The sequence below is a fragment of the Camelus bactrianus genome, chromosome 11 (genome assembly GCF_048773025.1).
Source record: "Camelus bactrianus isolate YW-2024 breed Bactrian camel chromosome 11, ASM4877302v1, whole genome shotgun sequence".
Lineage (NCBI taxonomy): Eukaryota > Metazoa > Chordata > Mammalia > Artiodactyla > Camelidae > Camelus > Camelus bactrianus.
In genome coordinates, this window is record NC_133549.1 from 51,316,261 (window position 1) to 51,876,596 (window position 560,336).

At 39.8% G+C, this 560,336-nt stretch overlaps 3 protein-coding genes and 3 long non-coding RNA genes across 31 annotated transcripts; 2 read left to right on the top strand and 4 right to left on the bottom strand.

Annotated features, from left to right (window-relative positions):
• The first annotated feature begins 16,567 nt into the window (after nucleotides 1-16,567).
• Nucleotides 16,568-281,367, top strand: SGMS1 (sphingomyelin synthase 1). 15 transcript variants are annotated; one of them, XM_074374007.1, is made up of 12 exons: nucleotides 17,526-17,800; nucleotides 46,741-46,835; nucleotides 104,707-104,797; nucleotides 141,528-141,654; nucleotides 143,928-143,967; nucleotides 149,511-149,654; nucleotides 179,056-179,136; nucleotides 243,097-243,948; nucleotides 258,986-259,103; nucleotides 275,674-275,827; nucleotides 278,772-278,938; nucleotides 279,639-281,259. In XM_074374007.1, exons 8-12 carry the CDS (start codon nucleotides 243,308-243,310, stop codon nucleotides 279,816-279,818), a joined length of 1,260 nt encoding a protein of 419 aa, XP_074230108.1. In that variant the 5' UTR covers nucleotides 17,526-17,800; nucleotides 46,741-46,835; nucleotides 104,707-104,797; nucleotides 141,528-141,654; nucleotides 143,928-143,967; nucleotides 149,511-149,654; nucleotides 179,056-179,136; nucleotides 243,097-243,307; the 3' UTR covers nucleotides 279,819-281,259. The 15 variants fall into 15 exon arrangements, with proteins under 15 accessions (XP_010969570.2, XP_074230112.1, XP_074230108.1 ...); XM_074374005.1 differs by lacking the exon at nucleotides 141,528-141,654 and adding an exon at nucleotides 145,865-145,939; XM_010971268.3 differs by lacking the exons at nucleotides 17,526-17,800; nucleotides 141,528-141,654 and adding an exon at nucleotides 16,568-16,766.
• On the bottom strand, nucleotides 269,322-276,105 carry LOC141579135 (uncharacterized). Its single transcript, XR_012510228.1, has 3 exons — nucleotides 275,989-276,105; nucleotides 273,254-273,389; nucleotides 269,322-269,428 (listed from the first exon to the last, which is right to left on the bottom strand). It is a non-coding gene; the product is annotated as an uncharacterized LOC141579135 (long non-coding RNA).
• A 5,624-nt stretch (nucleotides 281,368-286,991) lies between the features above and the next one.
• LOC141579136 (uncharacterized) lies at nucleotides 286,992-290,546 on the bottom strand. The gene is made up of 2 exons (XR_012510229.1): nucleotides 290,246-290,546; nucleotides 286,992-287,748 (listed from the first exon to the last, which is right to left on the bottom strand). It is a non-coding gene; the product is annotated as an uncharacterized LOC141579136 (long non-coding RNA).
• A 3,978-nt stretch (nucleotides 290,547-294,524) lies between these two features.
• On the top strand, nucleotides 294,525-376,612 carry LOC105081868 (putative neutral ceramidase C). 4 transcript variants are annotated; one of them, XM_074374013.1, is made up of 22 exons: nucleotides 294,525-294,872; nucleotides 314,946-315,305; nucleotides 318,607-318,738; nucleotides 321,416-321,624; nucleotides 323,041-323,190; nucleotides 327,250-327,426; nucleotides 328,693-328,820; nucleotides 329,947-330,024; nucleotides 342,595-342,714; nucleotides 344,177-344,306; nucleotides 347,112-347,198; nucleotides 349,009-349,113; nucleotides 349,231-349,312; nucleotides 352,705-352,820; nucleotides 353,884-353,978; nucleotides 356,000-356,039; nucleotides 356,863-356,958; nucleotides 359,617-359,712; nucleotides 361,765-361,911; nucleotides 370,287-370,346; nucleotides 373,042-373,130; nucleotides 374,032-376,612. In XM_074374013.1, exons 3-22 carry the CDS (start codon nucleotides 318,612-318,614, stop codon nucleotides 374,222-374,224), a joined length of 2,325 nt encoding a protein of 774 aa, XP_074230114.1. In that variant the 5' UTR covers nucleotides 294,525-294,872; nucleotides 314,946-315,305; nucleotides 318,607-318,611; the 3' UTR covers nucleotides 374,225-376,612. The 4 variants fall into 4 exon arrangements, with proteins under 4 accessions (XP_074230114.1, XP_074230116.1, XP_074230115.1 ...); XM_074374015.1 differs by having other exon boundaries at nucleotides 315,186-315,305; XM_074374014.1 differs by having other exon boundaries at nucleotides 315,189-315,305.
• Nucleotides 376,613-397,798: 21,186 nt separating this feature from the next.
• On the bottom strand, nucleotides 397,799-478,854 carry A1CF (APOBEC1 complementation factor). Of its 9 annotated transcripts, none has more exons than XM_074374022.1 (13): nucleotides 478,714-478,854; nucleotides 450,896-451,039; nucleotides 435,666-435,806; nucleotides 433,750-433,880; nucleotides 428,370-428,608; nucleotides 421,697-421,861; nucleotides 418,218-418,315; nucleotides 413,817-414,090; nucleotides 411,638-411,843; nucleotides 408,833-408,969; nucleotides 407,964-408,121; nucleotides 404,872-404,962; nucleotides 397,799-399,723 (listed from the first exon to the last, which is right to left on the bottom strand). In XM_074374022.1, the coding sequence occupies exons 2-13, from the start codon at nucleotides 450,992-450,994 to the stop codon at nucleotides 399,705-399,707; spliced, it is 1,758 nt and encodes a 585-aa protein (XP_074230123.1). In that variant the 5' UTR covers nucleotides 450,995-451,039; nucleotides 478,714-478,854; the 3' UTR covers nucleotides 397,799-399,704. The 9 variants fall into 9 exon arrangements, with proteins under 9 accessions (XP_074230123.1, XP_074230119.1, XP_074230122.1 ...); XM_074374018.1 differs by adding an exon at nucleotides 454,917-455,045 and having other exon boundaries at nucleotides 397,799-404,962; nucleotides 478,714-478,789; XM_074374021.1 differs by having other exon boundaries at nucleotides 397,799-404,962; nucleotides 411,638-411,819; nucleotides 435,666-435,800.
• A 68,949-nt stretch (nucleotides 478,855-547,803) lies between these two features.
• LOC123613112 (uncharacterized) lies at nucleotides 547,804-556,513 on the bottom strand. Its single transcript, XR_012510230.1, has 3 exons — nucleotides 556,188-556,513; nucleotides 553,558-553,699; nucleotides 547,804-552,995 (listed from the first exon to the last, which is right to left on the bottom strand). It is a non-coding gene; the product is annotated as an uncharacterized LOC123613112 (long non-coding RNA).
• Nucleotides 556,514-560,336: the final 3,823 nt, after the last annotated feature.

The following is a 560,336-nucleotide window of genomic DNA, read 5'->3' on the forward strand; positions in this document are numbered from 1 at the left end:
GGAATTACTTTACATCATATTTTCCTCTATCCTGATTAAGGATTTCTTCAGGCTATACTAACTGAATGGCTGCGGGGAACCAGATTTATAAAGGAAAGGAAAGAAAAATATTTTTAAAATATTATCTCTATCATACTTGTATAAAGAGGTTGGTGACAGTGAGGACCTGGAGCCACTGAAAGTACGAAACCCTTTTTCTTTCCCCCATTTTCCTTTCTCTTTTTTCCATCTTCCTTATAGCCTGAAGAGTTCACAAGTAGGTTAGCAACTGCAAGGTCATGGTTTTGGAATGGAAGACAGTTTGTGGTTCACTAGAATGTCACTTTCCATGGTAATGATAATATATCTTCCATTTATTTGAATGCTGTATGCCAAGTATTGTGCCGACTTTTAAAAATTCTCTCCAAAATGCTATCATTACTCCCATTTATAGATAAGAAAATTGAGTTTCAGAGACGTTAAGTAATTTGCCCAAAGTCTTATAACTGGTGAGTGGTGTTACTAGAGTTTAAACCCAATATCATCTGACTACAGAGACCATGCACTAATTAACCATCACTCTGAACTGCCTTTTGATGAGGCTTTCAGATTTCTGATTTCCTTGTTATTGCTATATGAAGACCTTCAGTAAAGTGCAACTACACTTACAGTTTTGTAGGCTTCCAAAAGTCCCTTGGTGATAAAGTGGCAAGTGTGGCATTTAAAACCTGGTCTAATGTTGGCAAGCACCCTGAAAATGCTGCTGGGATTACTGAAGGAATCAGCCGCTTGGGATTCTACCTTCATAATCGCTTCTTAAGGGAACTTGTAATGAATCTAATTGGAAGCATCTACTTGATTCCCTACAGGATTATGTCATATAAACCAGTAGCAAGAAAGATTTCAAAATCAATAAGTGAAAAAGAGAGAGAGGCAAGAGTTGAAAGCACAGAGCTTAGGCCAGGAGGGCAGGCAGAACACTGACTTTGTAGCTCAGGAGGGAAGTCTTGAGCCCTTTTTGATATCTGCTATATGTGCGAAAGATGTTTGTGATTTGGGTATGGGAACTTTGAACACACATTTTCCTTTTGACATTTGGTAAGCTAAATTGTGGGAATTTCTGTGGGTGTTGATTAAAACTGTATGGTGCTGATCAGTTCAAAGGGCAGCACTGCTGTCAGACTTCAGGCCATACAGACAGTGCAGGCTATGTGGCTGTGATCAAGATTGTCTTGGGGCCTCTATTCAGTTATTCATTTACCTATTAAAGAGTTGAGCTGGGCTTGAACGATGGGTAGGATTTTGATAGGTAGAAATCATGGGGCTGGACATTATAGATAGGGTCAGTAGTAAGCAGAGACATAAGATGGGAAAATATGGTGCATGTTTGGGTGATGGGTTTTTTCTTCTTCAGCCAGAATTCCAGATAGAGAAGAGAAAGAGAGAGACAAACCCAGAAGAGTAGAACAGGATCAAACTGGGTAAAATGATGACATTAGGTCCCCAGGCACAAGTGCTCAGCGTGAACCTCCAGTAGCATGGGAACATCTGGGAGTAGGAAAAGCAGCGAGGTTTTGTTTGAGCTTGGGTGGCAGAAAGGAGAACCTCTTTCTGTTTGTTCCTTCACTGACTGCTGTAACAGGACAGTCCTTCAGTCAGCTCCTGCCTCGTGATTGTCCCATCATGTGTGTTTTGGCGGTTCTTCCTCTTGGTGAGCCTCCACCATCCACCAGAATTGTGTCTTTTGTCTTCCTCTCCTGTCTGTCCCTTCCCCCTTCATTATGGATCTTGACAATGTCTTTAAAAAAATTTTTTTTTATTGAAGTATAGTCAGTTTACAATATTGTGTTAATTTCTGGCATACAGCATAGTAATTCAGGTATACATATATATATTGACAGTGTCTTTTAAAAAATTTTTTGGGGGGGAGGTAACGCAGGTCCTTGTACATGCTAAACACACACCCTATCACTGAGCTATACGCTCCACACTTGATAATGTCTTTTAATCCTTTGGTTTCAACTACCATTTCTGGAGAGACAACCCTCAACATTCTCTTACAAAGGGCAATGGTGTTAGGATGGTGATAGCAGTGGTCAGATTGCAGAGTTAAGAGGGTGACTCAGGAGTAGGGGCAGTGACCGTCAGTGAAAGTCAAAGAGAAAAAGGTAGGCCATTAAATAATCCTGGGGTCAGCAATCTAGGAAGAAGCAAAGTCAAGAGGAGGGAGTGAAGCTATGGGGGTGCTACCAGGAGGTAATTCATGGACAAAGTTAGGGAGAAGGAAGCAAGAGTTGAAATTTATGAAATGGTCAGGTTAAAAGGATAGTCTTGTCTCAATAGATTGAAGCTACTCAAAATCAACTTCTTTAATATCTCCTCATGTCAGAAGATGTCTGCCTCTGAGGAAATATTTCCTCACTTCTTTCCAACGTGTCATCTCTTAAAGCAAAAACAACAAAAACCTAAAATCCATTTTGTCACCGATTTAATTAAGTCAATCATCTAGATGTTCAGTGTGTGTGAAATGAAATGTGCAGATGGACTGAACTGTTAGATGAAATTTTCCATCCCATCAATGTCTAATTTGTGTCCTACCATCTCCATGGAATCATCACCACTGTTGTGAATTCATAATAATTGCTGCGTCTCAGAGCTCCCAGATCACTTGTTTCTGAGTCATGCATTCTAGATGGTAGCCTGAGGAGCATCTTTAAATCCATGTATAGATATAGATACAGATATATATGGCAATGTGTATAATTATTCTAAATTTGTTTTTCTTCCTTTTGGCACAACAAGGTATTTGTATAATAATTCTTTATCTCCCTTTAAGTAAGTATATGTAATGGGTATTTTTTTCCAGGCAACCCTGGCTAGGAGTACAGAAAAATCTACTGATTTAATGTTACTCTAATTCATTTTCTTCAGGGTATGACTGTTCCTTTTTAACAATAACCACCATTACTATTACTATAAGAATAATGAAGATAAATCTTAAAATGCAAATATCCTTGGGAGGGGGATTCATTAAAAAATAAGCATTCCTTTTAAGGAACAAAAAAACCAGACTGATTCACCCCCTTTTTAAAGGTAAGATCTGAGAGGGGAGGATACCAACTCTGGAAAGGAGAGCAGCAGCAGAAAGAAAGGCTTAAAGCAACTGGTTAGGCTCCCAGAAGGGCAGGGAAACCCACAAACCAATCTAGATTTACTTCCCGGTTTTGCTTAGGGCCACCATTTTAAAGGTAAACATTAAAACTGAGTGCATTTCTATCTCTGTTTTCCTTTCTTTAAATTTGAAATTCAAGTTATCAGATATCTTCACTAAGTGGAATGCTCTTTTGTTTCCACTGTTGTACACAGATAAAGCTACATTTATGGCCTGCCAGTGAATTGGAATAAATTGAGTTTAAAATTATTTTCAGGGATATTATAAAATGTGTTGACTGCTGTGAAAAGAACCAAAGCAACTCTGAACAATGCCCATGGGAAACTGCTTTATACTATAAAAAAGTCATTTGCTTACAGAGAAATATTTCTTTTAAAAAATAGAAACTCTTATCATAGATTTAGTGCTATGCACAGCTGGTTGTTCCTAAAAATAGTGAACTGTTAGAAAATTCATTAATTAGGGTCATGTATTTAGCAATATCTGCTTGTTTAAAATAAGACTTCTTCTATTAATTACTGCCTATTCCATAAAATAGGTCTATCCTTTAATTGCACAAATACACGAAATTATAATCTTGAAATTCCCCACTAGGTCTAATTTAGGTCAATGCTGAGATAATTGTGCTTCACAGCTTAGCCACAACAGAATCCTGATGAATTTGTAACAGAGACTCCATACCATATCATCTCAGATGATAGGTATTAAAACGACTAGTACCTTTGGGCAACCAGTGTTTTTTTCACAAACCCTGGGTGAAGAGTGACAGCTAGTAGAACTGAAGCAATGAGGCTCAGCAGAAGTTTACAGGAATGTTTTGATTGATCAGTTTCCATGAGAACCAATATCTAAGCACCTACTATTCTAATTCTTGGAGGGCATCTCTAGTAGTAAAGCCATCAATGTAAATTCTGCTTCTGGACCTTGGCTACAAATATTTTAAAGCTGATGGCGAAATTCCTCTTCCAAAGTTTTGATTTTATTGGCCTGGGGTGCAGCCAGGACCTCAGGATCTTTACAAGCTCCCAAATAATTGAAAAAAGAAGCCAAGGTTGTGAACGTTAAAGGTTTACAGCTTTACAGGTTTGGCAGCAAACGCACAGCAGCTGATCATTTCCTCTTATGTCTAGTAATTCCATTATAGGTAGCCAGTGAATGGTGATGTCTCTCTAGAAAGTAAATACCCAAATGTGAACCTTTCTTGGACTCACTGAAAGAGAATTTTTGAGCATGAGCCCCTGGCATGAGTACTTCTTACATCTCCCCAGGTGGTTCTGATGTACAGCCAGCACTGCAAATTTATGTTTGTAGTTTTCCAGGCACAGCCATGTGGCACTCCTCCAATGCAGACAACTGGAGAAGCTTCATGTGATTACTCATTAGAGCATTTTATTTAAAAATGGAGTTTTGTTTAATAATAATTTGGTTATTGTTTATATTACACATGTAACAGGTATGGTTAGAACGAGCTTCTAGATCTAACTTACTAGTACCTGAGAAGTAAATCCTAGTACCTGGGCAAATTGTACCATGGTAAAAGGAAAGTTGCATGATGAATACATTTTAATTTAACAATTTTCTTACCTAGACATGTAAGTCTAACACCCAGTTGCCAATACCAGAATGTTTGTGATGGCTGTAAGTTGTCTGTTACTTATTGTGGGTTACTTCAGGCTGCTCATCTGAGGCAAAGTGTTATTTCCCTTGTTAAAATCCACCCTTTGTTAACACTAAGGAGTTCTTGCTTGGTGGCTCCTCTACTGGAAAAGTTTTCCTTTTCTCTCAAGTGAGCCATACCTTCTCTGCTCTTGTGTGCCTTTGTCCTGAATATTATTTCTGCAGCAGGGCAGGGGCCCCTAATAGTCTTCATTATCCCACCCATCTGCATCAGGACTTTCCTTTCAGTTAACACTCTTTGGGTTTGTGGTTCAGTTTCATTCAGAGTCTTCCCTTGGTTAAAATAATTATTCTTTAAAATAGGATTTCAGAATATCCTCATTCCTAAATAAGTTCCCAGATGCTTCTCATACAGATGTTTGGCAAACCAAGCTTTGAAAAATACTAATTGCTCAAAAGGTCGCTCATTGCTAAGGATAAGGAACTTTTTTTTTGGTTATTGACAACAGTTTGAGACAAAGAACCTTTGTGCATAATATGTACTGTTTGATGAATAAATGTCAAATATTTAAGGCCAATAATTTCCCCCAAGATCATAAAACTTCTACCCACATTATTCTACATTATATTACCTAATTGTTCGTTCATTCTTTCTTTCATTGACATTTTATAAGAGTTTGCTGCAATGTGGAACAGATCTAGATGTTAAAGTGAGTAAGAATAAAAAGTGACTAAGACACAATCTAACTTGACTACAAGGATCATGTCTTGGATTATGTCTAATGAGTAGAGGCTCAACGGATGTTTTTGAATGAATGGATGATAAACAGCAAAGCAAGGAGATGAAATGGTGAAAAATGGCCATCCTTCAGGTTGAAGGATAGCAGGGCTCAGAAAGACCTCCTGATCTCCTCTTGTGCGAGTGCCTGGTGACAGCCTGGCAATGTCCTATGACAGAGGCATTGACATCAGAGCATTAGAACAGCTGTTTTCATAGGAGGTGTTTTCAAAGACATGAGCAAAGTGCCCCACCTGTGGCCCACTGTTCATTCTAAAACCCAGTACAATTTTTAAAAATAAGTAAAAATCAGTGGTATGAATCACAGCTATTTAGTCTCAAAGTTAAAGCATTAGAAGGATTGTTATGTTCAAGAAAGGAAAACAACTGGCCATAAATTTGCTGGACAATTTTGTGAAGTTCCTTTTGCAAACATATTAGGCAAATAAGGTCTATACTGCGAATCCTTCCTACTGTAGGTGACACCATCTAGAGTGAATCAAGTGCCCTTGAATTTGAGCAGAGTAAGAATAGATTGATTGTAAAATGTAGGCCTCTCATAAAATAAAATCTTTGGTGCATAGAAATTATCACCTTTATTAATTTTTGCCTATCACATTTTACTTTATAGTAAATAATGTTTTAGGAACATAGAGTTATCTGTAGATAACAAAACAGTTTCCGTCCAGAATAACTGTTGCCATTGTTCAGTCTGTCAGTATTTTCTGTTGATATGTGTTATTGATCACAGATTCAACAAAAAGGACTAGTATTGGGAATATAAAAGTGAACTCTCAAAATTCAACATTAACAACCTTATTAGAAAATAGGCAAAAGACATGAAGAAACACTCCACCAAAGAGGATGTACAAAGGGCAAGTAAGCACACAAAAAGATGCTCAGCTCATTAACCATTAGGTAAATGCAATTAAAACCACAACGAAATATTACTACATACCTATCAGAATGGCTTAAATAAAAAAATAGTGACATCACATGCTGATGAGAATGAGAAGAAACTGGATCACTCATACTTCACTGCTAGGAATATAAAATGGCTCAGCCACCCTGGTAACAATTTGATAGTTTCTTTATGTATGGCAGATTCTACCTGTTACTGTCATACAAGCCAGCAGTTATACTGTTGGGCTTTTATCCCAGAGAAATGAAGACTTAACATTCACACAAAAACCTCTACACAGATGTTTAGCAGCTCTATTAATAATCTCCAGACATTGGAAACAACCGAGATGCCCTTCAGTGTATGAATGGTTAAACAAACTATTACATTCATACCACAGGACACTGCTCTTCAGGAAAAAGGGGAACAGATTGTTGATACATGCTACATCCTGTATGAATCTCCAGAAGAAAGGCAATCCCAAAAGGTTAAATATTATGTGATTCCATTATATGACATTGTTGAAATGACAGAAGTATAGAAATGGAGAATGTATTAGTGGTCACCAGGAGTTAAGGGGTTGGGAAGATATGAGGGAATTGGCAGGGCTATAAAAGGGCAACAGGTGCGGAAAATATTCTGTATCTTGACTGTACCAATGACTATCCTGGTTGTGACACTGCATTATAGTTTTGCAAAATGTTACCATTGGGGAAAATTGGGTAAAGGGTACATGAGATCTCTCTGTACTATTTCTTATAACTTTATGTGAATCTACAGTTATTTCAAAATAAAAAAAAAACATAGTCATCATGATCACCATCATACCCAAATCTTACATCTCTTCAGTAACTTCACCATTGCTGTAAGAGAAAAATCAAAATGCTTCACAGGGCTTGAATAGAACTGTGTGATCTAGCCCAGTGGTTTCCAGCCCTGGCAGCCTGTTAGAATTACCCGTGGAGCTTAAAAAAAATACTGATGCCTGGGCCCTTCTCCAGCTCAATTAGCTCAGGACCTCTAGGGGTAACTGGACATTAATTAATGTTTTGTTTGATTAAAGTCTGCCTTAACACCAGACCATAGGCTCCATGAGAGCAGGAACCAGGCTGGTTTTTGCTGTCCATTGTACTTCCAGCTCCTAAATCAGTGTCTGCCACTTAGGAGGTACTCAGTAAGTGTATGTGAAGTCAATGAATAAATGAATGAATGAATGAATGAATAGAAGGGAAATAGAAGTACCTTCTTCTCTTCTTTCACTGCCTCCCTAAACACATAGAAGGAGAGAAGGAAGAGATAAGGTGCCTTCCCTGGTCTCATCCCCATCTTTCTAGAGCATCATTACAAAATTGCAGTAGGGACCACAGCACTGCCCCAGGAGAGATCTAACCCATAAGTACAAGATCTGGAAATGATGACAATGCCTCCTTCTTTACACTCAATCAGCAAATTTAATGAAAGTGAAACAGAAGCTGACAAGGAGGCTGAAATGACACATAGTCTTACTCATGCAGAAATAATAGAAAACATTTAAAATGCAGCTAAAAAAAATTAAAGGCACTGACAAAGAAATGAAAAAAAGATTTTAGGGAAGGAGAAAAGCAGAGGAAAAGGAGGCTCCCAGCCTTATGACCCAGTAATCACATTTACAGAACGTCTTTCTTGTGTGCTGCTCATGAAGCCAGTATGGTTCACTCAGTGTTCATGAGCCAGCCAAATGATGCCAACAGATACTGAATGCAGCAAGCTCCTAGGTATTCTTGAAGCTTGTACTGATTTTCTCCTAACACCTCCCAGCATCTATATCGACATCTGTAGTGTGAGTGCAATACTTCATGTTTTATACAATTACCCTGAGACATTGCAAATTCTGGAATTTTATACAAATCTCAGTTCACAAATCCGCAGACTGGTGTCTGTGGAAAATAGAACTTTATTTTCAGTAACTCTATTTAATTTCCATTTCAATACTACCACCACCCCTACCACCACCACTACTGTCACCACCACCTCCACTCCCCATTCTACCTAGAGGGTGGAAAACGTGCTTTTTTGTTTTTGGACGGGGGGATGTTTTGCAAGTGCTCCCTGGAAATGTATGGCTTAGGGGGGTGAAGCACTGTGGAGGTTGTGAGTATATTGGTCCTTGAGTTCCCTTTCCACGCAGGTGGAAGGGAGCAAGGTCCTTTGTGTCTGGCAGCTTCACTGTTGGGACCCATGCTTTAGGCTTGGGAGACTTTATTAGGCTGTTTACATTCTCATCTGCCCAGATGTCTCGGCGGCCCTTCCCTCTCTGGTCTTGCTTTCTCCCTGACAGCTGTGCTGGAAAGCTGATACAGAACCCCTTTCTCTCTTTTCTCTCCTCCCTCCATCCAAACAAAATCTCTTTCTAGTTTGGGGGGAAAAGAAGCCCCAACAATTTCCTTCTCTGTTTCTGGCTAAGACGTCTTGTCTCAGTCTACTGAGGCTCCGATTTCTGTAAGCAAAAGTTAGGAAGGTTAACAGTCTCTTTCTTTCCTCAACAGAGGCTGTGAAGGCAGGACAAACTAACTGCTCAAGTTCAGGTTGGATTGAGGGAGACAGAAAAGAAAGGAAGAGGGCATATACAGTGATAGAAAATAATGACCTCAAAATGTTATCTTGGACCGATAACTAACACTTCTTACATGCCTATACAGTGTTCCAGGTGCTGTATTAAATGTTTTATACGGATTATCAAGTAATTCTTCTAATCCAGGAATAAGTTATTATCATCCACATTTTACAGGTGAGGAACTGTGTCTGCAGGAGGTTGAGTTACTTGACCAATGACACACAGCTAGTCAGTAGCAGGGCCGGAAAGCAAATGCACTTCTGATTCCAAAGCCCATTGTCTCTGGCTTTGTTCCAGTTTCTGGCTTCTGGCTCATGACCTATGTAACAGAAGGAATTTCTGCTTCAATCTTGCAGTTGCCCTTGAGGGCTAGTCCAGCAGACATTAGCTAGAATTCATGCCAGTGGCTCATCTGAGTTCCTTCATCGTTTACCAGTCAAGTTTCCCTGGAAACTTCTCCAATGTTCTTTCCCAGCTCCTAGATGGCCACCATGCCCAACCTTCCAAGGTCACTTGGTAAGAGGTTGAATCATTAGGCTCAACAGTCCTCTGGGAGGGGGCCACCATCTCATGTTGCAATAGGAAATGAAAGTGTGTTCATACATCTCAAGCATCTATGTTAAGAAGTTATGCAAAGAACTGTTCCATTTAATGTGGAACATGCACCATGCACTGAGTCAGGCAGGACAGCCCATAGCAGAGAGGGTTTTGGCTCACAGGGAAGGGCACTATGTCCATCTTGGTGAATAAGGGTCTTCAAATGATTGGCTTGCCAGACAGGCAAGCATGTTAATAAACAAAACAAAACAAAACTGTCCTGTTAACCTTGTTACAGCCCCAGGCATAATTGAGCACTGTGGAACTACTCCTTTCAGTGTCATTGAGATAGCTTAGCCCAAAACACAGATGGGTCACGAAAGTATCTGCAATGAAAACAGGAAAAATGATGTAGCAGGGCAGGGGGTAGGGGTGCCCACAAAAAGTGAGGGAATATAAAGAGAAAATAATTTAGATAATTATTATAGAAATACACATTAAAACTGTTGAATTTACTGAGTTTTGTCCTTTGAAATTTCCCCCTCCGACAAATCCTCCTCTGGTCAAGATGTGATTATTGATTATCGATCTTCTGCCTTCTTTATCTACATGGTCTTTTTCAATCACCCCTAAAACCCTGTGGAGAGTTAGTATTGTCCCTCGTGTAGACAGGAGAAAATGTGGCCCTAAGAGGTTAATGAATATTTAGGCAAGGCCTGGGGACCAGGAAATTATTTTTCTTTCTTTCTGTTATATCATATTGACTCTAGTAGGCTCTTAAAGAGTGGATTTAGAGATTCGAGGAAGAGACCACATAGTAAGTATGTAATGCCTGTCTACTTTACCTTTGTGTAAGGTTGACCTGGGCCAGGAGTAGAAAGCATTATATTTGCAATGTCAGGAGCTTCTCTTCCCTTTGGCATTTGAGAAGAACTTCTGTAGAGCAGTGGTACACACCGGGGAGCTTTAAAAAATCATTATGCCCGAGCTGCACCCCATACCACTTAAAGCAGAATCTCTAGGGGACCCAGATATCAGCATTTTAAAAACTCCTTGGGTGTTTTTCCTCTTGTGTATTCCCCCTCTGCACAATTGAGAACCAGGGCTCTAAAGCAACTGTTTTCAGACTTGAACGTGCATCAGAATCACCTGGAAGACTTGCTAAAAAGCTGACTGCTGGGACCCACCGCTAGAATTTCTGTCAGTAGATCTGGGTAGGGTCCAGGATATGCATTTCTAATAAGTGCCCAGGTGACTAGGAAGGTGAGCTGAACAAAAGTAAGGCTGGTCTGAGCTTCAGTTCCTCTTCTTCCTGCCTATGAGGTTACAAGGGGTTTGTATCTCAGTCTGTTTCATGACTTCCCACATGCTGACTCACCCAACAAGAATACTAGAACATCATTTGTTGTGTAAATGCTAAGTAGCCTGTGAGCACCAGAGTATTTTGAAATAAATCATGCAATGAGTTCCATTAGGCTTTGGATGGATGCTAAGGAGCTTACCGCAATTTTCAGTAGGAAAATATTTTTCAAAGGAAATTTACCATACTTAAATTTAGTTGTGTCCTTCCTTCTACCAGCATTTCTTCTTTTTTTTTTTAAAGTATTTGTAATAACTCCTCTTTATTATTTTTCATGAAGTCAAGTTATAAAGTTTATGGAGTCAGAACTCAAGGGATAGGCATAAATTTTCAGATCTAGGAGGGTAGGATTGCCAGCTTTAGCAACAAAACAAAGACAAAAATAAGAAATACCCCAGGACATCCAGTTGAATTTAAATTTCAGGCAAATGATGAATAATTATAAAATGTAAGTATGTTTCATGCACTATTTGACAATCCTGGTGACAGGGCAGATATTAGGATGGGAATGACATATGTATCTTTTGTGGAGAAACAGAACATATTCCAACCATTTCTATTTGTGGTTACACAGAGATACTTGAGCTTGAGCCCTGTCCATCGAGAGCTGAACAATCATTGGCTGAATTAATGCAATATGGATACCTAAGATATAAGTATAGTACATAAAATTGCTGAGTGACTTCAAAAAAGTATGCCTGGTAACTCAAGGTCCCAGTTTTCTTTTTTATTCAGATACCCCATTTTTGTTATTATTTAAATTAGTGGTTTGCAACTGACAGTGATTCCAATCCCCTCACCTCTACCCCAGGGGACATTTGGCAAGGTCTGGAGACGGTTTTGGCTGTCACAACTAGGAGGGTCGGTGCTATTGGCATCTAGTTGTCTGAAGCCTAGGATGCTGTTAAATGTTCTACAATGTACTGGACAGTCTCCTATAAGAATTATCTGGCCCAAAATGTCCACAGAGCTGAGGTTCAGAAAGCCTGGTCTAGATCATAGTGCACGGGATTTAACAAATCTCTTGTTAAATTACTCCAGCCATGTCTTCTGGGTGGAAATGTGGCAGAGAGGATGTCTTCTATTTGCTGTACTGTAAAGGTACTGGTGGCAGAATTTTGATAAGCTCCTTTAAAATTTTACAAAACAAGGGAAGTGCTGTTGCAGTTCCAGAAAAAGTGCCAGTCCTCAGTTGCTGCTGTTCTCTCTAGCATGGCCTAGATTTGAAGCCTTTGAAGAGTTCAAGCAGGATCTATGAAATTCATGTGATTGCACTATATAAATCTCCTCTCCTTGGCGGGGAGGGTATAGCTGAGTGGAGAGCACGCCTACCATGCACAAGGTCCTGGGTTCAATCCCCAGGACCCCCATCAAAATAAATAAATAAACCTAATTACCCTCGCCAAACAAACCAAAACTCAAAAAATTTTAAGGAAAGAAAAACAAAGTTTAAAAAAAAAACCCAAAATAAAACTACTCCCCTTTAGTGTGGGAGACATAAATTTAATCTCAACCCTTCAATTAGTTCCAGTCATCCAGGACTTGCTCACAAAGGGACAGTGACTCAATATGCATTCATCATTTTGTGTACTACAGCTGTTGCTGTAATCCTTGTATTTAGAAGGTGATTGCTAAATACAACAAACAAACAATAAACATTCATAATACCTTGACAATACCTGATGTTTTCATCATGTTTACCTCTAATTAACTATAAAACATTTAAGAGACATATATTCTTATTAAAGATCTAATTAATTCCCATGAAACCCATGGGAAGCAAAGAGGGGGTGGGTTATATTATTTCCATTTTAAGAGGTGATAATTAAGGCTTGCCTGGAGTTACACATCAGCTGTTTAAAAGGTTAGGAGTAAATTAGAACTCTCGTCAATGGCACTGTGTCTGTCAGCCAGTGCAGCATTCTGCCGATGGTATTGATTTATCAGACCCTGGTTAGCGCCCAGTCATAAATGTCTAATTTCAAAATCCTCTTTAGATGTACACAGCAGATTATGAAGGGTGGTTGATAATTAGAGAAGGACAAAACAGCAAGGCTATTTCCATTCCTAGTGGTTTACCCTTTTTAAACAAAAACTTGTCAATAGCAAAGTAAAAAGGAGGAAAAGTATACAGTTCAAGAAATATTTACCATGGGCTACTTGATGCCAAGTCCTGTGCTAGGTACTATGGAATATGAAAGATAAATATATATCTTTGATATGTAGTTTAATATATAAGTTGGAGACTCAAGACTTACCTGCAAAAAACATAAAGAGAACTGTCAAACACAGTGTAACATAAATACATGCCAAAAGGTGTGAATAGGAAGCTTTTGTATCCTGGAAGGCAGAGAAGCTTTTATGAAAAAGGTGGACTTGGAGATGGATTTTGAAATATTAGTAGGTCTGGTTCTAATGGACAGTAGGAATGTGGGGAAATAAGTTCCAACCAAGCAAAGGGGTTAGTGAATACAGGTAGGGTCATTGTTACTACTCTCTGGAAGAGAAATAAACTTGGGAGCTCTCAAGTGGTCATTTTCCTGCTTTGTGAACTGAAGGTGTTACCAGAAAACTAGGTAACCATTCTTGGTGGATGTGGAGCCAAAAGACACAACCAAGTCAAAGATCGGGAGAAGGAAAGATTTATTATTACTAGCAGCAAGTAAGAAGAAGACCGGTGATCTTTCCTAAAGCCACGTCTCCTCAAAAAGCAAACTGGGGTAGTTTTAAGCTAAAGGTGGTTGACAGAGCCAGGCTTTAGTAGATTGAAGTTACAAGGGTCAGAGAAGGTCAACATCGTCATCATCCCTTAGGTTCCAGTTCATCTAGTGGTTGAGCTTTGCAGGCTAATCTTTATCACTGAAAGAGAACTGGGAGTCTTTACAACTGAAATATTACCTTTGCTATTGTTACTTCTCTTGCCTGGTAACAGTCTGTTGTTTCTGCATTCTTTTGTTCACTTAAGATTATTCATTACTGAAACCCGTTTAAGGGCAAGCATTGTGGCCAGGCTTAGATCACAAAATAGCTTAGGCCAAAAATGGCTTCTCCTCTGTCAAGAAAGCCATGTCTGGTTTTCCTTCTCTGGGGAGCTCTATCTCATCTGCTTACAAAGGCAGAAAAAGCCAGATAGTAAGGGGGGAGTATAAACAGAAGTGCAAAAGAGACAGAGGGAGACTTCCTGGGTTCCTGTCAATACTCCAGTTCCTGGTTCTGAGCTCTGCCTGAGCCTCAGCTGCATCCCTGATTCACTCCAGCATCTTCAAATACATTTCAGTATTTTGTTGACCAGTGGGAGAACCCAAGCAGTTATTGAAGCCAGGAATCCTAGCCACAGGCGAAGGGATAAGTACAGAGGGTTGAGTGTTACTAGATCTAAGCCCCAGGGCAAATACTTGGAACCAGCCCTGTTGTCTGGAGCTGGCTCTTCTGATCAACTTTGGTTTGGAAATTGGGTTGTGGGTTGGTCAGATGAGTTTAAAGGGCTATGAGGGATCATGAGGTCTTGTTCCTGTCACTCAGGCTTTTGTGGTTCTAGATTCTTCCACTGAGACAAATAGCCTTGGACACACAGAAGCCCCCTTGCTTCTTGAATACTATTTGACTTTGACAATAGTTTGGTGAGTGATGGCTGCTGCTTACAGGTCAACTATCAACTGGATAAAACCACTACATTTTTAATCAGGTAGGTTACCTTCTAAAGGTAGGAATCATTCATCTGAAACTAAACCACCTACTTCAGAATAGCTGTTCTGGCAAGTGAACTGTTTGCCCTAGTATTTGCTCTTAATATTATTTTAAACATATTTTAATGATAGATTATAACTTAGAAGTGATTCATTTTTATTTTATAGTTGTCTTGACAACAATGTAATTTATGATATTCTATGTACTTGAGAATTCTAAAATTTTACAACTGAGCAGTATGATGCTTATTAAATTTTTGATCAGAAAAATACAGTGGTAAAATTCTTCAGGGTTGGGTGGACTGGAGTGGGACAATTATTTATTTTTGTTAAAACTGTTTCTTTTTGGATTCAAACAGTAGTGACTTAAGGACCATAGCTAAATTTAATTTCAAGGAGAGTCAATTCAAGTGTCTCTTATAATCACTTCACCCAGAATTTACTTTTACTGCCTTTCAATTTTAGATTTCCCCCCCTTAGTTTATTATAGCTCTCTCTAAATTATTTTATGAAATTGGAATGAATTGGAAATAGTTTTATACCTTGCTTTTTCCCATGTGTATAGTCTTAAAATTACTCATGTAAAGCAATTTAGGAAACTTATTATGAGATATTTCAAACATACATAAAATTAGAAAAAAATTACAACAAGCACCCTAGAAAAAACACTTATAAATAGAGAACTGCTAATATTTTACAAAATTTAATTCAGTTTTACATTTGGGGGTGGGGCACTTTAAAGTAAATTAGACTCCTTGACGTAAGTCTATAGCAGATGCTTGCTTGAACCTCATTTTCTGGAAGTCCAAAGTCTGGCCATTCTGCATAAACAATACTTCAGAGCAGTTTTCTGGCACTCCCTTCGTTTGAAAAAATGTACATCACGAGAAAGCAAGTCTTCTCTTTCACCTCTTAGGTGTAAACTGATGAAACTACTCAGTAGGGTTATGACTCAAAGAGCTTTGCCCTCTGTATACTCAAAACATGTAGTTGAACTGAATTTCAGTTGTTATTTTAAAGGCACACGTGACAAATGCACTTAGTCTCCCTGAAAGCAGTATAGTGTTGTAGGGGTGAAAAAGTCAGAAAGGCCGAAGTGGAAGGCGCGATAAAAAGCCCGCACTGGGGCAGACTGTCTTGGTTTGAATTCCCGACAGTTCAGGGTCTTTGGGATAAAGTGTCAATGCCTCATTTATAAAGTGAGCTGCCCTAAGGCCTAGTTCAAATAAGGAAGTAAAATGTTCACCAGAACCAGCTGGAGTGCTTATTAATGAAGTGGGAGGACGCCCCGCCTCTCCCAGTAGGGTTTCCGATTCTGTAGGTCTAGAATTTTTTTTGCATTTCTAACAAATTCTCTGGTGATGGTGACGCGGCTGGTCCTAAGGCCACAGGGACTGCAAGTGGTTCGTGGCACAGGAGCTTAATAAATGTTCACTATTAACATAACCATCTAAGCTGTCCACCAGCAGGGGCCACACCTTAGGGAAGAGCGACGGCCTCTGTCCAGATGTTCCTGCCAATACATCACGCCTCCTCTGCACGGAATAGATTAGCACAGAGAGGCAGCTGGAGCAGCGGTGTTACTGCCTAACGGAAGGGGACCCCTGTCTCTAACTTCCGCCTCTGGGGAAAAGCAGAGGCCATCCATCCCCGGAATCCTGCCGTCTCAATTTCCCAGCCGTTCGTTTTTAGCCCAGGCAGGAGCCTGTCCTCCCAGCAAACCCAGGGCCAGCGCAGCGATTCCCCGGGGCGGAGCGGAGGCAGGTGCGGAGATGGGGCTGGAGCCCTGTGGGAAGGCGTGGCGAGGAGCAGAGCACTCTGCTCCAGTCCCGCCAGCTCGCAAGTCCGTTCCGATCGGCCGCGGACCGATGGCCGGGCGGAAGATGGCTGCCTGGAGCTCCACGGACAGTCACGTGTCACCGCGATACAGTCGCACGCCCCCTCCCCCGCTCAGTGAGTCCCGGACCCCGCGGGACGCGCAGCCCCAGGCTGCCTCTCCGCCTCCGGAGTACCGAGCGGGATGGCCAGAGAGGGGGCGCCCCGCAGCCGAAGGCCAGTTCTCTCCGCCATTGGCCCCTAACGCGGGCGCAGGAATCGGGCTCAGAGAGCGGAGAAAAACCATCCTCCCGGCGACCCGCACCAGGTCAGCCTACTGGGCATGCGCAGTACTCCCGCCCGGGCGGGCCCGCTCTCCAGGTTTTTCCCGCAACTCAGCGGGGCCCGCGGGAGGTGGGGCCGGGATGGGCCGGGCCGGGGTGGGGCGGCCCTGACACGGCTTGAGTCGTCCCTGTTCGGACTGGAGCTATTCGGGCCTTCCTATCCCTGACCGGCTTCGGCTGGGTCGCCGCGGCGGTTTCATTGATTTTAGGGTGGGAACCTGTGGACGGAGGTTTAAAAATGGGTTGTAGAGTCTGAGGTCCGCCTTTTTTTTAATGAATGCTCAATTACGACTTAATCCCAAGTGTCGCACTCCTAGGCTTGGTGGGGAAAAGAATCCTTGCGTAGCTCGCAAACTCGTGCCCCTGAGCCCGGTCTCCAGAAGGCCGTTTGTGTTTCCTGTACTGACCAGCTCAACTCTTAAACTCTCTGGCTCTGCCCCAAGTGCCATACTGCTGCTGACGGTAAAACTCGGCTCCCGTCCCGCCTCACTAAACAGCTCCCTAAAAATGTGCAAGTGGGCCTTTCTCGTCGTTGGGGAAAATGCCTGCCTCTCGAGCTTCTAATTACTTGGAAGTAAAATAACAGGGGCCAAGCGCCAGTTGCCCCTAGGTGCGCAGTCTGGCCCGGGTCCCGCCGGGTCGCGGACAGAGCCCCCGCGGACCCCGCCCGCCCTGCCGGCCCTCCCGGCCGCCGCGAACACCCGGAGGAGCGGATTCCCGTTGCGCGGGAAGCTGGGCCGGCTCGAGTAGCGGACTGGGCATGCTCGGCAGCCCGAGAGGCTCGCGTTGGCAAGTCGGAAGCGTTCGCACCAGCTAGGCAGCGGCCAGGGCAGCGGCGGCTGGCAGGAAGGGAGCGGGAAGGGTCGGTCCGGGAAGGCTGCTCTGCCCTGGCGCCCGGCAAGAGGGCCAGAGAGGTTAATCTGGGTGCGGATCCCCGACGCTGCCCTGCCCCGGATTTCGTTCTGCGGCTGGGGGCTCGGCGAGCGGAATTCCGGCGGCTGCCGCGACTCCGGTGCAAGTGAGTCCGTGGGGCGGCGGGAGAGAGCCGATCTCGGGGGTGCCAATCGGTCACCCGCCTCAAGGGCCTGGCCTGCCGCCGGGAGCGGTGTGCTGGCACCTCCAGGGCGAGGGGGCGTGAGCTCAGCCCGCACGGAGAGGCGCGCGTACCTGGCGGGCACTCCTGCCTCGCCTCCGCTCCCGGGGGGTGGGCGCGAGGGGCGGTGCGGCGGCTGGGCTCGGGGCTCCGAGGGGGCGGCCCGCCCGCAGGGCTCCCGGACCAACTTGGGGCGGAGAGAAAGACGGGGGCGTCAGCGGGAACCTTTTCAAAGGTGCTGCGTGCAGGCTGGAAGGCTGCCTAGAGTCAGTTTGGGGCGAGCAGACGGTGGCGGGGTCGAAGAACCGCCAGGCGGGGAGCCGTAGGGCAGTGGCTCAGCGGGGATCTGGACACCCGCAGGGTACGACCCCAAATCACGGCCCTACCCCCACGGCTCGGGTGGTGGCGTGACAGTTGGTGCCTCTGAGTTGGATCGCAGCCGGCCAGTCTCCCTGGGTTTCGGGATCTCCTCGTCCCCCGTCACGGCTCCCCGATGTCCCCAGACAACGTAACAGGTGGGACCCCTTTCCCTGAGGAGTGAGCTCCACTCCCCAGGCCGCATAACAGCCTCCAGGTTCGGGGGAAGCTCTGAGACCCCGCGGGGCTGCCCCCACCGGGTGAGGGTGTTAAGGGGTAAGGCCTGGAGGAGCCATCGGCGCATCCCGGAACTGGACATTCTCTCCCGGACACGGGTGTTCCTGAGTGAGGGGTCTCCGCGATTCCTAGGCGACTTTTCAAGGGCAGAGCAGCGACACCAGCGGCTGTTTCTCCCACCGTCTTAACCGAGACTTCGGCTTTCGGCTTCTTTTGGTGGGTTGGGTAGGGTGCCCTGGTCCAGCTAACGGATTCAGTCAGGCGCGTTATGGTTAAAGCCTTTCCTTCTTGAGAGTCGCGAGTAAAAATCGGGATGAGGGTTGCCATGGCCGGAGAGAGTGAAGGGAATCCTTGCAGGTGCTCCTCCAGTGTTTCTTTTCACCTTAAGACAGTACAGACTTGAGCGGTACAAGCTTATGAAACCAACACTGAAGGCTTGCTTTCCGAAAAGGAAGTTTATTTTCTACGTTATGGGGCCTGCTTACTATTCTGGCACCCTGGATATTTACCTTTCTGGACCTTTAAAACTGTTTGGACAGGTTATTTTGCTTGTAGGTTTGGGGGCGTTTCTGGTTGGCTGCCTGGGTGTGGAAGCCGCAAGTGCCTGTCACGGTGCGCTGTGAACGCCCCACGCTTCCTGGCACTGGGGGCTGAGCATTATGGGGACTGAGTGGGCCGAAAGAGGAGTGGGACTGGTGACGTAGCAACGCGAGGGGAGTTGCATAGGGCTGCCCAGACACCACGGGGTGGGGTTGGTTGGCTGTTCTGACCTGTGCGTGCTGAAGGGGAGAGGGCTAGGCGTTTCATTGGTTCGGGGCGTTAAGATGTTAACCAGAGAAGCCAGGCGGGGTTTGGGTCCCCGTCTGGTCAGTGCTCCAAGGGAAGCCCAGGGATGTTTGGTGATTCAGCAGGTGGCAGCCTTCCAGCTCTGGAGCCATACCTTGGCCAAGCCAGCCAGCAAGCCAGCGGCAGCAGCTTGTGCCTGCTGTGGGAGGCGCCAGCTTCGGGGGAACCTCCAGGAGATTCTTCTGCCTGTAGCAGCTAACTTTCCTTATCTTGCTTTCTCTTTATGGCTGGAGGCCATGGTCTTTTGGGTTTCTTCACTACCTCTCTTAAACTATGTAGCATATTTTTTAATATCTCCAGTTCTCTGACCCACTGGATAGCAGGAAGTGGCAGCTGCCTCCATGCACAGTTTAAGTAATTATTCTGCAGAAAAATGATACCAGTATGTAAAGCAGAGAAATAGTCTTTTTTTCCCCCCTATTTCTGCTTCAGAGACTAGAAATTTACATTTTTAGTAGACTAGGTTGTATTTCTGTAACTCTTCAGTGCTGGTAGTGAGCTATTTCAAATATCAGAAAGCATTAAAAAAATTCAAGGGATGGATAAATGACATTGAAGGGACACAGTTATGAAAACAATGTCTCATTCGTTGGAGGATCTGCAGCATCTTGTGCAGTGTTTAACTTGTAAATATTCAATAAATGTTTGTTCACCTGAAATTTAAAGAAATTTTCATAACAGAAGCTTGTTGGTAAGTTTTGACACTTAAGGAACTTTGTATGTTTTCATAAGTCAAAATTGTGTAGGATGACCATAGACATTCAATTTTAGTTTGAAAATGCAATCCTTTTACTTTTCTCCTGTCCCTTAATTTTCAAATTGTAGCAGATCCTGCACTTTAACTGAAAAAAAAAATAGATGTGTTTTGCTAACATATCTCATGAAAATCCAAATAGGTGTGTTTTGCTAACATGTCTCATGAAAATCCAGAAGACTCCTACATATAACCGTTACAAATTCTTTTAAAACTAAAAAGTGCTGTGACTGCATATCAAATACGCTTTATTTACAAAACTTCATTTTATACAAAGCATTTCAGGAAGATTAGAGAACTAAGCCTTTATCAGCCAATGAAAAGTGCTGCTGTAGAAAAGGCAAACCAGTGTTTTGGAAATAAAAATTCTGGCTTGTTTGCACAGGGGGATAATCTGCCCAGTGCTGGGTCTTTGAAGGAGGTGTAAGTGTTTGTCCAGCTCATTCTTCTGCATTTTACTTATGCAATTCTGTTCCTCCCTCCAGTTGTTAAGCTGTTTCTTCTTTCCCTAAAGGCATACTTTGCTGGCATGGCCTTGCTTACTTAAAGCTGTTGCATTTTCTCTCATAAATTCAGTTAATGGTGATTTTTATTTTTTTCACTGTCCCATACACTTTCCAGCTGCTTAGTATGATAAACTGTTCGATGGTCCTTGGAAAAAGCTGTGGCCAGCGTGACCTTGTGGGGGCATGACAGGTTATAGATGGCTTTTTCTTTGCCTTTTTTGGTTGGTACCTGTAGCCACAGCCATCTCATCTGGAAGAACTGTGAAGGCATGCCTGGTCTTAAATATTTTGGCCTTTTTCTTAAGGCTCTTGGTCAGGAATATAAATGGTCATTTATTGTCTCCTACCACATTCCAAGAATTTTGGCTATAAAGTGTGTCATTTTAATAATCTGCCCAATCCCCAGAGGACTGTGTTTCACATCAGTCCATTTGGATGTGGGAGCTAGGAACCGGCATTGGGTGTGGGGGAGGGGAGGGTGAAGAAGGGAAGAGAAGGGCAGGTGGGGCCGGGAAGATAGCTTGATTTTGTAACTGTGACTTCTGGTTTCAGTAAGATAGAATTGAATGGTTGATCAACAAGTGTGGCTCAATCTCAGCTGAAGTGCTCTGCTCCCCTCCGTAGTCCTCTCCCCCTCCACAGATAAACACACCACACACACACCCCACCCCCCCACACATCCAGAGAGTCGCCCACAAGTCCACAGACACGTACACACACAGTCACACACTGAAAAGAGTCACAGGTACAGATGTAGACACCTCTACCCTTTGTGAAAAGCCAGGCATCCCCACTACTTTTTAAATCCTAATATATCACACAGGGAAAATCTAGGCCTCAGCAGCAAGTTGAGTTCTGGGGGCCTGAAATCACCCCAAGTTTGTATTTCAGAAAGACTCCTCTTCCCTGTCTCAGCAGCAGACTGTGTAAATGCAGGTGAGTGGGCCTTTAGAGACTCAGGGACTTGACAGACTTCGGTGGGTTTCAGTGGTTTCAGTGGTAACTTCCAGAAATTCTTACTTTTGATAGAGCCCAAAGCCATTAAATTTTGCCTTTTGCACATTAGGAGTCTTAAGACATTCTTCCTTACCCCAAGATTACAAATGTAATCTATATTTTATTCTATCAGCTTCCTACTTTTACCCTTCACAATGAGGACTTGAATCTGCTTGAGGTTCATTTTAATGGCATAAAGAAGGAACCCAGTGTTATTTTTTCCTTTCCATTTTGTGAGCCAGTTTTCTCAGAATCATTAAACAGTGTATTCTTTCCCTGAGATTTTAGGGGTAAATGTGTAGCCACCTCTATTATACATGCATGAGTCTATTTTTTTCTATGTTATTAATAGTTACAATTTCTGTATGGTCAGCTCCATCCGTACATTTGAAGTGTACGATTGGATGAATTTTGCCAGATGTGCATACTTGTGAAACCACCACAATCAAGATCCAGAGCTTTTCCTTCTCTCTAAAATTTCCCATGGGCCCCTTTACCTTCCATCCCTCCCATGGTGCCCGGGCTCAAGCAGCCACTGGTCTACTCTCTGCCACAGATAGATTAGTTTGTGTTTTCAGATTTTGAGGTTCTTCACAGGGTTCAAGTTCTCTGTTCTGTTCCAGTCATCTGTCTGTTTCTATGCCAAATTATTTTTATTATTATAGCTCTGCATTGTGTCTTATATGGCAGGATGAGCCCCTTCCTTGCTCTTCTTTTTCAGGACTTGGTAATTTGTGGACCTTTTTTCTTCCATATACATTTTGGAGTGCTTGTCAAGTTCTCAACAAAGTCTTGGAAATGTGATTAGTGTTACATTGAGTGTGTAGCCTAAAATGGGGAGGACTGACACCTCTTCCATCTTAATTTTGTAATTCTACCCGTGAACATGGTTGTCCTTTCTTTTTATAATGACTTTAAAAATTTTCTGTCACTTTTTTTTTTTTTTTTTTTTTTTTTACAAAACTAATGTGTTGTTTTGAGGAGAATTTGAATCAGGGCTCCTCATTCTGAACCTTATAGGAAGGCAGAGTGTAGAGGCTTTGGGGACAGATCTTGTTTCAGTCTCTGTTCTCTTTTCACTGGCCTTGAGTGACTCAGGGCAGACTCTCTCCTTTCGTAGCCCGTTTCCTCCTTCCTCAGGCTGGATCCCATAGCCTCCCCTTTAAGGCATTTGAGCTGCAGAGGGCTTTAAAGAGATAGTGTGGGAGAGGCAGGGAGTTCAAATCTTGAAACAGAGTTGCTGCTCACTGAATGTTGGTGTAACATGTCCCCTAATGCTGGCTTTAAATAGCATAAACTTTATACTTTTATTCTGCTTCATAGCAAAGAAATGTCAGAAGAGCAAAGTGAATAAGCCAACCAATTAACTGTAATATTCTCCAAGTCTACACATGCAAGTCCATGCGTCTGCCTAGTTTTGTGGGGTTTTACATTAAGTATGGATCTTTCCAAAGAATTTTACAGCCCAGTAGAGTAGAAAAGACCAACGTACAAAAAACAGTTAGAGAATTATGTGTGACAGATGGTTTATAATTAGGGATTCAGTGAGGTGGTGCCAGGGGAGTTATGAGTAGAGAAGTTTCGACTCAACTTGAGTAGAAGTAGATTGGGGGTAGTGAAGAGGCCAGAAAAACCCAGTATAATTAGCATTTCTGTCCAGGGCCTTGAACCCCATGATAGTGGAATTTGTACCTAAATTTAAGTGTCTTAAAAATCATTGCTTTGGAATCAGTGATAACAAGTGGCTGGTAGATACCTAGGTAACTAGTAACTCTTTGTCACATGGAGCAGTGGTTAAATTGTGCCATACACCAGAAATTGACACACTGTAACTGACTGTACTTCAATTGAAAAATTAAAAATTGAAAAAAAAAAGAAAATAGTGGTTGAGAGCACTGACAGTGGAGCTAGAGTTCCTGGGTTCAGGTCTTGGCTTACTATTCAGGAGCTGTGGGACTTTAGGCAAGTTCTGTAAACCTTCTTTGCCTCAGTTTCCCTAACCAATATCGGTGGGTGTCATAACAGCAGGTACCTCACAGCTTGTGAAGACTATAAATTAACCTTTGTCAGCTGTTTAGTTTCTGGCACAAGGTAATCACAGTATAAATGTTAGCTGTTCTTATGACTACTTATATTAATGTTTATTGTGTTTCTTCTCTGTCTATCTCCCTTGAGCTATGTGAAACCTTATGCCACAGAGTTGGATGGCTTTTGTCCAGAAAGACCTGTTGGAGGCACAGTCATGTAGAGTGAATTTTCTCTGCATGTTGCTGGGTATGTGCTGGATGCTTAGGTTGTAGACTGCACAAGTAAATGCTCAGACAGTGGAGCCAGGTGCTATCTCTGTTGGTCCTGGATGTCCTCAGGGCTCTGGCATGGAGAGGATAGATGATATCATGTGGTTAGTGTTGACCTTTAAAATAAAACAATTATTTTACCAGCAAAAAAATGGGTTTATTTGGGAATAGCAAAAATTGCAATTCTGGACAAGCAAGCCATGGCAAAAAATCATAGGCAAGTTCAACAAAGGAGAGGAATATTATTTTATAGAGAAAAAGGAGGACATTGGTAAGGGTTGTTTTGAACAGAAGTCCATTGGTGAAAAGTGAGAGTTTAGGATAGAGAGGTTTCTCGTTGACTGAGTTGCTGGGGTTGTCAGTATTCTGTAGGAGATGTAATGTGCATCTTTTCCTGTTGGAGCCTGTAATTGGAGCTTCTTTTCCATTGGTGATTCTTATATTAGGGTCTGGAACTGACCATTCTTCTTGTAATTGACATCCAGCGATACTGCATGATTGCTCCCCTCCTGGTCAGTCCTCTGACTCTAATTTAGTGAGGTTTCCCTTTATTAATTTTCACATTAGCATGCAGAAAGCAGGTTTTATTTTGCTGTATTCCTAGTTTTGATTAGACCTTTTGGCAAAGGTGTAGTAATCATAGGGATTCAGATTTGTTGAGGGTGAACCACATGCCAGACGCTGTCTAAGCCGTTGACAGTCCAGTGAGATGGATGTTATTATTATCCATTTTCAGAGATGAGGAGAGTGGGGCACAAGTAATTTGCCTAACAAAGTAGGAGTGCCCTGAGGGAGTTTAGTGTTTGGGGCCTTTGTCAGTTGGCAAAAATTACCAGAATAAGTGTTGGTGGGGCACTATTGTAATTACGTAGAATTGTGAAACACAGGTTAGCCCAGCAAGGCATTCCCATGACCTTGGAGGCTTACTGGCCCATGTTGATGGTGCTCAGATTTCAGCAGGTATCAGAATCACCTGAAGGCTTGTTAAAACACCCGTGCTGGGCCCACCCCTGCCAGAGTTTCTGAGGCAAGGCGTTTGGGGTGGGGCCTCGTAGTCAACATGTCCACCGTGTTCCCAGATGACACTGGTGCTGCGGGTCTGGGACCTCTCTGAGAACCAGTGCCTAAGCAATGCTTATGTCAATGGAGAGCCAGCTGCTCCTATTTCTACTTACAGTCAGGTGAGATGATTTCAGATTCAGACATTTTAAATACTGCCTACCGCATGAAATAAAAACTGAACTCACACGGTCCTGTTTCTAGGCCAGTGGAGGAATGTCTGAGCCAGTGCAGTATACCTATTGCTTTCTGTCCTTGCCAGTATTTCTGACATGGCTAAGGTGGGTGAGAACCCAGGGTGGAGAGAAAATTTGGAAATACAAATCAAGACTTACTAGAAGCGTGAAGTGCCATCTCATGCATCCCATCCTGCGAAAATGCCCTGATTTATTTTTGTTATTTTCCACCCTCCCTACTCCCTGCCATAGGCACAGAAAGGCTTTATGTTCACCATTTAACCCCTTGGGAAAATTTAGGTACAGAAAAATTAAAAATGTATGAAGTTACACAGACTGACAGTAGAGAGGCAGAAGATAATCCTATTTGACTGGGTTAACTGTAGTAGAAAACCGTCTGTAGAAAGGTACTTGAAAACAAAGAGAAAAGAAAAAGGGCTGTGTACCTGTCTCCAGCTGCTGAGAGGTAAAATAGCCACTGTGTGTCCAAGCTTAGTGCACAGGAAGTCCTCACCAAGTGTGAACCACTGTTATTACAGCCAAAGTTTTCTGTTTTACAATTGAGACTGCATTTACCCCGTCTGAGCCATGTCACACGTAAAACTGAGGAATTAGAAAATTTTAAAATTGAAAGCTGTTGCAGGAAATCAGGATTTAGGATTAACTCAAGAGAACATACAAATAAATCGTATTTGGGAAGAAATGTTGGTCCAGATTTTTCCCTGTGCTAGTTGTTGGGGCTCTCCTGTGACCCCAGCAGCCAGAATTTGTTTGTTTGCTTGGTAAGGGGATGTGGTAGGGGAGAGAGGATGGGAGAGGGCCGGGGGAAGGCTCCGGAGGCCAGGAAGGCCTGTTCATATATGCCAGACGTTCTCAACCTGGAGTTTACAGCAGTGGTGAACACGTATTGAGGTCTGCCATGGGCTAGACCTCTGTTACGCTTTGAGATACAGAGGTGAGTGAGATACAGTCTAGATTCCCTAGGGGTTAGTCAGAGAAACAGACATGTCCACAGATAAATGCTATCACCAAGTAGTGGGTACAGTACAGCAGCTGGACACCAAGCCCTTGGGGGCAGGGCAGGAGGGCTGGTCAGAGGAGGGCGCCTGCTCCAGGCTCCCTGGGTAACTGACAACCATAGGGATATAGTAGATGGAGCTGGAATGGTGTGTTTTGGTTTTGTTTCCTTTCTTTGCGTCTTTTGGGATTTCCATTCTGAGTGAGATAGTTTTGATGGCAGATGGGATTCTGGGCAGATATATGCTGGAAGTGGTCAGCCCTTGAAGGGAACTGGGAGCTGGAACAGCCCTTCAGAACCGCTTAGGACAGATAAACAGCAAAGACCTATGACATAGCACAGGGAACCTGAAATAAACATCTTGTAATAACCTGTAATGGAAAGGAACCTGAAAAAGAATGTAGTGTGTATATGTATAATTAATCACTTTGCTGTACACCCAAAACTAACACAACATTGTAAATCAACTATACTTCAATTAAATAAAAAACCCCACAAAACTTAGGAATCAGAGGGAGCCTGTGCTAGTCCATTTTGTCTCTAACAACTGTGGCTAACTTTTAGCTATTTCCTAGGACTGTAAAACCTGCAGAAGGTTACTGCCGTTCTCTCTTTAAGGTAAATCAGCTTTTAAAACAAAGATTCTTTATTCAAAACAAAGCTTTGTTTTATTTGCCCTCAGTTTTTGGTGAAGTGCTAAATTCCACTTTGAATTTAGTTTTCAGTGGTTTGCATTTCTCGCTTTCCTTGTCCTCCCCTTCTCTCTCCCCTCTTCCTTCCTTAATATCCTTACAAACAGCACACAAGCTAAAGCATACGTGCCAGAACCATGACCTTGGCAAGCTTGGGCCTCTGCTTCCGTATCTGTAAGTGGAGAGTTTGGATTAGCTGACCCTTAGTCATCTAGTCCCCACACCCGTGGGTCCTGTGACTGGGGGACACCTGAAAAGAGTGGCTCCTGAACTCCATTTCAGCAGTCACTTCTTACCTTGGTAATAAAAAAAAATCTTATTTCAGAACCGTGTTCCCCAGTCCTATCAGTTGCGTGTCCAAACCGCTTTATGGAGGCAGTAGTGAGTGGTTGATTCTTCACTGTCATGTTTTCCAGGTTGTGATTGGTGCCCCTCCTGGCAGTCTGTCTCTATTAAAGGTGTAAAATGTGGGATGTTCAGCCTTTTAAAGGTTTCTCACAGGTTCTGTGTGAATCCACCAAGGTGGTTATAACCAATGTTATATAAGGACAAATTGTAAGGGGTATTGTGGTTAATCTTAGGTTATGGGGTGGAGTGGGGGCTCTTCAGCTAAGCCATGAGGGGCATAATAAGTTAGGAATGGAGCTCCTAAGAGTGACAGGTCAAGTGAAGGCTGGGGATGGAAGGAAAAAGTGCTGGGGGCAGACAGATGGAGAACAGAACACAAGAAAATATCCCTTAAGGAGAAGGGACCCCTTCTCCCAGCTTTGGGGGCAGTAACAGGGCCAAAGATACCAAAAAGGGGAGAGAAGCAGCAGCTGGTGGCAAGGAGTTGCTTTGAGCCTCCTGACAAACACAGTCTAATGGTTTGGGCAGAAATCTGAAAGAGGGTGGTGGTGCCGATATGCCTTGAGACCAAGAGGAAGGAGGCCTTTATTGCCCTTGAGGAAACCAAGAGGGAGAGGGAGGTGTGTGAGGACAGGCGGGCTGGGCTGGGTGGAGGAGGGGAGAGCCCACAGGCCTGGCATGCTGAGACCAAAAGGGGTTCAAGAAAGAAACACCCCCTACGGGGGAATCCTCGGCCTTCCACCAGAGCCAGGCTGCTCTGGTCATCTGAGACCGAGACAGAGCAGGTAGAGACAGATGTGACTGTCCTTTTGCGGCACTGGCTTTCTCTCATGTGAAATGGGAATAATGACCACTGCATCATCGCGGTATTGTCATCTGAAAGCCCTTGGCATGTGCTGGTGGCAACGTAGGGCAGCTTTCCCCAGCTGTGGAGTTGGACTTGGGAGGTGGCAGCAGAGACCTCCCCATATGAGGGGGGAGTGTCAGTTTCCTGTCACTCCCTGGCTGGCATGTTGACCATTCACTTGACTAGATGGACCATGAATGACACTCTGAGCTAGTGCTCTGGGCATGTCCATCTGACCCCAGCTTTGTGGCCATGTGTTGTTGACATTTTTTACCATGTGGCCTGTCACCTGGTCCATTGTGTTTCTGACTGATCTTACCCCACAGCCTGTCCCTGTTCCCCTAGCTGTTAGTTCAGTCTCCCCATCCTGAGATCCCAGGTGCACAGAATGTTCCATGTATGTCGTTGCTCTCTGTGGAAGTCTTCGTGGGTGGCCTCAGTGTCCAGCATAGGCCTTCAGGCTCACTGGGACCAGCAGCTTTGACTTGGACGAGGCTGAGGATATAGGTGTGAACAAAGCCAAGTCTCCACGTGCAGGGAGTTTCCTTGGTGATGGGGTGACCATGACAATCAAGTCCACAAATGTGAGGCATGCCAGGGGTCCTGCTACCTCACCGTGTAATGGCTCTGCACCCATCCACGAGGTCAGTACTTTGACATTTGCTGTACCCCCCACTGTTTGTGTAGTGACACCTGAGTTACTTTGAAAGGCCCTGCAGAGTTAGCAGCAGTTGTGCTGGGCCGAGTTCCAAGTTTCCATAGGGCTCTGAACATGGCCGGCTTTCCCCTCCCTCCCTTTGATTTTAGAAACAGAGGCGGAATGGTTGAACACTCCCAGGAATGTCTCAGGCCTCCTTTTGGCCATTTGTGTGAAAGCCCGATCAGTGGCCCGGGGTTTCTTATTGGGATCTACGGGTGGGTTTCACGAAGCCACTGAAATTCAGTTTATCGTTTTGGGTATGTGCATTTTTCTGGGGAGACTGCCTAAAGCTTTCGCTCAACCCACCAGTAAGAGCTCTGAAAGGTCTGTTTTTATGCAAGTGGATGAGAAGATAGAACTGTGCCATTGAGGGTCTTTCCTTATTGTCGTCGCTCCTCTTTTTAGAGGAACTAATGAGAAGTGACTTGCCCAAAGCAGAGAGGCAGACATGGGCCGAGAGCCTCAGTGCGGTTACCCGAGACTTGACATTTCTGTGTCTTGTGGTGGGACAGGTTCAGTCATTCCTCTGAGGAGAACGAGAAGTTAAATGATATAGTTGGCATCATGGAGTTAACTCAGTGGAGGAAAGCGTGTGATGCTCCAGGAGGTTCTGTCCTCCACTGAGCAAGAGGAGCGGGTGGAGCCTCGGGAGGAGAGCAGAAGACCACTTGAGCAGATGCTGCTTCTCGGATTTCCCGCTCCGATGGGCACAACAAATAGGTCTTCAAAGGACAGTCTAGAGCTTTGGCTGTTGATGTCAAAGGCACCTGTTTTAGGAGATTCCTTTGCTTGAGAAGTCCACAGTAGTTTACCTAAACGGTGAAGTTCGTGACAGTTGTCCTCCAAAATGCAGGTATGGAGGGAGGGCATTGATACTTACCTACTATTTGATCCAGCCGTTCTATCTCTAGGAGTTTATTTTACAAAATAATTGATCCTAGTGAAAAGTTAAAAGCCTAAATATTCAACAGTTGGGGATTGGTTAACAAATGATATATATCCCAATAATGGAAGACTTGGCTGCCCTTAAAAATAGTATCTAGAAGAGTAATCATAGAAAGCTGCTCCAAAAACATGATTATGTGCACAAAGTGATATACTGCTTTTGTAAGCAATAAACTATTCAGAAAATGCTAGTTGGGCGCCTGGTGTCACCCAGGCGCCCTGCTGGGCACTGGTGACACAGGGACGAACTAGGCAGATACGGTTCCTACCCTCAGCTAGTATATAGTCTGTTAGGGAAACAGTCAAGGCATATTAACTTTCTCATAAACATTTTTTTTATAAATACCATAGGACTTTAAAAAGAATGACTCCTTAACAGGCAAGTTCGACTACCTGGGAAGTCCAATCAAACGGGTCTCTCTATACCTGTTACCAGCAACACCTCTGACCTGAAATCACAGGTTTTCGAGCGAGCTCGAAGCCAGTCACTGGGATGTCTTCCTGATCGTGCTCACTGTTAAGCTGTCTTCTTTGCAGCCTTGTTTCTTGCCGGCAGTGCGAGGCTCTGTGTGAAAGGGAGGGGAGGGGTGTACCTGTCCTACATTCTGGCTCTGCTCTCAGTGCTCCAGTTGTCGCTGGCCTTGTCACCAGCTCACCTGGAATTGCTTCTTGTCATCCGCTGTCCTCTCATGGGCCTCCTGTTGTTCTGACTGGGCCCCTGGCTTGCTGCCTTCTGTGGTGTTTGTAGCCATGTGGAGTAGTGTTTCATTCTTAGAAATCTTCTGGTTTAAATCCTTTCTTGGAGCCTGGTGATTCCTGGGCTGGATTCTGTGTGTCTTGGCTCCCCGATGGGCATCTTTTCCACTAGACAGCAGCCAGGGCCCACCCCCCATCACCGTAGGGACGGCTCTTCCAAGCAGATGGGCAGTAAAAACTAGCGTGCATTTCTAATCGGTGACCCCACAGAGCTGCAATAGAGGTTAATTCTTTCAAAGGCCAAAGGGGAGCAGATTTCTTGAGGAAGAAGAAATTAACCCCTGTGGTGGTGTGGCTGCCTGTCACAGCATTGAGACAAAGTAGAATTGGCATTGGCGGTGTTTGGCAAGTGTGAAAGGGCTGTGTTCTTAGCCAAACTTCATGAGCTTTTGCTGGATGCCAGCTGTGTTAGCTCTTGGGCTCCACAGAGGAAGGCGATGAGGGGCTTTGCACCTCTAGAGAGACCAGTGGGGAGATGGGCTTGAGGACAACACACTGTGGTCAAATGCTGTGTGTACTAGTGCCTGGGACTTGAAGAATTTTAGCTAAAATGTTCAGGAGGGTATTCAGTGGGGAGGGGAGATTTGAGCTGGATGTAGAGGGGGATAGGATTGCCAGGGGCACTGCTGACATCAGCGTCTATGTGAGGGGCTCCTCCTGGGGGCAGGCAGTGCACAGCCTGTGCGACTCTCCAAGGCCACCTGGCATTTGCCTTGTAACCTAAGTTTGGCTTCTTCTTTAGAACAACTTCTTTTCCTACCTTCTCCTCCTCCTCTTTCTCTTTTATCCTTTTTCCTTCCTTTCTCTACTCCCCTTCTCTCCCTCCATTTAGAAAATATATAATAAGCAAAAAGAATATCCTTTATAATCCTGTCACCCAGAGATAACCACTATTGTTCTGCTGTATATCTCTCCAGTCTTTCTCTACAAATATTGGGTATACAGTGAATACACATGTTGTCCAAATGCTGAAAGATGGGAGTGTTTAGGAATAGCTAAATTTCACTGTTCTAGGATTGACTTCAGGATACAACCATAAATTTGAAGATTTATAGAAGTTATTATAATGTTGTTATTACAATTATAGTAAGGTTTGGCATTATGGTACAGAAACTTAATTTCTTAGCAGGTGTGGTCAGTGTAGTGAACATTTGTGATACTGGGGGCATGTTGACTTTCAGCTGAGGTGAAACAAGGCTTAATGTATTTATTTATTTTGGTTTTTGAATTACTATTATTATTTTGGCTAGCTGTCAAGATAAGACACTGTAAGTGGTAGTTTGTCTCCGACTTGCTAAACTTTTGTCAAGTACCTAACTTCTCTTTAACTCTTGGGACCTCAAGATTTCCTTGGTGACGATGCTGCTTTGTGTGGTGCTTGACGGAGAATGTATCTGGATAATCTCAAAAGCAGTAGTAAGATCGTTGCCCTTCCACAGATTCTTTTCCTGTTAGTTTTTACATGCAATTGCTGCTTCACACAACCAGCTGAGAGAAAAGCTGGTCCTTAAGCCTGGGCTCTGGAAGTGTGGCAGTGGAGCAGCATAATTGGCTTTCAAGATAACAAAGCTGTTTTTCAAATCTCCATCTGCATCTTGGCTTTCACTGCCTGCACACCAGTTTCAGCATCTCCCCTGGGGAAGAATGACAAAAGAATCTTTACAGAGGTAATATGTGAAAAATGTTTGCTCCATCCAGGCACCTCAGTTCCTCACAATCGACTGCTTTCCCTGCAAGAAGCCCTTGGTTGCCTGTAAGCCTGCTCTTTGATATAGTTAGTAAGCATGTTCTGTCGACGCCGTTATCTGCAAAGTACAGTGTTAGAATTTTCTTTTATTCAAGCAGCCTTTTCAAATATGTAATAACCAGTCATCCCATCCCATCTTTGAACACCTCATATAAGGACAGTACAAAATCCCTTGGGTGTAGCGTAGTTTGCCTTTGGGTGGAGGAGAGTTTTATTCTGAAGTACATCTGGAACGCTCACCAACATTGGGATGCGAATCTTCGGATATTAACAGAAACTGTTTGAAAGATGGGCTTTGTTCACTTTGCTGATGTGGTATAATCCACATGGTGATGCAATCACTGATCACACAAGGTTCCACATCGAAACCAAAGGTTGGATTTTGACCGAGTCTGGAAACTGAAAATAGTTTCAGTGGATCCTTAAATAAATATAGAAATATATATGTATATGTATGTATGTGTGTGTGTGTGTATGTATATATATATGAAATTTGTATAGGTGTAAAATATAATATTTCCAAGACATGACTGAGAATGTTCCAAATCTTTAATTTGCTTTTAACAACGACATCTTTTATTTGTTTTGTTTTAACTACAGTAAAATATACATAACATGAAATTTACCACTTTAACCTTTTTTGAGTGTACAGTTCAGTGGCATTAGGTATATTCACATTGATGTGAAACCGTCACCACCATCCATCTCCAGAATTTTTTCACCATCCCAAGCTGAAACTTTGTACCCAATAAATAATCGCTCCCCACCCCTTCCTCCCTCCAGTCCCTGGCTACCACCATTCCACTTTCTTTGTCTATGACTTTGACTCCTCTAGTTACCTCATATAAGTGGAATCATACTGTGTTTGTCCTTGTGTGTGGTTTATTTCACTTAGCATAGTGTTTTCAAGGTTTATCTATATTGTAGCATGTATCAGAATTTCCTTTTAAGGCTTAATAATATTCCATTGTATGTATATCCCACATTTTATTTATTTGTTTATCTGTTGGTGGGCGTTTAGTTTGCTTCTACCTTTTAGTTATTGTGACTAATGCTGCTATGAGCTTATTCGAGTTAAACATCTTTAAATAGACTTTTAAAAAAATAATGAAAAATACGTGCTTTCTTGTGATCAGTTTTATTAGAGCACTGCCATGTCCAAGTATGGTCAATGCCTGTCTCACAGACATGAAAACACCCAAGCACTTTGAAGAGTGTTTAACTGAGAGCCTCAGTATTTGCCTGAGGTCAAGAGAGCAGTTTCATAATACTTCTGAGCAGTCTCACCAGTGAACTTGGCAGCAGCCTTGAGTGAGGCCTGTCAGGGTTCTTGGAAAACAGCCTGGTGTTTTCATGTCTTTTGCTCTGGTAGCTCTTGCCCATCAGTACCTCAAGAGGGAAAATTTGAAAATAGCATTGGTTTCTCAACTCAGCCTTAGCTGGTAAAATTCTCATCTGAACCCTTTCTGGGTCCACAGACATGATTTATTTAGGCAGTTTGCTGTTCTGTAAGCCTGGCTCACCGTTTGGGAAGGGAGTTGAGGATCTGGGCTGCGGACTGTGTACACCCAGCAAGCACTCTTGATTAAACTCGTGTATTTTTGCAAGCACTCTTGATTAAACTCGTGTATTTTTCCAAGTGTATCTAGTAGGGGATGCCTGCTGGAGAATGTAGTGCAGCAAACTCCCCTGACACCGTTCGGTGGTCCCCTGGCGTAGTGACGCACGGCCATCCTGCAGCGATGTCTTGGGCACTTCTGTGTGGAGATGTGGGAAATTGAGGTTAGCTTCCTGTTTTGTGGTAAGGGAAATGAAATGTTTTGTAACTTGACAGGCTAGCTAAGAATCAGATATGATTAACCACGGTTTAAATAACACCAGTCAAGTTGGCTTGCTTACGTGGCCCACGTTGTCTATAGGCACCTGACATTCCTGAAGAGGGCGGCCTGTCTGTGAGCTTACTGCCAGCATTGCGGACTGCAGTTTTATATTAAAAGTCTGTTTTCTTTCTGTATGATCCTTCTTTGTTTAATCAATTTTTGGCGTCTTTTTTGGTCTTTTTACTGATAGGTACGTGTATAGATTTGTAGAGTTGTGGAGCAGATTTTAAAAAGTCTTTGATTTCAGTAGGGGACCTCTGGAACAAAGTAACATACATGTCTGATACTCAGTCATATAATTTAGATATTTGGTGAGTCACTTTTGGCCAGCTGTCAAATATTCTACTTTAAAGAACAACTGTAATACTGTCTCTAATAATGCTTGGATTCAAAATGCAAGGTATAATTAGAGATGCATCTCTGGGAAAAAAGGTAATCGGGGTCTTTTTGTACCATTACAGTTTTGGGTGTAGCAAACTAACCTGGCCCTGCATCAGTTATCTAGGCAAACAGTTGCCAGTTGAGAGTTGAAGTCTGTTTTTCGTGATGCATTTGGTGGCTGAATGGGAGTGCCGGTTCTGAGCTGCAGACTCTGTTGTGCTGTGGCCCTTGGTAAGCCGTGGTGGTGGTTCTGCACGGGCTCGAGGGGCTTCTGATGTTGACTTCTGACCCTCTGGCATTGAAGGCTGTCTTGGAGCCCCGTTCTTTCATTTCCTTTTCCCTCTAGTTTGTCTTGTTCCTCTGTCTACATGTAGGGGCCAAGTTTTGTACACTCTCCAGTAACAAATGTTTAAAGATAAATAGTATCAGAAATTGATTTTAAGAATTCATTTCTTTTTCTCTCATAGGTTTGTTGCCAATTGCATCTTTAAGATTCACTTCAAATGTTATGGTGGTTTAATCTAAAATAGTCATGCAGTGTTTCTTTTATGACTGTAGAGGATTGTATGGTTAGTTTACCACTCAATTTCCTTTATTGCTTTGAGTTAACATTTGGAGGTACTATTTCTGATACTGTATACATCTAGATTGTAGTTTCTTGGATTTTTTTTTTAATTTACTGAACTGCCTGGTGGAGATTTTTTTTTTAAATAAGATTCACTCATTTATGGAGCCCAGAAGTTTATGAAAAATGAGGGACAGAGTGTCAGATATTGGGACACATACAACATGGTGTAGTGAAAATGAAACCAAGGCTTTTGATCCTTGGTAGAGATGGGTTTGGGCAGAGATGGCCTGGTCTGCCAGTGCGATCTTTGTACTTACGTTAATCGAGTCTTAATTTCCTCATCTGTAAAATGGGCACTATGACGCTCATCTTACACGCCTGTTATGGGGTCGTGTCTGTAAATCCCCGGCGCACTGCAGTGTGGAGGAAGTGGTAGTGGTTATTGCTGGGGCTCCTCTCCTGAGGCCAAAATATACTAGAAAGTGATTCTATTTTTCTGGGTTTTTTTTTACATCGTTTACCATTCCAGAGGATATGGAGGTAGAAATGAGGACAGTCTAGACTGACTGAAAACCTCATTTTATTGTTGGATTGAATTCATATCGTCTAAATTTGTGCATTTCTGTCTTGTCCCTTGATTGCTTTTTCCACTATGGGATATAGGGTTAAAAACAAAATAGATTACAGTAAAATTTTCTCTGTCTAAAACCTTTGTAGAGGAGTCAGTCTGACTAGCCAATTCCTTCCCCAGGGAGTAGAGGCTTTACATTTTTTATTTTCATTTTAAATGTTTTTATTGGAATATTTTAAACATTTAGAAAATATAGAGAATAATATAATGAATATATATACCCGGCCCTCAATTTTATCAAATGTTTTATGTGTTTGATGTGTTTTGATGTATATATGTTATTATTATTATTTTTTAAACAAACATCCTGTCTCCAGTGGACTGTGAGTTCAGGGACCTTGCTGTCTGGTGCGTGGGACAGTGCTGGGTGAGTGGCAGCCTCCAAATAAACACTGTGCATCCTCCAGGGCCTTCCCCTCCCTTCCTCCCAGAGGTAACGCTGTCAGGGATAGGCTAGCAAGTGATTGAGGAGGGAGAAGAATCATGTTAGGTTCAGCCAGTGATACAAATGTCAGTGAAATAAGGACTGCCCTGGAAGAACTCTTGGTGCCATGGTGTAGGGTAGGGCAGATGAGTTCAGAAATAGTCCCTATAGAAACCAGAACATTCTCCCTGTATTTGTAGAGCCAGAGTGGCTGGTTATCAGAAGTAGCTGTTGGAATGAACTTCAAGAAGCAGAGATGGAGGCCAGGCTTCCTAGGCTGACAGGACAGTTGAGCCAGAGCTCGGCAGTGGGAACAATGTTTCTAGGGATTGGAACTAGGTAGTTCAGAGTAGCCTGGACTCTGTTATCAGAAGGGAGTAGGAGGAGAAAAATCAAATAGCCAAAGAACAAAACCACAGAGCTCTTACTACATAAAACTACTAGTACTAGGCCCTCAATGGAGCAGTATAGCATACTAGATGAAAAGCTGACCTTCTGGAAGGAGAATACCATCTTGGATTAAAGTTTAGTTCCCCCCTTTTCTGGCTGTGTGGCCTCAGGTAAGCCACTTAACCTCTCTGAGCTTCAGTTCTGATGTGAGGGCTGTTCTCACTTTGGCTACTAAAGTTAAGAGCATGGAATTGAGTTCTTGCCCAGACATTCCACTGTGTTTTAAGAAGTCATCTTGACTGTGGGAATTTGAAATAGGCAACTAAATGATGAGAAGTGTGACTTTTTGGTCACAAATGTATAGAGTGACCTCACATATTTGAAGTCTTGGACAAAGTGACACAGTACAAAGTGATCCCAGCTTGCCCGCTGGACCTGCACTTCTCGTATCTTGTGAAAAGACTAGCCTCTTCTCAGTCGTCAAGACGGAATCAGGGAGTCATCCACAGTTCCTTCTCTTTTTCCCTTGTGCCCTTCCAGCCACCAGTGCAGGGTCGTCTTACCTCTTTCTCATCTCTCTTGCTTTCATCCTTATTCCCAAGCCCTCATCACTTCCTGCCTGGATTTCTGTACATACAGTTATCCACTTTCCGCCCTGTCTTCACTCCATTCTCCCAACTGCTGTCACAGTCCTCTCTCTATAAACTGCAAAGGTGACCATGTGAGTCCCCGCTTAACTGGGCCCGTGGTTCTGTTGCACCTCAGAGAAGCCTGAGCACCGGCTGAACATGAGTCTCCATCATTGTCCCTTGTCATCCCTCTCATCTACTCTTTCCCTTCCCCAGCTGGTCTTTCCTTCCATGCCTTCTGCCCACTTGCAATGCCTTTCTCCTGCTTGGCTCATCTAGTTTTTCTCACTTTTCAAGACTCAACTCAAGCATCCCCTCATCTGCAAGGAGCACCCCTTTCCTAACCCAGCTGGCAGTCTGGGTTGGGAGTTCCCCCAAGCCTGCCTTGGTTAACCCACCAAGCACACTGGGTTGCAATTGACCACTTAGCTGTTCTCAGAGTGAGTACGCTTGAAAGCACAGCCGGTTTGGTTTTTTTAAAAAAAATCTCCTTCTTAGTGCCTCACATGGTGTCTGACACATAGGAGGCTCTCAAAAAAGATTAGTAGAATATAAATGGGTAAGAAATTACTTTTTTATCTTCCCGAAACCAGGAGGACTGAAACTGGGTAACAGAAGCATTCTTCCTCTCCACCTTTCTGTCTGTATTCATCCCAGCATCTGCTCAAGAGCCCAGCTGTGGTAGAAGAGAAGCATATGGTTCACTTGAAAGAGGCAGTTGGGATGTGATTGTGTGTGTTTGAAATATATTCACCCACCCCTCCACCCCATACAGAGTAGCAGTGATGACACCTCAAATTTGTCTTTTTATTTGTATTCTCCTTAAGTGCTTCCACAGACATGATCTCATCCAGTGTGAGGTGTTGGTAGCCTTCGTGCTGGATGGGAGTTTGTGACTGTCCCCATTTTGTAGACAGAGGAAAGGGAGACAAGGAGTGAAGAAATTTGCCCAAAGTTAGTGAGTTGTTAGTGGCAGAAGAGACCAGACTTTGAGCTGAAGTCGTCTGTTCTCCTTTTTAATAAGCGGCAGAACCAGGTTATATTGGATTGATGTTTTCACATATAACTATCAAAAAGGAAGACTGGCAGGAGGTATGGTGTTGGAAGTTTTCTGTGCATTAACTTTGCTTACAGGTATAGTTTTTTTTAATGGAGATACTGGGGATTGAACCCAGGACCTCATACATGCTAAGCATGTGCTCTACCACTGAGCTGTACTCAACCCCTGCTTTGGGTATACTTTTATTTAAACTGTTGATTTCTCTAATCTTCCTTCAGTTCTGGTTAAGTGCTTAGAATGGTAGTGTCACTGGGTTCATTTGGCTGAAGTAGCTGAGGCCCATTAGGTGGTGTTCTGAGGTCAGCTCTGGACAGAGATGAAGCATTTGCCACATTTCAGTTGGCCAGTTTGGGAATATTATGGACTTCAAGCAATTTTCTTGCCTCCCAAACTAGTAAAGTGACAACCATAAAATCTTGGTCCTTCTTAAATTGTACTCTTTACATTCTGTTAAATCCTTTAAAAATGAATTTTTTTTTTTTCTGTTCTGGAATTCTGGAGTATTTGCATAAGCTTAGGCAGGACAAGAAAATTTCTCACCAGCACTCAACAGTCATATTGTTAATTTCCAGGAATTTCTAAAGTTTATAAATTGCAGCCTCTGAGGTGGGCTGTTCCAGGGAAACAAAGCTGACATGTTTCCTTAAATCCTGGGCTCCTAACAGCAAACATGCAGGTAGAGTGAGACTGAAAATGTAAGGGCAAAACAATTAAGACACAACCAAGAAATGCTCAGACAGCAATGCAAGTTTTGGATGGTAGTCTTTTTGTTACTTTTTTGGTGGGGGCGGTTGGGGGGGAGCAGTCACTTACTCTATTGATCTCTGAAAAATTTATATAGTTGTTTTTTTTTTTTTTAAATCAGTCTTCACTCTTCCTGACTTTTTCAGCATTTGATCATTGAGTTACTCTAGCCCCTCTGGCCCCTGCTCCCATGAAAACTCTCTTCTTTTGACTTCTGTTATGCAAGAAATGGTGTTCTGAGTCTCTTCCTGTCTTTTCCCAGCTCCTGGCTACTTCTACTACCATCACTCCACCATCTACACACATCAGTGGTTTTCACATTATTTTGTTCCCCGATGGTGTTTGTGTGAGTACATAGCAGTTTTTCCATGTCTGGGTATTTCTGCTTATTGTTCTCTGTCTTCCCATACTCAGTGCTTTAAAACAAATTGACTTTACAATGTTTGTGGTGGGAAAGGACCTTCAAGATCATTTGCCTCACTGTCTTATGTTAGAATGAGGTGAATAAGGCTCAGGGAAGTGATATGGCTTGTGTAATTTCACACAGTCATCCTTTGGCGAAATCAGGCTAGAAATCAAAGTTCTTGGTCGTCTGTCCCTCTCAGAGCCCTGTGTTGACTTCTCACACACTGACTCTTCACGGTCTCCTGTACCATTATTGTCCCCTTGGCAAAGAACTTCATAGCTATTTGACCTTCACGTCACCCTTTCTCTGCAAACCGAATGTCAAATACCCGTTCACCAAGACCTCCAGTTCTTTCTGTGATTTAAAATTTTTATTCTTTGATAATTGAAGAAATTACCAACATTAAAATTCACTTTCTTGAAGCATGCAGTTCAATGAGTTTTAACCCAGGCATATAAACAGCATGTAGACTAATCTGTCTCCCCTCCCCCCGACACCTGGCAACACGGATTTGGTCTCTGTCACTGTAGTTTTGCTTTTTCTATAAAATCATATAAATTGGGTTATATGGAATATATCCCTTTGAGATTAGCTTCTTTCATTTACATAATGCATTTGAGATTCATCTATGTTCTTGTGTGTATCAATAATTTGTCCCTTTTTGTTACTAAGTAGTACTCCACTGTTTGGGTGTATCACTGTTTGTTTACCCATCATACAACCAATGTGTGAGAATCCTAGTGAATTTGCATCTCTACCAGCATTTTATATTGCCAGTTTTTAAAATTTAGCCATTCTGATAGGAATGTAGTGGTATCTCATTGTGATTTTAGTTTGTATTTATTTCTTTAAGGAATAATGATGTTGAACATCTTTTCATGTGCTTATTTGCTGTTCTTCTGCCTGTTACGTATATCTTCTGTCCATTATTATGTTTGTTTTGCCCACTATCATTACAATAGCACTATTCCATGTGGTTATTGTGCCTAGTTTTTTATGTCAGCATTGTTGCCCATGTAACACAGTATGTTCCAAGGCCAAGGCACTGAGCTAGGAACTTTACATATGTAATCTCACTTTACCTTTACAAAACCTCTATGAGATAAGTGGTGTTTTCTATTTTTATGGAGGCAAAATAAAGATCATATGCTCAAAAGATATTTATTGAGTGCCTACCATGTGCTATGTGAGCCAGGTATTATACCCATTGACTAATTCCGTGACTTTGGGCAAGTTGTTTAATCTGAGTCAATTTTCTTGTCTGTTAAATAGGATTCTGTATCACAACATTTTCTCTCTGAGTTATTGAGAGAAGGTTTTAAAGAAGAATGTAGGAAACACATTCAGCAGAAGGTCTAGAAAACGTTGGCAGTGGTTTCTTCTATTGTTTTCTTCAAACATTTCATACTGTGCTGAGATTGTTTCTGCCCCTTGCTGGCTACCTCCTTCTGCAAAATTGCCCCTTGGTGGGTCTTCTCCTTCACTCTGGATGAAATATTAGAACAAACACAAGATTTAGCCTTTTGCTTTTAAGAATGAATTGCATCAGTTGGTCAAAAAAGAAAAATGGAATTGGACTAATTTTGGAGAGCAGTCCTATAGTGCTGCAGTTACTACTGCTCCTTCATCCTTCCCCTAAATGTAGAGGGGACCAGTTACCATGGAGATTGCTAGTAGCTAACCTGGGGGATGTGTGCCTAAGTTCACATTTCGCACTTTAAACACCCAATCTGAGGAATGGCAAAAGGAGACTAGAGAGGGACCTTATCTCTCAGAGCAGTGATGTGTTCAATATTGCTGGAATTTAAAAAAATTTGTCATTTACTAGTCATTCAATCAAGTTTTTTCTTTGTTGGCCAGATAATTTGGGATGACTTCCAGGAGACTGGAAATACTTTGAAGAGAGGTTGCTATTTGAAATGAGTACTGAAGATTTTCTAAAGTTAGTAATGGGAAAAAATGAGCCAAATGTTTTACTTTGAGTCCATTCCAGTTCCAGTGTTTATGTAAAAGTATCTAACTTTTACTAATACCATAAAGGGTTGACCTAGTTGGCAAGGTTATTCTGTTTAGGACAGAAAGAGAAAATCATAATACTAGTGGAAAAAAAATAACCATGACACAAAGATGGCCTTTTACAAATTGTCGTCATCTATTATGGAGTATTCGAGGCTTTGTTTGTGGAAGCCAGGGTGTGGTTCAAAGTGGCTCCCTGCTTTTTCCTGTTGGATAGCTGGAGCGCTTAATCCTTCAGTTGTTAAACGTGTATCTGATGCTTACCCTGCTCCAGGTCCATTTTATGTGGTAAGTCTCTTTTATCCTCAGAGTAACCCTTTGAAGTAAGAGATAGCCCCATTTTGCAGATGGAAGGTTGTGTGGAGAGGCTGTTTGACTTGGCCAGTGAAACCCTGTAAGGAGATGGTGTTGAGCCCTGGTGTTGTCACTGTACCTCCTGCTCTAGTTGGTGCCCATTCTGCCTCAGTCTGCCTCTCACAGAGGCACCAAGAGGCCAGCACACTTTCTTTCAATATGGCGCCTGTGTTCTTCATGGGTACTGTGTCTAGGACTAAGGCCAACACTTGCCTATCACAAGCCCTGGAGTTATGTAGTTTTATTTTGTCCAGAAAGCCCATTGTAGAAGGAGTATGAACTTTGAGTCAGCGACAAGGTTCAAGTAGTGTCTTCACCATGTTATTTATTGCCTATGTGATTTTGGCCAAGTTACTTAAACTCCCAGAGCCTAAATTTCTTCAACTGTAAAATGGAAATAATACATGCCTGGCAGAGATGTGGGGAGGATTAGAAATAATGCAGTAGAGCATCTAGCAAGTCCTTGGCACGTTGTAGATGCTTAGAAACTGGGAGCTACTATTATTGTCACCAGTGCAGGGCCTTCTGGTTGGTGGTGGGGGACTCAAAGAGCTGCCTACAGTGATGGTTAAGAATATGGATTCTGGAGTAAACTGGGTTCAAATCCTCATTCTACCACTTATCAGCCGTGTACACAACTTAATTGCTATGTCTCAGTTTCCACCATCTGTAAAATGGGTACAGCAGTAGTTCTGGCTGCACAGGGGTAAATGATCATAAAGAGAGAACTGTCAAGAGATTGAGTGGAAATAACCCCATTTTGGTCATCTAGTGCCATTGTTTCAGTGACATAATATGAGCCTCCTTGAAGTTTACAGTAACGTTTCTTCTCCCCTTCCTGCCCAAATTGAAAGAATTTCTCATTTTTTTGTATTTAGTGCCAACAAAAATGTTTGATACCATGATTTTACTAGAAATGCAGATTAAATTATCACAGAAATTATGATCTCCACCTCAGGAAATTGAATTAAGTAATCAAAAAAGGATGTCTTTTTGTACAAAGAATACCTGAGTATTTTTTGTAGAATTAAGACATATAAAATTAGATATAGTAAATAACAATCTCATCTTATAGGTGAATATATAACAAACACAACCAGCTCTATATTTAAAAAAAATAACACTATCATTGAAATGCCTGGACTCTCCTCCTTTAATATTGAACTTGGCTGGGTTGCATTTGAGTTAATTTTTTCCCCCTTCAAGTTGACAGCAATAAGAGGGCACCTCGTTGTGAGTCCAAAGGAGGAAAACAGTCTCTGAATTTAACGTATGTCTAGAAATCCAGTTTGACTTCTATGCCGTGGGCAGTGTGTGGTGCTAGCTGGGTCTGCATCATTATTCTGAAGTCTGTACCGAAGTCCTATGACTAATATGTTCCAGCTGTCTGGGTCACTGCTTTGGAGTACTGTTTATTTGCAGTGGTGATGCTGCAAATAGGAAAAGCTTTCCCTTTTGTTGGTTGAAAGCTTTGCTGGTAATTAGCAAAACAAGCATGCCTCTTATTTGGCAGCTAAAGAGTCAAAAGTACGCAACTACTTTGGAAAACAATTTGGCATTACTGAGACGAGTTGAACATGTGCAGCCCCCAGCCCAGCTCTCCTCCCTTAGGTACATGCCTTGGAGAAACTCTTGCTGTGTGCACCAGGGGACTAACACTAGAATATAAATGGTGGCATTATTTGTAATAGCAAAACCCCCCAAATCCCCAGATGATCCTCAACAGTAGAATAGAGCAGTCAACTGGGGGTAAGTTCACATAGTGAGAACTATGTGGTGGTGAAAAGTCAACTGCAGTCATATGAGTCAACAGGGATGAATCACAAAATCACAATCTTAAGAGGTGAGTCTTAAAAGATGCATACAGTCTGGTTTCCTTTGTATTAGGCTTACAACCAGGTAGAACACAGCAACGTACTGAGAATACCCATGTGGTAAAACCATAGAGAGGAGCAAAGGAATGATTAACTCAAAATTCGGCTAGTGGTTATCTATAAAGGGGAGAATGGAATGGGGGGTGGGCAATTGGGAAGGGGCACACAGGTCTTTTTTTTAAAAAACAAAACAAAAATAAAACAGACCCTAGCACTACCAACTGGGTATTAGGTACACGGGATTCACTTTCTTCTTTAAGCTGACGTTTATTGTTTGACATATGTTATGACATGTTAGTTATCACTGCATAACAAGTTCCCTCAAAATTTAGCAGCCTAACATGCTGATAAGCCTTCATTATCTTGCACAATTTCTGTGGGGGTTGGGAATCAGGAGCAGCTTAGCTCGATGGTTCTAGCCTGGGTGGGGGGTCTCCTGGGGTCACAGTCAAGATGTCAGCTGAAGTAGCAGTTGTCTAAAGGCTTGACTGGCCCAGAGGATCTGCTTCTCAGAAGGCTTACCGGCTGTTGCCAGAGGCCTGGGTTCCTCACCATGTGGGCCTCTCTATGGAGCAGCTGTGGTGTCCTTGTGATGTGGCATCCAGTTTCCCTGCCAGGACAGACCTAGCCTTTGAAGGCACATCCCATCATTTCCCCCGTATTGTCTTGGCTTGATGTGCTAGCCCTGTTCAGTGTAGGAGGGGACTTCACAAGAGCCTGAGTGCCAGGAGGCAGGGATCACTGGGGGCCACGTTGGAGCCTGGCCACTATGGTTAAGTACTTTTTAATATAATATGTTTCACAATAAGATATTTCTAGAGACAGACAAAATTGGTAGGCTTATTTGTCTTTAGTTAGGATGCGGACATCTATTCTGATGAAAATTAATGTCAATGCTGAATGTGTTACCGTTCAATATGGGGTTGAAGAAAAGTCAGTGGTTTAATGTGAGTAACTAAGTGGCTTGAACCTGCCTGACAGGAATGTGCATGCGGTCTGGGTGGGTGGGAAGTGAAGAGGGCAACCTCAGTAACATTCAGAGCGGGATGTGTGGTGTAGAGGTGGGAATATATGGATCTAGACTTCATTGCACCGGTACCTAGACCTGCAAAAATGTGGGACTCCTGAATTTGCAGAGAATTCTCCACAGTGGGGGCCATTGGGAGCTTCCTGGACTCACTGTGATATGAAAATCCCTGCCAGCTTCACATGGTCTCCCAAGATCATCTTTAATGAAAACGAAGGGAGAGTCCATCCCTCACTCCCTTCCCCTACATGTAAGGGTGTAGCTGGAAGTGAATAGGCAAGGAAGGATAGGAGTTTGAGCTTACACATTCTTGCAGTGATTGCATTCAACTCCATAATGCCTATCTGTTTCAATGTTTACAACTTACATTACTGATTCATTTGCTTATCCTTCCCTCCCCAAAATCTGGGGGTGAAGTTGATGTTTCCTAAGGTCCATCGAGTCTTTTTCCTTAGTTTTGTGCAGCTCCTGGCATAAACACGTGGTCTGTATTCCTGGGGTCCAGGTGCTCTTGTTTAATAAGGCATCGAGACCCATCCTGTCTTTTATGTGAGTTGCAACATCCTTCCAGCCTGCAGGAGAGGTAGCTGCTTGGAGAACTTCTCTTGACTTTCGATCAAGCTAATGAGTAGGGGAGACAGGACTAAAAACCAGGTGCAGGGGGTCCCTGACTAGCTTTCCTTGGACTTCTGGACACCAGCACCTATACATAGTAGACATCGATGCCTCTAAACCTTTGTGCATTGCAGGCAGAATTTTGGTAATCAGCAGATGAAGGGCCACTTTAGGCTGTCACGTTGGAACACCACGTTCTCCCCAACCTGAGCTCTGATGCTGCTTCCATCTTTATTGGCAGAGCAGTGTCTGTGCCATTATATTCTATTGTATTTTACATTTTATAGAAATGAATGGATGGGGAGGTTATAGCTCAGTGGTAGAGTGCACGCTTAGCATGCCTGAGGTCCTAGGTTCAATCCCCAGTATCTCCATTAAAAAAAAAAAGAATTAAAATAAATAAACCTAAGTACCCCCTTACAAAAATAAATAAATAACTAAAAGTTTAAAAAAAACCATGAATGGAAAATCCTCAACGGCAAGTGGTAATTGTCTCTTGCTGTGGCAGAGATAAAAATTACCAGGGGTGCCATGTGCTTGTCTTACTTCCCTTGGCCAAGTGTGCTCTCTTGAGAAAGAAGGGAGAAGAATGAAATATATATATATAATGTCAAAAATACATTAAGTGTTATTGTGTTTTAAAAGGCAGTAGAATTACTAGTAGTAATTATAGTAATTGGTAATCATAATTATAGTATTAATGGTACTATTAAGAATGATTATTAATATATACTGTCAAGGAATAAACTGCAGCATGTGCTTGTCCCCTCACCAGCAGTGACATGTGAATGGGTTGTTTGGCCGTTGGGCCTTGAGCTTGGTTTTCAGGAGAGCATCGTGGTGGGCAGGGTGGGGAGGGAGGGCACAGCCTGTACAGTGAGATAAGCCCTGGGGCCAGAAGCCCTAAGTTGCAGTTTTATGTCTGGTGTTTTTCTAGTTGAATGTTCTTGTCATACATCATCTGTGACACTTAGCTGCCTCCTCTGGAAAATGGAATCAGGAAATGCTGTGTACCTCAGGGCTGTGGGGAGGATGAAACGTAATTGGTGATGCCAAAATGCAAGCTGTGGTGGAGGCGTCGCGAATGTGACGTGCAGGCCGCTGGGCCACTTTGCCCCACAGCGTGTATTGTAGCTGAGTGTGCAGTCTATTGGGTCTGACCAGCTTTGCCTAAAGGGACTCCAGGATGATCAGTGGTTCTCGTGTGTTTCTACGAGGGTACGGGGATGCCTTCCAAGTGTGGTCGCAGAAATCCAAAGTTATATTCAAGCTCAAGCCCCTGAAGCCCCAGTTTTTGTTTGAGTGAATTTTCGGGCTTTGTCACTGCCCTGAAGTTTATGTGAATTGAAAGAAACTTACTGAGGAATTCCTTTGTTGCAGAAGTTCTAAGAGTGAGTGAGGCTAATGGTTGTTCCCCACATTCAGTATGTGATGGAATCATTTTTTTCTTTTTTCAGTTTTCTCCTTTTTAAAAAAATTACAGCAGTATTTTCATCTACAGGCTTAAGAACATTTTCTCAACTGAAATAGCATTAACTTAATAAAAATCCTCAGTAATCACATGTTGTCTTGCTTATTCTTGCAGGGTGAGGGCAGCATGAACATCCCTAAATGTGCCTCTGGGCATGTTTAGCCATTTGTTTTTGATTAGGAGAAAGAAGACGGCCATCCACTTGAAAGGTGAGTGAAGATTTCTATGCATCATTTTATTATAAAAATTTTCAAACATACAAAAGAGTTAAAGAAAGTGCACTGAGTTCCCGTGTATCCACTACCTACATTTAACAGTTGTTACATTTTACTGCGTGTGTGTGTGTGTGTGTGTGTGTGTGTGTGTGTGTAGGTTTGTACATTTTTTTGCTAAAACATGTTAAAGTAAATTGCAGACATCATAACATTTTATCCTACATTCTTGAGGATGCAGTTTCTAAAAACAGAAATATTCTCCCCTGAGAGGCATTTTAGAACATTCATAAACTCTATGACATAGAATCATTTGATTAAACACAGTTATAATTTCCTATCAAAAGATGTAATTTTGAATTTTTGTTCCCTTCGTAGATGATATAGATAAGGTCAGATGTAAAAACATTTAAACAGTGATTTCTTTAACAGACAGACCTATAATATGAATTTGTTTGATACAAGAGACATCTGAATATAAAGGATTGGAATTCGCATGATGCATGTGCCCTGTATACACCAGAGAGGATCACTAAGCTGTCTCCACTCCTGGTAATCTGCCCATCTGCCGCACTGTGGCTGATGGTTATTGTTAGGTCGGGATCTGATGACCATTCTTGGCTTCCTCCTGGTCGGCATTCACAGGTAGACCCGTCTCAGATTGCTTTGGCAGTTCGGAGTCTTTTACGGTTCTATGTAAATTTTGGAATTGTTTGTTCTAGTTCTGTGAAAAGTGTCATGAGTATTTTGACAGGGTTTGCATTGGATCTGTAGATTGCTTTGGGTAGTACAGCCATTTTGACAATATTAATTCTTCCAATCCAGGAGCACAAGATATCTTTCCATTTCTTTGTATCATCTTCAATTTCCTTCACAATGTTTTACAGTTTTCGGAGTATAGGTAACCTCCTTGGTTAAGTTTATTTAGGTGTTTTGTTGTTTTTGATGCAGTTGAAATGTTTATGCCAGTTATAAAATTCTGGTTTTTGAAGTGAAAAAAAAAAAAAAGAATGAAGGGCTGGCTGCAAGTGGCAAAATATCCTTCTTTCTTGTGGGTGAGTTGTATTCGATTACTTATATATACTGCATCTTCTTTATCCATTCATCTATTGATGTGCACATAGGATGCTTCCATATCTTGGCAATTATAAAGAATATTGCTGTTAATAGCAAGATGTATGTATCTTTTTGAATTAATTCTTATTTTGTGGTTGGCTTTATTCCTTTGATAAATATGTAAGTTTAAAAAGCTAAAGCTCTAAACTTTCTTAGAAACCAAGAATAGTACATATATGTAAATTTAAAAATATGTGCAATATATTGTGTATATGTATTTACATGCAATATATTGTATATGTGTAGACAAATTTTAACAATTCTACCTAATAAAATTGAAAAATGAAAGAAACCCCAAAATAAACAAAATATCCTTCCAATGTGGAATACAGAAAAAAAAAAAAAAAGACAACAAAAAAACCCAAGTAGACTGGTATCTGTGATCTAATGTGATCAAAGGTCTTAGTTGATTTTTTTGACCCTGAACTTATAGGAGAATGTGAAAAGAATATGAGTGATAATGTCAAGTTGAGTTAGTATATTAAAATCAATAATAGAATGAAAATGATTCCCAGCCCCATAATTTTGACTGCCTGAATTAAAACTTTACATAGAATCTTAAAGATGTGTTCCACTGTGATTATAGTTTTAGATATTACACATTAAGGCCAGTCACACAATCAGTCATTACAGCTCTGGTTCTTGCAGGGTGGCTGTTGGCTATTCTGCATTCTAATCTCAGTTACATTTTATTTATGGTATCTTCTTCCAGTGGTCCCTGAGTATTGAAGCTTTTCTTCATAGAAGTTTATGACCTAGAGTTATCCATTTAGAGCATGATTTTGAAAGGAGTCTACTTAAGTGAGCCCTTTAGGCTAGCGGCGTTTTCTTATATTCTCGTTTCTGATTTAGAACAAAAAGTTAATGACAGATGTAAAGTTTCTGAAAGGCACTGAAATATTCCGAAGAAGCTGGAACTGGAATTACAAATATCTCAGAATGATCTAGTTTGTTTTTTCACTTTTTGGCCACTGCCTGGTTATGCTTTGAAAAGATGAGGAGGAGTGAATGGGGCTCCACATGAGGCAGGAAGGCTTTGAAGGATGGTGGAAGGAAAGGCGTATGGGGCCCTGGATGGGGCCTTCAACTGGCTCTCTGGCCCTGAACCACTTAGATATGGGGTAATGTGTTTTTTAATTTTCTTTTGAAATAGAACATACATACAGAAAATATGCATATTGTAAGTGGACAGCTCAGTGCAGTTTCTAAACTGAGCACACTCATGTAACCAGAACCCAGATCAAGAAACAGAACGTTTTTGTCCCAGCCTCAGGCCTCCTCTAGACACTACATACTGGACATTATCTGCTCTGTGAGTAACTACTTTTTTGACTTCCAGGAGCATAAATTAGTTTTGTTTGTTTTTCTTTGTGTGTGTGTATGTGAGTATGTGATATATGATTATGTAATGCAGATTGTACCCTTTTGTGTTTGGCTTTTCTCATTCAACAATGTGTTTGAGAGATTCCTCTGTATTGTTGCATGTTGTTACAGACTGTACGTTTTCATTGCATTCCATTGTGTGTGAATACAGCCATTTATTCATTCTCTTAGATGCAGGTGATATTTTGGGGTTCATCCACCCAGAGCACCCTGTGGCAGAAATGAGGGTTAAACCAAGGTTTCATCCTTTTTATGGTTACAATTGAGGTAGTCCAGGGTTGTCTGACCTCTGTCCAACTTTTGCTGTGATCCGGAGGAGCAATCTAGGCAGCAGGTAGAAAATTGAGACATAGTTGAAAGAGATTGGTTTTTCAGTCCTGTAATGATTCCTGTTTCTTTTCCTGTGACTCACCATGTCCCCTTTCTCTTTGTTCCCAGCTGGCCCACATTTTCTCCATCTTCTCTACCATAATGACTCTTTCTGAGCCCCTCCAAGGAGACAGTGACTATTATCAAATAGACAATCAATACATACTTAAAATTCAGTAGGTGTTGATATTAGATGTTAGATGAAGGGTGAAGAATTGAAAGTCACCGTTTTATACCCGACATACAACAGGCACTCTGTAAATATCTGTTGGCTAAATAGATGAATAACAAAAGGCATGAACACTAAAATTAATGGGCTTGCTCTTGAGGAGACTGTGTTATGGTTATGGTTATGGATTCATAGGTACAGACATGGCCTTCATTCCCGGAAACCAGTTGTACTGTAGATTTCAGGATATAACTTCAGAGGCTTGCGTGGGCCAGGCTTGTAACATGATGGAGATTAGCAGTAGTGGCAGGTTGCCCAGGAAGGAGTGATAGAGGTGTGGATAATGAGTGTTAGAGCCCTATCTAACTTTTGACCCAATAAAACATGTCTGACTGAAGTTATCAAGTTCAGCAATGTCCAGCCTTTAGGGACTAGAGTGCTCATTATAAGAAAGTGGTTCCCACGGGATTTGGATGTTTTTATGTAAATAAAGTTTTATTCAAACACAGTCACGCTCATTTGTTGATGTATCGTCTGTGACCACTTTTGTGCTACAACAGCAGAGGTGAGTAGTTGTGAAAGAGACTGAGTTGAGTGTTTGCAGCAGTGACCATATGGCCCACAATGCCTAAAATATTTACCATTCGGCCCTTTACGTAAAGGTTTGCCAACTCCTGCTTTGCTTCATCAAAACAGGGGCGTAGTAGTAATAACCTCCATAGTCATGAAGTAGTCTGAGCCTGTTAGTTCTAGTGTTCATGCCTTTAGTTATTCGTTTACTTATCCAACAAATGTTTACAGAGTGCCTGTTGTATGTCAGGGGTAAAATGGTGATAGATACAGTTCATACCCTTGTGGACTTTACAGGAGACTCCTATGAACTTGGAGTTCCATTCTAGGATTGTGCTTTCTATGAATCAGACCAAAAGTGTAATTTGGAAGTAGAATTACCATATCCTCAATTTCAAACTAAAATGTTAGCTATTTTTGTTAATTTTATAAATTTGATGAACACTTATTCTGTGTAATCTAATGGTTACTTCAGTTATAAAAGAGTATGTAGTATGATGTACATAGAAGTGATTATGTGTTTAAAGGCCCTGCTTGTTTCAATGTGATAACAGAGATGGAAAGCAGTGTGTCTGGATAGGGCTGGTGAGCTCTGAAGTGCTTGTCAGAGCAAGCCAAGCAGTCCTCCAGTCCTAGGCCAGGATAATAATAAAGACTAAGCCTCAACAGAAAGAACAGCACACAGGGTAGTAACATTTGGAATGTAGTAATGCAAATTAAGCTATCTCTTTTGCTATGCTGATCTGTTTGCTTACTTGAGGTCGTAAAAGTTTGTTTCTTCTTAATAGGAGGTTATGGAGGGAAGTGTAATGAACATGGAAAATAGAGAGCTATCTTTTATATTTCTCTAAGGAATGTGAAACTGGTTTTTAACAACATTTTAACTCATTAATTAGCATTTTTATATACACTTATACGTGGTTTATGACACTTGGGTGGACACCTGAGCTGCGAGTGACTGTCCCTCCCACCCCCAGACTGTGCTCAGACAGATAAAAAGGAAACACTGTCCACTCATCTCAGTAAACCATCAGAAGCCATAGCGGCTGCATTGCCTTCTTCCGCTCGAGGGATCTTTTAGGAAGTCAGATTGGATGTTTGCATGAATGTTGTAGTTACAGTTATTTAGCCCCGTGTAATGATTTGAAGATGTGAAAATGTGTGAAGTTCTGACGATGTTTACACATTGCCTTAGGAGCCATCTGACGTCATGTGGCATGCTGCTTGCCACCTTTTAAGGCAGTGATCTGGGGACCAACAGTGCTTTCTTCTGAAATCTAAGACTCTTGTGAGAGTTGGTCTGAAGGAACTATGGAGAACGGATGCTAGCTGGTGCAATGGGGAGTTTAATGAATATGATTAAAAGTCCATACTAGTTTCTTTTGTTTCCAAAATTAATAAATAAAGATTTAGTTCCTCTTCTTTATGAGGAAGAAATTATATAATTCCATACATACTTTCTGCTTTTTGTGTTTAAAATGTTTTTAAAAATTTAATCCAATTCTTCATTTTAGTAATTTTTTGTAGTGGTTTGTATTTAAGGGTAACTGAAAAATGAGAAAACCGAGAGAAAATAAATATCACAGATGTTTTCCTTACAGAGCTGAAAACTGTAGGCTTAACTATTTTGGTTAAAAGTTAAGTTTTATGGAACAAATTTGATGATAGGCCAATTCACTTGATCTGAGGCATTAAAAAAACTGGATCTTATGTTCTTTGTAAGATGGAGTTCTTTTGTCAAGAGCTCCAGCTTCAGGAGTGTTTAATTTGTCAAGGCTACCTAATTAAAATTTACTTTCTCAGTCTCTCAAGTTTTATTTTTGGAGAGGAGAATGTACTGAAGTGCCAATGAATATAACTTGATAGAACAAAACATGTTTTAGAAAGAGTCAGGGTGATTCTCTTCGTTGCAAGAAACAGAAAACCCATTTCAAAGTATCTTAAGTGAACAGGTTTATCAGTTCAGGTAGTTGGAAGTCTTGAGATGGATCTGACTTCAGGAAGGGCTAGATTGGGGGTCCAAACAGGGGAGTCACGAGGATCGTTCTTGGCTGCATGTTCTTGGGCTACAGATGGAGACTTCTAGCAGCATCGGGTTGACCTCATTGAAGTGACCATTTCCAAGATACTACACAAACAGCATCCTTGGCCTCATGCCTAGCGCTAGACAAGTCACTGTGGCCAGGGACATCGGCCTGCCCTGACTGGCTTGCCCATGTCACCTGCTTCGCACCTAGAGTCTGAGGTCAGCAGCACCGCTTCAGCTGAAGATGAAGCAGTGATTGATGACAGAAGGGAATGGCTCCCGCCAGAAGTGTAGAAATCAGTGGAGTTACTAGGAGAGTCACTGCGTGCTGGGAGGCAAACTGATAGTAACAGTAATAAAATAAGAACTGTATCTTTTTATGGTTTGCAAAGCATTTTCAGGTATATTCTCTTGTTTGATCTGAAAGAAGCATTAGGGAGGCAGGATAAAGAAGTGATTAAGAACATGGATCCTGGGGCCAGACTGCATGGGGTCAGTTATTAGTCACATCAGATTTTGGCAGATTCTTAACCTCTTGATGCCCTGGTTTCCTCAACTGTACAGCAGGGATAAAGGTGTCTACCTTATAGAGTTCTGGGAAGGATTAGATTAATGGGTATTTACAGGGCACTTAGAACAGTCCCTGGTGGATGCTGGTCTCTCTGTCCCTCATCATTGCTGTTGATCTTTGAGACAACCCTGCCAGCAGCATGTTCTCGTCATATGACAGGTGTGCATGTGGAAGTCCCGAGTCACATGGCCTGTAAGGGTGGCACGAGCAGCAGTAGGTCTCCTGACTTCTTCCCTGCCCGCACAGTTGCCTTTGTGTCATGATTGTGGATTGTGTTTGGATTAATAATAAATCAGGGAAGCAGAGAGGAAAAAAACTCCTACAAAGTAGGCCTGCTGTTTGGAAGTACCTACGTGTACAAGCAGGGTAGCATTACTTACATATTCTATTTGCAAGCTACTTTTTAGCTTTCCAGGTATAGAGTGCCCCTGGGGATATTTAGGGGACATTACTGGGAGGACATTCACATTGGCAGTGTTCCACCCTGGTGGGCACATGCTTGGGACAGTCAGCCATATCCAGGGTTGGCGCTCATTCCAGAAGTATTTGCTGATTGTTTAATCGGATCCAGTATTCTGAGCTTTAGAGGAAACTAAGATTTTTGTGGCTGGGAGGTGAGTTGAGCCCATCATTGTGGTGTGAGGATGGAATTTTGGACAGAGAGGCTTGGACCACCCCAAGATGCTGCTTTCCAAGGCCTGTAGCCAGTTCTGTCTAGAAAAAGACACCATTTTCCTCAGTAAGAATATATCCCCACCATGTGGAGAATGTTTTGTGGGGAAATTATTCAAATGACTTAATGGAGTCTTGCCCTGGGGATTCGGACTTTGGTATGACCCAGACATCTAAGAAGGGTCATATTGCTTTCTGAGGATATAGAGAATGACTTCTTTGTACTTACTGAGGACTCAAGACACTGTATCACTGTGGATAATCTGTAATACACCCCCCCAAGTATGCAGCTATACACACAAGGAAAAACCTAGCAGAAACCACAATTTTGGCTCTCCCTACAGTGCTTTTGAGGAAAAAGGGTGCTATTTAGCATTCCCAAAGCTGGCTTCCTGCGCCGACCCACCAGCTTCCCTTCGGGAAAAACTCTGCCCTGCAGTGACGTGTCCTCCCCCGCTGCCACTGTGCCTGTTACGTGGGAGGCGCTCAGATATTTCTTGAATGAACAAACCTATCTGAACTAAGCCTTTGTCTTCATTTTCAATTTCTTTTGACAAGAAAGCGTTTACCATGTAGATGTCTTCAGGAATTTCAGCGTGAACACGCTGCATTATAGTGTTTCTTTAGCTGGAAGTGGTGGTGCCTGAGTACGGGTTCCAACACCTGGTTTTACAATGGTATTTATATTCCAAATAACAGCACCTATTCAGAGAGTAAAAGGGTTAGCTACTAATTCTGTAGAAACCACCCTAGTTTGCCAAATGCGTGTGAGAATCATAAAAAGTTCTTAGATTTAATCCTACTTACTTTGTTCTTAGCGCCTTGGGAGCTTTTTGTCTTGCTTGTAGTCTGGGATTGAATATTAATAGATTCTTCATTGTCTTTAGCCTGACCCCATTTTATCGCTGAAAAAACAGGGGCAACCTTGTTTCCTGTATGTTGAGAACAAAAGTAATAACATCGTTATTCACTATGTGATGGGTACTACCCTGAGTTTTTGTTGATTATCCTGTTTAACATTCTTAACAGGTCTGTGACCGTTATTTCCTAGGTGATGAAACTGAGGCACAGCCAGCGTGTGCCTGAGTGGCCTCAGGCCTGCTTGTAGCACTCACACATGCTGAATTGCCAGTAGGTGGGGGCCGGTGTCTGGCCAGGGGCTCTCAAACTACCTGCGTATTGGAATCACCCTTACGGCATTAAAAGCACTCCATGCCCATGTCCAGGTATCCTCCCTGCTTTGTCCCCTCGTGTTCTTATTTTACTTGGTCTAGGATCTCAGGTGAAGGTGCTGTGCTGTCAGGATTGAGAACCTTTGAACTAGAGCAGTGGGTCTTAAAATTTGGTCCCAGAACAGCAGCATCAGCATCACCTGGGTAACTTGGAAGACGTAGAACTTCTTAGGTCCCACCCAGACCTACTGAATTGACACTCCAGGAGTGAGGTCTAGCAGTCAGTGTTTTAACAGGCCCTCTGAGTGATTCCTTTTTTATTAAGTTGTAAAAAACATGAACTTCATCATTGTAACCATTTCTGAGCGTACAGTTAAGTAGTGTTAACTATATTCACATTATTGTGAGACGGATCTCCAGAACTTTCTCATCTCGCAAATCTGAAATTCTATACCATTAAACAGTTCTCCTCTCCCTGCTTCCCCAGCGCCTGGTAACCAGCGTTTTACTTTTGTTTCTATGAATTTGCCTACTTTAGATAAGTCATGAAAGTGGAACTCCAGGTGATTTTTATACTCATTCAAGTTTGAAAACCCCTGAGCTCCAAAATTTGATTTGGCTTATCCCACACCATTAATATCACCCATGTTGTAAATCTTCAACACACCTCATGCATGCCATGCTCTTCCTAGTTCTGTCTCTGCCCCCTTATTCTGTGTCACTCTTACCAAGTTACTTAACTTCCCTGAAATGGTTCTCTCATCTGTATAAAGAGGGGTAACCTAACTTGCAGTTTGGTAAAAGTTAAACAATTTGACAATTGTGAAAGTATTTTGTAAGCTGTCAGGTGGTATACTAATAAAATATTAAGTACATTAAGTGTAAAATTACCTTTTTACGTTTAGTTTTTGTTTTTGTTTTTAAATTATACAAGCATGGCTTTTAAAGTCTTATGTAGTTCCCCAAGGTCTCTTATCCCCTTTATGCTGTTGTCCCCAGCTCCCTGCCCTGCCTCAATTTCTTATTTGGTATTTATCTTATACTATGTAAGCAGAATTCACAGACCCGCTATATAGTATAGTTTGATTACTTTAACTTTCCTGCACACACATTTTTCTTGGATTTAATAATTGTCCTGTTTGAAAAAATTTTGAGCATTTATCACTAATTTAGTCACAAACAGCCTTCCATGTGAGTCTCCTCCTGATATCTCAAGACATTTATATATTTTATCAGTTTTGTCTTCTTGACAAACTCTTACCTGGAGTCTTAGGCCCTGCCCCCATCTAGACCATTTCTTCTCTAGACCTGCCGTGCACACAGCAGGAGATGGATTCTCCCTTCAGCACCATTCTGGGGATTTCTCTTTTCTTGCTTCAGAATGGGTTTCCCTGTCTCCCTCATTCCATATTATCTTTCTTGGTTTGTTTCCTTATTTTGGCAGACCACGTGCCCTGGAACCTTCCTAACACAGGAGTTAAAACTTTGAGTTGTTTTGTTACCTGAGAGTGTCACATTCATATTTAGTGTACAGTCTGGCCACTGTAGAGTCCCATACTGAAAGTCTCTGAACCCTAGCGAAGGATTTGCTCGTTGCCTTCTGGCTTCCAGTGTTGATGGTGAGAAGTCAGACCTTCTGATTCCCAGTCCTTGGCAGGTGACTGATCTCTCTTACTTTTCCCTAGAACTGCTAGTTCTGTATCTTCAGTGTTCAGAAATGTCACAATAATGTTTCTTGGTGGGGAGGGTCTATTTTCATTTATTGCGCTGAGATTCAAATGGACATTTTCAGGCTGGAAACTCACCTCTTTCGTTTTTAGGAATTTTCTTGAAGTCTGTTATTTATTGACTTCCCCCCCTATTTTCTCCATTACTTCCTTCTGTAATTCCTTAGATGCTGACTTGTCCTGTGACTGTAATCTTTTCTCCTGTTTTCCACCTCTGTTTTTTAGCTGTTTTCTTAGAATATTTCCTCAATGTTACTTTCTAATCCTTCTATTAAATTTTGTATGTTTGTTATCTTGTTTTTATTTTCTCACAGCTCTTTTCTTAGTTTGTTCTCTGAAGTCTTCTACTTTATAGAAACTTGTTATTTTATGAGAGTATTGTCTCTTAGCTCTCTGAGATTAATTATTCTTTTTGTTCCTTTTTGAAGCCTTTTCTGGATGATTTTTGTTAAGTTGCTTTTCTTTTCCTATTTGATTCTGTCTTTACATGTCTGATGATCCTTAAGCGTCACTTCGTGTTTAAGAATGGGGCTTCATAAATTGGAAGCTATGGCTTCTTTGGGTCTGCTAAGTCAGCTGCCATTATCAATTTGATTTCCAGCTTTAAAACGTTTAAAATTTTAATCTCTCTTGTCATCTTTGTTCTTGTGGATTTATGCCTTTAAAAAGCAATAATTGTTGTATTGGGGTTTTAGGATGGATAGGAACTAAAAATATGTGTCTGTTCACTGTCTGTAACTAGAAGTCAATATAGAAGTCATAAAAAAACAATCCAGGACAGGATTTGTAGCATTAGTATTTGGTCAGACACATACCTGCAGTGCTGAGCCTTAGCTGGTGTTCTTTTATTTTTAAGGCATGATATATATTTAGATTGCCTCAGTAGAGATCTTGGCTTTCTTGTTAACTCTGCAGCAGCTGCCTCTTTTTATTGGTTAAAGGCTTTCACTTCAGATGTAAAATACCAATAAATTTATAAATAATTGGGCTTTGAGATAAAAAATAAGAATCTTTAAAAAAATCCTTATTGATGTTTCTAAAAGGAATTTTCCGAGGGTAAGCATATAATCCTTAGATTAAATGCAGCTGACACACTAAGCCTTCTTACATGAAAAGCCCAATAATAGGTTTTAATGCCTTCTGTCCTTGACCACCCACAAAGGGCACTACCGCAGGCCAGAGGGATCAGACATAAATACAGCACCGGGAGCGAGGCTGTATTTGTGATTTTGATCCCCAGTAAAGCTTCAGCATAGCGGTCAAACTCAGCTCGTTAGAGAGTAGGTAAAAGACGAACCCGAATTCTAAGAGCAGGTATCTGCAAAAATTAAGCAGTTTGGGGCAGGGCAGTGTGGTTCTTTATACAGGCCAACTGATCTTGAGTTATTTCATGATGTGCTCCATGTGGTGATAAGCTCAGTTGCTTTTTGTCCTCTCTGAATGTTGGACATGTCCTCTGACAAATACCCATGCTTCCTTCCTGCTCCTTGGAGCACAGTCCCTCAGGAACACCTGGGTCATTGGGTGATGACTGCGATGGTAGCTCCTGGCCTGTGATGATTGGGTAACAGTTCTCTCCCTAAGACCTGCAGCTCTGTGCACAGCAGCCCTTCAGTACTCTAACCTCTCCACTGGGGAGGGGAAGGAAACTTCTGCTTCCATGCTGATTGCTGTGGAAGCTGGCCAAGATACTTCCTTTCTTGCGGGGCTGTGTGCAAAACCGAGAAATTGCTTTCTACTTAAAAGCACTGGCCTTTTATTACTCTCAGAACCTCTGGGGAAATCAGATTCATAGGTTTCCTAAGTTTAGAAAGTCCCTTTCTCACTCTTATTATTAAAGTTAGCGACAATCTAGGGGTAATTTTAGTTATTGTCTTGAGGTTGAATTAAAATTATTAGGGGGTAAATGGGCGGGAAGGGATAAACTGGGAGTTCGAGATTTGCAGATACTGATTAATATATATAAAAGAGATAAACAAGTTTATAGTGTATAGCACAGGGAACTGTATTCAATATCTTGTAGTAGCTTATGGTAAAAAAGGATATGAAAATGAATATATGTATATTCATGTATGACTGAAGCAGTGTGCTGTACACCAGAAATTGATAAAACATTGTAAACTGACTATACCTCAAAAAAAAAATTAATAGGAACACGATACTATGGAGATGCCTGGTTGATTATTGCATTTTAAAAAAGCTAAATGTAAACAAATCATGAATTCTTGCCAGTTAGGAAGGGACCCTTTTTGTTAAATTAGCAGCTCCTCTCTTTCTCTGTCCTGTCTCTTCCCCGTGGCCCCCAGCTCTGTCTTGGTCTGTCTCCTTGTCTTTTACTATATACAGTAGTGAAGTGAACTCCTGGCGCCGCGCATCTGTTACTTAGCAGGCAGAGACCAGAGTCTTCAGTGCTAAAGAGGAACCTTGCAAGTGTTGACAGATTAGCTGACCGGTACCCAGTGTGGGTTCTCTGGGTTTTGACGTCCTCGTTGATGATCAGTGTTGCTGCCTCTGCCCCGCTTCCACTGTCTGGCCCAGGCATGGGCAGCGTATTTCCTTGGTTACTCTCAGATTAACTGAAGCAGCCTGAGTCTTCTGTTCTCTAAATTCTGAGGGTCAGCAAAGGAATTACCCTCCCCTCCTTTTTTTTTTTTCTTTTAATTAAAGGAGAACTACAACTGTTCTTCGTAGAAACTGCCAGTTTCTGATCTTGCAGAGCTAGTCCAACTCTCAGGGCTTCAAGCCCCAGCTCTATGCAGTATTTATAGATTACCAAATACAGAAGGGAGAAAGAACCAAATACATGTAGTTTCCAAGTGATTTAGATTATATGCCCACAGGGCAACTATTACTTAAAATTCCGTTTTGTTGCCGCCATGATGTTGGCTCTTAGTACGTGGTATTTATGATTTGTGTTCTTTTTTTTGTGTTTTTTGAAAATGTAAAAATAACCTTTAATTCTGAATCCACGTGTCAGGATATATCTTTTTTTAGGCCAGTGGACTTCTTGATTTGTGTTCTTTAACAAACTTCTGTTGGCATAAGTTTATCACTTATATACATATATTGTAATGTATGACATCGAAAGTGCTATTAAGAAATGAAGGGTTAAATCTATGAGCTAAATGATTTTGTGATTCAAAAACTATATGAGACAGACTGCAGCTTTGTCATTTGTGATTTGAGATTGCCATGAATAGGTCTCTCATCTGGTTAAGAATTTTAACTACCCAGTTTCTCTCTGGGAAAAATTGCTCTCCAGACAGAGTGTGAATGAAATATTCTATCCATTGTGGGACTCCCTTGGCTCTTGGAGGGGAATGAGAAGAAAGGGTGGCATTTGTGGCATTTGGCTGTTTCGCTGAAAGGGGTGTGTTCTTCCAGCTGCAGCTGCGGGGGCTGCTGGGAGGACGGGGAGACAAGGGTGATTTAAGAGGCGCCAAGATCAGGTACTTGGTGAGGGGTTTCAGAGGTTGCTGGCTTTTCATGTGAGACCCCAGGATCTGCAGTATCTGATGCCTTTTGTAGAGGCCATGGTTATAACATCGTATGAGGGATTTGCTATTGGGTCCGTAATGAGGATGAACTGGCCATGTTTCTGTTGAAAGAAATCGGGTCTCACTTACAGGGTGAGGAGCTTTAGCACGTCCATCACCCACCTTCTCGTGGGGCGTCTCGTGTCAGAGGCTGGGGCTGAATGAGAGTGTTAGGTGTCGGTAGGGTTGCCATCTCCTAGTTGGCTTTGATTGGAAAGCATATAGGGGTCCTACCCTCCCTAACAAGGGAAGTGTGATGTAGGAAGGAAAGATGCCTTTGAGAGTGATTTCCAATGGAGATGGCTCAGGCAGGGTGTGGAATGTGCCTGTGACTCTGGGGTAAAACAGCTCTGGGAAGATCAGAAGAGTGTGCTTTTTGAGATGAATGGCTATATGTTGCTTTACTTTTTCTTTGACTTTCCTGTAGAACTTAGAAAAGCCTTTCAGAAGGTACTGAGGTATTTGGAATGTCTCTGCCCACTCTTGGGACATAGTTTTCAAGGCTGGATGTGTGTCCCCGATCCCCTTGGTGTGGTGCTGCCAGCAACAGTGCTGACGGGGTAGGCGACTCTCAGGAGAGCCAGGCTGCGTGCTTGGTCTTCGGGATGGTTTTCTCTTAGTGTTAAAAACTGTGGTCTGTGTTCTATTTTAATAATGGAGACAGGTACTATAGTTTATTTCCCTACTATATACATGAAGAGAAAATGATAATGAGGAGAGGGTACAGGACAAGAGATAACAGAGGAAGCAGAGAAGTTAAGAGGAAAGCAAAAAGGATTTCTTACTCACTGGCAGACAGTCACAATTTATTTATATTCAGTTAAAAAATTTAACAAACAACCAGGCAATTTTGCAGTACTGTGTTTCCTACGAATTTTGGCAAAGTCAAAGAGTCAGAATTTTAGTGATAGAAACTGTTCTTCAAATACATTTTTTTTTGCAAAAACTCAGTATGCAAAACAGGTGACCGTACTGTGGCTCTGATGAGGGTCCCTCTTGTCAGCCCTCTCTCCTCCCCATCCCCACCTCCACCTGAAGAGACCTTTAGGATGCCTCAGAGCACACTTGAAACAGGTGATATACTGTCTTTTTATGGGCAAGGAATTGTGAAGTTTCCTCTTTTTGCTTTGGTGAGTGAGAATGTTGGGGTACCAGCCGTGGGTAGGTCTTGTCTGTTCGTCACCCTTCCCCTTCACCAGGCTTTGAGGCCTCAGTTACTGGGGAAATCCTGTAAAATGCAATACGCCAGTATCCTTGGTTACAAATGTAATCCCATGGTGGCAGTCTCAGGAGTTGCTTCATTTGCCCAGAAGAGGGGCCGTGAGCCTTGAAAGAGGTGGCCTTACAGAACACAATGAGGTCAGCTGGCCAGGGAACACCCATTGCAGTCCTCTTTCTAGTTAAAGAGTTGGCTGTTGATCCTGTTGTCAGAACTTTGACAAATTGTTGATGGTAGAATCTGTCTCATTTTCCTGTGTGCTTGTTCTGTTGTTGGTACCTTCTTTGGTGATAAGTTGTGTAAGAGCCCAAGTTTTGAATTAAATGAGACAGATCTGCATGTGCATCCCAGGACCTTGTCTGTGACCATAGGAAATTTACTTAACCTTCTAAACCTCAGTTTTCTTATCTGTAAAATAGGGATGTTTCTTTAGGATTATTTTAAGGATTAAATGAGATTACATATATATTTTATATTAATTATAAATATAGTCATATGTTTAATATTCAGTACATAAATATATATTATATGAGTTTCATACTATGTTAACTAACATGTAGATTTTTATTATCTGTGTTATGTATATGTGCATATATACATGTACACTAAATATGTATATTGTGCTTAGTACAATGTCTGGTGTGTAGTGAGTGCCAAATACACAGAGAATGTTAGTGTAATTATTATGCTGTAATTATACTCAAATTTTTTGGTGCCCCTCCCTGTGTGCCTCTCTCTCTCCTAGATGCAGCAGAGCTCACTGTGGGGAGATGGAAAAAATGCCCGATTTTGTGTAAATCATATCCAGATTCTGATTTGCTTTTCTTAGTTCTTATTCTTCTGACTCTTAAGCTTTTGCCTTTTCTTAATGTTCACCATGTCCTCTTAAAGTCTTAAAATGGCCATGACAATTCTCTGGGCAGGGAAATGTAGTCCGCCAGGGCCCTTGCAAAGTGACCTTATAAAGATGTGTTTCTTAATCTTTTTACCTTTTTAAGGGTTACTTTCCCCTCCACTAAGGGAGAAAGAATTTGTTTATAAAACAAACAATTTATTAGGCAGCCATTAGTTTTTTTCCTTTTTGTCAGTAATTCGATTGTTGGTGTTTACAGTTGGACTTGATTAAATTCTTGCCAGAGGCAGACTGTTTTGTCAGTTAGCTTGTGCAGAAAGATAGTGGGCAGAAGCAGTTTCTTTTACCCTTTTTTGAAATAGTGGAGAATTGAAGGGCCCACTTAAGTGGTGTGATTAGGACCCTAATTAGGGAACTACAGTTACAGTGTGATAGCACATTGACCTTAAACGTGTCTCTCATTTTACTCATTGGGTCTTTATTCCCACTTTTGAAAAGAATTTCGTGTGTAATGTAAGGGTACTAGCTGTACATATAAGGGTCCCGATTATGTTTTTTTCTTTTTCAGGATTATTTCAGAAATATGTTTAGAATAGTTGAAGTCCACAAGGAATAACTTTGGAGGATTAACCCAAGGCTGATTAGCAGGTTCACTGGAGGAGGGTTTCTGATACGCCCAGTGATTTTCTGTAATTGAACTCTCATCCTTTACTACCTTTGCTCTTGAGGGGCCAAGACTCTAAAATGTTTCTTGTGTGATATCTTCTGTAAGTGTGCAAGGCTGGTTCAAATAGTAAAGTTTATTCCATTTTTCTTGAATTTCCTCTGGGAATGAGAAGCCAGGAAGCCTAGAAAAGTTTTCCACTGGTTTTTTTTGGCCTCTGTCCCCTGAAAAGTCCACCATTCTCAGTGGTTCGCCAGCACAAGACTGTTGTCAGAGATGTAACCAGACATTCCCAGAATGTCAGCAGAAGACCTTGAAAAAGAGCCCTGGAGAAGATCAGCCACTCTTAATGCCCTTGTGGCACACTGGGTGCCTGATGCTGTCTTGAGGCCTTGTCACACCAGCTTCCTACAATAGGGAACGCCCCAGCTTCTTCGGAGGGGACATGAGGACTCCAGGAGCTTCAGCGCCTACCTTGATTGCATTCTAGTAGCTGAGTGCACATTGACTCCAGCTCCAGTTGTCTCCAGAGTACATACTTTTAACTATCACGTTTTGTTGCCTCCTAGCTTGGAAAAAACCCTCCAAAGTCTGTGTTCTTTCTGTTGTCATGTTGCCCCCATTCCTGGGCATCCTTACTGTTCATTCCTTCAAAAAAAAAAAAAAAAAAAAAAAGAGCTTCCAGTCCACACCATTTATTACATCTCTAGGCATCCCAGGCAGGACTTATACAACCCTCACATCTTTGGGACAAAGAAATAGCCCCACAGTGCACTGTAGATTACTTGCCCTTATTTATGTCGGGGAAGAGTAATCACAGGAATGTCAACTTAAGTTAACAACTTAAAACCAACCTTTACTTTTAGTAAAAGTTTAGGAATATGAGGCTGGGAATTATGAATCAGTTGGAAATGACGGGAGCTCTGATGGTAGGGCTCGAGCAGCGTAAAGAAGGGAACTCAGATAGCGGGAGGCCCTGGAGAGTAGACAGCCAGGATCCTCACGGCCCCTCTGCTCCAAAATAATGTTATTCTGCTCTTCCCTGTGTTTGTTCCTTGGCTCATTCCTTCATTCCTTTTTTCACTCAAGCCTTCAAGCACTCACCAAGCATTACTGAGTGGCTAGTCAAGCTCTTTTTGGTGCTATGTAAGAACAAATGGTGTGAGAAATTCTATCTGCCTCTTCTTAATGGGAGAAAAAGGAAATTTGGAAGAAATAGAAATAGGTATCTGTTTAAAATCTTGCTCCTGTGGTACCAGATGTGTTTTGCTCATAAAATAGGATGCTGGATAAATCATATGAATGTAATGCTCAAAGTAAGAATGTTTAAAAAGTCGTGAGGTTCTGACCCTCCCTGTTTTTTTGTTTGTTTTAGTGAACTAGACAAATGTCCCCAGACCCATCCCTACATGTGCAGGGTGGTATGCAAATAAAATGAGAAGGTGGAACATTTTTTCATTTTTCTGAAAACAAGCACTGAAGTACAAAATGTAGTGATGCAATAAGAGATATAGTAGTTTATAAATTAATATTTATGCAAAGTCTAAAATCCAGGGAATATTTGATTGAAATGGGAAAGGATGTTTTCTCACTTTTTTTTTCCTTGTGGAAAAAGAAAATTTTGAAGCATTTGAATTAAGTGTGTGTGTGTGTGTCTGTTTTTTTTAAAGCCCGTTTTATGATGTATCTGAAATAACAAGCCCAACTTGAATGTCTCTTGGGGCCAGACAGGAAAAATAAATTGGCGATGTGGGTTTGATATTACAAAAGCTGGGCCCTGTGACACACCAGAGAGCTGTGTGCCCCTCATAACAGGAGCAGATGCTGCTTCCGTGTTGCCCGGTGACAGCCCAGGTCGGGGTGGGGTTGGCTGATCTTCCAGTTTTCGTAGAAATCCAGAGTTTGAAGTAACTGATTGAAATCCTTAAACAAAACCAACAGCACGTGGGTAAACACATCCTGCCTGTGGTTTGCACTTGGCTTACAGGTCACCACTTTGAAACCTTTTGGTTTTGTAGCACTAGAATATATCGCATGTAGCCCCTAGTGCTCACAAAATAATAACCTTGGTGTTTTACATTTAAAAGTAAAAAATCTCCATCATTAGTTACAAAATTTTCAGTTGAATTGGAATTGAAATATCTCCATTTGTTATGAGTTTAGCTTTAATGCATAGCATAGCTCTGCACACAGTAGACTTTGAATAAAGATTTGTTAAACTGAACTGAATGCTGAGATGTTTAATAAGCCATAGCCTTTCTGTTTACAAGAATCGGAGAGAAATTTGAGACCAGAAGAAGCTGTCAACGAGTAAAACAAAGAAAATCAATATGTTTTCTGGTTGGAGTATCCTTAGCTGTGTCAAGCATCTAGAGAAAGCATCTGTTTTCAAAAATGGAGGAGCTTTTGTAAAGGTTAAGATAAAAAAGGAGAAGGGCAAACTCATTGAATACCACTTTTGTAGTGTGGATCTTTGCTTGGTCTCATTTTCTAAGCTACTACTTCTCTAGTTTGGCTCCTTTTAATGTTTTATTTTTGTCATCCTCTCGCACTTCTCAAAGCCAAAGGTTGTCAGAATTTTCCCACTTCTGTCCATGCCTTCCTGGTTGCAAATAAAAACTTAAGCAGAAAGAGAATATACTGAAAGAATATCCAGCGGTTACCAAAGGAAGCTTGGTTGCTAGAACCACAGCAAAACCCATAACCTAGTACAGTCAGCTCCCATGTGCTGTGGACACCCCAGTCAGGACATCCCTGCTGGTCCAGCCAGGACATCCCTGCTGGTCCAGCCAGGCCCTGGATGTACAGTTACTGCCAGGCCACTCACCTGCATCCTCCTCTGTCCCTGTCTCCTTGTGTCACTCGCTCCAGATTCAGGATCCTGGATGGGAGTGTGTCTAATTGTCCAGGCCTAGGTGACATGTGCACAGGGATGGAGGGGGCAATGGCCTGCTTTCTCAGTGTCTCTGATGGGGTGGGGTACCCCCCACCAGTGCTCACTTATCGAGGAGGACGCCCCAATATAGGAGACGCAAGTGTTGGACACCAGTGAGTGTTAACTTTAAATCACCCCCAGAGGAAGACGATGGAGACATTGAAGCTTCCTAGAGGCAAAGGGGTCAGATGCCCTGCCATTCCTAGGTCGTGGTACCCTGTAGCAGAAGGAGGGTTCACAGAGATTAAGTGATTTGCCCAGGACATGTAATGCTAGAGCTGGGTTAGATATTAACCTATTTGTATCTGACTCCCAAACCCATGCCTTAACCACTTGCTACTTTACTTCTTATCCAGATGTATCTTTCATGTAATATACATGGCAGCATTTAAGAAACCTTTCCCAGTCTCCAGCCTGAAAGGTTCTTTCTATCCCAAGCAGATGTAGTAGAAGCCAGTGCTGCCCTGACGTAGATTACATTGTAATCTGCTTTGCGGCAGCAGGAAGTTCCTCAGTGTCAATATAGATGGTTTGGACACATGGTTTTGTATAAAAATACCTTTTCTGTGAGGGGTTCCAGACACTGAACTAAGAGTTGGGGGATCCTGAGTTGAGTAAGACCATTTCTGCCCTGCAGTACTTACTTTAGAGAGAAGGAAAGGATAGGCCACAATATATAGACACCTTGCTTATTTTGTAAAAAGCTGACCAAGGGAAAACTCTGGAGGGTGAAAAAAATGTTGAGAGTCATCTAAAAAAGAAGAAAATCACTTATGCTAACCCTTCTCTCAATGCTTGTATTACTCATAACACGAGAGTGGGGAGGCAGGTGCCCGGAAACAGGCAGAAGCCGCAGCCAGCTAGGGATGGGCGAAGGCACGAGACCAGAAAGGCCACGTGGGGCACGTCCTGTGGGAACTGGCCTTCTTAATACTCTCCTTGCCCACCCTCGTCTCATCCTCTGTGCTCTGTGACATAGTTCCAGTGGGTAAAACACTGTGTACTGTAATCCACTAACTATGGGTCATTCCCGTTTCCGTATGTTCTCTCTTGCTCACAGAGTGCCGCATTGGCTAGCACTGCATTTGAGTTGTGGAGTTTGGGGCGCTCTGTAGACAAATGACTCTGCTACTGGGTGTGTGGCTGCCCATGGGAACATGGCTGAGTTCTTGTCACACGTGACTGTGGCCTGATCAGCCTGGTGGCTGTCAGGGGTGTGTGAGCCCAAGAGCTCGAGCACTGGTCTTCCAGGAACATCATATGGCAGGTGCCTTTTTGAAAAGTTGTACACTTCCATCAAAGTACGTAAAACAAAAATTGATGATCACAGTGCGAACACATGTTACCATGACTCAGGCTGAGAAGCAGACATTTTCTAGTGCTCTGGAAGCTCCCCTGTGCTCTTGCCAATCATGACCTCCTCTCTCCCCACAAGGTAGCTTCCTTATACTGGTCATTTATACTAGTCCCTTCCTTGTGGCTTGTGTTTTCTATTTCACACTCTGCCACATCCCTTCTACTGGTTCACATGTCTTAACTGTGTCCTGTTCAGGGTTTCCAGAAAGCCAGTGTCCTAACATGCAGTCTTCAAGTTGCTATATGTGGTTCCAGCTTCTGCTGTGTGACTGGAGCAGGAACGTCTTTGGACGCAAGGGTGTCATGTTCCTTCTGCAGTTGAATGTCACGTTGATGACAGGTGGTTGTGCTCGGCCTGAGGCCTGGTGTTGCACATGGCCCTGGGCAGTGCCTGCTTCTCTTTCAGGCTGGACCCCTCCAGCCTCCTGTAGTACTTGCCCTGGTGACGTCCAGAGTCGCCTGGGAGCCCTGGGAGCCGTCATCCGTGCACCTCTGGCACTTGGAGGTAGATTGTCAGTACCTTTGTTACAGAAGATAACACGAGTGTCATCAGAAACCCTGTACCTGTGGATCCCTGTAACATAAACCCTGGTCACTATGGGACTGATTGCATAGGAAACGAGTTCCATAAAAAGCATGTCTTATGTAAGAGGATTTAGCATGGTTTTCAGTATCATGGCATTTTAGAGAGGCTCATTTCAACTACAGTAGAATACGGTCCTTTGATTGAATTAGCAGCCTGTGGCATTATTTGGGGTCAGTAGCCACAAGACTGCTGGGCCTGTGTGTGCAGAATGCCCTCCCTGTGGGCACGTTCTGGGGGTGAGAGCAACTCCGGTCTCCCATCTGGCCCGGGAACGATGGGTTCGAAAGCAGTGTCAATCAGCATTGGTCACGGGGCCCAGGTGGCCCACCCGTCCCACCATGTGCTCTTCGGTGCCCCAGGTGCTGATAGGAAGCTCGCATCTGCCCAGCTGCTTATAGTTAGTTCATGGGTGAAATGATTGCTCTGACATTCTCGAGACCGATGTTTGACGCTGGGAGTGAGCTGGTGAAGCTGCCAAGAACCCCGCTGCTGAGGTTTTCTCTTGACCGGCAGTGCTGGAGCTCCCTGAGTAAGGGCCACCACAGTGACCCGAGCAGGGGAGGGAAGTATGTTTTGAAGTTGAAGCCCTGGGAATCATAGGCAGATGCACAGGGAAAGGGGGACGCAGAGAAAATCCTACTGTTCCTGGCCAGTATGGAGATGGTTAGGCTGTGATTCAAAAGAAATGTGACTTTGAGATGTGGTTATTGGAGGAGGAGGAGTTTGGGGGAGGGTCAAATGGGGAAAGGGGGTCAACCATAAGGTGACGGATGGAAACTAAACTTTTGGTGGTGAGCACGCTGTGTTGTGTACAGAAGTCAGTATTATGTTGTACATGTGAAACTTATATAATGTTATAAATCAGTATTGTCTCAATTGAAAAAAATTAAAAAAGAGAGATGTAACTTTACTCTTGCAGCCTCTGCAGCAGTGTTTGTGTGTGGTTTGTGTGTGTGTGTGTGTGTGTGTGTGTGTGTGTGTGTATGTGGGCATGCATGCCGGGAGTATTAGGGGAAATGAAGATTCCTGAACCCAGTACCAGACCCACCAAACCGTAGTGTACGTGTCCAGAAGCAGGGAATCAGCATTTTAATCAGACACCTCGGCTTTTGTGCACAGCTGACTCCTAGAATTTCTAATCTAGAAACTGGCAGTTTGTCACTCATTTGGGTGAGGGTAAGTCGGATGGGGGAGAGGCTGGGAGATGAAAAAAAGAAAAAGAAAGGATGGGCCTCAGACTTGTTCTGAAAAAAAAAAAGAAATGCACGCAAATGAGGGTGGGTTTTCCATACTCTTAAATTGTAATTTGTCTGTGACGTATTCTGAACCCAAGATATGCTCTCTGGTGGCTTGGAGATGCCACTGCAGTCTCCCCTGGGAACCTTGTTTTGCCCGGTTGTGGAGTGATGGGCAAACTTCTGGAGTCCTGGTGGGGTGGGTGGGGAGGCTGAGGGCCCATCTGAAATGTTAGTGACCAGAAACCAGCTAGTGAGCCTGGAAACTGGTTCTGGTTATATTTCCAGTCTCACTTATTCCAAAAGTAAAATGTTTCCTGTCTTGTATCCTGCTGCCTTTCAGTGTAGCTAGTAAGTCAGTTCTTCCTACGTCAGCTGAGAGTTGAGTCGTCAAGAAGCACTTGAGGCACCATATAGATTTCTCGTTTGTTTTAGGTGTCCAAAGTCAGTATCTTGGTAGCTCCTTTAAATCTCTCAGTGTTTGAAAATAAAGGATTTGTTACTTGTGAAGGACATTGAGCAACTACAAAAAACTGGCATAAATGTGAGCACCTAAACACAGCTCATTCCTCGAATGTCAGAATCACAGAGGGTTTGAGCTGGAAGGAGCCCCAGAAATCCTCTAACCCAGCAGCAAGCCCTGGATGCAGATGGCTTGTGTTCTGTCCTTGCTCTGCCAGTTGATACAAGCTGTAGAACTGCGTGCCTCAGTTTCCTCAGCTGTCAAGTGAGGGTGGTGCTACTTGCTTCTTCATGTTGTTGTGTGATTACAGTGAGCCAAGACGTGCAAAATGCTTGACTAGTGTCCCGTGTGCAGTAAACTCTCATGTGCCAGATCACAGGTGAAAAAATAGACCCAGAGAAATTTGGCTTTGACTGAGGTCATATCCTTAGTCGAAGTTGCAGAAACCAGGCTTTTTCACTCCTAGTCTTATTTTGTTCCCGTTGACTGTTTCAGGTAACTGATTCTTAAACTATGATTTAAAAGTTATGTCTGCCCAGTGTAAGCTCTAAAATGTTTGATGCTCTGCTTATTAGCTCTGTTTAGCTCAGAGACTGTTCTTGAATAACAAGGTGTGATTATAACAATAAGACACAGCAGGACTTTTCTGTCTCAGTGATTGTGGTCCCTTGCCAAGTAAAGCAGTCTTTAAATGTGACTGTTAGGGAAACTGTGGAGCAGGATTCAGAAATTCTATGTGAACCATGATCACAACTGGATGAAAACATGACAGGAAGAGTGGAAGGAAATTCATGAAAATGATTGCAGCGTGTTAGGGGAGGGGGAATACTGGGTCAGAGTGTCAGTGCATAGTGAGACCCCTAAATTAGGAAGCCCACCAAAGCGTGGGTCCTTGTTGCTGGCTGTGAAAGAATTCGTGGCAGAAGCAGAAGGACAAAGTGGAAAGCTGCTTTATTGCTCAAAGAGGAAAAGGAAAGAGAGTGTTTGACTGGTGACCATCAGCCAAGTTGGCCGGGCGAGACAGCTCCAGCCCCGGGTTGGGGCATGTGGGCTTTTATTGGCAACTTCTGCCATCATATCTTCTTTCTGGGTGTGCTGGAGCCAATTGCCTTTTTTTCTGTCCTTGTATGGGCTTTTCCGGTTGTTGCCTTGGTAATCGTCAGCTGTCATGGCACAGGTGGGTGTGTCATTTTAGCATGCTCACTATTGTACCCCCACCGCTGCTCCATTTTAGCATGCTCATACATTGCAGTGGTCATATAATGAGGCTCAAAGGCCCAAAGTCCAGTCCTCCACCATCTTGGGCCTCATTAGTTCTAACCAGTTTGCTTCTTCTCTTTGCAGCTGCCTCCTGAGACTTAGATAAGAGTAACTGGTTTCTATTCGAGGGAGGGACAGAGGTATGATCCTGGGGGCAATAGCCTTGGTAACAAAAAGAAAAGTTGCTTTTAATCAGAGTGCTGGCAATCTGGTGGACTCAGTTCCCTCCAAAACAGTCTCCAGAGATTCTGCTCAAACATGAAAGTTTTAAAGGGAAACCCTAATCATTGAGATAGGGTGTCAGGGTCCTTGCCATCCCCCAGTGTCCTAATCGACTGCTTGCGCCTGCTCTTCTATGACTCAGGGAGGCCTGGGAGACTTCAGCTGTTCTGTAAACAAGAGGCAGGGGTTGGCAGCAGGTGGGGGCAGGGCCACAGAGTCCTACTCAGTATCAACTGAGTGTGATGCTTTTATGGTTATTGTCAGATCTTTTACCCAAAGGGTTGGGCCACCAGAAATTGGTAGAGAGGGGCTCTCTCCCTCCATTGATTCGACTTCTGCTTGTCATTAATGATATTCTTTTCTTGTTTTCTTAGTGCCTGCCATTAAGTCTTGGCAATTGTACTGTTACTGAATGCAAGTTTTTGCGCCCAACACACAGTGAGGCCAAACAAACTGAAATGTCAAGAGTTTGGAGCAGAGAAAGGCCAAGGGCCAAACGAGGACAGGGGGCTTGTGCTCAAAAAGCCAGAACCCTCTGATTGTTTTCGGGGAGAAATTTTTATAGGCAAAATTTGGGGTGAAGGCTGCAGGGTGTGTGACTTTCTTTTGATTGGTTGGTGGTGAGGTAACAGGGTGGTGTTTCAGGAATCTTGTGCTCAGCCTGGAGTTACCAACCTTCACCTGAGTAGCGGCCTTAGTTCCTGCAAAACAACTCAGAGATGTTGTCATGTATGTTCCTTGAGGAGGAGCCAGGACCCTGACCTAAGGCTGCACTGCTGTTTCTGGACTGCTCCTCCTTTCTGCATTCCCTCCTGTCCCCGATTAGCAGCTGTTTAAATCTGCCCTTTGGAACTCAGGGAAAGTCAAGGAGGCTGAATGAAGCCTATTTCCTACAAATAAGAAACGGGGGGCACGGAAAGGATTTGCACCTGGGAGGACTCCACAGGGTCCTGCTCTGTTTCAGCGTTGCTAGAATCAGCAAGAAAAAATATAAAACACTACTCACACACACACACCTCCATACAAATGTGTATGTATGAATGTATGTATACACAGCAAATGGAAGGAAGAAATTGTTTAAGTTCCCACCAAGAAATCACATTCTTGCTGAGCTATTTATGTCTGCTTATTTCCTTTCTTCTGTCTTCACAAACTTTCCTTTCCTGTGTTTAAGGAAGAAGTGTTAGATACTTCCTCTCAATTACAGTTGAAATTACTTACAGTTTTACATAGGAGAGGGTGGATTTTGCTTTTAGGGACTTCTAAGTGATGGGACATAGACTGAGTGTAATCTTACCCCCTGCATGACTAGTAAACACCCACTCCACGCTACGGCTATCTAACCAGAGCTCGCTGCATGAGAAACTTAATCCTCTGTTGGGGAAAACCCTTCCTGTGCCCTTTGGGCAGGCTAAGTCTGTTGAGAAAACCCGCTAAAACTACTGATAATAGATAGTACAGGGTACAAGTACAGGGTAGCAGTTTCACTCAGACAGGCCTCTGTGACCATGGACAAGTTACTTAACTTCTATGCGGTTCAATTTCCTTCCCAGTAAAGTGGGTTTAATCCTAGTATATCGATCGAGAGATAGATCTTCCATGTTCAGATATTGGGCCAAGATAGCTATACTTAATCCTTTCTCTTTTTTTCCTTCCTTCCCAAAACAGTCTGGGTGTCCGTTGTATGTGACTGCCTTTGTGGATAGGAGAACAGATGCCCCAGCAGACACAGAATACGAGTGATTGCAGACGACCTGGAATGACAGTTCTGGGTGTGTCTGTGGCAGCTCAGTGGGGGTGGGCCTCGTGATTCAGATACTGATGTTGCCTAAAGAAGCAAAAGCATGTTGAATAAAAGATTATGGTAAAAACAAACTAACTAACTAACCATTCAGGGTCTTCCTCGTCCAACCCTTGTAGTTTTAGTAACAGGTCTTTGATATGTGATATGTGCGCTGTGGCATGTTCACCAGTTTCCCTTAGCTTCATGGTCTGTTCTAGGTCAGAATTCTCTTTTCCAGGTGTTGTCTGAATGGATTGTTGTGGGGCAGTCCTCCGTAGCTTCTAGACCAGTATGTCCTTATGCTGAAGTGGTGACTAATAGGTCTGAGGCCTTGAAATATCATGTCCTTGGACACTGACAGGATCCAGTTCTCCAGTTAATCAGGAGACGATGCCAGATGCCATTTTTCATCCTGGTGTTTGGCTCATTCCAAGTTGCTTATCTGGGATATTTCAGGCATGAAGTTTAAGCAGCCAACAGTAACTTGTTTTTTATGACAGGAATGGGGAAGCTTCCAGCCTGGGAATTAGGTTCAGCACATGGGGGTGAAAGCTTGTGTGATGCCTTTAAATAAAATGTCCTTATAATTAAAAAAAAATAAACAGATAAACAGTAATGATGATGATGATAATAATGATGGTGATGATGTTAGTGAGAGTTCATCGAACCATCAGCACATAAAAATTGCCAGTCCCACTCTGAAATGGTTGGGTCCAGTTGAAGCAGCACGGAGGCAGGAAAGTGTAGTGGTTACTAGCGTGGACCTCAAGCCAGAATCCGGGTTTGAATCTGGCTTCACCATTTAGTAGCTGTGTGAGAAGAAGCTTACTTTCTCTGTGCCTCAGTTTCTTCATTTTTAAGATGGAAGGAGGTAATTATAGTATGCATCTCTTAGAGTGGCTGTGAAGATTATATAAATAAATATGTTAACTGGCTGGAATAGTGTCTGATACTTAGCACGTCTATGTTAGTTACCTCTGTGACCTTAAGTCTTACCATGCCCCACACGCTCCCACTGTCTTTTTCTGTTGTCAGCCTACCAGCATCTGGGAAGCATTTCACCGTGGGTTTCTCTTTCATGTGGAGGGACTGACTTCCCTTATTTGTATAGAGAATTGCCTTGAAAGGTAGGGTCTCTGGAGCCAAGGGCAGGCATATTTACTGCTTGTTATAAACTGTTTGGGTTCCATAAGTTTATACAGACTCATTTTCTTTTTAACAATAAAATTATTTTTCTGGTTGCTTTGATTTGGTTTTGCTTTTGAAATACTATTATTTTTTGCTAGGTTAGATTTTAGATTAGGGTCTGATTTCTACAATAATGTTATATCTTTTCTTTGCATTTCTTCTATTAAAGCACATTTTCCCCTTAAAATTTCCCCTTTTTTGGGAAGAGGGTGTAGCTCAAGTGGTAGAGCGCATGTTTAGCATGCACGGGGTCCTGAGTTCAATCTCCAGAACCTTCTCTAAAATTAAATAAACCTAATTACCTCCCCCCCAAAAAATTTTAAAAAATTTCCTCCTTTTATTAAAAATTTTACAACGTTTAAAATATATCTAGCAAAAAGCTAATTAATTTACTTAATCTTTCTTAAGGTACTTCCAATATTCTTGTTGCTCTTTACTCGTTATGGATATCTAAACAGTATTTAATAAGTAAGAAATACTAAGTTTAGTACTATTTACAAAGAACTATACCCTGTAGTGAATATGCAAACACTAAAAAATGCTTCTGAACATTATCTGGTAATGTTCAAATAATGTTGACATTTGGGTCTTCTAGCAAGATTAACAGCGCTATATTGAATCAGGGTTTATAAGAGGCATACTATGTGTAGCTTGTTAATATTGACTCTGTTTGCAAGATTGGCTCAGCACTGGCAGCAGACAGGACTGTGAACACACACTAAGAATGTGGTAACAGCCACAGGCAAGACTGAGCCATTGGACTGGGGCAGCCTCACTTCCGTGTGCTCCTGGCCCAAATCTTGAAAATGTCGGCCTTCACCTTCACCTCTGCATGTCAGCATTTTCTGCTCTTGCTTTGGATTTGATGTCATTGGAGTCTATGTTGATTGCTAAACAAGCTGGAGAATTACAGTACTTTCCCCACATTTCTCAACTTGTTTTTTTCCACAAGATTCTGAAGAAGTATGCATTCCCTCAAGGGATTCTGGGAAGGAGTTCCCTCCCGGAAGGCCGCTCCCATCTCGCTCCATAGAGCTCCCGGCTGTCGCCGTGCCTGCCCTTTCTGACTGTCCCTCTGAGGCCATGGCTGTGCTCACTGGGCTTCAGCTGCTCTGGCCTCCTTGCTGTTCTCAGAGGCGCCAAGCTTGTGCTCCCAGGGTGCACCTGCTGCCCTCTCCACCTGAAACACTCCTGCCCTGACATGTTCGTCCCCTCTCCTTCCTTGAGGACATGCTCACATGTCCCCTTCGGAATGAGGCCTTTGCTGACCTCGCAGAGTAACCCAGCCTCCGTGCACTCCTTCTCCCCTCACCAGCCTTCTTTTTCTCCACAGCACTGATCACGTACCTGATGCCACGCTGGGGTGGTCCTGAGGGCCAGGGCTTGGTTGTGTACCCTGCTTTGTCCTCGTGCCTGGAACACTGCCTGTGGCGTAGCAGGGGCTCTGTGAATATTTGTTGAATGAGTGACTGAGATTTCTCAGGCAGTTTCGTAGGATACAAGTGGGAAAGAGGAAGGGTTGGTGACAGGTGAATTAGGAGGCTGTTGCTTTGGTTGCCCTGAGGTTTGGTGAGAACCTAATCCAAGGGTTTGAAGAAGAAAAGGGAGTCAGGAGCTGGGATGGCTTGGGTATGCTCCTGATGGATTCCACTTGGGAATGGAAGAGAGGGAGAAGGGGAACAATCTGGAATATTCCCTGTTTCTAGCTTGGCAACAGGTAGATGATCTTTCCATTCAGCTGAGATAAAGTATACCAGAAAAACAAACAAACAAACCCTAAGCATTTCTTTTACAAAGCAAATCGTATTGATAAGATGAGAGAATAACTTATTTCTGCAATTTATGTTTATCTGAAATATAGTTTTTCAAAGCCTCTAAATAACCCTTTGTGAAATGCTGATTTTAATTTGAGGTCAAGTTTCCTAAAATGTTTTGAAAGCTAGCCATACAGGGACACGTTGGCTTCCAGGGAGTTTGTAACTATAGATAGAGAGATTTTTCTATATCTAGGAGCTAACCTGGAGTTTCTGAAGGTCTGAATACTTAATTAGCTTTTTTGGTACCTTGAGTCACTGGCAAAATTAGTATTTCAAATAGGAAGTTTGCCATTTTTCTTTTTAATAAATATTTCTTTATATAAGGCTCGTCTCTGAAGCAAAGGCCTCAACCATGTCCTTTACTCCACTAGTGCAACTCTGGACTTACCCACGAGGCTCAGTAATCAGCATCGTCTAGATAAGCAACTTATTTGCACTCCGGGCCCTGCCCTATTTCTTTAAGGCCTGGTGTCAGGAAGGCGGTGAACTTCCTGAAAATCTGAGTTAACTCTACTTCAAATATGTTTTGTAAATAGGTGGAATATGATGGCTAAGCAAATTCTAATTTAGTAACTTGGATGAATTTAGAGTGATTCTAGATATTTGCTAATAAAAAAACCCAAAGTTGATGGATATGAGGTTCTTCACTGATTACAACCCATCATTACATTGTTCTAAGATAATTGCATCTCCCTTCTTGCTTCTCACTTGCCATGCTGGAAGCTCTGCCTTTTGGCTTGGGCTCTTCTGGAAAGCAAAGATGATGGCATGATGCTGCTGACACCTACTGGCATCACCTCATGTTGGGGGGAGAGGGGCTCTGCTTCTTTCCTGGACCCTACACAGCAAGTGTCCAGGACCTGAGGACCTCATCTGCTAAGTGGAAGGAATTGGCCACAGGCTCTGCAGTCATCTTCCTGCATTGAAATTCTGTATTCTAACTCTGGGTTTGGTGAAGAGAATGCAGTAGATCAGAATGTACTGATGTGGAAGGATGTCCATGACATATTGTTGAGTGAAAAAAGCAACTCATAGAACATCTTGTGTGTCTAGAATAAGCAGGATATGTAGTGATCTCATCTGTTAACAATGGAGGAGTAGAAAGGAAGGACTTTGGCTTCTTCGTTCATATTCCTTGGAACTATATTTTATTCACTCATGACTTTTATAGTCTTAAAAGAAAAGCAACCAGCTAGTTAGTGGTTCTGTGATTCTCTAAAAGGGCTCTGTATCGCCCAGGGGCTGCCGCAGCCTGCTCCTACGCCCCGCGCTCCTCAAGGCAGCACTCAGCCTGGGCTGAGAGGTGGCTGCCATCTTGGATGAGGTGTGTACCTTCTGGTTTCTGGTACCCGCCAGCTGCAGCCATTTGCTTTCCATGCCTGATTCTATTGGCATTTAGGTTTGCAACCTCTATTTTAAAAGTTCAAAATAAAGAAGGTGCTTCTTAAAGATCCCTAATATTTAAACTTCTCATTAGTTTAAGCTTGCTTTTCTGAAGTAGCAGGCCTTAAAGACTGAGATTTTGGTGGTCCCTGCTTGACAGACCAGGGCACCTTGGCCATGTGTTTACTGACACACGTACCATATGATGTGCATCTGTTTGTCACCACCAAGCAAGTGGTTTTATCTATTTGTGTCGAATGTGGTCAGAGGTGTGACTGACTTTCATTTTTCCCCATGGCCCCTTAATTGGGGTTGTTTCTTCCGTAGCTTGTTAGTGTGACTTGTGCCTCTACAGCTCCTCAGTTGTTAGGGTGTAGTAATCAGTGTAGAGATTCTGAACTCCCACCAGCTATGCTCTGAGGCCCTACTCTCCATGCTTCTTGCTAAATCCCTGCTCCTCTCTGCAGGCTCCATGGATGACTCAAGACCTTTTAAGGTCTTCCAAGCCTAGCCCCGAGAGCTGACATGCCCCGCTGCCTCCTGGCCTTAGCTGTTGCTCATTGCCACTCCTCGTAGGGCAGACCAGCTGCACTGGCATTAGGGGTGAGGGGGGTGGGAAGTTTATTGGTTGCGTTGCTATCACTCATTTTCCATCCTTGCCTTAACATGACCTGGCAGCTCTTGTGGTTGTGGCTCTCTCTGAGTGAGGGGATCTCTGTCTGTCTGTTGTCTGTCTCTTGTGCTCTATTAAGGGGTGCCCTGTCTACCTAGGACAGCCCCCAGAAGTTGAGGGGGCCTTTTTCACCTTTGATGGAAGTTCTTAGTTCCAGTGTCCTAAGGAGGTCGTGATTATTTTTTACTGTGGTCTGTGTTGGTATCTCATGTGAATTCGAGTCTTCTTGACCCATCCTACTTCAAAAGAATTCTATGAATTTATAGATTAAGTTGCTTGAGCTCTAATTTTCTTAAGAATTCTTGATTGTGACACCCAAAATGATAGTGAAGGTGGTATGATTTTTCTTACCTCCTTTTTCAGAATCTTTCTACCTTCTTACTTCAGCCATACCTTTGGCTCTTTTATACTAATGAGTACTGAAGTATATAACAAAGAATTAAAATACTAACTTTCCTAAGGATTCCTTTATTTTAATAGAAGGCTTTTAAAGGCTTTAGGAATCAAAGCTCTGAGTCTCAAGCATCTCGTGACCACTGGTGACCGCGTATTTATGATCAGGTGTGTCGTATGGTAGCTCCTAAATTACCCACTTAGGCTGGTGACACTGTAGGATGTGGTAGCAAGTGGTGCTTAGGTTGTCCATGGAGAAGAGTGGTAGATGCGGAGAGACCAAGAGGTACAAGACCCTTCATCTTTGCTGTCTTCAAGTGCCTTGTGACATTCCTGTGTTGGGGTCTTTGGAATAATTTCATCTGTTGCTTTGAGTATAACCAAACATAAGATAAATGCTAGCAAATGGAGCATCAGCAGCTTAATTAAGAAAACAGGTCTTTGCTGGCCCTTTGACCTAACTAGTATAGATAACCCATCTAAGAAGAGTAGCTGTAGGGTTTTTAATGAGTGACATGAATTTAACGCATGACACTAAGCACATGTCTTAGAGCTATTAACTCTCACAATTTATCAGGTAGTATAGCTAAAAACTATGATTCAGAGAGGCAAGCATGAACTTTTCCATTTACCTTACCTTGCTGAGGTCATTTTAAAAGTCCTAAGCTAGAAATTGGGGTAAAGATGTTTAGTTTGCCAGACTGAGAATTAAAAAAAATGAGATTTATCTTGGGGTGAATGTGGTTTTTTTGGGGTTTTTTGCCCCTGAATAGCAATAATTCTGTAATGTATTAATAGTACTTTTCATTTATTGAGTGAGTATTGTATGACAGGAACTGCATTAAGTGCTTTTTTTTTTCACATGAGCTCATCTAATCCACAGCACAACTCGGAATATAGTCCCATTTTACAGATAAGGTAGCTAAGTCACAAAGAGCATAAAAACCTTTCCCAAGGTCATATAATTAACTAGTAAATGTTAGAGCTGGCATTTGAACTTTGGTGGTTTAGTCCAGGTCCAAATTCCTAACCACTGCTTATACTGTTTCCCATAAGTGGATGATGAAGCCTTACTAGCTAAGGCTAATTAGGACCTAATTGTGGACAAGGCTAACTTGACTTTACTTTAAAATATTTACTGTGAGCAAAGAGCACGGCGCCATGATTGGCATTGTGGCTGTATTCGTTTCCTGTGGCTGCTGTAACAAATTGCCACAAACTTGGTGACTTAACCAACATAAAGTTATTTTCTTTCAGGCGTTGAGGTTAGAAATCCAAAATCAGTTTCAATGGGCTGAAGACAGGGTGTTGGTAGGGCCGTGCTCCCTCCAGATGCTCAGGAGAGGAGCTGTTCCCCGCCTCTTCCAGCTTCTGGCAGCTGCTCGCCTTCTTGGCTGGTGGCTGTGGTGCTCTCGTCTTTCCCTCCTAGTCACATTGCCTTCTCTTCTGTCTCTTGTTAGATCACCTTCTGCTTCTCTTTTCTAAGGACACCTAAGATTGCATTAGGGTCCACCCAGAGAATTTCCCCATCGCAAGATCCTTAATCACAAAGTTCCCCCTTTCTTTTTTTGCCATGTGCAATAACATTGACAGATTTCAAGGATTAGAACATGGATATCTTTTGAGGGGGCATTATTCAGCCCAAGACAGTGACAAATGGAAAGAATTAGAACTTTTAGTTCACCTTGTGGGAGGATGCTTCATTTCAACAATCCCCTAACTGTTCTGCAGGACACAGATGCTAAAAATGTGAAAAGAATTCCATGGTCTAACAGATTTGAAAGGCATTGTGTTAATATATCCCTCTTTAAGGAGAATCACAATGTACAATGAAAGCTTTGAAAATTCCTGTGACAGAGAAAACTGCTTAACTGAGTGGAACCCAGAATTCCTCAGACTCTGTTGATTAAAAAACACTTCATTTTAAAGGGTTACACCTACTAACATGCCATGAAGTGCTTAGAACACACTTTAGGAGGCACTAGTTCAGTTGCTTATTACCTGCTAGTCTTTTGAAGGCATAAAGTATGTCTTTACTGACTTTGTGTTATTTCATAACTTAAACATACTTGGAATTGATTGGAAATAACAAAATCAGATAAATATACAAAATTACATGATGATTTTTTGTATTTTAGCTGATGTGCTAGATGAGATAGAGGGGCCCAGATATGTTATGGGTTATGATAAGGGAGAAATTGTTCCTAGGTGAAATGATCAGAAGACACTTCACCGAAGAGGGGCCCGAATGCATCTAACTGGAGGGGAAGCAGGGAGTGCCCCCACGTGGGAGCGGATACTCAGCCAAAGGAAGGAGGGCTCATCTGGAGAGCAGGTTCAGGGGTTATATGGATTATGCCTTGCATGTCAGTTTTAGAGTTTGGACTTGATTCTCTAGGCCAAGGGTTTGACACACTATGTCTGGCCTGTGGGCCAAATCCAGTCCTCTGGCCATTTTTATCAAGTGTTATTGGAACACAGCCCCGTCCATTTGTTTGCACATTGCACATGGCTGCGGTAGCGCTGTACTGGCAGAATAGGGAGGCTTACAGAGCTTAAAATACTTACCCTCTGGCCTGTACAGAAAAGGTTTGCCATCCCTGATGTAGGTAAGGGGAAGCTGTTGAAGGGCTTCAGTCAGGAAGGTGTCGTCCTCAGATCTGTGTGGTAGGAAGCTCATTGTGGCAACTGGGTGGAGCATGGATTGGGGATTACAGAGACAGGAAGGGCAGTGACCAAGGAAGTGGGAGAGGAGGGAACAGGAAGAGACTATAGTAGGAAAGATGATCATTTTTTTAAAATAAACTTTTAATTTTAGATTAGTTATAGATTTAGAGAAAAGCTACAAAGATAGTACAGAGAGTTCCTCTCCTCAGTTTTCCCTGCTGTTACCATCTCACAGTACTGTGGTACATTTCTCATAGCTAGTGAGCCAGTCTTAGCACTGGAGCCAGATTTCATTTGAATTTCCTTAATTCCTAATATCCATGCTATGTTCCAGGATCCCATTCATGTCTCCTTAAATTCCTGGACTGTTAGGCTATGGCCGTTTCTCAGATGCTACTTGTTTTTGATGGCCTTGATAGTTTTGAGGAGTGTTAGTCATTTTGTAGAATGTGCCTCATTTGGGACTTGTCTGATGCTTTTTCATAATTCGATTGGGCTTTGGAGTTTTTGTGAGGAATACCACATTTTACCCATTTTCATCATGTCTACAGCACATAGTATCAGCATGCCTTACTGTTGCTGCTACCGACCTCGATCTCCTGGCTGAGATGGTGTTTGTCAAGTCTCTCCACTATACAGTTACTTTCCCCCTTTCCATACGTTGTTCTTCGGAAGGAAATCACTTTGTACAGCCCACATATAAGGAGTAGGGAGTTATGCTCCACCTTCTTGAGAGTAGAGTATTTACATAAGTCATTTTGAATTCTTCTGCACAGATTTGTATATTCCCCTTCACTGATTCATTCAGTAATATTAGCGTGGATTCATGGCTATTTAATTTATGCCTTGGGTTATAGCCCAGTACTCCATTATTTATTTTGTTGCTCAAAATTGCTCCAGCTCTGGCCACCGGGAGCTCTTTCATTTGGCTCCTGAGCCCTGCAACATTCTCCCATTGTGTGTGTGTGTTGGTGTGTATGTGTGTGTGCACAGATGTGTGTTTAGCACTTTCTGGCCCTTCAGGATGCCTCCAGCTCATCCTGTCTATTATCTGCTGCAATCCTAGAGTCAGTCAGTTCTCTAAGGAGGCATGGCCAAAGGCAATTTTAAAATTTCTGGCTTAGACTGGGCTGCCTCCATCTCTGCCTCACAAACTCCTACTGCATGGTTGAAGAAGGGACGTGGGGCAGGATCCTGGGAAATGGCTGTCCATTTAGGGATTGGGTAGGGATAAAAGTGATCAGAGGAGGCCAAGGAGGAGGGTGAGAGAAGCAAGTGGCCAACAGGATGGTAAATAATACAGCCTCCAAGGTTGATGTGTGTTTTGGGGGGGAGAGTGGTCAGCATGCCTTTGTAAGCCCAGGAGGAGAGTGCTAAGGGGTAGACGGTGTAGGCATCTGGCTGGGGTGGAGGGTTGAGCAGGAGGGCAGCAGGAAGTAAGGTGGGGCTAGAGGTCTTACGGATTTTGACTCTGTTTGGCAGGAGGCCTGAGTGGTGCTGTAGGATAATGAGTTTGGCAGCCACACTCGGATTAGACAGAGGGATCAAGACTTGTAGTTGCTTTTTGGGAAACTGATAGAAACGGGTACCTGGAGCAATGGTGAAGACAGGTGGACCCACAGGGACCATTAGCTCACCATTAGTAGATTTTTGCATATACTAGGTTTTTTCATAATCAGGGAAAAAAAAGAGAGAAGAATTAGTGATTAAGCAATCTGTTTGCTTACAAATAGTAAGCTTAAATGATAAACAGACCATGTTGTCTTAAAATACTGTTGTAGTTTTGTATGTGTCTCCTTTTCTCAGAGAAGAGTCAAAGGTGAACTTGACCTTGAACCCAACTTGGAATGTCACACAGTCCAAGTGAATGAAAAACGAAGTTTTAATTTGGTTTTCATAGGCTGTCTCCAGTCAGTTTCACTGTGATTTCCTGTTGCACTTCCTGCCTCATCCTCTTTCGGTGGTAGTTCTATTTGAAAAGTTGTGGTGCTTCTGAGATGACTGATGGCAGAGGGAGACTCACTGAGCTGCAGCTGTGTGGAGAGAATAATCCTGGGAATACCTTCTTTTCAGCGGTTGCCGGCAACTTGAATTTGCCATTTCTTTTCGTACACCTAGGAGGATAAGTGCAACCACACTTGAAGCTGTTTGTTTTATGAAAAGGGAAGCATATTCACTAAATTACTGATATGACTTGAACTTTAAAAATTGTCCTTTTACTCCTGAAATGTTTTTGGGCACAAACCCCTGATTCTGAAGTAGAGTCCTGTTTTATTGTTTAATTTAGCCGGCCTCAAATGTTGTGATTTTTACATCTGGTTCAGTAGAAGCAGTGAGTAACTAGCTCTCCTGTGCCTTGTCTCCACATCAGTCCTCTCTAGGTGAGAGTGAGTGAATTTAGTAAACCAGATCGCCCTTGTTTGTGCGTCCACCAGCACGTGCTGCCAACCTGATCCTCTGTTGGGCTCATTCCCGAGTAGCGATACCCACTTTGGGGTGGAAATGACATTTATAAGGGAAATTCTGGGTTATTATTTTTATCTGTAAAATCAAGATAAAAATACCTACATCATGAAGTTCTTAGTAGGTATAAGGGATGAAATGCAAGTACCGTGTGTTCTAAGCAGTGTCTTCTTCTAAAAATCCCATCTCCGTGGATTTTACTGCAGTGGTTCTGCCTTCCTCCAGGTTGTCGCTAGAGTGCTGTTTATTTAGCAAGAAAATTTTCTGAAGTGGAACCAAGAGAAAGGAAATTGGCTTTCTCTCACATCATCCAACCAACAGAATCACCAACCAGGGACACATCCAGACTCACTGCTTATAGAAACCTGGAGGGAGAAGGCATTTTCGAAAGCAGTGTTGGGGACGGCCACTTTCTCTGTGCCACTCTAAGACCAGGAGTGGCAAGTGTGCCGGGGCAGGGGGGTCTCATGATTGCCTTTAATACCACAAAGCTTCCCCTGTCGAGGTGGGTTCGTGATGTTTACATGTGCCTCCGTGAAACAGCTGCCCTGTCATCCTCCAAGCTCGTCACTTCCCCTTTTCCTTGATTTTAGTGGTATTGCAAGCACGCTACCACCTTCTCTAGAGCAACACAGCCGCCTGTGCTGTGTTCCTTTTGCCTCTTTCCTCTGTCAGACAGAATGAATCATTTAACTACATTATTTACCAGCTACAAGTTGAAGGTGCAGGTAGTTTCAATAGGTTGAACTCATAAATGGAAATAAACGGCACCTGTTTCACATCTCTTTTTGGGTAGATGAAAAGGGGTGGTGGTGTCGGGTCCTGATCCTTGGTGTTCATGGCGTGTGAGGACTGAGTTCATGGAACACGGGGCTGTGCGCTGCCAGCCCTCCTGGCATCGTTCTGGCCCCTGGTTACACTTTCTGTTTTCCCCAGTCTCCTTCACGTCTTCAAAACATGTCGCCCTCTAAAACCGCAAGGTTGCATTTGAGTTTATTGTTGAACAAAGGCTCTATTTCAGGGTTACTTCTTGGACTTTACAGTTAGCTGGACCTGATACATTGTCTACCTTACATTTGCAGTAAAAGCTTTTGATTTAAATTTGCTATTCAGGAAAAAGCTGTATGGGAGGGAAAGTAAATTCCTAGTTGTAACTGAAAATCTCTCAGAGATAGGAACACAAATGAAGTGAAGAAGACTCTTAAACCGGCTTTCCTTCACTGAAGAAGAACTGTGTCATGGTTAGTAGAGCATTTAGATAAGGGCTAGTAGGAGCCGATGTGGAGCTCTGGCTTCCAGAACTGGTGACGGCATTTGCAAGAATGGGCTCCGGCTTATCTCCTTCAGGGCCTCCCTGGGTGACCTGCTCACCTCCCTTCACCTTTCTGTGCTTCAGTTTGCTCACCTGTGAAATGGGGACAATAAAAGTAACCCCTTCATAGTCATTGTGAAGATTAATGTGTTAATTAAAAAAACACCTCAGACACCCCCGGGCATCCAATAAACATTACCTGATATTGTTGTTTTATTATTACATTCCTGCAAGTTATGTCAGCAGGTCTGAGTGTAGCAGACACTTAAGAAATAAATGCATCAGAACCTCCACATCTAAATGGGCTCTTTTCTTCCTCAGAATGGTCTCTGGTGGAAGGTGAGTGCTGCCTGGGCAGGATGTTTTGGGGTTGCCTCCCCTGGGAAGGCCTGTGAAGGCTGTAAAACATTCTTTAAATGGCTCCTGTACTGGCCAGTTTTTCTGTCACTTGAGTGAATGTGGGTTTGAATTTTTTCTTTCTTTCCCTCTCTCTCTTTTTTTTTTTTTTTTTTAGCTAAAAGGCATTTGGAATCAAGCAAAAGAATGTTTTGGTTTAAAACCTTATCTGAAAAGTGTACTCAGAAACATGGTCATCGGGCCAAACTAAGCCAAGTTTTTGGTTTCAACATGCTGATTGTTTGGCTTCGGCTTTGGGAGTCAATAGTTGATACCTACTTCCTGCCGCAGCACTTGTTCTGTGCCTTATTTGATTTGTCCTCAGAACCCCTGTCCACCCTGCCTCCTCTGTAAGTGGAACATCACTCGTACTTTGCTGCAGGGGTTGTTCACTTGCCCACAGCTTATATCCCTACAGAAATGCCTTTTGCCTTGAGTCAGTAGGATTATTTTCTGCTTCACTTATAGGTTTGTTTTTCACCCAAACCCTTTTGTTCTAATGGGCACTAGTTTTTACAGCTAGATATGTAACGTGTGTATCTACTCGCCTGGGCTTTTTAAAAGAACTTGATTGTGGGCAGGCCTCAGGCTTGCTGTGTGGACGTGCTGGAGCACAGTCTCACATCCTCGCTGTCCTCTTCCTTCCTCTCGGAGGAGGAATTCCAAGTGATGTGAAAATCAGCCTCAGACTTGAGAGTCACTCCTAAGTCAAGTTGCCAGTCTTGCTACAGAGTCAGTTTTTCCAGCTGCCTGTGTAATGGAAAATCTAAGTTTGTCTTGAAACATTCCCTGCTCTGCAGAAAGTCAACACTTGGTCTCCAGGATAGTTCAGGCCCTAACGCAGTTCCTCTGTGCTGTCTAGGTTGTGGCAGATCTGGTGTGGATGCCTTATGTCACTTATTAAAATCAGCCCGATAAGGATCATACAGACACTATGTGTGTGTGTGTGTGCGCGCGCGAGCGCGCGCGCGCGCGTGTGTGTGTGTGTGTGTGTGTGAGTGAGGAAAGCGGGTCTAAACAGTGATGTCATGCCTTTGGTTTGAAAAGCAGGGAGATCGCATGTTAAAAACAGTAAAAGCTGAGAGATTAAAAAAAAGCTTTCCTTTTCTTTTTTTGCAGTTATCATTATATTACAATAACGAAATCCAGAAAACTTGCATGAATGATTGCTGAAAAATAAAAACCAATTAACAAGTAAAAATCGGGACTTTCTGAATTATATACACCATTGTGATTGATATATATAGTTTATAAATAGCTAGCTTTTTATATTTTATATGTAATATATGTAATAGGTATATATGTTATATATAATATATATATATATAAAACGTATAGTCTTGTAGGTTTATATATTAAATATATATAGCTTTTCTGTTTTCTCACAAACTTCTTTATGGCCCTTAAAAACTGTTTTTTGTTTTTAACCATGTTACTTTGACTTGCGTTATTCATAATTTCTCACTCTTTGGACCTTTTTTTTTTTTTAAACGGACAACTATGCATTTTTTCTGCTCTAAGCCAGCTTGGTGATGTTACAGAACTTCCAGTTTTTCTTCTCTTTCTCAACATTTCAGGTGTTTTGTAATCTATTCTTTTTCTTTTTTAATTGAAGTATAGTCAGTTTACAATGTGTCAATTTCTGGTGTACAGCATAGTGATTCAGTCATACATGAACATACATATGTTCGTTTTCACATTCTTTTTCATTGTAGGTTACTACAAGATATTGAATAAGTTCCCTGTGCTATGCAGTATAAACTTGTTTACCTATTGTACTCTATTCTTCAACAGATGCCCAAGAATTAAATGAATGGCAATACTTCAAAATAGTGATTTGTAAATACATACATGCATCAGATCTTTTTGAATGTCTAAAAATAATTTTAAGGGAAATATTAAGTGTGCTTCCAGCCATTTTAGACACATAGAATCTGGAGAATTTTGTTTACATGCCCCTCTTGGATGAAGTGGCAAGTCTTTGAAGGATGAAAGGTGGAAGTATCGGGTGTGGCTGTCTTCAGCTCTCTTCCCCACAAGGTCTAATTTGGTTGCTGGAACTTCAAAGCTGTGCCTTTAGGATCTTGATGTTAGTGATGGTGGCTGTGGGAGGATTTTAAGAAAAAAATCCTTGTAGAGTTCCCACCAGCGTGGTTTTAGGCAAAGGTTTGAGACACATAACCTCTTCCAACCTCTGGATACCAGCATCTTGAGCTTTTTCTATTAAAACCTATTTGCAAGAGAGACTCAGAAACTCTTCCTGAAGTGAAAGAACTGTCAGTTTTAGTGCCTTCTTCCAAGGAGATTTGTATTTTATCAGAAAAGAAAATGTCAGTTCCAGGAATCAAAGTCTTTTTTTTTAAGTGGAGGAGTCCCACAGTTTGGTTCTATTCCTGACTTTTGGAGGTTCTCCTCTGGTTCTCTTGATTGAATTTGAAACAAACCCCTCTGCCCACCAAACCTCCCAAGAGTGGGTGGATCCACCCAGGGGCCAGCATCTTTATTAGAGTGTCAAAGATCTTTGCCACCCTCCAGGTCTGGTCACTTGGGTGACTGTGGTCACTCTCTGCATGCACTGGGACTCTTTTCCATCCTTTTTTTAAGATACAAATCTGTTAATTCACCTCTCTTCCTGCAAAAAGCCAGAAAACAAAACCGGAAAACAAGCCCACATCACCCAGCTTTTCTGTAACATCCCTTGATCTTCAGTTGAAATCATGACCTCGCTGTCACCCAGCCCCACCAGCCCTCCCTGCCACCCCACCCCCACCCCCATGATCTAGCTGTGGTTGGCTTGGTTTCAGTTCCTCAGAAATAGCATTCACTTCCACTTTCTTCCCTTGTTTTTTAAACATTTTGTTGACTTCTATTTTTTCTTCAGTTCTCCCCTTAAAATACCGCTTGTCAGGTAGAGCCTTAGATTAGAGACCATCCTACTGCATCACGTCCATCACGTTGGTAGTACTTGCCTCTCTCGGGGTATCCCTAGTACTCGCGCAGTGTCTGGAGTGCAGTAGACAGTCGTTTTGCTGAGCACAGGGAAGTAGTGGTATTACAGGTAGTTTGAGTGCTTCTGCGTCCTCTGAGGGGCAGCATGTCTGGTCTGTGTGTGCACAGACCCGTGCTCGAGGCAGATGCTTCTCGCCTGTTACCACTCCCTTCCCCTGTGCTGCCTTTCTTAGCTGCTGTTGAGGCAGCTGTTTATGGCCTGTGGCATGAAACCTATTTGCCATTTCCGATCTAGCAGAAAAAGCCATAGCATTCCAGGCATGTAGGTTCTCGCCCTGATCTTTAGACATGTGGCCTCAACTCTGTATGCCTTAGTTTGCACCCAGTCTGATGCAGGTAATCAGATGGTAACATGAGATATTCTTTCATGGAGGTAAAGTAAGAAATACTGAAATATTAGTAATGGTTATCCAAATATAAGGTGGTATAGTTACATTCAGTGTGCTTCGTATAACAAATACTCATCTTGCGATCAGACACTTAAATAGAGAATAAAATGTAAATTTTTTGATCTGCACAAATGTAAGTTTTCCTTACAGACTTACCACGTCTATATATGTGTCCTTTACAACAGGGAGTCTACTTTTCTTTCACAATTAAGTTGCTCTCTGGTCTAGTTCTTATGTTGCTAGAGAAGAATACGCTTCAAGGAGATAGGATGTAAAATCGCAGGAAGACGCCAGTTTTTATTTAGTTTACTGTCCTTCTGTGGCAGTGTTTCCTAAAGTATCCCCGTGGATCACCTGCATCAGAAACACCTGGGCTTGGTTAAATTGCAGATTCCTGCCCCCACAACTTAACTGAATCAGACTTTCTGAGGCCTGGAAATCTGCATTTTTAAGTAAGCTCTGCTAGTTGGAGAACCACAGCCATATAATACCTGGTATATAGTGCGTCATTAGTAAATATTGAACAGAATCTTTACAGATGTCTCATTCACTGGCCTTTTCAGTCTCACCTGAGTGTAACGATGACATCAGAAAACATAGCACTGCCACCGCTGTCCAATAAAAGGTAAAGACATTGTGGCGCAGGTTGGAATCAGTCAATGGCCTTATTCAGCTGGAGCACAGGCGATCAACAAGGTCATTGTTCCCAGAGGCTTACACACACTGGCCCTCTGGGCACAATGGCCCCTTGACCACAGCTGACATGGGCAGAAAGGAACCAGGCAAGGCGCTGGTCCACCCCTCCTCCCCACACCCCGCCCATGGGTGCTGCTGAGTGAAGGCCTGTCCTGTGGGGAAGGGGCGGTGCTGCTGGTCTAGTCCGGGTCCCCCCGAGTCCCTGCCCTCCCTGAATGGCCAGGATGCCAGGAGAAGACTTGCTCTGAGTAGAAAGGCAGAAACAATAAGAGCAGCTAAAGCTGGCATTGCTGAGCGCGCAGGACCTGCTTTCCTTGTAGTAGCTCATGTAATCAGCCCAAAGCGGGGCGAGTCCAGGGCACTGGTGAGAAAGCGTTTCACAGCAAGCTTTGGCCCTGGATGGACTGGCCCCAAGGAAGCTTACAGGTCTCTCTCCCATTCACAGCACAGCTTGCTCTGCACCCTCAGCCTTGCTTGATCTCCTTCGACTCTTTATGGCGCTTAAAGCTTGGACTGCACAATTCCATACCCAGAGTAATCATTGTTTTCTCTCATTCCTTAAGTGTTAATTCCGTCTCACCAGCTAGAACAGAGATTCTCAGTGGCCCTAGTGTTTAGGACATTTGTGGTTGTCCCAATGATGATGAGGACTGTGTACATTAGCATTTCACATTCTGAGGGTGTGGGATTCTAAATGCCCCTTGGTACTCGGGACAGTGAAGGATGTCTTGTCCAGAATGCTGATGCACCCCCTTGAGAAATGCTGCAGCTCTGCTGGTTTGCCTGCATCTTGTCCAGTGCTTCCTTGAGAATAGACCGGGCATTTATGATGTGATGAATCTGCATGGCTTGGCAGATGCAGTATGAGCTAAATTACACTCCGGGAGAATAAACAAATGGTTGAAGCCACCTTTCTGGCTGGCAGTTGTGCTCTGACAGTGAAGCTGTCCCTCTTCTTGGATTGTGCTTCGCAGCTTCTCCCTTCCTGATGGTACAGTGGGGACAGGAGTTATGACCCAGACACTGGTCCTGAGCCGCTGCTGCCATTCCATTCAGGAAACACTCTGATGTAAAAAATATCCCACTGCCTGTTGTCTCACAGACACCTTGGTCTCACAGAAATAAACGGGGTAATATATGAGTTAGATAAACAACGAGGTCCTACTGTATAGCACTGGGAACCATATTCAATACCTTGTAATGGCCTATAATGAAAAAGAACATGAAAAAAATATATATCTGAACCACCATGCTGTACACTAGAAGTTAACAACATTGTAAACCGACCATACCTCAAAAAAAAAGGGTGATATGAAATAAATGAAGTGTTACGTCATGAGAGGGGGTGGCTACAGGGACTCCAGTCCTTTATCGCTGACACCATCCCAGGTGAGTGCTTTTAGCAGCAGGAGGGCTTGAGGTTTGGAGGGATGTGTTCTGAGCTCCCAGACCTTCTGGAGTTATATATTTTGCCTGTGGATCAGAAAGCTGCTGTGGAGAGAAAATTTTGAACTGAGGATCAGACAAGGTCAGTACAGAGTCCTGGGATGTTTGCTCACTCATATCAGTCATTCAGTTAGAGATACCAGAGAAGTGACAGGTGGTTAAAAGTTTAGGAACACAAGAAGATGAAAAGAGGGTGACGCCAGATCTTATTTTAAAGGACTAGGAGTTCAGCCAGCTATCTTGCTGAACTAATGATGCCCTATAAATGGGATTTGTGTATCTTGAAAACCAGATAATACTTAGACTAACAGTAAAGGCAACGATTAGAACAGACTGGGGAAATTCAGCCACAGGTGGTTGAGAGAAATGCAAATTGAAGTGACTCAAAGGGTGGGTTCTCCCTACGAGGCTTCCGGTGACCAACTGAGAAACAATGTGTTCTTCCTTTGACTCAGTGAGCTTACTTCTAGGAGTGATTTCTGAGGAAATGAGTAGAGCTCTGTTCAGAGGTTTAGCTTGGAGGTTGCTTAGTGAGCATTGTTTGAAACGAATCTTAGAAGCAACACAGATGGCCCCATCCCCCCAGTACCTTATAATTCATCTGTGTAATGGAATATTCTGTAACCATGACAGTAATGTGGAAGAAAATATTTATCTGAGACAAAATGTATGAAAAATAGGCTATAATAGAATATATAAGGCTAATGTTTCAGTAAAGAATCTATGTAAACATAGAGGGAAAAAAAACCTAGGACGGCATTAATGAAAATGCTCACTTGGATTATCTTTTAAGTGGTTGAATTCCAAGTACCTGGAATTCTTTCATCAGGCTTTAGTACTTAAATTGTTTAATTTGAACATGTGTAGTTATTTCTGTAGTTAAACAGTTCAATACAGTAAATAAAAACATGATCAAATATATTAAAAGGAGCTTTGTCAACCTGTTGTCCAAATATTTCAATGTTTAATCATTTTAAAATCCAAACATTCCTGGTAGTTCTAAGGAACTATTAGTCCCTCACATTTTACCCTGAGTTAGTTGATCATTAGCACAGAAGAAATAAGAGTTCTAATTACTGGGAGTAAATGTGGGTGGGGGTCAATTAATGAGTGAGAAGCAAGGAGGCATATTAATAGAATTAAGAGGAATATAGATTAAGTAAGTCTAATATGTGAATACTAGCTACATTTCCCTAGTTTGAAACTCTACCTAGGAAATTCCCTACTGAAACATCACACACTCATGCCTCTTAGAGTGGCTGGGGGATACCCACTCAGCCTAGGCTTGGTTCCCGTGCCTCCAAAGTGGCTGAATCAGAGATGTGAGAGCGTCTCCGGTGCTAGAACTGACTTTTAGAGGAATCAGGTTTCCAGCCAACAGCCTAGTTCACCGTAGGCTTCTTAATTCTCAAAGGTTAGGCCAGAGTTGTATCAGTGAATCAGCCCATTAAGAATTTAAGTCTTATTTCAAGGAAATACTTTGCAGTAGCATGTCTTAGAACATACTCTGTGGGACACTATTCTTATGGGAAGGCTCATGGGGAAAAACAAAGAAAGGGGATGGGACAGATAGATTTGTGAAAGGAGACTGGTCAGCATGTCTGCCAGCCCAGCCCCAGCTCACATCTCACATTTAGTGTATGTATTAAGACTCCAGAAGTCTTGCCCTAAGGACATCTTTTGGGTTTGAGTTAACCTTGAGTTTACTAAATTTAGTTACCTATAGGGTTTTTTTTTTTTTTTCATATAAGGATTTAAAAAACTATTGAGGCAAAGATTGGATACTCTTTTTTTTTTTTAATGAAAGTGTTGGGAGTTGAACCCAGGACCTTGTGCGTGTTAAGTACAGAGGCTACCACTGAGCTAACACCCACCCTTCATGCCCAGATGGATACTCTTATATGTGAATATAGGGTGGCCTTTGTTTAGCGGTACCTTGTTCTAGCTAGAGCTGAGAGCTTTGAGTGTACTCCATGGGGAAATATCCACGTGGAGTGTACTCACTATTCTGGGAACACTGTGAAGTGAGACCTGAGTTCACATAATAGTAAGAGGTGTCTCCCTCGGTTGGTGTTACACAGCGTATAAAGACTGGTATAATTTAGGATTTTGTTTTTCTTAAAATCTCAAACGACAAAGGTTGGCAAGAAAAGCATATTCATTATTGTCCTCTCTCTTGAAATTTCCCTCAAGTGAATATATGTTAGTCTATGGAACCTTCCTCCCCCAAAAGTTTTATTCATGAAACAATGGGCCTGCAGTATTTCCAGCCCATTTTCCCTTGGAAAGAGCAGGGTCGGCGGGCTGCTATCTTACCCTGTGGATGAAGGGTCCCCTGCCCCGCACCTGGCAGCTCTCTGCTCTCCCACACTGGAGCGGGGAGTTTGGGAGGCAAGAAGGGCTTGTGAGCCAGGGATGGTTCCTGCTGCTTCCCTGTGGACCTGGAGATACTGCGTTATCAGTGTGCCTGGGCCTGCGGAAAAGTCAGGGAAGCTGGGGTCAAGCTGGGAGCTGATGCCTGCAGGACCAGTGCCGCCACCTCTGGCTGCTGTGATTCTGTTCCAGCTGAGACACAGAGGTGACTCTTTTTAAGTCTGGGGAGGTACCTGTGAGTTAAGACCTTTAATTTCTTTAACTCCACTGTGGGGCCCCAAACTTGGCAGGCTAGGAATGTAGGAAGATAATATAGAAAAAAGATATTTTCAGTCCGTAGACTCCTCAGTAGGAGAATGCTCATCTCGTACACATGTGGCCAGTCAGCGATACACTTGGCAAATCCAGGGAAGTGCGTGTAATGATTACTCTGGACAGCGTGTCTTTTTTTGATATGAGCAATAATGCAACTCAAACAAAACCAGATCCCCGAGAGGCTGACTGAGGTCCAGCCTCCTCTGAGGCTCATCATGGAACCTCAGGCTCCCTTCCTTCCCCACTGCAGCCCCACCTTCATGCTTCAAAGGTCAGTCGAGTACTCATGTGGCCCAGGTAAAAAGGAAGTGGGCCAAGAATGGGTTTTACCCAGGGGATTGAAAAGTTAACCATTTCTGGTGTACAACAAAGTGATTCAGTTATACATATACATACATATATATATGTATCTTTAGAAACTAACATTGTAAATCAACTACACTTCAATAAAATTTTTTTTAAAAGATGCCAAAAATATAAATTGAAATGAATAAATCTATCAAAAATATGTAAGCACTTTATGGAGAAAATTATAAAACTCTTTTGGAAAATATTAAAGATCTAAATTAAAAAAAGTTAAACATTTCTGAGTTCAGCAGGAGCAAAGAGTTTGTCCTGTTTCCATCAAATGAGATTCACTTGGGGATGGGATTAAAAGAAAAATATTCTTGAAAAGTAAACCTTTTAATTAAAACTTTTCCCCCCTCTAAGATCCCAGTAAAACAGAGTGGAACACATTATCCACAAGGCAATTTTAGATAAGAAGCTGAACGTTTAGATGCCTCTTCATTTATTTCTTTGATAATTCTACACTGGTTTGGTTCCAGTCACAAATGTGGGTGAATAAGATAAATGATACTGATCAGTAACCTTTGTATTTTCTATTCTTTCTTTCAATTTTCTGTCTGATGAGAATACACTTAAAGCATTGACTCATTTAATTCTGTAGCTGGAACGAATCTGCAGATGCAGAACTCAAGGCCTCAGGAGGGAAAAAGATCTTTCGAGTTCATCCATCTAGTTATCCATGTAATCCAGGGCTTGGATGTTTTTGCTGAACATCAGAGTATAGGTAAAAGATCACAAGAACACTCATACAAATTCCCAAGAGGCTACCTCTTCGGTCACACTCATATTGGTAAAGGGATGGAAAGGAGCATTCCTGCCACGTGATCTTTTTACCAACAGATGGGACAAAACCTCTCCCTCCCCATGAGTGATGTTTCCACTGCGGTGCTTCAGACAGGCACCTCTTCTTAACAAATGTTTGACCTATTTCGTATGAGTAGCCAGGGCACAAATAAAAAAGACTAGACCCTTGTGAAAAATGATATTTGTTGTTTTTAATGGTGAAAATGACTCATTCCGCAATGTTTGCATGCCTACCATGAGCTGGAAACCGTTCTAGTTGCTGTGGTTTCAAAGGCAAATAAGAAAGACAAGAAAACATTTTGTCAACTTACTGGTATATTTTGCCTGTTCCTTTTCTGTGCATGCACCTAGTTTCAGTCACATTGCAGGGATTTGAGAAGACTTTTGTCGTGCGCTGGTGTGGTGGCTCTTGCTCCTGGTTCGGGATTAATCATGCTAACAGACCTGTAGAGCACCAACCTGGGGGCGTTTGTTTACCAAGCAGCACCATTTCATTGCACACCCCTTACTAAATCCCTCAGGACAGCCAAAGTGCTGTTTATTGCCATATGCTTTTGAATGTCTTGTTAGTGAATAGGATCCACTTGGAATACAAGGATAAGGGAATTTACCATGACAAACTGAAACACAAATTACAGCACTTTCCTCAAATAAATAGAATAGCTTGTTGCTATCAAGAAAAGTAAAATTTGAGGAAGACTAAGATACAAACGGGTAGCCTGTGTATGTTCCTTTTAAAATATGAAATAAAGCCCCAAGCATTCTTTCGGGTGGCTCCTCCCCTTCTGGTCAATGGGTGATAATGGCATCTTCACTGGTAAGTGACACATCAATCTACAGGTGATGGCACTGACATGTAAACAGTGCCTGCTGCAGCCAAATGAGATGATGGGTATCTGAGCAGTGAAATAACTGTTGACATTTCTGAAAACCTTTTATTTCAGTTACTTCTGGGATTTTGTATAAAGTGCATCCAAATAATTTTTCCTGGAAGGTCTTGCTTTGAGGACCAACTTCTTTGTGACATCTTCCTGCCCAATAGGTCATCTTATTTAGTACTTTAAAACTTGATAGAAGGAAAGGATGTTTATTTCTGTATTGTCAGTGCCTCTCTGAGTACTTTCTCCGAGATACACTTTAATATTATATTCACAGTAAAAAAAATAAGAAAGCACATGCTTCTGCATATATGGTATAACCCGTTGTTAAAAAAAAGATGATTGTTTCTCTGTACCTAGGGGGAAAGGCCCTTTCCTAGTCTTCTTTTGATCAGAATTGTATGGCCTGCTCTGTTTCCCTTTTTTCTCTGGCTAATGGAAATTTGGAAATTTTACTGTTGAAATACACCAACAGTATTATCTCCTGGTTGGAAAATCAACTTTTTTAATTTCATGCCTTTATGTCTGTGACCTCCAAGTGCCTATGTGTATGTTGTTGAATGTTGCCTCAAATCTTTCTTGCAGATGGGTAGCATGTAAATAATTTAATAAAATGAACTGCTAATGATAGTGTGATGATTTTAGATAAACCATTCATTTAGCTTGTAGTTTTGAGATTTTTGGACAGAAAATTACATACAGCTTTAATTGGCTAAAAGAAGGCCAGGGATTTTGGAGGAAACATTAGGGCCAGAAAATTCTGATATAGCCCATTTAATCACTCAAGTTATATTTGTATTTTAGCAGTCAGTATTACAGTGTGACTGACCATTAATTTAGAAACCTCTTATTTAACTAGTGTACATCAAAGCAATCTGCAGTTTTTCATGGGGGTGCGATGATGATTGAGGAGCATGGTGACTATCTAAAGCATTTAATATGTAGATGGACTGTGCTGCTTTTTTGCTTTAAAGAAATAATGAGAATTGGACAAGGAGATTGCAAAGGACACTGGGAAAAGAAAGATCCTTTTTCACGTGGGGGATTGAAGTGCACAGCAGGCTTAGTCCTGCCCTCCTCTGCGCCCTCCCCCACTTGACTCCCTTTGCCGGAAGCTCTAATTGTGTGCTATTGTAATTATTTGTTTACAGTCTGCATCTCTATTAAACCAGAGTTGGCCCAGCCTTGTTCTTCTTTGTGTCGGCTGTACCGAGCACAATGCTGGCAGTAAGGTTTTCACATATATGATTCATGTTTCTGAAATAGCAGATTAGGAGGCATATTTTAGGCCAGTAAGTATTTCAAAATATTGGCAAATATTTCGAATATTCAAAAGGGTCTGGGAGGCACTTTTTTGCCCCCAAAGTGTAATCTCTGTTCCAAAAACAAAAAAAATTCAGAAAACCTGGTTTCCTGTAATCTCACATTTCTTAAAATTATTTAGTTGCAAGGAGCCTTTTGGTTCTGAGGCCTGCTTGAATGGGAAGGGATACCTCCTCGAGCACCCTTCACACCTGTCTCTCCTGCATTTTTGTACTGTGCTGGTTGTCAACGTGACCTGTATTTATTAAAGGCCTACAGTATTCTCGTCCGTGTATTGTGCTGAGGATACAGTGGTAACCAAAATGTGGACTCTGCTGTCAAGGATGGAGTTTATATTCTGGAAGTATTAGAGGACGACTCAAGTCTTAGAATTTACACAGAGAACTTCCTTGCTGCCACCTTTTATTCTTGAGGGCAGGTTGACACAGAAAACCATAAGTAAGAAAGTTTGAGAGTCATTGATTTGAGTATTTGTGATAAGGATTCTCTGCTGGAGAGAAAACTAGAAAAGGGTATTTTGATTGACCTTTTCCTTCTTTATCTACTGTATCCCAAACACATACTTTGTGCTGTGCCATCGATGTAATTTCATTTCCACAGTGTCCCAGCTCTAAAACCCAGTTTGTTCTTGTGGAAATCTTACCGTTTTTGGATAGCCATAGCAATTTATAAATCAATCCTCTCTGATAGTCTTCCCAAGGGACATTATGACTATACTAGATGATAGAATGAAATCTGTAGTAGTATGTCACATTGATGAGTGACATATCATGACCTTTCAGTGATTTGGGCTTCTTTAAAGCACAGAACACATCTTGGGGATGAGAACAGGTTTGCACTGAATGTTGCTCGGTGAAATTCCGATTGGTGCCAAGGAAATGCTTTGTGGAGTGATTGTGTCTGATCCCCAGATTGCACTCCTGTTTGCCTCACTCATGTGTCTTCTAGTTTTAAGCAACGGTTTCTGCTGCTTATTCTGGGTACATCACTTAACCCCCGAGAGGCTCAGAATCCTCATCTGTAAAATTGCCATCATTTGACGAACCTCTGAGTGCTTTCGAAAGTTGCATAACATCTATGAAGTGCCTGTTTCAGGACTAAGAACAGAATAGGCCCTCAGTACACAACAGCTGTTCTTATCTCTTAAAATGGGAGACTTCTTTATTCCCCAGCATTTAGAAGCTCAGATTTATACTATTTTTGAGTTACAATCATTCGTTCTTACTAACGGGAGTCTGCAGTGCATTTCAAATCCTGTAGATTGCATTCTTCTTAGTCTATAAGCTGGTATTGTCTACTTGTTGGTGTTTTTCCATATGGCTTAGGACTGAGTCTTGAAGCAAATTAGCAGTTCCTTAATTATTTTTATTATGATTTTACTTATATAGTCCTTAGAGCCAGATACTGGAACTAAGTTCTTTACATAAATTATCTCATTTAATCCTTAGAGTCAAGACACTGATGTACAGAGAAAGGTCAAGTAATTTGTTCAAAGACACATTGGAGAACCTCTGATTGAAACCCAGGCGTGTCTGACTTCTCAGTCCAGGTTCTGAGAGCTTCTCTCTCCCTTTGGCATGTGTTAAATCATTGAGAAGATGGTCCTTCAGAGTGGCAGACACCAGTGTTTTGTGGATGGCTTTCAGTCTGGTTTGGTACTATGTGCATAAACACATCATTCTGTAGTTAAAGGACTCGTGCTCTGAGATAGGTGTTAAGATAGCACAACTTGCTCGTGAGCACTGCACTGTATGTTCCTGCTGGGCCTTTATTATTGTCTGTCCTCTCTCTGGTTCTTAGTGATCGAGTCTTGGAGGAGGCAGTATATTGAGCAGTTAAGAGCCCATGACTCTGAAATTGGACAGCCCGACTTGAATCCCAGCTCTGTCAATTACAAGCTGTGTAAGGTAGAGCAAGTTACTTCTCATCTCTGTGCCTCAGTTTCTCATCCATAAATTAGGGATAATAAATAGTACTTAGTTTTAAAGGGTTGTTGTGAGGATTAAGAGTACACACACACACACACACACACGCAAATGGTGCTTAGGGTACTTAGAATGGTGCCTGGCACGTAGTGAGTATTCTGCAGTGTTTGTGGTTAGTAACGATGATGTTCTTTGGGCATACCTCTGGGCAGTGGCATTTTTGTCTTCCTGTTCTGCACGGAGCCTGCCCCGGTGCTCTACAACGGTGGGCGCTTGTAAAAGTCTCTAGAGGGGATGGCTGGGCATGGATGGGCTGAAGTTGAATGCACACCCAACTCTTTTTGTCCTGAAGTTGTATTTGCCTCATTGACATAAGCTCTCTCCCTTGACTTTAATAGAAACAGGGACTGAATAAAAGTTGACCCAGGCAAGGTTAAAATTCTTTGTCAATAGTAATAGCTGACATTTACTAAGTGCTTACTGTGTGGTAGGCATAGGCTAAATATTTTTATGATTAACTTACTGAGTCTTTCCAAGAGCCCCGTGAGGCAGATATTAGCCCATTTTACAACTAGTAAGTTTCACGTGCATTCGTCTTATCCTGTGGTTAAGAGACTGGACTTTGAATCAGGGGAGACCATGTGAAAGCCCACAGCACCAGCAGAGCTGAGCTTCCGCCGACCTTTAGCTTCTAGTAAAGCACTCAATAAACAGTTGTGTTATCTGTTATTATTGCAACTTCCGTGAGGCAGAATCATGAACACCTACCCTACTTGAGTACAAATGTGAGAGCTCTGAACATTGGTGATTAGCACAGCAGTCATGTATGGGTATGCAGACTGCATATTCCTTTGTTAAAAATTCTTGCTTTGGGGAAAGTCTTCATCCTGAAGCTAAAATTTTCATACTTTAGGTTAAAACTATTTTGTCGGTGCTTCCTTGGGTAGAAAAGGAAAACTGCGGTCCATTGCTCTTCGCAGGGTGTGCTTAAAACGATGTTAAATGGTGCATCTTCCTTGTTTTCTCTTCCCAAGGTTGAGCTTTCCCCGTGGATTTCATACTTTTCATCCCTGTGGGTTTCATCTACTTTTGATCCTCTTCCATTTTTTTCTCTAATTTTCCCCAGAAGTGTGGAGCCCAACACTGGTCACTGTGACCCTGGCCACTGTTTCCCGCGCCTGAGTTTGCCCGTCCTCCCTCCTTCACAGTCAGGGTCTGCGACGTGAAGAAGGGTAGCCTGGGTGAGGCGAGGGGCCGGCTGGAAACACTCATCCTCTCTGCTTCACTCTTCCCGAGACCGTCGCCGGGCCATTGGTGAGGCAGCTGGCTACGAGTCCTGTTCATGCCTCCTTTGTTAGGTCCCCAACTCCACAGTCTGGGGCCAGAAAGGGGCATATTGAGTCAGTGAGCTTCAGGGCCCACATGGACCACAGCAGGTCTCCTCCATATTAGACATGCACATTGCAGCACATCGATTCCTGTAGAGTGACTTTGCCTATTCCCGAATCCTCACTTAGTTTGTGTGGGAGCTAATATATTGCTGCTAATAGAGCATCAATCCCATTGGTTGCACAATCCACAAACTTCCTGAGGATGGAATTGATTTAATTATACAGATATTCCAGATTCTTCCCTTTGAGAAGTCCTTTTAATCTTTGACCCAATACACATTTTTTTGTTGTTCCGAGTAAGAACATTCTTCCGCATCTCCCCCACTACTTTTAAACACTTATTGCTTGAGCCATGTGTATATTCCTGGATTCTTAGAAATTGCCCTCTGTCTTGATGAAATATTTTGTTCTTTATTATCAGTATCACAGTTGATGTTAGTTGATGAATATCTTTATGGCATCCTCTTATGAAGAATTCTGATGAGCTTTTCCCGTCTTATTCTTACCCTTTTAGTGTTGTCATAGGGTCATCATCTGTTGCCGTTCTGGGCCTTTCCCTGGAAGCACCAGCTATACGGTCAGTTTTTCAGTTGCATATGTTAAGTGCTGTTTATGGAAAGCCCGTAAGCTCTTTGACCCCACCACTCACTGGCTGTGTAACCCTGGGGAGGCTGCTGACTCTCTCCGCCCGCTTGCTCATCTGCAGGGCAGACTGAGAACAGCACCTCCTGTGCGGAGTTAGTGTGAGCACACAACGAGCTAGTGCATGTTGAATACCCCTAGTGCTTAGCACACTGTAAGTGCTCAGTGAGTGTTGTTATCATTGTAAAGGTGAGCACAGGTGTCGTGAGAGTACTAACATTGAATTATTAACCCAGCTTTGAATGGTGATCATGAAATACTGCCCAGAGGTTGTCAAGCCTCAGTGATTTAGTCAAGAGAAGAAAGGGAGGGAGGGGTGTTTCATGAAGGGGAAATGGCGCCACCGTTTTCACTAGGGATGGGGCGTAACGCCTTAGGAGGTGAGGTGGAAAGGTGAGCAGGGAGTAGGTCACAGAGGTCTTGTTCTGTGAGGTCCTGGGGCTCTGACTGTATTACTGGGAAATGGGGAACCACTGAAGAATTTGAACCACTTGATTAGAGAGCTGGACACATGCTGTCTTGAGGAAACACAGCTCAACAGGGTCCACATGGAGATGCTGAGACCTGAGAAGACTGATCTAAGTAAGTGCCCGGATGGTAAGGTGGGCAGAAGGACAGAGATACATCATCCTTACAGAGGATGCTCGCCTTTAAGTTCTAGGGGACCTGAAATAAAACTGAAGAAAGGTATAACTTCGATGCATTGATTCCTGTAGAGAAAATGAATTAGATGGGCTGCAATGTGCATATCTAATACGGAGAAAATCTGCTCAAGAAGTAGAAAGAAGGTGTCCCACATTTCTGCCTGGCTCACTGTGGGAAAGCTAAGTGTGCGTGTGTGCGCACCATGGGCGCAAGTCTGTCTGCTTGTACAGGGAAAGACCTAGTCTTCTGTGATGGCAAACTCTTCTTTTCTTACATTTCCTCTGTGATGAAAAGACTGTGCTTGTTTGCCAGTTTCCTTTAGATTAACTGTATCTGGGGTTGCAAGTTTTCTTTTTGACTACTTTTTCCGATTATTTTCTCACCAGTGGTTAGGAGTGGAAATGGAAGTGCATCAGAAACTGATTTACAGGAAAAGGAGCCTTCTCCCCACCCCTAAGTACATACACATAAACAAGAAAAATAAAGAATAGCACTTAACTTTTGTTGCTTTGGCTAGACTATGTAGTGTTTTATTATGCCATTTGGAGGAAGAGTTATGGAAATACAGGGAAATATATGTCAGAGTGATAGCCAGCTGGCTATCTGAAGTATCAGCTTTCTGGAAGGAATAGAGACATTTTTTTTCTGTCATTCTGTTTAGAACTGCCTGACTGCTAGAGAGCGTTTCTCTTGCCATAGTGCTGTAATAAAGGTAAACACATACATTTCTAAGAAATTTTTAGAAAGAGAGTTTCTTTGAAATGTTGAAATAAAGAGCATTTGTTATATGCTCCAAGTGTTTGATTCTTAACTCTTCCCAAGAGAGCAGCCCTGTGTTGCTCAAACATCACTTAACATTGAAGGCATAAAGAGAAATAGGAAGCTAGTGCTGGACTTGCCCTCCTCTGAGAAACTAGAAGACTGGACAGCACATGAGGCAGTTGGCTGTCAATCACTGGACAGCAGGTAGCCAGGATTTTGATCCTTGAGAGAAGAGGGTCACATGAGGCAAGACCTGCATTTGTCCTGGTTTTCTGCTGGAGCCCGTTCCCTGCTGTGGTACCAGGAGAGGGAGCCTCTCAGAGCGTGGTGGTCTCGCAAGTTCAGGGCTGCTGCTGAATGGGCTGGAATGTGTGTGGCTGGGACCCAAGAGGAAGGAACTACAGGAGGGGAACCCAGAAGCTGGGATGTGTGTACATGCAGGGTGAGACCCAGCAGAGAGCAGCTGCTCCCCGGCTGGGAAGAGAATGGCCATAGCAAGGGTCATGCAGGGCAGAGAGAAACGGAGAGTTCTGGCCTGGCCGGGGTGTGGAGAAACCTCACAGAGCACCTTCGCCATTCCTGAGACACCAGGAAGACCACACTTTAGGATCAAGGGCTATACACCAGGACTAAGGACATAACTGATATAGACCTAGTCTCTTGAAAACCAAGCCTGGCAGAATCGAGAGGATCTGCCAGTTGTGTAGCTGCCATTAGAACCAAACTGAACACCTTCCAGGTGTCTACCTGATAATAGAAAAGCATGCAAAGAAGCAGGAAAATGTGACTCACTTAAAATGGAAAGTAATCAGTAGAAATAGGCAATGCCTTTAAAACCACGTTATGCTAAATCTCAGTCTCTAACACCATCCACCACTGAAAGGAACTAGAGCTTTTGGAGAAATACCTGCATCTTGGGCAGAGACAGAGTAATACAAGATGAACCCAGAACTTTTTTTAAGGTCTAAAAGTAAGAAAATAAAATTTAAAAAAAAATGATGAGGTCATGCCACAACAAAGGTAAAGGAGCCAGCTTAAACGGTTGCCCACTGGCTAAATCTGAGACAGTCTGAGCACCAAAATAATTAGGTACAGTGATAAGTGATAAACTGTTGAAAAAGTAGGACATCACATATCCTTACTGATCATAAATTGATAAGTAGATGAACAGATAGTGTAAACTGCTGAGTCACAAATGGTAACGTGGAGAGAATGCTGGAGTTGGAACAGTTCACATGTTGCAGCCATCATAGCAAAGTTCAGATCAGGCAAGGATCACCAAAGGATGCTCATCTACGGGGACAAGACTTTTGATGAGGGACGAGATATTTGCATGGCCTTACAGTGTCTCCCCACAGATTACTTATTCATTGCAAAGGAAAAAAAAATTTTCTTTGGAGGAATTGGACTGGGGTGATCAAAATTTATATCGCCGGGGGAGAGACACACAGACTTCCTATGCCTTCAGCTCTGACGCCAGGAGAAAACGTCACCTCTGTAGTTTTCTGGCTGATACTGCGTAACCTTAATTGAATCATGAGGAAATGTCAGTCAAGTCAAAATGGAATTGTTTTATTAATTTAAAAAAAGGGGGGGGGGCTATATTCTTCTAAAGTGTCAGTGTCATAAAAGGAGAGCTATGTGTTTCAGATTAATGGCAGCTAAATGCAATACCTTACCCTGAACTAGATCCTAAACTGGAGGAAAATGAAATGCTGTAAAGCACATTATTGGGTTAATTGAATATGGTAGTCAATTAAAGTATTGTATCAGTATTAAATTTATTAAGATCGATAACATTATTGTTATGTAAGAACATCCCTATTCTTAAGAAATAAATTCTGAAGTATTTAGAGCCATGATGTATGGAACTTATCTCCACATGGCTCTGAAAGAAAAAAACCAAAAAACAAAAAACGGTGAGTGAATGTGTGTCTGGAGAGAAAGAGTGAATGATTAGGTATACAGTGGGTTAAATGTTAATAGTAGGTGAATATGTGTAAAAAGTACATGGCATTCTTTGTACTATTATTATTCTGCAACTTTTCTGTAAACTTTAAATTATTTCTAAAAAAGAGAGAGAGAGACAAAGAAAGGTACAGTAATTATGACTTAAAGAGAAAAGGAGGGTGTGTGAAAAAAGATGCATGTGTTTCTTAACTGTCTTGGTGTGGATTTTCTACCCTTTGGTTTGTCTCTGGTAAATAAACATTTAATCCTATGGCAGTAGCTGTGTCACTCAGCCAGCAAAGCCACTTCTGTATCTGTTGGCTAAGAAAGTATACCTAGTGAAGGGGACATAATAATACTGCTTTTCAAATTGAAACCATCATATCATTTGGTGCCATGGAAGAGTTTGGAATGAGGAGTCATGGAGGTGGTTCTAATTCCTCCTCTGATCTTTGCTGGCTGAACAGTCATTGGAAAGTTCCCCAACCTATGGGAAAGTGGGCTGCTGCATTTTAAAATAATACTTGCCTAGTCTCAATATCTTACAGCTCAAATTAGAAAATGCATGTGAAAGCTCTTTGTAAATAATATGATTTATTCTATAAACATTAAATTACTGTTTATAGTTTTGGTTAAAGATGAAAATTGGTGTAGACCAAAGTAGAGATTTTCCTTAATTTGAGTGCCCCCTCTTAAATGTCAAAATTGATTATACAAGAGTGTTTCTTTTCTGTTGGATCCTTTGGTTTCTTCTGGTTGCCTCCCTTCTAATTTCCTGCCTTTATTATTCCAGGCAAAGCTTCAGTGGCTGAATGAGTTGTGGATTTTCTGAATTTCAGGAACAGTAAAGCAGGCGACAGAAGAGAGTGTATAAAAGACAACACGTAAGTCAAGCTCAGTGTTTATCCATTCTCACACATCTCGTGAATCTGAGGTTCCTAAGAATCGCTCCTGCTTTGTTCTGAGATCGTGTGTGAGGCTCTGATGGATGGAAGGATCTTTCAGATCATCAGCATGCCCCAGGTCAAAATCAGCCAAGGAAAGGCCAGTATGGCTTGGGGAAGGAAGGAGAAGGGTTGAAGAGGCTGGCTTCCTCGTCAGAGGAGGAAGGCAGCTTAGGCCAGCATGGTGGAAATGCGCAAAATGAGGGGCACAGGAAACAGTGTCTGCCTGAGTCACCAGAAATGACAAAAACGGGCGCTGCCAGGTCCAAAGTCACATAAACCAGGGAGGAGGGCTCCAGGGAGGTCTGGGAGAGTCATTCCCTGTCCTCTGGAATTGTTTTTGATTGAGGCTCTTTATCAGGGAAGATTACAGTTACCAGATCTGTCCCCTTCTCTGGAGTTGAATTGTCTAGGCCAGTGCTTCTCAGAGAATCAGTCTCAGATGAGATTAAGAGCTTACCCTAGAACAAACATAAGCCAGGAAGCTGCTTCTGCCATTGAGACAGTTCACAGCTGAACTAAACAGTGTTCTTGATGTGGTAGTTGATTTCCATTCTGGCAGATAATTACCATGTCCACGTATGTATCCAAATAATATATTGCCTAGTTTTCTTTGTTTTTAAGCTTAATAAGAATGATATATTGAGTGTAATAGTCAGCAACTTGCATTTTTTCATTTAGTTGCGTTGTTAAGAGTCACTTGTTGCATGTTATGGTAGTAAATTAATTTTTATTGCTAAACAAAATTCTATTCTGAAAATCTATCATAGTTTATATTTTGTTCCACTTCCTTCCAATATTTGGTATTTAATTGCCATTCTAGTGGGTATAAAATAGTATATCATAGTGGTCTCAATTTGCATTTTCCCAATTAATAGTAAGATGGAGCATCTTCATCTTTTTGTGTGTGTGCGTGTGTCCCTTGGAGAACAGAGTTTGTGACTTTAATGTAGAGAAAATTTTCAGTCTTTTCTTCTACAACTTAGTACAGTTTTGTTTATTTCTGATTTTTTGGTTTTAGTTTTGAAATATAGTTTAATATCTCTTTTAACTGTGTTGCAGTTTCATTCTTTTTGATTGAAGTTTTTATTGATTTTTATTCTCATTTTTTCTCTGATGTTTCAGAAATTATGCATTTTATTTCTATTCTTCTAATGATTATCCTGAAAGTATATTGTGCACACTTAATAATTTTAAAATCAGTCAGTAGTTAAGGTATTCTAATCCCCTTCCAGAATAATACAAAACTCATAGGACACCAAAGAAGACTGTCTCCTTCTGTACTTAAGTGTTCTTTTCAATCAGTTCTGTTTCCTCACACAAATTAGACAATTGTTATTGTTTAGTGATAGTATTTGGTCAGCTTTTCTGTATGTTTGCCATATCTTGCCTCTGTTTTCTTCTTCCATCCTGAACCTTTCCTCTGATGAGATTTCCCTTTTTTGGAATATTCTTTCCTTAGAATCTTTTGGTGGTAACAGCTCTCAATTTTGGTTTTTGTGAAAATGTCTTTATTTCACTCTTGTAGTTGTTAGTTGATAGTAATTTTTCCTCCCAGCATTGTGAACGTATGTATTGTTCTATTGTCTTACGGCTTTCCTTTTTGCTCTTAGGAAATTTATTGTTAGTCTTTTGTTTGCCATTTTTAGTAGGTGATCTGGCTTATTTTGAGATTGTTCATTTTTCATTGGGGTTCTGCAGTTTCACTGCAGTGTCTTTTGTGCAGCTTTCTTTTTTTTTTTACCCTGTTAATATTTGTTGTGTTTCATGTATTTGTGGCTTCATATTGTTCATCAGCTCTGAAAGTTTCTCAGCTATTAATGCTTTGAATATTGTCTCCTTCGTTTTCTTTATTGTATCCTTCTGATTTTGATTAAATAGATGTTAGAACTTCTCTTTTTTCTTCATGTCTTTTAATTTGTATTTGTTATTTTCTTCCTTGTCTTTCTCTGCTGCATGGATTCTTAAGGTTTAGCTTCCAGTTCAGTAAATCTCTCTTCAGCTGTATTGAATCTTTTATTTAACCCATCCATTGAGTTTTTAATTTCAATGATTATATCCCTTCATTTCTGAAAGTTCTTTTTCTATTCGAAATATATGTTAATTTTTTTTGGTGATCTCTTTTTGCTTGCACATTTTCTTTTTCCTCCATCTTTCATATCTTTAAACATCACCAAACACAGCTAGTTCATATTCTGTGTTTGATAATGCCAGTATCTGAAACATTTGCTGGTCTAAATCTATGTCTGTGGCTTGTTTCCTAGTGTGCATGGTGAGTTCTAATTGTGTGCTAATATTTGATAATTATATCTTGGAATCTGGAGGTCTTCTTGAAATTTGTGTTTGTTTGTCCCAGGAGCGAGGAGGATGCTACAGATCCAGGACCACTTTTGTTTCCTTTGGAAATCCTAGTTTCAGGTTGGGCTTTTCCCACCTGGCTGAAAGCTCAAGGTTTAGATGCCCCTTTTCATTGCTGATATTTGTAGTTTCCTCCAGGGCAGCTGCTACTGTCTTCTCTGCTCAGGTTTCAGTGACCTGTTCCTGCCATGCCCCCCCGGGATTTGTTTCTCTACCTGGAGTTAACCAACGCATTAAAAAGTATTGTTAACAATAATTTATCTAGAATCTAATTATAGTATAGAGGAAGGGCTCTGCAAATATCTAGTCCACTGTAATTCCCAAATTAGTAGTGCCCAAATGATATTTTATTTTTTTATTAAAAAAAGCTTTTTTTAGTGGAGGTACTTGAACCCAGGACCTTGTACATGCTAAGTATACACTCTACCACTGAACTATACCCACCTCTACCTCAAGCGATATTTTAAAATCAACTTTCTGTATGTGCCCTTTATCAATTTTTTTAAATCCTTTAAACTTTATATGATTTAGAATGACATTCTCCACGGACATCCATGTTGCTGCAAATGGCATTATGTTGTCGTTTTTATGGCTGAATAGTATTCCATTGTATAAATATAATACATCTTTATCTAGTCATCTGTCAATGGACATTTAGGCTGTTTCCATGTCTTGGCTATTGTAAATAGTGCTGCTATGAATATTGGGGTGCAGGTGTCTTTTTGAAGTAGGCTTCCTTCTGAATATATGCCCAGGAGTGGGATTCCTGGGTCATATGGTAAATCTATTCCTAGTCTTTTGAGAAATCTCCATACTGTTTTCCACAGTGGCTGCACCAAACTGCATTCCCATCAACAGTGTAGGAGTGTTCCCTTTTCTCCACAGCCTCTCCAGCATTTGTCATTTGTGGCCTTTTGAATGATGGCCATTCTGGCTAGTGTGAGTTGATACCTCATTGTAGTTTTGATTTGCATTTCTCTGATAAGTAGTGATACTGAGCATTTTTTCATGTGCCTATTGATCATTTGTATGTCTTTCTTGGAGAATTGCTTGTTTAGGTCTTCTGCCCATTTTTGGACTGAGTTGTTTGTTTTTTCCTTATTAAGTCGTATGAGCTGCTTACATATTCTGGAGATCAAGCCTTTGTCAGTTTCATCTTTGGCAAAAATTTTCTCCCATTCCGTAGGTTGTCTTTTTGTTTTATTTATGGTTTCCTTTGCTGTGTAGAAGCTTGTAATTTTCATTAGGTCCCATTTGTTTATTCTTGCTTTTATTTCTATTGCTTGGGTAGACTGCCCTAGAACATTTCAGACGTATGTGAGATAATGTTTTGCCTATGTTTTCTTCTAGGAGGTTTATGGTATCTTGTCTTATGTTTAAGTCTTTGATCCATTTTGAGTTTATTTTTGTGTATGGTGTACGGGAGTTGAACAGAGGACCTTGTGCATGCTAAGCATGCACTCTCCCACTGAGCTAACCCTCCCCCCAGATCCACTGAATATTTACTTCCTTGGAAGCTGGAATTACTACTTTTGGAATAACTCATAAGAACAGAGTCCTTATCAACTCCCATTTATTATATCTCACAATCTATTTTCTGTTCAATTGTCATTTTTCTTTCTATCCAGATCCCTAGAGATGTGGATCTCTGCCTGGAGATGCCTTTCTTCCTCATGTAGAGTAAGAAAATAGATATTACTGTTGTGAATTAGAGGCATTATCTCTGTAAACTCCCTGGCCTTACATTCTACATCCCTTTAATGGGCAGAGAAAGCAGCTTGAAGTTTAACATTTAATATAAAATGTTAAGTTTCCATGTGCTTTGGCACATGAAAAAAACTTTTATTTCAAAATGGATGTCAACTGAGGATGCTGATTTAATAGTTTTCTATTCATTCTGTAGCAGAACCATCACCTGTAGCAACCATACATTTTCAGAGGCCATGCAGATCTGACTAGAGTGGCTAAGGAGTTAGTGATTGAAGTGGTATGTAAGGCATGTTTCTAATCTGCAAAATCTTTATGCTTTGTAGGTTACAGGTAGGATTTTTGAAATACTAGTGTAATCGTAGAAAAGGCAGGCAGTAAAAACATTCCCGGGAATGCTGAGCTCTATGACTAGGGACTCTCTGAGGGACTGCCTCTTGTTGGACCCATACTTTCACGTGGAAAATATAAATACCGAATAATTCTGTGGCTTTTCCTCCCTTGGACAACATATTCTAATGAGTAGTTACTTCCTCTGTATCCTCATATTCCTGGGTTATCGTTGGCTTTCAGTTCAGGGACTGCTGCTGGTTTTGGTTTAGTTAGCTGAACACTACAGAAGCTTCGCTTAGAGAGCTGGGAAACAGACGAAGTGGAACTGGAGACGCTTCCCAGAAATGGCCAGGGCATCTCAAGGAGAACTTGCCCAGCCTTAGGGCCGGGAGCCATCATTCACAAGTGCACACTGCCCAGCTGTGGGGAAAGGAACCGGATTACCCCTGCACCCAGGTCTCTGGGCCTGAACTGGGCAGTTCATTTGGTAGAGCAGGAACAGGCCCTTTGAGCCTCCCAGGTCCCCTCTTTTACTGTAAATATGTATCCCTTTGAAGGTTGCAATTTGGATCATTAGCACGATTTTTACACAGTTCATCTGAGTGCAGTTTTTTTCCTGTTGCAAAATTATGGTTCTGGTTGTATAAAAATGATGCAGAGAGACAGCCCAAGAACATGGTCTTTCAGATGTCCTTTTCAGTTAGGGTGTTAAAACTGGGGCTTGATGGTCATTGTCAAGATGAGTGGCCATAAATCTGAGTTTGGTCACCGGAGCAGTGCTTTGCTTCACGTGCTCCCTGGGTCTCGTGGGCTTTGGTCCTAATTGTACTCCTTTTGACCAAGAATGGGTTACTCACCTCTCTGTGCTTGGCACTGGAATCCTTGGCCATTTGTAGCATTCTTCTCCTTTCTCTCATGATGTAATGAATTTGTACATTTCTAAATAAGGTTTGGAAAATTGGATTTATTTTAAACACCTTCTTCTCCAACTTGTCCTCCCTTCTGCTCACCAAATTCACGTCTGAATTATGGTCGTGCCCTTTATCTGGTGCCTGCAAAAATGCCCACAGAATAATTTTCGTTCACCTTTGCCTCAGTCAGGGTGTTTGGGGTTGGCTGCACATCATGGAGGGAGCCATACTAGGTCCATTGATGGTCAGCAACCAGGCTTCAAGTTGGATGTCTACTCACAGTCTGCATGACTTTGGTTAATCACTTAGCTTTTCTGAGTTTTGATTTTCCTACCTAGTAACTACCTCAGTCTTTTCATGTGCTGGAGCAGTGATTCTCAAATGTTCTGGTTTAAGGACCCTTTATACTCTTAAAAATTATTGAGGACCCCAAAGAGCTTTGCTTATATGAGTTATATCTAGAATTTTGTGGCAGGCAGAGAAATAGCCCCCAGAGAGGTCCACACCTAATCCCCAGAACTGATGAATGTGTTACTTTATGTGGCAAAAGAGATTTGATTATGTTAAGGCTCTAGAGGTGGGGAGATTATCCTGGATTATCCAGGTGGGCTCAGTATAATGAAAAGAGTCCTTCTAAGAGGGAGGCAGGAGTGTCAGTCAGAGAAGGAATCATGGGGACAGAAGCAGAGGTTGAAGTGATGCTATTGCTGGAAGTGGGGACCATGAGCCGAGGAGGGCAGGTGGCCTCCAGAAGCCAGGAAAGGTGAGGGACAGGTTCTCCCCGAGGCCCGTGAGGAACTCATCTGTGCCGACACCTGCATCCTAGCCCTGTGAACCTGCTTTTGGGCTTCCAACCTCCAGAACTCTAAGATAATTTGTGTCATTTTTAAGCTGCCACATTTGTAGTCATTTGTTTTAGCAGCCATAGGAAACTAATAAAATATTTTCCGTGTTAGAAATTAGAAGTCAGAAATTTTAAAAATACTGCTTCATTTTAAAATAATAAACTCTTACAGGTTAGCTCAAATTACTTTTTGGGGGGAAAATAACTATTTTCCACCTATTAGTGAGAAGACCACCACTGCTATACATTCTTAAACTCTTTTAATGTCCAGCTTAATGGAAAGTACCTGGCCTCTCAGATCAGCTTCTGCATTCAGTCTGTTGTGGCATCATGTGTCATGTAGCCTCTGAAAAACTCCCCTGAATACTCATGAGAGAATGAGCATTAAAAAGACGAATACCATCTTAGTATTATTATAAAATAGTTTTGGCCTCATGAACTACCTTAAAGGGTGTTGGGAGTCCCAACGCTTTGAGAGTTCTGGGCTGGAACAAAGCCACACAGCCACACCTAGTTGCAAAAGAATCTAGAGTTTAGGGTGCTTACTTTGGGTCTGTTTAAAAAAATGTGGGGGTTCTATTATTAAGGAAGAAAGGGAGAATGGATACTAAGAGACATTTAGCAATCTCAGATTCTCTTTATATCAAAGTTTGATAGGTAGGTAGACAGTCACCAAAATATTGGTTTCCCTTCTCCTCGTCCTTATGTTAGCTAGGAAAGATGGGTGTTTGGTTTAGACTGCATCATTTAGAAATACCTGTGATGAAACACAGTGCATGTAGGCAGAGTCATAACTGCAGTGAATTGCAGTTTTTTGCATTTAAAAATTAATTATATAAAGTATCTTTTGTTTGGTGTTCACAGGCAGCTTTTTGATGTTTTGTTTGGGTCTTTTGAACTTAACAATACGCTTCCTTCCCTTGGCTAGGACGACAGTTGGAATTAAAATGAGATTTCAGCCCAGCTTTGATGCATAGTGGTTCTTTATGGGGTTTGAAACTACAAGGGGAGTGACATTTCCTCTTGGTCATTTTGTAAACAGTTCCTCCTCCCTAGCAGCATCCTGTTGCTGAAGAATAACCCAGTTCTAGTTTCTCATGTGAAAGCGCAGTTAGGAATATTTGTGCTGAGTAGCTTATAATTTTAAAAATTTTATATAAATACAGTAAAACAGTTTGAGTTGAAATGGCATAATTTTGAGCCTAATATAAAGCTTGATACTGATTTCATTAATTGATAATATATGTTTAATGCACTTTTAGAGCTATTCTTGTCTTTAAATCAATTATTGTAGTATCTTTTGGGTGAGTGAAGACTTGGGAGATACTTTCATATTCCATACATGGTCTTGAAGTATTATTTCAACCTCTGGGATGAAAGAAGCCTTTGTGTCTTTCACACCTTAGATTGTCCATTTCCTGACTGAAATGATTGGGGAGGGGAGTTTTGGCTTGGGATGGGGGTGTGGAGAGGAAGCAGAGAATTTAGAGGCTCAAATTTAGAGGCTCAAGCACTTGGGAAAAGGTGTACCTGGTTGGGAGCCACACTGGGGTGGGTACTGTGGGAAAAAAAATATTGCCTGCCATTTTAGTAAGCAAAGGATATCGTGGCCATAAAGCCATCAGCCACTGCAGCTGTGCTGTCGGTGCACCCTGAGGGGATTCAGGATGGAGAAAAACAGGACACTGGCCCTAGAGAGTTAAGATGCATATCAAAGGAGTGATTTCAATAATCCCAGACTCTTCTATCTTCCCATAAGTTGAAAAGCACTGAAGTCATTAACTTGAGATGTCTTTTGTGATTAGCAGTAATCTTTTGATGTTCAACTGCATGGTTTTTTGTTTGTTTGTTTGTTTTGTTTTAAGCAAAAACTCCCATATATTCTGGCTTCCCCCTTACCTCTTTGGAGCAGTTCCTCAGAGCCATCTGAGAGGCTGTCTCCCAGGCTATAGTTCTCAGTAAGGTCGCTGAATAAAACATAATTCTTAACTTTTAGGTTGTGCATTATTTTTTTTAGTCGGTAGTTCTCTGGGGGCTAGATGGTCATGCCAGTGTCTGGTGACCTTTCTGAACTGGAGCTGAGAAGGACAGTTTTACTTGCTTTTCTCTTTTTCCCAGAGGCCCATGAGAACCACCTTGTGTTGCCTGTTTCTCTTGTACCTTGTGGTGTACTGTGTTGCCAGGAACTGGGGTCCTTCTCAGTTGAAACCTTGGTTAAAGGTTAAAGGTGGAAGCAGTTTGTTGTAACTTGAACTTGTGGACCAGAGACCTGTTGCTACCAAGTACCTTGCATCTGAGGGGCTCGATGTTTTTAGCAACCAGCATTGTCATAGTAGCATTTATTACCCATATATGAGCATAATGGAAAAATTGTAAGTGAAACTGATGGAAGGGTATCCCTATTCATTTTTGGATGTATTACCAATCATCACCTGGCTGGCTGTCCCTGTGACTTGTTCGGTGTTCCTGTAGGGGAGAAGTGTGGCTGGCTGTGGTGCCCTCCCCTCTTCATTTTGAGGGGTTTACTCTCATGTCCACATATCACCCTGGTCTGCCATGCAAGGTCCTGGTTAAGAGACAGTTTTGGTTAAAAGCCATGTGGTTGCAGTAGCTAGCGGTTTTGGAAACATGGGCTGGAAGATTTTTCTGATACTTTAACAATTGTTTTTTATTTGTAAAATAACCAAACAGTTGTTTTAAGATTGCAAAACAATTAGTGTTTTGATTTGGCAGTTCCTACACTTACTAATCACTGAAAGTAGACAATTTCTGCATGTAAGAGGCTCAGTGAGCAGGGGGCCAGGGGCCATGTCTTATTTTCCCACCGGCTCTTTCGCAGGCCTGAGGGGCTTCCCTCATGGCTGACTTGGGAGGCACTTCAGGTTTGTACCCGGGTGTCACAGGCCTTCAGACACAGGTCATTGCTCGGGCACTGAAGGCAGGGTGTTTTGGAAGCTACATGTGACAGTTTAAGGAAAAGTTAGAGTCTCTCCAGAAAGAGGCAGATGCATGCACAACGAACTCGCTGTGTTTCACAATTTTCTTTTCCCCTCTCACTCTCATTTCTCCCTGATTTCCCAGCTTACTCTTGCTGCAGCTGTTAAAAAGGCTGACTTCCTTTCAGACTCCTGGTCTTCCCTAGCCCAGCCCTTGGCAGATGCCTCAGACACAAAGTCATGGAGACAGAGACTGCCCTTCCCCTTTCTCTCTCCACTGCAGTCTGCCTGCCGTTCTCCTGCCACGTGTCATGCTGGGCTGTCCTGAGCTCTAGCATGTGTGGGCAAGGCTTATTTCCTACCCACTCACACATCTTTTGTCCTGCCGTCCCCTCTATTTGAAATGTTGGGGGCTGTAAGTATCCCTAAGGTAAAACAGGGGCAGTTGCTAATCCTATGTATCTTAGGGGCCAGGCTTTGAACTAAGAAGATAAGCAGTCCTTGGTCCAGTTCCTCAGCACCGGAGGGCTTCCTTACGTCCTTCTGCTCTAAGAATTTTTTGGTTACATACTCACTGCTCAATGGCTCAGAGACTTGGGTGCCCTGTTCCTGTGGGAGGGCCTCAAATACTGAGTCTGAGGATGAGGCTGGATCACAAGGATCCCAGTCCAAAGCAGATCATGTTAAGTTCCAGTGCACCTTTAGATTTTCATTTGTGGATAGTGCTTGTCCCAGTTTGTAAGAGTGTGTGTGAATATTTCTCCATTCCTAAGTTCTTTTAAAGAGAAGAACTCTTGCTCTCCTGTTTAGCATTAAAAAAAAATGACCTGTTCTGGGCTTGGCATATAATAAGGAAAGAATGAACAGGACAGACACCTGTCCTGAAAAATGGACTTCTCTGTCAACAGTGGTTTGCATATCGCACCCTGAGATAGATACATGACTGGTTTTTTTTTCATGTTTTTTAAAAATTGAGGTATGGTTGATGTACAATATTATATGTTTCAGGTGTACAACATGGTGATTTATAATTTTTAAAGCTTGTATTCCATTTATAGTTATTATAAAATATTGGCTATATTCCCTATACTGTACAATGTATCCTTGTAGATTATTTACATTATACATAGTAGTCCACACCTCTGGATCCCCTACCCCTACTTTGCCCTTCCCCCCTTCACTCTCCCCACTGGAAACCACTAGTTTGTTCTCTATATCTGTGAGTCCGTTTCTTTTTTCCCTTCCTCCCTTCCTCCCTTCCTCCTTCCTCTTCCTTCCTTCCTTCCTTCCTATCTGTCTTTTTAAAAATTCTGGATAACAAACTTTTAATTTGGTCAAGGGAAAAGGACAGAAGAAAGTCATCATTTACCAGAGTCCTTCCAACAGATGATGTTTGCAAAACCAAAAAGGTCTTTTCAAAATATAATGTACTGAGGGCACGGTATAGCTCAGTGGCAGACCGCATGCTTAGGATGCAAGAGGTTCTGAATTCAATCTCCAGTACTTCCATTAAAAAAAAGTATAAAAAAGAAAAACTATATAACGTGCTTTGCTGAAACAGATCTATATCCTGATTGTAGTAATGCTTATATGAATCTCTACATGTGATAACATTTTATAGAACTGTATGCAAAAAAGAAAAAAGACAGGAATTGTACATGTAAAAAAATGAAATCTGAACAAGGTCTGTAGTTTAGTTAACATATTGTACCAATGTCAGGGTCTTGCTTTTTTTGATACTTGTGATTATGTAGGATAAGAGGGGAATACATGGGAACTTTCTACTATTTTTGCAACTTCTATGTTGAGTCTAAAATTATTTCAAAATCAAAAGTTAAAAGAAAAATACAATGAGCTACCACTACATACTTTTTATAATAGCTTTAAAAAAAGAAAGAAAAAAAAAACAGGAAAATGAAACAAAAACACAAAGATACAGAGCAACTAGAACTTTCTTGCATTGCTGGGGGGAATTTAAAATGGGCCAGCCACTTTGGGAAATAGGTAGCTTCTTACAAAGTTTAATACGTATTTACCATACAAACCAGCAATTCCATTCTTAGATATTTACCCAAGAGAAATGAAAACCTCTTTTCACACAAAAAACCGTAGGCTAATATTTTCAACAACTTTATTCCTAACTGTCCAAAACTAGAAGAAACTTGAATGTCCTTCAACAGATAAGTGGATAAGCAAACCAGATGTCAGTGGAGTATTACTCAGTACTAACAAAGAACATACACAACTGTTTGGATGAATCTCAAATGCATTATGTTATGTGAAAGAAGCCAAACTCAAAAAGGTACATCCTGTATGACTCAAAAGGGTACTACCGTATGATTTCATTTATATGACATTCTTGAAAAGGCAAAAGTACAGGGTTAGAAAATACATTAGTGGTTGCCTGGGGCTGGCAATGGGGGAGAAGACTGAGTTACAAAGGGCAGAGGGAACTTTTTGGAATGAATGAAATATTCTGTTTCTTAATTGTGATGATGATTACATGACTAAGTTTTGGTCAAAACTCATAGAACTTTTACACTAAAAAGGATGGGTTACTGCATGTAAATTATACCCCAATAAATCTGACTTTTAGATGAAAACACCACGAACAGCAAAAATAAATAATTAACGATGTGCTTTGGCTTAAATACTCAACGAGAGTTCAGTGTCTATCACTTGTCTGGTTGGATACGGTTTTGTGAAGTCATTGGTTATACAAGATATTTCGGTCAAACACATGAGTGTAGCCTCTTCAGTACTTTGGCCTCTAATTGATCAATGGAAAGAACTATTGCCATAGAGATGGATGCTTTGGTATTTGTTAAACAGAATGCTGCTGGGAGATTAAAACAAAAGCTTTGGCTCTTGCTTGAGTGAATGTAGGATGCAATCTTTAGTATGTGAACATTTAATCAGATGTCACTCTGTCTCCTCTCTGGGCTTCTTTGCCATTGAAATAGTTGTTAATGGAGCAGTTTTTGGATTGTTTTAAGTCTCAGCCATAACAACTGTGCTGTGATTTTTCTTTTTTCTCCTCACCCCCCCCCCACTGCCCCAGAGTGGTTTATAAAATGTCCTATTGGGGTAACCCAATGTTTTGATTTGGTGGGAGGGAGGAGAGCTAATTTCAGCACTATGGCCAGTACAATTTAAACATAAATCAAAATGTTTACAGCAGGAACTGGAAGATGCAGACTGGAAATCTGATGGCCTAGAACCCTGAAGCAGTGTCCCTTGATAATCAACATCCTTTGTAAATCAGAGTCAAAATTTGATTTTGGAGAAAGATTTAACTCTGAACTCCTGGCCATGATTTGTGGGGCTGAAGGATTTAATTCTGCCTTTATGGAACAGATAGCTGGGTGATGCAAATGAGATTACAACAATCTTTTCCCAATAGAAGACTCCTTGTTAATTTAAAACCAGGATTTACTAGATTGGTTTGGATTTAATGTGATTCAGTAGTCTTTTCAGTTGAGCAAACACTTAATCATTAACCACCTATCATGCTTATTATGAGGGGTTGGGTTTGCACAGGCAAATAAGCCTCAAGTGCTGTTTTCAAGGAACTCACTACCCAGCAAGGTCGACAGAGCTGTGTGCAGCCCCCTTAAGTTCAGCTGCCGGGGAGACCCCTGAGGAGGAAGCCCTGACCTCGCATGTGTCACCTGAGTTGGACCTTGATGTGTAAGTAGACTTTTGTCTGGTCTGGAAAGAGCCCAGTTTCTCAGGCAGAAGGAGCCAAGTGCTATATGAAAGCTTTTGTGGTTAGGGAATCATGGCATAGGAACTGGACAAATGACTTCCTCCCTCCCTCTCCAACTAAATATGAGTTAACGTAGAAGCCATATTTATATATGCAGTAAATATCCAGACTGTTTGGAAAGATATAAAATTATAAGTGATTTACTCCCTTCTCTCTTCTCTGTTAGTTTCTATTGCTGCTGTAATTAGTTATTGCAGTGTAGTGTTATGAAACAACACAAATTTATTGTCTTACGTTTCTGTAGATCAGATGCCCAACATGGGATTCACTGGGTTAAAATGAACATGTCTGAGGCTTTGGGCCTTTTCTGGCTTCTAGAAGCTGCCAGGATCCTTTGGCACATGGCCTTTCTCCATCTTCTTTCAGACCATTCTGCTGTAATTGAATCCAGGAAAAGGTCTCTGATTTTTAAGGACCTGTGTGATTAGATTGGGTGCTTGGGTAATCCAGGATACTCTTCCCATCTCAGTATCCTTAATTTATCATATCTGCAAAGCCCCTTTTGCTATGTAAGGTAATATATTCATAGGTTTCCGGGGGTTAGGATGTGGACATGGGGCTATTATTTTGCCTACCACATCCTTGCACCCTTATTTTTTTTTCTCCCCACTGGTAAACTATTTGGATATCAAAGCAATCATTCATACATTCATATGTGTGTGTGTGTGTGTGTGTGTATATATAAAGTTTTTTATCCCATGTATGATCATACTATGAGAAGTTATACTATAAAACGCTTTCCTTTTATTTGCACTTACTAAACTACCTCTTTTATTGTAAGTGCTGTAATAGGATTCTAGTTAGTAGGTATTCCCTTTTTTCTGAAGGTCACCAATAATGCTGGAGGGACCATCACTGGACATATGTCTTGACATTCTTTTCCACACATGTCCTTAAAGAAAATACACTGAATTGCTGGAGTAAGAGTATATGTGGGTTGTTAATTTTGAAAGAAGATTTTGAGAAATTAATAAATGGGAAATGAAAAGGAATGCATGATACTAAAAAAAAGTAAGTTCTTTAAAAGCACTGAAGGAGGAAGTCAGCATTATTAACTTATGGTTTATTATGTCCCAGTCATTATGCCAGAGGATGACTTCCTTTTTCTTGTTTGATATTCCGCTGCGATACCAAGACAGCTGTTGTTAACCCCAGTCTATTGATGAGGGGAATGAGCTGTGGTAGAAGAATGTGTAACTTGCCCCAGGTCGCAGCTCCAGGATTCAGTTCCAGGACATCACCCGGCCTCCCTCAAGGACAGTTGGGGACCCCTTAAAATTACATCTCAGTCCTCAAGTGTGTTCAGCATACCAAAATGGTGACTCTTGAGACCTTCAGATTGATTAGCTCTTTGAGTGTTTGAGGTGCTCTGATATGCATTCTCGTTTTCACTTTAAAAAAGACCTCACAGATGAGTGACTGTAGTTTTAAATAGAGCATCGTGGCTGCACAGCAGCCTCTGGGGACTCCTGCGTTGTCTAAAGCCCGAGGTGGCTGGTGGCTCCAGCTGAGCAGCTGAGGTTGATGGAAGTGGGGTGGGTCCACCTTCAGCCGATGCTCTGCGACTCGTCCCTGACGAGATCTGTTGTGGGAGGTTAAGGGGGGCGCATCCTGTCTCGGGCTGAGCTGGGGCCCACTGTAACCAGGGCAGCCACTGGTCTGGAGGCCTTGTCAGAACAGAAGTCTTCCTGGGAGCTGCCACTCCTGGGAGTTGGCGTGTTTGGGTTGGAAGCTCCTGAGGATGATAGGAGGCTGTTGAGGGCTGCTTCTCTGAGAGAGCTTCCCAACCCTGTGTGCACGTGATTGCTGCCTTGGTCTGGCCCGGCAGGCCCAGTGGTGGCCGGTAAGTGGTGTCATACAGGCTGTCGGCCAGCTAATTTGGGAAAAGGGCAAGGTGGTTGGATTCACAGTAAATTGACCTCGATGTGGGTGATTGGTTTTGCCACTGGGATCATACAAAGCAGGGTGGTGTGTGAGGTGCCGGGGTGGCTCCCACGGCCCAGGCCTTATTCCACTCACTCTTGTACAGGAGGAAGCGTGACCGTGCATGCAGAATTGTGTTTATTGCTGCCCCAGAATCAGTGGTGTTGGATAAAGGGGTGTCTGGGCCGCCAGCTTTTTTGCCTGTTGAGCTGGGCTCCAGCTGGCCGGGGCCCAGGGCCTCTGTGTTCCTAGGCTTCTGTCACTTAGAGGAGCTGCATGTTAGCACAGAGACAAGGGGCTGCTTGTGTGAATTCAGACCAGTGGCAGCTGCAAGAAAGGAGAGTGATCAAGTCCTTCTGTTTTGCTTTTGCTCAACTCTAAAAGGTACTTTCAGATTTTTGTAACATTACAGTGTTCCTTAGGAAAGCTTGACTTAAGAGCATTTATTCTGAGGGTTTTAGGGGTCTGCTGTGAGGGGAGGTGGTATCTGTCAGAAGGACAATCCAATGGGAATGGAGCTGTTGGCTGGACCTAGCTATCATTGGGCTGTGTGACCTTGTGCCAGTCACTCTCCCTCTCTGGTCCTATAAGCCAGGGAGCTGGGACTACAGCAGCCAAGTGATTCACACTCAGTACCACACTTTGGGTCCTGGTCCACTTGGTACTGGAACTCTGGGTCGCGGCTGACGTGCTTTGCCGAGGATTTGGAGCCCAACAGAGCTGCTTCTGATTCCTGGGTTGTGGCATTTACTTTGTGAGCCAAAGCAAACGACCTCACCTTCTTCACCTCCTTGATCAGGTGGAGATCAAGTCCCTTGGATCATGTTGTGGCTGCCAAGATTCAGTTGAATGAGGTAGCAGATGAGAAAAGCACTTTGCAGCTAAAGGTGGCTACCGTAACTGTAAGCTGCGTGGCACGTGGGGGTCTTGGGACACTGTCCTTTTACTTCTCCACACAAAGCGAGTGACTCCCATTAGCTTCAATTAAAATTTTAAAAATTCTGAGAGCTGTGGACCAGCGGGAAGTCCTTCCTCCCAGGGTTTGCTGTTCCTTCCCGTCACTTTCCTTCGGTCCCTGACAAGTATCAGTGACTGACCTGTGAGGTCTCAGGAGTGGGCAGCTCTTCTTACTGGCCATCCCAGTTAGGAAGACAATTCTAGAACATGAAACACAGCTGAAAACAAACATGGTCCAAATGGCTCAACTTGGGACTTCTTAGTTTGGGACTTTGTTATTTCAGTGTAGCTTTTTCTAGTTCCTAACTTTTGTTACTAGAAGAGAAATTTGCCAGGCATAGACAATGCCGTGAAAAGATGCAACTGTGTATTTTCCTTGAAAGAGAATACAGGAAGGTGTGAGGAGGAAGGCTCAACCCCTTCCCAGATATTTATTGAGCTCTGCTATTTTTAAGGCATGGTAGATGCAAAAATGAATTCAACTGACGTGGTCCTGGTTGTCACAGAGATTAGTTTATTGGCTCAGGGCAGACAGTAAATTGCAGAGATAATGGTATAATTATACTTATGATGGTACTAGGAGAAGGGCAGTGTATACTGAGTGTACAGTGTAGGGTGGCCAGGGGTGGGGAGATCAGAGAGGCGCTCTGGGGCAGTGGCTTCTAGCTGAAGGTCTGAAGGATGGGAGCAGTACGCCTGAGGAGATGGGGGCGCATCTCTCCAGACAGAAGGAACCCTGGGCAAAGGCCTCGAGGCAGAAAGGAGCTGGGCTGTCAGGGAAGCTGAAAGAAGGCCAAGGGAGCTCAGAGGCAGTGAGCTCCGCGGACAGCAGGCATGAAGGATGCAGAGAGGTGGGCAGGGGCTGGCTGTGCCTGCAGGCCCTGGACATCCAGGACCCAGATTTCACTCTGAAGAGCAGTGAGGAGTGCTGAGCTGTTTAGAAAGGGGCCTTGATGTGATTTCATACGTGTTTTTAAGAGATCATTCTGGTTTCTTTGTGGAGAACAGATTTGCTGTGGCGGGAGCGGGGGATGGGAGCATATCTGGGGAGACCAGTTTCAAGGCTTCTGCAGCTGTCCAGGTTTATTATGACAGGGCCTGTTTGTCAAGTGGGGAGTGGAGATGAATGCTGGAGAGAAGCAGCCCACAGGACCACCTGGTTCACAGGATGGGAATTGTGAGCTTGATTCTAGTTCTGAGCAACTGGGAGAAGGGTGGGGCCATTTGAGCAGATGGAAAATTTAGAGGGGATTGTGGTTTGGGTGGGGATGGAGGACTGTCTACCAGACACACTTCTCTGGGGATGCACTCTCTCTAGATACTGGGTGGCTTGCCTGCACTCTCCCTCAGGCCTCTGCTCAGATGGCCCCTTACTGGGAAGACCTTTGGGGACCACCACAGTTACATAGGCCCCCTGCCCCTCGCCCCCAAGTACCTATCACCATCTGACAAACTGCTTGGATCCTTACTTGTTTAGAATCTACATCCTTTTAGGAGGATGTGAACTCCTTAAAGGTAGGAGTTCTTATCTGTTTTATTCTCTCGTATCCATAGCACCTAGAACAGTGCCTGGTACATAGAAGGCCCTTGATAATTACTCGTTGCATGAATCTTGAGTTTGATTTTGCTTCTGGTTTTGTATCCTTTTCAAACTTGAGTGACTTTTAATTAACCTGAGGCTAGAAATAGGCATAGGGGCATTGTTCATTTGACATGCTATGTCTTTTTTTTTTAAGGCAGGATGAGTAGAAAAGTTTGATTTTCTTTTTTTTAAACTTCAGTGTTAGAAATGATAGAAGAGGACAGTTATGAAAATATTTGAATATCACGTCTTTTTTTGTTCTTTACAGAGCAGTGTAAACATCTAATCTTCAGTCTGATATATTGTTCAGATTTGGAGGCTGAAGTATAGCACATTGTAATTCCTCTAAGCTAATTATTTTTCTGGGAGAGGCCATTGACTTTTTGACTTCATCTTTTTTATTTTCTGGGGAAAGGCATGAAGGTTAGGATCAAAACTTAAAGGAGAAATGTGAGCGCATCACAGGATAAACACCTTTGATGAGAGATATTGCTGGATCCTTGGGTCTCTACATAGCCACTGATTTGAAAGTACTAATAATTCACAAGTGTTTTCCTCAATCTTCTTTACTTTGGGTTATAAATCAACTGTTAGCACTTGTAAACAGGATCTGTGCTTGTGAAAGAGGAGGCTGTGTATACAGTGGTTACCAAACACTGTTGGAGTCACACTTCTATTTAAATCCCCCCCCTCTGTCACTTACTAGCTTATAACCTTGCACAAGTTACTTAACCTCTTTCTTTAAAATGGGCATTACCAAAATTGTGTTATTATTTGAGGGGTAAGGAGAAGACAAATACTCACTATTGTTACCATTTATAAGCTTAACATAATTGATGGTGTTACTCAGTGGGATTTAAGTGTAGAAGCATCTGAAGAGAGCTAAGTGAAGCATCAATCCAGTGTCTCCCCAACTTGCCGAAACATAAGACTCTCCTCGAAGTGCTTGTTAAAAACGGAGATTCTCAGGCACCACCCAGATTTACTTAATCAGTCTCCAGAGGAGGGACCTGGGAATCTTGCTAGGCAGGTTGCGTGATGACACACCCTCAATTATGTGACTGTCCTTGGTTTCAAATATTCTGCCTAGTAGATTCTAGATGTGTGTTTATACTTGTCGGATTATGTCCCAATTTTTAGACAGGAAACGTCACTGTTTATATAAGCTATCTTATTCAGGATCTTCTCTCTAATTAAAGCAGATACAGCCTGCTTCTGGGTTCCCAAGAACATGAGAAGATGTGTAGCCACAGAACAGCATAATGTCGGTGTAAGTTACTCAGCTTCCTTGGCTTGCTTGCGTTCTCTTTACAAAACCTGTCAGATCTTAATAATCTGCCCTGTGAAATATATACAGGGACACGGTCAAATTTCTTTATAGTCTTCTGGCCTCCCAAGTCTCGAAGGCCTGTGACTCCTGGCTGTCAGAATGGCAGTGTCTGCACAGGGAGGCGACCCCAGGCTTTGTATATTGGAGGCTAAGCCTCCAAGAGCTGCCCTTTCCTCCTCAGCGAGCTGGGAACCAGGAAGGAACATTTCACGCCACTGCACTTAGGACAGCTTGTTCTTAATCAAGTGTTCTGGAAAAAACAGCAATTTGTTGTTTTCACACAGGCCTGCAAGTTCATTTCCCTCCTCTGGCCCAGGTGGTAACTAATCATTTTCCTATCAGCGACAAAGGAAGATGAGTGAGGCTTCTGCAGACATCACAAGTGGACTTCACACCCCTTTGAGGAATACAGGATTCTCATTGTCTCTATGGTGGTACCCTCCATGCTAGGTGGGGCTTGGGGTAGCTGTTTTCTCATACGAGTCTGTGAAGATTTAAAGAAGTTTTTCCAGCAGCTATTTTTCTGTATTGGTTGTGGTCTTGTATTAATGTTTTGCTTCATTTCAGTTTGGGCTTAATTGCATCTGTCTATTTACCTTACTGTGGGAATGATAAGTTCATTTCTGACCTGTGACAGATCAGTCCACTTCTTGAAGCTCTTGTTAAAATTGAAAAGTTGATGTATGTTTATAAATTTGTACATTTTTACTTCCTTAGAAAAAGTCTTTGAGTTCTTGAGGGCATCTACCTAATTACATTTAAAATTGAGGATCTGGACATTGAAAGGGAAGGTATTCTTTTCTGCCCTCTTATTCTCACATCACAAAACTTTGTATCTGCACAGTATTAAGTAGCAGAATCCTAATATTTTGGTAAATTTAGGGACAACTCATTCGGAAAATGTTGTGAAATGTGGGCAAATATTTGTCATTCCATGGGCAGACCTAAAGGACTATACCTTCCCAATCAGAAAGGCAGGAGGCGGATCCACGTGCGGTGAATTTGCCTTTTTCTTTCACAAGGACTCAGGCCCTCCATGGGGACTGTCCCCTGCACTCCCTCAGCAGCTCAGTTATGGGATGAGCCTGGACCTGCAGCTTTCTTTCCTGACTTCTCCTGCTGTTCAGGCTTTTTGTTCTCTTTCCTCATTTGTAAATCGTCTTTGTGTGGGGAGAGGCTGGAGGTGGAAGTTTAAGAGTCATCTTTTTACAAGCAGTAGAGATGATGACCCAGGTAAGTGGTGTTGGGATCAGTTAGAGCTGCAGATTGATATCTTGTCAGGTGAGAGGCCTCTGAGGGAGGAAGGAGTTTCTGGAAGAACAGCCAGGCATCTGGGTACTCGGGTCCTGTGAACAAGAAGGAAGCAAGGCCCATGCCAGGCGCTTCTAAATCGCAAATATATCGTGTGAAAAAGATACAATCTGTGTCCACAAAGCAAGACCTCTGCTTAAAGAAACTAATTAAAAACAAAAACAAAAAACCAACTTCTCCTTTCCCAAGCAAATATACACACATACAACAAAAATGGACAGTGACGCAAGATGTGCAATTTTAATTTTGCTAAATACCCATATTTATGTAGTTATGTCTAATTATCTAGAAAATAGTCCTAAGATTTCTTTTTTTTAGTTAGGGTTTTAATGATACCATGTATGTATTTTAACATCTTACCACTTTGTCTGACCTCTTTGAAAGTGAGGTTCCTATCCTGTCCTTTTTTTGAAATTCCTCTGGCACTCAGTAGAGGACAGAGTATCTTACAAGGACTTAGCGACAACTTGTTGAATTGGATTGAAGCATGACTCAGCCCATTTATGTAGGTGGAATTCTGCTTTACTTGCTTGTGGGTGTTCACATATTCATGATGTTTATTTACAAGCTATCTTAGCCAAAGAAATGCCTGCTGATTTTTGTTAGTCTGTGTGTGAATCAAGAATTAATTTCTTAAATTAACCCAGAGAAGAGGGGAAAATTAAACATGTTTCATTAAGTGCTCTGCCTAGGGTAATTTAAAATATGTAGCAAAGGACCTTTGTTTATAATACAAAATTTTGTATAAAACAGGTAATTGTAGATAGTTGCCATTGAATTATCAGGTCATTACATTTGTGTCAGAATGACAGTTTGTGGACTGGTTTCCCCCCTTGTCTCTAGTTCTCAGTGTTGAAGAGAGGGGCCCGGGGAGGTGCTGTGAATGGAAGAGGGAGAGGAGTTCCTCCAAGGGAGGTGTGGGGTGTGGGGGTGGGGAGCCACATCAGTGTTATTGCCAGAGCATAAATCGCAAGAGAGGATGACAAGAGACAACATGTCGAGGCTGGGACAGTCTGTGAAGAGCCTGGATGTCTGCAGAGCACATTACTCTTTGGGTTTTAAGCAGGAAGGGACAGGATGCAGTTTCTGCTTTAGAAGATCTCTTTGTACCGTTTTGGGTAGTGGACTGAAGGCCACAAAGGCAGCTGCAGATCTGTTTGCTCCTCCACCAGCCCTCCTGCTGTCTGTCTCTGCTTTATTTCCTTGGGAGCATTTGTCACCAGAGCACACATTGTATATATTTTATTTACTTGCCCACTGCCTGCCTTTCCTAAGTAGAACGTAAACTCCTCGAAGGTAGGCATATGTCTGTTTTCCCACTGTAGTATCTCCCATGCCGTCGTAATCCCTGGGGAGTAATAGGTGCTCAGCAAATAATTATTAACCAATCAAATGCATGAGTCAGTTTCTGAAATCAAAGTGTGTCATTGTTCTCCTCAGACCTTTAATAATTAATTACAAAAGGAAAAAATCACAACAATTCAGTGGGGGAAAGTTGACAACACTGTAAACAAGGGATCAAAATTAACATCCCGAATAAGAGATTGTGAGGGTCACGTGTCTCTGGATGTCGTAACCCAACCAAGAAGACCAAATCTGAATCTCATCATGAAGAAACACCAGAGAAATCTTAATGGAAGGATATTCTCTGAAATAATTGGCATGTATCCCTCAAAAATGTCAATGGCATGAAAAACAAAAGCTGAAGAACTGTTTCAGTTTAAAGGAGACTAGAGAGACCTAAGGGTTAAGTGCAGTTTGTGATCCTGTGCTGGGTCCTGGGAAAAAGGAAACTTCCCGGAAGGGCGTTGGGATGATTGATGACCTTGAAATATACCAAGGGGGCAGGGGAAACAGATTGTGAGCCAGAGTGCTTGTATCTAATTTAACTCTGGATAAATTGTCCGGATTCACAAGCTGCATCTCAAGGTGGATTGGGCCGTGCTCAGGACCCGGGGCAGTGGATGAAAGATTGGCGGGGGCAAGAACCCTGGAGTGGGATTCAGGAGACCTGGCTCTGCCTCCGAATCTGTGGGGCCCTGGTTCCTTCTCAAAAGTCGGAGATCTGACGCTCAGAGACTCTGGCTATTACATAACTTGGATCTGAGCAGCAGATTTAGTCCCAGTGCTGTGAATTCTAGGCAGAGGGGATAGGGACATCTAAGGGTTAATTGTAGGTGCCTCTAGGGGTGTGATTTGCATTTCAAAAACCAGTGAAGGAGGAAAAGGTAAAGACAGTGACTGACAAGATATCCTATTTGCTTATTCTTACTTGTTTGTTTCTTCTTGGTGGTCAAATCACAGTGAAAACTCAGAGGAAGGTGGAGATTCAGAGAAAAGCTATGTACTCAAAACATACAGTTTTAGGGAGAAAGTATGGTCTTTCTATCACTTAACAGTGGTGAGGCTAATTTCAGGGGTCTATTTTATAAGCTGTGTTTTGTCATCAGTAGCATTTCAGATTCGTTCTGCCTGGCCCCAGTGATCACTGAGACCCAGTGATGTTAGATATTCATTGACCATGAGCCTTTCTAGGATTGGCTAAAGAGTTCTTTGAAAAATCAGCTGAGATCCCTTGTTAAATCCTAAACCACCAAAGAAAGAATTAAAAATGACATACCCATATGCCTTAATTATTGAAATTAGAAAGTAATTTTAAAGCAGTTTAAAGGAACAATGGTTGAAACAGAGTTCCCTGGTTAAATCTGAACTAATAAACCTAAATAGATGCCATTGTCAGGACATCCCAGTGTTTTGGAACCACTTCTTTGTGTGGGTAGAAGAAACAGGTTAGTATGAGCTTCTGTGAACCAAGATGGAGAGATGAAGACTGTTTAGAAACTTGAAGCCAGTAACATAATTAAGGTTTTGGAGTGTTATTTTACCTGAATTTCTCAGTGGAGTATATAAATAAACTGTGTCCAAATTTTAAGGAGTAATTTAAAATGTGTTATAATATTAATGGAACCGAAATCAGAATCCTTTGTAGAGATTTAAAGTGTTGATAAGTGTAAAATGCTTAGAAAAATGCCTGATGTGTGTCTTCAAGTGTTTTGATGACAAATTCATATCCTTTTGATTTAACTTTTATTTAAAAATCCATTTTCATTTATTTGATTTACTTAAATTTGAAGTATGCATACTTTTTTTTACAACTGCTTTAAGTTCCCAAGTATTTTATATTTTACTGTAATTTATCAATAAATTGGTAGAAACATAAATAACATAACTAACAGTGGTTATTTGGTGGGAATTTGGGTTAAATGATTTCTAAGTTTTTCCCTCAGGTTCTGTGAATTTAGACAAGAAGCCAGGTAAAGAAAAAGATACCTAGAGAGGCTTCTACAGATCTAGCTTTTTTTTTTTTTTTTTAATGAAGAATGTGAATTTAGCCTAAGCCATACTTCAAAAGATAACCATTTGGCGTTAACTTTTTAATTAACTGGGAAAACAGAGAATCTTGTCTCACAGTGTGCTCTACCTTTTTGCTATAAGTATAATTTAAAATTTGTGACAGGTTATTGTTACTGCTTTTTCAAATTGTGAAAAAGATGCAGTTTTGTGCTATGCTATGTCTGCTTAGTTCTGGTTTCCTGCCTACTCTGGAGAAGAATATTTATGTCTATATATTTATGTATAAGAAAATGCTTTCTTGGCTACAATGGCGACTTTGAGGTTTGAGGAGTATATGTATAAATTGTGTAGAACAACATTATCTGAATAAATGAGGAAAGGGTTTGCATATATAAAATACTAAATATAAGATCTTTTTGTGACTTACCTCTTAGTAGTATTCTAGTAACAGTAAAACCTTCCTCTTCCTTATAATGATCTGTCATTCTTTTATTGCTTATTAATGTGCCAGGCACATGCTAAGTACTTTATACAATTTTGCAATTAAATTCTTCCAACAACTTTAAGGAATGGGTATTCACGGCTCCATTTCACAAATGAGGAAACTGAGGTTTAGAAAAGGTACTTCGCGTACCTCAGAAGTGGCAGTTTCAGATTTAATACAAGATGGGTTTGGGGGGAAGGAAGTAGCTTAGTGGTAGAGCGCATGCTTAGCATGCATGAGGTCCTGGGTTCAGTCCCCAGTGCTCTGTCAAAAAAAAAAAAAATGACAGTTTTTGTACAAAGCTTTTTTTTTTATCTTAGTTGCTTTATTAAAATTAACTTCTCAGAAGACGAATATTCAATACTGCATAGGTGGGACAAAAATTTAATTCAATTAACCAGTTTTAAAGTTAAAAAAATACAGGATTGCCATTAGGATGGCAACTATGAAAAAAAGAAAGAAAGAAAGAGAAATAAATAATCCCAGAAAATAACAAGTGTTGAGAAGGATGTGGAGAATTTGGAACTCTTGTGCATTGCTGGGAATGTAAAATGGTGCAGCTGCTTTGGAAAATAGTGTGGTAGCTCCTTCAAAAAATTAAAAATAGAACTACCATATATTCTGGAAATCTGAGTCCTGGAGATATAGATAGATAGATAGATAGATAGATAGATAGATAGATAGATAGATAGATAGATATCCCCCAAAGAATTGAAAGCAGGATCTTGAAGAGATACTTGCACACTCATGTTCATAGTAGCATTATCCACAATAGCTGAGAGAGGCGCAGGCAACCCAGGTGTCTATTGATGGGTGAATGGATAAACAAAATTTGGTCTATGCCCACAATGGAATATTATTCAGCCTTAAAAGAGGAAGGAAATTCTCATATAAGCTACAACATTGATGAACTTGAAGACATTATTCTACGTGAAATAAACTCATTACAAAAGGGCAAACACCATATGTTTCCATTTGTATGAGGTACCTAAACTAGTCAAAATAATAGAGACAGAAAGTAGAAAGGTGGTTTCCAGTCGCTGGGGTGGGGGGAATGGAGAGTTATTATTTATTGAGTATCAAGTTTCAGTTTGGGTTGATGAAAAAGTACTAAAGATGGATGGTGGTGTTGGTTGCACAACAATGTGAATGTTCTTAATGCCGCTGAACTATACATAAAAATGGTGAAGACGGTAAATTTTATGTGTATTGTATTACAATGAAAAATATCATTTAAAAAAGAGGAGAGTATTGAAGTGATTGCCTGTGAACTCTTTCCTGAGAAGGATAAAAGGGATTTTTATCTTAGCCATGTATTTCTTAGGTTAAGTTATTCCAGCTCCCCCAAACAGCCTTCACTGGAAAAGCAAGGGTGGTGGAAAATCAGTGAGACCTTGAGATTTATTTCCCTGACCCCCGGCTTGCTTCAAGTCCTCGTTCTCTTCATCTTGTCCAAGACAAAATAAGTGGACTTTCCTTGGGAACTGAATTCTTTGGAGGGTGATATGAGCATACTTTCACTCTGAGTGCTACAGGGGCACCTTTCTCGGCCTGAGAGGGAAAGCAAAGTGCAGAAATAACGTGGGGCTCACCCTCCAATAGGTAAATGAGATGTTTCTGGAATGAAACCTGTAACTGAGAGGCATGCTTTTCAGTGGGGCCTGGTGTTAGATGGCAGATGGATGAATCATCTGGTCAGAATGGGGCACCTGAAGGATACGGAATTTAATTAATACCCACTTCCCTTTGGGTTTATCCTACAGAATCTCACTGGTTCCACTCAGCTCTGTGTGGGAAAGTGCAATGTGATGTAACAGTGAAGCTGGGTGATCCATCTGCCAGCTGTAACACTATTATGGTTGTATGGATTGTAACACCTGAAAAGAGGGCTCCAGACATTTTTGTTGGTTGAGTTATTTTGTGGTCACCATACAGGTAGTGTAGTGGTGAATGGAGCCCGCACTCTAGTGCAAAATGGTCCTTTTGGGGCATCTTCCTATTTGTAAGTGTGAAAAGTTCAAGGGAGTATAGGGGGCATCTGGCAAAGGGCTTTATCCTTCCTTGGGGGAGAGAGGTGTGGGTGGAGCCAGAGTGCCCCTAGTTAAAGTGCTCTCTGGAGAGGTTTGCACCGAGGCTTCAGACTTCATTCTAACCACAGCAGGAGGCTGTTGTCACTTTTCGGTGGGGAGAGGAGGGTGGAGGTAACCAGGATGATTTTACCCCTCCTGGTGTTTAAGGCCACATTTACTATTGGATAGAAGCTAGAGTGGAATTAGGGAGGTCAAATAGGAGGCTTCTTCAAGACTGTACCCACAGATGACGGTAATGATAGTAACTGACACACATGGAAGGCTACCTGAATGCAAAGCTCGACTTGCCTTATCCTCGCTCTTTGCACTATAGGTGGGTGATATTACTGGTACCATTTTGCAGATGAAGAAATCCAGGAACAGAGCGGCTAATAAGTTTGCTTAAGATCTTATGCTAAATGGATCCGGGCTGGTGGGCAGGCCTGGGAGCTGGTAAAGAAGAGCTGTTTCCATTCTCCCCAAGCCATGTGATCACCAGGAATGTGGTGTAGGAAGGTGCAGGGCTGGTTGATGGCTTTAAACTGAGGTCCAGGAGCCGTGGGGCACCCCTCTGGCCACGTCTGTTCCTTCTTGGGATAGATGACAGCTGTTGTCCAGTGTCTACAGGGCTGGCCTGAGTTCTGGGGAGGAATGGGTCGGTTGGGGGCATTTGCTAGAGCCTTATGCTCCCGCATGCCTGCTTGCGTTCCTGGCTGTGGTAGTGGTGGGGGATGGGTGTAGTGTGGGGGTGGTGGCAGAGTACACAGCGTCATTCTGATTAGTGAGCAAGCTGTACATGGATATTTACTGATGTGAGCAGGTTCTGCCAGTCCCCTAGGCATCTGGTTGACATAAAGAATAGCCAACAAGCAACAGAGTGCTTTTTTGTGATGTTTACTCTATGAAGACACTGAGCTTGGCACTCTACCTGCTTGACAGTAAAGGCAGCAAGAAATTCAGAGCCATTAAAGAACTGTGTATAGCAGAATACAAAAACAGCCTTTTCAGGTGTTTTGTCAGCCTGTTTCCTGCAGACATCTGTGGAAAGCATGTGCCTCTACTAACATTTAGGAAAGGTGGTTAGCAGTTTTGTAGAGAAGCAGGGAACTGTAATTTTCCACTTTGTTTTAAAAAATCCACCTGCCTTGGTCATGCTTATTATTGAATGTGTTGGATTCAGTATTAAAGGAAAGCTGACAGGTAGGGAACATCTGCTTTTTCACTTAAAAAAATGTTAAATATGTGGTTTTTTTTTAAATTAAAAAAATGAAATACATGCACATGGTTTTTAAAGATTCCCTAAGTGACATAAAGGGGTGTAGAAATCCTCCTTTCATTCTGATCCTCCCACGCCTTCCCCAGAGATGGTTTCAGGTTTCTTGTGTATTCTTCATACATGGTCCATGCAAATACAAACAGATGATGTATGCAGTATGCAGACTATTCCGTGCTTTGCTGTTTGCATTATATAATAGTTCTTAGAGATGATTTCATATCAGCACACATAAATGTATCCCATTTGTCTTAATAGCTATACAGTTCCAACGTATGGAATGATCAGAATTTATTTAATCAGGCTTCATGTAGACCTTAATGCTTTTATAAACAACATTGCAGGATATATCTTCTCCTTTACTGTTTCACTCACGTGTGAGCGTATCTATAGAATAAGCTTCTCTGTCAAAGTAAATTTGTATTTAAAATCTTGGAAGGCTTACTGCTGGGCTTAGTAAAGCTAGAACTCGAACATCTATTGTGTGAAAGACTGGTCACTTTTGAGAATTTAGTTTGATTAACATGGTTTTTATCCTGACAGAAATTGTAAAGAGGTGCTGATGAAATCTCTCACTTCTATTTAAACATTTGCTCCTAAAAGTAAGGTCTTTCACCCAAATGTTATTTCAAGCAAGCACAGTTTAGTCATTCATTAAGCCCCTCCCTTGACAGACACAGCACAGTCTTGATCCTGAGCCCCAGCACCCCAACCACAAGCTACCTGTGGTGAGCATGGGGGCCACTCACTTCCCTGCATGAGAAACTTCGCAACACTGGAACATGGGGAACGTATTGAGCGTCTCTTGGTGGAAAGTCTTAAGGATCTTCTGAGGGATCTGCAACTTTGTGTAGCCAAAGAAGTGTTGCTACTCAGTTGTTCATCTGCACTTGTGGGTCACCAGTTCAGGAGGCATTTTTCTGCCGGCTTCATGCATGTTAACCTGTGTGGTGGGGTGTGGTGGGGGCTTAAACTTCTTAATGTCAGTCCATTTCTGCAAGTGATGTTTGTTATTTTTCAACATCTTTCCAGAGTTAAATCTTACTAGGAGGGTGTGAGGAGTTTAAAGAAACTGATAGTGGGGGATTTATTTTTGTTTATGTTTGTATTTAATTTTTTCAGCATTTAACCAGGAGTGTGGAACCTGGACTTTGCCATTTGATCCTCTAGACTATTCATCATATTGTGGGACGCACCTGGAAACCTCTGCACTTCCTGTGCCTCGTTAGTCAGCACTATTAGTATGTCTTTTTTTTTTTAATTAAAAAAAAATATGCAGACTTGTTTTGAAAGACAGCTAAAATGTCAGTTGGTATCCCTAGTGAACAAGTTCTTCCTTTGACTGCTTGTTCTTGTCAGTGATGATCTGAGATGGGTGTAGTTACCAAGCTTTTGAAAGTGTGTATCTAGGTTCTATAATGTGGTCTTGAGTGGCGTTGGTCACTCACTGAGTACCTATTAATAATTAGCCCTACACTAATAATAACAGTAGCTAACTTGCACTGAACCACTACTCATCAAAATCCTGCACCTGAGTTTTTTGGTTGTTTTTTTTTTTTTTTGCCTGACTTTTAGGGATCAGGTGACTGAAGAGGTTAAGCTGAACACACAAGGGCCCACCGTTTGTGTGTGTAGAAACAGGATTTGAATGCGGGTGCTTTACTCCAGGCTCCCACCGTGATATTGTACATTAGTCTCCAAAAGAATCCTTTGAGATTGGTAATAATATTCTCATTTTACCTTCAAGGACCTTGAGGCTCAGAATTAAATATGACTTAACTACAGGTCATTAAAGTTCATAGCTAATGAGAAACCACGTGGTCTGAAATCCAGATTCTGCTGCGTTGCTCAAAGTTGTTATTTAAGGCAGGGTCTCATATGTGGGCTTGTCCCACATATTTCAGGACATTTTGCTTCCCTGGAACCCACTCACTAAATTCCAACAAGGACCCCGTGACTGTCCACCCGAAAATGTCCCCTCGTACTTCTGATGTCTTTTACTAGGTGTATATTTACATTTCTTAATTTCAGGCTTGCCTCTTATCATTATACTACATTGCCTCCCATGGCAATTTTTTAATCAACAGTAATCAAATTTGACTCTTGCTCATAATTTGGAATAGTTAGAATAATTGGAATAATTGTAAATGCAAATCATTTCAATACAAAATCACAGATGTGAGAGAGCATCTCACCCAGATCCTTGTCTAAATTAAACACAAATACACACACACACACACACACACACACACACACACCCCTACACCCCTCTACTCACCCCAAAGCACACAGATGGCAGGAAGGACTTTCTCAAAGTCAAAAAATAAATTGGCAGCTGCCTGGACTCAACTCCAGTGGGGGAAGGAGGTGACATTTCTTCGAATTACCAGTTTGCTTCAGGCAAATGTATTTGACTGAGCTGTGTTTATTTTCTAATGAGTGATTTTGACCTTTCAAAGGGAGACATTTGGAGCGTTGATGTAATTTAGCTGAAACGCATACCATGGAACTGCAGGACAAGTTTGTGGCTATTTTGGAAAAGTTATTTCACACATAGTCTTTTCCTTAAGCAGTTTTACAGTGCTGACAGAATTGGATCCTTATAATGAGACTTGTCACGTTTACCCCAGCAGGTGTTTGTGCAGACTCCCCCAGATTTAAGTAGAATAAGAGGCAGCTTGAATAATCTCATATGTTCTCATCCTGATGGTTCTCATAGAGGGAGAGAATTTTTGGTGAATGAAAAGTGTTATTGCTTGAGAACATTCATTTGTTCAGAAAAACTGTTCAGTGCCTGTTGTGTAGCAGATACAGTTTTAATTTCTGTGGATGAATTGGGTATAGATTTTGCCTGTTGTATGTGGTACTGGTTTTTTCCATACTGTTTCTGTATCTTCATTAAAAGACAATTTAAAAAGATGACTTGCCTACGTTCACTTAGGACACTGTACAACTGTAGTGTTCATTGTCTAGGGCCAGAGTTAGAGGTTAGTTCTGGTAAATGTACACTTCTCTTTGCCTGAGAGAATCAGTCTCACTCATTTAGTTGCATGCCTTTAGAATATGAAATGTGTTTTGGGGAATGAATTTAATGAAGAAGTTGATTCATTATGCAGGAGGGTCATCAGATGATGATAACTTTTTTAAAAAGCACCTTTAATCTCATGGAGTTCTTGGGCCTCAAATTTGGATCTTGGTTAATCAGTTAAATCGCAGAGCCTGAGGATACTATGACCAGTGCAGAAATGTCTTCTGATGAGTGATGAGTGATGAGTGATGAGTGATGAGAGAGAATTCGCAGGTGTTGGAGTACTTTTTCCAAATACCCTTACACAAATTTGGAGGTGTTGAGGGATATGCGTTTCTTACTGTGGGAAAGAAAAGTTCATTGGAGCTGTTGACATAGACCTTTCATTAGATTTAGAAATCGTAGAAGTTGTTTTGAAATCTCCCAAGTCATAGTAACAGGAAAGTAATGCTTCTTTTCCTCGTCCTCCTCCTTTTCCTCACGATTACTACGATGACGACGATGAAGACGATGACAACAACGACGACAATGACAAAGACGACTGTTATTACAGAGAGAGTGGGAACATTAACTTGGGAAACGTCTGTTTGAATTAATAACTCATTCAGCAGAGACTTTGGTTGAGAGCTATTGTATGTCTCTTTTACCTTCATGAGGAAGAGACCATGGATTAAAAAGCTTGATATTGGAGAACTCTTTAAAAAAAAAAAAAAACAACAACAGTAAAACACAACAGACTTAGGGCATCTCCTGGGGTCGTTCAGCATAATTTGTGTACATATGACTTGTATCCAGAGCTAAAGTGTATTACAGTAATCCATGTTCTTAATGATGACCTCTGACTCATGAGAATCATGTGAAACTGGGTTCTGGGGACTCTTCTTGTTTAAAAAATATCAAGAAATAACCCCAGAAGTGTATTTGAGGAGATGGAAAATGTTTAGGATGCCATGTGATAGAAAATCAGTTACAAAGTAGCACGCATGTATGTCCTCAATTTGGTAAAATCCAATGATGTTTTTCAGAATTTTATAGTGAACCTTGGTAACTCTTGTAAAAAAAAAAAAATGTCATTAGAAGTTAAGGGGAAATTCTAATTCTCCACAAAATAGTGAGTCAACCATTTCTCAAAAAAGAAGAGGGAGCAGGGGGCAAAGATTTTGAAGAATATTTAATAGTTTAGTGGCCTAGAAACGTATCTGTAAGTTGTGACATGAAAAATGATTATAAAGCAATGTGTATAGTCCTAAATTTGTAAAATGAATGAATTTCCAAAACAAGAAGTCAACCAAAATTGTGTGTAAAAAGTATACAGAATATACAAAATTATGCAAAATTTTGCACAAAGTAAAAAAGCATTTAACAGTGTATATACATACATACATACATACACACACACATGCACGTATCAGTGGATCAAGCAAAGAAGGCTTGGAAAGAAATATTTCCAAATGCTAAGTGATTCTGGTGCAGGCTAAAGTTATTGGTAATTTTTCTTGCCTCTGTGTATCTTTATCTTCTAACATCATTCAGAGAACATCTGTTACTTTTGCAAACAGGGAAACAGTAAGAAAGAAATGTAATACATTACAGAAAGATTTTCACTTACTAAAAGAGAAAACAAAAAACTTAGCCCAGAAAGTCTCTTTTATCTGTGCAGTTGTCTCCATTTTATTGTTTGATAACTGAGCCGTTTGAGGATTTTTGTTTTAATGGGGCTCCTAATGGAGGTGGTGCCTTCTAGCCCATGGTTGTTACTACTTTACTGATACAAACTTAAGACCTCAGGGCAGTGAGTGAGGAGACAAACGATTCTCTGGTAGTTCTTCATGCTCTCAGATGACACCTGGGAGGTGAGGCCCCCTTTGTCTTTGTATGTATCTTACCAGGATGGACACTTAACTCTTGGCTGAGGGTTACACTCAGTGGAGAAAATTCAAGAACCAAGCTTAGTGCATCATTTTCCCTAGGAAATTAATTTCCAAGATTTAGCCCTTGGAGTTCTGAAAAGCAAGAGCTGGTATATGACTGCAGCCCTTTCTTGGAGATTCTTAGTGCTCATTGACATATTCAAGGTTCTGAGAAATTCTGGTGCGAAAAAGCAAATGTAATTGCTAGTTCCAGTTTAGTTCTCACTTGCTATGACAGACTTGGCCCATGACACTCACCCTGACCCTGTGTCCCTCTTGATCTTTTACCCCAGCATCTAACTGGCAATTTCCTTTAGCATTTCATAATTCCAATTTTTGGGGCAGAGAATCTGAATGGCTGGCCCCATCTTTTTAGCCAGTAAACACAAGGCGTGAGCTCCAGACCAGCCGTCTCCCCAGGTCCAGTCAGCTATGGCTGTGTGCAGGGTCTTGTATCATGTGATACAGAAGATGGCAGCTGAAGAGCAACTGAGCTTGGGGGTGTGATAGAATTCCCCAGGAATAGCGGTAGGTGAACTGATACCCTGATGTGTCTACTGCAAATTCAGTTTGAGTAAATTAGTTGATTCTCAGTTAAAAAAACATTTCTCATGATCTGCCTTGGAACTGGATTTAATATTTTAATCTGTTTCTATATTGGAGTACATTTGGGATTTCTTTTTAGTTCATCTTGTATTTTTACTAGCCAGCTGAATTTTGTTTCTTTTAGGAACACAAAAGATAGCTTTTGTGACTTGCAAAGTTTATTATGGTAGCCTGGTTTGACAATTCAGGGTGAATTTTCTTTTGAAGCCCTACTATTACTTCAAAGTATTTAAAAAGGAAATAAGAAAATTCTCCTTGTTGTGAGTTCCTTTAATTACCATTAAATATTTATTCTTTTCAATATCTGAATCCAGATTCAAAAGGCAAAGTGCTTGGATTCATTTTTAAAGTATTTACTGAATTGCTGACCTGTATATACTGTACATTCAGGAAAAGGCGTAGCCTGTATCTGTGAGAACTTCTGACTAGTTAGGGAGATGGTGCGCCTCTCACAGAGCGGCTACTTGGACAGCAGTAGATTAGACATAGTTTAGATAATTTTTTTAAAGGCCTTATAGTTCTTGAAGTTTTATAGTTTTAAAGGCATTACATTTTTTCTTACTTTTAGTTGAAAAAATTTTTTGATAGTGACATAAGACTGTAAAGATGGTTTTACTGGAATGTCAATTATAATAAACTATTGTGTAAATGTAATTACCAGCCCAGAATTTGTTGGGTATGTATATAATATTTTGGGGAAAAAGTTAAATAAAAAAATAGCACATGGACAATTCCTTCATTATTACAAATATGTTTATTTCCATTGTTCTTACTAAGCCAGGTGACAGGCGTGGACGAACAGTGTGGGGAGCAGGGTAGCTGAAGGATATTAGAGGGAACTGCAGAGCAAACACTTAGCAATAAAAAATGTTTTGAAGGTGGGTAGTAATCCAGTTTTGAAAATAATCAAGTGTGAAAAGTAAGGGTGGGTGAATTGAGGACTTGATGACAGAAATGCTTGATTTGATAAAATTGGTAACAAACATGATAGGGTTTTGTTGGTTGCTTACCAATGTTTCTGAGAGCATTGTGTAAACACAGATAAAGTGTGGCTCTTGCCCTCAAGGAGCTATGATTAAATACACACAAGGAAGATTACATTGGCACATCTAAGGGTGGGGATTTAATAACAACCAAAACTTGCCCTGGTAAAGTAGAGGCAGGGCACTGCTAACAGGGCTCTTGGTAACAGGATCTGTGATGTAAGAAAATTATTTCTTCCATTTGTGGGTTTCTCAATAAAAGTTCTAGGAACCTGAGACTCTTCTAGGCAACCTCCAAAGGTAAAATAAGGATCGAGAACTATATTTGAGTCATGGGAGAGGAGGATATCTGAAGATTTAATTAGAATGAAACTGTTTGGAAGACCCTTTTCTGTGTCCTATATACCTCGTTTCTATCAGTAAAAAAGTGAAGGCATTTACCTGACACACAGACTTCTTTCAGGGATTAAAATGAGATTCATAGCTTGTCTACGATTTGTACCTGGCCCCAGCAGGAACGTGCTTGTGTTTGTTGACACTGCTATTTACCTCCGAGTTTCACCTGTCACACAGAAATGTAAATACTAGTTGATGTGGTTTTTCTCCTTGAAATGGTGAGCTCCTTCAGGGAATCGAGTCTTTTGTCTCTTCATAATCCCACTCAATAAAGGTTGCCTGAATGAAGGGTTAAGATACCTTTTCTTTCCTCCAGGCTAAGGAAGGCACTGGGTTCCTTCTGCAGAAGGGGAGAGGCCTTTGCCTGGAGATCACATTTTTGTTATCAGGATTAGCTTCGGGCTTTTTCTAGTTTTGCTCTGTTCCATTACTTTCTCTTATTATATCCTGGAGCCCAGTTACTTCCTGTCTGTCACCACTGGGAGTCCTCCTGTAGGTGTGGTGTATTCCTCCGAACTTTTCTATCCCCTGCTTCAGCCCTCTCCTTCAACGCCCACATTTTAGTGGACTGCAGTTTAATAACCTGGCCTTTTCTTCTAGATGAACCTGCCCTCCTCAGCGCAGCTATTCACATGTACTTTACAGAGGAAGAGGGAAGAGAGGAGGCCCTTTGAGAGGCAGAGTGGGAAGTTGCTGAACTCCCAGGGTAGTGAATGGATGGCCTTTCACATTATGTGTTTTCTTTTACACCTCAGCCCAGCAGCTCAGAGAAAGAGCTCTGTGACTTACCCGAGAGAATCTCAATGGGTTGCAAGTTGAGGCCAGATTTGGGGGAGGGCTGGGAGGAGACTTTCAGTTTACTCTTTGTGTTATTCTTTCAATCTGGGATAAGTATGAATGTATTGTAGCAACGGGGACATTAAGATTTTCCTTGAGCCAGCGTGCTTGAACTCTTCTCCCTGGTGCCAGCTGCTAGCAGAATTCTGGAAGCCTTGAGGTGTCTCCAAAAGGAGAGCCCAACTTTCAGTCACCATAGACTAGGCGTGATGCCTGGGGCTTTGCAACTATAGTCAAGACTGTCAAGGCTCTTCTCCAGGCCTGGAAAGAAAGACACAGTTCAATTAAACTGTGTTACTGAGAGTTAGACGTTAGAGGACTTCAAAGACTTTGTACTTGGCATTTTGTATTCTCTTAAACTCAGATTTAATTCGTATAACACGCTGTTTTTGAGTGAGAGTGAGGAAATTTTCAGTGTGTGTGTGTGTGTTTTCCTATTGTAATAAAATGTAATGTTAATAGGAAAAAATAAAAATTATAAAAATATAATTAAATTGATCTTGTACTGTTCCTGGTCTCTGTATTCTTCGAGTCTAATTTCACATCATCTTTCCTCCTGAGAAGAAACAACCAAGTTATTTCATTGCCGAGTTTGGGACAGGGTTGCCAAAAATCGAAGTATGCCTGCTGATTTTTCCTGCTGTGATTTCCCTGTCGTAGGTCCACGTTGACAGAGGCAGTTGAAGTTGATTTTGGCCTTGCCTCCCAGGGTTGTTCCTTGGGTGGTCAGTTAGTCAGCTTGGTCCCCAAGCTGAAACCTCTGTCCTCCCTGATCTAGGAGGGAGTCGAGCCTTGAAAGGACTGGCCCTACGAATATGAACTTGTAAAGTGGAAATTCACCGTGCCTTAGAGAATGTTGTGAACTTAATTCTTTTCCTTCCTCCTCCTCTCTTCTTAGGCTCTTTCTGTTTTACTTTGAATTTCCTCCTACTCCAGGGTCGTTTTTCTTGAGGGGGGGTCACCAGTAGTAAACGCACGGGAGTTTGAGTATTGTCACACCAGAATTATTGTGAATAAGGGAAGGGCATCTACCCTGTCACCTCCACTCCCCCCAGTACCCTTCTGAATGTCACTGGCTTAATGTCTGAAAAGTTTCTTGCCTTGTTATACTCAGTCTTAGTTAAAAGTTTAGAGCTATGTATGGCCTTCTAAGTGCAATTTGGATCATTTTTTCCCTAGATGCTTTACTGTGCAAGGTGAGCGTGGGTAACTTGCTTACTCACTGGTCCCAGAAAGAAGGCTCACGTTGTATCTTCACAGCATGTGTCCCCTGTAAAACCAAGTCTGTGGCTTCTACTACCCCCTTCCCGTGCTAGATCCCGTATAAAGACATCACCAGAGAGCTCTCAGCTGCCCTAGTAGTTATCTAATCTATATAAAGAGTCCATCCAGACCTATTTTTGTTTCCTGTCCCTAAGCCACTGGCTAACAAGACACTTCCCCCATCTCGCAGGAGGAAGGCGTGTCCGTGTCCTTTTGTTCAGGACATGTGAAAAACACGTTGAAACCGGAAAATAGTGAAAGAATCATTAAATGATTCTCGGAATTGAAGAGCAGATTCGGTTGTTTTCACCATTAAGCCAGAACTGTCCTGTGTCTTTGGCCTCCGACACACTTGATTTGGGATCCTTTCCTACTTTTTCACACTGTGACCTCTGGCAAGTTTGTGGTCTTGGACAATTTCCCGACCTTGGACAAGTTGTATAACCTCTTGGGGCCCATTGTTTGCATATGATAAATTGGTAACCCTAATCCCTCCCCCCTTGCAGGGTTCTCACAGGATTGAATGTGAAGGCTTTTCGTGATGTCTGACAATCCTGGTTACTGTCGATGACACATTGTTTTGTATTTATCAGTGAGGATGCAAGAAGGCCTTTTTTAGCTACATGCCTTTTGGTAGGTACATCATATATAGCCTTTAAAAAAAAATTCAAGTATAGTCAGTTTACAGTGTTGTGTCAATTTCTGGTGTACAGCATAAAGTTTCAGTCATACGTATACATACATATATTTGTTTTCATATTCTTTTTCATTATAGGTTACTATAAGATATTGAATATAGTTCCCTGTGTTATACAGAAGAAACCTGCTGTATATCTATTTTATATATAGTAGTTAGCATCTGCAAGTCTCAAACTCCCAATTTGTTCCTTCCTACCCCCTTCCCCCCTAGTAACCAAAAGTTTGTTTTCTGTGACCCACATAGTCTTATAGCAACTTTTTTAGATATGTTATTTCCTCTCCCTCTCAAGTGGCAGAATAGAAGTTTCTCTTTTTGAACTGTGTTCCCGTTTTGGCCCCTGCTTTTTGAAAGTACTTACGATAGAATTAAATATTCATGCAGATGTGATGTGCCGTTTGAAGGTGGCTTTATCACAGGTCCCTCAATACTTTTCTGGTGGTAATTTGCCTTTCTGCACCTGTGACTTTCTCTGAGGGACATCATACTCTTGATTTCCTCCTCTGTTGCAGTGGGAAAGCATGCTGAGTGATACAAGTTAACATGTCAAAAAATTACACTTTGTGAAGTTGAAGTGTTTCTTTTGAAACTTCTTTGAGGTAGGAAAGATGAGTGGGCCTACTTTACAAGCAACAGGACCCTTCAAGTTTTTGATAATTTCAGAAGAAAGACTTTGTGGAACCTGAATTACCTGGTTCTTTCTTCTAAATGATTCGTGGGCCAGGACAATATAATATATTCTGTATCTAATTACAATGGTCTCTCTTCTGAGAGCATTTTACTTTTTATTTTTGGTGTCTCCAGCCCTGCATAGTAGCTGTCAAGAGGAACAGCTTTGCCTCACCTACTAACTCTGTAATTTTGGGCTCTGTGCTTTGCTCTGAGACTCAACATCCTTATCTGTCTACAGGCAGATAAGATAACGCTGTCTTCAGAGCAATGAGAAGATCAAGTGAGATGATGCATCAGTAGCTTAGTCTAGCTTGTTAGACTAGTAGTAGACAAAACATACTAGTTTGGTTGTTCCCTTTGTTCTATAGATGTTTTTGTAGCTATACAAAGGAGGTCCAGACTTCCTTGGTCCCCTACCCTCCTCCCTCTGCTCCCACTTCCCAGACTGCACTCCTAGCCGTACGTTTGTCCTGGACAACAGGAAGGCCCTTTATCTTCCATTTATATCATAACACAGCTTCTGTTTCCCCCAGTCTCGGGAGACCTTGCAGGTTGACTTCAAACAGCCATCCAGCTCGTCAGAACATCTTCCTGAGACACGTGAGCATCGTCCTGAAATAATAGCCCCCTGCAGCCTGTGACCACTTGCCACTCTCTTCCTATAGCATTTTATTTTGGTCCAGATAGAAGGATTCTTAGACTCTCAGACAGATCCTTGATCCAGCAGTCGAAACTCATGTGTGATATTCAGACAGGGCAGTGGTGACCTTTGGGGAGAGTGGTGGTTACACTTGTGTGCTCACTTTAGGAAAATTAAGTAAGGCACTCGATTTCTGTGCTTTTCTGTGTGTATCTAATACATTAGTACAAATGTTTATTATTTTTTTAAAAGGTACTTTTTTTCTCTTTCTGCAGGTACTGTAATTCACATGTATATTCACATAGATATTTTTGAAGGGTTACATTTCATTTTTAGTTGGGAAAGTCATGAAATTAAATGAGGAAGCGTTTCTAAGCTCTTTAAGGTGATGTGGGTTAAAGTTTATAAGGTCTTTGATCATAAACATACTTATGTGGTCTGGAGTTTCACTTAACTTGCTGTTGATGGCGTTTGGTAAAAATGAAATTTAAATCTGTTGCTACCTTTTCAAAGTTGTGATTCTTATGTTTTGAAAATATGCTTTCTTGCTTCTTTATCTTTCTCTATGTTGTCAATTAGCAGTTATTTAGCTGAACAGTGAGGAGATAATTTTTAAAAATGTATGATTTTAAAACTCATGTTATACCGTTAGATGCACTTGAATTGCCATGTTTTTATTGGCGTTGGATTTACATGCTTGCTTCTGCATGGCTTTGCATAAAGCTTACTCTGAATACCATAACAGCCAGAAATTAGCTGGGAAGTAGGAAAGAATTATTTTTTGCTATGGATAAGGGATAAGAAGTGAATAATATTTACCTTGGGTTTCAGTTTTTTTCTTATAAGCAGCTCATTATCTGAAGAATGTACTTTAATTTGCTTATTATTTTCTTCTAGATTGGAAGGAAGACAGGTGAAGAAAAATAACATGATTCAGGTAGATGGAGTTTTAATTTCTTTATGCACCTTTTTATGTTTAGTTTGTATTTCTCATGTTTTCCCATTGAGAAGAACAAAATTTTTGTGGTCAACTTGAATGTTTTAAACATTCCTTTATATATTTGACTGTAATAGTCAAACATATTTATACATTTAATTAATTTAGTTACATATGTACATTTAATAATCACATATTTATGTAAAATATAATACTACAACTAACGCTTTTTTCCCACTTAGAAAAATTTTCTTCCAACTCTTTACTTACATGTTTGACGTCAGTATCTTCATTATTAGAGTCACATTTTTAGAAGCATTCAGTGCCGTTTCTCACAATATGTTTTCATTTTAGTTGTTTGTGATACAGCACTTTTGGAATCCATGTATGGTGCTATAATTGGAAATTTTATTCCAAGCCACACGTAAACCATTTGTATAAAGTTAGAACAGTTGCTGCTTCATTCTTTCTCTGTAGATGAAGGTTGGAGATGTCCATTGTGTCACAATTTGTAGATTTGCTTTGTTAAATAGTTTTCCTTCCCCTCTCCCTCCTTCCCTTCCTTCCATCCATTTATTTTATTTTATTTATTTTGAGATAATCACACGTGCATTGTTTAAAGTTAAAGTAGTACTGTAACAGCCATTCCCTTTTCTTTTTATACTCCCATTACTCCTTTACCCAAAGATGGTCCTTTTCAACTCTTTTAGTTACATTTTTTGGTATCCACCTACCTATTTCTAAATAATACACAGTATGCTTTACTGATTTCTTTTCACATTTTGGATGTAAACACTGATTTCCTGCTGCGGATTTAACTCTCATACACAACTATTTACCCTCAGTACACACCTAGTCTTGTCTCTCCATTTTCTGGATGCAGTCATGTTATAGTCTGTGGTTAAATATATACTTTATATATATATTGAGTATATTTTATATTTAATGCTTTTTATTATATGTAATGCATTTTATATTTTAATATAGTTAATATATATTATATTTAATGTTTATTATGACTGTGTTTTGTTAATGGCAGAGCTTGTGAGACTTAGGTTGAAATGTCTCTGGCCATTCTGCTTTCCATTTGGTCATGTGTGGACTGTTTTATTTTTCTGGAAAATATTTGACTCTTTTCTTTATCCCCAGAATTATGAAATTTCATATTGAAACATATGTCTTACGATTTTTTTTTTTTTAACGTTCATGATTTTCTTCCTTCAGAAACACATGTCTTCCAATTTGGGAAGTTTTCTTGCAGAGTTTCTTTGATAATTTTCTTTCCACCCTTTTCTCTGTTTTCTGTAAGTTTGTTAGTGGGATATGTGGACTTACTGGTTTGGTTCTCTAGTTTTCTTATGTCTTTTTCTTAGTTATTTTCTAACTCTCTGTGTTTCTGTTCTGAGAGGGTTTCTTAGTATTTTTTAAACTTTTAATTTCTGCTGGCCTGTTTGTAATTTCAAATTTAATTTTTTATTGGCCTCTGAATATTTCATTTAAAAACTGGGATCCTGTTCTTGTTTCATGGATGTGATACTTTCTCTTTTCCCTTGAGAATATGAATTGAATTATTTTGCCGTTTTCTTCTGCTCATTGCACTTTTCTTTTTCCTCTGTGTTTTCCCTTTTAATCAGCTTGTTTTGGTCCTTGATTTTAATGTTAGAGGCTTTTCTCAAATGAATGGTGAGACTCTTTAGTTGTCTGTTCATATTTAAGAGTGATACTATAAAAAGTGGACTGGAAATTTGCTTTCCTAGTTGGCTTCTGTAAAGGCTCTTTGGGGAGGAACCTGGCCATTTGAGTTCAGGTGATTCCTGGACATCAGAATCTGCAAATCTTCTTTCTTGGATCTTTCGGTTTCTCCAAAAGGAAATCCTCTGTTCATGTGTTTTTGTAGGGGTAAAAGCCTACCTGTGAGGATCTGGGGGAGCCAGCTGGGAGAAGGGAGCCAGAGGTCTCACTGTACAAGTGTGTAAGTGCTGAGTTCTTGGTGCCTCTATTTGAACCTTATGTGATGCCTCTGGGTCTGAAGTCTTGGTGCATCATTTTCTCCAGAGAGTAAGCAGCTTCCTGTTACAGAAGTAGGGATCATTTGTCTGGCTCTACCAGGTGGGGAGAAGACCTGGGATTCTAACTGCCCCTTTTTTTGGTTGTTGTTTTATTATCTTGCAGTTCTGTAGGTCAGGTAGGAAGTCTGGTGTGGGTCTCACCAGGTTAAAGTCAAGGTTGCCACAGGACTGCAATCATTTCTAGAGGAGAATCCATTCCCTTGCTTTTCCTAGTTTCTAGAGGCTGGCTGTATTCCTTGGCTCCTGGCCCCTGGCCCCTGGCCCCATTCCCCCTACTAAAGGAGCAACAATAGGTCAAATACATCTCATGTTGCATTACTTTGACCTCTTCTGCTTCCATCTTTTGCTTTTAAGGACCCTTATGATTACACTGGACTCACCTATTTAATCCAGAATAATATCCCTCCTTTTTTTTTTTATTGTGGTAAAGAACACAATATAAAGTTTACCATCTTAATTTTTAAATTGTATAATATAGCAATGTTAAGTATATCCACATTGTTATGCAACAGTGCTCTAAAACGTTTTCTTCTTGCAAAATTGAAACTTTATTCCCATTGAACAACTCTCCTTTCTCCCCTTCCTCAGCTTTTGGCAACTACTGTTCTATTTTCTGTTTCTAAGAGTTTGACTACTTCAGATACCTCATATAAGTGGAATCTTATAGTATTTGCTTTTTGTGATTGGCTTGTTTTACTTAGCATAATGTCCTCAAGCTTCATCCATGTTGTAGCATATGGCATGGATTTCCCTTTTTTAAAAACTAAATAATATACTGTTCTATGTGCATGCCTCATTTTCTTTATTGACTCATCTGTTGATGGACATTTAAGTTGCTTCCACCTCTTGGCAATTGTAAATAGTGCCGCAGTGAACATGGATGTGAGATCCTGCTTTCCATTTTGGGGGGCATATACCCAGAAGTGGGATTGTTGGATCAGAGAATAGTTCTATTTTTAATTTTTTGAGGAACCACTATACTGTTTCCCACAGTGGTTGCACCATTTTACATTCTCACCATCAGCACATAAGGGTTCTGTTTTCTTCCTGCCAACACGTGTGATTTTGGTTGATAACTCCTTTGGTTTTGATTTTCATATTCCTGATGATTAGTGATGTTGAGCATCCTTTCTTATGCTTGTTGATCATTTATATATCTTCTTTGGATAAATGTCTATTCAAATTCATATCTGTTTTTTAATAGGGTTATTTGTTTTTTGGTGTTGAGTTGTAGAAATTCTTAATATATTCTAGCTATTAACTCTTTATCATATATATACATAAACTATCTCTCTCTCTTTCTCGTTCTCTGTGTGTGTGTGTGTGTGTGTGTGTGTGTGTGTGTGTGTGTATATATAGTTTGCAAGTATTTTCTTCCATTTCGTAGATTGTCCTTTCATGCTGATTGTTTCCTTTGCTGTAAGGAAGTTTTTAAGTTTGATATAGCCCTATTTGTCTCTTTTCAAAGCTTTTGTTGCCTGCACTTTTGGTGTTATATCCAAGAAATCACTGTCAAATCCAATGTCATGAAGTTTTCCCTCCTGTATTTTCTCCTAGGAGGTTCCTAGTTTCAGATTTCATGTTTAGGTCTTTAACCCATTTTGAGTTAATTTTTATATATGGTATAAGGTAAGGGTCTAACTGCCTTTCATACCAACCGGTCCCCTTTCAACTCACGACGCTCTCCTCCCCGGGAACCAGACACTACTTTTCCTGAGCCTTTCTAGAGCAGTCATCTGGCTTTTTGTTTGTTTCTCAGGCAGGGATGTTCCAGCTTGCTCTGCTCAGCAGTCATCTCTGCTTTCAGCTTCCAAAATGCCATTGATACCTGTTGTCTGCTCTAATATACTTTTCTGTCCCCTTTGTCCTTATGGATTTATATCTTTTATCCTCTCTTAATTATAATTTTAATGGGAATTAGAGGGAAGCAGAGATAAACAGCCTTATTCCATTGGCCATCCATAACCCCAAAATCCACATTGCTTTTTAAAATGATATTTAAAAGGTTTTTAGAAATGCTGTCTCATATTTGCTATTGTTAGGTACTACCTCCAAAATTAATTGTTCATTCTCTTTCTCTGCCTCTTTTTGTTAGCCAGTTTCTGTCAAGTGACCTAAAACCGTCCAAAGCTAGCATTTAATGAAAGTTATTTTCTCAAACATTATTTCATTATTCAAAATAAACTGATACCCTGGTTTGTAATATGAGGCTTAGTGAGGTCTTAAATATAAAGTGACACCCTATTTCCTGAGATAGAATTTTTTCAGGGGAGACCCTTGATTTATCTTTAGGCGTGTATGCTGTATGTTGGTATCATCAGGAGATGATGGTCTTTTGTATAAATATATTTTACTTTGAAGCTTTAATTGAACATTTTTAAGCTAATGTAGTGGCAAGAGAGTCCTTATATGTTTTAGTTTGTGAAGGTGGCTTTCTTTTGACTGTATTTGATTATTTACTATTTCTTATAGATAGGGTAAAGAATGATTAAAATGGGAGATTGCCTGGTATGACTTGGTCCTAGAAGAGTATCAAGAGTGGTTTCTTTTGTCCCAAGAATTGTTTCCTCACATATTTAAGCTTGGTAGTTGGCTCAAGATAGCTACCCAGTTTGGTACATGGAGATCCTTAGGATTTCTATTCTGGGCTCCAGAGATGGGCTTCAAAGAGTTCAAGATCCTTCTGAAATTTGAGTGGTGGGAGAATAGGCTTAGCTTTCATCAGATACTCAATGACATGGGGCTTATATGATCCTGAAAAGGGTTGTAAACCCACTTTGAACTCACTTTTGAAAAGAAAAAAGAATGTTACTGATTAAACTAGATATGATCAAACTGAAATGCCACGGTGCTAGCTACCATTAGATTCCACATTCTTTCACACGTTAATACAAATGACCATAGATGGGAGATTAAACGGACAGCTCTCTTTGTTCTCTGTCAGATGCAAAACATTATCTCCAGCTTTCTTGTTGTGCACACAGCCATTTACACATATATAGCTACAAAAAGTATCATTTATGAGGGCGATGTTTTGGCCTTTTTATCAGTCAGCTTGTAAAGAAGGTTACTTAGTAGTTGCCCTTTATTTTCATATTGAAGCTGCTGTGCTTAATTTGTGAAAATCAGTTATTTGTTGACAATTAAAGATAGTAGGTAAGTATGCAAAAAGAGAAATACCTTTATGTAATAGAGGGTTACAGTTAAGAAAAGATGGGGTAAGTTTTATACATATTTTATGACAAAAAAGCTTGAAGAAAGAGAGGAAGGAAGGAAGGGAAAGAAAAGATGGGGGTGAGGAAAGATGAGCTGGAAGGTGGGGGTCAGTTGTGAATTTTTTGTTTCCAGTCTAATATTTTAAAACTTAATGCTTTTATTTGTAGTGAGGTGTACTGGGTTGATGTCTCTCTGAACGTTAGAATTTCATGATTCCATTTTCAAAGTAGTTAAGCTTAAATTGCTCTTCTGTTCTAGGCACAGCATTGAGTTCTTTGGGATGCACACAAGTGTCTGGCTGGGAAGCTTATGAAACAGAAGACAAGACCCTGCCTCAGGAAGTGTACATGAGAATAATTTTAAAGGAACCTATCGATAGATGCAAAGCAGTAGCTGTTGGAGGTATGTAATAATTTAGATTGAACCTGGTGGGGCGCACTCTGCTGTACTAAGTCAGGTTGAGCCCTTCTCAGGGAACCTTCTTAGAGCAGAACCTCACCCTCTGGCCTCAGATACACTAGTAGTTGTTCTCTGAACTTGCCTGCGTAATGGGACGTCACTCTTAACTCTTTCTTAAGCAGCTCTGTCTCAGCCCCTGTGAGTCCTTCCTGTTGCCCGATAGACAATAAAGACAATAGAGGAGGCCACATGGGACTCTGGACAGATGAAAGTGGCAGCGGACTTCCAGCTGGAGACCTCACTGCCTTCCTTTCTGGGAATGGGGCAGTCAATATCAAAGCTCAGTGAGTGTGTATCCTTTGAATCAGCTGTTACTCATTGACTTTTCTCTGCCCTAAATGACATCATGGCCATATCTGAGTCTGACTGGGTGGTGTCTACATCGGATTCATGATTTCCTGTTAGTCATTAACTTTGACCTGCTTGTCTCCTTGACCCCACAAGTTGTAGGGTTAAGTGTTTCCTTTATTTTCTTTTTATAGCCATAATTCTTATCTCCTCAACCAAGTTTATCATCAAGGTCAGGGTCACTCAGTCACTCATTATGTTATGTCCTGTGACCTTCAGTGGTTGGCTGGCTTTTGATGCAATGGCTCTTTTTTATGGCATAGCTTATGTCATGTTATATGTCACCTTGATCCTTTAGTTTTTTTTTTTTTCCCCAGTCTACCAATGTAGGACACTTTAAATGTACCCTGTGCCAACTATTTTATGTCTTTGATCATTACACCATCATAAGAACATTAAACAAGTCCCACTTTCTAGATAAGAATACTGAGATTCCAAGTGATTAAATAACTGGCCTACTGCTTCCCAGAGTCAGGGCAGGAATGGGACTCAGTACTAGGTCTGTCTGTCCCATATGTGTGCAGTGGAGGCAGTATACCATGCTGTCTCCCGTTTTGAAACATGGTTTGAAAAATATCCAAGTGTTTGTAGAAGTTTAACTTTCTGCTCTACTTTTTTCACCATTATTTGCTTTTTCCCACTTCATGGGTTCTTATTTGGTTTATAATTATAACATTTAACTGGCGTACTAAAATCAAATATATTCTAATTTTATAACTTTACTGAGAGTATATTGCTGGTATGAGACTGTGGTCAAATCTGCCCTCTTTCTAACATAGGCTCTGATGTCTTTGTTGGTACATTCTGGGTTGGTTATACAAGGCCAGCAGAGGAGGTGTGAATAGACTTTGATTCTTTCTGATACAATCGGATTGTGTCTGTGACATTTGCACTAGTACACAGATCCTTTCAATATAGTTAGTAAAGATGGTATAGAAGAGGAGTGATGAGATTTTGCTAGAAGTCTTCTCCTGTAGTTCACAAACTTGCTTCAGAGCTGGAATTCTTTAAAATGTAGAACATCAATTCAAGTGCTTCGATTTGGCTCAAGTGACCACTTTCAGTATATATATAGCTTGGAATTTGCCCTGAAGGATGTGAGTTTTAAGTTTGAGTTTAAGAATAATTAGTATTCACTTTTGTTTTTCCAGTAGTGGGCTACATGATTTGAAAATCTCTGTGTTTAGACTTCTAAAATATGTTTATTAAGTTAGCAGATGCTATATATACTGATAAATATTTTAAATCTTCACTAAAATCCTGGGAGGTTGGCTTGATAACCTTCTTTGAAAGATGAATAAACTGAGGCTTGTGACATTACTTGCCGAAGCTCATGCAGTTAGGAAATGGTGGAGCCAGAACTTGAACTAAGATTTGTTGGATTTCAGGGACTGTGACTTGACAATTCCTCTGCCTCACTGATGACACAGCGGTGACGTTTAGATCGTAAACGAGCAAAGGGTTTTTTCTTGCTTTGCATTACTACAAAGGCAGCCTTAAAACAAGCAGGTAAATAAGCCTCATCCTCAAAGCAAAGGCTTCTAGATCAGCCTGGTGTAGTCGCTGAAGAGGTTGCATCCAAACAATGACCATTCTGTTATGAGGGGCTGAGAACTGGGAGGGGTGCCTACCCGGCCACGTGTGCTTTCCCACACTGAGCCCACTACGCTGCCAGGAGCGTTTAGGCTTGCTCACCTCAGCAGTTGCATGAGCAGCTGTTCCTTCTGAAGCAGTTGTGGCTGGAGTTTGGCTACACAGTCACACAACTCTCAGGTTTGTACACGAGTCTCAAAATTTATGAAATAGATAAACCTTAGAACTTCAGGTATAACTGTATCAATTTTACTGTGAGTAAAATTTCTTTTTGTTTTGTTTTCCTTCTTTTTTATTGAAGGATAGTCGGTTTACAATGTGTTAATTTCTGATGTACAGCGTAGAGATTCAGTTATACATATGTATTCCTTTTACATATTCCTTTTCATTATAGGTTATTACAAGTTACTGAATATAGTTCCCTGTACTATACAGTAGAAACTTGTTGTTTCTTTTTGTTTTTAAGTGTGATTTTTTCCCCCTGATTTTAAATAGAAAATTTTGGTAAGCATTGCCAAGTTCAAACAACAAAACACAAATCACCACTCAGAAGTAGCCACTGATAATATTTTGGTGTGGATGCTTCCAGTTTTTATTCTTATGAATATGTATACCTCATAAAAAGTACAAAATTAGAATTATAGTGTTCTAGATCCATTTTTACTCAGTACAACATCAACATTTTCCCCATGTTTTTAAGTTTTCTTTTACAGCATGCTGAAAAGTGGCTACAATATCCTTCATATGAGTAATAACATACTGTTTTATCTTATTATTAGGCAGACCTAATCCTCATTCAGTTCAGATAGGACCTCTCCAAATTAGGCCACAGTTAGGCAGGACAGAATTAAAATAAACAAGAACTCCATAATTGCCACTAGTTTTCACATATCTTGTAAAATAACTAATGATAGTTAAGAATATGATGAGAAAACCCAGATAACTTCCTCTGTCACATTATACAGCGAACTTGACTTATAAATTTCCCAGCAGAAATGCTGTTTATGCCTGAAAGGAGCACTGGAAATTATCTCTTGACCTGTAAATTTTGAAACCTCCTTTTTCTTTTGTTGAGATGACCCATCTATGATAAGTCACTACAGTCTTCCCATGGTTAGAAGGAACTTCTCCAATCCTTATTTGCAGATAGTTTGGCCCTCCTAGTTCCTTAATGTACTTAATGCTTCATATACTAGTTAATTAAGCATTTTTTTTCCCCTCTGTTTTTTTTTGGGGGGGGGGGGTGAATATTTCATGTGGGCTCAACGCTGGGTCAGGCAGCTGCACTGACCCGAGGAAACCCCAGGCCTCATGAGTGCCGCTGCTTTTGCAATCTTTTGGAGAGACTTTCACAGTGCAGCACAAATAGGGCTTCTCCTGAGCTGAAGAGTTCTGTGCTCCTAGGGATCAGAGTTCTCAGACCAAGAAGGTGATTACAGCTGAGACGGTGAACGTTTAATAGAAACACTCTACTTAGAACAGGTTGGATATGAAGCCAGGACTATAACGTATTGTTCCTTATTATTCTTCTCTTAAAGACATCACTGTTAATTTAAATAATCATCATTATCATCATCATGAGGCCTGTGACCTCCTTATTGTCCCATCAACCAACAGCTCTGCCTTTATATGCTTTATGTATAGAACTCTCACAAAGTTTTGTTTAAAGAATATTGCTGCTTAAGGAAGTAAAGACTGAGAATCACTATGGCATATAGAACCTACAAGAGGATGAAAAAAAGAAGGCAAAGAGATGTTTATGCTGTATTATTGCCAGTTTTCATTATGCTTGTAATTTAATTGTAGGGACATAGTCCCTCTTGGGTTTGGTACTTACCATAGGCCTATGGTTAGAATTCCCATAGACTGACCTGCTTTTAGGACAGTGGTACCTCAGAAGTTCTAAGGTTAGGAGAGAAGGAGTGATAGCCTCACAAGCATTGGTGGTAGAAAGTAACCTTTAGTGATGGGGTCAGCAAATGGTGCTGAGTGTAAACTCTGAAAGGCTTGGGAGGCAGGTCTCTGTGTCCTGGTTGCTGGGGATAGTAGGAGGGCGTTCCTGTCATCAGAGTGATGCGTGGAGCTGAGCCTGACAGTCTGTGAAATCTTCATCCTCTTTCTAGATTCTTTTAAAACATTTTGGGTGGACTCTCTTCAACTGAAGATCGATGTTAATGAATCACAGAACTGACCACTCCTGAACCAGGCACTTTAGCTCTATTTGTGTCACAGCTCAGTGGATTAAGTAAAGAATTGCCCTAAAGATGTTTGTAACCAGGGAAGACTAAGGAACTGACAATTTACAATGGCTCATTTCCAGTTGGAGCTCAGAATCCTCAGTTAATAATTTAAAATATTAACTGTTTATTTATAGGACAGTTGATATAGGAGTATTCATACATGAAGACCTTAACACGAATACATATTCAGTTATTCAAAGAGTGAGGTTAGTCTTGAGGTGAAAACGGAAGAGAAAATTATTGCTATTTCTGTCAGGAGCAGGGTAAATTATGCCCAGTTTGCAAACGTAACAGGATACATTGGAGCCAAATAGGGTTTGAGTTGTCTGCATTCTGACTTCCACAGCTCCTGGCCCACTTCCTGCCATAGTCAGGCTGTACTTTCTGTGCTCAGTACAAACCACAAGATGTGAATGAATGGAACTCCTGGAATCATGCAGCACTGCAGCACTGGGTACATTCATCCATCACCCACCCACCCATCCATCCATCCATCCATCCATCCATCAGATAGCTACTGAGCATCTCAACTTTGTGCCATGCACTGTTACAGAGGCTAGACTGTAATAGTGAGCAACGCAAACAAGATCCCTTATGGAGTTTACAGTCCAGTGAGAGTGGGGCAGGGTGGTTCAGGGAGACAAGCGATACAGAGGTGGAGAAGCAAGAATATTTCAGACATAGATTAAGTGCTTATGAAGAAAATAAAATAGAGTGGCAGAGTGTCTTCGGTAAGAAAGACTATTATTCTAGATTGGTTCTAAAATGCACAACCTGTGACTTGTTGGCTACTTACCTCCTGCACTTTTTATTTTTATATTCACCAGCTCTCTTAAGTAGTTCTGAGAGGAGATGAGATTCCTCTGTCATCACTGTGTTTTCTCTAGAAAGTAAGGAATAAGATGTTTCTCAAGCTGCTGGTATTTAGTGGTGGAAACTGGGATAGCTTGTCTTTTTGCATAGTTTATGAAGTGGAATTTAAAAATAATTAATTGATGGCTGATAGCCTATAAACAGAAATTTCAAATCAATTCCGGAGGAAAATGTGATATATTGCTTATTCAGAAGGGTTAAAGGTTGAGAAATCGGACTAATTCTCTCTTTAAGTTTCTCAGACTCATTGTTGCCCATGTTAAGTGGGTCAGTAAATCTTACTGATTTTTTTCCTTTATAATGTCCTTCTTTTTGTGTGTCTCTTTTTGTCTTTTTTCATGTGTCTATCACCACTCTGATGAGATTCTTACTACCTAAGGCTGGTCTTTTAAAATAGGCTTCCCCTTGGTATCTCTGCCTGTGGGCTAGCTGATGGGTTAGTTTTTGTGATGCTACAGTCATAATTTTATTCCCTTCTTTAGAGCTTTTAAGGATGACTGTCCCCTCATTTCAGGAACACCAGGGAAGGGAAGGTGTGGCTCAGTGGTAGAGCACATGCTTAGCATGCACGAAGTCCTGGGTTCAATACCCAATAACTTCATTTAAAAAAAAAAAAAGATTGAGAAGCAACTTCAGACTCCCTAGCTCAGCATTTGAGGCCCTCTGTGATCTGCTTCCAACCCATCTTTCCAGTCGTAATGCTCTAACTTTATCCCTGTTTTACCCAGTGCAGACCTTTGCCTCCACCCAGACGTTCTAGTCCCTTTTATTTCGTGCTTTGATCAAGCTGCTGTCTGGAAAACTCATTTCTTTTCTTTTTTACCTGTTTAAATCCTGTTGATATTCATAGTTCAGTTTATATAGATCATCTCTCTTTCTAGCTGCTTTACAGGTTTTGCTTTGTCTTTGGTAGTTTGGGGTTTGTAGGGAGTTCTTTTTCTATCTTTTTTTTTTTTTTTTTCCTTTTCAAACTCTGCTTGAGGTTCTTTGGGTTTCCTGGATCTGAAGATTAATATTTTAGGAAAATTCTATTATTATTTATTAGAATAATACCTCTTCCTCCTTTATTTTATTTTCTTCCATAGGAAATTCAAGAAGATATATGTTAGATGTCCTCAATTCCCATTCTATGTCCCTCTTCCTAGTTTTGTTCTCTCTGTCTTCCTGTTGTAATTCCATTTTCTTTGCATGTTTTCTTTGCATTGGTCTTCTGGTTCACCAGTTCTTTTCTCAGTTTGTATCTGTTCTGCTGTTTAAAGTGTCCTTGATAAGAAAGAGATTTTTATACTTTCAAATTTCACTTTAATTTTTTATGATAAATTAAAAAATTTAGACAGCGCTTAGAAAAAGGCATGACACCTAATATGGAGGTACTCAATTAATATATGTTGGTTGAATTAATATGAGTTTCTTACTTAAAAATTTTTAACCATTATTTTTGGTCCTTTCTCAAGTCACCTTGGTAATATTTTTTAAATAAAACTTTGCTCCTTTTCAAACTTTTCTTTATTAAGATATATTAAATATACTTATTTTATGCTGATAATTCTAGTATCTAAAATCTTTTCAGAGCTGGTTCATTTACTGTTTTTATTGGTGTTCATTGATAGTATCTTATTTCCTTGTATGTTTATGATTTATTGACTATGAGCTCATGTTCCTTGAAAGTTTTATATGTGCGAGTTCTTTAAGATCTAGATTAAAGATAGGTTTTTCCAGGGAGTATTTATATTTGCTTCTGCCAGGTACCTATAGGCACCATCAAGCTAGGCAATCTTCAAAGTCTCCTCTTGAGCTGCCTTGAAACACACAGTATGAATATAGACCACAAAACCATGAGTACTAGCTGTTGGTTATGAATTCTCATGGGAGATTTCCACCCAGACCACTGTCAGGCCTCACACTCCCCAAAAAAGTCACCAGAGTTAAAAAGCAGTTTCTCTTCTCTTTTGGTGGACCAAGTTTATTTCTCATCGTCCATATCCTGAGGGTATAGTTCCCTGAAGTTCCAGTTTTATGTAGGGATCTGTTAAACTCACCAGTTTGAGTGGTCCTGGTTTTATCTCCTGTCTTGCTGTATGTCATTATTATAATAGAAGTCAGAAGGGAAGTTCAAGGTGACCAGGGTGCTGGTTTTGGTGTTTTCTTACTTTACAGCATTCCTACTTTTACTGTCTCTTACTTTGTTGTCACCTCATTGGTGTATCTAAATAGATGATATATTTCCTTCTTCTTTAGTTATTTTTATTTGGGAGAGTAGTTATTTTATTTGGGGGAGTATTTTAGTTGGGAAAACAGATACAAAAGATATCTATTGTGTCATTCTGCAGAAAAGGAAGATCTGTTTTTGTTGCTTTATTTTTAGTAGGGTATGTCTAATAGATGGGGTGGGAAGACATTTAGAGCAGAGCTCAAAAAATTATTAAAAATTTAGGTACACGCCCAGCCTCCCCTTTTAATTTGAATGTCTGTTGTGTACAGTTGGATTAGGTCAGGAATGAGGTGGAGAATAATTCCTTGTAATATGCAGTTGCTGGAAACCTTGATGTCTGCAATACATTGTTTATTGAGATGAAGTTTATTTTTGTTCACTGATTTGATTGATTAATTGTCTGGATTTTATTATATCATATAATTTTACCCTTCTAAGTAAGATTTGAGTCCTAAGTAACTCCCTCACTAGATGGGGGTTATTTGTTATATTTTCCTTATGTGGTATCTGCCGTGGGTCCACTTGGTGGTGTCCTGAGAGGTTCTGATATATTTTGGTCCTTTTATTCAATGTTATTTCATTTGATTCTGAATCAGTGGACTCTTATATGAAAGTGAAAATAGTTGCAATTAATAAAGTATGCCAGTGATACAAAAAAGAAATTCAGTCTCAAGAAGAAATTCTTAATATTACGGTTTAGATGTACAATATGCAGACCTGCAGAATTAGTTTTATGATTTGAAAATTTAAAAGACTCTGTACTCTTTGAACACTAAATAGGGGAGTAGCAGGAAGTGTTGCCATCTGATAGAAATATGTAACCTGTACATGTGCCACTCATGACCCTAAGTGGATCACATGCTATAGTTTGAACTTTAATTTTCTTGTTTTGAGACTCTCACGTTAGATTAATTTTGCAGAGGAGGACCCACTATCCGGATTACTGATGTAATGCACATAGCCATTCCTGGTCCATGCCTCAATCTGCATTACTAAGTTGGGACACAGTTTCCTGGAAACAGCATATATTTGGCATGACTTAAGCTAATGAGTAAATTTTTTGAGCATGTAGTATGGTGCTAAGCAAATGTGAAATGAAATAAATGTTGATTTAAATTGGTAGAAAGCTCAAGTTACAATGACTAGAGTAGGGATGAGATGGCCTGGTACAGTTATGTATTTTGAGACTGTGAATATTAGTAGTATGTTTTAAATAATATACCATGAAAGAAATTGGAAACAACATGGTAAGCATGCCAGCTGGATTAATAGCATGATTTCTCAGCTGCACACTCACATAAGACCATAATATGATTAGAAATTTTCAAATTAATATTTGAAGGGCTTAGAGAAGTTTATTTATTATGATATTTTTTTGAGTAGCTGTGTTTGGAAGTTTTCATTTTGTAAAATGTGTTAGCTAAACATCTTCACATTTAATCATGAAAAAATGACTGTTTGTTTTTAAAATTTGTACTGTTTGCTTTGAATTGGCATTGGTGGAAATAGTTTCTAAGAAGAGGAAAATGGTTTGCATCCCACATTCTGAATATTTTCAGACTTTTAAACTATTTAATCCAGATCATCTACTGTTTATTATTTTTTGTTCAAAATATGAGAACATACACTTATACCTATGTTTTCTTTTTCTTATTAGTTATAGTTTTCAGCAGTGAGTACATTTCTGAAAATTATATCAATGATATTTTTAATAAATTGAATAAATTTAGTTTGATGAGGAAATTTCACTAATTTTAAAGGAGATCTTAAATCCTTTAGTAAAATGAAGAAAGCTTTCTTGACATGAATAAGTCTTTTTCTCTTTTATGCAAGAGTTTTGAATCTTGGGGCACTCTTTTGATGATTTTTTAATATCACATTCAAAGATATGCTGAGTATTTTTTGACTGTATATATTTATTTCTGTCTGTATTAAAATAGGAAATAAGCCATAATAGAAACAAAGATTATATAAGGAATAGTTCATTTACAAACTCTTTTTCTTTCAAAATATTTGATGGAAAATGTTAATTATTACAATCACTTTTAACCTTCCACACAGTTGGAAGAGCAATGGTTAAGAAAAATGTTTGTAGCTCAAGTGGTAGAGTGCATGCTTAGCACGTACAAGGCCCTGGGTTCAATCCCCAGTACCTCCTCAGAAGATAAATAAATAAATAAATCTAATCACTCCCCCAACCCCCCAAAAAAGAAAAATATTAGAAAGCATGAGTTTTGTCCTGCCATTATCACATTCTGTTGCTTTTCTGTTCTGTCAGAGTGAATAATCAAATTAAAACTAAAACTTTCGTTGTCTTTTTTCGGTAATTGGGCCCTGTTTGGTTGAAGAACATGTGAATAATGTGTATTTGTAACCCAGAATCTGTTTTCCAACTCACTCCCCTCTTCAACTTTTGGTTTCTGTACAGAAATATGTAAATTTCTTAGTCTCACCCTGTGGAATAATTCAGAATCGTCTCACTTCTGTGGATGTAAAGTAGTTACTTTTTTTTTTTTTTTTCCCATTCTTCTGCTACTTAGTGATTAGCTGTCCTGGGCCACCTCTAATATTATTCTCATTATTTAAAAAAAAATTCTATTAACGATTTCAGATAGTCTCTTCTAAAGATAATAACATCTACTGTTTACTGGGTGCCTTATATCATAAGGTCTTTATTTACATGGTCTCTAATTAGAACCCCAGCACTTTGCAGGGACCGCCATGAGCTTCCTTTACACAGCAAGTTTTTGGTGTTACCTTTATGTTCTAAGGTAGGGAACAAGGGGGGAAAACCCAAACAAACCCCAAACCTGCATTGTGGAGCTTACAGCCTAGTGGGAGAAGGAGGATAAACTAGATGAATGAGCAAATCCACGTGTGCTGCATGGTGGTCAGGGTCTGGCAAAAACTAAAGCAGAGAAGTGGGTGGGAGTGTGAGTACAAATTGGGTGAGAGAGAGAGTAAGAGAGTGTGTGTGTGTGTGTGACGTGTTTCCTGTAACACAAAGTAGGGAGAACAGGGAAGGCCTCAGTGAGAAGGTACCAGCCAAGTAAGGGCTTGAAGGAGGGGAGGGGATGAGTCTGCGCAATCTGGGGCAAGAACATCCCAGGCAAGAAGACCGTAAGTCCAAAGGCCTGGATGCTTTCTTTATTTCAAATCCAGGGAACCAAAACTCAGCCTTGCCCAGGGCAACACAGTTCAAAAGCCTTGGGTCCCTGGTTCAAACCCAGATCTGTCATAGGCAAAGCCCGCACTCTCTCCACTACCCTGGGCAACTCTAAAAGGAAATTTTTATTCATCTTAGGAAGCTTTCCAGCTCCTAACAAAGTGTGTTACACATCATGAGCACTGAAGATTTAACCGTATCTACTCTCAAGCAAAAGTAATAGATAGGTCAACAGATAGATTAATTTTCTCTGCTCAGCTAGAAGAACCTTAAGATTATAACTCCTTCCCCAAATCTCTTCAGAAGGTTAAGAAAAAACTTTTAGTGAACTACCCTTTCTGTTTTTCCTTTTGTTTCTTTGAAATTTGTTTTTCTTGTTTTGCTTTAAAACTCCCCCTCTTCTTGGTTATTTGTGAGATTTCCAACGAGTACCCTCCTAATGGTGTAGAAACTGACACATGGCGCAGCTTAGAAGCGTTGTTTTTGGTGTGTAGGTAGAGCCTGTGAAAGGGTAGTTCACTAGGATCATGGTGTACAGTGTCATTTTTTGTCTGATTAAGGAAAACATGACATTGGTAGCAGGTTAAGTGAAGGTACCACGTGGGTGAACCCAAAGGCTTACGTGATGGGGAATTGCCTTGTACTGGGCACCTTTCCCCCACTTGTCTCCCATCCCCTCAGGAAGGATAGCAAATGACTGGTCACTACTGTCGTTCTGCACCAGCCAACTAAATTTTGGGGTACTTGTTGCGATTTGAGTTCACATGTGCTACTTTTCATTCTTGGTCAGAATGAAGAGACAAATTTTTAAAAAATTCTTTTTGGATAAAATATTTGTTAACCAATGTACTGCTTATGGTACTATGATTTTGATATTAATTACGATGAAGTAACCCTGACACTTATTCTTAGAATCCTGGCCCAAGGAGATTTGCTATGGGTGTTTCTAGTTGGACTCACTGAATTTCAGTGGTGATAAGAACCTAGTTTAATCCTAGCTTTTATAGTGTGGTCTCCCTCTGGGAGCCAGTTTGTGAGGATGACTGAAGAGCTGGGGGTAGCCTGAAAGTTTGGCGAGTAGACTAAGTAGACTAGGCGTTCTCCTTTGTATGGGCTATTCATTCTTTCTTGCATAGGAAGAGATTTGTGTCCGTAAAGAGCATAAGACTCTACTGGATTGATTCAGGTAGTATTTAAGGGAAACATTCTTGTTCCAAAGGTGTTTTTGTATTTCAGGAGGATTTTAAGAGCTGCTATTTGAAATAACTAAATGTTCGGTAAGCATTCAGTTCTCTGGCCTCGGGAGCCGTGCTGTCTGACAGTGGTCTCATCGCCTTTTATTCACAGCCTTTATTTGGTGGTGTGGCTCTTTTCACACTTACTTCAAAGTGCTGCTTTGCCCATGGCTCTCCTGGCCACACTCCCTCACCACTTTCACCATCAACTCCCCCCGCTACGCGGGTTGACATCTCTGTTCATCCACTCAAACAAAACGCATTGAGCACCTGCTACCTCGTAGGCACTGTTCTAGGTGCCGGGATACAGCGTTGAACGAGAATCCCTGTTCTCATTGTGCTGCATCGGGGAGAACCAACAAAGAACAGACAGGCATGTTAGGTAATGACAAGTTTTAGGAAGGAAAAATAAAGCAGGGAAAAAGGGCATGGGGAGATGGTGAGGATGGTGTCTTTGATGGGGCGTGTTGAGTGCTGATTGAGCGAGGATATCTGAGGGCAGCGGGGCTCAGGCAGGAGAGACTGCAATTGCAAAGACCCTGAGGGGAGAGTGTGTGAGCGACAGCCGAGGGGAGGGTTTCAGGAGAGTTTGGAGAGGTCCTCGGGGGCCAGATCACGTAGGCCATGATGAAGACTCTAGCTTTTGCTCTGAGTGAGGTGAGAAAGTACCTAAGGTCTTAAGCTGAGAAGTGATGTGTTCTGACTTATGCTTTAAACCCCCCTGGTCTCTATGTGAAGATTATGCTAGAGGGGACACAAGAGGATTCACGGGGGCTGGCTGGGAGGCTATTGCCAAGGTCTAGGCCAAGGTAAGTAAGCTTGGACTAGGGTGGAAGGAATCGTGGAGGGATGAGAAGTGGTGGGATTCCAGGTACATTCCTGAGGGGAGCTCACAGAATTGGTACATAGGTTAGACGTGGACTTGACAAAAAGAGAGGCATTCCAGATTTTGACCTGAGCTGCCGGTAAGTTAGTTATTATTTACTGAGATGGAGGGAAGGTGCAGGAAGAAAGTGTTGGGGTTGTGGGGTGGGTGGGGAGTAAAGTATTTATTAGTTAAAATAGGTACCTGTTAGCTATCTAATGGGAACAATGAGTAGGCAGTTAGTCCGTGTTTGAACCTGGAGTTCAAGAGAGTCCAGCACAGTGGTATCTTTTTGTTTGAGAGTTGTCCTAGAAGAGAGGTATTTAACACTATGGGATTGGATGAGATCACCCAAAGTAGTTCTCAGCGTATAGTGGGGACCCATGGATTCTTTGGACCTTTGCAGGGGTATCTGCAGAGTAAAAACTCTTTATAATAATACTAAGTCATACAGTGCAGTCGTGTTTTCCAGAGGCTATGTGTGGCATCACGGCAGAATAAACGCAGACACAGATACAGGCATCTGTTATTTTCTGTTCAGCTACGTTTAGAGAGATTTTCAAAAATGGGAAATGATGCTATTCTTCTTACTAATACATGGATTTTCTATTTTGGAGAATGTATTTTTCATTAAAATGCATTATTTACTTTGATACATAATGAACTTATAGTTGCTTTTAGATGAATTAATAAATATTTAAAACTTTTCTCAGTTTTCTAATATAGTAATTATCTAAAGATATAACCCTCATAAATAAAGCATTTTTGAGTTCCTTATTCATTTTTAAAAGTGTTAAAGTGGTCCTGAGACCAAAATGTTTGAGGACGGCTGCCTTAGAGAGTCAGTGAGAATAGGGAAGAGGTCTGAGAACGGAGCGAACATTTGGATCCTTGCAGAGATCAGGAAGAACCCACAGGGAGAGTGAGAAGAAACTGCTGGAAGGAAGGCGGACAGTCCGAAGAGGGCATGGTGCTCTGGGGGCCAAGTGAAGAAAGCATTTCAAGCAGAAGCAGGCGGCCAGCAGTGTCACTTGCTGCTGGCAGGTCATATTAAATGAGTATCGAGAACCATTGGCTTTAGGGATGTTGGAGGTCATTGCTGATTTTGACGTGGATAGTTTCAATGCAGGGGACAAAAATAGGCTCAGGGATTTGTTATCACAGTTAGAGTCCTGAGAGTAAGACTTGACCCAGCCCATCTCTTCCTTTTGAGGCATAGCCTGACCAGTCTTTAGATTTACCTCGCATAGGAACCGACCCCAGGCAAACCACCTATGGTTGGGATGGAGGATGTGGGCAAGTAGTACAAGACGTAGTTACCTGAACTTCTGTGTTGTGGGTATAATTTTCTTTTAAAAATATGTAGGTTATTTTTTCTTGAGTTAAGAAACATAGTTATATGGAATTAGTTGCTGTGGTTTTTTTTCCCCTTAAAATTATTTCATTCTTCAAAAGAAATAATTGAATTTATTATATTTACTTCTTACATATTATTGATCAATATTAAATACTATGGTTTTAGAGGGAAAAGAAATGATATATTTTTCCCCTAATGAGGTCTTTACCAATTTATATTTAAGAACATTTATTTACTTACACTTTATGGTAATTTAGTTATATCTCGTCCATCAGACTGAGAACTCTTCAACAATAAGGTATAAGTTTTTTATTTTCATTTCCCTAATGAATATCTAGCCTAGAATACAGTAGGAATTTAATAAGCGGTTTAGAATGAGTAAGATATTAGAACATTTGGATTTATGTTTTATAGTTTATTTTTTCAGTTCTTTCCCTGTTGTGTTGTTAAAAGTAAAGTTTAAACTGTTAATAGGATAAATTAAATTACATAAAGCCTAAAGGGCAGATTGCTTTTAATTCCTCTTCGTTGGAACCAATGTTGAAGAGAGTCTTTTGATAGGAGTTAGATAATACTTTTTTTTTTTCTTTTGCTTTGTTTGGGTGTATATGTCAAAAATGGCATGACTAACTAAATACATACATCTTCTTTCTGTTTTTGAGGCTTTAGAAGTTGTCCCCCAAGGTAATAAGAAAAGAAATCGTTCTGACCTGTGAGAGACCACATCTCCTTCAGAACTAATTCAAAGGAATTTTTTGTGTGAACTCTCTTTTAACTTGGGTATAATTTTATATTAGTATACTATACAGTGTACAAATTTTAAGTGAACAGTCCAGTAAACTAACAACTGTCTCATGATATAGAACATTTCCATCACCCAGAAAATTCTCTCGTGCTATTTCCAGTCAGTTGTCCCACCCCAGAAGTAAACAGTAATATGATTTCTATCAACACAGCTTAGTTTGGCCTCTTCCAGAACTTCACAGAGTTTTACAGAATGTACTCGTGTGTCTGGCTTCTTTTGCTTCACTTAATGGTCAGTTTTTGAGACTCATACATGTTATATGTATCAATAGGTGGTTTCTCCATGTTGCTGAGTAGTACTCCATTGTATGACGTTATCCACTCACCTATTGATGGACATTTGGGTGGTTACAATTTTTGGCTATTATGAATATAACTACTGTGAACATAATTATGCAAGTCTCTTTGTGGACATATGTTTTCATTTATTTTGGATATATAACTGAAAGTGCATCACTGGATAAGTGTATATTTAATTTCATAAAAAATTGTCAAGCATTTCCCTTAAGGGATTATGTAATTAAAGATTCCCATCAGCAGTGGATGAGAATCTCCAGTGTGGTCCGAACCTCTGCCAACACTTGCTATTGTTGTCAGTCTTTTCAGTATTAGTGTTCTAGAGGGTGTTATGTGGTCTCTTGTGGTTTCCTGTGATTTCCTTTATGATAATGGTGTTGAAAAAATTTTCACGTAGTTACTGGCTATTTCTTGTGTCTTCTTTTATGAAGTATCTAATCAAGTCGTTTGCTACTTTAAAAATTGTGTTGTGTGACCTTTTCAGTCTTGACTCTTCATGCTTTTCAATTCCTGAAGTATAGTCGTTCTGTATGTATTCTCGATACATGTCCTTTGTCAGATAATGTCTTGTAAAGATTTTCCAGGTGGTGGTTGTCTTTTCATTTTCTTGATTGTATCTTTCAGAAAGCACAAGTTTTAATTTTGATGACGTTGAATTTGTAAGTTTTTTCTTTTATCCATAGTGCTTCACCTACTTCGTGGTCACAAACACATTCTCCTGTGTTTTTCTGCTTTATCGTTTTAGCTTTTACAGTTAATTCTATATGAGGCATAGAGGTCGGGATTCATTCTTCTTTCCATATGGCTATCGATTTGTTCCTGTCTGATTTGTTGAAAAGACCATGTTTATAACCCACTGAATTATTTTGGCATCTTGGTTAAGAAAAAAAAATCAGTTGACCATATATGCATACATCTATCTCTGACCTCTGTTCTACTGCACTGTTGTATTCATATTTCCTTACACCATTACTGTATTTTGTCGAGGATTTTTGAATGTGTGTTTTCTGGCTGTTATAGGTGTATAGTTTTGATGTCTTTGTCTAGTTTTTACATTAAGGTCATGTGGGAATATTCTTTGCTACCTGTTTATCTGTCTGTGTCTTTGCATTTAAAGTGCATCTGTTGTAGGTGGTATGTAGTTGGGTATTACTTTTTAATGTATTCTGACAGTCTCTGCCTTTTCATTGGCATGTCTACTTACTGTAATTATTGATATGGTTGGTTTTATGGCTACCGTTTTGTTCTTTCCTATTTGTCCCATCTTTTATTAGACATTTTTTGGATCCTATATCTCTTTTTCTTCCTTCTCTTTGTTTAGTTGAATATATTTTAGTATCACGTTTTAATTTCTCTTAGACTTCCAGCTACACCTTGTTGCATTATTTTTCTAGTTTCTTTGCCGATGATAATATTTATCCTTAATAAAAAGTCTTTTATGAATAAATATTTTACTACTTTGTATAAAAATATAAGAAACCTATAACCATATGGTTTCATTTGCCCCCACCATCCATTGCACTGTTGTCTTCATACATTTTATATCCATATATGTTGCAAAGCATACAAGATAGTGTTATGTTTTTAATACAGTATATATTGTGTATGTAAAATATTTATATACACACTATATTTAATGCAGTATCTCTAATAAATATATCTTAAGGAAATTAAGAGAAATAGTCTTTCACGTTTACCTACACATTTACTATTTCCAAGGTTCTTCATTCCTTTCTGTAGATTAAATTTTACGTCTGGTATCACTTCTCTTCAGCTTGGAGAGCTTCCTTTAGTATCTCTTGCAATGTAGGCCTATTGGCAACATATCCTCTCAGTCTTTATTTATATGGAGATTTTTAATTTTTACTTTATTTTTAAAAGATAACTTTGTTGCATATAGAATTCTAGGTTGACAGGTTTTTTTTTTTTCCCTCCTTTTCTTTCAGTGATTTAAAGATGTTGTTTATTGTCTTTGGGCCTCCTGTTTCTGATAAGATGTCTGCCATCTTTCGGATTTTTGTTCTCACATGTGTAATATATCTTTTCTTGTCTGGATGCTTCTAAGATTTTGTTCTTGTTGTTTTCTTTGGTTTTCACAGCTAGATGGGATTTTCTTGTGGCTGAATTTTCTGCTTTGATGTATTCCTATTTTTGCTCCATTTTGAAAATTTCTGGCCTTTGTTTCTTTACACATGTTTTTCTGCCCCATTCTCTCTACTCTTCTTTAATATGTAAATTAGAGTACCTGATACTGCCCCCCACAGGTCATTGAGGCTCTTTTTAAAACATCGTTTTCTTCTCTGTGCTTCAGCCTGGATTCTTTATACTGACATATCTTAGAGTTCACCAGTCCTTTTCCACTATTGTGTCCAATCTGCTATGAATCTAATCTGCTATGTTTTTAAATTTCAGATATTATAGTTTTAAGTTCTAAAATTTCCTTTTTTTTTTAACAGTTTCTATAGGTCTCAAATTTCCTATTACTTTACCCATTATATCGATCTTTCTCTGCAGATTCTTTTAATATGTTTAAGATTGTTAAAGTCCTTGTCATCTAATTCCATTTTCTGGATTATTTGTACATCTGTTTCTGTGCACTGATTTATCTTTAGCTGTGGAGTTGCATTTTCCATTTGCTTCACATGTCTATTAGTTTTTAATTGTATGCTAGACTTGGCAGATGCTACATTGTGAAGACTTGGGGTTCTGTTATGTTTCCCCAAGGAGAATTGAACTTTGTTCAAACAAGCAATTAAATTGTGAATCATCTTGAACATTATGTAGGCTCATTTTTATGCTAGCTATTTCCATTTTTCCTTTATTTCCCAGGAAATATCCTCTAGTCCGGGTAAATGTTCTTTATTCCTTAAGCCACGGTACATCTGCGGTTTCCCAGGAAAGTCTGAGGCCTTGACCAGGCCCCTGGAACCTGGCATATCTTGAGCTTTAAACTCCTCTAAGGTGGGAAGCTGTTGGAATCTGTCAGCTTTCTAAAAACTTTTCAACTGTTCTTTTTCTCCTCTGGGATCCTTGGAGTCTTGTAGTTCTGGATTTAGCTAACAAGTGCAGAATTTATTTGCAAATTTGGGGCTTTATCCTCCATGACTTCCTCATTTGGGGGTTTTTTCTTCTCATCTCTCAGCTACCGTGGCAAGCCCATATTCTGACCAGTGAGACTGTGGTTTGCCGCTTGAGTTCCATCTGCTGCAGCATAGCCAAACTAGACAAATGAAAATTATCATCCAGTGTGTTTCCCTTACTTAAGGTCTATAGATGATCCATTTTTTGCCTGCTCTTGGTTATTTTCCAGTACCTTCAAAGCTGCTTTTTGTATTTGTCCACAGTTTATAATTGTAGTTGGATGGAGGGCAGTTTTGCCATCAGAAAGCTAATCTGTTATAGAATTTGTTTTGTGTGGTTTATTTCAGTCATTTGTTAAGAGGTGTTAAAACTCATTTTCATTTGGAGTTTAAAAATACCTTCAAGTCATGCATAATAAATTAAACTTTTGTTACTGGCCAATAGAACATTGTTTAGACACAAGACAATATTTATGAAATAAGTAGTGTTTATGAAAAGAAATATAAGATATTAAAACACATTCAAAGACAGGAAATTTGGTAATCATTCTGATTTAAGTACAGACTAACATTAAGTAACCACAAGAATTTTAATTTAACATACTTAGTGTATGTATTTAAAGACTCTAGTGTAAGCATTGGAAATAAATTTCAGGTAACTACTTCAGCATTCCTAATGTCTGGTTGCCAATTTCTGACCTATATCAATAACCTTTAAGAGAGGAGATCTCACTTTTGAAGTTTCTTATCTCCCCATAATGCATTTTGGTCACTAAAATCAGCTAGGTAAGTTAGGGCAGTTCTCAGATTCCAAGACCAGAAAGAAATTAGGCCAACTTAAAATATATCATTGCTCCAGGAAAAGTAAGGATGTAGTTAGAAACTGAAATTAACACCCTCAGCAGTGGTACATTTTGCTTTTGTCTGCGGATGCTCACTATGGTAAGAGGTATCATCATTATGATATTGGCAGGAATGGGTGAATATTTAAGGAGGTCAGAATTTTTTTTTTTAACTCTGTCAGGAAAGCTATGTTAAATAATAACAGCATTGCCCTGTCTCACATGTTTCCTGTGTATAATATTTCTTTTAAATTGCTTTGAAGTATTGCTTAATCAGCAGAGATTTTTGTTTGAAACAATTTTTTAAAACTCTTTAAAAAGTATGTGGTCATTATATAAAAAGAAGAAAATACTGATAAATAAAAAGGAAAAAAATAAACTAACCCAAATTTCCTATGCAGGTACAGCCACTTGGGTGGGGCATACATCCTTTTAGTTAGTTTCCTATTTCAGTTTATAAAAGTGGATCATACTCTATGTTATAATCTGTTTTCCGCCTAAGTTATTCAAGCAGTTCTATAGGTATGTGAATGTTTGTGCTTTTATATAAGCTGTGTGTATTTATTTAAACAAAAAGAAATTGTACAGATACTGATTTTAAGTCTATCCAGCTAAGCATCTTTGAATATAAGGCCTAGGATAATGAAAATTTTATCATTAGCTAAAACCACATTTGCTTTTTTTTTTTTTTTTCAACTGATGAACATGAGAGAAACTTCTTTGTAGCTTCTATTTTAACAAACCTAAGAATGGGAGGCTTGCCCTTATTCTGTTTAATTGTAGGGGCAGTTTGCTTCCCTCTTTGGCTGTATCACATCATACGTTGTAGAGGCTGGAAAAGCCCCAAAGTTGCCCTGCAAAACCACGCTTTGCTGATCATCATCAGCTGTAAGTTTAGTCAGTCAGTGCAGAGTAAATTTTGAAACACCAAAGCCTTCTATTTAATCAAGCTCTCATTGCCATCACTGGACCTGGGTGTTGAACAAGGCAGCTTTCCAGAGTTTAGTCTAGAAGGGAAGCAGACGTTGAGCTAGGAAGGAATTATAAGTCTGCTGAGAGTAGTGAGTAAGTTCAATATCATAGAAATATATAACAGTTGTCACTGTCACCGAGTCCAAGCTCGTACTCCTTGCCGCATGACAGGCCAGTAAGTCGAGAGATGAGTTGTGGGGGCAAGGAATAGTGACTTTTTTCAGAAAGCCAGCAGATGAAGAAGATGGCGGACTTGTGTCCCAAAGAACCATCTTGGCTGAGTTAGACTTTAGGCTTCTTTTATACTAAAAGGGGAGGGAGTTTCTGGTTCCAGTCAGCCTTTGGAGGGGATGTAATTTCTTCCTTCCTGTGGTCATTCACAGATGGGCCTGGTCAGGATGTGTCCTGTGAGCTAAACAAAGGTATTTTAGCTTAACGCTCATTACCTGGGAGGCACAGTTCTCAGAGATGGGCCATTATGTATAATTTAAGCTTATAGACAACATTCCTTTAATGATTAACTTGTAGCAAAAGCAATGGAATACAAAAGTTAAAAGGTTGAAACAGATCCAATATGAAGTCAGACTTATTCTTCCCTATTACATCTTGACCTCACATAGCATGTTTGAGAAAAGCTTCTGAGGAAAAGATGTTTAAATTGATACCTAAATGAGGAGGAAGAGTCAGGCAGGACAATGGGACAGGAAAAGTCAGGGGGAGTTTTCCAGGTGGAGGAGCTGTCAGGGAGGCTGACACGTCACCGTGCTTCATATCACACTACGTCACGATCAGTCTTTGTTTTCAGCTTCTCTCCAGTTAAATTTAGACCACTGCTCATTCTCAGAGGGTTTTCCCATTACTTCTTGCTTCATGGTGGCCTAGAAAAGGAAAAGCACAAACATTGGCTTTGTGTTTAAATAGAAAAAAATTGTGTTTAAAATTGAGGCCTGCCACTTAGAAAGTAGGTTCATTTGGGCATGTAATTGTACTTTTCTGAACCTCAGGTTCTTTTTCTGAGCACGAGGATAATGCCATATCTGCCTCGCCTGCATTGGGGATGTTGCAAGGATCAAGGCATGTAAGTGCCTCTGTATCATTGTTTGTTCTTTTTGGTGAAGTTGACGGTGCTGGATGACTGACTTCCTTCACTTATGTGCATTTGTGAAAAAGTTAATTTTGCTTTTAAATTTACTGTGGAATAAATGTGGTCTGTTTTTCATTTTGAAATTTTTGCTTAGATAACACTAAAGAAACTATTCATATTAAATACAATCTGAGTAGGAAAGCATGAAGCTCAAATTATCTGCATTAAAATCTTTCTATAGTCAGAAAAATCAATATTACTGAATGAAAGCCTTGAAAATTTATTTTTAAAATCAGAAGCACTGCATTTTGAGATTAAAGGAAAGGTCATATGATAACTCTAGAAATTAGAGACATTTTTATTCTTGGATGATAGAGGAGGTGGGGAGTATTTTTGTCACAGTACTTTCTATGGTAGAATTATCATGCAGCTGATGAAAATACGGACTTGGCCAGGCTGAAGATACTATATACTATTGAAATGTATTGCCTGTTTTGTGGAAATAATGTGGCTACAGATACTAAGAAATCTCCCACGACCTGAAATTAGGGTACAGCAGTAGAAAAGGTTAGCTGTGTGCATTTTATTTGTCTAGATAGGAGATGGTGGTTTGAGGTCCAACACGGAGAATAAAGTAGAGGAACAGACTTGCCTGTTAGATGCCGCCTGACAGTGAGTTAGAGAAACAGGTTCACTAATGACCCTTTCTGCAGATGCCTTGTCAAACTGTGTTATGTCCTTGTATCTCTTTGAGTATGGTTTCTTCTCTTGTAAAAGAAATATTTACCTTTGTCACAAAGATCTTGCCATCTATTTCTGTTTTAAAACTTGGGCCAGGGCTTGAGAAGGTGGACAGTTGACCAAGACTCTTCTTTCTCACCCAGTTTCGGGACCAGCGGGCAGACCAGTGGGAGTCAGACATGCAGAGATTTACTAGGAGCCAAGCTGATTAGAGGACTGTGGCCAAGTGGGTTTTCTGGTATTTCATGCTCCAGTGAGACCAAGTTCCCCCTCATAGTGTGGGAGGGAGCAGCCTGGTCTGCCCCCTCTGTGAGCAGGCCAATTGTGCAAAGGAAGGAACTCTGGAGAGTATGGGCCAAGTTGTCCAGGACCTTCTCCCAACCATTTGAATAATTCACTCCTCTCCCAGGGAGGAGGTTGGGAGAAGCCTGGGCTGTTGGGCTAATGGAAAGTCTTCTAAATGGAAATGAGGCAGGGGGAGTGGAAGTTTCCTGCTTTGTTGAATGGATGTGGTGCATGAGTAAGTGTGGCTGCCTTCTCAGTAACTCTACCACAGTTTCATCTTCTGTAAAACTAGCATAATGATAGTAACATGTCTCATAGCGCTACTGTCAAAATTAAATGAATTAGTACACGGGAAACATTTAGTACAGAGCCTGGCATGTGGTAAACAGTTTGCCTGTTTTTACCTTTAGCAATATCAGTATTTGTAATACTATGTCAAAGCGTTCAGATGCGTTTAAAACGTGGGAGGGTTAAATCCTGTCCTAGTGGGGGTAATGCCTGTAGAGGTATAAGTTCATGTTGAGGAGAGAAAACCTCTGGCTACGTGGGAGAAAATAAGCCCTATTTCTTTTTGGTGTGTTTTAAACATATATTTATTCTTGGTACTAAGGAACAGGTTAGGAAGGAGAACGCTGAGTGAAAGACCACTTCTTTTAGGCTGCTGAGAGTGTTCCAGAATGGGAGTTCTGGAAGGATCCGACCTGGAGGTGTTTAACCCCTTTGTTTTAGTAACTCCCATTGCTGCCGTAAAAGCAGTATTATTACAGAGAAAAACAAGTTGATTTTTATTTTAAATATGGAAGTTTCTAGGTGAAAAGGGCGCTGGACTCTGTGGTCCTAATAGCCTACCAAAACACGTGCTGGAAATCTTTCTCTCTGCAGTGGTTACTTGTTTAGATGTGGTTACTTCTGCCGAAAATGTGAGTGGACATTATTTGTTTATGTCCAGACAGGCTCCTGATGGACAGCACCTACTATGCCAAAGCACACGTGTAATGCATCAGTGAACTGAGGAGTGGGGATTTGTAAAGCAGTAGAACACTTGCACAAGTGTTTGTTCTATGTCTCTTTTGATTTTCCTCCCTACTTAACATTCATTAAAAAAAAAAAAGAAGCAGGTCATTCATGAGAAAGGCGGCCTATTTTAGGGGCATCTCAGTTTATGTAGAAAATACTGTGTGTTGCTTTTGAAAATGGATTGAATGTGTAATATGAATGTTATATTCAGTATTATTCTTTCATCTTGCCACAGAGCTTAGTTTTTACAAGTAGTTCCATTTTTTTCCTCATGGAGTATATGATACCACTGGTGTCATTCTGTCTTGTGCCGAAGCTCCAGCTGGGTAGACGGAGCGTAGAGAAGCCTGGGCAACGAGAGGCCTAGGCTGTGCTGCTGGGTGACCCTGAGCAGGGTGCCGAGTCTCTGGGTCTGTGTGTCATCTTCTGCCAACCAAGAGGCCAGGACAGGAAGATGAATGAAGATTTTTTCATCTTTTAAATGATGTGGCTGTAGGATTTCCCCTCTAGTTTTCTGCTTGTAGCAAGATGGCCTGCTGAGGTAAGAGGTCTCTGGCTCAGTGTGTCTTATGCTCTGCTTGAAAATTGTGCATTGAATTAATTTGTAGAAGCTGGCAGTACTTGCTTAGAAGATTTCAGAATGTATGTGTTTGAAAAAAAAAAAAACAGAATATATGTTTTTTCTTTTTTTTTTTTTGTGAGGGGGAGGTAATTGGATTTATTTGTTTGTTTCTTTCTTTATTTTAATGGAGGTACTAGGGATGAACCCAGGACCTTGTGTATGCTAGGCACACACTCCACCACTGAGCTATACCCTTATTAGCAAAATTTAGACGGAACTTTAAATGTCTGAATTTCTGTTTTGTTCATAAACCACTAATACAGAAAGTCTCTAACTTGTCTCTCCAAACATGGGTTTTATAAAGTATTTAAGTCCATTATATCACATTTAAAACACTCTTTTGTTAAAATTATTTTATGATGGGTAGGGTCAGAGTATAGCTAAAATCCTCCTGCTGTTTTAAATATGTCAGTGTTTGGCATGTTAAATAGCCTTGCAGGCCAGCCAGGGAACCTGATCACCATTTATAAGATTGTTATCTCCTTGGTAATTATGACCCACTTTGTCATTCCAAATGGCAAGACTAGGGTGACAGGATGTGTGTGGTAAGAGAGGAAACTGAGGATGTGAGTCAGGGATAGTGAAATAGGAGGACCCATGCCAATGTGAGGGCAGGATCACTCTCCCAGGCCCTGGCCCTGGGCCTCCCTCTTCTTTCCCGTCCTCTCTCCAAAGGGCTTGTGGTCCCATGAGGAACTTGAACCTTACTTCCCGTCTGTATTGGTTATCTGCAGCTGCATAACAGTGTCATTTCCAACTTAGTGGCTTAATCAGTGCACAGACTATCTCGCAGTTTCAGTGGGTCAAGTGTCTGGTCATGATTAAATAGGTGTTTTATAAGGCTGCAGTCAAAGTGTCAGCCAGGCTGTTGTCTCATCTGAGGCTTGAATGGGGAAGGATTTTCTTCTAAGCACGTGTGATTGTTGGCCAAATTCAGGTTTTTGTTAACTGTCAGCTGGAGGCTACTCTTCCCTTCCTCTCTCTATAGGCAGCTTACCACCTGGAAGCCAGCAAGGGAGAGAACCTTGTAGCAGAATGGACGTTACAGTCTTATGTGATATAACCACATATGTTCTGTCATTTTTGTCATATTTGGTTATAGGCAGATCACAGGTCCCACCCCCAGTCCAGGGAAGGGGGTTCAGGTGTGGATGACAAGAGATGGGGGTCATGGGGGCTGTTTTAGGGTCTGCCACATTTGAGGCTGGCCAGGAATGTGTCTTCTCTTTGTCTCTCCTCTCCTCCTGTGCATTGTCCTGCTTAACTAGGGGTGTGACTCCTTCCTTCTGACCGGCAGAGAATTCAACAACCCTGAGTGACCTTTCTTCCTCTTTTCCACTGTTAAAATGCAAGGAAAAGGCAGCAGGAAGCTCTACCTTGGTATGTAACTCAAGCTGTTGGGGCTCTCCCTTGACAGCTGGCGTTTGGCGTGTGTGACATGCTCCCTGGCAGGTGTTTCTAGGTCAGAGTGTGGCTTATATAAAGGACCTAAGAGGGGACTTCTCAGCTTTTGTGTCTCCTGGTCACTGTTGTTCTTAAGCAAGCGCTGAATTCCAACACTAGGTCACTTTCCCAGTGCCATCCTTTTAGGATTCTTGCTATGACTGTGTTTTTAGAGTCTAATTTAGAATCATTAGTGGTTTGGGTCCGTTTACACTTTGGCCCCATTAACTGCTCTTTTGTGTCATTTCCATCATTTCCTTGTTTTCTTCTGTCATCTTTAGAGGGTTTCTTGCCTTTTTGTGGCCCGCTTGTGCCCTGTGACTTGCTCAGTCTTCAGTTACTGCTCTTCCTCGTTTGCTGAGGAGACTCATCACTGTGCTGTAGGCTAAGAACAAGGACTGAAGCCGGGCTGTCTGGATTTGAGTCCCAGATCTGCCATTTATTAGCCAGGGAATCTCGAGCAAGTGATTCCATTTTGTTTCTGTGTGGCTGGTATGAACATTTCTGATTTTTAACACTGACCAACAAGCCTCTGCTTGCTGCCGCCGCTCACACTTTATATCCCAAGATATGTGCACAGATATAGGCGCAATTTGTGCTTTACTACTAAATGAAACTTGACCCCAAGCCTTCCTCTGGTCTTCTAGTGAAATGGGCCAGACATTTTTGAGCTTACAAGGATACCTCCTTTTTTGTTGTTAACGTTGCCCTGGTACTTGCTTTGCCTTCGAAAACTGCGAATAGCGTACTTCTTCCAATAACAACATTTCATGAGCATTTATTATTTGCCATGAGCTTTATTAAACTGTTTGCGGGCATTATGTCTCTAACCCATGTGACAACAGTAAGTGGTAGTGCTACTATTATTCCCATTCTATTGATGAAGAAACTGGGGCTTAGAGAAATTAAATAACATGCTCAAGGTCTTCAGGGTAGATTGGGGAATACAGTTCTGTGTGACTGCAAAGCACATGTTTTTAATGATTGTAGGACACTGTCTCTCACAGAGGAAACCCAGGCCCCCCTTCATTACTAACTCCTTGGTAGAAAAGAGGCTAGGAATGCAAAACAGTCATGTCTCGCTGTACCAGAGCTTTACCCACTTCCGCAGCCTTGGTGCAAGTGCCATCCTCTAGCATCTCAGCTCTCAAATGATTTTGATGCCTGCCAGTTTCCTTCCATGTTGGGGAGGCTTGGCCTCGCCCTAGAAGATGAAGAAGCATGCATTCAGAAAGGAGTGTATTCTTTTCAGCCAGGTTTTTGCATGACTGTTGTAGGATCTTAACATTGTATATGAAGTACGATTAAGAAATACTGGGTTTTTAACAATCTTAGCCAGGATTCACACATCCAGATTCTTCTCCTACAGTGCATCAGCCAAGTTAATTGCTTGTGTTCTGGGGGTACTGCCTTTGCATTGCATTTTCTTAAATGAACTTCATGTCAGTCACCTTATAACTCCTTCTCCATCCATCCTAGTACTTAGCACAGTGTCTTCTGCCAAATGGGTAATTCATTAGACGGTTGTTGAAATCACTTGTCATTCTTTCAAATAACCATAGTGGTGGCAAATTACCATCTTTGAGGGTGAATTTGATTCCTTGAACCTATTAAAGTGTTTTCCATTATAGCAAATAAAGTGTCTGGAGTTCAAAAATCAGGAGCAACCAAGCTGTAATGAGACCGATTTGCTCGTGGACGTTGTGCACTGGTTTTGTACTCAGCTTACTCTGAGTTGTCAGCATCTTTGGTGTGAGTCCTGAGGATGACTTAGAAGGGGTCAAGGAGTACTTTTTGTAGATAGAAAGTTCTGTTAGCAATGCCTCACCCTGTGGGTCTTTGATTTTCTAGAAAATGTAGCTGACAAATCCACACTGCTGTTGGTCAGGCTGTAATGGGAGGGCTCGCCTTGGCGATAGGCTGCCTGCCACTCTCAGTGTGGCTTTCATTTCCCGCAGATGCCCGCTGAGTACTTGGCATGACAGCACACGCCAGGTGAATTAGCACTGCTGGGGATGATTCATTCCCTCTTTCAAGAATTTATCATCAAAAAAAGAAACTCAGTACCGATACAAAGAAGGCTAACAAATGCATAGCTAGAGCTTCCGGTTTGCGTGTCAGTAACTGCCAACTCAGATGGAGATTTTTATTTTACACTCCATTCGGATCAACTTAGAAAAGTTTTATGTTGTTGTCAAAAGTATGATTTGAACCTCTCTCCAAAATGTTCACCTAGAGAAAGAGTCTGAATTTAACGGCCTCAATACCATAATTGCAGTTTGTAGCTATGAATTTAATAGACCATCATGCTTGGACTAGTAAACATGATAATTGTAATTATGTTTTGGGGACATATTCTGTGATGAGCACTATACATACATTATCTCAAATCTGCATAACTACTCTCCGAGGTATGTATGATTGTCCTTAATTTATAGACCTGGAAACCGAGGCTTACAGGATTAAATTACTTGGCAAAACCACACTGCTATTAAATAGCAGAAGTGTAGTTCACACCTGCTTATTTTAAACTTTTATAAAACCCTCTTTTTCATGCCTTTAAAAGGCTTCCATGCCAAGTGACCTGGCGCCTGAAGCTACGGCTAGCCTATGAGCACGTTTCTCAGTGTTGGGTATGATCTGCAAGTCTTTGAGTCTTCAGTCCTTCCTTGCTATTTTTACAGATGTTGACAAGTTCTTTCTTTGTTACTAAGAAACCCTCTGTATTGATGTGGTGTTTTTTCCACTCTGTCCCTTCTTCATGCCCCTCTTACAAACACACACACCCGTACACACCCCCCCCCCAATGGTTTGGATAATGTGGGGGTTCTCCCTGTTCTGTAACTGAGGTGACACTGTCTATCATGGTACCTCAGTGTATGGAACCATTTTACAATCCGTATTAATCTCTTCTCTCTGAATGCCTTAACTAACAACAGTCTTCAGGTAAGGAAAGTTAGCAGGTTGCTGTTTTATAGTTGTCATCTATTTGGAGTCATATGTTCCTCGCCTAAAATGAGCGATAGTCGTGTTCTGCTTGGTAGAAGTGAGACGTTTTCGTTCGGGCTGTTCTGTGAAGGGAAAGAAAGTGGAACCTCCTCTCCCTTGGTTGTGGACCCTTGAATGTTAATGAAATTGAAAAACAAAAGTAAAACATCATTCCGAATGACTCCCTTTTAGAAAACGGTGGGCACTCTGCTGAGCATGATCCATTATTCCATGAATTGTATGAATTCCAACATTTGAATTGATACGTGGACAAGTGGCAAGTCTGATCATTGAACATCAGGTGTCCCTGATTCTGGGATAATACCCTTCTTAGATCCAAGTGTGCTTGAATTTGGCAGATTATGTCTTTGATTTTACCTAATCCTCACAACCACACAGTACAGTATTTCTTTCAGAAATAAAGAAACTGAGGCTAGGAAGTTGTGAATGGATTTTCCCACGGCTAGTGAGTGGTAGGACTTTGAGCCAAGGTTCCTTCTGTGCAGGGTCCTTTGGGAGATGGTGGTGGCTTGGGTTGCCTTATCATTTCTCTTTCTATCTATGAGTTTTAAATGATTTAAGAAATAGCGCAATGATTCAAATGGGAATCAACATAGGTGGTAGCTTAATTACTGGTAAAACAGGATGGGAGGGCTCAGAAGTATCAGTTACCTCCCGCTGTAAAACATGCATTGGACCCTAGAAACCCTGACCTAGCCATCCGGTAATGGCAGGAGGGAAGCCGGCAGGGAGAGCTGGCTGGTCCTCTGGGAAGCAGACGGCCGATGACCTGCTTGCTGTGTGGCTGTTGGCTTGGGCCCGGTGCTGGAGAGAACAGGAGGGAGGCCCTTGCTGCCTGGCTCGGCGTGGGGCCGCCGCACTGAGCCAGTGCTTCCTGCGTCCCAGGCAGATGAGTCACAGTCACTCATCACTTGTTGTGAGAAGTAAGGAGGGGCTTGAGAGAGAGAGAGTGGCTTACTCTAATACTGCTCCCTCCCAAAAACCAGACTAAAAATTTCTTCCCGAAAACAGAAGGGAGGGTATTTTAAGAGTCTCCACCCCAAACCCCAACGGTAGAGACACTGCTCTTTACATTTTTTTCTCTTGAGGTGATCTTCTCTGTTGCTTTCTCCTGCCTTTTTGACTTTGGAGAGAAAGAAGGAGATAACTGTACTTCTCTCTGTGTTTTGGGTAGAAAGAAAGAAAAAGACTAATGTAGTAGAGACCAAGAAAATGGTCTTTTATGAGACATATAATCAGATTCTTTCTTCTCATGGCAGGTGATGGAAATGTACTGGAACAGTGGGAGAAGCCGGTAACTTATAGGAAGCCAAGATGACAAGAATTTTAACAAATAATCCGTGAGTAAAATTGTGTTAGTCCTTTGGAATTCCTTTCACTACAGGCTAAATTTTCTGTAAGAAACCATGGTCAAATAAGACCACAATTAAATACCTTGGAAGTCTAAAAGAGAAAATTTCGAAAAGTAGATACTCAAACGCTTCTGAAAGTTGGCGCTAACATTTGAGGAATTAGGTTTTTGCATTGTTCTTTCTTGGTAGAGTGTGTTATTTTAAGTTGGGTGCATCAGTTAGGTGGATAGAGCATAAGTATTTAAAGAATTCAAAGAGGATTCCCTATGTATTAACCTTGGACTAGCCCTTCTCAAATGCAGATCAATCTTGCTTCCAGTGGTTCTGTGGGCCCCATTTCTTACCCACTTTTTGTGGGTACATTTTGGTGAATGTGAATAAAATTGAGCTCTTTGTCTGTCCCTCTTCGTGTATGCCATTTTCTACGCATCAGGGGCCATTAACGTTTACTGGTTATCTGACGGTTATACATGGCTGATTTTGGTTTCATTATGGTAATGACATTGGTAAGCCAGGTCGTTAGTGGGAAGATCATACATTTTTGAGTCAGACATTCACAGGCCTGGTCTCATGCTTTACTCAGCCTCTCAACCTCAGCTGACTCATCTGTGTACTGAATTTGATAATGCCTCTCATGAAACGAAGGACCATGTGGCCAGTACTTTGTGCTGTGACTGGGACATTCGAGGGCCACAATAAAAGTGGTTGCTTTCCATCCTTACATTGGTGTCATGATTTACAGTTTATAAGCCTTTATCCTGACTCAGAAAATTGGCCAGCTCAACTTCCTGAGCTACTGTTAGGCAATAGGTTAAGACTGCTGGTAGTGATATGCAGGTAAATGTTCAGAGCTCACCCAGAGGGGAGGAGGGGCAAACATTTGCCAGTTTCCATGGTGTCAGTACTCCCAGCCATGGCTGATTTCAAACTACCAGCGAAAGGTACCCGCCAGCAGAGTTGGGAAGAGATGTGCAGGAGCGCACCACTAGATGCTTCCCTACCAACCAGATACAAGAGTTGCGGAGAATGTCAAGAGCATTGATAGAAGTAAACAAGAAGTGATGGGTTTTGAGTATTTGTTCTCTTTGGTTTTAGTATAGTTTATTTTAATTGTTTATTTATATAATTTAGCTTTTAATGATCATGTGTTTAACAACTACCTGGCCAAAAATCCTGAGACTGTGACAGTGGGTTCTAGGGGGTGGCTATGAGCTGGCCCTAGCCCGCCATGACACTTTGAGGACCAGCATTGGGTGCCGCCTGGCGAACCACGTAGCTTTGCTTTTGATTCAGAAGATAAGTTTTAAGGAAAGTGAATTGTCTCCAGAGAGAGTGAAACAAAACAAAACAAAATATTCTGGGCGGTTCAAAGTTCATACTGGCTTGATGAAAACCTTAGGGAGCAAAATGGAGGAAAGAAAGGAAACCTGATCAGATATCTCAGTGTTACTTCTAGAAGTAGTTTCTTCAGTTTTCTCACTTGCCCTTTAGAAGGGAACAATTGAAGCCTGAAATTGCTAAGTAACAGCTAAGATCGTGGTGGTTGTTTTTATTTTAAATCTCACCCACCTCGTTCTCAAAACACATTCTTTATTGAACCTTCAAAAAAATGCCTTAGATATTTCAAAACATTGGTTTGTGTCAATTCCCTGAATCAGACTTACATAATCTTAAAACACTTATTTCCCTTATTTCTTCCTAAAACAATGGGTATTTATAGTTCCTACGGAATCAGGATTGGACTTGGATTATTGCAAAAGTAGTTCTTGTCCCTTTGAAGCGGAAGCTCATGGAGAGAAATCTGAGAGACTTGCCTCTGGATTAGGAAATATTGACCCATGTCTTAATTGAACTGAATAAGGCTATCTTTGGTAACTTGGAAAGCAAACAGGGAACAAAAGGGACTGGTGATTAACAGAGAAATTTTGCCACAGATGAAATATTCCGATTGACTCTTTCTTTTTCCAGAATGGACTTGATGCAGTTTCTGGACACCCCACTGTAGATGAGGTTTTGACTAGAGCACTGCTAGGTGTGTAGTCTTCAAACGTGTAGATTTTACAGACTTGCTTTTTGTTCAGATCAATATACACTCAGTAGTTTCTGGATACTTGGGAGTCATGAGTTATTAGGGTAGAACCCAGCAAAAATAAAACAGGCCTATTCCACTTCAGGAGTTGATAATCAATCAAGCCTGAACAAAGAAAACTGATTTCAGAACAAATGTGGTTTTAATTTAATAAAAGACATGTTAAATACTCAGGCAACAGATGGCAGAGAGGAATTACCTGTGTGGTAAGAGTGGGCTAGATCAGGGAAGGTTTCAGGAGCAGAGGACATTTGAATTGGGTATTTAATGATTAATTTCTTTTAATTAAAATACCCTTTTTAAAAAAAAATTAAAAGTTAACTATGCTAACTGGAAAGAAGTTTAAAATGTAGAAGTTCTTTAGAAGACTCATCAATATTACCACTACCCAGAGATATCATTATTAACATTGTTCTTTGTTTTCTGCCACATTCTTTCTTTACCTAGATTAGATACGTATTTTTTCCCTCCCTAAAATGGATCATTATTAACATTGTTTTGAAACCTGATTTGACTGACAGTGTACTGAGACCATGCCACATTTATAAACACACGTCTACGTCACTTTTGTTTTTCTGGTGTAGCATTCCATGTGTTTGTGATCTGTTTTGTATTCACCCATTACCTTGTTAGTGGGCATTTAGTTGTTCTCAACTTCATTCTTGTAAAGCGCATCATGATGAACATCTTTGTGTGTGCATTGTGGTGCACTTGCCCAATTATTTGGGCAGGATCTTTGAGCAGAGTTGGGACAGTGCTTAGGGAACCCTCTTGGTAGAATAAACAGTTTGAGCCAAGAGGTAGAGGTGGGAAAGGAGGATCCCATTCTGGGGAAAGGCTGGAATTGTAGTTTACTAGGATGTGGAGCGGGAAGGTAAGTAGTGCTAATTAGGGCTGGAGGTAGAAGATAGAGGGTCTTTGATGCTAAGTCCTTTTATTCATTCTCAGTTGGGAGCCATGCATGGACTCTAGCTCATCCTTCAAATGAAGACTGCATGTCTTCAATTTTGCTTAATTTCCTTGTTTAGGAAGAAATAAAAATTATTAATAGTTCTGCCTTCTGAAACTTCTTGAGAGTCTTAAGAAACTGACCAATCAGGGGGCAAACAAGTAATAGAAATCATGGGAAAAGTGTGTTTGTGTATAGAAAGGTGAGCTTATGGTTTTGACGAGTGAAGGAAACATCACGAATACATGCATTTTCTACACTTAAGGAATTTTAACAAACTATTTGTGATTAAATTTAAAGATGATTTGGGAAAGACATGGGTGAGAAGACAAATATAATCATTTAATAACAATACTACCTTATATTTATTGAGTACTTTAATGTTCTTCTATGTTTTAAATACATTGCTTTACTTAATCTCTCAACAACTTTTTTAGGAAGTGTGTAGGATTATCTCCATTTGGCAGGGGAAACGGAGGCCTCAAAGGCTGATGTAGTGAGAAATCACCAGACTTGGAGCTCCGGTTCAGGTGCTGCTGGGGCCTTGGGCAAGTCCCAGTATTGCACCGGGATGCTTGTGAGGATACAGTGAGACAGTGTGTGAAAGATGATGAGAACAGCATAAAGGACCTTGGAAATGGAAGGACTGCTTTTTGTAATAGGACGCCTTCTTCTATCATTCCTGAAGGGAAGACACTTCTCTAGCTATTTCCCATTCCCTTTGTGGTAGATTATATTATTATAAAAACATTGGCTATTCCTTCCTACCCACCCTCCATCCTGTGGGAAGATTGTGCTTTCCCACCTGACTGAGGGTTGAGACGCATGGCGGGCTTGGCCCTACGACTTATTTGGCCAAGAAATGTAAACAACAGTGACAGGTGCCATTTCCAAGCAGAAGTGGAATAGGCATCGCCTGGTTTTGCCGTCTCTCTTTTCTCTTTGCCGTGGGACCAGTGTGTCCCGGTTAGGGGTTCTCCTTCTGCCCTCGTCCCAGAGTGGAGAGGACATGGAGGCGAGCCTCGGCTCAACCACAAAGAACCAAACAGGAGCCAGGAATAAGCCTTTCTCTGTTGTTGGCCTCCAAAATGTTAGGGTTATTTGTTCCTGCAGCGTCATTTAGGCTGAGCTGATATATTCCTTTTTCACCCCTTAGGTCCCACCCTCTCTCCCTTTCAGGACACACACACACACACACACACACACACACCTTGTACAGAAAACTTTCTTTTTAAGTTGAGAGACAGTGCTCCCCGTCATCTGTTGTGCTACAGTCTCTCTCTCTCTTGCTGTGTAGAGGTCAACCTTCATCAGAAGTTATCACTTCGTGTAAGGCATTTAAATAAAGTATTTAGGGTTGACCAACTTGACCCTTAATTTTTTTTTCCTTCACACATTTGAAGAACATGTCCTGTGTCAAGGTCTGGATGTCTGGAGGTTTTAAAAAATTGAAGCCCTGGACCCAGCCTTCAGGAATCTCAGAGCACAATGCAATTGGATGCTGTGTATCCCAGCAGTTGTACAACTAGGCAGACGTGTCAGGTGCTGAAGGGGTGTGTCACTTCGATAATCGGCAAGCTGTGTTCACGCAGGTGTCCCCACTTTGTTGTATGCCACCTGTAAGGTGTTCTCTAAGTGTCATTGCTTTCCACTCGTCAAGCTTATCTCCCCTTTTCCATCTCCCCCTCAGCATGTGTTTACTGTACCATTTAATTTGTACTGTGTGTTAGACTTCCTGATTCTCAATATGTAGTTTCTTTGTCAAACAATGTATATTGACTCATTCACTAGCTTAGTGTATATGTCCTTTCTTTGGACATATCTTATAAGCTCTTTAACTTCTTTATGTTAACTTTTTCCCAAAACAAGATTGCTTAACGTACTATTACAACAAAATTAGACTCTTTGAAAATATTTTCTTATTTCCTCTGATCCCCCTTCCCCAAGTTATTAGTTCTTTTCTTCATGACGTGTGAGTGAAGTTCATTGTTAGTCCGTGTGCTCCTTTCTTTTTCTTTTTATGGTGTCTGATGTGTTCAAGGCTCTTCATGGGAGAACCAGTTTGTCTGGGCTTAGTAATACATTACCTCAATTTGGAATAATTTCCAGTTGACCTGTCATATTTCAGGTCACATGTCTAATAATCTGACTAATGACTAGGCCTGGCTTTGGACCATGGGGTGAAACCAGTAGGTCCTAAGAGTCTGTCTGACTAGCAGTTTCTAGCTTTTCCCTTCCTTTATGATTGAATTCAGCTGTTGTCTGTCTTGTTGCTTCTGACCTCCTCTCCAGTATGATTTCAAAAGGCACAGGGTTAGTAATAAACTAAAGACATGGGATTAAAGCCCCATCTTGGACCAAGGGCTTTCAGTTTCTGTTCAATGTGCACAGAAAGAAGCGGCTGTCAGCCTCCATCAGACAGGAAGGAGCATCCAGGGAGCTGCCGTGGGTTTTCAGTAACGGGCCGCCTTTAGGTTGGGTGACGGGTTCAGGACTGGTGATTTTAATATTATTTTTCCTGACAAATATGTTAAATATACCCTCTTGTACGTATTAAATACTGCGTAACCAAAAACATCTCTTTAATGTGTGAAACACAGTTAAAGCTGTGAAGTGCACCCATTGCATTTACATTGGCAGAACTGAGTCACTTTAGTTATTTTTGCAATTTTAATTTTCTCTTAAAACACCTGTCTGAGTGCCCTCTGAGATAGTGTATCTTCTTTTTTTCAATAGGGCAAAATAAACTTTTTATGAAGATACTATTTATAGATCCTTAATTTTCAGATGATCTTCATGTAAGTACAAGTATCAATATAATTTAAGATTTAGCCAGAGAAATATTTTTCTTTTGTTCTCCCACAGAGAAATACCTTCTCTTGGGAAGACACAGAAGGTTAATATCTGGTTATTGACTCTGCCCACTAGCTCCTTTTCTCTCTGCAGGGAAATCTAGATATTTTCACAGAGTCTGAAACATTCGAAAGCCCATTCATGTCTGGCTGCGATAAGTATCAGACAGAATGGTCCCAGCTTTGGGGTCAAACATACATAGCTTCGTAGCCGGCTCTGACTCATCTTCATGATTGACTTTAGGTGTGAAAACTTTCTCGAACTCCTAGTTTCCTTGTGTGTTCAGCGCCGTTTTAATACCTGCCTTGCTTTGTTACAGATTAGATGTAAAATGATGTGTGTACAACAGAAGCCACTGTCATTACGAGATACTCAGGAAATGAATTAAATTGAGCGTGCTTTTCTTGCTGCAGGTCAAATTTCAAGTACATTTTCCTATAGGAACAATGTTATGAATGGAGTTTGATTATCGTGTTAGAAAGCCAACCTGTAGAACCAAAAATGCCATCCTTTCCTGATGGAGTTCATTTTAAATTGGTCCTAAAGCCCAACCATCCCCAAAAGGCTTTCCTTTTGCTGAGTTCTTTGGAGTCAGTAGGTCTACCTTGCTCTTGCCTTTCTGCTGCTTCAAGTGCCCTTTCTGTTACCTGCAAGTTAAAGGATGCAGACTAATTCTTTGGTTGTTTATACATGGAATATTTCACAAGTCTGTGTCTTTGTCATGGGCAATTATAATAAAAGTAATTGCATAGTAGGACAGCTGATTAATCACACAGCTTTTTGAGGACAGTGGTAGTATTTATTCCCATCTCATAAAAGCAGAAATATATTAGCACTAATTAGAGGATACAAGTGACTCCATGTGTACGTGTGAATGACAGTCACTCTTCAACAGAGGCTTGCTCTAATGCAAATGCCATATAACTTTTTATTTTAAACCATGTAAACAAAGGGATACTTGTGGTTCTAGTAGTTACAAGTTGCCTTGAAGAACTGCCCATTTTATGTTTAAGAGCACTTGTAGGTAAACAGGTGGTTGTTTGTGGCTATCCCATGTACACAATGCTTATATTTAAGGAGGAATTGGTACTTTGGCAAGATGGTCAAATATGTACGTATGTGTTCCTTACCTGAAAGGGAAGCTAGAATGACTTAATGCCTCTGTTCTTCCAGTGGATTAGTATTTGGGGAACTGAGATTGTCTGTGATGACATTCTGTTGTAAACAGGTCTTCCGTTTAGGAAATATCAAACTTGCTTTCTCAGTCCTGGCATTCTTTATTGTTGGAACATGTCGTAAAGAGCAAAGACATGCATCTGTCGCTTGGGGTCTGCTTGCCAGCTGGTTTGAACAGCTATAGTATTTGTTTATTCTTGATGTGTCAGCAGTCAGAAGGAAAGTTTTCCTTTCTCCTTTGTGGCTGTTCTATAACTCAAACATCATTATATCAACAATGACTGTTTGTTCAGAATCTGCCAGGTCCTGGGCCACACAAGGCCCCTGGAACACTGTCACTGCCTCAGAGGAACTTTGTCGTCTGCTGAGAGAGAGAAGTCAGGGATCTCAAAAAGAAGGAAGACACTCAGGCTCTATACGTCAGTTTTGAGATGGAGGTATAAAGAATAAGGTATTTGCAGGGGAGGAGAGTTCCCTGGGGTTTGCACCAGTGAGGAGGGTTCCAGGAAAAGGAAGGGTTTGAGTGTGTCTGGAAGGTGATACTAGTAAGAAGAGTGAAAGAGGTCGTAACAGAGGCCATGGCCTGGGCCAGGTGTGGGGGTGGTAATGTGCCCACTGCTTTAGGAGGACAATGAGTACACCAATTGGATTATTTGGCCAAGGGTTTTTTTAAGTGAAAGATGGGACTTGGAGAGGTGGAGGCCAGCCTTTGAATGACTGAACGTCATGGCACTGGGTCTGTGGGCTAATCGTTCCTTTTTTTTTTTTTTTTTTCCTTTAACTGTAGAGTGACAGTCTTTGTACTCTGCATTTTAACTTTAGGCAACAAAGACATCCTGGAAATAGTTATCCGTTTTCTTTTGTGAGGCTGTTCTAATAACGTGGGTAATTGTGTTTTTATTTCTGAAGCATGAGGATTGTTGCAAACATCTTTTAAGTGCTTTGAGTTATGACTGAAAGTGCATGTATTTATAAAGGCTTCCTTCTTCCTGAATGGAGCGTCTATAAATTTTAAGCTTGACTGGATCCTAGACAACAGAAACAAACTATGTGCTCTCTTTCCCCTCCTCTTTCATGTATCTCAGTGTATCTATGTGTGGCTGCATACACGCCATGCAAGTGCTTATTTTAAACTGCAGTGCCATGAAGTTTATTGAGTTGCTCATACACACACAGGTTATATATACATATATATGTATATAGATATACACATATGTGTGTATATATATATAGTCTTATCATATGAAAGCTACAGTTCTTGATGTAACAGCCAACATATTATCAGTTTGGCCAGTATAATTGATAGTAATAGTTTCATAAACAGAAAATCAATGTGCTTAAAAATAAGTATTAATTTACCTGGAGGTTTGAAGAACGTTGCCCCTTAAGCAAATGTCCTCCTGATCTCTACTATGAAACTATACTTGTTTAATTGACAGAGGGAAGGTTTATGACAGGATGGTACTCTGGACTTTGACACTTATCATGTGATGGTGCTGATGTGTTGGGGGCACAGAGGCTGGGACCTGGCAGCTGGAGCAGCAGCTAGGAGACACTCAGCCTCAGTGACTCTGGCGTGGATGCCTGCAACAGGATGGGAAAAAGAGAACAAATGTGAACAACGTTAGGAAGCCATCATCATACCTGTTGATAGTGAGTTGTCAATAGAAAGGGAGGGAGCTCAGATGATTGTAGACCTTAATTTACAGTGTTTAGGACAACAAGATTACCTTTATGAGGAATATGAGAGTCAAGAGAGATTTATCAGCTTCATCATCTAGGATATAGGCCCAATATACCTGCTGCTGAGGTTAAATGTTGGGTTACAGGCTTATCTTGTGCCTGCCCTTTTGGACCATAACTGGGTCTTAGAACTAGAGATGAAGCAGTTAACATAGAGCCACATACCTGATCATTTACTGGCAGAGCTGGGATTAGGACAGGTGCTCTTGACTCCTAGGGCACGTTCTTTCTGCTTTTTCATGATGGTCTGGAGAAAAGAGTAGCATTTTAGAAAGGGCCCTTGATCTCACTTTAGATTTTTATCTTTGGCTTAATGAATATTTTAAAGAAATCTTGGCTCATGGAATGACTGGTTCTAAACAAATATGAGGAAGTTAAACTCAGGAGTTCTTTTCCAAAGCCAAGATGGTTTAATTTGTAACTTAAAAAAAAAAAAAATGATTCCTTTGCAAAAACTCTCTCCTCCCACTAGTAATGAACTCTTAACTGGTCCTCAGGACCTGGCAGTTCTGTAGGCACCCATAATCTGCCAATTCCCAGCTCCTTCGAGTTTATTTTAAATACTTCTATTCCAAAATGATGTTTAGGGTACAGTGACCCAGAGAGAATGAGTATTTCCAAAATCATTCTTATTTTCTTAAAAGTTGGTTTAATTGTGGCATTAATAAAATCATTCCAATTTTGAGCCTTTTTTTTTTTTTTGCTACTAATAAAATTTCTATTGTATAATAAGAACACCAAATCCAAGAATTCTAATCCCAAAGCTTCAGTTCTTTATCACTTAAATACGGGACTCAGGCCATGCAAATACCGAAGAACTACTTCAGCTCTAAAATTCTTTGGATAGTTTAACATTGAAGAGAATCTTAAAAGAAAAATTATGAGCCAATTTGTCCACAAGTTTGGAGAGTTTGATTCTGAACTCAAGGGGACAAGACAGCATTGTTTGAGTGCCTACTCTGTGCCACGCACTGTACCAAATGCTTTGCTCGTATTATTACAAATAATCTGTCCAGGAAACTCTGTGGGATGGGCCTTTTATCCCCTTCATTGCAAATAATTAACCTGCCCGAGATCATAGTGTCAGAAGTTAGGTCCGAATCTGTTTTGATGCCAGATCCCATGCTCTTAACATCGGGGATCGCTGCCTAATTCAAGAACTTTTACTAAGTAATAGAAATTAACGTACATCCCACGTTCAAGTAACTATCATAACAAAGTTAATCTTTGTTTTGTAAGAGTTTTTTTTAAAAAGCTATCCATCATTTTCTTGAAGTTGTTAAAGGCTTAAGTTTAAAAAAAAAAAAAAAGGCTCTTAAGCCTGATATAAATCAAGAAAGGAAAGTTCCGCCTTAACCGACAGTGAACACTCTTATTGGTTAGGATCGCACGGGCTGACTCATTTCTTTTTTGCTGTGTTAGAGGGCCACACCCTGCATTCCAAAAAACCTCTACTGCCCGGCCACACCCGCGGCCTCGCTGCTGGAGCCGCTGGGGTTGGACTCGTTGGTCTTGCTCACAGCTGCCCCCCCACCCACCCCGGGAGAATCCTCCCGCCCGCCGGAGCGCAGGGCTGCCCAGCGCCGCGGTCCTTGCACGCCGGCCGGGCAGGCCGCGGGAGCAGGGCGGCCGGGGCCCGCGGAGGCGCACGCGCGCCCCACAGCCGGGCCGGGGGTCGGCGCGCCGCTGGCCGCCTTCGCCTCTCCGCCTGCGCCGGGGCAGGCAGCGCGCCGGATCCGCGTGCAAACTTGGCGCCCCAGGAAGTTTCCCCGAGACTTTGCCTCCAGGGAGGAGAGACCGTAAGTGTTGCTCCTCCTGGGATGCTGTGCTTCAATAAATTGCTCTCTGGGGGTGGCGTGGTAGCACTCACAAGACGTTGGGACAGGTTAACCGCCGGGAGAAAAACCCTTCTTGCATTGCAGAAAGCAGTCGGGACCACGGGCGTTGCCATTCCCTCCACTACAGCGAAGTAAAGGGATTCTAGTTTTTACCGGCCGCTTTGATGATAAAACATGCAACAGCTATTGACACCTGAGAACGCTCACAGGGTCGTTAATAAAACAGGGGGTGTATAGGTAGACTACATCCACAAATCTTCCAAATTTTGTGGGATGCTTTTGAGAGCCAAGGGTCCGGGGGTGGTTTCGGTTTGGGGTTATCACGCTTTCCTTATGGAGGTTTTTGAGGGAGTGGGGTTGTATTTACAGTTTGGTTACTCAGTTTCGGGGAAGTACTCGCTTTCTCAAACTCGCTTTCTCGCTTTCCATTCCCTCTACAAAAAAAGTCCTTCAGCCAACTCCTTTGGCTGGTTGGGAGCTAGCTGGTGAGTGAGATCTGCTCAGTGCCAGAAAGAAGCACATGCGCCCCGTGTTTGGAAATTGAGCGTGTTTACTCCACAGCTATGCTTTCTATTTATTGTGGCCAGGTAATTGCTCTTGTGGAATTTGTGGAAATAGATACACTAAGAAGAATGCATGGCACTTGCTTTCCCCCTCCCCACCCTCTTCCTTTCCTACTTGTGTTTGCTGTGTGTAGTTGTGACTTAAAGTTGTACCACAACAGGAACCAGGAGACCTAAAGTCGATTCCCATTTCACTCCTAACCCTGTTGAGTTAATGGTCACTTTTAACTTTATGTAGAGACAGCCTCTTTTAAAAATCTGCTTTTAATTTAAAAAAATCTGTCTTTTATGTAAGAAATTAGTCAACCAGTGCATAGAGAGATTAGTAGGTCCAACTAAATTATTTTCTTGCTAGAGGGTGGGGAGGCAGGGGACAGGAGGAGCAGAATCCTGTGATTATTGCTGTTTACTAAGAATGTACGCAGCGCCGCAGGTATCACCACCAGAAACACCAACTGTACTGGAAAGGCAGACTGAAGACGCCCTGATAGACTAAAGGACGACAGGAAAATGTAAACTGAATTATGAAGTTGCAAGTACGAATTATGAAAGTATGAATAACATTAAACATCCTTCATTTTTGACAATGTAGATGCTAATGCAAAATAGACAAGCTCTGTAACACAGAGAGTAGAGTTCTTTGGAGCTGACTTTATTTTAGCTCTGTAAGGGAAGCTTCTCCAGAAAATCACTTCTAAATGAAATAATTTAGCTAGTTTGTTAAAAATTTTAATTAGTTACACTTTGAACTCATAGAACCATTGCTTTCAATCTCATAGGCTAATTGTTAAACCCTTCTGTTACTTTTGAGTTTAACCGATTGGATGCCTTTGCCAGAGGCAATACCTTGGGATCCCATTTCTTTTGGGAAACAGCCTGGTATAATGACAGAAACGGCCTGAAATCTACTGGGGTGGTTAGAAAAGCCCCCTCAAGTGGTGAGAATGGGAAAATATTTTAACTCTCTACAATGTCTACAACCTAAAAGGGTAATTAAATTTGAGTTTTGATTTGAGTTTCACTTAACAGCCGAAACAGAGTCGAATATTTAAGTGGGATGCTTTGCACCCACTGCCTCACTTTAATTTTCACAATAATGCTGAGAGGTACAGGTATTATCATTTCTTTTTCAAGATGAAATGGCCTCAGCAAGGTTATATAATCTGTTCCAAATTTCACAGCTAGTTAACTAAGTTTACACTAGAAGGCAGCACTTAAGGATTGTAAGTTTTCCTATGTGGCTCCAGTTGCAACACTAACATAGTGCTGCCTGTTCTGTGTGAAGTAATCCAGAGGAGGTTCTTGGTTCAAAGCAGATTTTTAAGGGATTTTTAAAGCTCCTCAAGTGCCGCATTGCCAAAATTTCAAAGTTCAAGGAATAATGCATTTACTTTGGAACCTTGTGGTTTTCAAATATTAACTAAGCAAGCCCTCCTCTTCACAAGCCTGGGGCTGCCCCATAGTTGCTAATTTAGGGGTGGGGGCACTTCCTCCTACCTTTTCTCCTAAAGCCCTTCCGGTTCTGGTTGTGCAGATTCTTCCTGCTCCTCACCAGCTACCACTCGGCCATTCTCTGACTCACCCTCATGTGGCCGTGGATGTCCAGTGGTTGAATTCTCAGTGTGTTGCTGCACTCTGGCAGTATTTTATATGCTAGGTGAAATGACTAAATTTCTGCTAGCACTTAGAGTAGTATTGAACCTGTTTGTTAAGAATGGTGAGGTCATGAGAAGCACACGCTGGGAGTGCTAAAACTGTTCTTGTTGGATGAAGGTGGGGAAGTCTCAGCCTGCCTCACCAGGGACAGCCAGTTCTGTAAGAGTCCATCTGCTGGATCATCTGTGGGGATGCCACAGAATATAGAAGAATAATGCCACTTTCCTAGAAGACCATGAACTACAGTGTCTATTCCAGGACTGGGTGTGGCTCACATTCTCGTCATCTCTCTGACACAGGACACCCACCCACCTTTCCAAGCAAAGCAAGGATGCCTCGGCCTCCTCCTTAAACCTAATTCTCAGCCGTTCTAAGTACCTCGAGTCCTTGAGGATGTTGAAAGTACATGCCAGTGTGATGATAAACCATGTTGTGATAATCTTGAGATAGTTTTGGAGAGGAGGAAGTCTGCCAGACAACTTGATTTTTCAAAACTCGGGAGATGGTAAATTCTGGAAACTTTCAGAGCATATGTTTGTGTTTAGCAGAATAATAAATCACATTTTTGAAAAGATGGGCTGGGATCATTTCAAAAAAGTGGAGATGATCAGTATCTAGCATCACTCATCTCCAGCTGACCTCATTTCTTTTTGGATAGTTACTGAACAGATATATCAGGGTATGCCATAGGTAATGTCATGTCTGCTCTGGCAAAGCATTGAACAGAGTGCCCTGTGTTCATTACTCAAGATGGACAAATGTGTGTTGGACAGCAGTGTAGATAAGTTGGTTTGTGTCTTGTCATAACCAAAGAACAATCAGTAGAGTGACATCAGACTTGAACAAGGGGCCAGCAGTGTGCCTCGATAGGGCATTTGATACAGCTGGACCACGAAGCTCACAGGTTACTAGAGATGGAGAATTTAGAACCAAGGAGGTGATAACCCCACAGTTCTCTGAAACAGTGTAGTCAGTGATTAAGAACAGGGAGTTTGGAGTCTGACCTTCAGCAAGTTATTTGAGCACTCTGCGCCTCAGTCTCTTCATTCATAAAATGCAGATAATAATACTTCCCTCATGTGGCTGTTGAAGATGTTGAGGACCAAATTAGATTATTCATGATAACAGAGCCTGACTGTAAATTATATATGTTTTAGTCTTTTGTTGTTGCTACTGCTTTTTCTCCATGCGGTGATGTTGTGCACATTTCTGGGTTTGCGTTTGAATGTGTGTCCAGAATGGAGTAATGAGGTTTTGGCGAGGATCTAGAAACTATTTGAATAGTGGTTGAAGACACTGGGGATGTGTACCTCAGTATAAAAGCAGACAGTAATTGTGAAAGTGTACTGTAAAGTGAAGCGGAGGTGGCTCCATTCTGAATTCTGATACATTTCATCCAGTCTGACAAGTGCTTTCTCTTCAGGAGCTGTAGCTTTGTGTAAGAGAAATCTCCACAAAGCTAGGATTTAATAGAGCTCTTTCCTGGTATCAGTAGAATCCTTAACTAGTGATGTGATCTTAGGCAGTTAATTTAGTTCCATCGCTTTCCATGAGGTGTGATTTACCTACCGTTCAGGGGACATTTGGCCATGTCAGGACATCATTTTGATGGACACAGCTGGGGTGGGGAGATGTGCTGCTGGTTTTTACTGGGTAGAGGCCAGGGATGCTGCCAACACCCTAGAACGCACAGGACAATCCCCGCAATGAAGAATTATCCTGTTCAGATGTCGATAGTGCTACAATTGAGAAACCCTGGCTCAATTCTTCAAGATACGTGTTTCTATTTGTGAAATCTGCACACTGATCTTTGCTTTAGAAATATCGCAGAGTAGCCTTAGGAGTATGTTTACAAAAGGGCCTTTGAGAGTTAATGTAACCTTGAAATCTGCAGATGCATACAGCATGTGTGTTTTACTAGCAGCAGCATAGTAAAATATCATTTGCTCCACTCTGTGGAGGAATGTATTACAGTGATTTGAGAGTCAGGGAAGCCGGTGCTTGAATCTCAGCCCTGCCACACAGCTCTGCTGTGTGATTTGGGGCAAGCTTCTTTATCTGTGAAACCAAATTCATATTTCCTCGAGTTTGGACCATGCTACACAATTTACATACATAGCTTGTACGTAGTAAGCAATTTTTTTTTTTTTTTAGTTATTTGGTTTGGATTTTTGGCAGGGGGTAGTGGGATTAAGTGGTACTTACTAAAATGTGAGATTTGGAAAGAGGATGAATAGAGAAATTGGATTTTAATGTTAAAAAGACAAAAACCAAAAAGGCTTCTTCAGAATTTAGGATAGGTAAATATCTTGGCAAGTGTTGCTTTGACCTTGTAGGTAAGGACCATAACACACATTAAGGTGAGAAGCGCTGATTAGATGCAGAGGACCAGTTGCGTGGATAACAGGAGTTATCTGCTTCATATGAATCTGGAACTAGCCCCGAATGTGATTTCTATGTTCGTGAATTGCTCCACTACAAAAACTTGTAATATTTGTTTTTATGCAGTGTGATTTGCTCTATTTTTTCATATTACTCTTGGTATTATAGTTTCCTGATATATTTTCCGGTGCCTTAAGATATAAGCAACATACCCAGCCACTGAATGTGCAGATATGTCCATTTTGCAGTCCTAGTGAGTTCCTGTCCCCTCCACTTGTGCTTCAGCTGTGGACCTAGGGTCTGGCCACCATACACCAGTCCCACTGTTTTCCTGCTGCTGTGGCAACGTGGAGCAGTGTGTACCATATCCATGAGATCAGTTTAAAGTTAATGTATTTTGACTTACGAGTGCGATTTTTTTTTTTATGACAGGGCTTGGGTGGAAGGATCCCCAAGTGTGTCCAACCCACCTACTGTCTATCTGCTTTGTAGAGAAAGAACGTTGTAGCTCTGTTCATCTTCCAAGGAGGTAGCGGTAAGAGACCCAGCGATGGAAAGTTCCCTGACTTACAAAGAGGCTCTTGCTCAGGGTGGAGAATTGAAGTCAGCGATTTTTGTAAAGAGAGGCTACGCCCAAGTTTCTGTCTCATGGTCCTTAGTGCATTTGAACCAAATTGTTTAAACCTCACAAGGGACATGACTTGAGCCCTCAAATGGAGCAAGTGTTATTCCCCAGCAGCTTGCCTCTCTGTGGGCATCTGGAAAACTCTCCTCTCGGAGCAGTGGGGAGAATTCATGGCTGACTCTCACCACTAGAGCGATAACCCCAAGGTGAGGTACAGCAGCCACAGCCTAAGGGGCAAGTAGGATGGAATGCTTGGAGGTCAGAACACACTTTTGACAAATTATGACACAGACTAAGCCCTGTTAGTGCTTGGAGGCTTTCATTAAGCTAACCTTCAAGCTCACTTAACTCTCCTGATTGTGCGGAGATCAAAGGTGATGTTCCAGACTCTCACGGTCTCCAGCTGCCCCCGAGTTGCTGGGTGAGCAGTATTGGCAAAAATGCAGTGATTCTAACAGAGAATCCTGAACTGGTTACCCACTATTGGCATAGGTCTCTGGGGTCAGAAGGCGAGAGTTTGATATTCAAGCCAAGCTGAAAACCAAGTTAATAGTAAACAGAAGAGTTAATGGATAAATTACAATTTTAGACAGTGTCGGTGACCACAGTTCTTGAGACCTGATAGATGAGTTCTCCCTTTTGGTGTGTCCTTGTCACTTTGATTTCTCAGCTGTGAATGAGCTAGAAAATTCTGCAAGCTGTGGAAAGTGTTTGAGGGCTGATTATGGATTTGCAGGGGCTCCTGGGCAGCTACTTGCTGAAACTCTTCAGTGTTTGGTACCAAAAGCCAGTTCTAGACTTGTGCTGAGCCAACAGAGCTAAGGATAGATTTGTTTGGGTTTTGAAAGTGGAGTCTCACCAAAAAGCCCAAACACATTTTAGACACAGAAGGAACAGAGGGATTTAAGATGTCAAAGTAGAATGCAACAGGATACCCATGTCTAAGGTCTGTTAGCTTGTATCTTTGGCATTTAATGATTTTTTAAAAATAAACTTCTTTCAATATAGGTTGTGGCTATAGTTTCCTTTTGTTTTGTTTTGTTTTGCTAAAGCAGACTGTCCCCCTTCCCTGAAATTCCTAAAGCCTTCATCTCCCCGTGGAGTCGTTGGCTTCCACCATAAGTGTGGTGTGTGTGTACCGTACTCCAGGGCCAACAGATAGATCCCTTCCTGTTTCTGACTTGGAAAAAAGGTCAGACTCCAAAAGAAACTATAAAACACTTCCGTAATGAATGGATCACAGCAGAGGTAGACAAAGTAAGTTAAGAGATTAAAATGGCTTCTAGGGCAGAATTATAATTTAGTTAAAGGTACTGACATGTTTTTCTGAAGGTCCCCTGCCCCTCGTGTAGCATGGACAGGATCTTATCCTTATGACAGGGCCATGTGTAGGCTTTGGAAATCAAACTGTGAGGTTCCAAATCTGAGTTAGATTGTGGTCTGGCCCTAGTCACTGAACACTGCTGAGCCTACCTTAACCTCACAATGTACTGTCAGGACACACACAAGCCACAAAACACAAAACGATTCTGTTCCACGGCCACGGTGCGTCCTTCTGATGGTAATTTGGATTCCTCATGAGTAATGGTCTTGGGAGACACATGATCAGCTGATACCAGCACCCAGTGTCCAATCTACATGATGGTTTATATTTCTTACAACGATGTATTTACTTGGCATTTTACTTTAATGTCACTGAGTGTGGTTAGCCTGAACCCTCACCATATTTATGAGTTGCAAGGTTAAAGGGCCAGCCTTGGACGGTGGCGAGTCCACCGGGATGTGGTACTCTGCGGGGACTAGCTGGCTTCCCCAGTGTTGCTTGTCTGCCTCGTGAATGCTCTTTTCTGTGTGACTGGCAACATGAGAGTGTGGTGACCATTATAATGCTAGTATCTTTTTTGCTTTTTAGAGAGCGTTGAGAAGAAAAATGAGTGGAACGGAGTGCTTATTCATGCTGGGAATGTGGTGTTCTGAGTGACTCATGCAAACATGAGTAAAGGAGCCTAGAGTGCATTGTTATAGTTACGATTACAATGTAAACTAACTAATTCCTACTTTGCTAGTTAGCATATTCTATAATTCCCAAGGAAATTGCGCAAATCACTAAGCAACTGCAGAAGTCCCCAATCAAAGCAGTTCATAGCCAAAATTTCACAGGAGAATTTTTCAGTGTGGTTTTATATTGCTTAGAGTCTTGTAGATTTATGAAGTATACTTATATTTGATTCTCAGGATAACATGCCCAAGTCTTTGGGCATTTTAATTCCAAAAGCTGCGGTACTTTTAAAGTCTGTTCACGTAAAACTGTCCTTTTAATACTTTTATATTCCCACTGATATACTGAAAAGTTTCCTGCAGTTAAGCACTATTGATAGTAAGTGATTTTGTACTGTTGAGCAGTTGTTTGATATTTATCAGTCTGGTGGCCTAGGAGAGTCACTTTGTTAAATCTTTAGCATTCACTTCTGGGAGCAAAATTCTCAGGCGAATCGGGAGCCTGATGTCATTGACTTTGATTATGTCCATGTAAAAGTCAGAGGTGTGAAAGTAAATGTTTCTAACCCAGAAGCTAATCATCACCAGTCTAGATTAAAGGGAATGTCTTCCACAGTTTCAGCAGAGCCAGGACAGATGGAAGTATGACATGTGAAAACGACACATCACAGCAAGACGCTAGGGCAGTCCTGTAGGACAGAGTAAGGAGTGGACTGGGACAGGACAGCGGGGAGCAAGCAAGCGGTTATTCCCACTGGGCTGAAGAATCGGTAGTACGAAGCAAGAATTCTAATGTCACCTCTCTCCACAGAGGGCTCCTCCTTTTACTGGGTCTGAACTCAGATCCTATAGAGGTAGCTATACAACAACTAGCATTCTATAGCATTCTCAACAACTAGCATTTATGCCAAACCTCTTCGTTCTCAAGCTACTGTTGTGTTCGAGGAAGTTTCATTCTCTGAATGAAAATTTGTTACCTGGGTTATCTGAATAAATTGCGTGTTTGTGTGGTGGGGATCAGGTAGGCTGGGGGTTGTTGTATTTGTAAACTGTGAACAGAATGAACAGAAGGGCTGATAGTTCCACAGTGCCTCTCTATCCCCACTCATTCCCCACCAAACCCCACAGAAACACCCGCGGCAGGAGTCCTTCCCCACAATAGAGATGGTCACATGCTAGACCTCTGCTGTCCCGTATTGGAGTCACTAGCCACTGGTAGATATTTAAGTTAATTAAAATTTAATTAAACATTCTATTTCTTATTCATGCTAATAACTACATCCAAGTGTTCAATAGCTGCATGTATCTGGTGGCTATCGTGTTGGGCAGAGGAGATATGGAACATTTCCATCTTCTCATTCCAGGAAGATGATTCCAGGAAGAAGCCTTAAAGACATGTGTATTAGGCATTAGCTCCATTCTCAAGGAATTCCTCTATGAACCAAAACATTTCTAGGGTTTAACAAAGTTGGCTGTGTTAGGCCAAATGAGGATATATTATTGAATATTTTAGTTTTCCTCAGGTTTCAACTTTGAATTCTAGTGGAGCATGACTGCTTTGGAGAGTAGCCAAAGTAAATTATCAGCACGTTATAGTAGAACTGGTTAGTCAGGGCCTCAGTACGATAAAAGAAACCACTTTTATTGACAACGGAGTGAATCTAGTGAAGTTACTTCCACAGGTGATGGACAGCAAGGAGCCCAACAGGGCTGCATGAAGAAACCTAGAGTTCAGAGCCAGCAGAAAGTCATGACTAGCCTCAGGCTGGAGGGACTAATGGGAGGCTGTTGCCAGAGCTCAGGGGCAGATAAGAGCCAATGCCACAAAGATACCAGGGGAAAGGAAGGTGAGAAGTGCTCCTGCCTCCCATTGGTTGGATCCAGCAGGTGGTTCCCTGTGATAAGGCAGAGCACCGTCAGAGAAGGGGGATGGATCTGGGGGCCAGCAGGCCCAGGACTGACACTGCTGGTATGTGTTGAGCTGAGCCCCTAAGGTGAACGCTTAACGTCTCCCCTCCTTCAGGCGGCGGAATCATGCCTTCTTTGTATATTGCTTAGCAAGTTGCCTTTGGTGTTTCTCTCTTGAGATGGACTATGAACTCCTTCGGGTCAAGGATGGTGTTACATGCATCTGGGTATTCCTAGTCCCTGGCACATAAGTGGGTGCATTTTAAGATTTCTAATGGATTGGTTAAAAACTTAATAAAGTGCATTGTTTGGAAGGTTTTTTTTTTTTTAACAGAAAACTTAAGGTTTTTTTTTTTTTTTTTAAGAATTTGTTTGCAGCCACTAAATTAAAAAGATAGAAGCTAGTAGCCTTTCCAAGTGGGCAGGAAAGGTGAGGAACCTAGGAATATAGTATCCTGAGTAGGATGAGTGGGAGATGGGAGGGCCTAGAGATAGGGGACCAGGGTAGCAGTCCTCTGGAAGAGTTCATTAGGGTCTGATGCGTAAATGTCTGGACTAGCCCAGTTACCGTGAGTGCTGTCTTCCCAGAGTCCCTGTGGTTTGTAATTTTGGCTAGAACTAGGAAAAAGTGGAAGCCTCTAAAAAGGAACATCTACCAGCAACTAAAAATACTATACCTGAAATGTATTTTTTTTTTTAGGGGGTGGTAATTACATTTATTTATTTATTTTTAGAGGAGGTCCTACCTCCTGCATGCTAAGCATGCACTCTACCACTTGAGGTATACCCTCTGCCACTCTCAATATTTCTTAAATTTCCTGTAATCTCATAAGAGATTTTAAATTCAGTTTAATTTTTCCTGTTTTCTACACTGAGTCCTCTACTATCCTGATTCACATAATGATTTATGATAAATTTGTAAATTTGCACCGAACATAAAGTAATAAGCATTTGATAAATGTATGTTCACCAAGTGAATGAGCATATGATTAGGAATCATAATTTAAAGCCCTCAGCTATTTTTCATAACAGGAAATCATTGCAGAGATCTCTAATCTAAACTGATATATCTCATTAGCTGTATTATGTCCTATAGCAGTGTTCATCTCCTTTGAGCTGCTGATAAAGTTAGGCTTTATCTCTTTCCTGCATGATTGCTGCATAAGGTAGGTATTATTCCCAGCCATGAATAAACTTGCTGCTGCTTCCATTGTAATGGCCAGACATCCAAAGAAGAGGATGAGCTGATCTCTGCGCTACAGGGGCTCAAGACCTAGAACATGGGTCCATTTTAGTGGAACTAATCCTGTCTTTGGGGGGGGGGGGCTCTGCCAGGACCCTTAGGGTGAGCAGGGCTTCCTGGGGAATGGGAGTGGGACCCACGTGAGGCATTCTAGGCTAGGCTCAGAGCCCCTGTGAAGACTTGGAGCCCTGAAACAGCTTGGCACATTTGGGTTCCTTGAGTCACTGAGGGGGACCAGAATGTGGAGGCAGAAAGAGTGGTCTCCTGTGGGAGTATGGTGGTGTTGGGGGCAGGGGGAGGTTTAAATAGTATTACCCAATTTTGTTTTTAAGCCAAGAAACTTTGATGGCAAGGAAGTTCTTATATCTCCCTGGATTGTAATAACCCACATGACTCTTTATGAAGGCCAGGGTGTAGGCAGTGACAGTGGTTACAGGAAGGAGGGGACATACTCCACTTAGGAGAATTCTGTGGCATCAGTGGGATTTGGTGTGAGAAGGGGCAGAATTCTGCCCAAATTCTTTCACTTGTGTAGTGTGCCGTGGGGCTGGTGGCAGGAATGCCGGTAGGTGAGGGGAGTGTATCAGTCAGTGCAGTCTGGGAGCAGAAACCATGCAGTAGTTTGAATAGGGACAACAGTTTAATATTAAGAATTATTAGCTATGAAGGGGTTGGAGGCAGTGATGGATTGGCTAATAAGAAGTAAACAGAACCCTAGAATGTAGAAATAATAGATAATAGGGAGCAACCACTGCCCCTTGGGCCCTAAGGAATAAGCCACACCTATACCTGCTCCATACCTTGTTGGAGAGAACACTGATGCCTGTGGTTCTCTGACGGCAGAGAAGTTGCTACAGTGCCAGGCTGGTAGAACTTGGTGAAAGTCCACCATCCATCCTTGGGGGTGCCAGGGAAAGCTGTTCATAGGGAGATGTAAACTGGAGACACTCCACTGAAAACCGTTAGGAGATGGGTGCTGGAGGAGCTGCACTTGCCGCAGGAGCCTGCCGAGGGAGCGCGCCGGGACCGGTAGGCACAGCACCTTCCCCCAGCAGGGTCTTTCTGGCATCTTCTGCTGGCAGTGTTTAACAGCATCACACAAGCTAGCAAAGTGAAAAAATATTTTAGGGGCCCAGATCCATTTTTGCAGATCAGGCAGTAAAGGGTGAACTTGTGGCTGACGGGCAGTTTATTGATACATGGCCCAAGGAGGAGAAAGCCCTTCCTTTTCTCAGAACTTTCATTTTCCTTTCATTTAACCAGGCAGTTGCACATGATGTATATATTTTGGGGTGACTTTTATTTTTTCCCCGGTAGTACTTCATCATTTTCCTCAGACTTTGATCACTTTGTGGTTAATTACCTGTGTTACATATAGCGACTCATCACTCAGGGACTGTTGACGATTAAGTTTCTTTAATTTTCTTTTTTATTGTTTGCCTCTTAAACCTTGGATAAATGCATAGATAATCAGAAATTGGTGCCTCATCTATGAAATGCCATCCAGTCAGATGGCACTTTAGGCTTTTTGTTTAATGCCTGTGAAGATATTTGGTATAACCTAGAATTATAATTGCATGTGAAGTAACTCAGTTTGAGATTTATCTCTTAGGGTTTATAAATATTTGCCAAAGGATTTCACGATATAGTATAACGTTATGGTTTTGTCTGCAGTGGGTTTTTTATTTAGTTTGCTAGTGCGTTTCTTTACTGCTTATTTGTGAATTTGGAAGGATAGTCCTTGCAGGAGAGCTTTTTAAAGATTTTCCCTCCAGGTTGTTTTTCTGCATTCCACAGCTTTGAACTGGTGGATTTCATAGCAAATTCTTGCTCCCTAACACCATGCAATGCATAATTTATTATTTTGTTTAAAGCACTAGAAAAGGATAAAATACTCAGTCTTGACCTTGAGCCCAGGTTGATACTTGATCTGTCTGTGTTGCCTTCTTTTCCTGTACTTCATTTCTTATTTTGTTGTGTTTCTTCCTCGCTCAGAATGCTACTAAAAACCTTTAAATCCTTATATGTATTTTGGGAGGTTCAGCTATTTTAAAGGCTTATAGATGCACTAAATTTTTTTAAATGGGATTTTTGTTGAAAAACAGTATAAAAGTAGAGAAGATAATTGCCCATAATCTTATATTCAGGTAACCCATGATGACACTGAAATAAATAAAAAAGTGTGCGTACGTGGTTAAAATACAAATGGTACCAAAAGGTACAAAAAAAGAGAAGCCTCCCCTCAGTTGTAACTATTAATTATGTTTCTTGTGATTTCTTCCAGGAAAAAAGTGTTTTGGGCATATATGTGCATGTGTCTGGCTCTCTACTTTTTACATTTTTTAATAAAGGGATTCAATTATACATATTTTCTATAGCCTTTTGGGGGTGCTTTTTCTGTTGTATTTTAAGAGCTCTTTCCCATCAACACACACACGTCTTCCGTATACACCTTAATGTGATATGTGCAAGGTTTCATTCTTTCATCCACATTATGGATGTGCAATAATTGCTTTCACCTTTGCCTTGCTTCTGGCTATTTTTAGTAATTGCCAGGTATTTGGGGGGGACGGGTGGTGATTAGCCTTTGGAGTTCATTGTAGTTTGCTTTTTTGTAGATAAACCTCTTGCTGATATATCAGTAGGTTACATTCCTAACAGTGAGATTGCTAGGTGAGAGGATAAGTGCTTTTTTAACTTAGGTAAACATTACCAAATTGTACTCTAGAAAGGCTCCACGGACTGGTTTTCTTTTACAGTTGTATCTTTCCCATGCCCCCACCAGCACTATAAATCGCCAGGCTTTAACAGTTTTGCCAATCTGATAAGTTGAAAGTGTTATCTCTTTGTTTTCACTTGTTTATCTTTAATTATAGGTTTTAAATTATCTTTTATTACAGGTTTTTAATTATCTTTTATTACAAGTATCTTTTCATAGGGTCATTGGCTATTTGAATTTCTTTTTGTAAATTGTCTGTTCCTATGTTTCTACTGTCTTCTTCCTCTCCCCCTCCTTTCTTTTTCCTCATTTTCTTCTCTCTAGGAGTCTTTGTCTGTATCATATTGACTTACCTGAGATTATTTTAAATTAGAGAAATGAGTCCTTTTTCATATGTATTGCAACTGTTTTTCCTCATGTTATATCCTATCTTTTGATGTTCATTAAAAAACATTGTTTTTATTTTTGTGTAGGAATAAAAAAATGTTCTTTATAAAAAGAAATGAAAGAAGGCTGGGGGTTGAGAAAAGTTGGCCATACTTTCTGCTGTTTTTAAAGCCCAACAGTTGTAGTTTGGGGCAGAAGTTTATTTTCATGGATCCTAGGGTGTCCCACAGCCCTGGAGACCCAATACCATCTTATTTACACCAAGACTACTCTGAAGGAGTAATAGACGTTGGTGTCCTTCTTCTCTGAATTTGCCTAAGTGCTTAGTAACTTACTGGGCCTCTTAAGAGCAGGTGAGCTTATGAATAACTGTATCTATAAATGCCAGAAGTTAGCCACTTGGTGAGATCATTCCTAGTAGCCAAGTTATAGGAAATGCTCCCTTCTGTATCCCAGCACACGGATCAGTACCCGAGATGAAACACTGTGTTTAGTAGATGAAGACCAGGAAGAGTGAGAAGTCCTAGAAGGAAGAGAGCAGGAACAGTGAGCTTGGGTAAAGGGTTCTCTTTAGAACGCTTCAGTCAACTAGATGTGTGCGTGCCTGACATGTAGATACCCCCGGAGGCCAGAACACTTCATTTCCTGTCATCATAACCCCTGTTCAGTTAGCTTCTGGACATAGTGTATCATTTATCTCATGATAAATTTTATAGAATATTGAATGTGGAAACAGTGCACTGGTGCCAAGTGTTTGGTCGAACATCTTCTCTGTTTCACGTAATTACCTGTCCAGACTGGCCGGTGAGAGATAATCATATCTGTTCTCTTGTGAGTATCATCTTATAGTTACTAAGCAGTACTTTTTAAACTCCATTTAAAATAATGACTCAATTGAGAGTGGATTTCTCTCCAAATTTCTTCAAGGAGGAAACTTCTCCTTTGAACGTGTAAAATGTGAGATTCTGATTTACAAAAATTAAATGTATAAAAAGCTTGTTACATACACTGTAAATTATGACTCAGCCTAAATCCAAAGAAAATATTTGGCTAGTTCATTTAATTAAATATCTCCGGAGAAGATTTCAAGGATTTCCTGACAATTCATATAATCCATATTTATATACTCACTCTTACATATGAAAAGCCTTTTAATGGTATCATATAAGGGGCAGTATTATGCTACAGTATTTTCTTGGTTTGACCTACAGTGTTGCTCCCTGAAAATATCAATAAATCTTAATTTCCAGTAGGCTCTTGGCCTCTTTTCTATACCATATGACCTGAGATGAGATGTCTAATGACTTTGTGTACTTGTCATAGTTTTATGAAGGCAGTTGATTTTGTTAAGTTGAATTTGGTAAAATAAGAGCCTACAATAGGAAGATGGATTTATTTTTGAGAAAGCTAATACTAAGCTTTGACTTCTGTTGCTATTCAGTGACACTTAGTGCAAAAATAATTGGACATCATAACATTAGGGAACCAGCCATTGTTGTTTTGGATGATCAGGGCACTTACTAAGCCTTCATTTCAATGCAGACTGATGAAATAATTGATGATGTCATTAATTAGTGTTGACCAGACACATTTTTTTTTTTGTAGTTTGGTAATTTTCATTTCTCAGCAGGATAGCAAATGAAAGATAAATGGAGGTTTAAAAATGCCTAACTCTGTCAAAGGAAACTCACAAGTGATTTCTTGGGCACAACAGCTTTGTGCCACTTCAGTCTACCTTACATCCTTATCTATAGCTTATAAATCAAGTTGACTAAATAAGGTCGAGAGAAATTCATTTGTGAATTTGTCTGTGACGTTTCATACAGGAGGATAAATGAATAAGACAAATGGAATCTACTTTGAAAAATGAGTTTCTCAAAGCAGGAGTGTCTGTGATTTGTTGCAGTCAGCGAGGGCGGGTCTGTGGGTGAGACCTTCGTGCCTTGCTGAAAACCAGCTGACCTTGGAGAAACAAAGCAAATGAAAAATAAGACGCTAATATCAACTGTGACCATTGGAGAAAAAAAAAACTTCAAGGGAATTTTAGGAGCTTTTGTGGAGTATTTTTGGTTAGGTCGTGTAAATTTTTGGTAGTGTGTAGATTTTTTTTGGAGAAATGCTTTGCAGTTGAAATGAGAAATGCGAACCACTTAAAAATGAAACTAGTGGGATTTCCAGTGAGTGGAAAGCAGAGGCTTTGGAAATGGAAGTTTCTGCATTTGGTTCTCATGCTGCCGCTCATGGTTATACCCAGGTAAGGAATACACTCTCTCTGAGCCCCAGTCCTCAAAGAGTTTTGAGAGAAATAGATGAATTTGGTGGATAGTAATCACTCAACAAATGTAAGCATCCTTCCTTTAATAAAGAGCTTCTGGTATTGTGCAGACTGAGTGGGTGGCCATTGGAGAAGCTGTCAGGGACTGCTGAAGTTCAAAGTGCCTCTTACAGCGTACGTTATGGGAAATGGGGCTCATTTAGAACTTACTCTTTTTTCAGGAAGGCAGAGATTTGCTCTGTGTTTTTAGAATGTGACAATCAATTATTTTTCCCATTGCTGGCTCAAATGTCAGATAATTGACCCTGGTTTATGTTGTACGTCTCAAGATGAGGCCTCAAGTCCCACTGAGGTCAATTATAGGCGTAAGTATTTATGTTGGAGTGTCTGTGTTTCAGGAGTCCTTTGCCGATGGTTTGGTCAGACGCGCTAATTACCGCCACCTTGAGATCGTGCAGTTGCCTTGGCGGCGGCCACATTGCACAGGTCACAACACATTGAGCCAAGACACTTGGGAGTTTCCTGCCCAGGTACCCTCTGGCCTCGGCGTGGCCCACAGGGAGGTTGGTTTCATCATTGTTGGTCTTAAGACAGGCTCTGACAACTGTCCAGACTTCGCCCATGCCTGATGCATCCTGCTCACATACTAATATTGAACATACTTGTAATGGAACAAAAAGTCAGTGCCTGTGGTTTTTATACGTTTCTTTTTTTCCCACCAAAGTTGTTTCTGTTCAGGTTTTTTTTTTTCCTTACTAGTAATGTGTTGGTATACATGCTGATGAGTGCTAATGGAGAATACTTACTCTGTACTAGACTCTGTTCTAACTGCCATGTGTCTGTGATGTACTTAGTCCTCACAAGAGATGGTACAGATGCTGTTAATATCTTTAGTTTACAGAGGCAGAAAGCTGCAGCATGGAGTGGTTGACTAATTTCCTCAAGATCTCATAGCAAGTAAATAAAAGAGCCACAATTTAAATCTGAGTCATCTCGTGACTACTACTACACCAACCTTCCTCCCTAATAAGAAAATTAAGACAGTTTAAAAGAACATTAAAAAAAAAAAACCCATATAAATCCCATCTATCCAGTGACAACCACTCTCAGCACTTTGATGCACATACTTCTAAATCTCATCCTTGAACTTTGCTGGAAAATCCCCTCTCTCTCCATTTCTGCTTCCAAGGGCTAATTAAGCATTGTGAACAATTTGGTGTTTATCTTCCCAAATATACAAGCAAACACGTGCATATGCACAGATAACCCGCACACATTTCTTAATGTCCTTCCAAATGCATTGTCCTGCTAAGCACTTTTTCACTCATTACATTCTGGACACATTTCTGTATGTGTCATGTATAATCTGACACAATTTTTTAATTGATTATTTCGTGTGGACGGTACTACTTTCAGAGGATGACTGTTCCAGAATTTCTTCTAGTGTACCACTTTTATTGATGGACATTTATATTGTGGTCCCATTTTCCTTACGTCATTTACAATAGCTGTATGTATTTTATTGTATGAAAGTACTGTAACTAATACTCTCTTATGAGATTCAGGTTATTAGAAGGTACCAGGATGAACATTCTCAAAAATGAGGATTTGAGTGCATCCTTAGTTAGTTACTTCCCAGCACCAACTTTACTGAGGCATATGTTACATACAGTCAGATTCACCTCTTTTAAATGTACAATTGAGAGATTTTAAATAAATATACCGAGTTATGCAACCAGCATCATAAACCAGTCATAGAACATTGTCATCAGTCCAGTAAGATCCCTCTTGCCCCTTTATAGTTGTAAATTCCTATTCTCATCCCCAGCTCCAGGCAACCACTATTCCACTTTCAGTCTCTGTAGATTGGCCTTTTCTGGACATTTCATATAATCTGTCACTTTTAAAATTTTAACATCCACGAGTAGTATTTCTTCTCTTATTCCTTTGAATAATATGACCCATATAAAACTCCTGGCTAGAATTGTTCATTATGTTAGGGCTTTGTACTATCCTGAATAATAATAAAATAATAATAATTATTATTCTACATATTTGTTCTTCTATTCCAGAGAGACAAACTATCTCTATGATTGTAAGGCTTCCCCAGTAATACATGTCGTTATCAAAGGAGAACTGTTGGATTGTTTTCAATTTGTTTCGTTAATTTTTTCAAGTGGTAACTTGATAGTAACTGGGATTCTTGGCTCAGTTTGATTGAGAATATGTGCTGGGTTTCCCAGAAGGCATGCTACCAAGACAGAGCAAAAACCTAGCAGAACCTTAAGAAGTGATACCAAAAAGTTCTCAATTGTGAAAATTCCAAACTTGTTTTAGGAGCTAAGTGTGACCTTCAAATTGCTTTGAAAAGGTGTGTGTGTGTACCCATTTGGACTGAACAACTCTGTAGTATTAAAATAATTAAAAATTTTGAAAGTTAAAGTTGCTATTTTATTGCTTTTATAAATTATTTTGAATTACATGTTGATAATTTAAAAATTTAGTATAATTTCATTTCAGTATTTAATATTTCAATCTCTGTTAGTTCCTGCATGTATTTTAGATGCCTACTCCCTGCATTTGTAGAGCTGTGAAGAATCTGATTCTTTTTATATCATCTGTTTCGGGGTTTCTGTTTGAAGTGCAAACAGGTTTATTTTTAATTGTTATTTCAAGTGAGTAATTACTATGTCCCAACGACCTTTGTTTTTAAGAAGCTCAGAGAGAGTAGAGAAATAACCAAGAAGCCTGCCCCTTTTATGAGAAAAAACATCCAGTATGATATTAACTATATTCTAAAATATCTGTTAGCACAGCAGAGCACAAAGTCTAGGCATAGAATTATTCCTGTGTATATTCTTTTGCAATCTATCCAGGACATAGCAGAGGTCTTCCCAAGTCATGTACTGAACAGAAGTGAAGTGATTCGGCGTCATGGTTCTCAGATGCCCCTCCACATCTCGAGGCAGATTCCATCACCAGCATCCCTTCGTAGGCTCCATCTCTCATTTGTTTTCAGTGACTTCTTTATGAGTCAGTGATTACCACCTGAGGAGAAGGAACGCTTTTCTTTAAAGAAAATACTAGGTTGATCTCGAATACCTTTGAAACCTGAATGGTTGCTTAGGTAACAGCTGTTGGATTTTATCTTCTTTGGCAAATGGGCAAGGCAGCTTTCGCGACTTGTGTTTGACTTCTAAAGGGAAAACCAAAGCAATGGAGAGTAGTCATTGCTTACCTGGAAAAGATAACTCATGTGCACAGAGGCAAAGGGAGATAGACATCTAAATAAACCCAGACACTCTGTTCTTCGGAACTGTGAGAAACTGATTTTCTCTTTCATAGAAAGGAAGTGAGATGTGATCAAATGTGCAGTCGGGATGTTGTTAAACATAAACCAGCTGTCTTCTTCTCCCTCTTCTCCTTCGGTTCAATATCATGGCTGTCCCCTTTCAGATGAGGCCACCCGTGCTTAATCTTTCCTGTGCTCTTCAACATCTCCATCTTGCTTTATCGTGGATGTGTATGATTCACGATTCAAGATCCTTCTCTTGAATTGGCCAGTGTATAAACAGACACTTCCCACGACCATGTATCCTGCCTGCTACTCACAGGAATGCCCTACTCTGAGTGAGCGCTCATCTCAGTGTGCAGGGAACCACTTCCTCAAGGGTGGTAGTCTGGTTTGCAGAGATGAACAACTTGGATCTCTAAATCTAGCTACCACATCAGAGATCTTAGATGATCCGATTCCCTGCAAGGGAATGGGTTTGGAGTATGGATGTAAAGAAAATAAACTGTTTTTTGCTTTTTATCTTACAGTCCATGAATTTTGAGTAAATTCAATCAAATAAATCACCCAACTGATGTTCACGTTTTGAATGCCCCATCTTTCACAAGAGTGTGCTGAGGGGTGGAGGACAGACTTATCTTGGAAATGAATTACCTAGTCCTGTACAGCTTTCTTCATAACAGAGCCCCTGAGCCCCACATTGAGGTGTGGGGACCCAGCTACTTTAAAGAGAATCTTTGGGTTCTTAGACTGGGGGAGAGGAGATGTGAAAAATAATGCCACTTTGGGGATTAGCTTGGTGGTGGGGTTAGATGTGAGAAGGTAGACAACTAAAAACAGCCATGATTGACTGAGAATCCACTGTGTGCCTGGACTGTGCTGGGTGCCTTGCAACTCTTTATTTCATTTAATCCTATGAAGCAGGTGGCTTATCCTTATTTTTATATCGAGGGAAACTGGCTTGAAAAGGTTAACTTTCTGGAAGTCAAAAGTCGTGGATGGAGTTTGTCTAGTTTATTCTATTTGGAACTCATTTGCCTTTAGACTAACTTGTTTCTTGCTATCTCTGCTTCAAAATACTCCCCCCACCTTCTGCAGTCCTGTGGGGTTTTTTTTTTTGTTTTTGTTTTTTGTTTTGCTGCTTTTTTGTATACTCTTAAACTGTTACCACTTACAAGGAACTTCTGCAGTGCAAGCATGCTAGGGAGAAGAGGCACCTGTGTAATGTGCATTGACCTCTGCCCTGCTTTGCTCAACTCCTGGCTGAGCACACTTGGACTTGAGAGAATGGGGGGTTATAAAAGCAAAGGAGGGAGGAAAAGAGGCAGTGTTTAACCTTGGCCACCAGAAGGGTGGCACGGGGAGCCCCCTCTGCCGACCTTAGGGAAGTGCAGACTCCAGAGGACATGACCACTGAAAGGGAGGTGAGATTTCATCAAGGCAAACGGTCTCCCTTTCATTTTGGTTCAAGTTCTTTATCAAAGAAAGATGAAAATAGAGTGGGAGTTCCCAGAACTGGTTTAGTTCCTTGGAGAAAGTTTTGTCAAGTACAATTAGGACCCGCAGTTGGATGATGAATCAGTTAAGAGTGTGTGAAGGAAAAGCTGGTCTGGTCTAACAAGATAACTCACAGGCCTAGGAATGTGAAGGAGAGGCTGGGCTGGGCTAACAAGATAACTCACAAATCTGAGTTCTGCTAGACTAACTTGTAAATCTAGGTTAATTAGTGTTGGTTTTCTGTTCATGTTCTTTGCTAGCCAGCTGGGTTTTCAAAGATACATATCTGGCTTTGGAATGTTGGTTTGCTGCCTCCCCACCTCCACTTTTGTGATGATAATGCTGCTAAAGCTGTTCCATGCCTATTGGCCTAATACCCCAAGCTTGTACTTTACCCTGTAAAACCTCATGCGCACATCTTGGAGGTGCTCAGAGCTTCAGAGCAGAAGGCCCTCTGAGCCCGCCGGCGTAATACATCGGAGTACTGCAACCCTCCGAGTGGTGCTTGTTTCTTGACTGGCCTGTCGTTTCCGTAACAAGTGGAAATAATGAAAAATGACACATGCCCACCATAAACATTCTATTAAACTTAGAAATATCAGTGCTCAGAATGGATGGTGTCAAGACTGTTTCTTTGGACATGGGTGCTCTGATTTGTGTTCCACGTTTTCTTACCCCACAAAGCAGAGTCATGACACACTATTGGCAACTTCCAGTCTTTATTTCTTTAAAGCCAGAACATCAAAACTTTGAAAGCAGCTCAGTACTGAATCTGTCTAGATTTTGAGTCAGGTTTTTCCCTTAGGAAATTACCATTGTCTCAAACACACCTAATTTTTCAGCCATCATTTTTAGCTATTTTCCTTTGTCAAGTGTTTCTAAAGCATTCAATTTAGTTTATAGAAAAACAGCTCACTTTTTTTTCAGACACACATTTAACTTATGAATATTTCATTAAATTTTGTAATAACTGAAACAAACACAGCCTGCACAAATCGGTTTGGAAGCAACTATAACTAAGTCTTGATAAGCACCGCACATCGACCAGTGGGAGCAGTTGTCAGGCTTGTCTCAGCTAATTAATACCAGCGACAGTGAGTGGTTGCTGAGCCAGACACATGCCTTAGCATGTTGTGAGGGAGACATTAACCTAGTCTAAGATTGGTTAAGGTGTCCAGGGGAGCCCACCAACTTGTTTCACTTGATTTTTACCGTGAATTGCATCTCATGTTGTAAACATTCAGTATACTAATCATAACAGTGACCCATGAAAGTGTTCTTTGGTATCTGATCACAAAGAAAGTAGCCACGTGGCCAGAGAGAGCAGGGCATGGATTTTGCCATCACCTCAAGGTTTGCTATCTCCGGATATCTCTTGCTATCCTTGGATTAAAGGGATAAATTCATTAGTTAGATGTGAACCAAACCTCCCAGGTCACTTGAGTGCTTCTGTCAGGCTCTTCCTGTTATGTAAAAACTGAAAGGAGTCCATGCAGATTACAGTCTTATTCTGTATATGATAATTAGTTTATGAAGTATAATTAGTTCATCATAGTGATTTGTTAATTTGGTTCATTACTTGAGTTACTTTAAGAAGCAGTCATTAACTCCGTTATTTTTCCTTTTTAGTTAAGCAGAAAAGATTCATACTCGTCATTACTTGCTAAACCATTCAGTGTTGAATGGAAAACAAACACCTTTTTTTCTCTGAGAATTTTTTTAATAGAACTGAATATTTAATTTTCCCCCCACAGTATTCAAAGCAAACATTTTATCATTATTACTCTTGGTATAGCAAACTGAATTTCAGGAATATAAGAAAGTCTAACTTGGAAATATTACATAGAAAAAGGCTGAATTAGCGAACATACTACATTTTTTAGTTATTTCTCACATGTATACATTGACATACACCTATCTGATAGCAGCACTGCTGGTTTTGAGTTTGTTTTTTTTTTCTTCCCATGGGAATGGAGAATGGCAGTATTATCTTTGGAACAAATTAAGAAGACAGTAACAAATGACAGAAGAATAACTTCTCCACATATTTTTCTAAGGCCATAAATAGATAAGTGTATACTTATGGAAAAATATGCCTCAAATTATTTTTTAAAATTTCTCAGGATTTATTGTTTTGTTTCCTCTTAATAAAATATAATGCACTGTTCTACTATCTTTTCTGAGTTAAACAAACCCTGAGGAAAAAAGCGACTTTGGATCTGGCAGCCTGAACATTGTGGGTCAAACTTCTCTTGCTTTCCTGTTCTCCCGAAATTTAGATATGACTTGAAACAAAACAAACAGACAAGCTATGAAAGACTTATATCTTTTGCTGTTGCATGTTAGTTCACATAGCCTCAGATTTATTTTGATTTCCATTCCATGGTGCCCACTGGCACCACAAATTGTACAGACTTACTTAAAGACCATACTCTCTCAGAAACTTCACACCACTGAACATTGTGGATAACCTCAAGAATGGCGAGAGGAGTTTTTTAGTGGATGTGATTCTTGATCAGGTCTGGACAAGTTCTGCCCTGTCAAGTGCAGAACGCACGTGAAGTGCCAGGGGAAAACCAGCATTTTGCCACCACCCATATTACCATCCCTGACTCTCGACTTTCTTGCAGTAGGAATTCACGTAGCTGGTGGTGGATGTTTTGGTTCGGGAGCCACTTAACGAACACTTAGACTATTTAGGTATCAGCCCTGAATCGGTGGTAGACTTGGTGTGCACATCTGGCCCAGGGATTCCTGGTGGGCACTGCAAAATAGGGAACATCACAAGATTCATATTATCTATAAGATAGGAACTGACTAGTTTTTAAGAAAAGCAACCTTCTTCTAAAGGCTCGGAGAGGAAAGATGTGAGAATGGAGCGTAAATAATTTTCGTCTTCAACCCAGAGGGTTGGCTTCCATGGCAGTTTTCCCTCTGCTTCTGTGTCTCCATATAGAGATGGGGTACATGACTCGGTGACTCCCGTGGCAAAGCTCAGGAGTCTGAACATTTGGGTAATGAGTACCTAGTTCTGGGAAGATGAACTGAGCTCAGTGTCCCGAGGACATGTAAGATCAAAAGAATCTCCTTGGCTTGGGGGTTGGACCTTTATCAGCTCACCTGCAAGATCTTTAGAAGCTGTACTCTTCAGCCCGTGCTTTTGTTACCTGTGTCTCAGATGTTTTGTCCAGAGAATCTTTTTTCTTCTTGAAGGACAGATATCGGAAAAGGTCCACAGTCTCAGTAACTATCCCTAGTTAATTGGCCTCAGAACTCAGTGCCTTTATCAAATGGAATTTCTAGAACAGTGTACCCTTGCTTAACCCACCTCCTTATCTGCCATCTGTGCAGTTTCTCAGATGTTTCCTGATTTCTTGTCCGCCTCTGGATCTAGAAAGGAAATGTGGAGAGAATGAGGAAATAGTAGGAAAAAAAAAAAAAAAGAGAGTGAAGCTTGAATATGTGTCTTCCCAATAAATGGCATGCAGTAATTTTGGCTTCTTTACATTTTTATCATCAGTCTGATGAGGTGTTCTTGAGTGTGAGAGTTCGCTCTTTTTGCCTTCCTTTGTTTCTTCTGTCATTCACTTGACCTGGTTCCTTTACACAGAGAAACCGATAGTGTTTTCGTTCTTTGAGGAAGGAGCTGGGGGTGATAGCCCCCCTGGCCGTGGGGAGTGCGCGTTCAGAGTCCGGTCTCACCTTGTTCGTGGGATGTTGTGTGTATGGCTGGGGTTGTTAAAGAGTGGTGTTTTCACAGTGTATGTGTATACCAGCTCATCACATTGTATACCTTAAAAAATAAATTAAGAAAAATAAAGAGGTGGTAGCTCCAGTAAATGTTCATGAATGCACTAGGCTTGGTGGAAGAAACTTCTGTTTACTGTGACTACTGGTTCTCTGGTTAGGAGTGGTGTGTTTCATTCCACCACCCAACATAAATTTTTTGGTGCATTTATTTTATTTTGATTTTTTCTGGGTGCCTTATGTTTTTGTAGGTGTCCCAGTGTCATTTTCAAAGCAAAAGTGGGGCTCATACTAAATTACATCTTAGAAAACAATTTATAATGATCATTTTTTAGAATGTAGAGTGACTAGTAGCACTCTGTATCCTTTTCACCCAGCGTTGACAACCATCAGCTTTCTGTGGTTCTCTCTCTCTCTCTCTCTTTTTTACTGGAGGTCCTGGGGATTGAACCCAGGACCTCGTGCCTGCTAAGAAAGTGCAGTACCGCTGAACTGTTCCCACCCGCCTTTCTGTGTTTCTTGTTCTATGTTTCCCTCTCCCCTACTTTGTTCAGGGTCAGAGGAGGGAGAGAGGGGAGCCAAAGCAAATCTCAGACATCAGACAATTCCCCTCCCAATACTTTGTTCTCATGTTTGTTATTCAATTATTTACTTTTTGTCTGTTGACTTTTGTCTCTTGTTACTGAAATAACTCTTGGACTGTGCCCTGGTGATGTTATAAAGGTGTGCTCTTCTGGAAGCTGTGTCCTCTGTGTAGTGCTCAGTGGGCTGGTCTTCAGGGACCCTGAGGAGGACAGCCCTGCTGGTGTGGAGTTCGCGGTCCAGTTCCTAGTAGAGCCCAGAGGTATGACTGCTGCCTCCCTTGCTTGTAGAGTCAGGTGAAAGGCTAGGCCTTTATTGTGTGATGTTGTGTTTAGAAGAAATAGACCCAAACTGAAGTCATAATGATTTGTGTTACTTACTAAACTCGTACAGAAACCATAGCTTTAAAGGAATAAGACTGTCTAATGGAGTGTGTCTAGATCCTGTTTTATTTCTTTGGTTACCTAGACGTAACACTGTTGATACTACAGTTTAATCGTTGATAAATTTGCCAGCCTTTGGGTACCATAATAATCTGTGCAGCATTTCACAGTTTGTAAAAATCTGTCGTATTCAAGTCCCACAATAGCATTGTGAGTGAGGAAGGATATTAAATTTCCGCCCAATCAAGTCAAAAGAGAAGTTGGAAGATGAGAGGGGGCTGTTGGTGACTCAACTTTAGGTCTTATGTCTCGTAGCCTGGAAATCTTTCTATTTTGAATGATCTTTGAGTTGCTTTAGAATGTGTTGTGAAATTGGAACGTGCCTTTTCCTTGATACTTGAACATTGTTGTGTCAAATGTTTGGGAAATTCACACCACCTCTGACGAGGTCTTGGAAGTGCCTGGAGAGGACCGTACTCTCGCTGGGTCCTGTTCCAGGGCAGGGTCCGGGCAGCAAGCACAATGTCTTTGGAGCTTTCTGATTCCTGACATCACCATCTCTCCCCCAGGACACTGTGATCCACCTCTCTCCACTGCCAGCCCAGATCCAGACTGTGACCATTGCCGCCTTTACCTTCGTGCACTGGTTACTTTTGTAACAGTAGAATTCATTTGAGCCTAAAATGTGAAATTTTCCTGGGGGTTAGAGATATTTGATCCAGTAGAGAAACCGTTTGGACATTCCTTCACCCCTGTAGGAATTTTGTACAAGCATCAAATTTCCCAGTTCCTTTTAAAATATCTAGATATGAGCATTCTATTGGCTTAAATTCCCCCAAGGGAATTGAGTTGATGCTTTATTCGGGAAATTTTTATAGTAGTAATCTAAAAATATGTGTATTTGTTTTTCCCAAAAATACTTTTTTTTTTCTTGCATCGGTTAGAATGGGTTTCCTGCTGAAGTGGCTGCCTGCTGCAGGTGTAGTTCATAAAACATGATTTATGCATTTGATTTATGGACATTGTACGTATATAAAGTACTAAATATTTTGAGTAAGAATTGAACATAATTTCAGTGCAGATATTGTACCATTGTTTATTATTCAAGGAATTCTTTGTATAAAGGTTAATCTAATTTTAATATGAAGTAGCTTTGGGAAAATTAAGGGAAAGCCAGCTAAAATCAGGGAGAATGTGTCTCATAGAAGATGTTAAACAATAGGCAGTACTATTTTCAAACTTTAAATTAGTCAAAATAGCTGGTAAATCAAATGTTGTCATACCAACGTTCTGGTTTTATCAAATAAATGAAACACACAGATCTGCAATAGTGCCTTAACCAATATGCAAATGGTGCAGCCAGAATAGTCGCTGAAGTGCTTGGAAACAGTTTTGTTTATAAAAACAAAAAGCTTCATACAAAATCTAATGAGAAACAGGGCTTGCTAGAGGTTTTATGTTTTGTGGACATAGCTAGACTGCGTTCACCAGGTCTGGTGAAGGGGCTGTGAAAGAGTGGTTCTGTGAGTGGCCGTGGGCCTCTGCACCCAGGTGAAATACGGGGAACCTTTTATTTGGGGGACCTGGTAATAGCTGTGGTGGGGGGATGGGGAGAAAGAGTGTCAGTCAGATCTTAGACTCTCACTGAGAAACTGCTCTCAGAGCCTGGTCTCAGCTTTAACAGTATTTGACGTGTGACCTTGGGTAAAGCACTTGCCTTTGATTTGACCCCAGTTGTGGAAGATTCAACTAGAATCTGATTTTCAGTTTGGGGTGTTTGAATTCCCCAGATATGATGTGGTGGGTCAAGAAGTGGGAAGTAACATGATAAACACATATTTCTTGAAGATTTGGGCAAAGACAATGGGTTTTGGATGAATTTTAACCCATTATTATATGATAGAGCAAAACATTTAAGGTAAACTAAATGTGAAAAATTATCTCCCTTACTGTATAGTCTCTCAGGCTTGTGGACCCAGACTTTTGGGTGGCTTTATGTACCTTCTCTCTGCCCACAGGAGTCTTGGGAGAAAACGTTCAGAATGATAGTTGATACCTTTGTCAGTTGCTGGATGACATCTTAAATCTTACTTCCCTCTTAGTTCATACCATTCTTCTTGCAAGAACTGATGGATCGTGGTCACCTTTCCTTGTCGGTAATAAAGTGTTTTTGTTTTGGTGTTGTCATGTGTGGTAGGTGACTTGGAACAGCACGTGCCCTGTGAGCGGAGTAATTCTGATTACGGTGAAAGAGATCATTTGTTTCCTTCATTCTGCTGTATCTGTTGGGTCTCTGCTCTATAGGGGGCACTGTTCCAGGCTTTTAATAAGTTCATTTTCTCTGTTTCAACTTTTAACTCTGTTGATATTTTGAGCAGATAATACAGTCACATGGTTCCAAGTTCAAATGATGAGAAAGGATGTACAGTGACAAGTGTCCTTCCCATTCTTGCCACCCATGTCCACTCCCTGGAGTCCATCAATACTGACTATTTATTTTGAAGCCTTCGAGTAATAGTTTATGTATATATTAGCAAATATGTATATATCTCCTTGCCTCCCTCTCTTTTAGACAGATGGTATTATACCATACCTTTAAACCTACTCCCTTGCGTTTTTCACTTAACAATTAGATTTGCATGTTTTTAAAGCTCTGAAGGATGTACACCAGACTGTTAGCGCTGGTTATCTCTGAAGAATAGGATTGAGGAAGCTCACTTGCCCACCCTTCCTTCTTATCAAACTTGAATGTATTTCTGCATCATTTGAATCTTCTATAAAGAGAATATATTGCTTTTATAATAAGGGGGAGGATGTCCCTTTTGAAGGAAGAACTACTGTAAGGTAAATACATTCATGCAAATCCATATAAATCAGAGATTTGGTCCTTCTAATAGCTCCTTAGGGCTTGGGGCCTCGGGGAGTGGGAACGGGAGTGGGGGGAGCGCTTTTTGACCTGGGAAAGGGAGCTCTCTGAAGGACTCTCTCAGTAATGTTTCCACACTTTTGTCTGTGTGGTTGAGGAGAGTAAAACTGTGTGGAACTTCCTTCTCTAGCTAATTGTGTTTATCCACACCTTTCCGAATAGGACTTATGTTCAGGAATTGTCTGTGTGGTCCCTGCAGGGCGAGAGGTGCTCAGAGTCTGGAAGGAAGTCTGTGTCCCCAGCTCAGGCTCCACGGGAAGCCAGCTGCTGTCTCCCAGCTGATGGAGCGCGGCGGGGGCCGTGGACAGGTTAGCCGGCAGCGGGCGGAGGAGGTGGAGAGTCTTGTGTTAGTTAGGGGCCTCCCCAGTGGTGGAACATTTGGACTCAGAACTTATGCTTCTGAAACCACAGGGAAAGAGAGAATTTCTCAGTAACAGGGCTTGTGGTAATGGTGCGCCTCATTTTAAGGAACCGAAAACACGTTCCATAATCTTCTGTTACCTTTAGCCCGTGGTTTGAAAGGGAGTGATGATGTCCCACTGACAGCACACTGCTCAGTGGTGGAGCAGACAGGCCTTGGAGCCAGCTGCTGGAGCCCTGCTCCACCCTGTGACCTTGAGTGCCTCCCCTCACTTCTGGGGCCTAGGTCCTCACCTGTCAGTAGAGATTCTTAACCCTTTTCATAGAACTGCTTTGATTCCAGCGAGCACATAGTATAAAAGCTTAGGTCCTAGTAAATTCTCAGTAATGTTAACTGGGAGGCTGAGCAGGAAAGTGAGAAAGCAACTAATGGGCCTTCCCTCTCACACGTGGGGCAGCAGTATGCCGAGAAAAGACTGTGGACTCTTGACCCTGCTCAGTTCTCTGCTTAAACTGCGCTCTGAAAATTTCAGTGCTCTTCAGAGTCATTTAGAGGTCACTTGAGCCAGTGGTCCTTGTCCTGGGCTGGGAGCCAGAGCATCCTTCTCTACCTGGCAGGTTGGTTTGTTCAGGGAATTGCATATGTATGTTATTTTAGCTCTGTGGTGTACAGGTTTCCACTTGGGCACTGAGAGAACTTAGGTGACTGTTCACTTCCCGGTCCCTAAGGTATGGGTGCTGGCCTAGTAATAATAGTGTCCTACAGAGGGCTGTTGTCACCCATATTGATTTTCTAGTTACTTCAACACTTAATGATGCTCTAATGCTTTTGTGACGAACATCTAAGCTCTATGAAGTAATGCAGTGTGCTCTGCAGTACAGAACACATTACTCTCGCATGTCTGTGCATGGCTTTCCAAAGCTGAGGTTAAATCCACAGAGGCTGTGGAGCAGTAATTAGCTTTATAATGCTTCATATGGTCTGATAAAGCAGTGTTTGGAATCCAGACCCCCCCAAGTTTTAAGTTTACTTTGCTTTCTGGTTCCTTTAGGGTTAGGTTTATATTTGAAAAGCAGGGATCTATTTTAACTACCGTGTGTTAGGTGTTCTAGAATTGCCTTTGTAGCTATCTCCATCCAAGTATAACAGCAGAGGCCAGCTGCAGAAGGAAACATTTTGATGTCCTATGTCACAGCCTAAAAATCCCTGCAGGAAATCCCAGCAAGCAGAAGGTAGTGATTTTACAAGAGAGAACAGACGAGGGAGAAGCCTCCGTGGCACATAGTGGGAAATTGGCTGGTGCATCACGTGGTTAGTAACATGTTAGAAACGAAGCACAAATGCCTTGTGTTCTCAAACTCTTCTTGCAGTACCAGTTTCTCCAATGGAAAGATGAGATGGAGTAAGACATGTGCTGTTGGCTCTTCCGTGCCTTCCTCCGTCGTTGGACATCCTTCCAGTATACTCCCAGGATGCTCCAGCTCACCATTTTTCTCAGATTCCTTTATCTTAAGTCATAGTGGTTATTTTGCAGAAAAATAGTAACTTAAAAAGTATTACTTAAAAAGTAATGGCACTGGTTGATTTCATGGAACATGCATGAATTCCAAGCCCTGAGTGCCTTACATGTATCGCTTCATGTCATCTTCTTAACAGCATTATAACAGCTTCATAACAGCTCTGCAGGTAGTTTCGTCTTTATTGGACACTGCGGAAACTGGAAAAGTTAAAAAACTTGTCCCTGGTCACATGGCAGAAACTGGCAAAACGGGCATTGGAACCCTAGTCTACCTGATTACAAAACTTCTGTTCTTAGTTTGGACTTTACAGTAACAATAGCTGCTGTTTGTTGAAGACTTACTGGATTCTAGAACCACTGCTAACAAAAACAACTCTCTGAGGTTACCAGCTTCAGCAGAGATCACGGTTAGCATTACCCCTGATAAGACATGGACATCACATACCCCTTGATATGATGTACTGAGCAAGACACAACATCACTTCTGCCATATTCCTGTCAAAAATGCATAACTGCAATCTAATCATGAAAACATCTGAGAAACCCAAATTGAGAGACACTCTACAAAATTACTATTGTTCTTCAATAGTGTCAAGGTCATGAAAAGTAAAGAAAGATTGGGGAACTGCCATGTATTGGAGGAAATTAAGGAGATATAATAACTCAATGATTGTGGGAATAGAAAGAGGGCATTAGGGGAAAATTTGGTGAAACTCAAAAAAGATCTATTTCTTAATTAATAATATTGTAAGTTAATTTCCTGATTTTGATAACTGTTAATAATCTAAGTTGTTAACACAGGGGAAACTGGATGAAATATATACCTCAGTTTTCTGTACTACTATTGCAACTTTTCTGTAAATCTAAAATTATTTCAAAAGAAAAAGAAAAAATGTTTTAAGCCATCTGAGATTCATATTTTTTATTCTAATTTTAGAGATGAGGCAACTAGGTTCAGATGTTCCTAACCTAAGAGCATACCAATGGTAGTTATTATTAGTGAAAGAAAGAGGAAGAATTCTAACATAGTCTTGAATTTTCCAAAGCTCATTTTCCTGGTGACGCCTTAGGGCTGCCTCATGCCTGAATATGGGTGTTCAGAACATTAGCCCTGAGTACTCTGTCCCCATTAGACAGTCCTTGTACTGGGGGTGGGGGTGGTGGTGGGAGGGAATGTTTGTGCCTGTTGAAAAAAATACAATGCATATGTTTCATTAATATTATAAAATTATATATTTATATTTTGTGTGTGTATGTATGGAGAAATATTAATAGAGAATTTTATATTTAAGGCAATTTTTAAAAATCACATAAAGAGTTCAAATCAAAGTTAAGTAAATTTTTACCAACAAAAATGAAAACTATTCATTATAAAGCTGCTCTGATTTTTTTCAAATAATTTCTGTATGCTGCATCTCCAAATTGTAAATATCAGGCTTCTTTCTCTTCTTACTGCCCAGCTCTCTTAGACCTCTCTCTGTAAACGTCATTAGCACAGTTATACAAGTTCTTCCTGTTTGGTGCAATAGATACAAGGAAAAAACCATCTTTGTGTCTTATTAAAAGATGGATATTTTGAAAAAATGTGTAGATTGTTTTAAAACTTTAGGGTAAGGAGGAGAATGCAAGTTTGGAAAAAAAAAATCCTGTGTAAATTTTCAAACTTCTGACAAAATATAATTACAATGGAGATCTTTTTAAACTTTAAAAGAAAAAAAGATGTGGATCATTTGGCTCTGTTCAAGTCTAAATAACTTAATGATACATTCTGGACAATTCCTTGATGTAATAGAATTAGAATTGCAGCACAAAGGTCTAACGTGAGGTCACTTACTTTCTGAGCCTCCGTGTCCTCACCTATAAAATGGGTACAATAAACTTACCCAAAATTTTTGCTTAAAGAATTGGATAATTTTATAGTTTATAAAGTACTTTCAAATAAGAGATTTAAGCATTCATGTTTTTAAAGTTTTTTCCTTCCTTCTTAGTAAGAATCTATCGTGCTGTTGATTATAGCTCCTAAAGTTAATAACCTGCTTCCAAAGACTTTGACCTTTGTTATTTTGATTTAGTATGTGTTAAGTGTTTTACAGAAATGCAGAAAACAAGTTGCTCTTTGCCAAGGTATTGTATCAGCCAGCATACTGTGGTGCTATTTTTAATAGTCTGTAATTCCTGTGGCCTTTTGATAAAACCAGAAGCTCATAAAATGAAGCCCAGAGTGACAGGCCTAGGAAGTGTAGTTTTATAAGACCAGAGCTACTTCAAGGGGTGCTTTTCAGAGGAACTGTATCTCAGATCTAAATTTAGTCTGTCAGCTCGCCAGTTTCTCCTCTTAGTTTCTGATGATAATAGAGGACAGGGGTGTGTTTGGGGGGGTTTCCAAGGCGAGTGGGTGTAGAGAAGAAAAGTGTGTGTGTGTATATTCAGGGAAGACATCCACTTTTAAAACAGCTATTTATTTATTTATATTTATTTATTATACCCTTTTATTGATTAAAAAATGTATTCGTTATAATAAATTTTGAACTGTGAGAAGATAAGTAGAATTATTAAGTCACCAGAGGTAACTATCATCAGTTTGATATGTAGACCTAAAATCTTACTTTCTGTGTACATATAATCTATGTACAATACAGTTATCACAAAACCATGATCATGTCATACATGTACTGAACAGAAACTTGCTTAAAATTGGCACTATAGAATAGCAATGCATTTTTCCACATCCTTGAAAGTTTTCCAGGAAGGTAAACTGTAATTGTGTGGAATTGCTCACAAGGGTACTGATTTGTTGGGTTGGTTTCCTCTTGTCGTACGTGTGGACTCTTCCCCTGAGACTGACTGATGCCGCCGGAAGCCCCCATGTCCAAAGTCAGTCAACTATAATCCCAGTTCTTAATTCCCATGTTTACTACCATGTACAAGTTACCTAATATAAAAGGTATATACGTGTGATCTATGTATAATCTAACAATCTAGTTTTATCTAATAGTCGTAACCTCAGCAGTACCAGAGAATTAAAAAGAGGAAGAGGAAGAGGAAGACGAAGCTGGGAGCAGGGGTGCCCCAAGTACCACTTTCTCCCTCATCAAACCTGGCAGCAGCAGGATGCCAACGTTTAGCCAGGGGGTTAGGATTTCATTCCTTCCTGAGCCGCCCTGTGTTCCCTTGCATGCTGCAGTTAAACCTCTGAAAGGTAGATGGGAAAGAAGCCAAGGGGCACAGACAGACAGACTCACGTAGACCGTATAGAGCTGCCCCGCCCCGCCCAAGCCCACCCATGACTCTCCTCAGCTCAGCAGCTGAGCATGGTTGGCTTTTTACCATTTTTAAAGTGCACAGTTTAGTGGTACTAAGTATATTCACTTTGTTGAACACCCATTACCACTCTCCATCTCCAGAACTTTTTTATCATCCCAAACTGAAGCTCTATCATTGTCTTTTAAACATTAAGATTAAGAACAAAAGTGGGTCCCTAGGACCAAAGCAATTTGATCTAAAGTAAACTGAAAATAGTGATAGAGGAAACTCACAAAAGGATTTTCCCCCACTGTCCCTTCTTTTTCCCCTTCTATTACTTTCTTAAAGACAGAAAGTTCCATCGTTGTGGGCAGCCCCACACTTCTACATAAGCAGAGCACGCAGAGTTCATTTGCTCTTGTTTGCACCTCAGTACCTTTCCTCAGAATGGCTTTTTCAGAACTCTGTTCTCAAACTGTTTTACATACTGTGGGAATCAGACAACAGTTTTTAAATTGCCAGTTATATTAATGTTTGTTAGTTTTTAAAAAATCACCAATACATTAAATATCTGTTTTCATGGATATTGTTGCCTAAGACAAGACAGTTTAAAGAAAGAAGGCAGAAAGTGAGCCAGTTTGGAGACTATTACATACATAACAATACAGGTGGTATAGGGAGCTGGTAAATTGGGATACAAATAAGTGAGTTTGGGAAGCAGGTTCTTAATGGTCCTTGAACAGGCCACACATCACTCCATTGCAGCCTCTGGCAGCAGAAGGAAGCCAGGTAGGCAGTGACCTGGAGATGTCCCTACAGATTCTGCTCGTGGGCTGGCGAGGAACTCAAGGGCCTGGAGAAACTGAGAAGGTCCCTGCCTCTTACTAGTCTGGATGCCCAGGGACATGCCCCAGACCTGAGCAGCCCCATCACTATACTGTGTGCTTCTGCTGGTCATGTTTGTACTGCTTGTACCATCAGAAAGGAAAGAGGATTAAAAAAAAGTCTGCATTCTAGAACCCTCTCTCTTTATTTCTTCAAATCCTGGATGGAAAGAAAAAGAAAAAGGTTTAGTTTGGTGACTGGGTAGGTCTTGGTTGGGGGTCTTTCTGAGGAATGCCCAGGCTGGGTGAGTCTGCTGTGAATTTTGTCACTTAAGCAAGCATCAGGGTCAGGACAAGTGCTGGGCTTGGCTCTAGGACAGAAGAGCAGTGCCTGCAGGGGGCTTTGGAAGACAGTGGGCTGCTCTCCCAATCCTTCTTCCCTTCTGTTTTGCTTTACTTTTTTCTTACCAGTAGTACCACTGCCGGCAAAGTTGGGGCAGGTCCAAAGCAATATGGGTTTCCAAAGGGGAAGGAGAAGGGGAGTAGAAATCCCAAGAAGATACGGCTGCAAGAAAAAGTGAATTTCATGACTGCCTGTCTTGGGCAGCTGTTCACAGATGCCCATTTATATTTTAAAAGACACACATAACTCAGGACTTGAGGATTCTTTGCTAATCGTTTTTTTCCCTTCCCTCTTCTTCTTTCTCCCGTTTTCCTCTTGCACTCTCTCTAATCTTTTTTTTTTTTAAGTGCAGACCGGTAATGTGATTATTGCATATAAATCATTTATAAATAAGTGGCATTCCCTCACCCACTCCAGTTCACCATCCCTGTTACCCCTTATCCTCTGTATTGTGTACACTTCCAGGCTTTTTATGCTCAGACATGTATGCACACACAGACAGCAAAATACATACTTCTGATTATATAGGCACCATGACCAGCTAAGCCATGGAGTCTGCCTCGAAGTATATACATTTTAAAATGAAAGTAATATGTGTTTCTCTATCACAGACACATTGATATCCATCCATAAACCTCATTCTTTGAAACGGCCTCATGGTATTCTTTTGTGAGGAGTTACCACATTTATTTCTCCAAACTACAATGAAGGATGTTTAGGTGCTTTTGGAAGTTCTGCTATATGAACAGGGCTGCAGTGAACATTTTTGAATGTATGTCTTGACTTAACTTGTTAATATTTCTGTATGCAAGTTTCTTAGAAATGGAATTTCTGGGACATAAAGAATGTTACAGGTTTTGGTAAATAATGTCACATTGCCTTACATAGAGGTTATGGCAGTCTTAATTAATTTTTATCCGATTGTTTTTACCTTTCTTGAATCAGCATACATTATTTGTATTTACCTCCTATTTCACACTTTCGGCACTTTTTGTTCCCTGTATCCTACCCTAGCGTGTTCTCTCTGCTGCTCTGCCTGGATTATGAATTATCATTGACAGGGATACATTAGTGCTTGAGTAGTAGGTGCTCAATACAATAATAAGCTTTAGCAACAAAACCTCCCCTTAATTATTTGGGAATAATAAAGTAACTCCACGTTCCATGCATTATTCTGCATTCTTGTGGACACTGGTTTGATGTTCCTTAATGATGAATAATAGCCCTGAGGTGGGAACTGAGATATTTATTAAGTTTAAGTGCTTGGATATGCTGAACACTAGTAATGATTAATTCCACTCATTCATTCGTTCATTCAGCAATTTATTAAGAGCCTGTTCTGTGCCAGGTGTTATACTAGCCCATTGAAGGTTTTAGACCTGACTATTTTTACTCAAGTATGGTGTATTTCTGAATAAAAGTTTCCGATTAGTGCACAAATAGTTCTTTGAGTGTTATGGGTCTTTTTCCTAATGGGATTGGCGCTCATGGATTGGATAGGGGCAGAGAGAGAGTGCCAGCAAAGAGCCTTTGCCAGAGCATATAGTAGGATGGAATTGCTGAAGAAGGCATGCAAGAGAGGTGGGTTTGGAGAAGAGTAGGAACTTGGTTTTTGGATCTAGTCAGGCAGGAACCATGGCGTATGTGTCCCTGTCTCACAGAATACCTGGGGCAATGCGTTATGCCTGGTAGGTGCTTAATAAATGTTTGGTTTTATCTGGATTCAGTGATTTGGCTTTTCTATGTATGTACAATTTTTAGTCCTTAGCTCTTTAGTGCTGGCTCTGTTTATGCCAAAAAGAAAAGCTCATTAGGAATATAAATGGAAGATAAATTTGAGCTGTGTCTTCCCTGAAGCTGATGTTCCTGTCGCCTGGCCACAGCACTTTGGTAATCTGCTCTCTGAATGCTGGCCATCAAGGTCCTTTAGTGAACAGGATCTGTATGATACATACTTAGCTCTATACAAAAAAAAAAACACCTTACTTTAGGAGTGAGGATCCTTTATTTTTATTTATTTATTTATTTGTTTGTTTGTTTACTTATTTATTTATTTATTTATTTAATGGAGATACTGGGGATTGAACTCAGGACTTCATGCATGCTAAGCCTGCCACTCTACCAATGAGCTGTTACCCTCCCCTCACCCCACCGAGGATCTTTTGTTCTGTGCGTAGTTTGATTCCTCTAGCATAGGCGTGGAACATGATCACATATGGAATAGACACCCATAGGACTGCCACTGTTACTTTATGGTAAGAATGTAGTTTTCAGAAATAATTTAGAAAGTCATTTTTGGCATTTTTTGTGCTAAATTTTACCCCCTTGCCCACACATTGAGAGATTGAGAGATTGTTCTCCCCCGGGGTTAGTACATAATTGTTCTTCATCATTTTCCCGGTTTTGATCTTCATGACTGGTGTTTTGTTCTTTTACAAATGAAATCCATATTTTCCCTTGCTCCCTGTTTCTCTTTTATGCCAAAATAACTTACGACATTTGAAAGTTAAATTATTTGATCTCACAGTTTACATCTTTAGATCGTTTGACAAGATTTTGAAACACTTTTAATGAGCTATGCCACCTTTTCAGGTTATGATAACATCATGTTCTCGTATGTGAAACTGACATTTTGTCAAACGATTGTGGTGTTAATGCGTACAAAATTTTGAAAAAATGAGTGTTACATGATCTGGGCATAAAAAAAATACACAACTCAGGACAGTGATTCTTGCAGTTCTATTTTAGTGATCAGGGCCTATTAGGTAATAAATAATTAGGGACATTATTCATTCTTGCTGCTGTGTTGCTCAGGTGTGCCTGTGTTCCCTTATTATTCCAACCAGAGTCTCAGCTGCTATTGCAGATTACTGAACAACTCATGTCATCAAGGATCTGGGAGTTATCATACCTTCAGAAGCTGCTGAGAAGCATCTGTAAGGTCTCATTATTTAAGCTGTATTTCTTCCTGTGACATTCTTAAAAATCTGATTAAACAAACTACCGAGGAGGATTTTGGTAACTTTGCAAAGTAGGAGGGCTTCATTTTAGGTAGAAAATGACTTATACAATTTGGAAAAAAAAAAAAAACCCAAGTATTTTTACTTTAATTCATTATTGTGTAAATACAAAACTATAAATTTTGTTTGAATACTTTTGGTTTTTATATTATAATAGTGGCTCTGCATTTTCTCTAAATTTGTTTATAGCAAAGAAGAGAAATTGAGGAACCTCTCTGAGGCCTCTCTTTAGACATAACAACCAGAATGCCGACTCCTTTTATATGTTTAAGAAATTAAGTTCCTACTGAGGCCAACAGAGCTCAATGTTATTTTTCTTCTTCTACTGAAGTAAGTCTAAAAGGAAGAAATGGTCTGATTAAAGAAAGTATGTTTTCCCATCTGAAAATCCTGGCTGTATTTCTTTTTAGGAGATTACTTATTTTTTTAATTAAATTTTTTGATGAAATGGTTTATAGATTCATTCTTTTTTTTTTTTACAGGTGGAAGTTTTAAAGAGAATAAATGAGTTTTATTGAGAATAAGCTGGTCAGCCTCACACTGTGATGAATCTGGGTTTTAGACCTATTTTTAGACGTCTGTTCTTAGAATCAAATATAGTCAACTCCCTTCCTTCTCCAGTATTTATTTTTTCATTCATGAGGCAGATATTTATATTGAGTGCCTACTGTGTGCTAGCTCCTAGGGACACAATGATGAAAAAACACAAGAGACCTTCCGTCATGGGGCTTCCACTCCAGTAGGGCAGAGGGACACTCAACAAGTAAGATGGTATGGGGAAGAGGATGATCACAGAAGGCTTCTGTGAAGAGATGACATAACAGTGGAGGCCTGAAAATTGAGTGGAAATCAATAGTAAGGAAAGAACAGAGTGAAAGTGTCCCAGGTAGCAGTAACAGCATTTTCAAAAGCCCTGAGGTGGTTAGGAACTAAAAATAGACCTGCACGGTTGACGTGTAGTGGACAGTGGAGGTACTTGACCATACGAAGGCAGGATGAGTCTTGTAAGCTGTGTAATAGTGAAATGTGGATTTTATGCTGAGGGCAGTGGGGAGCATTGCAGGATTTCAGAGATGGGCATCACACAGTTGAAGAAGTTCTCTTTGCCACCCTGTGGAGAATGCACGTGGTGTTGGGGTGGGATGGTAAGCACAGGAACATCACTGAGGAGGCTGTGGCAGTAATTCAAATGAAATGTGTTGGCTAAAACATGGTGGTTGCATGAAGTAAAGAGAAGCAAATTCATGATGAAGTTCAGAGGTGCAGTTGGCAGAATGGGGACCCTTGGTGACCCTGTTTTTTCTTTTTTTTTATTATGATTCTTTTTTTATCTTGGCCAACTCAGTAGCTGAAGAATGGCACCTTGCTATTGTTTTCATTTTTTAAATATATAATCATCTTTATTATATAATTCATGAATACATTAGAAGCTGACATGTATCTCTTTAATAAGATAAACAGGTTCTCATGGGCATTAGCTTTCCAAAAATCCAGTTTCCTTAAGAATGGTTTAAAAAAAAAAAAAAAAGCCAAGTAATCTCTGAGCTTCCCAGATCACGAAACTATATTGTCTTAACAGACCTGCCCACACTCAAGTGTCTTACAAATTTCAATGGAATCTTTTTTTTTTTTTAATGGAAGTACTGGGGACTGAACCCAGGACCTTGTGCATGCTAAGCACACCTTTTACCACTGCCACTGAGCTATACACACCACCATCTTTTTTTTTTAACTTGTGAGATTTTTTTAAAACTTTTTCATGTGTGTATGTGATTGGCCTATTTGTAATCTTTGTTTGAAGTCTTTTTTCTTAACTGATTTTTAAGAGCTCTTTATATTTGTGATCTATGACATTAAAAAATATTTTGTCTGATATTTGTCTTTCATTTATGGAGTATTTTGACTGGTATTTTTATGGTTATTTGTTTAAAGCTACGTTTTATACACTGTCAAATTTGTGTTAATGTTAGAGATGTCATAAGTGCATATGAACTTGCATTGAGTTGAGAAGACACTTTATATGTGACTCATTTTGAACTTAGTTCACTATATCATAACATAGTGATAAAAGGTCAAGGCTTTTTAAGAGTAAAGAACTTATTTCACCTAATGCACAATAGCCTTAGCTCTGTTTGTTCAGATGTTTTAATTTTATCATGCCTGTAAAAAAGTTAACTCATTTTACAACTTATGTCATTTTGCATAATATTTTTACAAATCAACTGTCACCATTGATTTCGTTGCAAGGGTCTCATTTTGTTGTGTTAAGTTACAGTTGTAGAAGCCAGAAAATAAAGCTTAGTACATTTTTATATAAAGCAAGAATAAATATCTAAGTGATTGTCGTAGAGTTAGTGCTTCTGGTGAACTGTATGCCCTTTAATTGTGGGCTTTTGTACATCTTTGAGGTCCTACATCCTAGACATGGTCTTGTTTAGGTGAGATTGTAGGGTAACTCAGAGATGCAGTATGTCTGCCTGGAAAACTATGGAAATGACAGTGTTGCTAACTGTAGAGTCACCAGGTCCACATTAGAATCACATGGGTGTAGTGGAAGGAGCATCAGTGGATGGTTTAGGAAACAGGGGTTCTAGTCCTTGCAATTCCAACACCTAGTTGTATTGCTGGATCAGGATCTCTACTGGAAGATGTCTCCAAAATCCTTCACAGTTTGGGAAAGGTGCTGGGATGAGTATGTAATTTCATCAACTTTCTGCTGCCCCCTGGTGGTATTCTACCTTAGTCCAAAGCGAGAGCTGTAGTCCCTTTACAACCTGAGTTGTGCTTCATACTGACCATCTTGATGAATGAGGATCTTTCCCTTCTATGCAGCTGAGCTTTGGTCCTCCTAACCATAGTTCAGTTGATAAAGAAGCTCAGTGAAGATGGGCCCTGGAAGTTTGGGAAATTATCAGATAGTTAGAACCAAGAAGTCCTGGTCAGTGGTAAGGAGAGAAAGTTGATGAGTTGATGGATATCCACTTTTAGGAGTTGGTATAGTTGCTGTCAGAAAAAAAATGCTTAATGCATCTTTTTTGAATGTGGAGATAAAGGTAGAGAAGACCTACACTTGCTTTCCCTGAAACCCAGTAGACCAGGGAAGGAGACTGGCAGGGGGGCCACTTATGGGAGAAGCGTGGAACATGGTGGGAACATGGATGATGCCTTTACGTCAAAGACTGCCCAAAGGATGCACATTTAGATGCCATCAATTTAGAATTTACCCCTTTAGATGATCTCTAGTCTGAAAATAGTTTAAACTCATCTAGCTATCAAAGTATTAGAAATTTATTTGGGGACATAAACTTGAACTTGATTTCTCCTATCTGGGCCTGTAACATTGCTAATTTTGAAATATGATGTCAGTCCACAGGGCCATGTTCCTTAAACCAACTTTCTTTTTACCTCAGTGAGTTAAATATGTTTTTATAAGTGTAGATTTAGAAAAGGTTTGGTAGACTTTTTCTCACAAAAAAGAAAAGCTTTAGTTTCCCAGCTAGTGGGGATTTCTAAGCCTCAGTAAACTATAAAAACTTATTTCAAGTTTAGATAAGATTTTTATATTTTATATTAGGCGAGAAATTTTGTTCTTTTCTTTCAGCCTGTTATTTATCTGTTACCAACACTAGGCAGTCCCCAATTTAAATATGAAAGATATACTTTAAATTAATTGTGTTTTATTGTTATGCTTGGCAATTAAGGATCCAAAGTCTTCCAAAGACCGTAGGTTATTTAAAGTGGTCATGCTTCTGAGTAAAATCATCAGCACACATCTAACTAAAATTTTCTAGCAACATCTGGGTAGCAGAAGCATTCTGGGAAAGAAGTAATTTAGAAACTGAAATATTAAACCTTTTAAAGGACATTTTGATGATGTATGAGGCAAGGGAAAAATGTACTTGAAATTGTAACTATGTTAGAAAAGTTGGAGAAATGGTTACTGTATAGTAAAACATGTCTAAATTTTATGGTGCTATTATTCTCATCATTTCTTTAGTATTAAAGAGGGACCATTGCCTATTACAGTAGTGTGGCTAAAAATATAATAAAAATTCTACTTTTAGATACTGCACAAAGGGAAAATAATCTCTTTTTCTCTACCTATCTTAGGTTCTCTGGCAGAGGCCCCATAAATTAAACTGACAAAAGATAGATTAAAAAGAGAAAAGCAAGCACATCTGTTAATGCTTATGGCGTATACACATGGGAGCATTAGCGATGCGTAACTCAAAGGGGTGGTAAGAATTTGGGTTTATATAACATCTCAACAAAAGAGCAATAAATTTGTAGAGTAGGGGCAAGACAAAAGAAGAAGGACTTTGAGCTTCTTGGGGCAGCAAATGTGAGAAGGCAAATATATGGGAAAACTAATGGTAGATAAAGGCTCATTTTACCAAGGTTTGTTTTGTAGATTCTTTCAGTGCCATCTCTGGGCTGGAAAGAGTCTTTAGGCTCTTAAAGTTGTCTCCAGTGATTAATTTCTGACCTTTCTGATAGAGCTGGGCGAGGGAATACTTTTACAAATCTTCATCCTACTTTGGGGCAAATAGGGAGAGAGCAGAGAGCTTCTCCTGTATCTGCTTCTGTTGTTGTTTGCAAGTTTGTGTGGCCAATCATCAGAGTTTGTAGCAGAGGAAGGTTTATCACACGGCCAAGCAAGGAGAACAGGGGCTTGTGCTCAAAATACCTGAATTCGCCAGTGGTTTTTGGGGAAGAGTTTTTCTAGACAAAATTTGGGGATGGTGCTGTGGGATGTGTAATCTTCCTCTGATGGGTTAGTGGTGTGATACCAGGGTAGTGTTTCAGGAATCGCAACCATCGGCCTTTCTGGTTCCTACCAGTCTAAGGTCCACGTGCTTGTACTCTCAGCCTGAAGTTATCATCCTCCACCTGGGTAGGGGCCCTAGTTCCTGTAGAAGAACTCAGAGATATGTATCAAATCGTTATGCACATCCCTCGAGGAGGAACCGGGACCCTGTCCCATCCTGCACTATTGTTTCTTTCTGCACCCCTCTATGCCCCTAATTAGTAATTGTTTGGATATGCCCTTTGGAGCTCAGGGAGGGTCTTAGAGGCTGAAAGAGAACCTCGCAGGGTCTTCTCTGGGTTTCAGTTCTTCTCACTTTCCTTCAGCTCAAAATAGTACTTATGCCAAAGAAGCATGTTCTGTTACCCTTCAATGTCTTTGTGCTTTAAGCCTGCAGTGTTACTTCTGGTCAGGGACAGAAATCCCAGTAAGGAAGGTCAAGGATGGAGACTGGAAGCTGTGGATTGAGCTGGGATGGAGGAAAGCATAGCCAGGATGGTGAAAAGCAAGCTAGAGCGTTCTTCAAGGTCTCTTTTCCCTTTTCCCTTTAAAAGATTAATTAATACAGAATAATAATAACTAACGTATTTTATATTTTTAGTCATCGTTCTTGGATGCTTAATGAACTCTTTCAGTATAGCAATTTGTGCCCCCTTGAGTTCTCAGAATTTTTCTTGAATGATTTCCTTGATTATAGTTTCCCTCTCTTTTTTTCTCTGCTCTTTCTTGAGCTCCTACTATTCACATATTGAACTTCCTAGATGATTTTTAACGTTCCTACCTTTTCTCTCAATTTTCCATCTTTCTGTCTTGTTCTACTTTATGAGAGGTTTTTTCCAACTTTGTTTTCTATTGAATTTTTCATATTTACCATGAATTTCTAAGGGCTTTCTTTTAAAAATTCTCTAAATTTTTTGGTACCTTCTTATCCTTGAGAATGTTAATAATAGTTTTTCTTAACATTATAATTTCCCTACTTAGTATATTCTTCCAAGTTCTGTTATTTTTTGTTTTAATCTCTGGCTTTTGTATTAGAGTTTCTTCAAATGGCTGTTAATTTTTTCTGTCCATTATATTTTAAAGAAGGCATTAAAAATGCTATTGAAAAGTGCTTTACATGAGGAGAACTGCTTATATAGATTTTAATGCAAGATGATCATTGCTCTTTTCTCTTAAAATGTCTGGGGTTCCCCTCCAAAAAATTGATCTGTTCATCTACCTGGAAATCTTCCTCCTGGCTCCCAGTATTCTGGGTGTCTTAGGAGGTAAAGGACTAGGGCAGGTCTGACTTAACTCTGTTTGCAACTTTTAGTTAGTCCCTTGTAGTTAGTATGATGCCCCTGCTTTCAACTATGTTCACATGCCCTGTTCTGGCAGCTCTCCATTTCCCTTTTCCAGACAGTAAACTTGCAGTCTTCTCTGTGTGGGGAGAGGGAGTTGTTAGCTGTGCAAAGTAGGAATCTGAAGGTAATTTCTTAAATGGTCTTTTAATCAATCCTATTTTTAGCTCCACCTTCACCCCCATTTTGCAAGGTACCTGTGCCACCAATTCCTCATCCTTTTAAGGCTTCTGTTACATAAATCAGATTGCTTTTCATGTTTCCTCTTTACTGGCTTAGGGTTCCATTTTCTTGGGTTTGCTGTCAGTTACTACTGGCCCATTTGCTAGCCAACATCCTAAATTGTGTTGCTGTTGTCTCCTCTTTTGTTCTCTTTGCCTTTCTTTTTTACTTTTTAATCCCTGTACTGTCATTTCAGGAGTTTTAAGAGGCAGTGGAAACTAATGCATATATGTTCATTTGGACATCTTTTAAAAATAAGATTCATCTTTTGATCTACTAGATTCTCTTTTCTACCCCTTTTCTCCCTGCAAAAAAGAATTGTATGGGTGCTAGATTACTTGAGTTTTGGGGGTTTCAAAAAACCTGTCAGTTACCTTTAAATATGTATACATTATATTTTTGCTGATTGCTCTATTACCTCCCTTTAAGCTTTTGCTAACTCTCCTTTCATCCTGAGGTATCAGCCCACTGCAGGCCAAGGAGAAAACCTAGGATTTTCTTGTAATTTCTTTAAACACATCTGTCTTTTCTCTTTTTTTCCCCTACCATGCCTTATTCTTTTATTACAGTTTCAGTTCTTTTATTTATTAGTGTACTCACTTTACCACCTCTTTAAACTTATTTTCTCAAGTTCATGGTTTGATAAACTTCTTGTTTGTCATGCCTGCCAGACCTCCCTCAGGGTGGATTATTTCCTCATGTGATTTATACTTTTCAATTGTTTGTTTATCCTTGGCTGGGATTCCTTTTTTCATGGGAAACCTGTGAACTCTTGCTGGTTGAAGAGACTCTAAGGGGGGATACTTTGCATTTACCTCTCTTTTGTGTTTGCATTAATTTCTTGAAGTTTCTCGAAAACAGGATAGCAAAGTATGACCTCATCCTTTTCGTAATAAGCCAATGACTTTTCTCATAGCCCTGGTTAACTTTCATGATAGATTCAGGGGGACTCACAATCTTTTTCTTCCAGCTGCAGAGCTCTAAATTGGAAAGATTTTAGTTCTTATTTTAAAAAAGAAGAATGGGGGAAAGGAATGGAATGTAGCGAGATGTGATGGAAATCAGAGCCTGTGTTAGCCTTTCCCAGGCTTCCTGGGGCAGATGAGATCACGACTGTGCACATCAGCTGGACGTGAGAGCAGATGGAATTTGGAAACATTGATTAGGTCCTTCGTTCTTGAGTGCTGCTGGAGTGAGTCTCTGTTCCAGGATTACAGATTAACTAGATGAATATTTTTAAAATAGCCCTGCTGGTTTCATACTTAGAGAGGCAGTTCATCAGTTGAGTGGGAATAGGACTCTCCAGAATTTTGGCAGTTGGGTTCTAAGAATGAAACTCCAGGGTTAAACTATAGTGATTAGTTGTCTTCAGAGTTACACAAAGTTTTCCTTACTGTAATGATGAAAAGGCGGAGATTTCTAATGGTCTTTTACATTTGGCACAGGCTGGATAGATGGAGACTGAAGAAAATCCCAATGTCTTTCTGATGGCTTGTTGCTGTTTTCTCTTGGGAATTATGGGAAATATCTGAGACCAGAATTTCTTTATACACTTAGGTTCAGATTTCAGCTTCATCTTTGTTGGTGGTTTGGCTCATATCCCAGCTCATATCCTGGGACCATTATGTTTTGGGAATATGACGGTTTTGGAACCTACTTATACACAGAGGGCCAAAGTTCCAGTTATTTAGAGAAATCTTCAAGCCCATTTCATATTTTTAAAGAAAGTGAGTGTAGGAAGCATCTATTTTTTAATTTTACAATGCAGCCTACATGTTTAAAAACATAGAATATGCTTGAAAGAAAAACAACCTTTTTCTTTTCTAAACACAAGTAATATGTCTTTATCAGAGAAGTTAGAAAATATAGGAAAAAATAAAGCAGAAATTTGTTTCATAATTTTATCACCCAAAGGTTCAAAGTTGATATACTCCTTCTAAACTTTTTTCATATGGATATTTGTGATATACATGTTTTTGCAAAAATGGTATCAGTCTCTTTTGTACCCCATTTGACAACTATATATATATATTATAAATATATGTAAAATATATAAATGCATATAAATATATATTTCAGTGTAAATATAGTCTAATCTTTAGTAGAGGCTTAGTATTCTGTTATATCATTTTGTATTTAAGTCTCAACTTTAGGTTGTTTCTAATTTTTGCCGTAATAAATGATTCTTTGAATGTTTTGGTTACTTAATGTTTGTATCCATCACAGAGTGACTCAGGGGGAGGCTCAGGGGATGGGAAAGGGCATGGACTCATCTCGCAGGTCGTCGGCCTCTCTAAGACACAGGTGAAATGGTCGTGTATTTCATGTTGTCAGAGAACATCTGGAGCCAGGATTTATAGTACACAGTTGACGTGGCTGGTTTCTTGTCATTGTGTCACATTTAGTAGTTTTGTCAGCCAAAAATCACCTCTTTCCCTCTACACTGAGGGCTACTACATTGGAATGGGACATTTTGGGAGGGGGACACAAAAAGGGAGGCTATACATTGAGTTAGTTACAGGGCAGCTGCTGAGAAAGAATACACTTCAGGTATTTGTGACTTCTAAGTATCAAACATCGTGAAATAAATATGGCATGGAGAGGTTCAAAAGATGTCCACAGGAGGCGCTTCTAACAGCCTAAGGAACCACAAGGCAAATATGTTTACTTCAGCAAGCCCTTCTTTCTTATATCTCAGCAAAATAGACCAGTGTATACTTAGTTCAAGAAGCTCTTTCATAAGGGATCTTTAATTTGCTAACCAGAATTTAAGTATGGAACTGTGAACACTGCATGTAATAGCAATTGAAAATAAAGAGCGATTTAAAGGTTAAGGGACCAAAAGTAATCTAAAATTTCCTCAACAATAGATTGAAACTGTGTGGGTGTTACGCTAGCCATTCTTTCTTCCTCAGATAAATACAGTTTTATGAATTCTGCCTATTTAACTCTTTACTTGTTGACTAACAGCAACAAAAATTTACAGCTAATTAGACTGGTTTGGAGAAAAGCATTCAGGAGGTATCCAAATTGAGTTAGAGAAGAATTAAACCCCTACCTCAGGGGCATTTCAGTGGGCTGCATTGCCCTAAAAGTTTCACTAGGTTATTCCTGACTTTTATGGGAAGTACTAGTACATGTAAAGACCTTTATCTGGACTTGAAGCCTTTACGAAAAGGCAGTTCGTCTGTTTCATAATAAAATAGTATCAGTTCTTGATTTGTATTTCTCTTTAATAAGGTGCCCACAGGTACGTTTGTGTTATAAAGTCTGGGCTAAATATTACACGCTCACCAAGTTTTGATCTTGCGTTAAGTTGATTATATAAGCTACTAGAGTAAAATCATGTGTATACCCCAGGTTACTTTTGTTTTTGAGATTCAATACGTGAAACAGAAAGTTTACTATATGCTGATAAGACTAATTATACATGCAATATTGCCTACTTTCATTTGCCATTCTTGGCATTTAGAAACATCTGGAATTTCCTTGTAGTTTCTTCACTGACATGCCATCTATGTTTGTTCAATCTGGGGTCCATTGTGCATTAAAAAAAATCATAAAAATTGAATTCTTAATTTTGTGGCACTCATTTTAAAAGTTCATTGAATCTTCAAAGAAGAATAAGTTACATTTGGTATAATAATTTCTTACATCTTAGTATATTACTTTATGTTATTCAAAGCTCTATCAGGTATATGTAAATTTCCTTCACTAATGGAACAAGCAAATGGAATAAATTATTCCACTATAGGAAACCGAGGCCCTGGGGTCGGAGTACAAGTTAATGACAGAGCAAGTGTTCGAACTCCGGTTTTCTGAGCGCTTGCTCCATGGATAGTTGAATTGTGCACCTTGAGGTATTCTGATTCTTGAAAGCTTGTATTCAGTGTGTGGTTCATAAGGTTAGCTTTTTGTTAACACAGAGTGTCTAGACAGTGCCAGATAAGATTAATATTATAGATTCTTTCTGAGTAAGAATAAGCAAACAAATATTCATGAATGATTTGTTTAGTGATTTTGCTGGTTAATGTTTTCTTCATTACCAGGATAAATTGCTTTAGCTTGCTTTTCTGTTTTTAGAGATCTGGCTTTGGTAATTATTTATAAATAGTTCAGATTGTGTTGTGGCATATTACCTGATGGCTTTTCTAATATTAAAGCCTAAAATATCTGTTTTAAGAATTGGAGCCAAATTTATTCACAGGGTTTTTTTAAATTATTGTTATTGAAGTATAGTCGATTTACAATGTTGTGTTAATTTCTAGTGATTCAATTGTACATGTATAAATATATATTCACAGTTTTATTTTTTATTTAGTTGAGACTCAATGAAAAACCTCGAGTTTAGAACCTACACTGAATATGTGCTGTTGTTCCTGCCCTTTATCTCATAGGACTCTTCTTATAGAACGCCATAATTTTTTTTAAGACTTTTCAGACTAGCCTTCATACATGCTCAAATCTGTGAGACCAGTGACTGTTTGCAGTGGGAGAGCCCTGAAAAGTATCCTGGGTCTCTGACCAGTTCCAGGACCAACTACTTGCCATGTATGAGATTTTAGACAAATCATAGTCTCCTTGGACTTTAGTTTACTTATGTCTAAAAGTTATAGATGAATGAGAGTTCCAGCACTGCTTCCATCTCTCAAATGTGTCATATTTTGGAATAAAGAGTCTGTGTGCCAATTTTATTCTTCTATTACAACTTCCCAGTTCTGATAACTAAGTCTAAAGATTTGAGCTGTATGTTATTTCTTCACATTCTCCCTGTAGTGGATATAGGTTGGCTTTTCTGGTTAACGGTGGTAGTAGTTGTTTTCTGAGCCCAGCCCAATGTACAGTCTTCTGGGTCGAGATGTGAAAACACTTTGCCTTTCCCTTCTCAGAAGCACCACTCAGATGTACTCAGAATTGAGTGTGCAGGTCTAGGGGAAAGTCACCGTCTCACCTCTCCTACAGCTGGGCTCTGGGGCCTCTGAGTAAGCCCTCCTCTTTTAGCTGTGGCCTTTGAAGGACTGAGTAGTTACTTCCATAGAAATGAGTTTTTTCTGTATTACATGATTTCAGCATCAACTCCAGAAAAACAGTGTGTATGCCTTTATTTCCAAGCTTCAAATCTTGCTTGAAAAATAAACGTTGATTTTCTCATGAACTTTGAAAAGATGTTTTTACTCTTGTGTGTCGGAATGATTGGGCTTTTAAAAATACCATTTGGAAGTGGCAGCTTCACTAAATATTTATGAAATGTCACTGTGGGCCCCGTTGGGCATTAGAAAGGAAACAGGACATTATCAAAATAACAAGACGTATTTCTTGGAGTAATTAATGGCTTTCATCCCTTTTCCATGACTGGATCATCACAGCAATAGCAGCCGGTGTGAAGGTAGGCATGGTAGTTGTTAATTTCATTTTCCAGAGGAAACTGAGCTTAAAGAGGTTAAAGGACGTTGTCAAGAAGGGGGAGGTAGCGGAGCTGGGTCTCAGCTGCAGGCTCCATACCTCACACAGCTGGTGCTCTTTCAGCCACATCATGCACACGAGACAGTTAAATTATATTTTGCAGCACGGGTGTTAGTGACATTGGGATTCACAGAGTGAGGAAATGGCTGTGAACGAGTAGCCAGGACAGGCTTTGCAGAGAAGGACCTTAAAGACTTAAGAGAGGAATCAGGACTTGATGAAGAGAATAAGATGGAGAATTCCAAGTTGGGGGAAGCACAAGGACCGTTTAAAAAGTGGACAATTTTGTTGTCCTAGTTAATTAGTGGAAGCTATTGGTTGATCTTGCTATCTCTTAAGCGTTCCCCTGGTATCAGAAACTGCCTGATGGACTTACTTTTGCAAGATTAGTATTTCTTCATTTGGGCAGAATGTGTGTGTGAGTGTGTCTTATGGCCCTATATTGTCTCCTACCATTTGATTTTTTTTCTATTTTAAAGATTACCGTGTTTTAAGAGATTATCTGCCTTTCCGCATCAGAGGGAAGTGAAATAATACCTTGGCCTTGGTCTGGTCTTTGTGGTTCTGAGGGGTTTTCCCCTCCTGGCAGGCTTTCTGCATTGAGCACAAGGGGAAGGGAAGAACCCATATGAAAAGCCCACGTTCATTTCCTTGGGCCCAAACATTCAACTCTTCAGAGTTCTCATAGCCACTTCAAGATGCTGAGGGGTCCCTTGGCTGTTACCCTTATTCTGCTGAGGAGTATTTGGGGAGAGGCCTGGGGTCTGATGCCAAGAGATCAGGACCTCCTGCCAGGACTCCCATTTGGTGTGTGTCCTCTTGTCACTCTGGGTAGTATTAGTGACAAAGCTTCTCTGCAGTGGCTTTTAAGCGGCCAGAGATTCACTTTGGTTTCATATTTCTCTCTGAAGGATGCCAGTCTTACTCTCCTTGACCATTAAAATTGTTTTAAAGCAGTTTTCAATATCAGTGACATTTTCAGTAGGTTTTCTTTCCATCAAACCATCCACATACATGGTGCTAGTTGTAGGAGACTTTTCCTTAGATATTAGGCAGATATTGACTGAGCACCTTCTGAGCCCTGGGAAAGTGAGAAATGTGGGTGCTTAAGACTGTCGTGCTTCCACAGTCACTCATAGTCTCCTGTGCAGTCTAGCCAGACACTGAACCGCAGCAGAACATCTAGGGGAAGTTTCACAGCACTGCGGATGCTCAGAAGAGAGAGTGTGCAACTCTTTTGCAAGGCCTGGAGTAGCTGTTAAGCTTTACTGCCATTTGGTTGGTTGTTATATGGTCTGGGAAATTGGGACTGGGCATACTGTCCGTCTTCATTCCAGAATCAGATTTGGGGATTCAGTAGAGTCGAGTTTGGACTTTGAAATCAGAAGACCTGAATTCGGGTCTTGTTTGTACAAGTGCTTCCCAGTGTATCCATAGGGAGTTAATGGTTACTGAGGAGGATAAGGAGTCCTGGGGAGCAAGACAGCCTTGATGGAGTCAGTTTAAGCAATCCTGGTAAAGTTTCTTTACTGGAGGATTTCCTGGCACTTCTAACATGTTCATGTGTTCTGCTGGGCCTCAGAAAAATTACACTCTGCAGTTCCTAGACTTACTTCAATTTCTTTTAAAGCATGGAGTGAGCATTTTATAAGGTTATTATTCCACAAAGCACATTTAAGAAACACTGTCATCACTGATTTCTAGCCTTAAACCTACAAATCTATGTAAATTTTCTTGCAGTTACACAACATTTTTCTTTTGAGAAGAAAAGTTAGCTCACTATTGGACAGGGTGTTTCCATCATGAGCTATAGTGGACAATAGCAGTTGGATAGGATAGAAACTTTGAGAAAGAAAAAAAAAAGACCCTCCTCCTTTGTACTGAGGCATGGTTGACATATGACGTATTAGTTTTATATTCTATAACAGATTGCGATACCTGTACATACTACAAAGCGGTCACCAAATAAAGCCCAGTTACCACCCATCTCCGTGTGTTTGACTCCTTCACCTGTTTTGCTCACCTCCAGCCCTCTTCCCTTCTGGAAACCACCAGTCTCTTCTCTGTATCTATGACTTTTGTTTTGTTTATTTGTTTTGTTTTTTAGATTCCACATGTAAGTGAAATCATATGGTATTTGTCTTTCTCTGTCTGACTTACTTCACTTAGCATAATGCTTCTAGGTCCATCCTTGTTGTCGCAAATGGCAAGTGTACACTGTTGGTAGGAATGTAAACTGGTGTAGCCACTATTGGAAAGAGTATAGAGGTTCTCAAAAACTTGAAACGAGAACTACTGTGTGATCCACCCTTTCCACTTCTGAGTATTTATCTGAAGAATATGAAAATGCTGATTCAAAAAGATATATTCACCCCCTGTGTTCACTGCAGCATTATTTGCAATACCCTTAATATGGAAATGATCTAAGTGTCCAACCATGGATGAATGGATAAAGAAGATGTGGTATGTGTAGACAATGGAATACAACTCAGCTATTTAAAAAACAGGAACAGAAATGAAAAACAGACCCCTTTTAGTGCTAGGTTGTGTATCATCAACTTTCACACATGGTTCTAAAGTACTGGCAACAACCATGTGAAGGAGAGATTTGATTATTTTACAGATTAATAAACTGAAGTTCAAGTAGCAGCTTATACATGGAGATGCTGAGAGTCAAACTGTGGTCTGTCTTTTGCCAGAGGCTTTCTTTCATTAACCATGATGCTTTGTCATAGAGCTAGGTCATCTTTTTTTTTTTTTAACTTTTCTTATGTTTTTAAATTTTAAATGATTATTACAAAAGTAATACATGCTTATTAAAGAAAAATAGGTGGGAGAGAAGTAGAAAAATGCTCCCAGGCCCATCATCAAGTGTAACTTCAGTTAATATGTGATATATTTCTTTCCTGTTATTTTATGCAATGTTAGGTTCATTAAACATAGTTGTGGTTAAATATATGTATACATAATATACACATTGTTTATACATATATTTTTATTTACATATATATATTATACATTTATAAAATCTTGAATCCTGCTTTTGAATCTCCCCTGCTGATGTGCATTTTGGTTATTGCCGCATCATTGGTTAAGTATTTTAATAAGTAAATACACTAAGCCAGGACTCTGAAGCTTACCCTGTAGCTTTTCCACGCAAGCTACCACTTGACCACGGGCAGGTCCCTTGACCTTTCTGGAAATCAGTTTCTTCGTTTATAAGTGAGGGAGTTGGATCAGATCATTGATTCTGAAACTGTGGTATTTCACAAAACCTTCTGGAGGCTGGGAGTAAAAATGTCTTCAGAGCCGGGAGGACCCCGGCCCTTCACTGCCTCTGTTTCAACCCGAGCATCTACGTGTGTAATTCTTTTATAGACTTGGGATCCAAGCACATTTGGAAAAGGGGACCCATTGATTTTTTGTGAAAGGGTAGAAAATTGTTAGTCCAGATGATCCTGAAGCTCAACATTTCTATGATTCTTTTGAATGATATCTATTAAGTTGTGTGTGTTATATACATTTTAAAACATTTCCTCACCAGATAGAATGGTAGATTAAGCAAATTTGCCATATTCTTTCAGATGACCTTAGGAAGCATGTGAGCACAAAAAGAATTACTGTTCAGTACTGAACAGTATCCAGAGCACTGTTGAATTATTTCTTAGCAGATACGCCACGGTAGAGGCTGTAAAACAGGTGCCCTTTGACTTGATCCATCTCAGGCCCAATTTAATGCTCTTCCAGGGAACAGCAACCAGGGACTCAGTGGTCCCTTAAAGTAGCACACGTTGGAAAGCTATGGATTTTACCAGTAATGGGTTTTCCATTTTCCTTATACATGATGAGGTTTTGCATTTTGAGGGCATTGATGTGGAAGTCCCAGTATCTTGACCTTCTTTCTTGCCTCCACAGAAGGAAGAACCTTGTCCAAAAAATGAGGTGAATTAGTGCTCGGACACTCCAGAACCTTGGACAGCTACATGAGGTGTTTAAAAACTGCCCAGACCATCTTGCCACCCAAGTCTGTCATGAGGCCTGACAGGATGAATGCGCCACAGAGGGACGGTTTCCTGCCCTGTAGGAACGGTGACTGCTGACCTGCCAGGAGCAAGCTGGGGGCTGCATGTTGTCTGCCAGTACAATGAAGGAAGTGGTTTATTGGTCACCCAAGAAGGTGGCAGACTGGCTGCTGGAGAATGCTATGCCAGAATACTGTGAGCCTCTGGAACATTTCACAGGCCGGGACTTGATCAACCTAACCCAAGAGGATTTCACAAAACCCCCCCTGTGCCGAGTCTCTTCTGACAGCGGGCAGAGGCTCTTGGACATGATAGAGACCCTGAAAATGGAGCATCACATGGAAGCACACAAGAATGGCCATGCCAATGGGCACCTCAGCATCGGCACAGACGTCCCCACCACCGACAGCAGCTTCAGCATCAAGGTCAAACCAAACGGGATGCCAAATGGGTATAGAAAGGAGATGATAAAGATCCCCATGCCAGAACCAGAGCGCTCTCAGTACCCCATGGAGTGGGGCAAGACTTTCCTGGCCTTTCTTTATGCACTTTCCTGCTTTGTTCTCACCACAGTGATGATCTCGGTCGTCCATGAACGAGTACCTCCTAAGGAGGTGCAGCCTCCACTACCGGACACGTTTTTTGACCATTTTAACCGGGTGCAGTGGGCCTTTTCTATTTGTGAAATTAATGGCATGATCCTTGTAGGACTCTGGTTAATTCAGTGGCTGCTCTTAAAATACAAGTAAGTACAACAAAAACTCTCAGATTCAAAGACTGGGGACAGTTTGCACTATAGACATTTAATATTCATTATTTGGAAAAGAAATTTTTCAAGCAGTAGGAATCCTATCTCCTCTTTTTCTAAAACACACACACACACACACACACACACACACACACACACACCCCACCCCCTCAGTGACTCAACTAAAGCTCTGACAGCTTTAAGGAAATGTTGTGCCTGTTGCCTGTTTCGTACAAGATTCTTACCGAATGATAAATAGGATTGTTAGAGATAAGGGTCTTCTGTTTTCACTTCACAGGAAGGAAAACCCTCAGATATCTTCAGAGAGTCCAGGCTATTGAAATACAGAAAAACTACCCAATCTCGGTGTTATTAACCCATCAAATAAATTGATGACAGTTGGCGTGTGCACCATGAATGGCTGTATAGCTCTTCCCACACAGAGTCAGACATCTGGAACCTTAACAATATGTACTTAAAGATGTTTTACACCTAGAATTCTGAACAGCTAGTCCAGAGTGGCTTGGGCTTTTAGGAGGCTGATACCCGCAGGGAAAGACTTTAAGTAGGTGGAATGTGGATGCATTTGCATGGCTTTCCCCTTTTAGAATGTGTGGCACTTAAAGCAATATTCCATTCAAGTTTCTCAGGATTTTAAATAGGCACCTCCTTTTAGTTTCAGGTCGATCCAAAATGGCTTTCATGTCCCAGGCTCTAAAATCAGTGCAGACAAGCTTGCTGCCGTTTGCTTGGATTGTCTGTAGCAAACTAACCACCTACACTGCCCTCATCACTGGTGTCTGATTTTCTCATTAGTGAAAGCTCTTTATGGCTTCCATGCATGGGAGCTGGAAATGGTTTGCCAAGGGACAGAGTTACTATCTAGTAGACTTGAGTTTGTGACGCATGGTATGGTTGAATATTAAGGAAATCGTCTTAAGAAAACAAAATACAGACTGAGTTGATACTGAACTTTATCTAACAGAAATGAGTTTTTTCCTGCTATGTTTCATAAGGTCTGTGTTTTTTTTTTTTTAACCTTATAAATTATATACCTACAGGCGGAAATAAAAGCAATTCTTGACTCTTTGCCAGTTGTGTAAGTGGCCAGTTTTCATTTGGGGACTGGTTTGGCAGTCTTGGAGTTTCAGCTAAATTTGAAATAGAAACAATGATCCAAGCTGCATTTGATTTGGTGGAAGACTTTTTTTTTTGTTTGCTTCCGTTTAAGAGGCTAAATAGATAAGAGTAGGCCTTAGAAATATGAGATGCTCAGAATTTATTAATTACATTCTTCTGGCTGTCCAACTTCAGTTCTGCTTTTAACTTTTAAGCTTTTTTCCCTAGAAACGCATTCGAAAAAAATGCCCATACATTTTTCCTTTACAAAGGCAAGGTCGACTCAAATTTCCAGGGGATTTCCTGATTTTTGTTGTTTTGTTTATATGAGTTTGTTTTCTGGTTTTTGTCAAAATTCTGCCATGCAAGCTAATAATTTACTGCCCCAGAATATATTATGTACTTGTACATAACATGTACCAGTCCAAACCTGTCAACAGAACTATAATTTTTGAATAATTTTATTCATGTTCTAAGAAGTGTCCTACCAGAGGGATAATTTCTTTAAAGTCTATTATTATGTATATTTCTCTCAGAAGGGAATTCTCCTCAAATCTCTCTGCCCTTAAGCTTTTTAATTTCATGTTTGACTGGTATTTATGGTTAATACTGTGGTCATTTGTGTATTTAAATTGTTCTACGACCATGAATCAGTAGATTCACGCCTTGGGCAAAATGAACCCAGGGCTGGTACGCAGGCAGCCTGTGCTCCGGTCCCAGCCCCACGCCAACATGCTGGGTGATGTGGATGACTCCCCAGATCTCAGGAACCTTGTGTTTCCTCACAGAGAAAATAGAGGCCTCTCGGTCTAGGTCATTTCTATTGTTCTGTACAACTATGTTTCATTTGATTCTCACGTTATTGAATGGGCCAATCATATTATTAGCTGCAGCACATTTTTCATGCAAAGTATGTCCAGTTAAGGATTCTTTAAAGTCCTTTCTCTGGTTTCCACGTCGGCAAGAGAGCCCAACTGTCGCCATGGTAACCCTAAGCATCCCCATCCCTGTTGCACTAGTGGGGCCGATCCCTGGCTTCCCACCTCCCTCCTTGAGACCTTTCTTCAGTGTGTGTGGCACGCCAGACGTGGAAGAGGTTGACCCATCAAGCAGTGGGTATTGATGAGCTGTCTTTCCCTGGCCCTCATTATGAAGACTAAACTGTCTTGTAAAGTCAGAGAGACCCCTTGTTTCTAGTTACTTGGCTGTGGCAGTGTAGCAGTTTTATTACTCAGCATGTTGGAAAGATGGATCCTTCTGGTTGTGGAGTATTCTGTTGCAGAGCAATAACCTCTCACTCATCTTGTACTTGCCTCTTCTGACACTTGACTGCTCTCCTCAACCTCCACCAAGAGGTTTACTACTTAGGAGTATGTCCACAACTCCTAACTGGTTTGACCAATAATTTCCAAAAGGGCATCTTTAATTTTACTTTGATTTTAAGAGTCTTGGAGCCTTTAAAAAGATCAGCCTATTCCTTCTTGCTTCTTTATCTTCTACTTTTTAGAGAAGAATCAGAGGCTGAAACTGTAGAGGATGACTTACTGAGAAATGAGATCCCTGGAATTTGAGCAGCATCTCCCAACAACAGACCTGTCAGCTAGAAAACCTTGATGCTGAATTTGTGACTTTGTGACGTTTGGTCTTATCCTTACATTGTATACAATCTTCCTTTTACTGTTAAACATAAGTTTGGGGGGTTTTTTGTACTTAAAATTTTTTTGCCTCCTTTCATTCTTGACCTCTGCCCCCTCCTGTCTCTGGGTATATATGCTTATATAGATATACGTCCACATGGGCTTTCCATGACATTGTGAGGTGGTAAGCAACAATAATGCCTGTCCTTGAGAACGTTTTGATTTTTTAAATTGTAAATAATGTTGTCTCCCCATTTAGAATTGGACTTTCAAGCCACTGACTAGGAAAAATTCCTGGGAAATCTCTGCATTTGTGTCAGACTTCACTACAAACAGGTATCCCTCATTTTAAGAAAGCATGATAAAGAACATGTTAAACTTACAGATTTTCATGCACGGCTGACTTGTGGCTCACACGGTGGCACCTGTGTGTGACACGAGTGGCTCAGTGCTGTTAGGACGCTGCAAACACCTGCCAAAAAGAAGGCCAGGCAGCAAGGTTGCAGAATTTCCAAGCCAAGGATTTTCTAGCCACCAGAGAAGTCATTAGGACTTAGTATGGTGATCATAGGTACCTCAAACTCAGCTCTTCTAAAACCGGATTTACCATTTTTTTCTTTCAACTTCTTCTTCCTCCTATGTGGGTTGTGGCATTTCCTAGAAACCTAGAACTTCTGAGTTCCTTTTATACAAATAGTCACTAAGTTCTGTCAGTTCTAATTTCAGACTCATTACCACTTTCCATTCCTACTTAGTGATGTCTAGCGGGTGCTCAGATGGAGGCCTGGTTCCTTAGCGCGAAGCCCAAGGTCCTTCACAATCAGGCCCCAGTTTGTCCTACCTCATCTCTAGCTACTCCACCCCACAGTGTCCCCCAGACACTTCAAGGCCATATCACATTCCATTCTATTCATTGTGTGTGTATCTTTCACTGCTAGACCTTTAAGTTCCCCAAGAGAAAATGCTAGATCCTATTTGTTATTCATCTTTACATCCCACTGCCTGATACAGAGTCTGGAACATAGAAAGGGCTCACTTAAAATTCATTCATTGGTTCAGCTTTAATTTTCTTAGAACCGTCTATGTGCCAGGCCCCGTGGTAGGCCCTGGGGATGCTGCACAGAGCCCAGGCCCCTGATGCTCTCACGGACCTTAAATTCCACTCAGGGTGAAACAGGCTGTAAACAAATGAGTATATGATATCAGGTAATGAAAAGGAAAATGGAGAAAAATAGAGCAGTATAAAGGGTTAGGAAGTGTTGGGGAGAGTGGGGAGGGGATGGTATTTTAGATCAAGTGATTAGAAAAGGCGTCTAAGGAGGTGACAGTTGAGCAGATCCTGAATCAAATGAGGGGGATGCCATATAGGTGTTTGGTGCAAGAGCAGCCCAGGCAGGAGCCACAGCAAGTGCCGAGTCTCTGAGGTTTACCTGAGAACAGCCATGGACCCATGTGGCCAAGTGAGCTGGGAGAAACTGGTGACATGGGGTCAGGGAGGTGTGGACTGCATTGTGGGCCATGGAAAAGAGTCAGGACTTTTGTTCCAAATGTGTTGATAAGTCATTAGAGGAGAATGATGTGAACAGATGTGTATTTTAAAAGAAGCACTCTGGCTGCAGTATAGAGAAGAGGGAAGCAAGAATGGAAACGGCATGGGTTAGGACGCCATTACAAGTGGTCCAGGTAGGAGACGATGTCTCTTTTACGTTTGGCCAATGAATGCATTTTGTGCTGGGCTGGTGGGAAGGGATGAACCCTTTCTAGAAGCCGTGGCTTCGATTACATTTAGAGCTCCTTATCTTTTACAGCCACAGGGTGGGCTTCTATTGCATTATCTCAGGTTTGGGTTCTCTCTGTGAATCTCTGAATTTTATATGGGGCTTAATGAAGAATGAATTATGAGATAGAATGAGACAGAATTCACTAATTTGGGAGCTTTCGCAGCTTTGCTTGAATGTGTTTCATTTCAGAGCTAAGTCAGGTGACGCGTATATCCCGGTATTTGTTTTCTATCATGACTGCTCTTGGATCAGATATTTGCCTAAAAGGAGTCGCACAAGTCAGTTGAGGGGTGGGAGTGGGTGGGATAAAGATGAATTAAGTATTGCAGGATACATTGGTCCACTGGTGGTGAAAAGATTTGAAGAAAGAAGAAAAGGAGCCATTGGATAGTTGGGCTGTGGGGTGGAGTTGGAAGAGCTTAGTGGTTTAGGCACTTGGGCCATGGGTCGAATATTCTGCCATAAACAGTTGTGTAGAGTTATGGAGAGAGTGGTAGAATGGTCACCAAGTAGACTCTGAAAACCGATCTCATGACAGAAGGGAAGGAACTAGGGGAGGAAATGGTGATGGCAGATCCTGCTTGAGACTTGACGTCTCTATTCAGAACTATTTCAGAGGGCTTCGTTGATCCCAGGGGAAGGATCAGATACAGTTTTCCAGGGTGGCTCTGCTGGGATTACACTCTGAGAGTACTTACTGCAGTGATTTTCAGATGTTTGGCCACAGTGTGTTTTTTATGTTCAAAGACCGCTTTGGAAAAGACTTACTTTGTATTTTATCCTTTGATAAATGCCCTGGATTTGGAGGCCTTACTTGTTAGGAGGGTGTCTGCCAACATAAGAAGTTTATCCACAGCACTTACCTCTCTCCTGTGAATGGAATCTAATTTCCAAGGACATAAACCCTGTGCTGATTGGCAACTGCTGCTGTTAAACGCTAATTTGATTTTTGTTTTGTTTTCTTTTTGTCTTACTCAACAGACTAGACTCTCCACCAACACTTATCTTTCATTTTACCCTAGTTTAATTCCATCAGTGTTTCTTTTCACAAGTTGATTGAATCAAAGTACTTAGCTCTTTCCTTTTCCAATTCCCAAGGTAGTTTATGAAAGCCACAGTTACTGTCAACATTTTTTTCAATTGTTTTTAAATCTTTGATGGTTACGATTAAGTAAAGTTCTTAAAAGCTGTTGATGGAGAGCCCTTGATATGAAGTAGATCTCTCCACGCTCCTAGTTTACAGAGTTTACTTTCCAAGTTCCTTCCAGAAGAGCGTTTTCTTAAGGCTTTAACTTTTCTTAAGTTTCGCTTTATGTGATATTGACTGTACACTGTGGTCCACAGGGCTAGTCTGATGGAAACTCAGGGCATATTTACATGTAGTAATTTATCAAGGATTATTGAAGTTGGATGCTAAGCATGTAGCAGTGAGCACAACAAAGCTACATAGAGGTTATCTCCTGGGGAATTTTTCTTTGTTCTCACAGTAACATCTCAGGTTTTTAAAATGTGTGTTGGCTGTCTAAACCCTATCCAATTATAAAACGCATGAGGACAACAATCCCCTCATGTCACTGCAGCCTTTATTTAATTGGCTGGTAAGCTGTCGTATTCCTCTCCAGCCATAAAGCAAGATGTGAGCTAAGGGATCGTCGCTTCCCCTCCTTTCTTCTCCCTCTGCACAGGTAGCTGCGTCTGTTGCATGCTTACTCAGAGTCTGTTTTCTTCTGTTCCTTTTCATCCATGTTGTCAGAAATCATTATCACCCTGTTCTAATGGCAGATTGCACAACAGCTGTTTGAGTAACAAGAATTTTTTTTTATGTGCATTGTCATTTGATCCCACCAACTCTTAAGCAGTGATAATAACTGAGACTCAGAGAAGCTATTGACTTGCCCGGGGTCTCACACAGAATATTCTGGGGATTGGAGGCTTTTTGGTGTAAATACAGCCTAGAAATGTCCTGGTATGATAGGCAACTGTCCTCTGGAAGTGTGTTTTCTTAACAGATACAGTGGCATAGATTCTATGTGCAGAGGACACATCGAATGAAAGCAAATCAGTTCTGGGTTGGGTAATAAGGTTCGTGTGTTGGATACCATCCGGGAGACGTGCATACTTGCCCCAGAAGGACCTGCCAAACCTAAGAGCTGTCACACCTTGCTGCTCCCCAGAGTTTGTAGAAAACGTACTGAGCTCTGTCCTAAATACTACCCTAAGCCCTCGGAATTGTAAGGAAGCTAGATGGACCCTGTATTGCTCTCTAAGTTCAGTCATTCCAGTAATTTAGGTTTTAAGTTAACATAAATATTATAAGAGGCTTTTTAACTGAGAGGATAAAAGGGAGAGAGAACAAAACAGACAAAACATAGGTGTTGGGGATGGGGATAGCTCAGTGGTAGAGCCCATGCTTAGCATGCATGAGGTCCTGGGTTCAATCCCTAGTACCTCCACTAAAACAAACAAAAAACATAGGTGCAATAAATTATAGTTTTCATGGGTTAATTTTTATTTATGACACCAAAGAAAACTAAGTAGTGTATCTTGCTTGTAGGCAGATTAGAAGATAAACAAATAAACAAAAAGTTACTTATGTTGCCTGAAATGATAATACAAACATCGGGTTTCACGTTCCTTTTAATACTTTTCTGTGTGCTCATGTATGTAGAATCTACATTCACGTGTATTTTTAAGTAGTATCGTATTTGCCTTGTACTTCAGTGTGTCCTGGGATCGTCTCGTTCCCTCTTAAAAAACCATCAAGGATGTCTATCTATGAACTGATTCGGAAGTCACCGCATCAGTCCCCCCAACCTGTTCGTGTCATGTCGATGCAGAAAAACATTGAGTTATACTGTAAATTTAACGAGTTTAAGATCATCTTATCCCTACAGCCACCTACTAACTGAGGCGAATTTGGTCAGATTGCTTAACTACTTGTAGTAGCATTGCTTCCTCACCTACAAAATGGGGATGATAAAACAGTGTCTGTCTCAACGTCGTTGTTGGATGGAGTGAGATACTGTGTATAAAGCACTTAACTGAGTCCTTGGTGTCCTCCGGGTTCCCAAGCCTGTCCTACTTCCATCCCCATTCTCAGGCCGAAGGTCTTGGTTTTGTTTTTGATATTTGCATCCACCTCACGTCTGGTCTGGTAATCCTACCACTTCTTGCCGCCTCTGTTGCTGCCCTGGGTCTAACCACCATCATCTCTTACCTGGGTTGTTGCAGGTAACCCAGTCTGTTGCCGCCGGTCTGTTTCCGTGCTTCCTTCCCTTAGGTGACTTGTCAACTCCGCAGACAGAATGTGCATTGGTGTATGTCACTCTTCTTCTACCTCGTGCAGCTGTTAGGTCAAAGGTCCTTATGGTGACCGAGGATGTCCCCCGGACCTCAAGCTCTCATGCCCTCTCCTCCCTGACGGCCCTGCTAGTCAGCAGACCCCCACACATGCTAGCCTCTGTTTGGAATCTTCTCCCCCAGATACCCTCATTTAACCCCCAATACACAGGAGCACTTTCCCTGATCACCTTAGCCCCAAACTGTCACCTCCCATCCCCCAGCGACACACTCACTTAATTTTATGCGTTAGCACTTACCTAACCTGCTCTATATTTTACTCATTTATCTGGTTTATGGTCTGCCTCCTCCACTAGATTATAAAGTACCACAAGGCAGGCTTTTGGTCTGTTCTGTTCACCAGTGTATTCCCAGTTCCCGGAATAACTCCTCGCACATATGTATTTGTTATGAGAATAAGTAAATAATAATAACAGCAGCTGCCATTTACCGAGTATCGTATTGTATGGATTCCTGTGCCTAGAATTCAGTAAATCTTAGCCACTGCTGGTGTTGTATGTGCTTATTATGATTTTAGAAAGCAGCCCCCGGTTAAAATGAATGTGTTACCTTTAAGGGTAACATATTAGCTCAAGAGCAAACTCTAATTGTTGAGATCCACCAGCTGTGGCTGAAAATCCCTTATGAACATGACTCACCATGGATAGGTTTTGATGAAGGGAAGGAATGACGGAAGATCGGGGTATACGTATGGGTATTTGCATTATGTATACACATACGTATATGTATGTGTATTACATACACATACATGTACATATGCACACATACAATTTTTGTTTATAGCCTAAAATACTAACAAGAAATGTAACTTTTGTTTGGTACATATGTATGCAGCAGTCTCTGTAGGATACTTGACTTTAATTCTTCATAACTTTTGCAAGTAGATCATACTGATACTGTCTTTCTTATCCAATAGGGTAACATTTTTTCTTTACCTTATGTTATAGTCTATATTTAACTCAGGAATTTTTTTTTAAGGTGGCTAGAGTGGAGACAATTTTATAATATGATCTGTTCTTTGCAAATTCCCTAAACCAGTACGGATCATTTCCTGACGTTAGGTAATTCTTGTATTATATTACAGACCTTTCACATGGGACTTAGAAAAAAATATCAGCCACTACCTTTTTTTTTTTTTTTTTCTTGTAACGTGACATTGTCATTAGTGAAAAGGGCAGCTAATTGCAAGTCTAGAGACCTGGGTTTTGTTGTGGCTTTCTCATTGACTGACTCTGTGACCCCCAGCTGGTACTTAAACTCTACATCTTAATTCTTCTTTCTGTAAAATGGGATGGTAATATATGCTAAACAGAAATGTGGTTAAAATAATTAATACCAAAGGTGCAAAATCTCTTTGAGTTGGACTTTTTAAAAGGCCCCATGCACAAACGGGCACGCTTCTGGGCTGGGTACATGGATAGACCTCATTCTCCTGATTCACACACTGTGCCATCCACCCATATGGACACCCAGGAAATAGTAAATGAGTTATGGATCTCCCAGGAGGCATGTGTCTTTACTTTTCTGCTTATTCTACAGCACTTATTCTTTCCTTTTTTCTCATTTTACAAATCTTTCCTTGGGATTTTCTTTCTTAAATTACCAAATTAAGCCCTGGGTTTTCATGATCCACCCTCTGGAGCCATTGAGACTTGTGTGATGGGTGGAAAGCCCATACGTGGCTGGCTATGAGGAGACAGGGGAGGCCGGGGAGGAAGACGGCAGAAATCCTAGTCCTCGTTGGATGAATGCAACCATCTAAGCAAGTGTTGTCAACTAAAATCTTAAGTGTAAAAAGGATGCAGAATGAAGGACTGGTGAGCATCAGGGGAGGTTAATTCTGGCAGACGTGTGAAAGAGTATAATGGACAAACGTTCATGGAAAGAAGCAGGAAAGGACTGTTGGAGGGAGTAAGAAGTGAAGCTCTAAAGCAGGGAACCGTGTGGTGTTGCCCGTATTACAGGTGCCATCATCAGTCTCACTGGGACTAAATGGTAAGAAGGCACAGCTTTGTTTAATGGTTTCTGAGTTTTGTTTTGTTTTACTTATTTATTTATTTACTTTAATGGAGGTACTGGGGATTGAACCCAGGACCTCGTGCATGCTAAGCAGTGCTCTACCACTGATCTGTAACCTCACCTGGCACAGCTTTGTTTAAGAGCTTCCTCTAATAGAAGGAATGGGAGCCTCTGTGGGGAGTGGTGATGCCAATCTCACTATTAAAAATACTGTAAGATAGAAACAAAGTTCTGAAGTGTTTGGAGGATGAGGGGCTCTGTTCAGTTGGGAACATCTGGAAGGCTTCCTACAGAGGTGGTATTTGAGGTGGATGGAGGGGATTATAGCGGACAGGATAACGGGAGAGGCCAGGGAAAGAGATTTACTGGCAAAAGCAAGAAACTGGGGTTTTAGGGAACAGTGAGTGGCTCCTTCTGCTCAGAGCAGTGGAGTACCTGTCTGTGAGATTAAATAGATAAGATAGCTTGGGGTCACCTTGAGAGGAGCTCCTGAGGGGAGTTTGGACTTCAGTAGGTGGTGATGAGTAGGTTTCATAACCCAGAGAATCCAAGGGGTTGAAGCAAGGAATTAAAGAGGAAAATAGATAGAAGAAACTCTTTGGAGTTAGCTTCAACAGAATGTGGGAATGGAGGGGGAGGCTATGAAGCAAGTAAAACAGAAGACAGCATCAGGAACCTTCTTTAGAGTAGGTGGTCTGTCAGAGGCCTGAGTGCTGGGCAGCGTTCCAGGGGTCCAGGCAGGCAGGGTGGCTGGGACAGGCATCCTGCCTCCAGCGGAAGGGCCTCAGTGTGATGCACTCAAGAGCACCAAGGGCATCGGACCAAAGCTGCAGTTTAGGAACCATGGAGAGTGGTGGGAGGGGAGGTTGGAGAGAGGCAGGCCAGGTCATCTAGGGCCTCATGGGCTGGGTAAAGGGTTTGGATTTTACTCAAAATATGTTTGGCAACTACTGGACGGTTTTGAAGGACACACTCCGTTTAGCTGTTTCAAAAAAGATGATTCAGGCTGCTCTGTGTAGAGTGGATTTTAGGGGGGGGCACAAGTGGAATTCGGGAGAGTAGGTAGAAGGTCACTGTGGAAGTTCGGGTGAGAGAATGTTGAGACGGGGATGGCATTTTAGAGTAACTGACTAACCATGAGGGGCAGTGGTCATAAGCAAATCTAACTGGGCGCAGGCTATGCAAACAATGAAAAATGGACAACTTACTATTGAATATCTGGAAGGCTTTTTTGCAATATTTTAATAACTCACATAGTTATTAAATTATTACCAAAAATGCTTATTTTGTAGAGTTCTGGGTCAACAGGAAATATGACATAAGACACTAAGCGAAAAATCTGCATTAAATAGATTTTGAAACGCAACTTAAATGTAATCGGATGTTGGCTCACCTATTGGTACACAGCAGTGTAGTCTCAAAATAAAATTAGAATGTCTTACACAATTTGAAGCTATTTCCTGAATCTTTGGGGTTTATGTAATGTATTTATATTTCATCTTAAACTTTCTGAACTGCGGTTTCTCCATCTGTAAAATGAGGATCCTAGCCTTGCACTGCAGGTTATTTTAAGAACTCAGTGGCATAGAGATTGGCATTGAGGGGAAATTTGGCAAAACCCTAGCTACTGTTAATAACAGCCTGGGGAAATACCTCAGTAGCATTTCTCAGATTCATAAGAATGATACCATTTTTCTGGTGAGGAAGCCAGTTTCCAAGGAAGTTGATTGAGATGTTCCAGATCATCAGCGGAGCCCTTGTTAAAGGTGGAGCCAGCACCTGTGTGGAGACAAGCTGATGACGCCTTGTCTCTGTGGCATCTACTGGAGTGCCCATCAGGGACCTGAACCACGCACTGGCCCCCATGGTTGCTCTGGAGATGTGGGCCTCCCTGATTCTGGTCCATATATGTGCACCAAGAGGACTGTGTGCCCTCTGGCTGTGGCTCAGTTGAAAGAGACAACTGGTGGGAAACAAAAGAACTTTCCATTTCTTTTATTTTATTTTCCAGTATATTCATTTCTTTTGTCGTTTTTCCTTTCGAATTTTAGACCGTTGTATCAAATGCCAAAAACAATGTAGTACTGCTATTTTAAGCGTATATTTGGTAGTAATTAGTCAGGTTTTGAATACTTTTGCCTCTTTAAATAGGGATATTTAAAAAGTTCAATAGTTACCCATTCTGAACATAACAGACTAGTCTAGCAAGTCTTATTAATTCTAAAATATTAACACTTTTATTCATATTTCCTTATAATCAAATTTGACAAATATGTTTTTCTTTTTTGCCTTTTTTTCCTTTGGTCAGAGAAAGTAGTAATAAGCCCATTACTCAACCCTTAGGAGAGGAATAGATAACCATGACCAAGTGCAAGTGTCTGTGAGGTGATGGTCATTGCAAAGTGTGAGCAGATGGGAAACAGGCTTCTTTCCAGCATGAAAGGGAAGATGTGTCCCATGTGAGAAGAACACCCATTGTGGTTTTGAGAATTATAATACACATCTTGTTCTTGGCATTTGCTTAATCTCTAGAAATATCTCATTAACATTTCTTCTGTGGCTTTTTTGTTGCCTTGTTACGTTTTTAACTACTTAAAACCTTTTTTTTTTTAAAGCACATCTTGAACTTTTTAACTTGAGAAAGAATTCTGATGTATGAAATTCTTCGATTAAGGAAATAAATACCTTAACAGCATACAGGTTTTTGAAACATTTTAATATCCTGCTTTTTAAAGTTTATGGTAAGAGATTCTTATTTAATGTTATTCATTGAAGATGTTCTAAGCTTAATTTCAAAAAGATTAAGCAAATGCCAAAGATCAGAAGATTCTTATTAACAGCTACTTCCAACTTGTCACTGTGTTAATATTGATGAAGTCACATGGATAAAGTCATTTGACTTTTTCACTTCAAGTCAGAGGATGTGATTGAATCTTTGTTTGTTACGTTTAAAGTATTTTTGTAAAAGAATTTGTCTTTTCTCATCCTTTCTCATTTTTTCATATTCCTCATTCTCAGGTAAATCCTGAATCCTTTCAGTGCTACTCAGCTATAACTCAAGTTTGAGATATGGAAGTAGTTGTTGGTGTTTGTGTGTGCATATGTGTATCTTTTGTGCACCATGAAGCAATCAGGCAAAGTGATTTTAAGATAGTAATCTTTACCAAAGTTGAATGATAGTGGTCCTTTTGTTTTCTCTTCCTCTAAAGAGATTAACAGATCTAGAGAGACTTAACAGTTCTGTCTTAGACGTTTCTTGTATAGTTCAAGTAAAATTGCCAGTAATTTCTGTTTGTTTGAACAGGATGTCTAGAGAGGGCATTTTCTTTTTAAGAAAAATGATCAGTGTATTGTACAATGTAAATTTCATTTCCCTTTGGCATTTTAAGTTACTTTTGGTAAGACATTTATAGTCTAGTAATATCTTTTCATATTGTCCCTCTTTGTACTGTTTAATTATACTGTGCTCTTTGTCATACTTGAATTTAGAGGCACATACTTCTATAAAAGAGAGCTTTATGCTAAATAAATCCTTGTCCTTAGAGGTGGTGAGCACAGCTTTAATAAGAGAAAATAAGCCATTCTCTATGGCAAGCACTTCTGACTCAGCTTATAAAATCGGGTTAGAGGCAAAATACCCAAACTCTACCCATACAACCTGTTACTGAACTGTGTAGTTACGAATGAAATAGTAATACAGTTACATGAGTTATTTTTTTAGTTAATTTTTAATCACACAAGTGACTTATCACTTCATTCTTCTTGTTAAAAAATACAAATGATACAAATTCTCCTCCAACTGCCACACTTCAGTAGGAATGTCAATCCTGCACAAAAATAGAGCTTCACTATACAGTATAGAGTGACTGAATGTTCACTATCCTCAGAGGAGAGCCCGTTTATTGTTTCTAAAAAATTTTTATTTGTTTAAATCAGGTTTCCCTGGGCCTAGGAAAAACTTGAACTCCTCACAGTTGAGAAAGAGGAGACCCACAGGACTGTAATTCTAGCCTGTGGTAGAACAAGATAGAGTAGGTACAGGTAGAGAGGGAAAGAACATTCTTGTCCAACGATACACTTAAGTTTGTACAACTTAATCTAGTGAAAGCTGGGGGTGGGGGTAGGTAGAGGGTTTAGCTTATTGGTAGAGCACATGCTTAGCATGTACAAGGTCTTGGGTTCAATCCCTAGTACCTCCATTAAAAAAATTTCTTTTAAGTAGATAAACCTAATTACCTCCCCCAACCCCCAAAAATCTAATTAAAGCCAAATCTAGGGAACTTGATATTAGACGTTATCAAACTCAATACACACATGTTCACATGTATGTATCAATTAATTTCATTAGAACCACTAATCAACTTGAAATAGAAGAGATTTCTATTTCTGATTCGTGCTTACTTTGTTATTCATCCACATGAACCATGTGTTTGTTGACCACCATTGTGCATGTATGGTAGGGATTTTCCGTACATTATTTCTAATGTTATTATCTCTGATTTATAGATTAGGAAACTGAGACTCAGAGATGTCAATAGCCTATCCCAAGGCCACACAGTTAGTAAGCAGAGCCAGGCAGGTGGGTGGGGATTGGATGCTGTCATTCAGACAGGCTCTTTCCTTGGCATCAGCCAAGAGAATCAGTTTCTGGGATGGACGATGAAATTGTTTAATGTCTTTGACTCCTTAAATGTCAGGAAGGTTTTGAATTCTCATTTTAATATCATTGTAATTTTCTGAACATCTCTTTTATAACAGAAAAGACACTCTCTAAAAATGTTTAACCATAGGTACCGAGTCAGCTCTAACCCATCCGAATAGCCCCACTTGTACATCAGTTGAATGTCAACTCATGTTTAAGGCCTCAGAAAGCCTAATTAATAGCAATATAGAGTGCTTTAAACTCCTTTGGCCTTAAAGTGAATATTTTTTATAAAGACTACAACATCATTCTCAAAATCCTCACCTTAATTTATTAGCTATAGTTACCACGTTTTGATTTCAAGCTCTCAAGTAGTTTTGGGATTGGTTTGTTTGGTTGGGTCATTGAAAACTTAACGTAAATGAACCTGCAGAATTTCATGACTGAGTGTCTGCCCTGTTTTTCCCTTTTTCTAGGTCTATTATTAGCAGAAGATTTTTCTGCATAGTTGGCACGCTGTACCTGTATCGGTGTATTACAATGTATGTAACTACACTCCCAGTACCCGGTATGCATTTCAACTGCTCTCCGAAGGTAAACCATTCCTCACTGTCATTTCCCTTTTTGGTTGTTTCTCCTCTTGCCCTGGGGTCCTCTGACTAAGGCCGATGGGGAACATTTCTTTAGAATATAGTCAAGTCCCTTTGCCTTCATCTGGGAATGTTACTGAGCAATATGGTCCAATGGCCACACCCTTCTCAAAATGTCCAAACCCTGCCAGTACTTCCCCGCTGGGGAAATATGTGGTCTAGTTAGTGCGCTGCAAGCAGTTAAGCTTTGTGTGTGGGTGTAGCTCTTTGGTTTCCTGCCAAACTTTTAAAATATCATTCACTCCCTTGATACAGATCCAGAAGCTTTTATATGCTTTTTGCCTCTCTCAGATGGAAAGTTCAGCTTCAAATGATTTTTCCCCCTTCTTTCTATTAATCCTGACAGTGGGAATCTGTAATAGCAGAGCAAGAGACACTCTTCCTGTCTCCTTGGACCTTCCACCCACCCAAATAAGATCACTCCTCACTGGATCTTCTCTAAGTAGCATAGAAGCTTTTCTTGAAAATAAATTTTATTCCTCTCTTATTGTCTCTGCCTTTCCATCTGGTTCACATAACACTCCTTACTCCAACCTTTGCCTTGGGATAATTTCAACTAGGGAGATCATTGGAACTTTATGAAATAATTAGCAGAAGATGTTGTTGTAAAAATGTTTAAGTACATTAAAGCTCCATAATACAATTAGAAGTAGAAGAGGCTCATTTCCTCGGTTTGAGTGGGAGAAAATATGGAATGCCATGATGTGTCTGGAATCATTTCTTTGCATTGCACTTGTAGTGAAACACCCTTTAGTTTCAACCCATGTACTTTTGTTCCTTCCAGAAAAGACAGTCTCTCTGATGGAACCTTAAGAGGGCTGAAAAATGGGCTTTGGATTTTCAAAGCGATGTCTTTATCGTTTGAAATTTTGGATCTCTCTAGATTGCTTGCTTATTCTGTTCCCTTCCTTCCTAGACTTGACTTATGGATGTGCTCAGGGAGGTAGCTAGGTTCTTACTTCCCTCTTTTCTTTTTCGGAGAAGCTGTCCTAATGAGAGAATGATCCCAAAGTTCCACACGACACTATCAGCAGTCCTACCTCCTTGCACTGCCTTCTTGGTCTTTCTTCAGCTCTTCCAAAGAAGCCAGCCTCACCTCTTCTTTATCCTCTGTGAAAGCTCTCAGGCACTGGCTGGCAGCTCTTGAGTTATAGGAAATACCTTGTTGTCATTGAGGATCCAATGGTGTAGACTCCGGCTGGGAGACTGGCTTGCTGAGCAGTGTGTTCTCAGTGGTGGGCTGACGGCTTAGTTCCAGTCCTTAAAAAGAGTCTGGACATGGAAAGTTTCTCCACCAAGGAACATGTCACACCCATTTAGGTTGACTTACGAGCTGGCCAAGCCCATGTCGAAGAGGGATCCAGCATCAGGGGGTCGAGTTGTGCAGCCTTTCTCCCTGCTCTGGTTCCAGCCTGTTTCTTCTTAGGATGTCCGCAGCTCCACCCAGTTGCCAGCAACCCCATGCCTGGTTAGCACTGGCTCTTAGAGAGTCAGCTTGAGTCAACGGAGTATCTAATCAAGATCCCGTAGCTAAAAATAGCTTGTTGGTTTTCTTGGTAAAGGCGGAGGTAACGGCAGGAACTGTGCACAAAACCAAACCCAGACATGCCTCTCATTTATCATGCTGCCAGAAACCCAACTAGGGCCGTCATTCTGTGATGATCTGGAAATTGGAATCTTTAAAATAAAGTATAGCGGAGGAGGTGAGATGTTAGCAAAAATTAGTAGTGAAAACTCATGAAGTCCAATTACTTTTGTAGAACAGGGCTCTTAGAAGAATGGGTTCAGAAAACAAATTTTTATTCAGAAAATTTCCCCCGGTATCCCAAAGAAGAGAAACCAGAATAAGGAACCTCCATATACCAACACCCAGATTCAGTAATAATCGAGATGTACTGCAGTTGCTTCATCTTTTTTTTTTTCCTCTTTTGAAGGATTTTAAAACAAACCCCAGACAATGTCACTTCATCGCTACATACTTTAGTATGCGTCTAAAATTTTTGGACATTTTATTGCATAACTTTAATGCTGTTGGTACATTCAGCACAATTAACAGTAATTCTTTGGTGTTGGCAATTACCAGTTCACAGAGTATCTTGACTGTCTTAAAAATGCCTCTCTTCTGACAGTTGGTTTGCATAAATTAGGATCCAAAGTCAAGTCTCTACATGCTAAAGCAGTTCTTTCTTCTCCCCTCCTTTTTAAACCTTTGTAGAGATCAGAGTAGTTGTCCTGTGGAATGTCCCACATTCTGGATTTATCTGCTTGTTTCTTTGTAGTGTCAGCTCATGTCTTCCTCTCTCCTCCGTATTTCCTCTAAATAGAAAGTTGGCTCTGGAGACTTGATTCGATTGTTTTAATTTTTTTTTTTTTTTTGGCAAGAACACTTCACAGTAAAGCAATGATTTCTGAAGCCAGGCGGAAGAGTCAGAAAAGGCCGTGAAGGCTGGGGGATACCTCTTGGAGGCAAATCAAGCTTAAGAAATTGAGGGGTCAGGCAAGGGCTAGGACGCTGCACTGAGGAAGAGTGTCAGAAGGGAGAGATGGGTGGCTCTAGAGAGAGACCCCGGAGACCAGCTTTCCTGCCTTAGAGCCATACCTGGGGCTCAGTTAGTCAGAATGGAAAGGAACCTTCCTGAAAGTCATCCAGTCCAGTGTTCTACTTGATGTCATGATCTCCTTGCCACCAAATCTTGATCAAGCTCCCTCTGAACCATTGCACAGCGAGGGAACCTATTACCCTGTAAAAATACAGACCTATGGAGCAGTAGAAAGAACACTGAGGTCAAAGTGAGGGTGACCTCACACATCCACTTTCTTTCTGGGTGGCAGTTACTTTAACTTCTCAGAGCCTCAGTCCCTTTGTTGGCAAGACAGGGCTTATGACGCTTTTATATCTGTCTTAAGGAGTTGTGAGAGTGAAAGAAAGCAGTGAATACAGGGGCGCTCTGTCGATGTAGAATGCTGTACAGAAGTAAGGAAGCTTGGTGTCGTCATCATCCTTTAACCCCTCGACTCTTGTTCATCCAGAAATTTTATTTAATATAAGAAAAATTATTTAATAACATACATTAAGCACCTGCTGTTTCTTAGGTGCTGGAGCATGGCGGGGGTGGGGGGGTTGGTTAGTGAGCACAGGAGATGGAAGTCCCTGCCTTTGTGGAAGTCACCTTAAGATCACTTCATCCAAACATGCATCTTATATAATGTAGAAAATGCTCTAATACAGAGGCCTCAGGCTAAGCTGCTGGCCCTGGGGACGGAAAGGAGGAGACGGATTTGAGCAATATTTAAGTGTCTGAATCAGTACAGCTTAGTAATACATTTGATGCAGGGAATGAGGAGCAGAAGGAGGGATTTCAAAGGCGACTGGGCTTTACCACTGGGGTAATTATAAAGTAAGGAGGAAAGGGAGTTAATGACTACAGATTAAACAGAGTTTGAGGTACTTGTGAGATAGCTAAATGGTGGTGTCCAGGCCAATTAGCAATCCAGGTTTGAAGTTGAGGGAGAAATCCGAGCTAGAAGTTAAATATTTGTGATTCATCATCTCGTCAAAGCTGTGGGTATGGAATGAAAAGGCCAGAGACAGGACGTTAAAGTGCAGGGCTTCCAGAATTCACTGTTTCCCGACTTGAGACACCATTTAAGGCCTGTGAGTCGGTGGATACTCTTTCAGTGATCAATCATCATTTAAGTACAAAGGAAGGGAGCTGAGCTTTAGAATACAACTTTAACAGAGTCACGTGAACTTAAAACTTGGTTGTGCCATCAGACAAAACCTCATCACTAGTACACTTAATTCTTCCCTTAACACGGTACTCAAAACGCATGTCTTCTAAGAAAAGTGTTCCAAGAAGTGTGTGGTAGTAATTATGGACATTGTTCCTAGTGTTCGTTCATTTGACGGCAGTGGACTCTTCACAAAATGTCATAGCTTGGAGAAGTAATCATCACGTGAAACTATAGGACCATGTGGTATCCTGGTGTGAGCCCCTGCTGGGCTTTCCAGGCTGCCGAGTTTCCGAGACCTTGATTCGCCCATGTGAATCTCAACACAGCTTTTCTCCAAAGAGCATGTGTACAAACCAGAAAACAACCTCTTGTGGTCTTGTTCTGACTTTTTAGGATTCGATTTTTTAAAATAAAGAGGGCAGAAACATTTGAGAATTCTTCTGGGTTCTAAGTTTTCCCTAAGAAAGTTTTTTTTTTTTCTTTTTCTGTTTTAACAAATTCCAAAGGGGAAAAAAACCTACCCGAGGCCCCTATATACAGACAGCCTAATGCTATTGGAAGAGAAGAAATAACTTATGCTGTTTTCAACTTTCATTTTAATAATCACATGGGTTAATCTAGTGGCTAAGCATTAAAGTGAGTTTCATGTTGGTTCTGTTTTTTGGTCTCCATGGTGACCTTAGATTTGAAGACCTTCAAAAAAAGAGAGTTATGTTACAGCACGGGTGCTTAGCTGGCTAAGGCATTAATCTGACATGGTGTTTTCAGTGGAATGAGTCTCTTGAACTTGAAAGACATGTTTTTAATTTTTCCCTCCAAGATACTTGAACATAGCCCACTGTTGGGAAAGGGCTACTATGTTCAGGTGGCATCTGAGGTTAACTGTTCAGTAGAACAATAAAATACAAATGTAGTAACAGGCAGGTTTTCGAATCCTCTAATGCCGATGTTGGTTTTTCTGCATTTTATGAATTCAGAAGATCAAAGCCCCTTCATCCGTTTGCTGCAAAGCTGTGATGTGGTAATCATCAGCCTAGAGGGCCTTTTTACTGGTGTGCATTCTGTCTTATGAGGCACAAGACTCATTGCTCCTTAGAATTTTGTAACCTTTTTTAGTTCTTTCTTACCTTCTTAGGTAGCAGATTGACTGTTCAGAGCTGCCCTCCAGGCTGATGAATTTTGATACTCTGATTAGCTCCTGCTACCCTTATCAGAATTTCAGAATATGGCATGTGTTCTGTCACCAAAATAGCCTCCTGTCATCCTGTTGAATTGTGTGGAACTTAAATTGTCAGTGCTTGATTTTTACCTGATTTTCATCTTGCCTCCTAGTTTCTTGTCAGCATAATTTTCCTTTTTGTTCATTCCCTTTTTTTTTAATTTGTATTATTTCTTGCTTATAATTTCTGGTAACCTTCCCCATCCCAAGGCTTTTCTTCATTGTCCCATTTCTCTCTCCACTGTTCTCTTTCTTTCTCAGGAATTAAAAAAGAATATATTAAATCATGTCTTTCTGTCTCTTAAAAAAAAAGATATTTTTTTTTTCCATTTTAAAGAAACCCCACATTCGTTATAGATACATTGAAAAAATACAAAAAGGAAAAATTTTACACTCATGGCCCTATCTACTGCTAGTATTTCAGTCTATTTATTAGTCCTTTATGCATATTTTTCTTACATACTTCTGATCATCGTTTCTGTGCAGTTATTCCTGTTTCTTTATAGTTAACTGTTTCTACATGATTTTACATTTCTTTACACGATTTTATTCACCCTAAACTTTCTAAATGGTTTTCTTATTTATGGGAAGTCGCCAGGGAGACGGGGATTGTGAAATAGGGAGATTGTAGATGTGACTTCTTTTCATAAACAAGCAGGTTATTTATTTTTGAACAAACATTTCTAGAGAACCTGTCCTGTATGGGGTAAATGAGTGGTATTTGAGGATACGCAAATACATAAGACAACTGCCCCCTTCTCTCACAAATGGGCATCCAAAAGTCGTGCTGACATGTAACCCAGCAGATTACTTTCTGACTACAGCCCTCGCTGTAATGGGTGTGTGGAGCTCAGTTGCCATGGAAACAGAGAAGGAGGTGGCAACTCTGCTGGGAGTGTTGGCTGCATTGAGGAGGTGCCCTCTGAGCCAAATCTGAAAAGGATGAGTAGGAGTTTGCTAAGTCGAGTTGAAGAGAGGGAGAATTCGCCAGGTGGAGAAAACAGAACGGGTGTGAAAGGGAGTCTGAGGGCGCAGGTAAAGTGGGACATGCCTGGGCGTGTGAGCCTATGGGCTGAGCAGCAGAGATAAAGCCATAGAGGCAAGCTGTGGGCAGATTTTTAAGGGGTCTGGTCAACCTTCTAAGGATTTGGGCTTTGTCTAAGTCATTTGGCCACAGGAAGGTTGAAGCAGAGTGTATTATGTGATCATATCTGTCTCTTAGAAAGACACCTCTCCAGTGATTTAGAAAGTAAGCTGGGAGGGAGGGAGGACGGGAGGTAGACTTAGACTGGGGCCAAATTATGTGTACCTGTTTTGTGCCGGGTGCGATTCTAAATGTTTTGTTTTCATGTAATTCTCACAGTCATAAGTGGGAGCTGGTTGCAGTTGTTTCAGAGACACTGGACTTGCCTGTTGTCTCACAGGTACTAACGGTGCTGAGTGGCCAAGGCCAGAAGTTCAGCCACGTCTCTGTCCTTGGCACTTCACATCAGGGAGACAGATGAGGCTGCTTTTGCATGGTTGTCTTAATTTAGAGGCGAAGAAGGCCCAGACCAGGGCAGACATTGGGGAGGTGACGGTTTTCTCCATGGCAACAGCTGTCTAGTGTGAAGAGGTCACCAGGGTCAGAAAGCATTCCCCAAGGAAATTCGGAGAGCCTCAGAGAGGATGCTGTATGACTCCCCACGAAGTATCATCCACTCCGTCAGGGTACAGGCAGATGGACAACAGGACTTTGGTCCTGAGGAAGGGGCTCCAGGCCACTGGATTCCATTCAGCAGCTTTACTCTCCTGCTTGAGAGGCTCCCACTGACCGCATTTGAGGCACTTTGAGCATCAAAATGAAATAACGACAGTAATTAATTATCATATATCAATAAGCATTTAAAATTAGTGTTGGAGGAGAAAAATTAACTAACAAATGTAAAAGAAATATTAGAAATAGAAAATCACCATTTTGCAACCACTATAGATAATTCAAACAGGAATCATCAATAGATGCTAAAGCCATTGGGTGAAAGGTTGGGCATCATAATATTTATATAATTTCAAAAAGTCACAAACGGCTTACTGATAACAAAGGGGCAGAGGGGTGTATTCAGTGGAGAAATCTGGCAGACACTCTGGCAGCCAAGTGATCACATCAGTGGCAGGAACAAGACATCAGATACTTTTCGATCTGGTGCGCTGAAAAGAGCACATCATTCTGTACATTCCCGCCAATAATGTTTAACCCGAATTTAAATGTAAGGAAACCATCAGATAAAACCAGATTGAGGGACGTTCTGTAAAGAAATTAGACTAGACTCTAAAACTGTCAAAGTCACAAAAAAAAAAAAAAAAAAAAAAAAGACTGAGAAACTGGTAGATTAAGAAATATTAAGAATATGACAGGTAACCTCAATATGTATCCTCTGATTGGATCCTAGGTTTGGGAGGAAAGTTATAAAGGACATTGTTGAGACTTCTGGGAATTCTGCATAAGGATGTCTATTAACCACAATAGTATTGTATCATTGTTAAATTTCATGAGTGTGATTACAAAAGAAAATGTCCTTGTTTGTACATTCAGGGGTGAAGGATCATAATGTATTCCACTTTAAAAAAAAAAGTGGGAGAAAGAGGAGAAGCAAATGTGGCAAAATATTGATAATTTGAGAGTCTAAGTGAAAAGCCTAAGGATATTCATTATTCTCTTCTTTAGATTTGCACATTTTCAAAGCAAAAATCTGAGAAAGGTTTTTTTTTTTTTTTTTTTTTCAATTTTTACTTGATGACCAGGTAGGCTAAAGGATCTCTCAAATATAATTTTCATTAAAGGGAAATCTTGCCTGACTGAAGTACTGGATTCCTTTAATGTGACAGATAAGTATATGGGTAAATAGAAACCCGTAACTGAACTTTAAGATTTTATGAAGCCTTTGATAAGTCTCCTTACTAAAGACCATGAAAAAATGTCTACGTTTTTACCAGGGGAAAAGGAGGCTGGTTGGGGATTAGTGTTTCATTGCCGATAATTACTTAGAAATTCCCCCCATCCCCCCAGAAAAAGCCTGCCTAGTATAGGAATTGATGGATACACTGGGTAATGGAGCAGTGCAGAACGCCAATTCCTTCAGAGCTTAGCAGAGGGAGAAGTGTTTTTAAAGTTGTACGTCTGAGTCCTAAGAGGATGCGCATAGGGGAATTGCCCTACTTCAGATCAGCTGAGGTGGATATAATATTTGTGGGTGAAACAAAATCTTTCCAGGAGTGAAGTGATTACTGTCTGAGGAAGAATTCATAAAAGTCTCTTGTGGTCACTGCTGTGTAGTTAGGGAGAACCATTTCACCATTTCCAGACTTCACTTGTTGGTTGCTAGACATTGAGTTCTCATTAAGGAACCCCTCATCCAAAAGGTGGACCTCACCCGGTCATTGTAATGCTGACTGAAATTTGCATAGCACTTTATAATTTTAGCAATCACTTTGACAAACGTTACCTCCCTTTGGCGGCAGGATTGAGGATGAGGAGGTGTTGTTCTTGCCATTTGACAGATGAGAGAACTGAAGCTAGAATGGGTAAAATGGTTTGTCTAAGCCACCTGGTCAACCCCAGGCTGGGGTTTGGGGCTGGATTTATGTTCATTGTCATTCTTATGAAAGTAAACTTAGAGATCTTTGGAGCATCCTTCTGACACAGCATGATATAAAGCAAGGAGAGTTAAAATCAAAAGTGTGCAATTTGTTTGTGAAAGATTTCCATGAAAATAAGTTTTATAGAGATGGGAAAGTTTAAGTGGAAAAGACAGGAAAAAGAGATCTTTAGTGAATAATGAATAAATATTTTTTGGAACTACCCAACTATATTTAAGTGACATTTGTAAAATGGATTAAATTTCATTAGCACAACAAAATAAGTGAATCTGGAGACATTGTCCAGTCTTTGTTGTTTGGGGACGTGTTTTCACCAATAGCAGGCTCTTTCCAGGGACCCAAAGGCAAGACTGTTTAGTGAGAGGTAAGACATTTGGATCTGATCCTAACTGAGTCACTGTGTAAAACAGAGGAACAGCCTCTCTGTTTGTTCATCTGCAAAATGGACAAAATAACATCTGCACTAACCACCTAATAGGCTTGTAAGGCTACAGTGAGGTAATTGATGGGAAAACTGTTAAAAAGTTGGAATCATTGTATAAACAAAATGTGATGTTTTATTATGTAAAATCACCCTACCACTCCTTTTGTTTTGTTTTGTTTTTAACCGCCCAATGAAGCAACGTTAAAGGGAATGAGAAATTATAAGGGGCAGTTTTGAACCTCTCACTGCTTCTATGGAATCTAAAGCATTCATCAAACTTATCAACACAGTGTCTTCCCCTTGGGACCTTCAGGGTCACACTCAAGGTCACACTAAATCATATTAATTCTTAAGTATCCATCACTGGTTAGGAGGGCTACATGTCAGTTGAAATGCAGGAAGTGGCATAGTTTCACTGTTTTGGGCCATAGTTGTTAGGGAGTTGAAGTTGAGGCGGAAACCGCAGTGTGGAGCGTGTGTTTCCCAGCTGCAGGCTGCTCAGGACTGGGATTGACAGGGATTCCACTGATCCTCCTGCTCCCTGATGCTTGGTTCCGTAGCAGGGCCGACTTGGGGTCCAGGTGTTGAAGAGCGGCTTCCTTGGTGGGTCGTAGATGACAGTGAATTTTCTGTCTTGGAGGGAGAGCTTTCTTTAGGAACAAGATGAAAAGTTATTTGCCTTGGTGGTAGCAGGTAGATTCATTGACTGAATGAATGAACGGATGAACAGATGAGAAGGGAACCCTGAGAGACACATGACTGATCATGGTTGTTGGAATGGGGCGTGATAGCGTGGCATTGCCTAGGATGCTCAAGGAAAGGTTACTTTATGTTTTTCCGGCTCCTGGTTTATGCAGGCGTGGGAGAGCCTGGCCGTGTACAGGTTTTGCAGATACATCATTTTGCAGAGAATACATCCACGGAGTCAGAGAACCTGGGTCTCTTCCAGCTCCAAAACTGAACAGCCGGGGGACCCAGAACAGAGTTAAGACCTGCCTTCCTGATTTTTCAGGGCTGCTGTAAGAGGAAGTATTGCTAAAAGGCAAGAATCATATTAAATAGCATTTCTGCTCTTTAGCACTCACGTTCAGCCCTTCATCAAAGTTATACCAAAGCTGTTGATTCACACAGCATTATTTGATGAGTTTGGTTCCAGGTTCTCCCTTACCTGCCAATAGAGGGTGAAGCACAGTGAACGTCCCCACTTTTCAAATGCAGTTAAGAGAAGAGGCAAGCACACGAGGCCATCTGCAAACTGAACTATGGTGAACAGACCAGCATCAGAGCGTTGTGTTATTCAGCACTGAAAACATACTGGGGGGAACCAAAGGCTCACTCGTTTGAACGGTTCTGAGGTGGTCAGCCTCACTCAGAAGCCTCTCCCACCCTCTTCTGCTCTCTGTATCTTGTATTGCTTAAATGATTTGGCCAGTTTACTTAATTTCTAAGCCACTCATTAGAAGTTGAAGAAAATTGCTTTGTTTTTACTGAAAACTGATTTTTCTGTGACCCTAGAAGATCTTAATTCACACAGTGATGTAGATACAAGACCTTGTCACAGCTCTGCAGCGCTCACTGAGAACACGTTTACGTGCATGTCCCCCAGTTAGCTCTGCTTTCAAAATTGAACGTTCAAAAGCCTACTGATGGGGAGGTTACAGCTCCAGGTACAGTGGCGTAAGCACATTCGTCCTCTTGCCCACTGAATGCAGTCCCAAACAGGGCAGGATGTCTGGAGCTGCTCTTTGAGGACCCTGGAAAACAGTAGCAGGCAGAGTGGGGAAGGAAACTAAACTGAGAAATGAGAAGTATGAAAGGTCCAGCTGGGAGCTTCCTGTTTTCTCTGCTGCTGCTTCTGTATCTGTTATTTCCTCCACCCCCTCCTCCTTCGTCCTTCCTCTTCCTCCTCCCTACTCTCCCCACTCCTCTCCTTCCTCCCCCCTCCTCCCCTCTCCTCCCCTTACCCCTTCTTCTTTCCTCCCCCTCCTCCCCCCCCTTCTTCCTCCCCCTTCCTCCTCCCTCCCCGCTCCTCCTCTCTCTTCCCCATTCTTCCTCCCCCTACCCCCCCTCCTTTTCTTCCTCTTCTTTTTCTTCCCACATCTCCTGCCTGAACTCAGAGATAACCTAAATCTCAGAACTGCAGAACTCCAAGGGAGTCCCTCTCTTTCCAGCCCAACAAGCAGGAATGGAAGTTCCCTTGGGACAGAGACTAGGAGAAATCCTCCCAATTTCCATGCAAACCTTATTAACATGTAGTGTGTACATTCTAGACTTTTTCTGTGCATGTGTTTTCTTAAACAGTTAGAATCATACCAAATATTTTGTTTTGGTAGAGAAGAAAATATTTATGATATAAATTTAGTACACAATCACTGTACGCTTATTTTTAAATAACTTAACAAGCAGTTATAGCTGAGTTCAGTGCATTTGAATCACCTCAGATTCTGGTGCAGTAGGTCCTCAGAGTGTACGGGCACACCTCATTTTAGTGAGCTTGGCTTTATTACGCTTCGCAGAACCGCATTTTTTAGAAATTGAAGGTTCATGGCAGCTCGGCTGAATGAGCCTATCAGCACTACTTTTCCAATATCATTTGCTCACTTCATGTCTGTGTCACATTTTGGTAATTCTCACAGTTTTTCAAACTTTTCCATTATTATTGTATTTGTTATCTGATCTGTGATCATTGATCTTTGACCTTTGATGTTACTGCTACCACTTGCTGAAGGCTCAGATGATGGTAGCATTTTTAGCAATAAAGCATTTTTTAATTAAGGCATGTACATTGTTTTTTTAGACAGAATGTTATTGTATACTTAATAGGCTACAGTATAGTGTAAACATTTTTATGTGCACTGGGAAACCAGACAAATTCGTGTGACTCGCTTTATTGGGATATTCATTTTATTGCAGTGTCTAGAACAGAACCCAAACTATTTCTGGGGTGTGCCTGTAATCACAGCCAACTTCTGGTGTTGGCAGTACTTACCTGGCCCAGGCTTTGAGTAGCAAAGGAACAGTTACTTAACAATTGCCATTTAGGTTGTTTCCAGTTTGTTGCTTTTGTAAATAATGTTGTACATAAAGCTCTTCTTCATGTTCCTTGCTTTGAGGTAAACTCCTAGAAGCAATTAAGTACTAACTCAAAGGTCATGGCTGTTTGGATTGCTGGTCAATTTTTTTTTTTAATTTTTTATCTGAGCTGTATTTGATTTACAATGTTAGTTTCAGATGTACAGCAAAGCGATTCAGTTAAACACATACATGCATATATTTTTTTCCAGATTCTTTTCCATTATATGTTATTAGAAGAAATTGAATATATTCCCCTGTGCTATACAGTTAGGTCCTAGTTGTTTATCTATTTTATATATAGCAGTATGTATCCATCAATCCCAAACTCCTAATTTATCCCTCCCTGCCCTTTTCCACTGGTCAATATTGATGCTAATTTTTGCAGAGGATTTTGCCAGTTGTAATGAATATATTACTTTTCAAGTTGATGATGAGGAAATTGGGGCTGAGAGTGGTTTGGCTGCCCAGGGTCGCACAGCTAATCGGTAGAAGGGCTGTGATCTCAGCCCAGCCTGTCTGCTTCTGAGGCCACTGCCTCTTCTCCCTGCACCGCCGCTGCTGCTGCATTCACCACGTTCCCTCCCTCCTCTTAAAGGGCCTGTTCCAGCAGATGAGTGACACTGTCCCCGCCCACCACGGGCTGTCTGTTTTTGGCTTTGCTAATCTGCCATGGGAAAGAACAAGCTCCTGTGAATGTTAGTTTTCATTTCTGTTTGTTTAGCAGAGTCTGTGCCTCCAGCTGGCCACATCCTTGTCCTTTGATAAATTTTGTTTACCAAATGGCCTTATTTACTTGATTTATGTATGCTATGTTCTTGTTAAAGATGTTAACTTGTCCCTGCCCCAGTTGTCTTGTAATTTGTCTTTCACTTTGTTTGCTTTTTTTAAGCACAATGAAAAATGTGTATATGTAGCTGTCACCATCCATCTTCTTTTCCTGTTCCCCACTGAGCTTAAAGAGACTTCCCTTTTGCTGAAGTTTGACAAAGATGGGAAGATATTTTTCAAAGAAAGCAAAGATGTTTTAAGGGCACCTGTAAGAAATACGGCATTCATTTTTTGGCTGTTTCTCTTCAATGCCATGTTTTCCTCATAATCTCTCCCTCTTTTCCTATCCATGTAGTTCCCTATAGATATTTTCCTGCTAAAATGGGAGGGCAAACTTTGGGGGATGATGCTCAAGAAAATGATTTACAGTTTTCAAAACAGGAAGTTTGGGAAGGACAATTTGAAATAATGTAAAACGAGGAACTACCTAAGCTTTTTTGCCAGAATTTTCTTCTACATATTATCCATTGTGGTGATAGAACCAGACCAAATGTTCAGTACAAAACTTTGAGAAACTTTCTATCACATGTATGCAATTTAAGAAATAAAATGATCAGGCAGATCTTAGAAAAACGATATTCCCCAACCCTTACCCTAACCCTACTCCAGCTCTCTTTCCTGTTCTCCTTCAGCTGTTTTAACTGAATCTTGCAATATTTACCTTCATTTCTTTAATGCTTTTTACTGAATTGTGTGTGTGTGTGTTTATCCTCAGGTCTCCAGGTGACATAGCAATATTGTTCCCTTACACTCACTAATATAGGCTATCTCTGTGATCGACTCCCTGCTGGGGAAGGTCGGGATTTAGGGTCCTCATACACACACCCCCCACGTGTTCTGTGCCTTTTCCTTCCCTTCCTCCCCTCCCCCACCATCCCACTCCCGGGGTTCATGCTTCTTATCCCATCTTCCCAGTGTCGTTCGCTGTCCTTGATTTAACTCCATCTTCAGTGCTTACATTATTACAGTTTTGTAAATGCTATTCATAGCCAAGTCATTTAGTTTCCTATAATTACTCTTTCTTTTCAACACAGTATTTTACTTCCTGGAGAGTTAGAAATTGCCTTGCTTTTTTGCTCTGTTAGTTTTCTGTGTACTTTTTCACCCGCACGTTGTGACTCAATGCAGTCACAGGGTTGGGCGTCCTGTTAGCCTCATCCCCGGGGCTCTGACTCACCAGTTGAGGTGGGGGCTCCCCACTAGGTCTGCTGCACAGCCGCTCAGCCTCCCTCCATTGGCATGCTGGCAAATCCTGTTTCTTCCTTTGTCTTTGTTTATGCCTTTGCTTTGCAGAGTATATCCTCTGTAATTTCCTGCAAAGAGAGTACAGAGGTGGTAAATATTCTGAAATCTTGTGTATATGAAATGGTTTTAGTTTATCCCTGGTCTAGAAAGAATATTCTAAAAGAATAGTCTTTTAAGTTTATGCTCAGTTAATGTGGCTGGGTATAGAATTCAAAGTTGGATACCATTTTCCCTCAGAATGTGGAGGCAGTTTTCTTTTCCTTTCTTTCTTTCTTTTTTTGGAGGGGGTGGGGGGAGGAGTAATTAGGTTGGTTGGTTTGTTTATAAAGGAGGTACTAGGGGTTGAACCCAGGACCTCATGCATGCTAAGCACTCATTCTACCCCTGAGCTCTACCCTCCCCTCGAGGCATTTTTCTAAAGCAGTCTGTTTTCCAATATTGCTTTTGAAAAAGCCTGATTGTTAATCCTGCGTATGAAGCTTGTTTTCAGTCTCTGGATGCTTTAAGGGCTCTTGGTAGCCCCCTGTTTCTGAAGTTCCATGATGCTGAGTCTCGCAGTGTCGATCTGTTTGCTTCAACTGCGGTGAGCTTTCAGTAATCCCTTCAGTTTGGAAATCCATATCCTCTGTGTGGTATGTTCAACCTGGCATCCTCAACTAGAAATCTCACTCAGTTGTTTAAAGGGAAATTGCAATGAAATAGCTTTCCCAGAGCCTGGAATATTATCAGTTAAATGTTGAGAAGGGATCATGTTGATTAAATGGGCTAGCCACAATTTAAAAGAGTCCTGACAAACATAAAATATAGACAATCACAAATTTTGTTTGCCGAGCAAATAAAAGTTTCAGTGAATGAGTTGTTTAAGCCATTTATTACTCTAGTGTCCAGCCCAGACTTGTATCAGAGACAGGTAGATTTATTTATAAATTTTTTCATTCTTATTAAAAGGAAAAAATGCAGTTATCCTTACATAATTTCTGAAGGTTGAAGGTACATTCTATTCAGTCACTTGTTTCAATTTGGTCCCCAAAATTGCATGCCTAAAATATCCATATATTTGACTCCCCAACCTCTAGCCGCTTCAGCTGATAAGTTAGTTAGAACCTTTGTCCTCTTGGCCAAGTGTATGAAAGAGACCTCTAAATTTTTCCTAGAGATTTTCCCCAAAATGGCAGTTATAGTGGTAAATCAGTCAGCCAGCCTTTCTCTATCCGTGTAATAAGAAAAATATTAGTAACTAGACATCTGCGGAAATGTGCTGTAAGAAGTGCTAACATCTAAGGAAAGTACCGTACTCTCCCAAGGGCTGTCCGAACAGCAGTGAACGCTGAGTGGGCACACTTCATGCTGGGGAGTTGACACATCTTAATATAAGCGTGTAAAAGGAAGAACACTCCTGTGTATCTCTTGAACTCTCAAAACCCACACTGAACACTTCTGTGACTAGCTGTGCAGGGATTTTTTCCCCCCACACAAACAAATTTCTAGGTCTCTTTTAACTCAATTCTGAAACTATCTACCTGGAAATAGTATCAGATCCCATAGGTGGAGGGCTCAGTCTCACACCAGTTGTCCCTGACCCCCACTCCAGACTCCAGTCACAAGCCCAGGTTGTCACCTGTGCTTCTGACCACCAGAAATTGGAGGTTCTGTGACCCCCCCCCAACACACACACACACCCCTCAGGTTCAGTGAATTTGCTAGAGCTGCTCACAGAACTCAGGAAAACATGTTACCTACTAGATGACCAATTTATTGTAAAAGGATACAACTTAGACCCAGCCAAATGGAGAGATGTGTAGGGTGTAGTATGGGGGGAGGGGCGTGGAGCTCCCAGGCCCTCTCTGGGCGCACCACTCTCCCCACATCTCCGCATGTTCACCACCCTGGAAGCTCTCGAACCCCCATCCTTTTGGATTTCTGTGGAGGCTTCATTATATAGGCATGATTGGTTAAGTCGTTGGCCACTGGTAATTAACTCATCCTCTAGCCCCTCTTTCCTTGGAGGTTGGGGAAGTGGGAATGAAAGTTCCAACCCTGTAATCACCTGGTTAGTTCTCCTGGCAACCAGCCCCATCCTTAGGGACTTCCAGAAGTCACCTTGGACTCAGGACCATGAACTCAGGTGTGGTTGAAAGGGGCTTTCCCGAATAACAAGACACCTTTACCTCTTCTCTCTTAGGAAATTCCGAAGGTTGCAGAAGCCGTTTGCCAGGAACAGGGGCAAAGACCAAATATATATTTCTTATTATAAATCACCATCTTACAAAGCCAAATTCTGAATATAAACTGTAATCGTAGCCCACTTTCATATGGGCTAATCATGCATCTGATTTTCTCTTTTCCCACCAGCTTTTTGGAGACTGGGAAGCCCAACTGCGGAGAATAATGAAGCTCATTGCCGGCGGCGGTCTGTCCATCACCGGCTCCCACAACATGTGCGGGGACTACCTGTACAGCGGCCACACGGTCATGCTCACACTCACCTACTTATTTATCAAAGAGTGTAAGTCTCGAACAGCCTGCCGTGAGCATTTCCTCGCCTGCCACTTCCCCCAGTGTCTAGAAAGTCTCCCGAAGCAAGACTAGAGGACTCAGGAGGGCAGCCCCTTCTCCCGCCAGTGCCCAGGTCCAGCAGGCACCCCAAATAGATGTCAGAGGGAGTACCTTTTCTTCCTGTTGGGAGTGTCCCGTTTCCTCAAGTGTCAGCTGTAGTATTGGGGTGTTTTATAGCCACTGGAAGGAGCCAGAGGGGAAGAGTCACGCGGACACCAGCTTCAGGCCCGGCTGGATGATGACAGCCGGCATGTTCACTCAGCAGCCATGTTTTCCAGCACTGGGCACTACCTGTCCACTCTAAGCGCAGTGCAGGGGCAGCGATGTCTACCTTCACAGAAGCCATGGTCTCGGGGACAGTAAATGAGAAATTTTCTTTAAAAAATGGTTTTAAAATATTTTATCAGGAAACATACAAAAAATAATATTAGAGATACCCCTGTACACTGCTCAGATTTCATACAAGCCTTCGTCGTGTCTGTTCTCCCTTACGAAACCGAATGAAACGGTAGTATATATTTAAAGCTTTCACCCCGTCCCCCTCCCATTTTCCAAATTATTTCCTTGCATGTTTTTTTGTTCATTTGTCTCCTTGTGGAAAATTCAGTTGTCCTCAGTATTACACTGTTAGAAATAGCCTCGATGAGCTTCCTGTAGGCAGTTCCCGAGCAAAGCAGTAAGATAACCCAGGCTGTGGTTCCACAGAAGAAGGACACACACAGTCTGGAGGTATTTGAGAGCAGGGAGCACCTTCTGGAACTTTAGTGTGGTTGGAATTCAGAGTGGTGGTAATAATGAGGAATGAAAAATGAACCAAGAAGTAGGAACCAGATCAAGGAGTGTGCCTTGAGCCAGGAGGAGTCTGAATTTGTATTCTGACAGAGATGGGGTGCCCCTCGAGAGGGTGTAACCACTGGGGCAGTGTCCTCTTCTGTGTCCTGTAGGGAGGGAGGAAGCACTCCTGCAGTAGCTTGCAGGATGGGTTGGAGAGGGGCAGGACTGGAGACCAGGAGAAAAGCTAGGGGACCGACTGCTGTTGTAATCCAGGAAAGAGATGGCGGGGGCCCGGATTACCATGATGACACTGGGGTTAGAGAGAAGGAGGGGAACTGAGGGATTAACAAAGAGGAGTCAACAGATAACAGGATTGATTGTGGGGAGACAGGGACAGGTAGGTGGTGGACTGAAGGATACAAGCCCACTTTTGGTCTTAAAAACTAAGACGGGAGACACAGGAGAGGAAGAGAAGATGTACTTCAGGGCACAGACTGAGAGAAGGGAGAACAGGTGTTCTGCTTGTACCTTAGTATGTGACCCAATAGAGTGAATTCCGACCGTGTCTATTCAGAATTGTCCTGGCATGATCTAACCCTTGTGCTGAGATGTTACCAGGCATGGAACATGGGAACAGAACAGGCCGGTGTCAGCAGCCCTGGGGATGGGATTCCTACTGCGTGCTGGTTGGTACCTGAAATACTTTAGTGGAGTTAAGCCTTATCCTTCCAATGGGCCATATTGGGAAGACATGGGTCACCAACTGATTTTGAATCCTGGTGCTGTCACTTCCTCCCTCTGTGACCTTGGGGGAAAGCTCACACCCCTATAAATCTTAGTTTCCTCATCTTTAGAATGAGATACTAATAACCACTTCATGAGTGAGGGAGGGCCTTGAAAATTAAAATAGACGGCATGCACGGACACTAGCAGAGCTGCACGAGGGTGAGCGGCAGCCGCTGCTTGTCGCTGTACGGTCGAGGTGTCAAGTACACATCTTCCTGGAAAGGGAGTACGGCGCCCCGGATGTGCACTGAGACCCCCTCTCCTGACCACTCCATTTAAAATTGCAGACCTCCCTTCACCCTCTCTACTTCCGATCCCACTTACCCTGTTCAACTTTTTCACTTTCCCATAGCATTTAACACCTTCTGACACAGTGAGTAATTTACTTGGTTATAATTATTATTTATTGTCTCTTTTCACCTCTAGGAAGGGGTCTCCCCACAAAGGCAGGCTCTTTGCCTGTTTTGTTCATTGATCCCAGTAATGAGGGCAGTTCCAGTTCTGGGCACGTAGTAGATGCTCAGTAAATACTGGTTGAATGAATGAATGATTCCTGGACCCCTTGAGAATCCTGTAAAAGCCTCAGCTTTCTACCCCAGGGTGAGGAGGGTAGATCACATTCAAACAGCATTTTTGCCTAAAATTTCAGACCCTCAGAAGCCCACCCATTGAGAAAACGAGGTAGGAAGGCCTGTACTAAGAGAGATTTTGAATCTCCCATCAGGTGACTTCCCAAATGGCAGTGCAGACAAGTGTTTACCTTGACACTGCCCTGCCTTTGGGAACGTACTTGGGCTAGAACTCCCAGGCATTTGGATTCTCTCTTACTTGTATTTGAGAAATGGAAATCTCAAGGACTCAAATTAGTATATGGCTGCAGAGCTTGGAAAGCAAATAAGACAGTTGAATCAATTATAATTGCCTAGTCTGTGTATAAGAATGTTATAGACCAAGAGGTATTGATTTTTGTATAGAGATTAATCCCCAAATTATTCACAGGCAAATTTAATTAAATGTCAGTGGATAGTTTTTTTTTTAATGGAACATGATGCATTTACCTTATTTGTCCTTTTAAACTGTATTTATGATGCTATGAATGAAGTAATCACCAAATGTAGACTACTATTGCTAATAAAACCACTGTATAAAATAAGCTACTTTCCTTCTAACCTTGGTTACGTAGAAGCTAAAGCCCTTAGATTTGCTGCCCCAAACAATCTGTTTTCAGAAGGAAAGACCCAAGATAATTAGACTCAGAAGCAGGAGTTGAGATGTGATGGGGTGCCCTTAGTGGTACTTGAATAATGGGACTGTTGCGAATTTCTCCTTTTCAGATTCCCCTCGACGACTATGGTGGTACCACTGGATTTGCTGGCTTCTCAGCGTGGTTGGAATCTTCTGTATTCTCTTAGCGCATGACCACTACACTGTGGACGTGGTGGTGGCATATTACATCACCACGAGACTCTTCTGGTGGTACCACACTATGGCCAATCAGCAAGTGAGTCCCTCTTCCCATCTGATTTTGAGTCCGGTTGCTCCTGGCTTGCTGTTGCCGGCATGGCAGGGGTTAAAGTGCAAAGAGTCCACAGATGTCTTAGGTTTCTTTTTTCTTAAGGGGTAGTCAGCTAAGATTGTGTTGGCTTTTGTGATGCTGATCCACTTCCAAATCAGAAATGAGTAAGAAATGTGTTAATAGAATGACATAGGAGATTGCACCCTCCTGGAACAAGTATCACACTCTCATTGTCCCTGGAAAGTATTTTTTAAGCTGTGCCCACCTCTTGTTTGATTTGCATTTCTACTTTCTTTTCTATCCGGGGCCCCTCACCAGCTTTATACTTAACATTTGATTGTCTCCATTTTCATCGTAGCAGAGTGAGTAACTAAAACACTAATTGAGGTATTTGTTTATAGACAGGAGGCTGAGTAAGCCCCATGTTCTCCTTGGAATTGGAGTTACTTGTTTTCCTGCTGGGATGTGGCCCGGTTGGCAGATGAGTACAGAGTGTAGAATGGTGGTTTGAGTGTGGACCTTGGGATATGTGGGTGGTCAAGGGGCAGGTCTGGGATCTTTTGTGAATCTTCATATGGAAACTATTTGACTCTAAAATGAAAGATGATGAGAAACATGTTCCTTCAGGGGCTGGAACAGTCAGTTGTTCTTCCTGACTTGGTTTTCTCTTTCTGTGTTATCTTAGGTGCTAAAAGAAGCTTCGCAGATGAACCTCCTGGCCAGGGTATGGTGGTACAGGCCATTTCAGTACTTTGAAAAGAATGTCCAAGGAATTGTACCTCGCTCTTACCATTGGCCCTTCCCCTGGCCAGTAGTCCACCTCGGTAGGCAAGTTAAATACAGCCGGTTGGTGAACGACACATAACAGCTGTACGTGGTGGGGAAAGAGGAACTGTCCGAAGTGCTAAGAACTCCGTGAGAGAAGATGCCATAAAATAAACACCTCCCTAATCCTGTTATCTTTCAACAGTTACCTGAACTTAACCTATTGAGTTACCTGGTCAGCACTGTGATCTTTTTTTCTCTCCAAAGGACCTGCGTTGGACAACAATAAAGCAAATTTAACCTATCATGCACTGTACACATTTCCTGTTCATAAGTTTGGGATTTACATAACCTGCGACCACCATGTTCCTTTGTATACGATGCAACAGCATAGATGTAAGCTTTTATATCATCAGTTCTGGTCTTTCCAGGCACATCTGGAAATAAAGCGTATTATTTTCTTGGGAAAACATACTTTTCATATCTCTTGCCCCAAAGATTGGGCTGTAAGCCATTTTCTAGCAAATGTCTCTATGAAGGTTTCTAAGTACCTGAATGGGGTTCGATTCTGAAATCTTTCTACCTGTTGCACCGATATTCAGATAAAAATGACAGACACAGAAAGGTTTGGTTAACTTTGGGTTTTGTAAAAATCAGCAGAGACAGTGTGTCAAAAAGTGCAAAAAAAAAAAGATTCTGTTATAAAGTGATTTTCTAAGTATTTCCTAACTTTATTTTTCAAAATGATGTTATGAAAACCAAATTTAAAGATTTTTACATGTCAGAGAGAAGAGAGTTAAAATTTAAAAATGCTTCTTGGGAGAGAAATTTGTCTATGTTTCTAGTGCCTTTCTTGTCTTGATTGTATGGTCAGTAGGCAATCATAAATGTTTTTATTTAAAATAAAGTATTCCATGAAAATGTAAATGTATGTATACACTACTAAATTTTGCATTTATAGCTAAATTAAATCAGAAGACTGCTTATGGTTTTTAAATTGCTCTAGATTAAAGAATGGGGGAGTTAATTAGAAAGTCAGAGCCTGTTCCCATATTGTGAGCAGGTGACCGTGACATGTACCACTTCACTTATTTCATCATCTATTTGGTAGTTCGATTTTAACTCAGCAGCGAAAACAGCCATGAATACTTTGTTGTTAAAAAGAGAGTTTTGAAAATGATCACTCAACTAAAACTTGAAAGCTATGAATTAGTTATCCATACTCTCATGACAATTTTGTTGATGAACAACAAAAAAGAGATCTATTTCTTTAAAATATATTTGTGCAGGAGCTGCATGTAACTCTAAGTTTCACTCCTAACATAAGTATGTTTGGGGAAGTATTCTATTCTATACTTGCCAATGTGGAGAACAAAATAGTTTTTTAAGAATGAAGAAGTATATATATCCATTCTGTATTTTACGTGCAGCAGAATTATCTTCTGTAGGGTTTTTTTGTGTATTCACAAGGTGATATTTGTATTGTAAAACAATAATGGTGAAGGAAATAAAAAGGCTTTTAAAATTTTGTTTGTTTTAAATCTTTGTAAAGTTATTATTCCAGAGAGTATACTGATATCTTAACGGCTTACCTAGATCATAAATTAATCAAAATGCACTTTTTAATAAAAACTGATATTTAAAATAAATGGCTACTATTTCTAATGTGTCCGCCTTCTTCACAGAAGTTGTAAGTACATTAAAGCAGGATTAAAAAAACTGAGTTTGGGAATTTCTCTGAGTTTGCTTGTGAGAGGACCTTTATTATCATGTTTCTTTTCCCTTAAGATGCCTTAACTAATGTGCTCTTAACTTCAGTAACCTTACAGATTGAGTGTATTTTTAAAAATATATAAAAAGAATCACTCATAAGTTTACTTCAAACTACAGACCTCTGTTTACCAATAATTTTGAATGCTCTAATTCTCAAGTCATGGGCTTAACTTTTTTCCTCTATCACTGGAAGTAATACTAGCTTTTCCAGTTTAGATGGAAAGGAAAAGTGAATTCTGAAACAAGTAATGCAGAAATTGTCCTTTGATAAGCAATGGTAATGCAAAGTATCTTTTTCAAAATAAAAAGATACTATTCCTGATGTGATAAAGAAAGGAAGATGTTAACCATGGCAGCCTGTCTTTATAAACGGAGGCTATTATCTATCTAGCCAGGGAGGCTGGACCTGTAAAACTAGGAAGATACCCTGCATGGAACTTTGGATTTGTGTCTCAGAGAAAATGTAGTAGCCTCTTAAGGCAAATGGAGCAAAATTCTAGGATAGGTTTGTGTTTAACTGTTACAGCCTTTCACTAACTTTGATTCTTGATCCAGTGCTGCATATTTTTTTAACATTTTTTATTGAGTTATAGTCATTTTACAATGTTGTGTCAAATTCCAGTGTAGAGCACAATTTTTCAGTTATACATGAACATACATACATTCATTGTCACAATTTTTTTCCTCTGGGAGCTACCACAAGATCTTGTATATATTTCTCTGTGCTATACAGTATAATCTTGTTTATCTGTTCTGCATATGCCTGTCAGTATCTACAAATTTTGAACTCCCAGTCTGTCCCTTCCCACCACCTGCCCCCTTGGCAACCACAAGTTTGTATTCTGTCTATAAGTCTGTTTCTGTTTTGTATTTATGTTCTTTTTTTCTTTTAGATTCCACATATGAGCAATCTCATATGGTATTTTTCTTTCTCTTTTTGGCTTACTTCACTTAGAATGAAATTCTCCAGGAACATCCATGTTGCTGCAAATGGCATTATGTTGTCAGTTTTATGGCTGAATAGTATTCCATTGTATAAATATACGACTTCTTTATCCAGTCATCTGTTGATGGACATTTAGGCTGTTTCCATATCTTGGCTATTGCAAATAGTGCTGCTGTGAACACTGGGGTGCAGGTGTCTTTTTGAAGTAGGGTTCCTTCTGGATATATGCCCAGGAGCGGGATTCCTGGGTCATACGGTAAGTCTATTCCTAGTCTTTTGAGGAATCTCCACACTGTTTTCCACAGTGGCTGCACCAAACTGCACTCCCACCAGCAGTGTAGGAGGGTTCCTTTTTCTCCACAGCCTATCCAGCATTTGTCATTTGTGGACTTTTGAATGATGGCCATTCTGGCTGGTGTGAGGTGATACCTCATTGTAGTTTTGATTTGCATTTCTCTGATAATTAGTGATATTGAGCATTTTTTCATGTGCCTTTTGATCATTTGTATTTCTTCCTTGGAGAATTGCTTGTTTGGGTCTTCTGCCCATTTTTGGATTGGGTTGCTTGTTTTTGTCTTATTATGTTGTATGAGCTGCTTATATATTCTGGAGATCAAGCCTTTGTCTGTTTCATCATTTGCAAAAATTTTCTCCCATTCCATAGGTTGTCGTTTTGTTTTACTTATGGTTTCCTTTGCTTTGCAGAAGCTTGTAAGTGACTTGAGCGATGAAAATGAATGATTGGCATATGCTAAAAATAGGATCTTTTTTCCCTGAGACAAAATAGCTACATGAAAAAACTCATTGTCATAAGTTTACATACTATAAATGTACTAAGAAATTCACTTGCTGGTTGCTCTTTGTGCCTGATGGCACAGAATCATGAATTGACCTATTTTATGGCTCTCAAGTCTGCAAATCCCAGGAAGGATGAGGGAAGTCTCATGTTCTGGAGAATTGTAGTGCACCTTACAATGCTTGCCTGAGTGAGAATGTGTGCTTTTTTGTCCTTGGGTTAGTAAGCTGGAGTCCTAGACAATAGCTTCTTTATTTTGCTCTCTTTACAAGTTAAGCATTTCACATGTATTATCTTGTTAATCCTCTCCTAACCACAAGGTTAGTTATTATCCCCATTTTACAGGAGTTGACTCAGGTATGTTAAATCACTTTCTCAAGGGCATGCAACTGGTAAAGTTGTGAAAATCTGATTGGAGTCCAAATTTTCACCCACTCCTCGACACCCTCTCCACCCCAACACTGCATATGTTTCACATTTTGAAACTGTCCCACAGTTCTTGGATGTTCTATTTTTTCATTCTTTTTTCTTTTCGTATTTCACTTTGAAATGTTTCTATGGACATATCTTCAAGCTCATGGATTTTCTCCCTGGCCACGTTCAGCCTACTGCTGAGGCTGTCAAAGGCATTCTTCATTTCTGTTTTAGTGCTTCTGATTTTTAGGACTTCCTCTCGATTCTTAGAATTTTTCTTTCTCTGCTTACATTACCCGTCTCTTCTTGCATGTTGTTTGCTTTTTCCATGAGAGCCTTTAACATACTAATCGTGGTTATTTTTAATTCTTTGGTAATTTCAACATCTATGTCATATCTGAGTCTCATTCTGATGCTTGCTTTATATCTTCAGACTGGGTTTTTCATGCATGCTTTGTACTTCTTTTGTTGAAAGATGGGCATGTTGTTTTGGATAATAGAAACTGAGGTAAATAGGCTTTTATTGTGAGGATATAGCCCAGTCTGTCTCGGAGTTAGGCTGTATTTAATGTTTGCTGTAGGTATTGGTGCCAGAGGCTCCAGAGTCCTCTAGTGTACATGTTTTTGTCCCCTCTTTGATTGTGGACTTCCCTAAGTAATCATCCTTGGAGAAGGTCTGTGTCTTACAGCTCTTTTAGTTGTAATTCACTTTTTCATACTAGAGCTCCACTGATGTGGTGGTAGATGTAGGGTAGGGAAGTGTCCTATGATCTTCTGATTCAATCTGTCTTCTAGTGGGGCTTGATGTTCACAAGCACAGTATGACACTCCCGTGTCTCCATCCCTTACTGCTTTCCCTGACTGCAGCATTCACCTTCTATTTCCTTGAAGCCTTGCCCCTGTTGACTGTTTTTCCCCCTTAAGTCAGATGGGAAGGGTCGGAGGGGCTATAGTAGATGCAGTGACCCTCCAGGAGTTTCTCACTGTCACACCAGCCTACACTCCACCTCTAGCAGTTTGCCTAAGCTCCTGTGGAAGTGTTCCTGCCACTTCATGGCTATGGTGGCTTCTGCTCCATATAAGCAGATGTCTGCTATGACTCTTAGGTGCACCATCTCTCCAGATTTGGGGGTGGAGGTTGGACCTGCAACCCTAGTCCTGTGATGGGTCCAAGAAAAGTCAGTTTTCTAGTTGTAAGAACAGGAGCAATGACTCCTAAGCTTTTTACATGTTGGAGCTGAAACTAGAAACCTTTAGTGGTCTAGTTTTCATGGTCAAAAAAATTTGGGAGACAATAAGCTGTTTGGGACACAAATCTGTGTCCTAACAACTGAAGAACTGAAGTCTGCTTTAATGACTTCCAACTCTCAACACCCAAGATGTTCAGAAGAACAGGAAGTAAATTAACATGAGATTGGAGAATGGAGGGGATATACTCAGATACCTTCTACTTAGTATGCACTGGGAAATTTGAAGGCCATTCTCTAGATTTCTGAACTGCAAAACTTTCCAAAGCCTAAAACGTACTCTCATCCAGAGGGCCTAGGATGCAGCCCACATTAAAGCAAAGCCTAAACTCCAGAGCTGCAACTAAATAATTTTCTCTCTTTCTTTCTTTTGACTGCTCTAATTGTCTGAGAGCACTGTGGCAGATCCCAAGCTGGTGGCTGGAAAAGAATTGCCAGAGACATTGGTTAGTAACAAATACAGTTGCTTATAAGGAACTTCAGAACAGAAAGAGAAAATGTCAGGTACCCATAGTCCAGAATACTTGGCCTATTTATGTCAGAGTTAGAGTGTACAGTATTTTCTGCTTGTCAATTGCTTCTCATTTTTTATGAGATTTTTTTTAGCTTGGACTAAGATAAGTTTTAAGTATTTTAACTTGGTGACCTGTAGGACACTTACAGGACACAAGCACTTTTCAGTGTCAGTAGGAGATAAGAAGGGTGGTGGTTCTTATATTCTTTTAGATCTCCCAAACCTTGTTATTTCTAGCAAGAACTTCAACCAGGATGTTACGCTTCCCTTTATTTCACACCTAGAGCTTTGTCCAACTCCCCTCATGAATTTGAGTCTAAAATGCGCTAGTGCTTGGAGAGATGTAGTAAGTCATGTTCAGGTATAAACCCAGGGGAGTTCCTGAAAGACACGAATCATTTGTTAGAGTGATCGCTAACCTAGAGACGTCCTGATCCTAAGAAGCTGCTCCAGTTCATACTTTCTCAACTAGGAACACTTAACAGTGTGACCATCTACCTTTGTGCCATTTTGGAGTGAAAACTATGGAGTCCGGAGACCAGAGGGGATTGTGTAGGCACCTGCTGGCTTGTGGGAACCAAAAAGCCTTGGGGAGCAGATGTAAAGGAAAATAACAGGTTCAAAGGAAACGCCTGTTCTCTGGGAGGTAAGCTAAACACTTGTTTCTGTCTAACTTTGATATTAGGTTTGATGGTTGAAAGGATCAACGAATGAATGGCTCCATTGTTTTATGAAGAACGAGAGTGATTGGGAGAAAGAGAAACTCCAGGAGAAGATAAAGGAAATATGGTGTATCCACAGGCGCAGGGACTGGGGACTCAGATGTGTTCAAATCCCGACTCTGATGCTTATGGGCACTGGCCCTTGGCCAGTTTTCTCTGATCCTTGGTTTCCTCACTTGCAAAGTAGGGATGACTTTACTTACAGTGCGGTATAATGTGGGGCAGTGATGAGGCATGGGTACGAGTTAAGTGCTCGGCAAACAACCATTGTCATTACAGAGAAGAAAATGAGAAAGACAGAAAGGAGACCTCTGTGGAGCCAAGAAAGAAGTCCAATCAATGCAAAGACTGGTCCCAGCCAGAAAAAGACTGGATAAAAACCGAGCCCAGACTCAGCCTTTATCGGAACTTCTGAGTGAGTATGCATTATTGGTAGTCTGAACCTCTTCCCATCTTGCTACCTTTGGTGAAATACTTGCTCTAGCATTCTGAACATCTGATGTGCATGCGCAGTGGCTGCTAGAGTTTGGCCGACTCTGAAACAGCATGACATGGCCGTCTTCAGTGCAGCAATAAAGCAGAAACGTGAGTGGCCACCAAGATTTGTTGGCGCTTGGAGTCTGCTCACTGGGCCAGCTCTGTGTTGTCCGAGGGAGGAACTGGTACGGCTTGAATTGCTTTCTGCCAATAGCGTTTATTTACCAGCATGAGAGGGGAGGGGGATGGAAGGTTTCAGCCAAAGCAGCCTGTCTCTTACGCATTCTCTTTTTAATAAAGAGCCTGTGACCAAGGAAAGGCATGTATTGGGTTTCCCACTGGGATGTGTAGCAATACTTCTTGATATTTTAGGATGTTTCAGAAAAAAAAAAAGTCATTTTGAAAAAAGCGTGACCTGAGTTGAAACGAATGTTTGTTTTGAATTCGTCTTTGAAATCGCCGGCTTTGAGTTTTAAGAGGCCACAGTCAAATCACCGCCAGGCTTATGGGAAGTGTGTTTATTAGGAGCCTTACGGGCCAAGGGAGACTGTTGACCTCTGGCCTGTGTTAGGCGGTGACGGGGCCCCTGGCAGGGGCACCAAGTGAGGAGACAGTGTGTTTGCAGCACAAACGTCCTTTTCTCCACAGGCAAAGTTAGAACTGCTTCAACGAGCCTTGCAGCCTCCGTCCCACGGGCGGGCAGATGAATTTGCAGGCGTTTGCTACCTTATTTTCTCCACAGGCTCCAGGGATGAACATGTCAATGCAAACGGCTTGAAAGGCATTGTGTCCAATGAGCGCTGCTGGCACACGTCCACTTTGGAAGCGTTGCTGGCCCCGGCTACGGGAGCGCATTCCTGAGCTGAGCCTGGGTGACTCCACAGAGCTTGCCCTCCCTTCCCATGCAGCGTCCAGGGGACACGCAGCGCCCTCGGGGCCAAGGGGCTGCCTAATGAGGTTTCCCCAGGGGCTCCTGGTTCCTGAGCGTGGAAGGAATGCCACTGCGGGAGGCAGAGGAATTGAAGCAAGGAGTAGAGCCAGAAGGACTTGTTCCTCGTTCCTGCACAATCCCCAGCACCAACTGCTCCCAACACATAGCAAAAGTTGTTCTTGCGGGTGTGGGGTGGTGCTCTGGTTCTTCCTTTAGGAGAGAAAATGTCAATGTATTCAGCACATAGAAACCTCCCCCCCGCCCCAGGCTAGTAACATTCACACAAGTGTGAATTCAAACAAAAAGTCACCCATATTAGATGGGAAGGTATCTGAAATGTCACTTTAACACATGGCGTGTATGGAGAACTGTGACAATTCAGCTTCCTGGAGAGCTGGGCTTTCAAAACTGAGTTAATTTCTCAAGATGTTTGGGGCTTAATCACCAATTAAAATCAGTAACAGCAATGAATTTGCTCAGGCCCTAGGAAATCCATTTTCTGTGTGAGGTTGAAGGGGACAGAAATCCAGGTCTTTTCATTTGACAAAAGCGATGGGATTGATGGCACTCTTCCTACTGCTCAAAGGAGGTCAGAGCAAGCGAGGCTGCCCAGCCCACTAGAAAGACATGCTGGTTTCTGTTCTCATTTCCACCAGCTTGTATCATATGCCCAGGACAGAAGGGAAATGAGCTAGTGGAATGGGGGCTGAAGTCCAGGGGATGAGAGACCCTGAAAAGCACAGGGACCTGGGTACTGGACAGCACAGTGCACTGTTTCCCAGTCTCAACTCCCTTTTGGTTTGGTTTTGATGGGGGTAAAATTTAAGAGAACACACACACACACACACATACAGCAGCATTCATATCTGTATAATTAAGACTTTAATAAATCTCCTCAAAGAAACCTACCTAAATTTCAATAAACGAGTATTTTCCAAATTTATTTGGCCTTGAAACCCTTTTTATCCAAACCTTTTCCTGCTAATATTTCATTATGAAAAATTTTTCAATCTATACTGAATTTATAAGACTTTCACCAGGAGAACCCCTATAGGCACCACCCAGTTTCTACTGCAATTTTTTTTTAACTTGCTATATCACACGTCAGCCCAGCTGGCTTTTTATCTAGCAATCACTCTTATTTTTTAACACTAATTTCAAAGTAAATTGCAGATATCAGTTCACTTCTGCCTGAACACTTTGGCATTCAGATCATTAGTTAAAATTCAAAATTTGTTCATTTTTTTTAGGGGTAAGATTTATAGATGAAGAAATATACAAATTTTAAGTGTATATTTGCTGATTTGACGAATGTATGGACCTATGTTCCTCGAACACCTATCATGACATGGAACATTACTATCTCCCCAGAAAGTTCCTTTATGCCCCTTCCCAGTCAATCCTGGCCAGCTTTTTACCCTACACTCCCAGAGGCAAACACCTCTATATACCCCTTTTTCCACCAGTTTTTTTTTCCCCCACCATGTACTATGTATGTGCTCTAAGTGTCTTGCTTATTTCACTCTGTATAATATTTTAGATTCATGTATTTTGTCGTGTGCATTGATAAACTATTTATTCCTTTTTATTAGTGAGTAGACTTCCATTGAATAAATGTGCCACAGTTTAACCACTCTTCTGTAAGTGGATACCTAGACAGTTTCCAAACTTTGGATATCAGGAATATGGCTGCTAAGGACATTCTTCTATATGTTTTCTGTGTGTGCGTGTGCATGTGCATGTGTGTGCACATATGCACGCATGTACAGGCATACCTCGTTCTCCTGTGCTTTACTTTATTGTGTTTTGCAGATACTGTGTTTTTTTTCCAAACTGAAGATTTGTGACAACCCTACACTGAGTAAGTATTGGTGCCATTTTTTGAAGAGTATTTGCTCACTTCATGTTTCTGTGTCATATTTTGGTAATTCTCCCAATATTTCAAACCTCCCACCAGCAAACAGATTATGACTTGCTGAAGGCTTAGATGATGGATAGCATTTTTTAGCAATAAAGTATCTTTAATTACAGTATTTACATTTTTTAGACATAATACTATTATTACACACAGCAGACTACAGTATAGTATAAAAATAACTTTTATAAGCATTGGAAAACCAAAAAATTCATGTGACTTTCTTTACTGCAGTGGTCTGGAATTAAACCTACAATATCTCTGAGGTATGCCTGCCTGTGTGTATATGTTTCCATGGCCCATGGGTAAATAGCCAGGTATGAGATTGCTGGGTCAAGGCAGATGTGTTTTGATTTTATACGAAATTTACCAGACCAACTTTTAGGAAATTTTCTTACCCTTTAAAAGGGACCCATGGATGAAAATGCTTCCTTCCTCCGGGCAAGGTTGTATCTAAATACAATGCCCCGAACTTCTGTAGCTCTTAGCAGAATTTACATAATATCCTCAAGGAACTGTTCTGTGAGTTAATAATGTTCCTTCTTAAGTCAGTTTGAATCAGAGATACTTAAAAAAAATTCTGAACAAGGTAAAAATATTTTTAGAAACTTTACTGAGGTATTGCCTCTACCCAGAAAAGTACGTAGAGATGAATTTTCACAAACTGAACGTACCTAAGGTGCTGGCCTCCAGAAGGAACAGCAGCGTCACCAGTGTCAGGGCCCTTGAGGAAAAAGGGCTGTATCACACATTATCAAAATTAGACACGAAAAAATAAAATTGGAAACGCACCTGAGGTCACTGGTGAATTCTGCCAAACATTTCAGGAAGAAAGTCCAGCAATGCTGTACAAAAATGAGAACAGACTTCCCCATTAGAAACCCCTCGCTCCTCCTCGAGTCCTCTGCTCCAGGCTTCCCTCTCTCCCCCAGAGTTTTCTCTTCCATATTCTCTCTCCAAGTTCCTCCCCTCTTGCAGGCTTCACTCAGCAAGGCAAAAAACCTTGTCATTAGCTAAAATAGTCATCGCTGAATTTTCCTCGAGCTGTCCGCGGTGCGAGGTGGGAGGAGTTGGGGAGGAGGCGCAGCTACGATAAAGCAGCTCGGCCAAGTGCTTGTTTCTGCGTTGAAGAGTGAAAAGCTAGGGGTCAGAAAATGAGTTGTGCCCTTACCGGCCACGTGACATGTGGACATGGACACGCAGCCGCTTAGCCGGCTGTTGTTTGATTTGCGAGTTGGGCAGAGGGATAGCTACTTCACCTGGCTGTTTTAAGGATTGAATGTCAACAGCTTACATGTATTAAGGGGGCTGAGGTAGAAAGGGTCATATTCTGGGGTTCATGGGATAACTTATTTCCAGTCTCCACCCTTAGCAGGAAGGGCTTCTTCCCAGCAAACACGGTCAGCCGAAGCACTGAAGAGCACTGGTGTTGCAGAAGCCACAGGCAGACTCAGGTGGGGCCACTTGCCGGCGTGTGAGGCTGGGGGTGGGGTGGGGAGAGCGGTGTTAAGGCAGGTCTTATGAAGGGAAGCATATTCTTGTTCAGAAATCAATTAAAGTGTAAGAACTCCAATTCGAGTAAACTTTGGGCAATTATATATGAACACGGAGTGAGAATAATCTACAAATGCCTCTTCTGACCTTTCACATAGAACACACCACCCTTGAACATATCTCTTGTGGAAAAAAGAGAAGTGGGGGAAATCACAGCAGACAATTAGCCAGCTGTAAATAAATAAGAATTTGGCTGGATCAGAACAGACTATAGCTAAGGCTTCTCTTCTTAGAGATGGACCTTTAAAGATACTTAAATTAATTGGACATTCAGTTACACACCAGTATTTCCCAAAGTTCATCCATTAGTGTGTAGCTGACATGATTTTTCCCCATAACTACTTATCACTTGCACTATTATTTAATTAGCATTTTTTCAATGAATTCTTCAAAAAAAATTACACTAGCCTTACTCTATAATTTATATTTCTAATTCACATCAAAGCCAGTTCATAACTATCAAAAAAGTCCACTCTGTACAACCTAAAAAGCTATCGCCCTTTGGGATATAATTTTGTCTATCATTATCTTTGCAGATATTAGGCTACTCCCAACCAGTCTCAGCAAGCCATTTTCATAGGCTCTTGCTTGCGCTAAAGGATCCTTCCAGAATTATTTTGCGGAGATACCCAATGTTTGATTCTCCTGAACCGAACCTGCTTCTCTCATACTCTCCCTCATCTCTGCAGAGGTCAACTGCACTCTACCATTTCTACAGTCTGGAATCACTATTGACTCCTGTTTTGTCTCTCATCCCTCTAAACCCAAATCCTGCTGGCTCTGCCTTCAAAACACATCCAGGTCACACCCACATCACATCTCTGCTTCTAGCCTTCTTATCTAAGGCTCTTGCTTGGATATTGCAAAAGCCTCCAAATTTGTCTGCTTCTAAAACTTGCTTCTTGTTAGTATGTGCTTCCACATAGAATCTAGGTGATAGATAACAGAGTAAGCTTTCTAAAGGCTAGATCATGCTCTAATGACGTTCTCTCTAATTCAGAGCAACATCTAAAGCCCTTCCTTACTTTGAACCCCGAGGCCCTTCCTGACCTCCACTCCACACATCTTGACCATATTTCTAACTTCTTTACAAGGTACTCAGGTGAATTTTGTTTTTTAACAGTCCCATGAGCAAGGGTTCCAGGAAATGTGGATGTTGCACTGCTTTTTGGATCCGCCTCAGAAGTCACATGGCTTCACTTCCACAGTCTCTAGTGTCAGATGCAAGCAGTCACTTGCCTGCCCGGCTTTGAGGGGTGATGACATAGATCCCCATTTTTCCACGGATGGCATGCCAAAGAACTGGCAGCCATGCTTTTAAGCTGCTTGGGTGAGGTATGACTCAGTTAAGTGGGGAACAGTTGGGAAAGGGTTCTAGGTGAGGATAAAAGTTTGAGCAGGGGTGGGATAGGACAGGTACATTTAGGAACCATAAAGAGACCTATGTGCCTAGAGTGGGAGACTGACCAGGAGAAATGTCAAAAAGATAAAGGAAAGGGTGTGGGCTCGGTGAGTTGGAATACCGAGTTAAGGAGTCTAGTCTTCATTCTGTAGACAAGAGGCCTTTACACTGTTTAGCTTACCTATCCCTAAAAGAAGTGTGAAAAACACATTTTTAGGTTGACACCCAATTTTTTCCTCCTAATTTAAAAGTGCCGGCACACCTGGGAGATATCGCAGGCTCAGCTCTAGAGCACTGCAGTGAAGCAAATGCCGCAACACAGCAAGCCACAGGAATGTTTTGCTTTCCCAGTGCATATAAAAGTTATGTTTATACTATGCTGTGGTCTGTCAAGTGTGCAATAGCAGTAAATCTAAGATAGCAATGTACATGCCTTAATTAAAAATACTTTACTGCTAAAAAGTGCTACTCATCATCTGATCCTTTAGCGAGCTGTAATCTTTTTGCTGTAGTACCATCAAAGATCACCGGCCACAGATCACCATAAGAAATATATTCATAATGAAGAAGTTTGAGATATTGTGAGAATTAGCAAAATGTGACACAGAGACAGAAAGTGAGCAAATGCTGTTAGAAAAATTGTACCAGTAGACTTGTTCCTTGCGTAGTCACCACAAAGCTTCAGTTTGTAAAAAGAAAAAAAAAATGCAACATCTGTGAAGGACAATAAAGTGAAGCAAAATAAAACAAGATATGCCTGTAATTGCAAAGGTCAGTAGGTCTCTGTATGGGATCATTCAGGCTGATGGAGGCTTTTCACTTTCTTCTTTCCATAACCTCCAAGGTCACTGTGGGTCTCTCTCTCCACTTCTGTGCCTGGACCCTGGAGGATCACACACTGGGAAGGTTTTATAGGCCAAGAATGGAATGATACATACCACTTCTGCTCACTCTCCACTGGCCAGACCTTGGTTTCGTGGCTATTTCTGACTGTAGGGGAGGCGAGGAAGAAGAGAGGAACACAGATTTCGTGCAAGAACCAGCAGTTCTTGCTACAGAACTGCTGTAAGCAGTTTGCTTTAAGCAAAATGTTTGGCACATTTGCTGGCATACAGTAGGCACTCAGCAGAGTAGCTGCTGCTGTTGCTACAATGTCACCATTATTATTACACATTCAGTTTACAGGCTGTGTTCTATGCGCAGATGGATTTGCACTCCCTTTGCTGGAGCTTACAGGCCCCCAAGGTAAATGCAATTTGAGGCAAAGGAGGCCCTAGGGCTTTGGAGTCAAGAGCTAATAAACCTGAGCTGGCAAATCTGCAGCTCCAGCCAGCAGGAAGGAGAGGAAACTCTTGCAGAAGCTCCCTCACCCCGGATTTCCACAGTTGCATGTCTGTTTCCTGCCTTTCTGCAATAATTCATGTAACGACCAAACATGTCTCCCTGTACCAGTCCCTGAATCCCTCCCCGCACCACTCCTCCCTGCCTTGCACCCGACTTCTACTTCCATGTGAATCCAGGGTGGACTCTGTTACAGCCTGAAGAAAACGAAGGACTTGACCTAGGCTGAGGGGAACGCTTTGGCCCTCAGAGCTGCTATTCCAAGGGACCCACTAATAACTGGAAAAGCAGCACTGGTTCTTTTGGAATTCTAGGCTTCTGGGCCTCCGGCATGTGACATGGGTGGCATGACACGGACTTCAAAGACCTGATCAGACATTAACAAATCGTTGCTTTCTTTTTTTTCCCTCTGCCTTTGATACCTGCTAATCTGGGCCCCAAAGCTTTGGAAGCATGAACATTTCCCCTAGGGATCCTAGTAACCATGTGATCAAAACAGAGACACTGTTGCAGGAAATTGATGTTTGGTTTAGCCTGGGAAGGACATCAGGGAAAATGTAAACACTTTCCTAGCAAACTACCACAGTGACTCTAAGTAATCAATTTTCTTCATCTGGTTACAATCTTTTTAGAAAAGAGGGGGCATGCCCTTGGCCAAGCTTAACTCATTCACTCATCCAACAAGTTCCTAACTTACATCTCCGTGCTGATTTGTCCTGCAAAGCCTCTGCTCTGTGGTGTGTAGTTGATGTAGTGGAGGCATTTTTTTTTCCCAAATCATATGGGAGAAGCAGGCCAGTATAAGAAAATGAATGGTCCTTCCCAGGGGTGGGGTGCAGGGTACAAAATAACGAGCTCCAGGTGTGACCTTCCAAGGATGGTGCAGGACTTCATTCGTAAGCTGGCTCAGCTGGGGAGCGTCCTGCCCCGTGCATGAGTCAGCACGCAAGTAGTTAAGTTGGCGAGCCTTGGCTTCTTTGGTTAGAGCATTCAGCCTCCGAGAGTTAACCTGCAGCACTGCTCAGAAGAGCAGGGGCCGAGCATTCAGAAGCATCCTACCGCTCAGGCTTGCGGGAGCAATGACATGCGGTTTTGAACAAGCAGCTGCTGCAGCAGGTCTGGGTATGTAGTTTTTCTTTGATTGATAGGGCTTTGTTTTCTCCCCGAGAGCACGAAGCAATGGTTGTTCACGTTTGCAAACAAGATCCCTTGGACATTGAAGAGGAACCGATGTTTATCAGTTGCTGTGTCTTATGAAAATAAGTAATAGGGATGGAGGGGGGCAGGGGAGCAGATTTGTCCTACTCCTTTATGTTTCGGATCGCTGGGGTAGAGTTTCTTTAATTCTATCTGAATTCTAGTGTTGTGTGGTCAGGTCATTTCAATGTCATGGTTACAGTAGAATTCAAAAGCTATCTTTTGACTACCTTTCTGTAAATCTTCAGAGATACAGATTTCATTTGCAGAATTATTTGCCAGATTGATGAAGCCAAGTGGCAGAAATCCGTCTTCCGACCTTATTTTGGAAAGCAAGATTCATATCCTTAGGCTTAAAGAAAACATCTCTCCAGATTTACCCCATGCCTGAGTGAGAGCAGCAGCATCTCGAATGTGGTCATTTTCTCTCCTACAGCTTGATTTTCAGTCCCAGGTGTCTGTAGTGTGACCTGATAACCTTTAGAATCCCAATCTTTCTGTTAACGAGTCTCCTTGTCTGGGTCACCTGTGTCTTCCCATTACTTTAGGTGACTTTTTCTATTCTACTGATCTTAAAATGTCTGACATTTAGAGATTAGGACTACTTTAAAACTTGGATTTGATGAAATTTCCAAGGACATGGGGACTTAAGGAAAGTTTGTCTGAGTCTCATTCCGTCTCCTTTCTGGCACTGCAGCCTTGTCTATCCACTGACACCGATGACCTTTTCCCCAGTTAGCATCTCCTGCAGGTTTAAAATATGAGATGCTACTTGTTGAGCTTCCATCCCGCTTAACAAGTTACTGCTTCCCAGCACAGTGATCAAAACTGGTCTTTAACTGTCTAGAAATTATCTAGACTATTTCCTCCCCAGTGTCTATAGCTTCTCTTCTTTCACCTGAATTTCCAACTAATAGGAATCTTCTTTTGGTAAACAAGGTTTTCTTTGAAAAATGCAAACACTGCCTTAAAACTTGGGTAAGCTGTCAGTCATTAATACCTTCCTGCCAGTCAGTTTAGTTCCTCTTAAAAATCAGTCTCCCTGAAGTAATGGAGTTTTTCAGGATGAAGGAAAGGTGATGAGAGTCAGGAATTCAAAGTCTGGGCTCTGAAGGCAGAGGGTTAGAGAGAAGAAGAAATCTGGATGGGCCCTGCAGTAGTCGCCAGTGAGGCCAGTTTGAGAACATTGGTCCTGAGAAAAGGACCAGTGGAATATGAGATCAGGATCGAGAAGGCGCCGTGCACAGTGGTGCAGGTGAAGGTGCCAGAAGACTTCCAGGGAAGTCTAGTTAGCACCTAAGGGAATTAATTTCCAAATCCTCAACTTCCATTTGAACTGCTTCCCAAATTTTTTTTTGCCGGAGGATCCATGTGAGTTCTACTGCAGGAAATAAAGGCAAACTTCTCATTCATTGGAATCTCACTATGAATGTACTGTCTCACTGTGGTCCCAAGGGGTATAGAAATCTCCTGGTCATCACACATAGGGATGATTTCAGAATACATTGTTCCAGAGGGAAAGCCCGCTAAGAGCAAAGCAAACAGAAACAGACCAAAGAGTCCTTGAGGATTCAAACTCTTGCCAAAGACTGTGCCTTGTCTCTCCTAGAACTGCAATTAAGGAGTGAGAAGGTCATCATGAGGACGAGGTGTATGTATGAATACATTTATTGGAAATGAAAATGAAATCAGATATTTTCTAATTGTAATTCTGATATGGCTGCCTGATTTGATGACAAAGTTGGTTTGACTAATTAAAGTGGATTTTTTTTCTTTTTTTGGGGGGGTTGGGTAGTTAGGTTTATTTATTTAAATGGAGGTACTGGGGCTTGAACCCAGGACCTCGTGCAAGCTAAGCACACACTGTATCACTGAGCTATACCCTCCTCTCACCAGGTATGTAGACATTTTTTTATAAATTTAATACGCTGATTTTGCTGCTCAAGGTTTTGGCCAAAGTAAATTTAAAATATGTATACAATATACAGAAAATTAGATAATACAACTTTTGCAAGTATTTCAGCGTATAAGAGGTTTAGATGCCATCTTTGAAAATGCGTAAGGGAGTAGAAAATTCTTTTAGAGGTTTCATGAGTAAAAACTTTTGAAGCCCATTGGTATATATTATCCTTGGGGTGAGATGAGTCTGTCTGACAGCAAGTGAGTTTGCCCGCAGCCTACTCTGGAGTTTACTCCTTGTTTTGTGTCTCCTGCATCTTTTCCCCACAACCTCCTACGGTTTCTATCATTCAGTGCCCTTAACACTTCCCCTGTGAACCAGCTGGTTGATTTCTTTGATGTATTTAGTAGTTGCCTGGTGATTTGAAGATAGGGTGTGAAATTGCAGAGCAACATTTTCATAAGGCAAAGACTGAAGAAAAGGAGGATGGCAGAAGAGATGATCAGGCATTTTTGGATCACCTATCCTGCGTCAGGATGGTGTGATCACTGCAGTTGGGGTCAAAAGATGTGACTTCAACTCCTATATCTGCAGCTTATTAGCTCTCTGAACTTCCTTTCACCTCAGTTGCTTCGTTTGTAAAATTAGGGTCCTGTGTGTGAAGCTCTGGGACGGGACTGGTGCTGCAGGGAGGAATAGGATGGGACTCAAACACCAAATCGATACACACTTGTTATAGCAAGTACAAGAACAGAAGAGTATATAAAGTGTAAGAGGAGGAGACAGGTTAAGCCATTATCCCTGTCTGGGGGCTCATTGTTAGGATAATTAACATCTTTTCAGCACTCTGCAGTTTACCCAGCAATACCATACACTTCCTCTCCATAATGCTTCTACAGTCCTGTGAAGCAGATTCTTGGTAGGAGGATGAGGAGAGGCCCCCATCCCAATCACCTTTGCTAAAAGGAAACAGTTGTGCTGTGAAGTGACCCCTGGAAACCTTGTCTCATTGGTTAAAGCAGAGATGTCAAGGGCTGGCTTTGAGTGTTCTTCTAAATAGGCATCTTTCCAAAGCCTTTCTGCAGTGAGCACTTTGCCAGTCTGTTCATTTCCCTTTCAGAGAGGGAAGTGCCTACTTCCCTGCCGAGAGACAAAGTCAAGGCCACAGTGGGTGAGAAAAATGGAGAACATATCAAATCTCTAGTGCAAACATACTGTTGAGAAGGAGGGAAGGAACCGAGCTAAGCTGGACCATCTTTCAGAGCAGGCATCAGAGGTTCAACTAGCATCAGGGTGGAAGGGGTATCCTTGAAAAACTGATAATACAAACTCTGAGATGGTCAGTTATCCATCCACAGGATCAAAACTCCAAACCAGGAGGACAAGAATTACCCCATAACACTGGATGTGAAGGTCAGAGGGCATCCTGCAGACACCTAGGCTCCCTGCAGTGCGGGGCACTTTTGGCTGTGACTCTACATTGTACTGCTCAGCTAATTTCCCATTCAAATAAGGGAGTTTGTTCCAAACTTTTCCAAAAAGTTGAGATCCAGTAACATTTGTACACAAGATTCATGAGGCTTTTCCTCACATCTTACTGTGAACAGCTTCATCTAAATAAGACACGTGAAGAGAAGGAAAGGTGGTCCGGGGTTCTCATCCCGCGATGATGGTGGCCACTGAAGCCACAAGAGAGCAGTGCAGAGAAAGGCACTGGTGACAGGGAAGCAGAATTTTAGTGTCTGCCCAGGAGCGTGGCATGAGCTTCCTGGGTTCTGCTGAGAAATGAGGTCCCCAAGGGCCTCCGAGAATCTCCTGGAACTGTTTTCAATCGTGTTTTTATTGCTACCCACATTTCCTGATGGCTCTTCCAGACTAGCTGATCTGGAAGAGCCACTGACACAAAGAAAAGCCTCAAAATGTATTTAGGCAACAAACCAGCTGGACACGGTTTGACAGTCACCTGAAGGATCCAGTCTCAATTCTGGCTGGATGTGGTCTCCCGAGCTTCCGGGTCATCGATGTCATCTGAGACAGTACTTAAGCAATGCCTCATGGGTGGCTTCAGACGTGGTTTGTCTGGTAACAATGGTGTGTTGAAGAAAGTTTGCACTGGCTCATGGGAGTCAGTTGGGTACAGATCTTACCAACTTCACTACCCATGACTTTTGTTGGTTGCTTGAAAGCAGCCCCAATAGGAGTATTTACACCACAGAAATCGGCCGATGTTACATACTAGGGCTTTTTCCCTGGAAAGCCAGTTCTTAACCATCCAGCAGCACACCACTGCCAGTACTTCTTGCAGACAATTTTCTGATAAGCAAAGGATGTGCTGGTTTAAGACCTTAGGAAAAATAGCCTTTGGAAGAAATTATTTTGTATTGTTATAGAATGTTATGCCAGACCCAGGATCTATTGCTTAGCAGAACAATTCTACAAATTGGCAAATGGGGAGAATTTTGGCCAGGTCATCTACAGGGCAGGGCAGGCTATAACTTTCTTAAACGCTTAAACCCCTGAATTATGGTAATTGAATATCATAACCCTATCTTTATGTTATTATATTAATAAGAGGAACAATTTTATATATTTTGTTTTTTATTGAAGTATAGTTGATTTACAATGTTTCAGGTGTACAGCAAAGTGATTCAGATATACATATGTATATATATTCATTTTCATATTCTTTTCCATTATAGGTTATTATAAGATGTTCAATATAGTGCTATACAGTAAGTCCTTGTTGTTTATCTATCTTATATATAATAGTGTGTATCTGTTAATCCCAAATTCCTAATTTATTGCCCCCTCCCCTTTTCCCCTTTGGTAACCACAAGTTTGTTTTCTATGTCATTGAGTCTAATTCTGTTTTGTAAATAAGTTTATTTGTATCATTTTTAAGTTTACAATGACAATTATTTATCCTCTCTCTGCAAAGGGAATGGCTAAAAATTCAGCTCCTCCCCTCTGGACACAGGCCCCGACTTCTGTTGCATGAAAATTGATCTCAAGTTAGAGGCAGAACAGGGGATCTTATAATTTAATCAAGCTTTACCTGTTTCATTAAGTCAGATGCAGAGCAGAGGTTGAAAGATAGAGCAGGAAACTAGAGGCTGCAACCCGGGCAGCCGTGGCCTGGTAGGCAAAGCAGGAGTCATTCCTCCTGTTTCTTATGAGGAAGAAAAACAAAACTCTTTTTCAATCACGTTTTCACCTTTCTTCCTCTTCCAGATTCTGCCAGAAATCTTGGACGATGTTGTAATTCTTTTAGGGAGACTAGGAGGTCTGTTTTTCTCCCAGATGCATTTTAAAAAATTTGCTGGAATCTTGTAGGAAATGCTGTATTCATGAGATTTTTGTTTTGTGTTGTAGTCACAGACAGCCTTAGGCCTTCTGATGCTTTTAAATCTGATGTTTGTAGCCAATACTCAAACTGAATCCATTTTAACAATCAATTTGTTTTCCCAAGTTTCCTTTTTTGGGGAGAAAATGGTGGTGCCACTAACTAATCTTAAAAAATTGGAGTGGAGCCTGGGTTTCCCCTCTCCTTCACCTGTCACATTGAGCAAGTGTCAAATCCTGGTGACACACTGCAGCCACACTTCCCAGACGTATCCCCTCTTTCCACTTCCACTGCCACCTCCACACACCACCTTGACTCTGCTTCCCTCCCATATGGGGGGTCTCACCTCTTAAATGGGGTCTGACTCCAGCCACAGGGTGGCTATTGGGTTCCAACTGTCTTTCAGCCCCATCTCCTTCTATACCATTAGAGCTCTAAGTTGGAAAGAATTTGGAGATTCTGTCTGGGCTTCTCAAGAAAGAGTCCCTTGATCCATTAGTGATGTCTGCCATGACCAGGGACAGGAAAGAAGCATCCTTTCTGAGACTCTTCCTGCTCCATTCTACCCACTTTCGTCAGAAGCATGTTTGTTTTGCAAAATGCAGCTCAATTTAGGTCTTTATCTTATTCAGAAATATTCAGGGACTCCTTACTGCCTTCATGAGTTAAAATCCCTCAGCCTGGTATTTGAGAACCTCCAGGTTCTGCCTGCCTATAACTTCCCTGAACTGCATCTTTCATTGCATCTTGCACTAAGCCTCCATTAATGGGTCTCAAGCTCATTGTTGTAACGGACCAGTGGGTGAAAGCGGGTGAGCTTATAACCAGATAGCCGGCAATCTTACATCCACCATATCCTGTCTTAACTCTGGCATAACTGGAGTATGAAGGTGGGAGAGGGTCACCTATGAAAAATGTGTTTCGGAAGGTTAAGGTGGGAAAAGATTGAGAACTGCTGCCCTCCGCTTAGCCAAACCACATTGCGTGCGACTAAATACATGTGTGTTTGGGCTTTCCTTTCCCTGCACTTGAGCTGGCACTGACGCTTCAAGCTCTATATCTCGGCCTGGCAAAATCTTTTGTTCTTCAAAGTTCAGCTTGAATTCTGCCTCTTTTATGAAAACTTCCCTAATTCTTCAAACTAGGTATGAGTCCCCTCAGTGTTTTATTTAGGATGCTAATGTTTAAACTCGTGTTGCATTTATTTTGCACGTGTCTTGCATTCCCCATGCAGAGAATCTGCAGAGAGAAGTTTTTTTTTGTTTGTTAAATCTTTCTATTTCACTGGGCTGCAGATGTGACAGGCCCTTCATGATCTGGTTGGGTAGTTTCTCTGTTTTGTTCTTTCATTCTTATTTTCGTTGTATGATTATTTTCTTTCACTTTCATTGAGAGAATTGACATACAGCGCATAAGTTTAAGCTGTACAGCTTGATGACCTCACTTACCTACATCACGAAATGGTTATCACAGTACATTTAGTGAGCGTCTATCATCTCATATAAATACAAAGTAAGACAAAAAGAAAAAAAAAGTTTTTTTCCTTGTGGTGAGAACTCAGGATTTATTCTTAACAACTTTCATGTGTAACACACAGTATTAATTACTGTGTAGTTCTCTTGCAGACATCTGCAAGTTTCACTCAGCTACTTACCGGCTGTAAAGTACACCTTAACCCTTGGGAGAGCTGTTGATAAATGTGTCTGCTTATTTCCTTCCGCCTTCAATATGAGTGTGATGTCGGCAGTTGTCTTCTTCCCGGGCAAGATTTTAAGCATTGCTTAGGGTTTCATTTTTCTCCTCTACTAATGGGGTTTGTCCTTTCCTCCCTCCAAAGACTTTTCAAGGATAATTTGGCTTGTAACCTGCCTAACCCAGAGCAAGATGTTTTCTTTCATCTCATAATTCAGTTCCATTATGGCAGGAATTGTGGTTTGGCTGGAGGTGTCCTCACCCAGCAGTGCTCGCAGGCCTGTCAGGAACATCATGCCAGTTTTTTGATGTTTTTTCTCTTTAATGTTGCTCTTAAGGGCCTGTGTAAAACGTCCTGTTGGTGGCCTGTCTCTTTCATGATGGGTTGAGGTTATTTTTCAGCAGTGTGACATGAGATGGGGAGCTTTTTTTTTTTTTTTTGGATGACTACTCATTCTATTTATAAGGCTTACAGCTCAATGATTGAGTCTTTGAATAAAGAAACTCTCCAGCTAATTCATAATTCCAGGTTTTAAAAAGAAACTTACTAAGGCTGGTTGAAATTCAGCAAGAATGCCTTGGTACAGGTATACCAGTTGTTTACCCTGGCATCTGTTCAAATTGATTAGTGGTAAGGCTGAACCAGTAGTTAAGCCTTTCTGAACATAGGAACTCTGGAATGGAAAAAATGCTAGTCTTCAATCATGTCTTTACCTTCGAACTCATTTGCTAGGCAACGGGCTTAACAACTTGGTCACAACTTTATGCCACATGGTGGTATCAATTCTCTTATGGAAACACCAATATCATTACCCAATTCAGAAGAACCTTTATCTCACAATGCATCCAAGGTTCACTCACCTGGGCATGAAAAGGCAGCTCAACCAGTTTTCTGATTAGAGAAATGAATAAGCAGGTAGAACCACCTCTGTTCCATTAGTCCTAACTAAATTAGTTGAGGCCTCATTATTTCTAAAAATCCCATATGATCAACCAAGATGGGTCTCATATAGCCAAAAAAAGAAACAAACTGTTTTCAGTGGTGGTTATTCTTCATTTGATGATGCATAAGAATACATTAGTAGAATTGACACCTTCCTTTTTAAGCCAGTTGGAGAATTACAGTATTTCCTCTATGTGACTTTTTCATATCCTGCATTCATCCTTTAAAAAAAAAAATTACATTTCAGGGGGAGGGTATAACCCAGTGGTCAAGTGCATGCACTAGGTCCTGGGTTTAATTCCCAGTATCTCTGCTAAAACAAACAAACAAACAAACACACCTAATTACTCCCTACCTCCAAAATTACCTTTGTACCGCAAAAGTAATACATGATCACTGCAGAAATTATTAAATATGGGTAAATAAAATGCAGAAAATAAAAAAGTTCCCTGGATCCCAACTTAATAAAACATTGTAGTGTTTTGAAACAGATTACTCTAGTTACATATACTCTAGTTATGCTTTTGTCTGTTTCCCTCTTGATATTTTCGACAGCTTTAAAACTTGGAGTTCTTTCTTTTCAGCCCCAAGCTTAAGAGAAAATCTTAGAGGAAAATGTTTTCAAATATGTTTCACACTCATCTACTACCTTAGAGATTGTTGAACAAAAAAAAGGACTCAAGTTGTTTCTCTGGCCACTGATTATTGTCATGGACTGAGTCATTTTCATTTGAGATACCACTTTTGCTACCTGTGTGTCTGTTTCTAGAAATAATCTCTGATTGGAAGGAAAAGAACAGCGGGTTAGAGCTGTATGTAAATTAAAAACCACCAATCCCTGCGTGAGCAGGGAGCCTCCCCTATGGTATAAAGTGCATGGACTTGATGTCAGAAGTGTCTGTGACCCGGGCGCCTTGTACATTTCCTTCCCATTTTTAACTGTGTCTTAGAGTTGGGACTGCATGCAATGTGGTCTCTAAATTCGAAAGTTTTTTTTTTTTTTTTGTATTTTGAAATGTAATGTTGAGAATCATTTTTTGTACCTGTTCACTATTTGGATGCCTGATGTCTTCTTTGGAAATAATGTCTATTTGGTTCCTCTGCCCATTTTTAAATTGAATTATTTTTTGGTTGTTGAGTTGTGTGAGTTCTTAATGTATTTTGGATATTAGCTGCTTATCTGACAACATGGTTTGCAAATATTTTCCCCCATTCTGTAGGTTACCTTTTCCTTTTGTTGACTGTAGCCTTTGCTGTGCTTTTTCGTTTGATGTAGTCCCACTTGTTGGTTTTTGCTTTAGGTGCTCGTATTTTTTGTGCCATATCCAAAAAATCATTGCCAAGATCAATATCAAGGAGCTTCTTCCCTGTTTTCTTCCATTTGATTTGTGGCATTTATGGACTGAAAGAAATTTTAAAAGAAGATGTATAATTTAGCTAAGGAGTCATTCTTCATCAGCTGGTATTAATCAGGTGGCTGTGTTAATTAGGATGGGTGGGGGGTTTGCTGTGATAAAATCTTGGTTGCTCAATACATAAACATTTACCTCTGGTTTATGCAAAGCACAGTCCTGGTCTGATGACTCTGAGGTACATTTCTTCTAAGTGATGACTCAGGAACCTAGTACCTGGTCATCTGGGACATGCAGTTATCAAGGTCACTAGAGCAGAGGAAGAGAGATCATGGAGAACTCCCACCTCTTCTCAAATGCCTCCGCATTAATACCTCAATCCCAAGGTGATACGTGTAACTGCCACTTCCAGCCCATTGACCAGTGACTACCAGGGGGATGGAAAGCTTCCTGTGAGTCTGCAGAGGAGTGGAGGACCGAATACGGATGAGTGCTGCAAGTCTCCATGACAATGACTTTGGGCAAGTAACTTATCAAGTTGACATGGGGGTTGGGCTAGATGACTTTAGAATCCCTACCTCTTTTCTCAATTCCTGACTCTAACTCTAAATATTTGACCTTCTATTAGCTTTGTGTTTTTGACTACTCTGTAGACATTATTTTATTATTACCTTAGGGATGTTGGGTATATTCATACTAGCAAAGGCAGGTGCTTTTGTTGCTCAGTGTAACTGATGGTTAATCTAGAGGGCTCTAAAGGCGAGTGACTGGATTTTGAATCCAGCTTGGTCTTTTACTGGCAGTATGACCTTTGGCTATTTTTTTAAACATTTTTTATTGATTTATAATCATTTTACAATGTTGTGTCAAATTCCAGTGTTCAGCAAAATTTTTCAGTTATACATGAACATATATATATTCATTGTCACATTTTTTTCTCTGTGAGCTACCATAAGATTTTGTGTATATTTCCCTGTGCTTTACAGTATAATCTTGTTTATCTATTCTACAATTTTGAAATCCCATCTATCCCTTCCCACCCTCCACCCCCTTGGCAACCACAAGTTTGTATTCTATGTCTATGAGTCTATTTCTGTTTTGTATTTACGCTTTGTTTTTTTGGTTGTTGTTGTTTTTGTTTTTGTTTTTTAGATTCCACATATGAGCAACCTCATATGGTATTTTTCTTTCTCTTTCTGGCTTACTTCACTTAGAATGACATTCTCCAGGAGCATCCATGTTGCTGCAAATGGCGTTACGTCGTCAGTTTTTGTGGCTGAGTAGTATTCCATTGTATAAATATACCACTTCTTCTTTATCCAGTCACCTGTTGATGGACATTTAGGCTGTTTCCATGTTTTGGCTATTGTAAATAATGCTGCTATGAACATTGGGGTGCAGGTGTCATTCTGAAACAGGGTTTCTTCTGGATATAAGCCCAGGAGTGGGATTCCTGGGTCATATGGTAAGTCTATTCCTAGTCTTTTGAGGAATCTCCACACTGTTTTCCACAGTGGATGCACCAAACTGCATTCCCACCAGCAGTGTAGGAGTGTTCCCCTTTCTCCACAGCCTCTCCAGCATTTGTCATTTGTGGAATTTTGAATGATGGCCATTCTGACTGGTGTGAGGTGGTACCTCATTGTAGTTTTGATTTGCATTTCTCTGATAATTAGTGATATTGAGCATTTTTTCATGTGCCTTTTGATCATTTGTATGCCTTCCTTGGAGAATTGCTTGTTTAGGTCTTCTGCCCATTTTTGGACTGGGTTGTTTATTTTTTTCTTATTGAGTCATATGAGCTGTTTATATATTCTGGAGATCAAGCCTTTGTCGGTTTCATTTGCAAAAATTTTCTCCCATTCCGTAGGTTGTCGTTTTGTTTTACTTATGGTTTCCTTTGCTGTGCAGAAGCTTGTAAGTTTTGTTAGGTCCCATTTGTTTATTCTTGCTTTTATTTCTTCTAGGAGAACATTTTTGAAATGTATGTCAGATAATGTTTTGCCTATGTTTTCCTCTAGGAGGTTTATTGTATCTTGTCTTATGTTTAAGTCTTTGATCCATCTTGAGTTGATTTTTGTATATGGTGTAAGGGAGTGTTCTAGCTTCATTGTTTTACATGCTACTGTCCACCTTTGGCTATTTGTTTAACTTTCTGAATGTTTTTTTTTTCTTTTTAATTCAGATGTAAATGGGGATGGGAATAGTACCATCCTCAAAGGATTGCTATAAGTAAATGAGGCAGATCATGTAATGTTTTTAGAACAGTGTCTGGAAGATATTAAAAGTTCAGTAAGTATTTTATTTTATTTTATTTTGATTCATTTTTATTTCATTTTATTTTATTTATTTTATTTTAAAAAGATGACTGTCCTCCTTGGCCTGGCCTAGTAAGGGACATAGTAACAGCACAGTAAGTTGTTGTCCTGCAAATCCTGGTGAGATAGCCAGCCCAACCCACGCAAGTCTCTTTAATCTACTAACCTGTAAAATGGAGTCACAAACACTACCTTTAGGTGATCTGGGTCTTTGCCCAAGACCACCAACCGGTTTGGACTTGTGCCTCATCTACTTTATCTTAGATTCCATCCCTGCCTGGCCCTGTCCTGGCTCCATATCTGAGTTGGATCCTGCCTTTGGCTCCTGCAAGCTTGAGATTCCTGCTTGGGTTCCCCATATCATCAAGCGCTGGCTTTCTCTCCTAGACTTCCTGGGCTGGCCTCTTTGGTTCCTGGGGAACCCACTTATCTCAAGCGGGAACTCTCTACCTTAACCTCAGCCCCTCAGGACCTGTGTCCTTCCTCAGCATCTGGTTCACACAGGGCTTGGTCTGGCCTCACACAGTGAAGGAAGCATCAGACAGATAGTACCTCTCATTTCATTGGCCATACCTTTTGAGCCTGGATATTTCAGATGCCACTTAACTCTTATAACCTTCCAAATCAATGACAAGTCCACCATGTTAAGTCCTCCAGCAGACATTATCCGTCCAGGTAGGATACATGAGCAAGAACTTTTCCCTTATTTCCCTGGGTCTTAAGTGGATTATCCTCACGAACGAGTCAGACAAGTTACAGCAAGAGAGAATGTGAGAAATGGTGAAAATTTACTGTCTGGCATGATGCTTTGACTGATCTAGTAGGGGATTCTCTGTGAATGGTTCAAGTACGTTTGCTCTGGGCAGGGGAGAGAGCAATTCTTACCTGGTAGGGTTCCTCCTCAGGCTGGTCTTCCTAATATAAGAAAGACAATGTGCTTTTGTGTCAAGCTCCACTCAGGTCATCCTTTTTCTCATTGGCCAGATAGAATGTTGAGTAGGCTAGACTTTGATACAAGCAACTTCCTTCTTGTTTCTCTTGGTCCTTTCTTTCCCAAGTTCTATCAAAGGTCAGTGTGGTACGTTTTCCACATGTACATAGGACAGGTGTAGATGCTAAGCATCTCAGATTTATGTAGAAGGGAAAAATTACATTGAAAGATATAATTTTCAGTTACCCTGTCCCTGAAATGATAAATGCAGTGATAGCCTGCTTTCCTCCAATCTGCCATCATAATCTTGCATGGGAAACAGGTCAAATTTGTCACTGCCAAATGTGATAGATTCTTATCTGTGGTTTTGGGAAGAGATAAACCATCAGGGAATAATTTCCAAATACTCTGTAAAGGGTATATAGACCCATAGTGTTTAACTAACAGCAGGGGAGTAGGGAAGTTTTGAAATTTCAATTTTACCTAAATTTTAAACCCTCTGGATGTTTTCAAAATAGCACAAGACACTCCTCCCCAAGGCTGAGTTTGTCAAACTCTAACAGGGAGCTCTGTAGAACCAAGCGTGAGGAATAAACCAAGAAAAGAACTGTGCTATAACATCTCAAAGGCACGGAACCTAGCATGCGTAGGCATCCACACTCAGCTTAATTAATATAATAACTCATTTGCATCCTGCGGTAGAGTTAGCAAAGAACTTTTTAAAAAACATTGTCTATGTGCATCATTCAGCAAGGTAGTTTTTTGTAGATTTCTATTTTTCCACTAATGAAAATGCAGCTCAGAGGAATTAAGATAACTGAGGAGAAAAGCCTCAATCTTCAGATTCCAAATTGCAGTCTTGTCCATATCCTCAATGTCTCTCTGTATCTTTTGTCCTTTGTGTTGAAAGTAGGACTGGACTAAATTTGGGGAGAGGAACTCTGTAGCCCTGGAGTAGTTTATCTATCATTTCTCCAAGAAAAGCAGGATGGTCAGTGTTGCTGGGAACATGGGGTTTGAGAACCCCCAGGGGAAGGAAAGCCATGGTGCACATGTCTGTCAGGCAGCGTCTTCCTCTTGTGCCCTGACATAATGACGTGGTCAACGCTGGGATCTCCCTCTTGGAAGGAACTTGGGCTCCTAACTGAAGGGAAGCACAGATCCGAGTGGCATTCTCAGCTCAATGTGTGACAGGTGCAGAAGGAGTTTAATAAGAAACATTCTCTCCAGCTTGGAACAGAAGGGACTCTGCTGTCTCTTCGATTGCTTGTGGTTTGAGGTCAAGATGCAACTGAGAAAGTGAAAAGATGAATCTATAAATAGTCCACTGATGAAGGAACAGCTTTCAGGCTCAAAGGAATTTTTTCAGTCCCATGTAAAATCCATAAAGGGGCAAGGTACCACTAGGGCAGCCCTGTGTACTTAAAATTAATCTCTTTTCAGACCTAGTGAAAAGTCCATTGTGCCAAACGACTCATCATTTTTAACTTTAAAACTGTCCCCACAGGCGGCTTGGTGTACACAGTGTCCAATGATTGAAATGTATGTATTCTGCAAAGGGAGGTCCAGTGCTCACCTTTGTGAGCATTCAGCTTGGGTGAATTCTTAGTTGGAGACAACAGAATCCACTCCTGCTAGCTTTTAAAAAGAAAGGGCTTTTTAAAATTAAGGGATAGAGATCACATGCAGAGAATGGAGATTGAGCTTCTAGGAACAACTCTCCAACTTAAACTGCAGACCTGAGCTGCTCAGGGATGGGCTGTCCCAGCCATGGTTATGGAATAAGGAAGTAGCTGCAGCAGCTGGAAGTAGTCAAAGGAACCAGCTCAGGGTCGCGCTGCCATGATACAAACCAGTGAGATGGATGTCCCACGCCCTGCCTCTCTCCCTAAGTAGCTCAGTCCTGAATCAAGGCCCCACTGATGCATCCGAGATACAGGACCTAAACTACATCTGGCACTCAAGGCAAATGAGGGTCTGGCCCCTGCACACTAGATGGGCTTAGAAAGGGTGTCGAGTGAAGTAGTCCACAGCATCTGCTGCAGTGCTTTTGACGGCCTCTCTGCTGCCCACTGGCACATTCAAGAACAAAGCTCATTTCCCACTCATCTGTCCTCCCATCTGTCCTTCTATCTGTCCCTCATCTATTCATCAGTCTGAATTTTGCACCTTGGCATTGTTTCTTTTTCTTTTATTATCTGTTTCAGAATATATCTAAAAGATAAAGATTTTTTAAAAAAAGTATAACCACAGTATCATCACACTGACATTCTAAACAATAATTCCTTAATATTATTAACTATCTAACTAGTGTTAAAATTTTCCCAGTTGTTTCATAATTTAAAAAAATGATTTGTTTGAATCAGTTTCTAAATAATGATGCTTTGGGGCTTACAGCATACTGTCGGCTGATAATGTCTCTTCAGCCTCCTTTAATCTATGGCTCCTTTCCTCCCCTTCCTGGTCCCCCCTCCCCTGCCTTTCTCTCCCCTCCCTATTCTTCCTCCTCCTTATATTTTCCTCCTCTCCCTCTTCTTCCTCCCCATCTTCCCCTTCCTCCTCCTCTTCCACCTCCATCTTTCCACTTCCAATTTGTTTAAGGAAGTGGCTCATTTGTCTTACAGAATCTCTCGCAGTCTGGATTTTGCTTACTGTATCCCCACATAGTCCTCTAAAATACTCAGTTGTCTCCTGTATTTCCTGTAAACAAGCAGCTAGATCTAGAAGCTGATCCAGTTTAGGTTTAATTTTTTGGTAAGGATTCTGGAAAGGTAAGGTTGTGTTCATCACTCAGGCTTCCAGTATCTGGTTGACTCTCTCCTGGCGACGTAATCAGCCCAGCTGTTGGTGATGGTCGCCTATACCCATCATTTCATTAGAGGTTTGCAAAGCATTTAGATTCTAAGTTTGTCATTCCTTCCTCATTTATTGGCTACAATACTTTGATTGTGAGAAACTGTCCCTCATCAATAATTTGGCTTCCCCAAGTTAACTCTTTTTCCCCTTTTTTCTTGTTTAATTTTCTCTTTCTCTTCCAGTTTCATTGAGATACAATTGACTTAGAACTCTGTGTAAGTTTAAGGTGTACAGCATAATGGTTTGTTATACGTACATCATGAAATGATTCACAATAAGTTTAGTGAATGTCCATCATCTCATACGGATACTAAATTTTAAAAGCACAGAAAAATTTTTCTTGTGATGAGAACTCAGGATTTACTCTTAACAACTTTCATATATAGCACACAGCAGTGTTATTATATTTATCATGTTGTACGCTCGATCCTTAGCACTTACTTATCTTGTAACTGGAAGTTTGTACCTTTTGATCACCTTCATTTAATTCCCCCTCCCCTGACCCCGCCTCTGGTAACCACAAATCTGATCTCTTTTCCTATGAGTTTGTTTGTTTGTTTTGTTTTTTGAAGTATAGCTAAGTTACAATACTATGTTTGTTACTGTTACACAACATAGTAATTTGATATTTCTATGCATTTCAAAATGATCACCACAATAGGTCTAATTACCATATGTCACCACACAAAGATATTACATAGTTATTGACTATATTCCCCACACTGTAAATTTCATACCCATGACTCACTTATTTTGTATCTGAAAGTTTGTACCTCCTAATCTCTCTTGCATATTTCTTTCCTCTCCTGCTCTTTTCTGCTCTGACAACCACCTATATGTTCTCTGTGTCTATAACTCTGTTTCTGTTTTATGTCTGTTCATTTGGTTTCTTTTTAAACATTCAACATATAAGTGAAATCATGCAGTATTTGTCTTCCTCTGTCAGACTCATTTCACTTAGCATAATGCCGTCTATCTAACTCCATTCATATTGTCACAAATGGCAAGATTTCATTCTTTTATGTATGAGAAATATTCCATTATATATCTATATCTGTATCTCTATATCATGTCTTCTTTATCCATTCATCTTCAGGTAAATACCCAGAAGTGGAATTACCGGATTATGTGTTAGTTCTATTTTGAATTTTTGGGGGACTCTCCATGTTGTTTTTGATAGTATCTGCACCAATTTACATTCCAACCAATAATGCATAAGGGTTCCCTTTTCTCCGCATCCTCATCAACACTTGTTATTTGTTTTCTTTTTGATAATAGCTGTTTTGACAGGTGCGAAGTGATGACTTATTGTTTTGACTTGCATTTCCCTGATGATCAGTGATGTTTAGTATTTTTTTTTCATGTGCCTGTTGGTCGTCTGTATGTCTTCCTTGGAAAAATGTCTATTCAGATCCTCTGCCCATTTTTTAATCATGTTGTTTGTTTTATTGAAGTTGAGTTGTATGAGTTCTTTGTATACTTTTTGATATTTACTCCTTGTTGGATATATCGCTTGCAAGTATCTTCTCACATTCAGAAGGTGGCCTTTTTGTTTTGTTGATAGTTTCCTTCACTGTGCAAGAACATTTTAGTGTGATATAGTTCCATTTGTTTCTTTTTACTTTTACTTCCCTTGCCTGAGGGGACATATCCAAAAAAATATTAAGAAGATGTCAAAGAGAGTACCGCCTATGTATTCTTTTAGAAATATTATGGTTTCAGGTCTTATGTTTAAGTCTTCAATCCATTTTGATTTTTTTTTGTATGTGCATGATGTGAGAGAGTGGTCCAGTTTGATTCTTTTGCATGTAGCTGTCCAGTTTTCCCAGCTCCATTTGTTGAAGAGGCTGTCTATTTCCATTTGTGTATTCTTGCCTCTTTTGTCGTAGATTAATTGCCCGTGTAGGTATGGGTTCATTTCTGGGCTCTCTATCCTGTTCTGCTGATCTGCGTGTCTGTTTTTGTGCCAGTACTGTACTGTTTTGATTACTGTAGCTATGTGGTATAGTGTGAAATATGGGATCATGATACCTCCAGCTTTGTTCTTCTTTCTCAATATTGTTTTGGCTATTCTGGGTCTTTTACATACTTCCCTATAAATTATAGAATTATTTGTTCTAGTTTTGTGGAAAATGCCATTGGTATCTTGATAGGAATTGTGTCAAATCTGCAGATTGCCTTGGGCAGTATGGACCCTACCGCCCAAGGCAAGGACATTTAAACTATGTTAATTCTTCCCATCCATGAATACAGCACATCTTTCCATCTGTTTATGTCATCTTCAGTTTCTCTCATCAGTGTCTTACAGTTTTCCAAGTACAAGTCTCTTACCTCCTTAGTTTGACTTACTTCTAGGTATTTTATTCTTGGTGATGCATTTGTGAATGGGATTGTTTTCTTTATTACTCCTGATATTTTCTTGTTAGTGTATAGAGAGGCAACAGATTTATGTATATCACTTCTGTATCCTGCATCTTCACTGAATTTATTGATGAGCTCTAGTAGTTTTTTGATAACATCTTTTGGATTTTCTATGTATAGTGTCCTGTCATCTGCAAAGAGTAACAGTTTTATTTCTTCCTTTCCAATTTGGATTTCCTTTATTTCTTTTTCTGTCTGATTGATGTGACTAGGACTTCAACTGCTATGTTGAATAAAAGTGTGAGTGTGGGCATCCTTGTCTTGACTTGATCTTAGAGGACGCTTTCAACTTTTCACCATTGAATATGATGTTATTTGTCAGCTTATCATACATGGCCTTTAGCATGTTGAGGAATGTTCCTCTATACTCACTTTATTGAGAAACTTTTTTTTAATCATATTGTATGTTGAATTTTGTCCGAAGCTGTTTCTGCATCTCTTGAGATGATAATACGATTTTTATCCTTCAATTAGTTAATGTGGTGCATCACCCTGATTTTATGGGTATGGAACTATCTTTGTATCCCTGGGATAAATCCCACTTGAACATGGTGCACAATGCTCTTAAAGCATTGTTGAATTTGGGTTGCTCATATTTGGGGGAGGATTTTTTACATCCATATTCATCAGTGATACTGGCCTGAAACTTTCTTTTTCTTAATGTCTTTGTCTGGTTTTAGTATCCGGGTGATGCTGGCTTCACAGAATGAATTTGAAAAGTGGACTATTTTTTGTAATAGTTTGGAAAGGATAGGTGTTGTCTCGTCTGCAAATGTTTAGTTGAATTCATCCGTGAAGCCATCTGGTCCTGGACTTTTGTTTGTTGGGAATTGTGTTATTACTGATTCAGTTTCATTACTGGTCTGTTCATATTTTCCATTTCTTCTTGGTTCAGTTTTGGGAGATGGTGCTTTTCTAGGCATTTGTCCATTTCTTCTAGGTTGTCCATTTTATTGGTGTATAATAGTTCATAGTACTCTCTTATGATCCTTTGTATTTCTGTGGTACCAGTTGTTACTTCTCCTTTTTCATTTCTGGTTTTATTTATCTGGGCCCTTTCTCTTTTTTGGTCTGCTTCTTTCTCTGTTTCTCATGGGCCATTGCTTAACTTCATGCTGTTATACAGTATATATTCTTCGAGATGAGGGAAAACATGTTATTTTCCCCATTACAAAAATGCTATATGGCTATTACAGAAAATGCCAAGAATCAAAAAGATGAAAACAAAATTCACCCATAATCTTATCACCAGATAATTTCTTCTTAACATTTTTTTCTGCGCTTTCTTACAGTCTTTATGATCACACACATATAAATAATGTTTACTTTACAAAACATTATGATCCCATTTTTGTAAACTTAAAACAACATTTAGTAATTTTTTGCCATTAAATTATTTCCTTTAATATAGTTTTTATTGAAGTATAGTCAGTTACAGTGTGTCAATTTCTGGTGTACAGCGTAATGTTTCAGTCATATATATACATATATATTACTTTTCATATTCTTTTTCTTTATAGGTTACTATAAGATACTGGATATAGTTCCCTGTGCTATACAGAAGAAACTTGTATATCTATTTTATATACAGTAGTTAGTATCTACAAATCTTGAACTCCCAATTTATTCTTTCCCACTCTTCTTCCCCCTAGCGCCCAGTAACCATAAGTTTGTTTTCTATGTCTGTGAGTCTATTTCTGTTTTGTAAATGAGTTCATTAGTGTCTTTTCTTTTTTTTAGATTCTCCAAGTGAATGATATCACTCTTAGCATGTGAATGATATCATATGGTATTTTTCTTTCTCTCTTTGGCTTATTGCCCTTAGAATGATGATCTCCAGGTCCATCCATGTTGCTGCAAATGGCATTATTTTATTCTTTTTTGTGGCTGAGTAGTATTCCATTGTATAAATATATGACAGCTTCTTTATCCAGTCATCTGTTGATGGACATTTAGATTGTTTCCATGTCTTGGTTACCCTTCAATATAGTTTTGAATGGATGCACACATTCTCTTCCTGCTATATATTCATTATTCACATTCTTCATCTAAAGCTTTGCATTCTTTTTGTCCATGAGAATGTAAAAATTAAAATCACTTTTCTGTTCTGAAATTGTTATAAACATTGCCCTAGGGGACCCACAGCCCACGCTAATGTCCAGCATACATTATCACTCCCTCTTGATTGCTGACTGAGTGACCAAGTGGTAAGTAAAGCAGGTGCTCTTTTTTTGTGATCCAGGTTGTAGACATCGCACAGAACTTGACGTGCTGAGAGGGCTGTGTTAAGATCTGAAGTGACCTTCAGCCCAGCAGGCCTACTGCAACTTCTACCTCACTATCAGGCAGTCACAGGAGAGAGTTTGCTAATAAGCCATTTGTTATCAATACCCTTTAATCTCAATCCATGTACTGAGCCCACAGAGGTACGCTAATGAGAACTTGAACTCTTCTGGACATGACTGTGAAAATCTTTCCTCAGTAGATTTCAGAAAGCACTGAAAAGTCTCAGCCAAGCAACCTTCCAGGGGAAGGAGAACAGAATTCTGGGCTGTTATTTGCTTTCCTGGGACACGGAAACTCTTTTGAGTGGTTGAATCAGGTAAGAATGCTTGTATTTTCTTGGAGAGGGAGGGAGGGTTCTTGAATCATTCTATTGTGTCAGAAATCTTGATGAAATCTTGTTTTCTTAGCTTTGGAAACCCATTTTGCCAAAATACTACTTTTTACTGTCACAGTCTTGACAAATAGGGACCTCAGAGTGACAAAGATGTGGCAAGTGGCTTGCTATTGTGTCATTAGAGCCCCATCATGGACCTTGCAGGATTACACTAGAGTAAGTGGGAACTATTCGGAAATGTATGATCCTTTAAAATGTTATTGGTTCAGCTCTCCAAGATGTATTTGCCTTCTGAAGGGAGATAAAGTCTTTGCTTTCATATTCAAATTCAGATTTTAATCACTTATGAGTAATAGTGCTAATGGGTTCAAAAATAACGGTAATTTGTTGGTGGTAATTCTGACAGCTAAATAGAGTGGTGAAATGCATGAGGTACATTATTAAAATCCAAGTAAGACATGGAAACTAATGTTAAATCAAGTGCCATTGTTGACATGTGCAAAAGGCCAGTGGTGGCAATCAGTTCACAGCAAAACTAACAGAAAAAATATATATATATATACACACCCACACAAACATATATATCTCATATTATGTCTATTTGTAACACAGGCTCTTACCAAGTGGCCACATTTACATATGTGCGTGTCACGCTCTGGAGTTGAGAGGTCCAGCCAAACAGTTTAAATTGCCTTCTCTGTGCAGAAGCTATCTCAGCTAGTAGGAAGGCTCATAGAAACCAAAGCTTTGAGCAAGAACTAGGTATACGAGGTTTGAAATTTGCAATGGAAAGAACAGCTAATGAGTAGTAAACCTCTTTGAATCATCCAGAATTCAGAAGCATATCTTAGATATGCTTTCAGACTCAGAGCTAACAGTGAAAGTTGGGATCAAGACACAGAACTAATTTGTTTTGCTCTAAATTTGAAGTTGTCCCTGATGGTGGTGGTGAAGGTGATCATGGTGGTGATAAATGGTTGAGGAAAGCCTACACATAACTAGGAAATTTGAGAAGAGGTTCCAGGCTCTTTGTCTATTCCCAGTTCAGCCCTGCCTCTGAAGTGTTTGCTAGGAGATTGACTTTTAACCTTTAGTCCAGGGTTTGCAAAATAAAATTATTACAAAGACCAGGTAGCAACTTACATAAGGCCCACTGGGTAGAGACAGTGGCAGGTTAGAGAAGGCATGCCCCATCTAAAGCCACTAAGGTTTTTTTGTTTGTTTTTGGTTTTATATATATATATATATTTTTTACTATATACAAACATTTGTTGTTATAGATAGACATTTAACATATATTGTTAAACAATCAGTACATAAACATTTATATCATATGATCTGATTTTGTAAAAGAAAATTTTATATTACATATGCATGGAAAGAGGTTTAGAAGAACACTGTTTTAGGTGGGTTCCTCTGGTTGCAGGGAATGGAAACTTCCTCAGGTTAATATAATAATGGTGGCCCATCATGAACAGACACATAAAGGTAGGGGATCTAGGAATCTCAATCACACAGGCAGCCTTCATGTTAAACCAGAAGAAACTATACTACCAGTGATTACTGCATAAACGGCAAGAGTCAAGCTTTATGGAGATGGAAATTAGACAGCCACTCACAAGATTGTCCTATTTTGAGAATAAATGTATCCCTTCTCAAGATCTTCACCATTATGAAGTTTTTTTTTTCTCTCTGAGCGTCTATTGTCTTAAAGTGATTAGGTTTTACAAACCTCTTGGCACATGGGGATGCTGGCTCAGTGTTGCCATATTTTATGAAATATTTTGAAATGTATTCTTGATTTGTAAATGTAGACTCTATTTTTACACATAAACTGTAAGTTCTGTCTTTTATCTTGTTGACTAAGTCAAAATGAAACAAAAAATCGGGCCATACCAAACACATCTGTTTGTTGCCACTTCACAACTCTTGGAGATGGCAGCATCTTAGCCACATTTTACCCATTTGAGAGGCAAGTCTTCGGATTCCAGTTCCATCTTATTACTTAAGCTTCCTTAAGGTTAAGAAGATGGACTCTGAAGTTCCCACCTCTGATTCCAGTAATTCTTTAGTATTTGTCTGTCGTAAACTCTCTTAAAGGACAGGGAGCAGCACGGAGTCTTTGCTGTTTTGGAACCTAATGCTAAATGCTAACATTCTAAACACTTATTACATTCCATGGAACAAATAAATTATTCTTGTGTCATCTCATCTTATTTTTATAAAACTTACAAGATAGATACTTAAAATTATCACCATCATATCCTTATTTACAGATGGGGAAACTGAGGCTCAGTGTTAAGGATGATTTCCCAAGGTCATCAGTAAGTGGCAGAAATGAGATTTGAACCTCTGGCACCAAATGTCAGAATCCAGTTTCCAACCATCATATTATACTATCTCCTGCTCTAATATGTGGATTTTTAGCTTCTAAAGTCCCTCTAAGTGATGATGAATTCTACTGCTAATGTATCTTAAGGAATCTATAAGGACATTTTCTGCTTTTGTAGAATGCAATGGCATGCCAGTCCCCTTTTCTATGCTATTTCCTATTCTATTCAGGTAGTAATTGGAAGTTAGAACATGAAGGGTTTTTTTCCCCTGTTTTTTTTGGGGGGGGGGGAGGTAATATGATTGATTGATTGATTTAATGGAGGTGATGGGGATTGAACCCAGAACCTTGTGCATGCTAAGCACGCACTCTACCACTGAGCTATACCCTCCACACCCCGCTTAGGATATGAAGTTTAAAGGCCAAAGTTACGTTTTTCACCTCCACATGGGCAAGATAATTTTACTTATTCCATGGCCACAGAGTATAGCCCTAACCCCAGTCAGCTTTCTCACAAGTACAAGCAGTGTGGGTACATCAGTTATCCCTGCTGAAAGAAGTGCTCCAACCTGGACCCATGCACAGAGAGCATCATTGCTATAAATGAAAGCAGTACGATATATCTGAAGAATACAAATAGATTTTAGCTTAGTCGCCAAGGCCGAAAGATGGGTGCCGGCTTCCAGGATGAGTACCGTGCTGAGAAGGAATTGACAACGCCATCTGAGCTCATCAAAGATGCTGTAATTGATTGGTGTTGTCCTCTGCAGACTTGGGATGTGGAACCAGTGCCAAGTGCTCTGCACTCGCCATCCCTGGTGTGGTCTGTTCAGATGAAAGAGCCCGGACATCTTAGCCTTGGACGGCTTGATGCATACGTATTTTAGTTGGCGACCTCTGTCTGTTTTTTTCCTCTTCCATATTTCTTCATCCATCTCTGCTTTTTCTCAGGAGAAATGGCCAAACGCACCTTTTCCATGTTAGAGGCATTCCTGGTTTTCCTCCTTGTGATGATGACTGGGATCACAGTGGCCCTTCTCACCCTCTTGTTTATCACCAGTGGGACCGTTGAAAATCACAAAGGTAAAAGTGTCATGGGTTTTTTTGGATGCTACTCCTAGCCTGGAAATTTCTTGATTAAGGCAAGAAACAGTGTCAGCTGATAATGGTGATAACAGGGCAGTTCACTGTGCACTTAAGCAGCCTGGGATGGTCATCTACCCTTTACATTGATTGCCCTTTCTGCACTGATAGCAGTTTTTATCAAGTTTACCTTTGCCCTCAAATAGCCAGTTGACAGGCATTCTGACACGCACTTATTTGTCTCACTTTTCTACTGATCTAAGCACAGTTCAGGATTCTTCAAGGCCCAGTTATGTGAGCTTTTTCCCTCAGCCTCTTCTTTTTCTCTTTGCCTCCTTTCTGGCATCATTTTCTCTGAGGGCAAAAAGAAAATGAAAGACTCAGTGAGTGTCAATTAGTTTGTAAAAAGCTTTAGAGAAGGGGGCTTTGAACTCACATCGTATGAGGAACAATGAAGTTCCATAAATGAGGGGGTGGGGAGGTGGACCAGGCTTGGGGCGGGAATGATTCTGGTGATGGGGTGTCTGTCCACAGCCCCTCCTGAGTGCCAGCTGCTTGTTGTCCTGATGTCACATGGACTCAACTCTCCTGAGTTTTCAAGGGAAACTGGAAATTGGGGGAGGGTTCTAGACATCTTTTAATTCATTTTTTAATGATAGTTTTCAAAAACTAAAGGTCTATCTAGGCTACACTTAACAGGCAATATTGGGTTCATGGGTCTTTGATGGGGCCTCTACTTTGATGACAGGTTATATACCTGATAAACAAGTAGGGAGGCCAGGTGGCGATTGAATGCTTCCACCAAAGTAAAGGCAGGGCTGACCTCAGGCCCAGTGGAGAAGGAGGTGGCATTTTTCACCTCAGTTTTCTCTTTTGTGGCCTCTTCTCTTTTCCAATATATTCTCTACCTGTCCTCATGCTTTGAATTCCCGGCAAACTCAGAGGAACAGAAATCCTCTTTCCTGGGAGTGGGCCAAGTGGATTTTTGCCCATTAGAAATGAAAGAACCCATAGGATTTACTTAGTTTTAGCTCTTAAAATTAGAAAATCAAGAGCCTTAGACTGAGGGACGTTATTAATAATTATAGTAACTATTCTCATAGTTGAATTCTCTGTTAATTGAAAAGTTACTTCGTGTTAAGCATTATAATAAGTTCTACATAAATTTCTCATTTAATTCTCACAAAACTCCCATAAAGGGAGATGCTAGTCTTAGTATCGTTTTATAGATGTGGAAACTGAGACGCTGAGATTAGAGAGAATCCCCTTGACTACGGGATTAGATCTGGCTTTGGGTGGTGCTACATTCCTGTGTTGATATCAATGAGGCAATAGCAAAGGTGCCTATTTCCTTCCTCGCAATACTGATGTCTCTTGGAAAATGTGATTGGGGATGAGAAAACATGGATTCTAACTATACTAAGGATGTGGATGAAAGAGCACCAGATTCCGAGTTGAAGGGTCCGGGTTGGGCACTTGACTCATCATACGTTCTGCATGAATTCTTGGTTAAGTCATTTCTCTGGGTTTCAGTTTTCTTATACATAAAATGGAAGAGATTGGACTATGTGATTTCTAAGTTTTCTTGAGCTCCCAAATTCTAGGATCCCAGAAGGAGTTTACTATTTATCTCTTGCCTGAGTACATTCTGACACTAATGCATTGTGACACCCACATTTGTTGCCTTGGCCACCCCTGGCTATTGTCTAGGGTGGAAACAAACAAACAAATACAATGTATATGTAAGATGTCTAAATATGTAAATAAAGTCAAAGCTATATGCCAGTCATTGTTCTAAATTTTGAATATGTATTAACATATTTATTGTTCAAACCAGCCTATTAAGTAGGGTATTACATCTTCATGGTATACATGAGAAAAATTGGGGTAAAGTAGGGTAAGTCATTTGTTCAGCTAGTAAAGTCAGGTGGAGTCAGTTTTCAGACACAGACTGTTTCTGATACCTGCCCTCTTAGTTTCTATGCCATTCTGCCTCCCTTGACACTCGTGTGTGTGTCTGTGAGATATTAATATGAAATATATATGTTACACAAACCTATGTATATACGGTGATATGATAATAATTAAAATAAGGTGGAACTATGTTAACAAGTGTACAGTGATCTAGGTTGCATGGAGAATAAATTTTTTCAGGAGGTTGAGGAGGATCAGAGAAGGATAGAGACAGCTGGGGCAGCATCCTGGAGAGGCGAGGTGGAGCTGGATCTGGGTGTGATGGGAATGAACCAGCTCTGATGGAGATTGATCGGGGGACCAGAAAGGAGTAAGGTCTCTGGATGGAGAGATTGGTAGGAGCAAATCCCCAGAGGCTGGACTTTGTAGACTGTGTGCCAGGAACCTGGCACCTGATTCGTCTGGCTGGAATAGAAGTACAGGGTAAGTGAGTGAAGGGTGATGGGTTTGACGAGGAATGGCTTGTGAGAAGTCGAAGGACATTTGACAGAGACCTTGACTGTGGGGCTGAACATCTCCAGTCCAAGATAAAGATCCTCCTCAGAATTATGATACAAAATAAGTTCCTGAGATGTTTCTCATCATATATCTTAAATAAAAGTGAATATTCTTCCTTAGGAACCTGAATCTGTGTGTTGTAATTGATGCCAACAAATCAGTGGGCGGAGATGTTATTTCTACAACACTCCTATTCTGTATTTAGATTCAGGCTTGCTGACCACTCAGAGCTCTCCGGCCACCGAGGGCTCCATGGCCCCTCAAGGCTCAACAACCCTCGCCCAGGGCCCCACACCCACTCTGGTGTCTCCAACCCCCAGCACCCCAGAGCCGACTCTGTTTCAGAACTTCAGCGGCTACCACATTGGCGTTGGACGAGCTGACTGCACAGGACAAGTAGCAGATATCAATTTGGTAGGTAAATTACGAGATCCTCAAGGACACTGTGAAACAAGTAACTTTATTATTTATTTTTTGCACCCTGCATTTATTCCTAATTATTATGTCATAATCTTTCTGACTGAATTCACTGCCTTCTAACATTATGAATATCATACTATAAGGAAAAGGAGAACTTTTATTTAACCACAACTCCCTTGTAACATCATTTGGCCATTTTTTTTTATGAGTGGAAGTGGCAGAGGGCACAAATCAAAATACTACAAGGGATAGGCATGTACCATAAATAACTGAGACAGACCCGTGTAAGGTATTAAATGTCTAGTAAATCCTCAGTTTGGGGGGCAATAGAAAGTGACGGGGACTAAAGTGCAACTGGAAAGTTGCATGGCTTTAGCTGATTGTTACCATATAAGAGTGTGGACCTAGGGCTGCCCTAACTCCGTTTTTTCAAGACAAGCAAGAAAATTTTTGGATTGAAGATCTGAGGATTTAAATCTCTCAGCTGGAAAATGTAAGCCACTTCAGTTAAACCTGGAAACCTAGTATGGTCCAACACTGTATTAGCCAAGTAAAACTCTCCTGTGGGTCAGGTGTGACCTACTGGCCGCTGGCTTCAACTTCTTGGCTCTGATGGTTGACATATCCATTTCTATCAGCCCTTCCCTAGGAAATCAGAGCTTGAGGTTGCCTGATGGCATTTTTCTCCCTCCTACCAAGTAGTCTTTAGTTTCTAGGAATTATTCCCTGTTGTCTGTTCTGAAAAGTGACTCTGGGATGTAAACCTTAAATGAAGATTCACGTGAAGGGTAAGGCAGGCAGGAGAGGGACCACTCTGAAGGCCTGCGTGTGGCTCGTATAGGTGGGCTGTAGGTATAGTGATCTGACTTGGCTGAGGGAGAGACAACGTAGTAAAAGCCAGGGTGAGACACCCTTAATAAGGATTAGTTAGTCATAAAGAAACTATTTGCTTCATAAAAAAAAAAGTCACACACCAAATGAGTCAGGGGAGCTCCAGTCTGCTGGGTATTCCTGGGAATGTGGGATGATGGCAGGGGAAGTATTTGCTTCTGCAGTCCCTCAGATAAGCAGGAGAAAAGGTTTTCTTTCAAAGAACAAAAAAGCCCTGATAGGTCTCCAGTAGAGTAACAGAATTCCTGAGACACCAGTTCCTTCCTTGCCCATGGGCCAGTGGATAGCTTCTGCCAACCTGAGCATTGCTTTGCCTTTATATTTTTCTACACAGAAGAGTTAAGCCTGTTTTGTGATGTTGGCTTTATTCTTTATTTATACTGCCTCATTTGGAGCCACAGTGTTATGTGGATTGTTTTCTTGGCCTTTCCTAAGTGGTTTACTGTTGTATGTCTGTGCCTGGTTGTATAATAGCAGGGGAGTGAGAAGGAGTGGCTATGATTCTCTCTTCCTCTTTAGATGGGCTACAGCAAGACTGGCCAGACTGCACAGGGCCTCCTCACGAGGTTGTACAGTCGTGCGTTCGTCATGGCGGAACCCGATGGGTCCAATCGAGTGGTGTTTGTCAGCATTGACATAGGCATGGTGTCACAGCGACTCAGACTGGAGGTAAGTGACTAAGGTCAGAGAGAAGGACATGATTTAAAGAAAAGCCTGCAGGTGAATTTGACAGTAAGGTCTCCTGATTTCTCATCCAGTGAGTTTCTAGTGCCCTCAATGTTGTAAGTTCTTGACAATCTAGCAGATAATCGAATGAGGAGAGTGATCCTCATTATTCCAGTCTGTGTCATCTTGGTCAAAACTTGCTTTCCACTCTACTGATGGCACATCATCATTACTAATGCTAATATTTTTTGTAAACTTATCATGTTCCAGGTGACCTTCACTTACATTCTCTCATTTAATCTTCCTCATTAGAAGGCTGAGAGGCCAATTAATCATTAACCCTTCCCTCAGGTTTTTAGACAACTGAGAATAGATTTAAGGAATCAGATGAGAATTAAAATACAACTCTGACATGAGGTCGGCCATAAGTTGCTGAAGTTGGGTGGAAGGCAAATGGAGGTTTCATTTTACTATTCTGATTGTTTTTGTATGTGTTTGAAATTTTCCATAATAAGACTTAAAAAGATTATGGTGTTAGCTCTCTTCATCTCTAAACTGTATTGTAGAAAATTCAGGCTCTTCTATGAGTTTCCACCAATTTAGACCGTGTTACCCACCTGTGGGGGAAATTGAGCTTAGCAGGAAGGTGCATGGGAGGTCTTGGGCAGGTAGCCCGTAAGATGCAGAGGAGGGCAGGGAGAGAGAGAAACAGGCCTCCCTTTCAGTGAGTAACTTGAAAGAAAGAGCAGAGATTTTCTCCCATTTAGTAGGTTGTCTTTTCATTTCTGTCAATGGAAATATTTGCAAATGATACAGTTCATAAGAGGTTAATATCCAACTTATGTAAACAGCTCATAAAACTCAACATCAGAAAAACACAAACAATCCAACTAAATGGGCAGAAGAGCTGAATGTTTGGCATTTTGCCAAAGAGGACATGCAGATGGCCAACAGGCACATGAAAAGATGCTCAACAGTGCTAATTATCAGGGAATGCAAATCAAAACCACAATGAGGTATCACCTCATACCTGTAGAATGGCTATCATCAAACAGAACACAAATAACAAACGTTGTTGAGGATGTGGAGAAAAGGGAACCCTCATATACTGTTTATATTAATAAATTAGTGCAGCCACTGTGGAAAATAGTATAAAAGCTTCTCAAAAAGCTAAAAATAGAACTGCCATATGACCCAGCAATTCCACTCTCGGGTGTATATACAAACCAAACCAAACCAAACCACTAATTCCAGCTCTTTCTATGTCCTGTTCCCAAGAGTATCAGCAATAGGAAATGGTATGCAAATTGAAGACAAAGAAGTGAGTTGTAGACATGAATGTGACTTCTTTGCCTTAAGTTAAAGTACCCCTCCTTTCATGAAGTAGGAAACATGCTGCTTATAATGGCCATTTACAGGCACTGTTACTAGATGACTGAGTTTTTAAACTTTTTCTTTTTTCCCCAGAAGTCCCACATGTCTGACTCCTGTCAGAGATTATAGTTTAGGATTTCTGTAGTCTTTTTCTTTTAAAATTCAAGCTAACATTACAGTTCTTTAGGAATAAAAATGGGTGGAGTTAGGGGAGCTTTAAAGTTTATTGGTAGTTCTTTCTTTTCCACTACTTTCTTGTCTTGGTTACAGAACTGTAAGAACATCGGCTTTTGATTTTAATTACGCTCTCATGATGTCCCTTCATTAATCATTTCCTCTTCTCCTTACAGATACTTCTTCATGAAGCAACAGTAGTAGTTACTGTGTGAAAGAGTATGTAAGAGTGATGAAGAGTTGGTACGGGAATTAGGATTAAACAGAAGGAACATGGATACTTACTAGGATGGAGAAGGCAGGCAGTAACGTTGGCCTAGTTATATCATACTTGCTTTCCACATTTGCCTGGTATCACATGATTGCTTATGTGGATGTGGTAACCTAGCAGTGTTTGGGGCTTGGAGAGGTTAAAGAGGCAAGATGGTTTGTAAGATCTTCCTGATTCAGTGGCCACATGATGAGAATGAGGGTGGTGTAGCTCTTCACCTAAAATAGAAGAGGTTGAATGGATGTGTTTAAGTATGTTAAGTATATAACACATCAGTTGCTGCTGCTCCCTTGTGGGCCATTGGTGTGCTGAAACCGGCTTGTACCAGCTCATGACAGCTGATGGTTAATTACTCAGGAACTTTGTGAGCTGGTGGTTAAACTTTTGGTAGCTTGAAATTCACTATGGTGGGGAGTATTTACACTACAGAAATTAGCAAACAATACAAATGAGGGCTTTTTCTTTCTTCAGAGAGGCAGTTTATCAGCATACCCCACATGGTTGACAGCACTGCTAATCAGAAAAGGCACTATTTTTTTGCCAAGCCCAAATTTGGATTCAGAATCCTTCTCAACACACTGATTTTGACAATAACCACCAATTAGTAGGACTGAGTGCGTGAGAGAGCAGTATTTTCCATCTCTGCCATAAATGAGCTTTCATCATTGTCCCTGGTGTTGGGTGATCGTATCTTACATTGAGGAAGGTTGCTCTGGGTTTGACATTTTTGCTGGATCATTTTAATAATTTTTTACATTAAAAAGTCAAAACATCTTTCTCAAAGAAACTACAATAATACCAAACTTCAGATTTCAGCTGATTAAAGCAGAAATAGAAATAGGTACTCAGCACTAACATAATATTTTAAGTCAGTTATATTTCAATAAAAAAGACATTTGAGCCAAAAAAAGAGATACTCAACAATATCACTAATTTTCTCTCTGTTGTTTTCTTGATGTGTGTGAGCCACACAAAGATGCTATTCATTCATTTGGATGTTCATTGATTTTGTAATCCAATGAACATTTACCGGGTCTTTTTGTACTAGGGATCTATTGCTGTACAAGTCATCCAGAAAACTCAGTGGCTTAAAGCAATCATAATCATGTGTTATTGCTTAGGATTTTGGTGGATAAGGAATCCTAGAATGGCTGCATTGGGTGATTCTGACTTACATTAGAATAGAAGTCACATATCATCACTTCTGTATCATGAGGTTGAACTAAGAGGTGGGCTGGGCTGCACTTGTTAGAAGGCTTCACTGAGGCTGAGGGATCCACCTCAGTGGTTGCTCACCACATGGCTAGCAATTTAGTGCTGACAAGATGGTTCCTTTCCTCATGGGCCACTCCACAGGGTTGCTGGGTGTTCTCAGGTCACAGCAGGATAGTGGGTGGCTTCCCCCAGACCAATAAGTGTGAATGTCTGTGTCTGGGAACATTGAGTTCTTCATTTTGGGAAGTGAGGCAGTAGAGTAAAGAGGCCTTTGCACTGTCTGTTCGCTGCTCCCAGGATACTTCCCATCCTCACCCCACTCAGGTGTTGCACGACCAGCTCATCATTTAAACCTCTGATGAGAGAAAACATCTTTGGAGAGAGCTTTCCCCACTAACACCTATCTCTCTTTTTCTTTATTCAGCAATAGTTTTCTTCATAGTATTTTTCACTATATGATATAATATTACATGATATGATATATGACATAATGATATGATATATTATAATATGATATATAACAATATAATATTATGTATTTATTTATCTTTCTCACTAGAACAAAAACTTCCTCAGGGTAGGGACCTCATATATTCCTAGTGCTCAAACAGTGTCTGGACGATGAGTAGGTGAGAATATTGGTTCTATTGTCGGAAAGACTTGGATCTAGATTCTGACTCTGATATTTATTAGATCAGTGGGCAGATTATTTAACTTCTGTACACATCTCAACTAAAAGATTAAAAATACCTACCTCTTGGTGTTGTTATAAAGATTTTTAAATGACATAGTGTGTGCAATATTTAGCACTGTGCTTGCATACAGCATGAATCTAGAAAATGCTGATTGCCATATTGTTGATGTTGTGGCTGAGGGGATAAATGCAAGCATAGAGTGAGGGGCCACTTGTCAGGGATGTCGTGGATGTGAACCAGTGATTAGGCTCATCAGACTTTTTTCTTATTCCAGGGTCCTATGTTACCCCTCTTCTTAGTTCTGTTTTATTTTTATTTTTTTCCGTCTTAAAGGTCCTGAACAGACTGCAGAGTAAATATGGCTCCCTGTACCGAAGGGACAATGTTATCCTGAGTGGCACTCACACACACTCAGCTCCTGCAGGCTATTTCCAGTACACTGTATTTGTAATTGCCAGTGAAGGATTTAGCAATCGCACTTTTGAGTACATGGTCACTGGTATCGTGAAGGTAGGTGAAAATCCCCAGGGGGAGCTGTTCTGTAGCATTGCTTACAGTGCTTCAGCAGTGGTTTGGTGTCAGAGTCCCTGTAGGATCTCGGTCTGAGCACAGTCTTAGAACCTCCTCCCTTTCTCCTTCCTGACTCCCTTGGAGCTTCTGGCCCTTAGCTGTGGGCTGTTAGGCCTGAGACACTGATTGATTTGGAGACGCAGGGGTCTACGGCAGAAAGCCTCATGCAGTCACCTAAAGAGAAAAAAAGCATTTTGCATGTGACCTGTATAAATTACAGGGCCCCACATGGTCTGCTGTCTGTGCAAAGTCACATGAAAAGAAACCCATCAAAGAACTGAAAGTAATTACAAATAATTCCAAGCCTTCTTTGAATTTCCTAAAAAGCATAAAAGGGGATCCAAATTATACCACACACCCTCGTTTTTCAAGTCCTCTATAACAGCCCTAGACAGACGTGGGTCTCTGAACTGACACCCTCAAAGTCTTCTCCCATCCCTGGTTTGGGTAGCTTATATCCTGTCTCTCCTGTCTTCCAGGTAATTTTCTTGCAGAGAATTCTTGCTAATTTTTTTTTCTTTTTCATTCCTTTGTATCTCAGGTTGAGTTCCTCTCTACTTTTCCTCATAAAGTCACTGCCTTCCCTCCCCACCTACCTTCATCCAGGGATTCAACTGGCAAAGGCAGAAATGTCTTTACAACAATGTTTTTCAACCTGTGAAAAGCCATCTATGACTGGCTTTGTGAAATCAACTTCATGGCCTGCAATAAGCTTTAAAAAGAAAGGAAACCTCTAAAGTAAAATAGATTGAAACGTATCATAGTGCAGGACACGTGGGGTGTAGTTTTTTGGTGAACTTTTGTTTTAGGACGCACATACTGACGGGTATTAAGTTATGATGAAAAATGTGTTGATAACTGTGTTTCTCAGTCAAAAAAGTTTGAAAAACTCTGCCTTAGCTGGTGGGGACAGGGACAGAGAGTTGCCTGAGTCAGGTCTCGCACTTGGGCTGCCTGAAAGGGCAGACGGTGCCTATCTGAGCAGTCCTGAGAGACTCAGGTGCTTCCCTATACATGGCACTCCTCGACCTCAACCTTGAAGGCCATGTCTGTTTACATCCTGCCCTGTGGTTCTCCAGCTTTCGTCCATTAGCAGGGACAAATTAGAGACAAAGAAATTGTCCACAGGGCTCTTCTGTTTATATTGACTAAGTCTTTCTTCCCACCAGGATTTCTAACTTTATGACTTTTTATTTTAACCCACAGAGCATTGAAATAGCACACAGAAATATGAAACCAGGCAAAATCTTTATCAATAAAGGAAATGTGGATGGTGCCCAGATCAACCGGAGCCCTTCTTCCTACCTTCAGAATCCAGTATCAGAGAGAGCAAGGTGAGGGGGCAGTCGTCACATTGAACTCCTGTGTTTCCTTTAGGAAACAGCGACAAAATCTAAGAACAAGGTTGTTACTTGATGGATATGGTGAGATCCTAAAAGATTATTAAAGCTGAAAGAAGGTAAAAACATGTTGATTATCTAAAGCAGACAGAAATTAAAAGAGAATGTAGAAGCACAGACCAGCCAGCCATGCACGTTGTCTCCCCTCTTTGCTGCTGTGGGAGTCAGTGTGAGTGTGTGAAGCATCTGGGCTTTCAAATCAGGCATGAAGATGGTCTCAGCTTTATCACTTCCTAGCTGTGTGACCTTCAGTGGCTTACTTCCCTTAACTTATCGGCTCTCAGCTTCTTCATCAGTAAAACATAATGTGCACAATACATTTGTTAAATTAAAGAGTAGCTCTTTTCATTACATTATTCAGAAGGAAGCATTTTACTTACAGGACAACATAGCAAGAGGGAGAAAGAAATTGGCATGAAGAGCAAGACAGAACTAGTGTAACTGAAAGGAACAACTAAGGGAGATGATTTATTTTTTTAAATTTTTAAATGATGAACCAGGTTTGTGACAGAAGAGAAGTACTTAGCTACTAAGGCAGAGTAAAGTAATCTCTCAGTTCAGCTTGACCCACTGACATTCTACATTTGTCTGCATATTTTTCAATAGATTTCCAAGAGCTGAGTTTTACAAAATATGATCTGATTTCCCTTGAAAGGGCATAAAAGAAAAGTTTAAGTTGCAGGTCAAAATGCTTTTGATTTGGCATATTCCCTGCTACTTTTAAGTGATGCCATTAAAATTTGATGAGTAGAAATTTCAAAGACAAATTCTTATTATTAGAAATACATGCTATATAATACTGCATATATTACATAAAAATGTGTATTTCATCTCCAGTTAGCTGACTTAACGCCCCTAACTCTGATCACAGCTGCAAACCATTTCTTTAGCTGAGAAAGGAGGTCCTGGATGTATTTTGTAGGATGGCAGAGTGCCCTGGAGCCTTGCTTACAGGGAGGCATTTTGGTTTTTATTTCTGTGTCAGCTTCTACAGTTTGCTGCACACGAGGGCCAGGCTCTAACACAGAACTGACTAAGTTTCTTTGTTTTGCTGACCTAGGTATTCTTCAAATACAGACAAGGAAATGGTACTCTTGAAACTGGTAGATTTGAATGGAGATGACCTGGGCCTTATCAGGTACTCTATTTACTCTTTTCTTAAAGATTCTGTCTGGATAATTTTCCTTAATTACAGTGGGGAATAAAGGGGACCGGAATAGTGGCAGCAGAGGCTGAGAATAAGCTGAGTGGTTGAGTCCTGATCTGGGATCCAGCCATGGGCCCTCAGACAAGGTTCTCAGCATCCCAGGGCTTAGATCCTCACCTGTACATCAGGGCTAATACAATGATTAAGTGACGGATGTGGGAGAAGAAGTTTAGTACAGTGTCTGACTAAGGGTAGATTCAGTAAACACTAGTGGTTATTACTGTATTCAGATCTCATATATGGTGGGGAACAACGATGTCTCGGAAATGAGAAAACAATCTGACCAACCAGGCAAGTGATGATGAGTTTGAGATTATTTAACTGTATTTTTCTAAAAGGAGTAAGCCTAATACAGGACAGTGCCAATTAGTGATGAAAACAGAACTGCGACCACCTAACGGAAGCAGATGAGGTAAAATTACAGCTGGGCACAGATTTTAGCTCCATTTTATACATAAAAAAACACGTGAATTTTGCCTTCTTTGAAAAGAAGGCATTTGCATTCATATGATTTTGGTTGCTGCAGTTAAACTGACTCAGACATTTCCTGGGTGGGTAACAGACCCAGACACCTTGACACGTGGACTTCCAAAATGACTCAGAAATGCCCTAAGGAAGTGAATGATGTCACATGGGTGTAAGAGTCGAATGGCTTGGGTTCACTCCGGGCTCTCATTCTTAGTAGCTGCATGACTTTGGCCAAGTTACTTAATTATTCTGTGTCTCAGTTTTCTTACTCTAAAATTGAGGGATAGAATGAGTTCTTAAATGTTGATAACTGTCCATAACCATGGTAGGGGTCTGTCAGGGAGGATTATAAAATTTCTAAGTATAAGTTTCTATATGAGTAAAATTCAGTGAATTGAAAGTAATAAGAGATGATGAAGAACATTAAAGACTATGACCACAGTTCAGTTACAAGGGTTGGTCCTATGACTAGGACAGAGAGAACAGCACGGTGGCGGCGAGTTCAGATTTTAGGGTTAAGGTTTTAGGTATAGGTTTGAGGACTTGAGTTCAAGTCCTAGCCTTGCCACTTACTAATCCTATGGCCTGGGAAATGTAATTTATCTACTTACACCTCAACTATGCGGTTTGCAAATGAGCATAATAACACCTTGTAAGATTGTTTGAAGATTAAATGAGGAAATGTGTGCAAAATTAGAGAAATATTCTACCTCTTCTAAAAACTCTATTATTGGCATAATGCTTAACATTCTCAAGCTACTTCTTTGGGATTAAAGTGAAGTTAATAAAAACTCCCTGATAAAATAAACTTTATTATGTGCGTTGATGTATTAGAACTCATTCTTTCATTATAGTTAATTCATCTACTGATTAGATGAATTAGTCCATTAAGTTTAATGCTGCCTAGCATTAAACTTAATGGACTTTCTAAATATCAGGCTTGCAACTGGGCTGTGTTATGATGAATAAAGCATAGTCCCTATCTTCAAGGGTCTTACAGGCTAGTGTGGTGATAAGGTCAGGAGACGGAGAAGTAATCATAATGTAAGTTAGATGGCCTTCAGTGCTATTACCTAGACGTAAATAAATGCTGTGGGAATTTGGAGGAGTTCTACCTGGGAACATTGTGAAAAGCTTAAAAGAGGAAATGACATTTGAATTGGATCTGAAGGAACCCTGGGATTTCTCATGAAGTCATGAAAAACCTGCATTGGGAGGCCAGAGTATGGGTAAGGTTACGGGGTGGGTGAGAGATGCATGTGGAAAGGCAAGCCAGTTCTTGATTTTGGAGCAATTTTGTGGGGAATTTGGTTAGGAGACAGGATAAGCGCATGTTTGTGGGACTAGTGAGATGGAGAATTTCCAAATTTGTTGGGAGAAGAAAGTAGCTTTTCCCTTCTAGTTTCTACATAACTCTTGGCTGAATGACGGAGATCATCCATGATTCCCTTTTGTTAGTTTCTGAACCATTCAACAATGCCAAGAGAACACTCAAAATGCTATTTTGGGGGCCAGACATTCTTTGCTTCCTAGCATGTAACAATATAACATCTAGAAGTCCCAGGGTCAGCTGTCAAGGTTATAACCATGCTTTTCCATCTGCTGTGCTTACCACACTGCAGTAACTTTCTGTGGTTTCTATTGCCACCATATGTTATCCTTGATGTAATTGCTCCTGCAATGGCCTCTTGTTGCATAGTGATAATTGCTCTTTGAATACATTAAAAATGATCCAAAATGTAAAGTCAAATCTGGGCTGCTAAGTAACTCAGCCACCATATGTAGGTGCCTGGTTTTAGATAGAATCCCAAGGTATGAGGAGTGTGGAAGTTCAGAATCTCAGACTTGTAGAGCATGAAGAGCACCTAGTATAATCTTCAGCTGAGGCCTAGAAAGGTGGTGTGACCTGCCCAAGGTCACAGGCAAGACTGTTCTCTTCACACTGAAAACCATGTAGAAGTTCATAATTTATTCCTTGCTACTTTCATTTGTGTTTTCGTTTCTTCATTCAGCAAGCCTGTACTAGGCACCTACTTTGTGCCATGCAGTGCTTTCCAGTCCTTAGAGTGATGTATTTCCAGCAAAGGGTCATGAAGTCATGAATCAAATACCTGTTCATGCTCCTTGAGCAAATCCTATAAAATCTGAGACTGAGTTTCCACATTTCTCAAATGAAGATGCAACATCTCTCCACATAGAGATTATGATGCATTCATTCATTTATTAAATATCATAGAATATATGTCATAAACTGAGCTAGTACTCTGGACATACTCTCAATGTACTAGCTGTTGCTCTTACAGAACTTATAGTCTGCTGTTGGAGACAAAAGGTAATCAAATAGTCACACAAATGCATGTATAATTATGACTGGGTTAAGTGCTAAGAAAGGAAGGTATGTAGAACTATCTTAAAGGGACTTGACCTGGTCAGAGAGATTGGGAAAGGCTTTCCCAAGGAGGTGACAATAAAGCTGAAAACCAAAGGAAGGATATGAATTAACTGGCAAAAATGGGTGATGGGAAAGAACATTTAGCACAGATGGAAAAACTTGTGTAAAAGTCCTGTGGCCCATTTGAGGGGCTGTTAGAAGATTGGTGTGGCTAGGGTGCAGAGGACAGTGGGGCAGGGTGTTGGAAACTGAAGTGAGGGGTAGAGATTAGATGCATGGTGAAGATTTTGGTCTTTATATCAAGGGGACTGGAAAATCACTAAAATGTTTTAAGCTGGGGATGGGAGCTGCGGCTCTTGGGGGGTTAGGAAGAGTGGTGACTTGAGGAATGAAATGAACTATGTGCACGAACTATTCCTTCAACCATTATGTCCTCTACAATTGTGAGACCACCATTTGCATCAGTTGGTCTATCTGTGCAAGGAAAATATTTCTTTTTGCCTGATAACTACTGTGTGCAGAAATAGTAAACGATTTTTCCCCAGACATGGAGAACATGTTTGGGATGTTCTGAATTCTGAATTAAAATGTAAGCTGTGTGGCAGTCACAGAATTCACTTTGGGAGGTTCTGGAAGGCACCTCAAAGAAGGAATCTCGTCCAATGGAGAAGACAGCATGGAGTCCTGGGAGATCCTGATATAAGAGACCATCTGTGTGCAGAAACGACGAAGGGAGAAAACAGAACAGGTTTCAAATGTCTGCACCAAAAGAAAAGTCCTAAGGGCAGGCAGACAAACTGAATGGCGGCTCTGGGTGGTGGTCAGCCCCTTCTCACACAGTCGCCCTAGTGTAGGCGGCTCTGGGAGTGGCAGCTGGGGACACTGACTCATTTCCTGAAGCATGGCGCCACAGGACAGGCTTAGTCCCACTTCTCTTCCCTTCTTCTATCTCTTGGCTTCTGTCATTTCCTTCCTCAAGTTGCATAGCATGTCTCCTATTCATCAGAGCTGTAAGAAAGGTTGGAGCACGTTTTCCTTTTTTTAAAAAAATTTTATTTATGTCTAGTTTTCTTCTTCCTTTTTAAAATAACATCACTTTATGTTTTTAATTTAATTTTATTTATTATTACCATTTTTTGGTGGGGGGGAGGTAATTAGGTTCTTATTTACTTATGTACTTAATGGAGGTACTGGGGATTGAACACAGGACCTTGAGCTTGCTAGGCATGCTCTCTACCACTGAGCTACACCCTCCCCCCATGAGTTTTTGAATGATTGCTCTATTGTCTTCTGTTTTATGCAATGCAAGTCCTCTTATTACAGAAAGGAGTTATCCTTTCAAGGCACATTGAAAAAAAAAAAACAGGGACAATGATTTGTTTAGCCTATTGGAATAATTTATAAGCACACATAGAAAAGCCCAATTTATGAAATTAAATGAATTGATTCAAAGGATACTGACTTATAAAACTCAGTGTGGGGTGTGTGTGTGTGTGTGTGTGTGTAAATCTTCTCTCCCATCTCTGACTATGACTTCCTGAATTATCAAGTCTGTCTATTCTCTATGGCTGTCTATTCCACCCTGTGCGTTCTCCCCTTTGTGTGCTTAAACCCACGCTGAGAAAAAATGTAGAAACCTCAGTATATGCCCTTAAACAACCTTTCCTGACCTATTCTCTTTTCTCCATCTCCTCTCATCATGTCTTTTATAAATGCCTTCTCTAGGAGCCTTAACTCTGGCTCGTGAAGCCCCGCTCTCTACTTCCACATTCTGGATTTCTTTCCTCTTCTGCCTCTCGTGTGCTGTTGTGAAGCATGATGCTGTCATCCTCTCCACCCTTCCTGTCAGCTCGTTGGTGCTGATCCTTTCCAGTAAAGGACAGACCTCGGTTGTGCAGTGAGTTCTCCTTCTGTGTCTAGTCTGTCCCCGTGTAAAGTCAAGGTGCTTAATAAGGGCTTTCTGATGACAAGGGTGATGATGGTTGACTGATAAGAGAGATTAAATCATGCTGGTTAATTTAAATCGTCCAAAGTTTAGAAATCAAAGCTGTAAAAGCCAGTTGTCATAACCAGCAGAAGACATTGGACTTACTTCCCAACGTCAACCATGGTTCGTATCCAGGTACATTTTCTTCAGCCCGTTTCACTAGGTAAAACCTATGATAAGAAATAAGCATGACTGAAAGGTCATTCTTTAAAGGTAGATGCTGTCTTGGTTCTACTCACTGTGGGTACTAGAAGCTTTAAAATATTGTGAAAAATACTAACAATATTATCTCCATGTACTGAGACTATCAAGAGTTCTTTTTTTTTTTTGTAGTGTCTCCCTTTATACCTAACAATGAATTTTTTGTCTCAAAAATCTATGTATTTTCATGTTAATACAGCTAACTCAGCTGTCTGTAGGTTATAATTTGCCACATATATTTTTCTATCATTTTCTTTCAACTTTCATGTTCCTGCATTTTAGAGGTGTCTGTTATGAATATCGTATAGCTTTATTTACTTGTTTTCTACAATCTTCATCTTTTAATGAGTGATTTTAGTTTATTTTTCTGAATTGTGATTATTACATATCTGGACTTTCCTGGATTTTCTGAGATCCTATTTTATCTGGATTTTCCTGGACTTTCCACTTTGTGCAGTTTGTCTCACTTTTCAATGCTTTTTTTCTTTCTCTCTTACTTTCTTAGGATTGATAGAGATTTAAAAAAAAAAATCTTTAAATGGAAGATTATAGTTTCCAAAGATGGTGACAACAGTATTATCCCACATGTTCTATACAAAGTGACCTTGCCGGTCTCCACCAAGAGGCGGAGATTTCTCTAGCCCCTGAAACTTGGCCAGCTCTGGGGCCACTTTGATCAATAAAAGATGAGAGAAGTGGCACTGTGCCGGGGCTGGATACTTTTTTTTTTCCAATAGACTTCATTTTTTAGAGAAGTTTTAGGTTCACAGCAAAATTCAAGTGCAGAGATCTCCCATATACACCTGCCCGCAAACCTGCATAGCCTCCCTCATCCCCCCACCCAGAGTGGTCCATTTCTTATAATCGGTGAACCTGCGTTGACACATCATAATCACCCAGCGTCCACAGTTTACATTACAGTTCACTCTTGGTGTTGATCAAGTAGTTTTAAAAAAATCTTCCTTTTGTTTGTGTATTTTCTAAAATTTCAACAGTGAACAAATATCTAAAATAATCTGATAATGCTGGGACTCAACAGCTTCTAATATTTTGTTACATAGCCTTTTAGACCTTGTTTGTATGTTTATATTTTTTAGTTTTAAAAAGTGAGACTTTGTGTACACAATTTGGTAGCTTTTTTTTTCATTTAGAAACTGCTTATAACTATCTTTCAATGCTACTTAGTATTTTTAAAATCAGCATTTAAAATTGCTGTGTGGTATTCCATTATGTGCATAATTATGTACCCAGCTAATCACCAGTCATTCGACATTTAGTTTACAGTTATTTTCCAACGTAAAGTACACTGTGATAAGCATTTGTGAACACATATCTTGTATACATTTGCCAGTGGTTTCCCTAAGCTAAATTCCTGGAAGTGGGATTGCTGAGCCAAAGAGGAATGTTTAATATTAAGGTTTGTCTCATAAGCTGCCAAACGGTCCTCTGGAAAACTTGCTGGTTCACACTGCTCCTACCCAAGTGTGAGTGGAGCGTTGTTTCCTGTGCTCTTGCCAATCTTGGTGTCATCATACTTTACAAATGTTGCTAAGTAATAGACCCCCAAAGCCAAATTACTTTTGTTCTCCTTGCAATTTCTTCAGTTCCTGGATAGTTAGGCTGAATTTAAAAACAAACAAACAAAAAAACTCTTATTGGCCATTTCTTGTTTTACTTTTGTTGATTGCTTAATCATATTAGGATGCAAGAATTTTGATTGCAGTAACTTAATGGAATCCACCCAAACCAGATACCTTGCCAATAACATTATGGAGAGCGTGTTTTTGTTTGTTTGTTTTTATTTTTTGTTTGTTTTTTATCCAGAACTTTTGGAAATAACAAAAGGAGTAGCTGAGAATGTGCAGCTCTTCTCTGGAGCTGAGATGGTAGAAAGATTCTCCAGGATGCTGGCCACTAAATTAACCTGTAACTTCAGAAGGGGTCCTCTGGCTACAGCTCATTGTCTTTATTTAATCTGAGCAATCTGGCCTGGAGTCATTGCTTGGTGGTTAGGGAGGTGAAAAGGAGGTGTGTTAATTAGAGTAATTAATGCCAGGGTGACGTAATAGACAGACCATGAAATTACAGTGGCTTAACACATGGAAGACTTCACTGTGCACATTTCTCACTCATACAAAGTCTAATAAAAATTCGGTGGTCCTTCTACACATGTGCCAGATTCGCATGTCCCGCCCCGCCAGTGGGACTGGGAAATGAAGACACATTGGTATTTTATAAGCCCTCAAGTCTCTGTCACAGGAGGGCAGGGTCTCCTCATTTAATAATCTAATACTCATCCTATATAGGTTGAGTACACATGTGTAGAATACACACATGCACACACATCATATATGTTTATGTTGTATTTACCTCATGAAATACACATGCACACACAGTCAGAGCTTTGCCTGTTTTTCCCCCCACCATCTCATCACCATCACCATCAGCAGCAGTGTTAGAATCAGCATCACCAGCATTGTCATAGTGATGATTTATTCCGTTCTTAGTATGGACCAGTCTTCGTGCTGAGCACATCGGATGTATTTGTTCCTTTAATTGTCAGAGGCTGTGTGGTAGATACTGCTATTATCATTATGTTGCAGATACGAAGACTGAGTTTCAAATAGGTTACCTAACTTGTGTCTGGCTCCAGGGTTGGTACTCCTAGCCATTAAAACATATAACCTCCATATTAATTTCTTAGGGTTTCCACAGCAAATCATCACAGACTGGCGGGCTTAAAACAGCAGAGATTTATTCTCTCACAGGTCAAGAGGCCAGAAGCCTGAAATCAGGGTGTTGGTAGGCTTGCTTCCCTCTGGAAATTCTGAGGGAGAATCAGTTCCCTTCCTCTTGCCTAGCTTCTGGAGGCTGTCAGGTGTCCTTGGCTTGTAGACACATCACTCCGATCTCTGCCTCCATCTTCTCATTGCCTGCGTCTCTGTCTCTGGGTGTTTCTCTGTTCCTTTCCTCTTGTTATGAGATACCAGTCACTGGATTGAAGACCCCACCTAGGCAGTATGTTTCACTTGATCTTTACCTTGTTTACATCTCTAAAGACTCTATGTCCAAATAAAGTCCCAACCTGAGGTTCTGGGGGACATGACTTGGGGGGGGGGGCACTGTTGAATCCACTACAGTTTCCTGTATTGTATTTGTTCAGAGAGCTCCCATGTTATCACACATCAGCATGGACCCCACCTTAGAATGGAGGTACAGTATTCCCTTCCTCTGTCGGTGGACATTTAGGTTGGAGGGGGCCACACCCAGGACCGGGTGCACAGCACACAAAGGCACTCCCTTCTCTGGGCTGACTGAGGTGCCTTGCTCAGAGAGCTGAGCAGGGGCTGAATTTCAGCCTCCACTTACCCCTTTGCCGTCACCTTTGTGCAGAGCACAGCCTACGTGTGGAACGTGGTCACTCAGATCTGAGAGACCTGAACCTGGGATGAGTCGTTACTGTTCTAGAATATTTAAGAAGCTCCATTCTGCCTTTGGCTTTTCTGTTTCACAGTAGGAAGTGCACAGTGTCTGAACTGAAAGAGACAGTAGATAAAGCCTGTTACACAGGAGGAGAGAATAATTATCCCATTCTGTATTAACTTGCTGTTTATTGATTCACAAAGCATAGTTGAAATCGGTTAGTTTTAAGTCTAGGAAATAAGGATCTAGAAATTTTAACCAGCTTTGCTACACATGAGGACAAGATCTCAAATTTCTTGACTTCCCTCACGACCTTGATTGCATCATGCTGACTCCGACAGCGCCCTGCTCTAGCTGAGACATAATCTTTGTTTTAAAATGTTTGTTGTCAGGAATGTATTCATCTTTTTATGTCTATATTCTAAGTTCTGTTGAAACTACCTAAACCTTTCTTCTTTTCTTTTGAACTTTGCTTTGATGAATTTTTTTGACCACGTGAAATAAATCGTAAGTACAGCTTTCTTAAAATGACCACCTTTCTGCCTGTCTTTATAAAATATTCATCTATTACCGAAGTACTCTGGTTGCTGTGACAAGCCTGATGTTTTTATAGCTTATATTTTAAAGGGCAGAGGAGGAAAAATACAGCATCTTCTTATTCTGAATGCAGATAACTTTTTTGAATACTTTTTTTTTTCATTTTGTAGAGGAAAAGTTCAATTTATTTTATGAGGCCTAAAATAAATTCAAATAAAATAAGAATTCAAGACTATAGTCTAATTAGTAGACCAAAATTCTCAGTGTTTGCTTTCTCCCCAGATAGTCTCATGCCTCCTTGATGGCAGAGGACACACCTGATTCCTCTCTGTGTTCTCTGGGGTTTAACATAATGCCAACCATACATCTGGCTACTAATAAACTCATTGGTTGAATGAATGGAGCAACCGCCCTCTGTCCTTGCCCTTATCCATTCTGCTCCTACAGTCTCTGAACACACTGCACCCCTTTCTATCTCCATACCTTTGCTACAAATGATTTTTGTCCAGTCATCCCCTCCCCAAGTTCCCACTCATCTTTTAAGACCAGCTCAAATGTCACATCCTCTGTGAAGCATTTTTCAAGGGCAAGATGATGCCTCCTTCATCTCTCTGTCCCCAGTGTCTGGCAGAGAGTCAAAGTTAACTAAATGTATATTGAATAAGTGAGTGAGTGAAGGGAAGGAACCGAGCTAGGGTCCTATCACAGATGAGAATGTGGGCTTTACGGTCTGACAAACCTGGATTCATAGCCGCTCTTCTTGGCTTACAGCTCTGTGACCTTGGTCAGTGACCTCATCGCTCTGAGATGTTGTTCGCTTGGTATAAAATGAGCATAAGGAAAGCATCTGACTCAAAGGGTTCTTGGGAGATTAAACTGAGATCCTATAAATACAAGTTTTCACCCAATAAGTGCTAAATAGGATAGTCCAACACTGATAGAATTTTTCTATGGGTTTCCTCTGATTGTGCTAGAGAGGTTGCAGTCTGGCTGAATCTGACTAACCTCAGTGTGATCACGTAAGACAGAAATACTTTGGTGGGAGAGCCTTGGAACTGTCATAACCACCAGCCCATTGTCCTTCCAAACTAAATGGAGGAAAACTACAAAAAAGCAGACTTCAACTAATTGGAAAATACTAGTTGATAGACTTCCCTTGCCACTTGAGTTTTAGGAGAAAGACAAACCACAAAAAAGAAACTAGTATAAAGGTTTTTAAAAATACAAAAACCTTATAAGTAACTTGTAGGGGATGATGTTAGAACTACCTTCAGCCCAAACTTCTGCACCTCTGCATAGTGGCAGATACACACCTTGGGGACTGAATGCAGCCTACAGACTGGTGATTTGGTCTAACACTGTTTAAAAAAATTGAAATGGATGAAGTCAGTCAAAATGCACTACAAACTTTCACATTTAAGTAAGTACCAGGTATATAATGTACAGTATGATAAATACAATTAACACTGCTCTATGTTATATATGAAAGTTAAGAGCATAATCCTGAGTTCTTATCACAAAAATTTTTTTCTACTCCTTTAATTTTGTATCTGTATGAGATGATAGATGTTTGCTAAACTTATTGTGATAATTATTTCATGATGTAAGTCAAATCATTGTGCTGTGCACCTTAAACTTAATGCTGTATGTCAATCATATCTCAGTAAAACTGGAAGAAAACATTTTGAAATGAATGTCAACGTGAAAAAAACTATCACGGAAAATTTTAAATATATACCAACTTAGAATGATTAGTCTAATAAACCTGCATGTAACAATTATTCAGCCTCAGTAATTAGCAGTACTCTCCCGTTCTGTTTCAGCCCTCCTCTCCTTTTTGTTTGTTTGTTTTGCTAGAGTATTTAGAAGCAAATACCAGATATCATATCATTTTACTCATAAATAGTTCAATATGTATCTCTATCAGATAAAAACTGAAATGAATGTAACTATAATTCATTACCACAAACAACAAAATTAAAAATAATTTCATATGATCTAAAACCTCGCCTGTGTTGTTTTCCCTGATTGTTACCAGTAAAATCTTTTCTGCAGTTTTGTTTGACTCAGAATCCAAACACAGTCCACAAATTACACTTGTTGGCTATGTGTCTTAAGTCTCTTAATTTGTAACAGTTCTCCTCATTTGTTTCCATGCCATCTACTTCTTTAAGAATTTTTAAATTGATAAATATTTCACAAAGCCGTGGATTTGTGAAAGACCTGACAGCGCTGGCTTATACGCCCATCGGGCCACATGTGGCCGCAGCTCAGCAGAGGCTGTGGTCCTTAGACCATGCAAGTGCCTCCAGGCCTCCATGGGTCACAGTCCCTGTTGTGCCAACTAGCTTAACTCCTGTGTTGCCTACCCAGCCCCACAGGCATTGTGCTGGCCACCTCTGACCTACATATATGTATCTATTGGGCAATGAGATCTGAATCCTGGACGAGGATTCGAAGCTCTAAACACCCCTGGTCATTAAGTCAGTTTTGTGCACTATGTTCCTTAGGCAGAAATTGTAAAAGCTTTCAGTGAAGAATAATCAACAAAAGATTTTTTAAAAATCCTAACTTAGCTTGAAACTTCATTAATTGGCATCTCTCTTTTCTTGAGTATTCTTGCTCATCTGCTTTACAGTCTTCTATCCCACAAAGGCCACCGGAAAGGGTGGCCCAAACTTTAGCCTTGGTCCTCTGTGGCAAGTGGGCCACTGCATAGGTTTTATAAGACACCTTGCAGAGTGCAGGTAATAACAGCCTACCTCTCAGGGTTGTTGTGAAGTTCAAATAAGGTAGCAGATGTGAAGTTAACTTGGAAGCTCCATAGCTCTATACTTAGACGAGGTATTACTATGCATAGCGATGTATCGAACTATGCATAACATCCTCTTTCACACCCCCGTGCGTTTAATTGCTCTCTCTCCATGGAATGCCTTTAAGAATTAACTGCTAGTCATCTGTGGTTCCCAAACACTTCATGCCTACTTACTTGTAACATTTGTTGCACTGTATTAAAGCCCTTTTTTTTTTTGGTACATCTTTGTCTTCTGCAAGATTCTAGAATCAACTGCAGTTTATTCAGTGTTTGGCACACAGCAAACTCTCAGTAAATGCCTATTGAACTGGATAGTATTGATTTGAATAATTATTATGTGTGTGCTTGTCGTGAAGGACAAAGTCTATGTTGATACAATTCTTTACGTATGTCATCTTGTAACTAATCAATATTGGCTCTTGTTAAAAGCTTATGATAAAGATGATAATGATGAAATATTTATAAAGATATTTTTGTATTTTTTACTTAAGTGACCAGACATCTTAAGTATATTATTAGTAATTTAAGTTCATTAACAATAAAAGAACCTAAATGTAGAATGTCTATTATTAAGAGAAACTTTTTTCCTGCTGGAGAAAACTTAAGCTCCCTGTCATCATTTTGGGCCCCCCTTATCTAGTTGTCTTCATTAACTCAGGGCTTCTTGTGCTTTTACAGCTGGTTTGCCATCCACCCAGTCAGCATGAACAACAGCAATCATCTTGTAAACAGTGACAATGTGGGTTATGCATCTTACCTTTTTGAGCAAGAGAAGAACAAAGGATATCTACCAGGAGAGGTGAGAAGTTATGTCATTGAAAGCTTCATCTAATTCATGGAGTATTGTCATTCATGCAATGTTCAGAACAGCTGATTCAGATCTTCAGAGTAAAGTGTCATCATGAATGTCACATACTGATATGTTTAGATAGAAAGAACTCTCCATCCTCCCTAATAGGGAAAAAAAATTTTAAATGACTATTAACGTGATGTCAAATACTAGTTATATTGATGACTTCATTAAGTTGCAATTAGTTGGATAAAGAAAGGCAAATTCAAGATTTTTGCAATATATAGTAGTCTTTGATCAACTAGGAAATATGATAAACTGTGTTGATATTTTACTTTAGTTTTCAGAGCTATAAAAAGTATGAAGTACCTTCCTAATGGTATAAAGAATTGAATGAGGACAGGGGATGAATTCTTTTCTCTCTTCCAGACTTCCCTCTTAATTTCCATTCAAGGACTTGGTTCTACTATCCTGCAATATAGCCTAAGTCAGATTAACCCTAATCCACTAGACTTGTGTTTGTAACTTTGAAACTGAGTGAGCAATGGGATCAGAGATAGGGGGCCAGGAGCCCTGTCCATGCACTTCAGGAAGCTTGTCAGCTCTGTGTTAATTATAGACCCCAGATAGATTAAGTGGCAAGGGAGGACCCTTTTCTGCTTGGACCCCAGCATCCAAGCTCTGAATGCAGAAGAATATATGATGGGATGAGAGCTCCAAGCTCTTGCCTGAAAGTATTCTATTATAAAGATATTAGCCCAATGAATGTTTGGTTTCTTAGTTCCTTTGTTGACAAAACTCTTATTTTTTTTTTCATTTTAGCCTGTGTTTTAGGGGGTTTGTATTTTCTTTTTAGTATTTAAAAAAAAAAAAAAGATCTCTTATACTTGCTTATCTCTTTCCCTAAGAAAATTTAAGACATTTATGGTGGAATGGTAGACCAGTTGGTTGAGGTTAAGGTCTTGCACTACTCTAAAAGATTATGTGCTATTATTTCAGTTGAAAAGTTAGAGAAAAGATACGTGGAGGACAAGTCTGGATGGTGGATGCTATATTTAGGTTCAGCTTTGCAACAGAAAAATCAAGATGGACTCTGCTTTTTAAGCCAATAAGCTATTTATTTTTAAAGAGAAAAGGAATCTCTGAGCTCCAGGTACAACACCAGAGACTAGATTGATGGGTCTGCATTTTATAACTTGTAGGGCAGTGCTTCTTGTCAAAATGTTTCTATTTGAGACACATTTGAAACAGTTTTATTGATAATTGAAATATCATGAGTAATAATATGTATGCTTTCTGCAATGTGAGTCTTTTCAGAAGTAAAAATTTTTCTCAGAATATAGTACCTCCTCCTTTTTACTGTATGCAGATAATTTTGAGCAGTCCACCAGAGTGGGCTGAATGTTTGCTTTTTTAATGGAACTCATTACGGGTAATAAAAAAGAATAAAAGGCAGGTATGTTTCCCTTGGCAGGGACCGTATGTAGCAGCTTTTGCATCATCAAACCTGGGAGATGTGTCCCCCAATATTCTCGGCCCACATTGCATCAACACAGGAGAGTCTTGTGATAACGCCAATAGCTCTTGTCCTGTTGGTGGGGTAAGTAATTATGAAATCTTTTTTTTTTTTGCAACTCGTGTACATTTTATGTTTAAATATTCATCATATTCACTATTAATTTACAATTATGTTTTCCTCAAGTGTACTCTGGCCTACTTCCTGGTACCGTTTGCTCTTCTCAAAAGCATCCATTAAATTTTGATTGGGTAAAATTGTAGTTTTCCCTTTGGTAAGGCTTTTGAATGGTAAGACAAGTTAGTAAATGTCAGAGATTAACTATCCTTCCCCGAACTTGGACAGACTGAAACATTTTGTCTTGGCATTTCTGAAGTCACAACTTAGTACCAAAACTGCCTGCCTGAGACATTTTACACTGATTATACAGTCTTTAAGGTTTTCTAAAAATATCAAATCAACATTTTTTCCTTTCTTGTAAATTAAAAAAAAAATCTTGCTAGAAAAACTCAAACCACGTGGAAAGCATAGAGAGCAGTAAAATGTGAAAGTCCCTAATCCCTCCCTCTTCTCTCACCCTCCCCTTTTCCCAAAAGTTACTACTACTTTCACACCTCTTCCTTCATTTATGCATTCATGAACAACATTTTATAACTTATTTATTGATTTTTTTTATTGGTCCAGGATTTGAGTTTTCTCCCTAATTTGTCTTAAAAAAAATCTCTGAGGAATAAGAATTCTTTTTAGTCCATGTCAATTTAAGTCGTATGTCCATTCCTGGACCAAGACAGTTGCTGGAGAAACGGTGTGTGTTGATTGGCTTACACTGGGTTCCTGACCAGTCTTTGGCAAAGCCTGGGAAATTACCATGACACCTTCGCCTCATCTGGAATTAGGGATGGGACCATTGACTGCAAGGGGAGAGATGGCACCCTGAACCAAATCAGGATTCCCTCAAGAAAGAGAAAGAGGGAAATGGGCAAATGTTGCCATGTCTTCTGTTCGAATGTGTTTTCTTTAAAAATAATTTTTTAAACTCAGAAAACAGCTTTAATGTTTTTTAGAAGATGATCTATGCTTGTTAAAAATTCACACAGTAGTAAAAAGCTCAGGAAATAAAACTTATGTAAAGAACCCCTTCGTCCCACCATTAACCTGTTAAAATTTTAATGAAGATCTTTCCAGACTACTTTTTATGAATCCATGCACGTAGATGTATGTACAATTTTACATAAATGGGATCATATTGTAATACTGTTTTAGAACTTGCTTCATCATTTCCAATAAATATACTTTAAAACATCATTTAAACTAACTTCGTATGTTTTCATTTTAAGCATTATAATTTAGTTAACCAGTCCCCTACTGGTGAGTATTTTCTTCCCTTTCTTCCTTTTTTTCCTGTCACATCCTATCTCCCCTCTTTTTCTCTTCCTTCATGTAAGTGTGCTATGTTCACTGTACTTGTCCTATATATTTTCACATGTGTATTTCACCTTTGGACAAATTCTTAAAAGTCAGTTTGCTGTCAAAGAGAAAGCACCTCATATACACCCCACACACTGCCCAAATGCCCTCTCAGTCACATTTCCACCCACAGGGCCTGAGTGACACTGTCCCCAAACTCTCACCACCACCCAGTCTGTCAAGCTTGCAATTTTTGCCAATGCAAATGCAAAGAATTCTCTCTTTATATTTTAAGTTTATATTCAATTATTCATAAGATTGAACATATAATGTTGAATGGCCATTTTATATTTGTGTGTGTGTGTGTGTGTGAATTACCTATTTCATCTGTATCCATGGTTCTCCATTGGGATGGTTTCTCTTTTTTTTTGCTTTTATTTTTTTCTCCAGCTTTATGGAGATACATTGACATAACATTGTCTTAAGTTTAAGGTGTACAATGTGATGATTTTGATACACATACAGGATGCTTTTTACTGCAAATAGGAGAATATCCAACTCAATATGAATGAATCAAAAGGTATTAATAAGGATATTTTTTGTATTGACTTTTTAAAGCTCCTAACATATTAAAGTCTTAGTTTATCATAAACTGTGCATACCTGTTCCCCAACCCCCAATTTACCCGTTGTCTTTCAGCCTTACTAATGTTTTTCCCCCATATGGATGTTTAAAATATTTAAGCAGTCAACTTTATTAAATGTGTTTTATGTAATTTTTAGAAGGGTCTTTCACACTGTTGGACTTTAAAATATATTTACCTGTATTTTCTTTTAATCTTTTTTTGGTTCCATTTATAATATTTAAGTATCTGATCATTGCAAATTTCTGATATAGGAGCCAGATTTATTTACTGATTTTTTCTCCCTAGAGGGTCAGCTAGTTGTCACAATATAGTTTTAACTGAGTTTCAGTTGAAGGTGGTCATGGGCAAGAATGAGCAAATAGAAAGATGTGTAGCCAATGGGAAGACCTGGGTTTAGGTCTTCACTCAAATCCTAGCTTCCCGTATAATCTCCAGCAAATCTTCTAACCCACCTGAGCCTCAGTTTCCTTATTTTTAAAAGTAAGTTTCCAGACTAGGTGATTTCTAGCAACATTCACTGCTCTTATTTCATGAATGATTTTGTTTTTCATAACCCGTAAACTGAGAAAACATCTGAAAAGAAATGCTGGAATGTGGCTTTAAAAAAAATCTATTTGCTGGTGGGTAAGGGTATAGCTCAAGGGGTAGAGCATATGCTTACAATGCAGGAGGTCATGGGTTTAATCCCCAGTAACTCCTTGAAAAATAAATAAGTAAACCTAATTACCTCCCCCTCCAAAAGTAAAATCTATTTGCTGAGATTCACTTGTAATTTTCCATTCCTTAAAATAATGGCTTCTTGCACTAAGAATAACTCTCGTTGTGTTTTGTTGCAGCCTAGCATGTGCATTGCTATGGGACCTGGAGAGGATATGTTCGACAGCACCCAGATCATAGGGCGGATGATGTATCAGAAAGCAAAGGTGAGCTGCGCACCCTGCTTCTTTCATCTGCATTCTGAATTATTCTTTAAATCCGCTGACATTGTTCGTTAAGAAGTCAATGACTGTAAGGAAGACAGCAAGAGCTCAAGCTGCACCAAGGAGTCTGGAAGACTGAACGCTGTTTGTTGTCAGCTAGGAAGGCTGCTTTCCCAAATCCCACCGGAACTTCTCTCCAGCTGTTTGGGTCTGACTTCTTATAGGAAGTACATTTAAAAGCAAGGGAGCAGAAAAACGTTCTATTTCAGCCAGAATGTTTGCTTCAGATGGTGAGATGCTGGACTGTAAAGTTTTCAGTTCATGTGGTATCAGGTATGACCAGCCTGACCCATATTGTCAGAGGTTTCTCCGGCCTTTGCCTGCCAACTCACCTGACCGTTTCTTAACTCCTCCTCCAGTGGCAAGGCAAAGCTGAGCGGACACAAGTCCTAGCTCTTACGATTTGCATTCTAATTACTTCCTTGTCTTTTGGATATGGCAAAGCTCATCCATCTTACATTTTTCTCTGCTTTTCTTTTTAAAAGATTTTTTGATGAAGAGAGAATCTGGTCTCCGGGTGAGCTTACTATGAGTTACTCTACCCACCTTCTTCTTCTCAATTTCATCTTCCGTTTTGCTTAAATATTTTGTATCGGCTCCTGTGGTGAAGACATTTCTGATTATAAAGACAAAGGATGGCTTTGAGCTGAGGCATCTCTGATAAAGACAGTTAAATCTCTTCCTTTTTATAGCTTACCCATATGTTTAGTGTGCCTGGGTGCACACTTGTGTGTGCACGTGTTGAAGTAAATACTTTCTCTCAAGGGTTTCAGAACATTCCAGGAGCAATTAAGGAAGAACAAAAGCACCTTTAAAAACATCAGACACCAGCCAGCCTAACTGCTGCAGTTTCTTTTTAACTACTGTGGTATTACCAGTGGATTGTTCTAAATTAACAGATTCTATTTAGGGTGTGCGCCTGTGACGCAATTTGGTGTCAGAAATTTTGTTACCTTTCTGGGCCTGGGAGCCACAGAGATTTGTCCCACATTCTGGATTCTCTTCGCAGCCAGGCACAGCTTCCCTCTTAATGAGGGGAGGCAGGCTGCAGCTGGTGTCACTGACAGCTTATCTGGAGAGTTCCCGAGTGGCTGTGGAAACCGGGATGGCTAGGGAGTGGAAATGAGCTAGGTGTCAGGCAAAGGCACTTGTGCTAAAGCAGGTTGTGCCTTGATTGTATGATCCAGATCAACTGAAAAAAACCCAAATGTTGGACACATTTCCCATAAGATTAAAAAAGCATCAGTTGACCACATTGGAGGAAAAAAAAAATAACAGGGAAAGGTGAACAGTGGGGTGGGGGGGGGGAGCTGATGCAGGTAAATTAGGGCCTGAAGCTTTTCAAGCTGCCCTTGGGCACTGGCCCTGCCAGGGGACTCACAGACTCTGAGAGGGAAAATTCCACGAGACTCCCAGAGGATACACTCTTGTTCTGCCAGAGAAGGGAGTTTGGACCACTTACTCCTAACCTTAAATTCTCTTGACTGTCTTTCAAGTGAGGCTGGGGCCTTTTGTGTTATAATCCACGTCACTGGAATTCCGTATTTGTGGGGAACAGACAGGTCGACAGTCCCAGGGCCTTGAAGTTTCTGGGAAGCAACTAGGGGTTTAGGTAGAGCGATCCACATATTCTTTCTAATCAGCCAGCAAAACAAGACTTGGCCGAGAGATGCTTCTCCAAATTGGTGCTTCTCAGGGAATGCTGATAGTATTCCCTTTAGCTTTTAACGCTAAGCCTGTGTGGGTTTTCTAGGAACTGTATGCCTCCGCCTCTCAGGAGGTAACCGGGCCACTGGCTGCGGCTCATCAGTGGGTGAACATGACGGATGTCACCGTCTGGCTCAATTCCACACACGCAGTAAGTGCCACTTACTGATCACCCTGATTATGCCCTGGGGGTAAAGCTCTGGGCTGATCTCTTTATTCACTTGAAGTTCAACTTCTGTTTCTTTTGTTTTTAAAATGTTTCCTGTAGGCAAAAACGTGTAAACCAGCCTTGGGCTACAGCTTTGCAGCTGGCACAATCGATGGAGTTGGAAGCCTCAATTTTACGCAGGGTGAGGTGCAGTCTGATGAGATTTAGGGTTCCAGGTTCTGAACTTCAGTATTCTGTTTCCTAATGGGGTTTAACTGTGGCCAATACATCGACTATTTTTATTTTTAAATTTGAGGGTAGGCAGGCTTTCGAGGTTTGTTACAGACCTTCTTTGTCTCTTGTTACAGTTTTTGACTTAAAAGTCTGTTTTATCTAAGTATATCTACTCCTGCTCACTTTTTGTTTTGCATCAAATATCTTTTTCCATTCCTTCACTTTGAGCCTATCTGTGTCCTTAAAGCTCAGTGGGATTCCTGTGGTTGGCTCCTTTTGTCTTTTTCCAGTCAACTACTTTTATACCTTTTGTATGAAGAGTTTAATTCATTTTTACGTAAAGTAATTATTTATAGGTAAAGAGTTACTAATGCCATCTTATAATTGTTTTCTGGCTGTTTTGTTTTCCCCTTGTTCCTTTCTTCCTCTCTTACCGCCTTCCTTTGTGATTCGGTCATTTTCAGTAGTGGTAGGCTCTCATTCCTTTCTCGTTACCTTCTGTGTGTCGACTATAGTTATTTGCTTGGCTTACATAAAACTCCGTATAATCATAAGCCTATTTTAAGCTGACAGTTTAACTTTGATTACATACAAAAAGTGCCCTTTTATTTCCTCTCCTCGTATTTAAGTTTTTGATGTCAAAATTTACATCTTTTTATATTGTATATCCATTAAATTACTGAAGCTTTATTTTAATACCTTTGTCTCTTAACCTCCATACTAGAGTTAGATGATTTATACACCACTATTAAAGTATTAGAATATTCTAAATGTGACTAGGTACTTACCTTTAGTAAGATTTTATATAGGCACACCTAAGAGACATTGTGGGTTTGGTTCCAAACCACTGCCATAAAGTGAATATTGCAATAAAGCAAGTCACATGAATTTTTTTTGGTTTCCCAGTATTATGTTTAACACTGAACTGTAGTCTATTAAGTGTGCAATAATATGTCTAAAAAAATGTACTTCCCATAATTAAAGGTACTTTATTGTTAAAAATGGTAATCATCATCAGAGTGTTTAGGAAGTCATAATCTTTTTGCTGGTGGAAGGTTTCGCCTCAATGTTGATGGCTGCTGATGGAATAGGGTGGTGGTTGCTGAAGGTTGTGGTGGCTGTGGCAATTTCTTGAAATAAGACAGCAATAAAGGTTACTGAATTGGAGTCAGTCCTCTCAAACCCTGCTACAGCTTTATCAATGAAGTTTACATGACATTCTAAATCCTGTGTTGTTGTTTCAATGATCTTCAGAACATTTTCAGGAGGAGAAGATTTGACCTCAAGAAACCACTTTATTTGGTCATCCATAAGAAGCAACTCCTCATTTGTGAAAGTTATCATGAGACTGCAACAATTAATCACATCTTCAGGCTACGCTTCTAATTCTGGTTCTCTTGCTATTCTCACCACATCTTCAGTTACTTCCTCTGCTGAAGTTCTGAACCCCTCAAAGTAATCCATAAGGGTTGAAATCACCTTCTTCAAGCATCTGTTAACATTGGTATTTTGACTTCTTTCCATGAACCATGAGTGTTCTTAGTGGCATCTAGAATGGTAAATTTTTTCCAGGAAGTTTTCAGTTGACTTTTCCAGGATCCATCAGAGAAATCACTATCCATGGCAGCTATAGCCTTAAGAAATGTATTTCTAAAACAATAAGACTTGAAATTGAAAATTACTCCTTGATCCACAGACTCCACAATGGGGGTCTTGTTAACAGGCAGGAAAACAACATTAATCTTGTACACCTTTATCAGAGAACTTGGGTAACCAGGTGTATTGTAGGAGAGACATTTGTAGCAGTAATCATTGGTTGCTTCATTCACAAAAGCTGCTGGTGTCCTCTGGGGTCTGCACTGATGAACAGGGTCCTCTTCTGTGAAATTTGCAGGGAGCCTGTTGTAGAGGCTTTGGAGGTCCTCAGTGGCAAGAGCAGCCAGGGTCCTCCACAGAGCAGGCTGCTGGGGACCATGGTGGCACCTGTTATGTGGCTGATACTGATAGCTTCTGCTCTTCTTCTTTGTTCCTGAGTGTCCTGAGAAGTCTCAACTAAGCCAGTCTCCCCAGTGATCCTTTCCATGTGGTTATTTTGGTTTTTGCTCCACTGTGTCGCTGCAGGTTTTTAATTGGACTTACGGGCTCTCCCAGGGCTATTTTCATTTGTGGATAGCTAATTATTATATTCTGTGGGAGGGGGATGAAAGCTTGTGTCTTCCACTTTTCTGTCTTGCTGATGTCACTCTCCTCTTTCTTAATATGGGCATTTAAAGCTATAAATGTCCCTCTGAGAACTTCTTTCACTGCATTCTATAAGTTTTGGTATATGTGTCTTCCTTTGCCTTCATCTTAAAGTATCTTTATGTTTTCTTTTGATGTTTTTGACCATTAGCTATTTATAATCATGTTGCTTAATTTCCATATATTTGTGAGTTTCCCAAATTTTCTTCATATTTATTTCTAATTTCATTACATTGTGGTTGAAAATATGCCTTGTATTATTGATACTTTAAAAACTTACTGCGGTTTGTTTTATGGCCTGTTTTGGATAATGTTACATACGCTCTTGAGAAGAATGTATAGTACATTGTCGTATGGAGTGGTCTGTAGGTGTGTGGTAGGTCTAGCTGGCTTCCAGTGTTATTCAAGTCTCGTATTTCCCTGTTGATCTTCTCACTAGTTGTTCTATCTGTTATTGAAGTTCGAACTATTATTGTTGATTGTTTCTTCCTTTATTTCTATCAGTTTTGGTTCATGTATTTTTGTGCTCTCCTATTACGTCCATTTATGTTTATAGTTGTTATAGTTTCCTAATGGATAATAGATTCTAAGCTCTTAGGTTTTGTAGTTAACTAACTTTCCCCCAGATTGTGGATTTTAGGCTTGGTGGTGGTTTTTTATTACTCGCATGTGCTTGTGTGTGTGTGTACAGAATTAAGTGGAGATTCAAAAGAGTGTCTTTAGGGACCACAAGTCAAAAAACTGGTACTTCAGGTTTTCAAAATAGGACAAAGTTGAGTTGATAGATCTACATTTAATTATATCATATTGTTTTTATTTCCAACATGGTTGAGGATGAGCAATAAAAACAAAACTTTAAGGATGTAGAACAATATATATATTCTTTTTTTTTATTGAGGTATAGTCAATAATCAGTTATAATATGTCAATTTCTGGTGTATAGCATAATGTTTCAATCATGCATACATTTGTTTTCATATTCTTTTATTCTATCAACCACAAGGATGGTCTAATTAAATAATGGTTCCTATTTTAGGATGATGCATTGTTGTATAACATTTGTCAAATTGGTGACACTTTTCAGTGTTGGAATGATATTAATCATAACATTCCTAATAGGGACAACAGTAGGGGACCCATTTTGGGACATTATTCGGGATCAGATCCTGGGCAAGCCATCTGAAGAACTCAAAGAATGCCATAAACCAAAGCCAATCCTTCTTCCCACTGGAATGGTAATGCATTTTGATTATAATGGTGAAATTAGTGTATAGTTATTTTTAAATTCATGAATTGTCAGATATGAACAGTAGATCTGTGTTGAAGTGTAGATCTGTGTGTTATTTAGATGTTCCCACATCAAATTTTTAATATCAAAAATAGAGGTGCTGTGAGTCTAAGAAATAAGGGATATGATTATTAAATATGCTGACTTACATTTTCTGTATCTATAATAAATAACTGAAACAATTAAAACAGTGGAACAGGAAGAATAGATTAACATTTATTTTATTCAGGATTCATTAATGTTGACTCCAGGACAAGAGTGAACACAGTTTTTTGCAGAGAAAAACATCTCAGGTTATTTTCTCATAATTCAGGCAACATTATTAACTAAAGCAATATTCTTTAAATACTCCTTTGGAGCATGGATTTTCATATTCTAGACCTCAAAAGGTCATGCCAGTGCTTATAATATCATGGATTTTTGACACAGAAAAATTTTTAAATATAATTTTTTCTAATATTTAATTAAAATTCTTCAGGGAGAAAAAAGTGGGGGAAATGAAGGAATAGAGGGAAGGATTCTACACTAATCTGAATATGATAAAGGATAAATTCTCTTGGAGAAAGCTTAAAAAGTAAGGCAGCACTTGGTAACTGAAGATTTAAAGTGCCATTAGAGTAAAAAGAGAAATCATTAACTTGAGCTATTCCAAACGATGTAATTCCTTATTCGTCGTGTATACAATGCTCACCACAACAATCTAGGAGAACCCTTGGTTATCTGTTACACATTGTGGTTACACTATGACAAATCTGCCAAAAACTTCATTGGTGAGAAATTAAGTCCTGATTAATGGGATACTAGTATTTGGGATTCACATTCTTACTAGATAGAATATTTGGTACTACATCATGTTAGAAAGAAGATCTGTGATAGTAGGATAAAACACCCAAAACAGCTGGAAAAATTTAAATCCTTTAATAAAGGGGAATTTTCTGAGAGCATCAGCTGTCTCTTGACCATAGAAAGAATAATATTTCTAATACAGTTTTCATGTTCTGGGTTCTTAGATGTCAAAACCTCATCCATGGCACCCAGAAATTGTTGATGTTCAGATTATTACTCTTGGGTCCTTTGCCATCACTGCCATCCCTGGGGAATTTACGTAAGTTCCTCTTTTTTTATTTTGTTGTCATACATGTAATTACTGTGAATGTCTTTGTGTTGGAATCACTTCTTATTATGCACAGATAATTCTGTGCTGACTCCTTTGTATCTTACTGTGCTGTTTGGCAACAGTGACAAATACCCTCGGAAGAATAAACCTCTCTGTGCATATTTCTAGTGGGTAATTTGAAAAGTTATTATTTCCAAATTACAATGGTGCAGTGAATTATTATGTCAGTAGAAAGACTTGAATTATTATGTCAGTAGAAAGACTTGAATATAAAATATATAAGTGCTTGAAACAATCAATTGAGGTATTAAAAACATGGAAATGTGTTATATCCACTCTTTGTGTTATCTTTCCTATCTTAGTAAGTAGCAATTTCATATCTTTCCACTGCTCAGGCCCTAAATCTTGGAGTCATCCCTGAATTTTCTCTTTTTCAATTTTCCCCACTTTCAATCCTTCAGCAAATTCTGTATGTTTTATTTAACACTTTCTATCGTTCCCTGCACCCCCTCAACCTGGGTCTGAGCCATCATTATTTCTCCCTTGGATTCCTGCAATAACTTCCTGCCTCACTTTCTCACTCTCTCCCTTACTCATCTGTAGTCTTTTCCTCAACATTACAGCCAGAGTAATCTGTATAAAACGTAAGTTAAATCATGTCGCTGCTCAGATCCCCATGGCTTCCCGGTTCTCCAAATAAATCCTTAAACCCTTATAACATCCTACAGGGCCCTTAGCAAACTCTCTAATCCAATTTCATACCACTCCCCCTTGCTGACCCCTGCTTCATCCACCTCGGCTTCATTGCAATTCCCAGACTACCAAGCATACTCCTCCTTTAGGGCTTTTTTTTTAAGTGCCAAAAGATATTTGTTGAGCTTAATTTTCCCCTTGATTATAAAGGTAATACAATGCTTTTAGCAAGAAAACCCAATAAAATAAAGAAACAGAAAATAGAATAAAATAATGATCACTGCAATCCCTAATAATAGAAATTATTCCAGTTAACATTTGGTTTCATATCTTTTTTTTTTTTTTCCATTGAAGCATAGTTGGCCCACAGTGCTGTGTTAGTCCCTGGTGCACAGCACAGCGACCCAGCCATACATACGTACATGCATACACATATCCCCTTTCACACTGTTCCCATTGCAGGCCATCACAAGGTACTGAATACAGCTTCCCGCGCCACACAGCAGGACCCTGCCATCCATCCACTCTATATATGGTAGGTAGTATCTGCAAGGGCTTTTGAACTTAAGGTTCCTTCTGCCTGAAACACTTTCCCTCAAGTTATCCCCAGGGCCAACTTTGATTCCTTCAATTCTCTGCTTAAAATTCTGACAGAAATGCCAGTCCTGCTTATACTACATAACACTGTCTTCACCCACCAGCACTCCCACCACCAGCACCTCATCACTACAGCATCTGCACTACCACCACCATCACTACCGCGAGCATCACCACGATGACCACCACCTTTCTCTTTCATCCTTATCCTGCTTTGTATTCTCCATAGCACTTACTGTCATCTCACTTTTTTTTTTTCTTTTTTGCTTGTTGATCAACCCTAGACTGTAAGCTCCATACTGTTGAATCCTTAGCACTTCAAAGTGAGCCTGGTATGTAGTAGGTGCCCAGTATTTTATTTAAGGATTAAATGAATGAATTAAATAAATTCGTTGCAGGCAGGGATAGTATACTGTCTACTTATGTCAGCTCTTATTGACATAGAATGCAACCAACTGTTGAATCAATGAATGGAGAATGATTGCGATCTTTTGCTAGTGATATTCATTGATTTTGTCTTTTTCCAAGTTGTCTGTTTTCAGTTTAGGATTTGTTTCAAAGCTAGGACAGTGAGAATGAAAAGCTCAACTTTAACTTGCACACTTTACTACTGTGTGATGACTGTGATAACTTTTTGGTTTTCACTACGAGTCTTTCTGTATACCATGCATACGTTCTGAATAGGAAAACACCTAGATAATTCTGTTTTCTTGACTTAGGACCATGTCTGGACGAAGACTTCGGCAGGCAGTTCAAGAAGTAAGTTAAAAATGAAATAAAATACCTATGCATTTTTATTTGGTGAAGAGAAAAGAATTCTATCCCTATGATCTGGTACCTTTTAAATTAATCTTTGCTAAGATGACCAGAGTTTCACACTTCTTGAAAGTGATGGCTGGAATTGAATATGAGATACTGATGGCATCAGAACAAACAAAAAATATAAGGGAACTATAATAGGGTTAAAATATTTTATTTGCACTTTTACACTATTAATTAAAAACTGGTAATGGTTTCATGGATTCAGTAGTAAATGACCACAAGTACATTAGTATCTTAAATTCCTGTCTAAGTAAAAATCTAACACATGTTGAAAATCCTGTATTTTATCTATATTTGTGATTTTCTTTATATTCAGAAGGTATTGTAACTGGTTTTAAAGTGACATAGCCAACAAGTGTCTTATTATTTGGAGCTGGAAATAACTACTGTAGCTAATATGCTAGCTAATATGTTTGCTAATATGTTAGCTAATATGCTCCCATTATACTTTTTAGGAAATTGATAAAACTATCTATATTTTAGTAATAAGAAAATTCTGCATCTGCAAAGTGCAATCTTTAACTCTTCCTAGATCCACTGTCTTGCCCAACTGTAGTACAGAAATGTGGCTCTAACTTTTCCTAAAGGATCTTTTGATATTCCTGTATTCTAGGCAGTTTTGATCTTTAGGAAAAATACTGTTAAATAGATACCTTACAGTAATGATTCATATTTATAATTAGACACGTTGAGTATAACTAAGATGATAATACACTTTAAGATGAAGAGTACTTTTACAGGGCTCTCCCTTCCCCCCTAGGAATTTGCAGCTTATGGGATGCCAAATATGACCGTTGTTATTTCGGGTCTATGTAACGTATATACGCACTACATTACCACTTATGAAGAATACCAGGTAAAGTAACAAGTTCTTGTGTTTTAAATGAGATACCCTGGTCAAGACTATTGCGTCAAATGCACAGTTTCTTTCTGGACTTCTTTAAACATGTTTTTGAGAGATGATTTTGTTAGGGCAGGTAGGAGAATGATAAGCCAGAGGTTGTGTTTGGGAGTTCTAGGTTTATCATTTCCAAGTTCAGTTCAGAATTCTAGTCTCACTGACTTCCACTTTCCCTGAAATATATTATTTTGTCAGGGGAACTGATAATAAGCCTGGGTTATGGCATACAACGTTCCCAACTCTGTCCGTAATGTTTCTGGTGCCTTCAGCTTCTGTAGAGCCTGGGAAGCTCCCACTGATAGCTACTATTTATTGAATGCACTTGCTAAGCGCCTTGTCAACGTGATCTTAAGTAATCCTCACATAAGCCCTGAAGTAGGTTATTATTATATCCATGATGCAGATTAATAAACAGAGCTTCAAAAAAAGTAGGGAGGCTGGTAATGTTTGTTTGTTTGTTTACAAATAGTACAGGATACAGCCCAATGACTTTTAAATAATAGTGGTTAAAAATGTGAAAACAGTGTAGACTTCCACAATTAATGGTTTCTAACATCTCTGCTGGTATAACCTGGCAATCCATAATGTGGCCACAGTCTGCCCCTTGACGAGTGTTCAGTAATTCCAGCAATGGACTCCGCCCCACTGCCCTCTGTTGACTTCACTGAAGGTCCCTGTTTTCTAGGAGATCCTGTTGAATGAAGGTTCTTAATTGGGGTAAACTTAGATGGGAGTATGCTTTCATTTATCCATTTTTCACTTATCTGTGACTGTCACTTGGCATTTCTTTCAATTAGGAATGTAGGCAACAAATGACAGTAATATTAGCAGTACCTCTGACTTTGTCACCAGTTAGAACCATGACGTTTTCCATATTGCATAGAGTTATTGCAGACCTGGAAGTATCTTTTACTCTCCCTGCTACTTTAAAGTCATAGCAGTTATCAGATCTGCTACTAGATCTTATTACTCAATAGCATAACAGAGAAGCACAGTTACTCTCCCAAAATTGGTTTATTATTGTTTGATTTCAGTCTAATTGGTTTCCTTTGTCAACCTAGCATTTTGTGTATTTAAAAACAATACTCTGAGAGGGATCCATAGGCCTCAAGTCCTCCTGCCAAAGGAGTCCATGGCACGCATAAAGTTAGGAATGCCTGCTAGCTTGTCTCCTGGTTTAGGGACATGCAAGGGTTAGTATTAATTAATTAATTCATTCATTCATTCATTCATTCGTATGTTTTGTGACAGATACTCTACTAACAATCATCTGGGCATAACAATGAATAAGAATCTCCCTGGGTCCTCAAGACCACTAGAATATATGGTCTAGTAAAGACATAGAGGAAAGCAGAGGATTACATTTCTCTGAAAGAGAGGCACAAGGTGATATGAAAACAAAGAGAAAGAGCACCAGTTTAGAATGGGTATTTGAGGTTGGGGCCTGGCAGATTTTTCAGCAGGATGGAACATTTGTCTGAGTTCTTGAGAATGAGTGAGGACACATTAAGCCAATGAAAGTTATGGAAGGTGTTCCATATTGAGGGAGCTACACATGCAAAGGTCCAGAGGGGCACACTTAGTACATTTAAGGGGCTGTAATTAGTTGAGTGCCATGGAATCAGCATAGTGAGCATAGTGAGATGGGGCTAGAGTGGGAGGCAGGGGTTCGTCCATGGAGAGTCTTTTATACTATGTTACGGAGCTTTGACTCCATAGGGAAGGTTTTGGGGAACTGCAGTAGAGTTCAAAGGAAGGAATGCTATGATCAAATTTGTTTGGAAAGGATGGCAGTGTCAAAAATGAATTGGAAGGGCAAGTATGGAGACAGACAACTGATTAAAAAGCTGTAGTTATGATCTGGGTAAGAACTAAGGGTTTGACAAGGTTAAAAGCAGTACAGATAGAGGAAAATGAAAGAATTCAAGAAATTTTAAGCAATGATGGCTTGGAGACATACAGGATATAGGATGAAGGAAAGAGGGAGGTCTAAGATGACTGCCAGATGATGCTGGCATGGGAGACTGGAAGGATGGCATTCAATGGGATGAAGAATGTCACAGGGAAAGCTGATGTATTTGGAGTGATGACTTCCATTTTAGATTTGACTAATTTGAGGTTTCTGTGGAACAACCAAAGTCTTGGAGCTCAGGTAAAAGGAGATGTATTTTGTTCTATTTGATAGTTCTATGATGGCTTAAATGTCCTTTTTCAGATAATACTATCACCACTCAATTTATCTAGGAGTTACCAAGACTCTCATTTTTCCTCATTCTTTTTCTCCTGCAGTACTCTTTGGCAGGAAGCATTTATATCCCAAGCACTTAAAATAGACAAACTCAGGAGCTGTTACCCTCTTTCAGGTTAAATGGACTGACAGCTAATGGCATAAGTCAAGAGAATTCACTGCTTTTAACATGCAGTTGATGAGAGCCATTTACTTTAGCTGGTAAATGGAAATGCCCACTCTCCTTTGTCATAATTCGTCTTGAATTATGTCAGCTTGGATTATGTGCAATGTCCAAGCGTCACCCCTTACCTAAAATGCAACACCTCTGTCAATGCATCGAAATAGGCAGAATGGTGCGCAACTCTGCTCTGACTCTCCTGCAGGCTCAGCGGTACGAGGCAGCATCCACAATTTATGGACCGCATACTTTGTCTGCTTACATCCAGCTTTTCAGAGTCCTTGCTAAGGCCATTGCTACGGTAATCAAAAATTGTATGTGTGTCTCAGGGCTGGGGAGATGCAAAAGGGGAAGCAAAAGAGACCTTGGCTTTGAGTGTTCGGTTTCTTTGAAAATCTTTATATTTAAAAATATTGTAGCTGTGAGGCATCTCTAAAAAATGAAACTGATAAAATAAATTCAGGGTCAGTTAACATCTTGGTGGTGACCGCTTTTTTCATATATATTATCCCATATTATCCTCACAATCATCGTGTGAGTGTGGAGGTATCATTTCCCCCTATTTCTCAGTTGAGCAAATAGGTTCAGAGATGATAAGTGATCAAGTTTACTGTAACTGGGAGCTGAACCACCGGTCCCTAACTCTGGCCAGATCCTCTCTAGTCGCTTCATCAGTTGGGCAGGTCATCAATTCTGAGAGGCCAATTTTCCATATTATAACATCTCTGAAATTGGGACGTATCTTCCAATCAAAGGAACCTTATAATTAGCTGCATGTTTTTACTTTCCTGGTGGTTCAAAAGTAATAATAATTGTTATATCAATGGAGGCTTAGATTTGATGAGGTACAACAGTATCTTGTCATGTACATACATGTTGTACCTAACGAGAATATGTGCACCTAAACAAGCTTACTTAAAGGAACTCCACTTGTGGAAATCTTCTCTTGGGGATACAGTTTATATATGAAGGTGCCCTCTGGTATCGAAGACTTGTCAATAAGCAGGATAAGGAACTTAAGATAATAAATGGGCCCTTGTATGATACCATATAAGCCCCAGTAAAGGCTGTGAGACAGTTATAACATAGCAAAGACATAAAGCCCTTTTCAAAGAAAGAGCTTAGATATATTAAATTGAAACAAATGAAACTGCTGTTTCTGTGGGTCAAAACAGTGAACATTGGCAATTTCATATACCTCTCCCTAATTAGTTATTGACTGTGTATTTGAAGTTTCAGTATAAGGCATTTACTTAGGATATATTTTAATTACCTGGTTACTGTTGATTGTAATATTCCTCTCAATTTTAGGTTTGATACTTTTTTTTTTCAAAGTAGAACTATTTTTATTTTTCGCCATAAAAGCTATAACTGTTTATAGTTTATTCAGATTATACAGAAAAGTGTAAACCTATAATAACTGCTGTTTAACTTTCATACAATTATAGGTTTATAGCTCTTTCCATGGAAATAGAGTCATCAAATTTTATAGTGATATTTAGGAAGAAAAGTGTGATTCATTTTGTGGAAATTAGTTTCACAATTTTATGGTTATGTATCTAAGAATAGCTATGTGATGTTGGACAAAAAAACACTGAGTACTTGCAAGCCTATTTTCCCATTTGCAAAATGGGAAATGATAATAAGTAAATTATATGGCTGTTGTGAAGATTAAATACATAAAGTGAGGATTAAAGTACGTTAAATACATATAAAGGGCTATTTAAAATTTGAGATTAGCACTTTGATGGCACTTTAAAGGTGGCAAGTTTTGCGGAAAACATAGGTTAAACCAGTCATGATATAGGCTGATCTGAACTTTTAAGTTAAAAAAATACATTTATTATATTCTTTAATTAGCACAGAGAAGAATTTAGGGGAAAAAATGTGATTATGACTTTGGATAAGAGAGGCTCAACACTGCTTAAAAATTAGAATGGTTACAGTGTCCCGTTACAGAGGCTTATCGTGTGTTAGAGTCCTGTCCAAAGTCGCACAACTAGAACATGGCTATCCCAGAATGTAAACGCACAGAGCAGGATTCCTAGCTTACACGCTCATCACTGGATTACACCGCTTAGAGGAGTGAAAGTGCTGCCTGTGACCCAAACTTTCTTCTAGTGAGAAAAGCTTAGATTATGGACATTTAGGCTCACGTTTCAGGAAAGTTCCCCTCACATTTTGGTACGGTTGTTAGCTCTTGGGGAAGAGACAGAGAGGGAAAGGGAGAGGAGGAGAGAAAGAGAGTGTGTGTGTGCTTCCTTTAATGGAGGTATTCTAGGCGGTTGGAGTCTGGGGAGAGGGTCTTTGACTCTACATTGTATGCTCCTTAAGCAAATGCTCTCTGTTCTAGGACACAGTAGCCAACCTGAGCAGAGGTCCAGAGCCTCCATTTTTCCAACAGCTGATAACGCCATTAATTCCTAATATTGCGGATAGAGCACCCATAGGCAAAAATTTTGGGGATGTCCTGCAGCCAGTGAAATCTACATACACGGTGGTAAGACTCGCAAAGAGATCTTGGGATCCTTCAGATGCCTGTGTTTAGGGATGGGGGGAAAAGATGTGGTTTAATGTCACCGCTGGCTCGAATCATGCCATGGACCAGGACTTAGCAACAATAATTTTGATATTTATTCTTATGTCTGCAGAGGCTCTGCAAACATGAGAATGGGGAAATATTCATTTTTTAGGTGGTAATTATGGAAAATGGAATTTCTAAAATCCAAATTACTCCTTTTCTTTTTGAAGGGATAGTCATGGAACCATTCATTGCAGCACAGAAAACGTGTCTCTCAAATCAAGGATAGGAAAAGCAAATAGAGATGAAGCAGGATTTGTACCACTACTATTTTATAATGATCTTGTGTTCTGCAACTTTGCTAAATCATTTATTAGTTCTGATGGAGTTTTTGGTGGTGCAGATTCCTTAGAAATTTCTGTGAATAGTATCATGTCATATGTGAATAAACACATATTCACTTACTCCTTTCTGGATTTCTTTTCTGAATATCTTTAATTGTTTTTCCTTACTGCACTAGCTAGAGTCTCCAATACAATGTTGAAAAGAAGTTGTAAGACTGGACACCCTTGTCTTGTTTCTAATCTTAGGAGGAAAAGTGAAAAGTAATCAGTCACGATGTACGATGTTTTCTTTAGAATTTTTGTAGATGCCCTTCATCAGGTTGAAAAAAATTGCCTTTCTATGCCTAATTTGACAGTTTTTGTAAAGAATAGGTGTTGAATTCTTTCAAATGCTTTTCTGTGTCTACTGAGGTAGACACAGAATTGAGGTGATTGTGTGGTTTTTGTTTTTTATTCTATTAATATGGTGTATTGCATCAGTTGACTTTCAGATTAAATAAATGCCATTTAGTCATGGTATATAATCTTTTTTTATATGTTGTTAAATTTGGTTTGCTAATATTTTGCTGAAGAGTTTTGTACTTGCATCCATGAGGGGCATTTGTAGTCTTCTTTTAACATGTTGGCTTTGTCTGCCCTTGGTATCAGGGTAACACTGGTCTCAAAGAATGATTAGGAAGTGTTTCTTTTTATATTTTCTGAAAATATATGCAAAAGATTGATATTATTTCTTCTTTAAATACTGGATCAGATTTACCAGCAAAACCATATGGATTTGGGCTTCTTTTTATAGCAAAATTTTAAATTACTAATTCAATTCCTTTACTTGTTTTAGGTCTATTCATATTTTCTGTTTTTTCTTGAGTCATTTATGTATCTTTCTAGAAGTTTAACTTATTGTTAGGAATTTCTTCATTTTGTATAAGTGTCTAATTTGTTGGGATAAACTTGTTCATAATATTCCCTTATAATTCTCTAAATTTCTGTAGAGTCAGTAATCATGTCCCCTCTTTCTTCCTGATTTTGCTCACTTGGGTCTTCAAAGAGCCAGCTTTTAGCTTCATTGATTTTATCTACTGTTTGTCTATTTCTCTGATTTTTGCTCTAGTGTTTAATCTTTCCTTCTGCCTGCTTTGATTTTATTTTGCTCTTCTCATTTCTTCAGGTGGATGCTTGGGTTATTTTTGCTTTAGTATACATCTTTTATTCCTCTGTTGATTTTTTACTGTATATACTTGTAGCTATTTTCCTAGTAGTTATTTTAGAGACTTGAAAAAGAACTATTTTGTCTCTCAGTACTCTACTCTCAATACTTCCGATATATGAAGGTCCTCCATGCCCCCCACTAAGTAGTTTTCCAGGTCTCTGTAGATACCAATCTGATGTCCTACAATTCTGATGCCACTTACTTGCCATTGGCACAGACCCCACAGGTTAAGGGCTCTGTCTCACAAGACTGCACCCTCCCCCTGCCCATACATATTTCAGACACCAATGGCAAATCTAAGTTGTCACCTGTGCCTCTCACAGCCTGCCTATAAATTGGAGATTCCTGTGACCCACTCCTCAGGTTGAATAATTTTTTAGAACGGCTTACAGAACTCAGGAAAATAGTTTACTTACTAGATTACGTTTATTATAAAAGCTTACAACTCAGGAACAACCAATGGAAGAGATGCATAGGGCAAGTTCTGGGGAAAGGAACACAGAGCTTCCATGCCCTCTCCAGGCATGCCACCTTCCCAGAATCTCCACGCATTCACCAACCTGGGAGCTCCCCAAATCACATACTTAAGGGACTTTTATGGAGGCTTCATTAAGTAGGCTTGATTGATCTTTGGTGGTTAACTCAACTTCCAGCTCTTTTCCCCTTCCTGGAGATCAGCAGGTTGGAGCTGAAAGTTCTAACTCTCTAATCACATGGTTTGTTCCCCTGGCAACTAGCTCCCATCTAACGTCATCCAGAAGCCCCCAGCCACCAGTCATTTTATTAGCATACAAAAGACACTTTACTTCAGATATTCTAAGGGTTTTAGGAGCTAAGTACCAGGAAATGGGGGCAGAGACCAAATATATATTTCATTATGTCAGAGGGCTATAATCTGCATCTTAACTAATCACAATCTACTTTAGTATAATACTAACTTAATTCAAAAAATATAAAAAGATTTTTCCAATATCTTTTTTCCATTCCCATCTTTTGTGATATTATTGTCACATATTACATCTGTTATAAATGTGATAATATAGTGTTATAATTACTGTTTTATACAACCTTATGTCTTTTACAGACATTGAAAGAAGATATGAAAAAGTTTATTTATAGAATATTTTTGTTTACCTACATATTTACCAGTTCTGGTGCTCTTTATTATTATTTTTTAAAGAATTTAAATTACTATCTAGCATCATTCTCTTTCAGCCCGAAGGACTTTCTGTAGTATTTCTTGTAAGACAGTTATGCTAACAAATTTTCTCAGCCTTTGTTTATCTGAAATGGACTTATTTTATTTTTGAAGAATAGTTTCTCTGCATTCTTGATTGAAATTTTTTTTTCTTTTGTCACTTCAAAAGAAAATTTTATTCTGTTGTCTTCTGTCCTTCACTCTCTAATGACAAGTCAGTTGTAAATTTTATTGTAATTTCCCTGTAAGAAATGAGTAATTTTTCTCTTGCTGCTTTCAAGATTTTCTTTTTGTCTGTGTCTAACACCAGTTTACCACAATATATCTAAATGTGATTATCCTACTTGGGATTTTTTGAGTTCCAAATTTGGGAATTTTTTATCCATTATTTCTTCAAAGCTTTTTTTTGTCCTTTTCTCTCTTTCTTCTAATTTTTGGATTTCTCTTTTGTGAATGTCAGTATACTTGATGTTGTCCCACATGTTTTTGAGGCTCTGTTAATTTTGCTTCAATCCTTTTTCCAATCTCTATTCCTTAGATAGGATAATTAGTACTGATAAGTTTGAGTTCACTTATCCTTTCTTCTGTCATCTCACATTTGCTGTTAAGCCCTTCTAGTGAATTTTTCATTTCAGTTGTGATATTCAATTCCAGAAAATCCTCTTTACTGAGGTTCTCTATTTGTTAAGTCTATTGTCATTATACTTTCCTTTAGTCTTTAAGCATGATTTATATTAGTTCTTGAACATTTTCATAATAGTCGCTTTGAAGTTTTTGCCTGCTAAATCAAATTTCTGGTGACACAGAGAAGCAGTTTTGATTGCTGCTTTTTTCCTAGTATGGCTGAAACTTTCTTGTATGAGCATCTCATTTTTTTTTTTGTTGTTGTTGTTGTTGTTGAATATTGCATAGTTTTCAATACTTTGTAACAACTCTGGATTCTAGCTTCACCTCCCCACTCCAGAGTTTTTGTTATTTAAGCTTGTTTGTTTGCTTACTTACAATTTGACTGGACTAATTAGTAAATTGTGGGTCTCCTGCAATGTGTGGCTGCTAATATCTTTGCTTAGTTTTTTTTTTTTAAATTTGATTTTAAGTCTGGCTCTCGTGTTGGTTCTGTGATTATAGAACTTAATGTTCAGCTAAACTTGGTCAGAATTTATGCTTAGATGGCTCAAGGAGTACGAATTTCGGTCTCTGCTGTTAGATCTGTGTAGGTTGGAGTATGCATTCAAACTTTTTCCCAGCTTTCCCCAGATATTAATTTTCATTGAGTTCTCTTGTGTCTCCTCTGCACCTACACCCTGGCTCCACTGGCCAGGGATATATGGGTGTTTTGGGTCTGCTCTGTTCTCTGCTATGTATGCACATAGTATCTGGTCAGTTCAGGATAGGAGAAGAGCTTATTAAGACCGTGATAGTTATCTTACTTCCCTCCAAACTATTAAATCATCAACTAATCCATCATTTTAGCCACTAACCCTCAGTGTTTACCTCCCATGAAGATCACCACTTTAAATGGCTATGTTTTGAGTCAAGTGAGTCCTTCTGGCAGCAGCATAAAAGCTGTTGATTTCATGGCCTTCCCCACTCTGGTTGAACTACAGTACCACAGAGGATGAGGGCAACCCTGGTAAGAACACCAAGGACTTGCACTGTATTTACTCGAAGTTTAGTAGTTTTAATGAATAAACATTTCTCAACCAAAATGGTTCTTTTTGACAGTTTTGTCTATATATATAGTTGCTTTTTTGGGGGAGAGGACATATTGACCTCTTAACTGTGTTGTGTCAGAAAGGCCTATTCTATACTAGTTGGTATATTGTATCTGTAGTGGAGTTGTCTTTCATTGTGTAGTGTGAGTGAACAGGAAATTGCGATTGTAGGAAAAAAAATAAGAGAAAGAACATTTTTAAGGATTAGGACAATTTGGCTAACCAGATACCAGATATAAATTTTATTTTTCAAGTGAACCATGAAATTGTCTGCAGGGCTGCTTGCTCTTTTTAAAGGGTATGGTAATTTTTGCAGAAAATTCTAATTGATTGTTGTTGAAACATTGGTGAGATTGACTAATTTGGTAATCTCATTGGTGAAAATAAAGAGAAGTAAAATTAAATTGATAATAGTCATTCAGAGGAGTTAACAGAAAGGAAATAATTAAGCAGCACATCTCTGCTGATGGTCATCAATGATTCTGAATCCATGGAAGTTTTTTTTTTTTTTTAATGTTTTTAACGTGAGCTAGGTCTTGGAGGATAAGTAGGAGTTCACTGTGCCCATCAAGACATACCATCTCTGGTATAGACTATAGAAAGCTTAAGCTAGAGCAGCAGGTGGGAACTTACCTGTAAAAGGTCTTGTGTACCATGGTAAGTCATGCAAAGACATACTTGTTTGTTAGCTTGTAATTTAAAAAATACTTCTATTGTTTTATAATTGACATATAATAAATTACATATTTAAAGTGTACAATTTGGTAAGTTTTCACTATTAAGGTCACTTATTTCTTACTTCTGTGTCACAAGTAATTTGTCCATTTCATTTCATCTGTCATTTGATTTTGTGGGGAATAAAGTCATTAACAATTTTTCCTTATTATCTTTTAAATATCTGTAGAATCTGTATTGATGTCACATGTTTTATTCCTGGTGCTGATAATTGTGCCTTCGGTTTTTTATTTTTATTTTTTTGATTATTCTGACCAGTAGTGTTCTTCCATTTCTCTCTTCCTGGTCTTTGTGTTTTTACTTTATATAATTTATGGACTCTGCCATGGTTTCTTCTTTTTACTTTATTTTTTTTTTAACATTTTTTATTGATTTATAATCATTTTACAATGTTGTGTCAAATTCCAGTGTTCAGCACAATTTTTCAGTCATTCATGGACATATACACACTCATTGTCACATTTTTTTCTCTGTGAGTTATCATAACATTTTGTGTATATTTCCCTGTGCTATACAGTGTAATCTTGTTTATCTATTCTACAATTTTGAAATCCCAGTCTATCCCTTCCCACCCTCCACCCCCCTGGTAACCACAAGTCTGTATTCTCTGTGAGTCTATTTCTGTCCTGTATTTACGCTTTGTTTTTGTTTGTTTGTTTTTGTTTTTGTTTTTTAGATTCCACATATGAGCGATCTCATATGGTATTTTTCTTTCTCTTTCTGGCTTACTTCACTTAGAATGACATTCTCCAGGAGCATCCATGTTGCTGCAAATGGCATTATGTTGTCGGTTTTTATGGCTGAGTAGTATTCCATTGTATAAATATACCACATCTTCTTTATCCAGTCACCTGTTGATGGACATTTAGGCTGTTTCCATGTTTTGGCTATTGTAAATAATGCTGCTATGAACATTGGGGTGCAGGTGTCATCCTGAAGTAGGGTTCCTTCTGGATACAAGCCTCTTCTTTTTACTTTAAACAGTAGGTTTTTTTTAAAAAGAGATTTAAATAATGAGAGAAAATATTATATTTACTCACATGTTAACAATTTCTGGAGCTCTTCATTTCTTTTTGTTGATCAAAATTTCCATCTAGTGTCATTTTTTTTTTGTCTGCTTAAAGGACCTCCTTTAACATTTTTATTCCTTATTTTACATGTTGAAAATGTCTTTATATTACTTTTTTTTTAAAGAATATTTTTTAGTCTTTATGGAATTCTTGATTAGCAGTTTTTTTTTTCTCTACTACCTTACGATGTTGCTCTGCTGTCATCTGGTTTGCATCGTTTTCAATGAAAACTGCTGTCATCCTTATGTATATTCTCCATATAATAAGTCTTTTTTTTCTCCTGTTGTTTTTAGAATTATTTTTTTCTTTTTATTTCTAGTTTCAAGTGATTTGATTTTAGCAATCCTAAAATGATGTCGTTTTCTCTATGTTTCTTGTGCTTAGGGTCCACTGGACTGCTTGGACTTGTGGGCTTATAGTTTTCAGTAAATTTGGAAAATTTTGACATTTATTTATCTTTTTCTGCATTTCTTCCTCTCTCCGATCTTTTGCAAACTCCAATTATCCATATGTTAGGCAGCCTAAATTTGTTCCACAGCTCACTGCTGCTGTATTCATTTTCTTCAGTCTTTCCCCCTGTTTTAAATTTTGTATAATTTCTATCGAAATGTCTTCAAATTCAGTAATCTTTTCTTCTTCAGTGTCTAATTTTTAATTCCATCCAGTGTATTTTCTTTACAGTTACTGTAGTTTTCATCTCTAGAGATTTGGATTAGGTCTTTTTTTTTTTTAAATATAAGTCTTCCACATGTCTACTTAACATGTTAACTCTTTCTGTTGGCTTTTTGAACATACAGAATAGTTCTAAGAACTATTTTAGTGTTCTTGTCTACTAATTTTATCATCTACTTCATTTATGGGTCAGTTTTGATTGAGAGTTTTCTCATTATGAACAGTGCTTTTCTCCCTTTTGTATGCTTGATAATTTAGATGTTAGGTATCATGAATTTTATCTCGGTAGTGCTGATTTTTTTCTATTCCTGTAAATATTTTTTAGCTTTGTTTTGTGATGTTATTAAGTTACTTGGAAAGAGTTTGATCTTTTGGGGTCTTGGCAAGTTTTTAGGCAGGGAAAGAGCAACTGTTATTCTAGGGAAAATCCTTCCACCATACACTTGAGGTAGAACTGTTTTGACTTATGAGGTCTCCTTGTCCAGCTAGTGGGAAGAGAAACTTTTCACAATTCTCTATGAGCCTGGGATTTTCTCTCTAATTCTTTTAAATGATTCTTTTCCTAACTTCAGGTAGTTCCTTTACATGCATGCAGAGCTAGAGGGAGCGTTCGTCAAATCTCGAGAGTTGTCTCTCTCTGTAGCTCTCCTCTCTACGGTCCTCTGTTTTCTCTGTTACCCTGCCCTATGAACTTAAGACTACTTGGCCTTCATGGACTCCCACATCTATTCCTTTACTTAGTAGACTGCCTAGCTTTGCTTGAATTCTGCCTCCTTGTGCTGTGGCCTGTAAACTCTTGGAAGGCATTAAGCTGGGACAATTGTAGGGCTCAACTCTCATTTTCTGTTACTCAGAGATCAATGTTTTCATTGCCTGATGCCTACTTCTTAAAAACTATTGTTTAATACATATTTACCCAGTTTTTAAAGTTGTTTCAGATGGGAAGGTAAATACACACACTCTGTCAATCCATCTTGTATCTTATATGCATAAGTGTAAGTGCAAGTATAAGTTACTCATGGAAAGTTTTGACTGTTTTCACTTAATTCAGTCCATCTCCTGAATGTGTGTGGGAGGGAGGTGTAAGAAAATGTCAAAGGCTGATGAAGTCATTTGCTGTCACTAATTTGTTATATGCTCTCACTAATCTGAATGATAGCTCTATATCTGAATCTACTAAAAGTAAATTCATTGGCCAAAAATTTCAGAAGTAAGTTGTTGGTCAAAAATTCCTGTGTCCATTGGTATAAAGGTATTTTCTCTAATATTCTAGGAAGTAAACTCACTTGATTTAACAGAATAGAATCTATATGGGTACCCAGACTCCTGGAACATTTCATAAATAATGGCCCAAATATGAGCACAGCAAAAAATACTTTTATTAGAACTCATAAATTGAGTTTTTATTTTCAGGGAGAAGTTGTTGAAGTTATATTTGTAGGTGCTAACCCAAAGAATTCGGCAGAAAACCAGGTAAGCATCAATGATTATTTTTGCAAATCCAGATCCATGTTTTAGCCTTTAATTCATTTGACTATCCCCATGGAGGTTAGAAACATAAAGATAAAATGTTCCAACTTGCTTTACATCTTATTTTGTAGGGGTGAAAAATTTTCAGTGAGAACAGTTAATGTAGAATTGAGTATGGAAAAAAAAAGCCCATGGGAAGCATTTAATTGGCTCTACTTAGGACCACGTGTAGCACAGTGCATGGAGAACCTCATTGTCTCTTGAGAAGACATAGATTTGAATACAACCCCATTTACATATTCCAGTTTTAAAACTCTACTGAGTTTGGTAAAATAGTCAGATGGCCAAGATTGAAGTGTATCTTTGGCTCCTTCCATTCCTTTGCTCCTTTCCTCTACTATAGCAGTCCTGCCTCTGGTGCGGTCTCTATTGTTTTGGAATGATCATGGTTCCCTGGGTGGATGCTCTGCTGGCTTGGAGCCCTGTCCCCTGTGCTCTACTTTTTCTAGCATTGACCATTTCCCTACTCTTTGCTACTGGCACAAATAGGGTATTTATTTACTAATCTTAAAAAATGATATGAGAAATAAAATCCAATGTAAAAATGGTAGAGAAGTGCTTAAAACAGAATGTGAAAGTACTTCTCTTCATAAAAATTTTCAGAGGTAATCACTGTTAACTGTTACATATCATTTCATATTTTTTGTTTTGATATACATATATATGTATAAATATATATGATAAAGTACAAGTAACATATCTATGAATAAAGTGAAGTAATTTTATTTCTTTGTAACTCCATTAGTATGTTATTAAAACTACACAAGCAATAACTAGATACATTACAATTGCAAAAATTCAAACAATAAAGACATATATAGAAGAAAAAGAAAGTGAGTCTATGAAAGTGATTTCAAGGTCAGATTTTTTACTATGACTGAGAATGCATTCACTCTATCGATAAGCCATTCTTCCCAGAGCCCATTGTCACTTATAATCCAAGATACCTTTCTTTCAAATGAGTCTTCCCGTTTCTGTTCATTAAAATATGATTATTGCTCTGATAAAACTGTGGCAGTATGACAGTGTCAAATATATTGGGGAGAAATATTCTATTGCTTGGATAGTCAACATGCACCTGTTTAAAATAATTTCTCAGGCATTCAATCTATGCCAGAATATTTACATGTTTATATTATTTTCTGAAGAGTGTTGTAGCAAAACTGCAGGATTGATTGTCATCTGATACCCTTACGGTGGGAAAATACTATTATCATTATTGCCATGGAGAACAGGAGACTAAAATGCTTCAAGAGCTATAATGAAGATAGAATGGCTTTCTTAGAATGTTCTGGAACTTGGCATAAAACAATTTCTGGTACGCTTTATTATGGGTAATCATCACACTCTCACCACTGTTTATTGAATGAGTACTATTTGCAAGTGCTAGGCCAAGTGCTTTATATACATCATCACATGAATCTAATTTAATCTTCACTATTACTCAATGAGTTACATTTTATTATCCCTAATTTACAGATGAATAAACTGAGGCCTAGAAAGATTAAGTAATTTGTACAACTAATTGTGTATCTGGAAGAGATTCAGGTTGGGAGGCAGGGAGAAGATAGTCACATAGTTCACACATTCAGCATCCTAGACTTGTTCTCTAATCTGCACACTAGACCTGTACACTGGGGCCCACCCTATGTCCTACTCCATCTAGGGACTCCCCAGTGTCACCGTCCTACATGGTCACAAACAGTTCTCTTTACAAGTCACTGTGGTTATGAAAAGTCCTTTATGGAATACAATCCGTCAATTGAGTAATTAAAGAAGTATTTTGAATAATCCTGTGGCCCAGTGGTAAATAGGTGATTCATTCAACAATGATTTATTTGAACACCTGTAAATGACAGATGTAAAGGGCTGTGATGGATAAAGGTGAACTAGACACAAGTCCTGTCCTTAAGGGCCATAATGTAAAGATTTTTACAGAAAATTGGGAGATGTATGGCCTTTGTATCTTTTAACTTGTTATATTACTTAAATCAGTGCTTTATTTGAAGCTGAATTCTTGGCCTAAAACAAATTATTATAAACCAATATGGCAAAATTTATTTTCCCCTGAGAAAGTAAAATCTGCTTATTATGTGATTTCTAAGAATCTGTTATGACAAAATATAAGGATTAGTTTCAGCACCCCAGGCAGTAGGAAAATTTATGCATCCTTTTCAGTTTTTTCACTCGAGCAGGTATGTTTACTAATAATTCATTTACCTGGAGATGGAAAGATGAGGAAACTTTCCCATTTCCCCTCCTAAATCTTGAGGTGACTAGAGAAAGTCTTGGAATGTAGATCAATCAACATGTCCTGAAAAGATTTGACTTAAGCCTTTTCTGAATCTCAAGTTTTACGTTGTCTCTTCTTTGCTCTAATTTCCAAAATTTGCTATCAGCTTAAATTAGGCTTCTAAGGAAAAGTCATGGTTTTTAATAGACTGGCTGAAGTAACTTTCCGGAGACATTGCATAAAATGTTGAGAGGAAAAGCTAAAAATTTGGATGAAATTCTAATATGTGTTCCCACTAGGTATTGGTTGGTTAGCATACAATCAACAGGGGAGTATGGAGTATGAATAGACAGGTTTCTTCTGCGACTATGCGGTGTCTGATCAGTCATATTAATTGCATTTCAGACGCATCAGACCTTCCTTACTGTGGAGAAGTATGAAGCCACATCAGCAACATGGCAGATAGTGCATAATGATGCCTCCTGGGAGACTCGGTGAGCAGTCTATTGAATATTTTGTCTTTTAGGCCCTGAAAAGAGTTAGTTAGTAATGCAGGGAAGACAAATGGGAAGACTGGCTCAATATGGGGTATTAATGATATCAAATTCCCAAAAGAATTTTGGCCATATTTTTATTGAAGTATAGTCAGTTTACAAGGTTGTATCAATTTCTGGTGTACAGCATAATGCTTCAGTCATACATGAACACACATATTCATTTTCTTACTGTTTTTCACCATAAGTTACCAGGGGGGAGAGGGAGTGGGAAGGGATAAGTTGGGAGTTTAAGACTTGCGGATACTAACTAATATATATAAAATAGATAAACAACAACTTCATACTGTAAGCACTTACCACTTTTAAAATTATTTGGTGGTTTACTTATTTATTGCTTTCTTCCCACCCTTGCCCTAGCAGAATATAAGCTCGATGAAAGTGAGTGGACCATGTTTCACTCACTGCTGTATTTTCAGTACCTCTAAGCACAGAGTCTGGCACATTAGCTCATTAAATATATATTAAAAAAATAAATCTAGGTGCAAAAAGAAGTGTCAAGTTAAAGCAGAGGATGATAAGGGCTAAAAGGATGCTATAGCAGATCTAAAGCAGGAGACATCTTGTATTCTGCATATCAGGTAAGGCTAGCTGGGATAGAAAGAATTTAGGTAGTTAGAAAGGCAGAACAAGGAAAGATATTTCTACAAAAGGCTTTCTTCAAGGTCTGTTTTTAGAAAGTATTTCTAGCTGTTTTGTTCATTGCTGTACTCTCAATATCTAGAGCAGTGCCTTGTTTACGGTAGGCACTCCACACATATTCATTTAGTAAATAATCCTACCTTTTTCTAATCACACATTTGTAAGAGTAAAATTGGATTTGTTTGTTTCCTACCAACAGTTTCTATTGGCACAAGGGATTACTGGGTCTTAGCAATGCAACGATACAATGGCACATTCCAGATACTGCCCAGCCTGGGATCTACAGAATAAGATACTTTGGACACAGTCGGAAGCAGGACTTACTCAAGCCTACTGTCATACTTTCATTTGAAAGCACTTCCTCCGCTTTTGAAGTTGTAACTACTTCGTAAAAAGTTGACCAATCATTTAAAGAGCAGCTGTGTTGTCAATTTATGATTCATATGACTGATTCGATGCAAATGTAACCTATCATGATGACCTCTATAATTGTCCCTGTTTGGGTATGGAGAGTTTACTGCTAATAGGACAGAGGGGGGTGTGTGTGTGTGTGTGTGTGTGAGAGAGAGAGAGAGAGAGAGAGAGAGAGAGAGAGAGAGAGGGAAAGAGAGAGAGAGGTGTAGCCCACTTACCTTGCTCCCTTGGGGTCCTGTGGCTATTTAAAGAGACAGTTCCCTTTAATATGAAACCTCTAAATGTTAGTAAGAGTAGTTGAAGATGTGTGAATAATGTTTAAACTATTTATTTATACAGTTATGGAATGTTAGCACTGAAAAAGTTGAACGAGGTCATCTAGTTTGATCCTTCATTTTGCAGATGGGAAAAAATGGTTTTATGGATTTAAAATTAGCATAAGGCTAGGACCTTTCCCCTCAGTTACATTTAAAAAAATATAAACATTGACCATAAATGTATAAGTCCAACTGGAGAAAATTAGCATGCCAGTTTTTCTATTCTGAGCATACCCTTTCAAAGCAGTTACCTTAGAGTTGATATGCCTAATTCAGAGTTTTGTTGATGCTCAAATCATTTCTGGTATTGCCTTCAGAGCCCAATTATGAGAAGGTCAGAGTTGGAATAGTTTGGTCATGCCCTGTGTTTCCCTAAGTGCTCTTACGCCACTCAGTTGTGTGTTGTGTTCCCGAGACTTGTTCTAAGCAATGTTTTCACTAATCAAATTCACCCCAAACCCACAAAGTTTTGCTATTAGTGTAGAAATTAAAATGACAGTGTTACTGGCTTGGAAGAGAGTCCTCAAAGAAGAGGCGCTAAAATCATTTCTCTATTTTCACTTATTTACTCACTCACGGACCCAGTCAATTACAGAACGTTTATTAGACTCTCATACCCCACGTGGTACTAGTGCCTGGCCCTGACAATTAGTGTGATCACATTTAGGATGAATGTATAAGTGTCAAAAGGTGACTGCTTTGAAGGAGGAAATATTTAATTCAATATATAAATTTTAGGCAGGTATTTAAAAATTAGTAATCTTTAAGTCACATCTTGTATATCATTTGTGTTGGCTACTCTAATTTGGGGGTAAAAATGCTCTAGACAATTTGGAAGAAGCTATTTTCAAAGTTATCTTGGGGTATGATGAAATACCCAGTCTAACATCGCAAAGAATGAGATATGACACACACTCTGACATCAATTACCTGAAAGTACTAATTGCATTTAAAATTATCCAAGTTAGCTAGGAGCTCGCAGCTGCAATGTAAATTTCTAAAAACTGAGCCATGCTTTTGTATGTGTGTAAAGGTTTTAGCATTTTAGGGAAATAACAACTTTTATTTCAAAAAAGCTTGAAAGTTTGAAAATCGTAATGATAGTTATGATGGTAATACTACCATCCATTTATTTAAGACTGAAGTGCTATAAGGTATTGGAGTGAACCTGGGGTATTTTTTGATGCGTCTCCTCTAGAGGCTGTTTCTATGGAAGTTAACTGCTGGAGAATTAGGATTTCAATGGGTAATGATCATTTTTCCTGATCACATCACAGTATTTAGGGTAAAAGTTCAGAGGCCTGAAAGAGCAGGTGCTTCAGAAAGTAGTGGGTCCCAGAAAGATAAATTATGTTAGAACTGATCATAGATTCTTAAAAGTATTTCTTATGACTCAGGGGAATTTTTGAATTATCTTTCCATCACCTCCATGCCTCCCACTGAAGCTTTCCTCAGTCAGCCTGTGATTCCCTATTGTTGACTTGCAACTGTGCTGAAGCAGGCATTGTATTGCCTACTGATAATCCTTTTGCACCCCACCCGCTGCCACCAGTGCTCCTGGCCGCCCCACATAACCCACAGAAGCATTTTTTCTCACTGGCTGCCACTCTTCCAACCACTGCAGTTCCATTTCTGCAGTTTGTAGGTAAAAATAAGACCAGATTCCTACATCATAGATACTATAGTTACTCACTTGAGCATTAAAGAACACCACGAAGAGGCTGATCTGATCTGTTAATATAAAAACAGGGATCCAGTCTGTGTCTGTGTCTGTTCCTGGGGCTGGCTCATTGGAGTCCAACCATGTGGAGAAAACGGAAACTGGTCAAAAATGTAAGAAAGGGGGTTGGACTGGTGGGAGAACTCTTTTGGAGAAGATTTTGTTTCTCATGTCAAAGTGTCCATATTTTATTGTTGTATCCTGTCTACTCTCGTTTTAAGGATGCTATGACTTCTTCTAAAAGTACTGAATGATCCGTCTATGTTTTTCAATGAATATTATAAAAAATTGTCAGTATTTAATAGAACGTTAATAAATTAATAATCACATTTGGGAGATTATTTTCTAATGGGAGGTGTCCACAAATGAACACTTTCTTTCTTTTTAAGAGATGGAAGATATGGTGGTAGATTCCATGAAAATCAAGTTGGAAAATGATTATAAATGACCTCTGTAAGTAACCACCCAAACATAAGGGAACCACTTCATCAGTTCCTTCCTGCTCTACAAAGATTTACTGCTAGCAAAATGTATATGGTTGATATTTTTTACTACCAGGGCAACTGGGAGTTTCCTAGGTAGGTAGTTAATTGTAAAATTATTTTATGAGCTAATTCTGAACAAAGAGGCCAAGAATGAATAGACTTGTGAATATCTTTTCTTGATTTACCCTTTTATGCGTCTCCTCTGATGTAAGCAACACACTGTTCTTTTTTAATATTAACACATAAACTTCACCTTTAGCCAAAAGATTTCATCACTAGATGATTTTTTCATGTCTTTAGTTCTTCCAAATAATGTTTTTGATTTCATGGTATCCCAATATGACATGCTGGTTTATATTGGCTTTTGGAATTTCACACCATGCATGATACCAGAGAGGGAACTGTGTGCTGTCTCCCACACAGTTAGAATGCATTCAGCTGTAAATATTAAACAAAATATTCCTGATCAATAGGGGTCCAAACACTAAAGACACTTACAATCTCACATAGCAAGAAATCTTGAGGAGACAAATTCAGTTTTGGTGCAGCTACTCAATGATGTCACTGGCTTTTTCCTTAACATCATCTGTAGTTCTCAGGCTTGTCTCCTCAGTCAACAGGTGGCTACCTCATGTCTTTATATAATTGTTCATAGCAGCAGCCAAGGACAGGAGAGTTCTCCTCAGAATCTCTTTGTGTCCCATTCATCCTCCTTTTTATGCTATAATACCAAAATTTTAAATATAGAGACTTTTATACTATATTTACTAGCTGGTAGAGTTGGCTCTTCATTTCGTTGTTCTTTTTCAGTATACCCTTGGATTTTCAGGATTGTTTTTTCTTCTGCGTGAACTCTATAGTTGACTTGTTTAAGCTCCTGAAGAAAATTGAAGATATTTTATTGGTATTCATTAATTTTATGAGCAGACTCAGGGAGAATCAACATTTTTATGATTTTTGAATCCTTCTATCGAAGAACATAGTAGGAATTTTTATTTTTCAAGTCTCTTTCAAGTATGTTGTCTAGTTTTCCTCAAGAGTTTTAAACATTTCTTAAGTTTATGTCTCGCTTTTGTTGTTGTTTTTCTCTTTCACTGTATTTTCCAACAGCTATTTTTCTTGTAGGTGAAAGCTATGCATTTCTGTATACTAATTTTATATCCTGCTACTTTACTAAATTTTCTTATAGTTTGTAGTGGTTTTCCATTGATTATTTTGGCTTTTCTAAATCTCTCCCTTTCTGATTCTTGATTGCTTTATCTTGTCTACTTGCATTGGCTAAGTTCTTCAATACAGTCTTAAAGTATAAGGACAGATAAAGCATTCTGGTCTTGTTTTAGTGTTGTTTTATGTTGGCTTTTTGCTGAGGCATATATATTTATCAGGTTAGAGACTATACATCAATTCTTACTTTACTGAGTATTCTTAACATAATTGGGTATTTGTTTTTGTCAGATGTCTTCTTGACATCTATGGAGTGATTGTTTAATTTTTCTCCTTAACTCTATTAATATGATGTTCCATATTAATGGAGCTTCTAATATTGAGCACCTTTGCATTCCTGAAATGAAACTCATTTTGTAATGATGTACTTTTTAATATGTTGTTGAATTCTATCCTCAGATATTTAAGATTCCTGCAACAATATTTATAAATGCTATCGGTCCATATAGTGTGTATGCTTTTAGTATTTGTTGGATTGTAGTATCTATGTTATATTAACTTTATAGAAAGAATTTTGAAAGTTTGCATTTTTTTTCTTTCTTTGTACTTTAGGCTACTTTAAGTATTTCAGGGATTATCTGATATTTAAGTGTTTAACAGAATTCTGTAATGTGGATCCATCTGGGTATGGTAGCTTTTTTAAAGTTTTATTTTAAAAAATTTGTGGGAAGTTCTTTTATGACATTCCTCATCTCTTCTCTGGAGATTGGTCTATTTAGACTTTCTATCTCTACTGATTTCCTAGGAAATTATCAATGTTGTCTAGGTGGTTACATCTATTTGATAAAGTTGTGTAAAACAGTCTTTCATGATATTTAAACAATTTCCTTTGGTTTGTCAATAATGTATTTTTGCATTTGCTCTTTTAAATATTTGTACTTCTATCTCTTTCTTATCATTTAATTGAATTTCCGCTTCTCAGAAACATGTTCCTTGACCACCCAATCTAAATTAGCTCCCTTCCTTTTGTCTCTAGTCTGTATTATTTCCTTCCCATCAGTTATCACCTTATGAAATTGACCTATGGAGTTGTTTGTCTTGTTCACTGTTGTGGTCTCAGTACCTAAAACATGGCCTGATTAGTAACTTTTTCTGTAATGAATGAGTAAATGAATGAATGAATGCATCTTTTATGTGTTTAGAGACAGATACAGGCTTCAGGAAAGAAAAGATTACTGTAATTTCTGTTGCATTTTGTGGTGCCTTTCTCCAGGCAGAAATTACATGATTCCTTAGTCTGCTGTAGAAGAGAGAGGTCAATCTTCTGTCCAGGCCTTGGTATATATTTGAAGTTGAAGTTCTTTCCAAAGACAGGGGTGTTCATTTCAAAGTGTAGTCACCTGTAGTTGTGGGCTAGTTCTGTGGACAAACTAGGTGGTTACATCTCTGGAGGAGAGAAAATGGGAGAAAGTAGTCAAGATCCTGGCAAACCTGGATGCTCAGGCAGCTGCCCCTGATTTTGTTTAGGGACATCCAGGCAGAGAGAACAAGGCTGGTCAAGGGAACACTGGGACTTTGGGCCCTAAAGCCTAGAGACCAGGACTAGACCTTGTGTGAACTGTGGGAACTGTTGTGCATCTTTGTTTTTAGGTCTACATCAGTGTTGCTCAAACTTGAGTAATAAATTAACTGTAGTAAAAAGGAAAACAAAATTTCTTATGGATACCAAAATTTTAATTAAAGTCTCTTAAAATATTAGTTAAATATGCAGAAACAAAATTACGCATACATTTGTTTTATTTATCAATCTTACGCTCCTAAAAAAACTAGATTAATTTAAAAATATTAAGTATACTGAAAAACCACAAACCAGTAAGAATCAAGTAACACTAATTATTAAATGTGGTACCCGATGCTGTTTTGCTGAAAATAAATTGCCACTTGTAATGTGATTATGGCTCTGACTGCTCTTATATGGGCTCTTTTGAGTCTGCCTGTCCCTGCTATAGTGAACTATGTTGACTCACTTCTAATCATCACTCTTCTCTGTTCTATTGCAAAGTTCATATTTGAGCAGATTCTGTGGCATCAGTTGGTCTTCACATGGCACAAAGCACCAATTACATTGGAGCCCATCTTCTTTTCTCAGTAACTGGTGACAAAGTAATACCACTCTATTAAACTTCAAAGAGTAGCAAAGACTAGTGACTACAAGGTGAACTTGGGAACTACATGGCTTGGGTTTGAATCCCAATTTCATCAGGTATCTGCTGTGCATTTTGGGGCAAGCTAATAAATGTTCTATGCTTTCCCTTCACCTGTAATCAAAGAAAATACATTATCTCATGGTTGTTGTGAGGATTGATGAGATATGTATGCTAAACACTTACCAAAGTGCCTACCTACCATATAGCAAGCACTCAGTGTCATCCATAGTTGCTTACATAATATTGTGAGACTTTTCTTGGCATCAAAAAACAAAATATAAAATTCTTAAAGATAATTATTGAACTCTTGAAAAGATCTCAGTTTGAAAAATGCTCAGCTACACTGAAAGAAGAGGAAATAGCCTTTTTGACTCATTTTTCTTCCTGCAACCTAAAATGAGCCCTTTGGATTGTGACTTCTAATATTTTAAGGTTCAAAGTATATTTAGAATACTAAAATTTTTGGTAATACATTTGAAGAGATTAAAAGGTAATCATTGGTATAGAGAAAGAGCAAATTTCAGAATTGGGAGGGGGAACTTGTATTGATTCCAGAACCTGAAATTAGACAATATTGTATACTTTGATAAATGTGTGCAATTTGTTTTTGCTATTGACAAGGAAACATGCCATCACAGTAACATGTGTCAGGTAGAACACTGATGGAGTGAGGATTTGTGTGACATGGTGTAGAGCAGTAAAGGGCATTGAAGCTTCTGCAGGTAAGAGGTATCGACAACATACATCTAATGCCAAAGAAATATCATATGATCAGTTCAACATGGAAGGACTTAGCTTTGGGAGTATTTACGTACATCATCAGGGCAGTACACAGTTCTACACAAATAACAACAGACTGCTAAAGGTGATAGGTGAGAGTGTGAGAACAATATATATCTTTAGTTGGAGCCCAAATAACTGTGTACATTGACCAAAATTTGGCAGAGAGCTCAGCACAGCAGTGTGCTGTGACCCTCAATCTGAGGTTCATCACTGCCCTAACTCAGTAGTTCTCAATCTTGTCTGTACATTAGAAATAGCCAAGGAATATTTTAAAACTGAATTGACGCCTTTGACCCACCCCAGACATTTTCCTTTTTCTGCTGTGATAAAAGACCCAGAGTTAGTGAGTTTTAAAATCTTGCAGGTCCTTTGAGTGGGCAGTCCGGGTAGAGAAGCATTGTTACAGCTATTATTACTATCTTGGTAAGAAGAATAAAGGAGTGATGGACTCAAAGAAATTTGTGCCATAGATAACAAGGGACATCTTGCACCAATCCACCTTATTTATGTATCTTCCAATACAATCCCATCTTTTCTTTTTTCCTTTTTTCCCTCTTGTTAATGGAAGTACTGGGGCTTGAACCCAGGACCTTGTGCAAACTAAGCACACACTCTAACACTGAGCTATACCCTCCCCTCCTTAATACAATCCTGTCTTTTCATAACTGGGCACAATTTTAATTTTACCTTCATATCAATTCTTCTGTCAAGATATCTAGGGGGTCTGGAGCTCCCCCTAAAAGCTAGAGTTGTGGACTAATACATTTCTGGTCAACACTGGAAGACTGTCCTTCAAGAGAACACATGTTTCCCGAGTTCCTAGGAACAAGGCATTGAACCAAGTGTGGGGAGTAGGAAAGAAGCCATATGAATATGACATGGGGGAGAAGGGCTATGCATTACAGTGTAGTTTTGAATTGTGGAAAATTTGCAAAATAACCTAACTGTCCTTCAACAGGGAAAATGGATTAATAAACTATGGGGTTCCACACAATGGAATGCTGTAGAATAGTTAACACGGTGAACTAGAGCTGCCTGAGTCAAGATAATTAAAATGTGAGGCAAATATGGTAAGTTGCAGATCATATGTACTACAGGTTAGTGAAGTACCATTTGGATAAAGTTTGAAAACATGCAAAACAACACTGTATACTGTTTTTGGATATATGCGATGGGATGAGTGAGAAAAAAATGTGAAAAAAATTCGGAATAGTGTTACTTCCGGGTGTGGTGAAAGTAGGGGGTGTTTTTTCACTCACTGACGTGGTCCCATTCCTAGACTAGTGCCTGGCACTTAGTAATGCTTGATAAGTATTTGTTGACTGAAACAATGGGTAAATGGGAGGGAACTGGAATCAGGATTTGCAAGGTCTTCAACTATAAATGGTCCTTTTATTTCCAAAAAAAAAAAAAAATCAGTAATAATGGCAAAAGACAAACATTTGGCAGAGCTTAATGGTGGATACCTGGGTGTCCACTTTGTTACTCTTTGGACCTTTCCTATATGCTTGAAATATTGCATTGACAGTTTTAAAAAGAGTAGATGAAGAATAGACAGGAATTAATATGACTGATGAGAATGGGGTGAGGGAAAGTGGGAGATGAAAATGACTGAGATTTCAAGTCTGGGGACTGGAGAACAGCAGTGCCTCTAAGCATTGCGATTGCTAAGTGGGAATCAGGACTGAAACGGAGGGAGACAGCTCCACTTTTGGATGCATGACATTTAAAACTGGAGCTGGATTTAATCTAGAAATGCCCCCAAACGTACTGAAAAAGCTTATTCTGACATTATCAGTGTTGAGAAGAAAAGTATCAGGATATAGTTGAAGGGCTTCATGCTCAGTTTTTCCCAGAGTGCTTTCAGAGCGACGTAATTAGAGGCTGAAATGCCATAGAAAATTCCTGAAGAAGCGATATTAATGAAGGGGCCTGCTATTTGACTCACAACTAATGCCTGATTGCCTAAAATGCCGAGGAATTAGAAACTTTGGCATGTGGAGGTGGCAGGCTTTAGGGGAGGAGCAACAGGAGGGCAGTGCCATTCTGGGCCAACAGAGCAGGACTTTCTTGGGCCAAGATAAAATTCACCTGCCAGGCTGGTTGCACAAATAACACAAGGGCCCGCAGGCAGCTTTGGGGTATACCTTCTGCCTACTTTTCCCCTCTCCCTCTCCCTCTCCAACTGAGGACTGGGGCCACGTGAGACTAGACAGACCCCTGGCATTTAATTATCTGGACCTGGTTCAGGGCTTGTGCTTAAATAGCCTCATTCTTTAGCAGGAAGAGATGAAGACAGGGTGGAATAAAAACTCTTCAGTGAGAGTCAAAAGGCCTGGATCCCTATCCTGGTTCTGTCATAAACCATCAGGTAAGTTTTGGATAAGTTTCTTAATAACTCCGACTCTTGTCAAGGATTTGATTTTCAAAGCCTCTGAACTCTATGGCTGGTATTATAAATAGATTTCATCTTTGGTGCTTTGTTGACTTAAGTCAGAGTAGATACTTGGAAAAGTATATTGAAAAGGATTGAGAGGTGGTATTTGGGTCTAGTGGGAAAGTGTGATCTCTGCTTAGCACTGTCTGACATGGGTGGGGTCTGGATTAGCAGCAAATGATGGTCTTTGCCCTTCCTGATCTACAGAATTCTATAAATGCCCATTTTCAGGGATAAGATATACAGGTAGAGTTTCCAGAAGGAGCAGAAAACCATTTCTTACCCTACTTCAACCCTCTTGCCCTCCAGCAAAATACACAAGTTCCCTAGGCTGAAGATAATATTGGACACCAGAGAGGGGAAAAAAATCAGGATATTTACCCCTAGGCGAATCTACATTTACTCTTTGGGATTTTCTCTGTGTTAAATCTGCAGTGCCATCTACTGAACCAGATAGGAAATAATCCAAAGGCTGTAAAAGCAGGCCAGATGACAAAGAGTGGAAATCTGCTTTTCACTTAAGACCACATATTTTAATCTCATAATTTAGCTGCACTTACATTGTAATATTTTGACAGGTGAACCCTTCTGAGAAACTCTCACACCATTTTCAATCCAATATAAACAACAATCATGAATATGTTGTCAGTACATGTTGAATCATTTGTCTCCTTTTTTTAAAATTAGTATTTTAAATGACAGTTGAACATTAAAAATTCAAAACTCAGAAGTAATTTTGGATGTCTTTGTAGCCACAAATAAGTTTTTTTAGGGGTCTATTAGATTTTGCTCCAAACTGGTCTTCCCAGTGCTGTTCATATTAGGGTCATGGAAAAAGTTTTATGATCCAATAAATTTGGGAACTACTATTCACTCAACCCCTCTCTCACAGGTAGGATAATAGAGGTTTTTAGACACTCAGAAGGCAAGAAATCTATTTAATGTGGTCTACGTCAGCGTTTCCTAAATTTAGTTGAACATAGCTTACTTATTTTAAAGTGTTTCAAATATTGGTCTTCTGATGCTGGACATAGTAGTAGGTGTCTCACGTGTGTTAACTGATTTACGTTTCACCACAGTCATTGGATTTTACCCCTATTTGACAGAGGAAATTGTTGAGAGGGTGGAAGCAGCTTTTGCAAAGCACATAGTTAGAAAGTGGCAGTGTTAGACTGAAAACCCCGGCCCACCTGACTCCTAAGCACATGCTGTTCCCAGTAGTATCACGTGGCCTCTCAACAGGGCCTTTCAGGTTTCAAATAGCTGAAGACAGAATCTTCTGCTTGGCAAGGGGGTGGGAGTCCCAAGAGGCTTGCTTTCAGTTGGCTTTTCCCTGGGATAGATACTTTTAAAGGCTTCTTTTATAGAAGCAAGCGATTCACTTCTCCTGGAGGGAAGAGAGTGTGGCCCGCTGTGATAGATGGCCTTTGTGTGTCACTCCTCAAAAACGTAACCAGCCGCTTTCAGAGCTGCCCTGGTTTTGGAGAGTACCTGGAGGGAATGGATGTCTCTAGCGAATTCTTAATTTGTATAAGGTGTCTCGCCTCTAGTCCCATCTCTACCAGGCTCTGGGGTTCTTAGTCATGAAAGCAGAATTTATAGTCTAATTCTCTGAGATTCAGTTTTCAAAGTCACTTTCCTGAAGGGATCATAGATTTTGTACCTTACCAATAAGGAGCAGCTATTAAAGAACAGTTAACTCCAGAAGGTCACTTGCCCAGAAGCTATTTTTAGGCAGACTATTTTGGGTACTTTCTATAGGAAAGTTGGTTGAGAGCAGCCTTGAGGACAGAGGACAGGAAAAGATGGGCTCTTTGAATCCTGGCTTTCTCTCTTGCTTTCTGTGGGACTTCAGAGTCTGTTACCTCATGTGTTAAAAGGAAGTGAGTGTACCCACTTCTTGAGGCTGAATTGAATACCAAATCAGATCCTGAATATATACATTCTCTCACTCCAAATTGTCATGAGTCTATAAAACCCAACAAAGACTACGACATAGGAAAACAACTGAGGAGATTTATTAAAGTGGTAGTGGAAACCAGCATGTCTGCCCTATATTGTAGAAAATATTTTGGATTTTTCCCCTTCTTCAAATGGTGGGTTAAAAAGACAGTAAATAGTGAATTAAAAAGAAAGGGATAAATTGGGAGTTCGAGATTTGCAGATACTAACTACTAAATATAAAATAGATAAACAGCAAGTGTCTTCTGTATAGCACAGGGAACTATATTCAATTTCTTATAGTAACCTATAATGAAAAAGAATATGAAAAGGAATATGTGTATGTAATATGTATGACTGAAGCATTATGCTGTACACCAGAAATCACAATGTTGTAAACTGACTATTCTTTAATTTTAAAAAAAGTGAATTTTAACAGTTTGATCAGGAGAGGGGTGGCTAACATAGTGGAACAGGAAGACCCTGAACTCACCTCCTCCCCTAGACACACCAAAATTTCAACTATTTACAGACCACCCACCTGTGAGAATGACCTGAAGACTAGTAGAAAAGATTTCCCACAACTAAAAACATAAAGAAGGAGTCAGAATGAGGCAGGTAGGAGGGGTGGAGACATGGTGTAGTGAGAACCCACTCTCCTGGGTTGGCGATGCACAAACAGTAGGAGTGTGATGATTGTAGAAGTCCTCCCCAGTGAATGAGGGGTCCAAGTCCCACATCAGATTTACAACCCTGGGAGTCCTGCACCAGGAAGACAAGCTCCCAGAATGTCTAGATTGAAAACCAGCAGGGCTTATATTTGGGAGAGCCAGAGAGTTATAGGAAACAGAGACTCTGCTCTTAAAGGGAATGTGCAAAATCTCACACTCTCCAAGTCTCAGTACAGATGCAGTGGTTTGAAAGGAGCCTGGGTCAGACCCACTTGCCGATCCAGGAGGCAACTAGGACTCCCTCTGGGGATACGAATGCTGGTGGCCCATATTTGAGAGCTCATTTTACCATAATAACACTGATTCTGGCAGGCACCATTTAGAATTCTCCTTCTAGCCTAATAGCCCTGGGTATCCAGCCCCACCTTCCAGCAGCCTGGCCCCAGCCCCTTCCCCTCACCTCCTCCAGGCCACACAGCCAACCATACAGGAAGACTTACCTCTGTCAGGCCTGCAGCCCCTACACAAGGCACAGACTGTGAGGCCAGCCCTGCCTACTAGCACGCCCAGAGTAGTCAGCCCCACCATAACAGAAAGGCACATGCAACCCATTTAGAGGGTACCCCTAGAGCACAGAGCTCTGGTGACCAGAAGAGTAGTGTGCTATTGGGCCACACAGGACATGTTTTACATAAGGTCACTTCTCCAAGACTGGGAAATTTAACCAACCTACTAACACATAGAAATAGACACAGAAAATTGGGCAAAATGAGACACAGAAATATGTTCTTAATAAAGGAATAAGACACAACCTCAGAAAAAGAACTTAAAAAAGTGGAGATAAACAATCTATCCGATAAAAAGTTGAAGAAAATGTTCCATGTGCACTTGAAAAGAATGTATATTCTATTTCGGGGGGAATGTAATGTTCTGAAAATATCAACCAAGAATAATTGTTCTCTTGTATCATTTAGTTTCTCTGTTGCCTTATTAATTTTCTGTCTGGAAGATCTGTCAATTTTAATGGGGTGTTAAAGTCTTCTACTATGATTGTGTTCCCATCAATTTCTCCCTTTATATCTGTTAGTATTTGCTTTATGTATTTAGGTGCTCCTATATTGGGTGCATATATGTTAATGAGTCTAATATCTCCATCTTGTATTGCTCCTTTAATCATGATATAATGTCCTTCTTTATCTTTCTTTATGGCCTTTGTTTTGAAGTCTATTTTGTCTGAAATCAGTATTGCTACTCCTGCTTTCTTGTCATTTCCATTTGCATGGAGTATCTTTTTGCATCCTCTCACTCTCAATCTATGTGTGTCCTTCTCCCTAAAGTGGGTCTCTGGTATGCAGCATATTGTAGGTTCTTGTTTTATTTTCCAGTCTGTCACTCTATGTCTTTTGATTGGAGCATTTAGTCCATTGACATTTATGGTAATTATTGATAGATGTGTGTTTATTGCCATTTTGAACTTAGTTTTGCAGTTGACTTGATTATTTCCTCTTTGTTCCTTTCTTTTTCTTTTTGTGTTTTGATTAAAAATCAAATTGATACAAATTTTTCAAAATTAATAAAAATATTTTAAAAGAAAAATTTAAAGGGATTTAAAAAAATAAAAAATTAAGAGAAAATTAAAAACTAAAAAAAAAAAAAAAAAAAAAAGAATATGTTCCCATGGAGACTGTGCGCTCTTAATAATTTTGTTGAGAGGTCCTTCTTAAGTATGGGCAGTTGCCAAGTCTTCCTTCCATGCCTTTTGCCTGTTATTCCTTTGGTTGGGGGTGTGGCCAGTATTCTGGTGGCCAGAGCCTGCCCTGGCTACTGAGTGGCTCCTGCCCTTGCCCAGCTGCGCAAACTCCGCTCGCTGGTTCCAGAGGACTTCCAGTCGCGACCCCGGGTCTGTGCTGCTCCCGGTGCCGGTAGGCAGGCGGGTTGCACCCCCTCCCAGTGCTGCGTTCCAGGGCCACGCTCGAGCACAGTAGGTAGGCAGGTCACTCCCCTGTTCTGTGTCGCTCCCCCGCGTAGAGCCCGTACTCTGTAAGCGGGCTCAGAGAAAATGGCCGCATGGCCGCACCAGCGCTCGCCCCTGCTGTGTAGCAGAACGCCGCTCCTTGTTTGTTTGTCTTGGAGGTGCAAGTTCACAGAGGCACCTGGGCAGAACAGTGTCCTCTGCCTGGGGCTGTAAACAAATCTCAGTCCCCACTATGAGGTTGCCGAGCCCCTGGGTACGGATTCAGGTTTCCACCCTGCCTCCACCTGAGGACAGGGAGACTATCGCGGCTGTGGCCGAGCCCCACCTCGCTCCCCGCCCAAAAACGCGCCAGCGATGGTGCCAGGGGTCTAGAGACACAGGCTACGGCGCCCCTCCCCCCAGGGCACACCAGCAGAGTTGCTTTGCTTTTTTTTCTTTTGTATTTTAGGGGGGACCAAGGCTGTTCTGATCTGTATCCCCTCCCAGCCATGGTGCACACAGCACACTGCAGTCCCCTGAGGTGGCCTCTGTACAGCCTGCCCCAGTCCTCTGACCAGCTCCAGAGCCGGTCCTGTCCCACCCCCGCCAGTTCACATCTAGGGTTGGGGGTTGCAGGGACACTTTGTGCCCATTTAACTTAGTTCTGTTGGTCAAGGGCTATTCTGTACAGATCTAAGCCTTGGCTCCGTCCCCGCTGACCTCTCCGTTGGAGAGGCGGAGACCCAGCATAGGAGCACTAGTCCTCCTTTGCTGCTTCCTCCCCATGGGACAGGTCCTGCACCATTTTCCTTTTTCTTCCTTCTTTTTTCCTTTTCTCCTACCAGATTTGTGGCGTGTTTTGTCTTTTGAGGAAGGTAATGTTCTGTCGAAGTTCATCAGGTGTCATGATTGGCTGGGTGGCCTGTGGATGTCACTCTTGGTGTGTTCATGGGAGAGGGTGAGCTACCAGTGTCCTTCTGCTCCGCCATCTTGGCCCTCATGAAAGATCATTATTTAATAGAAGTTCAGTGATGCTGTAAGTCAGCAAAGCAAGTGCACTCATTTTACAGAGGTCTCCAAGGAAAAATGTTGCAAGTAAAACAGTTACTGGAGATTTCTCTGAGTTTCTTTGAAATGCTTAGTTTAATTCAGCAATTTATCAGTATTCAACAATTTATCAGTATTTCTGTGTAATTACTATGTACAGAACAGAGCAAGATATATAGTCCCTTTTCTCAAGGAACTTGGATTCTGATGGAGAGATAGGGTGATGAGAAGAACAATTGAAATGTCAGGGGTAATTGAGAGAAAGCAACATGAGAGGATAAATGCATATGAACTAAAAATGCAGTTATGATGCAATAGAAGAAGGAATGCATTCTCTGTAAGAGACTGAGGGATTTCTTGGAAGGGGAGATTTGATTGTATTTGAGTTAAACCCAAAGCAAGAGTTAACTTTTAACAAGTGGGAGTGACTAAAAAGATAAAGAAGAAGGGAAGTGGAAATGGGGGAGAAATCCCAGGTGAAAGACGAGGCATGATCGGTGAAATCAGCAGAGAAAGCTTTCCCTGGGGGTTTTGAAGAGCTAGGTTCCAGAGAAGATGAGTGCATGAGAAAAGTAAATAGGGTAGGTGCTACCTTTTACCAAGATTACTGTAGACCTACTTGAATGCCCTTCAGGGTCACTTGGGAAATATAAAGAATGAAATTCCTTACAGACTGTTTCTTGAATATGACTCTGCTCTGAGAATGAACTGAAAGGGAGGAAATTTTATCAGGGCAAAACAGGCAATGGTATTAAAAGTAGTTCTTATCTGGGAATGGTGCCCCCATGTTTGTAGCCTAAACAGAGACTAGTGGTAGAAGAATTTCTGGCCAGACAGGAGATGCTGTCTGACTACTCCTGTAGACTGCTCTCAGGGGGTTAGAATGGGGCAAACCAAAGCTAGTCTTTGAGAGAAGCTATTTAACTGCAGAGAAAATGTTCACTATCATTCTTTTGGGTGTTAATCTTTCTAAATGAAATTACCTGTTTCCTTACTTGATTAAACATAGGACTCAAGTAATAATTTAATTGCTTTTAATGACTCAGGGTCACCATTATGGACATTAATTATTATGCTAGGTTGTACAGAGTGAGACCTTTGGAGGTTAAAGTGTGTCAGACTTTTTACCCCTGTATTGATGATACTACCTACACATTTAGGTTTTTAGACATTGTTATTATTAGTTGTGCTTTTGTCTCCTTTCTGCTGCCAGCTTCTGATACGAAGCAGTAAATAGGCTCATTTCTAATCTTCCACTGGTCAGAGTAGGGGCTTTTCTCTGAAGTAAAGCAAAGGGTCTTTGGGGATTACAGCTGATATTTCAGAGGCATTGATGGAGGTAGAAGATGTCTATTATGGGCAATTCATAATGGAAAAATTAATCGGTGGATCTTCTGCAAGACCTGTGTTTCAGCCTCAGCCCTTTCCCTAGTACCTAGTTAACTTTGTGGCGTGACTTAACACTCCTCAGACTGATTTCCACACGTTAAAAAAAAAAATGGAAATTTGGAAACGTATTCTCTCAAGTCCCAGTGTAATGGGTGCAGCCTGGGCTCAGGAGTCAGGCTGTATTTAGTTTCTTACTTGCGAGCCTGGCAAGTTACTTGGGCAAGTTAGTTCATTGCTATGCCTCCTTCTGGTTTCTTTCGCATTTTGGCAGATAGTCATACTGGTCTCATTGTGAAGTGTGGGTAGGATAGATGGGGAAAGTTGCTCTCATAGTGCCTACAACCCAGGGGAGAATACTTGTTAGTTGCAGCTCCCCTTCTTCAATTGAAATCTTTTCAGCAACACTAAGTGGCTAAAGAGGTCACATTCCCCAGGCCATTTGAAAGTCGATAAGTGTCATTAGCCAAATAGGCCACTGGATGTCACACTTGATCTAAGCTACCACCTGTACCTCGTCCAGTGCACTTTGGCTTGGATGGCCTTAGACTTTTAGAGCTGGAGTAGACCTTAGCGATCTTTGAATCAGAATTTGAGCCAGAGTTTAAAAACCACAGGCCACAGCTGAATTTCTTTTGCACACATTTTATTTTTTTTCAGTTTTAATGGAACTTGAATACATTTAGGCATTCCACTCCGTACAGCCCTATTTGGGCCCTTTCACTCATTGGGGTTACCCACTTGGGTCCTCAAAGCAATGGGGTGGAGAGCACTTGACCTCATTTAACAGAGGAGGAGACCGATCACCCAGACAACTTACATGGGTTGACTAAGGACATAGGTTAAGTTGGTGGTAAATCTGGGGCTAGAACTCAGGTCTCTTGACTCCCTGGTTGGTCCCTGGATTGAGCCGGGTACTCCAGAGCTACATCAAGATTATGCACCTTTGGAGATTTTCTACTGTACAGAAGCAGACGAGAAGGATCATTAGCTAGCTCCAGCTCTTTCCTAAGTTCTGTTTAATCACAAGCCTCAAATATTTTGACTTTCACAGCACCATTAGGTGTTTTATATCATAAATGTTTTATCTCATGAATTTGGTGGGAGGGATGGGACTGTGGTTGGGCATTTGAACGTGTTTCCCAAAACACTTAGCAGAGAGACACGTTAGGCTAACAATAAAGTCCACAACCTCTAACAGGAAATCAGTAAGACAAGCCAAGGGTCATGATTTATCCCAGCTCTTATCAGAGAAGGCAAGCCGAGAGAGCTCACTCTGAGTACTGACAAGGTATAATGTAAACACACGCGCACACACACACACACACACACACACACACGATGTTATAACTACCAGAGGGAGGATATAGGCTTATATTGCTCACAGTCTACCCACTGCCTTTGGGAAAAAAAAAAAAACAGGTCAGACAGGATAATTATCACTCAAATGTAGATTTCCCTGGTTGTGCTACCATTAAAATAGCAGAAGGTTATTTCTGAGATTATGTCAGCAAAATTGAAGGCTTGTGGGAGCTACCAGGGTAAGAGTAAATTAGATTTCCTTTGAAAACATTTTACTGCCTAGGGCACTTGTTCTGAGATCCTGCACAGTTTGGGGAGAATGTGGTTCCTTCCCTGGGGTCCGGAAGTGTGAGAGGGAAGCCTGCCTATCTCTTTAGTTGATAAGGATTTTGAACGTTTTTAAGGAAGCTTACTGGCAGTCTCTTTAAAGTCTGTTTTAAAGAACCCTGATGCCAATGATCAAAAATAGCAGAGCCTGTTAGAAGTGGAACAAATATTAACGAGCATCAGGTCCAACCATTTTCACATCACAGAGCCAGACATGGGGACCCAGAGGTGTTAGAGGACTTGTTGATGGTTTGACAACAATTTAGCTGAGCCAATATTTCTTTCTTTCTTTTTTCTTCTGCCAATACCTTCTTGTACCCTGATCACCAGAATCCTCAAACCTTGAATTCTCTAATAACCCTGCTGCTTTTACTAGTTCATACTCATTTTATATTGATATCTTATTAATATATAATAAACTATACAGAATAAAATTGTACAGTTTGATACATGTTGACATATATACTCACAAAGCCATCATCGTAGTTGAGATGATGAACGTATCCATCACTCTCCAAACTTTCCTATTGCTGCTCCTCCCCCAGGCAACCACTGAGCTGCCTTCTCTCACTGTGGAAGAGTTTGCATATTCTAGAATTTTATGTAAATGAATCTCTTTTGTCTGGGTTCTTTCACCTAGCATACTCGTTTTGAGATCCAGCCATATTGTAGCACGTATCAACTGTTCATTCTACTTACTGCTGAGCAACTTTCCTTGTGTTATCAGTGACACAAATTCATTCTGCTCACCCACACAACGGCCAGTAAATTGGGAGGTGAGGTGTTGGGGCGAGGAATAACGACTTTATTCAGAAAGCCACTGAGAACATGGTAGACTAATGTCCTGGAGGACCATCTTCCCCCAGTCAGAATTCAGGCTTCTTTTACACTAAAAAGGGAAGGGGATGTGGTTGGTTGCTACAAACTTCTTGGTGTCAGATTCCTTTGTTCTTGGAATCCTTTGTCCTTGCAGCTGTCCACCTGGGTCGGGTTATGGTGTCCCTGTAAACCTCCAACAAAACAAATGTTATTTTCTATTCTGCAACTTTTTATCTCTATATGAATGGCAAAGTGTAAATACCCTTAAAAGTCAGAGCCTTGAGAATAGGCTCTCCTGTATATTTCGGGGTATAAGCAACATTCTTTTACAAAAGGTACAGAACCAGCATGACTAAGCACAGGAAACAGAGGTTAGAGCTACAGGAACAGATCTAATATGGAGTCAGATTTGTTCTTCTCTATTACATAGTGAGTGTACATTTAACTTTCTAAGGCACTGCCAAACTGTTTTCCAGAGTCATTGTATCATTTTACCTCCCCAACAGCAGTGTATAAGAGTTCCAGTTCTTCGACACCTTACCAACACTCAGTATGGTCTATCTCTTTAATTTAGCTATTCCAATACATAGATAGAGGTATTTCCTATGGTCTTAATTTGCATTTCCCTTAGGATTAATGATGTTGAACATCCTGTTATGTGCTTATTTGCCACTTCACTAAAGTGTCCATTCGAATCTTTTGCCCATTTTTAACTCTGTTAACATTAAGAAATAGACTTCTCTATGCCTGGGAATCATTTTGTCCTGTCTTTTTGAGTTTTTATCTGAGTATGTGTAGGTTGGAGTGAACCTGGAATTTGTTTATATACAGATTTAGTAACTTCCCCTCCCCAGCACTCTCTGAGAGTTCACTTTTGTCCTGTCTATAGAGACTCCTTTTCTGGTTCCTCGGGCTAAAAAGGTGTGTTTTTCCGAGTCTTAGCTTCCTGTGTTCTCACACAGTTGTGTATTACTGGTCGGCTCTCTGGGTAAAGTGGCAAGGGAAATAGTTAAAATGAAGCTGCTTCTCACACTCTTCCTCTTTAGAACACAGGGACCTCTTTTGTGATTCTTTTGGCTGGAAGGATGAGTTTTCCCTAAGGGTTTCAGGTGCCAGTGCTGCTGCTGCCACCCATCATGTTAGCAGTGCTCCCTGCAATGAGGTGGGGGGCAGGAGGATAGGAGCGAGGGAGCAAAAAGAGAGTGGAAAAGGAAAAAGCGAGGACAACCCCTCACCCCAAGGATTCTTTCTTTCCCACACTGTCTGGTTCTCAAGAACTTCTTTTCCTTGGTTTCTGTTGGAAAGGGGGCTTTCTCTTGGAGATTTTAGTGTCCATGGTACATTTGGTGTCTCAGGTCACCCTCAGGTTAAATCCTGAGGAGACAAAGGAGGGAAAGCCCCCCAGAAAACTCACTAACTTTACGGATCAGTCTTCAAGTTTTGACTTCCTACCTCAAGCCACCTTCTAGAATTTCCTGTTGTAATCAGTGGCAGAAATAGACCTCAGTTGGTTTACTTCAGTTTGGACAACACCAGAAGTCTATGAGCCTGAATTTTACTTGTTCCTTTGAAGAGAGAACCTGGACATTTCAATCAGAACCCTAAGCTCCACTTGTAGATTTTTGTAATAATAGTGACTTCCATTGGTTTGATTTTTACCATGGCAGGCACTATGATGAGTGCTGTAATGTACATCACCTGAATTCTTATGGTAACCCTATGAGGGAGACACTACAGTTTCTCCCCCAGTGGATGGGGAAACGGAATCAGGAAGTTCAAGTAATTTTTCCAAATTCCCAATCATTAGTAAGTGGCAGAGCAGACAGTTCCGACTGACTCCAAAGCTTGTGCTTTTAGTCACTCTGCAAAGCAGCATGGGATTAAAAAGCACAATTGGAGCGATGTTGAGGTGGACCTTAAGTGCGAGAGTAGCAGGTCTTGGTCCACAAGCACCAACACTAAAGAAAAAAGATCACTTTACTTTTCTATATCTCAACTTGATTTTTGTCTGAGCTGCTATTTTGTGGGATAGGTAAAAACAAAAACTTGTCAAGGTTCATCCTCCCATTCCTGAGACTGAGCTGTAATCGTTGGTATCCTGTGTAGTAGCAGGAGTGGAAGATCTGGTCCTCATTACTGGGTTGCTGAGACAACTTTGAGAAGGCCAATGTCTCTGTTGCTATAGCCCCTTTCATTTCCTTTGCAAAGTCCCTGCTGTGTTTGGGGCATGGGTGTGTCCTCAGGTCTGCCTGAACTTGCTCTGTCCCATTCTCCTCTACGATCTTATACCTTCTGGTTGGTGCTGCTTGGATGCAGAATCGAAATGCCCTAGGTTCTTGGTTTTTCATCTCTCATTATTCTCTCTCTCCCCATCCCCATTCTATTTTGGGGATAAGGGGACACACTATTCCTCTCTCTTCTCTTGATACTCTGTCTATACTATGAATCATTATCTCCTACTCTTTCACTCACACACACACACACACACATACGTAAATTCTGTAAATTCTTTGAAATGATAAAGCTTTTGGAAAACCACAGCCAGAAAGCCTTGCATGGAATCTCGGGTTGATGTTTGGCCAGATACCTTTATTGGAGCAATGATGGACCTGCTGAGAAAGGGGGGAAAATACAGTGAGAGTAGAAGTAAGTTACTATCTTCCCTTCTCCTCTCTTTCTTTCCCTTTCCCTTCCTTTCTTTCTCTACCCCTCCCTCTCTTTCTCCCTTTCTGCTTTCCTCCATTCTTCATTCTCTCCCTTCATCCATCCCTCCCTTCCTTTTTTTTCCCACTCAACCAGCATTTTTGAGCACCTCCTATCAGGTACATCCAACTTCTTTAGCTTTTCCCTTCCCTAGTATTGGCCATATGCTCCTACATACTTCCAACAGCAACAGTTACTCATAAATTCAAACACTGAGTTGGTTTCTCTGATTTTGCATAACAGCTTCAATGACTCTCAAAAGATAAGTACATTGGCATTCACTGTAACTTTGTAACATCTTCCTGTTATATTATCTATTGCTTCATAACAACTTATCCTAAAACTTAGCAACTTAAAATAGCACTTATTACCTCATATGGGGCAGGAATCCATATGCAGTTTAGCTGGGTCCTCTCCATCGGAATCTCTCATAATCTGCCATTAACCGTGTTAGCCTGGGCTGCAGTTCTCAAGGCTCTGTTAGGGAGGAATCGGCTTCTGAACCCAATCCTGGGGCTGTTGGTAGGACTCAGTTCTTCACAGGCTGTGGGCTGGAGGCTGTCTTCAGTTCTGTGCCATGTGGCCCTTTCCATAGCACAGCTTGACATGGCAGCTGGCTTCATCAGACTGAGCAAGCAAGGTGAACTGACAAGATGCCAGCGAGGTGGAAATTGCCATCTTTTATAACCTAATCTCAGAAGTGCCATCCCATATTCTATTCTTTAGATGTGAGCCATTTGGTCCAGCCGGCACTCTAGGGGAGGGGATTATACAGTGGTGTAAAAACCAGGTAGAGGGTTCAGTGGAACCATCGCTGCCATAGCTTTATTTTCAATGGGTGATGATACTTCAAGAAATTCTAAGGTAAATTGACGGTTTCCTTTTACTTATTGAAGGGGAGGGAGCCAGGGTTTATAGGCATCTAGCACATGCCAAGCCCAGTGCTGAATGATCACATATGCCTTACTTATTTAACTCTCACATCTTTCCTGGGGTGTAGGTGTTTGTGGCAGTCTCTGTAAGCTTTCCCTCAATATTCATTCTTCAGTTCTTTCATAGTAAAATAATTTTTCATGGTTACCCAGATGAAGACTACATTTCCCATCCTTTCTTGTAGCAAGGGGTGGCCATATGCCTAAGTTCTGGCCAATGGTATGGAAGCCATAGTGTTCTGTGGCAGCCTCCAGTAAGTCTCCTTTAGGGAAAGCTACTAGGTGTGCTTTCCTTTGCTTCTTCTGTTTCCTTCCTCTATCCTTCTATTTGGAATGTAGGTGTCATCATTTTAGGTCATAAAATTGAGACCATGTGGGTAAAGCAGCAAGAAGAGAAGAAACTTTCTGTTCATGACACTGTGAAGCACAATATCAGCATTGTACTGCCTTTTGGAACTTTTGAGTGCAGTAAATTAGAATAGGAAATTAGAATTTTGAGTGAGTAAAGATAGAATAAATTGCTCTCTTATTTAAACCACTGCTGTTTTGGGTATTGTCACTGGCAGCCAAACCTAATCCTAGCTAATTCAGGTTTTGGCACCTGGAAGTGGGATGCTACCTGTAGCAGAAGTCAAAATATGTTGTATTGGCAAACTTTTTGTAAAGGGCCAGATGGTAAACATTTTAGTCTTTGTGAGCCGTCTATCGTTGTTGTCACCAATGCTTCTTTTTTTTCAAAACAGCTTTTTTAAATGTAGAAAATATCTTAGCTCAGTCCTTTAAAAATACAACCACCATCCTTAGCTCAAGAGCCAACAAAACACAGGCAGCTGGAACTGGTCCTCCAGGGATGGTTTGCAGACCTTTGCTCTCTTCCATTAAGGGATCAGCAGATGCCCCTGAGGTAAATGATAACTTCAGAGACCATTTACCTTTCTTGAGTCCTGTTTTCCCATTAATTAAAAAAAATTTTTTTAAACTTTCTTTCTTTCTTTATTTTGGAGAAGGGTTATTTAGGTGTCTATCTATTTATTTAAATGGAGGTACTGGGGATTGAACCCAGGACCTCATGCATGCTAAGCACAGATTCTACCACTGAGCTATACCCTCTCCCCTCTCATTATTTCTTGTTTCTTTGTATTTCTCTTGCTTTCTTTATTGATTAGATAATAATGCACTCAATCATTAAAAGTTTGATTTATTCTCAGAAGATGCACCAGAAGGAAGTTTTATAAAAGATATGAAAGTAAAGAGGCCACCAAAAGGACTTATGGGTCCTTAATATTTAGGTATTTCCTCAAAAAGAGTAAAATTTTAGTTTTCAAGAAAGAAAAAATGAATCAGCAACACATGTTGATACTTTTTAAACCTTTATAATGGTTCTTGAAAATTCAATTACATTTATTTTACCATCCCGGAATTACACTAGTCATCACAATATTTCATTATTTCTCATTTCCTGTGATTTATGACTCAATAGTGCCCATTGTATTTTCCAAACCAATGATTATTTTCCCAGTGAATGAATGTTGTGATTTTACTCAGTATATTTAGATATATCACAGAGTTTTATAAAACATTGTACTCACACTACAAAAATAAGTGCTTTATGCACACTGTTTAATACTGTTTTTGTTTCTCTTTTGGTACCTCAGTTAACTAACTTTACATAAATATTGTCAATAATAACAGAAAGGAAAAGAGGCAAGAGGTTAGCGTCTAAAAATGAGAGATGCGTTTTGTTGACAGCATGCCTTTCATTAAGAGAAGAGATAATATCTGGTTGTACTGCAGTCAGAAATGTAGGAAAAAAAGAACTCATGAAGAAACAGGAATAAAAATACCGATGATTATATTACATATTTAAACCAGTGATAATGATGAATTGATTTACATAGACTTATCTGCTGCCTGTAAGCCCTAAGATCTCTTATGAATTATCATAGAAAAAGCCAAGTTTCAAAATTAAATGTACATTTGAAAAAAGTATATATACTTCATTGTGAATCATTTGTCGCAAAAAATATAGGTATAGGTAAGGCTAGTTAAGGAGATTTTTTAATTTTATAAACACAAGTGTATTCAGAAAATAGAAATAGCTAACCAAAATATTTTCAAGTAAATAAAAAATGTGGGTTTCTGCTCATTAACATCATAAATCAGTAGGTGAATTTGTCAACTCCAGTTTTAAAGCTCCTTCTGTACCTCTAACTAAAATTTTTTCTTCTTTTTAAATTTTTGCATAGTCTTGTTATATTTCTCCTGGGGAAAATATTTGAAAACTTATTTTACTCAAGTATCAATAATAATAGATCGAGTTAAACTCATCTTTAAAAAGGCTTACTGTCCCAGTCTAGTTTTTGGCAGTAATAGTGGAAACAAGGTTTAGAACAGAGATGATTCATTTTCAGAATTCTGACTAAGTGACAAAACCTACCAGCTGATGCACTTAAATACGTGCAGTTATATTCAGTTTTAAAACATGCAGAATGGATCACTAGACTGTGTACCCCATTGAGGAAAGAATGAAGAAATACATATATATCTGTATTCAGTTTCTGGCCTACGAGTCGGTACATAGTAAACACAGACTGATCACACATTCTATGAAGAATAGTTTTGTGAGTTAATAGCAATGGAGACTGTAAAGTTCGTTTAATTCTCAATATTTGTAAAGAGAATGAAGGAAGAGTGAAAAAGAAATTTCTGTTAAAAAGGGAACTGTTAACATAATTTTACATTAAAATTAATAAAATGTATGGGATTATATGCAGATTTGGGATAAAGAATAGTTGATGAGCAACCATCATGGTGAAGTTAAATGCAAAGGAGTTAGTGTTTGAGAAAATTTGTAAAACACAGAAGAAGGGAAAAAGGCCAAGTGTCTTTTAATGTGAAGATTTACAGAGGAAGTCCTTTCTACTTTGAGGTGTAAGGGGCTTGGTTCAAGGAAGAAAGGAACCTGCAAATAAATGCTCTAAGACCCGGACAATGCCCTGTGGATCCTGACAGGCTAAGCACATGTTCCCAAGAGCTATCCTTCATCCTGTCTTCTGCAGTCTGGCTTAGAGGCTGCTAGCTCTGTCTACTGAAGGCAGAACTCGGGACCCAGAGCCCAGGGGCAGTGGGAGGGAAACTAGGACCAGAAAGGACAGTAGATGGGGAGTAGATGGGGGGGGTTCACCTCAGAGGAGAAGATGTGGCATTCCTCTCTGCTCCCCATGCTCCTGCCCCAGTCGGAAAGAAGTGGCTGGCCCTTTACTTTAAGCTATAAAGCCAAGTCTGCAACATGAAAAAAACAAAGAGCCATCAACAAAGACCCATAAAGATGGGGTCACTGTATAATTCGTTGTCTAAACGGGGGCACATTTGAGAGTAAGGGGGGCAACTGTCCATTTTCATTATTGATTGTTAATATTTATAGTGGGATGACAGACATAAGCCAGCACTATCCTGGCAAAGCAGGGTGTGTTGTGACTCCAGAGAGACGGTGCTAACCCGTGAGTGGCGTCGATGCCTTTCAGTCTCCAGAACGTCCTGCTGGTGCCTTACTTTCTTTAAAGAGCTCTTTCCTGGTATCTCCCCTCCCTTCAGACAAAGTAACGTATGTGAAGAGAACATGGGGCATATTCCTTTTCTTGATTTCTCTCTCAAAATAGGAGGAAAGTCCACAAGGGAGAGAAAGATGTGGAGCTGTTCTGTTTTATTCTAGGTACTTTTGAAGCTTCTGGTTTCCAAATTAATTTTCATTTCTAGATTGGTTATGAATTTCTCTTCTCTGTGAGCTAAAGTATAAGATTTTCTTTTACCTTTCCTGTAAAACTGAGAGGAAGTGGGGATGCATAAAGTCTGCAGTGTCCCATTAATGAGTCTGTGTGTTCATGGTATATATTGCTGTCCCTATTAAACCTGTGCATTCTGCATTCTGTATAAACATTGTAAGAAAAAGCTGGCTTTTAAAATATTCTGTGCTCATTTTTTTATTGAGTAAAAACAATGTTTTTAATGTGTTACTCTGTAAGTAAAGAGATAAGGTATTCGAGTCAGGAAAAAAAAATCTTATTTTCCTAATAGTTTCACTAATTATAGCAGGACTTGTTTTGCTTTGTTCTCACGTTGGTGAAAACAGACATACAGCCTGGTGGATACCTTACACTTTCTATGGATATGTTCTCATTAACCTGAGAGCATTTTCACAATGTCACTAGAATGAAGTGAAATTTCAACATCAGATTTGACAATCAATTTAACAAACCCAGTAGATAACTGTTGTATGTCAGGTAGGAATGTTTGTTGCCTAGTTTTTCTCTTTCCGTAAGTATATGAACATTCCTAAATTATGCTATTAATATTTTCTCTTAAAAGTGTTTATCACAAAGTTTACTTACAGTGTCATATCTGAAATTTAGGTTTTTTTTAACAGGTATCTCTACAGTATATAAAAATGTATCTACAAATATAAAGTACCAAGTAGATTAAATTGTAGGTATGTTTCAGTCCCTGGGATCATTTATATGAGTGCCAGGAGGGGGTGGTACATGATCATGGCCTTGTGTAAATATTGAGGCTCATTGCTCACTTTTAGTCCTAACTTACTTTTGGGAAATCTGGGACAGGACTGGAGTTGCAGAACAATAATAAACTTTATGATTCGTTGTAGCTTTGAATCAAAGATAGTTCACTGAAAATCCTAACTTTCTTTATTGACCCTCATTCTTCAAGGGCACCCTGGAAAATTTCCCATCCCCATGGATTCAGATTGTGACCTAGTTGCCCTAGAAAGAACTATAAAACAGTCATTTAGAAATAGAGCAAAAATTAACATAAATTGAAAATTATATTGTGGCAATATTTCTGAAAAGCTAATCTACACCATTGGAAGAGTTTTAAAAAAGCTTTTAAGTATAACTAAAAGTAATTTCTTGCATAGCTATTATCAATGCATAGCTATAATTTAATTTCCATCCACCGTTAGAAAGTTAAGGACCTGTGGTTTGGAAATATGTTCTCATTTGTTAGATGTTTTTGAAGTCAATGTTTTCTTAACACGAGGTAGCTTTCCAGCAGCATTTTGGGTGCTGTCACCCGAATACAGTGTGGTTTGGCATGATACCAGGTTTGGGCAGGAGTAGATGGGTGTGGATAGTCATCTAGGAGAATTATATTTTGTGGCAATTAAAGGTGGTCTTCTAGCTACATTAATGGGGTAGGAGAGAAATAGAGCAGTTTAAGAAGAGACAGAAGTTTCAAAGGTGAGAACACTGATATCTAATCCCACTGCTGTTTCATTCCTTCTGAGTAATGTTGGGCTGATTTTAATTCTCACTAAGCTATTAATTATCCAAATTTAGAAACCCAATTCTAATTTACTAGATGTTTCTAAATTATTGGTTTGGGTATTTTGTTATTATCACTTGGTGGGTTGACTCATTTTAATTTTTTTCTATGAAGATTTTTTTCTACTAAGCAATAAAGTATGAAGTAAAAAAATAGATATTGACACACAAGGTATGATAGGTATAAAATAAGTGTTAATTTCTGAAGTCCAAAAATATAAACATCATGCAAAATAAACCTTTGGTTCTACACTTGATTTAAAAAAAAAATCTTGACTTTTAAGGTTCAATTCATCATAGCAGGACTTGGTCTACATTACTTAATTCGGGCAAAGGAAATGTAAACATATGGGACGGTGAACACATTGATACTTTCGACGATTTATGTTCTAAATGAGATTCTCTAGATTTTACTAAAGTAAGATTTCAGGAAACAAAAAACTACAGCTACTTACTTGAATAAAACTAGTCATCAGGAAGTCAATGTCATGAATATTCGTGTTTTTCCTTGAGTAAGTGATGAGATGATTTCAGTAGTAATTTTCTTGAGACTTTGGTATTATATATTTATGTCTCTCCTCTTAACCTTTTCAGTGATTATGATTTAATCCATAATAATTATTTTTTTTTCTTGTAAAGAGATCCCTGTATTAGCTAATTGTCTGTTCATTTGATTAAATTTAAAACTGCTCTGGATCATACCTTCTATTTTGCATACCCTAGATATGCACAGTACCTTTTTTTCTTTATTTTCAAAGATTTTAAAGAACATTAACATTTTTGTTCTTGGAATTTGGAATGCTTCTTTGGACTAAGCAGACATTTGCCTGCTCCACTGTAATCATTCTCCTTGAGTGTAAAAGCAGGACTGCGGGGGAGTATAAATTTGGACCTAAGAACTCCTTGAGGAGGAACGTTTCACTTTTTCATATTTAGAACTAGTTCGGCCCAAGAGTTAGTATGAAGCCAATATGAATTATATTCACATTCATACTTCTTATGAGATGAATATATGAAAAAATATGATCTGGCTGTTTGTTTTAATTTAGACAATTTTTCTTGTGTTTTTCTATTTAATGAAAGTGAAATAAGAAAGAAAAAAAATTAAGATAGAGTGGAGATACGAAGAACTCAGCAGTTTCCAAACTTAGTTTGAATCACCTAAGGATATTTTAAAAAACTGATGTGAGGCTGGAGCCCAAGATATTCTGATGTAGTTGGTATGAGATGTGATCTTGGCATTGGTGGTTTGAAAAGCTCTCCAGGTGTTTCTAATGTGTAGTCAAGTTTGGGAAACACTGTCTTAGGAAATAGAAAATGCAAAACATAAAGCTGAAAGCACAAGGCCTTTCAGAGATTCAGCTGCAGCCTTGAAGCCTTTGATATCTGATTGGAGTTAACAGAACAGAAACCTTACAAAGACTCTTGGCTGTTATTGGAATTTACCTGATTTTGATTGAAATCTGGCCTGATTTTGGATCACAGAATTCCATCCGAGAGTTGACAAGTTTTTCTGTCCCTTGGTGTTTATGTTTTCCTTTATGTCTTGCAGAATTTTACAAAGGTCAAGAGATTTTTAAAATGGAAATTCTAGGAATATGTCTTAAACCAGTAATGAGATTAGAGTGGCCGTAATAAGTATTTTGTGTTTGGACTTTGATTATTTCTGTTTTGAACAAAAAGCCATCATTTGTAAGTATGGAAAGAAAGTAGTGCCTTCTACCCCACTCCATCCCAGTTTTTCTAGCACCCTCATCTCAGATGTTCTAGAGAAGAGACTCAAAACGCTAGGGGATTTTGGTAACACCCTTGCTGAGTGTCTGAAGAATTGGCTTTTAGTAATGAGTGATGGACATAAGGTTCTCCCATGATAACTTCAACACCAAAGGACTCAGGTATGGTAAAGTTGTCTGATACTTACTGAAAGTAAAAGGAAGAGAAGGCAGTGGTTTTTTTTTTTTTTTTTTTTTTTTGGCAGAGTTAGTATAAATGGGTTAGAAAGTGAACCCAAGTTAATGTAACTGTCTCTGAATGCTGGATGGGGGCTGGGTGCTACAAAAACATCAAAGAAATGAGAGTAGATCTTCACCTCTCCCTTTGTTTGAAATGACTTTTCTGTCAATTTTCTGAATAGGAAAAAGTATCATAAATGATATTCTATAGATTTGAATTATTTTATGCTATGACAGATGAGCAAAATGAGACTGAGATGAGACTAAATCAGTATGGACAAGTCAAAATGTTTAAAATGAGAAAAAGTCATTTCAAGTAGGCATGTCTATTATGTTGTGGGCATCCTTGGGAAGGGGAGGAGTTCCAGGCAAAAGAGGTGTGGGCTAATGAGTTTAATAAACAATGGGCCTGGGTTTGTTTAAACTATAGCTGTAACACATCATGTCAATTTCCAAGTCCCCATGGGCTGCAGGGGATGAGAAGATCCTGACCTATGACAGATTGACTGGATGGAGTTTTCAGACTGAAATGATGCTGACTCCATTAGACCTTGGACAGTCTCTCAAGAGCTCCAGCCTATGGGCATGTACCACGCAGTGGGCAATGGGGAATGTGTGTGGAAGGGCATCTCCTACTGTCCCTTTGCCTTTTGTGACTTTGTGTATTACAAAAGCAGCTGTGAGCCAGGGGTTAAGACTCTGGAATTTACTTGGCTCCTTTGGTTGTTACTGGCTGCCCAGATCTGCTTAGCCCCTGAACTCTTACTGGCTAAAGATCTCTCTTCACTCTGTCAGGGTATGTAAACATACTCCCAAGACACTCAGGAACCTTGGAAGGACAACTTTCAGGGGGAAATGGCTCTTTAGCTTTCTGTTAGACAAATGGCTTCCTAACATTTGATTTCATTAGGAATAAGGTTCTCATATCACAATTCTACAATCAGTATAAGCTAGACCATATCCAGAAAGGCATCACTCTGGGGAAAGTATTACTTGTGATCATTAAGGGACTGAGTGAGAGGTTTATTTCTTCTCTATCGAGCTTTGTGTGTTTCATTCCTAAATGAAAAGAAAGATGTCTTCAGAAGGTCCCATAGCCATCCCCTCGGGCAGTCACTGCAAAAGTGGGGTAGACCTCATACGTCGTATATGCTGCCAAGTCTTGTCCCAGGGTCACTGCCTGCTTGAGTTGGGCTGCGGACATGGAGGCAGGTGCATTTGGGAGACCGTAGCCTGGAGAAGGAGGCAGAGAAACATCATGAAAGGGATTCGAGTGTGCTTCCTTTTGGCTTCTTCTTTTTGAAATATGAAAATTTAATATATTGCTTAAAGCCAAAAGCTAATACATACATTTTAAAAAGTGCCCTTGGGGGACATAATATTTGGACTCATGATTAGGGAACAGTGTTCCTCGAATTGGGGTAAGCCATCTATGTCAGAATCATTTCATTCTTGGAAAATTGGGACCACTGGGGATATATTCCAAGAAACAAACTTAACAGGATGCTGAGTTGGGTTAAAGCATCATATTTAGAACTTGTTCAGAGGGTCTCAGAACTTACAAAGGAGGGGAAGCGACTGATGGGTTGCAAGGCATGGGAGAGGGGTTCTGTGGGTCTGTTGCACCCTCACCCTCACCCTCACCTAAATAGAATGTTAGAAACATTGCCTTTACCCACGGAAGACTGTAGGGACTGGGTGGACCAGTAGGAGAAATACTGAAAGTTTTCACATGTGTCTATATAGCACCATAAAAGCAAATACCTAGTGTGTCCACATTTGGACTTAACCGGACAGGGGAAAAAATACCTCACCCCACCATCGAGCTGTCTTGGCACTCGTGGAGGCCCAGGTGCTTGTCCTCACTATCAGAGAACCAAGGGGCTCTGAGTGATGAGGAAATAATCACGTGCTTTCACGTTGGTATGATGTCTAGCTGATTAATACTCACTTTTGAAGAAAAGGGCATAATAGCTATTAACAAAAAGCAGTATTTCCCCATTAATGTTTTAGACCAAAACCTGGTTATTTCTGAGATGATCCCCAAATTGTGAAAGGTGACAAGAAAAAGGGAAAGGTATACTTAAGCAATGAATGGGGACCTGACTTTTTAAACAAGCCCATTTGGTTTATGTACTGTGGAAGTCTGCCCAGCCTCAGACACATTGATTTCTTTCTGGTGGCTTCTCAGGAAGCGGTGGCGGGAAGCTGGCTGGACTATTTTTTTTAAAAATTGAATCCACTCCCTGGCTCATGCACTTTGGGCAGAAATGCTGACTAATGCACTAGTGAAGTTTGGTATATTTTCCAAGGTTATGAGAAATGTGTTGTCAATTACTTTCATAAATTTGGAAACAGTATTTCTAAAGTATGTGAGTTAGTAAAATAATGTGTGTGAGTATGTGTGTGTGTAGCATAAATCTTATCATTAGGGATTTTGAATTTTATTTTTCAATTTGGCTAATTTCTTAAGTGCAAGAGTATCTGTGTTTGAAACAGACTCTTCTCTTGGAGCCTGTTGTTCTTTGCTTGATTCCGTAGCAAAGTTATAAAAGATGCTCTCAAATTCTTAGGCATTCCCAAGATAACTCTCATGCTCTAAATAATTTTTTATTTATTGTAGGAACAAATAAAATGAGGGGAAGAAAAACAATTTTGGGGTAGAATAAAAATCCTTTCCAAAGTGAAAGCAAACTTTAAAAGTTTTCCTGGCAATGAGTCATTTATTTTTGAAGTACATTAATTAGGTGTCTTTGGGGTGCAGCTTTCTGCAAGACAGGGGCTCAACTTTTTCCAAGAACTGAGAAGCCTGGCACGGGTCTTCAGAAGACGGATGTGTCAACATGCTGGTGTAGGGAATGCAGGCACGGAGCTGATGGCCCCAGCAGAGCCCAGGAGGGACCTGGCCCTCGGCAGTGACAGCTGTTGCCTTGGTAACCTTGAAGGGGCACATCACGCGTCTCCTCCCTGTTCTATGGGACAAAGCTGGAATTAAGGTCACACTCGCATGTGAAACGTGATTAGTCTCAGCCTCACTTGCCAGAATGGAGGACATATTTGCAAGTTCTGAGAAATAAAAGGAAATGAGAGCGAGCCCGGGTATTACACGGATGTGAGGAATACAGCAGTTCTCATACCTACATATGCCCAATAGAGGAATTCATCAGTGATGGGAAAGTCCTGTTCCTGGGTCTAGTCAGAACTCTCTGATTTGGCCTTATGGGAGATGTGCCAACACAACAATAAATCAGAATGACAAATTTCCTTGAAAGACATAAACTTTTATTACTAAGAAAGAGTGGAGTTACTCAGATGAACTGCTGAGGGAAAATTTCTAAAAGAAACTTTTTGTCTGGTCCTCTTTAATTTCTAGAGGATTCATTTTTAATTATTAGCATTTGTTGTGGGTACATAATAAATGGGGAAAAGTCTTTTAAATGTGACCCCAAAGGCATGTTGATCTACAGATAGGCTTTAAGTAATCAGCAGATGTCCCACAGCAAAATTATAGAACAGATTAAAATGACCCTGATTATCCACTTATTGAAAGGCTCGCTCTCTCTCTTTCTGTCTCACACACACACAGTTTTTGACTTAAAATAAGAAGAATTTGATGCACACATTTCTTTCAGAAAGCAATTTAATAAAAGAATTGAGTAGAACTGAAGATTAGAATTGGGGTGGGAGTCCCAATTGCTTAAGAAGATTGTTTAAAAGCTGACTGACATTGGCCAAATTACTTAATCTTTCTAATATTTGGGTTTTTCATCTGTACAACAGGCATTATGATAGGCCCTAGCTCTTGTGGTGTCCTGAGCATTACTGAGGCAGGTGAGTGCCTGGCACATAGTAAGAGTTCAAATAAACATCGGCTATTAATAGGTAGTTCTAAACTCTCTTATTGAAAGTAAAGATCAAAACAAACCAGACGCAGAGATTGATTCACTTGAGATCACACACCTGCTGACCGCTGAGCTGAGACTAGTCCCCCCCCCACTCCTAGTTCACCCCCACCCCCATTCCTAGGTCCCCCCCCCCCCCCCCCGCTGCCAAGCTGTATTCTCATGCCTCATAGATTGATGGCTCACTCATTGGGCAAATTCTTTTTGGTGATAGGTGGTGGAAATCAGATTTATTGTAGTGGAGGTCACAGACAACTTTGTGAGTGCATGATCCCAAGAAGAGTTTCCCACACACTCTGCAGGGTACCATTTCTGGCACAATTTTCCCATACCTGGAAATGCGGCAGCAGAAGCGGCAGCGGCAGCAGCAGCTGTGGTGGCGGCATTGGCTCCATCAGTGGGGATGCCCAGGGTCTGCAGGGTGTACTCGGCTGCATACGTCTTGGCTTCATCCATGTAGGCACTTAGCTTTGGAGGTGTGAAAGGATGGCTGGAAAGCAGAGTCAGTCAGGGTACGCATTTTAAACTTGTGCTGCTGAGACGGGTGGAAACCTAAGGCACTATTTGCTTTTTAGGATAACTGGATAGTAGAATTGTGTGTGGGTATTCTTCATTCTCTTTGCTTTTAAAGCTTCTAACTATATATGCATGCTGGAATATTTGTGAATTGACCCAGAACATCGGTGGGTGATAACATTTCTGGAGCATACTCGTAACTCATCACCAGTCTTTTCTAACATACACGGGAAACACGGTGGTTCCTAAAACATGTAGAAATGCAGGCTCAAGGTAAAATTTAGAAGGTGATAACCACTCAGGTTATATCTTTGGTCCAGAATTTAAAAGACAGGGCATGGGTGTTATGTATAAAATGGTAATTTCGTATGGTTCAACCGAAATAATACACAGATAAAACTGGGCTGTAGTTTTCCTTTCTATACATCTTATATCTGCGCTTTTCCACTGGTTGGTTATACTACACAGTCTTCACTGTCTATTTAAAACTTGAGGACTTGGAGATACTACCTTCATAGTTGGCCCACATATCCCAGCGGCACATCTCAGTGTTTACATTTAATGAAAAGTGAGTACCTAGTAGACTTAAATATTTATCTTATTTAGATAGTGATAAAGTACAGTGAATTTCAAGAGCCTCTTATTCTAAAATTGAAACGATTAGGGATTTGGAGAAGTGACGTACATTGCGGGATTCTGGCTGGCCAGGGCAGGGATGGTGATTTTGTATAAGAAGAGTTGCCTTTGATCTTGTCCAATGGCAGAGTGCAGCTGGTACACTGGCTGTCCCCAGTTATTTTTCTGACAAATTTCTTCTAATATCTACAAGAGTTAAAAAAAAAATGATTTCCCTTTCCAGTCTCACATTGGCATTATTTCTCTCGCTTTCAGGTTTTTACACTCAGATCTTCAGAGTTTAAGCTAATAGAAGATGCCATATGGTTTAATGACTCATAAAATTCAAGATGAACTCAATTTGAACTCCATTTAAAATGTTATGTTTATTAATTCATAAAAATCATTTTCACACCATTTATTCTAATATGCTTTTAGTTTAGTCCATTAGCTCTAACTTTTTACCAATAGTTTAATTTTACGATTTGTTTGATATAGTTATCCCACTTAAAAAAATTGATATTCCAGCACTGTGTAGCTGGATTTACTCATTATTACCCTGAATCCTTCTGTTTATAATGGTTTGGAGAAAATAACCTAAGAATTTATTCTAATTTTTCCATTTGTCATAGGGTTTTATCTTCACATTTTCATAAAAATAGAGTTAAAAAGTTTAATGGGTTAGTATTTATTGATGAACATTAATACATGGATGTTGATAGTTGTAATGTCTTTGGCAAAACACCACTTCTGCCTGTCTTTACAATGATCTGATTTTTACAATCTTCCTGCGTGTTTTTTTTTCCTTCTATCATTACTCCAAACCAAATCTTGCCTAAAGGCACATATTCTCTTCATCCTGAAGCCATTTTTGGTGGCCCACAAGCCCCAATGCTCCCCGTAGTCAGCAGTTTCAGTAAACTGTGCAAAATAGAGCATATGTCTAGAAAAAGAGAAAAAAAAAATTCTTTGGGACAGAACAAGGCCCCAGGATGAATCTTTGGAACTTCTAATCTCACTCGCTCCAACACTCATCCAGCTGCAATAGTATGGCGTTTTCCAGTTTATTAAATTTGTAGATTGCTTCTATCTTCTCTATGAACTTTTGCTTTTTAATATTCTGAGTTTTGTAGCGTCTCTTGTCATCTATGAAGTGTTCTTTTAGGTTCCTGAGCAGTAGTAAGTTACTTTAACTGGCAGGTAGCCTGCCTGCTTGTTTATGCTCGTTGTGCAAACACAGGTAGGGGATACCGACTCGTAACGGCTGACTCTGCAGGGCGGCACTTGCCCCTCTGCCCTCCTTGTTGGGAGTTCCTGACTCCACCATGGAGTTTTTAAGGCTCCATTTATGCTGGTTGTGGGTGGCAGGGTCTTTAATGTCTAAGCCATAGTTGCAGAAATTCAGAGACAGATTAATCAAAAAGCTTTCATTAGTTGATAGAGATGGTTACTCGCAGGTTAATATAAGGCATGATCAGTTTCTAACCTGGGTTTAGTATAAAAGCTGAGCTCATTACTCATGATCTAGCAGCTCTTAGAACTATTAATTACACAGAATTTATGACAATGATTAATTTTTATTTTCTTAAAATGTTTCCAGGTGTCCTCATACTTTAATTAGGTTTCTCTTGTAGGTTTTGGCTGACTAGCTTCTGTGTCTTCTGTGCAAAGCTCCACCATGGCACTTGCTAGATTTTATTGTAACTGTTTATGTGTCAGTACCCTCTCACTGGATTTCCATAGGATTTTTGATGGCAAAGACTGTGTTATATTCACATTTCCATCCCCAGCATGTGGTACAATACTTGGTGCATAATGGATTTTTGAAGAGGTTTTTGAAGAGGCAGATGATTACTGTTCACCACTCTGATAAGTATCCTTAAAAAAAACTTGCCTGGGTAGGTTTGGCAGAAACCATACATGAACTAATTTGTATGTATAAGAAAGCCATTAATCCTACCCAAAACAAACAACACTCAAGATGAGCTTTTAGGAAACCAAGTTTTCCACTTGGTTGCAATTGTAAGGCTACTTCCATAGATTTGGGGCTTATACATTTGGGGTGGGAGTAGGCAAGTTTCCTTTAGGGTATACAAACTATAACTCTAAAGAACTGGATATTGGTTATTCAGCCAAATTATCTCAGCAGAGAGACCAGCCTGCACCACACATCCACAGGGAACAGTCCTGTTTTGTTTCATTTTTAACCCTGTTATTCAGTTTCCACTCTGAAACAATTTTGATAACTTTTAATTTTCCAATAACAAAAACCATAGCCTCATGCAGAAATATGGAAACTTAGAACTGTGAAATGAAAGCAAAAAAACAAACAACAACAACAACAACAGTGTCACTGCCAAAATATAATATGACTGATGTCATCCCATAGTTAATAGGAGTAATGACACATCATGTATAACATGGTGTTTTCTCTTAGACACAGTGTTTCTGAGAAAAGATATCCTAAATGATCTATCCACTCCCTGTCATGAATACTTGTCATTTGCCAACCAACCTGGGTCACACACAACAGTCATTTATTCTGAGTTAGTCTTGCTTCGTTTTATTTTCATTTAAGGTGTTGGTTGGTAATTCTTAATAATGCTCAGGCTCTTTGTATTTCAATGGAAGATTATTAAGGTGTCAAACTTCATAATTATAAAAAAAGAAACAGTTTATAATGGAACAAGGGCACTCAACACTCAGTGTTTTCTCACAGTACGTTATGGCAGATTGGCCACTTTAAGAAAATAAAACAAAACAAAACAACAGCCCAAGTAGGAACAAGGTCAAAAAACTTGATGAAACCTGAATGATGGTCTTTGGCCCAACTTATACAAACTATCCAAACCATCCCTGGAGTAACATTACCTACCTGGGGAGCAAGTTTAATTCCTTGGGGTTTTAAAGTGACAGGATTCATTGGGGTGAGCTCCATCCCAGGTAAAAGATCATAGAGTTTGTCTTCTCTCTTGTCTCCTTTGACCTGGTATCCACGGCCCAGGCCTGTGTAAGCCAAATAGCCACGGCCTCCCAGTCCTCTCACTCCCGCAGCCCCTACAGGTACATTCATGTAAATTTCTAGGAATGTAAGAAGGCATTAAACTGAATCAAACCACCAGAAAATCACCCTGAATCTTACTGTAATGGAAAAGTTAGCCCAAGTCACATTGATTATAGCCCTAAAGATGTGTAGAGAATCCTAGGATTCTAATGTAATGAAGCTCAACATAAGATTGAGTTCACCATAGGTGTCTTTTTTTTTTTAAACTGTCTGTGGAAGAAAGCAATACTTTCTAAGATATGGATAAGTACACATGCAACTTTAAAACTTTGTTACAGAGAAAAATGTTGCAATTTCTGCCTTCAGTTAACCTTCTGTTGACATTTTTCTGTAGACTAATAAATATTGGGAAGGTGTTTATTAAAACATCCCAGCACAATATGACCACATGTATTAAACTAAGTCTTGCACTTTTGTCATTGATCAGTAAATCAGAAATGAGTTCTAGGTTCCCTAGAATTCCATCCCTGATGACCTGTTGGAAAACCAACATTTAGAAAATGTGTTTTAAGTTCACCATTTTCTCTCTTATATTCTATCAATGTGAGGCTTAAATTTCCATTGAGTTTCATTAGTAGATTCCTTTTGATTTTTTTTTGTTTTGCCACATTGCTACTTTGAGTTCCTATTGGTAGCATAAAGAGAGAAAAAATTAAATTGATTACCCTTCATCCATGAATATCATTCATTGATTCCTTACTTTTATAAGATAGGTATGTTTTCCCTTGGAGTGAAGTTTGGTTTTTTTTCCTACATTACAACTGGTTGACAACTTATATTTAATGTACGGATTATTTAATGATATGATTGTAGGTTATAAATGCACAGTGTATTAATGACATAATTTGTCATCAAATCTATAGACAGATTATCCTGAAAAAAATCCTGATGATTTCTTTTACACTACAATTTTGGGTAGAGTGACTATGAGTATGAAACTTTTAAGGCTGTTGAAGACTAGACCTCCTAGGATGGTTAATTCAGTTCTCCTGAAAAATAGTAAAACACAGTAAGACAATTTGGTTTCCACAGTAATCTGGACATGCCCCTTTGCTTCTAGCCAAGCCCAAGAATAGATTTAAATACACAGTTTGTTGCTGAATTACCCAGATTGGTGTCACATTTGGAAGATAGAACTGAGATCTGTTGGCATTGGTGATATCGCAGCAGAACCACTCTGAAGGATCCCAATAGGCAGAGACAAACTCATTTCTTGAAAATAAAAAACGCTTTACTTATCTTTTATATTTTTGGAACTACCTGAGCTTAGAAAACTGCTTGAATGTTTGGAATTCTTATAAGATTCAATAGGAAAGATTTATTGTTTGACAGTCAGATTAAGGGCTTTTTTTGGTTTGTTTTTAGTTTTTCTACTTGGACTTTAATTTTTAGCTTCCTGTATCCTGGAAAAACAAGTTGATTTCCTTAGTAGTGTGGCTTTTTAGAAGGCATAGCACATATTTCTTGGGGGAGGTCAGATGAGAGCATCTCATATATCTGTTAGACTATATCTATGAAAATTTGTGATTTTTATATAGATGTGATGGCACTGAGTCACCATCAAATGCACATGTGCCTTGACATGTTTTTGCTATTTGAGGTCATTGGTTTCTGTTGAACCAGACTGCTCTTAGTTTGATGTTTTGTAAAGAGTCACATATGATTGTAATATGATGGTACAATGCTAAGGGAGAAGTTAACAATTGTTGACCCAGGTTTTAGTTTGTTCAGATTTTATGAGCCCATGCAAATATCAAATGTGTGCATTAGGCCCATTTACACTATGTTCTGACCAAGTCTTTTCAATAACCAGTTGTAATGTGAAAAAAGATCCCTATGGAAGGAAAACTCTTGATATAATATTTGATTTTCAGTAAACAATTTTCCAGTTCTTTTCTCCCAGGGGACCCATCCAATTCGTCTAAGGCCATTGCAATACAAATCATTTGGAATTGCAGAGTTTTCTAAGGCAAAAGCTGATTAATGTTACCTCTAACAGAAGGGGCTCGGATAATGGCCCTGTTGCCAAGATGTCCTTTGGTGGCTGGGAAATGAGGGCTGGGGATCGCTGTGTAGGCCTGGGGGGCATAGAAGACAGGAGCTCCAAGGTAGGTTGTGGTGGGATCATAAACGTGGCCCAAAGAGTAGGTGTACTCTCCTTGCAGCATGGTGCCCCTTCCACCTGTTCCTCGGGTGTACCTAACATAACTATCCTTGTCCACTGGTTTGGCTAGGGTTACTTCAATGGGGGAACCATCCAGCACCTGGTGGAGAGAGCAAGGAACAAGCAGCATGAGAAGATATGAAGACAGCCAAGTGTGGCTGAGCCCTGGGAACATGTCTTCTTGTATATGTTAGCTTATTTGCTGCTATGTTTACCAACTGTTTCGCTTACATATATCTCACCTTTTCATAGGGTCCTGTTTTGTGTGTGAGCTGAGTTTTCCCTGAGTAGTTTGTTGGTACATTGCACATAATCTGTCAGCAGGTTTGACAGTGAAACACTGGCCACTGTCCAGTGACAGTGTTATACATTTTTAAGGGAATACAGACACCAAGACAGAGAATTATGTAATATTTTTATGTGAGATACATTTTAAATTACGTATTTATATAATTATATAATGATAAAAAATTTTAGGTTAATTATGGGTGGAATATAATCTCCAATAACTTCAATGCAATGAAGATGAAAAGAAACCAATAAAGAGGTCTTATCAATTGTTAACACCTTGGGATGGGCAGCCTAGTCAGGCCTTTCCAGCTACCAGCCCAGCTAAATGTCTTACCCTGTAGAGCAGCTACACAATAGGTAAGATTTTAGTGGGAAAGAAGAGAGCCTTAAAAGTGAAGCCCTACTTAAGGACAAGGAATCACTGAGGCTCCTACATGGTGCCCTAGAGGTACTTTCTTATGAAGCAACCTTTCAATCTGCTAAACACTTGGGAACTAACAAACAGGGATGGCTGAGCAGTACAAAGTTTCTAAAGTCAGGCCCTACTTAGAACTTGTCCTCAAGAATTGCTGAAGTGGTCCTTATCTTATGCAAGTTGTTGACATTTTGCACACAGATCCAGATGTTGAAGATAACAGCTTTGTGTAGATCTACAAGTGCGACTTTCATGTATTGCTTGCACCCTCAAGAGACAAAGATGGTTCTCGTCAAATACTTGATAGACTGATGTATTTCTTATCAAAGAGACAAAGTGTTTTGAGGAAGCATTTGTGGCTTCTTTTAAATAAGAGTATTATGTTTTTATAAAGAAAACAAACGATGTAAAGTGTTCCTGCAAAAATTCCCTTTCACAGCAGCTCATGATTTCAGTGGGTGTTTCAGTGGTTCCTGGACCATTGAAGTCTGCTGGATGAAGTTTGTGCCTTCTGGGCATCCTGATCATTTTAGTCAGCCTCTTTTTCCTCGTTTCTTGTATCTTCCCTACTTTTTAGTAGCAGGAGCCACTATCAAATTTGTTAGATGAGGCAAACAGAGATAGAAGTCAGCTGATATTCAACTATCTTATACCGATATTGTTTTAATTAGAAGAAACAGGTTAGAGTAGTGAAGGAATGGGGTGATCTTGGATGTAAGATTCTTTAAAAAAACTTTTTTATAGAAGTATAGTCAGTTACCATGTTGTGTCAATTTCTGGTGTATAGAATTATGTTTCAGTTACACACATACATACATAAATTCCTTTTCATATTCTTTTTAATTATAGGTTAGGATATAAGACTCTTTATCTTCAGTCTTGTCTTAAGGAAGATGAGAGACCCATATAAGTCTCTGCCTATAGGCACTTCCATGTCAAGAGAAGTTTTTAATGAAATGATTCTTCATTGCAAAGTCAGATTTCTTACTGTAATAGATTTTGTTCTGCATTCTTCTGCCCCTCTAACAGTGTTTTAAACTTAGTCCTGTATTTTACTTATTTGATTTAGACATTTCAAGATCTAGGACAATATCTTACTAATCTAGGACAATATCTTACTATCTTACTATAGCCCCAAGCACAGCAAAATTTCTTGCACATTCACAAGTCTTTATAGAATAAATGAACAATCACATGCAAAGCTCAATTCATCACCTGTTTCTCCAAAAAGGCTTCCCTTCTGACTTCCCTAACAGCATTATCCTGGTCTCTTATATTGAAAACCTATAATGACGCATCCTTCTTTCTCACTGCTATAGCCAGTCAGTTCCTGGGCCTTTTGAATTCATCCCCTGTAATCCTGCATAGAGCTCTCTCTGGCATTCCACTTCTGCCCTGTTCAAGTCCTTATTTCTTCCCGTTTGAGTGACAATAATAGTTTTTTAACTGCTTCCAATTACATCTCTCTCCCTACTCTATGGAACTTGAATTCTTAATAGGCTAATTTCCCTAATTTGTTAATGGGATCATTACTCCACTGCACAAAAATACTTCTAAGCCTCCCCTTGTCTAATAAGTTAAATATAAATACCCATATGTATACTCAAAAGCCTTCATAGTTCCTAGGTAAATTTACTTTTGGTTTTCTCATACCACATGATAGTTAAATATACTTACAAAATTTAGTACATATATTTAATAATAATACTGAATATATATTTAGATGCATAATACATGTATACATTGCTCTAAAAATATCTAGCTGTAAATATATCTAGCTGTCAAAATTGGGAACAATTTGAATACCTTTCCATTGTGATTATTCCAGTGTAATTATTTAGCATTTAATTATCAGTGTCTCTTGTCAGCAAGCATCATGTATCCTCAGGAATGTTTTCAAACTGAGAAACCAATCTACAAACTGTTTTCAAAATAACATTTTTATGACACTTAATGTAATAATCAATAAAGAAGAAATAATGTTTTGCTTCATAGACATGTATTTAAATATGCATTAATTTTTGCTTTGGAGTTTTCTTTTTTGTATTTTGTATGTTTGAGTATCCCCCCACCACCCCGGGACCCAAACACTTCTGTAGGTCCTGGAATAGCTCATAAGCCCAAGCCCCACTGTGTCTTAAGAGCCTGGATCACCCTCCAGATCCACTCCCCACTGTCTCCAGCCTCTCTGCTCCAGGAGAGTGTTCTGTACGGAGTTCTCATCAGGGCTCCTGGGCCTTCATGATTATGATTGGATTTGGCCAATGGGGAGCACTGGTAGGAGGTTGGAAGGAGAGATAACATCGAATTCCGGCCATTTCGTTTCTTGGCTCCTTGTCTGGGAGGTCACCTTGGCCTGGATGTTTCCATTGGCCAAAGGTCATTAATTTTCTCAATGAGACCTGCTCTTTACAACCGTCTCTCCTTCAGGCTTCCCTTACTTCTCCAGGCCCTTGTCCCCTTGGCCCCAGGAGTGCATGAGCCCTAGGTTCCTGAACTGTCTCTTTTAATTCCCCTGTCCCACACTTACACCTTTGCAGTTGGTCCTTTGCCTTCTGTCTCCTATTAGGACTGACTGATGAAGGCCCTGCAGGTGAAACAGGCCTGTGTGTGTGAGGTTCCTACCAAAGCAGTCTACCTTGACTGTTCTCCAGTCATATCTTGCTCTTTCCAAATTCTGTGCCTCTGTCTGGACAGTCTCTCTATTTCCATATTTTTTTGAAATTCTGCCCAATTATCATGGCTTCGCTGAAATATTATCTTCTTATATCCATGAAGATTTTCTGATTCTCTATGACCCACTCTTTATCTCTTTGAACATTCTCACCCCTTCTTACCTTTTTTAAAACAAAACTTGTCTGACTGGACTTTGCAAAGGTGTTTGCATACTGGTTTTAACCCTCTAGCTGATTTTAGCCCTTTGATAAACTTCTTCAGTTTGACCTTTTTACATCCCAAACATGTAGCATGGTAAGTGGGCTACAAAAGCTTTTTAATGTTTACTGGATTAATAAGTAAATATATTGGTTTCTATATACAAATCAGAAGTAAGGATACAGTAGTGAGTTTTCCCCCCTGACTCTTGGGAAGGTGAAGAGATTCCAAGGCTTCCAGAGTTGGAAGATCAAACTCTGAGGGCAGAATGATAACCTGACATCTTTTCTCATCATTGGTCTCCAAAATGCTGCACAACAAAGGTGGTAATCTCTTTGAAATAATGAGAGAACACTGGTTTGGGAAAAGCACCTTGGAATAATCCACTCCCATTCCCTCTTCTAAAGAATCTGAGAGCCAGTGGCTTGTCCAAGTCAGCCAAAGTTAGAGCTAGAGCTGGACGTGTGAGCCACATCTCCGTTGTATTTTCGTTCACTCCTTTTCTGCTCATCTTAGATGGACTGAGGCAGCCATGTCAGAGATGGAGAAAGCCTGAGAGACAGACTTGCAGGATTGTTCTCTTGCATAAATCATCCACACCAAACCTGGATGGATTCTGTATGTATTTTCCCTTTGTCCTACATTACCTTCCCATTTAAAGCTTTCATCGCCTCCACTGCGTCTTCGCGGTTAGTGAAGTGCACGAAGGCATAGTCTCGGATTTTCTTCACCCTCTCCACAGCACCTGGCAGGAGAGTGGAGCAGCCCCATTAGCATACTTGAGGTAGCACTGAACAAGGTATAGTATAGCATTGAGCTTCCAAGAGTGTTGGGTCTTTTTTTCTTTTTGGAGAATCGATATTTGAGTAAGGATCTCATTGAGAATATTTTCTGTGTCCAGTTTTAAAATTCTGCACATTCAACAGAAGATTTTGTTTGTATTTTTTTCACTAACACGTTCTGCCTTATTATAATTAGTTATGGATTTCCCTTTCCACATCCTACATTATTAAGATCTTTGAGGGTAGGAGCAGTATCTTGTTTTGTAAATTATATAATGTAAAAGATAGTACCTTATACAGAGAATATTTGAGTAGAACTCAATTATTGGTCATCTTATAAATGAATATTTAGATTACCTTTTTAGATTTTATAGTTTTCCCCCCAGAAATGTACCTTATCTCTTTTGATCTATATAGTAAAGTTTTAGAATTAGGAGAGACTTCAGCAATTATTTACTTTCATTTTTCTTTCATTCATTTTACCGTAATTTATTTTTAACTTAAAGATTAGGGATCTAAGGTTCTGACAAGTAAACAGGATTTATGAGTTCACACAGCTCTCCCATCTGCTTATCTGATACTCTTTTGATTAAAAAAAAGTTTCTGAAAGAACCTCTGAGAACCAAGATAATTCCTTATCATACTATTCATAATATCAAAAGGTAGGAAACAGTGTAGATATCCACTGATTCTAACATGAGGCATGTCTTTTTGAGAAGCATCCACACATAAGCAAAAGGATCACGAATAAGGATGTTGATGATTCCAGTCAATTGAAATAGCAAAAATAAAACAACTTAATGTTCATTTTCACGAGAGTGATTAAATCAGGCCCATTCACAATAAATAACACTAAGGAGCCTTTAAAGAGGACAAATAGGCCTATATATACTTACATGGAAAGATTCAAAACCTGTTACTAAATTTAAAAAGTTACAAAATATTAAGTATAATACTATAGCATTTATGATTTTTAAAAACCCCAACCCATATACGTGTGCATATAAATGTGAATACACGTACAGAAAGGGAACTGGAAGGAGAAAGATCAAACTGTTAACAGGAGTTACTTTGGAAATAAGGAGAAAAGCTGGGGAGAAGACAGGGGTCTTTCACATTTTAATTTATATACTTTGGTATTTTACAAATATTTGCAATGTTAATTTATATTATTTATATATTTTATATGATATGTTTTATATAATAATTTTATATTTTATAATAATACATTTCAATAACTTATATATTTTAATATAGAAATATCATAATTTATATATTTTATAATAATTTATATATTTTATACAATTATGTTTATTTATATTATTTATATTATTAAATAAGAAATCAACCTAATCTATTTTTATGTTAGGGGGACTGCAATATATATTAAAGGTGATGTGTAAAAATACAGTTCTACCAAGACAGTAGAACTTTATATTTCACACTTTATTATTAAAATGTTCCTTACTCAATTGTAGAAATAGAAATTTTGCCCAGAATAAAGGTGAGTTAGAAACTTGTTTAATATTAACTTGTTAGTTTAGCTTGCAAATTATCGTCTTTTTGTTACATTCACTTGGGTGTATCTTGAGAGGCCGTGTTTTCTTCTATCCTTAGTTTCTAGAGACAATCTAGGATGGGACCCAGTGCCAAGGAGGGCCAGAAGAGGAGATAAGTTCTCTCTTCTTTCCCTCTCCTTGTCAAAGTTGAGTTATCCACCTGTCCTCTTAGATTCAAGGTTGCAAAGGCAGTTAGGGTTTCTACTCTACCACACGGTTCAGTGGCTATAAACTGTCTTCCTTTGGAATAATGGCAGGTCTGTAATGTAAGGGTAATTTAAAAACATCGTGGTACTTCTCTTCTTTCTCCCCTCAGCATTCAATCTTTGACTTCTTATGACAGTGGTTGTCCAGGGCAAAATTACCTGGCTAAGCTGAGAAAATAAAGGTATTTGAGATCATGAACCATGGGACATGTAACTAACTGAACTTCTAATATGGTCTCTTTATTCCTTCAGTGTAAAGTGGGATAATTATTTTGACTTAATCTCATGACTTGTCTTGGTAATTAAGAAGTAAAAGATGGGCCAGTGAGGACCTCTACCTTTCCAGCCTTTGCCCCATTCACCCCCAGACCTACTGAATGTGAAACTCTGGGGGGCGGAGCCAGCAATCTGTTTTAACAAGCCCTCCAGGTGATTCTGAAGCTAAATGGTTTTCAGAAAATCTGATTTTGTAGAATAACTATAAATGGAATTTCAGCAGATACCCTGAGGCTACGCTGGGGAAGAACAAACATTTTCAGGCCACAGTTTCTGTTTTGATTGTCATTGATTTCTCTGAGTAGCAACATCATATTTTGAGGTTAATCAGGGTTAAAATAATATATGGTTAAATATTTGCAGGGAAAAAACTGTTTAATTTTGCTGAATCTGGTGTTAACAAACTTATTTGACCATGTACCCCTTTTATCAGTAGATCTACTAACAGTTTATAGAATTAATGTTCCGCAGAACTGGCTTTGGGAAATGCTTGTTTGGACCCTGTTTCTTAAAGTGCTTTTCCTGTCTTGGTGTTGCAGTTTCTATATGAGAAAAAAAAGAGATAGGGAGTCAATCCTGTGGTTTAAAATTGATAATGGAAAGTACTGACAAGGTGAGCAGCAACTAATTATTTGCCTCCACTTTCCCTTTTCCTTCCTCTTCACCCAAATGAATTTCCTAGAACTGTCACCTCCTTACTTAATTATGTACCTAAAATCACAATCCTAATCCATTAGACCAGCAGTTCTCAACTGGGGGCAGTTGTGCCCTCCCAGGTACAAAAATGTCTAGAGACATTTATGGTTATTACATGTTGGTGGGTGGCCTGGGATGCTGCTAAAACTCCTGGAATGCACAAGACAGACCCCCACAGCCAAGAGTGATCTGTTTAAAAATGTCAAGAATACTGAGATTGAGAAACCTGCATTAAATCCATACTTATGGCCATGCATTCATTAACACAGCAAATATTTATTGAGCATCTGTTAGGTCCAGGCACAGAGAGGGGAGCTGAGGAGACAGCAGAAACAAAAAGAACTCATGGAATTTATAGTTTAGTGAAGGAAATATGTATTCATTAAATAATAACATGGAAACATGTAAAATTATAAAAATATTGGTAAATGTTACAGGACCAAATGTCCCTGTTTTCTACTCCAAAGGTAGGAATATAGTTTTAGCAGTCTGTATGCAATTATGAGAATGATTATTGAAAGCTATACTATTTATACTTATGGGAAGTCATCTCAAGCATGTGTTTAAAGTGCATTTTGAAAAGTTAATCTCATCTGGTATGTCCTACCTGGTTTAATATTGTTGAATTCTTTCTCAATCATCTCTTCAGAGGTAGACAGCATTAGATTTCTTACATACAGGATTTTCACTGAAGACATCGTGTCTTCATCAACTTCTACTTCCGGTTCTGCCCAGTCTACTGCAATAGGATGTCCCCATAACTGAATTCTTCCTGTTGAAAATGGTCAGAAGTATGATTAATTATATAGAAATCAGAACAACATCATCTCAGTTCATACTAATGGCCTCTTAGATTGAACTGAACCTTGAGGTCTTGACTGAGCAAGAAGATTAATATTAAAAGAGGTGATTATTGATTTTAAGAGACAGTCCAAATAAATCTATGAACTGGCTAGAAGGGAGTTCTGTAAGACAGCTGGCTTATTATAATGATTGAGTATAAAGGGAAGTAGGATGTGGTTTGAAATGGAACAGAAATGAGGCAGCAGTAGGCACATTTGTGTCTCAGAACATTTCTCACAGGGTGGAGGTAGTCATTGAAGATGGTGAAGGGGAGAAAGGGAAAGAATGGATTTAGGGCTCAGACATAAAGAGTCTGACTTCAGGAAGCATTAGAAAGGTCACAAAGAAGTATGTCTGCTGCTGTTGGAATGCATGTGTCCAGGTGCCACTGCTGAGCTGTCCAAAAAAACGGTGCATGGGGAAGGGTGGGTATGGCTTAGGCACCTCTAGTTTGTTCACTGACCCTTGTACTTGGCCAGAGATCTGGTCAACTGTATTCCCTCTGTGTTCTCTCTCTGTCAGAACATGGTCAACTCAGGAATCTAGAGAAAGGGTTATTATATTTTTCCAAATTAAGACAAAGCACAATTGGAGAGCCTATGATGAGAAACTGAACTCATCTTAAAAAGGTAGATGTTACCATGACTACACATATTTTTGTATTGCTATAATTGCAATTTATGAGTGGCTCACCCTCTACTATGTGTTTCCCACATTCTGTCTCAGTTCCTTCTCACAGTAACACTGTAAGGATGGGAATGACTTTCTCAATTTTATAGGAGCGGAAATGAGCTTTTGAGAGGATAACTTGCCCAGATCGGTTTCAATTCTCCACTGCTCGCTTTTGTTTTTTGTTTACTCAAGCCCAATGTCCCTACATAGTGCAGATCCATGTTGAAGTGATGAGAGGAGGGTGAGGGTCAACTCAATTTCCAAATTGGATTGGAAATTTTGTTTATTTTTTATTTGTTGTTTCAGAACAAGTTATATCCTGGAAGAAATAAAAAGCTTGAGAGAACAAAATCAGAAATTCTCAGTATTGGTAAGGGTTTAGTTGTTTAATTATTACACACAGGAGGCAATTATTTTCAATCAAAATGCATCTTTTTGTGGGACTAGTATAGCTCAGTGGTAGAGTGCATACTTAGCATGCACAAGGTCCTGGGTTCAATCCCCAGTACCTCCATTAAAATAAATAAATAAACCTAATACCTCTCACCCCCCCAAACAAACAAAAAAAACCCAAAATTTAAAAAAAAGTTCATCCTTTTATTCCTTGAAAAGCAGTCAATGAAAGCATCTGTGGCGCTGACTTTCTAAAACCCAAGCAAAGAATAGACACAACCTAATGAGTTATCAACTCCTAGAGGGGCTGGCTCTTGCTGTTCCATCTGGCTGGCTGTCTTGTTCTGTCTTGCATCCCAGAGAATGCTTTCTCCATTATTCTCTTTCCCCTTCCCTTTCACTCCCCTTCTACTTCTCCCTTCCGTATCCTTCCATTCCCTTCTTTTTCTGTGCTTTACGTGGACTTTGCGAAACGTCTCCTCCCAAGATCCCTAAGGCTCCCAGGTAACTCTGTTTTCTGTAGCCCAGTGGTTCTCAACCTCGGCCCTACATTGGAAGAGCTTTAAAAAATACTGAAATATGAATTCCACTCCATGGTGAGTTGGCTGGACCCAGTTCCTTTCCACCTGCTAGAACAGACTCAGTCTTTCAGAATTTTGTGAGTCAGTTGATGTCACCTTGGTAGCATGAAATAAGCCACAGTGGGAGTGTCAAGACCAATGGGAATCCAAAAATGCTACAAAACAGGGCTTTTGATTTTCCCCTGGGAATTAGCTCATCACTGACCTCTGGACCCTTCTTCCCTTCTTTTTTTTCCTTGTTTCTTTTTTCAAGCGGGGAGGTAATTGGGCTTGTTTATTTTTTTAAATGGAAGTAGTGGGGATTGAACCCAGGACCTCATGCATGCTCAGCATGGGCTCTACCACTGAGCTATACCCTCCCCTCTTTCTTAATTCTGATATAAGTGGTGTGGGCCTGAGGATTTTTAAAGACACCTCAGTTAATTCAAACAAAATTGAGAACACTGTACTAGCCCATTGGGTTTTGCCTTCCCAGGCTGGGATTATGGAGAGTCATTCACAGGCCTGAAAATCTGCAAAAGGCTGAAGAGGAAAGAAGGGGGAGGAGGTGCAGGAAGCAGTGATTTCCATACACATCCCTGGGAAAGTCACATTGGAGAGTGACTTGTGAACATGCGCTTTGCAGTCAGACAAGTTCAAATAACAGATCAATGATCCTGTCTAGGAAACAACCTTTCTAAACATCACTTTCCTCACCTGTAAAATTGGGATAATGCAAGTACTTACTTATTAGGGTTGTCGTGAAGGCACAAGAAGATGCATATAAGGGATTAAATTTATTGCTTTTAAACGATAATTCAATAATGTACTTTCCTCTTGATAATTTTTGGTCTATTTTTCGGTATGTATAGTTTCCTTAGAATATATACTGTTTTGAGTCCAATGTGAATGGTGTCATTCACTCAAATTAGATTGATTTTTTTTAAGAATCTCCCTTGTCATTTAGAAGAAAGCAATGTACTTTGTGGATGCTTAACAGATGTTTCCATACTAAGCAGTTCCCCAGGTGTTCCTGTTTTTTTCCTGTGCAGATGAATGGCCAGTATCATTAGTTGATTGATTTAGCAGTGGATCATAAAATTTGACTACACAACAGAATTTTCTGGAAAACTTAAAATACCACTGCCCCAACTCTGCATCCCAGAGCAGCAGATTCAGTTAATTAGAGGTTACTTTGGGGACTAGCATTGTTTAAAAACCTTCTCATGTTATTCAAATTTGTAGCCCACCATGGACAAGTCTTGATTTAATTGACCAAATCTCAAACCTGTGGTCTCAGGAGCAGTAGCATCCTGGGAACTTGTTATAAATGCAAATGATCAGATTCCATCCCAGCCCTGTTGAATCAGGAACGCTCACGGTGAGGCCCCAGCAATCTGCGCTTTAACAAGCCCTCCGTGGGATTCTGACGTAGGCTAAAGCTAAAAACCACTGTTGGAACTTTTTTTCTGAGCATCCTTAGAATACTTTGATAACCTCTGAATCGGATGCAACAACTGCGTTCCGTGTGCACCTCAGTAAAGATGCAGTGTCAAGGAGCTGCCAGTGTTTGAGGAGGTAGGAGGTGAGGGAGCCCGAACACCACTTTAGACAACGGTTTTCTCCCTGTCTCAAGTCTGGATCAATTAAGAAGGAAAAGCTTCTTGTGGTCCTTGCTTATCATGTTTCTTAAAGATCTCCTTAATCTTTCAAACTAGGCTCTCCAGAGGCTTTCCCATTACTGAAATTCTGTGCTGTTTAATCTACGGTGAAGTAATAAGTGGATGTCCAAATGGGTAATAGGTTTTCCTCTCAGGCTTCAGCAGAAATGAAACAATCTGCTCTGGCTGGCTTACTCCCGACTGTGCCACATCTTGTTAGTCCGCTGACGAGGCAGTCTGACTAAAATCCAGCTGACTGAAACTCGACTCAGCTGAGGCCAACTTAAAGGGCCACAGGCGAGGGGCGGGGCTGCCTCAGGTCCCCGGGCCGCGCGGGGAATTGGGGCGCGGGGGTGGGGGGTGGGATGGGTAGGGGTGGGAGAGTGAGGTAGCCTCTACAGTGCTCCATCCTGGACAGAAAACCCATGGGGCCAACTCAGGCCTCCAGTGGTGGACACATAACACAGTGCTGGAGAATTCCTGACGCCCAGCTGCTCAGCCCTGCCCCAGCTCAACTCAGGTAAAGACAGAAGCCGTTTCTGCGTCAGTGTGCTATTTTTTCTTAGGAAGGGAAGCTGACAGGAAGTTCCATTTCGCTAGGAACACTGGCTCCTGAAACTCCCCCATTTTGGACCCTCTTTCACTGCCATCCTCCTGAACCCCCAAGTGAGTGTACATATCTGTTTTTACAGGAAATGATGGAGGAAAGTGATTAACGCGGGCTGGAGTAGTGGAAGCTGGTTTCTCAATGAAGTGGTGGCTAAGCTGGGGCTTTGAACACCGGGAGTCAGTAGAGGAGGAGGTGCAGGTCCCTCTAGTAGGGGAGACAGCATTAAGAACAGAGGATACAGACACGAGCATGGCGTTGTCTAGGACATTGAGGAGTTTGTCCTGATAGAAAGGAGGTTTTTAATTGAGAAATGGAAGATACAAATAGGGTTGAAAGGAAATGGGGCCCTGAATGAAAGGCCTTGAGGCTCAGAGGTTTACTCTGTATTGTGTATGCAGCAACAAGTCGCCGAGTATGTTTGAACTGAGGCGGGAAGCCCCATTAAAAAGACTGGCAGGACCCCTAGGCAGGGCCGCTGCTCTCCTCCCACTAGCGTCCGGTTCCCTGAGCTCACTTTCCTTCACTCCTGATTGGTTATTCTCTCACTTCTGATTGGTTATTACTCTCACTCCTGATTGGTTATTACTCTCACTTCTGATTGATTATTACTCTCACTTCTGATTGGTCCACTTCCCTAACTTCTGATTGGTCCATTCGTAGTACTTCATTTGCATGGAGCTCACTCCTGATTGGGCTATTTCTACAAAGCTTGTTTCTGGTTGGTCAACTTATCTTGTACTTTATTTGTATACGATGTTGCAAAGCGTAAAACTGGCAGCCTATAAAAGGCCTGTGTGAACCTATAGACTGCAGAGTTTGAAGTGGTAAGTTCTCTGGGCTCCTTGGCATAATAAACCTGAGTTTTCCAATTTTCTGAGTGCTGCTTGGTCTCTTGCCTGGATCCAGGTTGTTGTTACAACTGAGCTGTAACATCGAGGTGTAACACATTTTTCTGCAACAGAACTACTGAGTGAGTGACATTACAGCCTGTCAACAAAGAGAGACTGAATTCCTACTGTTTGGGAGAACTTGGAGAAAAAGGTGCCATAATTGAGGGACACTAATCTAATGGTAGTGTTCAGGATGGAGTAGGCAGAGAGTGGGGTGCATCAAAGAGAAAGCAGAGCTGAGAAAGTAATTAGGAGACCTTGCAAAAATAATCTGAGGTGAGGGATATACATGTTTAGCCTACAGTGATGGCCTGAGAACAAGATGGATATGAGGGACATTTCAAGAGCAGAATTGTTGGTGTTGAAGATGATAGCAAAATTCCAAGTTCAGGTCACTGAGAGGCTAGGTACACACCGTGAGGAGTTTTAGTGATTCTGTGCACATGTGAGTAGATGGCTTGCCCACCGGTGTAGTGAGTGGAAACTTTAATGATAAAAATATCCACCTCTCAGAACAAAAAATTTTACTGTTAAAATGTTAGATACCAATTTCATCCTCCCTAATCCTTGTAAACGTTCTGTTTCCTATGTTTTATAACAAATCTTATTATACATGTATAAAATTTATTAGTATATATTATTTTGGATATTAATATCCACCTCTCTAATAGATTCAGCAATTTTGGGGGGCTAGCTCATATTTTTTACCTTAAGCTGCCTTCATGAAAATATTATTAAAACATCTTCCCACAGCTCCAAAGCCATCTTCCAATTTTGAAAATTTCTAGAGGGCTAATCCTATTGGTTTTATTTTCGAGAATGTGTACAAGGGCAGCTTACTTCTAGGTGTTTTTGTTGCTGTTCTGCTTTGCTTTTAATTCTGGTGGCTCTTCCATAGTGCTTAAGAGAAGAGCTGATTTCAATGTATTCAGTCTGCCTTTCTTGAAATCTTTTATTTTAATATTAGTTCATTTTAATATCTTTGTGTAAGTTTTGGTGAATATTTTAGAATAAGCAGAGGACTTTAGCCATTTTTCCCTAAGTTGATCTGACTGGGGCAGTGTCTTGGAGTCTTCTAAACTCAGGAATTCATAGTTGTTGCCCAAACTGGACCTATCTGCCTAAAATAGCTTTCTAGGAAAAGCTATTGTTTCTAGTCCCTGAAATTAGACAAATTATTAGACACTAGGGAGTCATAATAAAAGTATGTCATTTAATTGTCCTTGGGAAGGTGTATCACCTGCAGGTGGATTATTTCTACATTGTAATGGAGAACATACTCGATTTCTAATAAACCTGATAACAAAAATCATACATAAAGATAACTGTTGATTGACAAATTTACTTTTAGAAGATTCTTCCGTTCAAGGATTTAGTATAGAGTTGCTATAGCTTAAAGTTCTGGATATCTCCCTTGCAAAAAGATGGGATTTAAGGCACAGAATGAAGAGTTTTCGGAACGCAGTCTGTGAACACTTCAGGGAACTGAATCAACTGTGAGATAAGGAGGAAGAGTTTAAAATATAGCATAAGCAGAGATAAAGAGCCAAAAAAGAACAACAAGCTTTTGTCTCCTTTGCTGAGGAGCACAGCAGCACGAGGCAGGCAGGCGGGAGTGGAGCAGTCTCCCCTTTGAGGAGGGGATGCGAACCTGGTAGAAGCTTCCTCCGGGCCATGGCCGCCGCCCGATGACTCTCGTACTCCACGAAGGCAAAGCCCCGGTTTTTGGTTTTATCCGCCGCACTCGGGTAGACGATGACATCCACCACTCCGTCGGTGACCTTTTTCATCTCTGCTAAGATTTCTTCTCTCTTTTTAGTTTTCAGGATTCCCCCTACGAACAATCGGCAGTTGTCCACGCTGGCACAAACCCCTAGGAGGCGTCCATTTCTGCAGGAACAGGCATTTCTACTGGTGAGAATCCCTGTGTGATTCAGTCAGTTTAAGATGGAAGTTGAGGGTGGGGAGGGTATAGCATGTACTTAGCATGCACAAGGTCCTGGGTTCAATCCCCAGTACCTCCATTTAAAAAAATAAATAAATCTAATTACCTACTTCCAACCCCTCAAAAAAAAAAAAAAAAAAAAAAAAAAAAAAGAAAGAAAGAAAAAGATGGAAGTTGAAAATGTATGGCCCTGGCCCTGGCCCTGATAAATGGACTGTGGATATGAAATGTTTGGTTGTCTTAGTGTTTTAACTGGTTTTAGAAAGCTGTAGCTGCTTTTGAGAAACTGGAAGGTCTGTCAGCATTGGCTCTACGTTGTTAAAGGGAAAAACGTATTTGAAGCTGAGTAGCATCTGCTGTCTTTAGACTAGATGTAGATTCACTATTACTGTCAGTCCTCACCACTCCCTAATACATCCCCCGTCTTGAGGCCTTGATACCTGGCCCACTCTACCCATGTCACCTGCCTGGCTGCCCTGGAGGTATCTGAGGTTGCAACCCGTGGTGCTCCCTTTCTGTTCCAACTGAATAGAAGCTTTTTCGACAGGATCACTATTCAAGATAGTCCCTATCCAGAACAGATTTTCATATATTATTTGGCTGACACAAGGAGCCTATGAAATGGGCAGAAGTATTGTTTCCATTTTGCAGTTGAAGAACTTGGGACTGCAAGAAATTAAGCGACTTGCTTAAGACTTTGTAGATTTTAAGAGATAAAATTGGCCTGTGGACTCAGTTCAATCCCTGTTCCTTCCACTGTACAGTGTTGCTTATTAGCAAGTTGACAGATGCTTTCATTGGCAAGGTGTAGTTTGGTTCAACTTTTCTGGGGGACATTTGGCAAAATGTATCCATGGTCTTAAGTGTGCAGAACCTTTGACCAAATAATGTCCCTTTAGGGGGAGTGTCTTTAGGAAACAGAGATGAGCACCAGCATTTTTGTGCCAAGTTAGTCTCTGCTACTATTTAAAATAGCCTCCAAATTGGAAATGAGCAAAATAATCCATCATACGGGACTGGTTTAATGTATCTCAGCTGCAATGACATTGACTCTGGGGCTGGATATTTCCTCATTGTATACCGTGATATGTTTGTCATTCCAGGTTCTTGTCCACTAAATGCCAGTAGCTACCCGTTAGGTCATCCAAGAATGCCTCTTCATCTTTGCATAATGTCCCATAGGGTGGACAATACTGCTTCTGGCTGAGATTCACTGGTAGATAAAAGATTGGCATTCATAACATAGAATGCTCTGTAGTCATTAAACATAGTAGTGTAGGAGAATATTTGCTGGTTGAAAAAAGCAGTTCACATTATGCTGCTAGATTAGAAAAAAGTCTGTAAAACGAGTATGTGAGAAGGCCATTTTGATTAAAACTATAGAAAATCTAGAAAGACAATAAAAAGTCAACATAGCAATGATTTGGGGGAAATAGGGTAATGAAAGAATGGTTTGAACTTTTATTACTTTTTTTTGTTGCTGTTTTTATGTGTGCATATTAGCCTATGTGATTTCTGTAATAATACGAAGTTATTAAAATTGGATAAAGTTCTCTTTACAAAAACCACTCATTTGTCATGAATAAAATGTACTCAGTCAGGTGAGTGGGAGATTGCTCTGATTTCTTGAAAGTAGTGGTTCTCAGTTGTGACTCTGACAGGGGTTGAGCCCCTGTGCTCATTGTCTTCCATGCTTTGCTGAAGAACCAAGGACCACATATCAGATCTTTGGCAAGTCCATCTCCGTTTGGTGAATATTGCCCTAGGAATGTGGTTTTTCTGGGGAGAGTGAAGGGTTGATAAAGTGATCTTTCAGGGTTTTTTTAACTTACACCTTTTGCTGCAAGATATTATTTATTTAGAAATTATATTTTTGATAATTAGGGGGCCTGTCAGATATCAGTTACCAGTAGGGGGCGCCTGGAGTCTCCAGATATCCTGTTTAAATCTGTGGTTTGTCAGGCATCTTTCCCAGAACTGCTTGGAGATGAAATGCTATCTTTCAAAAGCTGAGGGCATGACTGTAATGTCTCTAAGAAGCCAGGCATTTAGACAATGCTCAGTGAATATTTGATGAGGAGGAGGAGGAGGTTATGACAATTGTGGGTCTCTTCCGGATAAGAACCTTTTCTATCCCTTAAAAAATAGTGGCTAAAAACAAACCAAAGATTATTCTCTTCTCTACAAGAAAGGTTCTGTTTCTGGCAGGACTGAGCCAAGGCAGACTGGAAGTAGGTGAGGTTGGCTCTGGGGTGTCTACTCTGCTATTCCACATTCCATTTAATCTACTGCTTAAAATTTAAAGTCATGCTGTGCCTTCACCTTTCTTCTGGCATCCAATCTGAACTTTGACTGGAATTTTGGCCACCAGCATTTTTTCCAAATATTCTGTTACATTTCTCCTCTTCCTTTTCCCCCACCTCCTGCCATCACCATTGGCAAACGTTTAAAGAGCATCTGACATGTGTCAGGCTGAACTTAAATGCATTACCTCCTTTATTTTTCATAGCAACCCCCCTATGAGGTAGGTAGATTTTTCTCTCTTTCATGGATGAAGACACTAAAATTCACATAAGATATTATTTTTTAGTGGATTGTATTCATTGTTCGGAGCCTGTTTTCAAAAAGTTTTGATAGGCTCTGGTATGTAACAGTATGGTGAGCAGATACAGTGAACCCAGTTGATTCCCTACATAGCCAGTTCTGCATCCGTCTCCACTTAAGAGGTATTTTGGAAATAACCCTTACTGTTAAGATGTCTAGGTTTCATGAAAGACCAAGGAATGGAGACTCCTCTAATTCCTGTAAACATGTAACTGTAATATTAAAAAGCTATATTAAGGTGGGGTGGGTATGGCTTGGTGGTAGAACACATGCTTAGCACGCACAAGGTCCTGGGTTCAATCCCCATTACCATCATTTAAAAAAAGAAAAAGAAAAAGAAAAAAAGCTGTATTAAAATGTAGCTTTTTATAGTCCTTTCCAAAATAATTTATTATGTTTTTTCTCATATATTGGGTGCTGAGAATAATGATATAATCAGATGATAGTATAAAACTGATGCTGAAAGAAGTCAAAAGATTTATCCAAGAGAACCTGGGCTAGATCTCAGATCTTCTGATTCTCATACCAAAAAATCCTCCCTGTCAGAGCTCTTTTGGATCCATGGAGGCATGTATGGGAGGGGAGCCTCCTTTATGTCTTTTCCAAGACTCTGTTCCAGAATCTAACCTTGGGACTGAATGACTAGGCTGCTAGTGGTTGCCAAATCCAATCAGTCTTTATGGGGCTAACAGGTTGAAGAAAAATGACCCAGTAGTTGACTGACTTACAGAATTACAGGGATAATGCATGCCTTAATGGTAGGAAATCTACTCTCTCTGTATTCATCAAATTTAAGATTCCATCAATTTTAAGGTGCATCTCTGTTACAGAAAGGAAATATGTAAAACTGCATCTCTGAATTAATGTGCTAATATGAAGGAGTTCTATCATTTATTTACCTATTATTGTGCTCTAAATATTTGGTTAAACATTTAAAAATCTTGATAAGATCCCCATAATAAACCTATGAAGTAAGTATTATTATTCCCACTTTATAGATGAGGAAATTGAGGCTCAGAGAGGTCAAGTCACTTTTTGGCACTCCGCTGAAGCCTGCCTGACCCCAAGCTATTGCTTTTTCATCTAATGTACTGATCTTTCTTCTAGGTGGCCCAGGACTTCCGTAAAGGATTTATGACAGTTCCCTCGCAAAAAATGAAGGTTTTAGAACTCAGACAATTTCATGAAGTTAGCTCTGTTGCCAGTTTTTGATTGTATGGTGTCAGTTATGTCTTGGAACCCTCTGCTAATCTCATGGTTCTAAATATTACCTATATTTGGCTGACCCCCAAATTTCTATTCCAAACATGACCATTCTGCTGACTCCAGGATCCTGCAGTCCCCTGCTCAGCACCTTCCCTGGGGTGCCTGATGTGCATCTCAGATGCAAACTGCCTCAAACAGAGCTCTTGATGTTTCCTGCTTTTCTCCCTCACAGCCTTTTCCACCTCAATGACACTATCACATCCACAGATACTTGGACCAAAATTCTAATTTTCTTCCCCAAATTGTAAATTCACTCACGTTCTAAATCCAATATTTAACCAGTCTTGTCTGTTTCAACTTCCAAAATATATCCCAGGTCTGACTTTTTTTTTTTTTTTTTAACCACCTTCACCACTAACCCTCTGTGCAACCAGCATCGATCTCTTGTCTAGTTCTCAGCTACTGCAGCACCCTTCTAACCAGCTTCCCTCTTTCTGTCCTTACCCTGCTGCAGTCCATTCTTCACCCAAAGCCAGAGTTATGTTTTAAAAAGCACGAATCTAGTGAAAACCCTCCTATGACTTCTCCTTTTTATTAGAATAAAATCCAAATTGTTAATCTCAGAGTATAAGGCTCTCCAACCATATTGCCTTCAACCCTCCTCTCTTTACTTTGTAACAAACGTTGGCTTCTTTTACTGTCCCTCTGATACTTCAAGCTTGTTCTCTTGGGACCTTTGCACTTGCTGTTCTTTCTTTCTCTGAAATACTCTTCCTCCAGGTCTGACTGTCATGCCTGATTCTTTGCATTCGAGTCTCAGATCAAATTTTACCTTCCCGAAGACTATTTTCTTCGTTAGTTATTTTCAAGTTAGAGTAGCAACCTCCTTAGACAACTTTATCCCATTTCCCAGTTTAATTTTTTCAAACTCTTTTAAATAATCTTATACATCCATTTGCTTACTAGGAGGGTAGGAAAGTGTCCTGTGATATTTCTAATATTTTGAACAGTGCCCAGCACATATTTATGAAATGGATAAATTAATGAATTTTCTTTGAACATTTTACAGAACTTAGTCTGGCACCTTATTTAGTGATGATTTAATAAATGTATTTAGTGATTAAATAAATAATTCATTAAATTGATTTCTAAGCAAAAGAACTAACCTTTTTATTTTGGCTATCTTTTGCATATATTGTATTAGATAAACTTGATAGAAGAACAGGTAAAGGTACAATGTCTGATTCACTTTTAATCTAGAAGAGGTGGAGCTTACCTAATTTCATAATTATTAAGTTGCTTGATGGCGTTCTTGGCTTCCTGTTTATTTGAGAATGTTACAAATGCATATCCTCTATTGTTGCCATTAAAATCCATCATCATTCTCATTTCATAAATTTTACCAATCTACAAGTAATAAAAAAAAGAATTCATATTTATACATTTGTACTTCCAAATGGAAACACACACACACACACATACGTTTTCTGAAGTCTTTCTCTGCCGTGTTTGGCATTTGCATCCTGTGTAGAATGGTTTGCATAGTTTCACGCTGGGTTCAGATCTGTTATCTGACTCATGGACAAAGTCAAGTTAAACAAAGAAAACGGATATAAGTGGCATTTTAGCCCAAGGGACCAGAATATGTTTTTGACAGAGCAAGTGACCTTTCATCACACAATTCTCTGGGGATTGATACAACTGTCTTAGGGACCAGAAAACACATTTGTCATCTCTTGTCTTGGCCTCTGAAGTCTCCATAGTTTTATTTTTACTTGGTCATACTCTACAACTGACGTTTAAAACCAACACTGGAAACACTCATTTGGAACTTGGTAAACTGACTTCTTAGCTGTCTTTCCCCCTTACTGTGACATAAAGGTGAACACAGAAGGTGTATTTCAGAGGATGGTCGGGGGAACCCTGTTTCTCAGTCTGCAGGCTGAAGATAAATGCTAGTCTTAATACAACTGAGCCAGGACCAGGACCTCCGTGGTAGGAGGGCACTCACTGTATCCCTCTCACTACCCCTCCTCTGTTTTGGTTACATGCTACCTGAACTGTTCTCTATAATGCAGACCCAGTAGTTTATTATTGCTGGCTGCTGTAAGAACAGTTGCCCACACAGATGCGAGGGGCATGCACAGGGAGAAGAGGCGTCGTTAGACATACGCTGCCCGTCAGCTCAGCCTCGCCCTACCTCAAGCCCAGGTATTCAGTGATGGACACCCATTTTTTCTGGGCTCATCAGGAAAGAGTTCAAGCATGTTTTATCTCTGTGTTTGAGGTGTTTCTTGGTGCTCATTTTCATGTTGAGTATATAAGATTCATAGAGGATTAAGTCCTCAGAGTTTGTACACGTGCCAAGTGAGGTTGTTTGTATAATATTAAGAGCAGTTCTGAACCCAAGGCTGAGTTACACACGTACCTGCGTGCTCACAGACACACACACACAGCTGATTTTGGCGTTTAGGGGAAGAAATAGTTAACCTCTCATTTTTAACTACAATTTCTAAGAATGTGATTGTTAAAACACTAGTTGGCAAATTACTGAAAATTTAATTTTGTCTTCTCCCCTTAGCTTTGGGTTTAATAACAAAATATCATTGGGCGTTAAGACTGAGGAAATTTATTCCTTAATTACATAACGACTTTGAGAAACCATGCTGCTAATCTTGTTGCTGCCTTAGGGAAGACAGATTCATATTTGCAGAAGGAAATTTCTTTCTGGACTGATATGCATAGACAGACATTTGAGCCATGACAGACATACACGTTTTGCATGGGAAAGTTTTGCGCCCTATAAAACCATATTAACATTTCAAGTTGAAGCAATACCTTATTGTTGACAGGTGGTCGTAGTGTTGTTCTGGGTTGACAGACACATTGCGTTTGCAGTAAGATGGCTATGCCCGTGGAGATGGGGGATCGAGATAAAGATTTAAAAGTCAGCAGCAATGGTAGTTTCAGCTGTCAGTATCAGGACGAAGAGCTGAGTCAGGGCAGTGATAATTAGGGGACAACCACCAGCAGCTAGGAAGGTTTTACCTTTGTTCATGATTGAGGAACGGCAATTGGAAGAACTGGAAGAGAAACCATCACTGACCAAGAAAAGTAACAGTGAAAGTGAGGTGAAGAGAGCAGTATTTTTTCCTTGAAAGATAAAAAAAAAAAGGTCATATTTGGACTCACTTTTTCACATAATGGTATAAGTTCATCTTCAAAAAGGTCTCGGGGAAGTTTTCCAATAAAAATTTCACAGCCCCTTTCTGGGGGTGCAGCATCCCAGCCAGGTGGGGGACCACCATATTTTCTTTGTCCATTTTCCTGCAACTCCCATGTGGATTGTACAAGGGAGAGAAGAAAACAAGAGAATCTTTAGTTCCAGTGCCTCAATTATTTTCAAAATCATTTCACAAAATAAGGAGCATTCTTCTCGACAAGTAAGAGTAGTAGACTGGTCACAGAATAAAAATGGAAGCCTCTGCAATGTGGATTTTTAACACCCTGCTCTGTGCTTCAGCAGTTTGCTCCTACATAAGCATTGTGAAAACTTGGAAAGTGCCAGGCAAATATAAGGGCTTATGGTTATTTTTAAATGCCATTCAAATGCACCAATGCCTGATCATCCAAGGATCTGACTATAATTTGAATCTGGGGTTCTGATTTAAGACTGAAGTCTGTGTGGTCTGCCGGTGAGGGTTCTGGAGCTGGACTACTTGGTGCCATGACTCATGAGCTGTGGGGCCTTGGGCAAGTGACTTGACTTCTCAGAACCTCAGTGTTTTCATATACAAAGCCAGGTTAATAGCAGCTGTCGATTAAAGGAGAAAATACATCAAATATGCATGGCACAGAACTCAGCACATGATAGGTAGTCAATAGTTATTAATTCTCTTTTTGCCTCCCTGGATTTAGGCTGTTACATGTGCTGAGCAAAGCAATGTGAACCTCTAAGTAGATTAACATTTGACAGGGTGGACTGGGTAATTTTGAGGGTAGCCAATGAGGAACTTAAATCTATTCTCAAAGCTGACAAGATGGTGAGAGCTGTTTACTAATGTTGGATCTCTTTGTGGGAAGCAATACTGTTCTTAGTCCAGATAGAATTAGCTTCTTTTTTTTTTCCTTTCTCCTAACAAACCCTTGGTAAATTCAGTGTCCTTTTCGGGGACAGATAGTACTGATGCTTCTCTGCACTGATACGTTTATTTTTCTGAAGGTTAATGACCTAAAAGTAACTTCAGGGGCCCCAAAGTGCAATACAGACTTAATCCACCACCACTGAGCTGAAATAGTTCATTTTCCGGAGAAGGATACACTTACTTTCCACTTCGGCATAGCCAGAAATCTTTGTTACTATACTTAATTGTGATTTTTGGAGAAAGGAAAATGTAAGGGGCCAAATATCAGTATCATTACTAACTTCTACAATAATTCTTTGAAAAAGTTTTAGATCATAGAATATAATACATGATGTTGGAAAAAACAAGTCATGTTTAAAGCAAAATGAAAAATTCCTCAATGCATCGCCCTCTACCCATGTGTAGAAGCAGTTACTGTTCGTTTGCCTTTCCAAACTATATGCATTTTTTAAAGACATTCGTTAGTTGTTTAAAGATGGTATTTTGTACGAGAGCTGTTGGTTAAAAATCAAAATAAAGCAGCTTCTAGTTTTTCTGTTAAATGTTGTTAAAAACTAACTTGAGACTTTCTCAATCATTTTATAGGTGGTAGCACAAAGACCTTTCAGGTCATGGTATTTAAATGTCTGTGGTCATGATCACTTTGAATTCCTAATGATTGAATCATGTTGCTTTAAATTAAGAGAGATGTCATAGGGGTGTTCTACCTTGCCTTGATCACTTTTTGCTTCAAACAAGTAGGCACCTTTCATCTTCCTAAACATTTTAATATTTGACTCAAGAGTTCTTGAATTTTTTCTTCCCCTATATTCTTGCAGGATTATCCAGGAGAAAAACTTCACTAAGAAATAAAATGTTTTATACTGAGGAAGGGGAAAAAAACTTAAGAAATCAATGAGCTATATCTCAACCAAGAATTTCCTAAAAAAATGAATTTGATATTTTCAGAGACATATTTAAAATCATATTTAAGATGTATTTTATTTACCCTACAGTCACCTATAGAGCACTTACTACATGTCAGACACTGTTCTAATTCCCACACAATATCGTGGGTTAAGGACTATTACAACCCCCATTTCACGGAAGACACCGAAGCTCACAGAGATCAAGTCATTTGCCAAGGTCATGTGATTGGGAAGTGGAGAAGTCAGGATTTGAACCCAGGCAGTCAAGGGTCAGAGTCCATCAGCTTAATCCCACTACATTTTGCTTTGTTGTATGGAAGCCTAATCACTTACAACAGATTCATACATTTAAGTGCTTATTTATGAAAAAGAAATTACCGTGTCATTGAATTGCAAACTATCTGCTGCATTTAAAATCCTTCCCAATTTCCAGTCATCTTAGTACACGGGTGTTGGGAGGAACGTATCCCATACCTGTTGCTTAGAGAGAGGCAGATCTCTGTTAACATCCTGCAGCCTACCTCCATGCGCTGACTCTCACCACCTGGTTGGTGAGAAGCCCACTGAGGCCGTTCTGTACGTCTTAAATGACTGAAGATGCATGATTCAGTGGATTATTGGAATAGATTTAGTATAAAGTTGGTAGAAGTTTTACTCTTTAGGCCGAGGAAACAAAACAAACTATCACAACGGTCATTCCAGAATTTCCAATTTGACACGCTTTGTCCAAGAGTTTGAAAATAAATAGGCAACCAGCAGATTGACCTTTTAAATCTTCCCTTCAGTTTTCATGCTCTAATTGCTAAAAATGTCACCAGACTATTTTGTGCATGTCACGTGTATCAGAGAATTCGTGGAGCAAAAGTGATTGGGTAGGAGAGATTCTTAATTCTTTCTGTTTCTGTAAACACTTGAAATAAATTCACCAAGAGTATTTTGGGGGGCAACCAAGAGTCTGGTGCAGAGATGCCATGAAGTTCAGGCACTGGGGGGACGATTTGGGCACGGAATACCCCAGTGGTGGAGGTCCAGGCCAATTTAAGACAGGCACTGGGCATTAGTCATGGGGTTAGAATAGCTGTCCATTACTCAGAAAGGACAGTTGGGAGCTGGATGGCTGTATTTTAAGCACTATTTTTATAGTTGAGGAGTTTAAAATAGATAAAGCCCAGTTATAACTGCTTTCTTCTCCTGGCCAATGTCCTCGCAGGATGCATACCCCCGGCAGCACAAATGTATTAATAGCTTGGAGAAAAAAAAATAGGGGATTTTGTTTTTTATGAGAGAATGTTCATTAAACTCTGGGATTTTTCAGTTTTTCCAGCTGAAGACTTGGAAACCGTTTATTCTCTCTAGTCACACATAAAGAGGTGAAAACCTTTGATTATATAAATTGAAAATTAAAGACCTAATTCTAACTATAAATCCAGGAGCTTCAATTTAAATACTGGATACTGAGCTTACCCAGTAACTCAGTTGATAGGAGAATTTGGAAATCCCTCCTGTCACAGAAATTTTAAGTCTTTCATGAAGGAACCATAGAGCCTTTAAGAAGTTCTATATAACATCTTCTTGACCTTGGATGAAACCCCCCAACCTTTAATAAATGATCGTAAGCAGTACATTTTAGCATGGAGGACAAATGGATGGAGTTAATTTTGGCCATCTGGCATCTGATCTTTTTATACATCTGGGGAATCTGTGCAAAACTGCCTTTTCCTACAGGAGTTAAAAATGCCAATACTTGCTTTTCTAGTGTCCCTTGCAGCTGGGACAGTCATGATTATACTAGAGTAAAATTGAGTTCTGGTGCAGAAATTATAGTAATGCTAACTTTAGTGTTGAGTAGTCCATGAATGGTGGATAACACTTTCTTTATCATTCCAGATTTGTGATGTAGCTTTGGGTGTTATTTCTAAAAGCTTACTCTTGAATCTAGTTTTCCAAATCCAAAATTTCTGTAAAACAGTACCCTTTTAATAAACTCCTTTTCTGCTTAATCAGCCAGAATTTACCTCTATTACTTGCACATAATACTAACAGCGGCAAAAAGTAGCAGCTAACCCTGCGTCAGTGTATGCTAAGTGTTTTCCATGTATTAATTCATTTAATCTTCTCAACATAACCTATGAGGATGATGCTACTATCACTTACATTTTGTAGATGAGAAATCCAAGGCACAGAATGTGTCCAAAGCCCTACAAGCCGTAATTGATGAAGACAGAATTTGAATCCTGAGTCAGTGCTTGTATAACAGTTTTACTTTTTTTTTTTAATATTATCCCGATATGCTCATCTTACAGATGAGGAAACTAAATCCAGAGATATTATGTGACTTGCCTGAAGTTACACTGGTTTCATTAATTGCAGAAAACACTGGCCTAAAGGTCCTCTGGTTTTCAGTGTGGTAAATTTCTTGGTGTGTATACTGTTCAGAAGTCGTGAGTGATGACTTTTCTTCTCAGGTTTACTAGCCTCAAAATTCTGTATGCTGCGTGTCACACCTGCTTTCTGGTTCAGCTTTATCAAACATGGACGCCAGATGGTTTGCCATCTCCTATAAACAAGCCTGTTTATAAACTAGAAGGACACTAATTAATGAACCCTCATTGAGTCTGTTTTCCTAAGTAGTAATTTCAATTCATTTAATGGTTCTTTGGAAACTTTATATTCCAAATCTGTGATCATCTTTGTGGTTCTCTTTGGTCTTTTGTTTTTTTCTTGCTAAGAGGGAAGAAATCGTTTCTGTTTCCTTACTAAACTGCTTTCAGATGTTCTCCTACCCATTTTTCAGTTGACTATATTTGTATTTATTTCTGCTCCTGTTCGCTCAGGTGCTGGACGATCTGTTCACGCTGGGTGGCATTTCTAGTCTCCACAAGCATGCCAGTCACCTGGGCCGTACCCAGAACAGTGGTTCTATGGCCGGACTCCTTGGACTTTCCTAACAGTTGATGGCAGTGCATTGAGAACTGTTGTCTATTGCAGCTCATAAATTAATACCATATTTTCCCAGATGTAGATTTGTGAGCTTGAATTAAGTTCCTTGGGAGCTTGAATTAAATTCTTTATTTGACATTATTTCTATAACTTCCCACCTGTACACCACCTGTGTATCCCAATATGGGATAGGTTTCAAGGCAGATCTAAGGATCCTTAAACAAGATGTACCCAGAGTCCTGTTAGATGTGATTTTACCTTCGGGCTGCTTATCACATTGTTGTCTAAGGAAAACAGACGGTGCTGTAGCGAATATTCGTTTTGTTACTTCTACATGAAAGTTTTGGGCTGTTGTTTGCTTACCTGCACATCTTATTAAGGTCAGTGACTTTGTGGTGGTAAAATCTATTTTAGGCTGAGAATTTCTAGAAGGCAGGATTTATTTAACTTATATATTGTAGAAGTTGGCATTACCCTTATTAGCTATTTTTTTTTTACAATCTTTGAAAGGCATAGACAATATAAATGCCAGATATTTTTCTAAAAATATGAAGAACAGTAACAGTTGTGATACAAAAACTGAATAAGTGGAATGTTGGGATGTGTAGAAATGTGGAACTATAGTTAGAAACAAAGAGGAAAAGTGAGGGCGTGAACATAATACACAAATATAGATTTAACTTTTTCATGCAGCCTCGAGTTTCTCAAAATGTGGTATGTGAAGTAGTATTAGGTAATTTATAGACCAATGTTTTATTTTAATAGTTGTGCTTTTATTCTATTGTACATTGGAAAAATGTAATTATCACATAAAACCTCTCCATATTACTTAAGTGAGAAAAAGTCTACTTCAAAATCTCAGTATTTCTACTTAAGTTATTTAGTGAATTCTAAATAAATATTATTGTTGGTAACATGTATTTGTGACAAAAATCACAAAGATGCAATGGATTTTGGCTCTTGAAAATTTACCTTTGTCTTCCTTCACAAAGCCCTCACATTTGATCTTAAAAAGATGTATAGTATGGTTTGTCCATGAAAACAACTATTAGCAAATTATGAGTCATGTTCCTGTGTCACTTTGGAAGACTGACTGCTGAAGGCCTATTGCTTAGGAAAATAGTCCTAATTTCATTTCAGGTTATTAGTTGTCTTGGGGAGGTAGAACTAATTTGTTATCAAATGATGCAGTGAATAATACCATCTTCTAATATTTTCCCTTTACCTTTAAGAATTATGTGTGACAACCACTCTTTAGGAAGTCAGAATCTCAGTCATTGAAGTATTAAAAAGCAAACAGACTTTTAAAAATAACTCATATTTTATAAAGCTTCTTGTAAGTTTTTGGCCAATTCATGGGAATATTAAATTCAGAAATATCCTTACACAAAATTAGAAATCAGAAAAACCTCTTTTTGGAGTGTATGTGTTTCTACATGAGAGACCAAGTGAAATGCCAATTTACTCCTAAGACCCTCTGTTCATATTTGCCATGAAGGTGACTAATGATAGACTGCAAAGCATGTATTATCTCGAGACCAGGATTTGCCGTGTTCATGCTCCCTTCTGGCTCTGGGCATGTGTCTTGTCACCCTGCTCCAATCTACAGGAACCTATAAATTCCATCTAAGAAATAACTAGATGAAAGCTGCTCCGTAATTACTCTCTGTACCACACTCCCATGACTTTCTCACAAGCTGAGGGAATCAGCAAGGCATTCAATCTTTCCTGACTTCAAAATTTTCACTTATAAAGAATGACTAGGTGATTTCAGAGGTCTTGTGGGGGTATTAGGATGCATGGGAAAGGGAGGCTGACTTTCACTGTATTTAAATGTGGAAAAATGTTCATAGACTGGTCTGAGTTAGTCAATAGGGTTCTTAAAGGGAATGTTGGAAAGATTTTAAAAATCAGTGTCTCCAATTGCATATCCATTTGATACCATTCCATTAATTACTTAATGACTTTCTTTGAATTGATTCACTTTCTTAAAACTTAGGCAAAAAAAAAATATATATATATATATACACACACATACATATATATCTCATTCTCATAAGTGGAGTATCAGTGTCACTTCCCACAAATGGAAGGTCATTATGAAAACAACTACCAAAGAAAGAAATCATAATCAAATTTTAACCAGACTTTGTTGTCTACTAAAAGCTCTGAGCCCTAGTTCCGCTCTCTGTTTAAAAAGATTAGCAGGGGTTGGAGAGGTGTTTAAGATGTGCCTCCAACAACTAACTTTCCTCATCAGAAAGCTTTAAAGAGAATTGAAAATGGAGCAATTCTCTCACTATAAAATTCAAGGTTGTTTAATGCTCTGTCAATGTACATCACTTTAGCTCTCCACCCTGCACCTCTGAAACAATGTTTTTAAAAAAAAAAGATCTCAGCTGCTGAAGTCCTACCCAAATTCAGGATTGTATGGCTCTGTGATCTCACATTTTTCTCCCTAGCCCTATCTTTGCATTTCATAATAATATTTTAGTTTCTGAAGATCAAGAGCCACTTATTTTTGGTTGCTGATCATTATTAAGCCAGTAGTTTGAAAAATCCTGAAGTTGCCTGCAAACAAAATCTAAAGTCCAAAATCGCCATTGGTGCTTCTGTGTATTTGAGTCATGAAATTCACACCAAGTTTTAGGCTGATAAGATGAAACACAACAGATTCTTTTAGTTTAAGGGAAAGGACTATAGTTCATATTTTGCGAAAATTTGAAACCTTACATTGAAGACCTCACATGGTAACCAACTCTCTATTAGGCTATTTAAGGAGAAATTCATTGCTGTTTGAAAATTGTTCCTGGAATGCATTTCTATTTCTTGGGCTGCTGAATTTCCCATCACGTGTCAGGTACACACAACACGCACAGAAGGATTCATAGAGCCACTCCCTCGTTTGGAGGCTTCCACTCCAGGCTGTGGCATTTCTGGCTAGAAGGAGCAAGGCTTCTTAGGAGCTTGAAAATAAAGTTAACCTGTAGGTGCCTGGAGTGATCAGCTTAGAGAAACACATGCCTGTGATGATCTACTGGTCCCATCCTGTTCCATGCTTAGTGCCACCTATTTAAAGAATCAGTGTTCATGCTTTTGGTGAATGACCTACGTCCTTGGGACATAAACAGGTGGTGAGAACAGGCAATAGAAGAAAAAGTAGGACCCAAGAGCTATATTTTATCATGAAGTCAAATTCCTATTCCTGTCCCTAGGATTTTTGTGTGGTAGTTAGACAAGAATGTGAATGCCACAGTGTTCCTCCATCTGCAGCTCGCTGAGCTGGTTTAGTTGAAGCCGACTGTCAACTCTGGGATCCTTAGTAACTTATTTTTTTGCTGCATTATTTGTAGAAAAAAATTGCAATTTGAGAAATACCCAGGGAAAGTTACTAAAGCACATTATACCAAACCAGAAATGGGGAGGTTAATTTGAGGCACACTTAGCAGAGGGATGGTATCCTAATCAGATTTACATTGATCTAATGCCTTCCTTTGTATCTTATGGCTTGTATGTATTGAGGAATTAGTAAATTAAAATTAAAATATGTGGTTACATTGAAACTCCAAATAAGAGAATACTCATAGAAAGCTCAATTTGAGAAATAGGAATTAAAGTCTGTATTTTGTTCCTAGTTTGAGGGAATTATTCCCAGGAACAGACTGATGGCTGATTGAAAAAGGAAGAGCAGGATGAAGCGCACTTACTTCTTATTTATCTGCTGTAATCTTAATGAATCTTTGAAACTAAGGCCTACTAGTGCCTTCACTGCTGAGAGGTGTTGTGTATTTTACGGACATTCTGGTACCAATTAATGGTTCCACCCAAGGGGTCCTTTCTGCCAAGGATGCTGTTTTGTCCTTGGCTCTTTGCAAGGTTTGTTTGCCCTTATCCTCCAAATCTCAGCTTCTATGTCATCTTATCTGAAGAAGGCCACCTGCCATTCTGTCATTCCACCTGACTTATGACATTCGTAACACTTACTTTGATCTGTAATTATTTTATTTCTGTTTTCTGTCTTCCCTTGAGTAATTTTCATGAAGGCAGGAACCAGATCTCTCTTTGTGAAACTGATCAGTGAATGAATAACTGAATGAATGAGTGTTCAGGCTTCAGTTGGTATGAGTGGGTAGGACAAGGAGTGATGTTTCTACTTCCTTTAAGGAATCTCAAACACCCATCTGTGTTATAGGATGTTTTCTTTAAAAACTGCACATTAACTTCTAACATAGAGTACTAGATTAAGAATAAGAATTGGGTGTTAGCAAACTTTTTCTGTAAAAGGCTAGATAGTTGATATTTTAGGATTTGAAAAAACAATGCTTTGAAACTGTGAGAACCACTCCTAGCCTGCAATCACTGCAGAAACAGGTTGTGGCCACATTTGAGTCATGGGTCAGTTTGCTGACCTCTGACTTATGTCTCTCCTGAATTGTATAACTCTGGGGCTTGTTTGCCAACTGTAAAATAAAACGGTTGGGTTATATCAATATTAAATACAGATAGAACAGATACATAAAAATTAGAAAGACTAGCCTAATGAACCCAGGCACCTGTCACTCAGCTTCAGTAATGAAGTATTTTTCATAAAATTTTCCCAACTTTTCTATTCCTGATTGAATGTATCTTAGAAATTTTTCTACCTCATGAGATATTTTTCTTAAATTAAAAATTATCCATAGCTATTATAGAAAGTTTGAAATTAAATAAAAACACAAGGAAGAGAAAACTACCCTCATCAGAGATTACACTTTATTATCGTCCAATATTTTTTGTGAATAATTACTTAAAATTTAATTTGTAAACTGATATATACAGTTTTGCATTCTGAGTTTTAACTAAACATCAAAATTGGGACATTTCTCCATGTCTTTCTTTGAAATCACAGTATTATACAACTATATAATTTGGAAATATAAGGGTAACATATTTTATATATCTAGTGATATTTTATTGGACATTTAGGATATGTCCAATATTTTTAAACATTATAAATTTCACTATGCTGAACATCCTTATGTTGAAATATTTGTCCTCATTCCTTTGGTCAGAGTATAGTCCGTTTTAAGACTCTAAACAGAAAAGTAGCCCCCACAGCTGTATTGTTCATTTAATGCAGTCTTATGTTGTTCTCTTTTATTTTGGATAAATTAATTTTCACTTTCATAATTTATATGTATTTTAGGTCAGCTGTTACACCTTATACTTCTGTAATCCCAAGGCCTAACGTTAACACACTGTGTTCAATAATAGGGATCAAGGAAACAAAACAGAAAAATAAAAACAGCAACAAAAAAACCTCTTTGTTAAGGACAACCACCTGATTAAGCAAGCAATGGTGCTCTCACACCACATAAATATTTGTGTTGTAATGATTTTTAGAAAATAGATTATCAATAGAATACTTGGACAAACTGTGTTAATACACACCCTATTTTAAATCACTTAAAATTATAAGTATCCCAAGTTTACTTTTAAAAAATTCAGATTACTTGAGGGTGACGTTTATTAAACATATATTAGCTTTAGTTGTGGTAGAATTAAAACCGATGTAAACTGAATCTACATTGGGTGGAAAGTTTTATGAAAATGTTCACCTATGAAGATGTACTTTCCTAGTTTTAAGGAGAAAATTCCAGAAGGAAGGAGCATCACATGTCACAGAGTTGATGCCCCATGTCAGTAATGCATTCTGGAGGACAGGATAATCATAAAGGGATTTTTTTTTCTTTGATTCTCAAAAGAATTATTTGGCAGTTTTGGAAAATCTGGGAAGTACAGTTAAGAGTGAAAAAGTAGGGAAAAAAAGCCCCACACATAATGCCACTGCCTGGAGGCAAAGACTGTTTACAAGCTAACGTTGCGGCACACTTCTAAATCTTTCTATGTGGCATAATGCAACTGAGTTGAAAGTTTAATTTGTCAGCGTTACACAATTTTTATCAATAATATTTATTGAACCTCTACACATGCAGAGTATTGCATTAAGGTTCTTTGATTCTTTGATGTTTCTTTGATAAAAATTTTAGCTGTCGATGTCTGAAGGTAGCCAACTATTATTAAAAAATAATACCACAAAGCGTATTTCCAACCCCTCACAAGCACGTTTTATTGCATCAGTTTGGATATAAAAGACTGACTCGTGTTATTAAGTAACCTGCAAAATTCTATTTTTGACAGCTTTATTTGTCCTGCCAGTGATAAGAGGGCATAAATTAGTCACCCTCTATTTTTTGAATTCTTGTTTTGCAAGTATTCAGCATTCAATATCAGAGACTGCAAAGATACGGCAGAAGCAGACCCTTCAAACCCTAACTTAGCAAATACCACAACATTTAAAAATGTCATTTGATGGATTTGCTCCCTGAATTGTATTAAAATGCTTATCTTCATTTTTGTACAGAGATTTTTTTAAAAAGTAAACCTGGTGTTGATCTTTTTCTTGATGATTGTATTAATATTTTCTCTAGTCCAGAGTAGGACTGAAATATTGACAAAGCTAAAGGATTTTTCCTAAACTGCAGAGTTTGAAGCTGTGTCTCAAGACATGCTGGTTTCCTCTTCTAGTTAGTCCAGTTTGCTGACCAATGACTAGATTGAACAGATGCTAGAATCACAGAATTGTGACTCAGAGACAGGGTAGTTCCTGCCCGACCTTCTGGGAAATTAAGGCCAAGGGCAGTTAAGGGACGTGTTCAAGTCCGTAGTTGTGTATAATAGAGACTAGGTTAAATTATAGGTCACTGATTTGAAGTCTTGGGTGATTTTCTACTCTTTGCCGCCAAAATCAGAAGGGATTTTCCAATGATTCAAAATGATTGAGCTGAATTATGTATATATTTACATGTGATTGGAGGATGTAGATCTAGATAGCTAGGTTTCAGAATTTTAAGTTTCTGTATTACTAGAAAATTTCTGATCCAGTAGTTCTGCTAACAAATAAGAATTATTTACAGTGAATCATTTTACAAAGTTTAGGCTCAACAAAATATTTTTAGCATGCTCTGACATAGTAATCTCTAGAATTTCAATCTTAAAGATAACATTATCACAACTCTTAGTTCTGTAAATCTTGCTGAAAGTTTTGGCCAATTGCATAGCCTATAAATCTTGGGTAGGCAACCTAACTTTCTTTGTGCCTTGTTTTCCTTATCTGGAAATTGGAGATGATCACAGCAGCTACCTCATAGGTTTGTTGTTGGGATTAAATGAATTAATAGATACAAAGCAGTTAGCATGTAAGTACCTGATAAATATTTACTATTTTGTTATTGTCATTAACTTGTGATCTAAATCATCACTATTATTATCTTTTGAATGTAATTGAATATATAAGATCAAAGCAATATTCAGGTGGCCCATAAATTTTTAGGGGTTTTTATTTGAAAACATTTTTAAATTATAAAGGTAAAATAGCCCTATTGGTTTTTTTCCTTCATAATGCAAATGTTCTTAAATAATTAGGTTTATGAAATGATCTCCATTGCTGTTTGTCTCTTTTAAATGTATTTTGTTATTTGTAAGCTTTTTACATAGCTCTAATATGTTACAATTTTCTGTCCTGCAGAATTTTCTAAATGGTCACCTAATGACTGATATTATTTCATTTGTAAATTTTTAAGAATTTTAAGATGGAATGGGATTCTTCTGGTCTCTCGTTTGGGTATGACACTATCCCTGGACCACCAAGCAGGACAAGGAGGTAGCAGGGAGCTGTTTAACTGTTTTGTATTCTTAACTGAACACCCTTCCCCATTCCTGAGTTTAGAAAACTACCCTACCGCTCCCCAACCCTGAGTTTAGAAAAAATATTGAAGAGTTTGAGAGGAATTTTTGGTGTTTATTCATAGATACTCGGAGACCATTACTAGTGTGTTGTAAATCCTGGTTCCCACTAATGGGGAGGAATTTTGAGGAGCTTCTCAGTTCACCTAAAGTGAGAGAGGGGAGTAAGGAAGCATTGCATAGAGCTTGAGATGTGTGCCCTGCAGCTGGGAACACACGAGGCTGGTGGGTCCAGCTCACTCCCGAAATACCTACTGAGAGCGACAGGTTGGCCGGCTGTTTTGACGGTGCTGAGGAGAGGTGGCTGCTTTGTGTCACCTGCCCCTCCGGGTTTCACTGGGTCAGAATGTGTGTTTCCAGGGGACTAGAGTTTGGCCAGATGTAAGAATCAGGGGTTATCTTCCGTCTTCTCCGAGAGGGATGCTTGGAGTGTCAAAGAGAGCTCTGAATGAGGAGACTGAGGCCCAGGAAAGTGGCCAGCCAGAGCAGAGTGTAGCAAGGTGAGAGACCCTGGCGACGGAGTGAAGGTGACTTTGATGATCCACAGAGGATCCCAGGGCTTTACACCTGCCGGGCCCAGAGCCCAACAGCAGTGTCAGTTAAGTAAAAACGTCCCTGTCCCCTCTCCTCTTATGCTTCAGCTGAGTCAGGAATTCTAGTTAGTAAACCGGTGTAGGAAATTATGCTTCTGAAAGCATAAAGGAGAAAAAAATAGAAATTGCCCTCCACCCTGACATATTTGGGGAAGGGAAATAGCTTTAACTTTGAATGAAGTTACATTTTTATTATCCTGGACTTGACATATTAATTATTTAGTAGAGGAGCTTTTATTAGATGAAAGTTACCAGAAAAGTCATGAGACCTGCCCTGAATTTCAACTGAGGGAAAAGAAAGAACCTGAGCCCAGAATAAAATTAAATGGACAACATATATTGTTTTAGGATTATTTCTTAGGAAGTTCTGCTTGTTGAATGTAATGATATATTCATGGTTAATAATTTCCTTTTATACATTGAGGTTTATGATGTTGAGATATTAGAAATAGTGTCACACTAGACAGGTTTATATATGTATTTATCTTTATATTTCAGATCATTAGAGATTTATTCCCAGAAGGGGAATACCTTTATGTATGAATATTGACAAATTGCTTTTCAAAAGGGTTTATATGCTCTCCATCATCACTGTCTTTGCATGAGTGTTGCAGATACAAAGAAGTTAAAAAGATAAACTGATTTAAAACATTTTTGATTTTATAATATGTATGAAACTGCTGATTACAAAAGGAAAAAAAAAACCCTTCTTTTCAACCAACTGTACCTGAGCATATATTTTAAAAAATTACTGTTTTAAGTGGATCTGTTTTATATACTATAAATTCTATAGAATTTTCTCTATGGATTATGAAATACCCCTTTATGTGGGAGAAGACTGCATAAAGATTTTTAATCAGGCAATCATTTTGAAGCACATTAAATTTGGAGATGAAGATATTTAAAAGTTTATTAATGATCCTAAATAGACTTTTATTAAGCATTAAAAACTAGTAATACTTTCGTATCTCCTTTGACCTAAGTGAAACTTTTAGAAGTCTACCATGAGATAATACTTTCTGAAGTCTTAAAAAAGCCTAAATACGCTTCAGTGTGATGAAAAATTAGAAATAATTTTGAGCATTATATTGTCTCTAACAAAGCATTCTATGACTTAGAAGATTGTTGCAAAATGTACTACATTCAGTTTTCCACTGATCTGACAAAGGAACATGTAATAAAGGACACTGCTGTATATTTTATTGTTATTCACAAATGACTTTTGTATTCATAACAGCACAGAGATTTGGTTAAGTTAGGAAAGTATGTGGGTGAAAGATTATAGCTGAGAATTAAAATACTTTGTCACACTGTAAAAAGAGCAACATTATTTCTTCAAATAAGATAATTAATTTGTATGTCTAACATTAGTTTGTTTTTAATGTATCGTAAGCTCTCTAAAGGAGGTTATCATAAAGACAATAATAATATACAGGTAATTCTTGAAAACCAATGACTATGAACAGACAGCTTTAGGATATTATGTCTTCTCCTCTTTTCAGAAATGCTGACCATGGAGATAAATGATTGTATACCCTGAACTGATTGGGTAGTTATTACGAGAAAATATCCTAGAATAGCTGGGCTTACCAAAAGTCAACCTTTGGAGCCCTCATCTAGACGTTGTTTTGTATCTGTCGTCAGAAATCTCTCTGGAAACTAAGGCCAGTTCCTGGGTAGTTTGTTCTCTGTTGATTTTTGAAACATTAGCTTGGTTCTACTTCACTGACAGCTTTGAGTGATGAATTCCAGCTGCCTTTTCTTATACTAAACTGGCCTTTCAAAACTGTGATAGTCTTTATGACTGTGAACATAGCTCTGCTTCCAAATGACAAGCAAGATTGAGTTGATAACCCAGAGTAGAAAGAACATCACCTGTAAGGTCACCTGCAAAACTGAAATGATCCAATCTCCTTTCCCCGTGGAAAGGAACAGCCATCTAAAGAGTTACGCAGCTGACTGATCACATTGTGCACCTTAGGACCACTAATATCCCCACCGCTCTGTGAATTCAGCAGTGAGTCTCAGCAGATGTCACAAGAAATTCCTACCTGGACCAAGCTATATCCTGTGCGCTGGACCAGTGCGCGGAGGGCTGCTTCCTTCTGGGTGCCGCTCAATCCATCCCCGGATTTGTGATTTGATTCCATTGAGGGTGATTATCAGCAAAAAATCAGGTTAATTAGGGTTGCTCACTGAAACCAAATTTAAGATAAATCAAGTAAATTACTATTGCCAAGTCCAAACTTGTCCTTTTCATGAAGGACATCTTCAGGAAACATTCTCTATAAATGAGTCATTAAGGTTAGAGCAACTAACAGACTCCCACAAACAAGGTCACTTAAATGTCCTTGTTAAAAGAGTTTTTCCTTTAAAATGTTCAATTTTAGTTGAAATTTAGAAAAAAATGAAAACGATCCTTTTCCACTTAGAATGCAGATGAGTGATTCTCAATCCAGTTATCTCAGAATGTCACCAAATGCTCAAAAACAAATTTGTTCTTGCCAATTAAAAGAATATGCAGAATGGTCCTTGCAGATGTGGAAAGAGAGCACTGTTACTATATTCAATCAACGAGGATATGGTCTGGAGATCCGGAAGGTTTTAGCTTCATTTATCTGTTATGTCTGTTACCTAAGACATTTCTCTACTTATTCTCCAAAGATAAATTTCTAGACCAGAGTGTACTGGTGTCAGATATGCAGAAGTCATTATGCAAATTATTCTGTAATAAAAATGTCACATGGGTTTTAACAAAACACAATGGATCCTTTTGAATGGTGTTGGAAGGGCCTACTGACACCTGGATTATATATCACACAGACCACTCAAGAGGGCATGAAACCCATTGTGAGATCTAGGAAATTAGAAAAATTTACATATGTCCATGTTTATGTATGTGGATATGAGTACGAAATTTCATCATTTTATTATCTATACTTTATATTTCAACCCCATTCCAAATGTGATAGTTGCTCAAATTCACAGGTTCCCAGTGCAAGCACATGTCCATGGTGAAGATCCCAGGCTATGGTGGTGCAAGGTCCTGTAGGCTCCCATGTACAGAGGGGAGTGTGTTGATCTGCTAGGTTAGAGTGGGAATGATTCAGTGAAGGTTCTGTGCTGGGTTTTCACTTCTGTGCTTAATGTTCTTTGCCAGCTAAGACAGAGGAAGCTTGTTTTACAATGTTTTGAATCACATGCAAGTCTAATGTATTTCACTATCGGGCCTTTAAAAACTTCTCTGTCCTGTGCATTGGGATTTCCTATACTGCTTTGGTTTTCATTTAAATATTCTGAATAAATGGACCATTAATAATTCAGGAAATGGATAAAAAATTGGGTGACAACAGTGAAGCTGAGATAATCATTTCAATAAAATGCAGCTTCAAAGTATTCTGTTTATTAAAGTAATAGAATAAAAAGTTCCCAAGCTAATAGACAGGCATCATCTAGAAAGTAATATTTTCAATATAATGTAGAAAACCATAGGAAAAAAATGAGATTTCCAGAGAGAGATGATTCATTAGCTGTTACAGGGATCGAACAGTTTCATGGCCTGAAGATAAGCCTGGCCATTCCTGCCCTCAGCTTTTCTCATAATTCTTGCTTGCTTCTGACTCAGGTCAATTCAGTTTCATTCATTCATTCTCTCAAGAAATATTTAGTTAGTGTTCTTGGTAAGCCAGCTTCACTCCCTGTCCAGCTTTAGGACATTGTATGTGTGTTGGGGGGGAAGGTATTCCTTTCTTCAATGGAGGTACTGGAGATTGGACCCAGGACCTCATGCATGCTAAGCACGTGCTCTACCACTAAGCTCTACCCATCCCACCTTCTTTTTTTTATTGAAATATAGTTGATTGACAATGTTGTGTTAGTTTTTGGTGGATAGCATAGTGATTCAGCCAAAGATACGTATTTTTTTCATATTTTTATCATTATAGATCATTACAAGATATTGAATATAGTTCCTTGTGTTTTATGGACAGTTGGTTAACTCAGTTAACACACCAGTTTCTGTGTCTGTACTTTACAAAAGGCAAAATTGGTTAGTTGGTTGGTTTTAAATCCTAACTTTATATCTTGGCTAAAACAAATTAGAAAGTATTTTCTGACAGTGGTGATTTGATATATATGTAGCAATCCAGGTTGGGACATGCAGCTTTAGGGACACATTTATAGTGTAAATACTCTTTCTGTGGCTACTTTCAAGGTAGGGGTAAAATAAGACCTGTATTCAGTTTATAATCCTAACTTCTGGTGATGCAGTCATAGAAACCCCTATGAAACTATATACATCCTCTTAAAAAGTAAAGCTACAAAAGGCATTTTGAGGTTTTAGAAAGAAACTAGCCTTTAAGACAAATTCTAACTCTTGCACTTTTCCCAAACATTGGGAATTGTAAGTTCATCAGGACACTCTCACATGCTCCCATAGTGCTGGATTTAACCTGTAAGGGCAGGGAGGCCATGGATGGACTGGGTTCTAATAAGGTTAGCCTTGCTTGTCTTACAGATGTTTGAAGGCAAAGTCTATTACCTTTTAGCCAAGTTGTAGATTTGCTCTTTGCTGAACTTCATCTTCTCCATCAAAAGATAGCGATTCATGGTGAAACGACAAGTTTTATTTGCAAAACCTAACTTTAGTTTTGGTTAATTATTAATAAAGGTGGCTAAAGATATTTTGAGATCGGAAAGGACTTTTGATCATATGTAGGTTCACCCTGACATTATTGAGAAAATCTGTATGACATCTCAATATAGTATCAAGTCACTGGAAATCAGGACATAGAAATAAAGTTCAGAATTTGCCATAGAAGAAACTTGATCGTCAATGTTTATTTCTCAAAAACAACACCCTCTTTCAACACTGACCAAAGCTAAGGGGTGAACTTGAATCCAAGGTAAATATTTTCTCAAGCAAGTTAAACTTTTGTTAAAAAATTTGGTCAGTTTGAAAGAAAGGTTTTGCAATACATTTTCTGATTTAACACCTCTAATTCAAAACCTACACAGAGCAAGCATTAAGACCATTGGAGCTCAAGGAGGGCACTCATAAGCATTTATCACTTACTCATTCAGAAATTAGTTACTGGTACCTACTATCATCCAAGAATTTTTTGAGACACTGAGGATATAGCAGAGAACAGGACAAACCCCTCTTCACCCCAAAATCTCATGGAATTTTATGGTCGATGAGAGAAACAATAAATAAGGTAAATAAGCCAAAAGTCCACTGTGCTTATGATAATTTATAACATGGAGTATATGTGTTGGGTGGGAAGAAATTTTAGATAGTGCAGTCCTGATAGAGTGAATCAGGGAAGAGACCTCGGTGAAGTAAAGGGTGTATTTGGGGAAGAGCCTTCCAAGAAGAGGTCCTGGCAAGTGTAAGGGTCCTGAGGTAAGAGCTTGTTGGTGAAGCAGTAAGGAGGCCCACATGGAGGGGGCAGAGCTGAGTGAGTGAGAAGTGGAAGCTGGGGTCAGGGAGATAATGGCAGACCAGGTCATGAAGGGCATTGTCAGTCACAGTAAGGACTTTGGCTTTCACCCTGAGATGCGAAGCCAGAGAATGGACAAGTTTACCAGGACCACTCTCACCATGGAGGAGACATTGAAGGGGACTGAAGGCTGGGACTGAGGGGAAGCAAGGAAAACAAGTAATGCCTACATTCTGGTCCCTTTTTTTAAATTTAAAATTTTGTTATTTTGTTCATCATGGATTTGTGGGTATAAATTTGATTTAAAAATATTGCACTAAAATATGATTTGTCTTGATTACTGAGGTTTTTGATGCCTCTTACATTTTTGCATTCGAGGCAGTGCCTCACTCCAGTTGGTTAGAGGGATCTAGGGGAGAAGCAGGGAGACCTGTGAGAGACCACTACAACATCTAGGAAAGAAATAGGGGTGGCGTGGACTAGAGAGATGACCGTGGGGGTGGTGAAAGCGATCAAACTGTGGAATATATTTTACAGATAAGTTGGATGCACTGTGAGAGGGAAAATGAGAACTTGAGGATATCATCCAGTTTTTTCGCCTGGGCAGCAAGAGGAATAGAGTTACCATTACCTGAGATGAGGAATAGCGAGTTTGTGGAAGAAGAGCAGGAGCTCAGTTGGAGGCACGTTGATTTTGAGATGCCCATTAGGTCGCCATGTAAACAGGTTCAGGGCACTGTTAGATGTACGAGTCAGAATTCTATGGGAGATTGACAGACAGGAGATGTTAATTTGGAAGCTACCTGCATAGAGGTGATGGTGAAGCTGTGAAATTGAATGAGATCGTCTAGGTACTGAGTGCAGAAAATAGATCAAGGACTGATCTCTAGACTACTCTGACTTTTGGAAGTCAGAGAGACAAAAGAGGAACCAGCCAAGGCGAGTGAGATGAGGCAGCCAGAAAGGTAGGAGGCGAATCAGGTGAGTGAAGTGGGTTGGAAGCCAAGTCAGAAAAGGATTTTGGAATCAAGTAAATGGTCAGGGGTGCCAGGTTCTGTTGAGTCAAGTAAGATGAAGCTTGAATAGGGATGCAGACCCCAGAGCTAGACTTCCTGGGTTCACATCCTCATTCTGCCTCTTACTGTGTGCCCTGGGAAGGTTCCTTAAGCTCCTGGTAACTCACGCTCTTCAACTGAGGAAGCAGTAGTATTTCTTTTGGGCTCGTTGTGAATATTCACGTGAGCATATATGTTGAAAGGGCTTTGGAAGACTTCCTGGAACATAATAAGTGCTGGATTAGTGTTAGACATAGATAAATAACATATAAAAGGAGAAAAGGAGAGGCAAGACTAAGTACTCCCAACTTCTCAGATTGTGCAGTAAGAAATTCCAGGGGTTTCCGGATGGTTATCTAGGTGAGAACGGCTGAGAGAAGAAGGGGGCAGAGAACTGGAAGTTGGGTGGATGAAGTTTATAGGCAATATTATAGGAAAGAATCATGGATCCTCCTCCCCCCAGCATCAGTTTGCTCATTTGTGAATTGGGGTAACAGGCAGGCTGTGACCTTGCACTTGTGAAGATGAAATGAGGACACCTGTGTAGTGTTAGGTCCAGCATACAGCAGGTACTCCACCCTGACTGCTACTGGTGGTAACTCATGTTGGAGAAGTGGAGGGGAGGAATAGCAAAGAGATTCCAGAAAGGGTCTGCTGGATGTGACAGCATTTCCTTTGTGTAATTTCCTTCCCTTCTCTTTCCTCATTCATTCTGACAATAACATTCTAATAATGCAAAACACAAAACAAAACCCCAAAACAACAAAAAACCAGAGACCTCTTCTAGCTCTGCCAACTTGCATTAATCTGCCTTCAGTGTCTCCTCATCCTCTATTTTCTTAGCAAAGGAATACTTTGTTCAAATTGTACTTAACACCAAACCTGCCGTATGAAAATGCTCCCCTCTTTTGTTCCTCTGCGTCCATCCAGTGGAAACTGAGTCTTAGTTTCCTAACCTACAAAATTGAGGACAATACTGGTTCCTACTTCATAGGGTTGTTTTTCAGGATTAAGTATTTAAAATGTATTCATATTTAAAGTGGCTCCTGACACTTAATAACTACCTAGGAAGTGTTAGCTATTTTATTATTAATCTCTGATTCCAAGGGGTTGAATTGCAAAACCACTTGCTGGGAGGGTAAAGTCCCAAGTCCTTAGCATGAACATCACCTCTTCAAGACTAGCTCCCAGGCTCCCCTCCCAGTGTCATTCACATCCCCTGCTACTGGGAATTCTCACGTGTTCTTACATTTCTGGGTTCTTGGCTTCAAATGCCTTTTCTTCCTTCCTTCCTTCCTTCCTTCCTTCCTTCCTTCCTTCCTTCCTTCCTTCCTCTCTATATATACATACAGACATATATATATATACACACACATATGTATAGTCAGTTTACAATGTTGTCAGTTTCTGGTGTACAGCACAATATTTTAGTCATGTAGGAACATACATATATTCATTTTCGTTTTATTTTTCACAATACATTACTACAAGATATTGAATATAGTTCTCTGTGCTAAACAGTATGAACTTGTTGTTTATCTATTGAAATATCCTTTCCTTCCCTTCTCTTCTCACATCTTACCTCACTACAATGGTCCTGTTGACCCTTCCAGACTTGATGGAAACATTGTCTGCTCTGTGATGCTTCCTTTGATACTCTCTGTGGGCAGTCTTAGGTGCCATGTCCTTAATGCTCTCAGGAAAGCTTGTACATCCCTCTGCCGTTGCAGACAGTACTGTAATTATTTGCTTACCTAACTAGACTGCGATCTATCTTCCTGAGAGTAGGGACTGCACTGTACTCATCTTTGCCCAGAAGGCTTAGCCTGACGTTATGCTAAGTGCTCAATAAATACTTGGGGAACAAACGGAAGACTTTGGATCAGCTCTTTATAAATTATAGTGACTTGCACTGGACCAGAAGTAAAATGAGTTTGCATCTAATCTCCTAACACATATTATTATTCTTGTTCCAATCATTTCCTGAAAGTTCTGTGCTAGAATTAATCTACTTTCTGTGAGAAATTGATTTGAGTGGTTTATCTGCATTTATGAATGTGTCCTCATATTTGGGAGAGTAAAATTTTATAAGAGTAAAATTTTGTGTGCAAAGCAGTTGAAAAATAGAGTTGACATTTGGATTCACTTTTTTTCTCAATGCCTTTCTGGTTTTATATTTGAAATATAAAATATATATATATGTATGTATAAAATACTTATATTAGAGCCTATTTGATGAAGAAACAAGAAGCTAGAAGTTATTGGGGGTTCAAGATTTCTGCCTTCCTGAAAGTCACAGGTGGATTGGAACAAACAGCTCACCTCATCATTTGGCTGAGACTGCTCAATAGAAATTTCCAGAGTTCACTGTTAGGACAGATCAGAGCTGCTGTTCCTGACCCTTGACCCTGATGGCCTCCAGTGCCAGTGGGTCCTGGCTCAGGGAAAGTGGCAGGGAACAAAGATAAGAAGGAAGCTGGAAAAGAGAAGCAGATGGGGGGAGGGGTAGATTATGACTCTCAGATCTAGAGCTGTCAGGAAGATACTGTATACTGCTCTTAAATTACAACCCTAGTCTATAAAGGAGAAAAGCATCCCTAAAAAATTGTACACACAAATAGGGTTCACATAGAAAGCCAAGTTGTGGAAGAAAAATATGACAACATAAGAGAATTTTAGGTGGTATTTGTTACCTAGATTTGTCTGAACTTATGGCAATGTGGGAAGCCCTAATGGAACATAAGTTCCCTCTGCAATGAAAACAGAGAAAGTGGGAAAGCACGTTGTTTGTTTGTTTTTAAAGTCCCTCAAAACAGTAAACTGGGAAAGACATGAGACAAAGGTAAGAGAGGTTCATGATGGAAAAGCACACTTAACGAGTGAAGACAGAATAGCTTGGAAAAGCAAAAGCTGGAATAGAAGCTGTGAATGAACGATAGGCAGGGGAGAATGAAAAGGAGATGAAGGATAAAGACAGAGAACCAAAGTCAGAAGATTTCTTGGTGAAAAACTAAATGGAGTAATTATCCTCAATGTTAACAAAAAGGTCAACGCATGTTTAAGGTCAGTTACAGTTATACAATGCCAGGCATTGTGCTAGACACTTTTTAGAGTAGGAAATGAAGTAGCTTTGTTAGTATTATCACTTCTGTCTTATGTTTTTTTTTCCAAAGAGGACAGATAAGGAAACTGGATGGGCAGTAAGACTGTTTCTAACTTGGTAAGCAGAGGAGAGGTGTTCTTTGTGATCGGGGAGGCCTGTACTAACAGTGTGCCCAGGTGAATTTCAAATTGATGAAATTCACTTGCCATGGGGACCTCTCCAACCCAAATCCAGTTTTTCCCCAATGCTTTATTGTGCGCTGATTTTGTATGATGTAGGCTAGACATCACTCCTACGCAACATACAAGTTATGCAAGTGGTTTTATCATGAATTTCAGTCTTCTAGTCTCTCTGGGGAATTTTACACAGAAGGAGTTCCAAATTGTATTCAAATGGTTTGTGAAGGACTTAGGATCAAAGTTTACACACTGGCCTAATGAGGCTAAATAAAAATTACTTTGTATTACTTGATAAAAATATAAATTAGTTCTAATATTCTAATATTCTCTTTGGGAAAATGTTTGCAGTCAGTTGTAGGCTCATTTTGAAAGTGATTTAATGTGATAGCCCTTTATCTGGCCATGCATCATGACCCAGAGCAGAGTTAACAGAGAATATGCATACGTAAAATTCCAAAGTGTAGGCATAAAAACACCACACAAAGTCCTAATACATGGCATCTTGTTTTTAAAAAGCAATATATATCAGCAAAAATTAAATTAACCAGAATCCCTTCTGTGTTTTTCAGGTATTCAATGAATCATGGGTTAATTTGGCCCTGGTCAGTTTGGGCTTAGGCAAGGCTTAAAATAAAGAAAAATAAAACTTGTTCATAGCAGGTGTATGAATTTTACCTTTAATTATTGACAAAATCTTCTTTCTATAGTAAGTTTCCCATTTTTAGAGAAGGACAAGCTTGAATTTAAATTTTAGTTCTGCCATCATGATTTTAACTATTCCAAGACACCGTTTCCTATTTTAAAAGAAGAATAGGAACACTGATACTTAAAGGGTTTTCTTTCCTTTTTTTTCTTGTAAACAAAGGATCAAATAAATCAGATAATGGATATGAGAGCATCTAACAAAGTGCTTGGCAGACAGAAGATGCTCAGTAAACATTCTTTGTTTGTTCCTTATCTGCTGCTGCATCAGTTGATTTATTTAGCCCTCACCTGTGGTTCTCTGAATGGTTATTCTCCTTTCTAGAAACTGTTCAAGGTGAAGAGAAATGCAGTTTTGAATGTATTATCTTGACTTCTTTAATATTGCTTTTGTTGCTGGTGGTGATATATTTTTTTATTAATTTTAATTTTAATTTTAATTTTAATTTACTTAACTTATTTTTTTCAGGCTTTCTAGAGTTTTTTTTTTAACTAAAGTATAGTCAGTTTACAATGTTTTGTTAATTTCTTGTGTACAACACAGTGATTCATTTATACATATATATATATTTCTTATTTTTTTATTATAAGCTATTACAAGGTATTGATCGTAGTTCCCTGTGCTGTACAGTAGGACCATGTTGTTTATCTATTTTATATATAATAGTATCTCCAATCTTGAACTCCCAATTTATCCCTCCCCCCCTTCATATTGCTTTAATAATCCAGTTATTTCATTGGTTTTCATTTCTGAGTAGGAAACATCTTTCAGGTCCTCAATGTGTGCGTGTGTGTGTTTCTCGTAGAGCGTGTTAATGTAATGAAAATTAGATACAACTGAAACATCCGGTGATAAAAAAGTAATATATGAATAAAAAAATACAACGCATAGAATTGTTGTTCTAGGAGAACATGTAATTTATGCAGCTATTTGTGAAATATAATCAAGTAAAAAGGCAGGTTACAAAACAATGTGTAGTGTTAATTTTTGTATTCATATGACTAATTATAAAAGGCTAACTGGTAGTATCTGAGTGATGCATAATGAATTTTTTTATCATTTTTGCTTATTATTTTGGTTTTATATAATATAAAGCTCTTACTCTAATTTAAAAAGTAAATTATGTTAAATGAATGTCAGTGAAAACTGGTCACCAAAAACTGAGATGTGGTCAAATTCTGTTCTAATGAAACTGTTTATTTTCAGCGTTTCTCTAATAAGTGATAATCATTCAACTGAAGAGGCTAAGAAAAGAGCAAAATAGACTAAAAGAAATCAGAAGTAATTAAAGATAAAAGTAAGTTAATAAAACAGAAAAATCTGCAGGCTTGATAAATACATGTAAGAACTGATTGAAGAGATGGGTAAATTAGCACACCTTTGGCAATCTTGACAAGGTAAAAAGGAGAAAACATTTTAAAAATAAAGGAAAAATGAATATAACCACAGATTAAGACACTTTTTAATCAATAAACTGAAAAATTAGATGCAGTAACCAATTACCTAGAAAACTGAATTTTTAACATTGCTTTAAGGGTAAGTTAAAAATGTAAATAAATTAACACCTGTAAGCTGTATTGAGAAAAATTCATTATTTTCCTCCTAAATAACACAAGGACCAGTTGGTTTTATCAGGCAAGTTTTACAAACTTTAAGTTTTCTTAAATAAGTTTGAAAACTAATTTAAGAAATAACTTTTTATTTTTAAAAGCCTTTGAAGCATAGAATAATAACAGAAAGCTTATGAAATTATCAACAGATTAAGCATGGTACAAAGCCAGACAAATATATTACAAAACAGAAAACTATAGACGAATATCACAAGTGTAGGTATGAACTGCATACAGCAAAGTATCAAAAGACTAACGTACAATAAACATGATGGGCTTATTACAAGGATACAAAGATTATTCAATAGTAGGGATTCTGTTGATTTAAGTAATTCAATTGATAAAGAAGAAAAAACAATCATCCCAAAATATGGAAAAGTGGCACTTAAAAAAATTCAACACCCACTACTGGATTGAAAAAAAAAAAAAAAGAACTCTTAGTAAGTTAGTAGAATAAAATATCCTTAAATTGATATAGTATCTGTCAGAAACGTGTGGCAAACATCATACTTAATATTGAAATACTGAAATCATTTGTTTTCATGAAAAACAAGTTAATCAACTATATAAACTATTTGAACTAATAAAAGAATACTATAAGGATGTTTAAAAAATGTTCTCTATTTAAACAGAAGAGGACAAATGAAATGTAATGACAATCTGAAACATAGAAACACAATCTATCAAATAAGAATAAACTTAATGTGAAATATCCAAAATCTATGTGAAGAAAATGGTAAAACTCTACTGAAGGATCTAAAAGCCTGGATAAATGGAAGTCTTACTATTGTAAAGATCAGTTCTTTTGAAATTATTAACTAATGCAATACCAATTTAAATTCCAATAAAATTATTTTGAAATTTAACAAACTGATTCTAAAGTTCATTTGCAGGAAAGATGTGCAATAAATATCACAACATGTATTGAAAGTATAAAAGTATTTGGAACTATCCTAATCAAAAATTTAAAAAGGCAGTACTGATCATTTTTTAATATACAGAAGTATCAAATCGCTGTTACACACCTGGAACTAACATAGTGTTGTAGGTCAATTATACTTCAATAAAAAAATAAATAGTCAAATCGATTGATGGAATGGATAAAAAGTCTAGATCCATAGTTTATATTGGAACTGCCAGTAGGTGCTCTTTCAAATCATAGTGAGATCACAGATGATTTGAGAAGAAGATGAAGTTGCCATAATCCCACCTCACAACATATACCAGAATTCTAAGTGGATAAAAGACAGAACCTTTAAAAAGGTTGCATCACTACTAGAAGAAAATATGGGAGAACATTTTTATAATCTTGTGATGCAGAAGGTGTTCCTAATAAAGCATCTCAAAAGCCATAAATGAAGACTAACAAATTTGACTACATTAAAATTACAAACATGTTAACATCCATTTGTGATTAAAAACTCTCACCAAAGTGGGTATAGAGGGAACATATCTCAACATAATAAAAGCTATATATGACAACCCTATAGCCAGCATAGTACTCAACAGTGAAAAACTCAAAAGCTTCCCACTAAAGTCTGGGACAAGACAAGGCTGCCCACTATCACCACTTCTATTCAACATAGACTTGGAAGTCCTAGCCACAGCAATCAGGCAAGACAGAGAAATAAAAGGGATCCAAATTGGAAAAGAAGAAGTGGAAGTGTCACTATATGCCGATGACATGATACTATATATAGAAAACCCTAAAAGGTCCACACAAAAACTAATAGAAATAATTGAAGAATTCAGCAAGGTAGCAGGTTACAAGATTAACGTTCAAAAATCAGTTGCATTTCTTTACACTAATGATGAATCAACAGAAAAAGAAAGTGAAGAAACAATCCCCTTTAAAATAGCACCCAAAGTAATAAAATACCTAGGAATAAATCTAACAAAGGAGGTGAAAGACTTATACATGGAAAAGTATAAAACACTGATTAAGGAAATTAAAGAAGATTTAAAAAAATGGAAAGATATCCCATGCTCCTGGATTGGAAGAATCAGTATTGTTAAAATGTTCATACTGCCCAAGGCAATCTACAGATTTAATGCAATCCCTGTCAAATTACCCAGGACATATTTCACAGAACTAGAACAAATCATAATAAAATTTATATGGAATGACAAAAGACCTAGAATTGCCAAAACATTACTGAAGAAAAGGAAAGAGGCTGGAGGAATAACTCTCCCAGACTTCAGACAATACTACAGAGCTACAGTAATCAAAACAGCATGGTATCAGTACAAAAACAGACATATAGACCAATAGAACAGAATAGAGAGCCCAGAAATGAACCCACAAACTTTTGGTCAACTAATCTTCAACAAAGGAGGCAAGAATATACAATGGAATAAAGACAGTCTCTTCAGCAAATGGTGTTGGAAAAACTGGACAGCAGCATGTAAAGCAATGAAGCTAGAACACTCCCTTACACCATACACAAAAATAAACTCAAAATGGATCAAAGACTTAAACATAAGACAAGATACAATAAACCTCCTAGAAGAAAATATAGGCAAAACATTATCTGACATACATCTCAAAAAATGTTCTCCTAGGAAAGTCTACCCAAGCAATAGAAATAAAAGCAAGAATGAACAAATGGGACCTAATGAAACTTATAAGCTTCTGCACAGCAAAGGAAACCATAAGTAAAACAAAAAGGCAACCTACGGAATGGGAGAAAATTTTTGCAAATGAAACTGACAAAGGCTTGATCTCCAGAATATATAAGCAGCTCATACAACTTAACAAGAAAAGAACAAACAATCCAATGGGCAAAAGACCTAAACAAGCAATTCTCCAAGAAGACATACAAATGATCAATAGGCACATGAAAAAATGCTCAATATCACTAATTATCAGAGAAATGCAAATCAAAACTACAATGAGGTATCACCTCACACCAGTCAGAATGGCCATCATTCAAAAGGCCATAAATGACAAATGCTGGAGAGGCTGTGAAGAAAAGGGAACCCTCCTACACTGCTGGTGGGAATGCAGTTTGGTGCAGCCACTGTGGAAAACAGTATGGAGATTCCTCAAACAACTAGGAATAGATTTACCATATGACCCAGGAATCCAGCTCCTGGGCATGTATCCAGAAGGAACCCTACTTCAAAATGACACCTGCACCCCAGTGTTCATAGCAGCACTATTTACAATAGCCAAGACATGGAAACAGCCTAAATGTCCATCAACAGATGACTGGATAAAGAAGAAGTGGTATATGTATACAATGGAATACTATTCAGCCATAAAAACTGACAACGTAACGCCATTTGCAGCAACATGGATGTTCCTGGAGAATGTCATTCTAAGTGAAATAAGCCAAAAAGAGAAAGAAAATACCATATGAGATCGCTCATATGTGGAATCTAAAAAAAAAAAAAAAAAAAAAAAAAACATAAATACAAAACAGAAACAGACTCATAGACATAGAATACAAACTTGTGGTTGCCAGGGAGGTAGGGGGTGGGAAGGGACAGACTGGGATTTCAAAATGTAGAATAGATAAACAAGATTATACTGTATAGGACAGGGAAATATATACAAGATCTATGGTAACTCACAGCAAAAAAAATGTGACAATGAATATGTATATATGTTCATGTATAACTGAAAAATTGTGCTTTACACTAGAATTTGACACAACATTGTAAAATGACTATAACTCAATAAAAAAATGTAAAAAAAATTACAAACATCTGTTATGGCAAAATAAAGTTGAAAAGAAACCCCAGACTGGAAGAAAATGATTGCCTCTTACATAATGTACAGAGAATTAATATCTGTGATATACAAAGAGTACTCTAAAATCAATAATAAAGGCTCATAAATCAGTGGACAAAGAGAAAGGACCTGAAGAGTCAATTCACAGAGAAAAAATAGTTTGTAAATTTATCATTTAAATATGGGCATCATCTTTAGTGATCAGAAAAGACAAAACAGAACCAAGATACCTTGGTTTTGCCCATTCTGTGGCAAAATTTGAAAAGATTTCAAATAATATGAATTATAAATATAGCTAACATTATTGACTATGTTCTAAAAACTTAAAATATAATTCATTTAATCCTCATAAACACTCAATTGGTTAGGTATTACATTCCTGTGATATAGATAATAAGCCAATATTAGGGAGGTTAATGTGCCCAAAATTAGTCAGGTAGTAAGTGGCAGAACCATGATTTGCATCTAGGTAGCTTGGGGCCAGAGTCTGTGCTCATAAATACTAAATTTGACTTCTCTTCACTTCTACTTAATAAAGTTATAAAGTAATAGTCAGGGAGAGAAGGGAGATTCTAATTTCTACCTAGCTTCCCTGAAAGTGTGAGGAACACCTGATATCGTGAGGAAACTGATGAAGGTGATGCTGTGAGTCTATGTTCCCTTCCATAGGGACAGATGTTCTTGGTCATTTAAAGCACTATGGTAATTTAGCCTCTTCACTTGAATGAAAATGTGCTCTTGTAATAAGACTTTTGAGTAGTGCCGTGGGTGGACTGTCTGATGGACACATCCAGGATCTGATCTCTTTAGGATACAGTCCAAAATGGACACATACATCACTCTTTGTCAGAGTGTAGGGTCATCATAGGAGACCAAGTGATGTATCATTTGACAGGATCTGACTGAATTTCACACTGATTTCTATTCCTATGTTTAAATTAAAGTGTTAGTTCCTTCTTCCCATTGATCTTTAGCTCCTCTGGGTTTTAGATGGCCGGAGAGGAAGAAGTCAGCCATGGATTAAATATCTGACAGAGTGGTGCAGTGGTGGGTAACCAAAGCCACAGGTACTTCTCATGGGCACCAAACACAACTCTTTTGGGAGCAGGGTCTTCTCTCTCTCCTTCTACCTCCACTTTCAAATGTCCATATAAATTTTTTTTTTTTCCCTTCTCGGGTCTGTTACTCTCTCTCATTCTTTAATCCTGTACTTTGTTCTCTCTCTTGCTCCCTTGGTGACTGCCCTGGCTAAAGAAGTTGCTAATTCCATCTAGAAGGTATTCATATGTTTAAGACAAGTTACTAACAGTTGTAGAGAAGCAGTGCTGACAGACACACTTGCTAAAGAAATGGGTATTTTTGCAAAGATGTGTAGGACCAGCTGATCCTTTGATTACTGTTTGTTGATGTTTAATCGATTTCCCATCCTACTTGGAGTCATTCCAAGTCCTAAATAGAGTAACTTAAAATAGAAAAACCTAAGATGCTGGGGAAATTGCATCGCAGTAAAAATATCTATAGAGAAAAATAAAATTATACCAGAGAAAAAATACTATTGGAGCTACCAACTTAGAATTTATTGGAGAAGAACAACAAACAGATGTACAATAGACAAATGATTGTATTGCAATTTTTTACATCTCTTTGTGTGTATAGATGTATGTATATATACACACATCTGGACTAATCAGGGCAAGCAGGGGGTGAGGAGGCATGACTTCCCAACTTTTTTAAAAAAATAATTTAAAATCAGGGATCACACACAATCTCTTTTGAAAATAAAAAGTTACCTAAACTCTTGGGAAAGTTAAGCACAGTCATCTGGCCCACAGATCATCATTATTGCAAAACAGTCCTGACATCTGGAAATCCTTCTTTTTTTGTTTGAGGAAAAAGTAATTTCAAGTAGTCAGAAATTTTTATTTTCATTTAAAAGTCTGTTTAAAATTGCATAATTTATGGTCCAGTAGAAACACCTCCTGCTTTAGCATATTCTCATTAAGTGGACATTATAGAGGTACATTTTATCTGCTTCAAAAGACATTTCACCATTTATTTGCTTCAAATGCCCTTTAAATATCAACAAAGAGCCTTTAAATCCCTGGAATTTAGCTTGAAACTATAAATCACACAAGGAAAGACAGGAGAAGAAGCATTGACCTATGCATGTCTTATCAAGGTAGGGCTGAGATTTAACTGCAAGTGTTCCTAAATTTTAGCAGGAACTATGGAGAAAAAACAGACTCCCTACCTGGCCTCACGTTATAATCACCTGTACTTGGGCATCACCCTTGCCACCCCCTGAGGGATTCTGATTCAACTGGTCTGGAGTGGAGCCCAGGAAATACTATGGTTTAAAGCCTCCTCAGGTGATAATACGCAGCCAAGTTTAGAACTGCTGAATTAAGCTCTGGTCTATACATGTTAAATGTCAAACAAAATGAAACATGGAGAGTAATTGAATTCATTCCACCTGCCAAATAGTTGGGATGGATAAAAGAATTACTAAAAAGAAGACAAAATTCTATAAAAGAAAGGCAGAGGCTAGATTACAGGAGAAAGTGAATAATCCAGAATCTTCTCGACTAATTGCCCTGCTACGTTTTCATCACTTTTAATAAGTAAATGTTTTCATAATTGCCAGTATTTAGGGATAATGTCCATGAAATACCAAAAAGTAACATTTTCCCTAGATTCTGGTGTAAGTGATTTGTATTCAACTCCGTTTCCATGAGGACCAATAAATAAGGTATTCATATTACCACTGTGTGGGTAAAACAATTACTTGTCATGGTTCTATGTATGGAGGGGAAGTAAAAGCTATGAGGCAGAGAAAGGATAAAGAGTAGAAAGTAAGGATAGATTTTAGAAGAGAGAGGAGCAGGTGTAGGAAGTAGTTGAGTCAAGTTAACAGTGAAGCAGCTCGTAGATCTATGAATCCCCTGCTGCTGAAGTCTTTACAGCCTCTTTATCCAGAACAGCCTCGGGTGAGGCTCCTCATGAAGTCTGGATCTTGACTCTATTCCTGCTTTCCGTACGTATGTATCCCTACTTGTTGCTTTCCTTCCTCCTACCTCCATCCTCCACCTCGTCTTCCATGACTAGACCTAACCTGAGTTTAGCCAAAGTGTGGAATGAAACTTCCCTGCGTTCTACCTCTAAGCACTGCCTCTCTGTTCTGCACACCACTGCTAGATCCTCTCCCCAAAATGTCCATTGTAATATTCTTCTGCTCAAAAACCTTCACTGGTCTCATCATTAACTATAAAGAAGCAGTCCAGCCCCTTAGCCTGACATCCAGAATCTGCCGTGATCTGGTCCTAACTCTAATTTCATGACTCAGTCTCAGTGCAGATTTAGAGCTGTTCTGTGCTCGAGCCCATCAGGTCTCCCAGACACACCAGTTGCTTCTTTTCTTATTTCTTAGGTCCCTTTGTTCTTACTTCCAATTTGCCATGTGTCTAGAGTCCTCATCCTTATTTTCACACTTTCCTTGGCTGAAGTGAATTTATGCCTGTGCCATCAGGTTGTGTGTGGTTGCGTATATGCAGGATTGCACAAGCACACGTGTGACCATGAATGTGTATATATACCCAGAAGTGAATAAACTCCTGGTGGCCAGTATTGACAGCACAACATCACACAGGAGACCTCACTATACAGCTCTTTCCTTTTGTTGTTGACTCTGACACCACCACTCCCTTGCAAATCCAGCCTCTGCTCAACTTGGATAAGAATATCAGAAACTGAAGTCCTTGTAAGTGACTTGTACGTGACAACACTGAAGATTGAGAGATGAATAACAAATAGTTTTTTAATCCGAAAAAGATTTTGGAAAATTTTAACAGCAGGTGGAAACTGCATATGTTAAAGCAGGGAGTGGCTAATGGGGAGGAAATGGAGAGCCTTAAGGTCAGACAACATGAGTAGTGTTCTAATTCCTTAAGTTATATTGTGATGGTTCATTTTATGAGTCAACTTGACTGGGCCACAGGGTGCCCAGACATGTGGCCAAACATTATTCTGTGTGTGTCAACCAGGATGTCTCTGGATGAGACAGTGTTTGAATTGGTAGACTATGTGAGGTGGATTGCCCTCCCTGATGTGGGTGGGGCTCACCTAATCAGTTGAAGACTTGAATAGCCTGACAAGGCTAAGTAAGCAGGAACTCTGCCTGCCTGAGTACTTCCTTAAGTTGGGACATCAGTCTTTTCTTGCCTTCAGAGTTAAATTGAAACATTTGCTTTTCTTGGGTCTTGAGCCTGCCAGCTTTCAGACAAGAATTACACGTTAGCTCTCCTGGGCCTCAAGCTTGCCCACTCTAGATCTTGGGGCTCCTCAGCCTCTATAATCAGGTAGGCCAATTCCTTATAATAAACCTTTGTTTAATCTACTGATAGAAAAATAGATTTATATGCATCTTATAGATATTAGAACAACGACAACACTAAAACCATTTATGCATATGTATTAGCCAACTGGAATTCCAATTGAAATATTTCTTCTTTTCTGGAGAACCCTGGCTGATACATATACATAAGTGGTTTTGGTGTTGTCATTGCTCCAGGGCGTGTAAGGTCAGGGTAAAGATGGATGTTGTGTTACCTTCACTCAGTAATAATAACCCAGCTCTGCCCACATGCCTGACTTCCTTAAAGATCCCTGGCAAGGAGAAGGGGCAGAGTTCAGAAATTCTAGAATCACACAGCCTAGCAGGAAGAGCAGAATTTCTTTGCATGTGTGTTTAATTTCTAAGTTGACTTACAAATCAGTAAAGTGATAATCACAACACAATATCTTTCAGCTTAAAAGCAGATGTTTGTTTAGTAATCCTGGGGCCAATTATTTGTGTGGCAGATTAAGAGACCTGATGAGCTGTGGGTGCTGTACTTCATTTGTTCTCTGTCTGTTGTTACCATGTCTGTTTTTATTCTTGCTGAGATTGTCCTTTTGAACTTAGTTGCCATATCTGGTTTCTTCAGACCAATCTGGAAAAATTAAGTTGAAAACTCAATTCTCACCAAGGCTGCCAATCACTGACACTGACTAATGGAATACGTTCGATCCTGGAGTGAAACATACAAAATCCAGGTATCTAAAGCTCTGTATTACAGTGGCCCTGAGGCAATCTGACATTTGTAATAAAAGACAGCCTTATGTTTCCCTTAAAAACACAGATTATATTGATTCTGATCTTGTACTAACTTAACCTGCGTTGGCATAAACTGCTGTTATTAAATGCTTGCCTCCTTATTTCTAGTCAGCCACTGAGTTCTGATACTTTGCTTCTTTTGAATTCCTACTGCCATTAATTATATATATGCCATCGTTTAATACCTAGATCATTGTAATTCAGCCTCTGGTCTTTTCTAACTCTAATACTATATTCATAACACTGGTTGATTTTCTTCATTATCCATTTTATATTACTCTTCTATTAAATTAAGTTCAGTGCCCTTTTATAGCCATATCAATGAATGTCAATTTTTCTATTTTATTATCTATCAAATTTCTCCAGTGTTGTACTCTGTAATTTCCAGTGTATACCTTCCCTCTACTCAGGGATGGCTAGGAGTTAGGAGAAGAAGAGAGCAGAAAGCGTCTCTAGGGGACAGAGGTACAAACGAAAACAGTATGGATGGCTGAGAAATTGAATGTGGCTAGAATGTTGAATGCAAGTTGGGAGGGGGTTTCTCGAGGGAGGGAGGGAGAGTGACAGCAGAGAAGAATGGTAAGGTGGGCAAGAATTAAGCTGATATTGGCATGATCGAGCGTTCTCATTGTATTATGAAGTCACTGGAATCAGCATGGAAAAATTCTAACAGGACCCTGTGTACTTGGGAAAGATGAATCCTTGAGTTTTGTTGAGAATAGTTTAAAGGTGGAAAGACTAGTTGAGAGATGGATGAGAAAAAAAAAAAGGAGAGCAGAAGTATAATTGATTAAGGAATGTAGGATGAAAAGAGGAAGGGCCATGAACTCCCCAAGGATATGCACTCAGCTTCTTAGCTCCAGCCCTGAGCACTGGACCTGGTGCTTAGTGGACATTTAATACATATTTGCTGAACAGAATGGAAATTTTATGTAGCCCCTCTGACTACTCCAGACTTTATATTCTTTTTCCTAACTTTCTAGTTTCACCACGTGATATTAGAAGACACCACATTTCGCCCTGTGTTGTTCATTATCGATTCCCAAGTATAAGCGTGTCATGGTAGAAAAACCGTGGGATTATGAATTCAGACTTAGGTTCAATTGTCAAGTTCCACCCCTTAATAACTTTGCAGATTTGGGTCAGGTTATTTAACCAGGTCCCAGTTGCTTCTTTTCAAAATTGGGGATGATGATGCCTGCCTCATCAGGTTGTTATAGTGATTCTAAGTGGTTGGATGAGTACACAGCACAGAACTTGGTATATGACACTCACTAATGTTTTTCTTTATCTCTTCTACTTCTTCCCCATCTCTCCCCAGTTAGGTGGCTGTGTTATTCAACAAATAGCATTGTGCATCTGTTATGTGCATAACACTGTGTTAGGTCTGGGAATTGAAAACTAAATAGGATAATTTTCTTGCTTTCAGGAACTCCCTAATTTAGTATGGTAAATAATACTCATTTCTAGCAAAGTAAGAGACCTTAGCGAAGGGGGGGATTAATTATCCTGGGACTGCTGTGGGAGCTCTGGAGAACCTTTCATGGGTTCCTTGATTTTAAGGACCTATGTACAAAGAAATATTGTATCAAACACAGCATCTGGAATAATGCTGAACTCAAACAAGGGCCCAATAAATCACTTCCCAATGGGTAAATTAACATAATAATCCCACAATAATCTTTCATCTAGCCATTTTCCTTAAAATGGACGCTAATGCCAATCCTTTCCATGGCATTCCTGATGCTCCACTGTGCCCCCATAAATAATTTTCTCTTTGGGGTCTGTTGCCATTCCTGTGCAGAGGTCTGATTTGGGGGCAGTTTATATTAGCTCATAACTACTTCTTTTATCATACTTGTAACCATACTACCCTTCAACAATCCGCATCTTTACAAGTGGCTTTGAGTACTTCAGTGGGTTTTTTGGTTGTTGTTGTAACTATGAAAATATCAGAGGCAGAGAGGGTTTGCTCTCTGGTCTGAAGAGCCACTCTGCTTCCCTTACTAATTACCCAGCTTCCTTCAAATCATGCCATATCGACTTAATTAGGAGGCCCTGCCTGTGATAGAGAAGAACATCTCTGTCTTGGAAAAAATTGCAGCAGAATCAGGGAGAAGTTGTTCCCAATTTGCACTGCAAGCCAGTCATGGGGATAGTTGATTTCTAAGCCACTGATTTCTTGGCTAAGAAACACTTTCTACATGTTGACCTCAGGGCCTCTCTCTCCTAACCATTTTCTTCTAGTAAAGCATTGTGCAATCAGCACAGAGATGAGATGAGATGAGAATTACAGCTGCAATAGCTGAGGCTTATGCACACTTCCTTAATATTATTCTAAGACCTTCATGTGTAATTTCTGATCTAGTCCTCCAAACAACCTTGACTTTACAGCAGAGGAAACAGGTACAAAGAAGTTAACTTACTGAAGGTCCATAGCTAGTGAGTGGTGGAGCCAGGTCCAGGTATTCTGGGTCCAGAACCTTCTGTTTTAACATTATTATCGCCTCCCCCTTTGCCAGGCCAGCACAATGAATCATCTTTGTTTCACTGGGATTTTGGGAATCCTTTGAAATCATGAGTTATTATTATTGGGAGTAATAAACTGAATTACTATTCGAGGAAATATTTGGCTTTATGGCTTATTTTGAAAGGCAAATAAAAAATAAGAGTTTCTAGACCTTAGACTAAGTTTTCCCCTTATCTTTACTATCCTATGGGACCATACAATGGCATTCCCTGATTGATTCCAATTACGCTAAATGCATTCATGTTAAATAACTTATAAAATGAGGGAGAGACATGGAGGGATTGGTATCTGGTAAGTGTGGTGTTCAAATGACTTTAATAATAAATCAAAATTATTTAATAAGTAAATTCTTCCTCAAAGATCCGACAAACACCTTCCATTCAAGTGCCTTTTGTTGTCCTCTGATTGCCCATGACACCTCACCCCAGGCCATCTCTCCTCTGCAGCTTCTCTTCCCCACCATCAAAACTTAGCTGGCCCTAAGTACCATTTCACAAGGCTTTACCAGGCTAGTTAATATGCGAGGGGATTTTAGGCTCCCTTGTGTTCCTGAACATTACAACCTTGTTGTATCCCAACTAATTTGTATTTTAAAAAGGGACTTCTGGAAACATACTCTTTTTGATCCAAAATGAGTAACTCTATGGAGGCTGATGGAGATGCTATTTGGGTGCATCTGGGTCTCAATTTAAAGCTCCAAATTAGGTCAGTTTAAATATGGGATTCCCTCAGCATTCATAGACCCAGCAACCCAGTTATTCTTTCCCAGGGGAGAAGGGTGTGTCCTCCAGGTGGGAGGGGCTGTGTCCTTTTCAGATACTGACAGAATTTGGGGGTAAGGCAGCTGAGTCACTCAGGACGATTACTTGGTGTTTTCAGAAATGCTTCCCCCGAGTCCCTGGCACCTGTGTCTGCATGTATATCCTCTGTAATCTGGCCTGGCAGGCTCTCAGTTACAAGATGAGTCTCCTTGAGCTGAGCCTCTGGCTGTCTGAGTCTGTGAATGGGACTCCGCATGAGGGGATATTCCTCTTCGCCTTCGAGGTCCTATTAACCTGCCCCCCCCAGAGCTTGTGTAGAGAATCAGGCTGAATTAGAGATGCTGCACAGTGGGAGGTGGTAGAGCGCGAAGGGCCTGGCTGAGACTCCCTGTGGGTTCTTGCCCTAACAAAGTGTCTTTTATCCTTGGGAACCTCATTGAGCTCTTCTCTGTCAAATAAAGGACCTCAAAGTTTCCTTCTAATGCCAAGGCTCAATGCTTCTCAGTCTTCCGTTTATGCTGTTTGCAGGGTGCTGTGTTCCTGTCTGCTGGAGGTCACTCCTGTTTCTGCTGCTTATTAGCTGTGTGATCTTGGACGAGTTTTCCCACGTCCCTGAGACATCACCTCTTTACTGGAAAACTGATACTGCACTAGTGCCTTTTCCGTAGGATTAAATGAGTTAATCTATGTGCCTGGCATATGGCAGGAGCTATATAAGGCTGTAAGAGCTATTGTTCATTTCATTGTTATCGTCAGCGTACAGTGTCCGTCAGTTGCCAGTGAATGCCTGAACTGTGAGGCACTGTTAGGAGTCTTCAGGAAAGAGGATTGGAAAGAGAGGGTTCCTGAGGCAGGCATTCGTACATGCCAACACAGTTTTCCCCTCCATAATATCAGACGTTTTTATTTCTGACTTTCACTGCAAGTTATCAGAGGTTTTAGGGTAATAAGCCAATTTACTTCAAGCAGAAGGCCCCAGCTGAGCACTGGTTGTGTTTACAAACCTAACAGAAGAACTGGATGGAAGGATACTAAAGATGAACTGATAGAAATGAAAATCAGTAGCACTTACACATCATACCCTGCCCGTGCACTGCCAGTCCTTTAGGACACGCTGTATCTCCTCTTCTTTCACTGTGTTAGTTACAGCATCTGCACTGGTTTAAATCTTTTTAGGGTTGTTTTCCTCTGGGACCTGCATGGGGCTAGTTTTCGTCTCACTTTCCGTGTGGATCCTTAGGTCCTCTCTTCACACTTTCATCAAACCTCTTAATTAATTCATCAACAGATCAGGTAATGTCCCGCACAGTCTTTGAAGGCTCCCTCTGCAGTCTGCACTATTGCTACACAAAAGAGCTAGGCTTATAAACTCTAGGTGGGAGCATCTTTCAATTAACTAGCTTTGAACAATTGGAATGATAAATAATGACAGTTACCTTGAAGAATACCTGAAGTATTACCCTAGGCATACTCAATTGACTAAGAAGAAATTTAGCTTTAAAAAAAAATCTAAATTCTTCTGTGTAAAACGCTTGGTAAACGAGAATATTCTATAGACATAAGGTATCATCATAGTTAATTCTACTGTGTAAATCTAGTGGTCTTAAGTCAATTGGGCATCCCAAAACAGTGGTCATTTTTTAACTACTAGGGAAAGAGAAGACATCACTATGTCACTGAAGTTAGTTAATATGCGAGGGGATTTTAGGCTCCCTTGTGTTCCTGAACATTCCAACCTCATTGTATCCCAACTAATTTGTATTTTAAAAAGGAACTTCTGGAAACATACTCTTTTTGATCCAAAATGAATAACTCTATGGAGGCTGATGGAGCTGCTATTTGGGTGCATCTGGGTCTCAATTTAAAGCTCCAAATTAGGTCATTTTACAGAATTGCAAACCAATTTGCTCACTTACTCATTCTCTCTGGCCAAACTGTCATGTGCTAATTCTCTTTAGTCATATTATTGACTGGGGAAGAATGGTACATAACATAACCTTGCAAACTAGAGGGAGTTACCTTAGTAATAATAATAATAATAACAATTATTATTATTAATTATTATTTCGCTTTTAATATTAGCAGGGACTGAGCCCTGTTGGAATAAGCAAATCTGCAAAATGTTTTCCATGTGATCATTAATAACTACGTATATAAAATTCCACATACATATCTGAATAAGGAAAGTACAAACTTAGTTTATGTATCTTTACAAGAAAATCCAATTAGAGAGCTAAGGATACCACTATATTTTAGTTAAGACACCCAATTTTACAAAGGGAAATCTTTTAATTTTTGGTTTGGCTTAATCAAAAATATCCATCATAAACTTTTTACTTATTAAATTAAAAATTCTGAATAGTTTTTAAAGCTGATAACCTAGTTGGACTAGGTTTGATGAAATAAAATGATAAACTAGCTTTTCTGAGCCAATCAGCAGTAAATATTTGTCTCTTACCGCCTGGATCTTACATTACCAGGCCGAGGAGCAGATGGGGTTTAGATTGCTAATACAGAATGTCGCCGCAGAAGTGCTGCTCCATTTCCAGATGCTTTCCCTGGGGGGAGTTTGGGGTTAGAACTGCACTTTAGAGGAGCCTAGTTACTGTTTCCATGAGTAAGATAAAATGGTGTTTATCCTCCGTGGATCAATACTGTTTTGTTTGAACTTATTGAGTCATTTGGAGACACATAAGGTAACGACAACCATTGTGCAATAGTACCCGACGTCCTACCCAGCTTCCTGAGGGGTGACAATATTTTAAAAGATAGTTATTGAAACAGACTTTTAACAACAACTGGCCGTGTGATGAAATGAACAACACACTGTGGCGGCCATCCTGTGGGTTTCAGTGAAAAGGGCCTGGGGTTTTTAACTAAGCTTTCTTGAGCAACATTCTCTAACATAAAAATAATCTACTCTGCTTTTTTGTAGAGTTAAAGAAAATTATAAGTTCTCTTATTTTCTGAATAAATGGGATAGAGTTTCTATTTGTGACTAATCAAACCTTCGTTGTTTATGTACAGTTTTTGATTTAAGTGATACTAGCGTTGTTTTGACAGAGACGAGCTAATGGGTAAGTTTGGAAAGTTTTAGGAAGCTTTCCTGGAGGATTTTACAAATAGAGAAGTGGAAAGGGAAGGGAATTTTGCTGAATTCCTTATGTGTGCCCGGGACTGTGCTTAACTCCTTTGCTTTATTATCTCATTTCATCTTTACTAAATTCTGCAGGACAGATTTTACCCCCGTTTTACATTTGAAGAATCTGAGATTCAGGGAAGTTGAGTATCATGCCCAAGGTCACAAACTGAGGGAGTTTTGGAACAAACATTCCAGCCCAGCTCTGTCAGGAGAAAAGTCCAGAGTTCTGTCTATGATTAATTTAGAAAGTCTCTAGTAAGTTAGGCATGGTCCTGTTTGATGGAAGATAGACTATGAGGTCCCATAGAGGTTTCCGGTTGTGATGATTTCAATAGTGATGATTTCCATCAATTCTGGTTGTTATGAATGCTGGACTTGGACTCTAAAAGTGATTTGTTGGATCTTAATCTGTGTTCTGAGGACGCCCATTTCTGAGAGACATTAATAGATGTTACCAAAAGATGTTATGTTATAAATGAAGGAAAGAAAACATTGCCTACTCTTCTGCATATTTACGGTGAATGAACACATTTTCACATGGAGTAAATCTCCAGCGTGAGAACAGTCTGAGGGTTATATGCTTAGGCTCTGGAGTCAGACCACCTGCCTGGGAAAGCTGGTCCTGCCCCTTCCTAACTGGGTAATGTTCAGCCTGTTGGGCAACTCATTTGTGTTTCTATTTTCTTGTTTTGTAAAATGTTGTAATAGTACCTACCTTACATGGCTGGTCTAAGAATAACATGAGATAAATGCATGGAGAGTACATTTGGCAGTATGCTTAATAAGTGTCTGTTACTGTTACTATTAATGAAAATGCTCATGTAGTAACAAGAGCTGCTTTAACTTGTCTAATCACCATTTCCTCAACTTCCTTGACACTGGAGTCACTTTATTGAGCCACATATATTAAAGTCCACTGAATACAGTGTAGGAAATCTTGTATTTGAAATGACCAAACCAACTTGGTTTTAGCCCAGTTGGAAATGATAACTAAATATTCACTTTTTTCATATCCATTATGTCATTTTATGTTTGCCCATAACAACTAATTTCTTTTCCTGACAGTTATCTTTCCCCTTCCCTTACACTTGATAAATAATAAATTGAAACAGTAAAATATGAGAAGTGTATCACATGGGAAGTTTCGATATTGTTCCCCATAATATGGCCCTTCAAAAATGAACCTGTAAGTCATTTGTTTATTACCTGTATTTAGCAGGGGAAGGCCTCAGCACTTTGACAAGTAAGTGATTTCACTTCTATTTTCAGACCTATTGTGTGCATCTCAGCACATATTATAAAGAATGTTTCAGAACAGGCCGGCACATCTTTGATGGTCCTAAATTACAACTAGAGTTAGGTTTGCCCATGCACGTTTTGCAAAACACTAATCCTGCAGAATACACAAATAATGCTGCATTCATCACCTTTTTGGAGACACACAAAACACATCTGAAACATCCTATAATAAAGAAGCTTCTTTGACCTGGAACTCATTCTCCTTGGAACTTACTTTGGTAATTGTAGAAGAGAAGTATTTCTATCAGAGAATTTAAGAGGATTCTGGAAAGAATGGGATATTCCTGGTAATTGCCCTGATTGATTTCTTATTTTAGATGAAATACCATCATTTTCTGATTGTGTATTTTCTTTTTAGAGTGAACAAAATGATGGTGTGGAGTATACCCACTGCAGCACAGTTGCCCAGACCATCCTGAAAGGAAAATATCTAATAATTAGCCAGCCATCTCAGGGTTGAGATTTAGTAAACTCAAAGCCAATCATTTTCCATGACTGTTTCTGTTTTGGGTTTTTTTTCCCTAGAATGACAAGTAAATAGATTATGGCATTCCTTTGGTTAGTATAGTAATGGCAGAAGAAACAGCAAGAATTCAGCAAGGTGGTTTTTGTTTCTTGTTTTGTTTTTGGGTTTTGGTGGTGGTGCAGGATAAAGGAGGAGAGGGAAGGAGATGATTGAATAGATGAAGTCTAAAGTATAGAAGAAATGATGACCCATTCAGAGAATTCAGAGTCTGCCAGTGATGTTAATACTTTTGCTAATTACACTTTTATGTTTCCCGGATCCTAGGAGCAGGCAGGCAGGCAGGCAGGCAGGCAGGCAACCACAACTCTCCCTGCTGTCTGGCTGTTGCTAAATACACTCTCAGAAGTATTAGCCCTTGAACGCCAAATGGTAAATCTACATATTTAAGCCCCAGAAATTGATTAAATCAAACAGCAAACAATGGCTGCTATCGCATTTTGAGTTTATATGATCATTCTAACGTTTTCTTTTGTTTTCGGGTTGCTTCGTTAGTATGAAAACAAACTAGAAAAATCCCTGAATTCAGCTCTATGGTAGAAGAGGGTAACAGCTTTTTTCATTGCATTCCCACTGATCCACACTGCACTGTTCCACAGAGTTGAAATAGAAAAAGCAAAACACATGGACCATACCTGAGTGATTTCAGAGATCCCCACCCGGAAAAGGTTTCCTTGATTATGGCGAATTCAGCGTGTCACTCGGGTTATGCTCTAATCATCATATCAAACTCCAAAGGTTCAGTGGCTTTAGGTTTGGTTTACAATTCCTGGGAGTTAAACTTTAACTCACCCTGTCTCTTGCATCCATGTAGCCCTTTGACCAGATAATTGGGTCACTACAACCCAAGCAGAATCTACAAAATTACTCTTGTCATTTGTTTACAATATTAAAATGAATTTTGCATTAAAAGTCATTGATGTGAATATTCTTTTGATGCTCTTTTAAGTGACATATTTAAAAAGTAGGACTCCCTGCCATGTGGGTAACTAAGCTTTTCTTTATGTTAGCTCCCTTGTTTTCTGCTATTCCAAAATGATTTTAAGTCTAAGGTAATTTAGGAGAATGTTTTTCTTTTTCCTTTTTTCCACACTTCTTATATCACTCTATTTCATGGAGTAGAGTGTGGAGTTTTAGGTCAAGTATGTAGATAGATGCTGGCTTTGAAAAATAAAACACACAAAGCATTTATATAACCAAACAAATAGGGTCAGATCAGGTTGGGGAAAGCAGGCTTCTTTTTATACAAGCTGCTCATTCAGATTTTAAGAGGGAACCATTGAAAACTATGAAAACAGAATAATCAGCTGTGGACAGAGGTTAGATGAGAGCCGGGGATATTGTTCATTGCTTGAAATCTCAGTGGTAACTCTGCTTTTTGAAGAATAGGGAAATGTTAACCTAGAAAGAGAAAGAAAAATACCATGTGATATCACTTATGTGTGGAATCAAAAAAAGAAAAGAAATAAGAAAGAGAACACCAATGAACTCATCTACAAAACAGAAACAGACTTGCAGACATAGTAAGCAGTCTTATGGTAACTGGGGGAAAGAGGGTGGCAAGTGATAAACAAGTTTGAGATTTGCAAATCTTAACCACTATATATAAAAATAGATAAAAAAACAAAATTTCTTCTGTATAACTCAGGGGACTATATTCAATATCTTATAATAACTTTTAATGAAAAAAATGAAAATGATTATATGTATACCTATGCATGACTGGGACACGCTGTACACCAGAAATTGACACACTGTAACTCACTATACTTCAATAAAAAAAAAAAAACCCATGTGAAATTCTAAAACTAAAAAAAAAAAAGAAATTCTACATTCTAAATTCTCTGATAAGAGCTCCCGTCTATAGAGGAAATTTCTAAGAGTTATAAATCTCACTTTAAAAAAAAAAGAACTAAAACCCTCCTAATTTTGAGTAAATTATAAGGGTTTATAAACCACTGTCCCCCACAGTAAAATTAGAGGATGTTCACTTGACTTCACTTCTAGTAAGAGGAATATAATTTCCTAGGAACCAACTATTAACAGAAGTACTTGTTCGTTCTGTCCTTTTTTATAGACAATTGTTCCATAATGTGGACAGAGAGGAATCTTAAGTCAATTGTGCACGTCTGGGAATAGACAGCAGAGGAGATTAAATGTACTGTCGGAATGCTAGTTCTGCCCCCAGTTTTCAGTTCTCAAACACAAGGAAGCCTTGATTTACATAAACTTTTCCCCAAGGCAATGAATGCCTGACAAGGTTTAACAAAAGCACTCTGGGAATAATAGTTTTGCCCTGGAATTGTGCCCCTGGAGTGAGACCTAAGGGAAGACTCCATGCACTCCCAGTTAGACAGCTGTCCAAGGGAGTGTCCTTTACAACTTCCTTAGGAGCCAGTCCCCCTCACCACAGTTTTATTTAGTTTTCCTTGTGAAAGCTCTGTCTGTGCTCATAGGGTTCCCAAATGTGTGGGGAACTCTTACCTTCAGTTCACCTGGTCCTGCAGAGAACCGTTGCCATAATAAGATTGTCAGTCCTGGGAGGATTTTGTTTGTTGTTTTTTGTGGTAGTTTCCTGGATGGTGAGAAGTGGGAATGAAGAAAGGAAAGCCAAGGTTTGTAGATATCTGGTGGAACAGCAAGATACGATGGTAAAAAAAAGGCATGATATTAACTAGTTACTAAGAAATACATCAGTTTCCTATTGGAGGAGTCCTGGCATTCAACAGGGCAGGATTATAATCATGTTAAACCAAATGTTTGGAAATAAGTTAGAAAAGCCCTGAAATCTGACCATTTAGGTAAGACAGTTCATATATGACTCCTAAGAGCCAAAAGCAAAAATGAATTTGGTGGTATTATTAAAGAATTGCTGGAAAGTTTTTTTTTCTTTTTCGGAAACATTTGTTGTAATGATAGAATGTTTTGATCAGCAATAAAAAGCAAAATAGTGGGTCAGCCTCTCTTTCCGAAGGTTACTTGGAGGCAAAACAGTCTGTGGCCTTTGGACAAAGAGAAACCAACTGATCAGAATGAGATCAAATTCATGACCTTGATCTCATCAGTCTAATCAACGGAAATAATTGTACCTAGGATGGTAAGCCTTGCTTTTGCTTTGTAAAAACAAACCTGAGTCAGCTCTCCTAGGGTCTCTTTCTCCTGGGAGGGACAAAGCAATAATCAAACAAACTGTGATACAATGTAAACAAACAAACAAATTGAGTTTAAATGGTGGCTGGTAAATATTTTGTCATTTGTTTATTCTCCAGTTTTCTGAGGACCTACTATCTGCTATGCATAGATGGGTGATTGTTTAAAATGAGAGTTGAATCCATTAGTAGGCTGTAAAATCAATAAACTGAGTTGTATCCAACCTATTAAAAGCAGAACAGAATATACCAAGTGAATTACTCTAGAAAGGGCATGTAATGTTCACGAAACTTTTGTTTCAGTTATTTGTGTGTATATGTGTACTGGTTATGATGTAAATTTTATTTATTTTTTATTGTGGAGCATAATTTTAAAAGCTTGAAAAATACTGTGTTAGTCTTTAGATATTCCATGGTTAACAAACCAGATACAGGGTAGATGCATTAACCAAATTCTCCCCCCAGTGATTAACTTGGTTATAAGTATAATGAAGGAGATAAACAGGATGCTGAAGAGATCAAAAAACACAGGGACCTACAATTATACTTCACAAACAGACTCATAGGAAAAGAGATCAGATTTTTGGTTACCAGAGGCAGGGGTGGAAAAATTGGATGAAGGTAGTTAAAAGGTACAAACTTTCAGTTAAAAGGTAGATAAGTTCTAGGGATATAAGGTACAACATGATAAATAATAATTAACACTGCTGTGTATTATATATGAAGGTTGTTAAGAGAGTGAATCCTAAGAGTTCTCGTCACAAGAACAGTTTTTTTCAATTTCTTTAATTTTGTATCTATATGAGATGATAGATGTTCCCTCTGCTTATTGTGATAATCACTAAAAAAAAAAAATGGAACAAACAGAAAAACAGCAACACACAGGGACCTAACCTGGTGTGGGACTGGGTGGGAGTGAGGAAAGCCTTCCAGAACACTAGGTATTTAAACTGAGACCTGAGGGATGTGTAGGTGGGAAGGGTGGGCATTCTAGTAGGTGGAAACAGCACACACAGATGCCTTGAGTTTGAAGGAGTTTGGCACATTCAGATAACTGGTGGAAAGCCAGTTGTGAGGGGCAAGAGAGAGAAAGTGGGGGGAAGCAGCCCACAGAGGGCCATGGCCAGTGGTGTTCCAGATTTCCAGCGTCATCCTGGGGCAATGGAAAGTCACTGAACTGTTCTAAGAAGGTGAGTCACGTGATCTATTTGTGTATATTTGGGGTGTAGCGTTAAGAATACATTGTCATGAGATGACATTTTCGGCCCCTCTCTTTTTTCAAATTGAGGTATAATTGGTATATGATATTAGTTCATCCTTTTTTTTAAATCAAAATATGCTTGTTTTAGGATTATTCTATTCATGTATGTATTCAGATAAGAATTAGTGGTTTGGATTCGAGGGAGGCAGTGTCTAACAGACCAGAGGGTGGTTAAGATTAAGATGGTGGCACTGGAGCAGGAAAGGATGGATGAAGGGAGAGTTTTGCAAAGTGCACTGTAGCCATCAGGTCCACAGTAACTGCTCATTGAATGGCAGCCGTCATCCATCATTTTCCCTTCGGCTTGTGGATTTTGACTAATCTGGGCTTTAATATCACACCGACTCTGCCACCTGGGAGAACTGGCATATTTAGGCGAAATTCATGGATAATTGCTGGCTTAGGTAAAACAAAACTTTAAAAAAATTAAAATATAATTCAAAGCCAAAGGTTACCAAGTGTAAGAAGCCTCCTTCCTAGCCGTATTCCTCCCTCTCCTACCTCAACAAAAGATTTCTTCAGTGTTTTCAGTTTCTTAGGGATTCAAATTACATTTTGGATGTTTGATGGGTGCGTGGTGGGGGTATTTAATTCCCTGGAAGGGAGCATTGTACATAATGAAAGGGCTGTGTTGGACATATTACATACGGCAAAGCCTAATGCTCTTTCTTTGTCTTTTAGGACAAAAGAGCTTTGAGCCTGGAGCTGGAACATCAGGAAACCAGGCCTAATGCTATCACTCATGAGCTACCTAACCTTGAGCAAGTTTCTGCCCCTTGTCTGAGTCTGTGTCCCTGCCTTTAATGAGGCCAACATCTACCTCCCTTATCTACCTGACCGATTATTGAGAGGGTCAAAGTATATGTGAAAATGATTTGAAAATAACAGAGTACCATAAGGGTACAATGTAGGATTGCAGAGCACGTGAATTCTACATCCTTGAGGCTGTCAGTGCAACTTGTTGTTTTACTCTGTGAAATAAGGACTTCTAGGTTTTTAAGCCTGCTCTTTTAGCGATTTGTAACATTTCAAACCTAAAAGCCTGGTGCTATTCTTAGTGCCTGCAAGACTTTGGAAGACAGCAGCGTTTGATTCAGTGGGTTAGAATCCATCTGTTCTCCAATGTCACATCCCAGGATTTTAAACTTTTGACAAGTTACTGGTTTTGTAACTAGAGCCCCCTAGTGTTAAATTTGATTAAAACACATACACATCTACACACTGCGCGCGCGCGCACACACACACACACACACACACACCCCTTTGCTTTGTGCTTTAGGAAATTGCATTTGGTTCTCTTGACACATTTGAATGGTATTTTCAATATCACATAATTGTAGGATTAAATGAATACTTGAGAATTTATCTAAAGTGCAGGCTAAATCCAAAAATCCTAACAGCAAGTGGGATGCTACCCTGGCCCTATCCTTTAAACATGAATTGAGTATCTCTCCCTTAAACCTTGTTCTGTTTCATAGTCATTCCTGTGTTGAAATGAATATTATTGAAATTACACTTTTCAAGGGTCATATGGCTTTTAAAAAAAACTATTATTTAGTTCAACCCCAAAGCAAAAGCAAATACTGATTTTTTGTAAAAGAACAATTTTAGGAAAAGAAATCCACTTGGAAAACTGGTGTTTTCCTTTATTTATATTAGAAAATACTGACCGTCGGGTCTTTAATCTGCTTCACGTGCTGTGCTTGTATTTTCTTGACTATAAAGAAAATAATTCCCACAGAAAAATCTCTACTAAGTTTTTAGGTAATTTCTTGAGAGGCAGTTATTACATAATCCCTTTTTTAATGATTGTGACATTACCCATTTCCTTGAGTTAATCTGACTAAGTTTTGACAAAAAAAGATCTTTTTTTCAAAAAATAGACATTCTGGGGGAAGCAAAATTAACCACATCTACATGTGCAGATGTGCATACAGCACACGCACACAAACACACACACACACACATTCCAGACAAGATGATTATGAAATAATCATAATCTTTTTCCCTCTTTCATCAAAGGTACCACTCCTTATGACCAACTGATATGCTGAATTCTTCAGATTTACAAACCATCTGAGAAGTCCTATTTGGCAATTTGGCCAGCATCTTAAATTTTTTCCCAATAAAAGTAGATCTGGCTAATTTGACAAATCTAGGTTTTCCACATCCAAGTAGGAAACCATTTATCAGTGAACTAAAAAGGGGACTTTCCCCTTATTTTCTTAAATACTAGAATAACGTTGAGGTTAAGAATCATAGAAATGGAAAAATAAAATGTTAATTATTGGCATTAATACGTTTCAAGTGGTAAAAGAAAGCTGAAACTAATGGCGACAGTGTTACCAAGAGAACATTTGCTTTTCAAACCTAACTGAAGCTGCTGCTTAATGGGCCTAATCCTAATTTGTGTTCATTGTGGTTTGTGCCAAATGGATTCTTACTTTTCAAATGCCCTTTGTCATTTCCAAAGCACTTCTGATGGTTCTTCACAACAACCATACTGGATCAGGAGTTGGTGGAGTACAATGTTTAACAGCAAGCGCTTTGCAGTTCAGTTGTTTCGGTTGTAATCTCAGCTAACCACTCAGTAGCTCCCTAGCCTCAGGCAAGTCTTCTAACTTCTCATAGCCTTTGTTTTCACATCCGGAAATGAGGTTGATGGTAACATCTGCCTCAGAGTTCCAATGAGACTCAAAGGAGAAAAGACATAGAATGTGTTTAGTCCAATGCCAGATTCATAGCAAATATTTACCTTCTCATTTTACATTAGTTTTAAAAGGTGTCTTGAGGGTTAACCTTCCTTCTTCCATTATCCCAGCAAACAGAAAACTATGATTGTATGTGGTCTCAAATATACCGCTCGGAAAACGGGTGCTCACAGGAGCGGCAGTCAACACGATAAAGAAGGCGTTGAAGAAGAGTGTTGCTTTCACCTCCTGATTTATCATCCACACCCTTTAAGCACTGACTTCCCTTCCAGCAACAAAGCTTTGTGATTCTTTTGTAATATGAGCTCCTGAAGGATGGGTGCTCTGGTGGGGTTACAGTCCTGGTTAAGCAGGAAGTTCAGAGGGAACTTCGACGTGGACGAACCGAATCAGGAGCTCCGATCCACAGGAAGAAAACAAAAGAGAGAGAATATTCTTTTTGGAGAGGTCTTTACTTTGACTCTCTCTTTTTATAATTGAGGAAACTGAGTTCCAGAAAAAAGTGACCTGTGCAAGGAGGGCAGAAGGTTGAGTCAAGGGGAGAACATCAAATCCTAGGACACACAACTTCCACACTGGAAGTCCACCTTTAGAGCTTGGTTCTGGGTTTGAGTTGGGAGGTCAGTGCTGGAATTCACTGGATGATATGGCTGAGTAGTAATGCCTGATGAAATGGTTCAGTGACTAAGCATTCGGGCTCTCAAGCTTGATTTCCTGCTTGCTTAACTTGTAGCCCCCCTCCCCCACCTCACTACCTGTGAAATCTTGGTGAAATTATTTAAATTCTTGGTGCTTCATTCCCTTCCCTCTAAAATGAGGTGTTTTGAGGATGAATTAGTATCATATAAAGTGCTTAACCCATTGTCTGGCATGCTTTAAGGATTCAGCGTGTTAGCTATAGATTACTGAAGTAAATAAAACATAAGTTCCAATAACATTGAGGAGTTGAAGAGTTCACTATAGAGAAAGATTTACTAATAAACGAGGAAGGGAATAGTCCCTTTATATTATTTGACAGAAATATAAAAGAGAGTGGAAGGGCTCACAGTACGTTTAGTTTGTGTCAAAACAGGAATTAAAATGCATGCTTGGTGTTCAGGGTAGCACTGTTACGCCTGAATCCTGGGGTGAGAGAATTGGAGAGGAAGGTATAAAATGCGTCCCAGGTTGTGTTTGCGTTGGCCAGCTAAACTAATGTTGCTGGAAATATTTTGACCTGTCCACACAAATTACTTCTACATCATTAACTTCACAAACGGAGCACCACTGAAAATAGAACAACCAAACTTTACACCCTTACCCAATTCTGTTCACTCAGTTGGAAAACGATCTCCATGTTAATGGGGGTTATTGTGGATCCCTTTGCTGCAAAAGGGACATTCAACCAAAAGACCAATTAAAGGCACATTTAATTCAGCAAGACCTACTTTGCTTAGGTCCTTTGAGTTCAAACATCTGACTGCTGACTTTATGCCGGAGAAGTTTAAAACAATTTTTGTTGTTGTTAATTTTTAGTATGGAGATAGATGGCCATTTTCACCATTCTGTGAATTTATATACGTTCTTGCATAACTGTAGCTTCGACAGGCCTTTAAAGATGATTTCATCTCACAGGGTTATGTTCTCTGCATCATACGAAATAAACAATTATTTTGGGTTGTGTAGAGAAAACAGGGAGTGAGAAAGATTTCAGTTTAATGAGTCTGAGCTCTGGCAGGTCTGGCCACATACTTTCTGAGCCTTAGTTTCCTCATCTGTAAAATGGGAGTTTTCACACTTCAGAAACGCTGTGTATAGTGAGATTGATTCTATGTTTAAAGAGCTTGCTACCTGCTGAGTACATGAGCATATAATACATGCTAGTTTCCTTCTTAGACTGATGGATTAATGGCGGCAGCTTGAATTCTTGGATGAAACAATCACACTTAGAGATCTTATTCCCTCACCCATGCAGTCGCCCTTGGATATAGCCTAACTCAAATGAGTAACTCCAATAGAGCAGATTTCTGCAAATAAAGCAAATTTTATCAGAATAAAAAACAAGCTCTTCTTTAATGAGTCCAAACTAAGCTCTTCCAATACTGTCCAAAGAAAATCATTATATGCATGCATATAAATCCAGAAGTTGGAAATCAAGTCTAGCAATTGCCTTCTCTACCAATTCCATATGCTTTTCTTTTGGAGCACTGTTTACAGTTTTTGAAAACATGGTTATTTAGAACAGTACATTCTAGATTTTTAAAATATTTCTTTAAGTAAATCTTATTTTTAGAACATGTTAAAATTTGCAGAAAAATTGTGAAGATGGTATATAGTTTCCATATACCCAGAACCCAGTTTTCCCTATTAGTAACATGGTATATTGGTATGGTACATGTGTTACAATTAATGAACCAATATGGAAACATTATTTCTAACTAAAATACATACTTCATTCGGGTTTCCTTACATTTCACCTAATATTCTCTCCCTGTCACAGGGTCTCATCCAGGATATTATATTACAATTAATCATCGTATCTAATTTCTTCTTAGCCGTTACAGTTTCTCAGACTTTGCTTGTTTTTGATGACCTTGACAGTCCTGAGGAGTACTGATCAAGTACTTTGTAGAGTGTCTGCTAATTGAGATTTATCTGATGTTTCTGTCGTGATTAGACTAGGGTTATAGATTTTGGGGAAGATCACAGGAGTAAAGTGCTATTTTAATCACATCATATCAAGGGTACATACTATCAGCATGATGTATGAGTGTCAATATCGACCTTTATCTCCTGGCTGAAGTAGTGTTTGTCAGGTTTCTCTGTTGCAAAGTTACTCTTTATTTTCTCCTTTCCATACTGCACTCTGTGGCAGGAAGTCACTATGCACAGCCCACACTGAACGAGCAGGGAGCTACGTCCCCCCTCCTTTAGAGTGTAGTACCTATGTAATCTATTTGGAATTCTTCTGCGTGGGAGATTGGCTCTTCTCCCCCATTCATTTATTCATTCATTTACCTAAATCAGTATGAAATCATGAATATTTATTTTATACTTTGGGTTATAATCTAATACTACTTTCTTTTCTTCTTCCTTTAACCATTGGGAGCTCTTTTAGTTAGCTGATGTGTCCAGGTGCACTTTTCATGGTTGTAATTTTATGGATGTTTTATGATTTGTTGATGTAATGCAGTTTCTTCACAAAATTATAGACTTTCTGAGGGCAGGGTATGTGTCTTATTGAGTTTGTATACCACTGTTTTCTTAATATTAGAAGTGTGACTGAAATGTAATAGGTGCTCAGTGAATATCGAATGGCTCAATACGTGAATGAATGAGTAAATGAATGTGTCAGGCCCCCCACCATATGAGGCACATTATATATATCATTAGTAAACCTAAAAAATAATTCTGGAAAGAAGGCATTATCATTTCCCATTTTATAGACGGAAGAACTAAACTCAGAGAAGTTAAGTAACTTGACCAAAATCACACAGCCAGTAAGCAAGAACTTGAAGCCAAGATTGCCTGACTTTATGCACATGGGCAGCCCTGAATATTGCTTTTGAGAAATGTGTTAAAGATCTTCAAAAGTATAATTATAAGGTTGTATGTGTCTATAATCACCACTATTACTATGTCTCTCGTTGTCTCTTTCTCTTTACCCATACTTATATACCACCAGATGTTATCTATTGTAAATGGAACCAAAAGAGTGTGTATAAGTTTCAAAAAAAATTTAAATTTTGCCAGTCCTTCATTCAGTGCATAAATTATGCATCTCCTAAATATTCCTCACATATCCTGGATTGCAGGAGGAATTCTAAAATTTGAGTGGGCTGTATTTTTAAATCAACGTAGGTTACTCTGATATACTGGTAAGAGTTGAATAGGGCATCCTTCTGATCTTTGTGGAAAGGATCCGAAGGAACCCTGGGTTTTATTTTACTATCTTATAAATTTTTTTCTTTATTATGCATTCTGTTTCTTTTTAAATTCTATTTCTTATTGAAGTGTAGTTGATTTACAATGTTAGTTTCAGGTGTACAGCAAAGAGATTCAGTTATACACATGCATACATATATATTTTTTCAGGTTCTTTTCCATTCTATGTTATTACAAGAAATTGAATATAGTTCCCTGTGCTATACAGTAGGCCTTTGTTGTTTATCTGTTTTATATATAGTTATGTACCACCTTGTTAATTAGTGACAGTGGGCAGTGAGGTATAATGGAAAGCAAATAGGCTCAGGGGATGGAAAGACCAGTTTTGATTCACAGCTCTGCCATTTCCCAGCAGGAGTCCTCAAGCAAGTTTCCTAAAACTTCCAACCCTCAGTTTTCTACTCCATAAAGTAGCGATACTCAAAGTGTCCACTTCATAACTGAAGATTAAGTGGGGCATTGTGTATTCAGCGTGTAATACAGTGCCCATCACATACAAAGAGCTCAGCCCATGATAGCTATTGTTTTTCTTTGTATTATCATTGTTATTGTTCCCTCCTCTGCAGATCAAAGCAGATTGGGGTGCTTTTTAAAGTGTTTTGTTTTAACGGCGGACTGATGTGGAACATAGGGAGACTCGAGCCGAGAACTCATTAACTACACAAGGCCCATTTTGGAGGATGTTTAGTTTCAAGATGGGACTCCATGTTTCTTGCAAAAAGGTTATTAACTTGAATGTATTTACTCTTAAACTGTATTCTGTAAAGATAGCTCCCTGACTCTGTGCAGCTGCCACCTCTCCTATTCTTTGATAAACATGCCCCACTCTTTTTTTTTTAATGACCCTGAGCGCAGACCATCACTTACTGTACTTACTTAGAACATTGTCATCTTCTAAACCAATGATAGTAAATTCTCCTTTGTATTATGACAAATCATGTTTAATTCCCTCAGATTGGGTGTGCTGGGCAATTCATTATAATGTGGACGTCATACCTACTGCTAGCTGGTTTCCATGCACTTTAAGAAGTGCTTTCTAAAGTTTCACCAATGACTCACCATTCAAGCAATAAATCACTGTTGCCTTACAGGATCCTTCAACACAGACCCTGTTGTGATGGCAGTCAGTGATGGCAGGTGGTCAGGCGGCCTCTCAGTGGGCACGTTCTTGATTCTAAGATGCACATTTTCCATATTTTAAATCTCCATGTGTCTTAGTCACTGTTGTCCAGGCAGTGGGGATCACGTTGTCATCACCTCCACGTGCATATCAATATTTGAAGAATGGGTGTTAGACTGTGTTGCAAGAAAGTCCTAAAGGTAGTAGTGGACCATTCCTGTGGAAAAAAAATTAAATTAAATTAAAAAAATTTTAAAAAGCATTGTCAGTATCCTTAATGGCATAGAGAAGGCTAGTATGAACAAACCTAAATCTAAGTGCTGCACTTTGAGAGCAGCTATTTGCCTAAAATTGGCTAGAATCACCGGATTGTCTTTATAACCTGGGAGAGAGCAGTTGTCATTATCTGGATTTGGGGGAAAAGGTAGGATCTCTTCTATATACCCTAGATGTGTGTTTTACTTTATTATCTGTTTTACCTCTGGGAAAAGATTCAAGGAGTCACTATTGGTGATTTGTAGATACAGAGAAACAGGATTTTTTTCTTCTTTTTAAAGATATGAAGAAATTCTTAAATTATGGACAAAATGGCCAATTTTCTGATCTAGCAGAGGGGCAGTTGGACCCTGTAGGTTCAGGGTAAAAGGTTGGATTGTTCTTTCCACTGTGGTAGGGGAAGCAGAGGATGGATAGATACATTGGAATTGGAGCCAGGATCAGAGCTTGAGAAATGCATTGGAACTTATCACGGCAAGAGAGCCTGGAACTGAGACCAGACGTGTCAGAAATCCTGGGAAAGTAAGAGCAAAGGTCTCAGTGGTGATCCAAAAGGGGGTGTGGATGAATCCCACCTGGGCTTTCAGTGAAGCTGTGTCATGTTAGCAGAGTAGTTACCAGAGTAGGCTCTACTTAGGTTAAACCCATCTCTGCTGTTTACTAGCTCTGTGACCCTCAACTAATTGTGTAGCCTCCAGCATCAATTTCCTTGTCTGTAAAATGAGAATAACAATAATACCTACCTCCTCCTTATTCTACTGTGTGTCTTTCTTTCTTAACCTACCCTGGACATTACCTATTTCATTTAATTTGTCGATTTTATTTATCTTTCCTTCCGAAGATAAACTCCATGGTGGTAGGGACCTTGACTCATTCACTGCTGAATTTCAGGTACCTTGCACAGTGAAAATGTTAAAAAAAAAAAAAAAAAGAGATGATTTAAGCAATAATGACTTTGAATAGACAAGAGGAGATGGAGTTAAGGAGACAAACTGAAAAGGCTGGAAGGAAGAGGGGGAGAGCTCAGTGCTTCTTCAACTTTAAAGTGCATACCAATCTCTCAGGAATCTTGTTAGAAGTGCAGATTCTAATTCAGTAGGGCTGGGGTTTGGCCTGAGCTTCTGAATATCGGGCAAGCTCCCAGGTGATGTCAAGGCGATATTGCTGGGACCATAGTTTGAGTAGCGAAGTCTGGAGAGTGTATTGAGTCATACAAAGTAGGCATGGGAGCAGGGAACTGTGTTTTTAATAACTCCCCAGGTGATTATGATGCATATCAAAGTTGGAAAACTCCTGGGCTTAATGGAAGAGGAAACGAGATTTTAGGAAGCATGGAGAGACAGCTGAGTTGGAATCAAGTGAATGTCTAATGATAGTGAAAGAGGCTAAGATTAGTGTATAATACTGCTTAAATGGAGTTCTGGGATTGTCTAATATCAGTTTTTATTATATTAAAAAATGATGCCTTCAGCACTGATTTCAACATTGCTAAACTTCAGATTACTTAAAATGAGAAATTATGTATCCCATCCAATTTAATGCCTGCAGATTCTGGTTACCTTAACTCGAATGCCTCTGAACTTACTGGCTAACACTGGAGATGAACTGAAGAGGTTTCTAATACCTGGTGCTGCTGTGTCAAGAACCAGCTATGTCTAACAAATGAAATTTGCCTCTTTGGCAAAGTAATAGACCCCTTATTGAAAATAATGAGGAGGAAGTAGCCAGCATGTGTTTCAGCTTCAGTAAGCTTTTGCTTCTTTTTTCATATTTGCAAATTAAATTAGTTCATAAGGTTATATTTAGACTGCAGTATCAGTGGCCTAATATTAAAAAAGGGAAGAGAACATATTAGGGGATATTTTATAAGTCTTTGGCCTTAGGCTACTTCTATGTACTATTTTTACATGACTTTAATGATGGAAAGGAGAGCATAGTCATTAAGTCTGGAAAGTTGGTTGAGCAGGTATCTCATGAATTGAGGCTAAAATCAAATTGTATTTAAGGTGCTGCAGAAGTTGTTTATTATTCACTCAGTAAGTACTTTATTGTCTGATTATATATCCATCATGTCTGAGAAGGACTTCTAACAGAGTCAACAAATATTTGAGTGTCTGCTGTGTGGAGGCAGCGATGCTAGGTTCTGAGCAGAATAGAGACAGGGGACTTGAGTGCTGACTTCAAGGTGCATGCAGCCCCAAGAAGAAGATAAGAGAAGTACCTGAATAACTAAAGCAGGTGACAGTAGAATTCCCATGGGAATTGAATGAGGTGGTGAGAGGTTCCATCAATGTAATTACAGAATTGATTTCAGAATTCAACAACATTAATCAAAATGTAAAATACTCACGCACTTTGACTTCGCTGTCATAGACAGTTTCTACTACATCCAGGTGCTGATCCAGGTTTTGTGGATCTTGAAGCCCATATATAATTTTATATATAGATCTCTCTTTAAGGGGAACAAAACACCAAAGGACCCATGAAAGTGGGGGACAATGAAACTTGAGCTTCATTAGCTTCACTGAAAATTTGCCTATGGATAGAGCTTGATGAATAATTTAGAATCATTTTTAGTTGCAAAAGGCTGGACTATCAAATTGTTCATCAATAGAGTACTGGTTAAATAAATTATGATCTGTTTTATAATGGAATATTATACAGCTGCTAAAAGGATGAGGGAGCTCTCTCCATACATACTGATATTGAACAATCCATAAGACATTATTAGATGACAGAAGCCAAGTGCAGAACAGTGTGTATGGTGTGCTCCTGTTTATCTTAAAGTGAGGGCATGGACACACATCTGTGCTTATAGGTTCTCTGAACTGCTCTGACACTGGTAGCACTGTGGCCTATGGAAAAGGGTATAGGGTTAGGTTCAATGGTGAAAGGAGACATACTTTTTTTTGCCTAATACTCTTTGCACTGTTTGAATGTTTACCATGTGCATTTATAACATTTAAAAAATGTTAAAAGCAGCAACAACAACCAAAGCAAATAAGAGAATTTGAGACAGTCCTTGGAAGAAAACAGCATGGAGGTCTGTCTGGCTATTGTACAGGGTGAAGTTGGGTTCCTGTGGTGAAGAAGCTCTTCCTTGGAGGTGTCGGGGAGCCACTGAGCAGAGGACTTACCTGACGGTAGCTGTGCTTTTCAAATACTCATCCGGCAGTGCTGGTGGGATGGATTGGAGTCTGTAGGCTGGTTCTGAGCCTGTTACTGTGGACCACTAGGAGAGAGAGAATGAGGTGGTGTTTTTCAAGCAAGAGCAGAGGCAAAAAGACGGGAGTGGGAGAGAGACTGGTAGATGGGCACAGTCAGGGAACACACTAGGTATGGAAGGAAGTGATACCCTGAAGAAACTGATTCAATATGGTTAGGAAAAGTAGTGTCCAGTTGTATGTTCTAAGTGTTTTCCCTTTGGTGTTTGGTGATATGTGTAAACCAGCTTTCAAACCTATTCATCTGTGAAGGCTCCCGTGGCTGTCAGCCTGCCTTCCTTTTCTCCTTGATGCCTCCAGGAAGGACAGGGCTTCTCCAGGACCCTGGCTTGGGTGAGAAACCCAGGAGCCTTATTGGAGATTATTCTCAAACCTTATCTTCTGAAAATACGGAGGGAAGCATAAAACTCGTTGGCCCACAAGGAAATGAAGACCCATTAATGGCGCATCTTGTGTAAGAGATAGGAAGTGTGGATAGAGTGAGGAGTCCAAAGAGTAAGCCTGTCCCAGAACTCTGGGGTTCCTTTTCCCATAAGCTAAATAAATGACCACCTTCAAGATCTGATTTTTCTGGTCAAGAGGAAAGTTTCCCTGGCATGTCTGCAAATAATTCTGCCTCCCTGAGGATATTCACATTCCCTTAGTTGAAGACAAAAGAGTTTTGTTTTTCAGAGGCCAGGATGAAAAGCAAATTCATCCTGGTCACGGGGACTCAAGACCCGCACTTTGCACTGGGATGCAAAGGGCACATTTCCCAAAGAACTTACGTCCATTAAGGAGTGTCTGGACAAACAGGAGCATGATTTGAGTGGATAGCAGCTGAAAGGGTGCAGAAAATATAGACAAAGTCAGTAATGATGACTTTTCTGACTTTGCGATGCTGCCTACCTCAGGTCCGGAATAGCACACTTGAGAGAGTGGGGGTGATCTTGCCTTAGCTTGGGTAAAGCGTTTTCCAAAATGGGGTCTAGGACCACTCAAACCCAAATCACCTGAGAATGCTTGTGAACAGTCAGAGTCCTGGGATCCACCCAGTGAATAGTACACTGGATTTAGAAGGAGTAGCCTGGAAATCTGCATTTGGCAAAAAACCTCACAGGTGATTCTTTGGTCCACAAAAGTTTGGGAATTGTTGCCCTAGGAGTTTGGGATTTCTCCCCTTTTCTGTCTTCTCTCCCTCCAAGTATCTTTCATCCCTGAGCATCATGACCTTTCTGCTATGAGCCTTGTCATTCTGGGTTGGCTGCGCAGCTTCTCTGCTCCTACAGCACAAGAGCTTAACTCCGCCATAGCACTTACCATACTCTCTTTTAAATAAGTTTGTTTACATTAGAATGTGCATTCTTTGGGGCCAGGAGCTGTGTGTTTTATTTTCACATATCCTGTTCTAGGATTCTCGGCACTGAGCACCTCACCAAAGAGCTTCTCAGTCACTGGGGGTTGGGATGGTGAGATTTGTTCTCAGTGCCCAGCTATGGCTCTCAAAAGTGCTGAATAGAACCAGGTCTGTTCAATGATTTTCTGATTTCCCTGCAGACTTGCGTGTCCTCAGTGGAATCTGGTAGTGGCACGTGTGTGAGCTCATTGATGGACATGCATCTTGTCTTCTTTGCTTGGATGGCTCCCAGGTTTCCTTTGTCCCCTCTCTTAGGCTGTTACCCACCTCTAACAATAACTGCAGGCACAGGCTACTGTTTGCAGAATTCTGAAAAACAGAACAGGTTAAACCCAAGTTTTATAGAAAAAATAACTTCAGAGCCCTGGGCTTACATTACCTGCCTGTACCAGAGATGTGAAAACAGGTCGGTGACAGATTTAGGTCCTGATCTAATCAAGTAGTCTGGAAGGCAGCCAGCGAGTCAGGACAGCTCAGATCATGGAGAGCATCTTTATCCCTTCCTAACATTCGGCTTGTAGGCTTTTAGCCCCAGTGCCTCAGCAAGAGCTGCTAAGGACTGGAGTGGTTTACAAAGCACTTTAGAATTAATTCCAAATAATCAGGCCATTGGTGGTTGTGATGCAAGCTATTGTACCAGTGTCAGACAGTGCCCTGGCATCATGCCTTAGATTTATCTCCCTCACTTTTGGCCCTTCAAAAATCAGTTGGTTTTCTTCATAGCCAGAGGTTTTATGGGATGGAAAAATGAAGATGTGAAATAAGCAAGCCTTTGAAGTGTCCCTAGCATTTGGAAGTGCTCAGAGCCCATGCGTGGTTCTGGAGTCTGGAGAAAGAGGATGGCCTGGCACTGAGGCCTGCATGGTGGGTTTGAGCTCACCCTCTGAGTCCCTGTAGGCTTAGGTGAAGCTTATTTTCTTCTCCTCCCAAACCTCCTTGAGGGCTTCAGCCCTACTCCCATCCTGCCCCACGTCTCATTCAGAGCTCTGTCTTTGCCTGTGGAGGGCTGGAGGTTCAGCTCATTATTGAACATCCTTCAGTCCACTGAATGAGCACACTCAAGTCCAGGAAAACATAACTCAGGTTCTATTTGTATTTTTAACTCACGTGGGGTCCACAGGTGGAGGGGAGTGTGTGAGTAGTTCCGCTCCTGTCCTCCACTCATCCTCCAACCCTCAGAGTATGGGCTGCTCACGACTCCCGCTCCACATTTCATTACTCTTCTCAAGGTCCTGGAGGAAAAGTTGTTCTTCCTCAAGATGCTTTGAAATTTCTGTCTCCTCTGTTCTCCCTCTTGGGTCCCTGCCTCATTTCTGGTGTTTGCTGTCAGTGGTGCAATTCCATCCCTTCTACCAGGGTGGAGAGCGTCACTGCAGGAGATGCTGAGAACTGCAGGTGTAACATCGGCATGACGTCAGACCCGTAGAGTGCTTTTTTTGTGGCATGTTCTTTCTTTGCTTTGAGTTGTATCATCAAATGTCCCTTTCGGTTCTCTGGGTCTTTAAATGTGCCGGCCCCAGGACGCAGGCAGTGGGTTTGGGGTGGGAATGGGCTCTTCCTCCCAGCAAACATATGAACCTGCCTCCTTGGCTATTTCCCCTGTAAGTAAGATAATCATGTTTTCTGGGTCTTGTTGTTAGGAAGTTATATCTGAGAAGTGTGAGTATTCTTATAGAGACAATAGAATGAAATAATTGATGGAAGGGCTGTTTGGATTGAAATTTCTGAAATACATGGTTGGGTCAATATATCCAAGGGCTATGGTATCAAATTTTCTTCTGTCAGATTGACTATTCTGAGTCTCATTTCTTCAAGTCTCTCATAGTAACAGTTTACCTCATTCATCTTTTTTTAGTTGAGGTATAGTCAGTTCACAATGTTGTGTCAATTTCTGGTGTACAGCAGAATTCTTCAGTCATACATGAATATACATATATTCATTTTTATGTTCTTTTTCACTGTAAGCTACTACAAGACATTGAATATATTTCCCTGTGCTATACAGTATAAGCTTATTTATCTATTTAAATGTACCAGTCAGTATCTGCAAATCTCGAACTCCCAGTTTATCCCTTCCCATCCCTCTCCCCAAAGCTCCTTCACCTTTAATGAATGAATATAATTTGCTCATCTTAATAACTTACCCATGCAGAGTAATATATTTTCATTTGGGGAAAGACTTTAAAGCTACAAATTTAAGGGTGAAATATCAGAATTAAATGACAATTTGTTGCAGAGTTCAGTCAAACCTGGAATTTTATCTTAGTTTTGGCATTTACTAGCTATCTTATTCTGAGCACCTTGATCCTCAGTTTTCTCTCAGGCTTGAAGTAACTGGAGATATTAGTTATGTATGCCCCATGGTTTAAATGTGGGCAATCTAGTACTTATCAAAATATAGGAGAATTTGTTAAGACACAAGACTCCAGGGCCCCCTGCCCAGGAGGGCTTCGAAGTGTTAAACTTGGGGTAGGCTTGAAAATACACATTTTTGAAAGACCTCAGGTGATGTTGCTGATAGCAGGCCACATTTTGAATAATATTGGCATAATCTCAAGCCAGCAGTTGTCAAACCTGCCTGTTAAACAGGGATCATGTGCTTGTCTAAATGACAGAGTCTTAGGCCCTATCTAAACACACACACGCGTGCACACACACACACACACACACACATCATTTAGTTTGCATCAGTTTGGTACACTTTTTATTTTGAATTAGGGTTTTTCAAAACAGTGTTTCCTTCTGGATTCATATTATCTTTTTGAACTCTAATGATGACTTCATTTTCCTTTTTATTATTTATTTTAATCTGATCTTTTGATGTCTCTTTATCTTTTATCTATTTGAATCTTATGTGTATTTTTCTGTATTAGAATTTAACTCTCCTGATTCCCATGTTCTTTTTTTGTGTGCATGTGTCTAGTAGAGATCAAGGGGTACAGGATGAGGTGGGGGACATTCTGGAAAAGAACCTCTTTTAGTCCCTCTCCATGCCCCTCGGGCACAGTGCACTGCATGTTACAGATGCCTTCCCTGTAAGGAATGAGTGTATAAAAATTAACCCCTTGTCAAGCTCCCTCCTTGACAACTTCTCAAATTTGTCTCTTGGCCAAGAAGAGATCCTTTCATTTATTACTTATTAAGTTGTCTGCTCAATTGTCTGCTTACTTACTGAATTGTCTTCTCTGTCCCAGACGTTAAACTGGGCCTCAGCAGCTCAGTGCGGACGAGGCAGGATAGGCCAGTGATTTCAGGTTTGGTCTCAAAGCTTAATTCCACCACTGACTAACTGATCAAAGGGTAAAAATCGTATGATCACCTGTTTTCCTTTTAACAATAATATTTTTGCCTCTGTTTTGTATATTGTATTTTTTTTACCAATGACATTAACCTATGATTAACTTATTATCTTTGTTTTGACATAGCTCTCATTTGTGTTTTTCTTCAATTTTATTTATTTGAATGTTTTAACTTGTTTTTATAATTGTGGCAGGAAGTCTGATCCTTGAAGGGTAGGGGAACAATTCCACCATAAATGGAAAATTTGTAGGCCTCTTTCTCCCTGGCCAGTTCTGCAGGGGCAGCTCTTAATAAAAGTTGTGTTCTGCTCAATGTTGGTTTTGAAATACACATACCTTACTAAGTATGTTCAGAAACACTCCTGAAGGACAATCACAGCTCTCCCTGAAAGATGGTAGTAAGGAATGAGACTGCTAATACCATGAGTGACCACTTGTTCTAAAGTCTTTGGGGAAGGGGACTTCCCGTTTGCAGGAAAGGGAGCAGCAGAGATGCTCAGGGCTGCTCAGGGAGGTCCCTCATGCCTCCTAAGACTGATATTCCTCTCTTGGGCAGGGCCAGAAGGTATTGTAAAGGTCCATCTGTTATTCAGACACTCCATCTGTTCTTCCAAATTTATTTCCACAGGTTTGTATGAAATCTAGACTTTTGAAGACACATTTATTCACATTCAAGATTTTGTTTGTATCAGTTAAATTTCGTGGCTATGATAAACAAAAACAAGACCTGGTTAACCAAAACTAGGAAACCATTTATTTGAAATACATTGGGGATAGTTCCAGGGGGATAGTTCCAGTAGCTTTTGGAGAACTAGGCTCAAAATACAGGCAGGGCCGAGGGGGACTGGGCAGCACGAATTCTCATCCAAGTTTACACCACAGAAACAGTCTAGTTCGGGAGTTACCATTGGTGATACCTTCACTGGCCTGCCAAGACCAAGGACTCTGCCATCAATGACTTCAGCACTGCCTTGGCACCCCTCGTACCCCCTCCCTGAGGTTCAGAATCTGCGTAGGAGTGTTCAGTTGGCCAGGCCTACAGGATGGTTACATTTGTTGAATAACAGGGCATTTCACAAGGGAGTTTCATGTCAGCGGAGATGACTTTATTTTCTGTCTTCCATGGCATAGTTTCTTGGACCACTGTGTATTGTGTGCAAGTAGGCAGTTTGCCATCTGTAGTGAAATTTGTTTTCTCTCAATAGCTGAGATTATGGTTAACATACTGGGAGGAAAGAGAGAGAAAGGCAAAGGGAGGTAGGAGTTTAAAGAGACCAGGCAGATATAAAAGCGAAACCAGATTATGTTGTTCTGAGACAGAGCCAGTCCATTCTTGTGAACTGAGAAGAGGGCACCGTAGAGGCTCTTTGGCTCCTCTCTGGACCCATTGTAAAGGGCATTAGTGAATGCCCCAACCCCCTCGCCCACTTGTCTCTATGGCGCTCGATACTCCGGTCACAGTGTGCCATGGCAGCTGGAGATCATTTGAGTACCTCTCACTATGATTGCTGTAGAAGTGGGCAATCATGGTCACAAGATGATCCGTGTGGATTTTGCTTTGTTTTAATACTAAGTAGTTTCTGAAGGTTGAGGGCTTAAAGTGAAGGATGATACAAGAGACGTGGGAGGCAAACAAACAAATGTGAAATGGATTTGAATCAAGAAAATCTATAATAATTGGAAAGGAAGAAGAGAGGAAGGGCTGATCATATTTTATAACAACCTACAGCTATTTCTAGGTAAAAATGAAGAGGCCACATCCACTAAAGATGTTTCATTGCCTGCCCCATCCACAGACTTTTTAAACATTCTGCCCTATCCTGATCCCATATAGACAGCCTGCATACTCTGGTACCTTGATACTTTCTGGGCCCAGATAATTGGGCCAGGAGTGAACACCTTACCCAGTATCTGCTGATGCACTGGGTAGTCAGCAAATTTTATAGCTTGGCTTGAAGAGATGACCTGGACCAATCAGGCTCTGATTCATATTCTCTCATGGTTTCCCTCCTCCATCTTTGAACAGAGGAACTGAGACTGGTACTAGTTGGTGATGGGTAGAAGGGCTGATACTTTATGACATAGTGTTGGGATTGCTAGTCACACTGAGCCAAGTGCAAGGTGAAGTAGAAGGAGATGGTTGAGAAGGGAAGATGGGCTGAACTCAGAGGAACAGAAGTTAGAAATTGTGTAATCCCTAGCTTCTAGTTAAAAGTCCACTGAATGCCCATCTATTCTTCATTTTCTGTCATTGGTCCATGAAATGCCTGTACCCTTATCATCAGTCCTACTTGGTTTCTATATTAGTACATTTCTTCTTCTTGTAACCTAAAGGAATGGAAGACACTAGGTGGATAGATGCTCCATTACCTGAAGATGCATTGCCGAAGGCTTCATATATTGAGGTAAACTTTATCGTCTCCAAGGGTCCTCTTTAAAAATTATTCCTTGAAAGACAATACTCATATATCATTTTATGTCATCTATTATGATACATTCTTATTCTGTTGGGGAAGGTGAATTGTGGGCAAAGGTGAAGAGAGAAAGGCGGAGTCAGTCATGGATTTATTCACATTAATATGAATTATTTTTCAAGCAATGTTTTAGAGAAGAGCCTTTGGAGAGGGCAAAGCCGTGAAAGGAGGGTTGAGCCATTCCAGAAGCAAATAATGCTGATTTTGTCATTCTAAGGAGGGACAGTGAGCTTGAAGACTCAGCTCTTGTCTGGAAAGTGGAGATGGGGTGAACTTTTTACTCTCAGATCCTAGCAAAGTGCTTGGCCTCTACCAAACACTCAATAGTTTAAAATATTCATTGAAAATAGAGAAAACAATAGATAGGGCATGGTTGTCCCTGATGCATCATAGAGTTCCCTAGAAGACCTTTAAATAAATGACCCCAGGAACTGTCTCATGTCTTCTCCTCCTCTTCATAATCAGCAAATGTTTCAATAACAAAGGAAATCTTTGTAAAATGTTAAGCCACAGGTCATTGACTTTCTACTTGAAAAACCTTCCTTTAGTCATTTAAGTAAGCTGATGTTAAACAAGATTTGGCTGTTCATTGTCACCTTTTCCACCTTTAGTAAATAGAGAGTATAAGGTGGCCCCTTGAAACAAAAGATGAATCTGGATTGTCCTGCAAATGGCATCGTAATTATTATATTTCTTTTTAGAGGTTGGATGTTCTTTGCTTATTAAACCTTTGATCTAGGCTTAGAAAAAATAGCAACAAGTTTTAGTAGTATTATTAGCTCCTCAGTCCAATCTCATGTTCTAAAATTGTGGTTCTAAAATTACTAGTACAGAATTTAGGACACCAATGAAATTTTAGGTCATTCCTCCCTCCCTGATTTAGAAATCTTTCTCTAAGAAATATTAGCAGCACAGATTTCTGTAAGAGAGAGGACAGTTTTGGCTGGACTTCAGGTATGGGTATGTTAAAAAACAACAAACATGAGTACCACTTTCTATAAAAATAAAGTTTATGTTTATCCAAAGCTCAGGCTTATTTATGTCTATTTATTCAATCAGGAGCCATCCATTTTAGGAATGTTGGCTTAAAACTACACCAGGGGATGTTTAAGGAGCAGGAGAAAGCTGTATCTCAGCCAGACCAAGTTGATCAGTAACAAACTACCCATAATCACACACACTGGGGTGTGACAGACCATTAAAAATATATCTTGGCACCCAAAAGAAAACATGTTGTATTAAATGATAAAATTATATTTTTAAAGGGCTTTTAACTTCAAAAGCTTTTCTAGGTTAGAGGTGGCAGATGGAGGTGGGCAGCGGAAGCATGTCATTGACAAAGATTAAATGAATAAGAGGAAAGGAAATATTATAGACCCACAATAATAGGCTTCCAGGAATTCTTCCCTGATTCTGAATTCTCTGGGATCCAGGGATCCCAGGCAGTTTTAGGCTACAGACTATGGGGCCAGAAGAGACAGGGTTCGTAAGGTATCTCAGGCCCAATAGAGAGATGTGGTGTGAGCAGCTTTGATGAGCTTTTTTCTGTGTGTCCTTTCCTTTGAGGAAAGGATGGTGGAGAAAAAAGAGTAGCTGACTGTGGCCAGTTCCTCTCCCTTCTACCTTCAGGAGTAAAAGCAGAATGGAAGACACAGGCATTAGGCTGAATCCTATTAGGACTGGGGCTATCTTAGCTCAACTGTAAAGAGATCTTAGGTCTTTTGGAATGATCAGATCACTAGCTTAATTTAATGTGATCATTCCTCTAACCAGTACAGCAGTTCAGTTTGTGTCTGGCTCAGCCACTTGGGAATGTTCCATCATGAGCACCCCTCTGGCCAGGTAGCAACAAACCTGCCAACATTGAGTGATGTCCATGCTTAAGAAAAATGTCTTTAGCTGTTCTGTTCAAGAATCAGTTGTTTCATCTGTGATGATTCTGGCTGTGACTCGGGTCTCAGGCTGTGATTTTAGATGAAACAAACTCTCTAGGCATCTTTGAAGCTGCTCTTTGGCCTCCATGGTTTATGATTTCTGTTTCTTCGACAGGACTTTTAGTCTTGAGAAAAATTTGAAAAATGATTTTTATTAAGATAAAGATGACTTTATGAATATTTTATTGAGGAGTATTTGCATTTTTAAGGAATGCTCAGAGAGAGAAATCTAATTGAATAAATGATGGGATTTCAGCGTCTGGGTGTGTTGACAATTCATGACTCGTAACCCAGTAGCTCCTGTGATGACTAGTGAAGCCTCACTTGGCGCTGCATTTGGTAACCCTGGAAGGTGGAAGAAGACTCAGAGGGAAAGACAATTTGTTGAATACCTGCTAAGTTCTAGCTCACCATTTAGAGGATTTACTAAATTATCTCAGATATTCCTCATGACAACTCTTGGAGGAGGGGATAATAATGCTCACTTTAGAGATGAAGAAAGTTACGGTCCAGAGAGTTTAGGCAACTTGCTAAAGGTAACCAAGCCTGGAAGTGGAAGAGCTGGGAATTGAACTGAAGTCTGTTTTGTTTCTTCATTTACGTATTCATTCATTCAACCACTCACTCACTGACTTACTGTGTGTGAGAAACTGGGGGAACAACAGTATTTGAGAAGACAAGGTTTTGCCATCATGGGCTTTATGTTCTACGGAGGGAGGCAGAGACTCAGCAACAACTTAAATTCAAACTGAAATCTTTCTGACACTCGCCTTTTTCCACACTACCCAGAAGAGTGGCTTATTTTGTCAGACCCAGAGACTACGTGTATGTATGTATCACAGATGATACACAGACATACGCATGTGTAAGTAGTCAGGAAATACATGCTATATATAAAATATAAGCAGAGTGAGGGGGAAGAGAGTGACCAGAGGTACTATTTTAAATAGGGTGGCAGGAACATTCTTTCTGAGGAAGTAACAGTTGAGTTGAGACCTCACTGAAGATCTAGGCGAAGATTTGGGGCAAGAGCATTCCAGGTGGAACGAACAGCTCATACCAAGGTCCTGAAAGAGTAATGTGCTTCGTGTGTTCAAGTACGGAGCTGGAGTGTTAAAGCAGAGTAAGCCAGGGGAAAAAATGGTCAGAGCTGAGGGTGGGGAAAGTGCAGCAGGGGCCAGTTACATAGGACTTTATAAATTACCATAAAGAGTTTGGATTTTACTCTGAGTATGATGGGAAATCAAGAGTGTTGTAAGCAGAGAGTGACACAGTCTGATTTCTGGTTTCGAAAGATCCTTCTTTGGCTGTTTTGTGAGGAGCTGACTTAAGGAAGACAAAGAGGAAGCAGGGGAGCTAGTGGGGAGATAATTGCTGTAAAATTGAGCGATAAATTGGGTTGGAACTGGGAAAGTTGTGAGAAGTGGCAAGATTCATGATTGATTACGATTCCGGGAAGGAGAGCCTCTCTCAGTCACTCTGGGGTTTGTCTTTGTCTTTCTGAGACCCTTCCTCTATCCTCAGACCTCATTGGAGAGACTAAAGCAGGTGACCAACCAGCCCGTCCAAGGCGGAGAGCAGGGACTAGGATCTCCGTATCCCTTGTGAGTATGAGGCAACTCAGGGCTCAGGCTGACCCTGACATTCCCATAAATTGTTGTCTTGTATCCTGTATCAGATATCACTGTATCCTTGACTCAGAACGTTAGGGGATAACACTTTGCTAAACATTTTGGGTTCTGTACAGTTTTAGTTTCCAAATCTGTTTTCAGTCCTGGACGTCTAAACCCTTATCTGCACAGTGATTTCAAAACAGACCAAGATAGCACTTAGATTAGAACTTTCCCGCCACCAGGGAATCAGAACTAGTCATTGTTGGCCTGAGAATGAAATGTGCTCATTAACAGAGAAAATTGGAAACTAGGCAGCACTTTTCCATTAGTGCTTTGCTTTCTGAAGCATTAATGGAGAGATCTTGCTACTGCTCCAGAAACTATTAATAATTCTCCCTGCGGTGCACAAATATGATACTACTGACCCACCCTCGGCAGCGTGTGAGATTTAAAAACATTTTTTAATTGTTTGGACAGTGCTGGTGATGGGTATTATATTAATCAAAGTTGTTTCAGTTCTGAATAACAGAAACCTAACTCCATTAATTTAAACTAAAACAATAAATAAATAAAGCCCAGGCGATTGGTTACACAAGTTTGTTTTAGGTTACTCCAGGGGTAGAGCTGCGGCTGGTCCTCGTGGACCACTGAAATCAGAAATCCGGAAACCAGACGCCCAGGCCTTTTTCTTCTTCTTTTTCTCATGCCAGCTTTTTACTGCACGTCTGCCCCGTTCTCAGCAATGGGACCTAGCTAAGCGGCTCGGTCTTCTTGGGCAGCAGACCTTTGTCCGTGGACATACCACTGCCAGCCTTTTCCTCAATGAGCAATAAGCAGTCAGTGTGACCAACTGTCCCAGTTTGCCTGGGATTGTCCTAGTTTTAATACTGAGAGCTCCTGGTCCTGGGTAGCTGAGAAGGTTGGTCGGCCTGTGTGTGGCAGTGTGGCATGGGGAAAGAGGGCGGATGTAGAGACTGGGAGTACAGATTCAAGGTCAGAGGATCTGGGACCAGGGAAGACTCAAATTGAGTCTAAGTAAAAACTTCCCAACTGGTCTCTTAGGTTTGTCTAGTTTGAATTCAACCACCTCTTAGATTTTCAAAGACAATTTAACTACTTATGTTAGAAACATATAGACACAAACTACATCTTCTAAGAAGCAGCTACTCAGGATGTGTCTTCACCGTTACTGTGTCCTCCACTGCGACAGATAAAGTGACTCACCAAACAAGAGAGGGTTCATTCTGGACCAAGACAATTAAACAGTTATGGCCGAGTTTTTTAAAAAATTTCTTTGTTTTGGGTTTGTTGTTACTTTTGTTTTCTAACTGTAGCAATGGCAAATCTATCCCCGGCACTACTTGATTTTGCCTCAGTTTCCCTCTATCCCATTGCAATAGAAAGAGTAAACCCTGTACTGTGATAAGAGACTCCTCATCCTTTTTCCACCTTCACGACCTTAGACCGGTTAACCTACCAGCCAGCGGCCTTAGTTCCATTGTCGTCAGTGGGGAAGGTGATGGCTACTTTCCCTGGAGGTGGAAGATGGGGCCGGATGGCTCTTGGTCTCTGATTCCCTAGAAACCCCTATATGATTTCCTGGAGCCACAAGAGGTCTTTCCGTGCTTGCTGCCTTAGGACTCCCCTTCTTTTTTACTAGAAATTAACATTTTGTGAGCTTTCCAGCCCATAGACGAAGAAATCATTTAAGTTTATGGGATCCCGCAACTATAAGGACTGCAGAGGTAGCAGTTCTCTCCCTTGTTTCCTGCACTCACTTGTACAACGTCAGGAAACGCTCCTAAAGCAAAACCTTATACTGATAATACCCTTCTTTTAGCCTCTCCTCTGTACTACCCTTCTAAATGCACAGCTCAAATATCCCACGCCTTCCTCTGTCTGATCACAGCCCTGGCAAGCTGCACGTCATTGCAGAAACTCTTTAATTCACATTCCAATCGTTATCTCTAGGCTGAATAAATGATATGCCTCATACATCTATGTAAAGTATTACCATTTTTCAAACGTACCTGTAAGTTTATTGAACAGTGAGAGTCCATGTCAGAATTATGTATTTTTCCATCAGTGAGTACTATAAAATACTCCTTTGTGGACTTCATAGGGATGTTGTATATTAAGATTTTTCTTTTTTGGTGGAAAAATTGGGAAACGTTGGTTGGCAAGTAGTGGTGCACAAACCCAATCCAGCCTCTACATGGTCTGTTCTAATAGATCACAACCACATTCTTTCATGTATGTCTTGTCTGTCACCACTTTTGTGCTACAGCTGCAGTGTGGAGTCATTTCGATAGAAGTCTCATGGCCAAACCCCAAATTTTTATCTGACCCTTTACTGATAAAATTTGCCCGCTCCTGGTCTGTAGGATAAGGTGAAATAAACCAACATTTGTTGAGCACATACTCTAAGCTAATAAGCATAGTGTCTCATATCCATTATCACATTTAATTTGATTTATATCATTTATAAAGTTTTAAAGTCTTGGGTCTAGTCTTCATTGGACAACTCATTGTCATTCCCAGAATAACATCATGCAATTCTCCTAACTCCACGCCTTGATGTACATTATTCTCACTGCCTGGAATGCCTTTCATCTCCATTTTCCCTGGAAAACTTCTTCTCCTCTTTTGGCTGGGGGAGGTAATTAGGTTTCTTTTTGGAGGAGGTACTGGGGATTGAACCCAGGACCTTGTGCATGCTAAGCATGCACTCTACTGCTTGAGCTGTACCCTCCCCCTTCTTCTCATCTTTCAGTACACATCTCAAATGTCACTTCCCTTGAGTGGTGTTCCTTGACCCTCAAAGACAGCATTGTTTCCTCATCCTGGCTTCTGGAATACGCTATATACCCAACAAGATGAGTAATCAGAGTTATCTGAGTGGATGTGTTAGGCTGCCCTCTTAGCTGGTGATGGGGTATGCAGTGGGGCCTGAAAAGTCAACTCAGTAATGTTTATTGGACACTACTCTTTGCCAGACACTGTACCATTGTCTTATCTTTCTGAAGTCTCCCTAAAGCAGATGCTGAGACAAAGATTGGGGTCCAGATGGTTTATTTGAGAGATGATCTCAGACAGCACAAGTGAAAAAGTGGGGAAAATGAATTGGGGAAGGGAGAAAAGCTAATAAAGGCTACATTAATACCTGGATTGCTGCTGCTGGCACCAGGGGCTCAGTCCCACTGGAAACCCCTGATAGCATGCCTGTTGAACATGCTTCAGACTTGTCCCACTGTAGGACAGGGAGGCTTGGACATCTGTCCAGAGAGAACTTGGTTTGAGGGTTGTCCCAGGGGAGTTAAGTTTCCGCTACCTTCTTTCCTGAAGTACCTCCTCCGGTGCCACAGAAAATCCTTAGTAGAGCCAGGCACTGGGGGGCAGGAAGCCCAGCACGCAGCAAACCATCTAGCACAGCTGCAGACAAAGCCCCAGGTGGGCTGCAGGCGTGTGGAGGAGCAGCACTGTCTGTTCTAGGTCTGCCACATCGTATATATGCAATAATGTTTCACAGGTAGGTAGGCTTTATTGCTTATTCTTTTTTAAAAAATTGTTATTAGTTTTCTTCCTTTTTAAAATACATAGAGGAATAAAGAAGAAAGTTAAAATGATACATTATCCAAACACCTAGGTAAACCTTGTATCAAAAAATGCACATGGTAGAAACAATTCAAAAAGTATAAAAAGCACAAAATGATAAGTAAGTTTCTATGCCCCCATCCTTCACCCCCTTTCTCCTTCCCTGGGAAGTATTATAAACAGCTTCCTGACTATCCATTCAGAAAAAAAAATCTACATAGCAGTATATTATTGGAATATCCTTCTCATTTGACCAAAAAGGATCATCCTTTGCACATATTCACATTGCTTGGCTCTTTCCCCTCACAGAGCTGCATGGTTCCCTCTCCACCTCCTTCAGGCCTCCCCTCAAATACCACCTCCTCAAAGAGAACTGCCCTTTCTCCCTCCCAACGTGACACCAGCGTCCTCTCCACCTTGCTGTCTATTCATTTATTCTCCTTTGTTCTGCGATTCTCTGACATTATACTCTGTATTTATTGTTACACACAAACACACACACACACACATATGTATATAAATAAAATCCATGTTGTATCTTTATTTATCCTTCCCATTAGAATGTTAGCACCAAGAGGTCAGAGAGTTTCATGGCTGTATCCCCAGCACACAGGGACGTGGCCTGACGCTTAGTGGGTGCTAAATAAATTTTGGTCAGTAGATTTTAAATTCAGTAAATGAATTTTAAAAAATGAATTATAATTATTATAATCACATACAAAGGGACCTCATTTTTAATGGTTTTTAAAATGAGGTTAAAGGCTAATTGTTCAAAAGTGGAATTGGGAGTGAATTCTTTTTTCTAACCAAGTGCGTCTTGGTCTACAGACTCTCTAGGTGTGAGTGAAACCACAGCTTTAACACAGTTTCACACTCTGCCTAGTGCTGCTGGAAAAGAAGGCCGAGGGCAACAGAGCAGGAGGAGGTCCAGAGTGATAGGGTGTGGTTACAGATGAGGTTTGGGAGGGCAGTATTTTCTCAGTAGTCTGTGGGGCTGAGGTGATGTCCCAGGAGCTGGAGGGGGAGCAGACCACAATTTTGAAACTGTTACAGCAGCGTCTCCAGCTGCAAATGTATCCTGTTACCTCCCATGTCCTGGAGAGTACGGAGGACCTGTTCTTTTAAGGAGCCCCCTGGGGGTTATCACAGCCTCTTACTGAGCTGCTTAGGAATTCAGGGGCCAACCTTTCCCTGTCTTTTAATGCGTAGTTCCATAGGACATCTTGAGTAGGATATGCATAAATAGTTAAATGACTGAATTTCAACTCAATTTCATTTTCTTCCTAAAGACTCACTAATTTAGGGGGTGGCCAGTTGAGAAAATGCAGACTTACTTGTTGTAAAGTGAGCATTTGCTTGAGGCGGCCTAGGTCCACCCAGTTTTCCCCAGGGACATCAGCTATGTCGCTGTCAACTCCTACATTGAATCAATGGACCCTAATTTATATAACAATTCCCTCTTATGGAACTTTCAGGTTAAATCTTGTTTTTCCTAGCACAGGCAGGGCTTTAATAAATATTCATATGTACATATGTTTCTTGGCATAATTTTGTGAGTATCTCTGAAAGAAAATTTCTAATAATGGAATTCCTAGATACAAGAATTTGTCCTCCTAAATGGCTCCAGCAATTACATGCTTTTACCAACAGCATAGGGGGATATGTTGTTCCCCATATCCTGTAAAGTATACAACTTAAATATTTGCCTATCTATATGCAAACAGCTGATTTGAATTATGTTTTTCTAATTATAAATGAGGCTAAAATTGATGAATATGTTGATTGTCTTTTTCTCAAATTGCCTGTTCATATTTTTCACTCTTTTCCTATTTAACAGTTTCTTTTTAATGGGTATAATGATTTTCAAATTTTATTAATCCCTCTAAAAAACATAGGGTTTCAGATACTTTTAAAAAATTCTCTATTTTCAAGTATTAGCAACAACAGCAGCAACAGAAAATACCCCATGATTTAGATCCGTCACCTTCCTTAAAACCTCTGTTAAGTTCTTTTTAGTTTGTTACAGTGATTTTTTTAAGTCAAAAAATCGAAAAATATCTTGTTAGCCAGAGTCATGAACATAGTTAAATACTTGATCATTCTTAATAGTGAGAAATAATGTAGGATGTGTAGCATTGTACCTAAGAGCTACCTCTTTATTTTTTAGTGTGTTGATAGAGCTATTATTAGTTGTTAAGGTGCAAGTGTTTTAATTTTACAAAAAACTATGAAAGAACTATATTTCAAAGTATGGAAACGTTATCATCATACTGAATAGGAAAGCCACCTGCTTATTTTTTTAACATTTTTTATTGATTTGTAATCATTTTACAATGTTGTGTCAGATTCCAGTGTAGAGCACAATTTTTCAGTTATACATGAACATACGTATATTCATTGTCACATTTTTTTCGCTGTGAGCTACCATAAGATCTTGTATATATTTCCCTGTCCTATACAGTATAATCTTGTTTATCTATTCTACATTTGAAATCCCAGTCTGTCTCTTCCCAGCCCCTGCCCCCTTGGCAACCACAAGTTTGTATTCTATCTCTATGAGTCTGTTTCTGTTTTGTATTTATGTTTGTTTGTTTTTTTTTTGTTTTGTTTTAGATTCCACATATGAGTGATCTCATATGGTATTTTTCTTTCTCTTTCTGGCTAGAATGACATTCTCCAGGAACATCCATGTTGCTGCAAATGGCGTTATGTTGTTGGTTTTTATGGCTGAATAGTATTCCATTGTATACATATACCACTTCTTCTTTATCCAGTCATCTGTTGATGGACATTTAGGCTGTTTCCATGTCTTGGCTATTGTAAATAGTGCTGCTATGAACATTGGGGTGCAGGTGTCATTTTGAAGTAGGGTTCCTTCTGGATATATGCCCAGGAATGGGATTCCTGGGTCATATGGTAAGTCTATTCCTAGTCTTTTGAGAAATCTCTATACTATTTTCCACAGTGGCTGCACCACTGATTTTCTCAGCTTACTTCTGGTAGAAATTACAAACTATCACAACTTCTGCTAGAAACTTTTTAAAATGGACTGTTAGTTCTTCCAAAATAAATTATTATGAATTAATTAGCAATTTATTTTAAAATTAAACATGATTTTAAAACTGTGATTTAAAATGGCTCTCCACAGAGAGTTGAATATTTAATCAATATTTAATCCTTTTTCAGCCTCATCGAGATATAATTGACAAAGTTTATAATATGTTTAAAAGGTACAGTGTGATGATTTGTTATATATGCTTTGCGAAAAGCTTACCACCATTGAGTTAATTAACACAGCCATCATCTCATATGTTTACCTTTTTGTGTATGTGTGAGAACACTTAAGTTCTACTTTCTTAGAAAATTTCAACTGTACAATATGGTTTTATCAATTACAGTTACCATGTTATATATTAGATCTTCCTTATTTATCTTATAACTGAAAGTTTGTACCCTTTTATCACCCTCTCCCTGTCAATCACCATTCTACTGTTTCTATGATTTTGACTTTTTTTTTTTAGAGTCCACAACTGATACCTTTTAGCCATGTGTAGTATCTGTCTTTCTCTGTCATATTATACCTAGCCTAATACTTCCCAGTTTCATCCAAGTTGTTCCATGTTCCATTATATTCATCCATATAATGAATAATATTCCATTATATGTATTTAATATATATGAATATGTACTTTATATGTTAACATATATTCTTATATATTAAACATAAGTAATATGTTTAATACTTCTTAATCTAGTGTCATGGAGAGTATAAAATTAATATTAAAAGGTATTGTAACAATTTTTGTTACACATTTTTTAAAACCATTTAAATACACTTACAGCCTATAATCACTTTTAGATTATTTAATTCCTTTTAAAGTAGCAGTTATATCTCTGAACGTTTCAATTTAGATTCTTTTTTCATCCTGCTATTAAATGCCCAAGGAAATCTGTAGGTTTTAAATAGTCAATCAATTCCTGACATGCTACAACACCAGACATGATTTGGACAGTTGTTGATTTGGGCTATTTTCACCATCTATAAATGTCTATATCAAGTCTAGGTTAATTGTATATTTTGGACTCTACAGGTTGAGCCAAGATCTGTTAAACTGATATAGTTAATGTTCACGTTAATCACCCAATAATAATTTTTCTTCTGACATATTTAAGAAATCATTTAAAGGAGTAATGCATATCTGACTTTTCTCTTAAAGGAGGGGCTCACGTTGTTGAATTGTCAATTTTTAAAAATAGTTTCTTAACATGGTGGCAACTTACCCTAAGGTGGAATGATCTGAAATAGTTTACACAGAAAGAAGGCCAACTTTATAAGATGGGTCAAACTCAATATACGTTTCAGGCATGAAAGAAAAACAAAAGTTTGTAAAGCCATATTTCCCAGTAAGTTACAAGTTATTATCAAGAGGAGCAAAATATCTTTTGGTTTTTAGAGAACTTCACCATGAAATAATGAATATTTGACTGCACAGTCAAGATTCTACATTAGAATGTAATAAACATGATCTTTTTGGAAGCATTGTAATTATCCAATGAGTTTCCCATTGACTTGTGTATTCCATTTGACACCACTGATTTTACTTACTTTTGATAAACTTGAGATAAATAGCCTCATTTAATCTCTCACATATGGTCATGATCACTATTAAAATGTATCACCTATTGTTGGCGGTAGCTTAAGTCATATGTGACATGACTGTAAATTTAATTAGATAATGTGTAGACACTCTTCTGAATACTCTATGTATTACCTCACAAAATCCTAGGAGGTAGGTACTGTAAGACCCAGTTCGTAGGTGAAGAATCTGAGGCACAGAGATTTCTCTACAGTGTTCACAGCCTATTAACTAAGAGTAGATGGTGGAGGAGCTGGCTGGCTAACTTGAGGATCCACACCCCTACTCACAGCCCACCATAGTTCCTTCCAGCAGACAAGGCAAGTCACAGGCAGCCAGCTGGGTTTCATTGTCCATTGGTCTGTCACCATGGTCATGCCACCTGTTGCCTTTCCCCCACTCTCCCCTGAAAAGCCACAGATGTCTACCTTTTTTCAATTGAAACAACAACAACAACTAAAAACCAAACAAACTCCAACTGTTCAGAGGGGGAAAGAAAAAACTATGAACTTTAGCATTAAACAGCCAAAATGCTCTGTTGTCTCCTCTTCGTGTTTAAAGCCTCTCATATTTGTAACATTATTCAGGCTTCTTTTTATGATATCTTCATCCCATTCAATATGTAACTACTTATCATGACCTCTGGAAAAGCCATTGCCCTCTGAACTTTAAATTCCAGATTCTTTACACGGAGCCAACTGCCCTTCTCCCCATCAAACAAAAGCAGTAAGAGTTGTACCAACCTCTTGGACAAAATGGAAAAAAATCTAAGAAAATTGTTTTGACTCACATTCAAGTCTCAAATCATAACTTCTTGTTTGAGATATAATAAGCCCACTGTGCAGGAAGAAAGAAATTTAGTGTATTTTACTGAACTCAATCCATTGTCCACATATAATACATTTCCATTACTCACAGCATCCTGCAAGGAGTCAGTTGAATTTGGTGGCAAGAATGTCTTAAAACTAGGCAGGTGATAATTACTATTTATGCTCAATTGACTTTTGTAAAGGTGTTTAGTTATTTTTTCTGAGCTGTCTTTTAATACTCAGGCTCTCCCATTCTTGACATTCATAAACATAATAAAGCACAAGAATGTGAATTTAGAAGTGTACTGTGAGAGAGAAACAAAACTAAGCCCTCTTCAAAACTGTACTAAAAAAGACTGGATTAGGCTGGAGTTAGAACCAAAACAAGATTAAGCATCTAAGTTGTAGGATTCCTAACAGTAAGTGACATAAAATTCTAAAGAATGTTCTTTGTTCATTACCGCCCATTTTGCTAAAGTAGAAGTCTATGACTAGAGAAAAGGGAACTGAAAACACTTGAATAGTGTTAGCATCATTCCAAGTCGGCTTTAGTGTATGAAGCATTAAGAGTTTATTGACGGTGCAGCTGAAGCTTTTCTTGCAGTTGACTACATCGTGTTCCATACTAAAGAAACAAACAGTAATAGCTAAAATGATGGGGTTACATTATTCCTGATCAGTTTGCTTTGGGAGATGCTCATGAATACTGTAAAATAAATAGAAACATCAATTAAATAGAGTTGGGAGACCAGAACCTGCGGGCGGGGGTTGGACAGGGGGCTCCTACTCCCTGAGGTGATAGCAGAACCCAACAGGAAGAAGAAAGACTCCTTTCCTGGCGAGTACTCAGTCAGTGAGAAACATGGACTCTGTGTTGACTTTAGCTCTCCCAGCTTTCTTTTTCTCTCTAAAAATGTGCTCTCCTTTCCTTGCTGTGCAGGGACTTGCATGTGGCTCGCCATGATTATAGACCCAAAATTGCAATTCTCTGCTGATCCCAAGTAAACTCATCTTTGCTGGAGAACTAGCTGGCAATCTATTTATTTCAGGTCAACAACAGTTACTTAGCAGTTCTCCTAGTATGGAGAACATTTACAGCTCCTTAGAAGAAAGGATCTGCAAGGGTAATGGCTTCATGACCACAACACATCCTTGGGAATCTTTGTAATAGTCTAGTGATTTAAGTGTAAGTAAACAGCACATCTTGTAAAAGGAACAAGTTCATGGCTGGAATAAAACACAGAGCCTCATTTAATTCAAACTTTTCATTTTACCGAGGAGAAAAAGATAAACTGAAACTGTGAGTGTTAAGACAATGTGGTTGTCATGAAAGGTGATGAAGGCAGAAACAGAGCCGTATGTGTACCCCAGGCTGTCTGACTCTCAGAAGAAAGACCATAATCTTTAACCTGGCCTCATGAGCCCAGTCCTCACTGCCTCTCATCAGAGGCTCCCTCCACTTCACTCTGGCTCTCCTACTACTTATTTTTATTTGTTTATTCAATTAATACCCATCATCCCCCATCCCCACCTACCCCCCCCTCACCTCCACCCTGAGGACTATTGACTCAGAAAGGACATGGCCTTTGAATATTTTTTATCTCCCTTTTACCCCTGGCATAGTGTCTGGTACTCAGAACATACTCAACATGCATTGTTGAATGAATGACTGCAGTGGGTGAATATATTATTTTCACTGAGGCAGGTTGGATGAAGTTGGGGCTTATGGATAAAGCTGTAGTTACTAAGAGGATGCAGAAAGAAGAGATCAACTTTTGCTTAGAAAACAAACTATTTCTTAGTTCAACCCAAGGTCCCTGCTGATTGCCCGTTTGGATCTCGTGACATCTGATTTCATCATATATTGGATCATCTTCCAGTGCTTTGGCAAGGACACATATAACGCTAACCAATGGAGGCACAGAAGGGCCAATGCAATAGACTATTGAAGTTGGAAAAGGCATGTCAACACTCCCAGTCAAACAATCTATTTTATAGAAGAGGAAATAAGCCTTGCTTGGTCACTCTGGATGGGAGGGGTGGGAGGGCAATGAAAAATAATTTTCCCTTTACTCTTCTAGATTCTTGGCTGAGACCTCCCTATAATAAAAGGCAGATTAACAGGAGAAAAACAGACGTTTAATAACATGTCTACCTCCTTTATATAGAGGAAGTACCCAGGAAAACTGAGTAACTCCCTGAAATGGTCTGAACCACCACCTTAAACATCAACTTCAGCTAAAGATGAAAGATTTTGGGAGAAAGGGTATTGGCCAGTTATGGGAGGTTCCCAGGAAAGGCCAGTAAACAAGGACATGTTGTTATGCAGATACAAGTCTCTGTCTTCTCCACTGATAAGAGTTCCTGGAGATTTGGTCATCTTCCTCCCGGTTCAGAAAGGGAGACATACTGGCAAATGAATATTTTCCTTATAAATATAAGTGCCTCTTACTTTTGTTCAATTTTCAGAGCTCTTTCTATGTCTGCTCATTCAAATGATTCTTATGCCAAAAAGACACGTTTTGGGGTGGTATATTCTGCTCCCCTTCAACTCAATGCATTACAATAGTCAGAAAACTAGTGTAAGAAAGAAGGTCTATTGTTGGGTCTCGTACGAGGGCACTGCCACATTCTTCAGCTCATCTTGTTCTGCCTCAGTCTTCAGGGACATAGGTTTGATAAGGTGCAGCTATGTACCCAGTCTTTCACATTCTTCCATTCCAAGAACTGTGAGGAAACCTGGTTGTCTATGCTTCTGTGTTAGGGGCTTTCTTTAGGGAATTCTGTGACTTGTGGATAGCTCCAGCTTGTAATCTTGTCCTGGGACATTGCCACGGCCATTGTTCCTAACAGCCACTGAAGCTGACAGGTTCAATCACCCATGATTACCCCACTTGCAGAAGAGCTTCTCATACTTGCAGAAGAGCTTCTCATACTTTATATATGACTGTTTCTTCGTTCTTTCTTTTGATATTATGGATATTTGCAAAAGCTACTAAAAATCCTTTGATACATCATTTGAAATGGCTGCATAGTATTCCATCACATAAGTGGTTCTTAAACAATCCTCTATTTAGGTTGTCTTCAATTTGTCACTATTGTATATTGCTGAGATGAGTTTCTTATATTTTTTCTTTATGATAGACCCCCAAGAAATCAAACTATCAGACATAGGATAGCGTTAAAAAAAAAAAAATAGAAAAGAAACAACAACCCAAGGTAGAGTCACTTGCCCTCAGTATAGCAAACTAAGTATTAATTGCAGTTTCAGCCTCTCAAGGGTGGAATCTTAAGCCAAACAGTCTGGAATTTCCTGATCAACATTAGTGAGGTAATCTGCTTGATAAGACCCAGCCTTCCCCTCCCCCTATAAAGGTGATCTTGACAGAAACAATCCTTTCTTTTCTTTGCTAATAATTTTCTCATCCCACCCAGCTTCTTCTGTAAAAGCCATCCATATGGAACAGCTCCTCGGACCACCTCTCTTTTTACTAGATATGATGCTGCCCAATTCATGAATTATACAGTGAAACCAATTAAATCTTTGAATTTACTCAATTGAATTTTGTTTTTTAATAGTAGGAAATTTTAAAAGTATTTGGTACATGGTCTCTAATTGGAAAAGTCTTGTTGAGTTAAGAACATCAAACTAGACTGTAAGTTCGCTGGTAGCAGGGACTTTGTTCTCTTTTCAGACTATTGTTTCCTAACACCCAGCTAGTTTCTTAACACTTAAAACAGTCTTGCATGCGGCTACTCAACAGATATTTTTGCCTGACTAATGTATGACTCTACTTAGAGTTGTATTAAGTTATTCCCAAATGAACCTAGAGTCGAGCCATCAACAGAACATCAACTTCTTTGAGTACTAATTTGTATTAACAGCAAAGAAGAAAGTAGTCTCCTACTCACAGTTTTAAGTTTGTCCTCTATACTTAGAGCAAAAGTGAGTAGACTCTGGCTATATCTTCAAGTGGAATTTTTGTTTTTGTAAACTTTTAAAGAAACTGGTTGATTCTCAGCTTCTGTAGGTGATGGTGGTGATGGTAAGTATGTGTAGGGGGTGGGTAGGGGGCGATTCACTCTCCCCCCTTTACCAGTTTAAATAATCACCTTGACTCTGGGTATTGTTTTATGAATTCTTCAATTACAACTGAACTAAAATGACAGACCTGCAAATTTGCAACTTAAACTTTGACCTAACCCAACACTCACAACAAATCTCAGTGTCTTTTTAAAAAGATTTATCTGTTTTCCTCAAGCTGTCTATAGAAATGTAAATTGGAATACTTAAAAACCTTTTTGAGTTGCAGACTTTTCTTAAGACATCACAAGTTTTTATCACTAGATGGCATGGTAGAGTTATTATACCACTCTTGGGAAGAGAAGTCCTTTCCAAATCATAGAAATTTTCGGTTTTCAGAGAAGTAGATATCTGAAGAAGCAGAATATAGTTTTGATGTAGGAACAAGTGTGATTTATCTCTATGCTCTTAAATGCTATTACCTAAGTGTATATTATGCCATTTTTTCAACATTATTATAAAAGTAATAATGCTTGTTTAAAACCTTAGGTAGTATAGAAAGGATTAAAAGTGGAAATCACTCATAATCTCATTACCCAAATGTAGCCACTGCTAACTTTTTGGTAAACCTTGAGATCTTGAGACTTTTTAATGCATATATAAGCATGTATAGAGAGATAGATCTAGATGTATGAAAAATGCTATTTTGTAATATACATTTTACTAAATAAACCACAGACATCTTTCGTGTCACTAACATATGGAAAAGGTATGGTCACAGAGTTTTCCACAGAGTAGATTTATCACAATTATTTATATATTTAACCAATCTACTGTAACTTCAGGTTGTTTTTACAATTTTTACTGCTACAAACAATGCTGAAATTATCATCCTTATTCCTAATGAAAAAAAATTTTCCAGTTATTTTCTCAGATTAAATTTCTAGGTCAAATGGTATGCATCTTTAAAATTTTGACATATATTGTCAGTTTGCCTACCAGAATTATTGGACCAATTTATTTCCATTACAGCCAAGAACCCTTGAGAGGCTAATTTTCCCAACACTATGCCAACAGTGGATATTCTTACTCTTTTAAGTGCTTTTCAGTATAAGAGGTGAAAAGATTATACCTCATTATTTTAATTTGGGGACTGAAAAAATTGCTAGTGAGATTATGCATTTTTTCCCCTTTTTTGACAATATATTTCTCTCTCTCTTTTTTTTTTTTTTTTTTTTGAATGCTCGTATAATCAGCTGGCTACCCCTTTGGGATATTCATCATTTTGAATAGATTTTTTAAAGACATCTAAATTGATAGAGACAGAGAAAGTTAAGTAAAATTAAAAGGCAGAGAAACTACTCCAATTGAAAGAGTAAGAGAAAGCGTAAATAATAAAACAGAGATAATCAGTCTACCAGACCATGAATTCAAAAAGCTGGTAATAAAAATGCTAACTGAATTAAGAAAAACACTCAGTCTAAACACAGATAATTTTAAAGAAGACCCAACCAAAACTAGATAATCTAATTTCTGAGATAAAAAGCATTCTAGAAACAAGGGAGAGCAGACAAAACGACACAGAAGAATGAATAAATGACCTGGAAGACAGAATAATGGAAATCACCCAATTAGAACAGAATACAGAAAAACAAATAATTAAAAAAGAAATCAACATATGAGATCTATGGGATAATATAAAAGGTGCCAACATTTGCACTGTAGGAGTTCCAGAAGGAGAAATGAAATGAGGTCCACGTGGCTATAACAAAGTAACAGTGTGCAAAATGAAGAGAGGGCCCACACAGATATGCAGGGCCACATTAAAGATGCTGTTCCCAACTCTAGGAGCAATAGGAAATCACTGGGGGTTTTACATAGGAGGGTGACATCATGAGTTGCTTTTTCTAAAGCTCTCTGTGACTGCTTGTCATGGATGGATTGAAAAGGGGCTAGAGTAGATGAGGAGGGTCAATGTGAGGGTTCCTGCAGTGGTCCAGGAGATTGAGCATGAGTCCAGGGTAGCATGAACTACAGTGGTGGCTCTGAAGAGCATGAAAGGGAATGGCTTTAAGAGACGTTGATGAAATGAGATTGACTGAGCGGGGGATAGATTAAAATGGATTTGAGGCAGAAGGATATGTCAAACATGACTTGTAAGCTTATGACTTTTGCAGTTAAATGGATAGTGGTGTATACTGGAAGACAGACAGGTTTGAGGCAAAAGAGACTAAGTCCAAAACAAGTTCCAACTGAGATGTCTCTGAGTTATAAAAATGGAAATATCAACTTAACAATTAGATATCTGATCTGGAGCCCAAAGGGGAGATCTAGGCAAGAGATATTATTCAGAAATCGTTGGCACATGTTTGTGAACTGAAGCCATGGGCTTGGTAGAGATTACATAAGGAGAAAGATAGTGGGGAAAAACCAAAAAAGCCTAAAGCTTTGTCTCAAGGAAACCCAACATTTAATGCTGAAACAGAGGAGCATAAGCTTGAAAAAGAACCCAAGGAGCAGCCAGAGTGGTGGTAGGGCATCTAGGAGAGCGTGTTGTCCCGGCACCGTGGGTAACCATGTTCTGCTTGCTGTCATCCCATTAGCATGGTCATGGCTGTTGGGCAAGGGGTAGGAATTTGACCCAAAGACAGCAGGTCTTCAGACCAACTAGAAACAAATTAGATTTTCTGACACAAATACTTCTGAAGGACCTCTCTACTGGATGGTGGACTAGTGAACAAAATGGGTTCTCTGCCTTGGAGATGCTGGATGCCAGACTCACAAAAGGAAAAGAGTACTTGGAAGGAAGGGCAGAAGCCAATGACTGATAAAAAGGGGCAGAGGCACAGAGCGTAGCTGAGTTTCAAGCAGAAAACAAAGAGATCCTGTTGCCCTGGGGGAGGAGACAAACCAGGGTCTAGAGTTATGCTGGATTCTAAATCAGCTTCCAGTTTCTGAATTATATTCCCTTCTGTGTGAAGCCAATCTATGTGACAATAAATTTTTGTAAGTTCATGTCACTTGGTGATCAGGCTTATCATTCTCATTTCCAAATGTATCTTATATTTAAAAAAAGGTACTATAGCCTAAGTCTGTTCCTTGCAACTTAAACTGCTCATTCTCTCCCTTTCTGCAGGACCTTACTATTATCTCATTCTTGTTTTCACACAAATTTCATCCCTTCAGTCTCTACCAGCCTCACTCTGATCATGTCCACATGGATTCTGTGGATTCATTTATGTACAAAACTGGAATAAAACTCATAAACTGTGATCCAGTTGTCCAGCTCTGGAGTAGTTTTGCATTTAAAGAAACATGGAATGGGAATTTTCATCTTATCTCTTTAATGGGGCCTAATTCTGGAACAGCTGGGTCAATGGGTCAATAAAAGGCTTTTACTTGATCAGTTCATAACACTATATGACACAAGTCTGTTCACCTGGTTATGAAGCATCAAGTCAAGAAATAGATGTCATAATTAGAAAGTACAGCGTGAGTAACAAAATGCGTATCTTTCTTTTTTGCCTTTGAGTCTTCAAAGAGCCAGTGAATTTGGTATAAATACCTCTCCTTTGTAAAGTATTACAAGCCTTGTCAAGTGCTTAGCATAACAGGGTCTACTTACCAAGATTTAGCCCCCTGAAAATCATTCTGACCTAAAGGCATCTATTTAGTTTTCTTTTTTTTATTTGTTATTTATTTTTATTTAAGTGTAGTTGACTTACAATATTCAATTAGTTGCAGGTGTAGTTTCACATAGTAGTTTTGATGTTTTTTATAGATTATGCATGATGCAAAGTTACTATAATATTATTGACTCTGTCCCCTGTGTTGTACATTACATCTTGTGACATTTACTTCATAGCTGGTAGTTTGAACATCTTCATCCCTTTCACTTGTTTCACCCATTCTCCCAGCCCTTCCCCGCTGGCAATCAAAATTTTGTTCTCTTATTGATAAGTCTGTTTCTATTTTGTCATGTTTGTCCATTTGTTTTGTTTTTTATTACATATATATATATATTTTATTGAAGTATAGTCAGTTTACAGTGTTGTGCTAATTTCTGGTGTGTAGCATAGTGATTCAGTTATACGTATATATTTTTTTCCTTTTCTTTCTATGTCTCAAAATATTCTTCTATACCAAAAATGAAGGTGAAAATATGGTTCATGTTTACAGGGCTCTTAAATGCTACATATATTGTTTACATAAATATTCAGTACTTACCCTTTTTGCTGTTGGATTAACTCATTAACCATTGACATGGTCCTCTAAATGTGGGCTTTCACTCATTATAGCAATTGATGCCTCCTGTTTCCTTTGTAATAAGGGTTAGGTGTATTGGACTCTGATCTCAAACCTCTTGAGTTTGAGCCCCACCACTGCCATCAACTCTATGACTTTTGACGCTTGTTCAATGGCTTTAAGTCTTAGTTTTTTCCCTCTATAAAATGGAGAAAATAATAGTTCTTTTCCTGCAAGGTTCTTCTGGGAATTCAATGACACATTGCATGTAAAGCACACTCCCTCACATAACAACTCAATAAATCTCAGGAATTCTTGTTGTGGTGGTTGTAAGCCAACAACAGGTCACCAAATGTGAGAGTCCATATCACCCAAGCACTGCTGCTGATGGTTCTTTCATTGTTTAACGTAAAACCAATCTGATTTTTAAATTTTTAGATGCCCATATTGGGGGAAAAAATAAAAAAGCAAAACATCTCATCCTATTGATGACTTAAAATTGAAACTCAAAGTCTGTCTAAAAGTAAAATTTGGCATCCCACGATAAAACAGTGAGTCCTTTTAGACATTCAGCTTTCTGGATTTGAGCAGTCTGTGGAGCTGGCCCATTACAGGCAGATGGTTTTATTGTCAGATTAAAGTGATTAAGTAATAAGGGAGGTCTTGTTATAAAATATCAGTCTTAACTTTGCAGTGAGTCAGTCTTTAGAGACTGCAGTTATCATAAAACATCTGAATGAAAAGTTGTATCAGAGCAAACGGAGCAACTTTCTCGTAAAAGTCGACTCCATCCTCTGTCTGCCTCCCTAAATTGCTTTGTTATAGAGCAAAGGCTCAAAGGGCCTGGTGTTAGCTGCTGTCATGTTTTTGTTTGTTCACTAATAGAAGAGAAAAAGTAAAATGCAAAAAAGACCAGCCTACGGCTGTGGAAAACCCATAAAAAATAGCTGAAATTTAACATACCAATCCTTTTTCTTTTGAAACTCTTTGTAATAATTTCCTCTGTTTCAGTTAAAAACAGTTCCCTAGATTACACATCCAAACCATTTAAAATGTGAGTGGTTGATTTCAAATGAATATTTAGAGCTTTCTGTCCCCACGTACTTTCACTCTGGTGATGACATGATTGACATGCTGCTTATTACCACAGGTGATGCCGGCTGGAAGGCCTCCGCGGTGAATGCAGAGTGGTGGTCCGTGAAGTTTGTATGTGACTGCCTTATGTAATTGGCACCACTTAGGTACATTTCTTTCACCCAGCCCTTTGCTGGAGAACTCCTCTGTATAACAGGTTATCTGTTTCTCAGCTACAGCTGGCTAGGGATTCAGAAAAAGACATGGTTAGGTAGAAGGAAGGGATAGACCGTTCATCCTTGGGAGGTACAGAGACTAGCACTTTTACTCTTGCCTCTTGGCAGGATTCTTGACCTGAGGACCTCTATCCAGTCTCTCCTCATATACCTCTCATTCTGTCTGTGTGCTGTGGAAGGGAGGGTAGGTACATTCATGTGGAAAGACCAAAGTCATGCTGGCATTGCTAAAAGTGGGGGCTGGCTTCAGCAGGTTCACCAGAAGTCTCAGTGGTAAAGATTGTAAGCTTTGGAGTTAGATCTGAATTTGAAGCCCAATTACCTTACAAACTAGATGGGTGACCTTGGACAAAACGCATGACCCAAGGTCATGAAACTAGTAAGGATTAGAATTAAGATTAAATCCCACATTGAATTATGGCATTTATGGGATTGAAGAATTCATATTAATATGTCTACCATAGACAGATTAGACACTACAGATAATTTAAGAGGTATCTGAAAGGCACACAGAAAAAATCATGGAGCCTAAATTTTCTATTATTTTTGTTAGTTTTAAAAATTAAGATATCAAATATCTTAGTGATAACTGCATTTTGTGTGTAGTATGTGTCTGTGTCTCTGTATATTTTGTAGCTTGTTAAACACTTTTCTCGTTTTCATTAGGTCTCATTTACTCTTTGTCCCAGTATACTTTGGCTTCCTCTTTTTTTCCTGAAATATAGTTAATTTACAATATTGTATTAGTTTCAGATGTACAGCAAGATGATTCAGTTATATATATATTTTTTTCAGATTATTTTCCATTATAGATTATTATAAGATATTGAATATTGTTCCCTAAGCTATATAGTAAATCCTGATGCCTATCTATTTCATGTATGAAAGTTTGTATCTGTTAATCCTATACCCCTGAATTATTGCTCCCTACCCTCCCTTTCCACTTTGGTAACCATAAGTTTGTTTTCTATATCTGTGAGACTCTTCCTATTTTGTTTATAGAGTCATGATATTATTTTTTTAAATTTCACATATGTGTTCATCGTCCATTATTCTCTATTATCTACCAAATTTCTGAATCAATAAAACCATTTATCTCCATATTCTCTTTCCCCTTCTTCAAGGTAGAATGTGTCAGAAACTGTTGGTTGTCTATCTAAAACCTATTTCTGACTTTTTTCTTGATGAGAGCAGCCTGGCTTGTTTTGGAGTAGCCATGTGTCTAGATTAAAGGCATGCGTTATGGATTGGTGATTCTAGTCTTGGCAGTCTTCTTCATTTTTACCAGATATTTATTTCTACATCATCTTCTGAACTTAGAAGTGGCCATGTGATTCACTTTTGGCCAATGAGAGGTTATCTGAATGTCATCTTGAAGAATGTTTTCCTTGATAAAACTAGAGAATTGTATATTTTTGTCCTAGTCCCCTTTTTTCCCTCTTGGGATAGTATCATGAGATACTGGTGCTTGGACTCTGGCAGCCATCCTTCTAACTTTGGAGAAAAGCCTTAGCATGAAAGCCGATATGGAAGGATGGTGGCACAAAAGAATGGGGTAATGTCTGTGACTTGAAGTACAGAGCCCAAACGGAGGACCCTAGAAGGCATCTTGCAGTTTGAGTGTTTCCAAATAACTGAGAAAAATCAGCCAAAATATCAAAATTTCCCAGCTTTGGGAGTTGTATTATATTCAACTTCATGAGCCAAAATGTAAGAGAAATGGAAAATTTTGGTGGAGAGCTACAAAAATAATTAAATGACTGGAAAGGAAAGCTTACTAAAACATTAGAAGATTTGCAACTACTTTATTAAATAATAAAGTCTTAAAAGTTAATTTTAATGTACTATAAAAAGGTTTGTTATGGATAGGTTATTGATCAGCTTTTAACATATACTTTTATAATTATATAATACAAACTATGGCTTCGCATTTAATAGCCAGAAATTCCTAATCTAAATGACTTATCTTTTTCCTCTTACCTATATTCTCCTCTTAAATTCTGCTATGGTCCAATGTGCCATTGCTCAACACACTACCTAGATTGTAAACCTCAAAGTCATATTTAGTTTTGACTTCTCCTCCCCACAACATCTGCATGGTATACTAGCCTTAAAGGTAATTTTTTTAACAATATAAAATATTCTTTTTTAATTTTTTGACTAGCTTATAATTGAGTATATTCAAGTGGAGATCTTTATTTAAAAATCTAAAGAAAATCATGAAAAATGAGATATCAAGTCTATATGGCTTGAATTACAAGGAACCTGGGGTTAGCTCCTAAGGTAATAATGTGGCTTGCTAACTGGCAGGTCAATCCCAAAGCAGCCTTTGAGAGCCTCATTAAGCTATAGGTCACATTGTGGTGACAGAATTAAGGGCTAGAGATAGTTTTGTGCCTCAGTTGAACCTTGTAGCAGTCAATTGTTCAGGAATCAAAAGGAGTCAATGTCATTGGCTAAATCAGCATGTATTTCAGGTTACTTAGAATGCCTCAACAGAACCAGGAAGACCCAACAAATGCTGCGAACATAATCATCTGGTATTAATCAGTGATCTCTCAGGACAGAAAAATGGGCCAAACTTAAGGAGTACGTTCTGGTGGTGTAAAATGCATGTGTCTGAGACCACATCTGCCTGGGACAAAGAACCATCATTGCCAAAACAGGAGTATCAGAACCTGACATGTGTGTCATCACACTCCCCTCTTCCTTCTGATCATGATACTCCTGATGAGTCCAAGTGCAACCCTTGACTCCTTCTTTACACAGCTTTCCAGGAAGTCACAACCACTGGTTTGGAGTTGGTGATCCATGGTTTACAAGGTGGAATCCCAGTTTTTAGACACTGCTAGCAAGTCCTGCCTATTTCCATACCTTGCTACTCCCAGTCTTATAAATATAGGCTCTATCAATAATGAGCTGCTTGAGTTTCTTCCAAACATTGGCTTGCTCTTCTGCTTTCACTTAACTCACCTCTTTATCTGAAATGTACTCCCCATTCTCCTAAGTCTTGATCTGGTTAATTGCTACTCAACCGTCTAGTCTCATTTTTTTCATGAAGATGGGGTCCCTAGAATCATATTCTGAAAGTCTCTTTGGTGATATTTTTAGAAAGCTGCTAGGGTATTAAATCAAGGTATAAATTTGGTTACTATAGTCACAAAATAGCTCTGCTTGGATCCTTTGACTCATTATGTCATTCAAGAATATACACACAATGGATTTACTGCATGACTACTATATCTTTTCTTCTTTCCAAGAATCAGACCTGATCCTGGCATCTGGGCTAGGCAGCCTATGTCATCCTGTTCTGTCCATCACTGTTCTTCTCTCCTCTGCCATAAGTCTATATTCATACAAAAATCTTCTTCTTTGGCCTCTGTTCCCCTTCCCCTACTTCTTCCCAAAGGACAACTCTCCAGAGAGGTCAGAAAAACCATCAGGTCCTCACAGCAGACTCTGAATCCCACTTAGATACAGCTGGATCCCACAGACATACTGCAAGCAACTGTCATAAGGAATTTAATTCATTCCCTGACTTTGATAGCAGGCTCCTCTCTGCCTTTAGAAACCTGAGTAGGGAGAGAAAGAGATAAAGAAGTGAAGAAAGTGTTTTATGCGTGGGTTAGGGGGAAGAATGGAGCAGACTGTAAAGTGGGAAAAAACAGATATTTAATTATTGACTCAGAGCAAACCCAAGAAAATTTTAAGGTTCATTACTGTATATTAGAACAAACTGGTACTTTTTGAATTCTGAATATGTGTCCAGCACTGTGTCAAGGACAAGGAAGAACTCAGAGGAAATAGTAGATACATGCTTCTTAAGGGATGTGATGTTCACAATCTCAAAATCCCACTTCTGGTTATATACCCCAAAGAGCTAAAAGCAAAGACTTGAACAGATATCTGTACAAGCATGTTCACAGTAACATTATTCACAGTATCCAAAAGGTGGAATCTACCAAGTGTCCATCGACATATGAACTGATAAGCCAAATGTGGTATACAATGCAATATTATTCAGCCCTTAAAAAGAAGGAAATTCTGACATAAGCCACAACATGGATGATCCTTGAAGACATCATGCTAAGTGAAATAAGCCAATCACAAAGGGACAAATACTGTATGATTCTACTTATATAAAGTACCTAGAGTAGTCAAATTCACAGAGACAGAAAGTAGAATGATGGTTGCTGGGGCTGGGGGAGAGAAGAATAGGGAGTTACTGTTTAATGACTACAGTTACAGTTTGCTAGATGAAAATAATCCTAGAGGGAGATGGTGATAGTTGCACAACAATGTGAATGTACTTAATGCCGATGAACCGTGCACTTAAAAATAGTTAAAATGTTAAGTTTTATGTGTATATCACCACAGTTACAGTTAATTTTTTAAAAAGGAACATGATGTTCTTGAAGATCAGAGCTATACAACTGAAACAATTAAAAGAACTCAAAACACCACAGGAGCAAGTACTGTCATCTGTGGCTTTGAAAACCCTTGTGTTTTATTGGTTTATTTTTGCTTTGTTGGAGAGGATAGTAAAGAAAATGACTATTTCTAGCTCTGTAGGGCAGACTCCATACCAACTCTTCTAGCACTAATGAGAACAAAGTCCAACCAGTCATTTAAGTATTAAGTACCATAAACATAATTAAGCCTACTGAGAAATACTATGTGACAGAGGCAGGTATGTTTTTCCTCATAGTCCTTGAGCTGTAAAATTAAAAGTTACCTTAGCCCCCACTGTTGGAGAAGGGCTTTCAAGGACTTCTGAAAACATCTGTCTTGCTCGGTTTTTAAATTATTTTTCTTTAGGCAAAAGAGCCTGCTCTCAGTGGAATTACTAACTGACATGAGCTAAAGAGAGATTCAAGCCACTGTAGGCAACTAAGTACTTGTCCTTGTTATTCAAACACTAGTCATCAGTTTTGAACCTTGGTGTGGACAACAAATTATTGTACAGAGGCTCCAGGTCCCAAGCTGGAAATGTCTCCATGAGGAATGATTCAATGAATTGAAAAAACATGCTTTGCATTTTTTATGAACTGCTTTGGGTTCCTGGAAATGTCAATTTATAAATATAGTGCATTATGTCACCCTTCAGCACAATTACTTGGCTAGAATACAAGTAGTTTACTTTAGCCATGACACCATGTAAATATCTGCCTAGAAACTTGCAATTATGCCACAAACCTTAATGTATTCCAAACTGAGCTTCTGCCCTCCCTCTGAAATCTTGAGCCCAGTTTTCTCCTGATGAATGACTTCACTGTCCATCCACTTGCTCAAGTGGAAAACGTGAGCAATATCTCTTACTCCCGACGTCCTGCAAAATTTACTATGTCGTATCTTTCAGACCCATCTACTTCTCCTTGTTGCTACCATCGTTCAGGCCATAGTCACATCTTGCTTGATGAATGCCACAGCCTCCAACCAAATATCGTGACTCGGGGCTTTGATGCATCTCATCTGTTTTTCACACTGGAGCCATAGTGATCTTTCTAAAACAAACTCCTTGGCTTAAAATCCTTTTAATGGACACTCAGAAATATGTACACGTTAAAATTCACTTTTTACATGTATGGTTTTGTGAGTTTTGGCAAATCCATAGAGCTTTGTAGCCACCACCACAATCAGGATACAGATCAATTAACCTTCGAATTTTTCCTTATGCTGCCTCTTTATAGTCAAAGCTAACCCCCAACCCCAACCCTTGGCAACCACTGATCTGCTCTTCACCTCTGTAGTTTTGCCTTTCCAGGAAGTCATATAAATGGAATGATATTGGATGCAACCTTTTGACTCTGCCTTCTCTCACTCATCATAATGCTTATAAGATTCATATGAGACTCATCGGCTGAGTGTAACATCCCTTTTTATTGCTAAGTAGTATTTCATTGTGCTTGTAAAACTGGTCCATCCTCACTTCATCTGTTTACTATGGTGGTTGTGAGTATAAAGAAAGGCTTCCATTTGTTGGAAACGAACTGAAAATCAGAAAGTACCAGATTCATGTCGACAAACACATGAGCGTACTTAGCCCAGTGGTTCCACCGTGACCTCTTTTCTGTGCTCCACACTTCTACATCCAAATGCCTCCTGGACGTATGCACTGGGATGCCTCAGTGGCATCTCAAAAGCAGCATGTGCCAAACCTCCTACCTCCTCAGTCTCCCCCCTAGGTAAATGACAAGCTGTTCACATGTTTCTTCAAATTAAACGCAGAGGATTGCCCTAACATCTCTTTGTGTCTTACTCTTACTCCTTATATCTAAATAATCACCAATTCTTATTGATTCATCCCCTGAATTATATCTTAAATAGGTGTTCTCATCATCTCTTCTCTGGGTTACTGCAACAGCCTCCTCTGTGGTCCTCTGTTTCCACTCCTTCCCCTTCTCTAAGTCATTCTCCATAAATAACAAGATTTCTGGGAAAGGGGAGTCTACCTATAGACACATCTATAAGCAAATGTTTTCCTACTTTATCCAACAGAAAGTCACAATTATTCTGAACTATTCCCATATTGGATTTTTCTGCAATCAATTAGATATTTAATACTGAAGGATAAGATGTGCCAATGGGCATTTTTTTCAAAATAAACATTTCTTAGAAAATATTACCAGACATTGCCTTATGTTGAATTACAGTCAGTTGCTATCTAAATTGTTTTGGGTGAATAAGATTCTAGTTTCAGGAACAGTAACAATTACCATAAAAGTTGAAATGTTTTATTCTTTATCAAGCAGCAATTTATAACCATGAGAGCATTTTTGCCCTTAAAAATATATGGGAAAGTTTCATATTTTAGATAGAATAGATATATGCTAATTTATTATTATTTAAAACACATGAGTGTTCCAGATACAATAGACTTTTTTAACCTCTTAAAAATTCAGGATTGCAAATAGGTTATACTATTTATTGAGAACACAAAGGGTGAAAGCATTTGATTTATAATTTCTGGGATTTAAATATTTTAAAGATATTACTTATATATACTCTATCTCCTCCATAAGATGCTTACAAATTACAAAGGGAAAAATAGTAATTTCATAGTATAGAAATCTGGCAGTTTAATATATACCCACTTGTTTGGTTTTTTTTTTTCTTTTGTTACTTTGCTTTTAGAGTTTGCTCCAAAAAGATTATCACCAAGACCAGTGTCAGGGAGCTTACTGCCTGTGCTTTCTTCTATGAGTTTTATGGTTTCAGCTCTTACATTCCAGTATTCAATCCATTTTGAATTAATTATTGTGTATGGTGTAAGACAGTGGCCCAGTTTTTGTATGTGGCTGTCCAGTTGTCCCAGCACCACTTATTGAAGAGATTATCCTGTCCCCATTGTATATATTGTATATTCTTTGCTCCTTTGTCATGAGTTAATTGACTATATATGGGTGGGTTTATTTCTACACTCTCTGTTATGTTCCATTGATTTGTGTGTTTGTTTTTATGCTAATACCATACTATTTTGATTACTATAACTTTGAATTTAGTTTGAAATTAGTGAGTGATGCCTTCAGCTTTGTTCTTTCTCAAGATTGCTTTGGCTATTTGGGGGTTTTTGTGGTTCCATACAAATTTCAGGATTGTTTGTTCTGTTTCTGTGAAAAACGTCATTGGAATTTTGATAGGAGTTGCATTGAATCTGTAGATTTCTTTGGTTTGTAATGGACATTTTAAGTGTTCTTATTTTCAAAATGCTTGTCTTCCCCCCTATTGTGAGACTCTCCCAGCCTGGGGCTGATGTTTTTTGATCATCTGTAGGACTGAAGTGAATAACCGACACCAAACCATGAATTATGTGTGATAAGACATTAAAGGGTAAGAAAAAGTTTTTATAGAAACTCCATCTCATATGTTCTGCTATGTCCTCCCTCCAACTTTGACATGACCTTTAGTTGTCAGGCTTAAATGCAGTAGTTTTATTTGGTCATTGAACCTAATTATAATGACTGAAAGGCTCTAGGACTTATCGCAGATGAGGTGGTGAGCCTTTTTCAGAAATGTCGCCTTCAAATAGACTTTTGTGGCTTAATATATTTGTGGCACCTAACAGCTGTGTGCTACTCCTAGAAACTTAATCCATCTCACTGATTATGTGGCACAGAAAATAAGATGTGGGGTTAAAAACCTTAGATTTAAATTGTGTGTATAAATATTTATGTGGGCATGAAATGATCAACAAATACACTGATGCTGTATTATTTAGACTGCTCATAGTGAGGAACTGAAAGATCTGTTTTAAGATCTGACATAATTATTTCTAAAGGGAAGATTCTTCTCACACATGAGTTCAAATGGTTTGGCTACACTGTCTTTAAATAATTTTTCAGGGACGTTAATGCTTAGTTACTCTTTTTGTACTGAAGAAACATCAAAATGCTAAAGAAGACAAAGAGCAATGGAAAAATATGTCCCCATTTCTTAAAGAACAGCTTACAGTTTTTAAGGGTGAGTTAAGGCATTCACGTATGAAAACCTGAAATAATGGTAGATATTTTGAAGACACATTTCCTTTCTGAGGGTTATAGATGTAGGATTTTAGATTCAGGAGGATATCTACACTGAAAGGGAGAATTAAGAAATTTATAGAGAGAGATGAGTGTTGAGATGGAACTTAAAGGAAATGTATATATTAGGTAGTGAACAGGGGCTGAATAAATATTGCTAATTTTTGTCTATATGAACTTTGTGTATGCCATATGCTATAATTTATGATTTAAAAAAATAAACTTTATTTTTAGAGCAGAACCCCCCCAAACCTCCCCCACTATGAATATCCTGCATCACAATGGTGCACTCCTTATAATCAATAAAGCTATGTTGACAGATCATTATCACTCAGACTCCGTAGTTTATAGTAGGGTTCATGCTTGGTGTCGTAAATTCTATGGGTTTCAACAAATATGTGACATGTATCCATCATTGTAGTATCATGCAGAATAGTTTTACTGCCCTAAAAGTCATCTGTTCTCTGCCTATTCATCTCTTTCCCCTTCCCCATACCCTTGGCAACCACTGATTATTTTACTGTCTTCATAACCTTACCTTTTTTAGAATATCATACAGTTGGAATCATGTAGTATGTAGTCTGTTCAGATTGGCTTCTTTCACTTAGTAATATGCATGTAGGTCTCTTCCAGAGCATTTTGATAGCTTGATAGTTCATTTATTTTTAGTACTGAGTAATATTCCATCATCTGGATATATCGAAGTTTTTTTATCCATTCACCTACTAAAGGACATCTTAGGTGCTTCTAAGTTTTGGCAATCATGAATAAAGCTGCTATGTACATCTATGTTGAGGTTTTTGTGTGGATATAAGTCTTTAGATCATTTGGGTAAATACCAAGGAGAACCACTGCTGGATCACATGATAAGGAAATGGTGTAGTTTTGTAGGATATCCCCAACTGTCTTGTGAAGTGATTGTGTCATTTGCATTCCACTAACAATGAATGTAAGTTCCTATTGTTCCACATCCTTGCTAGCATTTGGTGTTGTCAGTGTTTCGGATTTTGGCCATTCTGATGAGTGTATAGTTGTATTTCATTGTTTTAATTTGCATTTCCTTGATGGCATATGATGTTGAACATCTTTTCATCTGCTTACTGGTCATCTGTATATCTTCTTCAGTGAGATGTCTTTTCAGGTCTTTTGCAATTTTAAAAATCAGGTTGTTTAATTTTCTTACAGTAGGCATGGGACTCAATTCAGCCAATTAGACATGAAGGGAAGACTGCTCAGTGGGTTATTGGAAAGACCTCCTTCCTTCTTAAAAAAAATACTGGAAGAGAAAGTCTTCCTTCTTCTTCTGGATGTTGTCTTGTCTGGATGTGGATTACAACTTCTGCAGTCTTCTGTTAGCCATTACAAGATCCAGTGTTAGGCTGAAGGTGATACTGAGGATGGCAGAGTAAAATGTGAGTAAGAACATGATACTTAGGATAATTAACATGACAAGTTAATAAAAGCCAAAATAAATAGTATCCATAATGGTTCATTTTCATAGGCAGACTGTTGCTCTTGTATAAAATGACTGCACCTTTCTATGTGAAGAATTAGTTTTGTATCATCTCAGTTACATGAAATGTATGAATTCATACTATTTAGCCAGGATGAAAAATATACAGCTAAACTTAAATCATTCTAGGGCTCACAAAAATTTGTAGTGGCTTGAATGATGGTTTCTCCACTATGCCCCCACCCCCCAAAATAGATATGTTCACCTAGAATCTGTATATGTGACTTTATTTGTTCTTCTTTCTCATTTCTTTTTGTTGTTGTTGTTGTTATTTATTTTCATTTATCATTCTGTGACCTTGTTTGGACAAAGGATCTTCAAAGACATAAAAATTAAGAATCTTGAGATGAGATCATTTTGGATTAGGGTAGACCCTAAGTCCAGTGGCAGGAGTTCTTAAAAGAGAAGTCACACAGAGAAGACTGGAAGAAGATAGACAAAAAAATGACCATGTGAAGATGGAGACAGAGATTGGAGTTGTGTAGCCCCAAGCCAGGGAACACTGGGAGCCACTGAAAACTGACAGTGGTAAAAGAAATTCTCCCTAGAGCCTTCAAAAAGAATGCAGCCCTGCTGACATTTCAGATTTCTGGTCTTCCAAACTGTGAGAAAATAAATTCCTTTAGTTCTTAAGCAACCAAGTTTATAATAGTTTCTTATAGCAGCTGTAGGAAACTAATACAGGACTTTCTTGACCTAAAGAATATTTATTTCCTTCCCTTTCCCTTGAAAAGAATTTCTCCACTGACTACTGTCTCGGTCAACATGTAGACATGGCTAACTATGCTCCACCTTCCATGGAATAGAGTTGATCCTTAGAAGTGGTTGCCCATCTAGGTACTATATTTCCTAGTGCTTCTTGCATCTCAGTGAAATGTGTATCTAGTTCTGACCAATGAAGTGTGAGCAGAAGTGATGAGTGTTAGTTAAAAAGAGTGCTCTTTTCCTGCTTTCTTGAGTGTTCTCCATTGGTTGAATCAGAAGACTCTAAGGCCCTGATGAAGGGCAAAGTCACAAGACAGCATTGCCATCATAGCTTAGTGAAGTACACAGCACTATGGAGGAGACTGAATTTCTTCAGTAAAAGTGGAGTTCTGCTGATCAGGATAAAGGGAGGTGGGAAACGTGTAATATCTATTACAGCTACTTGTTATGTTCATATGCTCTGTTACTGGAGTTGCTTTGATGCAATTCAGATAGTTAAAAATACCTTTCCAAGGGATACATTCTCAGCCTCTTGGATAATAATGGTAATATTTTTAAAGTGTTACTCAAATGTTAATGAAACACTTTGACTACATACTCATTTACTTCTTATAAGAACTGTGTCATGTAGCTAAAATCAGTTATGCTAACATTAGAACTAAGAAATTCTAACTTCTAATCCACAGCTCTTTCCGCAACAGCACTCTGTTTACAAATGGAAATTCCTGTCTCTTTCCAGGAAACATAAGCTTATCATCTGTGGTGAACATATGCTTTTTTTTGGCTACCCAAAGTATATATTTTCCTTTCTTTTAGTTGATGCTAATCTGATGGGACCAGGTGTCTGCCACTCTCAGCCTAAGTGCTTTAGCTAGAGTCGAATCTTTCCCTGATTCCAGAGATGGGCATGTGACTCACACTGGCTAATCAAAAATGACATTCCCCTGGCATGTGACCAATATGACCCAGTGAGGGTCAGGTCCAGAACTTTCATTTTGTAGGGAAAAATACAAGAAACTACACTGTGGGCAGCCATCTTGCTAACCATATGGAGTCTAAGAAAGATGCCAACAGAGCTCATACATCAGACACTTGAATCTAAGGACATCATCTGAGTCCCTGAACTCAGTCAAGCCTGAAGCCAAATTTACTTACAGACTTTTCACGAACTTCTCCCTTTTTCAAAAAACCAGTTTAAGTTGTATTTTTTTGATCAACTATTTGTGAAATAGCAAATTTCACTTCATATAGATAAACAGTTATTTAAACAAGAAAAGTTGAATACTAGAGAAGAGCCATTTCATTTTTAGTTACTTCTGCTTTTAAAACTTTGAGCCAGAAGTTAGAGAAGACACTTAGCGAGTCTGGCCTCAGGTAAGGATCTGAAAATACCCAGCTTAGGATTTTGTGTCCTTCCTCAAGAAATCTGAGTACTAGGAGCCCAGCACATGTAGAAGCTTAGTGAGGGACTTGTTGACTATCACATGAATCTGGGGGTAAGATGGAGTTCCATAAACTACAATAAGTGTTTATACCTTATTCCTGAAATACATTGTTCATACTTCTATAGTAGCGTGTCACTTAGTATTCAGTATGATGAACTCTTTTTTCTGTTGCTTTGTAATTACTTGAAATATACTTTATCGAGAACGACAAAATGTAATTTTGTGTGTGTGTGTGTGTTTGTGTGTGTGTTGGGAGGGACCAGTTAAAGATATCTCTTTGGTAGGGGGTGGAATTTTTTTTTTAATTTTATTTTTATTTTTTGAAGAGTGATTTTATTTAGGTTTTTTTTGGGGGGGGGGTAATTAGATTTATTTCTTTATTTAATTTTGAAGGAGACACTGGGGATTGAAACCAGGACCTCATGCATGCTAAGCATGTGCTCTACCACATGAGCTATAACCTCCCTAGGGGGTGGAATTTTTAAGTGCAGCTCATGTTCTATTTGCTCCACATTTCTCCTTCATTATAACCTAAAGTCAGGCTGTTTAAGATGATTAACAGGTCACAATCAAGGACTGTGCATGATCTCCACTGAGTTTATTTCATTTCTTTAGTATGTATATAACAATTTATCCATCAACAATTGCAGTTGTGTTATTTCTGAATCCATGCTAGTGTTTATAGGCATTAATGAAATTAGAGGAATATAAGTTTCTGTTTATTCCAGAAAAATGAGGTATTTTAATGGCTTAGCTTGTATTGATTCCTCCCTGTAGACGCTGGAAAAGGTAGGTACTTTAGTTTCTGCCTCCATATGAGCAACTGGAAAGTATGAATTGGGGATGGGGTGGAATAGTGTGTGAAGGACACTCACAGTATGCAGAAGCAGGAAATCCTCCCATTTATTTGCTCCTTGGTTAATGGGCTCTCATGTAGAATGTAAGCTCCTTGAGGCCAAGAACCTTGTCTATCCAGTTTATTGAGTACTTAGGAAAAGCATAATCCATAGTAAACACTGAATGAATATTTTCTAAATGATGACTTAAAGGATAGGTGAATAAAACTCTCTTAAGAAATTAAACAAATAACGCTATGATAAATTTCATCATAAAACTTGGGCTTTTATCACTCTTTAGCTTAATTCAATCCCATTAACCATTAGTTCTTACTGGCACAGGCACAATTATTTTCTTTATATTTGTATTAGTTTATTTATTCAACAAGTAATCACTGAGTGCTTCCAAAGTGTTAGCCAGGAGTTGTCCACAGAGAATGGTAACATCTTCCAAGTGGGGCACTTGAAAATGTATGGGGGCATTTTTTGTTGCTACAATGGCTGCCTCTATTGGCATTTAGAGGGCCAAGCATGCTAAATATCCTGTCATCTGCTCTACTATTAATGGACGTTGAGGTTTGTGTCTAGTCATTATCAACATTTTCTGTACTTGTCTCCTGGCAAGATTCCTTTCCAGGGCATTATGCACAAGTTTCTCTAGGACAGTCAATGGTTTTCAGACTCTTTTAATCATGACCAAGAGTAACTAATACATTTTATATCACAACCCTGAAACCTACACATGTGTGTGTATAACTGAAACAAAAATTTACAAGACAATACTATCCTTTACTATACATTATGCACTCTGATCTCCTTTATTAAAAAGAAATGCTGCTTGCAACCCATTAAGTTGATTTTCAGAAGCTACTCATTGGTCAAATCTCAGTTGAACAAACACAACATCAAGTGGCGTGTCTAGTAGTGGAAGTATTGTGTCTAAGGGTAGGCTCAGACTTAACTTTTCTAGGAAATGCTAAGCTGTTTTCAAAGATGTTATTCTAATTTATACCTGCTGAGAATGAATAAGAGGTTCTTTTGCTCTACCACCTTTTTCAGTCTTTTTTCCCCTGCAGCATATGTCTATGATACTCTATGCAATTTTGTATCTTTTTTTTTCACTTAATAATGTGAACAGTTTCCAATGTCATTAGTTGGTCTTAAAACTTGATTTTGAATTACAGCATAATATTTCATTTTAAGGATATATTATCATATATTTGACTCTTCCTCTGGAAGCTATGCTTCCAAGGCTTTTAATGACTCTGCATTGAAATCACTAGTTATACTCTTTGACTAATCAGTCTCCTATTGCATCTTAGGACAGATGCCAAGTCTCAGGATTACTGAGTCAACGGGTATAATCATGTTTGTGGCTTTTGATATCTATGTTCAAATTGCACTCTTAAAAATTTTGTGTCTATTTACTTTTTAATGAATCCAGGTTTCCTTAATTTTGAGTAGGTAAAATGAAGTTTAGCTAAACATATAACATTCGACAGCCATGTTCTGTTTATGAAACATTACTCTTAAATAGGTTTGGAAGTGTGTTTTCCCTTCTCCATATTTAGACCTGTAAATGTAAACAGAAGTAGGGAAAGAATTTCCAGCCTTAACACTGTATTAATTCATTTCACTTTAATAGTTGTTTGTCTCACTGTGGAATAAAAATAACACCGTACTAGCCTCCAGGAGACCTGATTTTTAATTTTGGCCCTCATCAACCATGTAACTATCAGCAAATCATTTAACCTCTCTGAGTCTTCACCCATAGAGTAGTGATGTTTGGCTCTGTACTACCTATATCAGAGTGCATGTGAGAATTAAGTGATCCGGGAGACGGGAAACCATCAACATTGAAATTGGGCAAATGAAACAAATGGAGTCTGAAAAAATTCATTTGTAAATACTCTGAATCTACACAGTAGACATGAGGACACTTGAATAAGTAACCAGATTTTCCATGGCTTTTGCCACGTGAGATAAGGCTAGGTTTACACCTAGTATATAATGTCTTTATTATTTATTTTTTATTAAAAAGAAAATATTAGAGAAAGAAGAAGTAAGCTTCCCATAATTAAACCAACACAAATCAGTGCCTGGACCAGAGTAACTTATGATCCTGATTTAATTGGTCCAGGATGGAGGCTGGGCTTTAGTATAGATTTTAAAGCTGCTTAGGTGATTTCAGTGTGCAGCTGGGAATGAGACCTGGGAGCCACTAGCTACACGTGGCTACATAAACTTAAATTTAAGCTAATTAAAATTAAGCAGTATTAAAAAGTCAGTTCCCCAGTTGCTGTAGGCATATATCAAGTGTTCAGTTGTCACATGTGGCTGAGTTGATGGCTGCCATATTGGACAGCACAGAAGAACTTTTCTGTCACTATAGAAAATTCTTTTGGACAGCACTATCTTTGTTAGTTATCTCTATTTATTGTGTTTTCTTTAAGTGAAGTAAAATCTACATACAGTGAAATACCCAGGTCCTAACTGAACTATTAGGTGAATTCTGACAAATGTATGTACCCATTTATCCAACAGCTCAGTCAAGATAGGAAACATTTTACATCATCCACCACCAGAACCCACAGGCAACCGCTCTGCTAACTTTTGCAAAGATAAACTTTGCCTGTCTTTAATTTCATATAAATCACTTATTTTCATTAAGCAACAAACCAATATTCATGTTTATAAAATACATTGCATTATTAGATTTTTTAGTGAACACAGTTGATTTAAATGTCTCATGTTGAGGAGGAAAACTTTCTAAGAATTTCAGAGTGTGCACAGTACTGCTCTTAATGCCTATATAGTTGATGAAGAAGGAAAACTTGCTGAGAGTAGTATTTTTTCCTATTTACTTATTTAATCATTGAATATTTATTGTGTGCTTACTGTATACTAGGCAGGGTACTAGATTGTGTTTCCCACTAACCTATTTCTCATGTCCGAGTAACACCTGGTCTGATAGTTACTTGCCGTTTTCCAAAATAAATTGTAAGGGTTAACATTTTTATCATTACCAAAACAATGGAAAAGCACTATCATTTGCCTTAAATATAAAGGAGTGTTTCAAAAATATAAGGTGGAGACTTCTGGCAACAAAGCCTAATTATGAGGGACTTTAGTTCTACTATGTAGAAAATGCCAGATAGAAGGTAACAGTTGTTAAAGTTTCAGCACTTATCTATCTGAACTCAAAATACAGACAATTCCCCCAATGACAGGAAAGGCAGAAATCAAAGGCAGAGTGGTGAACAGGTGGGGAGTCCTGGAGGCCCACTGAGACTTGTCCAGTCACAGCCGAGGAGGCTGTGGATCTGGTACCTGAGGGAGTGGAGGACCTAAAACTAATACCATCCACCCATCCCACAACAAACAAACCACACACACACACACACACACACACACACACACACGTACACACGTACACACGTACACACAGACCCCTGAGACACCAAGAACTCTGGCTAAAAGAGCCAGGATACATGAAGTTTATGTCTGGATGAACAGAGAATATTGACAAGTAACCGAAACTAAATAAAAACTCTAGGCCCACTGTGATGCTGAATTTTATGTGTTAACTTGACTGGTCATGAGTGCCCAGACATTTGATTAAGCATTATTCTAGGTGAGGGTGTTTCTAGATGGGATAAACATTTGAATAGACTGAGTAGAGCAGATTGCCCTCCCTACTGTGGTTGGGCTCCATCCAGCGGATTGAAGACCTGAATAGAACAAAAAAGCTGAGCAGGTGGGCACTTCACCTGCTTAAGTATGTATACATATACAGGTATATACATACATACGTATACTTGGGTATGTATATATACAGACAGAGAGCAAGAGGGATCCTATTGATTCTGTTTCTCTGGAGAACCCTGACTGATACTCCCACATGCCATGCTGAACCTGAGGGGAACAGATGAACCCTGATCGCTAGCAGATGAACTGAGAATGTGACCAAAGCTTAGCCAATCAAAAGCTTTAAACCGGGAATGTGACCAAAGCTTAGCCAGTCAAATGCTCCCACTGAGACCTGGTAGGATTGTTAGAGACGAGGCAAAAGCCAGAGTCAGTCAGTGGTGATCTTGCAGTGACTGCAGCGGAATCAAGATTTGAGGGTCCAGTGACATGTTTCCGGGTGACCTGGGGTGGTAAATCCCAGCAGCCAAACTTATAGCATCCAGGGTTACAATGGCAACCGTGAGGGCATCAAAAACTTGACTCTGGCAGGATCTCGGTCAATGCTTGTCTTTGATTCCACGCTTTCTGGCAGCTCTACTTAAGTTTGCTACAACTGGTCTTGGTTTCCCAGCAGGCTATGGGAAATCACTAAATAATGTAAGCAGGGAAATGATAAAATTAATGCCACAGGTTTGTGGCTCTGTGTTCATGGAATGTTGGTCACTCCTTATGAGGACAACCTATCCCTTAACACACATACACACAAAAGGATGCTTTTGAAGAGTTCTAAATTCAGATTGCATTTTCCTCTGCTCTAGTTTAGATCTGGATCAGCTCTCTGCTGTGAAGAGTAGGTGCATCCCAAGGTGTAATCAGATGACATGGTGGAAAAAATCCCAGCTCCAAAATGTCCATCTTTCTCACCAACTGACCACAGAACATCATTCCTCCCTGAAAATTCCAACCAGTATTCTCCAGGTAATAGTAACCACTCCCAGCAACTTGGTTCTGCCTGCCTTCCAGCAGCAATGCATAGTTACCAAAGGGGTCAGTGGAGGCAGAGTTCCATCCCAGCTCTACCATGGACTAGCTGTGTGACCTTGGGCAGCTTAATTACACTTGGACCCTCAGGTTTCTTCTTTGTAAAATGGGCATAACAATAGTACTCAACTCAAGGTGGTAATATGAGGTTTTGGTGAGTTCACTTGCCCTAACACACAAAAAATATTTGGTAAGTAGTAGATACTATATTAATACCTTGGAAATCCAGAGGACAGAAGTTATGTGAAAAAGTATTCATGATCAGGGGGTTTGGAAGGAGTGTTTGCATATTCAAGTCCAGTTGAGACGAGATTCATTTTTTTTTTAATGGGACCAGATTCATTTTAAGAAATTCATAGGCACTTTTATAAGTTCAGTCTCACATTTTATAAAACATATTAACGTATACCCACATCCTACATTAAATACGTTAAGTACCAGGGGTTTTTTTTTTTTGCTGTAAAATGTTGAAAAAAAATTTATGATTGCTTTTTTTGAAATTATTTAGTATTTAATCACTTATTATTATTGCTTAGAAGTCACTGTGCTTTTACATCAAAACCTTTTTGAAGTAATAGTCAAATCTATAGATTGTTTTCCAAGGTAATAATACCATTTTTATAAATACAAATTTTTTTTGGTTAAGCTTCACATAGGCAGGAGAAGTTTCTTCCAACTTTTTATTGTGAAAAATTAACACTTATAAATGCTGATAAGCCAATTGATTTTATACCTTATGCTGTACATCTGGCTCTAACACTTTTTTACATTTTGCTGTATTTATACTGTGTACACATAAATATATACAAAATATATAAATATATTTTCCCCTTTCTTGGCTGAAAAAGCTGGAAGTTAATTTGCCAGGTATCAAAACACTTTACCCCTAAATACCTCAGCAGAAATCTCCTACATAATCACAATCCCTTGATCACACTTTAGAAAGTCAACACAAATTCTCTAATATCATCTAATATTCAGTCCATTTTCAAAAATCTTCTGTGATTATTTTTTTGAACCAGTATCAGTAAAGTTACAGGGTTGCATTTGGTACGTCTCCTTTAAAAAAGAACATTTTTACCATTCATGACACTGACTTTTTCAGAAATCCAGGTCCCTGGTCTTTGAGAATACTTCCATTCTGGATTTGTCTATTTCTTCACTATATTGCTGGATATGTCTTTTCCTCTCCCATCCCCTTTATTTCTTATAAACCAGTAGTTAGGTCCTGATTCCTGACTGAATTCAGTTTTAGCATTTTTGGAAGACTCTGTCACAGAGATGTTGTGAACTTCACATCGCATCCACCCGGGGAGCAGGTCCGTTTCAGGTTGTCTCAGCGTCTGAGTCCTAAGCTTGACCACTTGGTGAGTGCGGTGACCCCAGATCTCTCACTGTAAAAGTACGTTTTCTCCTTTGGCAATTATTAAGTGATGTGCAGGGCAGTATCCTGGCATTGTTAAAATAGACCGTTTATCGATATTCTTTTACCTAATGGTTTTAGCCTTTGTTGATGATCCTTGCCTGAGTCTACTGTTACACTGGGGAATGCAGAAGTATGCTCCTCTGCTATTATTCCCTCTATATTTATTGACTGGTATTATTTCTCTCTCTCTCTCTCTCCTTTCTCTTCTTTTAATCTAGCAATAGACCCATAAATTTAACAGTAAAATCCATGTTTATTTATTTATCTTTATTTTAAAAATGTATTTATTTTTTATTGAAGTACAGTCAGTTACAATGTATTGATTTCTGGTATACAGCACAACGTCCCAGTCATGCATATACATATATTCGTTTTCATATTCTCATACATTTAATAATAATGAAACTGACATTATGTGATATAAAGGCACATTTTATATTTTTTTCCTTTGATGAGTAAAGCCAACAAATTTTCTCACACATGTTTGGATCTTGAAAAATTCATAGCCTTTGTGGCACTGAAGTTCCTAGTGAATAAAATAGCTTTGATATGAACTATTTCTAAGGATACAGTCAGCATTAAACAGTTGTTTTGTGTTGTTCGGCACTGTGAGTGAGCATGTCAGTAGGTGGGGAAAAACCTTGTGCTTAGGAAAAATAGTCTGCCTGAAATCCTAGGGCCCAAGAGGTCTGTGTGAGAGCCCCCGGGGGATGAGATGGGGTGGCATGCAGGAAGCTCACAGACAAATGTATCCCTCTGCTTTCTTCTTTGATCTACTATGATTTAAATCAAGTCAACAAACATTTTATGAGTATTGATTTTGGGTTAAAGACTTTGCTAGTGTTCCTTTTTGCTCTTTACTTCTGCAAACTTTAAGAAGGATCAGCTATTCACTTATTTCTTTCTTCATTTATTCACTTATGAAACTGACTGCACACCTACTGTGTGCAGGCTTAGAGAAGGTTCTCTCTCTCTGAGAGGAGAACCACACCTAAGCCTTCATGGTTGCATAGAAAGTTTGCTAGTGTCAGCGCTGGCATTCGGGAGAACCTTCTGTTCTTGGGTCATAATTCCTCTCAGCCTCTCTCAGATATTACTTATTTGCTTATTGGCTTCATCACACTAATTTGAGTGGTGTTTTGGTTGTCATTTGCTTTCCTGAGCTGTTCTTAATGGCCTCCAGAAATGAGGATTATTTTCGGGGCTGTTTTTAAACCTCTTCCTAACACATTAAAGTATTTTTAAATTCAGAGTTCACGATCTCTTTTGAAACAACTACTTCAGGAAAAGTTTTATTTTGCCCCAGCTGTTTTTCAGCAGAATTTTTGGCTCTCTGGTGGTTAAGAACATGACTTAGGTTCAAAACATGACTCCACATGTACATGAATTTGGACTACATTTCTCTTTATTTGTGGTTTCTTTATCTGTGAAATGGAAATAAAAAATTTAGTCCCTAGGACTGCTGAAAAGACTACATGAGACAGTAAATGTCTTACTGAGCCGAGAGCTCCAGTGTTATGAATGACAGTGTTTGGCACCTCAAAATAATGGTGTATGTATTTATTTTCTATTAACAAACATTTATGGTACACTCTGAGGGGCTTCCGTTGCTTTGCTTGCATCTGATTTTACTTTAGTACCATGTATTCACCAAGTTCATAGCTCCTTTAAAAATCTTCAACGATTTTCAACAGCTAATGGAATAAACACCATATTCCCAAGGCTAGTGTTCTAGGATCTCTGCCAATCAGACCAGATTGCTTGTTCTTCTCCAAGCTTAGCCCGAATGACTGCCCTACCTTTCATCAGACAGTCCCTTCTACCCTAAGGCTCTTCATCCTCTAGTTTTCATCTGTTCCTGCCTCTTCATGTCCAAATCATATTAGTTCTTTGATTCCCAGCTCCAAGTCAACCACGTTAACTGATTCCTTCCCCTGAAGATCATTGCTTTCCTCTTCACAACCTCTGTGGTCCTTTCTCTGCAGTTATGTTTTAGAATGATCGCCCCTTTTGTACTATATGCTATTGTTATCTGCATAACCTGAGTCTCAGTGGTTCTTTTCTGCTGGACTCTTGGAGTAACTTACGTCTTCCAAGTATGTCTAGGAGTCCCCAGAAGTCATCAGTAGGGGTTCTCACACGTCAGTCAGTTACCATGTGGCTCTGGCAGTTGAATTCCTCTTTCTCTGCTTCCGTCCTGCCTAGGCAGGTACTATGGAGTCCACCATTGCCACTTCCTTTGCTACTTCCACCTGGTAGAGAAACTAAGCTCTGTGGTTCCTGCCTCCTCCACCCTGCTGCTTTGTGTCCCTCCTAACTCCACCTCTGCCCCGGCCCAAACGGGAGGGGGTTGCAAAATGGAGGTGAATGCCTCTCTCTATTTTCGGTTACACTTGAGCCTTCAGCACCCGTGAAGTTTTAGCTCTTTTTTTCCTTACAGTTTTCCCAGCTTCATATTTATAGGACTCAGTCCAAAGTTTTTGAAGGCTAGGCCAAGAGATAAATTGATCTGGCAAACACCATGCCGCACTCCACATCGCCCTTCTGACAGCTGATATTTTGTGACTGATTAAGCCTTTGTGAGCCTGCTTCATTTCCATTAGAGTGTGCCTTTGTTCAACAAGGACCCGAGGGCCACTTAAAGAGGGATATGGGATTAAGAGTCACAAACTCCTATGTTTAAATTGGATAAGCAACCAAGATACATCACACAGCACAGGGAAATAACAGCAAGGTTTTGTAATAACACTAAATGGGGTATAATCTATAAAATATTAAATCACTAAAAAAAAAAAAAAAGACAACCTCTCTACCACACCATTTTGCCAGACTTTTCCTGACACGTTTGAACCCCAGCTTGAGGTCTAATGAAGGCTTCTGAGATCTCCACCAGATGTTTGCCCCTTATGAGCATGACTAGACTGTATGCTTCCCTAGAACACTGATTGCATCTCTGTTGCCTAGAACGTAATAAGTTCTCAATAAATGTTTATTGGATAAGTGAATGAATGAGTTAAAATAATAATAGCTAATATTTATTGAGTATCCAATACTATTTCTAGTGTTCTATATTCATCGGCTTGTTTAATCATCATTAAAACTCTGTAAGAAGGCTGCTTATTATTATTATTAATTATTAATTATTATTCCAACATACGACCCAGTGTCTTCTGTTTGGTCCTGCAGGTCCACTCTCTACCCTAGGAGACTGACCCACGTGGACAACCTCAGTGGGGCTCCCTTTCCCTCTGGTTTGTGTGGGTTTGGCCGTTGGCAAGTGCTGGCAGGAGATCAGAGGGAGGGAGGACTGAGGGATAATTTGCTGGCCACTTCTTTGTAGTGTTGTCTTGGACAGGCTGGGGCCCTGTCCTAGAAGTCACAGCCCTTCTCGAGACATCTTATGCTCTCTTCCTTCCCTTTTTTTTCCATCCTGGGAGTCATAATATTCCACTGTTAGTAGGACCAGAGTCCTTCACTTTTTCTGGTGGTTTCCCCTACATTTAGATAATCCATTTGTTAAGCCCTCCTTTAATAATAATCAGATTGAGTATCTCGCCCAGATCTCTCTGAAACTGAGTATAAGCCGTGTTACTAATAAGGCAACTGAGACCCTCAGGGGTTAGGGATTGCTCAAGATCACTCTACTAAAAATGCTGACATAGAGATTTGTATCTGAGCCCCTGGCTTCAACTGCCACCACATGCACACACGGAACTGTATGTGAACGCTGGGAGGCAGCGAGGCACAGTGGATGAGCACATGGCTGTCACAGTCATAAAGGTCTGGGCTCCCAAACTGGCTCTGTAGCCTAGTTAGAGATTACCTTGGGCAAGTTATTTCACCTCTTGAAGGTTTGGTTCCTAAATCTGTGAAACGGGAATGTTACCTACTTGGAATTATTATATAAGGCTTTTAGTAATGAGCTCATTTATGTGAAGTGCTAGTATCCCACTGGCACTTAATGAAGACTCAATAATTATCATAAAAGCTATTGCAAAGGGGATTCTTTGCAAGTGTGGAGAACATGGGGAAAGTTTCATGCAAGGTATCTATACCCAAGATGTTTATATTCTGGTGGGTTAGGCAATAAACATATGAATAGTAATAAGAATGATAAGACTAATAGTAATACAATATTGGATGGTTAGAGCAGACATTGGAACTAAAGGGAGGAAAGGGAGGGAACTTACAGTTCGAAGTAGATGAGCCAGGCTTCATTTTGTGTTTCTCCCATTCTCCCTTGCATTTACTTTCTTCGCTTGGCACTGGCCGTCCTGTTGAGTATGCAGACATCCCCCAGGCAATGTGGTTGGAGTGAACAGACAGAAATCAGCGGGCTTCATCAGGAACCTTCTTCCTGGCTGTTAATTCTCATGACAATAACCATTGCTTTCAGCAGTGGCCTGCCTTGCTGTTCTGGAATTTTGATTGGTGGGAGCAGGGACGGAAAAGCTAGTCTGCTGGCTTTGGAACATCCTTGGCTGTACTTGTAAAAGCAAAGTCTATCTTTTCAGTGAGGATAATCGTACGGTATAGTTCCATGACAGCTTCACAACCGGATCCAAAATTGCTTAAAAAGTTGCCAGTAAGTCTTAACTACAAGCTCTGAAGAGAGATGGGCAAGTCAAGTAAATAATGGATACCTCTCATGGGCACGAATATCCCAAGTGTACCTCTAAGCCATGGCAGGATTTGCAAGTGCATGACAAGCATGTCCTTCCCAACCCCTATCAGAAATGGAGATGGTCTTGGAATCTCCTAACGCATCCCTGAAAAGTTACCGTCACTTGCTGAATGCGAGTTAGTACGAAAGATAAAGCTTGTCTATTGTTGTCATTCTGTGGACAGGATGAGCCCGCCTGTCCACATCATGTCCTTATCTAGTGTTTGCCACCGAGTATAAAACCTAACAGGCACGGTGTCAGTTTATTAGTTGAATTACTTAATGATATTATCAATATTTTATTAGTAGGTAAGTATTTTAAATTATGAATATAAATTTAGAATATTAGCTGCATTCCAAATTATGATTTTTTTTTATTCTTATCGATGTTGCTTATGGGAGCTGTATCAGTTTAACAAACCACTCCAAAATCCAGTGACTTAAAATGATCATTATTTTATTTGTTCCCGATTCTGTGGGTCAGCAATTTGGGCTCAGCTCTGTTGGATGAGTCTCTCTTCCTGGTTATGTTGGCTGGGCTCCCTCACATTTGCCGTCAGCTAGGGGCTGCTGATCTCACTCACATGTCTGGCAGTTGGCTGATTCTTGGCACTGACAACTAGGTCATGTCCCACCTATCATGCAGCAAGTTAAACCAGGCTCACTCTCACCATGGTGGTCACAATGTTCCCCAGTGCAGCAAGAGGGGGCAAGTCCCACTGCATGGGTACTTTTCTTCAAGTCTCTGTGTCACATTTGCTATTGTCCCATTGGCCAATGCAAGCTACGTAGTTAAGCCCATAGTCACTGGGAGAGGGGATTCTCCAAAAGCATGGGTATGAGAAGGGAATTATTGTGGAGCTTTTGCAAATAATCTACCACAGGGATGCAGGTTCAAAATGATAATGTATCATGCTTATATTCACAACATTTTTTGAAAAGCCTTACTATAATACAATGATTCTACTTAAATATTACATGGACACATTAACTGTTGTTATTTAAAGATGCTGCTGAAAATTGCTCATAATAGTATCACAACTACCAACAAATATTTGATCTTCATAATCACACAGTGATAAAGGTACTACTGTTATCCTCATTTTGCACATGGAAGAAATTAAGACTTAGAGTTGTAGAACTTGCCCAGTGTCACCACTGCAAGGGGAATAACATTTGGGAAGCCCTAAGAATATGCTAATTTAATGTATATAAGGGACTTAGCATGGACCTTCCACAGTGTTCAATGAGTATATGGATACCATATTAATGTTATAATATTAACAGTAGTAACTGAGCATGAGAGGTTATTTTATTTTAAAAGACCATGTGTAGCTATAAAACTAAGAACTCACTAACAGTAAATTTCCCATTATGAACATCTCTATAATTTGTTCTATATTTTGCTTTAACTGGAACTGATGGCAAATGCAATATAAACTTTAGTTTTCAGAGAAGTCGTAAAACTTTGCTCACTACTAAACAATCAAAACTTTGAAAGCACCTTCCATTAAGCTATGTCATTAAATCTGAAGCTACATTACCAAAACACCACATGATTGCATAACCTCTACTTCTTATTTCTTCAAGGATGACAAAAGAATGCCTTTATCAAATCTCTGTGGATGTCATTATTATTTATTTTGATTTAAAATAAAGGATTTCCACTCCTCCCCTGGGAGGGAGGTTAAATTTCACGTAGTGAATGTGTATCACTTCAGCATCAGTCACATGTTGAGAATAGACTAGAACTGGAAATCCTGTTTGAAAAGGTTATCTTAAGGAAATGAGAAACAGGTTTAGGCTACACTTGATAACATTCTTCCATTTTCCTAAGTAGAGTCTGAGAAAATATTCGATGTCATATCTAGTCATTGAATGATACTTTTCAGATTTAAGTTCAATGGGAATAGCTCATTAATTCTTCAGTTGCTCTGTTCTATTATAATTAACTCAAAAATCAAGGAAAGACTAAGGCACAGTGTAAGGACTGGGGTTCTCCAGTGTAGTTTTTTAAAACTGTTAGATGAGAATGGTAGAGGGAAAACAGGCAGCCCTGATGGGGAGTCACACTGGCCTTTTCTTTCTGATGCTGACTTTGGCTTTATACCTCACTGTCTCAGCACAGTTCCTTGGGTTGGTGTTACAACATGGCACAAACTACTTCTCTACCATTTCCATGTGTTTGTCAAAATCAGATGCAGATTAAGATAAAAATATGGATAGAAATGACTTGAAATATTTCATAGAAGAATTAATTTGATGATTAACTTTAGCATGAGTTGACACAGTGGATCTCACCTGGGGACAATTGTCATTTGGCAATTCTGGAGATATTTTTGGTTGTTAAAATTTGGGGTGAGGTGGCGCTACTGGAATCTAATGGGTAGAGGCCAGAGATGTTGCAGAACATCCTATAATGCACAGGACAGTCTCCCACAACCAAGTTATCCAGCCCCAAATGTCAATAGTTCTGTAGTTGATAAAATGCTGATCTTATCATATTGCATATTGCAAAATTCTTATATAATATGAATGTTGTATTAGTTATAATTTCTTAAACAATCTAAATATATGGCCATTGGGAGATGGCCATCAGGGATATTTTAGAAGGGACTGTGTGTGTGTGTGCGTATGGGCACACACAGGCGATTAAATTCTTTCTCAAATCTGTTGAACTGTGAGATACTATACTTCCCATTTATTTTACTTTCTTGGAGGCTGCCATACAGAAGAAGCCTAAGGAATTAGTGAAGTCCAACAAATATAAAGGCTAATGCTTTACAGAGATATCTTAGGATGGCGCATTGCATCGGTGAAGGACACACTGCTGATCTCCATACCATGTGTAGGAGTGAAATCTGAGGGTAAGGGAAGGACAAAGGGAAGGACTTTCCGGCTCTTTCTGGATCCTGTTTGTTAGTACAGCTTAGTCATTTTATTTGTGATATTTATCAATTTAAAACCTAGAAGCTTAATGATTTTTTTAAAAAATGAACCACAATTTGTTATCTTAATTGAGGTGATGATTTCATGGGTGTTTATACGTGAGAAAACTCATTAGATTGTACAATTTAAATACATGCAGCTTATCATGTCTAAATTGGTCCTCAATCATATTGTAAAAGCACAACATACATTAACACACTCACTGTAAGAAGCTCAAATGATGTATATCTTATAAAACATGATAGTTCTTCACCCCTCACTCCTATTCCCATTCCCCAAGGTAACAACTGTTACCGTTTGATCAAAATTTAAGTACACACATATGTATTTGATATATATCATGTAAAGATGATCGTGTAAATGAAAGCATCAATTTTCTTGCATGCTCTTTTCCTACCATGTCTTGGAGCTCTTTCTACAGGTCCATCTCATTCTTTTATGGTTACATAGCGTTTCATAATTGACGGTATAATCAGTTATTTAACCATTTATTTATTTAAGTTAAATGCTTTCTCTTTCACAGAGAGCAAAAAACAAAGAAAATGAAACCCACATGAATCATTTCCACAGGCTTCATTTTTAGAAGTAGGATTGCTGAGTGAAAGCAAACAGATACTTAATATTTGGAGGGCTCCTGCTAAATTGCTTGCTACAAAAGACTTAAACAACTTAGGCTCTCATTCATATTCAGGAGAACCCATTTATCACAATTTTGACAATAAGGGATATTATCAGTCTCTTAAATTTTGCCAATTTGATAGGCAAAAAAATAAATTTTATTAGCAAAGATGTACATCTTTGCTTTTGTCATTTTGTATTTTTATTTTGATATTTTTATTTATTTTTAAGAACGCTTTGCATATTATGGATATCAACTCTTATTTATATATTTATAAGACATTATCTATGATTAAACAAAGAGTTACCATATGACCTAGCAATTCTACTTCTGGGTATATACCCAAAAGAATTGAAAGCAGAGACCTGAACAGATATTTGTACCCCAGTATTCATTGCAGTCTTATTCACAGTAGCCAAAAGGTGGAAGCAACCTGAGTGTCTGTCAACAGATAAGTGTATAAACAAAATATGGTATATACAATGGAGTATTATTCAGCCTTTAAAAAGGAAATTCTAATACATACTACAACATGGATGAACCTTGAGGACATTATGCTGAGTGAAATAAGCCAGTCACAAAAGGAAAAATACTGTATGATTCCACTCACATGAGGTATCTAGAGTAGCTAAATTCATAGACACATAAAGCAGAATGGTGGCTGCCAAGGGCTGGGCAGAGGAAGTGGGGAGTTATTGTTTAATGGGTATAGAGTTTCAGTTTGGGAAGATGAAAAAGTGCTGAGAATGGATGGTGGTGATGGTTGCACAGCAATGTGAGTGTACTTAATTTCGCTGATCTATAAACTTACAAATGGTTAAAGTGGTAATTTTTTATGTTTTGTCTGTTTTACCATATTAAAGTGGGAAACATTGCTTATATAAATAATATAAATTTGAACAAATAGTTACATAATATACTTAAAGTATGTTACAGACATATTTTCTCCTAACCTGTTAACGTTAGTTCTCTCTCCAATAGTTGGAGATGCGACTGTTATAATGAACCACATTTCCTTATAGCTATGGATCTGTTTCTAAGCTAGGCATTTTCATTAGCCCATTTTAAAAATGAGTCATCACAGTGGTTTAACTACTATAGTTTTATAGTACACTTGATGGATGGTAGGATAAGACCACTATTTGTGTTGTTTTTCAAATATCTTTATTCTTCTGCATTATCTGTTTTGTATGAATTTGAAAATCAATTCATTAACTTCTGTTTTTAAAAATACTGGAATTGCATTGAATTTACAGATAAATCTATCTGGGGAGATCTGTCATAATTAGAGTCTAGGCCATTTTGATTAATCACACTAGTCTTAGTTTTCTAAGTATAATCAATTTTTACTATTAAAATTATTCTTATTGATAAAATCTTTTATCATTTTTATGCCCATATTCTCCAGTTTTCCTGTGATCTTTCACCCATAGTGACTCGTCAGTAGTAACAATTGAAAAAAAGCTGCTTGTCACAGCCTACATGCTAATGAGCATTCTCTACTATACAGTGTATTAGCTATTAATTTTCTCTTTATTGAAAAGTGATTTAATCTTTATAAAGTAAAAATGGATCATTTTGTTCTCTAAGAAACAGAATATGATAATTCAAACCTATGGTACGTTTTTCTATTAAATGAATATACATCTCTGAATGTTCATGGTTAACTCTGTCATGGTACTCTGTTTCTTTAAGCAATCTAATTATTTTAACTTGATTTTCCTGGTGAGTGGATCTTCACACTCACAAGGGAAAAGCAGTCTTTGCAGGAGAAGTAAAAAAGGAAGCTAATTTTAAATGAAAGGCGGAACCCAGTGAGGAGACTGTAGCCTCACTTCATTGGTGCCACTGATAATATCTGGTTGTTTCCAATATCACTTTGGACTCTTCTGTGTGTTACTGTGAAACTTCCCTGGTAATGGCATTTTATCAAATCGTCAGTGCCTCCTAGGATACATTTCGCAGTCTTGGGGAAGGGCCCTCCACTTGTGCTTGCTGGCAAGCCCGAGACATGTCTCTTGCCTCCCGGCCCCACTGCCTAGAGATCCCTGGACCAGAAACCTTCCTGTGGTTTCCAGGACCTGTTCACAGAAGAATCCACTCCAAGGGATTGTTCCTATATTCGAAAGGGCTCTTCCTGAATGAAAGATTTTGGTCGACTCTAAGTTACAGAAATTCAACTAGTTCATTCATTCGGCAGATTAATCCTTTGGTTTCAACAAAGTGGGCATATGTCAATTGTTTATTTGGTGATTTGGGCTCTCGATAGGTCTCTCTGTCTCTCTTTTACACACACACACACACAAACACCCACACACGGCTTATTGCTTTTCTTCTTCCTCTGTACTGTGATAACCTTTTAGTTTTTTCACTTTTGCCTTAAAATTAGTCATTTCCATACCTATGGTCCCACACCCTAAGTAGCTCCTCCCACACTCTCAGAAGCTTTTTGAGGGCAGATCCTCTGACTCGTCTCTGTGCACCATTAGTGTCTAGGGGAATGCCTGGGACCTGTAGAAAAGTATGCAAAAAATATTTGTTAAATAAATGAAACCAAGTACATCTGCTCAGGTAATACACTCACTTTTAGTCTCCCATTCAGAAGAAGAATGCCAGATTCATGATATCTTTCTTAATAAAAAAGATTTCTGACAGAAATGGCCCTCCTCCTGCGTCTCTCTTGGAATGCTAATTTGACATTTGTGCAGACGTAAATCAGTTTGTTTGGCTTGGAGGGGAGGAAGTTGTCACTCTTGATGGATGACAGTGTGCCAGCCTCTAATCTATGGCAACGTGGGGCATCTCCTATCTGTTAACATCACTCCATCTCTGCTCTTAACGTTAAAATATCCAAGTGTTTTGAATGGAGACATTTTTAAAGGAAGAGTTTGTTTTTATTGACATACCCATGCTAGAAAAATGATTTGGAGGAAAAGTATAATGTCTGAAGCGCGCACACACATGCACGCACACGCACACCCTCCCTCCAGTACCACCTCATGTTACACTAAGGTATTCCTGGCAGAGTTTCTTGCTGATGATTTTAGCCACAGTCTGAGTAATGTCTGCTTACCCAAGCACTGTAACGTGATCTCCCTTTATTAGATAAAGTCTTGAATGAAGGGTGGCGGGTCCTGTGTCTTCTTAGTTCAATATCCTCTGTCTTTCTGCTTCCTCCTCTGCTTTCTGCAAATTGTGGGTGGCTGGAAAGGATGCTGTGGAAAGGGGAGGGTTCTGCTGAGATAAAGCGTTTTTCAGAGCAAAGAAAAGACTTTTCACTGTAATGCAAGTATTTAAGATTATTATGGGAAGGTTTTGAGTGTTTCTTCCACCTTCCCACTTTTATTAAGATTGCTAAAATTGAGCCCAATATAACACACACGGGAAAATATAATCAATATGGAACTTGGAAATCTTCCCTGTAAATAGGGGAATTTTAATATCTCCTGGAATACTGTAGGTTAGGTGGAACTATTTCTTTATAAAAAACAAGTTATAATATATTTTTATAATAAATAACTAGACATTTTGAGGCAATAACCTCCAAATAAGTGTGTCCCTTTTGCATCAGAAATAGTAAATGAACTATTGAACTAACTCTGCAGTTTTGATTAGAGACCAAGAAAAATCATAATGGTTACAATGGATTGAGAGACTGTCCAAATACAGTGCCTCTAATGCCTAGGAATGGTTTGTTAGCTTTTTTACAGGGGAGCTGTTAATTTGAAATAACCTGAGATAAGCACAGATGAATGTCTCCATTAACAATAAGCAGATGGTGAGAATTAAGACCATAGGTGATTTTATCATGTCCTTAAAAAACATACATGTGTAACCATATTTGGCTTGTTGTTTTAAAATATCAGACCATTCTGAGTTGTTACTAAAACATTTAATAAAACACCAAATGCCATTTCTTTTAAGGCAAGAAGGACTATGGTCCTATAGCATCTGTGTGAATAGGGGCCCACTCTCTCTAAATGCTGCAGTCTTTGTGCTTTGTTACTGAGCATTTTATCACAAAATGGGACTAATGGTTCTGAAAGTCAGGAAATGATAGCACCAAGTTAGGCTATAGGCTAACATACAAACCAGATATTAAGTCTTTCCTATCAAATTTGCATAAAATGTATATTTATATACAAATAGGCTTATATATGGATATGCTATTTAATGAGGAATACACAAGTCAATGGTAATGGTGAGTGGTTGCCTGTGTGAAGGGGGTCTGGGTAGCTGGGGAACAGGGATGAAAGGGAGACGTACCTTTCACTGTATATCCTTTGTTTTTTTGAATTCTTTATCTATGTATACATCTGTTTTCTAAATTTAATAATAGTAAAATATAGGGATGAGTCCAGTGTCTCTCACATTAAAAATCAAACCAAGACATCAAGTCAAATCAGATAAAAAAGCTAAACTCAGAGGACTTTTATTCTAATAGCCAAGACATGGAAGCAACCTAACTGTCCATTGACAGATGACTGGATAAAGATGTGTGTGTGTGTGTGTGTGTGTGTGTGTGTGTGTGTGTGTGTGTGTGTGTGTGTATTTGATGGAATACCAGTTGGCAATAAAAAGGACTGAAATAATGCCATTTGCAGCAACATAGACGCACCTAGAGATGATCATACTAAGTGAAGTAAGTCAGATAGAGAAAAACAAATATCCTATGATATTGCTTATAGCTGGAATCTTAAACAATGATGCAAATGAACTTGTTTACAAAACAGAAAGAAACTCACAGACATAGAAAACAAACTTATGGTTACCAAAGGGGAAGTGGAGGGGAGGCATGAATTAGGAGTTTGGGATTAGCAGATACTAATTACTATATATAAAATAGGTAACAAGGTGATACTGGATAGCACATTCAGTATCTTATAGTAACCTGTAATGAAAAAGAATATATGTATGTGTAACCAAATCACCATACTGTACACCAGAAACTAACACAGCATTGTAAATCAACTATACTTCAATAAAAAAAAAAAATAAAAAGAAAAGCAGAAACTCCCAGGAAAAAAAAAGGACTTGTATTCTTTCTCTACCCCTCCTCTCAAATATCTGATTAGTACCTGAACCTGAAAGGCAATATGATTTAGAGGCACTTAATTTCCATGGGTAACTGGGAATATCCAGTCAATAGGAATCCAAAATATTTAAATGTATTCTCAGAGCTGAACAAAGTATTAAAACACACAGTACTATAAAAGAGTTATTGCTGTTTTACAGATGAGAAAACCAAGGCGTAGCAGATGAAATAATTTGCCCAGGGTCACAGAGCGAGTTCACTACCCAAGGTAAGCTATAGTAACATTTTGACCCTACAGAAATTTAAACTAGCGAGTGGTTCCAATCCCTTCTAGAAACTATGATTGGAAGGAATTTACACGTCAGTCATAATAAAACACAACTTTTAGACGTGAGTATCTTTTATGGAAGAGAGTTTGTCATACTCAGAAGGCTATTTGTATTGTCATCAGTGTGCTTTAAGCAATTTATAACAACTTTTTATGTCCCCAAGTATCCATTTGAAATGTACTAAACTAGTTTCACTAAAAATGACTTGTAAAGTCAGGCTTCTGAGAGTGGTAAAACAATTCTGCCATTTTTAATAGACATTTTTAGGTGGTGGTTGAGTAATTCATTAATTTTATCTTGTCTAACAAATTACCTCAGACTCAAAGACTTAACACTTACTTGCTACCTCACAGTTCTGGAGGTGAGAAGTCTGGTCATAGCACAGCTGGGTCTTCTGTTCAAAGCCTCTTAAGTCTGAGATCAAGATGTCAGCCATGCTGCATTCTCATCTGGAGCTCAGGGTCCTCTCCTATGCTCCTGTGATTATGACAGGAGTCAGTTCCCTGGTGTCGTAGGACTGAGGTCTCTATTCCTTTGCTGGCCATCTGTCAGTGGTCATTCTCAGCACCTAGGTTCCACCTGCGTTCCTTGTCATGTGGCTTCTTCCGTCTTTGAAGGCTGCAGTGGAGAATCTCCCCCAAGTCAAATCCCTCTCATGTCTAGAATCCCGTCTCCAGGATGAGCCCAGACAACTTTAAAAGGCTCACCCGATTAGGTCAGACCCACCCAGCAGATCTTAAATTGCCTGGGACAATTTCACTTGCAAAATGCCTTCACAGCACCACCTTGATTAGTGTTTGATTAACTGGGAGAATGCGCATATACACCGAGTGGGAGTGTCTTGGGAACTGTCTTTAAATTCTGCCTACCACAAGCAATGAGTAGGCTGAATGTAGTATAAATATTACCACTACCACCACCACGCCTGTCTGTTCCACTCCCAGCTGGGCTACTTTCCTGCCAAGACTCGAAGCAGGGGTTTCATTACCATTTTATTTATATTATTTATATAGGGTCACATTTAAGTAATATCTGGCTTTCATCTCACTTCATTTGAGCCTTAAAGATGCAGTGCAAGAATTTAATACCCATGTGTCCACTTTATAGTTGGGAAAACTGAGGCTCAGGGAGATGAACTTATTTACCTGAAGTCCTGTAGCATCTCTACCTCCATATTCCAAGCCCAGGGTGCTTAATATACTGCAGAATTTGATTTCTGTAGTGTTTAAGTGTGGTGGTTAACATAGATGTGCGTGTATTTCAGGACTCAAGCTTTTATCTTGCTAAGGTGCGACCATACTTTATGGTCACCAGAATGTGGTTTAGGTGACAGTGTTGAAGCCACAACTGATATGATGTAGAATTAACTGAAAACGCTCCAAGCTTCTGTTAATCACAAAGTAACTGTAATCTTTATAGGACCAACCAGACTCCATCATAAATATTTCTTTTCTGTTTTAAAATCAGCTAAAGTTTTACACTCGGTTGGGTGTTGTCTAAGAACAGACTAATAATTTCAAAATGTGAGTCACAGGGAAAGCAAAATGCCATAGAATCATTGAAGCTAGAACAGTGAAATGGACCTGGTGTTACTCCCACTCCCCATTTTACGAATGAGAATAGTGTATCTCACAGACGTTTAGGGATTTGCCCGAGAGCACACAGCTTGGGAAGCGACAGAGCAGAGACACAAATACAGATCTTTTGGTTCTAGTCCAGTACTCTTAATTCACCAATTGCATTCCTTGATGGAAAATGTATTGCATGCAGTTTTCCAAAAATACTGTCAACTTTGCAACCAAAAGAAGTGTTTGGATGTAGGGTATTGAAAATAGATGGTTGAATTCCCCCCAACCCCTCCCATTTCCAAAATGTGGACCCCCATCTGTTTTCATTCCCCCAGATTTTCTCCTGCATTCCTCTACTGCCACCTGTAGGATCGCTCTCCAACCACCTGCATATGACTATTTTCTTCCCTTTGGGTCCTTGTAATGTGCACCAAGGTCAGGGTTGTTCCAAAGGTGGAGCAACAGGAGTGGTCCACTCACTCAACAATAAATGTAGCAATTGCTTAAACTTAGACCAAGAATATAGTTTTTGGGGGAGGAGTATTTTATCACTGATCTTTTTGAGAGCTCCTGGCGTATAATGATAATAAACAGTCAGACTGACTTTTTTAGTCAGTTTTATTATTCTTGAAATTTTTTTATAGACATTGTCTTCCCATTGCCCCCTGTGATAGTGACCTGGATTAAAGGACAGGAATCCCCTATGAGCTACGCACATCTCTACGGCTTCAGGTTCTTTAGAAAGTGTTCTTTATGGGAGGGGTGCAGGTGAAGAGGCAAAGCACCATCATCATGTCTGAAGGTGCATGTACTTTTTAAATAAACATTTGAAACTGCATATGAAATGTACAATACATCCCAAAGTATCATAAGGAAAACAACTTTGGTAAAGAGAGTGGTTGAGGAGCCAGAGTCTTAGATACGTAGCTGGGATTGTATGAGATTTCAAATTCAGTGTGTTCTCATTAACAAAGTAATTTTAGTCTTGCTTGTCACCGGACTCACAGAGAAGTGGACTTCTGAATGCATTTCAGGTAGAAGCAGTGCGGCACAGGGACTGAGACAGCCTGGGTCAAATCTGGACATTGTGGCCCTGGGCAGATTAATCTGGCTAAGTACCAGTTTCTCCACCTATAAAGTGGGAATGAATAAAAATGCCTACTTTATAGAGCCATCATGGGGATTAAAATCAGCTTGCCACATAAAAGGTTTTGCCCCATCCTGGCACATGTTAAACATCCAATGAATGTTCACTATTGCTGCTGTCATTTTCCAGTGGTAAAAGATGTTTAAATTTGTATTTTAAAAAAGTCTTATTCTGACACAAAATTCTGCATATTTTCTTTATTTTTCACAAACATGGAACATACAAACACTCTTACAGGTATTTAAAGACTGAATCTTACTTCACTGTGATTAAGACTTTAGCAAATTTCTCCAAGGGCACTAGATGGCGACTTTCTCCTTTAAGAAAAAAAAAAAAAATCTAAGGTTTCAGTAACACTTTTTGCTTTCACAGTTGAAACTTACTGCTACAGATTTAAAGGCAAAGAACAAAGGGTAAAGTCACATCTTTGAACACTAGACTGTCAGAATCATAGAATTTCTAGATTTTCAGGCTTTAAGGCAGGAGCAGCATGTCCTGAGGAATCCTGGATTTGAACTGCCCTTGAGTGAACTTGGACTTCACCTTTCAAGATCCTATTTTCCTCCTTTATACATGAAGTGGTTGGGTTAGGTCATTTTCAAAGTTGCTTACAGATTTAAAATGCTATGATTTTTAATAATTCAGTATTTATTCCTCTACCAGTCTGTCTTTTCCCAAGTGTTCCTTGTGCTCTAAATTCAACATTTCATAAGCCAAGGGACGTGATTTAAGATTACCAGGTGCCAACATTACCGAAGTTAAAACCGATTTATTAAAAAATAAGATTAACTTTGGAATATAGGGATAAATTTAAGGTTTTGAAGTGTGTGTAAAATCTTGGTCTAAAGGAGTTTCTTTTTTAATACATAGGAGAAACATTTCAATATCTGCATTTAAGATTAATATAAGACTTGAAAAAAAGAGTCTACTTAAGAATCATTTTAAGACTAATTCTCTCTCTCCCATAAATAACATTGAACCTATGCCTAGATTTTTGAGGATGATAAAAGTTTTTTTTTCTAATGTATTTTTAAATGCCAGTTATGTTGGGTGTTTCTAAAAGGATTATAGCAGGTGAAGTTGTTCATAGATAGAAGCAACAGAATAGTAACTATTGACAAGATAGAGAACCCGTTCTCAAATGTGAGTAGATGAAGCCACTCTTGAGCATCTGGTGCGATTAACAAATTCAAGTGTGGCTTAAAATATTTTTAATTTAAAACAATCAGATGAGTAGAACTAACACCAAGTAGTAAAGACATCTTCGGAATAAAACAGATTTTAGGGTTTATTTATAAACCAAAGTATATGCTTGCTTTTCATTTACTTAGGTGTTTCAAAGTAGAAAGTTTTGGGGTTTTTTTTTTTTTTCTGATAAGTAGCCAGAGATTGTACATTGATCTTTCTTTTTAAGGAAAATTACAATTTCTCCAGAAACCTTTTGGTATCTTAGTTTGCATCTATTTTTCTTCTTTAAAAAGAGATGTATTCATTTGTGGATCATTACCTGCAGAAATGCTACTCTCATGTACCCAAACTCTTAAACAGTGATTTATGTTATGAAAAATGCTCCCTGTGGCATATACATATAAAAAAATAAAGTGTAGGAATTAGCAAATACTGTGAGTTCAAATAAGTATAAAAATCCCTTTAGCAGAGGGTGTAGAGACAGATGCACAGGTGAAGGAGAAACAGGATGACAAAAGCTAATTCTCCCTAAAACGGGAACCCGGAGGTTAAGCCAGCACTGGGTGGTGGCCCCCACTTCACAAC

Coding starts and splice junctions, on each gene's coding strand:
- A1CF (XM_074374017.1), bottom strand. CDS start 450,994: ATGGAATCAAATCACAAATCCGGGGATGGATTGAGCGGCACCCAGAAG. Junction 428,609..433,749: donor CTTAATAATTATGAAATTAG/GTAAGCTCCACC, acceptor CTGTTCCTGCAG/AAATGGACGCCTCCTAGGGG. Junction 408,970..411,637: donor GAATTAAACTTGCTCCCCAG/GTAGGTAATGTT, acceptor TAACTCTTGTAG/ATATTAGAAGAAATTTGTCA.
- LOC105081868 (XM_074374013.1), top strand. CDS start 318,612: ATGGCCAAACGCACCTTTTCCATGTTAGAGGCATTCCTGGTTTTCCTC. Junction 328,821..329,946: donor CCAGTATCAGAGAGAGCAAG/GTGAGGGGGCAG, acceptor TTGCTGACCTAG/GTATTCTTCAAATACAGACA. Junction 356,040..356,862: donor TTCGGCAGGCAGTTCAAGAA/GTAAGTTAAAAA, acceptor CTTCCCCCCTAG/GAATTTGCAGCTTATGGGAT.
- SGMS1 (XM_010971268.3), top strand. CDS start 243,308: ATGTTGTCTGCCAGTACAATGAAGGAAGTGGTTTATTGGTCACCCAAG. Junction 243,949..258,985: donor TGGCTGCTCTTAAAATACAA/GTAAGTACAACA, acceptor CCCTTTTTCTAG/GTCTATTATTAGCAGAAGAT. Junction 275,828..278,771: donor CTACTTATTTATCAAAGAGT/GTAAGTCTCGAA, acceptor TCTCCTTTTCAG/ATTCCCCTCGACGACTATGG.